We start from the raw sequence: 434,084 nt of genomic DNA on the forward strand, positions 1-434,084 counted from the left end.
TCAGTCAAAATCTCCTCACTGTAACTGTGCCCCCCAAAATTTATTAACTAAAAACAAGCCTAAGCTAAGAGACAGTAAGACCTTTTAATAAGCCACTATTTACCTGATTAATTGATAAATCTCCTGTCAATATTACATACTGTATTAGAGTCCATAAGCTGGTCTGATAAAAATGTGTTACCAATAAATATAATACATTTCATAGAATAAGGACACATTCTATTACATTTTGACATTCTTAGTTTTAATTTGTCATTCTGAATTGACCTAGTAATTCCATTTAATTGATAGGTTTCCAATCTAGGTATAAAAATTCTCCCTCCCGTATAAATCTATTAAACATTTTTGTGCCACCATGTAGCTAGCTTTAGGGTGCTTTAAGTACTTAGTGCAGAAGATAAAATAACTTCTTGAGTAAATCATTTTCTACACTAAACCCAGATACAAATGCCATTCTCCTGTTATAGGTGTGGTTTTAGATGCTCGAATTTCTTTATGTTACAACTATACAAAGTTTTTTTCTATAATATAACTGTTTCTGTTATTCATTTAACAACTTTGAATTCATTTAAAAATTTCCGTAAAAGTAAGTTTAACACATAACTCCATTTCCTCAACCTCGTTCTTCATGCCAAGCTCCCCCTCCGCCACTCATCCTCTTCTCTCCATTCTCTCCGAGTAGCAGAGCTCTCCATTCCTGGTATACATGCATCATGATTGAGCCACTCACTGTGGAGTGTTTACTTTTAAGAATAAGTATCACCAAAACTTTCTAAATTTAAATGCAAACATGTCTTGCTTTCAATACAGAAACAAGAGAAACTAAAGGTAATGTTTCTCTAAGTAGTAACACCTGTAAGTTCTTTATTTGTTGCTGGATTTGCAGTTTACATTTTGTTTGTGCAATACTGGTTCATCATGCTTTCAAAGTGATATTCTGATTTTTCTTTCTAGTTTTTGCTAAGTGGTGGTTTCCAAAGCATTGCAGAAAAATCTAGCTTTAATTTCTTCCCTCCAGACAGAAATGTGTTTAAAGTTCACTATTCAAAGAAGGGGAAAGTTAAACTAGAGGACCAAAAGCAAGAAACAAATGAAAAAGATTCTTTTTCTTAAAAGTCTTACAATTTACAAAGAGATAAACCTAACAAGGCCCAGTGATGTGAGGGCAAAGCTAGGAGTCAACTGTAGAGGCAGCTCATTCATTGGTTTGCTCTGAGAACTTAGTAATGGCATTTAACTATTTTGTTCCTTCATCTCTAAAATAAAGTTAATAGTGGCAGCATGTAGACTAAATCATTGCAAAAATAAATATAAAAAGTTATAGAGAATCTTATTGTCAAGTTTTAGGTAAAAGCCAAATGTTAGTCAAAATGAAAGCAAATATAATGAACATTATTCCACTCAGATAAAGAAAAGACTTGTCAATTTAGATTTAGAAATAATACTGAGTCTTTTAGAGCAAGATAATTTTTATTAATTTTGTTTGTTTAACTTGAAAAGAGCTGATAGATGATTGAATGGGTAAATAGGTAGATAGATGATATATAGATAGATAGCATTGATATAAATAATATTGAGGAAAAGAGACAAATTTCTCATGCAGAAATACTCCAAATAATTTAAGTAGATATTCCACCCCAAAGGAAGGGAAGCATAACTCACAATTTCTTAAGCATGGGATACACACAGTGGCTTTCATAGTGAGAAGAAGAAAGAGTGATTTTATAGTGGAGAAACCTGACAAACACTCCATCAGCCAGGTGATAAAGTGAACATCAATAGTCATAGATCATATTGATAGAATGTACCCTTGATATGATAGGATGAAAATGGCACTTTGTATTATCTTCCTCCAAAAAACACAACCCTCCCCCCGCCCATCACGAGGAAAACACTAGATAAATTCCAGTAGTAGAGGGGCATGCTAAAGAATACCTGATCAGTACTCCTCAAAACTGCCCAGGATATCAAATGCAAGAAAAAGTGTTAGAAACTATCACAGCCAAGATAACATGGTAATTACCACAACAACATCAGCCACCTTAATTGACATTTAAAGAAGACTACACCCAATAAATTCAGAATACACATTCTTTTTAATGCATATGGTACATTCACCAATTTAAACCATAAGCCAGGCCATTAAACAAATATCAGTGAATTTCAAAAGATCAAAATCTTACAAAGCATGTTCTCTAACCAAAGCAGAATATTGACATCATCACAACTAGATAAAGTAGAATCTTTGAAGGTGAGGCCCACATATTTGGTACTTTTTTCAACCACCCCAGGTGATTCTAATGAGAGGCAGTGTTGAAAACCAGCGATTTAGAAATGGCAGCAACTAGCACGGGAAACAGCCAAACGAGATAAAAATGGCTGTATCTGGTGAGTAGGGTGGGAATGGGAAGGTGAGGAGAGGCAGATCATCATTTTTCATATAAGTTCTTCTCTATTATTTAATTTTTTTAATCATGTGTATGTTTGGCTTTGATAAAATTTCAAATTTAATACTTATAATTTCTTCCTCAGAGATGCATTCCCTGAGCTCCCTCATGTAAGTGGATTCTCTGTTATTATTCTCTATCTCTGGACTCTCTCTTCAAGGTACCTATTCCAATTTTAAATTACTTTTTTTGTGTGTTTACTGTTTATTGAATATCTCATTCTCTAGCTTCTGAGCTCCACAGGGAGGAGATCCACACCTGTTTTATTCATCAATATATACCCAATTACTTAGCACACAGTAGGTTTCAGCATATATTAGTTAAATTAATGAATTATTAAATGGCTGGATTTTTCTTTTTTACAATAAACATGTATTATTGTCATAAGAAGAAAACTAATGCATTTTTAATATAAATAGTTATATAAATCAGAATGAATGTGGTAAGCACATTCATACTTAAATTCCTTTCCTAGTTTAGTCAGTTAAAGATGAAAAGAGATTCTCACAAAAAAAAAAAAAAGATAAATTTATGAAGTGTTAGATGTGTTAATTAGCTCAGTGGGGAAGAATCCGTACACAACGTGTAGCCACGTATATCAAATCACCACAACGTGCACTTTAAATGTCTTACAACTTTGTCAATTATACCTCAATAAAGCAAAAAAAAGAAATTTTTTTTTAATGAAAGAAGAAATACAATGCATTTTCAAGGCTCATTTTACGTTTTCTAAGGTCCTTATGCTTTTGTTTTATGATCTCTTACTCAAATATTTTTATAAAATCTAAAGATTTGCGGGGAAGATGGAGACACTTAGATTAAATGTTCATGTTTAGAAGTAATTCTATATATGTGTTCCTTTTGAATAGTAGATAGTTTGCTATTTTTCTACTTTTAGGGAAAGATTAATTTATGGTTTGTCCAAAAAAAAAACACATTTCTCTCACTCATTTCTCTTTTATGCTCTATGTACCTAATCTCTAGGGACACTAAACTGACCTAGGTTCATGGGAAGGATGACAGCTGTTTCAACCTAGTGACCTTTGGAAGACATTTCTCTCCCTCCTACCCATTCCTCCTGCAAATGTAGTAAATGGTGAAAGCCAGTCAACAGTAAATTTTTTAGATTATTATGTTTCTTCAAATATTATTAATATTCACAAGAAGAGGATGCCTTAATTTTGGTCACAGCTTTGTAAATGTCCTTTTATTTACACCAAATTGTGAGTAGGAGGCATCAAAGTACAAGATGGATTGGTTTTGGGTTTTTTTTTTATTATCTTTATTTATTATTTTATTTTATTTTTTTTTTTTTAATTTTTGGCTCTGTTGGGTGTTCGTTGCTGCGCGTGGGCTTTTCTCTGGTTGAGGCGAGTGGGGTCTACTCTTCGTTGTGGTGCGCAGGCTTCTCATTGCGGTGGCTTCTCTTGTTGTGGAGCACGGGCTCTAGGCGTGCAGGCTTCAGTAGTTGTGGCTCACGGGCTGTAGAGCGCAGGCTCAGTAGTGGTGGTGCACGGGCTTAGTTGCTCCGCAGCATGTAGGATCTTCCTGGACCAGGGCTCGAACCCATGTCCCCTGCATTGGCAGGCAGATTCTTAATCACTGATGGGTTGGTTTTTGTTTTGCACCAAGTATGCAAGTCCCCTCCAGTGGGATGATGAGCAAGCATGTTTACCATCCACACTGTGTCTCAAACCAAATGCAAATGCATATTCGTCTGTCAACAAAAGCCACATTTTGTATTTTGTGTTTTAAAAGTTGAGCAATATATTATACCCTTTGGAATTAATTGAAATCTAAGATTTACAATAGGCTGAGAAGATTCAATTGCATAAAGATAATATTTCACAAAGATCAATAACAATTAAAGCTGTGGTCGTTTTAAGTTTATCATTTTCTTAAAAAACAAACTCTAAGAAAAGCAAAAAATATTTTAAGTTATAGAAACAATATAGTTAATAATATCATAAGGTTTCTGACTATTATAATTTTTTTAAGAGGACTTTATACTGCAAGTGTTCCTGACTTCAGTGTAAGTAGGAATATCAGTTGGTTTCCCCCCAGAGCCTTGAGATCACCAAGGAAGAATTGTTTTATCCAGGTATCAACAATTCCTTGACACTCAGCCCTAATCCAAAGGTCTCCCTCTTCTTTGTACTCAGAAGAAGGAGGGGGGTTGTCCGCTCCTTAGCTGTCAGTGTCTTTCTGCCCTATACCCTTCCCCACCCCCCAAAGTGGCCGCTTTTTTACATGAAGAGTTTAGCCAGCTTCTCTTAGACAGGGCATCTCCTCCAAGAATCAGAACTCACTTCACTGATGGTCACCACCTGGAATGCTCCACTATGGACCTCTTCCCTGAATGGTGCCTACCCCCAAAGTTTTGATGTTACCAAGTTTTGGATCTCCTCCCCAGCATTTTGCCATTAAAATGACTACTAGTCTCTAAACCTAAGTTCCAAGGTTGAGTTTTCCCAGGAAAGGGAATTCTGATTGGCTTATTGTACATCAAGAATCTCTTGGGTCCAAATATCAAGGTAATAAAACATTTTAATAGCATAAAGGGCAAAACCCACATAAATTATATTTCAATAAATACCCCAGAAAAGCATTTGACAAAATCCAATACCCATTTATTAAAAATGTTTAGGGAGCTTCCCTGGCGATGCAGTGGTTAAGAATCTGCCTGCCAATGCAGGGGACACGGGTTCGAGCCCTGGTCTGGGAAGATCCCACATGCTGTGGAGCAACTAGGCCCGTGAGCCACAAATACTGAGCCTGCGCGTCTGGAGCCTGTGCTCCGAAATGGGAGAGGCCACAACAGTGAGAGGCCCGTGCACCACAATAAAGAGTGGCCCCCACTCGCCACAGCTGGAGAAAGCCCTCGCACAGAAACGAAGACCCAACACAGCCAAAAATAAATAACTAAATAAATAAATTTATTTTTTTAAAATGTTCAGTAAAGTAAGAATAAAGGAAACCTCCTTAACCTGATAAAGGGCATCTATGAAAAATCCAGATTAAACATCATACTTAATGGGGAAAGACTAAATATTTCCCTCTAAAATCAGGAAAAGCAAAAAGATGTCTGCTTACCCCACGTCTATTCAACTTTGTACTAGAGGTACTAGTGAGGGCAATTAGGCAAGAAAAAGAAATAAAAGATATTCAGATTGGAAAGGAAGAAGTAAAACTATCCTTATTTGCAGGTGACATGACATGATCTTGTATATAGAAAATCCTAAGGAATCTATTTTTTAAAAAACTATTAGAATTAATAAACTAATTTAACAATGTTATAGGATACAAGAACAATACACAAAAATTAGTTATATTTCTATACATTGGCAATGAAACTATTTGAAAATGAAACTAAGAAACCAATTCCACTTACAATAGCAATATGCTGTTACAAAAGTAAAATGCTTAGATAAAAATTTTGCAAAAGTTGTATAAGACGTACACTGAGAACTACAAAACTTTTTTTTTTTTTTTTTTTTTGCGGTACGTGGGCCTCTCACTGTTGTGGCCTCTCCCGTTGTGGAGCACAGGCTCCGGACGCGCAGGCTCAGCAGCCATGGCTCACGGGCCCAGCCGCTCCGTGGCATGTGGGATGTTCCCGAACCGGGGCACGAACCCGTGTCCCCTGCATCGGCAGGCGGACTCTCAACCACTGCGCCACCACTATAGTGTTCATCATGTAACAGGTACTGTGTCAAGCATTTGAGATGCATCACCTCAATCAATCGCACAACTTCTATTGTCCCAGTTTCAAAACTGAGGAATGCAGCCTGCTCGCAGACTCAAGTCACCCAGCTGGCCCATCCCAGCAGGGCCAGGATAGCAACTATCCATCTGTATGTGACTCCAGAACCCTTGACCCTTGACCATTTCTATACAATGGTCAATTGTTGCTATTCAATAATGATATGTAGGGACTTCCCTGGTGATGCAGTGGTTAAGAATCCACCTGCCGGACTCCCCTGGTGGCACAGTGGTTAAGAATCTACCTGCCAATGCAGGGGACACGGGTTCAAGCCCTGGTCCGGGAAGATCCCACATGCTGCAGAGCAACTAAGCCCATGCACCACAACTACTAAGCCTGCACTCTAGAGTCCACAAGCCACAACTACTGAAGCCTGCGTGCCTAGAGCCTGTGCTCCACAACAAAGAGAAGCCACCACAATGAGAAAGCCGCGCACTGGAATGAAAAGTAGCCCCGCTCGCTGCAACTAGAGAAAGCCCAAGCACAGCAACAAAGACCCAATGCAGCCAAAAATAAATAAATAAATAATAAACAAATAAATAAATTTATTTTAAAAATAATATGTCTAGAGGATCCAAGTTTTAAATACACACAAACATACTTATGCACTCACCTATGTATATACATTAAAAATTTCTGAAAGGAAATACACCAAAATATTCAGAACAGTATCTTTAGTTGTTAGGATTACCACTTGTTACTTCACTGTACTTTCATTACCACTTGTTACTTCATTGTATTTACAATGAGTATATTTTCCTTGCATAAAATTTTTATTTCCATTTTTTTAGTTAAAAGGTGAAATTTATTAAGGAGAATCCAACCAGAGCACCAATCACTTCCTTCGTCTTATTCCCAGAGGCTCGCACACTCAAAGACTCTCATCACATACCCAGGCCTCAGGCTCCAGCTGCAGCACCAGTTTGAGTGCTTCCTTCCCTTTCAGGCTCCCACGTCCCCAAGGGAGGCCAAGAACTATCCTGGGCCATCTCTCAGGATGGAAGCCCACCTCACTCCCTGCTGGGGAGGCCAAGCTGTGGTGTCAGAGTCTGAGGGACACATTCCTCCTGTATTTTCTCTTTAGGCTTCCCTATATCACTGAGACCATTAAACCTCTGTGGCAGATACTGTTAGTTAGATAGGGTAAGAGCTTTTCCCAAATCCCTTCTCTCTTGCCTACCTCTCGCTGTAGTGGCTAGAAGAGTGAGAAACTAGATTCCCAGCCTCCCTTGCAAGTAGGGGTAACTGTGTGGCTCAGGTCTGATTATGAGACTTGAGTGAAAGTCCACTGCGGGTTTTCTGGCAGAGTTTTTGTATTTCCTTTCAATTTGTGAAACCTTGTACTCTTTATTTTTATCTTGAATGCAGACATGATGTCTGGAGCTACAGCAGTAACCTTATGGTCATGAAACATTGAGCATGAGGACAAACTGCTAACAAGTTAGGGGGGCATAAAGCAGAAAGATAAAGTCTGGTTCATTGATAGCATCATTAGCAGCTGAAACAAATGTTAGCAACTCCTGTCTCAACTTATTATGTGTTAAAAATAAACCCTTATCTTAAAAATCGAGTAAACTCCATTCTTATCTCAACTGCCTGGCACAGATTTTATACTACTGGTGCTCTTTTCTGTGAGACGCAAAGATCAGAGAGAGAGAACAAGGGAGAGGGGAGAAGGAAGAACGAATTTGGGGAAATCTGTTTGTGAGTGTTTTCAACATGTAGGTGGCTTCAAGCCCCTAATTTTGTCATGTCCCATAAATCCCTATGCTGAAACCAAGACATCATGCTTATCGCTTATGACACAGATTTCAGCCCACAGCGTCTACTTCAAGGAGGACACAGTAAGATTAACAGATTAGATTCAGTCATGTGACCTACAGGATCACGCAGCCGATGATTCTTGCTCCAAATAATTTTTTTCATGAATAACTAATAAAATGGAACACCACAACTTATCCCTGTGGCATACTAAGGGCCACCTGGAGCAGTCTGTCTACTCCAAGTGCCAGCACTAAGAGGATACATTGTCTGGAGACTTTAACAAAACAGTAAAAAAAACCAACTACATGTCTTTTATGTAGGATGGGCAACTCTAAATATCTGGGATAAAATTTTCCTATCTGAAGAAATCTTTTGTTGGCTGGTCTAAGTTCTAAATACTGTGGTCCTTGTTGAATTTTAATACTATAGGTGGAAGCTTCAAATTAACACACTTTCATTTCCTGTCCTCTTATAAACATTGACAGTTAATCGGGAAAATCCCCATCATACAGTCATTGCTCAAAAAACAGAGACTCAATTACATGTCTTCAAGAGAGAGAGTTCCTAATGTTTTGAGCTCTGTGAGCTTGCTGTAGTCAAAGCTCATGTCATTCATCCCTGTGGTATTGCATTTTCTTGCATTTAAACAGGAGATTAAAATTGAACATTGCTGGCACAGTGAGTGACTAAGCAAAGAAACATAACTTGAGTTATTTCAATTCTCTCATTTTAAGTGACCGGTTGGAATTTTCATATGTATGTAAATTTTTAAATAGTGACAACCAGTGTAGAGGGGGCGGAGTCAAGATGGCGGTGTGGGAAGACAACGAGTTAGCATCTCCCCACAACTAGGGCGCCTGCTGGCCACTGGTAGGGGACCCTGATGCCCAAGGAGATGGGAGAAACCCCCAAGTGAACCGGTAGGATGTGTGGGGACAGAGAGGGGAGGAGAAGTGGAGGCCAGACAGGATCGGTGCCCCTGAGTCTGGGGAGATCAGGAGAGGTAGGCAGGAGGGGCCCTCCAGGAGGAGCAGGAGAGGAGCAGAGGGCGATCGCCTGGGCCACTTGGCCTGCAGAGCGTGCTGAGCTCCCAGGCCAGTACCCCCACTCCAAAGCCCCCTCCAGACCATGTGGGTCCTGGGGACATAGGAGGAAGGTGGGGGAGATCAGGAGAGGCAGGTGGGATGGGCCCTCCAGGAGAAGCAGGAGAGGAGCAGAGGGCATTTACCGTGCTCACTTGAACCCATGAAGCCTGCTGGGCTCCCAGGTGAGGTCCCCTGCCCTCTGAGACCAGAGATGGGGGGCATGTCTGGGCCCCTTCTGTTCCTTGAGCCTAAGCCCCACCACCACAGCCCCCAGGGTCTTTTCCAGCCCTGTGGGTCCTAACCATAGGCCCCACCCACTGCCCAAACCTTGCCCTTGCTTAGGCCCCACCCTCCACAGCCAAAGCCTTTTGCCCCCACTTTTTTTTCTCTCTCTTTTCCCTCCTCCTTTTTTTTACTATTATGGTACTGTTGTACCTTCTGGTTGTTGATTCATCTATATTTTTATTTTTATATTCTTATCTAGCATATCTGTTAGTTTCCTAGTCTAATTTTATTTTTTACTTTGTTATTTTCTCTCTCTCTCTCTCTCTTTTTTTTTTTACACCCCATGCAGTTTGCGGGATCTTGGTTCATGGGCCAGGGGACAGGCTGAAGCTCCTGTAGTGGGAGCTCCATGTCAGAACCACTGGGCTAACAGAGAACCTCAGATCCCAGGGAATATTCATCAGAATGAGGTCTCACAGAGGTCTTCATCTCAGCATCAAGACCCAGCTCTACCCAACAGCCTACAAACTCCAGTGTTGGAAGCCTCAGGCCAAACAACCAGTAAGACAGGAACACAATCCCACTCATAAAAAAAAAAAAAAAAAAATGAGATGGCAAAAAAATATGTCACAGGTGAAGCAACAAGGTAAAAACCTACAAGACCAAATAAAAGAAGAGGAAATAGGCAATCTACCTGAAAAAGAATTCAGAGTAATGATAGTAAAGATGATCCAGAATCTCAGAAATAGAATGGAGGCAAGGATTGAGAAAATACAAGAAATGTTTAACAAAGGTCTAAAAGAACTAAATAACAAACAAACAGAGATGAACAACACAATAACTGAAATGAAAAATACACTAGAAGGAATCAATAACAGAATAACTGAGGCAGAAGAACGAATAAGTGAGCTGGAAGACAAAATGGTGGAAATAACTGCCGAGGAGCAGAATAAAGAAAAAGAATGAAAAGAATTGAAGACAATCTCAGAGACCTCTGGGACAACAGTAAATGCACCAACATTCAAATTATAGGGGTCCCAGAAGACGAAGAGAAAAAGAAAAGGTCTGAGAAAATATTTGAAGAGATTATAGTCGAAAACTTCCCTAACATGGGAAAGGAAATAGTCAATCAAGTCCAGGAAGCAAAGAGAGTCCCATACAGGATAAACCCTAGGAAAAACACACCAAGATACATATTAATCAAACTAACAAAAATTAAATTCAAAGAAAAAATATTAAAATCAGCAAGGGAAAAACAAAAAAATAACATACAAAGTAATCCCCATAAGGTTATCAGCTGATTTTTCAGCAGAAACTCTGCAGGCCAGAAGGGAGTAGCAGGATACACTTAAAGTGATGAAAGAGAAAAACCTACAACCAAGATTACTCTACCCAGCAAGGATCTCATTCAGATTTGATGGATTTCAGATTTCAGCCAAGCAAAAGCTAAGAGAATTCAACACCACCGAACCAGCTTTACAACAAATGCTAAAAAAACTTCTCTAGGTGGGAAAAACAAGAGAAGAAAAAGACCCACAAAAACAAACCCAAAACAATTAAGAAAATGGTAATAGGAACATACATATCTATAATAACCTTGAAGGTAAATGGATTAAATGCCCCAACCAAAAGACACAGACTGACTGAATGGATACAAAAACAAGACCCATATGTATGCTGTCTACAAGAGACCCACTTCAGACATAGGGACACATACAGACTGAAGGTGAAGGGATGGAAAAAGATATTCCATGCAAATGGAAATCAAAAGAAAGCTGGAGTAGCAATACTCGTATTAGATAAAATAGACTTTAAAATAAAGACTGTTACAAGAGATAAAGAGGGACACTACATAATGATCAAAGGATTAATCCAAGAAGATGATATAACAATTATAAATATATATGCACCCAACACAGGAGCACCTCAATACCTAAGGCAAATGCTAACAACCATGAAAGGAGAAATTCACTGTAACACAATAATAGTAGGGGACTTTAACACGCCACTTACAACAATGGACAGATCATCCAAACAGCAAATAAATAAGGAAACACAAGCTTTAAATGACACAATAGACCAGATAGATTTAATTGATATTTATAGACCATTCCACCCAAAAGTGGCAGAATACACTTTCTTCTCAAGTGAGCATGGAACAGTTTCCAAGACAGATCACATCTTGGGACACAAAGCAAGCCTTGGAAAATTTAAGAAAATTGAAATCATATCAAGTACCTTTTCTGACCACAACGCTATGAGATTGGAAATCAATTACAGGAAAAAAACTGTAAAAAAACCCAAATACATGGAGGCTAAACAGTGCACTACTAAATAACCAAGAGATCACTGAATAAATCAAAGATGAAATTAAAAAATACATAGAAAAAAATGACAATGAAAACACGATGACCCAAAACCTACTGGACGCAGCAAAAGCAGTTCTAAGAGGGAAGTGTATAGCAATTCAATCTCACCTCAAGAAACAAGAAAAATCTCAAATAAACAATCTAAACCTACACTTAAAACATCTAGAGAAAGAAGAACAAAGAAAATCCAAAGTAAGTAGAAGGAAAGAAATCATAAAAATCAGAGCAGAAATAAATGAAATAGAAAAGAAGAAAACAATAGCAAAGATCAGTAAAACTAAAAGCTGGTTCTTTGAGAAGATAAACAAAATTGATAAACCCTTAGACTCATCAGAAAAATAGGGAGAGGATGCAAATCAATAAAATTAGAAAAGAAAAAGGAAAAATCACAACTGATACTGCAGAAATACAAAGGATTATAAGAGACTACTACAAACAACTATGTGCCAATAAAATGACAACCACAAAGAAATGGACAAATTCTTTGAAAAGGTACAATCTTCCAAGACTGAACCAGGAAGAATTAGAAAATATAAACAGACCTATCAAAGTAATGAAACTGAAACCATAATTTAAAATATTCCAACAAACAAAAGTCCAGGACCAGATGGCTTCACAGGTGAATTCTATCAAACATTTAGAGAAGAGCTGACACCGATCCTTCTCAAACTCTTCCAAAAGATTGCAGAGGGAGAAGCATTCCCAAATTCATTTTATGAAGCCACCATCACCCTGATACCAAAACCAGAAAAATATATCACAAAAAAAGAAAATTATAGACCAACATCACTGATGAACATACATGCAAATATCCAGAACAAAATACTAGCAAACAGAATCCAACAGCACATTAAAAGGATCATACACCATGATCAGGTGGGATTTATCCCAAGAATGCAAGAATTCTTCAATATATGCAAATCAATCAATGTGATACACCAGATTAGCAAATTAAGGAATAAAAACCATATGATCATCTCAATAGATGCATAAAAAGCTTTTGACAAAATTCAACACCCATTTGTGATAAAAAACTCTCCAGAAAATGGGCATAGAGGGAACGTACCTCAACATAATAAAGGTCATATATGGCAAACCCACAGCAAGCATCATACTCAATGGTGAAAAACTGAAAGCATTTCCACTAAGATCAGGAAGAAGACAGGGATGTCCTCTCTCGCCACTCTTATTCAGCATAGTTTTGGAAGTCCTAGCCATGGCAATCAGAGAAGAAAAAGAATAAAAGGAATACAAATTGGAAAAGAAATAAAACGGTCACTGTTTGTGGATGACACGGTACTATACATAGAAAATCCTAAAGATGCTACCAGAAAACTACTAGAGCTAATCAATGAATTTGGTACAGTTGCCAGAGACAAAAATAATGCACAGAAATCTCTGGCATTCCAATACACCAACAACAAAAAATCAGAAAGAGAAATTAAGGAAGCAATGCCATTTACCATTGCAACAAAAAGAATAAAATACCTAGGAATAAACCTGCCTAAGAAGGCAAAAGACTTGTACTCAGAAAACTATAAAACACTGATGAAAGAAATCAAAGATGACATAAACAGATGGAGAAATATACCATGTTCTTGGATTGGAAGAATCAACATTGTGAAAATGACTATACTACCCAAAGCAATCTACAGATTCAATGCAATCCCTATAAAACTACCAATGGCATTCTTCACAAAATTAGAACAAAAAATTTTACAATTCATATGGAAACACAAAAGACCCCAAATAGCCAAAGCAATCTTGAGAAAGAAAAACGGAGTTGGAAGAATCAGGCTCCCTAACTTCAAACTATACCACAAAGCTACAGTAATCAAGACAGTATGGTACTGGCACAAAAACAGAAATGTAGATCAATGGTACAGGATAGAATGCCCAGAGATAAACCCATGCACATATGGTCACCTAATTCATGACAAAAGAGGCAAGAACATACAATGGAGAATAGACAGCCCCTTCAATAAGTGGTGTTGGGGAAAGTGGACAGCTACATGTAAAAGAATGAAATTAGAACACTCCCTAACACCATACACAAAAATAAACTCCAAATGGATTAAAGACCTAAATGTAAGACCAGACATTATAAAACTCTTAGAGGAAAACATAGGAAAAACACTCTTTGACATAAACCACAGCAAGATCTTTTTTGACCCATCTCCTAGAGTAATGGAAATAAAAACAAAAATAAACAAATGTGACTTAATTAAACTTAAAAGCTTTTGCACAGCAAAGGAAACCATAAACAAGACCAAAAGACAACCCTCAGAATGGGAGAAAATATTTGTAAATGAAACATCAAAGGATTAATCTCCAAAATATACAAACAGCTCATGGAGCTCAATATCAAAAAAAAAAAAAAAAACAATCGAATTAAAAAATGGATGGAAGACCTAAATAGACATTTCACCAAGGAAGACATACCGATGGCCAAGAGACACATGAAAAGATGCTCAACATCATTAATTATTAGAGAAATGCAAATCAAAACTGCAATGAGGTATCACCTCACACTGGTCAGAATGGCTATTATCAAAAAATCTAGAAACAATAAATGCTGGAAAGGGTGTGGTGAAAAGGGAACCCTCCTTCCCTGTTGGTGGGAATGTAAATTGATACAACCACTATGGAAAACAGTATGGAGGTTCCTTATAAAACTAAAAATAGAGCTACCATACAACCCAGCAATCCCACTACTGGGCATATACCCTGAGAAAACCATAATTCAAAACGATACATGTACCACAATGTTCACTGCAGCACTATTTACAGTAGCCAGGACACGGAACCAACCTAAATGTCCATCAACAGATGAATGGATAAAGAAGATGTGGCACATATATACAATGGAATATTACTCAGCCATAAATAGAAATGAAATTGAGTTATTTGTAGTGAGGTGGATGGATATAGAGTCTGTCATACAGAGTGAAGTAAGTCAGAAAGAGAAAAACAAATACCATACTCTAACGCATATACATGGAATCTAGAAAAAAAAAGTGGTACTGATGAACCTAGTGACAGGGCAGGAATAAAGACGTAGACGTAGAGAATGGACTTGAGGACATGGGGTGGGAGGAGGACGCTGGGGCAAAGTGAGAGTAGCATCGACATATATACACTACTGAATGTAAAATAGTTAGCTAGTGGGAAGCAGCAGCATAGAACAGGGAGATAAGCTTGGTGCTTTGCCATGACCTAAAGGGATGCGATAGGGAGGATGGAAGGGAGGCTCAAGAGGGAGAGGATATGGGGACATATGTATGCATATGGCTGATTCACTTTGGTGTACAACAGAAACTAACACAGTATTGTGAAGCAATTATACTCCAATAAAGATCTATTTATAAAAAAGTTAGAGACAACCAGTATAAACTGCAAACTATCGATATAATGATTTTCTTTTGTTAAGTGAACATTTTGGCTTGTGCATGAACTATTTTTATGAATTTGAATATTATCAAAATTTAGTGTCTTTTAAAAAATTCTTTTATTTTTATATAATTTTTAAAACTTACTTTCCACTTACAGTTATTACAGAATATTGGCTTTACTCCCTGTGCTGTACAATACATCCTTGAGCCTATCTTACACCCAATAGTTTGTAGCTCCCACTCCCCCACCCTTATATTCCCCCTTTCTCCCTCCCCACTGGTAACTACTAATTTGTTCTCTATACCTATGAGTCTGCTTCTTTTTTGTTGTATTCACTAGTTTGTTGTATTTTTTAGATTCCACATATAAGTGATATCATGCAGTGTTTGCCTTTCTCTGTCTGACTTACTTCACTTAGCATAATGCCCTCCAAGTCCATCCATGTTGTTGCAAATGGCAAAATTTCATTGTTTTTAATGGCTGAGTAACATTCCATTGTATATATATCCCCACATCTTCTTTATCCATTCATCTGTTGATGGACATTTAAATTGTTTCCATGTCTTGGCAATTGTAGATAATGCTGCTGTGAAAATTGGGGTACATGTATCTTTTTGAGTTAATGTTTTGGAGATTTTTAAGTATATACTCAGGAGCAGAATTGCTGGGTCATATCGTAGTTCTATTTTTAGTTTTTTGAGAAACCTCCATACTGTTTTCCACAGTGGCTGCAACAATTTACCTTCCCACCAACAGTGCACAAGGATTCTCTTTTCTCCACATCCTCGCCAAATTTGTTATTTTTGTTCTTTTTGAAGATAGCCATTCTGAGAGGTGTGAGGTGATATCTCATTGTGGTTGTGATTTGCATTTCTCTGTTGATTAGCAATGCTGATAATCTTTTCATGTGTCTGTTGGCCATCTACATTTCCTCTTTGGCAAAATGTATATTCAATTCTTCTGCCCATTTTTTAATTGGGTTGTTTGTTTTTTTGATGTTGAGTTGTATGAGCTGTTTATATATGTTGGATATTAATCCCTTATTGGTCATATCATTTCTCCAAATAATTTTAAATTCTTTAAATATCATTGTACTGCCTAGTTCTCCTTTAGGTTAAACATAGACACAAAAATATCATTAGCTAATATTATAAATTAATGATACCATAATTCTTCTAAGTGACCTTTGAGTTAATTAGAAGAATTAGGACTAGGTCCTGATCTCTCTGCCCACATTAGGGGCCAACTGAATTGAGCTTCTTTAACACATTTCATAAGTAATATTATTCATACTCTTCACACTTATCTTCAACATCAAGTCCTTCATTGAAGGTATTCATTTCATCATTGAAGCTACCTTCCGGGTCATCTAACATCATTTTTCAAAGCACATTACTGTCACTTCCAACTTTTTGAAATATAGCTCTTGTTTGAATGTAGTATGGTTTGTATCATTAAAAACTTAATCCTAAATCACAAGAATTATTTGCATAACATCAGGTAAATTGGTTTTTGTTTGTTTTAACCTTTTTAAAGTGATCTTTAAAAAATTTCTTTACAACAGTGGTCTCAAAGGTGGCCCTAGACCCAGGCATCAACATCACCTGGTACCTTGTTAGAAATTCACATTCTCAGGCTTTACCCAGACTCACTGAATCAGAAACTCTGGTGATGGGGCCCAGCAAGATGGGTTTTAATAAGCCCTATAGATGATTCTGATACATGCTACAATTTAAGAACCACTACTTTAGAACAACATCTAAGTGTTGCAATTATGAGGTCATTTCCTTAAAGAATAATTCAGTTAAAGTGTGTGTGCCTCTTTTTTTAAACTGATTTTGCTGCTATAGAAACTGTTTAGAAACACTCCAACCATGTTATCTAAAATAATAATTCCTGTCACATACTATCCCGAGACCCTGCTTTATTTCCTATATAACATGTTAATTATCAGACATTATATACTGTTTGTTCAGTATCTGTCTCCCCCACTAGAATGCACACTTCATGACAGCAAGGACTTCGTTTTGTTCATGACTATCTCCTGAACACCTTGAACAGTGCCTGGTCCTATTGGAAATGAAGGAATTATTGGGATAATTTCAGGCTAACATGTCTTCTTGAGCTACAATAGATCACATAGCTGAATACAGGCTAAAAGAATCATGGAGAAAACGGCTAAGATTTGGTTTAAAGTTGCTCTCACTGAGGTTTCCTACTAAATCAGCAACAAGCAGTACAAAGAATTCGCATCATGTAAGGAATGTAAGGACATAAATTAGTGGGCACAGCTCCCTTCATTGCTAGTATAAGCACTCAGTCATTGGGTGGTTAGCTTCCCAAAGAAGTGAGGAAAACACCAGGTCAAAGAAGCTCTGGTTTGTGGGCTCATTCAGCATGGGGAAGGCCATAAAACCACCTACTACCACACACAGAAGTCTTGAAAGCTCTTGTCATTTTTTAAATTCCAGGCGTAAGACAAATAGAAAAATACATATAGATAATTTAAGTTTTCTGTCATTGAAGCTAATGCATTATGAAGATACTGAGGAGTGGAGAGGAAAAGAACTTTTCACAAGCTGATTGTTTCTTGAAACAAGTTAAGGGGTTTTGTTTTTATTTTCTGTTTCTTCTGATGCTGAACTGTAGTAACTTTATATTCACACTGATGAAAAGAATTCTCGGGGCTTCCTTGGTGGCAAAGTGGTTGGGAATCCGCCTGCCAATGCAGGGAACACAGGTTTGAGCCCTGGTCCGGGAGGATCCCACATGCCGTGAAGCGACTAAGCCCGTGCGCCACGACTACTGAGCCTGTGCTCTGGAGCCCGTGAGCCACAGCTGCTGAGGCCCATTTAAGAGTCCATTTGTTAGACAAAGTACGAGGAAATGTGCTCTATTTTATCACTTTCTTGTTTGTTTTCAAAATGGCCATTTAAATACAGATAACAGTTACACAGGACAAACTGGGGAAGCAGGTTCCACCAGCCTGCCCAGCTCACCTGTAACCTGATCTCTCCATTCAGATGGCATTCGGATGGCAGAACCAGCAATGTGGTGTAACAGGGTTGGACACTTGCCCATGCTGAGCCCCCAAACGCGAGAAGCAGCCCTCCTGTTGAGAACTGTGGAGGTTAGGACAAATCACGACTTGACATACTCTACTAACAAAACTTCACAACAGAGTAGAAAAAGGAAGCCCATGCAAAAGGGGATAAAGAAAAGGCAAAGAGAAGGCACCATATAACACCTAAGTTTTTCTTAGAAGATGAAGCCAAGAAATATAAAACATGAATGTGTACCCCAGTTTTATCCATGGAATTCAAATAGATAGTTTTACTTTTACCAAGGTTTCCACACTTGGTTTCTGCGCCCCAAAAACATGAACACCCTAAAATATGCACATTCTTTTTCATGTGGGATGTACCATTTTCTTAAAACAATGTGTTTCTTACTAAGTTTGCTTTTCTTGTGGTTATTCTGTCTAGACAAATAAAACTATATATAATTAATATAAACATTTATCATAAATCTTACAAAATTATGTAAATGATCATTACAAACAAACGTGTTTAGCACCTATTTTGTCAATAATCCGTCGACTCTGAGAATCTTCACTTTCCTCTGTTTTTTTGCCTGCCCTAAGACATGGGTTTAGGAATTCCTAACCCTAACCTCTCCTAATTTTTTATTCTGGCAGCTAAAATGAAAGATTCCAATAGTAACAAAATTAAGTGATCAGGGGAAGTGAGTGACGTATTGAAACGTTCACCCAGAGACCTGGCCTCTGGACCTACAATCTTTAAAAGACTAGCGAGAGCACTCGGAAGGTGCCCATGACGCTTCTTTTTGTAGAAAATTGCTTAACTTCTTAGAGCCCCCTTTTGCTTCGTATGAAAATAGGGCATTATTACAATTATAAAATACCTAAGTGGTTTTTAGGTCCCTTCCAGCTCTAAAAAGTACGTAATTCAAAGCTGCTAAAAATAAATACTTTAAAAATTGACTGTGATATATAAGCGTATGTATACACATACATATGCACGCACACACGCACACACACACACACACACACACACACACACACACATACACACACGGTTTCGCTGTGAAAAGGGGAGGGACTACACAGTATTTTATACCAGAATTTTACAGTGCATCAGTATCAAAACGTTTTTGTTCCTGAAAAAAAAGTTTCAGGCTGGCGTCGGCTCTGCAAGTGGAGTTCTTCTGAGAAACCAGGTTTCAGCTACTCCCGTTTAGCCTCCAGGCGCTTCAGTTTGGATAAAGGGCAGTGTTTCGGAGGACCACATCTCAGCTCAACTGGGGACCCAGCGGAATTTGTAACCCCCGTTGGCTGTCCGGATGGTGAAGGCATTTCCCTGGGGGAAAGCGAGGGTACGGATGGTGCTGTGGCTGCGGATGGAGGTGCTGAAGGAGCCGCCCTCCTCCAGCTCACTGTGGCTCAGGTTCAGCGCGCTCCGGCTGCAGTCTGTGCGCAGCCCCCGGAAGGCGCCGTGCAGGTTCCCAGGCCTGCCGTCCGTGCTCGGGAGCTCGGGCTGCAGCCGGAGCCGCTTGGGATCGCGGCTCTGCAGCGCTTCATCGCAGCGCTCGGAAATCTCCCTCAGGATGGCGTCCACTTCCGCGCAATCCTGCCCCGCGCTGAACAACTCCTCCAGGCTCCTTTTGGAAGTCGCCTTGAGTGGGATGGGCTCAGCTGCCGCCCCGAAATCCCGGGACTGTGTGATCATCAGCTTCTACAAAAAGATGGGGAGGAGCGCCGCCCTGGGGCCAGCCGGACTCGCCTCGTGCTGGGCGCTCAAAGGAGACCTGGGCGCACTTAGAACTGCGCGACTCGGCCGACTTAGGCAACGCCTGCAAGTGACTCAGCGAGCTCCCAGCGGTCCCCTCCGTTCCCCGACCCCCGCCGGCTCCCAACACCGGGAGCTGGGTGGGAGGTGCACAGAGCATTTCCGAGTTTCTGCAGTGTTCTACACGCGCGCGCCCCACTTACATCCAGCACCGAGGCCAGGTGCCGTGTCCGACTGGCGAGTTCCTTCAGTTGCACGTTCCGCTCCTTCAGTGAGGCGATCTCCTCCTGTTTCTGGGTCAACGTCACGTGCAGCTGCAGGAGGAGACCCAAACATTCAGGGATCGTCTACCGTGCTCGGTCTCGTCTGTAAACTCTGCATAAATTGAACGCAGATCCTAACGTCTAATTAGAAACTGGGGCCCCAAGGACGTTTACACTGGTGAGAATAATTTTATTTATTTATTTATCTATTTATTTATTTATTTATTTATTTATTTATTTTTACAGAGCACTTAGACAAAATGTTTCTCAGTTAATCCTCAGTGTAGCGGTGAGGAGTGCTGACTTGGGCAACAGGCAGATATAGAAGTTCAACCTTCCTATAACTCAGTTTCCTTATCTGTAAAATGGGGCTGGTAAAAGTATCTAGCTCAATGGTTGTGAGTGATTAATGAGGAAAGTAAACTGGTAAGCACAATACCAGGCATATAGAAAGCCTTCAATAAGTATTGGTGGCCCTATTAAAAATCTGGTGGATGAAAAAAAAATCTGGTGGATGGGGCTTCTCTGGTGGCGCAGTGGTTGAGAGTCCTCCTGCCGATGCAGGGGACACGGGTTCGTGCCCCGGTCCAGGAAGATCCCACATGCCGCGGAGCGGCTGGGCCCGTGAGCCATGGCCGCTGAGCCTGCGCGTCCGGAGCCTGTGCTCCGCAACGGGAGACGCCACAACAGTGAGAGGTGAGAGGTCCACAACAGTGAGAGGTCCGCGTACCGCAAAAAAAAAAAAAAAAAAAAAAAAAATCTGGTGGGTAAGATTATTCCCATTTAGTGACGTTGTAAACTGAGGTAGAGCCAGTGGAGCAACAGCAGCTACGTAAACTCGTCCACTGGTTCTAACGTCCAAGGGGGCTCATTCCCGCTCCTGCAACCCCACTTCCTCCCGGAGCCCTATACCCTGCCCCCGCCCCAAGGACTCCTGGACGCCAGCCCAGTGTCCCTACTTGGTTATTCTCCACGAGTGCGTCCCCCAACGCCCTCTGGTTCTGGTCGGCCACCTCCTTCCAGTACTGCTCTGGTGGGGGCACGTCGGGAGGGCGCAGCGGCGGTGACTGCAAGGCTTGTGGGGAGAGACAGGGACCAAACGGCAGTACGTCGCAAGGAGAGAAGGGGAAGTCTCCGCCCGCCAGGGGAGGCGACATCATAGAGGATGAGTCTGATGAAGAGGAAGAGAGGGAGCTGGGTTTGCAGCCTCAGACTCGTGCCCAGCTAACTGCAGGGACAAAATATCACGCGGGTATAGGGTTTACGTGATTTTTCTTTATTAATAAAGCACCCCTCACTCTGCAATCCCTACGATCCCCAGGCTCTACCTGATATCCTGTACATACACAGCAGGCGCTCAATAAATGCCTGTTGAGATGATCTGAACTGGATTTCCACGGTGGCCAGGGTAAACTTGCCTGAAGTCACACAAATGCACTACTCTGCACACTCCTGTCACTCAGCGTCTTCCAGACCACGTCACAGCGTAGGGTTCTCTCTCCCAGAACTCACACGGGCAAACTGAGAAAGCGCTATAGATCCAGCGACTCATCTTCTCCATTAGGAAAAGGGGGGAGAGCTAAATTTGGATGAGCCAAACACTTTGATGAGTTGCTGGCGAGTCGTTGACAGGTACAGGGTTTACCACTTTCAGGACCACGAAATCCGAACTAGTCAGATTTGAGGGGTAGAGGACACCCCCGCCGTTACTGAACTGCAAAGCGATTGCACTTGCCTGCAATGAGATCATCCACGGTGTCTCTGAAATCCTGCAGATCGAAGTCCGCTGCCGTTTGCAGGGAGTGGTTCTGAAACAAACCAGAGGTACAAACTAGTTAATGTTGAGTCTGGCGGGTCTGGAACACTTCCTAGACCGACAGTTAACCTCCCGGGCTCGATGGCAGGTCTGCATGCACTCGCGCCCGCAGCGGAAACTTGTACCTGAAAATCAAAGCCCTGCCCGAGACACGGAATCCAGCAGGCTTGCACTGCCATGGTGGGGAGAGGGACGCACGAAGCGGGGACCCGGGCGGGAGGGTCCTGCCGGGCGCTGAAAATGCGCGCTGCTGCGTCGCGCGTCGCTCCTTCTGCGCGCAGCACAGCCGCCCCGCGCCCGGCCTCTGGCAGCCGGCACAGTCCGGCGCCGCCTCATTGGCCAGTCACCAGCCAACCAGGCGCGTTGCTAGTGCGCCCGCTTAGACCTTCAGCTCCGACTTACCTCCCACAGGCCAAGGAGCCACAGCTCTAAGAGCTGGGAGCATGGCGTACGAACACACCGTCCTTCCTCCCAAGACCCGCCAGCGTGCGCAGGCATCCAAAGCAGTGGCTCGAGTCCACACATCCCGCCAAGGCTCAGTCACAACTAAACCACCTCTCCCCACACAGAAAGAGAAAAGGGAGGCTAAGAGATGGGCCAGGGATGCTATGGAAAGTGCTTCTGTTCAGCACGCAGCAGGCGTGGCCCCTCTTGCTCTTCTGTTTCTCAAAAAGTTGGAGTTGACTTTTCCCGTAGGGCGTGATGCATCTCCAGCATCTTGGACTGGACACTCTCCTGGGTTCCTGCAATGTGCCTGGGTGCGTGAGACGGAAGGAGACTGCAAAAGGCTGGTGACCAGGAAACTTCTTATTCCCTTAATTCGTGGACAGAGTTGACACAGACTTTTACATCGAGTCTCTCTGTTCATTCTCACACCAATGTAGGAAGTAGGCAGGGCCCAGGAAGTGACTCCTCCCATGATGGAGAAGCTGAAGCTCAGAGAAATCGCGTTGTCGAAAGCCACCCAGCTCTGAAATAGTGAAACTGGAGCTTCTGCCCCAGAATGCTGGTGCCTATTTCAGTCCTCTTTCCTCTATACCTCATTGCCTCTAGCTTTTATTTCTCTTTTAGGACAGCCTGGCTTCCAATGAAGCCAGTTCTGGGAAGGGGAAAGAAGCCTCTCAAGGAGCATGGTGTGGGGGTGCATCCAGTGTGCCCATCAGAAATATCTATTCTACTGATTCCACTATTATCAATTTTTTTATTCCTTTGGGTTAATCATATTCTTCTCCCAAGCACCCTTCTTTACTATTCAAATACTTCTGAGAAGAGGAACTTATTCTGACTCTAACTTCAAAGAATGTACAAGTATCAGTTTCCTTCAGGGAGGAGAGCTTCAACCAGGGAAACCTCTAGCACCAGTTGAGAACTGAGTCTGTAAGGGGAAGGGAGCTTAGAAAGGAAAGACTGAGGGCCCCAGACAAATCCTGAAGCACAAGTTCTTCCCTGGTTGAAGGAGTCAGAAATGAGACATTTCCCAAGGGCTCAAAGGTCTCCCTCTCAGTAGAGAAAAGCCCTTACCATGAGACTAGAGGCCAACTCTCAGGGACAGCCACCCAGGAAATGCTTCCTCCTGTGCTATCCCAGGTCTTGGCCCATTCTGGACCTCAAACACTTCTAGAGCACTTCCTCTCTCTGTCCACTTTCCCCAACAGGAAAGAGAAATATAACCAGAGTGTGCACTGGCCAGGGGGTTCCCCCACAGAATCTTCCCCTAGGGATATATCTCCTTCTGTACCAGTTCTGCCTTCCAGCGGGAAAAACCCTGGACCTCTTGCTTGGGCCATCGGGCATGAGCTCTGTCCTTGAAACTGTGAATCTTATCTTCCCAATTAGGTAAAAACCTGGCATTTCTCCAACACAAACAGCAGCCAAAAAACAAAAACAAAACAAACCCAAAAAACTTAACGCAGAGCATGATGTCAAATTTAAGTTCTGTATACATAAGCAAAAATTCAGCAAGAGCCTGCTTGGTTCTGTTGTTGTTGTTTGGTTTGGTTTGGTTTGGCTTTTTTCTTGCAAAATAAACATGTTGGAGTAAGGGCGTGATGTAGCCCTCTGGGTCCGTTGAAAGATGCTCATGTATTGCCTTTTTTCATTTGAGCATCCAAACCCTAAAAGAACAGGAGAATGGCCTTTGCAGGGCAATTCTCACTCTTACCTGTTGCCTTCACAATCTCTGCTCTCAGTTGTCACCTACCCTGAGTCTCCCTAGGCTCTATCCCAATTCTAAGAGGCACTTGGAGAGGCCCTGGGAAGCTTTGCTCCACCACCCCAACCCCAGTTCTAGGAGGTGGTCATTTCCTCTGGAGAGTTCTGTACTTGGTCTGTTCCCGTGAAACCTCATATCCCAAGCACCTGCTGCCAGGAACCTGGAACTGGCACCCGTCCTGGAGGTTGCATCTAGCTATTCATATCCATTCATATGCATCGATGGATGCATTCATATCCATCGATGAGGCAGGCTTCTGACCTCCCAGACACCAGTGCTGGGAGATGCCATCATCTGGCTGGGGAGTCTCAGCCCTGGCAAGTGGTAGAAGTGGGATGCAAGTAAGAAGATAGGTTTTGGGGGGAAATGCCTCTTTGCTCCATGGGAGTAAGTGGCAGCAGCCTTTGCAGGGGGCGAAAAGGACTTTTATAAAGTGCCCAACTGCTGAAGGGCCATCTCTGTAGAGAGCAACGTTTTCAGTCAGATTTCTTCGAGTCCTTTGTCACTCTTCCCACTTCCTCCAAATGTAAATTCTCTTCGTTTTTTCCAGTCTTGATCGAGAAGTTATTCTCCAATCTCCACACTCCTTAGACATCCAGGGAATGAAAATGGTTAATGAATGGCCGGGAAAGGCATGTTGGGAGAACAGATAGGTGCCCAGAGAGCAACTTTGCTCCCATTTACCCACCTCGTCCCTCAGTGCGCAACCACCACGTTGCTTTATCGCAGCTCCAAGGAATAGATGGGGAGGGGAATGGGAGACCCGTCTGGCAGGGGAGCCCTCCAGATGAGCTTCCCTGTCCAGAGTTGGTCACAACAGTTCTGAGAATGTGGCCACCGTTAACATACTAGGAGGGAGGAGGAAGTTCTAATCCTCGAGGCTTGGATTTCTGCAGGACATCTCCCCCCCCCTAGCCAGATGTGCCTGCGCTCCCCACCCAAAAGGATTCTTTGAGGAAACTCAGAGAACTGACTCCCGAATCGAAGTTTGGGTTTCGATAGGCCGCGAGTTTCCACCAGGAGAGGTACCTGTGAGGCGGCCGAATTACCACTAGGCGGCGCGTCGGACCCGAGTAACGAGGAGCAGTCAGCGAGGTCCTGCAGGTCTATGGTGGTGAGGGCTGCGTAGGGAGAACCGGAGACACGCGCCGGGCGGACCCTAAGCCTCCCCGCAAGGGCTCGCCGCTGGCATCGCCGCCAGGACTCCGAAACCCCAGGGAGAAAAGCTCTTCTGAGGCCCGCGCGCCCCACCCACCTGGCGCGGGGAACCCGAGGGGTCGCGCAGGGACCACCGGTATCACCTGGCAGCGCAGCGAGCTCGGCGTCTGGGGGATCCTCGTACACCGACACCGGGCTGCTGCCGCTGCTACCGAGAAAGAGCTTCCGCGCAGGGGCGAACTAGCCGGGCACAGAAACGGTGAGCGCGGGTCAGCCCTCACTGCCGGGAGCGTGAGGACCCTGCCCGGCTCCGTCCTGCGGCCCCACCTTCCTCTCCAGCTTCCCGGGCTTGCCGAACGGCCGGCCTCGCAGATCCAGCATCCTATTGGGGCAAATGCTGTCGAAGGCCCGGCGACCCGCCGCGGTGCCCCCGCACGCCTGCATCCTGCCTCCCCGCCCGCTTCAGGCCTGGAGCACCGCGTCGACTGCTTGGAGGCGGCGGCCGGGCCGGGATGGCGACCCGACACCCAGCGCTCCCGAGGCTCTGAAGCCGGCCGGAAGTCGGGGAGGCGCGTGGCCGGGGTGGGGTTAAGGGGCGACTGTGAAGGTGAGGAGGGGAGGCGGGGTGGAGTAGGAGGACCGCCGCGCGGGAGGGGCGGCTCGCGCCTGAGCGCCAGTGGTGGCGCCTTCAGCCCCGGACAATCTGTGCGCGGGCGGAGGCGTTAAAACCCAACCTGGCAACGCGGCTTCCCCCGGGAGCCGCGAGCGCGGGGCCCGGGCCCGCGAGCGCTCTTTTGGCTAGCGTTGGCGCCGCGGCCTCTCGACCACGTCATAGGAGGGGAGGACAACCCCTACTGGTCCCTAACGCTGGGTACCGCCTTTCCGCGTACGGACAGCGGGAATATGGAAAAGTTAACGATTCTTATTTCATTTTCTTCCCACGCCAGCCACAAGGCACGAAACAAACTTGGAGTGTCAACTGCCAAAGTCAGACCCCGGCATTTGCCCCGCCATGTAGGATTTGCTGGGGATGTATTGTAGGAGTCCAGCAGGGACTCCCCAGAACAGCCCCAGATTACGGAAGTCCCCACACCCAAGGCTAGGGAGCCCTCCTGGTTTTGACATCCACTTGGTCTGATGCCTAGAGCCCCGCTCCGTACCCCTACCCCTACCCCGCACTTTCTCAGGCAGCAGCACCTGAGCACAGCCTTTAAAAGAAAGGGTCACACATGTCCACAGTGGACAGCCCCAAATCCCCTAAAACCGGTCTCTTCCCCGGAAGCCTCAGCTACCGCTCGAGGCATTTGGTCACTCTCTGTACAACCGGCCTTGTTGACTCAGCCGGAGTCTTCGCTCCTCTTCCCAAGCCGGAAGCCTCTCCCAGGAAGGGGCATCTCTAGATCCTTGGGTGAGGGGTCTCTTTCAGGACCACTCTTATAGCCATACAGTTTGAACAATCATCTGAAATTGAAATCTTTGTGACCACCCTATTGGGCACCTTAAATTGGTGCCTTACACCTCATAGGAGTAGTGAAAGATTCTCTTTTATTTGCACTTATTATCTGGATTAATAAACAAGATCCCCCTGACAGAGATGGAAAGCAATCCAATGATATAGTTAGAATAGACTTAGAGACTCTCTGAGGCATCTATAGATGCAGGAACCAGTGAGGTCAGCCAGCTAGAGTTGGTGTGGTGTCGCTGATGGTGAGGAAGAAGCTCTGGCTTTAGGGTCGGAACCCAGGATCCACCAGATAACTGAACCCCAGTTCTTTTGGAAAAACATAACACTAACTTCAGAGGAGTTGCTGTGAAGATGAGATTGTTTTTGTAATGCGACTGGTGCTTGGTGTGGATAAATTAATGTTGCTGTTTTGAAGTGCCTTTTCAGCTGCACCTGCAGCCTCCCACAGCCTCTTGCTGGCTTTGTCTCTTACTTCCTCCGGTTCCTGAGTAGCCTTAGCCACTAGTCAGTCCATTCCCCATCCCTATCCTTAATGGCTTCCCAGTCTGCAAAAGGAGTGGGGAAGCTCTTAGCTGAGTTTTGGGGAGATCTCTACACATGGCAAGATCCAAAACAGGCCCATTTTCCATCAATGGGTTCCACATTGGAGTAGAAAAATATGGGCATTGTGCATAAAAATGTACAGTAGATTGTCTGTGGCAACAGGAGCTGGAATAGCATGATTACATGATTCCTGGTCTGGATGATTCTGGAACCAAATCCCCCATATCAATCTTAGCTGAGTAAATGCTGGTGAAGACAACTCCCCCCAAAATCACTTTTGCAGAGGTACCCCATCCCCTAATAGCCAGGCTGAGAGCTCCAGATATTTTGGCACTTGGAACAGGTGATATGATTTTCCTCCTCCTTTTCACCATCACAGACCAGCTTTTCCTCAAACAGCTCGGGGATCACCACTTCCCCCTCCTTGAGCCAAGGAGGAGAAAGTTCCTGGAGAGCTTAGCATATCAACATATCAGGAGAGAAGCGTTCGTAAGGCGCTCCTGTCTCTGGAGAGTACTTGGGTGCACAAGAAGTGCAAGGAAATTTCTCTAAGTATGTTTTGAGTTTGCTTTTTATTTGTGCCATTTGTAATACATTTAGATTTATTCTAAATGCAGTAGAACATGACTGAGTTTATTCTGCCAAAACTTTATTTTTTCAACCATACAGAAAATTTGAAAAAAACAGTACAATGATCAACAGTAGCATTAACATTTTCCTGTATTTGCTTTATCTCTATTTTTTCACCAAGTTTTTTTTTCTGTGTAACTCCTCCCCCACACCCCATCATTATGCAGGCTGCCACCAGCCTTTTTGTTTTTTGGCTTCGTTGGGTCTTTGTTGCTGCCCGCAGGCTTTTCGCTAGTTGCCACAAGCAGGGGCTATTCTTTGTTGGTGCCCAGGCTTCTCATTGGGTAGCTTCTCTTGTTTCAGAGCATGGGCTCTAGAGCGCAGGCTCAGTAGTTGTGGCGCATGGGCTTAGTTGCTCCACGGCATGTGGGATCTTCCTGGACCAGGGCTCGAACCCGTGTCCCCTGCACTGGCAGGTGGATTCTTAACCACTGCGCCACCAGGGAAGCCCCTAGGCTTCTTGAAGACTTGCTATGTGCCAGGCAGGACCTGTGCTGAGGGGTTTGTAGAGAACATCTCATTAAATCCATACCTCAACACTACCAGGTAAATGCTACTGTTACTCTCATGTTTACAGGAAAGACTTAAGCATAGATATGTGACTTGCTTAAGGTCACACAGCAAATTGACTCCAGAGTCCAAGTGTTTAAGCACTACTTTATACTACCTCATAGCAATCTCATTTAAGCTTCATAATAGCCCCGCTATCAGCGATTGGGCTCAGAGAGGTTAATTTGCTGGAGGTTATAGATTCAGGGTCTACAGCAGATTCACAACAGTGAGAATGAAGATGATGGGACAGCTGTGGAGTCACAGAACTCCAGCAAGCCTCTGTCGCATTTCTTGACTCACTTTTCCCATCTGTAAAATGACTCCTGTGACATGACTAGAGGCAAGGACTCTACTGGCTCTCCAAATATGTTCTCCATAGTCTCTATTAAATGGAGGGCACTGAACAGGTCACTTGTCCCACACCTACCTTGGGAAAAGGCGTTTTTGTTTTTTTTTTTTAGCATTTCCAGAAACCTGTAAGTGGAGGAAATTGAGCATGTGGCAAAGGGTGGAACTCTGGACTCAGATCACCTGCCTTCAAATCCTGGCTGCTCCACTATTGTTTAACCTCTCTGCGGCCCAGTGTCCTTCTCTGAAAAATGGGATAATAGACTCTGCCTCATAGAACTGCTGAAGGAATGAAATAATGAATGCTGAACACTACCTGGTACATGTAAGCACTCAATGATAGCCATGATTACTATTGCACCATTGTTACCATGGGCTCACACATAGTAGGTGTAAGACAAGAGAGAACTGTTCAACATGTGATTGCAGGATAAATGGACTCAATTTGGAATGGCCATAACTGCCTGCACAGCCTTCATTTTCCCACATCTGGCAGTTGTCAGGGTAACTCTTGGCTGCCCTAGCTAGTGGGACTGCAGTCCCCAAAGCTTCTCAGCCTGGGATCTTCTGCACCAGCAGTGTGCCCCCTGGCCCCGCTAGACAACATGGACTGCTGTGGGTTCTTTTCAGCCTCACACCCCACCTCGCCCTTTGAACCTCTAGGAGTGAGCAGTCCTCAGCCTAACAAGGTCACCATTTACAGGCCAACAAGTGATCCTGACTTGCCTTGTAACTGGAACCTCGGTCTACAGGAACCTCTCCAAACCTGGTGTTCCCAAACAGAGATGCCTGGGAGGAGGGAGGAACCCTCCATGGTTACTGATCACCTCTATTCCCAGATTGCCTTCACCTTCCCTCTTTGTGGACACTCGCATTGGTAGTATTCAGACAAACCACCACAGACAGCCTGTTTATTGGGGAAAGACTCATCTCTTCTCTCGTGCGATGTTAGCAAAATAAATAAACAATGAAACCCCACAATCGTACACTATTTACAACCTGCAGGATGACCTGGTGACCAAGTGGGAGGACTGAACCCTTCTCTGTAGGCCAATACTGCACTCTTTCAAAGCAATGGGAGAGGTCCAGCAGCCAGGCCAGGGGATCAAAGGAGACCAAGGGTCTACTTCATTTCAAGCTCGGGGACAGGCTGCACTTCTCGCAGATCTGGAGGGGCAGCATGTGAGTCAGGGACGTTCTGTTTATGGCCACCAGTAGCTGCAGCTTGCTCAGGCAGTCCTGCAGCGCCGCCTCGGGGTGCCCGCCCAGGCGCAAGTCCATCGGGCGAGGGAGCTGCAGCATACGGTCTGCCAGCGCCAGGCAACAGACGGCCAGCAGGGAGGGGGTGTAGCTGGTGAAAGCGTAGTCAGCCAGGCTCAGCTCCGCCACCCCGCGCGCCAGGGCTTGCGCTTCCAGGGCTTCGGACACCTCTGCCTGCCCGGCCTCCACGCGTGCGTGCGTGAAATGCTCCAGGAAGAAGCTGATGGTCGGCGCGCCCAGGCTGAAGTGCAGTTTGTGCAGCACGATGCACTCGAGGTTGCAGAGCTGCTGCCGGGAGAAGGCGCCGCAGCACAGGGCCAGGAGCTGCTTCACGAGCGGCGGGTGCACCTCCACCTGTAACACAGGGGCGCTCATCCCTCGCTGCGCAGCATCCAGGGCCGGAGGCCCACCCAGTCTCACACCCGGGAGAAAACCAGGACTTCCCCCATCCCTTCCAGCGAGATATTTGGGGCTTCGCCTCTCCATACTTCCACTGTAATCAACTGGGGTGTACTTCCAGCGCAACGCTGAAAACAGGTTTGAGAAATTTTGAAGTTTTTTTTTTCTTTTTCGGAGACTAGAATAGAGGGGCTAGAGAGAGCTGTTGACACGCGGCCTATTTCTTTGCGGGCTGGGTGAAAGGATTGTTCGTTTTGGGGGGAATTCTGTAGTTAAGGCTGTGGGGTATGTAAGCTTGCAAAATGAGTTCAGGGAACCCTGCACTCAGCCGTGTGCACTGAAGAGCCGCGCGGCCAGAGAGCGGCTGGGAGTCTGGCTCCTCCGCCCCCCAGACCCCGCGTGGAGGTACCTGTTTGCAAGCGATGAGCAGGGACGTGACCCCGAGCAGCTGGAAGCAGTCTGCAGCCACAGGCGTGGTGATAAGGAAGCGGTCCAGAGTGTTCACCGTCAGGCACAGCGACTCGAAGGAGAGGCCGAACCGGCGGTGCACGGGGATTAGCCAGCTGAGCAGCTTACAGCGGGATTCCGCCGTTACCTGCCGGAGGGAGGAGGGAGGCGGGCCAGTTGAGCCTAGGGCTGAGAGCGGCTGTGGAAGGGACAGGGCACGAAGACCTAGGGAGCGTCCCCGGAGGGAGGCAGGAAACAGAGGAAAAACCTAAAGGCGCTGGAAACGGAAAGAGGTGGGCAGCGCTGCTGTGGAAAGAGCACAGGCAGGGCTAGGAGCCAGGCCGCCGGGATTCGTGCCTGGCGCCGTGCCGACCGGGGATACACGTTACCTCGTGTAATACTCTCAGCAATCATTGGGGGCAGGGAGGTCACCACTTTGCAAATGAAGAAACAAGTTTAGGACTGTGAAGTAACTTGCTGGGGTCGGTAGGAGTCTGGACTCGAACCTAGAAACTGTCTTAACTAATCTGCATTCTACCGCGTCCCTGCTAAACAGTTTGGAGACTTCGGGCAGGTCACTTAAGCCGTCCAGGCCCCGATTTTCTCCATCTGTAAAATGAGGCTGGTGGCCCGGCCCTCCAAAGCCCCTTCCCGCTCGGACCGGGGGCAGAAGTCGGGCTGGCGAGGGCCGGGGCGCCGCGGAGGGCTGACAGAGCAGAAAAGGAGAGAGCCCGGGAGAGGAAGAGGAGCGGCGGTGGAGAGCTGGCTCTACCAGCGCCTCACTTGTGGCTGCCGCGCCAATGACTCCCGCGGGTGGTAGTGGCTTTCCCGCGCCTTGCGGAAGGCGTAGCAGCTCTGACCGTAGTCGCGGAAGGTCTGTAGATCAAGCTGCACCAGCTGCTGGGCAGGACCGGGTAGGGGGCTGCAGCCTCGCGCCGCGGGGCTGTCTGCACCATCCGAGCCGGAGCTGGGGGACTCGAACAGGTCGCAGACGCCAGAGTCTCCGGGTAGCGGGCACGGGTTCAGCGGCTGCAGCGGCTGCTTCCTCCGGAGGCGTGGGCGCCTGCTCTTCTTCACCGGGGCACGGAGGTTCTGGTCGTCCCGCCTCCCAGCCCGGGCGGCGGGACTCACGGGGCTGGTGGAGCAGGGGGTCACCATGATAAAGCCCGGTGGCCGTTCTACGACTCCCCGGCTGCGGTGAGGGTGGGCACGCGTGCGCGAGAGTGCGGAAGAGGCCAGGCCTGACCCGCGGCGAGCCCATAAGTACTCTGCCTGCAGGTTCCCTCAGCCACACCCCCGGCTTCTCACTGGCTGAGCCCAGAGCGGCACAAGAACCGCGTTTTCCCGGCTAAAGACCCGCTCCCGAGCGCGCTGCTGGCACACTCAGCCGCCGGGGTCTGCAAGGGGGAGGAGGAGCTACAGCGCGCAGGGCGCACTCGCGTTGAGCGGCCCGCTCCGTGTGCATCCCTTGTTACCCGGGCAACTGAGCTCGGGTTGCAGCAGGAGCTGAGCGCGCGCGGCGTGGGGTAGCGGTGGGGTGGGGCGGCAGCTAGGCCAGGTGGACGCCGTATCCAGATGAGGAGATCTAACCGCGCCCGGGAAAGAGATTCCCCTGGGGGACATCTCCTCGTCCTTGGCCAGATGGTTTTGACAACTGCGAGAACCTTCTATGCCGGCTGTAACCAGGTCGGTAATTTTGTAAAGGTCCGCTTCCGAGCTCCAGACGAAGGCTCCAGCTAGAATTCTGTCAGCACAGACGTTTTCTTCAGTGACCCATACAAACAATAATTATAATTCAGTTGCGTTTGTGATTTTCGTTTTAGGCAGGACCTGAGGAGCCAGTATCCTTCCTTCCGCCGGGCTGGGGAGCACAGCCTCCGCAGGTTCCTCGATGCTGCTGCATATCTAGGGGCCAGTCCAGCCAGCCAGCCGGTATTCGTGCTCCAAACAGAAGGCTGCCCGAGGAACCTCCAACAGCAGGTCTGCAGTCCTGTGATATTTTCTCCGCACTTTCCCCCCAAACCAAGTAAGCTGCAGCCGTTTAAGAACTTATCATTGTTGGAGGGTTGCATTTCTAGCTTTATTAAATTGCTCACCGCCTGCTATGTTCTAGGTCATTAGCTTCTGACCCCCTGCTCCGCGCGGCTCAATCTTTCTCGGTTATTCCCTGCTTCCTGTTTCCGCTGCTTCAAAGTGGAAGTTTCCTTTGAGGAAGCTTCCTTCAGAAGCCTACGGAAGTAGAGCTGGAGCGGGGGAGGTGAGAGAGACTGGACTAGACGTGGCAGCTTCCTGTTCTAGTAGAAGCGGCAGTCCTTCTCCGGCCTGAGTGAATCTCCCTCGGGCCCAGACCCCTTAGAAGAGAAGGGGCACAAGTAGCATCTAGTCAGCCTTACAGGCATCTCCCAGTGGCAGAAAGCCCACATACCCTCCAGCTGATGAATTTTGCAGAGGTGCTCGAAGAGGTGAGTTACTAGGCGCTGTTTGGCGAGCAGGTTCAGCCATTTTTCATTCCAGAAGAAAATTGACAAATATATGTAATCAAAATGTAAATCCTTGTCCCCAGAAATTTGGCGGAGTGTGGGGTGGTGTCTTCTAGAGATTCAGGTAAAAGAGAAGGGACAGATTTCGGGTTCCAGTCAGTGTTCCTCCTATTTTCCTGTAATTCTGAACAAGGTCTTTAGTCTTCAGACCTAAATAATGTCATTTATAACATGAGAGATGAGCTAAGACTTACCTGTATTTCAAAATACAGATGCCAGGCCTCCCTATCTCCTCTCAGGCAATTGTTGGGGAACTTTTATAGGAGGAGCAATTAAATCTGTGGAGTGGAGTCAGGTATCAGACTTCTTTGAGAGGGTGTCTAGGTGAGGAGGAAGGACCTAAGAATTATGATTCTTTAAATTGGCCCAGATGGCCATGTGGTATGGTGGGAAGAGTGCACAGTCAGCTCCTCGGGTTAAAATGGTCGCTCTCTTTGATTGGTCATCTTGGGCAAGCTGCTTACCTTCTCTGAGCCTCTGTTTCCTCACCTGTTAGTAGTGGGTATTAATACTTGCCTTAAGAGTCAAGTGAAATAGGTGTGAAAACTCAAAGTCCTTTTTTGAATACAAAATAGTGGGGTCATCTTAAAACTGTCATTGGGGAGTCGATATTATCACACGAGATATTCTGAAAAGCAGTACCATCATTTTACCCACCTGTGGACAAGAGGCTAGCGGTACCTTGTTGAAAAGGCTTTGTCCTCCCAGAGAGTTTGCCTGCCGTTAGAGTTAACTCGTAATAGGGGGTGCCTGAGCTTTGGCCTGATGGCTCTATTCCTCGGTACTTGTGGAATGCCTGCCATGCCAGGTCTAAAACAGTTAGCATGGCTGCCTGGGCCCTGCCCTTGCACAGCTATCACTGTAGAGGGGGAAACAAAACCACTTGTCATACTTTTTAAATTACTGAAATGTAGTAAGGGTTATGATGGAGGATCTCCCGGGTGTGGGGTTGACAGATGAAATACAGGACTCCAGTTAAATTCAAAAGTCAGATAAATAAGTGTTTAGTATCTCAAATATTGCATAGTACCTATTTATACTAAAAACTCATTCATTGTTTATCTGAAATCCAAATATTGCATGGGGCATACTTATGCTAGAAGAGTATTTATTGTTTATCTGACGTTCATATTTAACTGGACCTCCTAACCTCTGGCAGTCCTACCTGGGGCCGTAGAAGCCCATATTAGAAACAACTGGCCTGGACTGGAAAGACTTCCCAAAGCAAGTGGTGGTTAAGCAAAGATAGAAGGATGGGGGTGGAAAGAAGATAAGAGGGAGATTTGGCCGCAAGTATTTAAAATAGAGAAACAGGATGTGGGAAGGTCTGGAAGCATGATTCCTGGGACATTCTAGGGCCTATCTGATGCAGAATGGCTGGAACACAGAGTTGGGGGGAAGGGAGGAGAAGAAACAGGGGAGATAAGAGATAGTAGCTAATATATAAAACTTCTCATGTGCCAGGGATTGTGTTGTGCTTTTTATATGTATATATTATACTCACTTTATCTTCACAACTCTATGAGATGGATTCTATTATTATCCCCATTTTACAGAGAAGAAAAACTGAGGCATAGACAGGAAAAGTAATTTACCCAAGGTCATGCAGCTGGTAAATGGCAGAACTGGATTCAAATGGAGACAGCCTAGCTCTTTGCTCCATAATCACCATGCTCTACTCCTTCAATAGCAAGATCGTGCAGTTCCTTGTAGGCTACGTTAAAGGTTTAGACTTTACCTGAAGCGGCTGAAGATGCTTGACCAAGGGAGAAACACGATCTGTCTTTTGTTTTAAAAAAATTACTCTGATACGTGGAAAATGGATTGGAGGAAAAGAAACTGGAGGCCTTTAGGTACAGTATTTGTGGTTCAAGCTAAGGGCATTTTATTTTCCCTATGAAGGGTCTTTAAAATTAATTTCTGTTTTTTAATCTTTCTGGGACCAGGGCCCAATGCACCTTAAAGGCACTAGGCAAACCTGAAATACTTTAAAAATGTAAAACCTAATTAAACCCAGGCTGCTATGATGAAAGCTGCTTAGCCACGATTTGACACTGCTTATTTTCAGGTGTTGTTTATGAAATCTGCACGTGAGTATTAATATAATGGAACCAACCTCGTCTTTTTTTTTTTTTTCTTCCAGTTTAGCACTTTAGCTTCTGTCAAAGCCCCTACCCTCATGCTGCCCCATGTCTATGATTGGGGGACTGAAGTAGGAAGATCGCATTTCCTCACAGTACCTTGTTTCAGCAAACAAAGCAAGTGGGTTGCTACTTAGATATGGACAACTTTGTTGGTACCTCACATGATCTTTAAACTCGGTTTTGATGTCACTAAAAATACTTGCTTAAGACTCTATTTTCTGTTAATGTATTTAAGTGCCCAAATTGAGAAGTATTTAAGGTACTTAAAATCAGACAAGTTTTGCTGGTATTTGGTAAACAAAGGGCAGGAATTTTCAGCACATTTTAAAAAGCCAGACATCTTACTTACACGTCTAAATGTCCACAGGCATCCACACCTGGGGAAAAGGCCATCTCTTTGTTACCTGCCTTCCTGGTGCTTTGCCAATTACCAGTTCATTAAGGGTTCAGTACACATGCTCAAGTGCATTGCTTCTCCCTTAGTGCATACGTGTACTTTTTCTCCCAGCTCACATCCACCTGTGGCAATCTGCCTGGCACAGGTGGTAGCATGTAATAGTTAAGAGCTTTGGCTCTGGAGTCAAACTCCTTGGGTTTTAAGCCTGGGTATGCAGTGCACAAGCTCCGTAAACATGGGCAAGTTACTCAACCTTTTTATTCCTCAGTTTCCCCAGCTGTTAAACAAAAAAATAAGGTAGTAAGAGTATCCCATAAAATTGTTGTGTGGATTAGAAAAAGCATATAATGTGCCCGCATAGTACTCAATATGAGTTACGTGCTGCTATAATTATTGAGTTTTTCCAGCTGAGGTATGTGGGTTATTTTGCCATCCAGGGTGGCTAAGGATAATAATACCTGTCATCCAGTTTGTTGATATGTATAATATATGTATTACATATATATAATATCTCATATGTATCTGACTTATATGTTGATAAATGTTTATAGCTGTAAGGAGCAAGGAGGCTGCTATTCATATTACAGTTCCACTGGACTTCATTTGAGATCTGAGGTGGGTCTTTGGAGTGTTGAACTAAAGATATAGCCCTCCAAATAAGCATTACCTGGGCTAACATTTAAGAAATTTTACTTCTGTAAAGTGTATGTCTTTTTGCCACATTCAGATGCTGAATTCCAGCTATGAGAAGGAAGATGTAATATTGGGTTGGGAGGTCTCCAGCAGCAGCCTGTCCTTCCAGGGCCTGGATCAGAAAAACTAAAAGAGTAGTAAGCACAGTAGCATAATTATGCTTGAGGCCAACCCAGGCCCCAGCTCTCTTGAAATCTAGGAGACTAAGTGACTTGCTTCAGTGAGCCTTCAAAGCATTTCCTCAAACTGTGATTGTAGTCTGATACTCACTCTGCTGTTTTCCTTTTAGATGGTGGGGTTGCCCATGTAGACTCAGGGGTATCAGGAGGGAACAACCCTTCTAGCACTGTGGATATAACATTTAAGGTGTTGACATTTACTTATGAAACAGTCAAGATGTTGTTTTACTATCAGACTTGTTTTAGGAATGTATTATATAGCTTTATTGAGCTACTACCGGTGTATAGAGAGCAGAGTCTTACCTGAAGACTGAGGTCACTCCTGGTGTTGTTTGCTTGGAGAAAAGGTGTGCCTTCCCCAAAAGAAACCACAATAAGGGGGAAATTTTTGGTAATCTGCGAGAAGGAAATGTTTCTCTCTTGTGCTTGTCCCCCCAGGTAGTGAGGTATCTAAGGAGATTTGCTCACGATGGTAGATGTTAAAGTGGCGTGCCTCCGATTTTGTGATATTCTCAGAATGGGTAATTATGACACAAAACCAAGAGACTATAAAAGAAAAGATTGATAAATTTGATTATGTAAAAGTAAAAAAAATGTTTTTACAGGGAAAGATGTATTTTCAGTCAAAACTGGAAAAATACTTGTAACTTATGTCACAGACTTGAGCCTAATTTTCTTTTTTTCATGTTTTATCTGTGTTAGCTGTTTATTTCCTTTTTTCTTAAGCCCAATTTTCTTAAGATCTAAAGAACTTCTATAAAATCAGTAAGAAAGAGTGGCAATCTAATAGAAAAATGAGCAAATATTTGAATAGATAGTCCACAGGAAAATGTGTCTCATATAAAAAGATGCTCAGATTCACTCATAATAAGAAAAAATGCAAATTAAAACTATCATGAGATATTATTTTGCACTTAATCTGATTGATGAAAGTCCAAACCTTTGATAAGAGGATATAGGGAAATAGGGCCTCAATATATTGTTGGTGAGAGTGTAAATTGGTACAACCATTTTGGAAGACAATTTGGCAAGATTTGTAAACATTTATAAAAGGATACTTATTGCAGTATCCTTGTTAAAAGCAAAATATTAATTGTCTTCAGTAAAGGACATCTAAAAAACAGAATATTGTGTAGCCATTAAAAAGAATGATGATGAAGCAACATGGATGCAGCTAGAGATTATCATACTAAGTGAAATAAGTCAGAAAGAGAAAGATAAATACCGTATGATATCACTTATATGTGGAATCTAAAATATGACCCAAATGAACCTATCTATGAAACAGAAACAGAATCACAGACATAGAGAACAGACTGGTGGTTGCCAAGGGGGAGGGTATTGGGGGAGGGTATTGGGGGAGGGATGGAGAATGGGAGGTTGGGGTTAGCATATATAAGCTTTTATATATAGAATGGCTAAACAACAAGGTCCTACTGTATAGCACAGAGAACTATGTTCAGTATCCTATGATAAACCATCATGGAAAAGAATTTTTTAAAAGAATATATATATGTATGTATAACTGAATCACTTTGCTGTACAGCAGGAATTAACACAACATTGTAAATCAACTATACTTCAATTTAAAAGAAAGAGTGAGGAAGATGTTTATGGACTGATATAGAAGATTTTCAAAATAGAGTGTTAAATAAAACAAGGAGAGGGAGAGGGACTCTTTATACCTTTATCCAACATCTGAATTTTGAACTATGCATATGTGTTATCTGTTTTTAAATGCCATTTTTCATATGCAGATGAGCTGAAAGTTAGAAAGCAGGGCCCCTAGGAGAGGCCTGAAAAGTGGCAACAGCTCTCATGTGGACATTAGAAAAGAGTGTGTAGAATAAAACAGGGCCTGTGTACTCTGGGAGCAAAGTTGTATTGCTTCATATGTGAGACTTTTGTTTTGGAACTTGGTTTATATCAGGGAACAGAACTGACAAACATCCCTGCCTTCATGGAGCGTATATAGGGTGGTGGTACAGGGAGAAACAAGCCATATAGGGACTGGGGCATTGAGAGTGCTGGCACGCAGGTTGCAGGATTAAATAAGTTGGTCAGATAAAGCTCACTGGGAAGTTTTGAGAAGAGACCTCTAGGAAGTGGGGGAGTTGGCCAGGTGGGCATCTGGGGGAAAAGCATCCTAGCCAGATAAAATAGCCAGTACAAAGGCCCTGAGGCATGAGCAAACCTAGCGTGAGGAGGAACAATGAGGAGCCCAGTGTAAGGAGTTGGAGTGAGGGGATTAGCAGGTGAGGTAAAAAAGGTAATAGAGGCACATCTTGTAGGACCCTGTTATTACCAGCATTCGCTGAGTTATTATGCTTTGATAGGCTGCACTTTTATTTGTTGTAGCATTTAATCATCACCTGAACCATATGAGCTACATACAGTTATTGTCCCCATCTTACAGATGAGAGACTCTTTAGAGAGGTTAAGGAGCTTGCTTGAAGATTCACAGCTAGTAAGTGGAATACCAGGCCTTAAACCCGAGTCTGTGATTCTAGTCTGGACCTTTATCCTGATGCTGTTCTGTGTCTATTAAGTGCTGAGGGAGAACTAAGGGAAGGCTCTGAGTGCACGCTTGGGCCACTGCGTTGAAGGAGGAGAAAGCTGAGGGGATAGAGCCCCCAGAAGAAGGAGGAGCCCACATGGTTAGAGCTAGTTGCACTTTCTCATGATAAACCTTGGAGGCTCTGCAGTCTGGTTTAGCAGGCCAGCCAGAATTGTCTTGCCCAAGTATGTGCCTAGAGGTTCAAGCTGAGCTAGAATTGAGAGCTTGGGAAAGGAAGCAAGGCTTTGAGGCCAAAGGAAGTGTGAAGCCATTTGGAGTGTGATGAGCACAGACTGTGTCTAATTTCTGTGACTCAGCCACCTCTTAGGAGGTGATCGTGTAACGAAGTGACAGTTCACTTAGCTTCTCAGAGAAAGCACGGGTACTGAAAAGATGAGTTTAAATTGTCTGGAGAGGGAATTCCCTGACAGTCCAGTAGTTAGGACTCCTTGCTTTCACTGCCCAAGGCCTGGGTTCAACCCCTCATCAGGTAACTAAGATACTGCAAGCCATGGCGTGGCCAATAATTAATAAATAAATAAATACATAAGTTAATTGTCTGGAGAGTGTAAGTTCTGCTATCTAGTGGCCTTGCTAGGAGTAGGAGGTCTCAGAAAGCAGGCTGACCTGAGGAGTGAGGGAGGTTAGCGCCTTTGTTCTTTAGCCGAGACTTATGGCCTGTTCAAAAGTGCAGCTTTCTTCCCACCTTCCATTCCTGGTGCAAACAGTGTTTCACATGAAGCAGCAGATCAAAGACAATCACTAAAGGAAGCTTTTACTTTTTTATTTTATTTTTTTAAATATTTATTTATTTATTTGGCTCTACCGGGTCTTAGTTGCAGCATGTGGGATCTTTGTTGTGGCATGTGGGATCTTTAGTTGCAGCATGTGGGATCTAATTCCCTGACCAGGGATCGAACCCCAGCCCCCTGCATTGGGAGTGTGGAGTCTTAGCCACTGGACCACCAGGGAAGACCCTAAAGGAAGCTTTTTTTTTTTTTTTTTTGCAGTACGCAGGCCTCTCACTGTTGTGGCCTCTCCCGTTGTGGAGCACAGGCTTCGGACACACAGGCTCAGCGGCCATGGCTCACGGGCCTAGCCGCTCCGCGGCATGTGGGATCTTCCCGGCGGGGCATGAACCCATGTCCCCTGCATCGGCAGGTGGACTCTTAACGACTGCGCCACCAGGGAAGCCCCCTAAAGGAAGCTTTTAAGGAGTTGTCTTGTTACTTGAATATAACTGTACCTGAACACTGTAGTTGTCTGTCTCTGCTCCTCCACAATCATTATTTAATGAATACCTACTAAGTGCTGGGCATTGCTCTAGATCTGCAGCAGTGGTAAGACACACAAGGTCATATAGAGGGAGGAGAGGGGAGATTGAAAGTAAAACAATAAAATATAAACGATACCAGGCCATGGTAAGTTCTCTGCAGAGATTTTAAAGCGTGCTGGCCTAGAGTGTGAATGGGTGGCCACTTTAAACTGGATGGTCAGGAATGCCTCTTCGAAGAGAGTTCTCACTTCATGTGTTGCTAAAGTCAGGATATCAGTCTTTTTCTTTTAATGTTGTGCAAATCCAGTCCCTAAGTGAGGTTTCTCATAATGTTGCTTAAATTGCTATGCCATTGTTTGGCAGCAGTGTTTTCTTGGGGAGGGGTGGAGGTCCTACAAATGTTTAGATAATGATATTTAAATCTTCCTAGAGTAGTTATGTTGAGGTGAACTGCAAAGGAGTGAGAGTGTGAAGTAGACTTACTGTATACAATGGATTTTTCCCAACCAAGTGCAAGATAAAGCTAGTACATCTCTGTGTTTATTATTATTGTTATTTTAAATGATGAAGGTCTAGCTTGCAGAAGGCTCTTCTTCTGCCGGGTGGGGCATTCTATGTTACCATAACGTCAGGCTTCTCTCTTAGATAGGGGCAGATCTATCATATCTTTTCTTTCTCTACCACATAGAAAACAAAGAAGGCAGCAATTAGTATCTTCAGTCCATGGTAAAACAACCCCCTGTCCCAAACATAAAGGAAAGCTGGTCCTATTGAAAAATAACAAGGGGGAAGGCTGAAGGGCACAATATGTAATGCGCCTACTTGGATGTCAAATCACAGGGTGCAGATCAAAACAGAGCAGCTGGTGAGGGACGCCTGATCATATATTTCTTAGAATTTATGAGAAAAGGCACCAAGGGCCTGCAGTTAACAAAGGCACTCAGCATGGAGCAGGTTAGGCTGCCCTATTGGGAGGCACCAGCCCGTCTCTGAGTGTGTTCAACTATGCGGATTTGAAATGAATGGACGGAGTGGTTGGATTTTCTCCCCATGTGGCAAGTCTGGGTGTTAAAGTTATATCCTTCAGGAACAATATTTCCTAGTACTTTTGGAGAGACTGACAAATTTTCATTTTTCTTCAGCATTATAACCTGCATTTCTGTATGTTGATTATGTCTGCTCTTTCTGCATCGGCTTGGAGGTACATGTGTGTGAACCATTTGTGGAGAATCTGTTTTTTGTTCCAGACATCGCGCTCTCCTGTATTTTATGTTGTACCATCAATTTGAAATTCAAAGACCAATTGGAGGTTGTCTTTTTGGTGATATTCACAATACAAGTTTAACATAGAAATATGGAAACTGTAAGTAACCAAAGTAACATGTTTAGAGAATGCACCTGACTTATTTTGGAGATGTACAGTCACTCTAAAATATCTAGGCATTCCAGGAAGAGCAGTGACAGTAGCATGCACCCCTTCCTCCAATATGGCAATTAGATACTCACTGGAATACTTTTCAGTTCATCTACCAATGTTCATTCAGTGTCTGCACTCAGCCTGGCCTCGTGCTTTTTCATTAATAACATTTGTTGTATACTCCTGACAAGAAAAGTAATGTCTGTTTATTGCAATAAAATTAGAAAAATCTCATAATGAATAGAGAATTTAACAGTTACAGTTTTATAACAGAAAGCACTGACATTTCAGTATGTATCTTTCAGTTACCTGTGTGTATATATCCAAACACATACATGTAATACATACATATATATGTTTTTGTATATACTTTTTATTAACAAAATTAAGCTCTTCATATATATAGTTTGGTATCCTAGTGTATTCGTTGCTCTAACAACTAAATCTAATCTTAATGGCTTAACAGAACGAAGGTTAGTTTCTTGTTTTTAGCACAGTCCTTGCAGGTCAGGCAGCTCTCCTGGTCAGCTTTCCTCTAACAGCGAGTTGGAGATAGATTGATCAGAGCTGCTTCTGGTTTGCAAATCACCATCTTTGGAGCTCTGTGCTTCCAGCCCTGTGTTTAGGAGAGTGAGCTTGGCAAATTTGCAGTGGTTCTTTACTGCCTAAGACTAGAATGTGATTCATCAGTTTTGCTCACATTTCCATTGATGAGAAATCCAATCACATGATCCCTGCATAACCCAAGGGAGGCTGGGCTGTAGTCTCCTCGTAAGCTCAGAAAGAGGAAAGATATCTATCACACTGTCAATATGTGATATGACATATCATAATATGATATGCCAACATATCACACTGTTTCTGTCCCATCTGCTTTATCTCACTTAACATTGTATTATGGCATTTTCCCCAAATCATTAAATATTCATCAAGATCATGATTTTTAATAGCCTCAGAGTTTCCCATCAAATGCATATGCCATTCTTAGTTAAAATATTCCAGGAAGTTTTGTGTACAGTGACATACAACCCTCACTCCAAAGTGATTTCCTGAAGCCAGCTAATCTAAGGTTTTGGACATTTAGTTTTTTGGCATTTATTTAGAAATGTTAGGATACTAATGTTAAAGATGCAAAGGAAAAATTTCTCTCTACATTAGCACAAACTTTTATGGCCCAAAACTATAAACAGAAGGGCAAAGCTATCTCCTATATCCTCAAATGCCCCATCTTTTCTGTAAATAGAGTGTTTCCCTGCACCCTCCCATTTCTCCCTACTATTGTCTCTCTTCATTCACACCCTTTTACTTTCTTCTTTCCTAGGCAGATTACCGCCCCCCACCCCCCCCCACCCCTGCCGCCACCAAAACCAACTAATCTTAAGTTTACACCGCTCAGTTTTTCGTCTTTTGCGCTATATTTCAGCTCCCTCCTCAACCCCTCTCAACACTCTCCCTCCTCCAGAGGTGCTGGGCTTGCCAGCCAGTGTTACCACTCCCCTTCGGCCTTTCTCCATGGGCAGTGGTCCCCAACCTTTTTGGCACCCGGTTTTTGGACAGGTTTTGTGGAAGACAAGTTTTCCAGGACAGGGTTGGGGAGTGAGGTGTGGGGGCGGGGAATGGCTCAGGCGGTAATGCCAGCGATGGAGCAGCAGATGAAGCTTCACTAGCTTGCCCGCCTCCTGCTCTGCGGCCCAGGGTTGGGGACCCCTGTCCATAGGGACCTAGGATGAATAGAGATAATGTTCAACCAGCTGAGAAAGAGAAGGGGCTTGTGTAACCAAGCAGCATAGGGCTTGCTTATTAATAGCTCTCAACAGACTGTGGTTTGAGGTAAATTAATAATTCTATTTTACAACTAAATGTGAAGTGTGTGTGTGTGTGTGTGTCTCCACCAGTCTCTAAATTCTGTCTTCTACATAGAAATGAAGTAGGTAATAAAAATAGCCCCACTGTGACCTTTTGGAAGGGTATAGGTCATTTGTTTTAGAATACTTTATCTCAAAATGACTGTCAGCCAAAATCAATATAGCTTTTGGATTTATCAAAATGGCTTAGTAAAAGGTGTCAACTGAAAAAAATGCACGAGCCAAAAGGTGAGAATTATGTTTTATTCAGGGATGTTCCAGAGGACTGAAGCCCAAAAACAGCCTCTCAGGTAGCTCCGAGGAACAGTTCCAAAGAGGTACAGGAAGAACCAGGATATATATATAGGAGTTTTTGCTTCAAAGGAAAACATGTAGTCTAACATCAAAAGATGACTGCTAATCACAAAAAAACAGACTTCTCAAGTTAATGATTTTAGTGCTTTTCTATGTATGGGAAGATGCAAGAGTCTGGGCTCATTGAAAGTATTCCTTTGATATGCGTCTTAAGCCCGTATCCTGTTTTTCTCCGTCCTGAATTCCCCTCAGGGTGCACTGGAGGCGGGGCGGGGTCAGGGGGCTGGGGTGGCCCTGCAGCAGCTGATGGCTTGATGGTGCAACACTCCGTGTTTACTCAAATGGCAGGCAACATTTTTTTTTTTTGTCCACAAAGGAAAACCCAGTGGACTAACATGGGCAGACAACCCTGCTTCTGTGTGGCCTTTACTTCAGAGAGTCCAAATACTCCCATTGGACCACAGCTGCCTCACTCACCCGACCCTTTTCTGTTTGGTTTTCTAGAGGCTGAGGTAGAATCTTTTACAAACATATTGACTAGAAAACTGAGGGTAAAACTCTACTAACTAGTTGTATGACTTTGTCCTGATCTAGTTGTTTGGACTCCTGGCTAGAGAGAATTTTAGTTTGGTGCCATGATTTACTCTAGTCGAACTCCTATTTGCTCCTAGATTATATTTCCTAGTCAGTGTTTTCCAGGTGTGTGAGGTCTCTATGCTAGGTGGAATTTTACTTGTTAGACAGCTACCCTACTCATGAACACCATTATATAGCAATTTCCTTTCTATATGGCCTCAGAGATTCATAACCTGAGGGCCAGTCTGCCCAAACCTAACTTTAAAATCTCTTTCTTCATCTCTTTTAGTAGTTCTTTAAGACTATCACCCCATAAGCCCTGCCCTTATCCTGGACCTATTTTTCTTGGTCTTGTTTGGTTTGTCTAACTAATGCATACTTATCAGCTAGGTCTTAAGGCTGGTACTTTGGTGAGGTTGTCTTCTTTACCTATGACTCTAACCTGACACTGGGATTGGTCTCCCTTGTCTGAGTGGCATGGACTGAGTGGACAGGGCACTCTTCATTGGAATCTGCCTTTTGTATGAGTCAGCAGAAAATACTTTCTCTGTTTATGTTTCAAATTGTGTCCTCCCTAGTGGACCTGTCATCAGGGTCTGGTTTCTTGTCTAAGAAATACCTCCAATTTTTCTCACCCCAGAGCCCAGTGAATAATTACATCTTTCCTGGCATGTCTGTCTTCTTTTTCATTTGCATAATTCATTCTGACACTTCTTGAGGAGTGACTCCTTTCCAGCATCTCATTGTATAGTTTTACTTTAGTAAAATATAGATAAATCGATTATTGGAGTTTGTAGACAAAGACTTAAAATAATTATTATAAGTATGTTAAGGAAAACACACAGCATGGATACACAGGACAGAAAGAGAAGAATTTCATCAGAGGATTGAAATCTATAAAAAATAATCAAATGAGCATATTATAATTAAAGAACACAACATCTGAAATTAGCACTCATTTGATGGCTTTAACAGCAGTCTGGATATAGCAGAAAACAGGATCAGTGAACTTGAAGACAGATTAATAGAAACTATCCAAACTGAATTACAGAGAAAAAATGGCAGGAGGTTGGAAGCACAGAATATAAAAACAACACATTTGATACAAAAGTATAGCCTAACAGTCCAAAAAGTCTAACATACATGACATGGGGGCTCCAGAAGGAGAGAAGAGAGGGAATAGTTCAGAAGCAATAGTTGAAGAGATGATGCTTGAGAAGTTACCAAAACTGGTAAAAGAAATCAGTAGATTCAGGAAGCTCAGTGAATCCCCAGCAGGATGTATGTATATGCATCCTAGCACTTCATAGTCAAATTGCTGATAACCAACAGTAAAGAGAAAATTTTCACGAGCTAGATAATATGGTTGGGGTGAGGGTGGGAAGACGCATTAACTTTCAAAAAAACAACAATAATATTAATCGATGTCTTTTCAGTAGAACTCATGAAAGTCAAAATACAATGGAATAACATATTTAAAGTGCTGAAAGGAAAAAACAAAAACTGCTAACCTAGAATTCTGTATTCTGTGAAGATATCCATTAAAAAAAGGTGAAAAAAATGAAGGTGAAATAAAGACGTTTTCAGGCAAACAAAAGCTGAAGGAATTCATTACCAGAAGATCTATACCATAAAAAATACTAGCAATAGTAATAATAATCTTTCGGTGTTTAGAATACCTGTGGAAGTAAAATATGTGATAACAGTAGCACAAATGGTGGGAGAGTTAAATGAAGTCAAATGTTGTAATCGTAATTGTTTTATTTATAACTGTGGGATTTTAATTTATGGAGTTGAACAACATGGAGGAGCCAATGCCATTGAAAAAAAATTTTATTACTTACATTTCCTGAGAGAAGGGGGCCTGTCATGCCATGCAGGGCCACATGAGGAGCACCAGGAGGTAGAACTAGGAGTGAGGGGAAAGCCTAGGTCAGAGTCTTTACTGGGGTTTCTGTGGGAAAGGCAACCCTCAGAGTAAACAGCATAGCGTTGGCTAGTTTGAATAATTGCAGTTAGCTGTGGGCTACAGGGATGATCTGTCATTGCCTACTACCTGGTCCTGGGATGATTTAGTTCAGGGGAAATACTAGCTTGGTCTGTGAGAGTTAGGTAAAGGGGGTCATTGGGAATATAAACTCAGGATTGCTTGGCTTGCCCATGAAGGGCGTGCTCCTACCCAAGGTCTTTGCTGTCTCTAAGAATTGGCTAGCCCCGGAAAGGGCAGTTTCTCCCTGGTCAGCAAGATTTTTATAAGATACAGAAATTATAAGATACAGAAATAAAAAACATGATTAATACAATCATGCATTGTTCAGGAAGTGGTAAATGTAGTGATTTAGGGTAGACTGTAAGAGGCAAGGATGCATGTTTAATGTCTAGAGGTGTGCTCTCCAATACAATAGCTACTAGTCACATGTGGCTAGTTATATTTAAAGTTAAAGTAAAAATCTAGTTCCTTAGTCATACAACCACATTCAAGTGCTCCATAACCACACGTGGCTAGTGGCTACCACAGTGGAGAGTGTAGTTACGGAACAATTCTATCAAGCTAGAAATTTTTATTGCATTATGCTGCTCTAAGGTAATCACTAAAAGGCTAATACAAAACACAAGTTAATAGAGTTGAAAAATAGAATAACAAAAATACTTGATTAATCCAAGTGAAATCAGAAAAGAATAGAAAAAGAAACAAAGAACTGATATGACAAATAGAAAACAAAAAGCAAGATGATAGACCTAACCCCAAATGTAAGTCAACGTATACATTTCAGTTAAAAGGGAAAGCTAATAGTACATAAGTCAGAATAGTGGGTCCCCCAGAGCTGTGGGAGGCATTGACGAGGAAGGAGCAATACAGTACAGTAATGCATTAAAGGACATGTAAACCAGTGGCTTGGTGAAGGCAAGTGGGAGGTTTACTTTCTCCAGTTTCCATCCTCTACTTTTTTTTTTTTTGCTGTACGCGGGCCTCTCACTGTTGTGGCCTCTCCCGTTGCGGAGCACAGGCTCTGGACACGCAGGCTCGCGGGCCCAGCTGCTCCGCGGCATGTGGGATCTTCCCGGACCGGGGCACGAACCCGCGTCCCCTGCATCGGCAGGCGGACTCTCAACCACTGTGCCACCAGGGAAGCCCCTCCATCCTCTACTTTTTAATAGACTTTTACTACTGTTTATTTTTCATTAAATGTTCTATGAAAAAGTATCACTACACCTTTTCCTTTTGGGAGTATTAACAGAAGACTGAGGTTATAGAAAAAATTTTCTGTGATTTATTTCTTATAAACACATGCTTCTTGTTGGCTCTGGAGAATTTAGGTGGATGACTCTGAGACTGGATGGTCAGTCAGTGCCCTCAGCTTTTTCAGACAGTCTTATATGGCTTCATTCTTAGTGGGATAGCATTCTACTGCCGTGTGAGGACGAAAGGTAACCTGTGATCACTCAGAATTAGACGCTGCTCTGACAATATTTTGTAAATTCATACTAACCTTTCCATGTTCCTAATGTATTTCTAGCCTTCTTCTCAACGTACTGTTTCTCTTCCAGCTTATCTCCGCCTTTTCCCAAATCTGATTCATTCCTTGAGCTTTTTGCTGTATCCTTTTTGGACCTTTGATTCTACTGAGAGTAACAGTCCAGTGCCAGGACTGCAGATCTTCATTCCCAAAACTGCTCTATCCACGATCATCGTTAAAATTTTTCTTTGTTTAACACCTCACACCCAAGCCATCAGCAAATCCTACCAGCTGTATCTTCTAGAATCACTGTTTTTTACCCATATCCAGGGTTACCGCCCTGGTCCCAGCCACCATTGTTTCTTATTGCAGTAGCCTCCTAAAGAGTCTCTCAGTTTCCCTCTTGTCCCTTGCCATTTATTTTCTATACAGCAGACTGTATGATCATTCTAAAATCCAAGTCAAGACTATTTTACTCATTTGTTCAGAACCTGCCAGTTTCTCCTCATTTCACTTAAAATAAAAGCCAAAGTCCTGTATATCTTTTTTTTTAACATCTCTATTGGAGTATAATTGCTGTACAATGGTGTGTTAGTTTCTGCTTTATAACAAAGTGAATCAGCTATACATATATCCCCATATCTCCTCCCTCTTGCGTCTCCCTCCCACCCTCCCTATCCCACCCCTCTAGGTGGTCACAAAGCACCGAGCTGATCTCCCTGTGCTATGCGGCTGCTTCCCACTAGCTATCTATTTTACATTTGGTAGTATATATATGTCCATGCCACTCTCTCACTTCGTCCCAGCTTACCCTTCCCCCTCCCCGTGTCTTCAAGTCCATTCTCTATGTCTGCGTCTTTATTCCTGTCCTGCCCCTAGGTTCTGCAGAACTTTCTTTTTTTTTAGATTCCATATATATGTGTTAGCATACAGTATTTGTTTTTCTCTTTCTGACTTACTTCACTCTGTATGACAAGACTCTAGGTCCATCCACCTAACTACAAATAACTTAATTTCATTTCTTTTATGGCTGAGTAATATTCCATTGTATATATGTGCCACATCTTCTTTATCCTTTCATCTGTCGATGGACACTTAGGTTGCTTCCGTGTCCTGGCTAAATAGTGCTGCAATGAACATTGTGGTACTTGTCTCTTTCTGAATTATAGTCCTATATATAGTCCTATATATATATAGGACTATATATAGTCCTATATATCTTACTTTAATTTTTATTCTGTAGTAGAATATACTTGATTTACAATGTTGTGTTAGTTTCAGGTGTATAGCAAAGTAATTTAGTTATACATATACATATATCTATTTCTTTTCAGATTCTTTTCCCATATAGATTACTACAGAGTATTGAGTAGAGCTTCCTGTGCTAATTATCTATTTTATATATAGTAGTGTTTATATGTAAATCCCAACCTCCTAATTTATCCCTCCCCCCAACCTTTCCCCTTTGGTAACCATAAGTTTGTTTTCAAAGTCTGTAAGTCTGCTTCTGTTTTGTAAATAAGTTCATTTGTATCATTTTTTAGATCCTACACATGAGTGATATCATATGCTATTTGTCTTTCTCTGTCTGACTTACTTCAATTAGTATGATAATCTGTAGGTCCATCCATGTTGCTGCAAATGGCATTATTTCATTCTTTTTTTTTTTTTTTGTGGTACACGGGCCTCTCACTGTTGCGGCCTCTCCCGTTGCAGAGCACAGGCTCCAGACGCGCAGGCTCAGCGGCCATGGCTCACGAGCCTAGCTGCTCCGCGGCATGTGGGATCTTCCCAGACCGGGGCATGAACCCGTGTCCCCTGCATCGGCAGGTGGACTCTCAACCACTGCGCCACCAGGGAAGCCCTATTTCATTCTTTTTTATGGCTAATACTCCATTGTATATATGTACCTCATCTTCTTTATCCATTCATCTGTCAGTGGACACTTAGGTTGCTTCCATGTCCTGGCTGTTGTAAATAGCGCTGCAGTGAACATTGGGGTGCATGTATCTTTTCAAAGTACGGTTTTCTCCAGATATATGCCCAGGAGTGGCATTGCTGGATCATATGGTACCTCTGTTTTTAGTTTTTTAAGGAACCTCCATACTGTTTTTGATAGTGGCTGTACCAATTTACATTCCCACCAACAGTGTAGGAGTGTTCTTTTTCCCCCACACCGTCTCCAGCATTTATTGTTTGTCAACTTTTTGATGATGGCCATTCTGACTGGTGTGAAGTGATACTTCATTGTAGTTTGATTTGCAGTTCTCTAATAATTAGTGATGTTGAGCATCTTTTCATGTGGTTTTTGGCCATCTGTTTGTCTTCTTCAGAGACATATCTATTTAGATCTTTTGCCCATTTTTTGATTGTTTTTTTTTTTTATATTGAGCTGCATGAGGTGTTTGTATATTTTGGAGATTAACCCCTTGTCAGTCGAATCGTTTGTAAATATTTTCTCCCTTTCTGTGGGTGGGCTTTGCATTTTGTTTATGGTTTCCTTTGCTGTGCAGAAGCTTTTAAGTTTAATTAGGTCCCATTTGTTTATTTTTGTTTTTATTTTCATTACACTAGGAGGTAGATACAAAAAGACATTTCTGTGATTTATGTCAGAGTGTTCTGCCTATGTTTTCCTCTAAGAGTTTTATATTCAGTCTTACACTTAGGTCTTTAATCCATTTTGAGTTTATTTTTGTGTGTGGTGTTAAAGAATGTTCTAATTTCATTCTTTTATGTGTAGCTGTCCAGTTTTCTCAGAACCACTTATTCAAGAGATTGTCTTTTCTCCATTGTATATTCTTCCCTCCTTTGTTGTAGATATATTGACCATAGGTGTGTGAGTTTATCTCTGGGCTTTCTATTCTTTTCTGTTGATCTATATTTCTGTTTTATGCCAGTACCATTACTGTTTTGATTACTGTAGCTTTGTAGTATAGTCTGAAGTCAGGGAGCCTGATTCTTCCAGTTCCATTTTTCTTTCTCAAGATTGCTTTGGCTATTCAGGGCCTTCTGTGTTTCCATACAAATTTTAAGGTTTTTTGTTCTAGATCTGCAGAAAATGCCACTGGTAACTTGATAGGAATTGCATTAAATCTGTAGATTACTTTGGGTAGTAGAGTCATTGTCACAATATTGATTCTTCCAATCCAAGAACACAGTATATCTTTCTATCTGTGTCATCTTCTATTTCTTTCATCAGTGTCTTATAGTTTTTGTTTTGTTTTGTTTGTGGTATGCGGGCCCCTCACTGCTGTGGCCCCTCCCACCGCAGAACACAGGCTCCGGACGTGCAGGCCCAGCAGCCATGGCCCACGGGTCCAGCCGCTCCGTGGCACGCGGGATCCTCCTGGACCGGGGCACGAACCCGCGCCCCCTGCATCGGCAGGCAGACTCCCAACCACTGCGCCACCAGGGAAGCCCCAGTGTCTTATAGTTTTCAGAGTACAGGTTTTTTGCCTCCTTAGGTAGGTTTATTCCTAGGTATTTTATTCTTTTTGATGTGATGGTAAATGGGATTGTTTCCTTAATTTCTCTTACTGACCTTTTGATGTTAGTGTATAGAAATGCAATGGATTTCTGTGTATTAATTTTGTATCCTACAACTTTACCGAATTTGTTGATGAGCTCTAGTAGTTTTCTGGTAGCATCTTTAGGATTTTCTAAGTATAGTATCATGTCATCTGCAGTCAGTGACAGTTTTACTTCTTTTTTTCCAATTTGGATTCCTTTTATTTCTTTTTCTTCTCTGATTGCTGTGGCTAGGACTTCCAAAACTATGTTGAATAAAAATGGTGAGAGTGGACATCCTTGTCTTCTTCCTGATCTTAGAGGAAATGCTTTCACCTTTTCACTGTTGAGTATGATGTTAGCTGTGGGTTTGTCACATACAGCCTTTATTTTGTTTTTTTTTTTATTATTTTTAAAAATATTTATTTGGTTTGTTGGGTCTTAGTTGCGGCAGGTGGGCTCCTTACTTGTGTCTCATGGGCTCCTTAGTTGTGGCACACAGGCTCCTTAGTTGTGGCGTGCAAACTCTTAATTACAGCATGCATGTGAGATCTAGTTCCCTGACTAGGGAACATACCTGGGCCCTCTGCAATTGAGAGTGCAGAGTCTTAACTACTGCACCACCAGGGAAGTGCCTATGGCCTTTATTATGTTAAGGTATGTTCCTTCTATGTCCACTTTCTGGAGAGTTTTTATCATAAATAAGTGTTGAATTTTGTCAAAAGCTTTTTCTGCATCTATTGAGATGATCATATGTTTTCTATTCTTCAGTTTGTTAATGTGGTGTATCACAACGATTGATTTGTGGATATTGAAAAATCTTTGCATCCCTGGGATAAATCCCACTTGATCATGGTGTATGATCCTTTTAATGTATTGTTGGATTCAGCTTGCTAGTATTTTGTTGAGGATTTTTGCGTCTGTGTTCATCAGTGATATTTGCCTGTAATTTTCCTTTTTTGTGGTATCTTTGTCTGGTTTTGGTATCAGAGTGATGGTGACCTCATAGAATGAGTTTGGGTATGTTCCTTCCTCTGTAATCTTTTGAAATAGTTTCAGAAGGATAGGTGTTAACTCTTCCCTAAATGTTTGAGAGAATTTGCCTGTGAAGCCATTTGGTCCTGGACTTTTGTTTTTTGGGAGTTTTAATTTTTATTTATTTATTTTTTTGCAGTACGTGGGCCTCTCACTGTTGTGGCCTCTCCCGCTGCGGAGCACGGGCTCCAGATACGCAGGCTCAGTGGCCATGGCTCACGGGCCCAGCTGCTCTGTGGCATGTGGAATCTTCCTGGACCAGGACATGAACTCGTGTCCCCTGCATCGGCAGGTGGACTCTCAATCACTGCACCACCAGGCAAGCCCCCTTTTGGGAGTTTTTAAATCACAGTTTCAATTTCAGTGCTTGTGAGTGGTCTGTTAATATTTTTTATTTCTTCCTGGTTCAATTTTGGGAGATTGTACCTTTCTAAGAATTTGTCCAATTTATTGGCATATGGTTGCTGTAGTAATCTCTTATGATCCTTTGTATTTCTGTGATGTCCGTTGTAACTTCTCCTTTTTCATTTCTAATTTTGATTTGAGCCTTCTCCCTTTTTTTCTTGATGAGTTTGGCTAAAGGTTTATCTATTTTGTTTATCTTGTCAAAGAACCACCTTTTAGTTTCATTAACCTTTGCTATTGTTTTCTTCATCTCTATATCATTTATTTCTGCTCTGATCTTTATTTCTTTCCTTCTGATAACTTTGGGTTTTGTCTGTTTTTCTTTCTCTAGTTGCCTTAGGTGTAATGTTAGATTGTTTATTTGGGATTTTTCTTGTTTCCTGAGGTAAGATTGTATTGCTCTAATCTTCACTTTTAAAACTACTTACGCTGCATCCCATAGGTTTTGGATTGTCGTATTTTTGTTTTCATTTGTCTCTAGGTATTTTTTAATTTCCTCTTTGATTTCTTCAGTGATCCCTTGGTTGTTTAGTGGCATTTTGTTTAGCTTCCACGTGTTTGTGTTTTTATAGTTTTTTTCTTGTAGTTGATTTCTAATCTCATAGTGTTGTGGGCAGAAAAGATGCTTGATATGATTTCGGTTTTCTTAAATTTACCAGGGCTTGCTTTATGGCCCAGCATGTGATCTATCCTGCAGAATGTTCTATGTGCACTTTCAAAGAATGTGTATTCTGCTGCTTTTGGATGGAATGTTCTATAAATATCAAGTCCATCTGGTCTGACGTGTCATTTAAAGCCTGGGTTTCCTTATTGGCTTTCTGTCTGGATGATCTGTCCATTGATGTAAGTGAGGTGTTAAAGTCCCCCATTATTGTGTTACTGCTGCTTTCTTCTTTTATGGCAGTTAGCCTATGCCTTATATATTGAGGTGCTCTTATATTGGGTGCATATATATTTACAGTTGTATCTTTTTCTTGGATTGATCCCTTGATCATTATGTTGTGTCCTTCTTTGTCTCTTGTAACAGTCTTTATTTTAAAGTCTGTTTTGTCTGATATGAGTATTGCTACTTCAGCTTTCTTTTGTTTTCCATTTGCATAGAATACCTTTCTCCATCTCCTCCCTTTCAGTCTGTATGTGTCCCTAGAGCTGAAGTGGGTCTATTGTAGACAGCATATATATGGGTCTTGTTTTTGTATCCATTTAGCCAGTTTATGTCTTTTGGTTGGACCATTTAATCCATTTACACTTAATGTAATTACCAATATATAGGTTCTTATTTCCATTTTGTTGATTGTTTTGGGTTTGTTATTGTACGTATCTTTTCTTCCCTTCCTCTTTTGTTCTCTTCTTTTGTGATTTGATGACTATTTTTAGTGTTGTTTTTGGATTCCTTTTTCTTTTTTGTGTGTATATCTATTGTCTTGATAGAGTTTTGGTTTGCAGTTACCATGAGGTTTTGATATATCCGTCTTTATATATACAAGATTGTTTTAAGTTGCTGGTGTCTTAATTTCAAATGCATTTCCAATATCCTGAATTTGTATTCTCCTCATGATTGCTGGTTTTGATATCATATTTGTGCGTGGATGATTTCCTACCTTTAATGTATGTTTGCCTTTACTGGGTGCTTTCCCATTCATAATTTTCTTATTTCTAGTTGTGGCCTTTTCTTTTCCACCTAGAAAAATTCCTATAGGATTTGTTGTAAAGATGGTTTGGTGGTGCTGAATTCTCTTAGCTTTTGCTTGTCTGTAAAACTTTTGATTTCTCTGTCGAATCTGAATGAGAGCCTTGCTGGGTAGAGTATTCTTGGTTGTAGGTTTTTTCCTTTTCATCACTTTAAATATATCATGCTACTCCCTTCTGGCTGGCAGAGTTTCTGCTGAAAAGTCAGCTGATAACTTTATGGGGATTCCCTTGTATGTTATTTGGTGCTTTTCCCTTGTTGCTTTTAATATTCTCTCTTTGTGTTTAATTTTTGTCAGTTTGATTAATATGTGTCTTGGTATGTTCCTCCTTGGGTTTATCCTGTATGGAACTCTGCACTTCCTGGCCTTGGGTGACTGTTTCCTTTCCCATGTTAGGGAATTTTTCAGCCATTATTTCTTTAAATATTTTCTTAGGCACTTTGTCTCTCTCTTCTCCTTCTGGGACCCCTGTAATGTAAATATTGGTGCATTTAATGTTGTCCCAGAGGTTTCTTAGACTGTCCTCATTTGTTTTCATTCTTTTTCCTTTGTTTTGTGGCAGTGAATTCCACCATTCTGTCTTCCAGCTCACTTATTCGTTCTTCTGCCTCATTTATTCTGCTGTCGATTACTTCTGGTGTATTCTTCATTTCAGTTAGTGTATTGTTCAACTCTGTTTGTTCTTTATGTCTTCTAGCTCTTTGCTAAACATTTCCTGTATCTTCTTGGTCTGTGCCTCCATTCTTTTTCCGAGATCTAGAATCATCTTTACTACCATTACTCTGAATTCTTTTTCAGGTAGATTGCCTATCTCCACTTCACATAGTTGTTCTTTTGTGGATTTATCTTATTCCTTTGTCTGGAACATATTCCTCTGCCATCTCATTTTGTCTAACTTTCTGTGTTTGTTGTCCCACAGGCTGCAGGATTGTAGTTCCTCTTACTTCTGGTGTCTGCCCCCTGGTGGGTGAGGCTGGTCTAAGAGGCTTGTGCAGGACTCCTGGTGGGAGGAACTGGTGCTGCTCACTGGTGGGTGAAGCTGGGTCTTGTCCCTCTGGTGGCCAGGCCCATGTCAAGGGGTGTTTTTTGTTTTATTTTTTTGGCTACACCTTGCAGCATGCGGAACTCCTCCAACCAGGAATCGAATCTGTGCCCCCTACATTGGGACCATGGAGTGTTAACCACTGGACCACCGGGGAAGTGCTCAACGGGTGTGTTTAGAGGTGGCTCTGGGCTCAGGAAGACTTTAAGCAGGCTGTCTGCTGATGGGTGGGGCTGTTTTCCCACCCTGTTGGTTGTTTGGTCTGAGGCGTCCCAGACTGGGGCCTATGGGCTGTTGGGTGTATCAGGTCTTGGCATCAAAATGGCTGCCTCCAGGAGAGCTCATGCCAATGAGTTCTCCTCAGTACCACCACCACCAGTGTCCTTGTCCCCACAGTGATCCATAGTTGCCCCCTACCCAGGAGACCCTCTAAGACCAGTAGGTAGGTCTGGTACAGGCTTCTATGCAGTCACTGCTTTTTCCCCTCGTCCTGGTGTTCACAAGACCTTGTGTGTACCATCTAAGAGTGGAGTTTCTGTTTCCCCCAGTCCTGTGGAGTTCCCATGATCAAGCCCCTCTGGCCTTCAAAGCCAAATGCTCTGGGGGCTCCTCTTCCCTATGCCAGACCCCCAGACTGGGGAGCCTGACATGGGGCTCCAAACTCTCACTCCTGTGGGGGAACCTCTGCAATATAATCATTTTCCAGTTTGTGGGTCACCCACCCAGCAGGTATGGGATTTGCTTGTGCTGCGAATGTGCCCCTCCTTCTTCTTTGTCTTTGGAAGTAGAATATCTTTTTTTGGTACATTCCAGTCTTTTCTTGTTGATGGTGGTTTAGCAGTTAGTTGTGATTTTGGTGCTTTCATGAGGGGAGGTGAGCTCAGTTCCTTCTACTCTGCCATTTTGTCCTCAGTCCAAGATCCACCTGGTTATATGGAGATCTTTCTTGCGATTTTGGGTGTTTGAAATATTCTTCCAGCCTTCAGTAGGTATTCTGTAAGAATTGTTTCAGATGTAGATGTATTTGTGGAAGAAGGTGAGCTCCACGTCCTTCTATTCTGCCATCTTGACTGGAGCCTACAAAGTCCTGTAGATCTTAAAAGTTCTCATCATAAGAAAGAACAAAAAAGGAATAAAGAAAGAGAAAAAAGAAAAGAAGAAGAAAAAGAAAAATATTTTTGTAACTGTATGTGGTGATGAATGTTAATAAGACTTATTGTGGTGAGCATTTTGCAATATACAATTGACCCTTGAACAATGTAGGGGTTGGGGCGCAAACCATCCACCTACCCCCTGCACCACTGAAAATCCACATATAACTTTTGACTCCCCCAAAACTTTACTAATAGCTTACTGTTGACTAGAAGCTTTACTGATAACATAAACAATCAATTAACACATATTTTGTGTTATATGTATTATATGCTGTATTCTTACAATAAAATAAGTTAGAGAATAGAAAATATTATTAAGAAAATCATAAAGAAGAAAAAATAGATTTACAGTACTGTACTGTGTTTATTGATATTGTAAAATTACATTGTTCTGTTTATGAGATTAATTGTCAGTACCTACATAAATATTGTCTATTATGATACAAAACACTGTAGATGTTATACATATTACTAACACTAAATATCAAAAATGGAAAGATAATGTGAAAAGGAAATTCATATTTATTTACAGGTATAATGATTCATGCATTGATAATGAAGAAGCATCAATATGATAGTTCAATGGTAGCCTAGTGTAATTGATACAATTGCTTTGCTATAGCCTAGCCTATACACTAATGAATGAATCGTTTAAAAATTTTTATGGCATACAGTATTACAGTCATATTCGTAATATAGCATTGGAAACATTGTTACTTAAAAAATACCCCCCCTTATCTAATTTGCTGATACACAGTAAGAAAACTAACACATTGTTAATTTTATATTAAATATCACTCACCTTATGCCTATATAAGGGTAGGCTATCCACTTTAATACTAGTCTTGCACACGATGTTATACATGATGAATACTTAGGTGATGATGATGATGTCACAAAAAAGTCTCATACAGTTCTTGCTGTACAGTTATTAGATTTCCACATGAAGACACACACATACACAACAGATAAGCTTATTAGCTGTTATGACATGATGATTAGTTACTATTCATTAAGTAGAAGTGGATCATCATAAAGGTCTTGGTCCTTGTCATTTTCACATTGAGTAGGCTGAGGGGGAGGAGGGAGAGGAAGGGTTGGTCTTGCTGTCTCAGGGGTGACAAGAGGTGGAAGGGGAGGAGGGAGAGGCAGGCACACTTGGTGAACTTTACAGAATACATAATAATTTCTGACTTTTTTGCTTTTTCATTTCTCTGAAAATGTTTCTATAATATATGGTACCAATCTTTCTTCTACCATTTGCTTTAGTTTCAGTGCCTGTATCACAGAAAGGCCCATGTCATAAAAGGAGTTAAAAGCAATTTTGAAGAATTGGAACCCTCTGCCAGATTGTCTAATGTCAATTTGTTTTCTGACACTGCTTCTTTTACATCTTCTTCCTAATTGTCTGGCACTGGTTCAGAAGCACTCACCTCCATCAAGTTGTCTTCTGTGAATTCTTCTGGTGTGGTGTCTGTTAGCTCTTGAATCTCTCCAAGATCCATATCTTGAACCCTTCAGCTTCCACTTTTTCTGTCATATCCACAGTCTCTCTCTTTCATGGTTTCCTTGACTGGCTATGTAGTAAATCCTGTGGAGTCATGCTCAACATCTGGACACAGTTTTCTCCAGCAGAAATATATTGTTTCAGGCTTGATGGCTTTCACAGTTTTTTCTATAACAACGATGGCATCTTGAATGGTGTAATCCTTCCAGACTTTCCTGATGTTCTATCAGGGTTCTCTTCCATAGTGTGACAATCCTTTTCATAGAGTACCATGTATAATTAGCCTTAAAGGTCCTTATGATCCCGATATAGAGGCTGAATTAGAGACGTTATGTTTGGGGGCAAGTAGATCACTTTGACGCCTTCAATGTTGAACTCATGGAGTTCTGGGTGGCTGGGGGCATTGTCCAATCTCGAAAGAACTTTAAAAGGCAGTTCCTTACTGGCAAGGTACTTCCTGTCTTCAGGGACAAAGCATCGATGGAACCAATCCAGAAGAGCGGTTCTGGTTGTCCAGGCCTTCTTCTTATACCACCAAAAGACTCATTCTTTAATTGGATTGTCTTTTCATTACTGACTTGTAAGAGTTCTTCCTATATTCTAAATACAAGTCCCTAATCAGAGATGTGATTGCAAATATTTCCTCCCATTCTGTGGGCTGTCATTTAAATACTTTCTTGATGGTGTGCTTTAAATGACAGATGTTTTTAGTTTTTACACTTAGCTCTATGATCTACTTTTAGTTAACTTTTTGTATGTGGTGTGAGGTAAGGGTCCAGATTCATTCTTTTTTATATGGATATCCAGTTGTCCCAGCACCATTTGTTGAGAAGACTGTTCCTTACCCATTGAACAGTCTTGGCACACTTGTTGAAAATCAGCTGTCCACAGACAGATGGGTTTACTTCTTTCTTTTTTTATTTGAAGTAGAGTTGATTTACAATATTGTGTTAGTTTCAGGTGTACAACAAAGTGATTCAGTTGTATATATTTTTCAGATTATCTTCCATTATAGGTTATTATAAGATATTGATATAGTTCCCTATGCTATGCAGTAAATCATTGATGCTTATCTATTTTATGTACAGTAGTTTGTATTTGTTAACACATTTTTGAACTCTCAATTCTATTCCATAGATCTAATATGTCTATCCTTACACCAGTATACTGCTCAGATTATTTTGGAATGGTCTTTTCATTTTTCCTCATTAGCTGAGCAACCTCGGAAAATTTAGTTGCTTAGCGTCAATTTCCTCATTTGTAAATTGGAAATATATTATCCATCTCCCCTCAGGATTGTTGTGGACTAAACAAGAATATAATAAAGCTTTTAGTTAAGTGCTTATCACATAATACTCCATTTAAAAACTTTTAATGGAAATCTACTTTCCATTCATAATATTTCCTTTCCTTCTGGCTAATCCTCCCCAATATAGACTATTCCTTATATTTTAAAATGTCCTGTGGGTAAGATTGATTCAGTGAGAAGAGGTGGGCATATTCCTGTACCACCACCAGGATTCAACAACCCCTAACCTGAAGACCATGCATTTTCTCATATGACTCTCTCCTTATTTTTTTTTTTATTTTTGCCACTGTGTATTAAGCTCCAGGGCACCTTCCCACTTTCCCCAAAAACCATAGAAACCGGCGTGGTCTTCTCCATCCTTTTCCTGAATCCACACTTATGAACCAACGTGCTGGCTATCCTGCTTCTGGACCTACCTTCAGTGTTTATCTCCATTTTCCTCTCCACCAGCAGGGAAGCCCTTTGGGTTTATTTATTGTTGGAACAATTGCATCTCAGATTTTCAATTATGAAATTCTCTTCCTTAATCAGTTTCCTTACTTTTCACTTACAATGAATTTGGGATTAGATCCTGACCTCTAATCTTTCAGCCTCTCCCTGTTTTCTTGGTCCATGGCCTTTTTTTCTGGACCCATTTGCCTGTATGTAAGCATTTTGGTCAACCATTTCAATGAGACAGTCTCTTTCATTCTAAGAACCCAAGGTCACTTGAATGCAAAAAAAAGCCCTTTATTAACTTTAGAGGCTTATCTCCTCAAGTCACTAAGTATTGCTGGGTGGGGAAAGCCAAAAAGCCTTTCCAAGTTGTTCCCTGTATTCTTCTTTAGTCCTTTCTTGGGCTCCCCCCAATGCTAATATTATCTTTAGTCTCTGCTAGTTATTTCTGTTTTGTCTGCAAATCAGTGAGGGCCTTTCCTATCCTAAAATATCTCATTCTTCAGCCTCTTACGTGTTCTCTGTTTTTCATCACATCTGTAAAGAGTATTCTTTACTTGGTACACCACCTTTTGGTTTGTATTCATTCCCTAAATAAATTATGCTTTGTGACTGTGCAGGGAAGAGTTTTTAACATAGCAGGCCTGAGGTTGCTGTCTTTAGAAGGGCCTACTTGCAGGGTTGGCTCTTGGCTGGAGCCTGAGAATTTGGCTTTTGAAAAGCTCCTTGCTTTTCAGATAACACTTTTGCCTGCTTGGGGCACTGAATGCCTGCTTTCCTTCTGGGTGTCTGGAATTTTGATAGTTATATTTTGGTCTTTGTGCCTGTAACCAGCCCTCAATAAAATCCTTGGACTCCCGAGTCTCCAGCAGGCTTCTCTGGGCAGAGACATCGCACAACACGTAGGAGGCCTATGCATAGATTCCTCCAGACTCCATGTGATGTGCCTCTTTCCCTTGATGATCCTGTTGTATATCTTTCTCTACAATAAATGATAGCCTCTGAGTCCTGCAAGTCCTTCTAGCAAACGACCAAATGTGTAGGTGGCTGTGGGACCTGTTACAGTGACCTTCCTCGCCACCCTTAATTCAAACCGCTCTCAAAAGCTTGATCTATTTATGAGATCTGGAAGTCTTTTCTTAGTTTGTAACATCTGTTGCCAATACTCTTGCTTCCAGAAACTTTCCTTCCTCTACTTCGGTAAGAACGCCCTGCCCTGCCTCTCCTCACACCTCATTCATCTTCACAGACAGTTGTTGAATGCCTGGATGTACCAGGCGGTGGGCCTGGTACACAACAGCTAGTGAAAACAGTCATGGTGCAGCATATGGTCTAGTGGGAGAAGACAAGAAGCAGATGGTACATTCTGAGAAAAGTACTGTGTTGTAAGAGTGATTAAAAGGGGAGATATACTTCAGAAGGGTGGTCAGTGAGGAAGTCCATAAGATGGTCTGTGGAGATAGCAAAGGGGCAGGTAAAGTCTGTTTGGTAAAGAACCAGAACAGCAGAGAACAGCACATGTAAATGACTAAAAAGGCACTTGGCATCTTCTAGGATTCAAAAGGAGTCCGGTGTGGCTGGAACACTGCGAGAAGAGGGAGAGTGGAGAGGAGTTTAGAGGGTATCAAGGTCCAGATCACTTAGAGCTTTGTAGGCATGTTCAGAACTTCATACTTTAGGGGCAATGGGAGGCCAGCAAAGGGTTTATTCAGCCAAGCAACAGATATCTTTTCAAAAGATCATTCTTACAGTTGTAGAGAGAATGGATTAGAGAGGGGTAAGAAGGGGACAGCCTAGTTTGGAGATTATTAGTGATATAGGTGAAAGATGATGGTGATGTCTGTGTGATGGCTGAGGAGATGGAAAGGAGTGAATGGACTTGGAAGTATGGAGTTCTGCAAGATTTTAACCTTACTTATCTTCTATCTGCTCTCTCCTTTGGTGATCATCTTCATTCCCACATTGTTAACTATCACCTCTGTGTGAAAGACTCTAACCCTATGATCCTAATCCTGATGTGAGCCAGTTTCACATTTTCAAAGGAATGGTTACATTTCAGAAATGTAAATGGTTCCAGAGCCATAATGCTTCTGCCACTTACTATCAGTGTGATCTTGGACCAGTTATTTCACTTCCTCATGCCTCAGTTTCCTCATCTGTAAAATGGGGATAATGTATTACTTACCTAATAGGATTGCTGTGAAGATTAAATGAGTCAGCAAACAAAAAACATCTGGGCAGTAGCTTGCACAAAGTAATCTATCAACATTAGTTCCACCAGCAGGACTCCACAATTTCTCTGTCCCTGCCAGTCACAGGTGAACTGCCTCCAGCACCCAGTCTAACTCTTTCACCTAACACTTCCATTTCTGTTAATGGCACTAGCCAGAGATTCCTAACCACAGTCACATTTGACTCCTTGCTGTCAAGTAGAAACCTAAAATTAGCGATTGCTACCAAGTATATTTTCACTTTTATCTGCACATAAAGTGAAAGTTACGCTTCTTTTATTCATTCATCAACAAATACAGTTGACCCTTGGACAACACAGTTTTGAACTGTATTGTGGGTTCACTTATAGAGATTTCTTTCAATAAATGTATTGGAAAGTTTTTTTGAAGATTTGCAACAATTAAAAAAATTTGCAGATGAACCATGTAGCCTAGAAATATCAAAAAAAAAATTAAGAAAAAGTTAGGTATGTCATGAATGTATAAAATATATGTTAGCTATACAAATACATATAAAATGTATGTTAATTGGCTGTTTATGTTATCAGTAAGACTTCTGGCCAACAGTAGGCTGTTAGTAGTTAAGTTTTGGGGGAGTCAAAAGTTACAGGCAGATTTTCAGCTGCATGGAGGGTTGGTACCCCGGTGTTGTTCAAGGGTCAACTATATTCACCAAATGCCTACTATGAGAGTCAAGCAATTAGACTATGTACCTACTCAATTCTAATCTTTTGTCCTTCAGATACAATTTCTGCCTTTGGTTTACACAAAAATATATTTGAAGTTCCTTAACAATCTTGATGGAAAATTCCTCTACATAATCAAGATGGAGTTTCAAAGATCCTCAGTAAGTGAAACAAATGAAACCACTAAAAAATTTCTAAGCATGTTTTACTATCTCAGTTACCGACCTTATCAATCCAATTATGGGTACAAAAAGGGTTCAAGAGCAGTGATATCAAAGCTTATGACTGAGGAAAATGGTGCAAGCTACTCATCCCTGAGTTGACAGTAGCATTAGCCATAGCTGCCTATCCTCCAGTACTATGTCTTTGTACTTAGTGAATGTTACTGATATAGGTGGCATCTATTAATAGTGTATATACCTTATTAGGTTTTGACTTTGAGTATCAAATATTAAAAAAGTGAAGTTGTTCCTTTTTGTGAAAATTCAATTACAACTGGTTTTGGAGCTCATTTTCTCCACTGGGTCAAGAAAGTCTAAACTCTCTAGACATTAAGGACTGATAGAGAGGATGAGGTGGGTACAAAGAGAATCACAACACAAAGTTATAGATACTATAGACACAGACCTTGCCCATAAGGCACATAATGATGTATACAACATGGATGATACCAAAGAATTTATTGTAAATGTAGTGGCAAATGCATTGAGAATAATCATCATTAAAAAGAAATTAGAAAATTACACATTTAAAGTATGTGCTTTTTTCCACCACCTTTACGTTATGGCTAGTACCAACATTTTAAGTACTGAAATACTTAATGGGATGGTCCACTTTCACATAATTTCATGACTTTGTCTTCATCTTAATTTTTAAAGCAGTTGACCATGAATTTCAGTTTCAATTATTATTCTGTTTTTATCAATTCGGTAATGATCTGTAGAATCTTGTCATCTGGATGGAAGGAGAAAAAACTCCCATGAATAAATTCATCACTGGCTAATTTTCCAATATATACACATGTAAACCACAGATATACTTCATTAAAAGATTCTTTAAAATTAGAATACAGAATTAACATCAGCAATGTTCACTCTAAAACTAGAGATGCCTCTATAATATAATTTGTTGCCCTACAAATATTATTTTAATTATCATTATAGTTGTATTATACCTACTTTGATAAAAAGTAGGCAAAGGCCTGAAGAGATGATGTGATATAACTGTTGGTCCTTTATAAGGAATTATTTCCTTAAAACTTCTTTTAAGACAGAAGTTTCCTAACTTTTTCACCCGGCTCAAATATACTAAAGGCTTTTTGACTCTTCTATAAACTTCAGAACATGTCAGGATTCCAACAGTTTGGGCAAGGAATAAGGAACTCTTTATCCGTTTCTCCATGTTTAGTCCAAAGGAAACAAAGAAATTTAACTGGGAAGTATTCTTGGAGAGGTGTCAATGGAAAAGTGACAGACCTCTCCACACAACAAAGGAATCAAACAGCAATTAATCTGATGAATAGACCAATAGAGGCCACATTATTTGCTAGAGGTTTTAACAGCTGCTTCCACTTTTAAACAGTTGGTCTGATATTGTGACTTCCTAACTACTCTCTGGATAGTTGTAATTATCAGGGCTCAAAGACTGAAATTCTGTATCTTATTAGATATTTCAGTAAAAGAATGGTCTATGTTCCAATGATTGCAATGGAGAATTTTGATAACGGGGCCCATGGCCTGACACTCTGGTTCCTAGAGGCTACAGTGGCATTAAAAAAAAAAAAAAAAAAAAAAAAGGAAAGGAAAGGTCACCTGCTGCAAAGGGAACACGGCAGGTCTAGAAAGAACCATGAGGAAGAGTAAAGAACGTCTGAGGAAGAGTAGAGTAAAAGAAAGTACAAGAGCAACTTCAGTTATTTCTTTTTCAACAGCTTGGTGTTATATCCCAACTTTTATTATTATAAAGTCCAGAAAGAGGATACTAATGTACCTTATCCTCCCCACTAAGTCAAAAATATATGCTTCATCAGAGGGCAAATTCTGCTTTCTCTTTTATGGCAAAGAGAAACACTGAAATCATTTTAAAATTCATTTTTCTTAATTTAAAAGTTGAGGTTCAACCTGTCCTTTATATAATGTAATTTTTTCTAAGGCTAAGTTGTAGTGCACAAATTTCCTCAAGAAAAGAGCTCATATCTCTTAATATGTCAAGACCTGATCTAAGTTTCCAGCAGTATAGGAAAACTAATACAGTTTAGCGCTTATTCATTCACCTTCAGTTATGCAAATAAACACAGAGTGTGAGGCTTCAGGGCAGTAGCACTAGACCAGTAGCTCCCCACCTTGCCTAACTACGAGGATTAACTGGGATACTTGTTAAATATAATCACATTGAACAGTAGATCATTTCTTAACATCATTAAAAGCAGGAATACCAAACTGATGTGATGCAATGAGAGGAATATAGCACCAACCAAAAAATATTCTTTTCCTGACAATCTGATTCTAATATCAGATTATATCTGTTATATCTCTAGATATATATAGTTATATCAGTTATATCTCTAGATATAACTACGAGTTTATAGGAAATATAAGAAACAGAGAAACACATTAAATCAAAGCATGAAGATGCAACCACCCAAATCCTAAATGTCAGAAATTCTACCAGAAAAATAACCTAGTTTACTAAAAATTTTAAAATGGGGAGTGTAGTAGAGGGGAAGTGTTACAGATTAAAAGAGATTACAAAATAATAACATGGCCATCGGCCTCTCCCACAGAGGAGATTCAGTATGCCTGGAGTAGGTCTTTGGACTTTGTATTTTTAACAACTGCCAGGATAATTCTGATTATTTGGCAAGTTTGGGAAACACTATACCAGACTAAGTGGCAACTCAGGTGTCCACTGCAGATTTCTGTTGAAGGATAATGTACATATTTTATACAGACTAACAGCTCTGCATTTGGGAGAATGGTAGAGAAAACATGCTGGGAACCTCAGAGAAAGTCCCTCTTTCTTATTTTTTAAAATAACTGTATCACTAGTTTACTAGTATGTAAACTAGTAGCAAAATTACAAATGCTCAGTTTTATCATCCTTTTTCTGTGAAATGGCCAGAAGTTTAGAAGTGAAGCTTAGAAGAGGAAGGAGTAAACCAGAAGAATCTTAAGAGGATAACTAGATTGTGAATAATGAAGAATTGTCTGTGTCTGATGGAATTCAGCATAAAATAAATTTTATTAAAGTAATTTTTAATCACATGGAATTTAAGCCTCAATGAACTATAGTGTATGCCAGTGTTTAAAAGTATGCTGTTTTCTACCTACATTATAATCAAACACTTACTTTCAAGGGACATCTTAGGATTTTCAAGCTTTTTTCTTAAAACAGAATCAATGAGAATTCTTAGCTGCTTGAAAATGACAGCTATCTTAACAGGTGCCTGTTGAGAGGAGATGACAAATTGAACAATGTTAATCCCAGGGAGTGGGAATGTGTTTAAATAAAATCAAAGTAAGCATGTATACCTTACAATATGCTTTAGCACATCTTGACCTTAAAACGTTACGGGAAAAATATAAATAAATTACTTCCTGTAGCTAAGATACATAAACTTCAATTTCCTTATTAAGTACCCATAAATTTGATATCTCTTTCCAAAATAAAGAAACCATTATTTCAATTGTTTGTTTTCTTCTCTTACTAGTTTTTAAAATGGAATTTTTTTAAAAAAGCTTTATTGAGGTATAATTTATAGATCATAAAAAATTCATTGTATACAATCCAATGATTTTTAGTTAATTTATAGAGTTGTGCAACCATCACCACAATCCAGTTATAGAACTCTACTACCATCTCAGCCTCTTTTGTGAGAACTGCACATATTTTTTTAAGTTGCCTTTAAAATTTACATCTCCAGTCTTAGACAAATAGCTATCATGGTATATCAGCAGAATGTATTAGATTTGCTTAAACTGGTCAATGTTGATGAGTTACAGAGAAATAAACTTATTGCTGGTAGCTGGTTGGTCTAATTTTTCCAGAGAAGAATGAAGAATGTGATAAATATGCATTTAAGCTATGAATCTGTGTCTCTTTATAGGTGGCACAATATAGCGGAAGCAGCATGAGTTTGAGGATCAGATAGTTCTAGGTTTAAACTTTGCTCTACCATTAACAATCCATGTAACCTAGGTAAGTTATTTAACTTCTCACTGAGCTTAAGTGCCTTATCTATAGAAAGAAACTACAGAAATTATCTAACAAGACTGTTAGGGTATTAAATTAGGGATAATCCATGTAAAGTTAACAACTACTGAAGTATACAAAACATGGAAAATTATAATTATTACTGACAATAAATGAAATCTGTAATAGCAATATAATTTGATTTTCAAATTAAACAGATTTAAAACCATATAGGCAAGATAAAATAAGTAAGTCTTCTATTTTAAGTCAAATTATTGGAAGAAATTATGCAAACTCCAATAAAATTTTTTAAAAAACTATACCTCAGTGGTACTGGAAGTAGAAATTTTAATATAATCAATAAGATCAGTTGTAGCATGTACCTGAAAATAGATCCAGCCATCAACAGAGAGAAGACGTTCCCGGTGTTGAACTTCTATGTCACCACCAAAAAGTAACACTGGAAAAGGGGTTATTAGGGTAGTTTCCCTCAAATATACTCGGGCATACCGTATCTGCATAAAAACAGAGAGGAAAAAAACACTTTAAAGCCTAAAAATATAAAAAATTCATTTATCTGTTTCATGTAAGCATTTTTCTATAATTTGCTACTATATATTTTAAATCAGGTTTTATAAAGCTACATGTCTACATTCTCTTATGTGCATAATTTTTCAATTTTATAATAATCGCAGTCACCATCTGTGCATTTATACTATTAAGAGGATTTTAAACATTAATTGTAAGGCTGAATTATATACCTTGAACATAAATGAGACTATGAACAAGCAATTTTATGCTAATGCTGTTAAATAATTAATGCAACAATAAAATTATGATTAAGGTTCACAGTGTCTGGTTTCTAAAGCAAGGTTCAGCAATGGCCATTAGTCAGGAATTTGTTATGTTTTACACATTTAAGTTTGATGATATGTTGGGAGTTACTCAAGCCAATGCTTGAAATTATGGATCTTTATTAATTTAATGAGCTATGATTCAAAAGGTTGACTGTTTTAATTGTAATCTACAAGTATTTGCTATTAAATTATCTTAGGTTGCACTGTGACTCAAACTGTCGCCACATCATATATAGTTCTATCCCATCCCATATCTCCCTTATTTGGAAATGTGGAAAAAAGACGTGTTATATGTTTTTGTTGAGAAACCATGTACATCTTGATTTCAAATATAAACAAACATGAGTAGCTCAATTTAAGAACCAAATACGATATCTGCTGGGCATCCTAATTTCTTATGACTGATTTCTAGAATAATGCCCTGAGTATTGGAATTTAAGAATGAGTACTTTACCTTCTCCTGGTATAAAAGCCATCCATAAGTTTGCAAATCTCGATTTACTGAGGATGGATGTACTTGTGCTTTGCCTTGGGCTGTCTCCACAATGCAAGCCAATTTTTCTGTAACATCAACTGATTTTGTATAGATTATCTTCCCCACATTGTCATACAGTCCAGCAGTAAGTACAGCTTTAAGAAGGGCAATTTCTTGGAAGGAAAGGGTCTGTGAGGCTCTGTTTCCTTCCAAGCCACTGGAAGTTGTAGATGATAAAAATCCTGCTGCCTTAACCAACTTTATTAACTCCTGCTTTACATCCTGGATTGGTTTGTTGAAAAGAGACAAGATCATAATTAAAATAGAGAAGGTGCCAACCAACCTTGTATTTTATATTACTGTTTCCTATCAAAATTGACAGGATGCCAAAAAGCTAAAAAGAGAATTACGACATGATCCAGCAATCTCACTCCTGGGCATATTTTTGGAAAAAACAAAAACACTAACTCGAAAAGATACATGAACTGCAATGTTCATAGCAGCACCATTTACAATAGCCAAGATATGGAAAAAACCCAAATGTCCATCAATAGACGAATGGATAAAGAAGATGATGTATGTATATACAATGGAATATTACTCAACCGTAAAAAAAGAATGAATTTTTGCCATTTGCTACAACTTGGATGGACCTGGAGGGCATTATGCTTAGTGAAATATGTCAGACAGAGAAAGACAAATACTGTATGTTATCACTTATATGTGGAATCTAAAAAATAAAACTAGTGAATATAACACAAAAGAAATAGACTCACAGACATAGAGAACAAGCTAGTGGTTACCAGTGGGGAGAGGGAAGGAGGGAGGGGCAAGATAGGGATAGGGGACTAAGAGGTACAGACTACTATGTATAAAATAAGTAAGTTACAAGGATATATTGCCAGGACATGGAATACACCCAATATTTTATAATAACTATAAATGAACCATAATCTTTAAAATTTGTGAATCACTATGTGATATACCTGAAACTTATTAATACTGTAAATCAACTATACCTCAATTAAAAAAAAAGCGCCTTTGTGGAAATTTGGCATGCTAAAATTTTTCACTTATAGCCTTATTATAAATATTAATATTTGTTAAATATTTTCCTAGTCCATCATATTACTAAGTAAAGCCAGCAGCATAAAGTATATATCTTGGGCTTCCCTGGTGGCACAGTGGTTAAGAATCCACCTGCCAATGCAGGGGACACAGGTTCGAGCCCTGGTCCAGGAAGATCCCACATGCCGCAGAGCAATAAAGCTCGTTACACCACAACTCCTGAGCCTGTGCTCTAAAGCTGCGAGCCACAAATACTGAACCTGCATGCCACAACTACTGAAGCCCACGCTCCTAGAGCCTGTGCTCTGCAACAAGAGAAGCCATCGCAATGAGAAGCCCACACACCGCAACAAAGAGGGGCCCCCACTTGCTGCAACTAGAGAAAGCCTGTGCACAGCAACGAAGACCCAATGCAGCCAAAAATAAATAAATAATTTTTTTAAAAGTATATATTTTTGTGCATTAGTCTTTGTATAAATAATATTTTTAGTTTAGCAAACTGTTCAGATTATGCATTTTATTAATATATCAGTTTATTTTCAAGTTTAGCACCAGCCAAAACTTGTGAAGAAATGTCTTAATATATTACTATTCCTCAAGTTCCATAAATATCTAATATTATAATAAAACTTTAGACGAAAGACGAAAAGACAACCCTCAGAATGGGAGAAAATATTTGCAAACGAATCAATGGACCAAGGGTTAACCTCCAAAATATATAAACAGCTCATGCAGCTCAGTATTGAAAAAACAAACAACCCAATCCAAAAATGGGCAGAAGACCTAAACAGACATTTCTCCAAAGAAGACATACAGATGGGCAAGAAGCACATGAAAAGCTGCTCAACATCACTAATTATTAGAGAAATGCAAATCAAAACTATAATGAGGTATCACCTCATACTGGTCAGAATGGCCATCATCAGAAAATCTACAAACAACAAATGCTGGAGAGGGTGTGGAGAAAAGGGAACCCTGTTGCACTGCTGGTGGGAATGTAGATTGATACAGCTACTATGAAGAACAGTACGGAGGTTCCTTAAAAAACTAAAAATAGAATTATCATATGACCCAGCAATCCCACTACTGGGCATGTATCTGGAGAAAACTGTAATTCAGAAAGACACATGCACCCCAATGTTCATTGCAGCACTATTTACAATAGCCAGGTCATGGAAGCAACCTAAATGCCTATCGACAGACGAATGGATAAAGAAGATGTGGTACATATACACAATGGAATATTATTCAGCCATAAAAAGGAACGAAATTGGGTCATTTGTAGAGACGTGGAGGGACGTCTGTCATACAGAGTGAAGTAAGTCAGAGAGAAAAACAAGTATCGTATATTAACATATGACGTCTGTCATACAGAGTGAAGTAAGTCAGAGAGAAAAACAAATATCGTATATTAACTCATATATGTGGAATCTAGAAAAATGGTACAGATGAACCAGTTTGCAAGGCAGAAATAGAGACACAGATGTAGAGAACAAAAGTATGGACACCAAGGGGGGAAGTGGAGGCGGGGGAGAATGGACAGGGAGACTGGGGTTGACATATATACACTAATATGTATACAATAGATGACTAATAAGAACCTGCTGTATTAAAAAAAATAAAATTCAAATAAAAATTTTAGTAAAAATGAAAATGAAATCCTGCCATTTGCAGCAGTGTGGATGGATCTAAAGAGTATTATGCTTAGTGAAATAAGGCAGACAGAGAAAGACACATATTATATGATATCACTTACTTGTGGAATCTAAAATAAACAAATGTATACAGCAAAACAGAAAGAGACTCACAGATACAGAGAACAAACAAGTGATTACCAGTGGAGGAAGGGAAAGGGGGAGGGGCAAAATAGAGATGTGGAATTAAGAGATATACACTAGTATGTACAAAATAGACAAGCAACTAGGATATATTGTACATCACAGGGAGTTATAGTCATTATTGTGTAATAACCTTTAATGGAGTATAAACTACAAAAATACCAAATCACTATGCTGTATACCTAAAATGAATATTATGTTGTAAATCAACCATACGTCAATTAAAACAAAATTAACAGTATGCCAAATTTTCAGTTAACTACAGCCCAAATTACATTAGGGAGGAAAAAAAGATACTGGAAAGTCAAGGATTAAATGGAGTCATCTGATTCTGTAACATCAACTGATTTTGTATAGATTATCTTCCCAAGACTTTAGATGTCATAAAATAAGAATGTCTAAAATGTGAGAGCAATAAAAATGTACCTGAACACATTTTCATTCAGTCTATTTACTTCCACAGTAGCTCTCCTTTCAACATTTTTACTCAATAAGGATGGTCACATAGAGAACACTAAGGAAGAATTACAGAGGACTCTGATCCTAGACTGCAAGAACCTTCTTCATTTGTCTCTGGGAAACATTTTAATTTCCTAAAGAACTCTGATAAAGTTTATTAATGGCAAAAATCTAAACTTGTTGCCTATAATCTTTTTCTACCTCTAGTAGTGCCAATCAACTAAAATACTACAGGGAGGATAAGCATTTTAAAGTAAACAGGATACAAGTGATTAAAAGGTGAAGTGTACATTTAGGATTTACTTTAGGCTTCTGGTTTGGGACTTAAGGGACTTTAAGTCCAGGAGAGGAAAGACCAACCAGACAGTTGCTGCCACACCACAAGGTTGGTAAAGAGACTGAAAACCTTGCAGCCCAGGGGAGGTGAAGAAAAGGCTCATAGAAGGAAGGGGGGTGGGACGCAACTTGGAGGTTGGGAGGAAGTGGAGTGGAGATAAAGCAGTGTTGATTAGCTCTCCATATCTTGAACCCCAGTCAGCTGGCCCAGAGGCATCTGTTTCTTCAATTTATCCCTTTTTCTGCTTCAAGAAGGACAAAATTTATTCCACTTAGCAAAGTCCCTGCTGTCATCTCAGCAGTTATTTTATTTTTATTTATTTTTTCTTGCATTCTTCAAGTCTACTGCATATCTGACATTATAGAAGTACACTGTTAGGCTAATCTAATAATCTAGTTTTTATTCATTAATTCAAAAATATTGACTAAGCACCTAATAGATGCTTAGGTACTAGGTTCAGCAGTTATTTTAAATCACACACACAAAAACTGGTCAAATTATATGGGAATAAAAATATTTTTTAACCTTTTAAAATATGAGCATAGAATAGGGGAATTATGTGAGAGGTTATGGGAATTATGTGAGAGGTTATGAATACTTTTATAGCATGTCTGCACTAAACACCATTTCCCTTTAAATGCTGTACTAAACTTGAGACATATCAATCAAACAATGTGTGGACCTTGTGTGGATCATGATTTGAACTAGCTGTAAAGAAACATTTATGAGATAATCAGGGATATTTAAATATTGTATAGTTGATGATATTAAGGAATTATTTTTTAAGGCATGGTAATGTTAAAGAAAAAAATAGTCCTATACTTCAGAGATATATAACAATCTGACGCCTGGGATTTGCTTCAAAATAATCTAGAGGGCAGATAGTGGATTAACGGGAGTATTAAGTAAAACAAGGTTGAGCACGTGTTGATAATTATGGAAGTGGGAAATGAGTACCCAGGAGTTCCCTATACTATTTTGTATGTTTGAAAATTTCCATAATAATTAAAAATAACAGCTGATTATCAGAGTTGAGAAAAACTATAGAATATCCCCAATTCAATTCCATTTTTTAAAATGACAAACTGAGAATTAACCTTCCCCAAGCTGAGCTGCTGAATAGACAACTATCCTAATTCCCAAGCTACTGTTATATCTATGAAATCATGTTGCATCTTTGATCATTTCCTGAATATATTAAGATTGTTACATACTATTTTGAATCACTGTGTAATACAGGTTAACTGCTGGGATAAACAAAACAAAAAATCACAAATTTATTAATTCAGCAAATGTTTATTAAACCCTTACTATGTGTCAAGCACTATACTAGGCATTTCTTTTTCCAAATTAATCCTATTGACTATATGACCCTGAATTAAGATAGTTGCATTAAGACTTACCTCTAGGGTTAACAGTGATGTTCTATTAAGAAAGTTCCTCCGGCAATACGCTATTTCAGAACGATAGCCTCCTTCTTGCCGTGCTTTCTTCCATCTAAATAAGTAAAATGACCAAATTTTAATATGTTTCCAAACTCTTTTTCAGATTACTAACCAAAGCTTTAATTACATTATAATCATATCAAAAGAGGAAGTTTTAGGAACTAGCCAATTGTATGTAAGAATTTCAACTACAATACAGATATTTTTTGTTCATGTATAACAGTAAATTAATAACTTCAAATACAAGGTAATATACACATAATAATACAGAGTACATTGTTCGTAATTTTAGGATTATAAAAATGTGAATCTTTAAAATAATTCAACTTGACAGATGCAGTAACTAAAAATAAATTTAAATCTTAAATGTATCCTTTTAATAAAAGTCAAAAATAAATACTCTCAGGTTTGACCTACTGACAAAACCCAGATTATTTATTTACCCCAGATATGCATTGTAGATCGTCAGATGGTCTGAATCTGCCATAGCCAAAGCTGATTTTGCAAGATCTGCTTCATCTTTTCGACCAATTGGTGTGGTAAAAGGAGACTTCTCTGTCATAACTGCAGCTAGTGTTGCCTATCCATAAATAACCAAAAAATGTATCATTAAATAGGTATATATTGAAAGCTGATTTGAAATAGAAAGCAAATCATAAAACAATTGCACTTTCAAGTTGCATGTTTCTTCTTTTCAATTTATTGTGTTCTATAATAGCTACATATTTTCATTTTAATTAGTTACTTTTAGTTTCATTTTATGGAATTTTAAACATTTATCACTTTACTTTTACACCATCTTTGTGGGTAGGGAAGTAATACCACCAGAATCAGAGATTTTTTTTTTTTTTTGCGGTACGTGGGCCTCTCACTGCTGCGGCCTCTCCCGTTGCAGAGCACAGGCTCCGGACGTGCAGGCTCAGTGGCCATGGCCCACGGGCCCAGCTGCCCTGTGGCATGTGGGATCTTCCTGGACCGGGGCACGAACCCGTGTCCCCTGCATCAGCAGGCGGACTCCCAGCCACTGCGCCACCAGGAAAGCCCAGAATCAGAGATTTTAAAAAATGAATATTTGTGTGATTTATAGTCTGTCACACAGTTAAAAGAAATCCCTTAATCACAGCTCAGAGGTCTTGACTCCTAGCCTGAATTTCCATTGCCTGCAATGCTCTTTAAATACTTCTTACATAATCTGGACTACATAACAACCCATTTGTTGTTTTTGCAGCTTTTCAGATCAACTGTCGTGGCAGAGGATATTTCTTGGACTCAACACAATTCTGGTGAGTATCTATATCTGATACTAGAAAAAAAAGGACTAGAGTAAGTCATACTCTCTCCATTTCATTTTCAAACAGCCTTGATTTGTAGTCCCAGAAAAGGCCACAACTTGATATAGCTGGGAAGTTGGAATGGCAGAGCATGCATACGAGCCAGGAGATTCAGACAGAGTCACAAAGTTTGTTAATTCTGAGATAATTTGAGAAAACAGAATTGCTGGTAATTGCTAGCTCAGAGGTAACTCAGAAAAAAAGGAAGTTTTGATTCTACTTATGTGTGGAGTTCAAAACGCTCTAAGAATCACTTACTATATATTCAATTAAGTAAATATTTCAAGTGGGTTGTTTGATAGCAAAAGTCTAGACAAGCCAAAACCCTTTTACAAAATAGTACCTACAATACACTTAGTAAATGGATGATTTTCTTGTGTATAAATATCAAAAATATTCAAAAATTCTCATTAAGCATTTATATTTCCTGGTTTTAATGTAAGTACAGACATTCTGTTTAGTTAAAAAAATAAAAGCTAAAATTTGTTTCTAAACTTAATACTTCCCCAGCTAAAATGATATTTACAGTGAAGAAGCAGCAGTGTTGTTTTTCTTACCACTGGATCAAGACAGCCAAAAATGGCACCAAAAATAAGCATCTTGCCAATTTTGACATTCACAGGCAAAGCTGCAAGGTGTTGGCCCAATGGAGTCAGTTTAGGCTCATTTAGTTCACAAGCTCCAATTTTTCGGAGTAAATTCATTGCATTGCTGATTACTTGAAGTTGAGGAGGATCTAAAGCTTTGGAGAGGAAATCTTCAGGAGAACCAAGATTACATTTCTGCAGATTGAAAAAATGATAAATTAGTATGTGATCAGAAAGAATTAACAAAGAGATGGTCAAACTGGAACTAAATTTAAGTAAAATTTTAAGCAAAGAGGATAAATGTCTGTGTCTATTAAGGGAGTAGGAAAGAGGATGAGATCTTCCAGTCCATATTTTTAGTTTATTCATTTCTGATTTTTATAGAATCAAAAATCTGAGAACTGAAGGATATTATAGATCTTTCAGAGTAGGAAACCTTTGGTCTAGGCCAGGATTTCTCAAGTCCAGCTCTGTTGTTATTTGGGGCCAGATAATTCTGTTTTAGGGGACCGTGCCGTTCATTGTAGAATGTTTAGCAGCATCCCTGGCCTTGACCCACTAGATGTCCATAGCATCGTCTCCCTCTTCCCCCAGTTCTGACAACCCAAAATGTTTCTTGACATTCCCGTTTTTCCCTGGTGAGCAATATCATCCCCAGTTAAGAACTACTGGTCTAGGTTATGAGTCTATATTTTCATCTATAAAGTATGAGTGCTTATGGCAGACTTAAAGCACAGTGGGTTTACTTATAAAAGATGGGGGAAGGGGGCATTTATTAAAGAGTAAATAAAATACTTGAAAATCTAGAGCAACAGAAGGTAAGATAAGTTTAAGTCTTCTTCCCACCCGCCCCGCCCAGAAAGGGGTGAAGAACAAAAAATTCATCTAAGTTCCTTTGGGATTACCATAATATGAAGACATAATTCCTCCAAAGGCACACGCAAGATTTCAGGAACAGAATAGTCCATAAAGCCTTCAAATCTGAAAAATAAAATAAAAATAATACTAAATACATACTATCAGAAATGTCACACTGTATTGGTTTATGTTTTTAATTTCCGGGCTATGCCATACCTTTCTCTCGTGTACATTCGGAAACAGAAGCCACCTCTGACGCGCCCAGCTCTCCCCTGGCGCTGCAGAGCACTTGCTTTGCTGACAAACGTCTCCACCAAAGAACTCATCTGACTGCTTTCATGGTACCTAGAGAAATGTTTTAGGAGAGAATATGTAGATAATTGACTGAAATCAAAATCTGAAAAAACTGGAAATATTTGACTCTAAAATTAAGTTGAAGATTAGAGTGCCTCTTAATTATGCAATAAGAATTCTTTGAGAGTTTGAGAAATGCCACTGTGAACGTTACAATTCAACGCACCTTTCACAAGATACAGTTCAACCCTGAAAACACCTCCTCTACAGGTACAATTAAAAAAATCAAGAGTTTATTTTGTACTGGATAGTCGTACTCACTTCCAAATATTGCTCAAGTTTCCTAATATTAGGGACAGTGTATATAGATTACAATAGACTACTAAGGTGGTCTCCCTTATTTGCGAAATACAAACATTAAAACATTTATAAAGTAATAATCTTTCTGTTGAAGATTCAGTTAATCTATTATGTGCCAATTACTGTACTAGGCACTTTCAATTATGAAATTTTAATTTTTCCCATTTACATATGAGGAAACTGATGATTATAACTGATGGTCATATTACTAGCTCAAGATTATAGATCAGAGATTTATAATCCAACTCTGATTCTAAAACTCATACTTTTTTTTTTGTAATCCCATAAATAATGCTTTTGTAAAACATTAAGTTATAAACTAATTTACAAAATCTATGTTCTGAATATTTTCTCAGCACTTTTCTGAAAGTAGCAGTACACTGATATTACTTATGGGAAAACTGATGACATGAATTTTAACATTTATTCTCAGACATTTTAAACTTCCCTACAGTTTCTCTGAGACTTTTTGTTTTGGGCAGAATTAGGACATTCAAGATTTTCCTGATATGATTCTGTGATCTAGTGCTTGCTTCAGCAGCACATGTACTAAAATTGCAATGATTCTGTGATGTCTCCTAAGAATTGAAGAGTCCCAAGCCCTCTTCAGGTTCAAAAAATGTTTTGATTTGGAAAATTCAGACTTACTTGTTTTCTTTCGTTCTTCCAGTATCAATTACAAATACAACATCTGGAATAGTGATACCCGTCTCTGCAATATTTGTTGCTAAAACAATCTGAAAATAAAAAGCCAAAACTTCTAGGTAACAACTTTCAGCAATGTGCCATCATTTAAACTTCTTTGGATAGTTCAGCCAATGAATTTTAAAAAATGAATTTCACTTTTATTTACAAAAATTCACAATCTAATTGCTATTACTGTGTAATCTAAATTTGCTCTAATTAATTTTATCACCTTAGCTTATTAATTATAGATTCTTATTCCAACAAAAATACCATTCCCCTAATTCTAGTCAGTCATCTTAAAAATGACATACGTGGAATGAGAAATTGGATCAGAGAATGGAGACTGCTCAGCAGAAACTTCACAGTTAAGTAGAAAAAAAAAGTAATAGTTCTTCAGTAAGAAGAACTGGTGGGTTGTTGCCCTGGCTCTACTACTTATTAGCTTTGTGACTTGGGCAAGTCATTTTACCTCTCTGGCCTCCAATAATCTGACCTGCAAATTACAAGGTAGAAATAGATGATTTCTTAAGTCTCTTTCTAGCTCAAAATTTCTTAATGGTGATGGCTGAATAGTTCAATCTTCTTGTGGCTTTTTTGTTTGTTCTTTTTTTTTTTTTCTGTTGAGTCCTTGGAGGTAAAACATTTAGGAAATTCTAGGTCAAATTCAATATACTATGGCTCTATCTCAATATTGAATGCTTGCTTTTCTTACTCATTTATCCTAGGAAACAGAACCCAGATTATTAAGATTTAGATGGGACCTCGGTGATCAAATTTTTTAGAGGTGGAATTCTTTTCTTAAGACAAAATGTTACAGGGAAGCCAAATGTTACAGATCAGAGCACACAGCCTCTGAACCCCTGGAGTTTTCAGAGTACAGTTAGAGAACCGTAAATTTAATCCAGCTCCTGTTTAAAGATGAGAAAGGAAGCTGAGTGGGTTGCCGAAGGTCACAGACATGGCAGCAGCTTAGGGACAAGAACCCAGGCTTCGTGCATTAGAGTCCAGGCTCTTGCTGGGAGCTCTGTGTTCCCCAGAGTTTCTACATTGTGCTCTTTTTTGCCCCCCCCCCGCCTAAGAGAGGGTCAAAATCTGAGAAACTCTCTTTGTCAAGTATCTCTTCATTCAGCACCCGAACAGAGGAGACAATGAAAATACTTAGATTGTTTCCTAACCTAATGGTCTCTGTATTGCAAAAATAATCAGGGATGAGTAGCAAAGAGAACAAAAAAGAATCCTCTCAGGATTCAAGTAGCTCCTGATATCCAACATCCTTTGTGATATCTTCTTTAAGGAATAGTAGTGATTTTTCTTTTCATAAGCAACATCCATGCCATATTTTTAAACTACCACTCCCCTAAAGTTATTAATAACATATAATATAAACATAAACACCTAATATAAATTGAATTTTAATATTGGGTTCTCTTTTGATTATGTTAAGCTGCAGAGCATCTGGAGTCTGCATGCACTATAAAGCACTTAATAACTGTCTTTGATGATAAAAAGTCATAACACTTTTATGAAATATTCTCAGTTGGATCACATATAAATTTGCTGTACTGAATTTTACCTTCCTGACTCCTTGAGGAGGAAGTGTGAATGCTGCAGCTTGATCTTGAGTTGAGAGAATAGAATGCAGAGCTATCACTTTATATCTGAAAGTTAAAATCATAGTTCTTAGCAAGAGTTTCTCTTTAGAAGACACTGCAAAGAATAATAAAATTTATTTGCAAATAGAAAGCAATTTTTAAATTTTTTATTATGAAAAATTTTAAACACACACAAAAGTTCTGAAAATGGTACAGTGAAACCCCACATATACTCATCAAAGAGAAAAAACAATATGAATGAATTATATGGAATGTAGGGTTTAAAGAATTTTTAAAATATATTCTGATGCTGAAGTGATAACCATAACAGCGGTAATAAACTGTATCAAAACAGGCATAGTAAAAAGCCAATTCAATATGTATGGATGATGGGCTTCCCTGGTGGCGCAGTGGTTGAGAGTCTGCCTGCCGATGCAGGGGACGCGGGTTTGTGCCCCGGTCCGGGAAGATCCCACATGCCGCAAAGCGGCTGGGCCCGTGAGCCATGGCCGCTGAGCCTGCACGTCCGGAGCCTGTGCTCCGCAACGGGAGAGGCCACAACAGTGAGAGGCCCGTGTACCGCAAAAAACAAAAAACAAAAAAAACCAATATGTATGGATGGGCTTCCCTGGTGGCACAGTGGTTAAGAATCCACCTGCCAATGGGCAAGTCATTTTACCTCTCTGGCCTCCAATAACCTGACCTGAAAATTACAAGGTAGAAATAGATGGTTTCTTAAGTCTCTTTCTAGCTCACGGGTTCGAGCCCTGGTCCGGGAAGATCCCACATACCCTGGAGCAACTAAGCCCGTGTGCCACAACTACTGAGCCTGAGCTCTAGCGTCCACAAGCTACAGCTACTGAAGCCCATGCACCTAGAGACCGTGCTCTGCAACAAGAGAAGCCACCACAATGAGAAGCCAGTGCACCGCAACTGAGAGTAGCCCCTGCTCGCCGCAACTAGAGGAAAGCCCGCACGCGGCAATGAAGACCCAACGCAGCCAAAAATAAATAAATAAATTTATTAAAAAGAAAAAACAAGTGCTTCAAAGATATTAAAAAAAAATGTACGGATGACAAACTGCAATGCTGTTAGGGTTTTGCACCATCCAGTGGGCTGGGGAGTGGAGTCACCATCTTACTCTTAACCACAGGATTCCCTCTGCTTAATCATATTGAGAAAATAAAACAAATGTAGAAATAGTACCTAAAAATTTTAGTAGATAAAATGCTATAATAGAAATGTTAAAAAAAAAAAAAAAAGAGCTTTGCCATGGACAATTTTAACTAAAGGTGAAAAGACTCTGAAAGTTCTGATCAAGAGTTTTAATGTGTGAAACATTTTTCTGTTTTAAAACTACCAGGAATATAATGAAGATCTGTAGTTACCGTTCTGAAAAAAATCTTCTGTCAGTTGATAAGAGATCATACAACTGTTGAATATGAGCAAGGCCTGGTAAAAAGATCAGTACTGCTCCTTCAACATTTTTGAACTGGGGACTTCTGTCTGAAATTTTTAAAAAGATACAATATTCAGAAATAAGGAACAGCATATAAGATATTAATAGAACATCTCCAATTAGTAGAAAAGTTTTATCAAAACAAATGGAGACATCATTAATCATTAGAGAAATGCAAATCAAAACTACAATGAGATATCATCTCACACCAGTCAGAATGGCCATCATCAAAAAATCTAGAAACAATAAATGCTGGAGAGGGTGTGGAGAAAAGGGAACCCTCTTGCACTGCTGGTGGGAATGTGAATTGGTTCAGCCACTATGGAGAACAGTATGGAGGTTCCTTAAAAAACTACAAATAGAACTACCATATGACCCAGCAATCCCACTACTGGGCATATACCCTGAGAAAACCGAAATTCAAAAAGAGTCATGTACCAAAATGTTCATCGCAGCTCTATTTACAATAGCCCGGAGATGGAAACAACCTAAGTGCCCATCATCGGATGAATGGATAAAGAAGATGTGGCACATATATACAATGGAATATTACTCAGCCATAAAAAGAAACGAAATTGAGCTATTTGTAATGAGGTGGATAGACCTAGAGTCTGTCATACACAGTGAAGTAAGTCAGAAAGAAAAAGACAAATACAGTATGCTAACACATATATATGGAATTTAAGAAAAAAAAATGTCAGGAAGAACCTAGGGGTAAGGCAGGAATAAAGACGCAGACCTCCTAGAGAACGGACTTGAGGTTATGGGGAGGGGGAAGGGTGAGCTGTGACGGGGCGAGAGAGAGTCATGGACATATACACACTAACAAACGTAGTAAGGTAGATAGCTAGTGGGAAGCAGCCGCATGGCACAGGGATATTGGCTCGGTGCTTTGTGACAGCCTGGAGGGGTGGGATAGGGAGGGTGGGAGGGAGGGAGACGGAAGAGGGAAGAGATATGGGAACATATGTATATGTATAACTGATTCACTTTGTTATAAAGCAGAAACTAACACACCATTGTAAAGTAATTATACCCCAATAAAGATGTTAAAAAATAAAAAAAAATAAAAAAGAAAAAAAAAACAAAAAAACAAATGGAGACACATTAGAAATAGATACATACCTAAATATGTAAGAAGTTCCAAAATGAGATCCAGGTTGATTTTATGAGGATTCATGTAGAGAATAGCATGCTGAGTGCGGTTGCTGTACTTTTGGTAAAATGGATTTAAATCATCACTTGTTCCAGTCTGAACTGGGATGTATTCCTAAAAGAAACAAATCAGAAAAAGCCAAACAAAAACATTACGTATTTTTATAAGACAAAGAAGGAAAAAAGGAGCTATTTGCATTCATTCCAATCTGTATTTTCTCATTGTCACTATTATTTTGTTAAAATATAGCAAGAATACAATTTTTAACAGAATTAAAGTATTACAAAATTTCATCTCTCCTATTAATTTCATTTCATACAGTCCCCTTAAGTATAGCAAACCTTTTTATCTTGGCATGTAAACCCTAAATTAGAAAAGAAATGAAGAAAAACAGAACAATGGAAGCATTGTTCTGTGGCAGCTGAAAAGCAGCCTGGCCAAGAGAGGTCATAATAACTTTATTAAGTAATTTACACCTGCCTCATTCCTTCTAGATTCTACTTTGGTTGCTGAATTCCAATCATCTTCTTTGAAATACTCCTTTTAATTTTTTAAAGTCTTTTAGTTTCTAATTTCTATCTCTGCAGTTTTAGGGAAAGATTTTAGTTTTTGCTTCCTTGGTTTATCTGCTTAACTAAAGGATAAAGTAACTTCTACTTCTACTTCTACTTCCATTAGATGAATGAAATATTGTGGATATAATGAAAATAGTGTATATAGTACCACTGGCCAAAATGCAGGATAATGTAGCTTTTATGATATTTCTAAAATTATGTCATTGAAAGTAAATTAACTCTCTATGAAGATTCGTGCTTGCCCTGGATAGTACAGAGCTAAGGTTGGCTCGTGTCAGGACAGAGGCTGCTAGGAAAACCAATGGCAAGGATCTAGATTTTGGTCCTGCCCCATCCTGACTATCTAAGGTGTTGAGATAAAGTAAGTATCGTAAGCCAAACACTAGAGTCAGTGAAACAAAGATTTAAAGAAATGACCTTTAAAATTTGCTCATAATCATATCTGTTCTTCTTCTACTAGATTATGTTTGAATGCACTGTGTCAGCCATATTTTAAAACTCTTACGGCAGTTTATGCCCTGGATATCACAATCAGATGTCTTTCAAAAATGTTTTATTTTTACCTGATACTTTTGTATTCCCCCTGCTTTGCTTGTAACATTAACAGTTATTTCTTCTTCCTCCTCCAGAAATTTCTGACAATATTCTGAGTCTTTCTCCAGGACAAAGCCTGTTTCTTCTATTATATCTTCAAGATGAAAAACCTGCATAGATTAAGGCATATAAATAGTGAACTTAAATTCATTTCAGTAAATATCATTTTAAAGAGAACAAGGGATTGTTACCTTTTGAATGTCACCAAATGCTAATTTAGCATGTTACGAGAAAAGCTTTTTTCTGCATTTATTGGTAGTGAAGAACTTGGCTGATGTAGATGGATCTATTCCTCGTAGTCTCAGGACAAAGCACATTATGGTGTGTATATTTTTTACATGTGAAAACCAATTAAAAGAGCAGCCTTTATCAGCTGAACCAAAAGGGCAAACATTAAGAATAGAAGGAAGCTTCAAAGACAAGCCTAAATTTGAGGGATGGGTGAAAAAGGAGTTCCTTATTGCTAGGCAGCTACCCCCAATCTGGATGTAATGCCTTTGCTATGGAAGTGTGTTTTACACTGTGTACCTCTGTGGTATGTCGTTCATCAGCAGAATCCTCCTTCCAGCCCACTCACCCTCAGTCAAGGCAGCACCAGCCATCTGATTCCCAAGGCCATCTCCAGGTCCTCCCTATCTCTCTTTTTTAAAATTAATTAACTTTTTATTATTATTTTTTTTGGCTGTGTTGGGTCTTCGTTGCTGTGCGCGGGCTTTCTCTAGTTGCGGTGAGTGGGGGCTACTCTTCGTTGCGGTGCGCAGGCTTCTCATTGTCATGGCTTCTCTTGTTGCAGAGCACGGGCTCTAGGCGCGCAGGCTTCAGTTGTTGAGGCACATGGGCTCAGTAGTTGTGGCTCACAGGCTCTAGAGCACAGGCTCAGTAGTTGTGGCGCACGGGTTTAGTCGCTCTGCGGCACATGGGATCTTCCCCGGGCCAGGGACAAACCCGTGTCCCCTGCATTGGCAGGCAGATTCTTAACCACTGTGCCACCAGGGAAGCCCTCCAGGTCCTCTCTTGACTTGCAATACCCTAGGAATCGTTCTAGGCTCAGACTTAAGGGCCTGTTTTATGGTGACACTCACTGGTGGGAATGTAGTTTCTGTTTACATATGCATTATAAAGAAAACTTACCTCAACAGGATAATTTCTTCCTGAAATTCTCAGAATAGGGCAGTGTATGAAATAGCTAGAAAACTTTTCACTGTCTACAGTGGCACTCATTAGAATCAAATGTAGATCAGAGCGTTTCTGTAAAATTTCCTTCAAGATAATTAGTAGGAAGTCTGACTGGACACTTCTTTCATGAACCTAGCATAAGGGGAACAAAAAAATCATAAGGTCAAGTAATAGGCTAAAACAATCAGACATTCAAATCTACTAAAAGTTAATCAATATTTACATATAGTCAGTACATGCAGAAAGAGAAGCTGTATGTTTCAAATAAGGCAGATCTTCAGAATTGAAAATAAAGTCACCCTCTAAAATTGAAGTCGGTAAAAATCGGCATATAATGAACAAGATTAGCTATGATAGTAGGACTCTACCTTAGGAGATGGTTTGTAAGTGTTCAGCTGATAAGATTGGGTATCTCCCAATTTCACTGAGAAGCCAGTGTAACTCTTAAAGCGCTGCTACTAATATACAACTGAACAGACACAAAACTGCAACAAGACAGATAGTTTATCCACTATGTAGAAAAAGGGGAATTTGATTAGTAGGAATCTGACAGGTTCTCTATCAACTGTCTGAGAAAAAGGCTCTTATGCCCTTCCAACAGATGCATTTTAGGGACGAGCATTGTAAACCTGCTATAGAGCATAAAAAAACATGGGACATTGTCAGAACTCAATATCTGCTGGATATACCAGTCTATATTTCAACTTCCTGTACTGGGGTTATTTCTACTCCATTTTATTTTATGAGATTAAGGCAGCATACAAAAGATAGAATACATCAAGATAACAAAAATTAAAACGGTTTTGATCATTCATTTGCTCGGAAGGGAGGCAACAATGGTCAAATGTTCACTACAAACAGTACTAAGCATTGTGCTAGATACTGGGGATTAAAAAATGACCAAGGTAGTCTTTTCATTTCAGAGTTTACAGCCTTGTTAGAGGATACTGTAGAGGATGGTTTGAAATTACATATGAAGCGTAGTTAATTTTTTTTGGGGGGGGTAGGGGTCTAAAATTCTTTTTTTGTTTGTTTTATATTTAATTATTTTTTTTATTGGAGTATAGTTGATTTATAATGTTGTGTTAATTTCTGCTGTACAGCAACTCAGGTGGTCAGGAAGGCTACTAAGAGAGATCTGCCATCTGTGCTGAGAACTGAAATGAGTTTTAGAGGAGGAGAAAGGAACAGTATGATAAAGGGAGAAAAAGTAGTCATGGGACACAACTTGTGCAAAATCATGGTGGACAGGGGGATAATTATACATTTCAGGAAATGAAGAAACAAAAATGACGCCTTGAGCATGGGATGAGGAACGGGCAAGAGATAGAGCTGGCAAGGTACTCAGTAATCTGCCCATATGAGGTCTTGTAAACCGTGTTAAGGAGTTGAGACTTTTTCCTAATGAGTCAGGGTAGTGAGTAAGATATTTCAAAGCAGGGGCATCATGTGGTCTGAATTTTATTTTCAAAAGATAAATCCAGCTATAATTGAAGAATGTAGTAGAAGAGAGCAAAACAGAAAGTAGGAAGTTTAATTAGAGGCTTTTGTACTAATTAAAAGAGATAATGGTAGCCTATATGAGGGCAATACCAGTGAATATGGAGAGGTAAATGAATGTGAGAAAAGTAAAATCAACAAAGTCTAGGTGATTGGATTTAGGGGATATGGGAGAAAGAAGAAGGAATAATCTTGGATGTTTTTACTTAGGTAGTTTGACGAGGATATTTAAATCTGAAGCTCAAGAGAGAAAGATTTCCTGAACAGAAACAGATCTGGAGAACCTCCTCAAATAGATGGTAATTTATATAGATACTGACATTTTTAAAAAAGAAAATTAAAAATGAGGATAAAACATAAAATAGAGCTAATAAAAATGAGGATAAAACATAAAATAGAGCTAATAAAAATGTATGCTTTATTAAGTACACTTGGAAGAGGTGGGCAAAAAGTTTGGCTGTAAACATACCAGCAGCCAGAGGAAAAGCTACTTAGCTCACACACTGACCATAAACTAAAACAAATCGCACAACTATTCCTAATAAGAAAGCCAGAAGTATTATCCTGAGCATCTTCATAAAGAAGGTCCTGAATAATGTAATGCACTCTATGCCAGCATCTCTTACATCATTATATTTAACATGATGATGAATTTCACTGGGTTTTTTCTTACTCTTACTGTACTTTTCAACAAGAGGTTGACATTATCATACTGAAGCACAATTCAGTAAATCACGCCTACAGACTGCTAATACTAAAACATCAAAGAACAGCTCTCTGAAGTTGGTCTAACTTTTAAATTAGGATTCATTCTGATATATATTTATTAATCAATTTTCTAATAATTTGGGGCTCCAAGAAAACTTACTGACTGGCTGATACAAGTATTTCATCTTACCTAGCAGTAAAAATTTCTCATTATAAATGGATAAATTAGCATTTTGACTTAAGTTGATTCTTGAGGATACTGATAAAATCTAGGTCTTAGCCATGCACAGCTGCAACTGTGACACCCCATTCCCCACCCAACACTGCCAGGAGCAAGTTACCAATGGGCCTGCTCAATCAAGCAGCCATACATCCTCTTTCTTTTTGACATCTTAGTGATAACAGTACAACTCCTTCCCCCACTGAAGATTAAAGACCCCTTAGATAAAAATGAATTCCCATCACTCATCTATAACCAAAATTATTGTATTTAAAAACATCTTACCCTAAACTTGTCCAACAACAGGAAAATGGTTAAATAAATTATGGGACATCCAAATTATATACTTCTATAAAGCTATTAAAAAATAGTGTTTTTGTAGACTAATGATGTGAAAGAATTATAAAATAAATATCGCACATGCTAAACATACACATATATAAATGCACAAATGTCAATATTAATTTTTTTTCTGGATGAGACTACAGATAATTTTTATTTTCATTTTTGTATCTCTCTATACTTCTAATACTTACTAACCAAAATGAGGAAAATAACCCAATAATCTATGTATAGTCTATTAATTAAAAATCAAAGAATGACTGAACTTTCACTAATGCCTTCTGAACTTGGTGAATTAACAGACATTCATAGAAACTTTACATCTGGGAAAACTGAAAAAAATTTCCATTTTTGAATAAAAGAAATGCTGTATATCTTATTTTTTTCAAAAAATTATGTACAAAGCAAGTCAGTTTAACATGTACTAGGCTAGTATACCATTTAAAATAATTCTAATGTGAAACTTTTGGCATAATTCAATTTTAGTGTGCATTCAAATTTGATTCAAGTAGGGGTATATCTATAGGGAAAATGACATACTGATGAGGATTCCTTGTTTTTTATAAGAATCCGAGAAAATCCTTTAACAAATGTAGTTGAGAGGCAGCAGACTGCTAAGAGATGGCTGCAGATGTACTGCCTGGGTTTGAACACCCAGTTGTAGAGCTTATTGGCTGTGTGAATTTGAGCAAGCTATTTAATCTCTGTGTGCCTCAGTTTCCTCAACTGTAAAATAGGGATAATAATATCTACTCCACTGGATTGCTGGAAAGATTAAATGAAGTTGTATATATGAAGTCCTTAAAATAGCACCTTGCATACAGCAAATGTTATACAGCATTTGTTAAATAAATCAATTTACAGGAGACACATTTGTTAGAGGAAATTATTATATGTAGAGGAAATTAAATAATTATTATATGTAAAGTGTCTGGCATTTAAGCATGAAGAAAATGTTAGCTAGTTTTAGAAGTAACATCTTTTTAATTCAAAAATGTTTAGAATTTTTTTCTGAACATGACTACAGAATCAACTCACCTCATCTACAATAACGTGAGACACATTAGTTAGGAGACCATCTTCTTGAAGTTTTCTTAGCAAAACCCCTGTTGTACAGTAGAGTAACCTGGTAGATTCACTCACTCGAGACTCCATCCGGATCTGATATCCACACAAAGAATTCTGAAGGGAAAACACAAGGCCAAGATTAGAGTCTCACAAATGATCTAGGAAACAAGCTTTAAAAAGTACAGGTGCTGATCCTGCTACTATATGGAGCAGTCTAAGTAAATTTGTTTAGTGCAATTTATTTCTTTCCCATGGTCTTCAATTATATAAAACTATAAAATTAGTTTCTGCAATTTTAATTTTTTTTTTTTTTTGCGGTACGCAGGCCTCTCACTGTTGTGGCCTCTTCCGTTGCGGAGCACGGGCTCCGGACGCCCAGGCTCAGCAGCCATGGCTCACGGGCCCAGCCGCTCCGTGGCATGTGGGATCTTCCCGGACCGGGGCACAAAGCCGTGTCCCCTGCATCGGCAGGCGGACTCTCAACCACTGCGCCACCAGGGAAGCCCCCAGTTTCGGCAATTTTAAACAAGAAAAACCTTTTATCAGTTTTGAAACAAAAATCTGTTCACCTGCTTTGAGTACCATTAACATTATTACGAAAATATTAATAGATTTAATCAATTTCTTATTAAATTATCTTGGAGCAAAATATTGAGGTACCAAGGAATAGAATTTTATAGACGCTCCTACAATTTGGTCCACTTTAATATCAAGATCTCATAAAAGCTGCAACGATTAAAAACCAGTGGTGGGGGGCTTCCCTGGTGGCGCAGTGGTTGAGAGTCCGCCTGCCGATGCAGGGGACACGGCTTCGTGCCCCGGTCCGGGAAGCTCCCACATGCCGCGGAGCGGCTGGGCCCGTGAGCATGGCTGCTGAGCCTGCGCGTCCGGAGCCTGTGCTCTGCAGTGGGAGAGGCCACAACAGTGAGAGGCCCGCGTACCGCAAGAAAACAAAAACAAAAACAAACAGTGGTGCCTGATGGGAATCCTGAAGTCACTTCTATTCCCATCATATTTTCTTTCTCCTTCAGTCATTCCTTTGTTATACTTGTAAACATGTCTGTCATCCCCTTAATGTAAATTCCTTATAAGACAGAAATTATGTCCTTTTTCCTCTTTCATTTCGTGAGAGAAACCAAGAAAAATTGCCAAATAAAATGTTTTTTAATGAAGGGATACCTAACTTAAAGATAGAGACAAAGATGTTAAGTATCATATTTATAAAGAACAATTCAAAGTATAATTAAACTGAGTTATATGAACTGGGAATTCATTACATTTGGTTCTAAAGCAATTTTACTAATTCCTATACTTTGCAGTCTCTCCGGTTAAGGTCTGGCCAGTTTTGTGTATACTTTTATCGCAAAGTGTGTGACAGTAGATATTTAAGTACTTTTTCTATTATTTCTTTTATATACAGGATTTGAAAATAGTCTGGCATTTTCTTTTATATTGTTTTTTCCTTCTGTTCACTGAACTAATGAAAATCATTCAGGAATACATCCCACGGAAAAGATTTCCAAATACTTGAGCTATCTGATATTAACAGTTATACTTGTGTTTATATTCTTTGAATGATCAACTTAGTATGTAATATATTTGAATACTCAATTATTAAAGTGCATATATTTTTCCTTTTATGTGAGAATTTTAATGATAATTACTGACAGTCCTTTGCATATAAAGGAGAGTGGCATAATATCACATCTATCCAAGAAAACATGAGAAACACCTGAGATATGCTACTGAACAAACAGCATTGGTCAAAACTCATATACGGCACAGGCTTCCATTTGGGTCCCAAGGGCACAGGTTGAGTGAGGTCAGCACTCTCTGAGGTGAGGTTGAACAGTGTCTCACCTTTCCTCCAGGTCCATTTTCACAGCCCAGTTCCTCACACACTCTTGTGGCTAAGCTCACTGCTGAGACCCGCCGGGGCTGGGTGCAGACAATGCTGCATCTACTTGTTTGCCATTCGTTCAGAAGCAGGTCCTCCAACAGGAAATGTGGCACTTGAGTACTCTTGCCGCTCCCTGTTTCACCTGCCACCACCACAGCCCGGTGCCTTCTAAGAGTTTCGACAATTGAGTTCCTGTGTTTGAACACAGGTAACTGTTGCCGTTCCTTTAGCAGTCTCTGGTACTTAGGTGTGCTTTGCAACTTTCTAAAGAGGTTTCTAACTGGCTCCAAATCTTCTGCCTTTTCTGATTCCAAGGACAGTGCAGAAAAATCCTCATCAGAAACTAAATTTTCCCAAGATTCCTCAGGATCTTCAGAGGTTTCTCTCGTATTCTCAGATTGCTGTTGTTGCTGTTGCTGCTGCTGCTTCAGTTTATTCAGAAGTTTGGCAATGAAAAGGTCACGTGGTTTATTGGTCTCCATTTTATTTAACTGTTCCTTTCTCTTTTCTGCATCACTCCACTCCAGCCAGACATCTCGGTAAGTGGGCGGAAGTAACTGATGAACTGACTATAAAAGGAAAACATAGTAGTTATGTCGTTTTCACTAACTACTGGACACCAAAATTCAATAGGTTAGAACTTAAAAGGATAGCTGCCTTCTTCTTAAAATGTCTCTTAAACTAGTGTTACTACTTTAATATAAGATAAACATGTATATGATGCAAATTTATAAATAGCATATATTCAGGCTTCTAGACTTACTAGCTGTGTGACCTTGGGCAAGTAACTTAACTTCTTGGTGTCTTACTTTCTAAATTTGTAAAATGGGGCTAATAATAGTACCTCCCTTACAGGCATACTCTGAGGTAAACTAAGTTAATCATGTAACGTGCTTATTCCTGGAACACAATAAACTATTAAATACATGTTTATTATTTATTCATATAGTGGTGCTATTTAAATATACAGATGATCCATAATGCATCTTTAAAACAAAGTTCCCTCTGAGATTCCAGCGGTTGTATATTACAGGTCAAAGTATTTTAAATGAACTCCACTGGATGAAACTGTTATCTTAATTCTGTGTTATAAAAGAGCCTGCAATTATTTCTGTAACACTGATAGTGACTTCCATCAATTAAGCTTAGCTTATGATACCTTATTCTGCAAAATGAGGGAAATAAAGACATTAAGCACTTTTACTGACACAAAATGGAAAAGAACTATTGTTGGAGTTCCACTTAATCAGTGCCTAAATTTTCAGTAGTTCTAATTCCCCATGAAGAAAGATATATTATAAAATATATATTATATATTATATAAATATAAAATATATATTATATATATTTATATATATATATAAAATATATATTATATTTTTATTATAAAAAGGAGATGTTGACAATACCCCCCAACCAAAAAAAAGAACATTGTGTTCTCTTAAAAGTGCTCTCTTCAGTAATACTTTATTTTCATCTTTCCTTAAACTGGAAGCTTATAGTCAACGTAACCTAAAAGTGAAAACTGGAACCAGTGTCTAATTTTTTAAAGTTGAGAGACAATATAACATTAAAGGAAAACAAATGTTTAAAAACTCTCCTTAATTCAACCATTCTAGCACAACTATTTTTTAATCTGTAAATTAGTATAGCTTACAAAGCTGGACCAAATGGTTCAGAGCCTCTGGTCTAAGGAGAGAAAGATTGAACTATGTTTAGGAGTGAGAGGAAGTCAAAATTATAAATAAGCAGAAACAAGGATTAATCAGAAGCATTCAGTAAGAGAAAACTGCCACAAAGGGCCATAATTAAAAACTAACTTCCACATGCAGATACAGTTTTATGTTGACAAAATATACCCATTACTCCAGAAATGATTTTTTTTTTGTTTGTTTTTTTGCGGTATGCGGGATTCTCACTGCTGTGGCCTCTCCCGTTGCGGAGCACAGGCTCTGGACGCGCAGGCTCAGTGGCCATGGCTCACGGGCCCAGCCGCTCCACAGCCTGTGGGATCTTCCCGGACCGGGGCACGAACCTGTGTCCCCTGCATCGGCAGGCAGACTCTCAACCACTGCGCCACGAGGGAAGCTCCCAGAAATGATTTTTGAAACACTTAGGTCTAAAAAGTCTCACCTGCCCTTTCACTAAACGATAAAGAGCTAAAGTAGCTCCCAGGTGCTGAGCTTGCATGCCATCCTCTGTTAAGATTGTAGGGCATACTACCAGTACATCATCTTCAGACTTGATTACCCTTACCCTACAAAGAAACCAAAAATATTTTAAAATAAAATTGATGAAGTAGAAAAGGTCAGAATTCCATTAACATTGAACTGTAGTTTAATTATTTAAATTAAATATTCCCATGGAAGACATCATACTACATAATGACTTATAAGCACTATCAATCTGAGATGTGGAATTAGCTTCCTAAATATCTACTTAACTCATCAGAAAAAAAAAGATTTTCATCTTAGATTTTTCTATAAGTTCATTCAGTTAACCAAAAACATACCTACATTTCCAGTATCTACCTACTGCAACTTTTTCAAAGGAAGGATTTGGACTCTTGGGAAGATTCTTCCTGACCCAATCGATCAGAAATTGTTTAGGAGATTTTCCAGTCCAGCTTCGAGCAGTATAGTCAAAATTTCTTACATCATGGGGTTCTTTCTTTTTCTCTAAAATGATAAAGATTGGTTCTTTAAAAATGGTTATGTAGTAATATACAGTCTCTTTTGAGAGATTAATGTTCTCTCACTTTTGGGAACAGACTTTTAGAAGAGAATAGGTTTAAAAAAAGACAGACAGAAAGGCTTGCTCTTCTTTAAGTGATGTAAGGAAATCCTCTTGATGGACAGAATCAGTGAAAATCTGGATCTTTTTAAAAAAGTATCTTAAGTTATGTGTTCTTGTAAAATATCTATGACACAATCCATGCGATGAATTGTTTAGAATACTCTGAATTACAATGTTTGGTAGACTATCTTTTGAAAAGATATAAATCAGATGTCATTTCTCTGCTTAACAGCTGCCACTACCACCACTGTCAATGGCTTCATGTTGCATATAAGATAAAGTCCAAATTCTTCATTAGTACCTAAAAGCCCTCTATGGCCCACCCCTGCCTATTTGTTGTCAGTCTTCCATCATGCTCGCTATGCTGTAGCCATACTGGTCATGAGTCAATTCCTTAAATGCTCTAAACCTGCCTCGCTCAATACAGTAGCCACCAGCCACATGTGGCTAAATTTAAATTAATTAAAATTAAAATTTCAGTTTCTCAGTTATACTAGTCACATTTCAAGTGCTCGATATAGTTGACCCTTGAACAACACAGGTTTGAACTGTACAGGTCCACTTATATGCAGATTTTTTTCCAATAAATATACAAAAACACACATGAAGAACATCATGTGTAAGACTTATATTGAAGTGGATAGCCTATCCTTACACAGGCATGAGGTGATAATTAATATAAAATTAATAATGTGTTATTTTCTTTGTTTTATAACTTTGCTTTCAAAGAATTACCTTACCTTATAGAATGCCTCTCTCTCATAATTGGAGAAACTGCATATCAGCCTATCATCATAGGTAAGTGGTTTTTTAAAAAATGTTAACAGTGTTTCCAATAGTATATTATGAATACTACTGTAATACTGTATGCCATAAAAATTTTATAATGATTCTTTCATTAGTGTATAAGGCTAAACTAACAGTGAAGTAAAGCAGTTATATTGATTACACTAGGGTACCATTAAAGCAATCATATTGCTGCTTCTTCGTTATTAATGCATGAATCATTATACCTATAAACAACTAAGAACTTCTGCACATTATCTTTTCATTTTTGATGTCTCATGTTAGTAATACATATAACAGCTACAGTGTTTTGAATCATATAAGCCAATGTTGATATAGGTACTGACAGACGATTCATCTTGTACATAGATAACATAAACTCACAGAATCTATACAGTACAGTACTGTAAATGTATTTTCTCTTTGTTGTGATTTCCTTAATAATGTTTTTCTTTCTCTAGCTTACTTTATTGTAATAATATAGTATATAATACATATAACATGCAAAATACGTTAATCAACTGTTATCACTAAGGCTTCCAGTCATTAGTAGGCTATTAGTATTTATGTTTGACTTAAACATAGCATTATGTTTAAGTCAAAAGTTATACGCAGATTTTTGACTGCACAGGGGTCAGCGGCCGTAACCCCTATGTTGTTCAAGGGTCAACTGTACTCATATTTGGCTAGTAGCTACCACATTGGATAGTGCAGATACAGAACATTCCCATCATAGTGTGTTCTGTTGAATAGTGATGCTCTAAGCTCTTTTCCACCTTAGACTTCCAATGTACTGTCTCTTTCCTTAGAAGTTCTTTCCACCAACTCATTACCAGGCTAATACCTAATCATCTGTCAGATCTCAGAGCAAGACCTTAGCAAGGTTTTCCCCAATGCAAATTAGGCCCCCTTATTAGCTCTATTATTGGAAGCCAGTTTTCTTTCTTCAACAGCACACATCACAGTTTGTAATTGTGTATCTATGTCTGTTTAAAGCTTACATTCCCTGCTAGACTGTATACTTGAAGAGAGCAAAGATCAAGTTATTTTGCTAATAACTGTACATGTAGCACCTGATATTATGAACAATAAAAATTCAATAAATATTTGTAGAAAGAATGTACAATTAAAAGAACTGACAATTTAGTGTGGGACTCAACTGACTATATTACAGACTGATAAATATACTAGCTATATCAATAATTTACCTATGAGCACAAAGAAGAGCACACTTACACAACTCTGGTGGCACAGCAGGAATCAGGGAAGGTTTAAAGAAGAGGTGCTGTTTGATTCAAGCCTCTAAGCAAGGGAAAGGTTGGCCAAGAAGGGGAAAACAGGATGAGCAAAGTCATGGAGCCATGAAACAATATATGTTTTAAAGAATGATGTAGCTGTAGTACATAGCTGGGAGAATAAGGTGGAAAGGATCTTCAGTGCCATGATACAGGGTTTGAACTTGCTAAGTGATTAAAATTTTTAACAGGGAACTCACATTTTGATCTGTGTTATGGAAAGATAATTCTGGCAGGAGTTTGGAGGAGGGACTGAAGAGAGATGAGGCCGAAGCAAGATATTTGAATTTACAAAATGCTATACAAGTTATCATAATTATTATTTTTCCAAGACAGTATATGGAAGCATAACTTTACTGCCATCTTATGTAGTTTGCTGGAATACAAAGTAACAATTTCTCAATTATATAGTCCTTGACATTTTTCTATTTACAAATTATACCCTGGAACACTTTCCCTTCATTTTACCTTTCTCTTCTTCAGTAGCAGCTGTAGATTTTTCAAATAAATTAAAGTTCAAAGCACTTTCCCCTTCTGTGGCTACAGGAGGCTTCTTCCTTTCATTCTGTTGATGTGAAATCTTTATGGCTGGATTGAATACTGGATGGTCTTCTAAAGTTTCCATTTCTACCAAAAAAACCATGATGCTTATTTTTGTTTTATTATATTTGTTTTTCATGCCTTTTTACTTTGCAAAAATTGGTTTAAAAAAACAACATTCCTTCTTTTTCCTTGTAGTCAATTATTCAACACTTCCTTCTAGGAATTTGTGCTAGAAGTCAGAGGCAATTTATTTTCACATCATATACTAACATTTTCAGAACAATTACTTAACAGATGTAGAAGGCCAGGAAAAACATCTTCACTAGAAATAAATACACATGGAATTATATCCACTTCTTGTTCTTGAATGGAGATGGTATTTTATAGTATACATCTGAGGTTAACAAACTATGGTCTGCAGGCCAAATCCAGCCCTGCTGCCTATTTCCATATGGCCTGTGGGCTAAGAATGATTTTTACCTGTTTTAACTGGTTGAAAAAGACAAAAAGATATATTTGGTGACATGTGAAAATTATATATGAAATTTCAGCATCCATAGTTTTATGAGAACATAACCATTTATTTATGTATTGTTTATGGCTGCTTTTATGCTGTGATAGCAGTTAAGTAATTATAACAAATTGCAAAACCTAAAATATTTACTATTTGGCTTGTTGCAAAAAGTTTGCCAATCCCAATTATAAACTGTTAGGAAAGAGCAGACATATTAAAAAGAGGCAACCTCCATCCTAGGAAGGCCAATAAAGAAGAGACATTTATACGTCTGAGAATTTTAAAGTATTTACCTCTTTGAAATTTCCTTATTTTTTCTTGAGCCTCTTTTTGGCCTTGCTTGTTTTTTTCTAATTTAAAGGTAGCTGCTTGCTCCTTTGCATCCAGAAGTTTTGCTGCAAGGTGCAAGTACCTTTCATTCTGTTGTTCCAAATAAGATGATGATAAAGAAATAAAAAGAAGAGCAAGATTAGTTTATCTATTGTCAATGTATTATATCAAACCCTGTGATCTTTTGATCTTATTCTTTGATCCAACAAATCTTTTAGAAATTTTTCATAGAGAAATGATACAAATGTGCAGATTTGCAGGTACATAGATGTTTACTGCAGTACTGATTGAAAAGGAAAACTGGAAATCAAGTGTGGTACATCTCTACAGAGAAAACTAGTCAGCCACTGGGAAAAAAAGTGAGGTAGCAAAAGAATGAGGGTGATCCACATGGAGAAACTTCCTTGACACGTTAAATAAAATAAAGCGAACTACAGAATAAAACGTAAGTATGAGCTCATTTCTGTTAAAAGAAAAATTAAATTTCTATACATTTTATAAATACATGTATTTAAAGGATTACATATGCAATAATAGGATAATACTCATTTCTGAAAGTTACCTTCCCATAATCTTTATCTTATGAAAGATAGCCAGGGACATTAAACAAAAAAAAAAAGGCCTCTGGGGAAGATGGGTGCTATAAAACTTAAGGACTAATAAAATAAAAATAAAACAAACAAACAAACAAAAAAAAAACTTAAGGACTTAACTCTGCTGAGCAAAAACTAGACAAAGTTAAAGCTAAACTCAAATTACTGTTTTTTTCTTTAGGTTAGGTTGATAGCAGATGAGAAGCATTAAAGCTCTGGGTGGAGACGGCATGTGCAGTGCTGCTATGAAAGACAACCGCTGAGACAAAGGGAAAAGAGACAACTGAGGAAGCACAACCACCTGAATTCTGAGATCATTTTGTGTAGAAGCAAACATCAATACAGTGTAACAGAAGGGTTGGCTATCGCCTCAATTTCACCTAAATCACACTCGTTCTTTCAATCTTTCCTATCTATGGCACTGATACCACCATCCCTCCACCTACGAATCTCTTGCTGACTTTGGCTTCTTAACTTTTATATTCAGTACATCATCAATTTCTACTGATTCTTGCTTTAAATGTTTCTCTTCCAAATTACAATTTGGCACCTTATTATTTCACACCTGAGCAAGTGCAAGAGCTGCCAAAATGGCCTCCCTACCCTTTGCAAATCACCTTAAACACTACTAAATTTGCCCTAAAATGTCAAATTCTTCTTGTTGATCACCTGCCCCCATACTTCTGGCAACTCTTCACAATCAGTAGGAAAAGCTGTCAAATTCATTTTCTGGGCATCCAAATCTTCTAGTCTCAGTTTAACTCACCTGTTTACTCCTATTGGCCAGTACTCACCTACACATTTTATCCTGTTTATTGTTTAATACTCAAAGGCCCCTTGCACAATTCCACTGCTGTACCCTTATTCACATTATTTCACCCATATGGGTCATTTTCCCATTCTTTGTTGCCTATGCACACTTCATGCATCCTTCAAGTCCCACTTTTTTCTTTGAAGTATTGACCTAATGTTCCTATCAGAAGAGACCTCTTTCTCTGAACCTCGAAGTAACATGTGTACTGTCCTAAGTTATTTTTGTTTATATTACTTTAACACAGGCACGTGGTTAAAAAAAACTTATGAGGATACAGAGGAGTATAAAAAAGAAGTCTCCCTCCCACCCTACCAACCCCAGTCCTAATCACTAGTAATAGCTTCTTGTGTATCTCTCCCGATGTTTCCTTTGCATACATAAGAATGCAAATATATGTGTATATGTATATTGTTTTACTCAAATGAGTTCATTATACTACACATGCTGTTCTGCAACTTCCTTTTTGTCTTTCTAAATCAACTTTATAAAAGTATGGTTCACTTCTAATAAAGTGTCATTTTAAGTGTATAAGTGAGTGTGTTTGACACATGTATACATCCACGTAACCATCATCATAATCAAGACATAAACCATTGCCATCATCCCCAAAAGTTTCCTCATCATGCCTAACAGTCAATCTCTTTCCTCCACCCCTGTAGTCAGGCAACCACTGACCTGCTTCCTCTCATTAGAGACAGATTTTGCAGAGATGACTTTTCTAGAATTTAATATAATGAAACTGTTCAGCATGTACTCATTTTTGCCTGGCTTTTTTCATTCTTATATAATGTTTTTGAGAGTTGCTTGCAGTGTTTGGCTGTTATTAGTAAAGTTGCTATGAACATTTGCTTACAAGTCTTTTTTTGTTGGCATTTTCATTTTTCTTGAGTAAAAACGTAGGAATGAAATTGTTAGGTCATATGGTAAGTGTATGTCTAACTTCATAAGAAAGTGCCAAGCAGTTTTGCAAAGTGGTTGTACCATTTCATTTTATACTCTTACAATCAGGGTATGAGTATTCAGTGGCTTCACATCCTCCCAACACTTGGTATTACTGATCTTTTTAATTTTAGCCATTTTGATTGATATATACATAGTGGTATGTCACTGCAGTTTTCATTTTCATTTTTTCCCATGACTAGCGATGCTGAACTTATTTTTACATGTTTATTGGCCATCCATATATCTACTTCTGCAAAGTGTCTGTTGTCCTTTTAAAACTTCTTTATAAATTCTAGACAGAAGTCTTTTATCAGAAATATGTATTGTGCTATTTTCTTCCTACAACTTGCTTTTTTCACTTAACCTAATATTTTGTTTTTGTTTTTTGCAGTAGGCGGGCCTCTCACTGTTGTGGCCTCTCCCTTTGCGGAGCACAGGCTCCAGACGCACAGGCTCCGGACGCGCAGCCTCCGGACGCGCAGGCTCAGCGGCCATGGCTCACGGGCCCAGCCGCTTCGCGGCATGTGGGATCTTCCCGGACCTGGGTACGAACCCGTGTCCCCTGCATTGGCAGGCGGACTCTCAACCACTGCGCCACCAGGGAAGCCCTCACTTAACCTAATATTTTTAGTTTATCTTATGATATGTAGGTTTTCTCTTTCCAGGCAATGGGTTTCCTCTATAAAGGAAGGTGCTTTTTAAAATTAACCAAATAATTTAGCATACTCCTTACACAGAACAATCATTTAAAAATACTTGGTGATTATCTCTTTAAACATGGGAGGAATGTAATTAACATATACTGAGCAGTTATTTTGTGTCATTTTTTCCCTGTTATTTATTTAATCCTCACATAAACCCCTAGAGGTAACTGTTTCCTCAATTTAAAAATGAGGAAACTAAGTCTTATAAAAGTTAAATATTTTGCCAGGTATATCCAGCTAGAAGCCCAATATAAATTTCTACTCACAGGGTCAAATTTTTCCTCTTCTAAACTTTTAGAAGTCTCACTCTTTTCTTCTTCATTTTGTTGTTCAGCATATCGCAAAATCCATTCTTTCATATTTACTTCCAAATTTTTTTCTTCCTTTTTAGGCTAGAAAGAAAAAACAAATATCTGAAAAATCAAAATTAGAAAAAGGTGTCAAAACTATCATCAAGTGTCACTGCTTTTATAATTTCTTTACACTCAGAAACAGTAGACACATAAGCCTCAAAAATCACATTCTCTACTGTTCGGTGAAGGACAAATGAATGGAACTCAACATTAATAAGTCTAAACTTACATGATCCGAAGAATACATTTACATAAAGAGGCAAAAAAATGAAAGAACTATTAAAAACTAGTGTTGTCCTTAAAAACAGTGGTTTTGTGGGGATGATGTTTCCACAGATTTTTGCCCTGTTTATTTTTAAGCTTTATTGAGGTATAACTGATACATTAAAAATTGCACATATTTAATGTACATATTAAAATGTTAATTATTTACTGTATATATATGTATGTGTGTATATATATATATACACAGACTCACCATTTTGATGAGTTTGGACATATGCATACACCTATGATATCATCACCACGATCAAGGTACTAAACATATCCATCACCTCCAAAAATTTCTGTGTGTTCTTTTGTGTGTGTGTACAGTACTGTACTGTTAACTATAGGCACTATGTTGCATAGCAGCTGTATAGAACTTACCTATCTTGCATAACTGAAATTTTATAACCATTAAGCAACATTTCCCCATTTGCCCCTCCTCCCTTTAGCCCCTGGTAACTACCATTCTATTCTCTGTTTCTATGAATATGACTGTATTAGGTACCTCATATAAGTGACATAATGTAGTATTTGTCTTTCTGTGATTGGCTTATTTAACTTAGCATAATGTTCTCTAGGTTCACCCATGTTCATAGATGTTTTATGATATGCAGAGTACTTAGGTGTAATGCGTAATGAAGTGTAATGAAGTACACCTTCCAGTACTAATGCCTTTCTGTAATCCCCTTCCATACAGATTTTGAATTGGCCACATGACTTGCTTCAACCAATGGGACATTAGCAAGAGTGATACAAGCAGAGGCTTGATATAAATTTGTACACTGGGGCTTACTATCTCAAGATACTTGCTCTTGGAAGCCATATGTCAAGTAAGAAGTCTGACCACCCTAATATCACCATATAAGAGGAAACCTAAGCTAGTCATGTGGAGAGAGAGATGACTTGCTAGCTCCCAGCCGAGGCACCTAGTCATGTGAGTAAAGAAACCATTTTGGATGTTCCAGTCTGAGGAGATACCTCATGGAGCAGAAGAACTGCCTGGCTGAGCCCAGTTCAGACTGCAAAATCATAAGAAATTCTTGGTTTAAGTCACTACATTTTCAGGTGGTTTGTTATGTAGCAATAGATAACTGAAACCGACAGTGATAGAAGAGTTTGGCAAACCCATTAGACATTTTCAATAAGTAAAAACATTATTGTAACCTAATATTTATACCCTTATGAACTATTACATGTGCTTCATTCTGATTTTATACAACTTTAAATGTTTAATTCTTAAATTACCTTTATCATAGGATCTTCTTCCTGTTTTTTGGTTTTAGATTGCAGTGGAGGTGAAATAGTGGCTTGTATTTGAGGAGACTGGAATTTTGGCCTACTTAGAGGTTGCTGCTCTTCAAATTCCTGACTGAATCCTTCAGGAAGTGCATCTTAAGAGAAATTGGGATGAAAATAAACATGTACATGATACATAAAACACACAAATATTTATTAAACACTCACATAAACTCTGTCTAGACAAAGAGCACCTAATTTTATTCTACCGCTCATCTCCTAGGAATAGAAATCCTATGATGAACCTCGTTTTATTATCAAACCAGTGGGAACACTCTCTAGATGATAACCAGCCCACCTCTATTTGACCATTTATTTCACCCTCAATATGCTAGACTCCTAAATTTCCATAAGAAAATCTTAACCCTCCCTTCTCTTTGGTTGCCTGTCACAACATGTGACAGTATCCTTAATCAGTCATAGAAGCAATATGCATTCCAGGTTCTTGCCAAAGATTACAACCTTGACGCTCTGCTTAATTAAATATTATTTATCCAAAGCCAGACAGCCCTAATTTCTAAACCAAAACGAGGATACACAGCCTGACAGGTTACAGACAGGCAAACTTTGAGAATCTGCTGTATTATGTGCATTGTAAAATGGCTATCAACAACTGAAAGCAGCACACAAAAAAATAATTTCTTCTTGCACAGACTACAACCTTTAAGAAGAATATACTAAAAAGACTAGAAAAGTGTAAGAACATCCTAAAAATAAATAATTATAACAGTGAAAAAAATTTTCAGTACAAGTCCAAAGCTTGATACAAATATCATAAACATTGAAATTACTTCAAAAGGTTTTATAAACTGAAAGATATTTATGCCAATACTGCTTACCATCTGAAAGATTTAAACAGAGCCAATCCAAGGCAGAATGAAGATCACCTCCATGTAAGAGTGTGTTAGTCATGGCATCTTCAATGTCCTTAGTCTTAAATGAAAATGCTTGTAAAGCCATGTATAAATCCTATGAAAGGGAAAAGTAACGAAGTCATTCTGTCAATTTTCTCTTTTTTCATTACTAAGTCTATTCTCCCATTCATTTTAAACCAGAAACTCTGACACAAATTGTAACTTCAAAAATATCTTTTTTTCTCTTTTTTTCCAGTTAGAAGAGTTAAATGTGCTCATTGTATTGAGGTTTTTTTTTTTGATGTGCAGACCATTTTTAATGTCTTTATTGAATTTGTTACAATATTACTTCTGTTTAATGTTTTGGTTTTTTGGCCCTGAGGCATGTGGGATCTTAGCTCCCTGACCAGGGATCGAACCTGCACCCCCTGCGTTGGAAGGCGAAGTCTTAACCACTGGACTGCCAGGGAAGTCCCTCTCACTGTATTGAGAATCTGAGAACTATAGATAAATAAAAAAGGACCAGGAGAAACTGCTCATATTCTCACTATCTAAAGATACTGTTTGCAATGTAGTATGCTTCCTTTCAGTCATTTTTCTATGATTTTGTAAAAACAAACTTTACTTAACATTATAACATAAGCATCTTCCCAAATTATTAGAAACTGTTCATCAATTTTAATAGTTAAAGAATATTCCACTGGGTAGACATATCATAATCTATTTTCCTATTGGTGACGACTTAAGATGTTTACTTTTTTTATTATTATCAGCAGTGCTTCAATGAACATGTTCAGACATAAAGTAAAGCTTTTTATTGTACTTTCTAAAGCATGATCTTTACAGCTGGGCAGGACTGGGTTCAAATCCAGACTCTGTTTACTTTGCTACTTAGTAATTAAAAATCTCAGGCTATAATATATGTAATCTTTCCAAGCCTCATTTCCTTCATTTGAAAATTGGGGCAAAATACTTTCCAGGATTGGTGTGTCAGAGAAAATGTAAGCAAAGTGCCCACCACAAGTCCAACATAATTTTGGGAATGTAATTTAGTTTTCATATCACTATTTTAATGCATGTACTTGTTTTTGGCACAGTTCCTTCCTTATTCTTGAAGATGGAACTAATCTATATGAAATTTCAATGGAAGTTGAAAAGTCATTTTATCTCACATGTGGAGCTGTCTTAAAAATGCTCCACTAAAAATAAGTAACTTAAAAAAAGTTTGCAAAATACCTGTAATTTTTTGGCAGTAAGTCTTCCAGAAATCACTCCCTTGTCATTATTTTGCTTTTTATGCTCATTTATCACTCCAATAATTTTTTGCTCTAGTTTGTTATTAATTACCACCTGTTGAGACCAAAAAGGTCATATCAGTTAGAAGATAAATAACATTTAATAATTAAATAATTAGAAGCAAATCACACAGTTTTCTATATCCCTTCCAACCAAGCCCAGAATTTCAGCTGAAATCAGATACAGTGATTATCATATATTGGAATACCATTCACTGGACCACATTCCTACCATATATTTAAGAAAAAATGGGATACGGAAAAAGCAACAACATGTGGCAAGGCAAAAATCCTTTTATAAAGCCTCTTGAAGCCGTATGTCTCAAGACTCTGTCCTTGGACCACCCTTAGATTGCCACCATAAAGACAGATTCCTAAGCCCTATCCTAAACATACTGAATCAGAATCCTTGGGGATGGAACCCAAAAATTTGCATTAATGTAAACCAGCCCAAGCACATTGCCTGAAAGAATGGATGCTACACTAAAAAGAGGGCAAATCAAGTAAAAGTAAAAACTTATATAAATTGTAATAATTAGGTTACACAAATTATTTTGGCTTCCAGAGTTTGTTTTCTACTTTTTCCTATTGGCCATTTTACCTTCTGCTGTGTCCATATGTTTAACCTAAGATTATACAGCCAACTACCTTCAAAACTACCTTCTTTTGATCACATCTTTACTGATGCTCACTACGAGCAATGCACAAAAACATACTTCAGGAATTCAGTCTAGCACAGGAAACATGTATAAAATGATAAACTGTAACCCAGCAAGTCATTATTTAGAAAGATGTAAGAAGTGCTGATGGAACCACCAGGAAAATAACCTGGTGAGTTATGATGGACTTCACAGAGGTGACAAATGGAGAAAGGGAAGTTGATATACTTAGAAGTTTGGACCTTATCCAGCTCTTCCTTAATTTTTTACAGGCTCTCAACAGATGTGTACGATTTACTTTTATTTAGTATAGATGAGGAATTACTGTACTATTTACAAAAATTTAAAACACCCCATCACTTGCTTACATTTAAGAGTATATCTTTTTTTTTAAGGTAACATTTCTTGAAATGACTCAAAACCTTGATACTCACTTTCAAAATAGATTTATCCAGATTTGCAGGACCACCAGAATCATTTGCAGAATTAAAACTATAAATTTTCGGACCTGTATATAACAGACAATGAACAGTCAAGGTAATTTAGTGATCAATATCCATTACACTATTTTAATTTTCCTCTAAAGATCGCTAAACATTAAATATTTGATTTCAGGTCTTTCTTTTCCACTTTACCAAATAACTCAATCTGGAAGTCAGCAATACTTCCGCTAAATTTGCAAAAACATTCTACCGCTTAGCACTCTCTAGGTTAACTAGTTTCTCAGAGTGTAAATGCCTGGCACTTAGCTGAAGTAAGATCTCTCAGAGGATATTTGATTCCTGGCAGAGAAGATGGGTAATTCTGAAGAGAAAGCACTCCTCCTAAGGCAAAAACGAGGTGAGAGTTCCTATCATTCTCTCCTACTGAGTATAAGGTTGCTATATTAGTTTCCAAGGCTGCTGTACAAACTTGGTGGCTGAATATACAGAAACATTCTCTCTCAATTCTGAAGGCTAGAAGTCCAAAATCAAGGTATCAGTAGGACCATACTCCCTCTGAAGTCTCTAGATAAGACTCTTTTCTTGCCTCTTCTGGCTTCTGGTGACCCCAGGTGTTGCTTGGCTTGTCCGCCTCCTTCTTAAAATGGGTCTTCACGTGGCCTTATTCCCTCTGTCTCTCTGTATGCAAATCTGTCTCCTTTCTCTGGATGCTAGTCATTGGATTTAGGGCTCTCCCTAAATCCACGATGCCTTCATCTCAAGATCCTTAACTAATTGCACCTGCAAAGATCTTTTTTCCAAATAAGATCACATTCTGAGGTTCCATGTGGACATGAAATTTTGGGAAACACTACTCAACCCACTACAGTTGCCAAGTCTGTTCCAGTCAATAGAAATGCTATATATTAAGTTTTCTAACAATGAATAACCGGGAAGGAACACATTTTATTTTCAAATGTTGGTCTCATGATCTCCTTACTCTCTTAAAAATTATTGAAGATCCCAAATACTTTTTGTTTATGTAGGTTATAATATTGATATTTATCATACTATAAATTAAAAGGGAAATTGTATTTATTTTTAAAGATTTATTATTTTTATTTATTTTTGGCTGCGTTGGGTCTTAGTTGCCGCACGTGGGACCTTTGTTGAGGCACACAGGCTCTTCGTTGCAGTGTGCGGGCTTCTCTCTAGTTGTGGTACGCGGATTTTCTCTTCTCTAGATGAGGCGCGTGGGCTCCAGTTGAGGCATGCGAGCTCAGCAGTTGTGGTATGCAGGCTTAGCTGCCCCGCGGCATGTGGGATCTTAGTTCCCTAACCAGGGATTGAACACACGTCCCCTGCATTGCAAGGTGGATTCTTTACCACTGGACCACCAGGGAAGTCCCAAAAGGGAAATTTTAAAAAATATTTATTAATTCATTAAAAATAAACCTACTACATGTTAATATAGTACTTTTATGAAAAATAACTATATTTTCCAAATCAAAAAAATTGTTTTCTACTTTTGCAAATCTCTTAACATCTGGCTTCTGCATTCAGTCTTCTGTAATATCACACATCATGTAGTCGCTGTACACTAGAGAGAAAATGAACATGAAAATGGCAAATAACATTTTAGAATTATTACGAATATAGTTTGATCTCATTAAGCCTCTGCTAGAAAGGTCTCAAAAGTTCCCCAGGATCCCCTAAGCACACTTTGAGAACCACTGCTATATAAAAATAATCCTAGAATCGTACAAAACCTTGTTACTCTGCTTTTATAAACCTTAAAATAGGATTTTTTTTCACTTTGAGAAACCTAAACATTAAAGAGTTGCTTATTATAAAGTCCAGGATTTTAGTCTCTGTTGACTTACATTGGGTTGTTCATTTTAAGATGCTAGTTAATATAATGAGGCATTTAAAAAGGAAAACCAAAGTTTCTGAAAATAACTATTTACATTTGAGCAGTCTGAACTAGGAACATTGGTGGGTCCCTGAATTACTTCTGTGCTATAGTTAAGAAGGTACCCAAAGCTACCTAGAATACATTAAAGGATAATAACAATTCTGGTATTCCTGGTATGGTTTTCCTCATCTTTTAGTCTCAGACTTTACCTTAATCCTGGTAACCTTGCTCATAAACTCATGTCAATGGTTATAAAGGAGAGTATGTATCAGTAGTCTTTAACCATTTCTGGGGGGTCTTATCAATTGTAGTAAATTCATTCACAAATTTAGCACACTAATCAGTTTTAGAGGTCCCTAAACCCATGGAGGGGCCCCAGTTATAACCCTTTCTGAAAAGGTACAGACAGATGAATGCTTCATTACCAAGACAATACTGAGAAACAGTTCAGGTTCCTGTGTTACTGACAGAGGTAAGATTGTAAATTCCGTTAATAAGCGTCTTTTGGTTTTGTTTTTTGTTTTGGCCACGCCACGCAGCTTACGATATCTTGGTTCCCCAACCAGGAGGTAAACCTGAGCCCCAGCAGTGAAATCTCCGAGTCCTAACCACTGGACCACCAGGGAATTCCTGATTGGTTTTGTTTTTTAAATTAGTGAATTAAAGATTGCAGTCAGCTCTCATTTTTCTCCTCCAACCATTCCACCTAAAACGTCTGACCATATCACTTCCTTGAGGTCAGCTTATACTGCTAACTTCCAGAGGGCAAATAAAAGATCTAAGTCCCCAGACTATCAGGAGGGGAATGAACACCCACACTGCTGTGAATTCGCTGGGTGTCAATCAGGGTCTCTAAAAATGGTATGTTTTCATTTTATTCAATACTCTGAGGAACTGAAGCAATAATGAGATCTTCCCAGGGATATTACCAATTAAATCAAGTAAACCAGTAAGGCTCTTTCATTTTCAAATTCTTCCTAAAACATGTTCATGTAAGATTTTTAATCGGCATGAATGAAAACTCCAAAATCTGAAATGCATTTTAAAACAACCTGATAGAAATCCTTCTAAACTGTATTTACACTTCCTGCCATAATACATACAATAAGCAAAATTCAAAGCTTTTCATGATGCATTACTTATGAGTATCTATGACTTTGCTCAGAGGCTTGCAGAGGCTACCCAATTCCCTGAGACTGCTCTAATTTTCTATTTAGTGATTCTTTGGTCTTCTCTCCTGTCAGCTGCCACCTTTCAGAATGTCAACCTAATAACTCTCCACCCCCAAATTCTAATCTGTTACCTAGGAAAAAGTGATGGCACCAGAAGAAAATAGATACTGAAACTTGTAAATGAGTAACCCTATTTTCAAATACAATTCTAAGTCAATAGGCCAGGGAATAAAAATGGTCCCCATTCTTTTGCCAAGTAATGTGCATAAGATGTATGACAGCTACCTTTCTTGCTGCTTAGAGACCCTTGTCCACAAGTTTTGGTTTTGTTTCAGATGAAGGGAGTTATTGGAAATCTGACTGGAAATAAGGAAGTTAGTGTGCAGGATGTATCCCTAAGGCAAAAGCACTAAGGGTTTCAGATTTATAATGACTGTTCATGGAACAAAGGAACATATGTAACTGGCTCTCAAAAATATTTATTACATTAAAGTTGAAGCACAGAAAAACTAAGTGGTTTCCTCAAGATGACTTAGCAAGAAAAAAGAAGCATCAGCCAGAATCAATTTCTTGTTGCCCAATACTCTTTTTTCTTATGGAATATTTTCCTTTTATACAGTATTGCTTTTTACATCATACAGTGATTGTAATGACCCACTATCACTGAAACATTCACTTCGAGGTGCTGGTGCTGGTGATAGGTGCACTGAGGCACTGTGGCTCCCTTCTGCCCAACAGTACACATCTGCAAGGGGAACCAAACCAGCCAAGAGACCCAGTCAGGAATAAATAAGACCCAATCTTGTCCTCACGGAACTCATATTCTGGTGGAGTAATTAAGCAACTAATTACCCAAATAGGCTATGAAGGGGAAGTATAGCGTATCTGGAGAATAAATTAGAGTTAGCTGATATAATCTAAGCAGTCAGGATCTGTGAGGAAGTCCATCCATACTGCCAAAACTACCTGACTAATCTTAGCTAAGGTCTCTTCCCCGTTTAATACAAACACCAGTTCCCCCCCGCCCCACTCACACCACCCATACAGACTTTCTTCTTGTCTTCCTGCATCATGCCAAGCTTGTTCCCACCTTAAGGCCTTTGCCCTTGTTGCCTAAGCCTCAAACATTCTGTCTCCAGATCTAATAACTGGTTGCTTCAAATCATCTCAGCAGGTTTCCTCAGAAAACCCATCTCTGTTCTAAACCAAAACAGACCCCACCACCCAATTTATTCTTTACCAAGTCACTATTTTCTGACTTTCATGGCACTTTTCCTATTTTATTTTGGTGACCCTAAAAACTATAATGGTTTTTATGAATTTATTCATGACATCAGTCCCCTAGTCTTATTTCCCTCTTAAGATTTTAAGTCTCAACTAGGTTTAAGAATTTTCACAAACACAAGCCTTATGGTTGTAAGCACCCTCCACCAGCCCCCAATAATGTAAGCCCCTTGAAAGCAGTGATCTCAGTCTGTTTTGTTCTTGTGGTATCCCCAGTGCCTAAAATCTTGCCTGGCACATAGTAGCTCTTCAAACATTATTTGATAAACAAAAGAAATGAAAAAATAGAAGTGGAAGAATACCCAGGATTGTGCCAAGAACCATTTCGTGGCACCAGTTATTTTCTACCTCTAGATGAGAGTCCAATTTTGAGAAAGTATGCTATGTACAATCCTTCAAATTGTTTGAAAAGCCAGAGAGAGAGATGGAAGCAGAGTAAAACAATTACATTTACATTAGGAACAACAAAGAGTTCAGAGATCATTTTTTCTGTGTACTTTTCCACTTTTTTCTTCCAAGTAGGCCTATTATATGTAATATAAAAATATCCAGACAGAAAAAAAGAAAACAAAATCATGTGGCAATCTTGCTACAACATTTTATTTATACTGCTACATATATTGATTTATGGTTATAAAAAATTCTCTACAAATTTGGTAGATAACCTCTCATTTTCTCTCTTTTGATTTCTTGGTCTTAGTAACTCCTCTGAAATTTTCCTTGTCACTTACCCAAGAAATTTTTTGGATGACTATATTCAGAGCATTTGACTAGATACTGAGGGATGTTAACATGTAACCATAAAACTGTTCCTACCCCCTACAGTTTTATAGGATAGATAAAATGTATAATTGCTCACATAGGCAACATCTAAACATCAAAAAGAATGATTCAAACAACAATGATATACATGAGCTGGGGAGACAGAAGAATTCAAAAAGTAGTTGATATTTGGGGTGGGTATTACAGGATTCTGGTAGATAGCATTAGGGATAGATAGCATTCCAAATGAGAGAAAACAGCAAGAATAAACATGAGGAGGCAGAAAGCCAACAGCTGCATTTGGAGCAGTGAAAATATACCAGATTTGCTAGAGCTGAATATAGGAACTAGTAAAAAGGCTAGAAAGGGGGTCTTAGATATGAGCTGAATGGTTTGTATTTTATCACAAAGTCAGTGAAGACGCTGTAGAAAAAACTGTTAAGTGACATGATCAAAGCAGTGGTTCTGAAAGATCAATCTGATGCTTTATGCAGAACAGACTGGAGAAGGAAAAAAGAGCACAGCTAGGGAAACCCATTAGAAGGCTGTGTTGGTACTCCATAATTTCATGAGTGCCTAAACTGAGGTGTGACCAGTATAAATCAAAAGTGAAAAGGGCAGGGCTTCCCTGGTGGCGCAGTGGTTGAGAGTCCGCCTGCCGATGCAGGGGACACGGGTTCGTGCCCCGGTCCGGGAAGATCCCACATGCTGTGGAGCGGCTGGGCCCGTGAGCCATGGCCGCTGAGCCTGCGCGTCCGGAGTGTGTGCTCCGCAACGGGAGAGGCCACAACAGTGAGAGGCCCGCGTACCACAAAAAAAAAAAAAAAAAAGTGAAAAGGGCATACATGGAAGAGAAATAAGCAAAGACTGCACGGAGCTTGACAACAGATCGGATGTGAAGAAGAAAGGAAGACATAAAAAATAACTATTGACATTGGATAGAGGAATATGGAAAAACAGAAACAAAGAAGTCACAGGAGAAGCTAGTTTGGGGGAGAGAAGTATAGTTCAGTATTAGCCATGTTATTAAATTTGACGTGCTTGCAAAACAGGGCCAAAAATCCAAGTAAATGCAGAAATGGCTGACTTGAGCTTGGAATAGACCAGGATTGGACATGTTGACTGAGGAGTCATCTACAAAAGAAAAGACAGAAGTAATGGAAGTAGAGGAACTCTCCTGAAAGGGCTGTAGAGAGAGAATCATACTGTCACAGACTGACACCTACGGCAATGGTCATATTTTGGGGTTGGGAGAATGGGAAGCCAAAGAATAGAACAAATGACTATTAGAAAGTTCAAAGAATTCAGAGGAATATCAAGAAAAGACAGAGTTAGAAAGAGGCTGATTCACAGAGTAAAAGTGCCACAGAATATTTAAGGAGATATTCTATGTATTTGTAATTGCAGGCATAATAACTTTGTAGTTAAAGGGTTACAGTATATTGTAGGGCAAAGAATTATTATTCACCTTCTAAGTGAAGGTTTGTTACCTGCCTACTTCTTCAGTTTCATCTCTTTTCCTCCTTAGGCAGTGCTTACATTGAGTAGCTTAAAGGCCCATGCTCTTTCCTGACTCAAGATCTTTGCACAATAGTGTTCCTTACCTCAGCCAGGAATACTATTTCCCCCATTCTGTACAGCGTTAACACCTATTCATCCTCCCGATACTGTCACTTTCTCAAAGAGACTGTCCATTACTCCTCCTTTTCCCCAGTAAAAATCAGATTACGCTGTTAAATTCTCTTCCTTAGCTTTTCTTTGTGGCACTTATCAATCATAGAGCAACGTTTGTGTGACTACTTCATGGCTGTGTGCGCCATTAGATTGGCAAGCTCCAGGAGAGATGATTTGTCTGTTTTGCTCATCCCATCCCTAACTTCATGCCAATTACACAGTAGGTTTTCAACAAATATTTGCTAGACTTACGTTTCAGTAAGAACTACAAGCAAACAAGCTAAGCAGAAGAAAACAGCGTATAACTGTCCAAATCAGCTGTAATAGTGGCCTGCTGATCTGCAGCCAGAACCGGCAATCTCCAAATTGAGTTATCAAACCAAACTACACAGTAAGCAAAAATGCACTGCTGCGGTAAAGATCGCTGATAATTTTTACAATAGGTTACCCATATTCAGTGTGTAAGTGCTGAAATTCTTAAGTACTTATTTTTTGCACAACACGTGGAAACGCTACATCGTGGCTGAAAATGGTTTGAGAAGCAAGTAGAAAATGGGTCTGGCTCTAGGACGTTAATAATTCCACACACTACTCTCTGCATTCGCCTCGCTGGTTTAGATGACGGCTCAGGACGGATCCGCACTGAAACGGGAGCTAATGCAAATTTCTTTTGTTCTCAGGAGATGAAGTGGAGGTTTGGGGGACGCTACCGTCGGACCTCTGGAGGCCCAAGCAGCTTACACTGATCTAAAACAAGGCTACCCGATGGGGAGCCAGCAACTCCGGGTGTGAAAGAGAGAAATGTTAAGACCGAGGGTCCGCCCAGGTGCGAAGGCTTCTCCCTCGGGACTGGCAGTAGCGGTTCAGGAGGAGGCCGGGGCCCGACCGCTCGTACCTTGCTTGACTCGGGGATCCCTGGTGCTGCTAGTAGCGGCGGAAGGGGGCGGCCTGGCCACAGGCTTCTTGTTTTGGGCCTCCCCAGCAGCTCCGGCCTCGGCGGATTTGGCTCTGGAAGCTGATACAGCGGCCCGGACCGCCGCGGCCCCCGGCGCCTTGTGTTTCTTGTTCTTGCCTCCCATGTTGCAGCTGCGGCAGAAGATTCCTCCCGGTCCAGGTCCCGGAACCACTCCCGCACCGCCTCCAGAAGCTCTTCACATTCCCCGAGTCCCACGCCGCCACCTTGCGTCCTCCATCCGGGCTTCTAGGCCCTGCTACAACCGCTGCTTCGCAATTGGTCCGACTCACCAAGGTCCCGCCTCCTCCCTGCCCACCTAGGCGTCTGCTGCGTGGTGGGAACCCTCGCCTCGCTCCCTCTTTAGCCAAGGAGCTGCCTATCCGCCGGTGTTTAAGAGAGGAAAGGAAAGGTCGAAGGAGAAAAAGGAGGCAGGGAAAAAGTCTCCGGGGCTGCGTGACTCGACTAATTTTGTCTCCCACGGGCCCCTGTTGCGGCTTCGCTTGGCGTCACGGTCGGTGCGGTCGCGGAGCATCTTGGGTAGGAGGGAGATTCGGTCTCGCAGCTCCGAAAGATGGCGGACGCTTTTGGGGATGAGCTCTTCAGCGTGTTTGAGGACGACTCGACCACTGCGCCCGGAGCCAAAAAAGACAAGGAGAAGGGGAAATGGAAGGGGCCGCCAGGGTCTGCGGAAAAGGCCGGGTAAGGAAGATGTCCCGAAATGTCTTTTTTTCTTTCTCTCTCAGCGTTGAGGGAAGAAAATCCCACTCTTCTGAAGACCACGAGAAGTAGGGTGTAAGTTAGTGGCGTTGGGAAGTGAAGGGGGTTGAGAAAAATGTTGAGGAGGGAGGAAGAACGTTGGTTTGGGGGAAGCTGGGTTTTGGCGTTCTCCAGTGGCCGCAGGCAGCGTGGACTTCTGACGCTTGCGTAAGGCCTATTACTCCTGCCTGCGCCCTGGGGTCGTGAGGGTAGGTCAGGTGTCTCTTAGTTTCTGTACCCCCAGCTCCAGCACAATACTGGGCACAATGCAGGAAACGAATCACCAGTTGAGTGAAGGGTTAAGAAGCTTAGAAAATGTGACTTGGATTGACGGGGAGGGGAAAGGGCAGACAGCAGAAGACGGGAAAGAGATTCAATCTCCAGGCTGCAGTTTTCTTGCCCATAATGAGGTGATAGCACCAACCACTAGGGTGTTTGTAAGGAGTAAACGAGATAGTATGTGTAAGCGCCTAACAGTGCTTAGCACATAATAGATTCTCAAATGCTGGTTTTCTTTGATTTTATTAAGAAAACTTAAAAAAATTACTGGTCCCTGAAACTTAAAGTAAGATGATTCATTAGTAATGAATAAAATTTACTCTTGACGTTGGGGGAGGATACCCAATGAATGCTTGAATTAAATTAGTCATGATTTTGCTCTCAAGGAAGTTTTATTTGAGGTAAGGAGGTGGTACAGATACATATTTTAAAGAGTTAGTAGGAGCTTGAAATAGAATAAGCTGTATATACAGTTAAGTGCTATAAAGTTCAGGAAAGAGAGCTATTTGTGATGTCTAGAGAGCCTTACATGCAAGAAGCTATTCTGTGTTGAGATGATTCCTTATTGACCGCTGAGAATTTTTTTGATTTGTTTTGTAGCACAAATTGGGCTAGGCGGAGTGTTTGCTTAGGGACTACAAGAGATAAGCCTGAGAATATAAATTGGTTTTAGATTATGAAGGGCCTTGAACAGCAAGCATATGAGTTTTGATTTCATTTTAAAAACCCAGGTGAACATGTGTTTTTTACCTAACTTGGTGACTGGATAGGTAGAGTGATAGTTTAGAAAAATTAATTTGGTATCAGTAGTCAATGTATTGAAAGAGGAAAGACACCGATAGTAAAAAATAGATTAAAAAGTATTTCAGTTATCTAATTATGAGATTATAAAAACCTCAACTCAGGAGGTGACAGAAGGAAGGAAAAGGAAAGATAAAATGTTGTGAAGGAAAAAATTGACAGGTCTTATTTAAGGAGGACAATGGAAGAGGGGTCAAAAGAGACGTTTTGAACTTGGATATCAGGAAGAAGAAAAATAGGGAAATTTATAGGAGATTTTGATTTCGAAATTAATTTGGCTTGAGACAAAGTGAAGTGATGATAGTATATCCATATTGAAGTATCCATTGGGCAATTTTAATCTGGGTTTGGAGAAATACCAGAACTGTAGGTATATATTTGGATGCTATTTCAATTGGTCCTGCTTGAAGTGGAGATTCCTGTGGGAAAGTATAGTTTTCCCACACATAGAGATTAGATGGATATTAGAACAATCAGGAGTTTGAAATGTCACATAAGAGTGAAACAAAGGAGAAAAATAGTCTTCCTCTCTCATTGAGTTAGAGGGTGTAGTAGTCTTGGAGAACTTTTCAGGGAAAATGAGAAAGGAGGACAGGTTCTTTTAATTTTTTTCCAAACAGGAATAATTAATAATTTCTGTAGTTTGAATGGGCAACTAGTGATGTTATGAAGATGATACATGTATAATTTCCTACTGCGGTAAATACTTTGTTTCAGAATTACTCAGGGAAAATTCACTTTGCAGTGTATCAGGGGTAAGCTGTTTCTGCAACCTTCCAAAGTGAAAATTTGTAGGGTATAAAAACAATTTATATTTTAATTTTACTAGGAAATATGTGAACATTAGAGAAAGGAAATACATAAGAAAATATAGACCATGATTAACTTACGGAACTTTGTTTACTACCAACACTTCTAACTAGGCCTAGACGTCTAGGTATTTTTAGGGAAAAATCCAATTTGCCTTATTGTAACTATCATACTATCATAATTATTTGTATCGTAGTCAATATGTATAGCATGATTTCCATCTGATTTGTATAACACAGAAGGGCAAATCCTGGAACTTTAGAGGATCTTGTCTTTTGTATTGATATTTAATACTCTAGACCAAGTGGGTGCTTTTTTAAAAAACTTTATGAGAATTGTCTGGAGAGAGAGAATAATATGAAAAACTCCATGTACGCATAACTCAGCTTCAGTATTATCAAGTCATGGTCAATTTATTCCCACACCCTTTTTTTGTAAATCAAATGCTACTAATAATGTTATTTCTCCTTAAATATTTCAGTATGCATCTCTTGTTGATAGTGACTTTATTTTCCAACGTAACTGTCATGCCATTGTTATACCTAACAAAATGTACGATAATTCCTTGATTATCATTGAATAGTCAATCCACAGTAAGATTCCCCAGTTGTCTCAAAGGTATTTTTTTGTAGTTGGTTTATTTGAATCAGGTTCCAGAGAAAGCCCTTATACTGTTTTGGTTGTTATATCCCTGAAGTCTTTCATTTTACAACAGTCCCTTTTTTCCTTACGCTATTGATTTCTTTTGGAGGGGTGGATGAAAGCACAATGCCATTCTTCTCATTAACATTTTTTTGGGAAAATACTAATTTTTTTCAGTTTTAATATTTAATGTGGTAAACATCAATAGATAAGACTACAGAAACAAAATTCATTGGAATCCTCAGTAACTTTTAGACTGGAAAATCAAAATCAAAATCTCTCATTTCTGAGATCAATGATTTTGGAGCCACTGATCTAATATAGTTTAATTTCCATTTTCCTGGTAATTAATGGTTCTTGAGCTCCTTTTCATATGCTTATTGGTCATTTGGATATCCTCTTTCGTAAAGTGCCTGTTCTAGTCTTTTGCTCATTTTTTTATTGGGTTATCTTTTTTTTTTTAATTTGTAGCCGTCACTTCCATTATTTTAGATACATACGCCTTTTGTCAGTTACATTTGTGTTTTCTCCCACTTTGTCTTTTCTCTGTACTCTCTTAATGGTACCTTTTGATTTACAGAAACTCTTAGTTTCAATGCAGTCCAATTTAGCAAACTTACTTTTTGGTTAACAGTTTTATGTCCTGTTTAGTAATACCTAAAGATAATTTTCTTATTTTATCTTCTAGAGGCTTTGTTGTTTTTGCCTTTCACAATTAGATCTAATATCCATATTGATTTTTGTGTATAATTGGCATAGGGGTCAGATTGATTTCCCCTATGGTTATCCAATCCACAAAGCACTGTTTATTGTCACTACGTTTGACCAGTGAATCCAACCACATCAAAAAAATTTCTCCCAAATAGTAATATTATGCCGTTTAGAAAAGCATTAAATGTTTATTGAAAGTGTTCATGTAAATGTCTAATGGTATTTTACAGTTTTTAAGAATATTATATTAGTAATAGTTGTGTTAATGTGAGTTGCAAAATATTTTTAGAACAGAATTTTGAAGAAACTATGAAATGAAAGAGGAGTAGTATTCATTTTCATTAGTTAAAATAAGAGTATTCTGGGCTTTAGCCACTTTTGATTTGTAACATCTATTTACATGACTTTTTGTTAATAGTGTATATTATACATGGGATAATATTTTATGGAGTCACCCTTAAAGTAAGAAGTGCTATTGCAGAATTCATTCTAAACCATTCACATTTCAGAAAACATTTTGATGGTAAATTACAATCTGAGTCAACTAATATTGGAAAAAACAAGAGAGATGCAGACTTCGAGGGCACAGATGAACCCATTTTTGGAAAGAAGCCCAGGGTAGAAGAGTCAATAACTGAAGACTTAAGGTAGTATTTCCATTGTTATAAATGTTAGTAACTCTTAAGTTGGGTGGTTGCCTGAAGTTTTGAAAATTGCTTATATGTTGTTACTTTATGAAAATATTTGTTGTATTAGAGAAATGAAAATAAATATTCTTTATATATTCATATAAACATATAACTAGGACAATTATGTAAGTTTGGGGAAATGGAAAACAATATAGAAAAGAAAGGCTTGTAATACTTTTGAATCCAATTTTAAGAAAGAATCTTGAAGCCTGATTTTTTTAAAAAGAAGAAATGCCATTTCATTTATTTGTTAATGTCTTAGGAGAGGATCACTGGAAGAGTGGGATAAAAGGAACGAATAAAACTGACACAATGGAAGGGAATACTTGAGAAGGAGCATTAGGAGGAATTAGATTTTCACTGTTGCATGTAGCAGTAGAGTGGCTATGAATCTCAATACTACTATCAATGAGGGAGACCCATGGATATGTGTGGCTGAAATAGCTGGGTGTTTCTTTGAGTTCAAAAGTTGGAACTTTCTAGAAATTGATTACAGTTTCTTAGGTTGACCTGTTTCCTCTCGTAGCGATGATCATGACTTTGCTTTTCTCATTTGCAATATTCTAGCTTGGCACTACAATGAAGAATTTACTCCCGTGGTTTTGTTGTTGTTTTTTAACCGGTTAGCTGTTGTTGTAGCTAGCAAAAGTAGGTACTGTAAATGGTGGTAGATGTATTACTGAAATACTTAAGATGCACTGTTTGTCCAAACTAGTGGAATAGGTTACAAAATAATACTGATAATTTAAAATCATTTTTGCTTATTATAGTAACTCTTGGGTTTTATCCAAAGTATGGTTATTGATTTAAAGTAAAAAATCAGAAGTACAATCAGTAATAATGGATCTAGTGCAGAAATACATCTATTTTTCTTCAATTTATCCACAATCATGTCGTTTCAGAGTCTAAACAGAGAACCTATATGAGTATAACTTAGGATTTTGATGGGAAGAGGGAACACTTCTATAAATTATAGCAACATCTGTATTAGGCTAGTTTATTTTATACTTCCTATGACGTAATGGTTTTTTTGGGGTTTTTTTTGCGGTATGCGGGCCTCTCCCGTTGCAGAGCACAGGCTCTGCACACACTGGCTCACGGGCCTAGCCTCTCCGCGGCATGTGGGATCTTCCCGGACCGGGACACGAACCCGTGTCCCCTGCATCGGCAGGTGGACTCTCAACCACTGCGCCACCAGGGAAGCCCCGTAATGGTTTTTATAAGCACCTTTGTGTTTTGAAGCAGTGATAATGCTTTTGTAGAGGTACTTTTTATCCAAAATAGTTACTGGAACTAAGCTGACATAATTCTTTGAATAATCCACTTGGAGTCTGTCTGTTTTGTATTTGTAATAAAAGATGCTAACTCACCATTTTGAATTCCCAGCATATATAATTCTCAGTAATTTATTTTAATGTAATTTTAACAATTTTTTTTTTAAGTTTGTCAGACTTGATGCCCAGGGTCAAGGTACAATCAGTTGAAACTGTTGAAGGGTGTACACATGAGGTAAGCACAAACAGTGTATGGTAGGTTGGTGTTATAAGTGGGATTTTGCTTTGGACTATCTAATCTGATGATTGACAAGCAGTTTAGCCTTAAGGGCTTTGGAAACAATATGTAGTTTCTGTGCAGTCAGTGTACATAGTCTAGTGGAAGGAGCTGGGGGTTTGTATTCAAACCTGAGCTTAGACACTGACACAGTGCTTTTCCTAACTACAGTCTTGGATAAATTTCTTAACCTCTTTGACATTGGTTTTCTAATTTGTAAGTTTAGAATAATGGGATTTACATCATGGGGTGGTTGTGAAGATTATGTAAGAAAATTAGGTGAGATACCCAGCACAGAGTAGGGTTTTTTTGTTTTGTTTTGCAGAGTAGGAATTTAGTACATGTTTATTCCCATGCTCCTAAAGTCAAGTAACAGTGACATTTTGCAGGTCCCTTGCTTTTTTGTGTTTTGCTCTGATGACTGATATATTGCAGTTTCATTGTCTGCCACAAGATGGTGGTCACTGATAGCTTGTAGTAACCGTTGATCAGTGAGCATTTGTAAACATATGGGACATAAGGAAACTGTAACACTAGTTCTTTCTAGTAAGCCCTTCTGCTTTTACCATGTAACCTTATATGTTATTGCTACAGTTAATTGAGGAATCTTATTAAAGACTTTATCAAATAAGCAGAGTAATTCCAAATTAACAAAAATTGCTTTTGATGTAGATCTGGAACGTTATTTTTTTAAACACCTGTTTTTCTTCTTGAAATTTCCTTATGTTCTTTAGAATATCACTTAGTTTGGCAGGTATAATATCCATTAGATCATTCATTAAACACTTACATTAGACCCTATTTGATGCTGTGGTCTTAAAAAGATGGGAGAAAAACCTCAAACACACACAAATTTTGCTCTCAAGAGGTCAGAAGTTCTTTCTGTCCTCCATGATTATCCTCAAGCCCTCCATTCTGTTATCTCCTCTCACTTTTTTAGCAGGTAACCTTACCTTTTACTTTATCTAGAGGTTTGAAGATATCAAGTTGGAGTCACATCCACTCAAAGGACAAGGCACTGCATTGTTTAGGCTGAGGAGAGTTGCTCTGCCAGTGTTCTTGGTTGTATCCTATCCTGCCTCCACAAAGACTTGGATCATTCCATTTTCCCTTGACTGTTTCTGGTGTCTCCTTTTCTCTATTTTCCTTTTCTTATCAGCATATGAATATTCAAAAGCTTCTCTTTTGTTCTGTGTTGCTTTTTAGCCACTGTGTTGTGTTTCTTCTTCCCCATTGTAGTCATTCATTCAGTACATATCTTTTGGGTGCCAGGTATATTTTATTATTCACTGAATATAAAGAGATAAACAAAAAAAGTTATGGTCCCTTTCTTTTCAGAGTTGTTATTGAGTGCTCTGCTTAGAAAATCCCTGCTAAGTGCTCGCTTCGGCAGCACATATACTAAAATTGGAACGATACAGAGAAGATTAGCATGGCCTCTGCGCAAGGATTACACGCAAATTCGTGTAATATTTAAAAAAATATTAAAAAAAATAAATAAAAAGAAAATCCCTGCTAAACTTCCTAACCTTCCAGTCATCTTTTAATCTACTATAGTTAGATTTCTTCTTTCTCCATGTCTTTCAAACTGCTCTGGCAAAAATCACGAATAACTAATTGCTAAGTCTATTTGACTCTTGATTATTCTGTTGTTTTTCGATTTTTCTGACTCCTTAGTCTCTGTAGGCTTCTCTTCTACCTGTCTGTTATAAGTTAGTGTTACCCAGACTGTTTTCAGAGAATAAAAACAAAACTCTGATTCTCATACATGTAAAAACACAATTTGTTATTGTTGCTGCTATTAAATCTCAGAAATGTTAAAGTCTTAATTGCTTTGTGTTAATGTTTTTTGTTCATGTCATAGCAAGTATCAGGAGAGATGTGAGGGAGGTGAACCAAGTAACCAGGTATGGCCCCGCAGGTTGATCATACCTTGATGAGGATCACACCATGATTTAGGGTCTAGTCTTCAGATTTTCGGATTCCGAAATTTGATTTTGTCAGTGCACCAGAGGTTGTGCTCTCTGGATAGAATCACTTTCATCATAGTCATGGTATGGTATAAGAAAAGAGGGACATTCCCTTAAATTAATGGATAAGTAGTCCTCTTATTGTCAAACTACCTAGGAGTCAGAAACTACTTAGAAGTTTCTTGGTGTCATAATAAAGGGGAATATGTAGTCTTAAGGGGAAGACTGATGAAAACTATTCCTGTCCCTGGAAGGGTTCATTCACTAATAAAAACAACTCATAAATTAATTCTTTCATAATGTGTGCTGGATAAACTACCAAATTCTATCCCTTTATAGATTCCATTTAGAGTTCCACATTGCTTCTAACACAGTTATTATACTGGGTATTGTTCATTGAGTTTCATAATTTATCGTTTCACTTAATTACAGTCAGGTTCTAGTTATTCCTTTTGAAACACTACACACATCATCTTGATTGTAATTGAATTGCAGATTTACCAACAATCTCTCAATATTCTAAGACAGCTAATCTTATCTCATACTTGTTTGTTGAAATTTTGCTCTTAGAAATTATTTCTAACTTCTGTGTGTACAGTACTTTGCCCTTGTTGATTGATTATTTATACACTAATTGGCTTACATATTGGGAATTTACATATATTGTGAACTGCTCTCCAGATCTTAATCTTCACTGGAGGAAAATTAGTTTCCTGTTCCAGGAAATAATACCATTTTATTCCACATAGTTTTCTTTCATATAGTGGCATCCCTTTTTATGTCCATTCTGCTTTTTTGAGCATTCATTAATGTCAGGAAGTACATTAGACATAGAAAATACAAAGATAGCTGAGATAGGTCCTAGACCTTAATAAACACAGTTTCTTCTGGGAGATAGACTTAAGTGCTTTTAATTAGATTACTATTAGATAAACACTAATAGAAGTTTTTTGAATGTTGTAGCTTTTGCATTTTTTTCAAAGGTGGTTATTTAATTTTACAGTGTCTAAGACTGTCAGAAACACTAGTTCACCACCTTTATTTTTCAAACCATCATTGATTAGGGAGTGCTGAATGCATCAATTCTCGAATCGTAAATTGATTTTTTTTTTTAACATCAGGTTGCACTTCCTGCAGATGAAGATTATCTACCACTTAAACCTCGCGTTGGAAAAGCTGCAAAGGTTTGTACTTTGGGCTGTACGGTTTATACAGTTTTGTGAGTCTGTTTTCCTAAAAATCTTCAAGATAAACTTTTAAATGAGATCCTCATACTTCCCTGTGTGTGTGTGTGTGTGTGTATATATATATATACACACACACACACACACACGTATATGTACAAATTAAGAAGCCGCCACCTGAAGTCAAATATGGTGAGAACCAAATCAATAAACAACCATGCTGAAAACCACGTATCATGTGATAAGATTTTTAAAAATGAAAATAATTCTCAACGTTTTTAATGAATCTAATGAAAAGTACTGATCTTTCTCTAGAAAAAAATGCATGTGTACAATCAGTTTTGTGTATAGTTTTGGGAGTTGAACAAACTTCTAATGAAACTTAAACTCTTATGCTGATATTAAATGGATTTTGAAACCCTGATAGATGGTAAAAGAGTAATATAAATTTTCCAAGTCATTTTCTTAAGTAAAAAAGGCAGTATGGTGGGGTAAACATGAACTCTTCAAGTCTAATAGATATATTATTCTGCCTTTGCTGAGTGAACTTGATTGAGGCCTTGCCTTTTCAGAGCCTCAGAGTTCGCATCTGTGAAAGGAAATTATATATACGTTAGGTGCTGTGAAGATTAGTAGGTGGAAAATGTGTTGCACAGTGCCCACCATAAAGCATGTTCTTGACAAATGGTAATGATTATTGTGTTGTAATTAACATATATGTAAACATAATAATTGAAAGATCAGATAGTAGAAATAACTTCTATGCTGTCTGGTTAAAGTTTTTTTTTTCATTCTTCCTAATTTTCTCTGGTTGGTGGCATATTTCCCAAATAGACTCATAAAGAAATGCTCCCAGAATGCTTCTAGGGGTAGTGTCTCTTGGTTTTAAGTGTACTATAATGTGTCTAGGTGTCTTCATACAGATACTAATTTTTTTTATAGGAATACCCGTTCATTCTTGATGCTTTTCAAAGAGAAGCCATTCAGTGTGTTGATAATAATCAGTCTGTTCTAGTATCTGCACATACATCAGCAGGAAAAACTGTATGCGCTGAGTGAGTAGCTTTCTTTTTAAATGGAATTTTAGGACTGTTAATATTTGCTTTATACATTTAGGTGCTCCTGTGTTGGGTGCACCTAATATAATATTTATAATATATTTACAAATATTATATCCTCCTGTTGGACTCACCCCTTTATCATTATGTAATGCCTTTGTCTCTTGTTACAGCCTTAGTTTTATTTTTATTTATTTATTTATATAAATTTATTTATTTATTTTTGGCTACATTGGGTCTTCGTTGCTGCACGTGGGCTTTCTCTAGTTGCTGCAAGTGGGGGCTGCTCTTACTTGCGGTGCACGGGCTTCTCATTGTGGTGGCTTCTCTTGTTGCAGAGCACAGTCTCTAGGTGCCCAGGCTGCAGTAGTTGTGGCTCATCAGCTCTAGAGCGCAGACTCAGTAGTTGTGGCGCATGGGCTTAGTTGCTCCGCGGCATGTGGGATCTTCCCAGACCAGGGCTCAAACCCGTGTCCGCTGCACTGGCAGACGGATTCTTAACCACTGGACCACCAAGGAGGTCCTTACAGTCTTAGTTTTAAAGTCTATTTTATTTTACATAAGTGTAGCTACCACAACTTTCTTTTGGTTTCCACTTGCATGGCATATCTTTTTCCATCCCTTCACTTTCAGTCTGTGTGTCCTTATATCTGAAGTGAGTCTCCTGTAGGCAGCATATAGCTGCAAGTTGTTTTTTTATCCATTCAGCCACTCTGTCTTTTAATTGGAGAATTCGTCTATTTACATTTTATTATTGATAGGTGTGTACTTACTGCCATTTTGTTAATTGTTTTCTGGCTGTTTTGTAGTTTGTCTGTTCCTTTCTTCTCTTGCTCACATTCTAGTTTTAAAATGAAATTTTAAAATAACTGTTTCTTACCATACTCTTTAAAAGTTTAAATTTTTTCTATTTCATTTCTTTAAGTAAATTTAGACTCTTACCTTTATTTCATTTCTTCTACTTTGGGCTTCATTTGCTATTCTTTTTCTAGTTTTTTAAAGGAGGAAAGGTGAGGTCATTGATTTCAGACCTTTTTCTAATACAGACATTTAGTGCTGTAAATTTCTCTTCAGTCATGAATGCGTATCGTGATTCACTAATGCTATGTTCATTTTTTGTGCATTTCATTTCAGGTCTTTTCTAATGCTCTATCTTCAGATTCATTAATCTTTGCTTCTTATTATCTAATCTGTCCTTAATCCTATTCAGTGCATTTTTTCATCTCAGATATTATAGTTTTCTTTGCTAGAAGTTCATTTTTGTGTGTTTGTTTTCCATGTGTCTACTTAACTTTCCTCCAGCTTTTTGAGCATACAGAATACAGTTTAAAAACTGTTTAAATGTTTTTGTGACTATTACTTTCATTTGTGTTACTCCCTGATCTGTTTCAGTTAATTGACTTTTCCCTTCGTTATAGGTCAGTATTTTCCTGCTGCTTTGCATACGGCTCTGATGGGATGTTTGGCTGTTTTTTAATTTCATCACTGACTTTTGGCAGTTTAATTATGATGTGACTTTACATAATTATTTTCATGTTTCTTATGCTTGAATTTATTGGGCTTTTCAAATCATGGGTTTATTAGTTTTCATCAGATTTGGAAAAATTTCAGCCATTTTTTATGTCAAATAGTCCCTCTTCTCCTAGTACTCTGAGGACTTCGGTTAAACTTATATCAGGAGACTTTAAGTTGTCTCAGAGCCTAGTGATACTCTTATTTATTATTGTTTTTTGGTGTTTATTCTCTGTGTTTCATTTTGGACAGCTTCTCTTAAATGGCTTTAAGTTTATTCATCTTTTTATCTGCAATGTCAAATATGCTATTAATCCTACCCAGTTTATTTCATCTTAGATTTAGATTTTTTTATCGCTGAAAGTTTGGTTTGGGTCTTTTAATATTTTCCATATTTCTTCCAAACATGCTGGGTTTTTTTGTTTGTTTTTTTACATCTTTTTTTTTTTAACATCTTTATTGGTGTATAATTGCTTTACAATGGTGTGTTAGTTTCTGCTTTATAACAAAGTGAATCAGTTATACATATACATATGTTCCCATATGTCTTCCCTCTTGCGTCTCCCTCCCTCCCACCCTCCCTATCCCACCCCTCCAGGTGGTCACAAAGCACCGAACTGATCTCCCTGTGCTATGCGGCTGCTTCCCACTAGCTATCTACCTTACGTTTGGTAGTGTATATATGTCCGTGCCTCTCTCTCGCTTTGTCACAGCTCACCCTTCCCCCTCCCCATATCCTCAAGTCCGTTCTCCAGTAGGTCTGTGTCCTTATTCCTGTCTTACCCCTAGGTTCTTCATGACATTTTTTTTTTCTTAAATTCCATATGTATGTGTTAACATACAGTATTTGTCTTTCTCTTTCTGATTTACTTCACTCTGTATGACAGACTCTAGGTCTATCCACCTCACTACAAATAGCTCAATTTCGTTTTTTTTTATGGCTGAGTAATATTCCATTGTATATATGAGCCACATCTTCTTTATCTATTCATCCAATGATGGGCACTTAGGTTATTTCCATCTCCGGGCTATTGTAAATACAGCTGCAATGAACATTTTGGTACGTGACTCTTTTTGAATTACAGTTTTCTCAGGGTATATGCCCAGTAGTGGGATTGCTGGGTCATATGGTAGTTCTATTTGTAGTTTTTTAAGGAACCTCCATACTGTTGTCCATAGTGGCTGTACCAATTCACATTCCCACCAGCAGTGCAAGAGTGTTCCCTTTTCTCCACACCCTCTCCAGCATTTATTGTTTCTAGAGTGTTTGGTGATGGCCATTCTGACTGGTGTGAGATGGTGTCTCATTCAAGTTTTGATTTGCATTTCTCTAATGATTAATGATGTTGAGCATTCTTTCGTGTGTTTGTTGGCAGTCTGTATATTTTCTTTTGAGAAATGTATTTAGGTCTTCTGCCCATTTTTGGATTGGGTTATTTGTTTGTTTTTTTGTTACTGAGCTGCATGAGCTGCTTGTAAATTTTGGAGATGAATCCTTTGTCAGTTACTTCATTTGCAAATATTTTCTCCCATTCTGACGATTGGCTTTTCATCTTGTTTATGTTTTCCTTTCTGTGCAAAAGCTTTGCAGTTTCATTAGATCCCATTTGTTTATTTTTGTTTTTATTTCCATTTCTCTAGGAGGTGGGTCAAAAAGGATCTTGCTGTGATTTATGTCATAGAGTGTTCTGCCTATGTTTTCCTCTAAGAGTTTGACAGTTTCTGGCCTTAAAAGGTCTTTAATCCATTTTGAGCTTATTTTTGCGTATGGTGTTAGGGAGTGATGTAATCTCATACTTTTGCACGTACCTGTCCAGTTTTCCCAGCACCACTTACTGAAGAGGCTGTCCTTTCTCCACTGTACATTCCTGCCTCCTTTATCAAACATAAGGTGACCATATGTGCAGGGGTTTATCTCTGGGCTTTCTATCCTGTTCCATTGATCTATATTTCTGTTTCTGTGCCAGTACCATACGGTCTTGATTACTGTAGCTTTGTAGTATAGTGTGAAGTCAGGGAGCCTGATTCCTCCAGCTCCGTTTTTCGTTCTCAAGATTGCTTTGGCTATTCGGGGTCTTTTGTGTTTCCAAACAAATTGTGCAATTTTTTGTTCTAGTTCTGTGAAAAATGCCAGTGGTAGTTTGATAGGGATTGCATTGAATATGTAGCTTGATTTGGGTAGTAGAATCATTTTCACAATGTTGATTCTTCCAATCCAAGAACATGGTATACCTCTCCATCTCTTTGTATCATCCTTAATTTCTTTCATCAGTGTCTTATAATTTTCTTCATACAGGTCTTTTGTCTCCTTGGGTAGGTTTATTCCTAGATGTTTGATTCTTGTTGCAATGGTAAATGGGAGTGTTTTCTTGATTTCACTTTCAGATTTTTCATCATTAGTGTATAGGAATGCCAGAGATTTCTCTGCATTAATTTTGTATCCTGCTACTTTACCAAATTCATTGATTAGCTCTAGTAGTTTTCTGGTAGCATCTTTAGGATTCTCTATGTATAGTGTCATGTGACCTGCAAACAGTGACAGCTTTACTTCTTCTTTTCCGATTTGGATTCCTTTTATTTCCTTTTCCTCTTTGATTGCTGTGGCTAAAACTTCCAAAACCGTGTTGAATAAGAGTGGTGAGAGTGGGCAACCTTGTCTTGTTCCTGATCTTAGTGGAAATGCTTTCAGTTTTTCACCATTGAGGATGATGTAGGCTGTGGGTTTGTCATATATGGCCTCTATTATGTTGAGGAAAGTTCCCTCTATGCCTACTTTCTGCAGGGTTTTTATCGTAAATGGGTGTTGAATTTTGTCAAAAGCTTTCTCTGCATCTGTTGAGATGATGATATGGTTTTTCTCCTTCTATTTCTTAGTATGGTTTATCATATTCATTGATTTGCATATATTGAAGAATCCTTGCATTCCTGGAAAAAATCCCACTTGATCATGGTGTATGATCCTTTTAATGTGCTGTTGGATTCTGTTTGCTAGTATTTTGTTGAGGATTTTTGCATCTGTGTTCATCAGTGATATTGGCCTGTAGTTTTCTTTCATTGTGACATCCTTGTCTGGTTTTGGTATCAAGGTGATGGTGGCCTCGTAGAATGAATTTGGGAGTGTTCCTCCCTCTGCTATATTTTGGAAGAGTTTGAGAAGGATAGGTGTTAGCTCTTCTCTAAATGTTTGATAGAATTCGCCTGTGAAGCCATCTGGTCCTGGGCTTTTGTTTGTTGGAAGATTTTTAATCACAGTTTCAATTTCAGTGCTTGTGATTGGTCTGTTCATATTTTCTATTTCTTCCTGATTCAGTCTTGGCAGGTTGTGCATTTCTAAGAATTTGTCCAATTCTTCGAGATCGTCCATTTTATTGGCATAGAGTTGCTTGTAGTAATCTCTCATGATCTTTTGTATTTCTGCAGTGTCAGTTGTTACTTCTCCTTTTTCATTTCTAATTCTATTGATTTGAGTCTTCTCCCTTTTTTCCTGATGAGTCTGGCTAATGTTTTATCTATTTTGCTTATCTTCTCAAAGAACCAGCTTTTAGTTTTATTGATCTTTGCTATTGTTTCCTTCATTTCTTTTTCATTTATTTCTGATCTGATTGTTATGATTTCTTTCCTTCTGCTAACCTCGGGGTTTTTTTGTTCTTCTTTCTCTAATTGCTTTAGGTGCAAGGTTAGGTTGTTTATTCGAGATGTTTCCTGTTTCTTAAGGTGGGCTTGTATTGCTATAAACTTCCCTCTTAGAACTGCTTTTGCAGCATCCCATAGGTTTTGGGTCGTCGTGTCTCCATTGTCATTTGATTCTAGGTATTTTTTGATTTCCTCTTTGATTTCTTCAGTGATCACTTAGTTATTAAGTAGTGTATTGTTTAGCCTTCATGTGTTTGTATTTTTTACAGATCTTTTCCTGTAATTGCTATCTGGTCTCATAGTGTTGTGGTCGGAAAAGATAGTTGATACAATTTCAATTTTCTTAAATTTACCAAGGCTTGATTTGTGACTCAAGATATAATCTATCCTGGAGGATGTTCCATGAGCACTTGAGAAAAATGTGTATTCTGTTGTTTTTGGATGGAGTGTCCTATGAATATCAATTAAGTCCATCTTGTTTAATGTATCATTTAAAGCTTGTGTTTCCTTATTTATTTTCATTTTGGATGATGTGTCCATTGGTGAAAGTGGTGTGTTAAAGTCTCCTACTATGAATGCGTTACTGTCGATTTCCCGTTTTATGGCTGTTAGTATTTGCCTTATGTATTGAGGTGCTCCTATGATGGGTGCATAAATATTTATAAGTGTTATATCTTTTTCTTGGATGGATCCCTTGATCATTATGTAGTGTCCTTCTTTGTCTCTTTTAATAGTCCTTATTTTAAAGTCTATTTTGTCTGATATGAGAATTGCTACTCCAGCTTTCTTTTGGTTTCCATTTGCATGGAATATCTTTTTCCATCCCCTTACTTTCAGTCTGTATGTGTCTCTAGGTCTGAAGTGGGGCTCTTGTAGATAGCGTATATATGGGTCTCGTTTTTGTATCCATTCAGCCATTCTGTGTCTTTTGGTGTGAGCATTTAGTCCATATACACTTAAGGTAATTATCGATATGTATGCTCCTATTCCCAGTTTCTTAATTGTTTTGGGTTCATTATTGTAGGTCTTTTCCTTCTCTTCTGTTTCTTGCCTAGAGAAGTTCCTTTAGTATTTGTTGTAAACCTGGTTTGTTGGTGCTGAACTCTCTCAGCTTTTGCTTGTCTGTAAAGGTTTAATTTCTCCATCAAATCTGAATGAGATCCCTGGAGTAATCTTGGTCGCAGGTTTTTCTCCTTCATCACTTTAAATATGTCCTGCCAGTCCCTTCTGGCTTGCAGAGTTTCTGCTGAAAGATCAGCTGCTAACCTTACGGGGATTCCCTTGTATGTTTTTTGTTGTTTTTCCCTTGCTGCTTTTGATATGTTTTCTTTGTATTTAATTTTTGACAGTTTGATTAATATGTGTCTTAGAGTGTTTCTCCTTGGATTTATCCTGTATTGGAATCTCTGTGCTTCCTGGACTTGATTAACTATTTCCTTGGAAAGTTTTCAACTATAATCTCTTCAAGTATTTTCTCAGTCCCTTTCATTTTCAATCTTCTTCTTCTGGAACCCCTATTATTCGAATGTTGGTGCGTTTAATGTTGTCCCAGAGGTCTCTGAGTCTGTCCTTAGTACTTTTCATTCTTTTTTCTTTATTCTGCTCTGCAGTACTTATTTCCACTATTTTATCTTCCAGGTCACTTATTCGTTCTTCTGCCTCAGTTATTCTACTATTGATCCCTTCTAGAGTATTTTCAATTTCATTTATTGTGTTGTTCATCGTTGTTTGTTTCATCTTTAGTTCTTTTAGGTCCTTGTTAAATGTTTCTTGCATTTTGTCTGTTCTGTTTCCAAGATTTTGGATCATCTTTACTATCATTATTGTGAATTCTTTTTCAGGTAAACTGCCTATTTCCTCTTCATTTGTTTGGTCTGGTGGGTTTTTATCTTGCTCCTTCATCTGCTGTGTGTTTTTCTGTCTTCTCATTTTGCTTATCTTACTGTGTTTGGGGTCTCCTTTTTGCAGGATGCAGGTTTGTAGTTCCTGTTGTTTTTGGTGTCTGTCCCCAGTGGCTCAGGTTGGTTCAGTAGGTTCTGTAGGCTTCCTGTTGGAGGGGACTAGTGTCTGTGTTCTGGTGGATGAGGCTGGATCTTGTCTTTCTGGTGGGCAGGTCCACGTCTGGTGATGTGTTTTGGGGTGTCTGTGGACTTATTATTATATTAGGCAGCCTTTCTGCTAATGGGTGGGGTTGTGATCCTGTCTTGTTAGTTGTTTGGCATAGGGTGTCCAGCACTGTAGCTTGCTGGTCGTTGAGTGAAGCTGCGTGCTGGTGTTGATATGGAGATCTCTGGGAGATTTTCGCTGTTTGATATTATGTGGAGCTGGGAGGTCTCTTGTGGACCACTGTCCTGAAGTTGGCTCTCCCACCTCAGAGGCACAGCGCTGACTCCTGGTTGCAGCACCAAGAGCCTCTCATCCACACGGCTCAGAATAAAAGGGAGAAAAAGTAGAAAGAAAGAATTAGTAGAAAGAAAGAAAGAGAGAGAAGAGAGAGAGAGAGAAAGGGAAGGAAGGAAGGAAGGGAGGAGAGAGAGAAAGAAAGAAAGAAAGGGGGGAGGGAGCGAGGAATGAAGGAAAAGAAAGAAAAAGTAAAATAAAGTAAGATAAAATATAATAAAGTTATTAAAATAAAATATATTTATTAAGAAAAAACAAACAAAAAAAACGGACAGATAGAACCCTAAGACAAATGGTGGAAGTGAAGCTATACAGACAAAATGTCACACAGAAGCATACACATACACACACAAAAAGAGAAAAAGAGGAAAAAAATCATAAATCTTGCTCTCGAAGTCCACCTCCTCAATTTGGGATGATTTGTTGTCTCTTCATGTATTCCACAGATGCAGGGTACATCAAGTTGATTGTGGAGCTTTAATCCGCTGCTTCTGAGGCTGCTGGAAGAGATTTCCCTTTCTCTTCTTTGTTCTCACAGCTCCCAGGGGCTCAGCTTTGGATTTCGCCCCGCCTCTGCATGTAGGTGGCCTGTCTGTTTTTCGCTCAGACAGGATGGGGTTAAAGGAGCAGCTGCTTCAGGGACTCTGGTTCACTCAGGCCCAGAAGGGGTCGGGGGAGGGGCACGGAGTGTGAGGCGGGCCTGTGACGGCAGATGACGTTGCACCAGCCTGAGGCGCGCCGTGCATTCTCCCGGGGACGTTGTCCCTGCATCCCAGGACCCTGGCAGTGGGAGGCTGCACAGGCTCCCCGGAAGGGGGGCATGGATAGTGACCTGTGCTCGCACACAGGCTTCTTGGTGGCGGCAGCAACAGCCTTAGCGTCTCATGCCCGTCTCTGGGATCCGCGCTTTTAGCCGCAGCTCGCACCCATTTCTGGAGCTACTTTAAGCAGCGCTCTTAATCCCCTCTCCTCGCGCACCAGGAAACAGGGAAGAAAAAGTCTCTTGCCTCTTAAGCAGGTTCAGACTTTTCCCCGGATTCCGTCCCGGCTAGCCGTGCTGCACTAACTCCCTGCAGGCTGTGTTCACGCCACCAACTCCAGTCCTCTCCCTGCGCTCTGACCGAAGCCTGAGCCTCAGCTCCCAGCCCTGCCCGCACCGGCGGTTGAGCAGATAAGCCTCTGGGGCTGGTGAGTGCTGGTCAGCACTGATCCTCTGTGAGGGAATGTCTCCGCTTTGCCCTCCGCACCCCTGTTGCTGTGCTCTCCTCCGCGGCTCCAAAGCTTTCCCCCTCTGCCACCCGTAGTCTCCGCCCGCGAAGGGGCTTCATAGTGTGTGGAAACCTTTCCTCCTTTACGGCTTCCTCCCACTGGTGCAGGTCCCGTCCCTATCCTTTTGTCTCTGTTTATTCTTTTTCTTTTGCCCTACCCAGGTACGTGGGGAGTTTCTTGCCTTTTAGGAGGTCTGAGGTCTTCTGCCAGCGTTCAGTAGGTGTTCTGTAGGAGTTGTTACACGTGTAGATGTGTTTCTGGTGTATCTGTGGGGAGGAAGGTGATCTCTGTGTCTTACTCTTCCGCCATCTTCCCCTTGTCCCCCCCCCCCCCGCAAACATGCTGATTTATCTTTTTTCAATTTTCTTCAATATATAGAATATAGTTATACTATAGTAACTTTCAGTATCCTTGTTTACTATTTTATATTTTCTGTCTCATTTTTGGATGCTTTTTATTTATTTATTTTTACTCATAGGTTCTATTTGCCTCGTTCTCTGCTTACCTGATTATTTTTTAATGCCTGCCAGGAGATTGTGAATTTTTCCTCCTTGGGTGATGAATATTTTTGCATTTCTATTAACAAACCTTTTTTTTAAAACATCTTTATTGGAGTATAATTGATTTACAGTGGTTTGTTAGTTTCTGCTTTATAACAAAGTGAATCAGCTATACATATATCCCTATATCTCTTCCCTCTTGCATCTCCCTCCCATCCTCCCTATCCTACCTCTCTAGGTCACAAAGCACCAGGCTGATCTCCCTGTGCTATGTGGCTGCTTCCCACTAGCTATGTGTTTTATATTTCGTAGTGTATATATGTCCATGCCACTCTCTCACTTTGTCCCAGCTTACCCTTTCCCCTCCCCATGTCCTCAGATCCATTCTTTGCATCTGCATCTTTATTCCTGTCCTGTCCCTAGGTTCTTTAGAAGCATTTTTGTTTTTTTTGTAGATTCCATATATATGTGTTAGCATACGGTATTTGGTTTTCTCTTTCAGAGTTATTTCACTCTGTATGACAGACTCTAGGTCCATCCACTTCATTACAAATAACTCAATATAGTTTCTTTTTATGGCTGAGTAATATTCCATTGTATATATGTGCCACATCTTCTTTATCCATTCATCTGTCGATGGACTCTTAGCTTGCTTCCATGTCCTTGCTTTCGTAAATAGTGCTGCAATGAACATTGTGGTACAACTCTTTTTGAATTATGGTTTTCTCAGGGTATATGCCCAGTAGTGGGATTGCTGGGTCGTATGGTAGTTCTGTTTTTACTTTTGTAAGGAACCTCCATACTGTTCTCCTTAGTGGCTATATCAATTTACATTCCCACCAACAGTGCAAGAGGGTTCGCTTTTCTCCGCACCCTCTCCAGCATTTATTGTCTGTAGATTTTTTGATGATGGCCATTCTGACTGGCGTGAGGTGATACCTCATTGTAGTTTTGATTTGCATTTCTCTAATGATTAGTGACATTGAGCATCCTTTCAGGTGTTTGTTGGCAAATGTGTATATCTTGGGAGAAATGTCTGTTTAGGTCTTCTGCCCATTTTTGGATTGGGTTGTTTGTTTTTTTGATACTGAACTGCATGAACTGCTTGTAAATTTTGGAGATTAATCCTTTGTCAGTTGCTTTGTTTGCCAATATTTTCTCCCATTCTGAGGGTTGTCTTTTCGTCTTGTTGGTGGTTTCCTTTGCTGTGCAAAAGATTTTAAGTTTCATTAGGTCCCGTTTTTTTGTTGTTTTAATTTCCATTTCTCTGGGAGGTGGGTCAAAAAGGATCTTGCTGTGATTTATGTCATAGAGTGTTCTGCCTATGTTTGCCTCTAAGAGTTTTATAGTGTCTCGCCTTACATTTAGGTCTTTAATCCATTTTGAATTTATTGTTATGTATGGTGTTAGGGAGTGTTCTACTTTCATTCTTTTACATGAAGCTGTCCAGTTTTCCCAGCACCACTTATTGAAGAGGTTGTCTTTTCTCCATTGTATATTCTTGCCTCCTTTATCAAAAATAAGGTGACCATATGTGTGTGGGTTTATCTCTGGGCTTTCTGTCCTGTTCCATAGATGTATATTTCTTTTTTTGTGTCAGTACCATACTGTCTTGATTACCGTAGCTTTGTAGTATAGTCTGAAGTCAGGGAGCCTGATGCCTCCAGCTCCGTTTTTCATTCTCAAGATTGATTTGGGTATTCGGGGTCTTCACTGTTTCCATACAAATTGTGAAATTTTTTGTTCTAGTTCTGTGGAAAAATGCCAGTGGTAGTTTGATAGGGAATGCTTTGAATCTGTAGATTGCTTTGGGTAGTAGAGTCATTTTCACGATGTTGATTCTTCCAATCTAAGAACGTGGTATATCTCTCCATCTGTTTGTATCATGTTTAATTTCTTTCATCAGTGCCTTATAGTTTTCTGTATACAGGTATTTTGTTTCCTTAGGTAGGTTTACTCCTAAGTGTTTTATTCTTTTTGTTGCAGTGGTAAATGGGAGTGTTTCCTTAATTTCTCTTTCAGATTTTTCATCACTATTATATAGGAATTCCAGAGATTTCTGTGCATTAATTTTGTATCCTGCTACTTTACCAAATTCATTGATTAGCTCTAGTAGTTTTCTGGTGGCATCTTTAGGATTCTCTATGTGTAGCATCATGTCATCTGCAAACAGTGACAGCTTTACTTCTTCTTTTCTGATTTGTATTCCTTTTATTTCTTGGATTCTTATTTTTTTGGATTCCTTTTATAGTGGTGAGAGTGGGCACCCTTGTCTTGTTTCTGATCTTAGTGGAAATGGCTTCAGTTTTTCGCCATTTAGGACGATATTGGCTGTGGGTTTGTCATATATGGCCTTTATTATGTTGAGATCAGTTCCCTCTGTGCCTACTTTCTGGAGGGTTTTTATCATAAATCGGTGTTGAATTTTGTCAGAAGCTTTTTCTGCGTCTATTGAGGTGATCATATGGTTTTTATTCTTCCGTTTGTCAGTATGGTTTATCACATTGATTGATTTCCGTATATTGAAAAATCCTTGCATTCCTCGGATAAATCCCACTTGATCATGGTGCATGATCCTTTTAATGTGCTGTTGGATTGTGTTTGCTAGTATTTTGTTGAGGATTTTTGCATCTGTGTTCATCAGTGATATTGGCCTGTAGTTTTCTTTCTTTGTGACATCTTTGTCTGGTTTTGGTATCAGGGTGATGGTGCCCTCGTAGAACAAGTTGTGGAGTGTTCATGCCTCTGCTATGTTTTAGAAGAGTTTGTGGAGAATAGGTATTAGCTCTTCTCTAAATGTTTGATAGAATTTGCCTGTGAAGCTATCTGGTCGTAGGCTTTTGTTTACTGGAAGATTTTTAATCACAGTTTCAATTTCAGTGCTTGTGATTGGTCTGTTTATATTTTCTATTTCTTCTGGGTTCAGTCTCAGAAGGTTGTGCTTTTCTAAGAATTTGTCCATGTTTTCCAGGTTGTCCATTTTACTGGCATGTAGTTGCTCGTAGTAATTTCTCATGATCCTTTGTATTTCTACATTGTCAGTTGTTACTTCTCCTTTTTCATTTCTAATTTTATTGATTTGATTTTTCCTCCCTTTTTTTCTTGATGAGTCTGGCTAATGGTTTATCAATTTTGTTTATCTTCTCAAAGAACCAGCTTTTAGTTTTATTGATCTTTGCTATTGTTTCCTTCATTCTTATTTCATGTACTTCTGAACTGATCTTTATGATTTTTTTCCTTCTGCTAACTTTGGGGTTTTTCTGTTCTTCTTTCTCTAATTGCTTTAGGTGTAAGGTTGTTTATTTGAGATGTTTCTAGTTTCTTCAGGTAGGATTATATTGCTATAATCTTCCCTCTTAGACCTGCTTTTGCCACTTCCCATAGGTTTTGGGTCATTGTGTTTTAATTGTCATTTGTTTCTAGGTTTTTTTGATTTTCTATTTGATTTCTTCAGTGATGTCTTGGTTATTAACTACTGTATTGTTTAGCCTCCATGTGTTTGTATTTGTTACAGATATTTTCCTGTAATTGATATCTAGTCTCATAGCATTGTGGTCGGAAAAGATACTTGAAATGATTCAATTTTCTTAAATATACCGACGCTTGATTTGTGACCCAATATATGATCTATCCTGGAGAATGTTCCATAAGCACTTGAGAAGAAAGTGTATTCTGTTGTTTTTGAATGGAATGTCCTATAAATGTCAATTATGTCCATCTTGTTTAATGTATCATTTAAAGCTTGTGTTTCCTTATTTATTTTCATTTTGGATGATCTGCCCAGTGGTGAAAGTGGGGTGTTAAAGTCCCCTACTGTGATTGTGTTACTGTCGATTTCCCCTTTTATGGCTGTTAGTATTTGCCTTAGGTATTGAGGCCTTAGGTATTGAGGTGCTCCTGTGTTGGGTGCATATTTACTATTTTATATCTTCTTATTGGAATGATCCCTTGATCATTATGTAGTGTCCTTCTTTGTATCTTGTAACACTCTTTATTTTAAAGTCTATTTTGTCTGATATAAGCATCGCTACTTCAGCTTCCTTTTGATTTCCATTTGCTTAGACTACCTTTTTCCTTCCCCTCACTTTCAGTCTGTTGGTGTCCCTAAGTCTGAAGTGGGTCTCTTGTAGACAGCATATGTACGGGTCTTGTTTTTGTATCCATTCAGCCAGTCTATGTCTTTTGGTTGTAGCATTTAATCAATTTACATTTAAGGTAGCTATCAATATGTATGTTCCTATTACCATTTTCTTAATTGTTTGGGGTTTGTTATTGTAGGTCTTTTCCTTCTCTTGTGTTTCCTGCCTAGAGAAGTTCCTTTAGCATTTGTTGTAAAGCTGGTTTGGTCGTGCTGAATTCTCTTAGCTTTTGCTTGTCTGTAAAGGTTTTAGTTTCTTCGTCTAATCTGAATGAGATCCTTGCTGGGTAGGGTAATCTTGGCTGTAGGTTTTTCCCTTTCATCACTTTAAATATGTCCTGCCACTCCCTTCTGGCTTGCCGAGTTTCTGCTGAAAAATCAGCTGTTAACCTTATGGGGATTCCCTTGTGTGTTTTTTGTTGTTTTTCCCTTGCTGCTTTTTATATTTTTACTTTTGATTTAATTTTTGATACTTTGATTAATATGTGTCTTCGAGTGTTTCTCCTTGGATTTATCCTGTATGGGGCTCTCTGCACTTCCTGGACTTGATTAACTATTTCCTTTCCCATATTAGGGAAGTTTTCAACTATAATCTCTTCAAATATTTTCTCAGTCCCTTTCTTTTTCTCTTCTTCTTCTGGGACCGCCTGTAATTCGAATGTTGGTGCGTTTAATGTTGTCTCACAGGTCTCTGAGACTGTCCTCAATTCTTTTCATTCTTTTTTCTTTATTCTGCTCTGCAGTAGTTATTTCCACTATTTTATCTTCCAGGTCACTTATCTGTTCTTCTGCCTCAGTTATTCTGCTGTTGATTCCTTGTAGAGAATTTTAAAATTTCATTTATTGTGTTGTTCATCATTGTTTGTTTGCTCTTTTGTTCTTCTAGGTCCTTGTTAAACATTTCTTATATTTTCTCCATTCTATTTCCAAGATTTTGGATCATTTTTATTATCATTACTCTGAATTCTTTTTCAGGTAGATTGCCTGTTTCTTTTTTATTTATTTGGTCTGGTGGGTTTTTACCTTGCTACTTCATCTGCTGTGTGTTTCTCTGTGTTCTCATTTTGGTTAACTTACTTTGTTTGGGCTTTCCTTTTCCTAGGCAGCAGGTTCGTAGTTCCCATTGTTTTTGGTGTCTGCCCCCAGTGGCTAAGGTTACTTCAGTGGGTTGTGTAGGCTTCCTGGTGGAGGTGAGTAGTGCCTGTCTTCTGCTGGATGAGGCTGGATCTTGTCTTTCTGGTGGGCAGGTCCATGTCCGCTGGTGTGTTTTGGGGTGTCTGTGACCTTATTATTTTAGGCATCCTTTCTGCTAGTGGGTGGGGTTGTGTTCCTGTCTTGCTAGTTGTTTGGCATATCGTGTCCAGCACTGTAGTTTGGGTCCTTGAGTGGAGCTGGCTCTTGGCGTTGAGGTGGAGATCTCTGAGAGATTTTTGCCCTTTGATATGATGTGGAGCTGTGAGGTCTCTGGTGGACCAAATTCCTGAACTCGGCTCTCCCACCTCAGAGGCACTGGCCTGACAGCCAGCCAGAGTACCAATATCCTATCATCTACACAGCTCAGAATAAAAGGGAGAAGAAAGGAAAAAAAGTAAGAAAAAAAAAAAGTTATTAAAATAAAAAATAATTATTAAAAAATAACAAGAAACAGGGCTTCCCTGGTGGCGCAGTGGTTGGGAGTCCGCTTGCCGATGCAGGGGACGCAGGTTCATGCCCCGGTCTGGGAGGATCCTGCATACTGTGGAGTGGCTAGGCCCGTGAGCCATGGCCGCTGAGGCTGCGCCTCCAGAGCCTGTGCTCTGCAGCGGGAGGGGCCGCAGCGGTGAGAGGCCTGCGTACCGCAAAAAAAAAAAAAGTAACAAAAAACAAAAGAAGGAAAGAAGAGAGAAACCAAACCAAAAAAGAAATCCACCAATGATAAAAAGCGCTAAAACTAAACTAAAAGAAAAGAAAAATAAGGGGGCAGACAGAACCCTAGTACAGATGATAAAAGCAAAGCTATACAGACAAAATACCCACAGAAGCATTCATGTACACACTCACAAAAAGAGAAAAAGGAAAATAATATATATATCGTTGCTCCCAAAGTCTACTGCCTCAATTTGGGATGATTCTTTGTCTATTCAGGTATTCCACAGATGCAGGGTACATCAAGTTGATTGTGGAGGTTTCATCCGCTGCTCCTGAGGCTGCTGGGAGAGATTTCCCTTTCTTTTCTTTTTTTGCACAGCTCCTGTGGTTCAGCTTTGGATTGGCCCTGCCTCTGCGTGTTGGTCGCCTGAGGGCGTCTGTTCCCACTCAGACAGGAGGGGGTTAAATGACCAGCTGATCAGGGGCTCTGGCTCGCTCAGGCCGAGGGGAGGGAGGGGTACGGAATGCGGGGCGAGCCTGTGGCGGCAGAGGACAGCATCACGTTGCACTAGCCTGAGGCACGCCGTGTGTTCTCCCGGGGAAGTTGTCTCTGGATCACGGGACCCTGGCAGTGGTTGGCTGCACAGGCTCTCGGGAGTGGAGGTGTGGATAGTGACCTGTGCTTGCACACAGGTTTCTTGCTGGCTGCAGCAGCAGCAGCCTTAGCGTCTCATGCCCGTTTCTAGGGTCTGTGCCGATAGCCACGGTTCACGCCTGTCTCTGAATCTAGTTTAGGCGGTGCCTTGAATCCCCTTTCCTTGCACACCACAAAACAGTGGCAAGAAAAAGTCTCTTGCCTCTTCGGCAGTTCCAGACTTTTTCCCGGACTCCCTCCCGGCTAGCTGTGGCGCACTAGCCCCCTTCAGGCTGTGTTCACGCAGCCAACCCCAGTCCTCTCCCTGGGATCTGACCTCTGATGCCAGAGCCTCAGCTCCCAGCCCCCGTCCACCCCAGCGGGTGAGGAGAGAAGCCTCTCAGGCTGGTGAGTGCTGGTCAGCACTGATCCTCTTCAGTCATCTCTCCGCTGCCCTCTGCACCCGTTGCTGCACTCTCCTCTGTGGCTCCAAACCTCCCCCCATCCACCCCCGGTCTCTGCCAGTGAAGGGGCCTCCTAGTGTGAGGAAACTTTTCCTCCTTCACAGCTCCCTCCCACTAGTGCAGGTCCTGTCCCTATTCTTTTTGTTTTTTGTTTTTTCTTTGTGGTACGCGGGCCTCTCACTGTTGTGGCCTCTCCTGTTGCAGAGCACAGGCACCAGATGCGCAGGCTCAGCGGCCACGGCTCACGGGCCCAGCCGCTCCGTGGCATGTGGGATCCTCCCAGACCAGGGCACGAACCCGTGTCCCCTGCATCGGCAGGCGGACTCTCAACCAGTGCGCCACCAGGGAAGCCCCCTATTCTTTTTGTCTCTGTTTTTTCTTTTGCCCTACCCAGGTCCGTGGGGAGTTTCTTGCCTTTTGGGAGGTCTGAGGTCGTCTGCCAGTGTTCAGTAGGTTTCTGTAGGAGTTGTTCCACATGTAGATGTATATCTGATGTATTTGTGGGGAGGAAGGTGTTCTTCACGTCTTACTCTTCTGCCATCTTGAATGTCCCTTTCTATTAACATCTTCAGCTTTTTTCTGGGGTATAATTTCTTGGAAAAAAATGTAATCCTTTCAGGGCTTGTGTTTATGATGATTTTAGGCAGGGCTAGAGTAGCATACAATCTACGGCTAATTTTCTCCACTATTTAATATATTTCTTGGTATTCTAGCCAGTATCTTGTGAATTATGAATTTTTCCACCATGACCAATGGGAACCTGAACAACTCCCAGCCCTGTGAAGATCTGGTTATTTTTGGCTCTGCTTCATTTGGTTGGTTTCCCCCTGGCTTTCAGTTGTTTCCTAACACTTATTCACTGATTATTACTTACTTGAAAACACAGGAGTGCTCAGCAGATGTTCAGAGCTTTCCCTCTGTCCAGCTCTCTCCTCTCTGGTTATTTTCCACTGCAGTGTAGCTGCCATGGCCTCCCCAGGCTCCCACCTCTGTCTGCTTAACTTAGGGAAACCTCCAGATTCCATATCCTGGAACTGTGACTTGGAAACTCTGTGGACAGTAATCTGGAATTACCTAGTTTGCTTCCACTTTCTCAAGGATTACTGTGCTTTTATTCAGTGTCTGAAATCATTGTTTCATATATTTTGTCATGTTTTGTAGTTGTTTCAGGTGGATAGGTAAAGCCAGTCCTTGTTAGTCTGTGCTGGAAGTAAGTATTTTCTACATTATTTTTAATGTGTGTTCTCTATTACTACAGTAGTTATCTAATTTTGTAAATAAATACACATATATTGCTTGTGTTTTAAATTTTTTGATAGGTATCTTTTCTTCTAAACTGTATTTAAAGACCACAGTTCTGGAGTCTTGCTACTCAAAGTATGGTCCTGCACCAGATACATGAGTATCACCTACAGACTTATTAGGCAGAATCTCAGGACCCACCCCAAAACTACTGAATCATAATCTGCATTTAACAAGATCACCAGGTGATTCATATGTCCATTAAAGTTTGAGAGGAACTGGGCCATTCTGAAAGTGGATTGTGCTCTTTCACGTGGATGGGATTAATGCAATCTGTTGTAGATAGGCTTTTGTGGGTTAACTTTTTTTCCTTCATGTGTGCTGCTGTCACTACTCTCTAGTTCGCAAACAACTTCACCATGGCAAAAAGAAACCATGTACACATTAATCAGTCATTCCGCATTTCCTTAGACCCAGTTCCTTTCAGCCCCCAGTCTGCTTTCTGTATGACTTTACCTTTTCTGGGCATTTTGTATAAATAGAATCATACAGTATGTGACCTTTTGTTTTCTGTTTTATTTCACTAAGCATAATGATATTAAGGTTCATCCGTGTTGTAGTATACATCCAGGTTGAATTGTATTTTATGACTGATTAATATTTTATGGCTGATTAATTGTGTAGTATTAATATACCACATTTTGTTCATCCATTCATCAATTTATGGGATATATGAGTATTTGCAGTTCTTTGGCTATTATGAATGATGCTGTTGGAAACAATTATGTACAAGTTTTTGTTTGAACACATGGTTTTACTTCTCTTCAGTATATACCTAGGAATGGAATTACTGGGTCATGTTGAATTCCATGTTTAACTTTTTGAGGAACCAGCAAACTGTTTTCCACAGCAGCTGCATCATTTTATTTTCCCACCGTCATTTTATGAGGGCTTCAATTTCTCCATATCCTTGCCAACACTTGTTACTACCTTTTTTTAAAATTGATTATACAGTAAATTTATTTTATGATTGTTTTAAGTAAAAACTTTTTAATGTGGATTTTCAGCATAATACAAGTTAGAATAATGTAAAACATTTTTAAAGGTGAACTAATTAGGTTTCTGAAAAGAATTCCAGAAAGATAAAAAGCAATGATGTTACTTATTTCTAGACAAGATTAAGTTTCTGTGGGTATTAGTATAATCCTATATTAGGTACATTGTTTCTAGATTCTGATCATGTGAAGTTTATTATTTTTTTTCCAGTTTTATTGAGATGGAGTTGACATATAGCATAGTGTAAGTTTAAGGTTTGCAGCATAATGATTTGACTTACATGCATCATAAAATGATTATCATAATAAGTTTGGTGAACATCCATCGTTTCATATAGATACAGAATTAAAGAAATATTGTTTATTGTGTGATGAGAAAGAACTCTTAGGATTTACTCTTTTAACAACTTTTTAATGTAATCTTCAGCAGTGTTAATTATATTTATTGTATTGTACATTACATCCCTATTACTTATAACTGGAAGTTTCTACCTTTTGACCATCTTCATCCCAATCCCCACCCCCACCCCAACTTGTGGTAACTGTAGATCTGATCTCTTTTTCTCTGTTTATTTTGAAGTGTAATTGACCTGTAACACTATGTTAGTTCCTATTACGCAGCACAGTGATTTGATAATTCGATACATTTCAAAATGGTCACCACAATAAGTCTGGTTACAGTATGTCACCATAAAAAGATATTACGTAGTTATTAGACTGTATTCCCCATACTGTATGTTTCATTTCCATGACTCATTTATTTTGCAACTGGAAGTTTTTACCTCTTAATCTCCCTTACCTATTTCTTTCCTCCCCTCACCACCCTCCCCTCTGGTGACTACCTGTTGGTTTTCTGTTTCTATAACTGTTTCTGTTTTGTTGTGTGTGTTCATTTGTTTTGTTTTTTAGATTCCACATACAAGTGAAATCATACAGTATTTGTCTTTCTCTGTCTGACTTATTTCATTTAGCATAGTACCCTCTAGGTCCATCTGTGTTGTTGCAAATGGCAAGATTTCATTTTTTATGGTTTAGTAATATTCCATTGTATATGCATATACCACATCTTATTTATCCATTCATTTCTTGATGGGCACTTGGGCACAAGGGTTCCCTTTTGTCCTCATCCTCACCAGCACTTGTTTCTTGCCTCTTTGATGATAGCCATTCTGTCAGGTGTGAGGTGATATCTCATTGTGGTTTTGATTTGCACTTCCTTAATGACTGATGATATTGAACATTTTTTAATGTGCTCTTTGGCCTTTTTATGTCTTTGGAGATACGTCTGCTTAAGTCTTTTTTTACTTGTTCATTGGGTTGTCTTGTTGAATTCTGATAGTTGTTTTGTATTCTGATACTAGTTCCTTGTCAGATACATGATTTTCAAAATTTTTCTCTCATTCTGTAGGTCATCTTTTCACTTTCTTGAGTGTTCTTTCAGGTACAGATGTCTTTAATTTGACGAAGTGCAGTTCATCTGTTTTCTTTTGTTGCTTGTGTCATTTATAAGAAACCGTTGCCTAATCAAGGTCGCAAAGATTTACACCTATATTTTCTTCTAAGAGTTTTGTAATTTTAGCTATTATATTAGTTCTTTGATCCATTTTGAGGGCTTTTTATTTTTGTAGGTCCAACTTCATTGTTTTGCATATGGATATCAAGTTGTCTCAGAATTTGTTGAAAGACTATTTTTTTCCCCCCAGTCTTGGCATCTTTTCGAAAATCAATTTGAGTTTGCAGGTTAACTATTAATAATTTATAATATATTTTATTTCTTCATTATGGAGAAATTACAGCTTTCCTATTGAGCAGCTGAATTAGGTATTCTTTTTTTTTTTTTTTTTTTTTTTTTTTGGCTATGTTGGGTCTTTGTTTCTGTGCGAGGGTTTTCTCTAGTTGTGGCGAGCGGGGGTCACTCTTCATCGCGGTGCACGGGCCTCTCACTATTGCGGCCTCTCCTGTTGCGGAGCACAGGCTCCAGACGCACAGGCTCAGTAGTTGTGGCTCACGGGCCTAGTTGCTCCATGGCATGTGGGATCTTCCCAGACCAGGGTTCGAACCCATGTCCCCTGCATTGGCAGGCAGATTCTCAACCACTGCACCACCAGGGAAGCCCTGAATTAGGTATTCTTAACAGTGACCACCTAAAGAGTAAAGAAGATCATAGAGGAAGGAAACTTAAAAATGGCTCCAGTCTCCCTATTCATCATTACCTTTACCTTGGAATAATGGTGGATATATTTCATGAGTTCTGGAATATTGTCCTTTGGGATAGTCAGGGCCTATCTAGTTATTGTATATTAGTCTTTCCAGGCCTTGGCTTAGGTGTAACTCAAAATTTTTCTCTTTGCAGGGGAGTTAGACAAGTGAAGCTTTGGATCTTAGATTTTCATTCTAATGGCATCAGCCAATTGCAGATTAGTCTTGATCTGTTTCCGAGATTCAGACACATTATGGTCAGGTACTGCCTTAGTTCTATCCAGTGGAGTAGGACTAATTCTTTTATTGGTCCACTTTTCAGAAGGTGCTGAAGTCAGAAGTTAGTTTCCTCCTAAGGCACAAATATAGAAGAGGTTTGACTATTTTTAGTTCAGTTATTTTATCTCACTTAGAAAAGTGTACAGTAGTTTGGTGCATTATCCATTTAAAGGCAACATATATAGTCATTAAGATTCTGGGCATTAGTGTAACTTTGCTTTCATTTTTCCTACAAAAGCAGACTAATTTTCAGTATGGGAAATTTTCATGTATATGCTGAAACCTGCTCTCATACTCTGGGTTAGGAGAACATAAAGAGATGTTTAAGAAATTCACCAGGTTTATAGACACCTTTGAAAACCTGGTGAGGACTGCTGTGGAAACCAGTCTGGTACTTATTCAAAAAGTTAAATGTAGAATTACTATATGACTCAGCAGTTCCACTCCTAGGTATACTACTCCAAAGAATTGAAAACAGATACACAGATACTTATACATGAATGTTCATAGCAGCACTATTCACAGTAGTGAAAAGGTAGAAACAACCCAGAAGTCCATCAGTTGATGAATAGATAAATAAATCTGGTTTATCTGTACAATGAAATATTACCCAGCTGTAACAGCAGTGAAGTACTGATACATGCTACAGTGTGGGTGAACCTCAGAAACATGCTGAGTAAAAGAAGCCAGACTCAGTAGGTGTGATTCCATTTGTGTGAAATATCCCGTATGACTTCATTTATGTGAAATATCTCAGGTAAATTCCTAGAGACAGAAAGATTGGTGGAGGCCAGGGGATGTTGAGAGGAGAGGAGCAAAAAGTAACTGCCTAATGGGTATGGGGTTTTTGGAAGGATGAGAATTATGTTTCAGAATCAGGTAGAGGTGGTGGTTGCACAACATAGTGAATGTACTAAATGCCACTGAATTGTACACTTTAAAATGGTTAATTTTATGTTGTATGAATTTTACCTCAATAAAAAATGTGATGAGGTATATATTTGTATGTACATACCATATTTTATAATTTCAGGGAGTGGTTCATGGATCTCAGATAAAGATTTCCCCTAGGGATTCAAGGACTTAAGGTAAACTCCAGCTTTAGCTGGTAACTGTAGCAAGTGTAATATTTTATTTATAAATCTGGTGCTAGGGTTAACATTTTGGTACCAGATTATCTATGTAATTGAGTAGTTTTCTGACCCTGGTGTTTTTTTTATTTTATGCAAAGCCTTTTTTAAAAGCTTTATTAGTATGTAATTTAAATATTATTAAATTCACCCATTTAAAGTATACAGTTCAGTGAGTTTTAATAAATTTGTACAGTTGTGCAACCCTCTCCAGTTTTACACTTCCATACATACGGTTTTGTTACGTGTGTTTGCTTTCAACCTACTCCCACCTCCAACCCTAGACAAACACTCATCAGCTTTGTCTAAACAGTTTTGCCTTTTCTAGAAGTTTCATGTAAATGAAATCATGTAATGTGGAGTCTTTTGTGGGTTTTTTTTTCCCCTGTTTAGAATAACATTTTTGAGGTTCATTCATGTTGTATATATCACTAGTTCATTTCTTTTTATTTATAAGTAGTATTACATTTTATGGATACCTGACATTTTATTTACCTATTCAGTTGATAGACATTTGAGTTGTTTTGTGTTTTTGACCATTGTGAGTAGTTCTGATCATTCATGTACAAGTCTGTGTGTGGACATGTTTTTATTTCTCTTGGGTAGTACCTGTAATTGCTGGGTTTTATGGCAAATATATATTTACCTGTTCAGTAAATTGCCAGACTGTTTTCCAAAGTGGCTGTACCATTTTGTGTTCCTACCGATAATGGATGAGGGTGCCAGTTTCTCTGTGTCCTTACCACCTCTTGTCATTATCTTTTTTTGATCATACCTATTTTAGTGGGTATATAGTAATGTCTCATAGTGGTTTTGAATTTCTGCGATGACTAAAAATGTTAAGTATCAATTTCCTGTGCTTATCTTAAATATCTATTTCAGTCTTTCGCTGATTTTTACAATTGAGATGTTGGTCTTACTGCATCATAAATAATTCTTTAAACTATCTTAATGGTATCTTTTGTAGAACGAAAGATTTTTATTTTGATGTTCAGCTCAGTTTTTTCTTTTATGGATTGATTATGCTTTTGATGTCAGTACGTAAGACATTTTTGCCTATCCCAATATCACAAATATTTTCTCATATATATATATATTTTTTGAGGAAGTTTCTATTCTTAGTTGGGAATAAATGAAAAAAATTTTAAAACACCTATTTGAATGGCTATTATCGAAAAGACGAGAGATAACAAGTGTTGGCAAGGATATGAAGAACAGGGAACCTTTGTGCACTGTTGTGGGAATGTAAATTGGTACAGTCACTATGGAAAGCAGTGTGGAGGTTTCTCAAAAAATTAGAAATAAGAGTATAATCCAACAGTCCCACTTCTGGATATATATCTAAAGGAAATGAAATTAGTATCTCAAAGAGATATCTGCATTCCTATTATTCACAATACCCAAGACAAGGAAACAACTTATGTCCATCAACAGATGAGTGGATAAAGAAAATGTGATATCTGTCTGTCTGTATCCATATACACACACACTGTCGATCACAATGGAAAATTATTTAGCCATCAAAAAAGGAAATCCTGCTATTTGTGACAGCATGAATGGACCTTGAGAGCATTATAAGTCAAATAAGTCAGAGAAAGACAAAGACTGTGTGATCTCACTTTTCACGTGGAATCTAAAAAAGCTGAACGCATTGAAACGGAGTTTCAATGATGGTTGCCAGGGTCTGGGGTGGACGGGGTGGAGGAAGTAGGAAGATATTGATAAAAGGAGACAAACTTCCAGTTACAAAATGAGTAAGTTTTGGGAATCTAATTTAGAGCATGGTTATTATCTTTAAAAATACTGTGTTATACACTTGAAAGTTGCTAAGAGAGTAGATCTTAAATGTTTTTACCAGAAAAAAACCAAAGGTAATTAGGTGATGGAGACGTTAATTAACCTTATTATGGTAATCATTTCACAATATATATGGGTAACAAATCTTACAGTATATAGTTTAAACTTACACAATGGTACATGTCAATTATATCTCAATAAAGCTGGGAAAAATAAGTGTATTGAGGATTAAAAAAGAAGCATTGTATTTTATCAAATCTTTTTTCCATCTGTAGAGGCAAGGATATGGTATTTGCTTTTTACTCTGTTAATGTGGTATATTACATCCGTTTTTTGTTAAACCATCCTTATATTTCTGAAATAAACCTGGTTGTTTATGGCAGATGATCATCTTATATGATGTTGCCAGTTTCAGTTTGCGCATATTTTGTTCTGGAATATCTTTGAATCTTATCTTCATGAGGGATTTTGGTGTGTAATTTTCTTTTCTTACAAGGTCATTGTCTAGGTTTGATACCATGTTAATACTGACCTGATAATATAAGTTGGGAAGCGTTCCCTCCTGGTCTGTCTTCTGAAAAGATTTGTGTAGTTTTGGTATTTTCTCTTTAAATGTTTGACAGAATTTACTAATGAAGCCATCTAAACCACCTAGGCTTTTCTTCATGGGAAGATTTTTTAATTCCTAACTCAGTTTGCTTTCTTCTTGAGTCAGTTTTGGTAATCTGTGTCTATCAAGGAATTACTTAAAGTGGAATTAGATTGATTTTACATTATTCTTCCTGTCTAATGTGTTTAAAACTATAATTTTCTCTCTTAGTACTGCTTTACATGCATCCCATAAATTTTGGTAGTTACATTTTATTTTTAATTCAATTCATTTTTTAGTTTCTCTTGGTTTCCTCTTATGTTTACTTTTCAAGCATTTGGTGATTTTCCATACACCTTTCTGTTTTGGTTTCTAATTTAATTTCTTTGTGGTTGGAGAAGATACTTTATGATTTTAATAATTTGATTTAATGATTGATGTGGTTGATTTTGTTGTTTTTCAGTAATGTGTCTCATGTCTTAACAGGCTTCTATTATATTTAACAAACATTTTTTAGTATACTATTTTAATTCCTCTGTTGATTTTTTTTTTTAGCTTTGAGTTATGTTTTTAGTGATTACTCAAGGGCTTACAGTATACATTTTTAACTAAATTACAGCCACAATTTCTGTAAAATATTGTTACCTTGCTCTAATATTTCTTCCTCCTTTTTTTCTGCTATTTTTGTCACATATATTTCAACTATATGTTATAAATCCAGTGTAATGCAATGTTAAAATAATGTTTTTGCTTTAAACAGTCTTATGTTTTTAAAAATATTAATTGAATAAAAGAGAAGCACAAACCCTATACAGTCTTGTATTTACCCACATATCTATCATTTTTAGAACTCTATTCTTTTCTCTGTATTCGAGTTAAAGAATTTTTTAAGAATATTTCTTCTGGGGTTGATGTGTTAGCAGTAAATTTACTCAGTTTTTATTTGTAAATGTCTTTATTTTGCTTTTATTTTTGAAAGGATAATGTCACTGAATATGTAATTCTTGGTTGACATTTTTTTTCTTTCAATATTGGATACTCATTTGGCTGACATTGTTTCATTCTACTGCATTATTTCCCATCAGAAGTAAGCCTTAATTATGATGGTATTCTCGTGTATGTTTTGAGTTGTTTTTCTCTTGCTGCTTTGAACACTTTCAGCAGTTTGACTCTGAAAGTTTCTAGGTGTGTTTCTAGGTGTGATTCCAAAGTTTTTCCTGCTTGGGTTCATTGTGCTTGTGGTATCTATAATGTTTTTTAAAACAAATCTAGGAAGTTTTTTTATTGTTATTTTTTCAAATATTTATCTTGCGTCTTTCTCAGTTTGGAACTTATGTTTGGACACTTGAGGTTGTCGCATAGATCTTTGAGTGTCTGTTTATTTTTCTTCTATTTCTCTCTTTAGATTTGATAATTTCTGTTGATCTATCTTCATATTTAGATACTTTCTTCTGCCATCTCAGATCTGCTCTTGAGCCACCTAGTGGATTTTTCATTTCAATTATTGTACTGTTCATCTGTAGAGTTTTCATTTGGTTATGTTTTTATAGTTTCAGGTGTCTGTTGAGATTTCCTATTTGTTGAATCATTGTCCTATTTCCTTTAATTCTTAGAACATGGTTTCCTTACATTTTTTGGACATGTTTGTTATAGCTTTTTTGTTTTTGCGGTACGCGGGCCTCTCACTGTTGTGGCCTCTCCCGTTGTGGAGCACAGGCTCCGGACGCGCAGGCTTAGCGGCCATGGCCCACGGGCCCAGCCGCTCCGCAGCATGTGGGATCTTCCCGGACCAGGGCACGAACCCACGTCCCCTGCATCGGCAGGCGGACTCTCAACCACTGCGCCACCAGGGAAGCCCTGTTACAGCTTTTTTGAAGTCTTTGTCTGCTAAGTCCAACATCTGGGCCCACTCAGTTTCTTGTGACTGCTTCTTTTTCTTAAGTATTGATCACTTTCCTGTTTCTTCTTATATCTTCTAATTTTTTGTAGCATCTGTATATTCTTTTCTCTTTCATGTATGTCTCTTACTATTCATATTTGATCACGTTTGGACAACTTTTAATTTTTTTATTGTTTATTTCACTGGGGGCGTGGTTGGGATAAATTTTTTTGTAAGTAATTAATTTATTTTTATTTATTTATTTTTGGCTGCATTGGGTCTTTGTTGCTGCACGCGCGGGCCTTCTCCAGTTGTGGCGAGTGGGGGTTACTCCTCATTGAGGTGTGCAGGCTTCTCACTGTGTTGGCCTCTCTTGTTGCAGAGCATGGGCTCTAGGCACGTGGGCTTTAGCAGCTGTGGCACATGGCTCAGCAGTTGTGGCTCATGGGCTCCAGAGCACAGGCTCAGCAGCTGTGGCACACAGGCCTAGCTACTCCGCGGCCTCTGGGATCCTCCCGGGCCAGGGATAGAACCTGTATCCCCTGCAATGGCAGGCAGATTCCCAACCACTGTGCCACCAGGGAAATCCCATATTTTTATTTCCCCAAATAGGTTATAAGCCTGTTGTGGATAGGAACTGTATCTTAAGTAAGGAGGATCTACCATGCTGCTAAGTTTAGTCCTGATTTCATGATCTATTTTTAAATACTTAACTCTGCTGAATTTTCTTCAAAAAGGAAAAACTATATTGTATTCTATTAATCTCTGCAGAAGAACTATTGGAACCTGCCTTAATTTCCAGTCAAGGACAGACTTGATGGGACTTCCCTGGTGGTCCACTGGTAAAGAATCCACCTTACAATGCAGGGGACGTGGGTTCGATCCCAGGTCAGGGAACTAAGATCCCACATGCCACAGGGCAACTGAGCCTGCATGCCACAACTACCAAGTTTATGCACCTCAACTAGAGCCTGTGTGCCGCAAACTACAGGGCCTGTGCACTCTGGAACCCATGTGCCCTGGAGCCTCCACGCCACAACTAGAGAAGGGAAAATCCACACACCATAACTAGAGAGAAGCCCACACACCTCAGTGAAGATCCTGCTTGCTGCAACTAAGACCCAACACGGCCAAAAATAAAATTAAAAATTTAAATAATAAATAAGTCTTTAAAAAAGAAAAGGTTTGCCGACCAAAAAAAGGTCAGAGCTGTTTATTTAAACTAACAAACAAACAAAGGACAGACTTGATAACTAATACATGTGGGGAGAGAATACATATGCATTAACTTATTTGTGAAACTCAAACTCATTTTCCAGTGTTTCCTAAGTATTTATACTCTGTGTATGTATAAATTGACAGGCAGAGGCTCTGTAAACTTTTGGAGGCCCATCTAGAGAAACAAATGAGTTTTACTTCCAAGAAATAGGGTAATAACCATTAGTAATCCATTGGTATTAGTAATTAAGTTACATTAACTCCAAGAGACCAGAGTTTAAAACGTTCTTATTCATTTAGACCACTATTCTTCACATTTATCATCGTTATTACTATTATTATAGTTTGTTGAAAGTAAATAGAATAAGACATTAATATTCTGCAAAGTCTATCTAAGATACGTAATTAGGGAAAGTTTGGACACTATATATGAATAGAATTTTTTAAATCACATACTTCTAAAGAAGTATGGTTTTGTAAATTCTTTATTCTTATTTGTTTTCACATTTTTAGATATGCCATTGCATTGGCCTTAAGGGAAAAACAGCGTGTAATATTTACTAGCCCAATTAAGGCCCTGAGTAACCAGAAATACCGTGAAATGTATGAAGAATTTCAAGATGTTGGTCTGATGACTGGAGATGTTACTATTAATCCTACAGCATCTTGTCTTGTTATGACCACAGAGGTAATTTATATGGTGTCTCAATTTAATTAAATTAATTTTCCTTTTAATTAATGTGGTTATTCAGTTAAAACAGATAATGTTTTATTACTTGCTCTGTATCAATAAAAATGTAACATTTTGCTGTCTGAGTAGATTTACTTGAAAGGGATAGAGTTCATCTTAAAACAAGTTCTAGTAATTGAATTTAGTTGTAAATTACCAATATTTCTGTTATTTGTCATAATATAGATGCAGTTTTTTCTTCACAAAATATTTTTAAAGGTGTATTATCAGTGACTTGAAAATAATTTGATGGTTTTATATAATTTCAAGGATTTCAGTACATAGTTTCGAATATGTAGTGGCTCCTTGTTCTGTGTGATTTTTTTTCTTCTGTATCTGAGTGTTGATACAAATAGATAACTAACTTTTTAAAACACCCAGTTATGTTTAGCTTCTTTCCATAATCACAGTTAAGTTTTGCATCTTTGTAACATCTTACATTTTGGACACTATTAGCTGTCTTTACTAAGTATTTTTGTACATGCTTGAATTATATCATTGCATTCTACAAAGACATGGTACACTAGAGAGTGTAAATTAGCTTCTGGCTTTTAGAGTTACCCAAAAGCATTGCTCACTTTTCATCTTGGTGCCTAAAGTAAGTTTATTTTCCATTCTCAAAACTTTCTTCCATCCGTGGAAGATGTATTTAACTCAGAAATCAGAATAACGGTTGTTAGAAAGTATTCATACTGGTAAGATGAGGTAGAAAAAATGGTAACAGTATAAGATCCATTGTGTTAGATAGAAGATAACTTCAAGTTATTCTCGTATTCTAGCAAGTGTAGGTCTTGGGTTAAGTGCTGTACATGCAAGGAAGTGGCTTCTTATTCAGGATATATGGATATGGAGATGATAATTGTTTCCATGGATTATATCTGATTACTTACTTGAGAAGTCATTTATTTTGGATTTAGGGAAGGAATATTATGTATTTTAGAGAGATGTATCTCCCTAAAATTATTTTAATCTTTCCATTAAAAAAGAATATCCAAAATTTCTTGTTAGATAGAAGAGCTTTTGGTATGTCAGAATCCTGCTAAATCTTCTCCTTTTTCTTTAGATTTTGAGAAGTATGCTGTACAGAGGTTCTGAAGTTATGCGAGAAGTTGCTTGGGTCATATTTGATGAAATTCATTACATGAGAGATTCAGGTATATTCTGTAGTGTTGTTGAGATGTGAGCATGTATTTTATTTAAGAATGGCATTAGGTAGGGCGGAGTCAAGATGGTGTACTAGGAGGACGCGGAATTCGCATCTCCTCACAACTAGGGCATCTACCAGGTACCAGTGGGGGACCATGGACACCTAAGGGACAGGAGGAAACCCCAGTGACTGTGTAGGATGTGGGGCGTGGGGGGAGTGAAGTGGGAGGAGAAGTGGAGGCAGGACAGGACTGACATCCCTGAGGGGCGGCTTGGGGAGGGAAAGGGATCCCACACCCAATGCGGGAAATTGGGGAACCATTGGGAGGGCAGAGGATCAAAAGGGATCATGGCCAGGTTTCCCCTGCCCAGCTGGACCCCCAGGAACCTGTTGAGATCCCGGGCCTGATCCTCTGCCCACCTAGTCTCCCTCCAGCCACGTGGGTCCTGAGGGAGTGGGAGGGAGGAAAGCGGGAGCAAAAGTAAAGGCCGGACCTCTAGGATGGCACCCCTGAGGGGTGGCTGGGGGAGAGAAGGAGTTCCTGCACCCAGCAGGACCCACCCACGATTAGGGGTCCAGTGGCAATGGGGGAGACCCCAGGGGAGACGGTGGGGGAGGGGCGTGAAAGAACAGAAGGGAACGGGGCCAATGCTTTCCCTGTCCACTTAGGCACCAGGAAGCATTTTGGGCTCCTGGACCTAATACTCTGCCCTTGGAGCATCCCATCTACAGCACAGAGCCCAAGCCCCGCCACTATAACCCCAGCCAGGGCCCTACTTCTGCAGTTGGAGAACCCCTCCAACGAGCTGGGCCTAAACCCCACCCACACACCCTCAGTAAGGGCCCTACCTCCTAACTCCTGAACCCGACACTCCAGAGGCCCTCCTTTCGACATGCTGCCTCTCCCCTTCTGCACAGGCCCCACCCCACCCTAAACTCTGCCACTACCTAAGTTCCACCCCCTACCTAAACTGCGGCCGCATAGCCAAGGCTTTTTCCTTTTCGTTTCCTTTTTCCTCTCTCAGATTGGGGTTCTGTTTTACGTTGTTAATTCGTTGCTGTTGATTCTTTTCTATTTTTATTTTTCCTAATAAATCTTTTATATTTCTACTTTTATTTTATTCTTTATACTTTGTTAGTGATCTCTCCTTTTGACTTGTTGTCCACCCCCCCCCCTTTTTTTTCCTTCTGCTGTGGTTTTATTTCTCCTTGTTGCAGTTGTTTCAATTATAGTTTTATTTTTCCTAATATACCTTTATCTTTCTGATTTTATTTTCTTTTATGTTCTTGATATTGTACTGCTCCTTTTTCCTTTCTTCTTCTTTTTTTTTTTTTTTAACTGCACCATGAAGCTTGCAGGATCTTGGTTCCCAGGCCAGAAGTTGGGCCCGAGCTCTTGTGGTGGGAGCTCCAAGTCCAAACCACTGGACTAACAGAGAATCTCGGACCACAGGGAATATCAATCTGAGTGAGGCCTCCCGGAGGTGCTTATCGCAGCATTAGGAACCAGTTCTATCTAACTGCCTGCAAACTCCAGTGATGGACATCTCAGGCCAAACAACCAATAAGACAGGAATGCAGCAGCACCCATCCAAAAAACAAAAAAAAGAAATGGCAAAAGAATATGTAACAGACAAAGGAGTAGGGTAAAAACCTACAAGACCAAATAAATGAAGATAACATAAGCAGCCTATCTGAAAAGGAATTCAGAATAATGATAGTAAAGATGATCCAAAATCTCAGAAACAGAATGGAGAAAAGACAAGAAACAACAAGGACCGAGAAGAACGAAACAGCAGACAAGCAGTGATGAACAACACAATTACTGAAATTAAAAATACTCTAGAAGGAATCAATAACAGAATACTTGAAGTAGAAGAACGGATAAGTAAGCTGGAAGATAAAATGGTGGAAATAACTGCCAGGGAGCAGAATAAACAAAAAGGAATGAAAAGACTTGAGGACAGTCGCAGAGACCTCTGGGACAACATTAAATGCAGCAACATTCGAATTATAGGGTTCCCAGAAGAAGAGACAAAGAAAGGAACTGAGGAAATATTTGAAGAGATTATAGTCAAAAACTTCTCTAACATGGGAAAGGAAATAGTCAAGTCCAGGAAGGACAGAGACTACCATCTGGGTAAACCCAAAGAGACACACTGAGACACATATTAAACAAACTATCAAAAATTAAATACAAAGTAAAAATATTAAAAGCAGCAAGGAAAAAATAACATACAAGGGAATCCCCATAAGGTTAACAGCTGATTTTTCAGCAGAAACTCGGCAAGCCAGAAGGGAGTGGCAGGACATATTTAAAGTGATGAAAGGGAAAAACCTACAGCCAAGATTACCCTACCCAGCAATGATCTCATTCAGATTCAATGGAGAAATTAAAACCTTTACAGATAGGCAAAAGTTAAGAGAATGCAGGACCACCAAACCAGCTTTACAACAAATGCTAAAGGAGATTTCCTAGGCAGGAAACACAAGAGCAGGAAAAGACCTACAAAAACAAACCCAAAGCAATTAAGAAAATGGTAATAGGAATATACATATTGATAATAACCTTAAATGTAAATGGTTTAAATGCTCCAACCAAAAGACATCAATTGGCTGAATGGATACCAAAACAATACCCATATATATGCTGTCTACAAGAGACCCACTTCACACCTAGGGACACGTACAGACTGAAAGTGAGGGGATGGAAAAAGATATTCCATGCAAATGGAAATCAAAAGAAAGCTGAAGTAGCAATTCTCATATCAGACAAAATAGACTTTAAAATAAAGACTATTACAAGAGACAAAGAAGGACACTACATAATGATCAAGGGATTGATCCAAGAAGAAGATACAACAATTGTAAATATTTATGCACCCAACATAGGAGTACCTCAATACATAAGGCAAATACTAACAGCCATAAAAGGGGAAATCGACAGTAACACAATCATAGTAGGGGACTTTAACACCCCACTTTCACCAATGGACAGATCATCCAAAATGAAAATAAATAAGGAAACAAGCTTTAAATGATACATTAAGATGGGCTTAATTGATATTTATAGGACATTCCAACCAAAAACAACAGAATACACTTTCTTCTCTTGTGCTCATGGAACATTCTCCAGGATAGATCTTATCTTGGGTCACAAATCAAGCCTTGTTAAATTTAAGAAAATTGAAATCATATCAGATATTTTTTCCGACCTCAACACTATGAGAGTAGCTATCAGTTACAGGAAGAAATCTGTAAAAAATACAAACACGTGGAAGCTAAACAGTGCACTACTAAATAACCAAGAGATAACTGAAGAAATCAAAGAGGAAATCAAAAAATACCTAGAAACAAATAACAATGAAAATACAGCGACCCAAAACCTATGGGATGCAGCAAAAGCAGTTCTAAGAGGGAAGTTTATAGCAATACAATCCGACCTCAAGAAACAAGAAAAATCTCAGACAACCTAATCTTACACCTAAAGCAATTAGAGAAAGAAGAAGAAAAAACCCCTGAAGTTAGCTGAAGGAAAGAAATCATAAAGATCAGAAATAAATGGAAAAGAAATGAAGAAAACAGTAGCAAAGATCAATAAAACTAAAAGCTGGTTCTTTGAGAAGATAAAGAATATTGACAAACCATTAGCCAGACTCACTAAGAAAAAAAGGGAGAAGACTCAAATTAACAGAATTAGAAATGAAAAAGGGGAAGTAACAACTGACAATGCAGAAATACAAAGGATCATGAGAGATTACTACAAGCAACTGTATGCCAATAAAATGGCAAACCTGGAAGAAATGGACACATTCTTAGAAAAACACAGCCTTCTGAGACTGAACCAGGAAGAAATAGAAAAAATAAACAATCACAAGCACTGAAACTGAGACTGTGATTAAAAATCTTCCAACAAACAAAAGCCAAGGACCAGATGGCTTCACAGCCAAATTCTATCAAACACTTAGAGAAGAGCTAACACCTGTCCTTCTCAAAGTCTTCCAAAATACAGCAGAGGGAGGAACAGTCCCAAACTCTTTCTATGAGGCCACCATCACCCTGATACCAAAACTAGACGAAGATGTCACAAAAAAAGAAAACTACAGGCCAACGTCTCTGATGAACATAGATGCAAAATCCTCAACAAAATGCTAGCGAACAGAATACAACAGCACATTAAAAGGATCATACACCACGATCAAGTGGTTTATCCCAGGAATGCAAGGATTCTTCAATATATGCAAATCTGTCAGTGTGATACACCATATTAACCAAATTGAAGGATGAAATCCATATGATCATCTCAATAGATGCAGAAAAACCTTTTGACAAAATTCAACACCCATTTATGATAAAAGCTGTCCAGAAGAGAGGCATAGAAGGAACCTACCTGAACATAATAAAGGCCATGTATGACAAACCCACAGCCAACATCATTCTCAATGGTGAAAAACTGAAACCATTTCCTCTAATATCAGGAACAAGACAAGGTTACCCACTCTCACCACTTTTATAGTTTTGGAAGTTTTACCCACAGCAATCAGAGAAGAAAAATAAGAGGAATCCATATCGGAAAGAAGTTAACTGTCGTTCTCTCCACATGACATGATACTCTACATAGAGAATCCAAAAGATGCTGCCAGAAAACTAGTAGAGCTAATCAATAAATTTGGTAGAGTAGCAGGGTACAAAACTAATGCACAGAAATCTCTTGCATGCCTATACACTAATGATGAAAAATCTGAAGGAGAAATTAAGGAAACACTCCCATTTACCACTGCAACAAAAATAAAATACCTAGGAATAAACCTTCCTAAGGATACAAAAGACCTGTATGCAGAAAACTATAAGACACTGATGAAAGAAATTAAAGATGATACAAAGAGAAGGAGAGATATGCTGTGTTCTTGGACTGTATGAGTCAACATTGTGAAAATGACTGTACTCCCCAAAGCAATCTACAGATTCAGTACAATCCCTATCAAACTACCAATGGCATGTTTCACAGAAGTAGAACAGAAAATTGCACAATTTGTATTGAAACACAAAAGATCCCAAATAGCCACAGCAATCTTGAGAAAGAAAAACAGAGCTGGAGGAATCAGGCTCCTGGACTTCAGACTATACTAGAAATCTACAGTAATCAAGACAGTATGGTACTGACAAAAACCAGAAACACATATCAATGGAACAGGGTAGAAAGCCCGGAGAAAAACCCATGCACATATGGTCACCTTATCTTTGATAAAGGAGGCAAGAATATATGATGGAGAAAAGAGCATCTGCAATAAGTGGTGCTGGGATAACTGGACAGCTACATGTAAAAGAATGAAATTAGAACACTTCCTAACACCATACACAAAAATAAACTCAAAATGGATTAAAGACCTAAATGTAAGGTCAGACACTAAAATTCTTAGAGGAAAACATAGGAAGAACACAATGATACAAATTACAGCAAGATCGTTTTTGACCCACCTCCTAGAGAAATGGAAATAAAAACAAAAATAAACAAATGGGACCTAATGAAGCTTAAAAGCTGTTTCACAGCAAAGGAAACCATAAACAAGACCAAAACACAACCCTCAGAATGGGAGAAAATACTTGCAAGTGAAGCAACTGACAAAGGATTAATCTCCAGAATATACAAGCAGCTCATGCAGCTCAATATCAAAAAAACAACCCAATCCAGAAATGGGCAGAAGACCTAAATAGACACTTCTCCAGAGAAGATATACAGATTGCCAACAAACACATGAAAAGATGCTCAACATCACTAATAATTAGAGAAATGCAACTCAAAACTACAATGAGGTACCACCTCACATCTGTCAGAATGGGCATCATCAAAAAATCTACAAACAGTAAATGCTGGAGAGGGTGTGGAGAAAAGGTAACCCTCTTGCACTGTTGGTGGGAATGTAAATTGATACAGCCACTGTGGAGAACAGTATGGAGGTTCCTTAAAAATCTAAAAATAGGACTACCATATGACCCAGCAGTCCCACTACTGGGCATATACCTTGAGAAAACCATAATTCAGAAAGAGTCATGTACCACAATGTTCATTGCAGCACTATTTATAATAGCCAGGACATGGAAGCAACCTAAGTGTCTATTGACATATGAATGGATAAAGAAGATGTGGCACATATATACAATGGAATATTACTCAGCCATAAAAAGAAACGAAATTATTTATAGTGAGGTGGATGGACCTAGAGTCTCTCATACAGAGTGAAGTATGTCAGAAAGAGAACAAATACCGTATGCTAACACGTGTATATGGAATCTAAAAAGGAAAAACCAAGGTTCTGAAGAACCTTGGGGCAAGAGAGGAATAAAGACACAGAGGTAGAGAATGGACTTGAGGATATGGGGAGGGGGAAGTGTAAGCTGGGACGAAGAGTGAGAGTAGCACTGACATATATACAGTACCAAATGTAAAATGAGATAGCTATTGGGAAGCAGCTGCATGGCACAGGGAGATCAGCTCGGTGCTTTGTGACCACCTAGAGGGGTGGAATACGGAGGGTGGGAGGGAGATGCAAGAGGGAGGGGATATGTGGATATATGTATGCATATAGATGATTCACTTTGTTATGCAGCAGAAGCTAACACAACACTAAATCAATCATACTCCAATAAAGATATTAAGAAAAAAAAAGAATGGCATTAGGAATTTTGAACAAGTAGTTGTTGATCTTCCATGTGAGTAGAGTTCTTATAAACTAACTTGTGGATAACATAATGTGCTATTTCCAGTAGGATCTCATTCAGTTACAGCTTCTTAAAAAGTAACAACTTCTGGGTGTAAATGCAATTTCACATTTTAAAAATGGAATTAAAATTAGTTCCCTCTAATAGAGAGCTCTCTAGTATAACTAATGTTAAAGAATTTCTAAAACTTCTAGCCTACAAAGTTAACATTCTTGATTTTTATTTATTGTTTTTTTTAAATAAGTGCATGTTTATGGTAAAAATAAAATGAGGATTATGAAATAAAAATGAGCAAAAAATTTATCCCTTTACTTGAACTTTTGCACTACTGTAATGGAAAAGTAAGTTTACTTGGAATTTTGGGTGGAACTTGGAGGGCGAAAGTTAACAAACACATTTAAAAGTTAAATGTTTAATATGTACACACTTAAAGCTTAGTTTTTATTTGAATTAAAGCAGTGAGTTAACCTGTATTCATAGTGAAAGTAATAATACAAGTTAAAGAAATCATTTACCCTTTCTAGAAATTTCACTTTTGTGAAATTCATAAGATTAGGTTCTAAACAGTTATTTTGGTTTTTAAATCATGAATCCTGTATTGATTTGTTCATTTATGGGAGGGAAATTCTCACATGGATTTTTCCATTTTTTTTCCATTTGACTTATAGTTTTGTTGTTTATCAAATCTTTCATCTCTGGAGATCATGATGGTAATTTAGATGAACGATGCTATATGCTGTAGTAATGGTGTTTCTTTGAAATTTGTTACTGTGACTTTCTATAAGCCAACAACTTATGCTTCTCTAAGTGAGATGGAAATACTGTTTCCATTGTCCTGGGACTCTTGTTAGGCTGTTTGAACAGGATTCAGTTTGGCACTGCTTTTTGCAGGCTGTTATTTCAGAGTACATTGTGTTTATGCTGGTTTAGTCTACTAATTTTCTACTAAATGAATCCATGGTTAGAACTAAAGTAGTTTACAGTAAGGGTCTGTGGCTAAAAATATCCTTGTGCAACATGGTCTGTATTTCTAATTATTGAGCTTGAGAGAAAATAATAAAGTAACATTGAATTCCAAGGTGTATTTGTATTTTTCAGAGCGTGGTGTTGTGTGGGAAGAAACTATTATTTTGCTTCCTGATAATGTTCACTATGTCTTTCTTTCGGCTACTATTCCAAATGCCCGGCAGTTTGCTGAATGGATTTGCCACTTACACAAACAGGTATTTTCTTTCCCTTTTTTGATGTTTTCCATATTTAAAATGTTACAAGTTGGCCTTACTATATCCTGTACTTCGTTCCTGATGCTGCCTAGAATAAAGACATTTTAATGTGAAACTACTTTTTAAATCGAGCAAGCTTATCAAAATCAACCGACTAATTTTTTTATAAGTGTGAATTTTCTGAGTCCCATCTCAAATCCAATACATCAAAATCTCTGGGAGTAGGGTCTTGGGTTTTGAAACCTTTAACTTTTAAATGCTCCCAAATTGATCATGATGACCTGCCAGGTTTGGAAACTATCTATTCATACAATGAACCATGAGTACACAGTAGAGAATTTTCTCTAAGAGCTCGGTACTGGGAAAAAGCTGGGCATTTTCTGAGAGTGTGAGTTGATTGTTTTCATGTGAATGCAGACTTTTTACTGACTGTATTTTCTTTTTGTTTTTCTAGTCTAATTTTAGCAGCATTAAAGGACCTTATAACAAGCTTTTGTTCATGTGTACTAAATTTATTCTTGGTTTTATTTTTCTGCCCTTATTTTTCCTTTATACCAGAATGCTGAAAATTTATTTTTTATCCATTTATAAGCTCTCTAATGGCATTTTTGTAACATCATGTTGCTTTTGTAGGATAGAAACACAGTGGGTCTTCTGGAGGAGTTAGATCAACCTGCTCTTTTAGTAAAGCTTTGAAAAGTCTCTGGGCTAGAAAAGTTCTATTTTACCTCAGGGAGCATTCTGTGTCACCATTACTGCTGCTACGGAGAAATTGAAGTCTTCTTTAATTATGGCATCACAGGTCTAGGGTATGGATCCAAGATCATATGGAAACTCAAATCATGTATTGATATTTATCCCTGATTAGGGAATTAGTAAAATTGAACAGATGGTAGTATAATTTGATAGACCTCATTTTTCCCCATTTTTCTCTTCCTGACTTAAGGGTTTTTTTAAAAAAACTTTTTTCTTTTTGAAATGTTGAATTCAAAAATTTGTCTCCTTAAGGTCTTTTAGGTAGGTCATATACATGGTATTATTTTGAAGAAATAAAATATATGGTTAATTACTTTTCTTTGTTTTTACAGCCTTGTCATGTAATTTACACAGATTATCGGCCTACTCCATTACAGCACTACATTTTTCCAGCAGGGGGAGATGGTCTGCACCTTGTGGTTGATGAAAATGTAAGGGAGTAATTATAATTCTTATATCTATAATATCATACTTTGCTGTTTATAGCCATTTTTCTTTAAACTAGAGAAGAATGGCAGAGATCCGTTTTTTTTCTTAAGTAGTTTTGTGGTCCAGAGTTATTGTTGGTTTTTTGTGTATGTATTTTTATTTCAAAAATTATATTTAAGACTCGTATTTTTTAATGCATGAATTAGATTTCCTTCCTTTTCCAGTATTTTTTAAATGCCTTGAGAATAAGGGACTCTGGACATGTTTCAGATATCTTATGTTTTGCTTTTCCCAGTTATATTATTATATTAAATTATTTATTATTTGAGGAAGCTTTGTTTTGAGGTATGAAAAAATATTTGCATTATGATTAGATATTAAGTTACACAGAAAAATTTTGTGATTCCAGGGTGACTTCAGAGAAGATAATTTTAATACTGCGATGCAGGTACTTCGAGATGCTGGTGATTTGGCAAAAGGAGATCAGAAGGGGAGAAAAGGAGGAACAAAAGGTAATTTGGAACTTTGTTTTAAGAGAATTTTACATGTAAATTGTATTTTCAGATTACATTTTTTGGGGTTTTTTTATTTAACTTTTTTCCCCTCAGGAGGCTGTATAAAGATCTAGATAGTGTATGATAAAATTGGGTGAATAAAGTTTTAATCTCTTTTTCCTCTATGACATTTACTGAGATATAGTTCATATACAATTCACCCATTAAAGTATACAATTCAACAGTTATTAGTCCATTCACAGAATTATGCAGCTGTCCCCACAGTTTTTTTATTGAGATACAATTCACATATCATAGAAGTCACCATTTTTAAGAAGGGTACAATTAAGTGGATTTTAGTATATTCACAAAATTGTGCAACTACTATCTAATTCTAGAACATTTTCATTAACGCAATAAGAAACCCCATACCCATTAGCAGTCATTCTTCATTTACTCCCAACCTCTTCCCCACCACCCCTCAGCCTTAGGCAATCACTAATCTACTTTCTATTTCTATTTTCCTTTTCTAGACATTTCATATAAATGGAATCATGATATATGTGGTGTTTTGCAACTTAGCTTGTTTTCAAGATTCATCCATGTTATAGCATATGTCAGTACTTCATTCTTTTTTATAGTCAAATAACATTCCATTGTATGATTTTACCACATTTTATTTATTCATTCTTCAGTTGATGAACAGTTAGGTTGTTTTCAACTTTTTGATTGTTGTGACTAATGCTGCTGTAAACATTTGTGTACTACAAGTTTTTGTGTGAACGTGTTTTCTTTTCTCATGAGAATATACCTAGTGCAATTGCTGAGTCATATGATAATTCTATGTTTAACCTTTTCAGTAACTGCCAAGTTATTTTCCAAAGTGTCTGCCCCATTATACATTGTCATCAGGAGGATATGAGGTATCCATTTCTTCCACATCCTTGCCAGTACTTTAATGTAGCCTGTCTATTTGATTATGGTCATCCTAGTATGTATGAAGTCATATCTCAGTGTGGTTTTTATTTACATTTCTCTGTTGGCTAATGAAGATCCTGTACTTACTGGCCATTTGTTTATCTTTGGAGAAATATCTATTCAAATCCTTGGCCCATTCAAAAATTACAGTCTTTTTGTTGTTGAGTTGTAAGGATTCTTTTATACTCTAGATACTAGACCTTTATTAGATATCTGATTTGTAAATATTTTTTTCCATTCTGTGAGTTAGAGTTATCTTTATTGTTGGTGTCTGTTGAAGTACAAAAGTTTTAAATTTTGGTGAAATCCAGTTTATCAGGTTTTTTTTTTTTCTTTTGTGGCTTATGCTTTTGGTATCATATCTAAGAGTGCCTTGCCTAACCCAGCATCATGAAGGTGCACTCCTATATATTTTTTAAGAGTTTTGTAGTTTTAGATTTTACATTTAAGTCTTTAATCCATTTTGAGTTAATTTTTGGATATGGTTTATGTACCTTTTTTGCAGGACCATCAAATGTGTTCAAGATTGTGAAGATGATTATGGAAAGAAACTTTCAACCTGTAATTATTTTCAGTTTTAGTAAGAAAGATTGTGAAGCCTACGCACTTCAAATGACCAAATTAGATTTCAACACAGGTACTATATAGTTTCAGTATAGTTTTAATGTTACGTGAAAATTAGCGTAAATATATTTCTGGTAAGACATTTTTGTGTATTGTTAGAATTTGCAGTTCACCTTACAGTTACAGCAGTAGTTACATCACATTTGTAAAAGCTTTAAGGCCCTCAATTTATCATTTCTTTTCCTTTCTTCTGTCTTCTTTTATTGGAAGGTAAGTATAATACATTGTTTTATATAAAACCCAAAGACCCCTAGTAAGAAATATTAGACTCATACCTTCTTATACTTCATTGCCATAGCTCTTTGGTTATTGTGGTTTTCTGTCTGATAACTTAAGGTTAGTCTCTTGGTCAGACTACCTTCTGTTATGTTTCATTCTTCTAGAAATCCAAACTGGGAAGACCTGCCCCTGTACCTAACTGTGGTATAATTTTTGAATAAAGTAAAATAACTTCTAGCAAATGAATATATTATTCTCATTTATTAACTGTAAATGTAACCATATAAAAGTCACACAGCTAGATAGTAGCATAGCCTAGGCAAAAATTGCAGCATGCCAAATACCAACCCAGTTGTCATTCATTTCGTCCTTTTACATATCTGATCCTGTGCAGTGAGAAGTAAATAATATCTTCAGTCATGCAGAATCAAATTTCAGTTGTCTTGTTTTCTTTATCAAGGCACAGAACTAATCCCATGATTTTAAAGCTAATTTTTACTTTTCCATGGGTAAAAAATAACAAATGACAGATAACCCATATACCCTCCTAAAGCCAATAATATATATATTTTTTGACTGAGTGAATTGCTCTACTTAGAAATGTTTTCTTATAACTACCAGTGCTGTATGTGCTTGATGTTGCAGGGTTATATATTGATAAAGTCAACAAATATTTATTGACAAATAGTCACTTTATAAGAAGGCAGTGTAATGGTTAAGAGCATAGGCTTTGGAATTGCTGACGTAACGTTAATACCAATGCCCATTATTTGCTCAATGCCTTACTTTCCTTAATAGTGAGTAATAATAATCCCTGTGTCCTATAATTTTTTGACTTAAATATTGCATGTAGATACCTAGCGTAGTTACTGTTACTGCTTTTATAAGATAGTACTTTTTACTCGTGGACTAACTCTGCTAGATCTGTTTTGAAAGGCAATGAATTTTATTAAATAATTATGTAGAAAATTTGATCTACTTTACCTTCTGCCTATCTAAAATAATGAGTCTTTACTTTTACTCTTTATAGACTCTTATTCTTTGCAGTGTGTGAAATTTGTTATCACTGACTCATTTAGATACTTATATACCCTTGGGTTTTCTCTCTTAGATGAAGAAAAGAAGATGGTTGAAGAAGTATTCAGTAACGCAATTGACTGCTTGTCAGATGAAGATAAAAAGCTCCCTCAGGTGTGTGTTTTATGTCATTAAGTAGACTGTGGCTATTAACAGATAGTGTATATTCACTTTGTATTTCCTGGATTTGTTACTATATTATATATTTCACTGTTTGCACACTGCAGTAAATATGTTGCATTGTGCACTGAAATGATAACCTTGATTCTTATTTTGAACTTCTAAGAAGGTGACAAAAGGAAACATTTGCTGCCTTGAAGAAACTTTTCTCTGAAAGCTAGCATGATCTGGAAATTATTGCTTCTGTTCCTAATACTACAGAATTTTTAATGCTAATTTGAAGTCAGTGAATTTCTTAATTCATAAGGCTACCAAACAAAACAATAGAGCAAACCTAAGTTTAATGAGAAATTTGATTTCTACTTTGCTTTAATTAATTAAAGTGGTTTTTTCTTTTGACTATTAGAATTGCCTTAGGAGTTCTAAAATATACTGATGTCTTGTTGCCACTCCAGAGATTCTGATTTAATTGTCTGGTGTGTGTCCTGATCGTTAGAATATTTCAGAAACTCCCCTGGTTGTTCTAATGTGCATCCGAAACTGAGAACTAATGCTTTAGCCCAACCTAATACTATATGATAGTTTTATTTTGTGAAAAGAAAAATTGGAAGGTCATACTCTGCTTACAGATGTTTGCTTTGATTTGTGTGGGATTTATGATAAGACTGCAATTGCATGTTTCTTGGTATTTAAAATGGTATTTAATTTATGAAATCTTATTGTAATTTTTCTTTCCAGCTGAATTATTAGTATCTAAGGGCTGAGCCATGTCTTTATACATACTTGTTATCCTAGCACACTTCTAATAGTAAAATTTAATGGTATTTAATAGTGTTAATGAACTCTTCAGTAATTCATTTGTTTTTAGATAAAGTACATATTTATATTAAATATGCTTTATAGTTATTTATTTTCTTTTGGTTTGAGTTGGCTAGTATTTTTTTTTTTTTAATTTATTTATTTTGGCTGCATTGGGTCTTCGTTGCTGTGCACAGGCCTTCTCTAGTTGTGCCGATCGGGGGCTACTCTTCATTGTGGTGCACAGGCTTCTCACTGCAGTGGCCTCTCTCGTTGTGGAGCATGGGCTCTAAGCACGCGGGCTCAGTAGTTGTGGCTCACGGGCTTTAGAGCACGGGCTCAGTAATTGTGGCTCACGGGCCCAGTTGCTCCGCGGCATGTGGGATCTTCCTGCACCAGGGCTCGAACCCGTGTCCCCTGCATTGGCAGCCGGATTCTTAACTACTGTGCCACCAGGGAACTCCTGGCTGGTATTTTTTAAGTTTATTTCATGCAGATGCAAACTTTGCTGTCATAACCTTTAATTTTTTTAGAGGAGATGAAGTAATGCTGGAAAATTTGAATGAGGAAGCAAAACATTTATCAAGTTTATTTAAACATTCCTTTCATATTAAAGCTAGGACAGAATTTTATTGTGTTTTAAGTTTAATTGTGGGAATATGGGTTTGCTTTCTAGTTTTTCTGGAAAAGTTATATAAAATTTCTTTAAACAGCATTCTTTCTTGATTACTGATTTTTCTTAATTTTGTTAGTTTCACATTTTAAAAGTTCTTTTCCTCACATCTTTTTAAAAATAAAATTGAATCCAATCGTAGGTTGAACATGTACTTCCTCTCTTGAAGAGGGGCATTGGTATTCACCATGGTGGTTTACTTCCTATTTTGAAAGAAACTATAGAAATTCTCTTTTCTGAAGGATTGATAAAGGTATGATTTTATTTTATTTATTATGCCCTAAAATTGTGTTATGTGAGCAGTTTGAAAGTTATCAAGAACACTGTTTGTAGGCAACTTTTTTTTAATTGTTATTTAAGTAAGTCGAACAGAACGGCTTAGGTAATGAACTTATTTTTGTATACAGTGTTATACTTCATAAATTTTGGACTATAGGTAAAAGTCATTTGTTTCTTTTCCTAGTCTTAAAGTAAGAAATGGTATCATTACTGAATACAGTGTAGAATTTTCCAGAAGGTGCTGTTTAATTTTCAGACCTGAAGTTGATACTGTAAGTGGACTCCATTCTGTATACAGATTAAAAGGACTAGTTTAGGAAAGACAAGGAGAATTGCTGTTTAGACTTATGAAAGAGTTTTTAGGATGTTCTCATTTAAACCAAAGAGAGTCTAATTTAATTTTTAATATTATGTTGATGTCTGTACCCAGTAATGGGATGTTGAAAATGGGAAACAACTCCAAAATATAGTTGTAAGCCTTTATATGATTCATAAATTATTTTATGTTTAAAAATCAGATTAGAGATTTGTCATGAGAACTTCAGCACTAACTAGGATATTTAAAAGAAATTTACTCACCCTAAAGACCATACTTGAGGTATTTTAGATAAAGAATTGGTCACTATTTGTACCTGGGTCCTGGTAAGGCCCTGTTGATGTCCTCATATAGATTGCATGTTTTGTTGAGACCCATTTTAAAGAATCTTTTAAGTGATACTTGTGGATTGTAGAATTCAAATAGAATAACTGTACCTAAAGTGAAAAATTAAAGACCACCATTGCCCTTTACTTCCTAGAAATATCCACTAGGATACATACAAATAAGATTTGATTTAATTTGTAAACAAAAGTGATTATATTACCCACGTTATTCAATTTCTTCATATGCATTGCTATTCATTCTTTTTAACAGATGAATAGCATTCTGTTAAGTTGATGAAATAAAGTGTTTTATATTGTTGCCTATTGATGAAAATTTAGATTATTTAACAGTACTTCAGTGACTTAACTTGTACACATACCTTTGTGTGCTCTTTGGTAAAGTCTTAGATGTGAACATAAAGTGCCACTGATTTTGATCTCCCCTCAGATTTTAAAGGTGTCTCTAAAACCACTGCATCATCAATGAAGAAACCAGGAAATGAGACTGTGTTTAGAAAAATATTCTCCAGCCTAATAATGCTTTGTCCATTAGACCAGTAGTAGTCTCTCCAAGTTACCACCACTGGAGTTACAGAAAGAAAGACTATTTTCCCTGAATTAAAAAATTTCTGGGATCCAAGGGACATTAAATATTATAATATAAATTTAATATACATAATTATATGTAAATTTAATAATTTTGTATATAAAATACTGAAATACACCTCGGATAGCGTGTCTTATTTTTGTAAAATTTCATTAACTAATTTTTTAAATTAATGATTTATTTATACTTGAGTAATTTATTAACGAAACTAGTTTTTCAGTTTAAAATATGTGTTTAATTGTATACTTACTCATTTAGGCCTTATTTGCCACTGAGACTTTTGCTATGGGGATTAACATGCCAGCTAGAACTGTTTTATTTACAAACGCCCGAAAATTTGATGGGAAGGATTTCCGATGGGTAAGTAAAATAATTCATATATTGAAATAACTTTTAACTTCAGTTTTACCTAAGATGATTTTGGCTCATGTAGTCTTCGAGATTTTCAGTTCTAAGTACTTTAAAATTTGTACCTGAGCTAATATGAGTAGTTCATCAAAGTTAAATTTCAGATCCTTTATATTTCTGTCCTTTAGCCAAAAACAAAAACCAAAAAGTAGGTGAAAGAGTTTAGTGATGAGGGATAAGTGTGCAAATGAGTCATGAATGCTTTAATGCATTTAAAATATGTCTAGAATTTTTATTTCTTCAAATTTTAAGTTATTTAAAGCACCTCTACTATAGTGGCTACAGTTGTAGCTCACTGTTTTACTCTTTAGGTTTAAAATAGAGATTTTTTTTTAACAGGTTTGCACATATGTCTTTCCTAAGGCAAAAGTTGGGATCATGAGTGAAATGGTGAATTGGAGTAAAAATAAATCCTTAATCCAGAAGGAAGTAATTGCTTCTTACCAAACTTAAACTATGGGCCTAGAGCTATGGTAGATACTGAGGATGCTAAATTTAAAACAAAACCAAACTAATCCCTACTGTGAAGAGACTTAGTGCAGGTGGAAGTTTATTTTATGGGCTCTGAGAAATATGTATAGGAAGGATAGAACACAAGAAAAGAAGTTACTTGTATATAAGTGGTCATGGAGGCGTTATAGAGAAGGCCTCTATGTTTTGAGAAGGCCTCAAAGTTTTGAGAAGGCCTCAGAAACTTTCTGTAACTTGTGACTTTTTTAAGTCAAAAGAAGACTATTTCATGTAGAATATAATTTTTAATTGCAAAGTGGATAAAGTCTTCCATATGTTTTATATTTTAAGTTAATGTAAATTTTAAAATTCTTCATCATCAGTTTAAAATTACTTAATTCTTTGAATAAAACTGATGCTACAAGAAAATAAATAAATAAGTTTTTCGTGACTTTACCTGCTCCTTGGCATCCAGTGGACCCCAGGGAAGGGTATGTAGTAAAGTGGGTAATTGAATTTAAGAAAACAACCATTTCTTGATGATTCAAGATCCTAATTATGAAATCTAAAAATCATAATGTGTCAAAATGTAACAATGCCCTTGAGTGCTGTTGAGATTTTATTGGACTGCCTTTTTGAAATGTTCTTTTTTGATCTTTAAGGTTGGTCCCAGGTCGTTAGGTCTGTTTTTGATGCTATCAGTAATATGCCTTCTAGTAGCACAGTGGTTTGCAACTCTTCTTGAGTCAAACATTTTTTGAGAGTCCGAACATGCTGGACCCTTCCAACAGGAGAAAAGTACACATGTACTTACAGATAAAACTTTGCCCAGTGTTCAGGTGGTTCAATTTTACCTTGAAAGACTATGCATGGGAGACTTACTAACCTTTCTCCCTTAGGTGGTTCTTAGTGATGAATGGACTCTTCTGAATGCCAAGGACATACAGTGAGAAAATAGAAATTGTGCTTTTTGTATGTGTTGATTTTTATATTAATCTCATTTGGAAATTAAGAAAATTTGTTATGATCAAGACAGAATTGGTATTTAATAGAGTTTGGGTCATTGTTTGCTTTCTTAAACTTTCCTGTTTTCCAGAATATCTAGTTCAAAGATATTTTTTATGCCGGTGAATTAGCCAGTATTTCTCTATAGCTATTTGATCATTTTGGAGCTAAAATTTAGTTTTGCAACATTATTCTTAAGTGTTTTGCATTTTTGTCTTTTTACTTAAACTTTCCTAAAAGTTCATGTTTTTAATCTTGTTTGCTGTCTTGGAATGTGTAGCTTGTGCTTGTGAACTTTATGATAAGAATAATTTTAAGAATATGTTTTTCACCAGGTTTTCTCCTAAACTTTGCATTTTTAATTATGTTCATTCAGATTTCCTCTGGTGAATACATTCAGATGTCTGGTCGTGCTGGAAGGAGGGGAATGGATGACAGAGGAATTGTAATTCTTATGGTAGATGAAAAGATGAGCCCAACAATTGGAAAACAACTACTTAAGGTAACAAGTTAAGCTTCTGTGCCTTCACCAGGAATTTGAGAAACATACTTCAGGACCACATTGAAATTAAATGTGTCAGTTCAAATACCTCTCTGAGTAGATGAGTTAGTTTACTAAACTGTCTGGGCTTAGGAAGGTGGAAGAGGGTAACTGCTCAAATTGCTGATACTTTGTACCCTACTTTCTGTTCTAATAGGAAAAGAGCAAGTCGTTCAGTGGAGGGGATGGAGATCTGCAGAGGGCAGAAATGTTTACTTTGCCCTCCAAATTTGAGATACCTCTATATCTGCCCACTCCACTGCACAAATCGCTTCTCACTTATCAGCGCAGGAAGTAGGGCAGATATTATCAGTATTGTGCACAGTTATCTTCCTATACCTTTGTAAGCCCAGATAGTTTCATGAATTAATTCTACAATCTACCATTCTAATTCATCCTGTTGAGAGATTATAATATCCCAATAATAAATTTATAAGCTTTATTTCAAATTAACCTGTTCATTTTGCTTGCTTAATATTTGTGTTTTGGATTGTCTAAGAGTTTTGTTTTATTTTGAAGAGCTTCTCAAAGAAGTTTGACCTACCTGATTGCTTTCCTTCTCCTTCTCCATGTATTGATAGTAAGGAATTATTAAGCATATCCATAGAGAACACTATCAATAAGATAGGAAGCTTAACATGAATTAAAATATAAAATTAACTGCCAGCTGATTAGCTACTTAAAATAATCTTCAAAACATGTTAAGACATACATAGGTCAATATCTCTGAAATATACTGTGTTCAACTTCTAAGACTTAGGAACTGCATGGAGAATTTGAGATATGGTTGTAGGAAGCCTGTAAGCTGAAGCAAAAATAGGTAAAGTTCTTTTTTCTTTTTTTTCTTTTAAATGTTTTTATATGAGTAAAGACAAAGCTTATCTGTACATATTCATAGTGATCATATGGTGTCTTATTTTCAGTTTTAAAGATTAACACTTGGAAACCCATCTTTAAGTGTCCATATAACTTTAGTTCTTTCTTTTAGGGAAATGGTCAAGACTGAAAATTTGTGTTAGTCTTTAAATTTTGTCGCATATAATAAACACTATTTTTCTTACCTCGTACTCTGTGTATGGAAATAATCGAGTCAGGAGGTAATATTTTAATGGCAGCATCTGGTTCCTTTAGTACAGATTTTTTCATTCCATTTACTTGACATCTCTAGATTTGTTACCCTGTAAGTGTAAATTTCTATTGTCTTTCATTTCATTTAATAAAAGGGTTTTTAAATTTTATTGTGCAAACAACATTTAAGATGAGATCTGCCCTCTTAATAAATTATTATGTGTAAAATATATTGTTGACTGTTGTATAGCAAATCTCTATTTATCTCACTTGACTGAAACTTGATACCCTTTAATTAGTAACTTTCCAATTACTCCTCCTCTCAGTCTCTGACAACTACCATTCTACTCTTTAAATCCATGAATTTGACTATTTTAGATACCTCATATAAGAGGAATTATGCAGGATTTGTCTTTCTGTGACTGGCTTGTTTCATTTAGCATAATATCCTCAAAGTTCATCCATGTTACATATTGCAGAATTTTCTTCTTTAAGAGTAAATAGTATTCTGTGTAGTTACAGTCCTCCCTTGGTATTCTCAGGGGATTGGTTCCAAAACCCCCATGTATACTAAAACACCAAAATGAGAGGATGCTCATGTCTCTTACATAAACAGCAGAGTACTTGCTTATAACCTATGCACATCTTTCGTATACTTCAAATCATCTCTACATTACTTATAATATGGAATACAATGTAAACGCTATTTAAATAGCCATAAATACAGTGTATATAGTTGCCTGTGCTGCATGACACATTCAAGTTTTGCTTTTTGGAACTTTCTGCAATTTTTTTTCCCAAGGATTTTGCGAGCCACAGTTCATTGAATCCTCAGATAGGGAACCCGAAGACACTGGGGAACGGCTGTATAGCCATATTTTTTAGCATCAAATTGGGATACTGTAATACTGAAAGAAGAGACTATTAATAATTATATCAATATATCAGGTATAAGTTGGGGTTGTCCTGGGGTCACTTGGATACAATGTTAAAATGCTATGTTGAGTTTAAGGTGATGGAGAATTCAGATAGGTGTATTCTACAGCAGTTTGAATATAGAAGCAGAACTTGAGGTTGGAAATAAACATTTGCAATATTGAAGCCCCACATTTCTTAAAGGAGGTAATAGTAGAAAAGAAAAATAATAGTAAAAAGTTGGTCTGTTTGCAAAATTATGAAGTAGCTGAAGTTGTCTTTCATTCCTCTCTTCCCCAAGAATGTGATTTTCATACTAACTCCACATATCCCTTTGGCCCTATTTTCAAGGAAAGTGGATAAAAAATAAGGTTTTAGGGACTTACTAACTAACCCCCTAGGGTAAATGGCTCTTGATTTTTCAGGAGTTAAGGAATACCACCATTTGAGACTGTTGAAAGTTCTGCTCCTTCTCCTCATAAAATCATATATTCATACATTTATAATTCTGAATGCAATAAGGCTGGCTTATGAACCTCAATTTAAAAGCCTCTGAATACCCTAACAGTGTTTGTGTAGTTTGCTATGCCATTTAAAGATTTGCATGTTTTGTGACACTTCTAAATATTTCAGCATGTATCTCCCAAGAATTTGGTCATTCTCATTTGGGCACTACATAACAATTTTCAATCTTAGGAAGTATTTGCATTTAGAAAAAAGTATTCCTGGGCTTCCCTGGTGGTGCAGTGGTTAAGAATCCGCCTGCCAGTGCAGGGTACACAGGTTTGAACCCTGTTCCGGGAAGATCCCACATGCTTTGGCGCAACTAAGCCCGTGCGCCACAACTACTGAGCCTGCGCTCTAGAGCCCGCGAGCCACAACTGCTGAAGCCCGTGCGCCTGCAACCCATGCTCCTCAACAAGAGAAGTCACCGCAATGAGAAGCCTGCTCACCACAAGGAAGAGTAGCCCCCGATCCCCGCAACTAGAGAAAGCCCGCAAGCAGCAAGGAAGACCCAACGCAGCCAAAAAATATATATTTAAAAAAAAAGGAAGGAAGGAGGGAGGGAGAGAGAAGAAAAGAAAAGAGAAAGTATTCCTGAAGAAACACTGTAAGAAAAGTTTAGATCTCAAGGAAGTATTTTGGACATAAACCTTGTTGCAAATTAAGGTCACACTATTGTAACTAGCCCTTCTTTGGTAACAGCCACAATTAGGAGGAGAAAGAGGAATTACCAAAGTGTTGACAAAGACTGGTCTGTAAATTTTGGGGAAACATTTAGGCAGTTTTATGTCATTTCAGGAAGCTGAGAGTTTCAAAATAATTTTTTCTGAATGTCATTTTGAAATAAATTTAGTGTGCTCTATTAGCATAGGCCAGGTTATACTGCAGTAACAAACCTAAATCCAGTAACTTAAAGGTTTGTTTCTCTTTACTTGTTCATTGCACGTTTACAAAAGAGACTATGCTTATTATTGTTTAGGGATTCAAGCTGATAGAGAAACCACCATCTTGAACATTAGCAGTCACTGTGCCAGCAGGGAAAATGTAGCTTTTCACACCAGCAGTTAAATATTTGACCAGGGAGTGATAACATCACTGAAACTTATTTGCCCTCCCCACTGAGGGCAAAATGTGTAATCCTGTCAAGTACCTAGAAGGCAGAGAGCTAAACATACTTGGCCAACAGTATTTTAACTGCTACTGTCCTAGTTGGTGTTTTTTTTCCCTCCTTCACTTTCCCAAAGATCAACTGTTTATCACTTTGTATTGGTCATTTAAAGGAAAGAATACATTTCTGTAGTATTCCTTAGCGAAGACTAAACTGTTAAGCAGTTCAGGAGGTTAAAAATATTGTTATGAATTTATTTTTAAAATCTATAACATTGACATGTTTTTTTCTCTCAGGGCTCAGCTGATCCACTAAATAGTGCTTTCCATTTGACCTACAACATGGTCTTGAACTTACTACGAGTAGAAGAAATAAATCCTGAGTACATGTTGGAAAAATCCTTCTACCAGTTTCAGCATTATAGAGCAATTCCAGGAGTAGTAGAGAGTAAGTATAAAATTACCATAGCAGCCTCATTTAGCTAGGGTAGACCAAATAGCAAAATTACGGTGTCATTGACTGCTTTAGCCATTGGTTTTTTTCTGGTAAGCCAAATCATTGTAACCAACTAGAACATTTTAAAATAAAAGAAAACACTATCAGGACATAATTCTATGGTTAATTCAAATTTAATATAATTTATTGTTATAGACATATCACATGATAATTCATATTCATGAATAATGATATTCAAAATTAATATAATGCTTTCTAAAGTCAAAGAAGTAAGTGTTCTATTGTAACTGTGTTCAAGTAGAATTGTGTGTTGATCCTTATTCTAGAAGATCGTGGCTGATTATCATATAGAACTGATTAAAATCTAAAACAGAAGCAAAGATTTAAAATTCTGGTTTGGGTAAATCTTATAAAAACAATGCATAGTTGTAAAGAAAAAAAAAACCCAAATTTTGCAAAAGATACAAAGGAAATTTAAGACCATTTGTAATCTCACACAGACAGCCACACAACCACTGCTAACACTTCATGGTTCTTCAATCATTTTTATTTTTCATACATATTTTTCATATTTTTTTCAAAGTCGGGATTAACAATGTTTTGCTAATAACAACAATGTTATTATAGTTGATATCATTTGTTAAACATTTATCATATGGCTAACCTTGTGTTAAATGCTTTACATTAACTCACTGATTCTGGCTTTTTAAAATTTAATTTCAATTATTCTTTGAAAGTATGGTTTTTAATAACTGCATAATATTTTCATTTTATGAATGTACTATGATTTATTTAACAATAAAGGCAAATTTGAGATATCTTTCTATCGTGGATAGGATACTACCACTCAATTTTATGCACCTGAAAGTAAATGAAGTGTAATAATATACCTTAAAAAAATGAAAAGGCTTGGAACATCCAAGTAAGTTAAATTCTCATTTTTTTTACCCTTACCTGGATGACATCATAATTATTTCCTCTTAATTTCTTTGGTCTTAATTAAGAGAGCTTCTTCATTACAAAATATAGAGCTGGAAGAAGCTTTGGCATCATTTTACAGGTGTAAAAAAATAAGGCATAAGAGAAGTTAAGTCTGTATATAAGGTTACACATTTGATTGATGGCAGGTTTGACTTGGACTCCAGTTCCTAACTAACCCATGCTGTTTTTATTAAAGTGTGGGTCATCCCTTTTTAATATGACAAGAATAGATGTAGTAACTTCTCTGGCTGAAAAAAAGACAACAATGAAAAAAATTCTTGGGCTTCAGTGGCTCAGTGTTTGAGAGTCCGCCTGCCGATGCAGGGGACTCGGGTTCGTGTCCCGGTCTGGGAAGATCCCACATGCCACGGAGCGGCTGGGCCTGTGAGCCATGGCCACTGAGCCTGCGCGTCCGGAGCCTGTGCTCCGCAACGGGAGAGGCCACAACAGTGAGAGGCCCGCGTACGGCAAAAAAAAAAAAAAAAAATTCTTGAGCTGGCTGATATTAAGACTTACCTTTGGGCTTCCCTGGTGGCACAGTGGATAACAATCTGCCTGCCAATGCAGGGGACACAGGTTTGATACCTGGTCCGGGAAGATCCCACATGCCATGGAGCAACTAAACCCGTGCGCCACAACTACTGAGCCTGCACTCTAGAGCCCATGAGCCACAACTACTGAAGCCCGCGTGCCTTGAGCCCATGCTTCGCAACAAGAGAAGCCACCACAATGAGAAGCCCGTGCACCGCAACAAACAGTAGCCCCCGCTCGCCGCAACTGGAGAAAGCCCGTGCACAGCAACAAAGACCCAACACAGCCTTAGATAGATAGATAGATAGATAGATAGATAGGTAGATAGATAGATAGGTAGATAGATAGGTAGGTAAATTTATATATAAAAAAAGATGTCAGATTTTTGATTTTTTTTTTTTTTTTTTTTGTGGTACACGGGGCTCTCCCTGTTGTGGCCTCTCCCGTTGCGGAGGAGCACAGGCTCCGGACGTGCAGGCTCAGCGGCCATGGCTCACGGGCCCAGCTGCTCCGCGGCATGTGGGATCTTCCCAGACCGGGACACAAACCCATGTCCCCTGCATCAGCAGGCAGACTCTCAACCACTGCGCCACCAGGGAAGCCCATGAGTCAGATTTTTTAAAAATATTACTTTTTAAAACATTGAAGTATAGTTGATTTACAGTATTGTGTTGGTTTCAGGTGTACGGCAAAGTGATTTGGTTATACACATATATATGTATATATCTATGTTCCTTTTTTAAAATTCTTTTCCATTATAGTTTATTATAAAATATTAAATCTAGTTCTCTATGCTATACAGTAAAACCCTGTTTATCTAATTTATATATGGTAGTGTGCCTTTGTTAATCCCATACTCCCAATTTATCCCTCCCCCACCCTTACCCTTTGGTAAAGTAAGTTACTTTTTAAACTTCACTTTCTATTATTCTTTTGTAATTCCATAGAAAATATCCCAGATACAGCAGGGGATAGAGGGAGAATTCTCCAAGTATTTTCCCATTTATTTAAAGCCCTTAGGACTTCTAGCTGGGCTCAGATTATTCAATATGACTTTGAACAAGACTGCTACCCACACTGTGAGCTTAAACATTGCCACCAGGACTTCCCTGGTAGTCCAGTGGTTAAGACTTCACCTTCCAGGGTAGGAGGTGCGGGTTCACTCCCTGATCAGGGAGCTAAGATCCCATATGCTAAGATCCCACATGCCTCAGGTTCAAAAACTCCAAAACAAAACAGAAGCAGTATTGTAACAAATTCAATAAAGACCTTAAAAATGGTTCACATAAAAAAAAAAAATCTTAAAAAGAAACAATTGGGGGCTTCCCTGGTGACGCAGTGGTTGAGAGTCCGCCTGCCGATGCAGGGGACGCGGGTTCGTGCCCCGGTCCGGGAGGATCCCACATGCCACGGAGCGGCTGGGCCCGTGAGCCATGGCCGCTGAGCCTGCGCGTCTGGAGCCCGTGCTCCGCAACGGGAGAGGCAAACCCCAACTGTTGTTGCTGTTGTTTTCAGTGTGGTTCTAACTGATTTATGTTTTAAAAGGATTGTTAACATAACCTCCTACCCCCTGTGTTGCTACCACATACTTGAATCTTCTTGCAATTGAATTATCCTTGCCTTTCCCTTAGCTCTCTTTTTAAAGGGGTGAGACCTGTTTTGCTAATATTTTGGAACCAACAAATAGACTAAATATCAAAAGTATATTTAGTGGAAGAAGTAGGAATTTAAGTGATGAAAGTGATAATTGTGGGGTAGTTGCAACACCTTTAGTAGTTTGCAGGGCTGAGCTGTGTGACCAAAGAGCACGTAGTGTAAGAGGAGATGGGTAGAGGTGATAGGGGCTATCCTCTGTGCTTTTAAATTGCAGAATACATCTTGAATGAAATTTATTTCCATTTCACTTATTACTTGGAAGAGTATGATTCCTTTTGCTATCGATACATAGAATCTTTTCAAGAGACCTGGTGTTATTTTTACCACCTTAAGTATACCAAAATTAAAATGTAGACTGCTATCTTTGGAAGTACAGAATTAATCTTTATTTTACAAATACACTGCTTTAATTTTTACAACAAACTTAAATGGCTGTCATACATGAGACGTTTTTCATTTTGATTTACTGAATCCACAGTAGATTTTCCAGTGAGTCATAGAGTAAAAATTCTTGGGGCTTCCCTGGTGGCACAGTGGTTAAGAATCCGCCTTCCAGTGCAGGGGACGTGGGTTCAAGCCCCGGTCCGGAAATATCCCACATGCCGTGGAGCACCTAAGCCCATGTGCCACAACTCTGAGCCCACATGCCACAACTACTGAAGCCCGTGCACCTAGAGCCCATGCTCTGCAACAAGAAGCCTGCACACCGTAACAAAGAGTAGTTCCCGTTCGCCGTAACTAGAGAAAGCCCACACACAGAAATGAAAACCCAACACAGCCAAAAATAAATAAATAAATTTACAAAAGCAAACAGTATTTCCCTCATGGGGTTGTGAGAATCAACAACAACAACAACAAAAAATGTTTTTTAAAAAAATACAAAACAAACAGTAAAAATTCTAGGATTTCTGGCTTCCCTGGTGGTGCAGTGGTTAAGAATCTGCCTGCCAACGCAGGGGCACGGGTTCGAGCCCTGGTCTGGGAAGATCCCACATGCCGCAGAGCAACTAAGCCCGTGTGGAGCAACTAAGCCTGTGTGCGACAACTACTGAGCCTGTGCTCTAGAGCCCATGCACCACAACAAGAGAAGCCACCTCAGTAAGAAGCCCACACACCTCAATGAAGAGCAGCCCCCGCTTGTCACAACTAATGAAACCCCACGCACAGCAACGAAGACCCAACGCATCCAAAAATTAATTAATTATTTATTTATTTTAATTCTAGGATTTCACTGTTCCTTTACTGGAAAGAAAAATGGATAGAGAAATGCAGATTTAATTTTAATCCTTTTGTTTAGTTTCATTAATAGATAATGCCATGGTTAATAGCAGGAACTGTGGAGTTAGACATGGGTTTGAATACAGACTGCTTCAGCCTTAGTTTGCTCTTTTATGCAATTGGAATAATATCTAGTTCATCCAAATCATGAAAATTAAATGAGATCATTTATGTTAAATTCTCAGTAAGTGCTTGTTTTAATTAATGATAGTAATGCCATACATCAGTAAAGCCATTTAAACTTTAACCTTTTGTAAAATTTGCTCAGTACTGGGAGTAGCAGTCCATTTCCCCATCACTCACAGGTCTGTATCTATTGCACGTTTTATATGATACAAATACAATTTTGGAACCCCATCGCCCCTCTCCCTCAAAAGGGGGAAGTTGATTGCAGACTGTCTTAAGAGTTTATGGGCATATCTCACATGCTGTTTCCTAAGATACTGAGGCTTTCTTATGGCGGTACACTGCAGGAAAACCAGCTTATTATACTGAGGTTCCTCTACTTTTTGATTGGTGTGCAAGATATACTTTCCTTAATTTGGGAAAAAGTGGGCTGCACCTAAACTAACTTCCTGGAGTGGTATATATCTGTATTTAGAGTCCTAGATATAAAACACATGTGATTTCTTACTAGATACAAAACACATGTGATTTCTTAAACTGTCTCTCAAACTTTTGATTCATTAGTTAAGTTGCCTGAGAACAGAAGTGATTTGGAGTGGAGGATGGGGGCAGTATTTAAGCATCAGGCAGAATCTTTGTGTATCATCTCTCCATAAACAACTCCTGTCAGTGCTTATTTAGTATTCCACTGATACCTGCAGTGTTACTTTGTAACTTTTGGTAAGGCAGCAAGATTAGCATTTCAGTGTATATTTTTCCTTTTCATATAACCTCTTATTGACTTTAGTCTGCCACATTTTTTAAATCATATCTTCTTCTGATAATGTTTACTCTTATAACGTGTTAAGAATAGCCTTCTATTCTCAAATGAAAGGAATACAGTCCATGTAAAAAGTAATGCAGTTCATTTAAAAATAACCAGGATAATGCAATATGCCTAAGAGAGTATAAAAGACCAGAAGTTAGAGGTAAAAACAAAAAGCAAAGAAAAGATAAAAAATTCCAAAGAACATATCTCAATACTTCAGCAGACTTTTCGGCAGATCTGACTCTGGTGTCACTAAAAATAAGCAATTAATACAAATAAATAGGCTTAGAGGAGGAGGACATGGTCTGCAAACTCTGGGTCTCCTCACACATCCCTGATAACATTTCAGTCTCTTCCTATAGCTAATTTTTCATCCAACTTTTTAAATGTCTAAATGTGTCTTACTTAAAATGTGGTGCCCAGAGGTAAATAGTATTTTCTATGGGAGGTCTGACCAGGGACAGGTACAATGGAAGTATTGTTATTGCTCTTGTTGACTTTTCTAAGAAAGAGAGAAGTCAAGTGCAAGGAGAGCTGTAGAGAGGAGTGTCACAGTTGGTGCCAGATGTTGACCCAGTAGATTGCATGCTAAAAGTTCTTCGCACAAATTGACCTAAGCCCCCTTTCTACAAACGCAAGTGCAGGAACTTAATAATAGTATATGTTACAGAGATACATATATCCTGTTTTTTAAACATATGGTTAAAAAATTATGGATTTAGGTTTTTTACCAAAATTATTTATGAAATTATAGTCTTCATCAACAGATGGAAATTTATATGTATGTATTTACTTTGGAAAGATTCCTGAGCATCTGGAGATGAAATGAGATGGTTTGTTCATTGTTAAGGATGAGGGAAATCCTGGAACTGGACCTTAGGGTTCTAATGTTTGGTCCTGCTCCCATGTGGCATGTGATTTGGGTCAGGTCTCCTAATTGTGATTCGAGTCCCAGAAGAATAATACAGATATTATAGCAACTATTTTGAATACTTAAAAGCATTAGGAGGCTCAGATTAAATAATTTTAAAAACTGCTTTTTCTCCTATAAAGTTCTCACCACATGTGAGCTGCCCTTGCCATCATACACCCTCAGTTAGCTCCGTCTCTTAGGGTTTCAGCTTGAGTCCAGATGTTCTGTGGAGCTAATTCTTGCTCATTCTGCTCTGCAACCCTCCTCTATTATGATAAAAACAAAAAAGCTACCAGCCACCATGTAGTTATTCTCTATCTCTTTACAGATGGGAAATGCTGTTAAGTTGACTTTTTTTTTCTCTTGGGGTGCTTTCTGAATGCATATTGTTTGTTCTATTCTGGTACACTCCTCATACCCCAAGATTATTCTTTCATACCTCAGTTCTATAAATCTGAACACAAGAAATCCTCAATGATGGGAAGAAGAGTCAAGAGTTGCCTGGAAGGCATATTCTTTTCCAAAAATAAGTCATTGTCTAGGACTAACAGTGAAATGAAGCAGGACGAAGTCCTCCTGTCATTGGAAGTGGTTGTACCTTCTGCAGGAAAGGACTCATGGATAAACTCCGCGTTGAAGCCCTGGGGGCCAGGCTATACTGGATACTAAGGATATAAGGGTGTCCAGGTGAGGGTTGGCTCACAGAAGCTCATAGAAGCTCATAGAAAAACTTGAGGGGCACAGAGGTAAGCTGAGGCTGGCAGGGCTGGTAAGGGTTCTTGAAACTGAGTCTGCAGGAAGGAAGTCCCTTGAGGCAGAGTTCTCTAGTGATCAGCTCACAGGAGCAGGATGCAGGGTTACAGTGTGCCAGTGGAAATTAGGAGCTGCCTATGACGCAGGTGGGTACTCTTCAGAGGGAAGGAAGAGAAGTGACTTCTAAATACTTTCTTTAAATTATTTTTTCTTTTTTTACTTTTAAAATGGGATGCCTCCTAAGTGAATTTTTAAGTTGGTGTCATCTACTTAGAATAGATGCAGAAAGGAAAAGACCTGGGAAATTGGAGAGAGAAACAAACTTTTAATAGTTTTTTGTTTGTTTGTTTTTAGTCAGAAGATCTAACTTGGTGACGACATCTTTCCCTTCTGTCTCCATGCAGTAGATTGGATTTGTTGTTGTGTATAAGGATGACTGTGTGGGGTGGGAATTCAGCCAGAAGTTGGACATGCGTGGGGTATTAAGGAGGGTTCAGAAATCAAAAACTTTGCTTATTCCCATGCCTGATATCATAGTCCTAGGCTATCACATTTACCTTTTTCCATCTTTCCAAAAAAATAAATTAACAACCTAAATGCCTAAAAGAGTGCAAAAGACCAGAAGTTAGCGGGAGCAGTCTGTGAGAAGGTTGAAGATGATAATTTTAAAATAATAATAATAATACAGTAATATCCTTCCTCAGTGTTTACAGTGTGCTATACTGTTAGCTAAGTACTTTCCATATGTTCTGTCAGCCTCTAATTATAGCCTTGTGGGGTATGGCTACTATTGTTATCCTCATTTTGTGAGTAAAGAAACTGAAGCACACAGGTTAAATACAGGAGTTTGGTCAATGGAATAGAATTGAGAGTCCAGAAATAAACCCATATATCTGTGGTGCTGCTGTGATAGTTGATAGCCACATGCAAAAAAAGTGAATTTGGACCCTTACCTCACACCATATACACAGATTAACTGAAAATGGATGAAAGTCCTAAATAAACAGCTGAAACCATAAAACTCTGAAGAAAACATAGCTAAAAATCTACATAACCTTAGATTTGGCAGTGGTTTCTTACATAAGATACCAAAAGTACAAGCAACAAAAGAAAAAATAAATAAATTGGATTTTATCTAAACTTTAAAACTTTTGCACTTCAATATATACCAACAATAAAGTGAAAAGAAAACCCACAGAGTGGGAGAAAATATTTGTAAATCATGTAACTGATAAGGGTCTAGTATCCAGAATATATAAAGACCACTTACAACTCAGCAACAAAAAAACCAAACAATATAATTTCTTTTACTAAACATCTTTATTGGAGTATAATTGCTTTACAATGGTGTGTTAGTTTCTCCTTTATAAAAAAAGTGAATCAGCTATACATATACATATGTCCCCATATCTACTCCCTCTTGCGTCTCCCTCCCACCCTCCCCATCCCATTCCTCTAGGTGGTCACAGGGCATCATGCTGATCTCCCTGTGCTGTGTGGCTGCTTCCCACTATCTGTTTTACATTTGGTAGTGTGTGTATGTTCATGCCACTCTCTCACTTCATCCCAGCTTACCCTTCCCCCACCCCGTGTCCTCAAGTCCATTCTCTAGGTCTGCATCTTTATTCCTGTCCTGCCCCTAGGTTCTTCAGAACCTTTTTTTTTCCCCCCATATATATGTGTTATCATACGGTATTTGTTTTTCTCTTTCTGACTTCACTCTGTATGACAGACTCTAGGTCCATCCACCTCACTACAAATAACTCAATTACATTTCTTTTTACGGCTGAGTAATATTCCATTGTATATATGTGCCACCTCTTTATCCATTCATCTGTCAGTGGACACTTAGGTTGCTTCCATGTCCTGGCTGTTGTAAATAGAGCTGCAATGAACATTGTGGTACATGACTTGTTTTGAATTATGGTTTTCTCAGGGTATATGCCCAGTAGTGGGATTGCTGGATCGTATGGTAGTTCTATTTTTAGTTTTTTAAGGAACCTCCATACTGTTCTCCATAGTGTCTGTATCAATTGACATTCCCACCAACAGTGCAAGAGGGTTCCCTTTTCTCCACACCCTCTCCAGCATTTATTGTTTGTAGATTTTTTGATGATGCCTATTCTGACCGGTGTGAGGTAATACCTCACTGTAGTTTTGATTTGCATTTCTCTAATGATTAGTGGTGTTGAGTGTCTTTTCATATGTTTGTTGGCAATCTGTATATCTTCTTTGGAGAAATGTCGATTTAGGTCTTCTGGCCACTTTTGGATTGGGTTTTTTGTTTTTTTGATATTGAGCTGCATGAGCTGCTTGTAAATTTTGGAGATTAATCCTTTATCAATTGCTTCCTTTGCAAATATTTTCTCCCATTCTGAGGGTTGTCTTTTCATCTCGTTTATGTATTCCTTTGCTGTGCAAAAGCTTTTAACCTTCATTAAGTTCCATTTGTTTATTTTTGTTTTTATTTCCATTTCTCTAGGAGGTGGGTCAAAAAGGATCTTGCTGTGATTTATGTCATAGAGTGTTCGGCCTATGTTTTCCTCTGAGAGTTTTATAGTTTCTGGCCTTACATTTAGGTCTTTAATCCATTTTGACTTTTACTTTTGTGTGTGGTGTTAGGGAGTGTTCTGATTTCATTCTTCTACATGAAGCTGTCCAGTTTTCCCAGCACCACTTATTGAAGAGGCTGTCTTTTCTCCATTGTATACTGTTGCCTCCTTTATCAGAGATAAGGTGACCATATGTGTGTGTTTATCTCTGGGCTTTCTATCCTGTTCCATTGATCTATATTTCTGTTTTTGTGTCAGTACCATACTGTCTTGATTACTGTAGCTTTGTAGTATAGTCCGAAGTCTGGGAGCCTGATTCATCCAGTTCCATTTTTCTTTCTCAAGATTGCTTTGGCTATTCGGAGTCTTCCGTGTTTCCATACAAATTGTGAAATTTTTTGTTCTAGTTCTGTGAAAAATGCCATTGGTAGTTTGATAGGGATTGCATTGAATCTGTAGATTGTGTTGTGTAGTCATTTTCACAATGTTGATTTTCCCAATCCAAGAACATAGTATATCTTTCCATCTGTTTGTTTCATCTTTATTTTCTTTCATCAGTGTCTTATAGTTTTCTGCATACAGGTCTGTTGTCGCTTTAGGTAGGTTTATTCCTAGGTATTTTATTCTGTTTGTTGCAGTGGTAAATGGGAGTGTTTCCTTAATTTCTCTTTCAGGTTTCATCCTTAGTGAATAGGAATGCAAGAGATTTCTGTGCATTAATTTTGTATCCTACTACTTTACCAAATTCATTGATTAGCTCTAGTAGTTTTCTGGTAGCATCTTTAGGATTCTCTATGTATTATGTCATGTGACCTGCAAACAGTGACAGCTTTACTTCTTCTTTTCCGATTTGGATTCCTTTTATTTCTTTTTCATCTCTGATTGCTGTGGTTAAAACTTCCATAACTATGTTGAATAATAGTGGTGAGTTTGGACATCTTGTCTTGTTCCTGATCTTAAAGGAAATGGTTTCAGCTTTTCACCATTGAGAACGATGTTGGCTGTGGGTTTATCATATATGACCTTTATTATGTTGAGGTAAGTTCCCTCTGTGCCTACTTTCTGGAGGGTTTTTATCATAAATGGGTGTTGAATTTTGTCAAAAGCTTTTTCTGCATCTATTGAGATGATCATATGGTTTATCACACTGATTGATTAGCGTATATTGAAGAATCCTTGCATTCCTGGGATAAACCCCACTTGATCATGGTGTATGATCCTTTTAATGTGCTGTTGGATTCTGTTTGCTAGTATTTTGTTGAGGAGTTTTGGCATCTATATTCATCAGTGATACTGGCCTCTAGTTTTCTTTCTTTGTGACATCTTTTTCTGGTTTTGGTATCAGGGTGGTGGTGGCCTTGTAAAAAGAGTTTGGAAGTGTTCCTCCCTCTGCTATATTTTGGAAGAGTTTGAGAAGGGAGGTGTTAGCTCTTCTCTAAATGTTTGTTAGAATTTGGCTGTGAAGCCATCTGGTGCTGTGCTTTTGTTTGTTGGAAGATTTTTAATCACAGTCTCAGTTTCAGTGCTTGTCTGTTGGTCTGTTTGTATTTTCTATTTCTTCCTGGTTCGATCTCGGAAGGTTGTACTTTTCTATGAATTTGTCCATTTCTTCCAGGTTTTCCATTTTATTGGCATAGAGTTGCTTGTAGTAATCTCTCACAATCCTTTGTATTTCTGCAGTGTCGATTGTTACTTCTTCATTTCTCATTCTACTGATTTGAGTCTTCTCCCTTTTTTCTTCATGAGTCTGGCTAATGGTTTATCCATTTAGTTTATCTTCTCAAAGAACCAGCTTTTAATTTTATTGATCTTTGATGTCATTTTCTTCATTTCTTTTTCATTTATTTCTGATCTGATCTTTCTTTCTTTCCTTCTGCTAACTTTGGTTTTTTATTTTTGTTCTTCTTTCTCTCATTGCTTTAGGTGTAAGGTTAGGTTGTTTATCTGAGATGTTTCTTGTTTCTTGAGGTAGGATTGTAGTGCTTGCTATAAACCTCCCTCATAGAACTGCTTTTGCTGCATCCCATAGGTTTTGGGTCATCGTGTTTTAATTGTCATTTGTTTCTAGGTATTTTTTTGATTTCCAATTTGATTTCTTTAGTGATCTCTTGGTTATTTAGTAGTGTATTGTTTGGCCTCCATATGTTTGGTTTTTTGCAGATTTTTTCCTGTAATTGATATCTCGTTCCATAGCATCGTGGTCAGAAAAGATAACTTGAAACGATTTCAGTTTTCTTAAATTTACCAAGACTTGATTTGTGACACAGGATATGATCTATCCTGGAGAATGTTCCAGGAGCACTTGAGAAGAAAGTGTATTCTGTTGTTTTTGGATGAAAGGTCCTATAAATATCAATTACGTCCATCTTGTTTAATGTATCATTTAAAGCTTGTGTTTCTTTATTAATTTTCATTTTGGATGATCTGTCCATTGGTGAAAGTGGGGTGTTAAAGTTCCCTACTATGATTGTGTTACTGTCGGTTTCCCCTTTTATGGTTGTTAGCATTTGCCTTATGTATTGAGGTGCTCCTATGTTGGTTGCATAAATATTTACAATTATGTGTTCTTGGATTGATCCCTTGCTCATTATGTAGTGTCCTTCTTTGTCTCTTGTAACATTCTTTATTTTAAAGTCTATTTTATCTGATATGAGTATTGCTACTCTGGCTTTCTTTTGATTTCCATTTGCATGGAATATCATTCTCCATCCCCTCACTTTCAGTCTGTATGTGTCTCTAGGTCAGAAGTGGGTCTCTTGTAGACAGCATATGTACAGGTCTTGTTTTTGTATCCATTCTGCCAGTCTGTGTCTTTTGGTTGGAGCATTTAATCCATTTACATTTAAGGTAGTTATCGATATGTACGTTCCTATTACCATTTTGTTAATTGTTTGGGGTTTGTTATTGTAGGTCTTTTCCTTCTCTTGTGTTTCCTGCCTAGAGAAGTTCCTTTAGCATTTGTTGTAAAGCTGGTTTGGTGGTGCTGATTTCTCTTAGCTTTTGCTTTTCTGTAAAGGTTTTAATTTCTCTGTCGAATCGGAGTGAGATCCTTGCTGGGTAGGGAGTAATCTTGGTTTTAGGTTTTTCCCTTTCACCACTTTAAATATGTCCTGCCACTCCCTTCTGGCTTACAGAGTTGCTGCTGAAAGATCTGCTGTTAAACTTATGGGGATTCCCTTGTATGTTATTTGTTGTTTTTCCCTTGCTGCTTTTAATATTTTTTTTGTATTTAATTTTTGATCATTCAGTTAATATGTGTCTTGTCTTGTTTCTCCTTGGATTTATCCTGTATAGGACTCTGCACTTCTGGAGTTGACTATTTCCTTTCCCATATTAGGGAACTTTTCAAATATAATCTCTTCAAATATTTTCTCAGTCCATTTCTTTTTCTCCTCTTCTTCTGGGACCCCCTATAATTCGAATGGTGGTGCGTTTAATGTTGTCCCAGAGGTCTCTGAGACTGTCCTCAATTCTTTTCATTCTTTTTCATTTATTCTGCTTGTCGTAGTTATTTCCACTCTTTTATCTTCCAGGTCACTTATCCATTCTTCTGCCTCAGTTATTCTGCTACTGATTCCTTGTAGAGAATTTTTAATTTCATTTATTGTGTTGTTTATCATTGTTTGTTTGCTCTTTAGTTCTTCTAGGTCCTTGTTCAAAATTTCCTGTATTTTCTCCATTCTCTTTCCAAGATTTTGGATTGTCTCTGCTATCATTACTCTGAATTCTTTTTCAGGTTGACGGCCTATTTCCTCTTCATTTGTTTGGTCTGGTGGGTTTTTACCTTGCTCCTTCATCTGTTGTGTGTTTCTCTGTGTTCTCATTTTGGTTAGCTTACTGTGTTTGGGGTCTCCTTTTCGCAGGTTGCAGGTTCGTAGTTCTTGTTGTTTTTGGTGTCTGTCCCCAGTGGCTAAGGTTGCTTCAGTGGGTTGTGTAGGCTTCCTGGTGGAGGGGACTGGTGCCCATGTTCTGGTGGATGTGGCTGGATCTTGTCTTTCTGGTGGGCAGGACCGTGTGTGGTGGTGTGTTTTGGGATGTCTGTGACTTTATGATTTTAGGCAGCCTCTCTGCTAATGGGTGGTGTTGTGTTCCTGTCTTGCTAGTTGTTTGGCATAGGGTGTCCAGCACTGTAGCTTGCTGTTTGTTCAGTGGAACTGGGTCTTAGTATTGAGATGGAGATCTCTGGGAGAGCTTTCGCCATTTGATATTACATGGAGCCTGGAAGTCTCTGGTGGACCAGTGTCATTAACTTGTCTCTCCCACCTCAGAGGCACAGGCCTGAAACACGGCCAGAGCACCAAGACCCTGTCAGCCACATGGCTTGTGTTACTGCAAAAATTATCCCGGTCCTCAGAACAGTCTCTCTACAGCTTTGAGTGGAATTCAAAGTTCAGTGCAATTCGTGTAAAAACAAGCAACCCAAGTTCATAGGTCACACTGGTTTCCATCCACAGTGTTCAGGGTCCATGGAACTCCTGACCTGCTAGTGTTGGAGGGTCTCTTGCAGGGGCAAGGAGTGGCTTGGCTCACCATGGGGACAAGGGCAGTGACCCTAATTTTTAAATGGACAAAAGATCTGAATAGACATTTTTGCAAAGAAGATATATATAAGTACATGAAGAAGATATATAAGTACATCTTTTCATATAAGTACATGAAAAGATGGTCGACATCATTAGGGAAATGCATATCATAACCATAGCAAGCTACCTCACACTCACTAGGATGGGTATTTTTTTTTTTTTTTTTTAGGTAATTAACAGAATGGTGTGGTTGTTGCAAAAAATAGTTTAGCACTTCCCCAGCAATTTAAATATAGAATTACTGTAAGACCCAGCAATGCCATCCACTCATGGTATATAAGCAAAAGAATTGGAAATACGTTCAAACAGAAACTGGTGCATGAATGTTCATAGCAGCATTACTCACGGTAGCCAAAAGGTAGAAATAATCCAAATGTCCATCAACTGGTAAACAAAATGGTGTACCCATATAGTGTGATATTATTCCACCATTAAAAGAAATGAAGTACTGATACATGCCACAACATGGATGAACTTTGAGAAGATTATGCTAAGTGAAGGAAGCCAAAGACAAAAGCCACACATTGTATGATTCCATATATATGGAATATCTAGAATAGGCAAATTCATGCAGACAGAAAGGTTGCCGGGGTCTGGTGGAGGAAAGAATGAGTAGTGTTTGCTTAAAGGGTATGGAGTTTTGGGGTAGTGAAAATATTCTAGAACTACATGGTAGTGATGGTTTCATATATTGTTAGTGTACTACATGTCATTAATAGTGAATTTTATGTGTGGTTTACCCAAGTAAAAATAGTGTTTGTTCACAGTGGGAAAGAGGCATAATGGAATGAGTGAGAATGGGAGGTCAGCACTAGCTGCAAAAATTGGAGCAGGGAATGGCATCAGAGATGGTTAGATTAACTAATAGGACAGTTGCTGAAAGGGGCTAGTGTTTTGGCCACTGACTGAGTAGAGGGATAACTATGGTTGAATTTCCTGTCTTCTGTTTTAGGAGACATAGTCCCAGGTGGTGGAGGAAGCCTGATGACATTAACAAACTGGGTTTTTTGCGGAGTTAAAGCGGCATATTAGAAGATCCAAAATAGTGCTGTCCAGTAGAACTTTCTGTGGAAATATTCTCTCTGTGCTTTTCAAGTACTGAAGTCAACAGCCACATATGGCTGTTGAGCATTTGAAATGGTGCTACTGCAATTTAAGAGCTAAATGATTAATTTTATTTAATTTTAATTATTTTAAATTTAACTAGCCACATAGTGTCTACTGGGTATTATACTGGAAGGTGCTGATATGGAACATTTCTACCATAATACAAAGTTTTACAGGGCAGTGCTTGTTCAACAGTGTAGGTCTAGAATTCTCAGAAATAGTCTTCTCCCCCTATCCACAGGAGAGAATTAACTTACCAGACAAAACCACTCCAGTTCAGAATCACTTTGAGGTCACAGTGAGTTGGGGAACTGTGAGAAGAAATAGAGAAGGTGAACCTTAATGGGGAAGGGAGAAACTAGACAGCATGTCTTATGGTTGTCTCTGAATCTTTTCCTCAAAGCTTCTAACCTAAGCGGTCTGAATTTGTTCCCTACAATTGTAGTAGTAAAAAAAGATGTATCTTTGGTATAATTTACATAAGATGTATAATTTTGTGATGTTGTGTATGTGTTTTTACTTACAGAGGTAAAGAACTCAGAAGAACAGTATAATAAAATAGTAATACCAAATGAAGAAAGTGTAGTCATCTATTATAAGATTAGGCAGCAGCTTGCCAAATTGGGTAAAGAAATTGAAGAATATATTCACAAACCAAAATATTGCTTACCATTTCTACAACCAGGTCGTTTGGTAAAGGTATGTCATTATTTTTGTCATAAATTATTTCAATATTTAATATTTTTTGCATGAAGCTTCCAATTTTTTTTCTTATCTTGGTAAAATACAGTAGTTTTTTTAATCTATATTAATTTTATTCTTTTACCTGTTTCATGTGGCACTGATGAAGGAGGGGTCATGTGAAGGCCTTTTAATCGCTACTGATTTTCATTTGGGGGGATATAAATTGAAGTGGACAGTTTTGGAATTAACATAAAATATTTCCAGTTATGAAATGCTGTCCCAGAGTAACGCAGTTTTAAGACCTGGATGAATTCATTAGCTATAAAAGACCTCAGATATTCTCCAAACAAATACACCATATCATTTTTAACATTTATTTGCCAACTGAGAAATTCCTGTTATTGCTGTTCTGGAATCCCTTGAAATTTGGCAGAGATTTCTTTCTGTAGGGTTAATTTCTTTTTTTTTCTTTTTTTTAAGTTTAACAATGATCTTTCAAAAAAACATTTTATCAGGAAGACTCAAAGTTTTATTAGCCTGTAATGTGGGCATGATATCTAAATTGCCTTTTGGACATAAACATTCCTTTTTACTTGCTTTACTTTCTTTTCAGGTAAAGAATGAAGGAGACGATTTTGGCTGGGGTGTAGTGGTGAATTTCTCAAAAAAATCAAATGTTAAGGTAAACTGTTGTCCTAAAAGTGGAATTGTATGTAAATTTTTAGTGAAATGTTTTTTCAGGCTCAGGAAATTGATCAGATTAGAAATACCATTACCAAAAAAAAAAAGAAAGAAAAAAAGAAATAGCATTACCTTAAGAGAAACTGTAATAAATTCTATATAAGGAATTAATTTTTTGAATAATCATAAATTTTATCCTTAAAGTGGTATGGCTATTTTCCTAACACTATCACAGATTTTAATTTCATGACAGTTTTACATTTATTCTCTGAGTTTACCAGTCCTTTTTATAAACTTACTGTTTAAATTGAATATTAGAAAAAATTAGCATATGACACTGAAAATTGGAATTTTGATTCAGGTATATGTTAGAGACATAAAAGAAAGAACTTAGGAAAGCTGGTTAATTTTACTTACTCTCTCTACATGAAGGCAATAATAAAGTTGCTTTTGGTCATTATTAATATAAATACTTTGAAGAGATTACGTATACATAAAGTCAAGGATGATTTTGATAATTTGTTAGAAAAATGATTACCTCAAAATTAAATCAGCCTTCCCTTCTATTATATTTTCTTTACCTGCAGTAGGCACCAACCAACAGTGCCAATATATGACCTCAGGCAGGACATTCTGAATCTTCATGCCTGTTTTTTCTTTTCTTTAAAATGAAGGGTTTGCATGAGATGATCTCATGATTTTGTTGTCATTAACTTCTTTGTCCTGCCTATGTGTAAAGGCAATTGAGAATTAAGCTTTGGGATTGAAAGTTAGTCCTGAAATATGTAAATGAACTTTGAGATACTGAAGCCATTTGTTGTGGAGAAATAATTAAGTTCATAGGTTTGTGATAGGAGTTTTGATTAATGATCTATGATTAATCCCACTGAATAGATTATTACCATTTTCATAATTTACAGGAATGTTTTTCAAAGTATTGTCACACTCATTGTCTCATTTGATTCTAATTTAAGAAGCATTCATTGACCATAGACACAATTCCTGTACTCACTCATTTTATGAACAGAGGCAAGCAGATAATGAAAATTTAAGGCAGATTATGAAATACTTCAGTAAAGATATAAGCAAAGTGCATTTGGAGCAGGAGGAGGAAGAAATTTTGTCTGAGCTATTAGAGATGGCACCTGAGAAGGAAGAGAATTTAAAATTTTAAATGGAACCTTGAAACCTAAGTAGAATTTCATTTGATGGATATTCACTGGTGGAAGTAGTATGCAGCAGGCACAGAACATTTCAGGTGAAGGGAAAGAGTAAAATAAAAAGTATTGAGGTTAATCATGGAAAGTATTTAAAATACAGATTTTGAGCATGTTGGGTCTAGATTTAAATATTTGAAAGCAGTGGCAGGCCATTGAAGGTTAATCGGTTGGTTGATTGGTTTGCTTGGGGTTTTTTTTTCTTCCAGTTTTATTGAGATACAGTTGAAATACAGCATTATATAAATTTAAAGTGTACAATGTAATGGTTTGATTTACATACATCATGAAATGATTACCACAGTACATTGAGTGAACACCCATCATCGCATATAGGTACATTAAAGAAATTTAAAAACTCTTTTTTCCTTGTGATGAGAATTCTTAGCATTTACTCTCAACTTTCATGTATAGCAGCACTGTTATGTTATAATTATATTATAAGATTATAATTAATGGCACTGTTGATTACATTTATCACGTTGTACGTTATATCCCTAGTATTTATTTATTTTATAACTAGAAGTTTATATCTTTTTATTACTTTCGTCTAATTCCCCCTTCCCCTACCCCTGCCTCTGAAAACCACAAATCTGATCTCTCTGTTTATGAGTTTGTTTGTTTTGGGAACATAATTGACTGACAACACTGTTAGTTCCTGTTATACAACATAATGATATATTCTGTACATTTCAAAATGTTCATAGTGATAATTCTAGTTGTCACCAGGAAAAGATATTACATAGACTATATTCCCCACACTGTACATTTCTTGCCTGTGACTCATTTATTTAGTAACTGAAAGTTTGTACCTCTTAATCTCCCTCACCTATTTCTCTCCTCCTCCCCTCCCCTTCCCTCTGGCAGCCATCTTTTCTCTGCATCAATGACTCTGTTTCTGTTTGGTTATGTTTGTTCACTCGTTTTGTTTTTCATATTCCACATTTAAGTGAAGTCATCTAGTATTTGTCATTCTCTGTCTGGCTTATTTCATTGAGCGTAATACTCTCCGGGTCCATCCATGTTGTTGGAAATGGCAAGGTTTCATTCTTTTTCATGGCTTAGTAATATTCCTGTGTGTTTGTGTGTGGGGGGGAGAGAGAGAGACATTTTCTTTCCTCTATTGATTGCACTTGGGTTGCTTCCATATCTTGGCTATTATGAGATATACAGTAATACTACAAGGAACATAGGCGTGCATATATCTTTTTGAATAATAGTGTTTTTGTTTTCTTCAAATAAATACTCAGGAGTGGAATTGCTGAATCATTTGGTAGTTATATTTTCACTTTTTTGAGGAACCGCCATACACTTTTCCATAGTGGCTGCACCAGTTTACATTCCCACCATCAGTGCACAGGGGTTCCCTTTTTTCCATATCCTCACCAACATTTATATTTCTTGTCATTTTGTTAATAGTCACTCTGTCAGGTGTGAGGTGAATAGCTCATTGGGGTTTTGATTTGCGTTACCCTTATGATTAGTGATGTTGCATCTTTTCGTGTACCTGATGGCCATCCTGATGACTTCTTTGGAAAAACATCTACTCAAGCCCTCTGCCATTTTTTAATCAGGTTGTTTGGTTTTTTTGATGTCGAGTTTTGTGAGTTCTTTGTATATTTTGGATATTAACCCCTTATTGGATATATCGTTTGCAGATATCTTTTCCCATTCAGTCGGTGATCTTTTAGTTTTGTTCATAGTTTCCTTCACTGACTAAAACCTTTTCAGTTTGATTTAGTCCCATTTGTTTATTTTTGCTTTTGTTTCCCTTGCCTGAGGAGACAGATCCAAAAAAATATTACCAAGACCAGTGTCAAAGACTTTACTGCCTGTGTTTACTTCTGGAAGTTTTATGGTTTCACACATTACATTTAAGTCTTGAATCCATTTTGAATTTATTTTTGAGCATAGTGTGGGAGAGTAGTCTGGTTTGATTCTTCCATGTGTAGCTGTCCAGTTTTCCCAACACCATTTGTTGAAGAGGCTGTCTTTTCCCCATTGTATATTCTTGCCTCCTTTGTCATAGATTAATTGCCCATATAATAGTGTGGGCCCATTTTCTGGACTGTATTCAGTTCCATTGATCTATGTGTCTTTTTTTTAATGCCAGTACCGTGCTGTTTTGATGACTGTAGCTTTGTAGTATAGTTTTGAATCAGGGGGTATAATACCTCCAGTTTTGCTCTTCTTTCTCCAGGTTGTTTTTCTTTCTCAAGATTGTTTTGGCTCTTTGTGGTCTTTTGTGTTTCCATACATATTTTAGAATTATTTGTCCTAGTTATGTGAAAAATGCCATTGGTATTTGATAGGGATTGTTTGGAAACTATAGATTGCCATGGGGAATATGGTCATTTTAACAATATTAATTCTTCCAGTCTATGATTACAATATTCCTTTCCATCTGTTCATGTTGTCTTCAATTTCTTTCATTATTGTCATGCACTTTCCCTATAGTATAGTGTAGTTTTCTTATGGTACAGGTCTTTTACCTCCTTAGTAAGATGTAGTCCTAGGTATTTTATTCTCTTTGGTGCAGTGGTGCAATTGTGAATGGAATTGTTTTCTTGATTTCTCTTTCTTTGTTAATGTATAGAAGTGCAGCAGACTTCTGTATATTAATTTTGTATCCTGCAACTTTACTGAATTCATTGATGAGTTCTGTAGTTTTTGGTGGCATCTTTAGGATTTTCTGTGTATAGTGTCATGTCATCTGCAAACAGTTAAAGTTTTACTTCTTCCTTTCCAATTAGGATTCCTTTTATTTCTTTCTCTTGTCTGATTGCTGTGGCTAGGACTTCCACTACTGTGTTGAATAGAAGTGGCAAGAGTGGGCATCTTTGTTTTGTTCCAGGTCTTAGAGGAAATGCTTTCAGCTTTTTTACCATTGAGTATGATGTTAATTGTGGATTTGTCATATGTGGCCTTTATTATGTTGAGGTATGTTCCCTCTATACCTGCTTTGTTGAGAGTTTTTATTGTAAATGGGTGTTGAATTTTATCAAAAGCTTTTTCTGCATCTATTGAGAAGATCATGTGATTTTTATTCTTCAGTTTGTTAATGTGGTGTTTCATTGACTGATTTGTGGATATTGAACTGTCCTTGCATCCCTGAGATAAATCCCACTGGATCTCGGCTTTGGTCTTTTTAATGTAGTATTGAATTTGGTTGGCTAATATTTTGTTTAGGATTTTTGCATTTATGTTCTGCAGTGATATTAGCTTCTCATTTTTTTTGTGATATCTTTGGTTTTGGTATCAAGGTGGTGATGGCCTTGTAGAAGGAATTTGGAAGTGTTCCTTCCTCTACAATTTTTTGGAATAACTTGAGCAGGAGAGTTGTTAACTCTTCCCTAAATGTTTACTAGAATACACCTGAGATGCCATCTTGCACATCTTCACTTTCTTGGCAATGTTCTTTAAAGCACGAAAGTTTTAAATTTTGATATAATCCAATTTCTTGTTGTTGTTGTTACTTAGGCTTTTGATGTCATATATAAGAAACCACTGCCAACATCAAGACCATGAAGATTTACCCCTATGTTTTTTTCTAAGTTTTATAGTTTTAGTTCTTAACATTTAGGTCTTTGTTCCGTTTTGAGCTGATTTTTATATGTGACTTAAGATAAGAATCCAACTTTTTTCTTGTCCTAGGACTATTTGTTGGAAAATTCTTTTCTCATTAAATTATGCTGGCACCATTGTCAAAACTCAGATGATCATGGACACATGATTTTATTTCTGGATTCTCAGTTCTGTTCAGTTGATCTATATCTTTATCCTTATGCCAGTACCATACTGTCTGTATTACTGTATCTTTGTAGTTAAGGTTTGAAGAAATGGATTGGTAAGACCTCCACCTTTATTCAAGATTGTGTTGTTGGCTATTCTGTGACCCTTGCAAGTCCATGTGAATTTTATTATCTGTCAGTTTCTACAAAGAAGTTAGCTGGGATTCTGATAGGGATTTCATTTAATCTTTAGATCATTTTGGAGAGAGTATTGTCAGCTTACAGCTCTTGAGTCTTTCGATTGTGAACATGGGAAGTTTTCCCATTTTTTAAGATCTTTTGAAATTGCTTGCAACAGTAATTTGTTTTCCAAGTATAAATTTTGTACTTCTTTTGTTAAATTTATTCCTGAATATTTTAATCTTTTGATGTTATCATAAATGGAATTGTTCTTTTGATTTCATTTTTTAATATTTCATGGCAAGTATATATTAACACAGTTGACTTTATGTATTGATCTTGCATTCTGTAACTTTGCTAACTTTATTAGTTCTAACAGTGGGTTCTTTAGGATTTTCTTGTCTGCAAATAGAGGTGGTTTTACTTCTCCCTTTCCATTCTGGGTGCATTTTATTTCCTCTTTTTGCCTAATAGGCCTAGCTAGAACCTCCAGTACAATATTGATGGAGCAGATGCCCTTGTCTTTTTCCTAATCTTGAGGTGGGGGGATCATTCACTCTTTCACCATTAAGTATGTTTTCATAAGTGTCCTTTATTGAGTTAAGGAAGTTTCCTTCTTTTCCTAGTTTGTTGAGTGTTTTTGTCATGAGAGTTGTTTTTTATCAGATGCTTTTTATATGCCTATTCAAATAATCATGTGGTTGTTTTTTATTCTCTTTTGTGTTTAATCTGATGAAGTATATTATATTAATTGATTTTCAAATACTAAACCAACTTTGGATTCCTGGGATGTTCATTCTCTGTTATCCTTTTTCTGTGTTAATGGATTTGGTTTGCTAATATGTTGTTAAAGATATTTGCACCCATATTCAAAGGAGATAATGGTTTGTAGTTTTCTTTTGTAGTTTTCTTTTCTTTTGCTGTCTTTCCCTGGGTTTGGTATCAGGGTAATGCCTGCCTCACATAATGAGTTAGGAAGTGTTCCCCTCCTCTTCTATTTTTTGGAGGAGTTCTTTAAGAATTTATATTAATTATTTAAATATTTGGCTGTGATGTTACCTGCCTGGGCTTTTCTTTGTGGATTGTTTATTGATTGTTAAATCAGTTTCTTTATTTGTTATAGGTCTGTTCAGTTTGTCTGTTTCTTCTAGAAACAGTTTCAGTGATTTGTCTTTTTAGGAATTAGTCCATTTCATCTAAGTTACCTAATTTAGTGGTGTGCAGTCGTTCATAATATTGCTTTATAATCCTTTTTATTTCTGTAAAGTTGTTAGTAATGTCTCCTCTTTCATTTCTTTTTTTTTAACATCTTTATTGGAGTATGATTGCTTTACAATGGTGTGTTAGTTTCTGCTGTATCACGAAGTGAATCAGCTATACGTATACATATATCCCCATATCCCCTCCCTCTTGCTCTCCCTATCCCACCCCTCTAGGTCACAAAGCACCGAGTTGATCTCCCTGTGCTATGTGGCTGCTTCCCACTATCTATCTGTTTTACATTTGGTAGTGTATATATGTCCATGCCACTCTCTCACTTCGTCCCAGCTTACCCCCCTCTTTCATTTCTGATTTTGATAATTTTAATCTTTCACCTAGCTAAAGGTTTATCAGTTTTGTTCATCTCAAAGAATCAGCTCTTGGTTTCATTGATTTTTCTTTATTTTTCAGTTTCATTAATTTCTGCTCCTTTATTTATAATCTTTATCATTTCCTTCTATCTCCTAGCTTTAGATTTAGTTTGCAGTTCTTTGTCCATTGTCTTAAAGTGGAAGATTAGGTTATTAATTTGAGATTTTCTTCTTTTATAATACATTTATACCAATGTCTTTTATAAGACGTTTATACCAATAAATTTCCATCTGCAAGGATTTTAGCTGCATAAATTTTGGCATATTGTGTCTTCATTTTCATTCATCTCAAAGTATTTTTAATTTCCCTTTTGAGTTCTTCTTTGACCCATTGGTTATTTAAGAATGTGTTTATTTCCATATATTTGTGAATTTCTGTCTGCTTTTGATTTCTAATTTCATTCTGTTGTTGAGAACATACTTGATATTATTTCATTCCTTTTGAATTTAGTGAAGTTTGTGCAGTGACCTAACATGTCCTCTCCTGCAGAATGTTTCATGTACAGTTGAGAAGAATGTATATTCTGTTGAGGTGAGATGTTCTTTAGGTATCTGTTAGGTCTAGTTTTTTTTAGAGTGTTGTTCAGGTCTTCTGTTTCTTTCCTTGCAGATCCTTCTATCTAGTTGTTTTATTCATTGTTAAAAGTGGGGTATTGAAGTCTCTTAACTATTATTGTTGAAATGTTATTTCTTCATTTCTGTCAATTTTTGCTTCATGTGTTTTGTGTTCTGCTAAAGTGTGTTTCATCTTATGATTAGTATAGCCTACTTCAGCTTTCTTTTGATTGTTGTTCATATGCTATATCTCTTTCCATCTTTTTTACTTTGAGTCTTTTTCGTGTCAATGAATTTAAACTATGTCTCCTATAGACAGCATGGTTGGATATTGTTTTATCTAATCTGAAAAATCTCTGCCTATCGATTGGGCTGCTTAATCCATTCACATTTAATGTTATTATTGGTATGACTAGATTGATGGCTGTCTTTTTTTGTTTTCTATGTGTCATTTCTTTTTTTTGTTTTTCTATTCCTCCTTTAGTGCTTTCTTTTGCATTGAGTACCTGTTTTCTAATGTGACATTTTAATTTATTTCATGGGCTTTTTTCTCTACCTATATTTTTTGTTATTTTCTTGGTGGTTGCTAGGGCTTTCCGTATACATATTAACATAATAGAATAAGCTTCAGATTTATACTAACTTAATTCCAGTTAGATATAGAAACATTACTCTTTTATGTCTCTGTTCCATTTTCCCTCTTTTTGTGGTATATATGTTATAGATATTATACCTATGAATGTTACAAACCCAACAATACATGTTATAATTATTACTTTATATAATGTTATGACTTTTAAAGAAGCTTAGAGGAGAAAGGAGAGTAAGTATATATTTATAATTTCTGTTATATTAACCTTATTTTTCATTTCTGGTTGTCTTTCTTAATTCCTGTGAATTCAACTTACCATCTAGATTTATTGACTTAGCCCAATACTGCTTTGCTCCACCTACTTCCTTTGTTTTATTATAGGCAAATATACTACATTTCTGTTATAGGCTCAACAGTCTCAACAATTCGATATATACATTTTGTTTTATATAATTAGTTTTTAAGTCATTTAAGAGAAAAGGAAATAGTCAATTATTTTGTCTTTTATAATTACCTTTACCAGAGTTGTTTCTTCATGTGGATTCAATATTACGACTGGTGTCACTTACTTTCAGCCTCAAGAACTTCCTTTAGTGTTTTCTGTAAAGCCGGTATGCCAGCAAAACATTCTCTCCGTTTTTTTGTTTATTCGGGAATGTTTGTTTTTGAACGATAACTTTGCCTGCATATAGATTTCTTGATTAAGAGGTTTATTATGTGAATATGCTAACCCACTGCCTCTGGCCTCCATCATTTCTCCTGATAAGTTTCTGCTGTTAACCTTATTGTAGTCTCCTTGTAAAAAATAAGTCTTGCTTTTCCCTTACTCCTTTCAAGATTTTCTATTTATGTTTGGTTTTTGCATTTTTGCTGTGATATGTGTATTTGGGCATCTTTTTGCATTTACTCTGTTTGGAGTTCATTGAGTTTCCTGTAGATTGTTTTTCAATTAATTTTGCTAAGTTTTCAGCCATTATTTTATTAAATATTTTTTCATTACTTCTTTCCTCTTTTTCTGGTATTCGCATTATGTTTATGTTGTCATTCTTACTGGTGACCTACATTTCTCTGTGGCTTTGTTCATTTTTCTTCTTCCCCCCCCCCCCCCCCGTTTTTGGATTATATCATCTCTTCCAGCCTATCTTCAGATTTGTTAATGCTTTCTTGTACTTCACATATGCTGTTGAATTCCTCTAGTGAGTTTTTCATTTCAGGTATTTCACTTTTGAAATCTAGAATTTCCTGTTGGTTCTTTTTATTATATCTATCTATTGATATTCTCTATTTGATTGTTATTGTCAAATTGGGACATTGATTATTGTCCCTTCCTTTACTTCTTTAATTATGGTTCCATAGTTCTTTGTGCATATTTATAATGGCTACCTTTAAGACTTTGTTTAATCCAACATCTGGTCACTCTCACAGGCACTTTCTGTTGCCTGCTTTTTTTTCTGTTTTATAGGTTATAGTTCATACTTTTCTGTCTTTGTCCATGTCTCATAATTTTTCCTTAGAAATTGGACATTTCCAATAATATATTGTAGCACTCTTGGTACTGGTTTCCCCCACCCCCCAAGCCAGGTTTATTGTTGTTATTTGCTTGTTTATATGTTTAATGAGCAGCTAGATTTTTTGAGTGAAGTGTATTCCACCTCCCTCTTCCCCCTACAGTGCTGAACCTTTTATGTTTCTCCTTGGCACAGCCTTGGATATGCCCATAGTTACTCTGGGATGACAGTGGTTTTAAAAAGGGTCTCTTTGTGTCTTTCCCTGAACATACCCTTCTGTTAAGCCCCACTAATTGCAGGAGGCACCTCCTAGCTTTCCCCCCACCTCCCCTCCCCCAAGGTTCTCTCCTGTAAACTAGCTGGCCTCCATATTTTGTCTGTATTTCCAGTGATTCTACGCATTTCCTCCATTTGTCTTTCACCAACGGCCTTCACTGTTTTTGAGCATGCTCTAAAGTTTGAACTTCCCCAGCCTCTACTGCAAATGAAATCACTTTCTTTTGGAAGGTATTAAGAGCTGTTTTAAGGCCTGCTTCTCCCCCACCCCCCCCCCCCACAGGGCACAATCTCTGAGCCAAGTTCTAAAGCTTGGTGTGGGAACAATGGTCCACTCACTTCTCTCTGGGTGACACTCCTGCTTTAGGCCCTGAGGGCTAAGTGGAGCATAAGAGCCTCACATCTTCTCAGCTTGCCTCTCCCAGCTTGGAATCAATGTCTTATAAGCCAGGACAAGGGCAGTTGAGGCCCCAGTATTCTCAGAAGTGCTACCCCCAAGATAATCTCTGGCTAAGCAGTGGGGACAGGGCAGAAAAGGGGAGCCCCCACCTCTCAGCCCCTACAATCCCCTACTTGCCCAGAACTTAGCCCTAGCAATAGGTAGGTGGGAGCAGGATAAGAAATGCCGATGTCATGCTCTTCCTGGGAAGATAGACCTCTACCTGAGATTTGCAGGCAGAGCAGCCCTCCTGTGTTCTGGGCTTCACCAGTCTGCAATTCCTGTTTTCTTGAGTTAGGAAGCAGTGAGAGGGGAGTGGTCTTGGTTTAGATATCACAAATTCTTACTGAATTTTCATAGATTTCCTTGAATATGTTTTTTCCTTTGCTATATGCCCTTAGAACTATTTCCAGAGACTTTAAATGGTTGGGTTTTTATAATTTTCTCCAGTTTTGCTGGGGAGTAGATTTGTGGAGCTCTGTATGCTGTCATGCTGGTAGTTGACAGGTTTTACATTTTTAAAGGAGAAAAATTGTAGCGAATATAATTGCATTCACACACACACACACACACACACACACACACACACACACACACACACACACACACACACACACACACACTGTGGATAGGTTTCTTAATTATTTGTCTCTACTGGTCCTTAATCTGTGTATAAAAATAGTGCCAGTTGATGAGAGTTCTTTTAGGCAAAGATGGAATGGGGAATAGAGAGATACACATTCATTTTATTCTGCTTAAATTGATGGTGAAACTGATTTTTCCACTGAGCTCTTTACATTTGTTCACTAAAAATATGAAGTATTTTTTTGTATTTTTATTAGTTTTGTAATCTAGGTCAGAATACTAATTCAAAGATTTTTGTTGCCAGTTGGGTTTGCTAGAGAGAGGCATCAACTTAAAAAATTTGTACAACCTAAAAGCTGAGAATTATGTTTTATTTGGTGGACTTACTGAGAAGCCAGTATATTTGAGGAAAAGTCATAAAATTATAAATCACATCAGTTCATTTAGTCCCATGTAATTAATTCCTGTTGATCTGGATGAAGTCATCAGGTTTTCTATTAAAGTTTTGTAATTTCTTACCTAGTTCAGGGGTATGACCTAAAAGTTATAAGGAACAATATTTACCAAAGATTGCTTTTATGAATCTTCATTTTTTAAAAGCATCAGAGTAAAACAGTGATTGTCTATAAATGACAAGACTTAAAATGGCGTGTTTAAAGATCTGATTACAGTGCAATTGACAAGAAACTTGGGTGTTTCTGTGACACACAACATTTTAAGATAATTATGAGTTATGACTTATAACATTATACCAGGGCATATCAGAATTTTAGGAATTAAATTTTGGGATATCTACACTAATGACATTTACTTATACAGTATAACCTTAGAAGATTTATCTCCAGTAAATGGCAATGCTCCTCAAGTAATTTAACATACCAAATAAGCCTAATTAGTTTAACATTCCTTTCTGAGATGTCTCAGAATTTCTTTGAAGCATCCTATAGTTAGCTGGAGGTCAAAAGAACTTCAGTTAGAATTTTATGTTTGGGAAGTTTGTCAAAAATATCAAAAAGTTTCAAAACACTTGGTAAAATCACTATGAAACAATACTTGTTCACCTAACCAGAGTGATAGAAGATTTCACAAACAAATACAGATCACTTAAAGGCAAAGAAACTCATACAATCTGTTATCAAAAGCAGTATTCCAAGAAAACTGTTCTCTTAACAGAGAGGAACCAGCCTACTTTTGATAACAAAATCCATTTACATAATCAAATTTAATCTAATCCCAGCCTGACCATTTAATCTAATCCCAGCCTGACAAAACTCCTTTTCAGGGTTCCTTTTACAAACCTTCCACAATTTTCTGTACTCTTATTAGTTTGTCCCTTATTTTTTCATCTAGAAACAACTGGCTCTAGGACAAAACATTCTTTCCCCTTAACAAAATATATTTTCATTCCTCATGCCTTCTTTTGCATACATTTCATTTTCCTTACATACGGAAATGTTTCCCTTCTTATCTTTAGTAACTTTAACTACATATTACAATTTTAACCCTTAAAAACCTTAATATTTAGAAAAAACCAACAAGCAGCAAGTAATTGTGAACTTTTTGTCATACCAGCATTTCCTGGTTGGAATATTCCATAACCTAGAAACATCCATCTTCTCATAGCATAATTTCTTCCCTCAATGTGGTTTAAGATGTGTCTAATAAATCCAAATTAGTCCCCTTTTGTAAGGAGACAGAGGTAGGTAAATTTAGACCTGTTTAGCAACTAATGTTCCAGTGTTTTATCTTATTTGAAATAACCTGGATATTCAGTGCATTCCCATCATTTAACTTAACTTAGCAAAACTCAAGTTACCAAAAATCTGGAAAAACTATTTTAGAGAGACATACCCAAAGCATAATTATTCCTAAAAGAGTTCACCTGAAAACTCTTATCTCATTTACCTTTATTTTGTAACTTATGAAAATCATACCAAGTTAAATTTTTTCTTGCTGACAAACTATATAACAGAAATAACATGAATTTATTGATCTTCGGTAAGCCTAGGTACAATAAAAGTCAGACATGTCTATTGATACTTCCTAGATCATGTGAACCTGAAATTCATTCTGGCCAGTTTCTTTTTTTATATATATAAATTTATTTATTTTTATTTTTGGCTGTGTTGGGTCTTCATTTCTGTGCGAGGGCTTTCTCTAGTTGCGGCAAGCGGGGGCCGCTCTTCATCGCATTGCGCGGGCCTCTCACTGTCGCGGCCTCTTGTTGCGGAGCACAGGCTCCAGACGCGCAGGCTCAGTAGTTGTGGCTCACGGGCCCAGTTGCTCCGCGGCATGTGGGATCTTCCCAGACGGCTCGAACCCGTGTCCCCAGCATTGGCAGGCAGATTCTCAACCACTGTGCCACCAAGGAAGCCCCCAGTTTCTTTTATATTTAGAAATATTTAGTTTATAAGCACTTACTTTTAAGTCAATTAAGTAGAACTCTTTTATAAGTTTAATTTTGGTAATGTTTTCCAGAGGTAGAGACATCTCATATATATAATGTACACACATACATATAAACAAAGTCAGAGATCTCACAGCTTCACTTTAAAAAGTTAGTTAAGAATCAGGTATTAAAATATAAACTTACTAGTTTATAAATAACAGTTGGAATAAGTTAAATTTGCTGAGATGAGTAGGGCTTCACTATTTGTGGAAAAGACTTTTAAGATTTGTATTTGTCCTTGATAAACTGTTAAGGAGGCTATGAATTAGATTTTGGGTGAGGGAGCCTTTCCAGAGACTTGAGCTTAAAAAGTCCTACCTCCCCCACCCCGTGGCCTTTTTCTTCTAGGTTTCAGGTTTTACCAGACTGAACTAATTTGACTCACTTTCAAGTCACTGTGGGCTGTATTTACATTTCTAATTCGTAGAGATTTACAAGACAAAGACAGTTGCTTTTAATTCTCTGAAGAACTGGTCTTCTGCCAAAATGATATTAAAGATTGATTTGCCCAACTATATTTTCTTTAATTTGCTTTTTTTTTTAATATCAGAAGATTTCCAACCAAACTGAAAATTGAGTTCTATGTTCTAGAGCTTTAGGGTTCAATTTATCTTGCTTTCAAAGGCTTGCATAAGGCATTTAACAGAGACCCCCTTTCTGATTGCATAGGTTAGACCCAGAGCAAAATCTTTATTCTTCTTATTAGCCCCTGAATATTAGCTCCCAGTCTTGTACCATATTGAGGAAAGAAGATGAATATTTCTAGAGTTTATGGAATATTCCAATTAGGAAATGCTGGTATGACAAACAGTTCACAATTTTACTTGCTGCTTGTTGGCCTTCACTAGAGTTTAAGGTATTTAAGTGTTCCTTTTACTGTGTGGGTTCAGGTAACCCTACTGGTTTCTGTTAGTATGTTTAATTAATATTGTCTGAAGGGCAGATTTATATGCCCTGTCCAGGCAGGGGAAGCATTCCGCAATGAAACATGTCTATCTCACAATATAATTAGGCAAAAGAGATGTAACCGTCTTATATAAGATCTATTTAAATATATCAAATTTTATAAACTTTATCTCAGTTCTGTCAACTTTTGTACCTTTAACTTCAGTTTGTATTAGGACACTGTCAACACACCTTCGTCTTATAAGGAGTCCAGAAACTTTTCTTTTTATCCCAACCATTTAATCTGTTTTTATATAAAAGGCTTTGGGATTCCCAATGAGATGTTGAGGCAAAGGACTCAGGCCCCTTTGTTGATTTTTTTTTTAAGTTGATTAATTGGCCCAAGCAATTGTTGGTCAGTTATCTCAGTGCAATTTTTTCAGACTTTTTTTTACCCCGGACTCGTTTGGAGCCCTTTAATGTTGGGGACCAATAGGGGGATCCCTTTGACGCATCCAATCTTAGGTAGTGTTATATCAGAACCTTTTGTTTTAATCCCATTGACATCCATTTTATTTATTCTATTTTAAAATAACCATGTAAAATTTTCTTTATCTATTTGGGACGATGCCCTTTAAAATTTCTGCCTTTTTTTTGAAGAAGTCTCTAGACTTTCTCTTCAGTTTTTTTCTTACTTTCCTGTTAACCTAATTAACATGAATTATCCTAGTGTGTTTATTAGCATCTGTAAGACCCATGAAGGGAAAGCAGAGTGCATAAATAAAGCTTCCCAAGCCATGTTTTCTTTTCGTTTGTTTGGGTTAAATTAAAGGAGTTCTCAGTTTAATCATTTTATCTTTTTCTACCTTCTGATTTGATTTTTTCATAGGTACCAATAGAACTGTTTATAATGAAAGCTCTAAAAATTTACCAGTTTAGAAGTTTCTCAAATTTAAAAGATCCATCATCTGGCCATTAACGAGATATATCTTAATACGGACTCAAACCAATAAAATGCAAGAGGCATGCCCACAAGACAGTGTGAAGGAAGCCACCTAAACAAAATCCAGAAAATTTACTCCCCAAAATAGTAAAAGACCTTTGTTGTACAGGCTGGAAGGTTAAGACGGCAGAAAGCCCCCTGAAAGTTGGCACAGTCAGAAGATTGCTCAGAATCCCACTTTGTTCAGTGGGCTGCAAAATGGACACCATATGTGTACTTTATGGATGGCAGAGACCAAGTTCTCAAAACACACACACACACACACACACACACACACACACACACACACACACACACACACACACACACAATGCTGAAGAAGATTGGGTAGAACATTTACCTCTCAAAGACGCGGAAAGTTAAATGCAAGTTCCCACTAAAAGGGCTTTTCCTTTACGGTCAGAATTCTGAAAATATGTTTTATCAAGCTGGATTTCTCTAACTTAACTGCATATGCAATAAAAGAACCCCCATCTTAGTCATTTTCAGGGCAAGATTTCCTTTAATCCCCAATTGAAGTACTTGTAAATGTAAGTTTTGTATGTACATAAACCTGGTAATTTGTCACTCCTTTTGTTCTGAAAGTTTTATTCCCTGTTCTGAGGTCAGTTTGTTGAGATAAAGTAGCTAGTGACAATCCTGTGGTGGGCCAGGGTGCAGTTTGTGAGCTTAACTCCTCTAGGTTTTACCCTGGAGCTGTTTTAGCTCTCTTACGTGTCTCAGTTTTTCCCTTCAGTATCCTGAGACCACTGTGGGTGCTCAGATCATGGAGTGACCAACTCTTATGCATATCCCCTGCAGAGCAAATTTTTAATTAAAGTGAGTGGGTTTCCCTGTAGGGGCAGCTGCATATTATGAGGGCTTGCCTCCACCACTCCCACAAGCGTCTTAGTTGCCTGAAAAAGCCGTTGCCACCTGGGAGGAGATGTTCCTTTTTTGGAGCAGAAAGCTCTCATGAGATACCTCATGAGATACCTCATGTTAAAGTAGCCAATTCAAGGAAAAACGACAAGCCAGTCTTCTACCTAATTTACGCACTCCAACCTTACTCAGTGTCTTTCAGCTGAGCAAAGTCTTCCCAGTGTCTTTCAACTGAGGTTAACCTGCTCATTGTCTAAACTGAGTAAAAATCTCCCCAGTATCTTTCAACTGAGGGTAAACCAGGTACCTCTTCTTGAAACAAAGTTTCAAAGATAACCTGCTCCTCCAAAGAAGAGACTTAGGAGATTCGAGAACCAGGAGAGAGACTCACCCAAATTTGTCTGGACTCTCCGAGGAGGCAGACAGGCCCAAGTGGCCTCAGCTGGTACCAAGGCTCCAGATCCTCATAGAGTTCAGGCAAAGGACAGAAGTCTACTCTGGGTCACTTTGTTAGTCGCCCAAACGGTCGACTGAAAAAAATTGCACAACCTAAAAGTTGAGAATTATGTTTTATTCGGCAGACTTTCTAAGACTTTAAGCCCGGGAAACAGCCTCTCAGATAGCTTTGAGGGACTGTTTTGAAGAGGTAAGGGAGGAGCCAGGATATATAGGATTTTTTGCAGACAAACAAAAACTAGGTGGTCAGAACATCAAAAGATTACAGTTAATTAAAGAAAACCAGACACCTCAAGTTAATGAATTTAACACTTTTATGTGTAGCGGAAGATGTAAGCGTCTGGGCTTATTGAAGTTGTTCCTTTGATATGCACCTTAACTGCCCTGTTTTTCTCCATCCTGTATCCCCTCAGAGTGTACCATTGGGGGTGGCTGCGGAGGCTGATAGCTTGATGGCAGGCAGCCTGTTTATCTTGATCCTGAGTTCCCCTCAGGATGCACCATCAGGGGTGGCTTCAGTGGCTGATGGCTGCAGCATTCTTTGGCAGGTGACATGACATTCTTTGTCCACAGAGGGAAAGTACATACTGATGAAGAAAATATTTTGAAGCATTTTAAGGAGATACAAATGCATTGTCAATATTTATTTTGTATTTGTTTCTTTACATTTTATAATCTTGAGATTATCAAAATTATATTTCTCTTATGTGAAGGTTGATATTGTTGACCCACCTTTACCAAAGTACAGAACTAGAAAGTTTGCTGAGAAAAGTTTTATCATTTTAGGAAATAAATTTAACAGCAAGTTTTCATTTAATGCTACAATAAAGAATGCTTTCAAGAGTTTCCATAGTAACACTTGAAGTACCTCTGTGATGTTGTAAATGGTTTTGGTAGTTCTACAAAGATAATTATGTATGAGATGATAGGGAGAATATTAAGTTTATAAATAAAATCTACAGAATTGGAATTAAACCCAATAACAGAGTTCTAGATTGTCTAGACACATTAAAGGTTCTTCATAAATCTTAGGTTATTTTTGTCCAAATACTCGTATGTCCTATAACACCTTGTAGTTAATTTATTCATCATATTGTGAAATGCATCTTACTTAGAGGGGTTTTTCCCCTCTGGAAAGCTAAATATTTTAATCACTGATTCTCCTTATGGTTCTTGGCCCCTTGGAAGAGTTAACAGTTGGTCATACTATTCACCTCATTTTAAAACTCATTTTGTATTAACTAAGATAGATATATATATAGATAGATAGATAGATAGATATATATATGCATGTGTGTGTGTGTACACACACACATAATCTTTGCAGATACAAGTCTAATTGAAAATACTGTCTTTGAATCTGTATCAAGCTGAAAAATGTTTTAAAACTTCTTTAAAAATAACCATATTTGGGCTTCCCTGGTGGCGCAGTGGTTGAGAGTCCGCCTGCCGATGCAGGGGACACGGGTTCATGCCCTGATCCGGGAAGATCCCACATGCCGCGGAGCGGCTAGGCCCGTGAGCCATGGCCGCTGAGCCTGCGCGTCCGGAGCCTGTGCTCCGCAACGGGAGAGGCCACAACAGTAAGAGGCCCGCGTACCGCAAAAAGAAAAAACAAACAAAAAAAACATTTTGAATAAAAATATGTGCTGAGAAAAAACTAGTTTTCTTTTTGAATTGGAAAATGGAGCTTATGCTTTCTTTGAGGAAATTTGTACTGAGAAGTTTAAGATAATTATGATTGTATTTTTGGTTTGTTTTGGAAATATATTTTACTATTCTGAGGCAAATGGATAGTTTTATTACAGATTGTAGGAATGGATTCATGGTCATTTCTTGACAGTTTTTCACTTTTGCACAGGAACTGTGCAGGGTGGGTGGGAGGAGAACAAGTCATCACTTCTTGCCATGTTTCCCTCTCAATCAAAATAACTCTCCCTTAAGGGGCACCTGCCTACGTTGTTGGTGGAATGTAAATTGGTGCAGCCACTATGGAAAACAGTATGGAGGTTCCTCAAAAAACTAGAGTTGCCTGCCATATGATCCAGCAATCCCACTCCTGGGCATATATCCAAACAAAATTATAACTAAAAAAGTTACATGCACCCCTATGTTCATAGCAGCACTATTCACAATAGTCAAGACATGGAAACCTAAATATCCATTGACAGATAAATGAATAAAGATGTGGTATATATATTGATACAATGGAATGCTGCTCAGTCATTAAAAACAAAAACAAAATAGTGAACAAAATAATGCCATTTGCAACAACATGGATGGAACTAGAGATTATCATACTAAGTGAAGTAAGTCAGAAAGAGAAAGATACCATATGGTATCACTTATATGTGGAATCTAAAATATGACACAAGTGAACCTATCTGAGAAACAGAAACAGACTCACAGACATAGAGAACAGACTTATAGTCTGACTTGTGGTCTGGGGAGGGATGGAATAGGAGTTTGGAGTTAGCAGTTGCAAACTACTATATATGGAATGGATAAACAACAAGGTCCTACTGTATAGCACAGGGAACTATATTCAATATCTTGTGATAAGCCATAATGGAAAAGAATATAAAAAAGTATGTATATGTATAACTGAATCACTTTGCTGTGCAGCAGAAATTAACACAACATTGTAAATCAACTATACTTCAGTTTTTTAAAAAAACTTGTCCCTGTATCTAATTTTATGCAAAAGAGATTATTCAAATATTAAAAAGCAAAGAGGAATTCTTTACTGAAGAAAAAAGTCTTCTATTACTGTTCGAAAAATGTTGCTCTCAAACATAAATTGTCATAGTGCAGAAGATGTGATTAGTGTTAGGTCTTTGAGAATCATGTTTTTATTAGAGAATATAAAAGACTGAAAGACTTTTAATGAAATGATGTGAAATCACAGAGTAGAGGTGCCAGTATACTAAGCAATAAAATAATCTGCTCTGAATATATTTTTCATCTTATTTAATTAAGGTTATTTGAAGATAACATACTCATTTTCTGATACTGATAATTCCTTTGGTTTCTTTTTCTAATTCTGGCATAACATGAAATAAAATTATAAACCAATCATTAGAAACTTAAAATGGCATATCAGTTGACAGTGATCATAACATTTAAATTTGTAAGTGTCAAGTAATTTCTGTGTTTTTTCATCCAGTGGAGCATGTTGAAGGATGAAAAGAGACAGGCTTCATTTCATGAAATTAACATTTATTGTGCATTACGTAAGTCATAGTGCTAAATACTGAGAACATAGTTCCTGTACACATGGAACTTAAAATTTGTGTGCCAGGGGCTTCCCTGGTGGCGCAGTGGTTGGGAGTCCACCTGCTGATGCAGGGGACACGGGTTCGTGTCCTGGTCCGGGAAGATCCCATATGTTGCGGAGCGGCTGGGCCCGTGAGCCATGGCCACTGAGCCTGCGCGTCCGGAGCCTGTGCTCCGCAACGGGAGAGGCCACAACAGTGAGAGGCCCGCGTGTCACAAAAAAAAAAAAATTGTGTGCCAGTTTTTAAGAATTAATAAACTTCTTTTATCCTGTTTTTTTCTAGCCTAATTCTGGTGAACTGGATCCTTTATATGTAGTGGAAGTACTTCTGCGCTGTAGCAAAGAGAGCTTGAAAAATTCAGCTACTGAGGCTGCAAAACCAGCTAAATCTGATGAGAAAGGAGAGATGCAGGTTTGTACTTTATTTTTCATTTTCAGATTTCAGATATTTTGTACATTATTTATAATCACTAGCTTTCCTATATGTGATTATATTGAACATACTGTCATGATTTCCTAATTGGAAGTTTTCAAGGTATGTGAAAGCCATCTAACACCAGTAGGATGATTAATCTTCTTATCAAATTATGGCAAGGTAATTAGTGACAAAGTGAAAGATAAAGAGAATTTAATCATTTAAATTTTCACATGAAGCTGGAATTTACCTGAGCTAAAAAAGATGTTTTATCATTATTTTACGATTGTATCATTTTACACTTTATTCCATCCATATTGTTTATTACATTCCTGTGAAAATAATGATTGAAAATAATGAGCCAGTGTTTTGATAGGAAACTTAGGTAGAACTTTTTCATTAATTTACATGTGCTTTTAATTAAATGCAAAACATTCAGCTTGCCACATGAGATACACATATTACTTAAATGGCTCCTATTTTATTTCATTTTAAGATAATTAATATAGAATAATTGTAGGTAAGCCTTACTGTGGAGAGTCCAAGTATCTATTTGAAGAGTAATATCATACTGAAATTTTTTTTTAAACACTGCTTTAAGTATATGTTGTATTGGCTAGGTCTTTTAGGAAATGTCATTGTTAATGATACTTGTCATAACAGGCTTTGGTTTGTGGGAAAGTTGAAGTTGGAATGGCAAATATGTGGCATGCATCACAACATTCTCCTTCTCTCATGGCAGATATTAATAATAAGTCATGGGCCCCTTTTTTCCCATATACAGGGAAAAAGAGCAGTTAACAGAAACTGTCACTGAGGAAGTCCAGCTACTGCACTTAATAGAGTTTAAATCAGCTATTTTTAAATATGTTGAAAGTGTATTTAAAATTTTAAAAATCTGATTTTAATTTGTAACAGTACACCTTTTTTGTTTGTTTTTCTTTTCGTTGTTGTTGGGTTTTTTTTTTTGCGGTACGCGGGCCTCTCACTGTTGTGGCCTCTCCCGTTGCGGAGCACAGGCCCCGGATGTGCAGGCTCATTGGCTATGGCTAACGGGCCCAGCAGCTCCGCGGCATGTGAGATCTTCCCGGACCAGGGCACGATCCCTTGTCTCCCGCATCGGCAGGCGGACTCCCAACCACCGCGCCACCAGGGAAGCCCAGCCTCTTACTATTTTTAACAGATGCCAGTAGGGAAAAGGTTGTTTGCACTGGGCAAGCCCTGGGTCAGATCAAGTAATGACCTCCTTGTGAATGAATAGAGTCTTCTACGGGACCACCAAACAGGTGAAATACTGACAGTTCTCTGGGTCTCTGGGAATGGCCTTTTGAAGTCATTTCAACCCTGTTCTCTCCCTTCCGGTGGCTGCCAGACTGATATTCAGTGATTGCAGGCTCTTGGTTTTCAAGACTACTGTGGAGCTGAGTGGGAGAGGGAGTAAAGTAAGTTAAAACACTGCAAAGCATCCAATTCTTTGGTTTGGGTTTTTTTTTAATTAAACGCTCCTTGGATTGGTGCAAGCCTTTGTTTAATTTCCAGAGTTCTGAAGAAGTTGATTTTGACAATTGCCAGTATTCCCAATGCTTTTATGGGAAAGAGGATTTTTGGAGGTCTTTGCCTCCACCATTTTCACTGGCATTCTTCTGGATAAACTTAGAGAAAGCATCTATTACATTCAATAGATTATTACATTAGTCAGCTTTTAAATTAGATCAAGACCCAAATTTAATTTTTGTAAATCTAAAATTTAATAAAAATCACATTGGTTTGAATAACTTTGTCTGCCTTGACTGGATTAAAATTCAGTTGGTTCAAAAAACATCATTCTGATTTAGATGAAAAATTCAAAAATCATATTGTGTTTTAGCTGACAGTCTTAATTGAAGAGATGACATTGGTCGAAATTTACTTAGAGTGTATTGACTTAAAGATTGTATTGACTTAAAATGTACTGACTTCTGATATTATTTACCTTATCATTTGCTTATCTTAAAAGGGGAAATTGATTTATGACAAACTTGCAAAGAAAAAGGTCTAAGAATAAAAATACTCCTTACTGTTGGTATTCTCACGCTTTTCTAATAATTGCCCTCGCGATTATTTGGATTTATATAGACCGATGTTGCATCATGATAAGCCTGAATTCTAAGTTCTTTTATAAAGGTTATTAGGTTTAGAAAGTTGAATCAACTGCACAATGCAAATATTATAGCATGTTTTTAAATCCTTGTGAGTGTAGAGATTTATAATTTCATGGCAACTGTTCATTTGGTTTTTAAACATTTAAGTTCTTATTTACAGAACTTAAGTCTTAGGATCTCCCTTTCTTGTACTTAAGGAGACATTTGTAGGAGGGCCTTTATAGTTTCTTTCGTGTCATTAGTGTGAGACTTAGTTGACCATTTCTTGGATGGAACTTATTATAGGAAGCAGCATTAGAAATTGGGTAGTTTCTGTCTTCCTTCTGAATCAGGTCTTCACAGATAGTGTTTATTCTGTTTTCAAGGAAATACTTCTGCATAATGCAACTTGTGCATAATTCAGCTGCAAGTACATAAAGCATACACTTCTTCTCTAAAGTCAAGTGAATTATTTTTAATTTTTCTGCCATTTTGGATTGTGTACGTGTACCTCAGTACAGAAAAATAGTGTATTTCTCCCTCTGGGTGTTGGCTACCTGGTACATCATTGACAGTTTTTCACGTCCTGAGTCTTCTCTTTCCAGCCAGCCCAGGTATCTAGGATTTGTATAGATCACAAATTGGCGGCTCAAAAGCCAATTCAGTCCACATAATGTCTTCTTTAAAAGTGAATTTGACAGTTTGAGAATAAAAATAATGATAGTAAAAGATTATAATCAAGTGAAAATAAAATAAGAACCCACAAGCTTATATACTCAGAATAGATACTGTAGAAAGAATGGAGATGTTAGAAGAGTCAACGTTAGACAACTACCATAAGTAATTTTTGACTCAGGCAAGAATAATCCATGGATGTTAAAACTAGTGAGTTGAAAGTTTAATGAAGGACTTCTTTGATGGTGCCGTAGTTAAGAATCCGCCTGCCATTGCAGGGACATGGGTTTGAGCCCTGGTCCAGGAAAATCCCACATGCTGTGGAGCAGCTGAGCCCATGCGCCACAACTACTGAGCCTGTGAGCCACAACTACTGAGCCCGCGAACTACTGAAGCCTGCATGCCTAGAGCCCATGCTCTACAACAAGAGAAGCCACCACAATGAGAAGCCCATGCGCCACAAGAGAAAGCCCACACGCAGCAACGAAGACCCAATGCGGCCATTAATTAATTAATTAATTTTAAAAATGTTTAAAAAAAAGGTTAATGAAGAATGGGATACTTACAAAGTCTACAAAGACTCTCCCTATAAATTTCTTATAAATTTTTAAAATAAATAAATTTATTTATTTATTTATATTATTTTTGGCTGCGTAGGGTCTTTGGTGCTGTGCGTGTGGGTTTCTCTAGTTGTGACGAGCCGAGGCTACTCTTTGTTGTGGTGTGCGGGCTTCTCATTGTCATGGCTTCTCTTGTTGCGGAGCATGGGGTCTAGGCGCACAGGCTTCAGTAGTTGTGGCACGTGGGCTCAGTAGTTGTGGCTTTCGGGCTCTAGAGCTCAGGCTCAGTAGTTGTGGCACATGGGCTTAGCTGCTCCGCAGCACGTGGGATCTTCCCAGGCCAGGGCTTGAACCGTGTCCCTTGCATTGGCAGGCAGATTCTTTTTTTTTTTTTTTTTTTTTTTCTTTTTGCGGTACGCGGGCCTCTCACTGTTGTGGCCTCTCCCGTTGCGGAGCACAGGCTCCGGACGCGCAGGCTCAGCGGCCATGGCTCACGGGCCCAGCCACTCCGCGGCATGTGGGATCTTCCCGGACCGGGTGAACCCGTATCTCCTGCATCGGCAGGCAGATTCTTAACCACTGTGCCACCAGGGAAGCCCCAATTTCTTATAAATTTATCTCCCTGTAAATTTATTGTGAAAGGGAAAGTAGTAACTTATAGTAGAAAATGCTAGCAGATGTTACTTTAATCAAGTAATCAAAGTTACTGTCACCAATCCAGTAATGTTGACCAATGGACTGAGACCAACAAAGAAAAAAATCACTTGTGCCAAAAATGCATAACCTGAGTCTGATGATTCTTCATGACAACACAAACCTAAACTGAGAATCGTTCTACAAAATAACTGGCCTATAGTATTCAAAAATGTCAATGTCTTGAGAGTCACAGAAGAACTGAGGAACTGTTCCAGATTAAAGAAGAACAAAGAAATATTATAGCTAGGTTCAATGCATGATCCTAGTTTTGCTCCATAGAGTGGTGGGGGGAGAAGGGAGGGCAAAAGACATTATTGGGAAAGTAGATGAAATTTTAATATGGACTGTCGATTAGATAATATCAGTGTATCTACATTAATTTCCCTCTTTTAATACTTGTACTGTGGTTGTATGGGTGTGTATGTTTGTGTATATGTATATACATAAATATATAAAGAGGATGTTGTAGCACATGGGGCAAAATACAAATAATTGGTGAATCTGAATAAAGGTATGTGGGAGCTTTTTATCCTATTCTTGCAATTTTTCTCTAAATTTGAAATTATATGAAATGTTAATACCATAAAAGAACAAAAAAAGGTGGAGAGTATTCTAGATTAAAGAAGACTAAGAGACCTGACAACTAAATGTGGTAAATGATCCTTGGCTGAATCCTGAATCCAAAAGTAATAGTAGTAGTATCCTGGCTCCAAACGTAATAGTAGTAGTGGTGGTGGTGGTGGTAGTCGTAGTAGTAGTGCTAGTAGTCTATAAAGGACATTATTGGATCAGCTGGGGAGATTTTAATATGGACTATGTATTAGATGATGTATTATTGTTAAATTTCTGTGATCTCATAATATTGTGGCTATGCAGGAGAAGGTGCTTGTTCTTAAAAGATACACGTTTAATTGGGTCCCATTGGTTTATTTTTGCTTTTATTTCTTTTGTCTTGGGAGACTGATCTGAAAAAAATATTGCTACAATTTATGTCAGAATGTTTTGCCTATGTTCTCTTCTAGGAGTTTTATGGTGTCATGTCTTATATTCAAGTCTTTAAACCATTTTGAGTTTATTGTTGTATATGGTGTAAGGAGTGTTGTTATTTCATTGATTTAATTGCAGTCATCCAGCTTTCCCAACATCACTTGCTGAAGAAACTGTCTTTTCTCTATTGTATATTCTTGCCTCCTTTGACATAAATTAATTGACCATAGGTATGTTGGTTTATTTCTGGGCTCTCTGTTCTGTTCCGTTGTTTATCCTCATTTTTTAAATGGGGAGACTGAAGCTTAAAACTCTAGGTGACTTGATCAAGGTCACACAACTAACTGAAGACTGAATTCAAACCCAGGCAGTCTTGACTCCAGAACCCACATTCAGCCACTATACCATTTTGTTTAGTAAAACAGAGTGAATATATTTGTTATCAGCAAGTGAATGACAGTTGTTTTTCCAGTGGTGATCAGTGTAAAGGTAAGGAGACCAATAAACTGACAAAGTTGGATCTGTGAAAATGTTAACCTCTCCTCAGTTTATAGAGTCTGAATTTAAAGGGAGCAAATTTAAAGAAAGCAGATGGCATTTTTGGTGGTGAGGGAAGGGTATTCTTGTCAGGAGAAAGCATGGAAGAAAGTTTGAAGATAGGTTTTCTTCAAGATTATGTCTAATGGAGTATACTGTTTTCTCTGCTTGAAATACCTCTCTTCAGCTCTTCATTCTGGCCCATCCAGAGATTACATGAGTCTTGCGTGGCCAACTAAACCTAAATAGACCTAAGTAGGAGTCTTTCCTTCCTCTGTAGTGCTATAGTACTTTTAGGTATTCAAAAAGTAGCAAGTACTGAGGGTGCAAAAATGAATAAAATATGGATTCTGTGTTAAGGGAATCACTTATTTTTATGTACCATTTGTTTGCCTGTTACTTAAAGGTTTGAATTTGTTTTCACTTTTTAAATATAGTTTCTACTAAGATATAAGCTTCCACAATGATTACTATCTACTTATTATACCTGTCACATACTGTAAATGCAGTTTCCTTTTAAGAATTCAAGCTAAATTTAAGAAATGGCAGAATTTGAACAGGTTCAATTTTAGTTGTAACATATATATATATATAACTTTTCTGTTGGTAGGTTGTTCCAGTGTTGGTGCATCTCCTGTCCGCTATCAGCAGTGTTAGGCTTTACATTCCTAAAGACCTTCGACCACTGGACAATAGACAGAGTGTTTTAAAATCAATACAGGTATACACGTTAATTTTATAAATTAAATATAAATTTTATGTAAATATAAATAGGGTTTATAACAAGGCAACTGATTTGCTGTTAAATATATTGCTTTCTTTCAGAAAACCTATAAACACTACCAATAGTGGCAGTTATTTTTAACAAAGATAGTGGCAGCAGATCTATATGTAGACTGTCCTCTCTTTGAATCTAGCAACAAAGTCAGGCTAAAGGAGGGCTCACAGAGGAAAACATGGCCACTATTTTGTGTTAAATATGTCTTGCTTTATTCGTTATGAATGAAAATAACTATAGAGTGTATTTTAAAGTTTTATGTATAGGGCTTCCGTGTTGGCGCAGTGGTTGAGAGTCCACCTGCCGATGCAGGGGACACGGGTTCGTGCCCCGGTCCGGGAGGATCCCACATGCTGCGGAGCGGCTGGGCCCGTGAGCCATGGCCGCTGAGCCTGCGCGTCCGGAGCCTGTGCTCCACAACGGGAGAGGCCGCAACAGTGAGAGGCCCACGTAACGCCAAAAAAAAAAAAAAAAAAAGTTTTATGTATAAAATCATGTGCCAGGACTTTTAACTACTTCATAGTATAGTTAATACATGGATGAAATAGTCTTATTTTCAATAGGAAAAGTTAAGATTTTATAGAAAATTTTATTTTCCGGTAGGAAAATAAAAAGGCACTTCGTTAGTTGGTTAGTCAATAAATATTTGAAAAGGATTTACTATATAGTGAAGGCTATGTACTAAAATCTGAGAAAGCAGGATGCTTTCAGTGTACAGTAGGAATTTTTAAGCTGTGGTCCATGGGTGGGCTTCTTGAAATGAATAATTCTCTTGGCAGTTTTATAAAAAGTTTTTGTGGGTAACTCCTCCCTCCCAACTTTTTTTTTATTTCTAACTGGCCAAATCCTATCTTACCTTTAAGCCCTATCCAAGACCCTGAAAGTCTCCCAGTGGGGTACCAGCCTGTAGTGACCTATCTCTTCCCTGAACTCACATGTTCATTATATTTAATAGTCAAATCATGTTACAAAAAAATTTAGTGATGGGAATCTGGACCCTTTGAAAATTTATATCTTTCAGCTCAGTAGTGCCCTCCCTAGGAATCAGCCCCAAAGAAGTAATCAGAATATTGAAAACATTTACACTTGAGATGTTCAATACAGGATTATTTATAATGGCAAGAAGTTACAACAACCTAAATATACAGTAATGGGCTATATCAATAAGTTGTGCTGCATCCATAACTATTAAACTTTAAATATTAGAATTATTAATAAATTGTAATACATGTCTGTACATAGAAAAAACATAAAAGGAATTATTTAGTCTTAACTAATTTTGTATGTAAGATGAAAAATGAATTTTAAATATTTTGTTTCAGGAAGTTCAGAAACGTTTTCCTGATGGTGTTCCCTTATTAGATCCTATTGATGACATGGGCATTCAAGATCAAGGACTGAAAAAAGTCATCCAGAAAGTAGAGGCTTTTGAGCATCGAATGTATTCTCATCCACTTCACAATGATCCAAATCTGGAAACTGTGTATACGCTTTGTGAAAAAAAAGCACAGGTATGGCAGAAACTCTTTTATCATAGAATTCTAAGCATTTCACTATATAAGTGAGTATATATTTTTCATTTTCTTTTCCTATTGGTTTCATCAGCTAAAACAGGAAAATGTCTAGCTATCTTTTAAGTAAACTATCAACTCTTACCAGTAAAAAAAAGTTGATCACTTTGAGATGTCATTCACATAACATAGCATTCACCCTTTTAATGCATAGAATTCAGTGGTTTTTAGTATATTCACAGATATCTGCAACTATAACCACTATCTAATTCTAGAACATTCTCATCACCCCAAAAAGGAACCACATACCAATTAGCAGTCCCTCCCCCTTTCCCTACCCTCCAGCCGCTGGCAACTACAAATCTCCTTTCTGCCTCTATGGATTTGCCTATTCTGGAGATTTCATATTAAAAAAATCATACAATATGTGGCCTCTGTGTTTGCCTTCTTCCACTTAGCTAATATCTTCAAGATTCATCCATGATGTAGCAGAATTTGTATTTTATTCTTTTTTATGGCCGAAAAATATTCCATTGTATATATATACCACATTCTGTTTAACCACTCATCAGTTGATGAACATTTGGAGTTTTTCCACTTTTTGGCTATTATGAATAATCCTGCTATGAACATTTATGTACACATTTTTGTGTGGACATATCTTTTCATTTCCCCTGGATGGAATTGGCGTAGAATTGCAGGTCAGTGAGTAACTCTGTGTTTAACTCTATGTTTAACTTTTTGAGAAACTGCCAAACTGTGTTCCAAAGTGGCTGCACCATTTTACATTCTCACCAGCAATATATTAAAGTTCCAGTTTCTCCACATCTTCACTAATATTTGTTTCATCTGTATTTTTAATTATAGCCATCCTAGTGGTATGAAGTAGCAGTTCACCTTTTTAGGCTAACTAGCTATATTCTCTAACCAGTAAAAGCATTCTTACAGCCATTCTGAATAATGAATTTAGAAAAAGCTTTTTGAAATGAATACATTTCTTTCCACTATCTACTTCTCTTCAACTAGAATCTTTTGTATATACAAATGTCGCTTCCTCCTTGAAGTTTATAACTCCTTGCTATTATGCTTTTTCAGCTTTTATCACATGCTACTTTAATCATGTTTGTCTTCCTGTCTCACAAACTAGATTTTAAGCTCCTTAGGCTCAGGTGTTTCATTTAAGCTTATTTGTGCTCTTCCATATTTCCCATAATGATCTATTTTTATAAAGTAGATGCCTAGTATTTATTGAATAAATAATATAGGTAGAAACTTCTTGGCTTAATAGAGTAATGTGTTCAGTTCATAGTTTTACAGCACTGCCCCTTTCTAGCTTTTTGTGAACTAGCATGATGTGGCCCTGTGCCATGTTGGGCACAGCAGGTGTGTTCTCAGTGAACATGTAGCACACCATGCTGTGGCCCACCATGAAGGTTTCTTCTCAAGATGAGGAAACTGAGACACAAAAAGCTTGAGTATACTCAGTTGTCATCCTGGCCTCATCTATCACCGGGACCATTGCAGCAGCTCCCTCCCTGCTTCCATTTACTCCATACCTGACCACCAGAATCATCCTTAACCGTTTCAACACAGGAACAGAAAGACTTGAGTTTGGTTGAGTGATGACTGGAAAGTATCCACAGGGAAGGTGGTTTGAAGCCACAGAGAAAGGCATTATCTGAGCCACTCAAATATAACAAAAAGGCCCTAGTGTCTGGTTGAAAGACAGACTAAATAAACTTGTTATGAAGACTGCAATACATGGAAAAAATGCTTATACAGGAACATTAAATTTAAAAAGTAGGACCTAAAATCGTTGTGGACTATGATTACAATTTAGCAAAAGTAAAAACGCACACCAGAAAAGACTGAAAGGAAAACCTTAAGTGGTTGTGTTTGGGCAGTGAGATTATAGTAGGTAATCATACTCCCACCCGCCCCCCATTGTCTGTAATGTGCTTGTATTGCATTTCTTTTTTTTTCTTTTTTTTTTGCAGTACGTGCGCCTCTCACTGTTGTGGCCTCTCCCATTGCGGAGCACAGGCTCCGGACGTGCAGGCTCAGCGGCCATGGCTCATGGGCCCAGCCTCTCCGCGGCATGTGGGATCTTCCCGGACCGGGGCATGAACCCGTGTCCCCTGCATCAGCAGGCGGACTCTCAACCACTGTGCCACCAGGGAAGCCCTTGTATTGCATTTCTTAATGAAAGAAAACTACAAAGAGTTAACAACTTAGGGGAAAAAAAACAAGTCTTTTTTTTGTTAATGACCTCCTGACCTCCTAGTGACTGCAGGATAAATTTGACATTCCTTAGCCCTGCCTAGGAAGCCTTCAAAATCTGACCCCTCAACTGTCAACATTTTAAGTGCTCATACCCTCTGATTCAGCTTTCCGGTCCTCTCGGACTGAAACTACAAAGTGAGGCAGTACAAGGATGTTCTTGTAGCATTGTTTGAAAAAGCAAATGAATGTAAACAACCTCAGTGTTCATCAGTAGAAAATTAGATACATGAATTATGCATATCCACACAGTGGGTATCAACATGGCCATTTTAAAAAAATGAGGTAAATTTATATGTACTTTTTGGAAAAGAAGTCCTAATTGTATGGAGTGGAAAAGGAAGCTGACCTCACTTCTGTGGGAAAAGCCCCTGTACCTATGTATTTATTCATTTACAGACATGGATATCTGTATTCTTTTAAAGTATGTAGAAAAAGATATAGAACAGCATTATCCAGTAGAAATATAATACAAGCCACTTATGTAATTTTAAATTCTTTAGTAGCCACCTTAAAAAAATAGTGAAGGGCTTCCCTGGCGGCGCGGTGGTTGAGAGTCCGCCTGCCAATGCAGGGGACACGGGTTCGTGCCCTGGTCCGGGAAGATCCCACATGCCACAGAGCGGCTGGGCCCGTGAGCCATGGGCGCTGAGCCTGCACGTCCGGAGCCTGTGCTCCGCAACGGGAGAGGCCACAACAGTGAGAGGCCCGCATACTGCAAAAAAAAAAAAAAAAAAAAAAAGTGAAAAGAAACAGGTGAAATTAATTTTAATAAGATTTTTATTTAGCTCAATATGTCCAAAATACATTTCAACATGTAATCAATATAAAAATTACTATGATAAAAATCTTAAATAGTAGACTGTCTTCTACCAACCTTTAAGCTTTATATGCCTCTGGGTACTTAGCACAGTCTTCTATGCTAATATGGGCACATCTTCAATTAAAGAAATTTTAGAAGACAAATTTTTTTTTTCTGATAGGCCTGATAGATCATGCTAGGTAGTATAGAGTTGTCTAACATATAAAGCATTCCTTCTTATCCTCCTAGCATTATGACAATATATCTGTTCATAGCAATGTAAATAATTGCCAGGAGTTTAGATTCTAGAGTCTGATAGTCTGGGTTTGAATCCCATCTTTAATCATTCACTAGCTCTGTGATCTTGACCAGTATCTTGATCTTGGTAATCTCTGTCTGCCTCAGTTTTCTCATCTGTAAAATGCACATTTAATATTAGTTACCTACTTTATATGATTGCTGTAAGAATTAAATGAAATAATGTAAAGCACTTGAAGAAACAGGATTTATAGTTAGCTGTCAATAAATATCAGTTACTGACCACCATCATTGCCTTCAACATTTCTACTCCTCAGTTGAAGCTTAATAAATCATCTTCAAAATTCCAAAGTCTTTGAATTTCTACTTCTCAATCCCTAAACTTTTCTGTCCATGTTTTTCTGAACTTCAAGCCTCCACTTCAGGATCACAGTGTTTTCTTGCTCTTGTACTGTCATCCTCTGTCACAGTCGAAAAGTATGTAATATTTTCTGATTAATAGAATTTTAAAACTCATCTACCCTATAGGATGACCTCAAAATAACATTTTCCTTTTAAGTATTCATCTCTGTCTATAGAATAAAGACCTCTTCTCTTTGCTAAATCCACTTCCAACTTAGGCAGATTTGTTACGCAATTTGAGGGCAAAGAGAAGGAACACTTTTCAGGGCATCATAAGGGAATATAAGTAGTTGAGAGATAAGATTCATATACTCTCATCTTTCTTTCCTTATTCTCTGAGTTACCCCCTAATTCCCTAAGGATGAAAAGCTGGAGTTAATGTCATAGCTACCTCAGATACATCATTCCTCTTGTGTAATATCCTGGGACAATAAGAAACTCCTGTGTTCTCCTCCACATTCCCCGGCCCCCAATATAATATTTTTTGTTTCATTTCATGACTAAACATCATATCATTTTGTTTACTTTATTATTGAACTTCTTTTGTACTTTTATATGCCTTAGATTGCAATAGACATTAAATCCGCAAAGCGAGAACTAAAGAAAGCAAGAACTGTCCTACAAATGGATGAGCTCAAATGTCGCAAACGTGTTTTAAGGAGGTTGGGATTTGCTACGTCTTCTGATGTCATAGAGATGAAAGGACGAGTGGCTTGTGAAATAAGCAGGTAAAACCTGGTTGGTCTAGAAAACTGATTCTAAAATGGGATACTGTTTTTTAAATGAAGGCTATTAATCTTTTGGAAAAAGAGCTATATTAAAAATATAAAGTTGTACAATGCTTTCCATATTAAAATACAGGTTCTGATCATGAAGTTGAGAAATTAGAAAGGGAGAATAAAAATCTTTTGAATCCTACTGATTAACACAGACACCATTAGTACTTTCATATGTTTCCTTTTTCTTTATTTTAATGCATTGTGGACTTTTTACATAATTGTAACCTTAGTTTATATATGGTTTTTGTATACTTTTAATTATTTTTACAATTATGAACATTTTCCCACCTTGAAACTTAATCTAATAATCATTATCCTTTTTTATGTAAAGTTTTGGTCTAACAGTAGGGTATTAGAGTATAGCATATTATAGGCCACAGCTTGAAATTGGATGTAAACTTTTGTAAATTGGATATAAGCTGTTGTCTATTTTGGTAATCTTTTACCACATTACAAATGACCTTAAAACTAAATGACTTAAAACGGAAGTCATTTCATTCTCTCCGATTGTTTCTGTGGGTCCGAAATGCTGGAAGGGCTCTTTAAGTTGTTCTGGCTCAGGGTCCCACTTGACTGCCATCATCTTGAAGATACTTATTTTGCCATAGCCATGACCATTATTCTCGATGAGTCCATAAAAGACATCTTGAAACAGTTTCTGTGTTCTCACCAAGGCCCTAATGGATGGGGCCAAAGAATTACAAGCCTTGTAGATGGTTTTGGATATTCTTGATGAAGACTTATTCATACTGTTCTTATTGATCATCTGGTTCAGATATGAATTCAGATATCGGCAGGGGCCAAGATTCTGTGGCAAACAGGACAGTTCTAGGCCGCCAAAAGGGGGCAGCGACTACCCAGCCCCAATTAATTATTACAGAATAATATGATATCAGAGTATTCAACTTAGAAAAGTCAAAAGTCCAGATTTTTTTTTTTTTTTGGTGAAATCTCTTGATTTTTAAATGTTCAGATACTAATTCAAAATTATTTTTTTAAGTCCCTGTGCAAGCTAAATAAAATGTTTCTTCATGTTAGATTTGGCCTACAGGCTTGTAGTTTTCCTTTAAGCTGTGATAAAATTAAGTTTTCCTACTCTGTACTTAAAGAAACCTAGGCACTTTAAGGCTAATAATTTACCCAGGATTAAATTTAGACTATAACACCAATCTACTGATTTGAATGCCAAAATTAATGTTATTAGAATTATTTCTTTGTGATGTTATGTAGTATTGATATTTAATAGTTAATATAGAAATTAATTTCTGTTAGATATCTGCAGCTAGTTTTAGTCTTAGAAGAAAGAATATTTAGAGAGATAGTGATAACAATATCACATATCAAAGTACGTTACCTTTCCCCCAAATATTTGTCTCTCCCTCTGGTCTGTCTTGCTGAATAAGACCCAGCCACTAAAGGCAAAAACTGGGGAGTCGTCCTAGATTCCTCCTCTTCCTTCTAGCTCTCTTCTCACATCTTCATGATCATTTTCTCCTACCTCTGTGCTGTTTTAACTATTCCCACTGACTAAGGTACATCCTGTTTATAAGTCTCTACAACCCATCCTTTATACTCTTTCTTTCAGAATAGTCTTTCCAAACCATAAATCCTACCATGTCATTGTTTGGTAAAAGTCTCTCAGTGATTCTGTATCGCTTTCAGAATAAATTCCATAATTTAGTGTATTCTCGCCTTTCCCTTTCTATCCTGTCTGTTGCCACATTCCACACATGGTGTTTCTTTTATTTAACATGACCTTTTCCTTGCTCCCTGTTCCTGCATAATTTTTTTTAAAGATCCTCTGAAACTTGCTTTGAGTTTCTTCAGTTTGATTTTAGGCTCCTCAACTTTTTTTGCATAATTGCCTATATAAATCTCTATTAAATTGCTGTTCTGTGATTATTATCTTTCTTATCTGCCTCCCGCATTAGACTATAGAAGTAGTCTTGCCTTATTTGTATTTTTGTCGTTTTGTCTTGACTTAACTCTCAGTTTACCATTAGGAACCCATGTTTAGTTTTTGACTTTATTTTTGAGTAGTTATTACTGTTTATAAATATTGATAGTTCATTACTTTATTCTTTTTTAGAAATCTTACGAAAAACAGGAAATATGCCCTTTCTTCCGTTTCTTTTTTTTTTTTTTTTTTAAGTAACACCCTTATAGTTACTGGATGGATCCATTAAACCCTTTTATAAATGTAAGATACTCTATGGAACCTTGATTATAGAATTCTAGAGACACCATCACTGTAGTCTTTTTCCAGCTTTCATTGAACACAGTTGAGAATTCAGAATTTTTCATTTGTCATCCACATGGTAAAGAGAAAAATAACAGAAAAAGATGTTTTTGCAATTATTACACAAATCAGAAAATTAACACAAAGAGACAAAAAGCACTCGAGGCAAAGTGATGATGGTGAAATTGGTCATGTAAGCAAAATCTCAGACCGTAGGTAAATTCTCACACTCAAGAGTCAGTGAGTGAATAATATATTTCTAAGAACAAGAAGAAAAATTTAAGATTTTTATAACTTTACTCTCCTTTCTGTTCAACATAAAGGACTTAGTTATGTAATGTTTTGTGATAAGAACTTGGGCCATCCCATTTTGCTAAAAAGGACTTGTGACTTTATCTTTCATCTTTTGTATTTGTGGCTAAATTTTCCTTGATACAATTCTTAGTTGGTCAAATACTGAAGATAGTTGTAAATACAAGGAAATTGATAAAAAACAGATGATGAAGAGATGAAAATAATTATAATCTTTATAATATAAATCTATTATTTTTATAATATAAAAATAAACAAATGGGACCTAATTAAGCTTAAAAAAGCTTTTGAATAGCGAAGGAAACCATAAGCAAAATGAAAAGACAACCCACAGAATGGGAGAAGATATTTGCAAACAATTCGACCAACAAGGGATTAATCTCCAAAATACACAAACAGCTCAATAACAGAAAAAACAAACAACCCAGTCAAATGGGCAGAAGATCTAAATAGACTTTTCTCCAAGGAGTACATACAGATGGCCAAAAAGTACATCAATAGATGCTCAACATCACTAATTATTAGAGGAATGCAAATCAAAACTACAATGAGGTATCACCTCTCACTGGCCAGAATGGCCATCGTCAAAAAGTCTACAAAAAATAAATGCTTGAGAGCGTGTAGAAAAAAGGTAACCCTCTTACACTGTTGCTGGGAATGTAAATTGGTACAGCCACTATGGAGAACAGTATGGAGGTTCCTTAAACTAAAGACAGAGGGACTTTCCTGGTACTCCAGTGGTAAAGAATGCAGGGGATGTGCGTTCAATCCTGGTCAGGGAACTAAGATCCCACATGCTGCGGGGCAACTAAGCCCAAGGGCCACAACTACTGAGCTTGCACACCTCAACTAGAGAGCCTGCATGCTGCAAACTACAGAGCCCATGTGGTCTGGAACCTGCGTGCCACAACTACAGAGCCCACGCGCCCTGGAGCATTCACAACACAACTAGAGGGAGAAAAGCCACACGCCACAAGTAGAAGCCCACATACCGCAACGAAGACCTGATGCAGCCAAAAATAAATAAATAATAAAATAAATCTTAAAAAAAAAAAACTAAAGATAGAGCTACCATATGATTCAGCAGTCTCACTCCTGGGCGTATATCATACTCTGAAAAGATACAGGCACCCCAGTGTTCATTGCAGCACTATTTACAATAGCCAAGACATGGAATCAGCCTAAATGTCCATCTACAGATGAATTGATAAAGAAGATAAGGTACATATATACAGTGGAATATTACTCGGCCATTAAAAAGAATGAAATAATGCCATTTGCAGCAACATGAATGGACCTAGAGATTATCATACTAAGTGAACTAAGAGGAGGACAAATACCATATGATATCTCTTACACCATGTGGAATCTAAAACACGATACAGATGAACTTATTTACAAAACTGAAACAGACTCACAGACTTTGAAAACAAACTTATGGTTACCAAAGGGGAAAGGTGGGCTGGGGGTAAGGGCAGATAAATTAGGAGGTTGGGATTAACATATAGACACTACTAAAGATAAAAAAGATGATCAACAAGGACCTACTGTATAACACAGGGAACTCTACTCAATACTCTAATAACCTATATGTAAAAAGAATCTGAAAAAGAATAGATATATGTATTGATATATGTATAACTAAATTACTTTGCTGTACCCTTGAAACTAACACAACATTGTAAATCAATGATACTCCAATATAAAATAAATTTTTTTTAAAAATCTGAATGTGAAAATGTACAATTATGGAGCAAAGAAGATGACCTTTCTCTCTTCAGTGAAATTACGATTTGTCATAGTCTTTTAAAGTACTGTATTTAGGGCTTCCCTGGTGGTGTAGTGGTTGAGAGTCCGCCTGCCAATGCAGGGGACACGGGTTCGTGCCCCAGTCCGGGAAGATCACACATGCCGTGGAGCGGCTGGGCCCATGAGCCATGGCCGCTGAGCCTGTGCATCCAGAGCCTGTGCTCCGCAGTGGGAGAGGCCACAACAGTGAGAGGCCCACATACCGCAAAAAAAAAAAAAAAAAAGTAAAATACTGTATTTAGATGATGCAAAAGAAGAACCAAAAGTAAGGGTAAGCTAGAACCTAAAAGAGAGGTATTTAAAATCTAGAGTCAGTAATATGTTTTCACCATGCAAGTGCAAGGAGAAACAGAAGTAATGATAAGCTAGTACCTATTATAGATATGTTTGAAATCAGAAATTGTATTTACTAGATGGATATACTCCAGATTCATAGATAACAGTCTTAATGAGCAGCAATTTATAACATTCTCAGCACTAGGAAACTGTGAATAAAATGTGTGTCTGCTATGGGTACATTCTAATTAAGATTTCTATAAAGTTGTTTTTCATTGTCTGTTTTTTAAATTATTTGTAAAATAATTGAGTTGAAAACCATTTAAAAGGTCCTTGGACCTAGGTAATAAATGCTAATGACTAATTTTTCTGGTATTCTGAGAGTTAAGAAATGATTCTTTATTTCAATGAATATCTGCATTTTGGTATTTGCTAGAATGGGCTCTTTATAAGAAACACCCATTTCACGTTTATTATTCATATATTGGTAAATATAAAGACCTGCCATTTCCTTAGTTAAATAAATCTTTGTCACTCCTCACTGACGAGTCCTTATGTTCAAATAACATATTTTATTTAAAACTCTATCTTAAGGATGTGTGGGTACATATGCATGTTTTTATATTCTGACATTTGGAGTGTACTCTTTTTTGTTTGTTTGTTTATGGCGGTATAGTGCTGATGAGCTCCTTCTAACTGAGATGATGTTTAATGGCCTTTTCAATGACCTATCAGCAGAACAGGCAACGGCACTACTAAGCTGCTTTGTGTTTCAAGAGAATGTGAGTTAATAGTTTAGCACATCTTATTTGTTAATTTACATGTCTTATAATTTAATATTATTATGGATTTTTTAATTTTTAAAATATGCCTGCATGTTTACATATTATAGGTAATGTTATTAGAAATCAATGTAACTATAACCCAAATTTAGTAAGAGAGAAATAATTAAATGTATATTATTAGAAAAGAAAGTAAACTAGAATTTTATTTATAGACAATCATCATTAATCAGATTCCAAGTTAAAAATTTGCTCTATAACCCAGTGCATTATTTGAAGATCTAGCTTAGTCAGACAGTCTAGAAGGAAAAAGAAAAGGTAAAATTAGGCAAAACTAGTAAAAATGAAAAGGGAGTGAGGTCGAATTAACATTCCTCTTCTCAATTTTGGAGAATAACTGTGAGGCAGCTGATTGTACTAGAGGCTGAAGTCTTAGTTTTCATTGGCAAGATTTGAGATAATGGCCATACGATTCTCATCACTGGCTTGGCAGTAACTTTTTCATATGAGTAGTTAGTTGACTTTCACCAGCTCTTAAGAAATCAAAAACTGAAATGCTGGATGGACCAGAAGGACACTATCATCGTTTACTTTATTGCAAAAGCCAGTATGATTTATTTTAAAAAGTAAAATGCATGTTTCACATTTCAAATTCAAAACTTTATTCATTGTTTATAAAATTGGCAAAATAAGAGTAAGACAAGCACATTTACCTTTTAAAAATAATGTTGCTACTATATAAATTTTTAGAGAACCTTTTACCATATACACTTAGTTTAACTTTTAAAAAAGTAAATTGTGTAAGACAAATTTGTTTTGCAGTTCTGCTGTCGATCTGTTTATCCATTAACTATTTCCTTATTTATTAATCAGATCAAATACATAACTTATTGGAGTAGGTAGGTATTTTCTCTCAGCTCTCTGATTACAGATCAGAATTACAACTGCAGTGGTAATGATAACAAATAGGACAGTAATCCAAAAATGATTTATGCTCTCGTAAGAATACCTGCTGTGCACCCATGAAGTAATTTAATTTGTATGTGAGGAATGCATTCCTTTACAAAATATTATGTTTGGCTGTTGTTTTCCTTAGGTTCAAAATTTTATTACATTAATTTCCAAGATAATTGTTTAGAATGTTTGTCCAGTTTTCTTTGAACAGATATAAGGTTTAGAAATTATTTGGAGATTGGTGATCTTCTGCCTGTGTCAGACTTTGTCTTGTGGCTAATTTCTTATACTGTGCTTTTTTTTTAATGTGGCAGTAAAAAAATCCTGTCTCCTGAGAGGCCATGTATGTTACCTCTTCATGGGAGTTGGGCCTAGCCAAAACACAACTCTTAAATCTTGGGGCAAGATGTCACTAAATGTAGTTGAGATTTGTTCAGTGAAGCCCCACTGTGTTATATGTAGTGTCATCAGTTCTTGTGGTGTGGTGCCTTTCAACATCAAAATGGGTAATTGTACTGAAAATACCATGGAATTCTGTTGATACTTTAAAAGTATGTTTTCTAGCCAGAAAGGAAGGTAAATATAGTAAGATACTTGTCATAAATGCTGATACCTTCTGTTTTAAAGCTTGTTGTTTCTAATACCGTGCCCCCTTATTTTTTTGTATCATTAGAAGTAATTTAAAGATTACACAGTATTTACAATATAAATATCAAGTATCTTACAAATATTTATTAAGCACCCACTATGTGCAATGCAGATACTTAGACACTAGAAAGACAGCAGAAACTTTTGCTTTCATGATACTTTCATGTATGCTAGTTGATGAAGATAAACAATAAAGAAATGAAATACACACATTATGACAAAAGGTGATGAGGGTTTTGGAGAAAAGTGAAGCAGAGGAGGCAGATAGAAATTGTTGCGAGGGCTGGGGTTACTATTTTAAGTAAGGTGATTAGAAGAGGCCTCACTGATAGAGTGACATTTGAATTGAGACCTGAAAGAGAGATAGGGAGCAAACTGCACTCACCTGGTAGGAGAATATTGGTAAAATGAAACATAGCTTACTTACATCAGGACCAGTGCCTTCTACTTACAGTGACCAGGAGAGAGGGAGAGATCAGTAACTGTTGATCGTGAATGGACACAATGTCAAAGACATGTGCTTGTGTACTTTTCACTAAACTGAGATGTGTAGTTCATTCATGATACAAATCAAAACCAAGTCCTATATAAATACTGATGCTCAAAGTAAAGGCAGATCTATTGCAACTAACCTATAGTTGCTTTTTAAAAATTTACCTATAATTACTTTAAATTGTCTCACACATATATACATACATATATACATACATACCTTTCTTGTAATAATTTTATTTTTGTATAGTAAGTCTATCTTTGTCAAAATTTGTTCCTTAATAATAACTTTATTCTAATCACAAGTCTGTAGGTTTTGAGGACCTGACTTATTCTCTTTGACTGTGTAAGAAACTAACACACAGGATTCAAGCAGCTTGTCCAAGTTTATTTGACTAGTTAGTAATAGACCTGAAACTCTTACTATTCTAATTGAGAAACTGATAGACTTTTCACTAGTGGGGAGACAATAATAAGAATACTGAAACTCATCTAAACTTTTAAATATTTTAAAAGTGGTTAGAGAGCTAGAAATATCTGGGTAAAACTAAAATTGAGGGCATTTTTCTAATGTTCTTTATCCAAGATTTTTAATTTCCAGAGTGGGAGTTGCCTAGAAGCCAAACTGTTTCAAAAATCAAAGTATGATACAACAGTTTATAAATGTTGATGTAACTAAACTACTATGCATGTTTACAATATTTTCTCCAGTTCCATTTATGGTCACAGAAAATAGCTAGTTTAGCACACTTTGCAAATTTAGCAGTGTAATATTTTCTTCTGAAATATAAGAGAATAGTATAATTCAGGATGAGAGGAGTGGTAATTTTGCTTACACAAACTAAGTTGATTAGAAACTCTAAATGCTAACGACTGAGGTCTTATAATTTGAAATTAATGGATATCATGAAAGCTTTGTTTTGTTTATAAAAGCAGATAGTATATACTGCATTTTAAACTTGGGTTTTACATACAATCTTCCTTTTCTTTCATAGTCTAGTGAGATGCCCAAATTAACAGAGCAATTAGCAGGACCACTTCGTCAAATGCAGGTAAGATTTTTTTGAACTACATATTTTATGAATAGTATGTTGTGAAATAAACATTTGTGACAGTCTAATCATAATATTTATTATTCCACAGAGACAGCTTCCTTCAGGATTAAATATATCATTTGATGTTAGTCTTGTCATTTACTGCTGTTTTAATAACATCATTTGTAATTTTTCTTTTAAAAATTAGACATTCTCCCTCACCAAAATGTTAAGTTATATAGAGTTGCTGTGAGTACAGATTTAACACTGCATGGTGTAGATAGGCTATACCAACAGTTCAGTGTCTGCATCGTTTTCCTTGGTGTTAAGAATAGCATCTTGATAGATTTAGTTAGCTTAATTTTTTATACATTTTTCCATCTCAGTTTACAACAAATTTTAAAATCAGGTTTTAAAATCTGTTTTAGCCTAAGAAATGATTTATTTCTGGATCCTCAAAGCCACAGTAGTTTATAGTAATGAATTGGTCTCTTTTATTATTTTTCTTGGGAAGAATGGTTTTATCTATCTTTTCAACATTAGACAGACAGGGAAAGATGAACTATAAGACATTGCAAGAGAGGAATGAAAAGTGAATCATAAAAGAAGTCCCCTTTAATGTAACATTTAACATTCCTTAATATTACTAAGAAATTTAAACTTCCAGAATCAGGGAAGTCTTAATAGGCCCAGGAGTTTTTGACCTTCTTGATTACCAAGGAGAAAAGAATGAAATCTAACTTCCTATTTTAAGGAAAAGGAAATATTAAGATTTACATTTTTTAAAGCATTGTTGGAGAAAAAGCATCATTTTGCCATAGGATTTATGTTTCTCTGAGTCTGGCTTGTTATTATTGTCTTTGTTTTCTTAATGAAACAATTAGAGATGAGTTAAATGTTACTGTTTAGTAATTTTAATGAAGAGTTTTGGTTTTTGTAGAAAAGGTATTACTGGGTGAAAATCATGCTCTTGATATGTTTTTCTTAATTAATGTAGTGGAAAACTTTGCTGTTTGATTACTCAGCAGTGGAACAGGCACTGTGGCTACTTAGAAGCAGAATATCCAAATTGCAGACTTACTACCTAGGAAGAAAAAGGAACCTTGTAGAATACTGACTTTGGAAACCTAAAGAAAAAGTGATACGGGAGATCATAAGTAAAAAATTTTTTAAGTATATGTTTTATCTTCAAAGGAATGTGCTAAAAGAATTGCAAAAGTTTCAGCAGAAGCCAAATTGGAAATTGATGAGGAGACTTACCTAAGCTCATTTAAACCTCACTTAATGGATGTAGTATATACCTGGGCAACTGGAGCTACATTTGCCCATATCTGCAAAATGACAGATGTCTTTGAAGGTATGGTTAAATTTTGTACACATATATTTCTTTCTGATATAAGAAATATACTTAGGATGGCATTGATTTACTAAACAAGAATAATATATTATTTTTAATTTTTGATAATAAAAGGAAATCTTCTGCCTATGTAAATCAAAAATATTCTCCACGAATCCTTTGTATTATTTAATAAGCTCAGTCTGCTCATTATAACAGTTTATAATCCTGTGCCAGAGTCTCTGCAATCACAAATAAGGCCTATTTATGTGGGTATTTTTACTTTTGGTTTTATTCTCTTAGTAATAACCTAATGGCTTGCTATGCAATTCCACCAAAAAATAGCAGAGCTAAATATGCTGTCCATCATTGCATTTCTAAAATCAATCAGAACTGTTACTCAACTGAAGAAAAATTTTAAATGAAGAAGTAAAGGTAAAGGGAATATATAAGGAGTAATTAATTATAAGTGAATTACAAGAAGCAAATAATAAGCACAATATTTAAAGAAAACCATATTTAGAAATGCTGTATTCATTGCAAAAAGATTGGCTTACGCAGATTGTAGATATTTATAATGGTGAATTGTGTTTGCACCAAACTTTCTTAAAAATTAAAATAAATGAGCTTGGACTTCATAGATATTTATTATAAGAACATTTAAAATTTTATTTTGAGAAAAATTATATTTTTAACATACCCTGTATACTATGCTTTTTACCCAATATTATAGATATTTATTATAAGAACATTTAAAATTTTATTTTGAGAAAAATTATATTTTTAACATACCCTGTATACTATGCTTTTTACCCAATATTATTAAAGACTAATAGATTACTGAGTTTATGAATCTCTGCAACAGAATCAACTATGAGCCTTTACTTCACTACATTGAATTTTAATGGGTTTTAAGGTTTTAAATATTATAGTTTATAGTATATTATTTTTGAATTATGGTGTGCTGTTTTAGTCCTTTCCCTAAAGTTTATTTCTAAGCCTCCATTAAATGGTTATTAGTATTATGGTCCCAAAATCTTTTTCTGAATACTGTATTCTGTTACCAGGATGGTCATTATTTATTAGGTAACTACTGTGTGCCAGGAGTTGTGCTAATAAGCATTTTATATAATTTAGATCTAATCACCAAAGTAGCACATCAGAGTAGACATTATTTGCACTTTGCACAAGGAAACTGATTTTTAAAAGGTAAATAATTTGGTCAAGGTCATGGAGGTGTATGTACTACATGATGGCACTATGATTTGAATTCTGGCCTCTGTGACTACAAGCACATGATAGTTGATAACTTCATCTAAGAACCATAATACCTTATCTTTGAGTTTTGGACCACCTAGAGACTTCTTAAATACTACCTAAAATTATACCATCTCTATCCACTGAAAATTTATGCTTGTAGGAATGGTAAGAAGGTCTATAATAATTGATGGTGGGTAGCTACTGTTGAGGCTGTGAGAAGAGAGCATGACATCCTCATCTCACCTGTGAACATTGCTTAACACGCAGAAACCCAGATAGATGTATGACAGCTTGTGTGTTTCAGACACACAAAGGCAATCAAGTACAGCATCACCACTCTTCAGTCTAACTTCTTTTGGGAACATAAAGATGAAACTAATTACTGTTCTATGCCTAAATTCTACGACTTGTTAATATAATAGCTCATATTTGTATATCTGCTTCTCTGAGAAGGCGAACACAATGGCATAAAACAATAATGGTGCACTGTTTGTTTTGTTTTGTTTAAGAAAAATGAAGGGACAATAGGCCTAGAAATATAGGAAGCCTTATAAAATTATCTTTGTGGATTATTTTTCTATTCTTTGTACTTAAATGAAAAAGTTACCGCAGTATGGCAGATAAATCCTAAACTGCTAAATTGAAGACAGTTTGTATTTTTTTTAATTAATTAATTTATTTATTTTTGGCTGCGTTGGGTCTTCGTTGCTGCACACGCGCTTTCTCCAGTTGCAGCGGGTGAGGGCTACTCTTCTTTGCAGTGCGCGGGCTTCTCATTGCGGTGGTTCTCTTGTTGCAGAGAACGGGCTCTAGGCGCGCAGGCTTCAGTAGTTGTGGCTTGTGGGCTCTAGAGCGCAGGCTAAGTAGTTGTGGCACACGGGCTTAATTGCTCTGCTGCGTGTGGGATCTTCCCGGACCAGGGCTCAAACCCGTGTCCCGTGCATTGGCAGGCGGGTTCTTAACCACTGCGCCACCAGGGAAGTCCTGACGGTTTGTATTTCTGCCACCTATGAGTTGATGTTTTCCACAACATACTAGCAATTCCTGAAATCTGTTTCAGTTCCTGAAATCTATTTCAATTCCTTGAGGTTATTTCAGTGTCACAGTTTGCTTGAGAAATCTAAGATTAAAAATTGAGGGATTCAGTTTATAACTTGAAATTGGGTCTAACATCAACACAATTTTCATGGTACCATTATACCAGCTATACCTTTTCTTTCTAAAATTGGGAAAGCTCATAAAAGCAAATTATATAATTAAACAGCAAAAAAATAACTGAGAACCTTGATTTACTTAGGATATTGTTTTTTGTTTTTTGTTTTTTTTGCGGTACGCGGGCCTCTCACTGTTGTGGCCTCTCCCATTGCGGAGCACAGGCTCCGGACGCGCAGGCTTAGTGGCCATGGCTCACGGGCCCAGCCGCTCTGCGGCTCTCAACCACTGCGCCACCAGGGAAGCCCCCTTTTTTTGTTTTTACTATGTTGTTTAGTTCATCCATTTCAGAATAGCCATTCTCTCCTCATCTTGTTACTGTACATGCTTTATATAATTGGAAAAATACTATAATCAAAGCTCTAGCCCATAGTATAGTGTGTCTTTATTTTTACAGGCAGAAAATGACTGCATTGGAACTTTTTAGTGTGCTCTGGTCAAGTGTCTGATCATGTCATGTCATGAGCCTCAGGAGTAGTTTTAAGTATTTTTCAAACATTAGCTGGAGCTAGTTAACATTGTAATGATTAACACCATATGTTTGGGGGACGTCTGATGTAAGAGAAGAGTTTATACTGTGATTCAGTTGAGGAATTTTGAACACTTCACATAAATAATTATTGCCCTGTTACCACCCTGGAAAAAATGATAGAATATAATCGTTTCTTATTTCCATCAATTAAATTTGGATAACAATTAAAAATATATCTGTATGGGCTATAGCCCATACAGATACGGGGTTTCAGTCTACTGATCCATTGTAGTAGATCCATTGTAACCTAGACAGGGCCATTACTATTTATTTCTGTCTATACAAAAACAATATTGTAGTCTTCACTGTGCATGAAGGATTTGCTTTCCACTAAGCACATGTCATCAGGAAAGCTCCTATGACGAATTATCACTTGAAAGTGTTTACTGTACTTCTGCCTGTCATAGGTTTTTTTGTTTTGATTTGGTTTTGGCTGCGTTGGGTATTTGTTGCTTTGCATAGGCTTTTCTCCCTAGTTGCAGCGAGCGGGAGCTACTCTTTGTTGCAGTGTGTGGGCTTCTCATTGAGGTGGCTTCTCTTGTTGTGGAGCATGGGCTTTAGGCGCGCGGGCTTCAGTAGTTGTGGCACACGGTCTCAGTAGTTGCAGTTCGCGGGTCCTAGAGTGCGCAGGCTTCAGTAGTTGTGGTGTGCGGGCTCAGTAGTTGCAGCATGTGGTTCCTACAGCGTGCGAGTTTCAGTAGTTGTGGCATGCAGGCTCAGTAGTTGTGGCTCACAGGCTCTAGGGCACACGGGCTTCAGTAGTTGTGGCATGCAGGCTCAGTAGTTGTGGCTCGCAGGCTCTAGGGCACGTGGGCTTCAGTTGTTGTGGCATGCAGGCTCAGTAGTTGTGGCTCGCAGGCTCTAGGGCACATGGGCTTCAGTAGTTGTGGCACGCAGGCTCAGTAGTTGTGGCACACGGGCTTAGTTGCTCCGCAGCATGTGGGATCGTCCCCGCACCAGGGCTCAAACCCGTGTCCCCTGCATTGGCAGGTGGATTCTTAACCACTGTGCCACCAGGGAAGTCCCTGTCCTAGATTTTTAAAGCAAATGCTGTTTGGCACATTCGTACTCTCTGCCCCCACCGCATGGTCTTCTCAACTGCCTTTGCACTAGCATAGTTTTACCCTTTCTTAGGAGACGGTACATCAGTGTTAGAAGGGATTTTCCAATGGATTTGTTATTTCAAAATACTTTTGCTAATAATAGTAGAGTAACATTCTATTAATATGTATCTGTTCTGTGTTTAAAGTTTGGCACAGTTTTAGTACTAAATGACTTAGGAATTAGTACCTGATACTTACCCATTTAATGAATAATTAACTGAGACCCTAGTGGGATCAGGAATTGTGCTGGGTGCAGTGAAAGTAACAGTCTCTGCCCTCCAGGAATGTTTTCAGCCTAAGCTGGGATCTAGTGGTAAATGATTGCAGGAAAATATAATTATAATCCTAACCTCAGGCCTCAATAACCACTTAGATAGGAGTTTTAAATCAAATTCAGGGCGTGAACTGTGGGGGACCACTTTTGCAGATGCCAGAAAGCTGGAGGTAGAAATAAATACCTCTCCAGATAAAGAAATGTGTTGATTTCCATCCTCAATTAGAATGGTGTTGTTTAAGAACCTCATGAGCTTGATGTTTATAAGATTACCCTTAAAGCATGTGTGCTCAAATGTCCATCAGTGGATGAATAAATTGTATATTATCCATATAATGGGACAGTAAGTATTCTACTGTAAAAAAAAAAAAAAGTGAAGTACTGATTCATGCTAAAATATGGATGAACTTTGACCAGATTAAGGTTCTAAGTGAAAGAAGGCAGACACAAAAGCCACTTATTGTACAATTTCATTTATGTGAAATGTCCAGGATAGGCAAATCTGTAGAGACAGAAAGTAGATTTGTGGTTGCCACGGGCTGGGGGAAGGTGGAAGGAGGGGGTAGTGTGACTGCTTAATGGATATGGGTTTCTTTTTGAGTGATAAGAAGATTCTAAAATTAGATAGTGATTATGGTTGTACAATTCCAAATATACCCAAAACCACTGAATTTGTACACTTAATTAAAAGGGTGAATTTTATGCCATGTGAATTATATTTCACTGTGATAAAAACAGGCAGTGACACTGGGGTACATGCTTTAAAGTGGTAAATTTTATGTGTATTTTACCACAATTTTTCTTCAAAAGGCAATGACTAGGGCTTCCCTGGTGGCGCAGTGGTTGACAGTCCGCCTGCCAATGCAGGGGACACGGGTTCGTGCCCCAGTCCGGGAAGATCCCACATGCCACGGAGCGGCTAGGCCCGTGAGCCATGGCCGCTGAGCCTGCGCGTCCGGAGCCTGTGCTCCTCCGCAACGGGAGAGGCCACAACAGTGAGAGGCCCACGTACAGCAAGAAAAAAAAAAGGGGGGCAATGACTAGTAAGAATTCAGTTTTGCTTTACACTCTGGCAAGACCAGAAAAAAAGATTTGTAACAAACCGTTAGGTTGTTAGTGTGTATGTTTCTGTTTCTGGTCAGCTTCAGATAGCCTGGGGGGATGGGTAATAGCTTTGTATCTCTTATCTAACACTTAATCTAGGTGGTCCTAATTGATGAGGCGGAATGATTTTCAAAACTGGGAGTAAGGAGAACCCTTGTATTACAGAGAACTGCAGTACGTAGGTATGCTGGGTGATTCACTTCTTCATGGTAGGCTTCATTCATCCCCTTTACGCTGCAGGCAGCTATGGACAGTGTTTGTACACACACGGTGATTTGTTGACAAGACTGAGGTCAGCAGCCACAGCCATTGTATGTGCAACCCTGTACCGCCTGGCCTCATTTTCTTAATTGTTCTCATGTCATCTGAAACTGTCAGAACTCATTTTCCAGAAATTGAGTGGGAGTGCTTACAAAGTGTGGCAGTGTTTGCTCGCTTAGATGTGCGTTTAGTTTCTTTAGCTTATCTTAGCAATATACTTCATGTGGTTGGGCCTCTGATAGCTTTTGCAGATCCTGGCTATTAACATGAGTTTCTCAATTTGTAGAAATACCAAAACAATATCAGGTTATCTGTGATTCCCAGTACACATTTGAAATCAGTCAAAACAGAGTTTGTGAGCCAGGGTACCTGGCTCTCCGATGCCCTGCACAGCAGTTTTATAAAGGATTTCTTTTCAATTCTAAATGACCTGTGAAATACACTCTGTTCCTTTTTAAAGTCCTATATATATTTACATTTTTAACCATTACGTAATTTAATTCTCTTCAAATAGAAGTGTTTGCAAAATACACATTTAATATCTGGCTGCATGAGTCATGCAATATTCATTACCTTCTCCATTCCAGCCCCCACCCTGTCTCTAGACACCCAGAAGTTACTGCGACTGTATTTCCTCTTTCAGTGAGAGCAGGACTGGAGCTCAGCATCCCTAGCACCTGAGAACAGAAATAACAAATATAGCCAACATTTATTGAGCTCCTATTGTGTTACTGACACTTGTGAAGCACCCTACATGCATTATTTCATTCATTTCTCACAATAACCCCATTAGGTATAGGAATTCTTGTTATCTCCACTTTATAGAAGAGTAAACTTAAAGTTTTTAATATGTTAATAGAAATGATTTGGAAGGAAAGTATTGAGTTTACTTTTGGGAACTGTTGAGTTTGAGGTGCCTATAATATGATCAACTTTTTGTTGGCAATAGTATCTAGCTGGAATTGATAGCATTGTTTTGTTTTTGTAACCGTTGTTTTTATAATTATGGCCTATTTATAAAAAATAAGTGAGCAGCTTTCATTTACTTAAGTTAAAAGTGTTACAGCAAAAATGAGTGATACGCTAATGACTGAAGTTTGTGAAATACCACCTTTAAAGATAAAACGTAGGGTCTACAAGTGATTATCCTAATACAGAAATATCACACATGGACCATCCAGAACCTTATGTTTGAATCAGGACTGAAACAGACTCACCAGTGCTCCTACTAGCATTTGCATTAATGGTATCAAAAGATTTTTAAGCAGTAGAGGAGCACCGTTCCTCCTGGGATGCAGTGGGTGGGGGATAGGCTCCTTACGTGCCCTTGTTGTGTCGCTTGTGCCTGCACATGGGGGCCCAATGGAAGAGGGAGTAGGAGCTGCAACACTCATCCAGGGGAAGAGATAAAGGTGCTATCCATTTCTCAAGTCATGAATTTACCAGTGGAGCTAGGAGATGCTCCCTTCTGATCCTACAGTGGCTGGTGTCCATCTGGCAGCCTCCTGTTCCTAGGGAATAGGCTAGTCCTCTTCTTACCCATATTTGTAAAGCTGGTTGGTTGTGTTTGCTTCATGGTTTTGATTTCAGCCCCATCCTTTCCCCCATTGCAACTTCAGGCTGTTTTGTGCATTTTTATCCTGTCTCACCCAGGTAACTGTCCTCCAGATGCCATTCAGACCTGCTTTCTCTCCCTCCCCCTCCCCCTCCCCCTCCCCCTCCCCCTCCCTCTTCCTCATTTAGGCCATTAATTGAGCTTTCTCCTTCCCTGGTCCTGTCTGTTCATAATTTTCTCAGCCACGGTCCCAGCAAAAACAAACTAGTATCTTCAACTTTTATAAAGGTTTCAGCTTGTAAAGGTCCAAGATTCTTCTTCCATGAACTCTTAGCCTCAAAGTTTAAAGGGAAGCCATTGCTGTAAAGGGTGGCTAATACGGTTATCTCTGCCATTTCCAATGAGGGTGTCAGATTTCTTTTCTAAACCTAGATGTAAAACTGTTAACCTGAACCTGAAAGGCATTAACCACCTCTAGGGTTTCTCATTTGTAAAATGGTAGTAGAATGTTGGATGTGGCTAACGACAGTCTCCTCCTACTTGGAAACAACATCTTCAGTGAAATCACTATTTTCTTCTGTTAAAGGTTGCTAGTAAAAGAAGCAGTGTTTGTTCTGTTAATTTTCAAAATCTTAATATAGTTTATTGGTGTCAGAATGAGTTGTCTCAGTAACAGGAAGTAAACACCAGGTAGATATCACATAGCTGCTTCCTCATTCTCTTGGAGACCTGCTGTGGAGAGGACACAGCTACTGCTTAGAGAACTTTCCTTCTGAACCACAGTTCCTTTTTTCTAGTCATGGAGAGAGAATTAGGAAGCAACTGATATTCTTGTTTTCCCATCTGCCTTATGCACCACCAACCTGGATCAGTCTAATAATTCACTTTCTCTATTCCTGTACTTTCACAGCAGAGTTCTGCTGGAGAATAATTGTATGATTTGGTGTCATCAAAAGCCACAGTCTGTAACCTCAGAATCACATTAAACCTAGTAATAATAGAAGTAGCAGGAGGAGGAGAGACTGTTGAGCACCGGCTGGGTACACTTTGAACACTACCTCATGTAGTCTTGCCCACAGCTTGCTAGTACAGTCCCTCAAGTAGTAGATGCCATCTACTACTTAGTTTGCTTAGCTATAAAGTGGGAAGAGTAATAGTTCGTATCTCGTATTGTGAGGTTAACATCATGCATGTAATCCCTGGTCCACGTCCAGAGACTATGTCCTCCATGCAGGACTTCTCTCTGGCTCTGAGACTTCTCGTAGAGGCAATTCCAGATCCTCACTGCTCTCTTAAGCATCTACCTCAACTTTGCCCCAGATTTCTAGGTGATCACTCCTGCTTCAGAGGAAAGGGAGATGCCACTAGGCCTGTCTTAACCTAGAAATTCATGGCATATATCCTTTCCCTTATTTTCCTCTTCAGAGGAAATTGCACTCAGTTCCAGGGCCGCCTTCCACTGTTTTCTGCACCTTTGCAGTCTTGAGTCACATCCTTTCTGCTGCCATTTTAGCATACGAATATGTTTATATTTCTCATCCACGTCTTCTCCAGCTACCAACATAACATACAGTGTTTAAGAGCAAGAGCATATATATCCTGGTCTTAAATCCTACCCACTCACTAGATGAATGATCCTGGGAAAGTTACTTAACTGTGCCTGTTTCCTTAGCTATAAAATGGTAATAATAATAGCTCTTATCTCGTATTGTGAGGTTAATATCATGCATGTAGAGCCTTTAGTACAGTGCCTGGCACAAAGTAGTCAGTAAGTGTTAGCTGCTGCCATCATTTTTTAGTAAGTTATCTTGTTGTCATCATCATCCTCAATCCCTCAATCCTTTCACAAGCCAGGCTTGGAAAGAGTAGTCGAGAATAGACCATCTTCAACTCCCTACCTCCCATTTCCTTCTTGAGCCATAGTAACCTAGTCCCCCATTTCACTGAAATCATCACAAGTCATTACTCTGACTGCCGAATTAAGAAAACAGACTCTTTGTGACTGGATCCTACTTGCCAATTGCCACTACTTCCTACTTCTTGAAACCCATTACTGCAAATTCTTTGGCATTACCTGGCAATGAAGATTTATAACAGAAGTGAGGAGCTTAGAGTATGACCTGAAAATCTTACTAAATATTTACAATTTTTTCTCGATTATTTTAAATGTATAAACTGAATTCAATTAAAACTGAAATTTATGAAAGTAATACATTTATTATAGAAAATATAGATAAATCATTTTTGTGAGGTACTATAGTATAATATGGTTAAATGCTTAGGCTGTAGAATCTAACTGTCTAGATTTAAATCCTGACTCCATCATATACTCCCGGCTCTGACCTTGGTCAAGTTATAATTTCTCTGAGCTTCTTTTCCCTCTTTGTAAAATAGGGATAACAGTACTTGTCTCATGGAACTGTAAGGGTCAAACAAGAAAATTTACACAAAACATAGATTATAGACCTGCCACAAAGTAAGTACTCAGAAAATGTTGGACATAACCCTTTTCTAACCCTTTTTTCTTGAAACATGCTCAGCCTTATTTCACCTTTCCTTGATGCCTAAGTCTTATTATAAACATTAATTACTTTACTCTCCTATAATAAGAAGGCCAGGGTTATTGTAAGATGTGTGTAGATGTGGAGGTGAGATGTCAGTCTTGACCCTACTTCTCCAAGAACTCCATGGACCTTCTAATGGGAGAAGAGGAAGGACAATAAAGTATGAACTTTGAATATTTTGGTTTAAGGACTGTATTATGACCTTACATTCCTTTAGAGCTTTGCCCCTGTCACAGAATTTGTGCATCTCATATCTCAAGTGAGACAAATCCAGTTAGGTAAAGTAAGCCCCCTGTTTAAATTGCATTTATCGTCATTTACCTTACAAATGAGAAGGGGAAATAAGAGTAGAGTAAGGGCCTAGATCATAGAGCTAATTACTTAGCTGAATCTTTCCTAGTATCCAGGTCACCATCCAGTCTTCTTTCCTCTAACTCCAGGTGTCTCAGCTCACTCCTTTTATAACCAAGTCTAGATTAGGTGAACATCCCATAAGTAGGAGATGATAGCATCCTTTTAAGAGAGGTATCCCCATTGATCTTTCAAGTTGACATACGTGCTGGTGGTCCTCTTGTTGACCAATCTCATCCCATAAACCTCTTGCTGTGAACTAGCATCTTTGTGTTCTGCTTGCTCTGGCCCATAGGTGGGTTCAGAAACCAGGCATGTTGTCCTTATCAGCCCAGGCCCTCGTGCAACATTTTCTCAGAGAGAAAAGGTGCTGTACATGTACATGGGCATTTCCTGCTGAATCCTAATGACTCTCTTAGGTACATGGCTTATATTTTTGCCTTTGTCTAAGCTCAAATTCCATTCTGCTTTATGAGTTAAATCTCTCTACTGTTTTTCTCCCTTGGGCACACTGTACCATAATGTGCAAGGCATTAAAAGGTAAAAAGGAGCCCTCAACACTGCACATCGAGTGTATTACAAGAGCTTGATACATGTTAATGAATTCTTCCAGTGTTGCAAGGAGTTAAATAAGGACCTGAAGTGTGAGTTAACAGCTTGCATATCAGAGAGAACTGATATTCCTAATGTATTTCAGACACTAAAAATGAAATCCAAGGGTTTTAAACTTAGGCAGGTGGCACTTAAGAGGAAGGATCTCAGGGCCCCTCCTTGTGCAAGTCTGACAGAAGTGAAACTGTTTACAACTTCACCTTTGATGCAAACACTTGTCTCAGACGGAGTCACATCCAGTGGGAAGAGACTGATCTCTTTTATGCTTCATTGAGGACACATTGTGTGAGGAAAGCACTAATGAAAGAGTCTAAGGTCCAGAAGAATGATTGATTGCACCTTTAAAATTGACAAATCTGATCCTGTTATTCCCCTGCTTAAAAATTCCCTGTTGCATTCTCTTCACAGGATAGTATCCAGAGGCCGTAGTAGGCCACACTCAGGGTCCTTGAATAGCTGCTTTTCTACATTGTCTCAGTGGTCTTCCCTTGTCACTGCCTGACAGGGACCTCATTCATAAGAGACCCAAGTTATATGTCACCTTTGCTACCTTTCACCCATGTTGCTCTCTCCTGTGCTCCCAGGGCATTTTGTTTACTTACCTCTCTAAGAGCAAGTGTGAACACATTATAATAAATCCATGACTCTCTCTACCATTAGTCAAGGATGGGAATTAAACTTTTCATCTTTGTAGCCTTCCTGGTGCCTAGCAGTCACCAGTCAAGTTTACTACTGGTTTACTGCAGGAGAAGTCCCTCAAAGTACTATCAATCAGTTAAATCATCCCATGTTCACCTTCCTTGCGTCTTCACAAAAGTTCTGCTATTCCTGATTATTTACACTTTACAAGTGATTTGTTTCCTTTTCTGTCCAGGCAGCATAATTCGTTGTATGAGGCGCCTGGAAGAACTACTTCGACAAATGTGTCAAGCAGCAAAAGCCATTGGAAACACTGAGCTGGAAAATAAATTTTCAGAAGGTCAGTATCCAGCCCATAAGCTTTTTCTAATAATTTAGGCAAATCCTGTTGAGACTTGAGCTCTTGACCACAACCTAGGAGAACATTTTCAGATGCTCTTCACTGGATTGCCATGAAGGGCCATGTAGTAGTGTCCAAAGAAAATATCAGTGTGTGTGTGTTGGAGAAAGTTTGTAAATGAATATATATAAAATGTCAGAATATTTATTGTGCACTTATTGTGTGCCAGACATTGTTTTAAGCACCAGGGAATACAGCAGTGAACAAAAAAGATACAAACCCCTGCCTTAATGGGGCTCACATTCTAGTGCAGGGAGGTGGACAGTAAACAAGTCAACAATTAAAATATATCAGGTAGCAATAAAAACAAAGGAAGAGACAGTAGGGAATTGGAGGATGGATACGATGGCCTAGGGTCCCCTACTCAGAAGGTGGCATTTAGGTCCTTCATAGACACTTGATATACTTAAGCAACAACAAGAGGCCAGTGTGGATGGAGCACAGCTGAACAATGAGTAGAATAGTAGGGGTTGGAGGAAGAAAAGAAATGGTCATGTAGCTCCCAGCCCTCAGCTTTTTCCTCTGAAATGATTGGAGGTTTTGAACACAGGAGTGACGTGCTCTGACTTGGGTTTCACAAGGTAGTTCTTGCTGTTGCATCACAGGCAAGTCTGTAGATTAGCAAGGTGGAAGCAGGAAGACCAGATCAGGAAAGAATGGCTAGACCAAAGTGGTAGTAATGGGGAGAGGCATACATGCTTGCAAATAATTTCATTCATTCCATCTGAATGCTGGCCAAGAGAAAGGACTATGAGTTAAAACATCAAAGAAGAGCAGCCACATAGTTGCTCTGAGTTACCAGCTGCTCACAGTCAAACCTGGTGATTCTGCTGGCAACTCAGCGCCTTAAGAAGCAGCTTATGAAAGCTGCTTATATCTTCAACATTGTTAAAGAGAGGCAGACCTATTTAATCACTCCAGGGTTAAGTCTAGTTTTGTAAACTTCTATATGATAAAATGTGTTTGTCCTTAGTCCAGAAAGAATTTCACATGGTAACTGAAATATAGTGCCTTCCATTGCAGGCTGAAAAATTCATGCTTTTGGGTCAACTAACTTCTTGGACAGCTTAGTCCCTCTGGTCTGGTCTTTCTGAATAATTTTAGACACCCCCGCACGCACAGGGTACTTTAGATTCAAGAGTCATGAGAACAGGGGTCTGGTTTCTAAGTTTCCCATGTCTCAGAGGTGGCTGTGAACTCCTCTAGGTGTCCTTCAGGCAAGCAAGGTTTTGTATTTTCCAGGCTTGCCCTCTCACCAAATTTAATCAGGATTGTTGTGCTGTCTTCAAAACCCCAGGGGAGAAGAATTACATTCTTTGTGGCCTTGAGAATTTAAACTGTATTTTCTTTTCTCTTAGGAATCACCAAAATCAAGAGAGATATTGTGTTTGCTGCCAGCCTCTACCTATAAAGAGTCAGCTAAAGGAATGTGGGATTTTAAATTGTTCACCACCTGTCTGATGTATTATATTTAAATCAAGCATCATTCTAAGAAAGCATATTACATACACAGTTGTACATAAGCATTACATTTTTTTAATAAAAAAAATGTACAGGTGGGGCATTTGTTTTAGTGAAAGGCTTGAAATTTTTTGTAATGAACTTAGAGCTATTAGATAACCATTGTGTTAAATGTAACTATATACACACAGGTAAAGTGGGCATCCAAGAGTTACAGTAGCAGCAGTCCCCTTAAAGGCTTGTATACTGGGAAGAAGGACGCATCCTCTTGCCTTCTGGTTGCAATCATTTTCCTTTAGAAAGCAGGCCAGCTTCATCTGGGCACTCTGCCACCTTCAAGGTTGGTGAGTGTTCCGATAGTGATTCCCTGTCGTTGGTGTTTCATGCAGAGTTGTATGAGAGTCCTCTTCTTTTCTTTCTTTAAAAGGAGAATTTCTCTCCTTGAAGAAATCTGATACATATACAGCCTGTATAGAACAGGTAACATTTAGAATGGGGCAAAGTATTTAATGATACAATTTTAAATAAGTTTAAACCGTATACAAAGTTGCAATAAGCAGTGTGCAAAATATAAACAAAAGGATATACTTTACAGGGTACAGGTTAAGGGTACGAATAAATTAGTGGCTAACAGGAATTTTTGTTAAGGACATTCTGACAGTTGCTCTGTTATGTACTGGGCAGATGGCTTCACTCTGCTAGCCCTTAATGAAAGTGTCATTCCTCATGTAAATTAGTTTTGTTTTTTGTTTTTTTGTTTTTTCCAATTCATACTAAAAACACTTTTTAGCCAGAGCTTTTTACAATTAAAAAAAAATTTAGTAAATTTTTAAATAACTTGCGAAGAGTAAGTAACGTAGGTATTATTTGCTATCTATCCTAAAATGACTTTTAATAACGTTGGGGTCCTCACCCAGTAGCAATTATTGAGCCACATTCTCTGCCTTAGCATACTTTTCTCATTGGGACATTTTTTTCTACTTATTTATCCAAGTGTTTCTCAGTATCAGGATGTAGGCTGCTGCCCTGTATACTTACAACTAATACTGCAACCAGAGCTCCTTGAATGAGTCCGGTCAACACATCACTCCAGTGGTGTTTGTAATCAGAAACTCGAGAAAGGCCCACATAAATGGACGCAGCAACAAGACCAAATTGCAGTGTAGGGCGTAAGAGTCTTGCCCAGTCTCCCTTCATCCTGGCTTGAAGATAAAGCTAACAGAAAAGATAAAAATAAAGAAAAGAGCTTAACATACCAACTGGAGACTATGTTTTATATTAATTATCACCACATTGTTAAAGGGTTGATGTTTAAAATGATAGTCACAAAATATTAATATTCATTAAATAATCTGTGATTTACTATATATATGGAACAGGGCTTTAGGCAAGCATTCTTGTACTCATTAATACCTAAAAATTAATCCCAAAACAAAACCAAAAGGATAAAAAATTTAAAAAATAAAAACTATTACCACCACTCTTCAAATTATGAACAAGGTAAGTGTTTCAGACCTTCTAGGATTTCAGGGGGCAGCTCCTCACCTTGCAGTTTGAATTATAACTGTCATTAGTGTAGAGTCTTGGGATCAACTGCTAGCATTCTGAGCACAGGTTGCCCTTACCCTGGGCCAAGCTACTGTATTTTCTAGCCAGCCATCTAGGAACTAAATTTGCTTAATTCACCCAAACAATTTACTTGAGAGCTCCTCTGGCCTCAAATTATTTAACAGAGCAACTGAGACTAAATAAATAATCTGTATTTATAAGTAAATACAATAATCTGCCTAAGTAAATAATACAGTTTGTAGTTTAGTCCTGATCCAGTAAAGGAGTCTGTTCTTTCAATAGCACCTGTACCCTTTAAGTTCTATGACTTTTCTAATCAGACCTGAGAGTCTTGCCTTTGCCATTGTCAGCCTGCCTCTGATTTTGGGTGCATCCCTAAAGATTGTAATGTAGAATGAATTTGGAATAGTTTCCTATGAACTCCTTTCAGCCAATATGGTCTCATTTTTGTAAAACAAAAATTTTCCTAACTTCTATCCAATAAGAATATACTTCTTAATATTCATTTTTTAAAACTCTGCTCAGTAATTTATGGCTCATATACTTAAACTGTTTTCTGAGGACTGCATTTAATTATGTGGCTGTACCCACTGACACTGCCTATTTAAAATAGATACACAAATCCATTTCCAGTTCTTTGGGCACTGCTATGTGTGTTCAGTTCTCAGCACCTGGCAAAGCCCCAGAGGTTGTCTAATTTTATCAAGTACCTTTATAGTATAAACATCTAACCCTAAAAGAGCATACCAGTTGTTTAACTGAGTTGGACTCCTTAACTGGCTGAAGTGCTACTGGCTTTCTGTAGAGCTCCTCTTCCCTTTTTTTGTTTGTTGTTGTTGAAGCTATAAAAACGTAAGGAGTAAGAGGCTTGTCTCAAGATTCTAGAGTTGGGAAGATAGTTGGTTCTGGTTGGGGCAAAGTTGACATGTGCCAACTGAAGCCCAGTTAGGTACCACAGCCGTGCCAGGTAAGATTTCACCTCATTAGTTCTATTTTTATTGGAAACTTTTTGTTCATTTTAAGGAGGACAGTTCCTTGACTAGGGCTGAAGCCAAGTTTCATATATAAAGTTTAACTGATCCTCTTCTTAAGCCACCTTTTCAGGTAAGGGTTAAAGGCATGGGTTATTTAGACTATAAAAACATATACCTAAGAATTACAAATACTTACATGAATGCAGACATCTTAGGGAGAACTGCACCCATCCCTGCTAGCGACATAGCAATAAAAAAAACCAAAAAGCAAAAAAAAAACTCTAAAATGGTTGTAAAGCTAGTCCTACCCTAAAGGAAACTCAGAGACAGGGCTTTCAAGGCTCTCCCTCACGTAAGATTCTAAAACCCCTCTAACAATACTTTCCTTTGAAAGAACCCTGACTTTGACTCTAGGTAGCCTGCAGACATCTGTTAAATAAGTATTAATTTGCCCCAATCTCTTCCTCAACATCCCTGTGAAAGTAACATTCACTTATGGTCAGTAATCAAATAAGTTGCAGTATACTTGAGGTGAACCCTTTATCCTCTAAGTACTTAGTTTCTTCTTACACGTCTACCCAAGTACAGATGGTCCCCTTGGTGTGGATCCAGAGGCCACTCCCCCTGTGGGAGCTCTGGGATTCCCCAGTTGTGATCATACACCTAACCTTGTGCTCCACTCTGTGTTCTGGCCCTTCTGCTGACTAACGGCCGTATGGCCTGAGTGCAGGCTCTGGTCACAGAACAGTTCTCAGCTCTGGGTGAGGTTGGTTAATTGAGTGTGCTTCCTATATGCCTGTTCTGTGTTTCCCTGGGTCCAGGGTACTCAGTGTAGCTCTACAAAAGCTGGGCACCACCTCTAGCCCTGCTCTTCCCTGGGAAGACTCTTCCATTTCAGTAGACCCCAAGGCGGTAAACACTGAGTTTCTTGAACCTTGGGTCAACTGAGTTCCACAGTTGACATGCCCTGAACAACTCCAGACCGCGACAACTCCCCTCCTGCGTTTCCAGCCAAAAGTCTGTTCTACACGAGCAGGTCCAACAAAGCACACCATGCTGTCTTTCTGGTGGCTCCTCTTCCTCATCCTTTCTCAGCTTCTGCAGTGCAAATCTTTTAAGCTCCCTCTCTCTGGAGGCGCTAGAGACTTGGCTTCCTCCTACCACTCATTTAACTGCTTTCCAGAATCTTTACCTCTTGCTTATTGTCTCGTTTTCCATTCTTTGACTTCGTGGATTTATAACTTTTTTAATTCTACTCCTTGTCCTTTGAGAGGGGAGAAGAAAGTATGTATGTTTCATTAAAAAGAAGTCTCCATTCCTCCATCTTTCCCTAACTGTCTCAGAGAAACTGACTACCTGATGCTTCTCAGCACTGTTATATTAGAACTAGATACAGGGACAACTCATGCTTTAATGCCAGAGCTGATAATAAAAAGGCTCTGTAGGTCCCTGCCTTTGCAGTCTCCACTGTTTCCCTTCTTCCCACACATGCATATGTTAATCACATGTGCACTAAACCCATTAGAGGTAAGGCATTCAATTGCTTATCTCTTAAGATTTAGAACTTACAGAACTCCATATCCAATGTTGTATATGGTACCAGACTGGTTCAGTGGCAGCATCTACAATTCTCAATTCTCCCAGGCTTCCCTGGTGGCACAGTGGTTTAAGAATCCGCCTGCCAATGCAGGGGACACAGGTTCAAGCCCTGGTCCGGGAAGATCCCACGTACAGCAGAGCAACTAAGCCCGTGCGCCAGTACTACTGAGCCTGCGCCCTAGAGCCCATGAGCCACAACTACTGAGCCCATGCACCCTAGAGCCCATGAGCCACAACTGCTGAAGCCCGTGCACCATAGAGCCCATGAGCTGCAACTACTGAAGCCCGCACACCGCAACGAAGAGCAGCCCCCGCTCTCCGCAACTAGAGAAAGCCCACGTGCAGCAACAAAGACCAACGCTGCCCAAAAATAATAATTAATTTTTTTAAAAAGCTTTCAATTTTCCCTCTGGGGGAAACTGCTGATCCACAGACAAAATTGAAGGGGACCACATAGCCCTGCCTTATTTTCTGGGAGGGCACTGAGTATGACTTATGACAGGCTTGACCTAGAAATCTGCTGGGCTGTAATGTGCCCTCTGGGATTTACACTGGGAGTAAAAAGGAGTTCTCTATTTTCAGAAGTTGTAGAAATGGCACCTAATGGATACATGATAGGCTACTTGCAAACTAAAGAGGAAGCAAAAGCTATGGTTAGATAAGAATGAGCCATTTAATAGAAAAGAATGAAGCAGCCACGGTGTGGAGTGGCAGCCACACTGTAAAAAAACCAGGTGGTCAATGAGACACATGGAAAAAGTTCTGTTCCTGTTGGTGTGCCTGTTCTAATCCATGTATGTCTTTACTATAAACCGTCCTCTCCTCTAGGAGATACACGTAAGTCAGCTGCTTACAACCAAAAGATAAAAAAGACGCAGACCTACTAGAGAATGGACTTGACACGGGGCGGGGGAAGGGTAAGCTGGGACCAAGTGAGAGTGGCATGGACACATATACACTACCGAATGTAAAATAGCTAGTGGGAAGCAGCCGCATAGCACAGGGAGATCAGCTCGGTGCTTTGTGACCACCTAGAGGGGTGGGATAGGGAGGGAGGGAGGGAGATGCAAAGAGGGAGGAGATATGTGGATATATGTATATGTACAGCTGATTCACTTTGTTATAAAGCAGAAACTAACACACCATTGTAAGGCAATTATACTCCAATAAAGATGTTTAAAAAAAAAAAAAAGTTTTGGGCTTCCCTGGTGGCGCAGTGGTTGAGAGTCCGCCTGCCGATGCAGGGGACATGGTTTCGTGCCCCGGTCCGGGAAGATCCCACATGCCACGGAGCGGCTGGGCCTGTGAGCCATGGCCACTGAGCCTGCGCATCCAGAGCCTGTGCTCCGCCATGGGAGAGGCCACAACAGTGAGGCCCACGTACCGCAAAAAAAAAAAAAAAAAGCCAGTTAACAGCCTCCTCTCTGTGTGTTTAACCAAAATCCTGTTTTGTTTTATTTTAAAATTTGAATTTCTGCGACTCAAATGATAGTTTTAGTTTTTAAAAAGGTACGTTTCAAATGAAAAGGAAAACAGGCTGCTTGTACACCTGGGTTCAAACAAGGAGAAAAACTTAGAAAAATAAAATCCCACATCAGAACAAACATACTAAATGTCCACTGAAGGCCATTACAAGAGAACTGTGGCACTAGGCATGGGATTTACTTCTATGACTTTTTTTCTGCAAACAGTACAAGGGTGTGAGCCCCTAAGCCAAATGACTCATCTGTCATTCTCTCAGGCCCATTCTAACATTCTTCTCTGAACATGCTTCACTTTGGCCTAGCTAACTGACTTGCCCAGTGGGTATTTCATTGGGGGGAAGGGGGTACTGCTTGATGAGAGATTCTAGCCTCTGGATCCCTCCCAATCCTATCATCCAACTTTCTGGTGAAGGAAAAAGCTCCAAAATAGAAAGTTCACAACTAGAAATAAAAGACAAGGTGGAAACAGCAGAACAAAAGCAATGACCTGCAGCAGTTCACTGAGGTGCTTCCCAGAAGCAAAAGCTTCACACTGTGATAGTACAGGATTCATGAAGCCCCAGTGCAGGACAGCAAAGGAACAAAGGATGAAAACAAATGCAGCTGGCGAGTTTCATTACTAAGGCAATCCACAAAACTCCAGTCAGCAGTGGAAGACTTGTAGACATAAAGAGGCAGGTAGAAAAGAGGGCCTAATCCAGGGATTTACACTGAGCTGGATTTGCAGTGGTAACTAAGTTTTTAAGAGGGGAAGCAAAGGGAATTAACACAAGGGTGAGCCAAGGAGAGAGAATGGATGGGGGAGAATCCCCAGTTAGGTGTTCAGTCTTCGCTCGCGTATAAAGGACTCCTATGCCTACCTCCCCCACCAATTTGAACACTGTCCTGAAATATTTAAGAGAACAGTCATGTTTATAAAAGGAACACATGAGCCTGCCTGGTGGCATCCCTGCTCTAACATACAGGAAAATGCAACAGGCCTTGGATTTCCAGGAGACACAAGTTGGGAAATGAAAAAGAGTTAACAGGAAAGACAAAGATACAGCATATGCTTCACTAACCTTTACACTCCTCCCTCCCCCCATTTTCACCTATTAAAAGGAGGAGGAGAGACAAATACCACACGAGGATGTGATAGGGAGAGAGCGTTAACCTCAAGGCCCAAAGGAGACTGCGGTGAGGTCTGTCTATCCCTCCCTGTCTTGAACCTGACCAGTGAGTCAAATCAAGAGCTCAGAGCAAATCAGTTACAACCACTGACTGCAGAGCCCAGTTTCAGAAAGCAGAAACTAGTTTGAAGAGAATTAGCCTTGTCGCCACACTCCACCAATATCCTCCAAGGAACGCTCTCACTGAAACCAGGCCTCACCACTGGCCTTCGTGAAAAGGAAGGTTTCAGGGGTAGTTTTTGCCTCCAAAATGAGCAAATGCCACTCTTCCAGGTAGGGCTTCTGGTCAGGAAAACCCCATGTAAATCTTACGGCTCAATGCAGGATAAAGTGTACAATCTCTCTTAGCAAAGTAAAACCTACTGAAAATGGGTTGAAAATAAGCTACTATGCCTGATATTTTTAAAGAAAGAAAAGCTGCTTAGCTGGGATATTACTAGAGATTCATAAAGGCAATGTTTTTATTCTTTCGGGCAAAAAGGACAGGAGTCAATTTGCTCAAAATAACTAGATATTCAAGCCCAGAGAGGAGCGTTGTAGGAAGAAGCTCCACCGTGCAGGCAGCAAATGCTTCACTGGCAAGTGCAGAGAGGCCTCCCCCAAAACACAGAGCTAACAGTTGTGGGTCACTTTATGAAGAGCCTCACGATATGGGTCACACAGATGACGTTGTCAGAATAAACAGTGAGGACTTCCCAGTGCACAGGACCACGCTGGAAAAAAGAAGCTGTACACATTTTTCTTTTTGTGTAAAAAATTACACTTTTTTAAAAAGGAAACTCAATGTCTATGACACTACATAAACATTCTTCCATTATTTTATTATCACTGAAGAGTAGGATATCACCTTTCTTTTGTTGTCTAAAACTTCTGAAGGAAAAAAAAATTTAGCTTCCATTAAAGGATCTAGTTGTACAACCTCATTTTTAAAATTTGATTGTTGAACAAGGTATTTTTTGAAGCTGGTTTATTTTTATTTTGCCTTTCCAAGACTGACCTTGTAACACTTAACTATAAAATGCTATTGCCTCATAAAGTCTCTTAATACGGGCATACCTTGGAGATATTGTGGGTTTGGCTTCAGACCACTGCAGTAGAGTGAATATCGCAATAAAGAGAGTCACATGAATTTTCTGGTTTCCCAGTGCATATACAAGTTATGTTTACGCTATACTGTACAGTCCATTAAGTGTGCAATAGCATTTTGTCTTAAAAAGAGTACATACCTTAAAAATACTTTGCTAAAAAATGCTAACAATCATCTGAGCCTTCAGCGAGTTGTAATATTTTTGCAACAGTAATATCAAAGATCACTGATCACAGATGTAACAGTAATAATGAAAAAGTCTGAAATATTTTGAGAATTACCAAAATGTGATACAGAGACATGAAGTGAGCAAATGCTATTGGAAAAATGGCACCCATAGACTTGCTTGGTGCAGGGTTGCCACAAATCTTCAGTTTACAAAGAACGTACTATCTGTGAAGTGTGATAAAGGGAAGCACAATAAAATAAGGTATGACTGTACTTAGTCTTAAAATAAGACGGTTTCTGGCTTCCCTGGTGGTGCAGTGGTTAAGAATCCGCCTGCCAATGCAAGGGACACGGGTTCAAGCCCTGGTCCGGGAAGATCCCACATGCCGCGGAGCAACTAAGCCCTTGCACCACAACTACTGAGCCTGCACTCTAGAGCCCGCGAGCCACAAGTACTGAAGCCTGCGCGCCACAACTACTGAAGCCCGCATGCCTAGAGCCCGTGCTCCACAACAAGAGAAGCCACCGCGATGAGAAGCCCGTGCACTGCAAAGAAGAGTAGCCCCCACTCGCCGCAACTACAGAAAGCCCACGCACAGCAATGAAGACCCAATGCAGCCAAAAATAAGTAAATAAAATAAATAAATAAAAATTTAAAAATCATATTAAAAAAAATAAGAGGGTTCCCCCCCATTTTCAACCACAGTCAAGGGATTATTTTCACATTTTTAAAGGGCTATTTGAAAAAGAAGAATATGCGACTGAGATTGCACCTGGCTTACAAAGCCTAAATATTATCTGACCTGTGACTGAAAAAATCTGCCAACCCCTGAATTAGACTAGCAACAGCATGCTCAACACAAAGAAATATACCTTGGTCTACTTATTTTGAAACATTGCTTCTAATACCAAGCCAGGCACATTGTATTGTTCCACCTTCATCTGATGAGAGACCTGGCCAGGAGAGCACTGCAAGGCAGGCCTCAGTTTATTCTTCTCTAGACTTTAATTTTACCATCTTTAGGATTCACAGAGTTCCTGAATTTAAATCTCAAATCCTACCTTAAAATTAGGCAGGATTCATGTAGTTTATGGGCCATTTGCCCAATGCTCACATTAATTCACAGTTTGAGAAACATCTTCATGAAATATCAACAGTGCTAGGTAGTGTACGGTCAATGCCAGATGAGGGACTGTACAAATGCTGAGGAAAGTAGGTGGTGTCAGAGGGTCTGAGTAAGACAGAGATGGGGGCAAGCACTATCTAAACACAGAGATGGGGGCAAGGCCCAGATACAAGGCATTCTGTGGCAGGGAGGGAAGCCAAGCTGAAGCACTGACACTGAGAGGTCCTTGGGTTCCTGTTGTAGTGTTTTATATAGAAATTTCATAACAGGCAGTGATATAAACACTCTGGGGTTACAGTCTCAATATGACAGTGCTGGGAAAAGTACTTTAGTGTATTCCTTACTGTACTGAAAAAAGGACAGTCTCATCCCATTCCTCTTTTCCTGAACAATCAAGTAAATTTGGAATCTTTGGCATCTGGCCAAACTCCAGGGGAGTCACTAAACACATCAACTGGCTACATGCAACCCTACCCTGCTGCCAACCTAGGTGGTTTTCACAGGTCTAATAGTCCAGGCACTGTAAAGTGTGCAGGGCTCGGCTCCCTGCCTGAGGAGAACAATGGTCGGGTATTTTCTTTAAGAGACATTTTTAACCAGAAGTTAATTTCTGGGTGTCAGGAATTGACAGGGAAGTTCTGGCTATCAAAGACTGTCCTCAGAGAGGATTTAAATGACTACATCTCCACCTGAATCTGGGACTGACGCATGATGCCAAGATGCCTAGGGGAGCAAGGCGAGTCATTGCCTAAGGAATTTGAGGCGGGGGGCGTAGTGGTTAAGTGTGGTATATAAATGTGAACGCTGGAAGGCAAGGAGACATCTGTGTGTTCAGCGGCTGAAATAAAAGCTGGAGCCTACATCCACATCAACTAAATATTTCCACTGCTCCGAGTCAGTGAAACGCAGTGCATGGCTGCTCTGGTCTGCTTGCTTCTCCAGAAATTTCTTGGTCTATGACAAACCTATTTGAGCTTTTTCTTTTGCATTATACCTTTACATCTAAATAGCTGATACTGACCCAACCACCGAACTATAGAGTTGAGGTAATCTGCCCTCTGCTTACAGCCCTAATTTGCCTCCTCGTTTGCTCCTGGGTGTCCACAGAGTGGGCTGGCCATCGAGGCCCTCTATAATTTCACCCTCTATACGTTAATTTCATATTTCACAGAAGAGCTCAGTAAAAGTTTCTATTTGAGTGAATATACAGATATTTTAAGAAGGGTCAAAGGAGAAAAGAAGAAGAGCAAAAATAAATATAAGGCATGGAGTATGATACAGCTGAGAATATTCTTTGAAATTAAAAACAGTGGGTGGAGGGCTTCCCTGGTGGCACAGTGGTTAAGAATCTGCTTGCCAATGCAGGGGACACCGGTTCGATCCCTGGTCCAGGAAGACCCCACATACCGCGGAGCAACTAAGCCCATGCACCACAACTACTGAGCCTGCGCTCTAGAGCCTGCGAGCCACAACTACTGAGCCCGCGTGCCACAACTACTGAGCCTGCATGCCGCAACTACTGAGCCTGCATGCCGCAACTACTGAAGCCCGTGTGCCTAGAGCCCATGCTCCACAACGAGAAGCCACCACAATGAGAAGCCCGCACACCACAACGAAGAGTAGCCCCTGCTCGCTGCAAACAGAGAAAAGCCCATGCGCAGCAACAAAGACCCAAATCAGCCCCAAAAATAATAATAAAATAAATTTATAATAAAATAAATAAATTTATAAAAACAAAAGAGTGGAAGTTATATGTCACCATTTTATTTTCAGAGATCTGCATCACCTGACCTCCTTCGAAATAACTGGACTAGGGTCCAGCTCAAGTAGTCAACAAAGCAAGGGAGCCTGATTAACAAGAGATTCCCAGAGAGCTTGTAGACCTTAGCGGCCTCCTTCCAAGGCCCCTATTTCCCCATCTGTGACGTTGAAAGGGTGGCAATCATCCCTCCTCTCCTACTTCATGGGAGCTTTCAGAAGGAGTCAAAACTTAAGAGTAGTGTAAATGCACATCATCATCAATATCAACCAAACCTCAGATTCTTAGTTCTCTCTCATAAAGAGGGACTTAAAGATACTGACACACAGGTGAGGGAATAACAAACCACAAAAGTAGCCCTGGTGATGTCTGGCTCTGGGGCCTACAAACATTCAAAAGCTGTTCTGTATAGACACAAACTTTGCTTTGGGACAAGTTCTCAGGATATATTAATAGCTCTAGCCATTGCCAGCCTTCCCCTTCTCCCCCACTCCCCATGTCCTGTTTAAAGAGAAAAAAATATGGTGGCTCCCTTTAGAAAACTTGTTAATTTTTCCTAAAAAGATAAATGAACAGAGATTGCTAGAACAGTATTTGCTGTTACTACCGTCAAATAAGTCACATTTCCCATGGCACATTTTCAGAAACATTTGGGTGAATATTTTAAAAAGGAAACTCTAAATTCTGCTGAATCGGTACCCTGTTGCTTCCTCACAAAATTAACATAAGATGAAAGCCTTGCAATTTGCAGAAATGTTGAAGAAGCCAAAAATTAGCTCTATTGAAAAGGTTTTGAAGTTTGGGTTTGAATTTTATATAACACATCTGCAATTTTTACGTTTTATAAATTTTACATTCTTTCATTTTTTGGAATTTTTTTTTCAAATAAAAGGAAGATTTGGTAAAACTGATGTTAAATTCTCTAAATGAAACCAAATAACTCCCAGCAGGCTACTCTTAACAATACACATCGTGAATCTTTAATCCATGTCGTGAATTTAATATCATATAGCACTTAATGTGATCAGAGGGGGAAGGGGAATGGGAAAGAGCAAATTTACACAGCACAACTATATAAAAAATCCACTTACAAAGAAAATCAAGACAAAAATTAAAGCTGATCTGTTAAGATAGAGATCTTCTCCTCTCCCTTCTTTTCCCACCAAATTTTGATAATCTTATACATACAGAGAGACACACAGACACTGAAGACATTATAAAAAATAAAAGTCAATTAAATTGACGTTTAAAGACCCCTTGTGTGTGCCCTAAAGCCTGGTCTTCCACTAATTACTCTCACTACACATTCATCTCTAGTTTGATATGCAAAATATGGGTGCCAGTCTTCTCTAACTCTTCACTGTTGACTTTGTATAATGCAAGTGCAATTAGAATCGCCATCGGGAGACTGTACAGATGACAAGCTCCTGAAGCAGCAACTGGCTCTCCCTGAAGTTAGAACCTTTCTAGTCTCATGGAAAGCAGTCTGGGAAATGTTTCACAAAGTGGAAGGAAAATAAAACCTGCTCAAATAGGAGCAACAACAGCTGCCTTCAAGTGCAATAAACCAAACTCCTCACCCCAGCAGCCCTCAGGGAAGGCCAGGCTGCTCAGCACCATGCCGTGCAGACGACACCAGGGCTCTCGTCAGGGTGAGGTCGTGAGGGGCAGCAGTCACCTTGGCCTGTATTTCAGAGCAGTGACCTGCTGGGATTACACAGAAGCTGTTTGTATGTTCCAGAAAACCTCTTCAGAAAATATGTCCCAAAGTAAGGGGACACGTCACCTAATTCTTAGCACCAGGCTTGCAGACTTAATGGTTATGTTTAGGCCTCTACCATTGTCAGAAAAGTGACAAGTGTTCTCCACCACTTGTCTGCTTCAGGAGTAAAGACTCCCTATTATCCTGAAGGTTCCCAATATGCAGCTTGCTATACAACGCGCCTGTCTGCTTCCTCTAAATGAAGGACAAAAGCTGTTTCAAACAATTGTAACTGGCTTTGGCAGGAGCACAGGCATCCATTTCTCCTCTGAACTTAGTGCAGCCAGCAATGGCTTACAGCTGACTGAGAAGTGAAGCCGATGAGAATGTCAGAGGGGTCTCACAGGAGAGGACACCAAAGCTGAACACATAAAGTGCAGGCAGCACGTATGCCACCATCAACAGACACAAAGTACTTACTGCCACGAACATCATGCAGTACATGGAGAACGAAGAGTGGCCCGAGTAAAAGGACAATCTAGAAGAGAAGGAAAAGAAACATTAATTTTCTCTCCTAGAAACCAAGAATTTTTTTTTTTTTTTTTGGCGGTACGCGAGCCTCTCACTGTTGTGGCCTCTCCCGTTGCAGAGCACAGCCTCCGGACACACAGGCCCAGCGGCCATGGCTCACGGGCCCAGCCGCTCCGCAGCATGTGGGATCTTCCCGGACTGGGGCACGAACCTGTGTCCCCTGCATCGGCAGGCAGACTCTCAACCACTGCGCCACCAGGGAAGCCCAAAGAATATTTTTTATTTCATAAATCTCCTTACCTCCCCAGTGTACACAGCTCCCTCCCCTTACCTTCAGAAATCAGAAGGGTGGGGCAGGCGGCAGTTAAAGAGTCCTAGGAGGGTCTGAGGTCCAATTTCTACTCAGCATCATTTTATTGATACTTTTAGGATGGGTAATGAGTCACTGAGAACAAACTTGCCAAGCATTTCTGAAGTAACACATGACAAGCCATAACTGGCATAAATGGCCTGACTTTATTACATAAAAACTTCTGTAACCATGATTTAAGTTTTATTTTCCACTTGAAGGGTTTGTCCCTGAACAGCAGTAATGAATACCTCCTTTGGAACACTCACAAGTTGACTACTTTTTAAGAAATAAATTCAAAAATTTTAAAGTGTTATTTTAGCATCTTGCCTTAGATTTCCCACCAGATTAAGTGCTTTTGTTTGACATTTATTTTCACACTGTGCACGGATAGTCCTGTACCTGATGAGCCAGCTCTTTCAATATTATAGTCTATAAACATCTAGGTATCATCTTTCTACCTAAAAATGACAGCATGCTTACGAAACCTAATTCTATTGCACTTAAGAACAAAACCAAGAGGAACCAGGTTCTTAGTATCTTACTTATCACACCCTACTTCGTTCAAAAGGAATTTGGTTCCCCTGATTCAGAGAGGAGAAAAGACTCCTAAAACACGTATCAGAAAGTCATGTGTGTACGTTTGGCAACTGAGAGTTAAGTAGGAGAGTGGAGACTTCCTACACAGATACTGATGCTGACTCCACCAAGAATTATGATAGTCTTTTTTATAATCAGATACATTCCTAAGAAAGAGAATACTCCAACTTCCTGTGCCAAACAGGATTTACGTAATGAAACTTGATAATTATCCTGGGTTTAATCTATGTAAAACAAGAAAAATAAATCACTTTTAGCCTTCCCAACTACTTGGCTATTGAAAGGTCAATACAAATCTTTGTTTTAAATCAGATAATTTGAGCAGAGTTCTGTACATTTTATGACTAGCTTCAATAAGTTATATCGAAGAGCCTAAAGTTAATAAAAGCCAATTTCAAAGATTGTCAAGTCCCATCAAGCCAACATGACCATGATCACAGAAATGTTCTCAAAGCCAAGCAAGTTAAAAGTTTCACTGAAACTCCATGTTCAGAGTATTCACTGTAGATTGTGCCACAAAAATCATAAAAACCAGACTCATGTAATGGCTTCGAACACCTCTGATTCATTCACAAGGTGATTTCATTAGTTGAAAACAAAATGGTTTTAGTTGTTTATTCTGAATATGTAAACAGATATTTTATCCAGTTTAAGATAAGCCAAAGAAGTCTGGCTCTGACTTCGAAAGACAGAGATTAAAGACATAAAGGGAGAGCTTAGAGACTCAGTCTCTAAGTCTTCACCCACAATAAGTTATCAAACACATCATGGTAACATTGGCTTTTATTTCCATTCAAAAGAAAACAAGAAAACACCGAAAACATGAATTCAAATTATTTTCATATTCCATACAAATCTCTATTGAAGTCTCTAGGAGATACAGCTTTTATGGGCATTTTATTATGTCCATAATTCACAAATGAACAAACAATTGTATGGATACTTTAATAACATCCAAGGAGTAGTCAAAATGCAGATTGTTTTCATCACAGTGACCTCAACTGAAAAGTTTAAGATTTTGGCTCTGGTCTAAGAACCCTGCTCTGTTCTTAAGATTTTAACCAATCCTAGACTACCATCTCACTTCACTATAGCCACTCTGATGAAAGTAGATACATACAGTAACAATTTAAGCTAGCTTTCCATCAAAGCTTATGAAAGACTATTCAAAAAGAAAATTTACACAGATAAAAATATATTCAGAAATGCAGCTGTTTGCACTAACTCTGGGGCATAGTCTAGTAAACAATGAGCAAGTAGACTGATCTTGACTATGTAACTTGCTGTGAATGGGATTCTATTCCAAATAGCAAACTTAAGATGACTTTTTTCCTTAACATTTGTCAGCCAGGGCATCCCTTTCTCCTGGGAGAACTCATTAAACCTGGTCTGAACCCCAAAATCATAGCCTTAAGAGTGTTCACAGCCATCCACCCGCCCCCAGGGTCTGAGTTCCTACTCCTCAATTCACCATAACATCGACATCACCATTCAGCCTTACAAACTGCAAAGACAACCAAATCCAGCTTTCATCAGTCATCAGAAGCAATCAACTCACACAAAGTGTTTCTTAATTTTTTAATGGAATTTACTAAGTATTCTGGGGCTCATGGGGAGGTTAAATCACAAATAACCTCCTAGTCACCTCACTGCTCTTCCCCTACCACCTGACTTTTCTTCCTTTCCTCTTCCCAACTCACAAAACAGTAAAATACACAGAACGGTTACACCTTTAGTTATTCTTTTAGTTGAAAATGTCTTTATTTTGCATTAATTCTTGAATGATGATACCTTGAATTCTAGGTTGATGATTTTTTTCTCATCACTTTGAGCATATCATCATACTATCTTCTGTTAAAATGTGAGCCATATGTCTGCCATGCCTTTCTGAGTTATATGTCTTTTCTCAATTACTTCCTCTACCCCCAAAGTCTTCAATATTCTGCAGTTTTGTTATCATGTCTCTAAGTATGAATTTCCTTTTATTTATCTGATTTAGTATTCATTGGCTTCCTATGTCTGAGGATTTGGATACTTCACCAGTTTTGGATAGATAGGACTCGTAATTTTATCTTTGAATTATGTATCCTCCATCCTATTATCATTTTTCTGAGATTCTGATTCAACATGTTAGACATTTCATTCTATCCCTCCACATCTCTTAACCTTTATTTTCTATTTTTAATCTTGGTCTCCTCAGGTCTATCTTCCCTCCCTTTCACTGTGTCTAATCTGTTTAATCAATCTGTTTTTTTAATTTAAATTACTATGTGTGTATCATTTATAGAAGATATCTTTGGATCTTTTGCAAATCTGTCTAGTGAATTTTGATTCTCTTGATCCTACATCATATTCTCAGTCTCTTCTTAATTTACTTCTATACAGCAAACATGTTGATTTTATATTCTATAGGGTAATTCTAATATCTGCAATCTTTGAGAGTTTATGTAGTTTATCTGACTCTCACTTAGAATAGATTATATGTTCATTTATATTAGAGTATGAGCTCATATTCTTGGGACTCTGCCTGCAGGGAAGCTTAAGAGTCCTTGCTTTAAAGAGAATTCTTCCAGAAATATGTGTTCTCTTCTGCTGGATTCACTATCAATCCACTTCAAACTTCTCCTTTTTTTTTTCTTTAAGCCACACAAATAGTATGAATTCTGGCCTCAGAAGAGTACAAGTATGATATTATGATTAAGAATTCTTTCTGATGGTTCCTCCTGGGAGGATGTTGCCCTTTGAGAGTCCTTATATTATCCACAGGCCTTCCATTTGTCTTTTTACACTGCTCTGGCCTCAGCCTTTATCTCCTGTGCCCCACGTTCAGAGACTATCAAAACTCAGGCTCTAGGCTACCAGGAATTGGCAGGTACTTTCAGGGCACACATCAAATCTACAGCATTAACTGACCCCAGCCTCATAAAAATTCCTTTACTCTCCCACCAGCTCAGCTACTTATTTAAAAGATTTATATGTATTTTAAGATTTACGTATATTTTAATATATAATACAAAACATGTGCATATGTATATGTGTGCTATATCATCTAGCATGTTTAGTTGAACTGTATCAGTAAGCATTTCTAATCCCCCATATTGCCAGAAATAGAAGCAATCTTTTTTTTTTTTAACATCTTATTTGGAGTATAACTGCTTTACAATGGTGTGTTAGTTTCTGCTGTATAACAAAGTGAATCAGCTGTACATATACATAGATCCCCATATCCCCTCCCTCTTGCGTCTCCCTCCCACCCTCCCTATCCCACCCCTCTAGGTGGTCACAAAGCACCGAGCTGATCTCCCTGTGCTATGCGGCTGCTTCCCACTAGCTATCTATTTTACATTTGGTAGTGTATATACCTCAATGCCACTCTCTCACTTGGTCCCAGCTTACCCTTCCCCCTCCCCGTGTCCTCAAGTCCATTCTCTACGTCTGCATCTTTAGAAGCAATCTTTTTTTAAACAAGACTTAGAACTAATAAAATGTTATCTAAAATAAACTGCTCTACTAGGAGACACAATAGTTTGGCAAAAACAGTTTGTTTTTAATTATAAAGTGGCCAGCACTCACAAATGTTTCCAATTATTACTATTCCACCATTCACTGGGTATGCCAAAGTTACAAATTAGGAGAACTTCCTTTTTCTCCTAAAATTCATCCTAAAATTGCTTCCTAAAGCATTCTAAAGCAGAAAGGTTGTCAAAAGACTGTTAATGGTTACAAGCTATTGAGTACCTTCTATGTTCAGGTACTTAATACACAGAATTTCCACTCTTTACAAAAACCCCCATAACAGGAACTGTCAATCCTATTTTACACATAGAGAAAACGGAACCTCCCAGAGGTTCAGCAACTAGCTCAAAAAAGTCACATCACTTTGAGGTTTAAATCTGAATCTTCCCAACTCTTTCCCACCATACCATGATTCCATCCCTGTGAATGGCAGGCAAGCCCAGCATCAACATTAATCCTGCCATCTCCAGGAAGGAAGCACCCATCAGAAAGAACAGGAGGAGTCACTGCTTATACATGGCAACATGTGTGAAGTAAATATATGAAAAAGAACTTAGATGATCTGTGACAAAATAAATGTCATCTATGTGCAAATAATCATCTTAAGAGAATACTAACTTGTTCTATGTATGCTATAAAGACCAAATAAAAGGAAGTCACATTGCAAAATGAGGCATTTTCTCCAAATGTTATTTCCTGATTATAAAGTTTACATAACAGCAAATTAACTTGAAGGACATGTTAAATTTCCCTTCTGTGATAACCTTTAAACATGGACTGATCCTGTAAAAAAGTTAAAATATGTCCCACACAACTGTACATAGAAGGAAAGACCCTTAATGAACAATGTCCCCATATTCATCCTACTTTATTTCAAAAGGATTTGTAAAACCATAACTGTTACTAAATGCTTAAGCAATGAGATATCAAGTTATTATCTTAAAAAAACTCACATCTAACACTTGGGGACTCAAGTAGGCTATAAAATGGGACAAATTCGTACTTTCATACTCACTTGATACAAGCACACACTTCTAAGAGGGTGGTCTGGCAACATCTATCTAAATGTATCTATCTATATGTAATTCCACTTTAAGGCATCAAGGCATCCTAGAGAAACACAGCACCAGCACAAAGATGTCTGCTGCAACACTGATGGCAACTCAAGGACCCAAGAGATGATTCTATCACTGTTTTTCTGAATACTACAAATCAGCTAAAAGGAATTAGTAACTCTATATGAATTGACAAAAAATTATCTCCAGGATATATTTTAAAATGCCATTTATGTAAACCACATAAAACTATATTTCACATTTAATGTAAAAATACATAGAAAACAACAGAAAGGATACACAAACTGTTAACAGTGGCTCTGGGGGAAACTATCAAATGGGGATTAAAAAAAAAAAACTTTCACATTTTACAGTAATGATATTAGAAACACAACCTGTTATTATAGGGATAATATATATATAGGAAAATATTTTAAATGGTAATCAAAGTGTCTTCAATATGCTTGCTATAAATTTCCTACAAACTTCTTCCCCACTACACACACACACACACACATAAACACACACACACACACACACACACACACACACACACACACCCCACCCTAAACTCCTCTTCCTGAGCAATAGTTTCCCTGACAGCTTCTCTGGCAAGCGTGCTACTACTTGGAGTACAAAAGCAGCTCCCCGGGACTTCCCTGGTGGCGCAGTGGTTAAGAATCCACCTGCCAATGCAGGGGACATGGGTTCGAGCCCTGGCCCGGGAAGATCCCACATGCCTCGGAGCAACTAAGCCCGTGCACCACAACTACTGAGCCTGTGCTCTAGAGCCTGCGAGCCACAACTACTGAGCCCACATGCTGCAACTACTGAAGCCCGCGTGCCGAGAGCCCATGCTCCGCAACAAGAGAAGCCACAACAATGAGAAGTCCGCACACCGCAACGAGGAATAGCCCCCGCTCACCGCAACTAGGGAAAGCCCATGCAAAGCAATGAAGACCCAACGCAGCCAAAAATCAATAAATAAAATTAAAAAAAAAAATAAACTTTGTCCTTATTTAAAAAACAAAAGCAGCTCCCTACCTATAAGTTCATGCCCAGAACCCAGCAGTGACTCAGGCCCTAGAAGCCTGTTTTCACATCTTTCAATGAAATGTTTGGACATTTATGGGTACTTTTAAATATCACAAGTTGTGTTTCCAATTTAAAAAAATATGCACATAATTTAAAACCACTGAAATTCAGTATATTAACTCTGGTTATTACAAGTAACAGAGCCAATACACATGTTAGTTTAATACTGAGTGTTTGAAGAAGGAAGATTTTTTAAAGAGATCAGACTGTCTAGAAATACAAGAACTGCAGAGTATCTCTGCTCTAAAGGATACAGAGACAAAGGTAATAAATGGTGGAGGAACATAAGGTGATCCCAACCAATTTAATTTAAATAAAATACAACAAAAAATAATGTAAATTCATCTTATATCCCTGAACCACCCAGAGACTGAAAACTTATTTCATCAGCAGCAAAAACCCCGTCATACATTCCTTGAGTTTTTTTTTAACCATGATTTTATTATATTTCTATATAAAGCTATGCCACATTATATGGGGTCAATTTTAACCAAGCCACTTGATACATAAAATATGCCTATCTGAAATAAGTCACAAGTTACTACTCAATTTTACTCATTAATATTAAAGCATCAAACACCACTGCATAGCCACTAACATCAGTTAATCATATACCAAACAATCAAATATCCGCAGATATTAGATCATGAACCCTAAAGGAGAGAAGCCAGCAGGACCACGGAAAATGAAAAAAAGGAGAAAAAAAGTAGGAGACAATTGGTACATGCATAGGGTACTTTTAACTCTTGATTTAATGAACCATTTGATGACTAAAAACAAATGATCATGTGTCTTGTGTCTAGGGAAGAATCTTGCAAAAAGCAGGAATCTGGAAAGTAGGAAGTTGCTGAGAACCTTCAGATAAAGGAAAGCAGAACTGTGTGTGTCTTGAAAATCAGGTGACGGGAAGAAATGGTCCCAAATCCTCATCAGGGAAACTGTGTGACCCTAACAACAGATGAGGAGAGAGTAGGTATGACAAAGGGTAAAACATGAATAGGTGCACTAACTAGGGGAAGAGAGGTCACAAGTTTTCTTTGGCATGGGGGAAAATTCATGACCTGGTGCAAAAAGGCTCCAAATCACCTAAGCCACCTTATCTAAGCCAGTTTTAAAAAGGAAACAAGATTAAACAAAGGACACAGTGTAAAGTATTCCAATGCGGCAACTAATAATACCTTGCCTACCAACCTTTTGAAAACACGTTGAACAAGGAGACTACGTGCTAAAAGGGAAAAGATTTCAGAGTAAGACAGAAGGAAGAGACAGTTCTAAATCACTTTCAAAGTTGTTTATCTTTTTTAAGAGGCAGGATTGCTAGCTAGAGGCAAGATAGAGAGATTTTTAGTTTAAGCCCTCCCGCAAAAAGACAACACCAAGGCCAAGAAAGCCTATTAGCACCCAGCTAGTACGCTCCACTTCCAACACTAACACAGAACATGAAATCACCACCAACCCTTGGGCACCACGGTCAAGAAGGACGAGGCTCAAGACATCAATAAAACTGTCTTTAGAACTGCACCAATGCAGAACTTTAGATCTGAGCTGAAGCAGACACTGCCAGTGGCAAGAGAAGAGACGAAGGCCCACATAGATGTAAAATTATTAGAGCCCAACAGGAAGCTGGCCAGACAGGTCACTCTTGGTTCCTTTCAGATTAGACCAGATTATATCAGTAGAGTTCATGCTACAGGACTAGCAGAGTGCCACTTAGAGAAACCTTTCTACATGATGGAGAAAAGTCACATTTCCTTTAGTATCTCAACTCCTGCTGTTAAAAGAAAATTATATCGATTCCTACTAAAATTACCCATTTTAGTATATATTTAGATTAGAATTAAGTGGAGGAAAGCTAAATATTTTTTACAAGTATAAAAACAGAGTTACTCTCCTGTTTCAAACCCTTCATGAGCACAAACTGCTGAATAACAGACCCTTCATAAGCCCCACCAACCAATCTCTCATCTGCTACCAAACTACTTAAATTTCCCAACACACACCATGTTTCACACTCTCTGCGCTTATCCGTCCCTCTGCCTGGCCTGGGCTTCCCACTTTTCTTTAATAATTATTATATAAGAGCCACTGTTTTCTCCAAGAAACCTTTCTTGAACAGCTAGGTTGAAGTTACTGCCCTTTCTTTCTCCACAAAGGAGAGATCATCAGCACTCAATGAACACATCTGTCTTAGCATCAACCTTCTTACAGTAAAATCATCTATAACTGCACTCTCTTCCTCCAAGATATCAGATGGGTAAGGGTGGAACAAGGCTTTTTAAATAGGAACTTCTGTATTTTTTTTATTACATAAGATATGCTCATTATAAACATTCAGAAGGTACAGCTAAACAAAAGAAAAATTGCTGGTAAACTCCCATCCTCCCTGACTGAGATCACATCTTAATTCATCTTGTATCCCTAACACCCAACACCATTATCACGCACAGGGTAGGTGCTCAATTTATTTTTTTAAGCTAAAGTAGAACCTAATCTCTTGAATAATCATTTTTATTTAATTATGCCAGAAAATATCAAAATCTTACACTTCTCATATTTTAAACATTATATACAAATCTACCTTTTCTGCCCATCCCCCCACCATCCACAAGAAGTACACCTCAGCAATCTTGTGTTTTGTTAGTTGTACTGAACAAAATGCATAAAATAAAACTGAGGAAAATATGTTATCTTTGCATGATAATTTCATCATGTAATTAAATGCTATGCTTAGCTTAGTCTATGCCAATAAATTGTAGCAAGCCACATACAATAAATTATCTGATTTTAACAGCATTGCCCTCTGCTGTGTTTCCCCTTACAGTGGTTAGGAATTCTGACTTTATCATCAAAGTTCAGGGGAATAGGAGTTTCAATGTCAAAATGTTACAAGCTTAAACATACAGTACTTAATGCATGTTTCCCAACACATCTGGCAAACATTTTAATAATGTGTGTAAAATGTCCAGAAACCTTTTTTACTTTACAATCAAAAGCAATCAGATTAGTGGAGCAGATGATATCCACAACGATGAAGTGACAGATATATTCTGTTGTAAATAAAAAACAATTTAAGTTTTTTAGAAGCATTCTCAAAGCAAATGTAAGTGGCCAAAACCCAAAGCAAAACAACAAGGGTTGACAAATAAGGAAAAAGGTTTTACGTATTGTCTGAATGCTACTTTCCATTGCCTATATGAAGAATTTTCTCAATTTTTAAGATTCATTTCTATCCTTCAATAAAACAAAATCTTGAAAACTGCCCAACTTCTTCATAAATTTCCAAACATTACCTGAGAAGCAAAACATTGCAGCTGCAATAGATTACATAAGAAAAAATAAAAGAAAAAGTTAGCCAAGTACATACATGTTAAGCTCATTTATTACATAAATGAATAGTAATGTTATTGGATAATGTTATCTAGTGTCTTCCCAAACTTCACTCTCCCAAAAGAGTAGCATTAAAAATCCCATAGCAACACAAGCTTTTTGTTTGCTTACTCAATAGAGAACAGCATCAAAAAGACAGTCAAGATCCAGGCACCTAGAAGTCATTATGTTACTGACCAGTAACCTGTTAGGAAATCAGCTGGTCCAGGTGAGGCTAGTGACATTTTGGTACAGCAAAGTCACAAGACAGAGCAGGGCTTGCTCCTCAAACTAATGTACGGAGATCTTGTTCAAAATGGAGAGTTTATGCGTAGGGCCAATGCTGGGATGCAAGACTCTGCATGTCTAACAAGCTCCCAGGTGATACCCAGCCTGCTGATCAGAGCAGAGAACCACACTTTCAATGGCAAAGGGAGAGAAATGAGAAGAAAAGTAAATTTGACCTCAAGTAGGAATACACTCAGGATTAAGTCAACAGTTTGGGTACTTTTTGAAGATAGTCACATCCAAGGGAATGATGATGCTTTTCCTGTTTTCCATCTTCTCTTTTTATCACAAAACCTACTTAAAACAGAAAAATACTGTGTTTTATTTAAAAATCATTCTAATGCAGATTTCAATTCTTTGAATATGTAGCTAATAAAACCCATACGTTAGGCTTGTTTTGCTGTTCACAAATTCAACATACTTCATACCTCTCAATAAAAATATTTATTTGCTATTAGACGAAAATAGCTAAGGGTATCGTTCACATTTATTTTGAATGAAAACCTACACTTTACCACTTGATCCATGGGGTTTACTATTATATTTTAATCTGGAAAAAGTACCCACTAATATATCTATGAAACTTTTCCTTTCATATTCCAAAGGTGGCAATGTGAAATTCAAGAGTTCTAAGGAGAAGGTACAAAGCATCAATATGAAATAATCAGCTGATGACATGTTAATATGATTTAGTAGCCTTTTAACATTTAATATAAAGCACTGGTTGATTTATTAAAACCCAAGGATATGTGTCATCTTAATATATCCACTGCAAGACCTACATTCTAATTCAAAAACTGAGAAGAAAATCCAAGGGGTAATTCAAAAAGCTGATGGATTTGTTCATAATTAATTCTCTAAACAAGCATTTAAAAGGGGAGGAGGGGAACAGAATGAAATGTCAAACATCTAAAACTTAAGAGTATTGCTAGTCTGGTGTGTGCTGGGGAAAGGATGTTTGATTGTTTTTAAAATAAATTATGGTATACAAATATTTACCAATAAATAGTGGCAGGGAGTCACAGAAAGTGAAGAAAGCTCTTTCATATCTTTGCAAACTTGCACCTCAGCCAAAACAGAGTCACACGTAGACTCAATTCATTCCGCCTCTCAGGAAAAAGAATGAGGCACCAAGTTAAATCTAAGGGGGGAAAAATCCTTTGCTTTCATTTCCACATTAAAACAGATAAAATTATATGGAATGCATGAATGCAACACAGGCTAAATCAGAAGTCTGCATAAAAATTAGGTATCATGTTGTACAACTACATTTTCATTTTCTAATCAAAGAGGAAACGTTTCCTTAGCTTTAAATGCCCCAGACTGCCTTTATAATTTAACAAACAAAACCCCAAAAATCAAACAGGTTATACTGAAACTAAGTCTAATAAAACACTTCTTGTATACTCTTAAGTCTCCAGCCTTTAATCATGTTGCCCCCTGGACCTGAGATATATTCCATCCCAATTCTACACATTCAAACCTTACTCATCCTCCAAAATGCTTCCTCTACTAGAAGTAGTATTACCACCCTCTGATTTCATGTAGCATTTTATCTTCATTCCTTTAAGGCATGTATCACTTTCTATCACCACACAATCTCCAAACATGTCTTAGCTCCTACGTAGTGGGCACCACAAGAGCAACAGGCACACCTTGGTAGCTCTTACACTAACTAGGACTTACGAGTAATAGGTATTAGTTGAATTCCAGTAACTTCCTGGAATACACTGAAGCAGTGGTTCTCAGATCAGCAGCCAAAGCACCATCTGGGAACACTTTTTTAGAAATGCAAAGTCTTGAGCCCCACCCCAGACCCACTGAATCAGAAACTCTGAGGGTGAGGCCCACCAATCTGTTATTTTAACAAACTGTCCACATGATTCCAATGCGGCTAAATGCGAGAAACACAGGGGCAAAAAGAGTCAGGGTGGTATGGGGGTGAAGAAGCAGTCACAGCTACAACCTCAACTGTCAGGTACTGCTTGCTATTCAGAACAGAGGAGGTGGAAACAGGGGCTGGCCTTGAAGTCACCTCCTATTAAATACACTAATACTAATGCTCTTAGAGTGAAGGATCTTTTAAAATCATACTCTCTTTCCTTCTATACATTGATATTTCCATACAGATATGACTAAAAAGAAGGTTGTTTAGTTTACTGATACATACATGCCTGAGAAATACAGATCAACCTGAATAAATGAATCTTTTTGAAGGCATAAAGGCTTATCCTGTGATGTTTAACAATTAGGCTACACAGAAGAAGCCATTCTCTCAAAGTATAAAGCAGGTTTTACCAGGTACTGAGTACCACAGCCAGTCAGTCTAGTTACAATGGTTTTTCACTATTACAGAAGGCACACCCTCAAACTTCAGCTTTATTTACCTGCATGTGGGCTGCATTACAAAAAGAAAAGGAGGGACTTCCCTGGGGGCACAGTGGTTAAGAATCAGCCTGCCACTGCAGGCGACATGGGTTCGAGCCCTGGTCCAGGAAGATCCCACATGCCTCGGAGCAACTAAGCCCGTGTGCCACAACTACTGAGCCTGCACTCTAGAGCCAGTGAGCCACAACTACTGAGCCCGTGCGTCTAGAGCCCGAGCTCCACAACAAGAGAAGACACTGCAGTGAGAAGCCCGCATAGCACAAAGAAGAGTAGCCCCTGCTCACTGCAACTAGAGAAAGCCCGCATGCAGCAACAAAGACCCAACGCAGCCATAAATAAATAAATAAATATAGAGAGAAAAGGAAAATTATTTCTCCCACTCGACCAAACATATTGCAATTAAACATCTAAGCAATATAAGCTGCCATAATCCAAACAGAAACAACTTTGAATATCTGATTCACAAAGCCAGAGATCAGTCACTAGGAATTGATCAGGAACACTGAGTTTATTCTTAAATAATTTAAATAAAAGCCAGAAAAAAAGTAAATCTCTCGAAGAAGCCAATAGTTTCTATACTGTATTATCATAAACAGACCAGCTCACTGTGCACAATCTTAAATTCACCCTACAGGGTGAATATCAGCTCTCACAGCCTGAAACGTCAGGCAAGGCTGTGTTCCCATATACAGGTGATATAAAGTAGTGGTTCTCAAAGTGTGGTCCCAAGATCAACACAGCAGCAGCATCTGGGAACCTGTTAGAAATACAAATTTTCAGACCCTACCCCAAACCTTCTGAATCAAACACTTGGAGATGAAGCCCCAGAAATCTGTTTTAACAAACCTTCCAGGTTATTCTAATGAACCACTAATGTGTGAGAGCCACTGATTCTCTAAAGAGAATCTCGACCTCCGAAGGGAGCTACAGTTCTGAACTATCTGGGATCGTTAGTAATTTTTTTTCAAAATCTGAGAGCAATGCTATTCTCATTGGCACAAGCAATGGCAGCTGGAAGTCCTACTGTTACAGTTATAAGCCCCTTTTATTTCAAAGTAAATTCAAAGGTATTGATTTTAAACAATGAATATGACTCTCTGGATATTACAATTATTCCATTCTAGTCCATTATGTTCTCACTTCTATGTTAGGACCCAATGGTCACCACAAAAGAAGCCCAGTGAAAGTCCTGCAACATCAGTGATATTAGACAGCACAAAAGTGTACACATGCGCAAGAAGGGAGGAGGGAGAAAGAGAAAAAGAAATAAGAGAACAAATGGGGAAAAAATCAAGACCAAAAACCAAAGTTGCAAGAGGGTACTCTCATCCTAAGATGTAACTCTGACTCATTTATAGTCAACAAAAATGACTCATTTTGGATGCCTATGTTCTCTTCTCTCCATCAAACATTATAATTTTATAATTAAAAACTTACAGGGGGCAGGCTATGGAGATAAATAAAAGAGCAGATTACACCATACTCCTAATAAACTTATAGACAATTCTAGACTGAAATGTTTTTGCATTCTTGGCATCCTGACTGTAAAATTCAAAAGAAAAGGAATAGGAAAGTCTGTATCCAACCAAACTGTGCTCCACAATAGAACAGCAACACAAAGCCACATGTACCGATGTTATACAGCTCTGAAACCAGCAACAACTAATTCATTCTGGAAACGCTGATAGAAATCACATTTTTCTCATAAGATACAGTCTTCTTCAAATTTCATTTCTATGTTTGATTTTCCTTTATCCTTGTTTCAGAACCCCAAAACTTACTAACAGATGTTCTTCATTGGAAACTATAGATAATAATTATTTGCGGGACTTCCCTGGTGGTGCAGTGGTTAAGAATCCGCCTGCCAATGCAGGGGACATGGGTTCGAGCCCTGGTCCAGGAAGATCCCACATGCCGTGGAGCAACTAAGCCCGTGCACCACAACTACTGAGTCTGCGCTCTAGAGCCCGTGGGCCACAACTACTGAGACCACGGGCCACAACTACTGAAGTCCGTGCTCCTAGAGCCCATGCTCCGCAACAAGAGAAGTCACCACAATGAGAAGCCCGCGCACTGCAATGAAGAGTAGCCCCCACTTGCCACAACTAGAGAAAGTCCGCGCACAGCAATGAAGACCCAACACAGCCAACAACAAATAAATAAATAAATAAATAAATAAATAGAAAAAAGAGTGATGGGAAGTCTTTGAAGGGTTTAAAAAAAATAAAATAATTATTTGCAATATACATAGCTTTGCAATTTGAGTTATCCAGATATTCATACTGCTTTGGAAGAGATTGTTTTCCTGACCCTTACATAGGACTTTAAGTGGAAAACTGCTTGTGGGTTGATGTAGAAATGTGAGATGATGATGGGTAAAAAACCCAAGTGTACTTCAGCCAAAAGTACAATGAGAGTCATAGTACACGTTGGACAATTTGGGTACACTAGGAAGAGATAGAGAGGATGACACATATGGACTGAAAAATGTAATTCTTTTAATACCATTTTAACTAAATTATATTACTTCAAATTTTGTCCAAATGGCTTGTATAAGAAAGAAAAATCTCTCAATAAGATAGGTCACAAAAAAAGTTTGAGTTAAGATTTATGTACCTGAACCAGAAAAACAATACATGTGTAAAGAATTTGTGTCCTTTAAGAAGCATTTACAAAAACATTTTCTGGAGTTGAGGTAAACCCTCATCACCATAGTGACTTTCTTAAATTCCCTGGCTGAGAGAAAACATTCGAGTTTTCCTGTCTATTTTCTGTTGGTTAATGTAGGAAACATATTCTTAAAGACACGGGCATAGTGCTTGATGAAAAAGTAATGAACTAAGACTAGAATGGTGAAACCTATAAAGAAGCTCAACAAACTCTGAGTAGTACAAATATAAAGACAGAACCATACCTAGACACATCAGAGTAAAATTAACAAAAGCAGTATAAGAGAAAATAATACATCACATAAAGGGGAACAAGAATACAACTAACAGATTATTTCTCATCAGAAACGATAGAAACCAGAAGACTGTGCAATGACATATTCCAAAATTTGGAAAGGAAAATACCAAAGAATTTTATATCCAGCAAAATTATTCTTGAAAAATTAAAGCAAAGAAAAGGTATTTCCAGACAAAAAAAAAAAAGCTGAGAATTAGTTGCTAGCAAACCTGAGCCACAAAAATACTAAAGAAACTTCTTCAGCCTGAGGGAAATTACACCAGATGGTAACTGGAATTCCAAACCCTCCACTGGGCACTCTGGAAATCCAGTTCTATAAACAAAGAAATCTGTATTTTCCTGTATCTTTAACACTCTTCACTGAAGATTCACTACATCTCCTAATCATTAAAGAGACTTTCAGTTAATTTCTTCTATTAATTTCTTTAAACGTGACTGTTTAAAACAAAAATTACAACACAATTTTGTTGAGTTTATAATGTATACAGATTTAATATATATGACAATAATAAACCAAAGTGTGTGGAGGTTGGGGGCACAGAGCTATACTGTATACAAAGGGCTAATTTTGCCATAAGAAAGTCAGCATTGTTTAGATGAACCAAGATGGCAGAGTAGAAGGACGTGCTCTCACTCCCTCTTGTGACAACAGCAGAATCACAACTAGCTGCTGGACAATCATCGACAGGAAGACACTGGAACTCACCAAAAAAGATACCCTACAACCAAAGACAAAGGAGAAGCCACAATGAGACGGTAGAAGGGGCGCAATCACAGTAAAATCAAATCCCATAACTGCTGGGTGGGTGACTCACAGACTGGAGAACACTTATACCACAGAAGTCCACCCACTGGAGTGAAGGTTCTGAGCCCCACGTCAGGCTTCCCAACCTGCGGGTCCGGCAACAGGAGGAGGAATTCCTAGAGAACCAGACTTTGAAGGCTACTGGGATTTGACTGCAGGACTTTGACAGAACTGGGGGAAACAGAGACTCCACTCTTGGAGGGCACGCACAAAGTGGTATGTGCATCAGGACACAGGGGAAGGAGCAGTGACCCCAAGGGAGATTGAACCAGACCTACCTGCTAGTGTTGGAGGGTCTCCTGCGGATGCGGGGGGCGGGGGTGGCTGTGGCTCACGATGGGGACAAAGACACTGGCAGCAGAAGTTCTCCTTGGTGTGAGCCCTCCCAGGGTCCGCCATTAGCCCCACCACAGACCCAAGGTAGGCTCCAGTGTTGGAAGTCTCAGGCCAAACAACCAACAGGGAGGGAACGCAGCCCCACTCATCAGCAGTCAAGCAGATTAAAGTTTTACTGAGCTCTGCCCACCAGAGCAACAGTCAGATCTACCCAGCACCAGTCCCTCCCATCAGGAAACTTGCACAAGCCTCTTAGATAGCCTCCTCCACCACAGGGCACACAGCAGAAGCAAGAAGAACTACAATCCTGCAGCCTGTGGAACAAAAACCACATTCACAGAAAGACAGACAAGATGAAAAGGCAGAGGGCTATGTACCAGATGAAGGAACAAAATAAAACCCCAGAAAAACAACTAAATGAAGTGGAGGTAAGCAACCTTCCAGAAAAAGAATTCAGAATAATGATAGCAAAGATGATCCGGGACCTCGGAAAAAGAATGGAGGCAAAGATTGAGAAGATGCAAGAAATGTTCAACAAAGACCTAGAAGAATTAAAGAACAAATAAACAGAGATGAACAATACAATAACTGAAATGAAAACTACACTAGAAGGAATCAATAGCAAAATAACTGAGGCAGAAGAACTGATAAGTGACCTGGAAGACAGAATGGTGGAATTCACTGCTGCGGAACAGAATAAAGAAAAAAGAGTGAAAAGAAATGAAGGCAGCCTAACAGACTTCTGGGACAACATTAAACACAACAAAATTCGCATTATAGGGGACCCAGAAGGAGAAGAGAGAGAGAAAGGACCAGAGAAAATATGTGAAGAGATTATAGTCGAAAACTTCCCAAACATGGGAAAGGAAATAGCCACCCAGGTCCAGGAGGCGCAGAGAGTCCCATACAGTAAAACCCAAGGAGAAACACGCCGAGACACATAGTAATCAAATAGGCAAAAATTAAAGACGAAACATTATTAAAAGCAGCAAGGGAAAAATGACAAATAATATACAAGGGAACTCCCACAAGACTAACAGCTGATTTCTCAGCAGAAAGTCTACAAGCCAGAGGGAGTGGCATGATATACTTAAAGTGATGAAAGGGAAGAAATTACAACCAAGATTACTCTACCAGGCAAGGATCTCATTCAGATTCGATGGAGAAATCCAAAGCTTTACAGACAAGCAAAAGCTAAGAGAATTCAGCACCACCAAACCAGCTCTACAACAAATGCTAAAGGAACTTCTCTAAGTGGGAAACACAAGAGAAGAAAAGGAACTACGAAAACAAACTCAAAACATTAAGAAAATGGTCATAGGAACATACATATGGATAATTACCCTAAACGTGAATGGGTTAAATTTTCCAACCAAAAGACACAGGCTTGCTGAATGGATACAAAAACAAGACCCATATACATACTGTCTACAAGAGACCCACTTCAGACTTAGGGACACATACAGACTGCAAGTGAGGGGATGGAAAAAGGTATTCCATGCAAATGGAAATCAAAAGAAAGCTGGAGTAGCAATTCTCATAACAGACAAAATAGACTTTAAAACAAAGACTATTACAAGAGACAAAGAAGGACACTACATAATGATAAAGGGATCGATCCAAGAAGAAGATATAACAATTGTAAATATTTATGCACCCAACATAGGAGCACCTCAATACATAAGGCAAATACTAACAGCCATAAAAGGGGAAATCGACAGTAACACATTCATAGTAGGAGACTTTAACACCCCACTTTCACCAATGGACAGATCATCCAAAATGAAAATAAATAAGGAAACACAAGCTTTAAATGATACATTAAACAAGATGGACTTAATTGATATTTATAGGACACTCCATCCAAAAACAACAGACTACACATTTTTCTCAAGTGCTCATGGAACATTCTCCAGGATAGATCATATCTTGGGTCACAAATCAAGCCTTGGTAAATTTAAGAAAATTGAAATTGTATCAACTATCTTTTCCGACCACAATGCTATGAGACTAGATATCAATTACAGGAAAAGATCTGAAAAAATACAAACACATGGAGGCTAAACAATACACTACTTAATAACGAAGTGATCACTGAAGAAATCAAAGAGGAATCAAAAAACACCTAGAAACAAATAACAATGGAGACACGAGAACCCAAAATCTATGGGATGCAGCAAAAGCAGTTCTAAGAGGGAAGTTTATAGCAATACAATCCTACCTTAAGAAAAGGAAACATCTCGAATAAACAACCTAACCTTGCACCTAAAGCAATTAGAGAAAGAACAAAAAAACCCCAAAGTTAGCAGAAGGAAAGAAATCATAAAGATCAGATCAGAAATAAATGAAAAAGAAATGAAGGAAACGATAGCAAAGATCAATAAAACTAAAAGCTGGTTCTTTGAGAAGATAAACAAAATGGATAAACCATTAGCCAGACTCATCAAGAAAAAGAGGGAGAAGACTCAAATCAATAGAATTAGAAATAAACAGGAGAAGTAACAACGGACACTGCATAAGTACAAAGGATCATGAGAGATTACTACAAGCAACTCTATGCCAATAAAATGGACAACCTGGAAGAATTGGACAAATTCTTAGAAATGCACAACCTGCCAAGACTGAATCAGGAAGAAACAGAAAATATGAACACACCAATCACAAGCACTGAAATTGAAACTGTGATTAAAAATCTTCCAACAAACAAAAGCCCGGGACCAGATGACTTCACAGGCGAATTCTATCAAACATTTAGAGAAGAACTAACACCTATCCTTCTCAAACTCTTCCAAAATATAGCAGACGAAAGAACACTCCCAAACTCATTCTACGAGGCCACCATCACCCGGATACCAAAACCAGACAAGGATATCACAAAGAAAGAAAACTACAGGCCAATATCACTGATGAACATAGAGACAAAAATCCTCAACAAAATACTAGCAAACAGAATCCAACAGCACATTAAAAGGATCATACGCCATGATCAAGTGGGGTTTATTCCAGGAATGCAAGGATTCTTCAATATACGCAAATCAATCAACATGATACACCATATGTACAAATTGAAGGAGAAAAACCATATGATCATCTCAATAGATGCAGAGAAAGCTTTCGACAAAATTCAACACCCATTTACGATTAAAACCCTGTAGAAAGTAGGCACAGTGCGAACTTTCCTCAACATAATAAAAGCCATATATTACAAACCCACAGCCAATATCCTCCTCAATGGTGAAAAACTGAAACCATTTCCACTAAGATCAGGAACAAGACAAGGTTGCCCACTCTCACCACTCTTATTAAACATCGTTTTGGAAGTTTTAGCCACAGCAATCAGAGAAGAAAAGGAAATAAAAGGAATCCAAAACGGAAAAGAAGAAGTAAAGCTGTCACTGTTTGCAGATGACATGATCCTATACATAGAGAATCCTAAAGACGCTACCAGAAAACTACTAGAGCTAATCAATGAATTTGGTGAAGTGGCAGGATAGAAAATTAATGCACAGAAATCTCTGGAGTTCCTATATACTAATGATGAAAAATCTGAATGTGAAAACCAGAAAACACTCCCATTTACCATTGCAACAAAAAGAATAAAATATCTAGGAATAAACCTACCTAAGGAGACAAAAGACCTGTATGCAGAAAATTATAAGAAACTGATGAAAGAAATTAAAGATGATACAAATAGATGGAGAGATATACCATGTTCTTGGATTGGAAGAATCAACATTGTGAAAATGACTCTACTACCCAAAGCAATCTATAGATTCAATGCAATCCCTATCAAACTACCACTGGCATTTTTCACAGAACTAGAACAAAAAATTTCGCAGTTTGTATGGAAACACAAAAGACCCCGAATAGTCAAAGCAATCTTGAGAACGAAAAAAGGAGCTGGAGGATTCAGGCTCCCTGACTTCAGACTACACTACAAAGCTACAGTAATCAAGACAGTATGGTACTGGCACAAAAACAGAAAGATCAACGGAACAGGATAGAAAGCCCAGAGACAAACCCACGCACATATGGTCAACTAATCTATATGACAAAGGAGGCAAGGATATACAATGGAGAAAAGACAGTCTCTTCAAAAACTGGTGCTGGGAAAACTGGACAGGTACATGTAAAAGTATGAGATTAGATCACTCCCTAACACCATACACAAAAATAAGCTCAAAATGGATTAAAAACCTAAATGTAAGGTGAGAAACTATCAAACTCTTAGAGGAAAACATAGGCAGAACACTCTAGGACATAAATCACAGCAAGATCCTTTCTGACCCACCTCCTAGAGAAATGGAAATAAAAACAAAAATAAACAAATGGGACCTAATGAAACTTCAAAGCTTTTGCACAGCAAAGGAAAACATAAACAAGACCAAAAGACAACCCTCAGAATGGGAGAAAATATTTGCAAATGAAGCAACTGACAAAGGATTAATCTCCAAAATTTACAAGCAGCTCATGCAGCTCAATAACAAAAAAACAAACAACCCAATCCAAAAATGGGCAGAAGACCTAAATAGACATTTCTCCAAAGAAGATATACAGACTGGCAACAAACACATGAAAGAATGCTCAACATCATTAATCATTAGAGAAATGCAAATCAAAACTACAATGAGATATCACCTCACACCAGTCAGAATGGCCATCATCAAAAACTCTAGAAATAATAAATGCTGGAGAGGGTGTGGAGAAAAGGGAACCCTCTTGCACTGCTGGTGGGAATGTGAATTGGTTCAGCCACTATGGAGAACAGTATGGAGGTTCCTTAAAAAACTACAAATAGAACTACCATATGACCCAGCAATCCCACTACTGGGCATATACCCTGAGAAAACCGAAATTCAAAAAGAGTCATGTACCAAAATGTTCATTGCAGCTCTATTTACAATAGCCCGGAGATGGAAACAACCTAAGTGCCCATCATCGGATGAATGGATAAAGAAGATGTGGCACATATATACAATGGAATATTACTCAGCCATAAAAAGAAACGAAATTGAGCTATTTGTAATGAGGTGGATAGACCTAGAGTCTGTCATACACAGTGAAGTAAGTCAGAAAGAAAAAGACAAATACCGTATGCTAACACATATATATGGAATTTAAGAAAAAAAAATGTCATGAAGAACCTAGGGGTAAGGCAGGAATAAAGACGCAGACCTACTAGAGAACGGACTTGAGGTTATGGGGAGGGGGAAGGGTGAGCTGTGACAGGGCGAGAGAGAGTCACGGACATATACACACTAACAAACGTAGTAAGGTAGATAGCTAGTGGGAAGCAGCCACATGGCACAGGGATATTGGCTCGGTGCTTTGTGACAGCCTGGAGGGGTGGGATAGGGAGGGTGGGAGGGAGGGAGACGCAAGAGGGAGACATATGGGAACATATGTATATGTATAACTGATTCACTTTGTTATAAAGCAGAAACTAACACACCATTGTAAAGCAATTATACCCCAATAAAGATGTTAAAAAAAAAAAAATCTTCCAACAAACAAAAGTCCAGGACCAGATGGCTTCACAGGTGAATTCTATCAAACATTCAGAGAAGAGCTAACACCCATCCTTCTCAAACTCTTGCAAAAATTTGCAGAGAAGGAACATTCCCAAACTCATTCTTGAGGCCACATCACCCTGATACAAAACCAAAGATACTACAAAAAAAGAAAATTACAGGACAATATCACTGATGAATATAGATGCAAAAATCCTGAACAAAATACTAGCAAACAGAATCCAACAGCACATTAAAAGGAGCACACACCATGATCAAGTGGGATTTATCCCAGGGATGCAAGGATTCTTCAATATATGCAAATCAATCAATGTGATACACCATATTAACAAACTGAAGAATAAAAACCATATGATCATCTCAATACATGCAGAAAAAGCTTTTGACAAAGTTCAACACCCATTTATGATAAAAACTCTCCAGAAGTGGGCAAAGAGGGAACCTACCTCAACATAATAAAGGCCATATTCGACAAACCCACAGCAAACATCATTCTCCATGGAGAAAAACTGAAAGCATTTCCTCTAAGATCAGGAACAAGACAAGGATGTCCACTCTCACCACTATTATTCAACATAGTTTTGGAAGTCCTAGCCATGGCAATCAGATAACAAAAGGAAATAAAAGGAATACAAATTGGAAAAGAAGAAGTAAAACTGTCACTGTTTGCAGATGACATGATACTATACATAGAGAATCCTAAAGATGCCACCAAAAAAACTACTAATCAATGAATTTGGTAAAGTTGCAGGATACAAAATTAATGCACAGAAATCTCTTGCATGCCTATATACTAATGATGAAAAATCTGAAAGAGAAATTAAGGAAACACTCCCATTTACCATTGCAACAAAAAGAATAAAACACCTAGGGATAAACCTACCTAGGGAGACAAAAGAACTGTATGCAGAAAACTATAAGACACTGATGAAAGAAATTAAAGATGATACCAACAGATGGAGATATATACCATGTTCCTGTATTAGAAGAATCAAAATTGTGAAAATGACTATACCACCCAAAGCAATCTACAGATTCAATGCTATCCCTATCAAATAACCAATGGCATTTTTTAGGGAACTAGAACAAAAAATCTTAAAATTTGTATGGAGACATAAAAGACCCTGAACAGCCAAAGCAGTCTTGAGGGAAAAAAAACGGAGCTGGAGGAATTAGACTCCCTGACTTGAGACTATACTATAAAGCTACAGTAGTCAGGACAATATGGTAGTGGCACAAAAACAGAAAGATAGATCAACGGAAGAAAATAGACAGCCCAGAGATCAACCCACGCACCTATGGTCAACTAATCTATATGACAAAGGAGGCAAGGATATACAATGGAGAAAAGACAGTCTCTTCAATAAGTGGTGCTGGGAAAACTGGACAGCTACATGTAAAAGAATGAAATTAGAACATTCTCTAACACTATACACAAAAATAAACTCAAAATGGATTCGGGACCTAAATGTAAGACCAGACACTATAAAACTCTTAGAGGAAAACATAGGAAGAACACTCTTTGACATAAATCACAGCAAGATCTTTTTTGATCCACCTCCTAGAGTAATGGAAATAAAAACAAAAATAAACAAATGGGACCTAATGAAAGTTAAAAGCTTTTGCACAGCAAAGGAAACTGTAAACAAGACGAAAAGACAACCCTCAGAATGGGAGAAAATATTTGCAAACAAATCAACAGACAAAAGATTAATCTGCAAAATATATGAACAGGTCATGCAGCTCAATATTAAAGAAATAAACAACCCAATCCAAAAATGGGGAGAAGACCTAAATAGACATTTCTCCAAAGAAGAGATACAGATGGCCAAGAAGCACATGAAAAGCTGCTCAACATCACTAATTATTAGAGAAATGCAAATCAAGACTATAATGAGGTATCACCTCACACCAGTTAGAATGGGCATCATCAGAAAACCTACAAACAACAAATGCTGGAGAGGGTGTGGAGAAAAGGGAACCCTCTTACACTGTTGGTGGGAATGTAAATTGATACAGCCACTATGGAGAACACTATGGAGGTTCCTTAAAAAACTAAAAATAGAATTACCATATGATCCAGCAATTCCACTATTGGGCATGTACCCAGAGAAGACCATAATTCAGAAAGACACATGCACCCCAATGTTCATTGCAGCACTATTTACAATAGCCAGGTCATGGAAGCAACCTAAATGCCCATCGACAGACGAATGGATAAAGAAGTTGTGGTACATGTATACAATGGAACATTACTCAGCCATAAAAAGGAACGAAATTGAGTCATTTGTTGAGATGTGGATGGATCTAGAGACTGTCATACAGAGTGAAGTAAGGCAGAAAGAGAAAAACAAATATCGTATATTAACGCATTTATGTGGAACCTAGAAAAATGGTACAGATGAACCGGTGTGCAGGGCAGAAGTTGAGACACAGATGTAGAGAACATATGGACATTCTCAAGCGTGTGGACACCAAGGGGGGTAAGCCGCGGGGGAGTGGGGATGGTGGTGTGCTGAATTGGGCGATTGGGATTGACATGTATACACTGATGTGTATAAAACTGATGACTAATAAGAACCTGCTGTATAAAAAAATAAAATTTAAAAAAAATTTTAAAAAGCTTTAACTTGATGTAAATTATGACAAAAAGATGTAATCACTACAGAAACACCAAAAAATAACCAAAAACTTAGACTAAATGTCAGAATACTTAAAATTTACACTAAAAAATATTTGTGTAATACAAAGGAAAGCAGTATAAGAAGAATAGAAATCAAGAGATGAAAAAAAAGAAATTACACCTGAAACTAATATGTTAAAATACATTACATGTCAATTATTCCTCAATTTAAAAAAAAAGACAGCAAGATGAGACAAATAGAAAACACAGAGCAAAATGGCAGACCTAAATCCACAATGGATAATTACATTAAATGTGAATTAATTAAACACTCTAATCAAAAAGCAGGGATTTTTTACACTAGATTAAAAAGTATAAACAAGACCTGACCTACATACTTTAAATATCCAACAAACGCACTTTATATTCCAAGATTCAAATGAACTAAAAGTTTTACTTATGGAAAATATATACTATCCATGCAATAAAACATGAGAGTACGAGAGTGGCTATATATTATTATCAGACAAAACAGACTTAAGGTAAAGGATATTTCTAGAAACAAAGAGAGACAGTTCATATATATACTAATATGTATAAAATGGATAACTAATAAGAACCTGCTGTATAAAAAAATAAATAAAATTCAAAAAAAAGAGAGTTCATACAGAAAAGGGTACCTACAGCTGGAAAAAAGAACATTTAGAAATGTTATACAACAAAGAGCAGAATCACAAAATAAATGAAACAAAAGCTAACAGAAAGGAAAGAACAAAAACAATCAACAGTTATAGAGATTTCAAACTCCTAAGAATAACTGACAAAACATCTCTGTAGAAAATTCATACAGATATAGATTATTTGAATAACACTATCAATCAACTTGACCAAATTTACATCTATAGAACATTCCACCCCCAAAACAGCAGAATACACGTTCTCTTCAAATGCACATGGTATATTCTCAAGGACAGATCATATGCTGGGCAATGAAATGAACCTCAATAAATTTAAAAGCATTCTAATCATACAAAGTATGTTCTATGATTACAATGTAATTTAACCACAAATAAATTACAGAAAGATAAATAACCCATTGATCAAAGAGGAAAACACAAGGGAAATTAGAAAATATTTTTAAATGAAAATGAAGATACAATATATCAAAATTTGTGACATAGCTAATGATCTAGGTTTCTACCTTATGAAACTACAAAAGAGAGCTAATAAAACTGAAAGCATGCAGAAGTAAATAAAATAGCAGAAATAAAGGAAATTGAATATAGAAAAACAATAAAGTCAATGACCCCAAAAGAAACCAATGAAACTAATAAAAAGATTAATAAAATTGAAAGCTTCGTGCCAGACCACTCCAGAAAAAAGAGATTAAGACACAAATTATCAATGGCAGGAATGTAAGAGGGGCTTGCTCTACACTTCTTACAAACAATAAAAGGACAGTAAGGAGACACTGTGAACAACTTGATGTCAATAAATTTGATAATTTAGATAAATAGACAAATCCTTAAAAGGCAAATGACAAACGCTCATATAAGAAAGAGATAACCAGGACTTCCCTGGTGGCGCAGTGGTTAAGAATCCGCCTGCCAATGCAGGGGATATGGGTTCAAGCCCTGGTCTGGGAAGATCCCACATACCGCAGAGCAACTAAGCCCGTGCGCCACAACTGAGCCTGCGCTCTAGAGCTTGTGAGCCACAACTACTGAGTCCACGTGCCACAACTACTGAAGCCTGTGTGCCTAGAGCTGTGCTCTGCAACAAGAGAAGCCAACACAATGAGAAGCCCGTGCACCACAGTGAACAGCAGCCCCCACTCACCGCAACTAGAGAAAGCCTGCGCACAGCAACAAACACCCAATGCAGCCAAAACCAAATAAATAAATTTAAAAAAAAAAGAAAGGAATAACCTGATAATCCTACATCCATTTTTTAAAAAAACATTCCTACAAAGAAAACTCCAAGTCTAAATGTATTTACTGGCAAATTCTATCAAACCTTAATACCAAACACTGATACCAAATCTAGGCAACAACTTTAAAAGAAAACTATAGACAAATAACACTCATGAACACAGAAGAAAAAATCATTAACAAAACATTAGCAAATTGAATCCACTTAATATAAAAAGATTTTATATACCATGACCAAGTGGAGTTTATTCCCAGGAATGAAAAGTTGCTTTAATATTCCAAAATTAAAGGCATACATTGTATTGAGAGAATAAAGAAGGAAAACAATATGACCTTCTCAACAGCCATAGAAAAAGCATCTGACAAACCACACACTTTCGACAAAAATCTAATAAAGGACATCTACAGAAAACACATAGGTAATATATTTAATGGTGAAACACTGAATGCTTTCTACCTAAGGTCAGGAATAAGACAAGCATTATCTGCTCTCCCCACTTCTTTCAACATTGTATTAGCAGTCTTAGCCAGTATAATACAGCAAGGAAAAGAAATAAAAGGCAATATAGAAGGGAAAAAAAGAAGTATAACTCTCTTTATTCACAGACAGTATGAAGAGGAACAGAGAAAATCTTGAAGAACCTATAAAAGAAGTTACTCCAACTAATAAGTTACATTAACAAGGTTATAGGATAAAAGGCCAAATAAAACCATATAAAAAAACCAACTTTTTGTTTGTTTGGTTTATTTCTAAACATAACAACTAGAAATCAATTTAAAAATTTTTTAAAAACCCTTTCGTAATAGCATCAAGAAATATTAAAGGGTTTCCCTGGTGGCACAGTGGTTGAGAGTCCACCTGCCGATGCAGGGGACACGGGTTCATGCTCCAGTCCAGGAAGATCCCACATGCCGCAGAGCGGCTGGGCCCGTGAGCCATGGGCGCTGAGCCTGCGCGTCCGGAGCCTGTGCTCCGCAATGGGAGAGGCCACAACAGTGAGAGGCCCCGCGTACAGCAAAAAAAAAAAAAAAAGAAATATTAAAAACTCAGTGATATATTTAACAAAATGTGTGCACGACATGGACACCAAAATCTAAAAACTATTGCTAAGAGAAACTAAAGAACATCAAATAAATGGAAAGATATACCATACTCATGGATTAGAGGACTTAATATCAAAATGGCAGTTCTTCACAAACTGATCAACAAATTAGAAGCAATCTCTATCAAAATAAGCTTTCTCTTCTCCAGCCAAGCCACTAATTATCCCTTCCAACCCAACTCCTCCACTGTACATTCTGGAATTCCAATTCTATGGTTAAAATCCTCTGTATTTCCCTGTGTCTTCAAACTCTTCACTGAAACTTCACATCTCCTAGTTATTAAACTAAAGAGCCTTTCCCTAGGACACTGCTTGGCCCTGTATTACTATCAAAGCAGAGAATGAGATATCTACATCCCACACCTTAAGAGTCCAGTGTTGGTCTTGATTATCTTCATCACTCCTCAAAGCCATTTCTGGACCATTCTTTCCCTCTTATAAAAAATGCTTGCTTACCTATGCTCAAATCAACAATACCACCTTCCACTATCTACTTCTCAACCAGTTAGCACTTAAGTCACTTTCCCCCCTTCATTAAGACTTTACACCCATATCAGTCCTCATATCATCACCTCAGAGCTTGCCATTCAACAGCCTGTCTATTCTTTGGCCTTGTTATCAACAGGGAGATTCTATTCCATTGTCAACATTGTTTAATGTAAGTCTTCCCTGCTAGACTAAGCTCCATGAAGATAGAAACCAGAGCTGTCTTGTTCACTGCTGAATGCCAAACACATAGCATAATGCATATTCTTAAATAAGGTGTTTTTCATCCCCACTAAATGCAAATACCGATGGGTACTAGCAGGCCTCCGTGACTTACAAAAGAACTAACAAGGATAATAAAGTGTCTGGGAATCATATATTAAAAAAAAAAAAAATCAGAGGATGTTTTTCTGAGAGAAAGTATTTGTTGGATGAATAAATAAAGGAAAATGGTAACAGCTATCTTAAAATACAAGAAGGTCAAACATATAGAAAAGATTGACAATTCTGAGACTTGGGATGAGGAATTGGCTCTGCTACTAATTAGTGGCTTTATTTAATGTTATTGGCCCTCTGTCTGCTCATCTATAAATTAAAGGCATTAGACCTTCTGGGTTCCAAACATTCTCTTTCATTCATGTCTAACAGTGCTCCTGATGTAGAAAGTAGCCCAACAAGTGTGTTATAAGAAAGCAACCTGAGGACCTAGAGCTATCAAAATATGAATGAAGTTACCTTACAAAAAAATACTCCAGGAATACTAAGAGATCTAGCAGAGCTTCATACCTGGTTGGACTAGATCAGAAGTAAGCAAACTATAACCCACAGGGCAGCCACTGTTTATGTAATAAATAAAGTTTCACTGGGACACAGCTACACACACTTGTTCAAGGACTGTCTGTGACTGCTTTTTCCTGCTACAAAGGCAGAGTTGGATACTAGTCAACATACGGTCCACAAAGCCTAAAATATTTATTATCTGGCACCTTAAGAAAACGTTTGCTGACCCTGGTCTGTATGATCTAAAAGGTTCATTTTATATTATTATACACTGAAGATGAAAAGAGTTGCATTAAAATGCTCTTAAATGGAGTATAGGGATAAAACAGGAAAAAACAGTAAGTAGAGAAAATAGATCAAACATGATCTCAGTTCACCTCCTGGTGATTACACTAGCTTCTCTCTGAATTAGTGGATGACTCATCTTCCAATCACTGAAACCTTCTATTCCAAGAATATACAAGATAAAACAAGCATTAAAAATTTAACACGCACCTGCCCTCCTTCACTTTTTGTGCATTCCCTCGACATATGTAGTTTTCAATGTAGCCATCACTGCAGTTGATTTTTGACCAGTCTGGGTCACAAACATCCAAGAAGTGAGGCCGCAGTCTGCCTATCGAATACTTGGCAATATCAGTCAGGGACTGACTAGCAGCTGCACCAAATAAAAATGTTCCAATGGCTTTGTAAATAGTGGCTATGTAGTTATTCCTGATAAAGGAATTCGAGTGCAAGAGGTTAAAGTAAACAGATAGGGTTTCTCCAACAATCATCTGAAAAAAAAAAAAACAGAAAAATAATGTTAAAGCAGCAACCAGGCACTTTAAACAAAGTAAAAAATAGAAAAGAAAATGGTAAATCACAATAAAATATTTGTTTTAAAAATACCTCCCCCTTTTTTCCTTTTCAAATGGAGAACAGGATATCTAATTCTAGACCACAAAAAAAGGTGTCAGAGCAATTGATACTTTGCTTACAGAGCAATGGCAAAGCCAAAATAATTTCAAAGTCTACCTTGAAACAATAAAACCTTATTTCTTTACTTGTATTCAAATAAACTAAGCCTTAATAAGTAGACAATGATGTATCATGGAGGATAAAAAACATGGTTTTTCAAAGAATACAAACTTCCCAATTAGAATATCCCTTACATAAGTACTTTTATCTGACAGAGTCTGCATTTGCATCAAACATTCCTTTGAATCAAAAATATTCATCATGTTAAAAAGGGTAAAACAGTCCCACAGAGAGGAAAAAGCCAATATAATAAAAGCAGGGATCAAACACAGAGGCCAAAGGGTACAGAGGGCAGAGATCAGCTGTCAAGGCCTCCCAGTCCTGCCTCTCCCGGAGACATTTAGGGCTGGATTCCTTAACAAGTCTCATTAAAAGACCAAACACACACTTGATGCTCTCCTTCTCCAACACAACATTTCAAGTGATTCCTTCCTCTTTTAATTTTCACTGACTTTTGTAAAATGGGAGTCAGAGACTTCCCAGATTCTATTAGAGTGTGTGTGTGAGCACGCACCAGTGTAATTAAAGGCATAAAAAGGTTTTCAAATACGTCCCAAGTTCACAGGCCAATATCCTGAGAAATTTGAAAAAATACTGAATGGCAACATTACAAAAAATTTAAATTGCTGATAAAATAAACCACACTCTAGCTACCTGAGACCAAAATAAACACTTAAAAAAAATTCTGCTTGCTAATTTATGTTGGGGGTGGATATAAATCACAAAGTTTCACTTAAGAGTTTCACTGCTTCGTCTTAAATTTACATAAACAATTTTACAAAGCATTCAAACATTTCTATTAGTGACGACTAATTATCTTCAGGGTGAGCCTTACCACAGATGAAATAAATGGTTGCCTCCTGAAAGGGATTTCAAGAACCTGATATCAAAAATTTTTTCCTCATCTGGCTCAAAGGCTCCTAGAATTCCATAATTAGAATGTCATAACTTTGACAACTAGACTATGAACTCTACAAAAGCAAGAATGAATTTTTAGTTCAACAGAAAGCTAGTACCACCATAGTGACCTAAAACAGAGCTGGTGGTCAGTAAATTTCAATTCGCCTCTTGGGGAAAAGGTAAACACCCTTAATTTAAGCATGTTAAACCCCACAGAAATATATTCCTCATTATAATCCTTAATGTGAATGACTTAATCAAACCTTTGCTGAGAACAGGCCTCACAGGAGAGGAAAACCACACGCACTTCTGGGGATACCATACCTCCCCAACTGTGCTTAGGGTTCTCCCCGGCGATTGCCCTAGAGGCCTTGAATTAAAGTATATTACAGTCTCCTCAGGCTGTTAAGGTGTTCCAGCAACTGCCTTGATAGATTAGCAGCAAGAAAGGATATCTCTAATGTTTTGTTATGGAGTTGATCTTTGATAATTTGAAATATATACCAAATATATTAGTCAACCACAATTTGAGCAGTCAAAACTTCCACTTCTCAGCTATCAGCTCTTCTTGTGTAAGCACTCAACTACTTTCCAAAAACAAGTACTGGTCTCTGTGAGTCTTCCTAGTCTTAATGATCATTGTTTAGGGCCACCCAAACCCTGGTTCCTGCCACTGATGATCAAAAATATGTTCACTAGGAACATTCAGAGCACTGGGCACAGATTAAAAGTTGGTCTACAGAAGTGGTATATGCTGAAACTTAGCCCTTAATTCTGGGAAAGGGTGTGAGGGGTTCTAAAGCCAACAAATGCTAGGTCGACTTACATCATTTTTTTATTATATAAAAAATAGACAGTAGAGATGTCCTAAATTAATTCTTCTAAATTAAATGCAGGGATGTGTCTGTGCATTGCACTACACATGCAAGACACATTTTCATTTCATTTTAATACCTTATCTTGCCCTTTGAGCCATTTATACCAACTCAGCCTCTGGTGAAGTCCACGCTTAAATTAACTGTGCCCTAATCTTAGAGCTGAGATTACTGGTCACGCATTATTTACTACTCCAAATAAAGACAAGATAAATTATTAAAGAACTAAAGATGATGTTTGGGGAGTAAAACAGAATACTTTGAAGATCAAAGCTAATAATTATCTAAATCAGCGTGATTCAACCATTTAAAACCTATGTACCAGAGTATTTTCTCACCATCTTCTTTATATCTCCACCAACCAAGATAATTTTATACATCTCTACACTGTCACTACAGTTATGTGTCTTCCACTCAGGACCCACCTTCCCAAAGAACAGTCTAAAATCATTGGCGTACTTCCACTCCTTCCTAAATATGTCTAAATACCTCCATTCCCTTTATTCTACTGAATATCTCTCCAAAAAAGTCAAAACAGATTTTTATCAACCCAAATCTTAACTTCTCAGTAGTATAAAACATCACTGACTATTTTGCCCTTATTGAAATTCTCCCTTGGCTTCTGAGAAACTATATTAATTCTGATTCTCTATCGGGCTCCCTCAATCACTCATGTATGTGTGGATCATTTGCAAGTCAAATCAAAGGCCTGGTATGAAGTCCCAATCACAGTCCTGATTTTTTTTTTAAAAGAAATAATTTACTTTCTAGAAATTAAATTAAACATATACAAGTCTAACCAAGTGCTGCCTGAAAGAAGCTGAGTTAGTGAATAAACTGAAATCATTTTAAATTAGTATATAAAACCACTGCCCTAAGCAGTGTTTGTCTCTGTTGATACAGTTGATATGAAAAAAGTACTTTTACAGCACCTTTAAACAGTCTGCTCTTTTTAAGGAAAACTACACTCAACTTACTTGCTGTTTTACAAAGATAACTTTCTCACAGGTGATGGTGAAATAATTAAAACTTCCAAGTTAATAAAATACAAATAACAAGTTTTGCTAACTGAGTGTCTGTCACGTTCTGCGCTAGCTGTGCAGGCTACACAGCACCCTGTCCTGTTGCAGGCCTCTGGTCTGTAGCAGATTTCTGTAGTTTTGCTTATGCAGCATCCTTCTTACTGAGATACAAACAAAAGTAGAATTGAAAGACAAGTACATTTGTAGCAGTGTTTGAGTACTTGAATCTTGTCTGAAATCAGCTACTATTTGCAGAAGAGTCCTACTAAAATTTTTATATTTAAAGAGCTATTCTCTCGGAAACACATACTTTATTTTTATTTATTTATTTATTTATTTAGGCTGCATCGGGTCTTCATTGCTGTGCACCAGCTTTCTCTAGTTGTGGCGAGCGGGGGCTACTCTTCATTGTGGTGCGTGGGCTTCTCATTGCAGTGGCTTCTCTTGTTGCAGATCATGGGCTCTAGGCACACGGGCTTCAGTAGTTGTGGCACTCAGGCTCAGTAGCTGTGGCTCGCGGGTTCTAGAGCGCAGGTTCAGTAGTTGTGGCGCACGGGCTTAGTTGCTCCGCGGCATGTGGGATCTTCCTGGACCAGGGCTCGAACCCGTGTCACCTGCACAGGCAGGCGGATTCTTAACTACTGCGCCACTAGGGAAGTCCCAGAAACATATACTTTAAAAAAAAGACCCTGATACTCATACTCCCTCTTTAATGGAAGGATCATAGGCTTGGCTTGCTTTCTTTTAATAGTAAAAACTCAGTGTAAAGATCTGTCTAGATTAAACAAACCACTGATTTCTTAAAACTTCACTATACTGTAGGAGAGTCACCAACATTACGGCAAAATCTCTCAAGTTTCATTCCAGCACCTAGGACATGTCAGGGTCCATGGCAACAGTGAGGATACCAAGATGAACAAGGCACCACCTCTACCTTCAAGGAGCTCAGAGTCTTGCAAAACAAACATTTGTATAGCAGAGGTTTTCTTTTATTAATTATACACCACAAATTATGAGTTGATTAACTTTTAGTGCTAACAAGGAGCTGTGATCATTCTGCAATAAGACATTAAATTTCTAAATCAAGAAGATTTGTTTTTTTTTTAATAAACTCCAGAACAGACAAGCTAGATATGCTATTATCTTTTTGGTCTATCTCCTGGATGAGACCATATTTTCTGCTTGTAACACAAATCTTATTTCTAAAGTTACAAGTTATGGAGCATAAAACTAATTAAAGTCATAGAATCCGAGTCAAGCGATTATAAAAATCATGTAGTCTAATTACTTGATATCTTCTCCCCAGAGCACATTCCCTAAGCATTCCCACCTGAAATCCTAGAAAACAATAATTACTACAGTGTTTTAGTACCAGTAAAAATTCTTTGTCGTGTTCACTTCTAATTATATATAGAATTCAGGCTCTTCTATTTCTGCCGTTATCTAAAAATTCTTTAAAGTAAACTAAACATGGGTTAAATGAAGTCTTAACACCTGTTAAGACTTTTCGAGAACTCAGTAACTAGAAAGTCAGTTCATATGCACAGTCTCAATAAATTATAAAATAATATCCTAGGTAAAAAGTATGCTAGAAATACACTGATACAATAGTCATCTATTGCCTTATTACTGAAACAATAGCAAATTAGAGCTCTAAAAAAAATCACAGTGACTTAGAAAGATTAGCATAAAACCTACACATGTTCAGTAAGGTTCTTCTGATTATACATTGTTGCTCTTTTGGCCCCACTTAAAATAGCTGAGATTATTTTGATCAAATAACATTAAAGGTTAAAAAAACACATTGTTTTAGAGGGTTATACATTCAATCATTAACAGGTTAACACAAAACTAAGCCAATTGCCCAAAAGTGATAAACTTGGAAAAGTGGATTTAACTTACAACGATAATACTGAATGGAATGATTATTCCACCTAATAACGGATAAGGTATGGTGTCTTCTTTGTAAGGGTACTTGATGGACTCATCATTACAGAATAATCCTCGTTGGAAAGGGGTATGCCTTGAAGTAAGAATTGCAAAAGGCAATCCAGCTAGCAAAAGGAATAAATGAAAATATCATTAAAAAGGAATATCAAAACTAATTAATGGTGATAATTATCCCAGAGATGTTTAAAAATACATTTGCCACAAAAATAATAAGAGCACATGGAAAAAGGAAATGCAGCAACACATGCAACAGAAGTTAGAAAAATTATAGTTTAGGGTACAGATCTTTTCTCTACAGGAAACAATGCCTCCAAATCCTCTATCAACCAATTTAACCAAGAGCAACTTCTTCCCTTTGTTTCTGCCCAAATACACTAAACTGATTTTAGGGGAAAAAAAAATCTCTTCTCATGCTCTTGTTGTCATTTAATCATAGGGTTTTCAACACTATTTTCAAACCACTTTGTCAGGAGCTTTACTTCCAAGAGGTTGCAAACAGCATTTTGACATTCCCCATTTTATCTTGACATTACTACCATATTTGGTCAGGTCACAGTCACTGGCTAAGCTATCAGAGTATCTAAATAAAGTTTATCCACTCATTTCTGTACTGTCTACAGCAAGTTTAGAGCTGCTATGAAAAGGAATCTAAACTTAAACCAAGCTTCTTAAGAAAAGATGGACAACAGAGTCAAGCACAAAAGCACCTAAAAGAGCTCTCTCTTTTTTCATCATCAATGTTTTCCCTAAAGATCACGTCTCACACTCATCTCCTCATCTCAAAATGTCTAAACTTTTGTCTAAATGTGAACTTTAAGAATTCAGTCCTCCTTTACTTCATCACTGCACCCAGCATCCTGATTAATACTAACCAGGACTGCTTTCTAAGAGATAGAGTTTAGCAGAAACCCTCAACATGAGTTCTGCTTCAAGACTTTTCCAGATATGGATGATTCCCTAAGTGACCCATTCTCCCAGCAGTAATACCATAATAACCACTAAGCTAACATACTCACTGTATATTCAGGTTTTCTTTCCATGAAGCTCCAAGTCTTGATGACCATTTACAGTTTCTCATCAACTCTGCTAAGCCCTAAAGGCTCAATGACAACCAAGCTTCTGCCACTCTGCCTGATGCATAGACTACAAGTATCAAATGTGTTCAATCTACAAGGGCCAAATGAAAAGGAGAAGCCCATTACTGGTTCTTTTTATTTACCTTCCTGTTTTTCATTTAGACTCTGAATACATAAACCAAAGTTTATTTTTTTGTGTTAACCAATTAGCCAAGCTGTTAAACCATTAGAAGTCTTTATGATGCAAGCAGTGGCCAAGATGGCAGAGAAGGAAGACCCTGAGCTCACCTCCTTCAACAGGCACAGCAAAATCATGATTATTTACAGAGCAACTATCCATAAGAGTGACCTGAAGATTAGCAGAAAAGATCTTCTACAGCTAAAGCTATAAAGAAGAAACCACAACAAGACAAGTAGAAAGGGTGAAGATGCAGTATCGTCATCACCCATATTCCCAGTGTAGGCAACCCACAAATGGGAGAATAATTACAATTGCAGAGGTTCTCCCCAAGGAGCGAAAGGTCCTAGCTCCACATCAGGCTCCTCAACCCAGGGGTGTACACAAGTAATATGAACCTCCAGACCGTTTGGCTCTGAAAGCCAGTAGGGCTTACTTCTGGGAGAGCCAGAGGGCTGTGGGAAATAAAGACTCCACTCTTAAGAGAGCACAAACAAAATCTCATATGTTTCAAGACCCAGGGCAGAAGCAGTTATTTGAATGGAGCTTGGGTAGGACGCACTTGCTGATCTTGGAGAGACTCCCAGGAGGCAGAAGGCAACTGAAACTCTCTCTGGGAACAACGACACTGGCAGCGGCCATTTTTGGGAAGCTCATCCCACCACCAGGACACTGGTGCTAAGTGCCACTTTAGAATCCTCCCTCTAGCCAGTCAGTGGCAGACCAGCCCTGCCCACCAGACAGCACCAGCCCTGGGATGCCCCAAGCCAGGCAGCTAGGTGGGCAGGAACACAGACCTACCCACCAGCAGGTTGATTGCTGTAGAACCCCCTGAGCCCCCAGCCATCCCAGTACGTGACACCACCCACCATAGGACCCAGGACCCGGACCCACCTACAAGTGGGCCACCACCAGCACTGGGACCCCCGGGAACCACTCACATACACACACACACACACACACACACACACACACACACACACAGCTAGTCGTCTGACCCAGCCCCACCCACCAGTGGGCCAGCACTAGCCCCAGTCCCGGCCTCACACACCAGGGGTCTGGCACCAGCCCTGAGATCTGATGGGCCCCAGCCCCACCCACCTGTGGCAGACACCACCCCCAAAACCCCCAAGGCCCTGCAGCCACAAACTCTGGGCCCAGGCACTGCCCACAGAAGGCCAACACCAGCTCCAGAACTTTCAGGCCCCAGAGCCAAAGACCCCAGGAGCTGGTTCTGCCCATCAGTGGGCCGGCACTAGCCCCAGGTCCTCCTGGGCCCCGACTCTGCCCACCAGCAAGCCAACCCAAGCCCCAGGACCACCACAGCCCCCCACAGCAAGTTGCGTAAAGACCCGGCCCACCCACTAGTAGTCTGGCACCACCCCAGACACCCAGGGCCCTGGCCCTGCCCAACAGCAGGCCAACACCAGCTGCAGGACACCTTGGGCCCCTTGGCCAACCAAGTCAGAATCCAGCCAACCACCTGCAGGCCACTACCAGGTTGGGTGGTGGGTGGCCATGCAGCCAGTCAAGCCATGACCCAGCCCCACCCACCACCCAACCCCATCCACCAGCAGTTGGCAGCCTCCACACAAGGCAGGGCCTGGCAACCAACAGGACTGAGGGCCACCAACGTACACCGGTACACCCACAATTGTCAGCCAGCCACAAAAGAAGGACCCATGCAGCCCCTATAGAGGGAACCCATAGAACACAAAGCTCTGGTGACCAGAGAGGAGTATGCTGCTGGGCCACATAGGACATCTCCTACATAAAGCCACTTCTCCAAGATCAGGAAATGTAACCAACCTACCAAATACATAGAAATAAAAACAGTGAATCACGCAAATTGAGGAAACAGAGAAAAACATTCCAAGTAAAGAAACAAAATAAAACCACAGAAGAACTAAAAGTGAAGTGGAGATAAGCAACCTACCTGAAAAAGAGTTTAAGATAATGATCATAAAGATGTTCAAGAACTTGTGAGAAGAATGAATGAACAGTTAGAAAATATAAAGAAGAACGAAACAGCACTGAAAAATGCAATAACTGAAATAAAAAATACTCTAGAAGGAATCAACAGAACATTATATGATACAAAGGAACTGGAAAGCAGAATTGTGTAAATCACTGAAACTGAACAGAAAAAAAAAAAAAAAGAATAAAAACAAATGAGGAGAGTTTAAGAGACTTCTGGGAAAACATCCAGGTCCAGGAAGCACAGAGAGTGTCAAACAGGATCAACCTAAAAAGCAGCCCACCAAGAACATTATAATTAAAATGGCAAAAATTAAAAATAAAGAAACAACATTGAAAGCAGCAAGGTAAAAGCAACAAGTCACCCACAAGGGAACCCCCATAAAGCAACAAGTTACCTACAAAGGAACCCCCATAAAGCTATCAGCTAACTTCTCAGCAGAAATTCTGCAGGCCAGAAGGGAGTGACATAATGTATTTAAAGAGATGAAAAGTAAAAACTACAACCAAGAATACTCTACCCTGCAAGGCTTTCACTCAGATGTGAAAGGGAGATCAAAGTTTTACAAGACAAGCAAAAGCTAAGAGGTCAACACCAGTACAAGCTTGGACTACGTAACAAATTTTGGCACAGCCAGCCAGGATCCTTGCTACTCATGGCTAGCCAGCCTGATCAGGGAATTTTCGGGTAAGCCCCTAGCAGTTGCCAGGATCACTTGTCCTGAGGACCTTCCCTTCAAAATGGCCCAAAGCCAGAAACTAACACAACAATGAAAAGCAATTATACTCCAATAAAGATATAAAATTTTAAAAAAATTCCCCAAAGCAGCACCGGCTGCCCCAGTGCTTGGCAGTTGGAAAAAGGAATCAACGTTTGGGAGCAGCTGAAAGGCTCCACACAGTAAGGTTGTTTGGGCAGATAGCTGCAAAGTTGGCTGTGCAGTACAGTTTTGACCTCCAGTTTCTGGCTTTGAAAGTCTTCACAATGGAGCACATTTTATATGCAACTATGGAACAGGCCGCGTGGCTGACGGGGTCTTGGTGCTCCGGCTGGGTATGAGGCCTGAGCCTCTGAGGTGGGAGAGCTGAGATCAGGACAGTGGACCACCAGACACCTCCCAGCCCCACATAATATCAATCAGCAAGAGCTCTCCCAGAGATGTCCGTATCAACACTAAAAACCAGCTCCACACCACGACCAGCAAGATCCAGTGCCAGACACCCCATGCCAAACAACTACCAAGACAGGAACACAACCCCACCCATTAGCAGAGAGCCTGCCTAAAAACCATAATAAGGTCACAGACACCCCAAAACACACCACCGGACTCAGTCCTACTCACCAGAAAGACAAGATCCAGCTTCATCCACCAGAACAGAGGCACCAGTCCCCTCCACCAGGAAGCCTACACAACCCACTGAACCAGCCTTACCCACTGGGGGCAGACACCAAAAACAACAGGAACTGCGAACCTGCAGCCTGCAAAAAGGAGACCCCAAACACAGTAAGTTAAGCAAAATAAGAAGACAGAGAAATATGCAGCAGATGAAGGAGCAAAGTAAAAACCCACCAAAACAAACAAATGAAGAGGAAACAGGCAGTCTACCTGAAAAAGAATGCAGAGTAATGATAGTAAAGATGATCCAAAATCTTGGAAATAGAATGGAGAAAATACATGAAACATCTAACAAGGACCTAGAAGAACTAAAGAGCAAACAAACAATGATGAACAACACAATAAATGAAATTGAAAATTCTCTAGAAGGAATCCATAGCAGAATAACTGAGGCAGAAGAATGTGTAAGTAACCTGGAAGATAAAATAGTGGAAATAACTACCGCAGAGCAGAACAAAGAAAAAAAGAATGAAAAGAATTGAGGACAAAGACACCTCTGGGACAACATTAAATGCACCAACATTCGAATCATAGGGGTCCCAGAATAAGAGAAAAACAAAGGGACTGAGAAAATATTTGAAGAGATTACAGTTGAAAACTTCCCTAATATGGGAAAGGAAATAACTCAATCAGGTCCAGGAAGTGTAGAAAGTACCATACAGGGTAAATCCAAGGAGAAACACACCAAGACACATATTAATCAAACTATCAGAAATTAAATACAAAGAAAAAACATTAAAAGCAGCAAGGGAAAAGCAACAAATAACATACAAGGGACTCCCCATAAGTTTAACAGTGGATCTTTCAGCAGAAACTCTGCAAGCCAGTAGAAAGTGGCAGGACATATTTAAAGTGATGAAAGGGAAAAACGTACAATCAAGATTACTCTACCCAGCAAGGATCTCATTCAGTTTAGACAGAAAATTAAAACCTTTATAGACAAGCAAAAGCTTAAGAGAATTCAGCACCACCAGCTCTACAACAAATGCTAAAGGAACTTCTCTAAGCAGGAAGCATAAGAGAAGGAAAAGACCTACAATAACAAACCTAAAACAATTAAGAAAATGGTAACAGGAACATACATATTGATGATTACCTTGAATGTAAATGGATTAAATGCTCCAACCAAAAGACACAGACTGGCAGAATGGATACAAAAATAAGACCCATATATATGCTGTCTACAAGAGACCCACTTCAGGCCTAGGGACACATACAGACTAAAAGTGAGGGGATGGAAAAAGATATTCCATGCAAATGGAAATCAAGAGAAAGCTGGAGTAGCAATTCTCATATCAGACAAAAGAGACTTTAAAATAAAGACTATTACAAGAGACAAAGAAGGGCACTATATAATGGTTAAACGATCAATCCAAGAAGAAGAAATAACAATTGTAAATACTTATGCACCCAACAGAGGAGGACCTCAATACATAAGGCAAATGCTAACAGCCAGAAAAGGGAGAATTGACAGTAACACAATAATAGTAGGGGACATTAACACCCCACTTTCACCAATGGACAGATCATCCAAAATGAAAATAAATAAGGAAACACAAGCTTTAAGTGATACATTAAACAAGATGGACTAAATTGATATTTACAGGACACTCCATCCAAAAACAACAGAATACACTTTCTTCTCAAGTGCTCATGGGACATTTTCCAGGATAGATCATATCTTGGGTAACAAATCAAGCCTTGGTAAATTTAAGAAAATTGAAATCATTATCAAGTATCTTTTCCGACCACAATGCTACTGAACTAGATATTAATTACAGGAAAAAAAACTGTAAAAAATACAAACACGTGGAGGCTAAACAATACACTACTAAATAACCAAAAGATCACTGAAGAAATCAAAGAGGAAATCAAAAAACTACCTAGAAACAAATGACAATGAAAACACAACAATCCAAAAAATCAGATCAGAAATAAGTGAAATAGAAATGAAGAAAACAATAGCAAAGATCAATAAAACTAAAAGGTGGTTCTTTGAGAAGATAAACAAAATTGATAAACCTTTAGCCAAATTCACGAAGAAAAAGAGGGAGAAGACTCAAATCAACAGAATTAGAAATGAAAACGTAGAAGTAACAACTGACACTGCAGAAATACAAAGGATCATGAGAGATTGCTACAAGAAACTCTACGCCAATAAAATGGACAACCTGGAAGAAATGGACAAATTCTTACAAAAGCACAATTTTCCCAGACTGAACCAGGAAAACACAGAAAAAATAAACAAACCAATCACAGGTAATGAAATTGAAACTGTGATTAAAAATCTTCCAACAGGGCTTCCCTGGTGGCACAGTGGTTGGGAGTCCGCCTGCCAATGCAGGAGATACGGGTTCATGCCCTGGTCCAGGAAGATCCCACATGCTGCAAAGCGGCTGGGCCCATGAGCCATGGACGCTGGGCCTGGGCATCTGGAGCCTGTTGCTCCGCAATGGGAGAGGCCACAGCAGTCAGAGGCCCACGTACCGCAAAAAAAAAAATCTTCCAACAAACAAAAGCCCAGGACCAGACGGATTCACAGGAGAATTCTATCAAACATTTAGAGAATAGCTAACACCTATCCTTCTCAAACTCTTCCAAAATATAGCAGAGGGAGGAACACTCCCAAACTCATTCCACGAGGCCACATCACCCTGATACCAAAACCAGACAAAGATGTCACGAAAAAAAGAAAACTACAGGCCAATATCACTGATGAACATAGAGGGAAAAATCCTCAACAAAATACTAGCAAACAGAATCCAACAGAACATTAAAAGGATCATACACCATGATCAAGTGGGGCTTACCCCAGGAATGCAAGGATTCTTTAATATATGCAAATCAATCAATGTGATTAAACCATATTAACAAATTGAAGGGTAAAAACCATATGATAATCTCAATAGATGCTGAAGAAGCTTTCGACAAAATTCAACACCCATTTATTATAAAAACTCTCCGGAAAGTAAGCATAGAGGGAACTTACCTCAACATAATAAAGGCCATATATGACAAACCCACAGCCAACATCATTATCAATGGTGAAAAACTGAACGCATTTCCACTAAGATCAGGAACAAGACAAGGTTGCCCACTCTCACCACTATTATTCAACACAGTTTTGGAAGTTTTACACACAGCAATCAGAGAAGAAAGAAATAAAAGGAATCCGAATAGGAAAAGAAGAAGTAAAACTGTCACTGTTTGCAGATGACACGATATTATACATAGAGAATCCAAAAGATACTACCAGAAAAGTACTAATCAATGAATCTGGTACAGTAGCAGGATAAAAAATTAATGCACAGAAACCTCTTGCATTCCTATTCACTAAGGATGAAAAATCTGAAAGAGAAATTAAGGGAACACTCCCATTTACCACTACAACAAAAAGAATAAAATACCTAGGAATAAACCTACCTAAGGAGACAAAAGACCTATATGCAGAAAACTGCAAGACACTGATGAAATTAAAGATGATACAAACAGATGGAGAAATATACTATGTTCTTGGATTGGAAGAATCAACATTGTGAAAATGACTATGCTACGCAAAGCCATCTACAGATTCAATGCAATCCCTATCAAACTACCAATGGCATTTTTCACAGAACTAGAAAAAAATTTCACAATTTGTATGGAAACACAAAAGACCCTGAATAGCCAAAGCAGTCTTGAGAAAGAAAAACAGAGCTGGAGGAATCAGGCTCCCTGACTTCAGACTATACTACAAAACTATAGTAATCAAGACAGTATGCTACTGACACAAAACAGAAATATAGATCAATGGAATATGATAAAAAGCCCAGAGATAAACCCATGCACATATGGTCATCTTATCTTTGATCAAGGAGGCAAGAATATACAATGGAGAAAAGACAGCCTCTTCAATAAATGATGATGGGAAAACTGGACATCTACATGTAAAAGAATGAAATAGAACACTCCCTAAGACCATACACAGAAATAAACTCAAAATGGATTAAAGACCTAAATGTAAGGCCAGACACTATAAAACTCTTAGAGGAAAACATAGGCAGAACACTCTATGACATAAATCACAGCAAGATCCTTTTTGACCCACCTCCTAGAGAAATGGAAATAAAAACAAAAATAAACAAATGGGACCTAATGAAACTTCAAAGCTTTTGCACAGCAAAGGAAACCTTAAACAAGATGAAAAGACAACCTTCAGAATGGGAGAAAATATTTGCAAATGAAGCAACTGACAAAGGCTTAATCTCCAAAACATACAAGCAGCTCATGCAGCTCAATATCAAAAAAACAAACAACCCAATCCAACAATGGGCAGAGGACCTAAATATACAGATTGCCAACAAACACATGAAAGGATGCTCAATATCACTAATCATTAGAGAAATGCAAATCAAAACTACAATGAGGTATCACCTCACACCAGTCAGAATGGCCATCATCAAAAATCTACAGACAATAAATGCTGGAGAGGGTGTGGAAAAAAGGGAACCCTCTCGTACTGTTGGTGGGAATGTAAATTGATACAGCCCCTATGGAGAACAGTACGGAAGTTCCTTAAAAAACTAAAAATAGAACTACCATATGACCCAGCAATCCCACTACTGGGCAAACACCCTGAGAAAAGCATAATTCAAAAAGAGTAATGAACCACAATGGTCACTGCAGCACTATTTAGAATACCTAGGACATGGAAGCAACCTAAGTGTTCACTGACAGATGAATGGATAAAGAAAATGTTGCACATATATACTATGGCAAATTACTCAGCCATAAAAAGAAATGAAATTGAGTTATTTGTAGTAAGGTGGATGGACCTAGAGACTGTCATACAGAGTGAAGTAAGTCAGAAAGAGAAAAACAAATACCATATGCTAACACATATATATGGAATCTACAACAAAAAAAAAAATGGTTCTGAAGAACCTAGGGGCTGGACAGGAATAAAGACGCAGACGTAGAGAACGGACTTGAGGACCCAGGGAGGGGGAAGGGTATGCTGGGATGCAGTGAGAGAGTGGCATGGACATATATACACTACCAAATGTAAAACAGATAGCTAGTGGGAAGCAGCTGCATAGCACAGGGAGATCAGCTCCATGCTTTGTGACCACCTAGAGGGGAAGGATAGAGAGTTGTGAGGGAGACGCAAGAGGGAGGGGATATGGTGATATATGTATATGTATAGCTGATTCACTTTGTTATACTGCAGAAACTAACACAACATTGTAAAGCAATTATATTCCAAGAAAGATGTTAAAAAAAAAAACAGAAGAGTTCAACACCAGGAAACCAGCTTTACAAGAAATGTTAAAGGGACGTTCTAAGTGGAAAAGAAAAAGCCATAATTATAAATATGAAAACTATGAAAGGAAAAATCTCATTGGTAAAGGCAAATATATAATAAAGGTAGTAGATCAACCACATATAAAACTAGTAGGAAGGTTAAAAGACAAAAGTAGTAAAGTCATCTATATCCAAAATAAGCAAAGCAATACACAAAACAAAAGGATGTAAAATATGACATCACAAACAGTAAACGGGGGTTGGGGGAGGGAGGAATAAAAATGAAGGGTGGGGGCTTCCATGGTGGTGCAGTTGAGAGTCCACCTGCCGATGCAGGGGACACAGGTTCGTGCCCTGGTCCGGGAGGATCCCACATGCCACGGAGCAGCTGGGCCCGTGAGCCATGGCCGCTGGGCCTGCGCATCTGGAGCCTGTGCTCCGCAACGGGAGAGGCCACAGCAGTGAGAGGCCCGCGTGCCAAAAAAAAAAAAAAAAAAAAAGATGAATGGATAAAAGAGATGTGCTGTATATATACAATGGAATATTACTCAGCCATAAAAAAGAATGAAATCTTGCCATAAGCGACAACATGGATGGACCTAGAGGGAATTATGCTAAGTGAAGTCAAACAGAGAAAGACATATGATCTCATATGTGGAACCTAAAAAACAAAACAAGTGAACAAACATAACCAAAGCCATAGATACAGAGAACAAACAGGTGGTTCACAGAAGCGAAGGGGTTGGGGCAAGGAGAGAAACAGGTGAAGGAGATTAAGATGTACAAACTTTCAGTTACAAAATATATGAGTCACAGGTATGAAATGTACAGTGTGGGGAATATAGTTAATAATTATGTTCTATCTTTGTATGGTAATGGATGACAACTAGATTTATCATGGTGATCATTTTGAAATGTACAGAAATATCAAATCACTATGTTGTATACCAGAAACTAACCTAATGTTATAGGTCAATTATACTTCAAAAACAAACTAACAAACTCACAGAGAAAGAGATCAGATTTGTAGCTATCAGAGGCATTGGTTGGGGGAAGGGGAATTAGATGAAGGTAGTCAAAAAGCACAAACTTCCATTTATAAGATAAATAAGTGTGACCACCTAGAGGGGTGGGCTAGCGAGGGTGGGAGGGAGACGCAAGAAGGAGGGGATATGGGGATATATGTATAGGTATAGCTGATTCACTTTGTTATACAGCAGACACTAACACACCATTGTAAAGCAATTATACTCCAGCAAAGATGTTAAAAAATAAATAAATAAATAAATAAAATAGATAGCTAATGGGAAGCAGCTGCATAGAACAGGGAGCTCAGCTCTGTGCTTTGTGACCGCCTAGAGGGGTGGGATAGGGAAGGTGGGAGGGAGATGCAAGAGGGAGGGGATATGGGGATATATGTATGCAAATAGGTGATTCACTTTGTTATACAGCAGAAACTAACACATTGTAAAGCAAGTATACTCCAATAAAGATGTTAAAAAAAAAAGATAAATAAGTACTAGTGATGTAATGTGCAACATGATAAAGATAATTAACACTACTCTATGTTATAAATTGTTAACAGTTCATCCTAAAAGTTCTCGACACAAGCGAAAAAAATTTTTTTCTATTTCTTTAATGTTGTGTCTGTATGAGATGATGGACATTCACTAAACCTACTGTAGTAATCATTAAAAAATAAAATAAATGAAAAAAACAAAGAGTAGCATTCTTAATCTTTCAACAGGAATGAATAAGTTAGTCAGCTACAATGTTAGTATCTAGATACAAGGAGATAAATTTCAAGTTTCCAGTAATATTTTAAAACATTTGAGCACTGGGCTTCTTAACAGTGGTTAAGAATACACCTGCCAATGCAGGGAACACAGGTTCGAGCTCTGGTCTAGGAAGATCCCACATGTCACGGAGCAACTAATCCCGTGTGCCATAACTATTGCACCTGTGCTCTAGAGCCCGCAAGCCACAACTACTGAGCCCACGTGCCACAGCTACTGAAGCCCACGCACCTAGAGCCCATGGTCCGCAACAAGAAGCCACCTCAATGAGAAGTCCACGCACCACAACAAAGAGTAGCCCCTGCTCACCACAAAGCCCATGTGCAGCAACAAAGACCCAACGCAGCCAAAAATAAAATAAATTTATTTTAAAAAGATAAAAATAAACATTTGAGCACAAACACTTTCACCTCAAACAACAATAAATAAATATCTAGCCAACAAAATATTTATTAAAGAACAGGTTTATACTGTGGCTAGAACCTGAGAATTTCAGAGAATGAAAAACGGTGCTATAGGAAAGGTATCTCTTACCAATAAAATAAAACAAGATAAATAAATCTAATAACTCTTAGCCTGCAGGTTCACGTTAAAAGTAAAGTATTGCCTTAGCCAATTTTATTACACTAGGTGGGAAGGAGAAGAGAAAGGGAAGTAAATGAAAGTCAGAAAAAATCCTTACACTTCATTTTCACTATGAATTTGAGGGCTTTTTCCCTTAAGGCTCTCTATTAGCAAATGGAGTAATTAGAATTTAATTTATCCTTGCTTCATGTACCATTTATCTAGTGAAGATGCAAATTAAAAAGGCAAATGGTTATTGGTTTTTTTTTTAAGTCTTTAAGATGTTTACAAGTTTCCCAAAGCTATATTTCTAGTAAATGCAACATTAAAAAAAAAGAAATTAAACTAGAGCTGACTTTGCTAACTGACCCTTATACTACCTCTCATATCTGAATTCAGACTATCCTCTGATTCACCAAATTATCTGCATACAGAAGAAGGGGTGAAATGCCCAAACCTTTAATACAAATACCACAGTTGCAGCACAAACCTTTTGCACTTAACAGTACACACTGTGGAGGTGAATACTCAGATCTATAATTTTAACTGTCGCCAGCCCTTTGCAATAACTAAACGCTCAGCCTTCAACTCTAACTCAATGATCAAATTTATTTTGTATTTACAAAGAACCTCCACTTCTAGAATTCATTTTACTTGTAAGAACTCTATATATAAAAATGGAAACTTTCAGTGTCTACAATGCATATTTCCAATTTGGTTGAATTTTTCAATTAGCATTTCTTTCTTTTGGAGTAAGAAAAGGTATGTAGTAAAGAAATTAAATCCACATATGATTAGTGTCCAAAACTCAGTAGGCTTTCTATCCTTATTCTCAATAAAAATTTTTATTAATAGACCCAAATATATTGAAAAATGTTCTTAAGCATACCCATTAACAGTTAAGTTGTTTTTTTCCCTTGGACCACAAAAGAAATTACTCTCAGATTTAGAAAAAAAATTTGTGGGAAACAAAATCACAAACAAGTATAATTAGTCTATTTTTAAAAACAGGAATATTCAAGTGGGCAAATATTGAGTGAATCCATTGTGCAAGGAATTCTGTGAAATGATACAAAGAATACAAAGTTGAATAAGGCACAGTACATAATTACAGCAGAGAATAAACAGAGATACAAAAGAGCTATGAAGTTTCAAAAGAACACAAACTAGTGAGGCTCTAAGTGGTGATATTCAAAAAGGTACTGGTTATCAGAGTCAGAATCTCAGTAGAGGGGGTCTGGTATAGAGACAGAATTTGGGGATATAAAGCATCCCTGAAGTCACAGTGGTAAAAGAAATTGCAGAAGTGAAAAGAAGTGAAAGGCGAGGCATGGGGCAATAGCAATATTAAAGGGATGAGCACAGCAAGAGGATCCACTGAGGCAGCAGACTTGGTGGGCTGAGGGAAGGTCAGGAGAAAGCGGCAACATTGAGGCCAAGTCCAAAGACAGCATTTCAGGAGGTGGTGATTGGTCCACAGTGTCCAATGGGTTTTCAATTGCCATACTTAGCAAAAGTGGTTTCAATAAAGAAGGAGTGGAAACCAGACCACAGAGGTTTTAGTAAGAAATGATAAGAAAATAAGCATTAATCTACCACAAATGCACACTATCCTTCTGAGAGTTTAAGTGAAGAGATTGTATCACAGAAGGCCCTAGAAATGTTTTAAATTAATACTAATATTTGCAATCTCTCATATAAACTCATGAGATGTATTACATCAAAGTCATTACCCAATGCCATTTCATTTTCACTAAATAACTAAACCTGAATGTAGACCCCCCAAAGAAGGATGGAGAGGAAGACCAAATCACCAGTTGTTCACTGACCCACTTAGCGCTGGAAAAGATGAGCTAGTCCAGAGTCCTGCTCTGGAAATTTTGGAACTAGAACAAAGACTGACTCAGTCAGAGCTGGTAAACAGCACTGATCAATGCACTAGAAGACTGGCAGAAGAAGAGGCTGAGGATAAATAAAGCAGGTCTGCAAAGAAAACTGAAGTGACTAGTCTGACCCAAAAGTGAGAAAAGATGAAAGCAGCTTTGGTTCCCTGCTACCAAAGGGCTGCACTGATCTTGCTGTTTGGGGGGGTTGTTAAAGTACCTTGTATCCTTTCAACAAAACCCAATTTCACTTAAGCTAGTTAGAAAGGGATTCTCCTCCTTGCAACCAACAGAGCCATAACTAAAACAATTATAATCATTCCCCCTACTTTGAGACCATGTAGGTTATTATTGTTTGATTACCCTCTATAATACTATAATGAACATTTCTAACTACCAATCCTTGTTTCCATTTCTAATTATTTCCTTAGAATATATTTTTTATGTGGAATTATAGCAAAGGATATAAATGTTAAGGTCCCTGACAAACTGTTTCAGTAAAGTTTTTTTACACCACCAATTTATTCTACCAGCCACAATATACAAATGTTACAGAAATGCAAAATTTTAAAGATATCTGATGCTATCTTTGACATTTACTATAGATTTTAGGGCAAAAGTGAAGGGTTCCATTTACTCTTTCATCTATTCAAATCAAATACCCTTTTCCTTTTACCTGAAAGATTACATTTCTAAAACAATCCCTTTTCATCATTTATCAAATGACTGCATTTGTCATACAATGTTTCTCTCAATACTTCAGTTTACAAAATTCATTTTCATTTCCTTCTTTAAAACAACTTCATTGAAGTATAATTTACAAACCAAAAAATTTATCCACTCTAAATACATAATTCAATGACTTTGGTAAATGTAGAGAGTTGTGCAACCACTACCACAATCCAGTTTTAGAACATTTTCCTTACCCAAAAAATTCCCATGAGCCCATCTGCATTCAACCTTTGTTCCCACCATCAACCCCAGGCAACCACTCGTATGTTTTCTGTATCTACATAGATTTGCCTTTTCTGAACATTTCATAAAAATGGAGTCATACAATATGTGGTATTTTGTAAGTGGCTTATATCACTTAGCATAATATTTCTGAGGTTCATCCATGTTGTAGCATGCATTTGTTCCTTTTTATTGCTAAATAGTATCATATTGTATGTATATGTTACATTTGGTTTATCCAGTCACCAGTTAATGAATACTTGGGTTGTTTCCAGTTTTTGTCTATTATGACTAATATCACTATAAACATTCATGTACAAGTCTTTGTGTGGACATTATTTTCATTTCAAATGAGTAGACTCCTAGGAGTGGAATGTCTGGGTCATGTGGTAAGTTTACGTTTAACTTTTTAAGAAACTGCCAAACTGTTTTTCCAAAATAGCTGCACCACTTTACATTCCCACATTTTGCTTTTTAATATGCCCATGTGGCTAGTCATATTACCCCATTTAAGAATCAGATTCTACGCATAGTAAACTCATACTCACCCATAAATAAATATAGCTTTCCACCTTCTCCAAGTGAATATTTATAATGGTTCAAAAGAGAATAAGTGATATATAACTCATTGCTTCCACAAACTAAACACACCAGAACACTTCTCCATCCTTTTACCAGAGACAGGAAAAGACAACATAAGATCATGGTCGCACAACATCTTCTTCAACTTCCTCTTACGCAAATAATAAGGACCTTGAAACCATAATATAAATGCTAACAACTGTTTTAGAAAGATTGGTGATGGAGTGTCCAGCAAAACTGAGAAACTACGGTTAAAAACTTTTTTACACGTTAAGGGAACTCTTCCAGTGAAAACTACACAAATGCCTCCAGGAAAAATTTTTGTTTTAAGTTTCATCCATGGTGTAGCACAGATTGGTATTTTGTTCCTTTTTATTGCAGAATAGTATTCCATTATATGTATATAAAACATATCAGGTGCCCAGGAGAGAGTGGCATCCGTAATCACAGTCTTAAGAATCCATAATCAGAGTCTTAAGAATGCAGGAAACTTAAGGAAGATGTAAAAATAATTGTTATTTCTCTCAACATTAAGGGACATTATAATTCAACTAGAGAAAGATCTCAGAGATTTCTCTAATAAAGAAGCAATTATTCAATTCAATTATTTAACAATTAACTGAGTTCCTACTGCTCTGTACAAGGCACAGGCTTCAGTTGGGAAGGGACTGCAGGTAATTGCACGGGTCTTATTACCGTGGTCAAATTCTGGATTTATTTTGAAAGTAGCATCAACGGTATTTACTGATAGATGGACTGGATATGAGTGTGAGAAATGAGGAGTCAATAATGATCCTAAGAGTTTCCATTTGGGAAACCAAAAGTTTAAAGTTGGATTAACTGAGATGAGGAAGACTAGAGACTGAATAGGGGGAGCAAGGAATAAATCCAAGAGTTCATACTTGGATGCATCAAGTTTGAGTTGCCTATTAGTAGAGATGTCAGGGAGGCAGCTGGATGTAAGGTTCACTGGGGGAAAGGTCCAGGCTGAAGATATAAATTTAACATAGAGGTGGTATTTGAGCCATGAAACTGGATGAGATCACCAAGGAATGAGTTATAGAGGAGAAAAGAGGACCCAAGGACTGATACCCGGAGAACTGCAAAACTAAAAGGTCAGGAAGAAGAGAAGGAAGTTGCAAAGTAGAATGAGAAAAAGCAGCCACTAAAGTAGAATTAAAACCAGGAGAGTATAGAAAACCCCAAGAAATCTATCCCAAAACTCCTAGAACTAATAAGTGTGTGTAGCAAGATCATAGGATATAAGGTCAACCCATAAAAATCAATCATACTTCTATATAGTAGCAATGAACAATTGGAAACCAAAATTAAAAACATAATACCATTTATAATAGTTTAGAAAACTGCAATATTTAGGTATAAACCTAATAAAATATAGGATCTGTATGCTGAAAACTACAAAACAGTGGTGAAAAAAATCAAAGACCTAAAAAAATGAAAAGACATATCATCTTCATGGACTGGAATATTTAACAAAGTAAAGATGTCAATTCTGCCCAAATTGATCTACAGCTTTTAATGCAATTCTTATCAAAATTCCAGCCAGATTTTTTCATAGATAGATTGATTCTAAAATTTATGTGGGAAAGCAAGGGAACTACACAGCTAAAGCAAATTTGAAAAAGAATAATAAACTTGGAGGAATAATACTTCTTGAATTTTTTTTAAGAAAAATGTACTATATTTTATTTTTTCCCATTTGATTTTAAGCTACTCAGTATATCTTTTCTTACCACCAATATATAACTACAGTAATCAAGACTGTGGTATAAGAGGAAGGAAAGACATATAGTATATCAATGAAGCAAGAACAGAGTCCAGAAATAGACCCACAAGAGGACAGCCAACTAATTTTTTTTATTTTTTACAAAGGTACAAAAGCAACTCAATGGAGAAAGAAGAGTCGTTTTAGCAAATGATGCTGGAACAATTGGTCACCCATACACACACAAAAAAAAGATGAACCTTGACCTAAACCTCACCCGTCATGCAAAACTCAACACAAAATGGATCACAGAGATAAGCAGAACACAGAAAATTATAAAACTCTTCGAAGAAAATATAGAAAAAAGTCTTTGTAATAGGGTTAGGTGAAGAATTCTTAGACATAACACCAAAAGCAGAGTCTATAAAAGACAAAAATGTATATTCATAAACTTGATTCATCAAAACCAAAAACGTGTGCTCTCAAAAGATACTTTCAAGAAAATGAAAAGATAAGCTACAGACTGGTAAAAAAAAAATACTTGCAAATCTCATATTCAACAAAAGACTTTCTATACCAGAATATATGAAGATCTCCCTAAACTACACAGTTTCAAAAAATCTAATCTGAAAATGAGCAAAGACTTGAACATACACTTCACCAAAGAGGTATGCATGGATAGCAAGCAAGCACATGAAAAGATGTTCAACATCAGTAGCCATTAGAGAAAAGAAAATGAAAACCCTAATGAGATACTACTACACACTTACAGATGATAAAAATAAAAAATACTGACAATACTAGTGCTGGTGAAGATGCAGAACATTATATACTGCTGGTGAGAATACAAAATGGTTCAACCACTCTGGAAAACAGTTTGGCAGTTTCTTATAAATTTAAACATACATTTACCAAAAGACCTAGAAATCCTATTACTGGCTATCTACCCTGGAAAAATTAAAACTTGTATTCACCCTGTAGACACATGTTCATAGAGTTTTATTTGTAATAGTCAAAAACTGGAAATAACCTACATGTCCTTCACAGACAAACAGATAAGTAAGCTGTGATACATCCATGTATCAGAACACTACTCAATAGAAAAGAAAAAAACCAACACATCATTGATGCACTCAACAACTTGGATAGATCTCAAGGGTATAACTCCAAGGGGAAAAAAAGTCAATTTAAAAAGGATAAATACTGTATGAATCCATTTATATAACATACTTGATAGAATTATAGTAGGTATAGTAGAGAGTAGGTTAGTGGTTGCCAAGGGTTAGGGATTGGGGGAGGATATGACACAGAGAGATGGTAGGAGGGAGTTTTCATGAGGTGATGAACAATTCTGAACCCTGACTGTGGTAATGGTTACGCAAATCTATACAAGTGATAAATTTCACAGAATTATACACATACACAAAAAGAGTGCATGTAAAAACTGGTGATATCTGAATAAGGTCTGTATTCTGGTTAACAGTACTGATGATTTAACCATCGTTACATAAGATGTCATCTTTGGGGGGAGCTGTGTGATGGGTACATGGGAACTCTGAACTATTTTTTCAACTTCTATGAGTCTACAATTTTTTCAAAATAAAACATTTCTAAATGTTTTATTATGGTGCTGAGAGATTCAGAAGAGCACTGGATTTAACAACTTGGAAATTGCTGGTGATTGACAGGAACTATTTGCATAAAGGTGGTGATTATAGAGTAGAATGCTTAAAATTCAGATTATGGAGGGGTTTAAGTTATTAGAAATGGCATCAACTAGGATATGACATGGGAGGTAAATGGCTGAGGCAGACAAAGGACAGGATCTCTGAGGTAGAAAAGTTAAGGGAACTGAAAATTTCTTATTAAATTGGAGGGGGAAGAGCAGTTTATTCTTAAAAAATTCCCAAGGAAGCTACTGAAGTATATCAAGTACAATAAACGACCATGCACTCTTCTAGAGTTGCTTTAAGGTCCAGAGAAAAGCATATTTAAGCCCAAAATGAGCAGTAAAGATAGACAATGAGAAAAGATCAGGGAAAGAAGTACAAGCAAAGCATTAGACTCCTGCATAAATGATGGATAACTGGCAGTGCCTTTCTCCAAAGTATAATACCAAAGTGGTTTACTATACTGGGAGTTAAATCAGTGAACTCTCTTCTTAAGAACAAGGACAGGGCTTCCCTGGTGGCGCAGTGGTTGAGAGTCCGCCTGCCAATGCAGGGGACACCGGTTCGTGCCCCGGTCCGGGAAGATCCCACATGCCGCGGAGTGGCTAGGCCCGTGAGCCATGGCCGCTAAGCCTGCATGTCCGGAGCCTCTGCTCCGCAACTGGAGAGGCCACAACAGTGAGAGGCCCGCGTACCGCAAAAAAAAAAAAAAAAAAAAAAAAAGAACAAGGACAGACTTTGAGATAGGTTAGGTGTTGGCATCAATGAAACAAACCCTCTTCTCATGGCTTTCTGATAAACCAAAAAGCATCCTTTTTATAGTTAAAGAAATATATATGAACAGAACATTGCATAATGTCATACTGAATTTCAGGAGTAGAGCTAAGAAACAAGATTCAAATTCAGATTTTCCCTCAACGAGTCTAGATCATGATTCAGAAATTCTTCTAGGTGATAAAGTCAACCTAGACAGATAAGCTCCACTACATGCTTTGGTGGCTGCTATCACACTAACCCAAGTTTCCCACCACTCTTCTCTAATCTAATCTTCACCACCTAGACTCATATTCACAACTTTTAACTGATAAAAGAAAACCAAAAGAGTTTACTGCATTTACCTACTTTCCATCAAAATAGACCCACACCACACTGAAAACAATAAGGGACTGTCAAAAAGAATGTGAACAACAGAGGATGCAGACTTGGTGGGGTTAAAATCCCAACTTGGCCTCTTAGTAGCTATAAAAGAGAAATACCTGCCAACCTCAGAGAGTTGTTATGAGGAAAGAATCTATAACACAGAAGCACCTCAGACACAAAAGACACTCAATAAATGATAGAACAAACACAGTCTTCCATTTACCATGTATGCAAAAATTCTAAACCAATGAGTACCCAATTATAATCTTTTCTTAGAGAGTAAACAAAATTTTACAGTAAACAAAATGGGTGCCTTTGCAGTTGCTCTTTCCATCTCCTTGTCCAGTGATTTTTCTTACTGGGTCCCACAAAGCAGTTACTCTCCACATTGGAAACAGGAAATCTGCTGCTAAAATTACACAGGGCATACTCCCCCAAGTTACAGAGAAATTAACTTGTCAGAAATTTCATTTTTTCTCTCAAATTTTGATAGCTTCTAAAAGGATGCCTTTAAGTGTATCAGAAGATTAATACTCAAGTATAAGAATATATTCGATTGAAAACATATACAATCCCACATATTCTACCGAGAAAATCAGTGAATCACTAGACCATTCTCCCCACTCTTAGTGTCCTGTCAGTGACCTCTGCTTATATTTCCCTAGATTTAACAAGATCCCAAATCTAACCTCCTCTCACACTCACCCAGCCCTCTAAGCCAAGACAGCCTTTGGAAAGTCTGATTAAAAAGATTCCTCACTGCTGTTACCTACCCTGATGCCAGAGATGCAGCAACTGTGGCGGGCCTTCTGAAAGAAGGTTACCTTTCTGAACCACACTCTGAACTGGTGTTGACTGTTCGTAGTCCAAAAACAGGTGTAAAAACACAAAAATTTTTCTTTCTACAAATAAACAGAATTTCATTTCTTGTCGTGTTAGAAACACAGGTTCATGATAAAGCAGTAAACTGCCATTTTTAAAATGCTATCTCGTTCTCATTCTAAATATGGAAGCTTAAAGATAATTGACAGAAATGGTGGAGACCCTTTTAAAATTCTTATTTAAAGAAGGAGCCCACAATAATTTGGCTAGAGTAGAATATTAAAGCCAGATATGAAATATAAGCTATTTGTAGCTACAGGGAAACACCAAAATGTTCTTTACAGGATAATATTTTTGCTCATACTTCACAGTGACTGAATAAGGTAATATTCAAAAATCACTGTACTGCATTGGACGTGTTCATCTTTTATGGCTTACATCACTAACCCTGCACTCCAATCACAAATGAGTTCGTTTCACATAAACAGTTCTAAGCCTACACTTTTAACCATAGGTCCTGCTTCTCAACCAAAACTAAACTTAGGATTTTCAAATATTTGTTTAAAGTAACCACATAACATGACTAAGAAATAAATAATTTTAAATCAGCTTTCATTAAAAGGCCCATAATCCCTTATTCTAAAACCCAAAGCCCTCAAAATCCTAGTTCTTTCATGACATTTGGCACCAAAGCCTAACCTGAACTTATCTAATGGCAAAATTTAACCTGAACAAATGAAGGAATGACCCCAGCCTTTATCTACCCCACTTATTTTTACTAGTCTTATTTCACTACATAAAAATTAGTGTGTTTGATTATAAGGTACTGTCCTAGACCCTGCTGAGGGCATTACATAAGGTGTATGAATCATATAACCTTTCAAAAATTCAGAAAGTTCTGGCTCCAAGAGTTCCGGGTAATGGGCTGTGAACCTGTACTTAGATAAAATCTTCACTGTTAAAAGATGCTAAACTCAACCTATTATTTTTCAGAAAGCCAAAAAATTTGTAATGTATTATATAGATCTACTACATAATAAAACTTGAAATGGTAATGGTCCCTTACATAAAATGAACTAAATATATCCCACACATATATTTTCTTAATTATAGGACTATAACAAGATTTCAGTTGCCTGTTTTTTTTTCATTATAAAAACTGAAAGCTTGCGCTGAATTTTTAAGTACTATCATGTTTTCTAAATTTAAGTCTTCACTAGATATTAAGTCTTATAAGTTAAAAGTATTTTATTTACTTAACTATCAACCAATTTTGCACTTTTCCTTTGGCAAGAACCAATGATCTCAAGGCAAAACAAATACTCTCATAAAATGAGTTAACAAATTGATAAATTATATGAAGCAAAGCCCTGAAATTTTACTCTTTACATCTAATCAAATAATCCTATTCCTAGCAATGAATGTATAAATTATTCACTATGAGGCTAATCATCATTACTAATATTATTTAGACAAAGAGCACTGACATCTCACCAGACTTTGTGAGCAAATTTTTTTTCTTTTCAAAATTTTTAACATTAATACACTTTATTTCTTAAAGTAATTTTAGGTTTATTAAAAAAACTGAGCAGAGAGTAAAAGATACACTCCCTCTCCATAACTACCACCCTTAATTTCCTCTATCACGAACAATTTTCATTGGTATGGTATATTTGTTATAACTGATGAACCAATATTGATACATTATTATTAACTCCATAGTTTACATTAAGGGCTATTCTTCATGTTGTACAGTTCTATAGGTTTTGACAAATACATAATGTCATGCATCCATCATTACCATATCATACAGAATAGTTTCACTTCCCTAAACATCCTCTGTACCCCAACTGTTCATTCCTCCTCTGTCCTCCAACCCCTAGTAACCACTGATCTTTTTACTATCTCCATAGTGTTGCCTTTTCCAGAATGTCATACGGCTGTAATCATACACTAGGTAGTCTTTTCAGATTGGCTTCTTTCATTTAGTAATATGTGCCTAAGGTTCTTCCATGTGTTTTTATGGCTAGATAGCTGATTTATTTTTAGCTGAATAATATTCCATTGTATGGATGTACCAGAGCTTATCCATTCACCTACTGAAGGACATCTCAGTCGCTTCCAAGCTTTGGCAATTATGAATAAAGCCGCTATAAACATCATGTGCTGGTTTTTATGTGGACATAAGTTTTCAAATCATTTGGGTAAATACCTAGGAGCTCCAATGCTAGGTCCTATGGTAAGACTATGTTTAGTTTTGTAAAAAACTGCCAGTATTACAAAGAGGCTTTACCATTTTCCATTCCCACCAGCAATGACTGAGAACTTCTGTCGCTCCACATCCTCACAGCATTTGGTGTTGTCAGTGTTTCAAATTTTAGCCATTCTGGATACAAAAACAAGACCTATATATATGCTGTCTACAAGAGACCCACTTCAGACCTAGAGACACATACAGACTGAAAGTGAGGGGATGGAAAAAGATATTCCATGCAAATGGAAATCAAAAGAAAGCTGGAGTAGCAATACTCATATCAAATAAAATAGACGTTAAAATAAAGAATGTTACAAGAGACAAGGAAGGACACTACATAATGATCAAGGGATCAATCCAAGAAGAAGATATAACAATTATAAATATATATGCACCCAACATAGGAGCACCTCAATACATAAGGCAAATACTAACAGCCATAAAACGGGAAATCGACAGTAACACATTTATAGTAGGGGACTTAAACACCCCACTTTCACCAATGGACAGATCATACAAAATGAAATTAAATAAGGAAACACAAGCTTTAAATGATACATTAAACAAGATGGACTTAATTGATATTTATAGGACACTCCATCCAAAAACAACAGACTACACATTTTTCTCAAGTGCTCATGGAACATTCTCCAGGATAGATCATATCTTGGGTCACAAATCAAGCCTTGGTAAATTTAAGAAAATTGAAATTGTATCAACTATCTTTTCCAACCACAACGCTATGAGACTACATATCAATTACAGGAAAAGATCTGTAAAAAATACAAACACATGGAGGTTAAACAATACACTACTTAATAACGAAGTGATCACTGAAGAAATCAAAGAGGAATCAAAAAATACCTAGAAACAAATGACAATGGAGACACAACGACCCAAAACCTATGGGATGCAGCAAAAGCAGTTCTAAGAGGGAAGTTTATAGCAATAAAATCCTACCTTAAGAAACAGGAAACATCTCGAATAAACAACCTAACCGTGCACCTAAAGCAATTAGAGAAAGAAGAACAAAAAAACCCCGAGGTTAGCAGAAGGAAAGAAATCATAAAGATCAGATCAGAAATAAATGAAAAAGAAATGAAAGAAACAAGAGCAAAGATCAATAAAACTAAAAGCTGGTTCTTTGAGAAGATAAACAAAATAGATAAACCATTAGCCAGACGCATCAAGAAAAAGAGGGAGAAGACTCAAATCAATAGAATTAGAAATGAAAAAGGAGAAGTAACAACTGACACTGCAGAAATACAAAAGATCATGAGAGATTACTACAAGCAACTCTATGCCAATAAAATGGACAACCTGGAAGAAATGGACAAACTCTTAGAAATGAACAACCTGCCAAGACTGAATCAGGAAGAAACAGAAAATATGAGCAGACCAATCACAAGCACTAAAATTGAAACTGTGATTAAAAATCTTCCAACAAACAAAAGCCCAGGACCAGATGGATTCACAAGAGAATTCTATCAAACATTTAGAGAAGAGCTAACACCCATCCTTCTCAAACTCTTCCAAAATATAGCAGAGGGAGGAACACTCCCAAACTCATCCTACGAGGCCACCATCACCCTGATACCAAAACCAGACAAGGATGTTACAAAGAAAGAAAACTACAGGCCAATATCACTGATGAACATAGAGGGGAAAATCCTCAACAAAATACTAGCAAACAGAATCCAACAGCACATTAAAAGGATCATACGCCATGATCAAGTGGGGTTTATTCCAGGAATGCAAGGATTCTTCAATATATGCAAATCATTCAACGTGATACACCATATTAACAAATTGAAGTAGAAAAACCATATGATCATCTCAATAGATGCAGAGAAAGCTTTCGACAAAATTCAACACCCATTTATGATAAAAACCCTGCAGAAAGTAAGCATAGAGGGAACTTACCTCAACATAATAAAGGCCATATTTGACAAACCCACAGCCTGCATCATCCTCAAAGGTGAAAAACTGAAACCATTTCCACTAAGATCAGGAACACGACAAGGTTGTCCACTCTCACCACTATTATTCAACATAGTTTTGGAAGTTTTACCCACAGCAATCAGAGAAGAAAAGGAAATAAAAGGAATCCAAATCAGAAAAGAAGTAGTAAAGCTGTCACTGTTTGCAGATGACATACTATACACAGAGAATCCTAAAGATGCTACCAGAAAACTACTAGAGCTAATCAATGAATTTGGTAAAGTAGCAGAATACAAAATTAATGCACAGAAATCTCTGGCACTCCTATATACTAATGATGAAAAATCTGAAAGTGAAATCAAGAAAACACTCCCATTTACCACTGCAACAAAAGGAATAAAATATCTAGGAATAAACCTACCTAAGGAGACAAAAGACCTATATGCAGAAAATTATAAGACACTGATGAAAGAAATTAAAGATGATACAAATAGATGGAGAGATATACCATGTTCTTGGATTGGAAAAATCAACATTGTGAAAATGACTCTACTACCCAAAGCAATCTACAGATTCAATGCAATCCCTATCAAACTACCAATGGCATTTTTCACAGAACTAGAACAAAAATTTCACAATTTGTATGGAAACACAAAAGACCCCAAAGAACCAAAGCAATCTTGAGAACGAAAAACAGAGCTGGAGGATTCAGGCTCCCTGACTTCAGACTATACTACAAAGCTACAGTAATCAAGACAGTATGGTACTGGCACAAAAACAGAAAGATAGATCAATGGAACAGGATAGAAAGCCCAGAGATAAACCCACACACATATGGTCACCTTATCTTTCATAAAAGAGGCAGGAATGTACAGTGGAGAAAGGACAGCCTCTTCAATAAGTGGTGCTGGGAAAACTGGACAGGTACATGTAAAAATATGAGATTAGATCACTCCCTAACACCATACACAAAAATAAGCTCAAAATGGGTTAAAAACCTAAATGTAAGGCGAGAAACTATCAAAGTCTTAGAGGAAAACATAGGCAGAACACTCTATGACATAAATCACAGCAAGATCCTTTTTGACCCACCTCCTAGAGAAATGGAAATAAAAACAAACAAATGGGACCTAATGAAACTTCAAAGCTTTTGCACAGCAAAGGAAACCATAAACAAGACCAAAAGACAACCCTCAGAATGGAAGAAAATATTTGCAAATGAAGCAACTGACAAAGGATTAATCTCCAAAATATACAAGCAGCTCATGCAGCTCAATAACAAAAAAAACAAACAACCCAATCCAAAAATGGGCAGAAGACCTAAATAGACATTCCTCCAAAGAAGATATACAGACTGCCAACAAATAAATGAAAGAATGCTCAACATCATTAAACACTAGAGAAATGCAAATCAAAACTACAATGAGATATCATCTCACACCAGTCAGAATGGCCATCATCAAAAAATCTAGAAACAATAAGTGCTGGAGAGGGTGTGGAGAAAAGGGAACACTCTTGCACTGCTGGTGGGAATGTGAATTGGTTCAGCCACTATGGAGAACAGTATGGAGGTTCCTTATACAAATAGAACTACCATATGACCCAGCAATCCCACTACTGGGCATATACCCTGAGAAAACCATAATTCAAAAAGAGTCATGTACCAAAATGTTCATTGCAGCTCTATTTACAATAGCCAGGAGATGGAAACAACCTAAGTGTCCATCATCGGATGAATGGATAAAGAAGATGTGGCACATATATACAATGGAATATTACTCAGCCATACAAAGAAACGAAATTGAGCTACTTCTAATGAGGTGGATGGACCTAGAGTCTGTCATACAGAGTGAAGTAAGTCAGAAAGAAAAAGACAAATACCGTATGCTAACACATATATATGGAATTTAAGGGAAAAAAATGTCATGAAGAACCTAGGGGTAAGACAGGAATAAAGACACAGACCTACTAGAGAATGGACTTGAGGATATGGGGAGGGGGAAGGGTAAGCTGTGACAAAGTGAGAGAGTGGCATGGACATATATACACTACCAAACGTAAAATAGATAGCTAGTGGGAAGCAGCCGCATAACACAGGGAGATCAGCTCAGTGCTTTGTGACCAACTAGAGGGGTGGGATAGGGAGGGTGGGAGGGAGGGACACACAAGAGAGTAGAGATATGGGAACATATGTGTATGTATAACTGATTCGCTTTGTTATAAAGCAGAAACTAACACACCATTGTAAAGCAATTATACTCCAATAAAGATGTAAAAAAAAAAAAAAAGAAACATGAAGAAAAAAAAGTTTTAGCCATTCTAATAAATGAGTAGAGGAATCTCACTGTTGTTTTAACTTATAATTCCCTAATGAAATATGATATGGTGCATCTTTTCATATGCTTATTTTCCATTTGTATATCTTCTTCACTGAGGTGTCTATTCAGACCTTTTTGCCACTTTTTGATTGGGCTTTTTGTTGTGTTTCAAGAGTTCTTTCTATATTATGGACACAAGTCCTTTATCAGATATGTGTTTTATAAATATTTTCCCCCAGTGTGTAGCTTTACGCAGAGCGGAAGTTTTTAACTTTAATTAAGTACAACTTATTAATTATTTCTCTCATGGACCATGCTTCTGGCATTGTTATCTAACAATTCACTGCCAAATCTAAGCTGCAAATTTATTTTTAATTAAAAAGTGTTCAAGGAAACAATGTCACAAGTTCAACCAATTTATTAGGACCCAAAAAAGTAGAGTATATAATACCCCCAGCTAGAGTTTTCAAAATAGTATTTATGAAAGAGGAAAATAAACTTATTAAATATTAACACAAATGCCTTCACTTCACTTTTACCTAAAGTATGACAGATGACATTCCCAAAATAAGTTATACTGAGATACTCTGCCTTCAAACTCTTTGGTCCATAACAGAAAAACACAGATATTACCATGCTAGAATTTTCATGTATTCAGAGATGAAAGGTTTATTTAAAAATATATATATATATTTGGCCTATTTTATAAAAAGGAATTAATGAAAAGATAAATTTGACCTTTCTCATATATTTTAACATAACTGCATATTAATCTTATCACATCCATCAAAAATATTTTTGGTCATTTTGCCAGTTCAATATTTAACAAATTAAAAAATTATGTCACTTCTGCTTGAAAAAGTGGCAGGGGTAGGCGTGTAACTCTGAGTGCAAGTTTAGATGCTCTGTAAAAGGACTTAATTCCTGGTGGGAGGCAAAATGAACATTTTAATTTCAATTATCTTCTTTTTTTTAATAAATTTATTTATTTGTTTTTATTTTTGGCTGTATTAGGTCTCTGTTGCTGTGCACAGGTTTTCTCTAGTTGTGGTGAGCGGGGGCTACTCTTTGTTGTCGTGCGTGGGCTTCTCGTTGTCGTGGCTTCTCTTGTTGCAGAGCACGGGCTCTAGGCCTGTGGGCTTCAGTAGTTGTGGCACATGGGCTCAGTAGTTGTGGCACATGGGCTCAGAAGTTGCGGCTCGCAGGCTCTAGAGTGCAGGCTCAGCAGTTGTGGCACATGGGCTTAGTTGCTCCGCAGCATGTGGGATCTTCCCGGGCCAGGGCTCGAACCCATGTCCCCTGCACTGGCAGGCAGATTCTTAACTGCTACGCCACCAAGGAAGCCCTCAATTATCTTCTTATCACATATAATTCACTGATAAGGCTCACTTAGTAGAAAGAGATTTTAGGGCTTCTCAAAAATCAGAATTCCCATCCAGGAATAACACTTAACCCACTTAAATCCTGCAGATTTGTCAAGATACATGCAGTAGAAAAGTTAAAAGACAATGTCTAGTCATTTAATAGAGATGTACTCAGTGTGTGAAGCAACAGCTCTTGACCACTTAACCTTAGCAAAGGCATTCCATAACATTCCCTGAAACTACTTTTAAAAAGAAGATTTTGGGACTTCCCTGCTGGCACAGTGGTTAAGAATCCTCCTGCCAATGCAGGGGACACAGGTTCGCGCCCTGGTCCAGGAAGATCCCACATGCCACGAAGCAACTAAGCCCATGCGCCACAACTACTGAGCCTGCGCTCTAGAGCCCACAAGCCACAACTACTGAGCCCATGCACCACAACTACTGAAGCCCACTCGCCTAGAGCCCGAGCTCCGCAACAAGAGAAGCCACCACAATGAGAAGCGTGCATACTGCAATGAAGAGTAGCTCCCACTCGCTGCAACTAGAGAAGCCTGTGTGCAACAGACCCAACGCAGCCATAAATAAATAAATAAATTTATTTTTTAAAAGAAGAAGAAGATTTTATGAGCAGAAATTTTTTCCTATGAATCCTTTAAAAAGCCACAGCATTTAGGAAACCAGCAGTGGAATTCAGTAAGCTTGGCTAATGTGAAACTGAGCTTTAGTTTTCATTATTGGCAGTATATACTCAATATTTATATAACTTTTCTTTCCTTTAGGTTCATCCAATATACTAAAATTTATCAAAATATTTTCAAGCGTTCTGTAAAGTGGATGTACGACAAATACTTAATATACCAAATCTATACATCACCTCTTCCAACGGTAGTATAAAAAGCAGTTTTAAACAAAGAAAATGTTTGCGATTATAACAAATTACTTAAGGATGCATCTGGTACTACTTCATTTTGTGACAATTATATAAAAAAAGGGTGCTGGAATAAATGCTCATATGAACTGACTGAAGCAGTACTTTCCACAACAATGTAGACAAAAAATACAGCTCCACATCGGAATAAGTAAACAAGGAAATAAAACTTTTTTCCAACCTAAGAAATTAAGCTCCATAATACCATATTTCTTTCATTCCAGTAGACGCTCCCCCATATTTTAAGATATCTCTAATCAGGATATCTATTCAGTATGATAGTGTTCCATTTTTTTCCTGAAAAGCTATTTTAATGAGGTATCTGATATTAAGAGATGGCTTGGAAATCCAATATATTTCCAAAGAGTTAAGCTGAATTTTCATGGTAGTAATTATTATTAAACATAAGTGACAATCTTATTCCATTTCACATTTAGTATTTTTTCATTAAATTTTTCTATCTATATTTATTAAACACCTGTTACATACCAAGCAATGTGCTTGACACTAAGGATACAAGTGGAGCAAAACAGACCATTCTTACCCTAGCAAAGCTTATTGCCTTGCCCAATTGGGGGGAAACTGGGAAAAGGCAGCACGGCACTTATGTCAACATGGAAACAAAGGAGTTAAAGTATTCAAGTGTGGGCAATAGGCCATTTTGATACCAGCTTTCTGGACTAGTACAGGAAAGGGTGGCATGAGAGACTTGTCATGCCATAAAACCCAACAAACACCAATGTCCTCCTACAGTGCAGGACTCTTATGGCCACTTTTGCCATATATAACACTTTACTTATATATTTCTTTACAGCTTATAAAAATAAACATATTACTAACCCATCCATTTTTTTTTCTTCATAGCAATTTTTTATTACCATTTAAGTAGCTACTCAAAAATTAAAAAAAAAACTGGGCCTCATTTAACTCCTTTGGGACAGTCACCTAAAGAAATATGATTTTTCAAACTATATGCCAAAAACAAAGAACTTGAGAAAATCCATATAACCACAGTAAATGATCTCCCTCATCTTCCCAAATATTGCTGAATCTCAAACTTTAGAGATGCAGTATTATATATTAATTCAATCCCCAAAACTTATCCTGTATTGTCTTTTTCCTCAAACATTAACAAAGGAAGTAAAAGTGATTTTAAAAAAGTAATCAGAAAGCAATTAGAATACCAAAAATAGGGGAAAATATTTCTTCCAAGTTGTATTTTATCCTTTAAAACTGTGAATATTATCTACTTAATATAGCACACTAATAATACTTGTAGCAATAATCTACATAATAATCAATGCTAGAAAAATACTTGTGCTGAAATACAAAATCCTGGGGTTTTTTTTGTTGCATTCACACACACCACAACAGTTGAAAAGGATAATCCAAAGTCCATTACTCTAAATTTTGGTTTAAAAGGCTATTGACATTTCTGTGTTTTTTACAATAATCACCAAGAATGATGTCGCTAAAATCCCCAATCAAAAATGGGAGGGGCTTCCCTGGTGGCACAGTGGTTGAGAGTCCACCTGCCGATGCAGGGGACACGGGTTCGTGCCCTGGTCCGGGAATATCCCACATGCCGTGGAGCAGCTGGGCCCGTGAGCCATGGCCACTGAGCCTGCGCGTCCGGAGCCTGTGCTCCGCAATGGGAGAGTCCACAACAGTGAGAGGCCCACGTACCGCAAAAAAAAAAAAAAAAAAAAAAAAGGGAGTAATCCACATCCTAGAGTAAGAAAATTTTAATAGGTAAACACTTCATACAATGGAGACATAACAGGATTTCAAATAACACATTTTTTAATGAACTTAGAGTAAAGGTTTTTTTGCACATTAAGGCATGTTTACATAAATGTTCTTCCATCTATCTATATGCTTTCCTGCACATTGTTTCATAAGGCTGGTGGCTAAAATAGAGGTTATCAATTACCATGGAATTTACGTCTTAGGAAAAATGTAAATATTTCCTTAAACTAACCCCAAATTTTCCTTCCGTTTTACTCCTATAAAAGTGGCTTTAATCAAATTAGGATGCATAGACTGCATGTGGAAATATTTAATATATCTTGAAACATAACTAAACCCAAGTCCCCTTCACCTTCAGAATACTGTGCTAAATACATCACCAAAAAATAAAATAATAATTTGCTAGCCAAAAAAGGCAAATATGAACTGAACTCAGATATGAACTGAAAAACCAAAGAACAAGGCTATTATTCTTAGCCAATTTGGGGGCCAAATAGGGAAAGAAAAGCCAGTCTGTCCTACTGTGGAAATAAGGCTTCTGTTTGCTAAAACAATTTAAAAAATGTAAGTCAACTATCTGGGGAAGGCAACTGACGAGAGACAAGTTGTCAAAAGAGAAGTATGGCATGATCTGCTGGACTCCCAAGACACTCAAGGAGGTAAATCTTTATTCCGCTTCTTCTCATCCATTTCCAACTCACAGAGAGACACAGGGCAAGGTGCAGGAATCCGAACCAAGGATAGAGAAAGTAAGCACAATATCTCAAGTGCCAACCTTAAGCTAGTTTGTGAAATTTAACCTAGAAGCAAACTGTCCAATTATTTAAAGTAATGAAACCCAATATTAACCTACAAACTGATGAATAGTACAACTTAAAAAACAGTGATAGGGCTTCCCTGGTGGCGCAGTGGTTGAGAGTCCGCCTGCCAATGTAGGGGACACGGGTTCGTGCCCCGGTCCGGGAAGATCCCACATGCCGCAGAGCAGCTGGGCCCGTGAGCCATGGCTGCTGAGCCTGTGCGTCCAGAGCCTGTGCTCCGCAACAGCAGAGGCCACAACAGTGAGAGGCCCGCGTACCACAAAAAAAAAAAAAACAAAAAAAAAAAACAGTGATATAGGGCTTCCCTGGTGGTGCAGTGGTTGAGAGTCCGCCTGCCGATGCAGGGGACGCGGGTTCGTGCCCCGGTCCAGGAAGATTCCACATGCCGCGGAGCGGCTGGGCCCGTGAGCCATGGCCGCTGAGCCTGCACGTCCGGAGCCTGTGCTCCGCAACGGGAGAGGCCACAACAGTGAGATGCCCGCGTACCGTAAAAAAAAAAAAAAAAAAGAAAAGAAAGAAAAATAGTGATATAGTTTTGATATATTCTGAGGATCTTCTTTTGCATATGTATTTACATTCTTTCTGATGAACTGTATTCTCAAATTTAACAAATAAATCTATCTCCGTTTTTGTGGCCTCAATTTCCACTTAACATGATAAAATAAGCATAATCTTAGTTTCAGCTCTGCCATAAAATAGCTTACTGGGCTTGAGCAAGTATCTGGGCCTAAGTTTCTTCACTTGTCTACTGAAAAGTGTTGATCCAAAATTACTTAAATGAACTCTTCATTCTAAAATAATCATTCTATAATTCTTTATGATGACATCAAGTTATTTGGGGCAATATCTCCCTTTAACTGGAGAAACACTGCCCTGGACTGAAGCAGTGGCTATATTCTTTAAGCAATCATTCACCACACCAACTCTGGTGACGACAGTACTATGGATTTACCCCCACCCCAATTCGATCACTTCATAAAACCTCCAGCACAACAAACCCATCACTACCTACTTATTCATTTACTTACAGAGGAAATGGGTAAACCAAGCCCCACTGTGTTGAGGACAGTGGTTGTGACGGTACTGTCATGGTACGGATACTGGATGCTGTTGTCTTTACAGAAAAAGCCTCTCTGAAATGGATATATTTGGCCCAAATTTAGAACAGCCATAGGCATGGAAGCTGTTAGGGAAGGGAAAAAAAGATACACATGGTTAAATTCAATTCACTTCATTAGGAAGTAAACTCTACTAAATGGGATGCAAATCTCAACTGTATTTTGTCCTTTCTGAAAAAGGATCACTATTCCATTACATCCAAGAGTAAAGACTGAGGAAACCATGCATCATTAGTTTGTCCACATCAGCCCCACCTTTATCAAGTTTAAATTCTCTTACTTGCCTTGACCTCTGATTTTTGGGACAATCAATAAAGGAAACCCCAAGGGAAGACAGCAACATTGGCCCGTGAAAAAATAAAGTTGAGAAAACAGGAAGGTTTTGTATTTTACATGTTGTTCGTAATTCATTTTTAACTGAATTGCTCAATACATTAAATATGTTTAAGAAAAAAAGGCAAAACTCAGTATATACATTTAATAATCAATAATACATCATAACAGCCAAATGCAGTCAAGGAGGGAAAAGATACAAAATTTTGTTTCATATTAAAATTTAAATTAATAGGGTTAGAAAAAATAGAAACTGTAAGTATATTTGATAATAAGAACAGAAATAAGTCCTTTGTTTTCCAAAGACAAATTAAAAATGGTTTTTATTAGCCCTGGTAAAGCTCCAAAATCACTTTAACAAGTTATACAGGAATAATGTTCATTTGAAATTTTTCACCCAAATAAAATGAAAGACCAAAGAGAAGTTAAATAACTTAAATTAGTAATTTCTTAGTATGTTTAAATTTAGCACACTTTTAGGCTTTGTTTTATACAATTCAAACAGTCAAGCAGCTACTTACTATATCCTTGATACTAGAGTATGCCAAACATAGAGGAGACAATTAGTGTAAAACGGGCACTCGGTTCAAGAGCCTAAATTGTACATGTAGCAACAGAAGGCATACTCAGGAAGCAGTTTCAAAAGTAATAATACTAAGACAGATTTTTGAGGGATGATGAAATTGTTCTATATCTTGATTGTGATGGTAATTCCACAACTCTAAGTATTTGTCAAAACTCACAGAACTGTACCAAAAACAAAGTACATTTTACTGTATGTAAATGTTAAAAGGAATACCATAAAAGAGAAAATATGACTAATTTCTAAAATGATATAAAAGGCCCTATAGGAATTCAGAGGTCAACGTGAACTGGAGTAGTTAGAAAAGACTATTAGGGCTTCCCTGGTGGCACAGTGGTTAAGAATCCGCCTGCCAAAGCAGGGGACATGGGTTCGAGCCCTGGTCCAGGAAGATCCCACATGCAGTGGAGCAGCTAAGCCCGTGCGCCACAACTACTGAGCCTGCGCTCTAGAGCCCACAAGCCACAACTACTGAGCCCACGAGCCACAACTACTGAGCCCACATGCCACAACTACTGAAGCCCGCGTGCCTAGAGCCTGTGCTCTGCAACAAGAGAAGCCACCACAATGAGAAGCCCGCGCACCACAGCGAAGAGTAGCCCCTGCCCGCCACAGCTAGAGAAAGCCCACATGCAGCAACAAAGACCCAACATAGCCAAAAACAAATAAATACATTAATTCATTTTTTTAAAAAGACTATTAAGGAACAGGCAACTGAGCTGAACTTGAAGCAGCAGGTAAATCATAGGCAGTAGGCAGGGCCTCAAGGAGAGCATTTAGTGGTAGAGGGATGCAAGAGAAGCATGAGGTCACACCAACAAGAGTACAGAGAGAATGAGCAAGAAGTTTTCAAGGTACATAACATTTTATAGCGAACATGTACTGCATGCTCACACATGCCAAGCACTAGGCTACACAGATTAACTCAATCCTTACCCCAACCTTGTGAAGTAGGTAACATCACTTCCCCCTTTCTTCACATAAAATTATTATGAGGCTTTAAGAAATGAGGAACCCTGCTGGAACTAGTAAGTAGTGGAACCAGGATTACAACACAGGCTATCTGTTCCTAGAGTCAGTGTATATATGATGTCTCCCATGGAGGCAAGTGATTTGCTAAATTAACAGAATTGTGACAAGGAAGATGATTTGGGTGAGGGGTACCTTCCTTTGAAAAAGCTTATTCAGTATAAAATACATGTTATGTTCATAATAAAAACTCAACGTTAATGAAACAAAATCTTCTTTTCTGCAGATTACTCTTAATTCCACAACTGTGTGGTTTTTAATGGGAGGAAGAGAACCTGAGATTTTGGGGTTTAACAAAAAGAATTATGTTTTTAAAATACTGGCCTAAGAAAAGACTTATCCTGTAGGAATAAATAAAATATCACTGTCCTCTTTTGCTCAGGGTTAGTAACACAGTAAAATAAGGGGTTTTTAAAAATTAACTTTAAAAAAAATTAGAAAGGGGAGCATTTAACACAGCTTTGAAATAATCTACTAATTAAGTGTTAAGCAGTATGTTGACAGGGAAAACAGAAAAGGACACATGAAAGAGTGTTTTGAATATGGAAATGACTCAATTTGAGGACTGGTCACAATTGTTGAGGCAGACCTGAAGATGACACTTCAAACTTTGGGAATAGGGAGAATGATGGTCCCATTGACAAAAATGTGAAGTTGGGACAGGCACCTGGTTTATGATGAAAGAAAATTAGTTGAGTATTGAAAATATTGCCTTTGGGGTAATCTGACACCTTAAATGCTCAGCCTCATCTTTCACTCTTCCCCATGTAGCTTACGGCTCCAATCACACTGAACCATTTGCTGTTGCCTGAACATACTATGTTTTCAAAACCTTAGGTACCTACATATATGTTCAGCCTTCTGTTTGGGATACCTGTCCCCTTGTTTCCCTTTCCCTGATAAGTAAGGCACTCCCTACTTATCTGCCCCATGGCACCTTGGACACACATCCATTACATAGTATCTTAAACTGCTTTTTGCATTTTGTCAGCAACTTGAGGACAAAGACCATAACATTCTTGTATCCTTCGGACCAGGCACACAGTTGGCTCTCAGTAAAAATTCACTAAACGGCGAAAGGAATATAATGCAGGATGAAGATAAGAAGTAGAGACAGGGCTTCCCTGGTGGCGCAGTGGTTGAGAATCCGCCTGCCGATGCAGGGGACACGGGTTCGTGCCCTGGACCAGGAAGATCCCACGTGCCGCGGAACAGCTGGGCCCGTGAGCCATGCCCGCTGGGCCTGAGCGTCCGGAGCCTGTGCTCCTTAACGGAAGAGGCCACAGCAGTGAGAGGCCCGTGTACGACAAAAAAAAAAAAAAAAAAAAAAGAAGTAGAGACAGATTTGCAGATTGTTGGCACTGGAGGTGGTAAGAAGCCAGGAGAATGAAACAGTCTTAGAGAAAGCCTAAAGTCAAGACTAACAGAGATCAATAAAAACAGTCAGGTAAGGACTAATATCCATAGTGAAATCATGAAAAGAGATTGCAGGAGAGAGAGGGAGAGGAGATGATTACATGCTCTAGAGGGCAGGGGCTGTGTCTCTCTCATTCAGCAGAACATATTAACCATTCTTTAAACACAAGAATGAACAATAGAGAAGTAAGACAATGTTGTTATACAAAAAGCCAATGAAAGTAGCTTAGAGTATCAAGTCTGTACTAGGTTAAATGTAGGACGTCAATGCTAAGACATCAAGAAGAGTGAGAACAGGGCTTCCCTGGTGGTGCAGTGGTTGAGAGTCCGCCTGCCGATGCAGGGGACACGGGCTCTTGCCCCGGTTCAGGAAGATCCCACATGCCGCAGAGCGGCTGGACCCGTGAGCCATGGCCACTGAGCCTGCGCATCCAGAGCCTGTGCTCCGCAACAGGAGAGGCCACAACAGTGAGAGGCCCATGTACCGCCAAAAAAAAAAAAAAAAAAAAGAAGAGTGAGAACAGAGTAAAGACAATGAGGTCTGAGGAAAAAAGGTGTCATATACACTCTGTGAGAGAATATCTTACACCACCTCCACTAACACCACAGCTTTATGAAGAAACTTCAATAATGAGCTTCAATATTGGGTTGTCACTGCCTAAGCATGAATCTCCTTCTTCAAGTTAAATATATCACAATGATTTCCTCTATTACTCATGTGATTTATATATACACACGCACACATACACACACACACTACTATGGGCTGAACTGTGTCTGTCCCCCCAAATTCTTACATTGAAGTTCTAACCCCCAATTTTACTATAATTGGAGATAGGACTTTTAGGAGGTAATTAAGCTAAATGAGGTCATAAAGGTAGGGTCCTAATTCAATAAGACTGGTGGTCTTATGAGAAAAGGAAGAGAGAGAGAGAGATCTCTTTCCACACGCACGCATCCAAGGAAAGGCCATGTGAGGATACAACAAGAATGTGGCCATCTGCAAGCCAGGAAGAGACCCCTCAAAAGAACCTGACCATGCTGGCACCCTGATCTCAGAATCCCAGCCTTTAGAACTCTGAGAAAACAAATTCTGTTGTTAAGCCACCTAGTTTTTGGTATTTTGTTATGGCAGCCCATGCAGAATAAGACACACACACACACACACACACACACACACACACACACACACACACACACACACACACACAGAGGCATAGCCATCCCCACAGGGTAAACAGATACCTCTACTCTAAAAAGCAATGAAATAGTCTCTATCTACACAGAAATTATTTTCAGTGGTAATTTTTTAGGGTAGTAATAGAGAGTTCTGTGTCAAAGTTAGTATTATAGGAAGATTCTTCTCAAAACAAACTCTTTCACAGAACACGAATATTCTTTCCTTAATATATAAAGGATATAGAAACTATTTTTGACACTAATCATAATTCTAGGGTATTTTTCTCTTAATTGAAATTCCCTTAAGAGAAGTCACTTTTAAAAGTTCAATGCTGCTAATAAACACATTTGTTAACTACTGTATGTCTGCTCTTACCACAACTTCTCTAAGTTATATTGAAGTAGATAAATGAATACGTGGAGATAGATACATATATATATATACATATATATATTTCCTATATTCTTCTCCAATTAAGTAATAATTGAAATATCTCCCATTTTATATATAGTACATAGTTCCTTAAAGACAGGTTGTTACAAAATATTCCAATGGAATAAATCTAAAATGCATTTTAAAGAGAACCAATGTTAATTTCTAATATATAGAAGCAAAGGTAAAGAAAAACAAGTCCTAAGTTTACGTTTTGAAAAGAATGAAATATAAATCTAGACATTATTAAAGTAACTATACTGACTTCAGTACCCACTACACCTTTCCCTATTTTCTCAATTTCAGACATCTAAATAAATATTACGCTATACCACAGGGAAATTCAAGTGTCCATCTTCTTGAAAATCTCCTCTCATTATTCACTCAGACATTTCAATTTCTATGACACGGCAGACACAGTGCCAGGAAAGGAAAAAGAAAAAAAAAGGGAAGGACTAAAAACACTAAAAAAGGAAAGGAATGAAAAAGACCTCACCACAAAATTTTTAATAAGAGAGAGATAAGCGCTACTGGAAAATAACACAGCTGTAACTGCAAACAGAACTGAAGCTTAGATGACTTAGACAATGTAGCAGTCAGGATCCCAGCAGGAAACAGCATCCTCAAACTGGGGAACTTAAGAAGAGCTTAATAAGGGACTATTTACAAGTTATGGTGAGGGCAAAGTCAAGAGATAGTACAACCTTCTGAAGCTGCAACCACTCCTAGACCTAGAAGGTTCAAAGAGCTATGACCTCTGGGAGAGCCAACACGACAGAGGAGTTGGCAGGAGGACTCCAGGAGAAGAAACCCCACTCTCCTTCCAGTGCTTCCCATTCTTCAAACCCATCTAGAAGCCAAAGGGCAAAGTGAGCCTCTTAGTACTGAGGACAAGGTAGACAATGATGAGAGCAGGTCCACACAGGGAAAAAGCTATCTAGAACCGGGAGGCAGAAGGTAAGACCAGTCAGGGTCTCAGCATGAAATAGAGTCCAGTAACTAAATGCAGATAACTCAGGAGAGTTTAATAAAGGGACTATTTACAGAATCTATATTCAGACTATATATTAAGAAGTTTGGACTCTATTCTGTGGGTAACAGGAGACACACAACCCAATCTGTGCCTTAGTGGGGGAAAAGACTCTGGGAAAAACTGTATAAAGGATAGAGAAGTGTGAAGTTACAATAGAGGGAGGGCTTCCCTGGTGGCGCAGTGGTTGACAGTCCGCCTGCCGATGCAGGGGACACTGGTTCGTGCCCCGGTCCGGGAAGATCCCACATGCCGCGGAGTGGCTGGGCCCGTGAGCCATGGCCGCTGAGCCTGCGCGTCCGGAGCCTGTGTTCCGCAACGGGAGAGGCCACAGCGGTGAGAGGCCCGCGTACCGCAAAAAAAAAAAAAAAAAAAAAAAAGAATAGAGGGAAGTCCAGAGGCAAGAAATACTAGTGTATATGAGAGATGCTGAGGGCTTGAAATAAAGAAATAACAGTGGGAATAAGAGGAGACAGTTTTAAAAATGTTTAGATTTTTCCCACAGAACTACAGACCATATCTCTGTATATGTATATATGGATGTGTGTCTAACTCTCTCTTAAATACACACACACACACACACACACACACACACACACACACACACACCACCCCTATCTTCAGCCTTTGGACTCTCTACAAAATACATTTTCCATTTGTCCTTTACCCTGAGTAGATTACTATCTGATAGACTTCCCTCCACAATCCTGCCTATAGTAAGCACTTCAAGGAATATATGTTGAATGAATAAATGAACCAATGAATAAACAAGCATGCAAAAGCCTCTGAGGCACATAATAATAATTTTGTATAACTATAAACTTAGGTCCTGAAAAGTTTTAAGTTATTTTTCTCTCCACAAGACCCAAGTTAAAACACATAAACCAAGAAAAGAACAAAAAACAAACAAAACTGGTTAACGATCTTAAGTCCAAGAACATGCTAGGGAAGCACTTCCAATTCTATATTCTAACAATTATTTCTCAAGCTTGTTTTCCACCGGGAACACGAAGTGCTAACAAATAAAGATAAAAAGACTGATATACCCACCTTAATTGCTAAAAGAAATTTACGATTCACAAATTCCTGGAATCCTGAAGGCAATTTTTGTACAGTCCAGCATTATCTCCAAAGCAAAGCTTAAGACATGGCTATTGCAGAAGCACTTCTCTCAGCAGCACCCCTTACTCTTTTCTCAATGAAAAAAGGAGTTGGGGCCCCAGTTCAATCTTCTTTACTGATCCACCCAAAACAGAGGTCCACAAATTCCCGCAGGAAAGCAGAAGGATCAGATTTCCAGATGAAATGAGGAGTATAAAGCAATAATACTTCAAAATAGGACTTTACAAATAATTAACAATCAGCTCTAGATCCATCTTTTCCTAATCTCTTCTCTAGAACCCACAGAAACAATCAGACCTGAAATTTTATCACAAAGCACACAATAACATATCCTACTCCATAAGAGAAGTGTTGAATTCCCAATCTCAGCATCCATTCTATAAATCTTCAAAGTTAGCAAAGGACTTTGTTCCAAGATTCCCATGTAAAACGTTTTCATATATTGTACAACTTTACAGTACATACTATACTGTGTCCTCTCAGTTAAAAGGATAAATCATAATGTGGTCTCTTACTCACTAGGAAATATCTGCTCTTACCAGAAGCACCTAAAATAGTTGAGGCAGCCTAGCTTACAAGACTCTTAAATAGCAACCCTGCTAGTCTTGTAGTAATTTACAAACCTGAATCACAAAACACAAATATGATTAAGAGAAAGGTTTGCTTTATAGTGAAAAAAAGTTAATCATCTTCCATGGCCTTTCTCATATATGTCCAAAAAGAAGAACAGAAATTAACATGTATTGAGCACATATAGGTCACTATCACGCTAAAGCAGCTGCACATACACTACAACTGTATATTATCTTCATAAAAAACATATTTATGCTTTAGATGTCCTACCATAAAATCTGGGGAAAAAAATTTTAAACCTAATCAATAGCATGAGTATGAATCATATATATAGAAAAATATGTATATGTATATATTGTTTAGTAGGCAAACTAATCTGTAAAAACATTATATTTAGTATAGCTTAATTTATATAAAACAAATTACTTGCATTTATGTCTAAATATACATTGGAAAGCCTAGAATATATAACCAACTTTCAAGTAGTTATTTCCAGATGGTATTAATACAAATCAGGTAGAAAACTAATTTTCCACTGTATGTACTTCCATGTCTGAATATTTCATAATAAAACAAAAGATCATGATCATTAATTTTGAATTTTAAAAAACACTTTATCACAATGAAACCTTTCTCACTGTGTTTCCTGAAATTGTTATACATGCAACTTAACTGAAAAAGTCCCATCTATGGTAAAGAGATTGTTTGAAACCAGGGCAAAGGAAAAGGCCCACTTTTCTATTCTGTTTAAAACAAAAAACGAAGTAATAGTAACAAAGTAATAGAAATTATCCTTTGGCTTTTAAGCCTGATTGATAAGCTCTCAGAGAGGTAGGCCTACAGTGAAATTATTACTTTTGGGGGTTTTCCTCTCTTGAAACTTTTGAGAACTACAATGATTTACCACATATGAAGTAGGTAGATCATAATAGCTATAAGTTTTATATCTCCTAAAAAGGGTACTAAAAAAATTTCCAAGGTCTAAGGTTTTTTGACATTAGAAATTTTGTTACAAAACATGCTTATCTTATAGGCAGTAGAAATAATCTAGAGGGTCATCAGTTTAGCAGAAAGTCATCAGTTTAGCAGGGGTAATCAAATACAAGCCATAATGAATATACTTATTTTAGTCACCACTTCTTGAAAAATCTTATAAAATAATGGTACTCAGGCAGATCATTCTAAAAGGGTGGCACTGTCTTTTTAATTATGTAATAAGCAAAGGAATATTACTCTAGTGGGTCTTTCAAGTTTTTGATTTAAACAGAACCTCAAAATTGATTACATATTAATATAAACCGTCAGTCTGATGGAGGGGAGAGGAAAGAAAATAAATAATTTCATTTAGGGCAGTGTCTTATGAAATTTTCTGTGATGACAAAAGTAACCAATACAACATGCTGTCCAATACAGCAGCCACTAGTCACACTTGACTAATGAGCACTTAATATGTGGCTAGTGAGAATGAAGGACTAACTTTTTTATTTTAATTAATTTCATCTTAAATAGCTACATATGGCTAGAGGCTTTCATAATGGATAATGCAGATTTAGGGGGTTAAAAATAAACTAAGGTTGAGAGCCATCAAATTTCGTTAACACTTAATACACAGCAAAACTAATTTTGATTCCCTAACTTAAGAGGAAATAATTATGAAATACTTGAGTAAACATAGATTTAACTGTGAGCCAATGCCCAGAATAAAATTCCCCTATGTGAATACTTTTGGCTTGCTTCCTTTAAAGAACCTGTCCCTGCTGCATCCCTCAAATTTAAGAACCCTGAATTGGCTTCTCTCTCCAGGCAACTAAACTTCCTATAAGGGGAAGGAAGAGGGCCGGTCAAGTTTGTCTGGGGTACTCTCCTACCTGGCTCACCAACCTCAAATCTTCCCATTCTTCTGTCCTGGGGTAAGAAGCCCTTAATCTCTAACCCAGCAGAGTGCCTCCTTGGCTCTGGCTGCCCAAAGCCCGCCTTTACAGCACCCCAACTGCAGAGCAGCTACCAACTGCTTCTTCTTACTCCCAGAATTATTCCTACCCTGAATGGAGGCCATGAACACTCGGCTTAGCTGTATACAGATAATACTAATCAAAGGCATTTAGGTTTTTGTAATTCATTCCAAGCAGCACAATACTTATGCTTGTAAAATACAATATAGTTTTAAGTTTCACTTCAGTAAAAGCTAAATTCTGTTCTTAGTACATTGCCTGATCACCTGCTTCTAACCTAAGGAATTGTAAGGAACACTCAATCTCTCTCAAGTGGGTAGTAGTCATCACTGTTAGAACAGGAAAAAACAGAATTCTTTCCTGGTAGGCTTCTCAAGTTATCCCACATAGTGAAGTCTCTAAAGTAGCAGTTCTTAACTTCTTGGGGTTCACAGACCCCTTTAATATTCTAATGAAACTACGGACCCTCTCCTCAAAAACACATGAACTTTTGCCATATAGTTTCACAACCTGCGTGCACACACACACACACACACAAATGGTCATCTATGGACACTTCTACTATAAAAGTATGTGAAACATAATAAAAATAATTAATATTCTAAAGTCCACAGACCTAAGTGACCAGTAGAATATGACCTCAAAGAAGCTAGAATTAATTCAACATGATATTCCTACATCTTCTCTTAATTCTCCTTCCTCCTTCCCCTCCTCCCAATTTTACCCTCTTCCCATCATCCCTCTTTGCTCTTTATACTTCATCTCCTTATTTGGCTATATCATCGAACTAAAGTCACTTTTAGTATTACTTACATACTTATTGCAATATTATGTTTCCTGTTCTAATTTCAAGAGTCACAGTTTATTTCTTTAAAGAAAAGTACAATATCAGTTGAATACCTACTGTTTGCCAGATATTTGCCTATCTTTAACAATTCTACAAAGGGGAAAGAAACAGTATATCCCCCTAAATCTGCATGTTTGAAAACTTCCAAGTCACTAAGTCATAGAAAAGTTAAGATATAAATCACAAAATAGTTTGATATGAATGAAAATATGACAAATCAAAATTTAAAGTATAAAGTTAAAATACTACACGTGAAAATGTAGTCTTAAATTTATACATTAGAAATTAATGAAACATTCAACACAATAACTTATCTTTTAAAAGCTCGAGAAAGTGAAAGAATATAGGAGATTAATGAAATAGAAAAAGGAAAAATCAGATCAATTGGTCAAAAAATCAGATCAAAAAAAAGATCAAAAAAAATCAGATCAATAAAACCAAATGAGTTTTTTTTTAATATAAATTTATTTATTTTATTTATTTTTGGCTGCATTGGGTCTTCGCTGCTGCGCGCGGGCTTTCTCTAGCTGCGGTGAGCGGGGGCTACTCTTTGTTGTGGTGCGCGGGCTTCTCATTGCAGTGTCTTCTCTTGTTGCGGAGCACGGGCTCAAGGTGAGCAGGCTTCAGTAGCTGTGGCTCTCAGGCTCAGTAGTTGTGGCTTGCAGGCTCTAGAGCACAGGCTCAGTAGTTGTGGTGTATGGGCTTAGTTGCTCCACAGCATGTGGGATCTTCCCGGACCAGGGCTCGAACCCGTGTCCCTTGCATCGGCAGGCAGATTCTTAACCACTGCGCCACCAGAGAAGCCCCACCAAATGAGTTTTTATAGGTTAACAAAATAATCAGTCTTGCTCAAGTTTAAGAAAACAAAACACAAATACAGCAAATTATTAAAAATTTTAAACGGCACTAACTATATCTCTGAGCTAAATTTTATCAGAAACTCACAAATGTGAAGCAACTCACCCAAGAGTACACAGCTCTTGGGTGTGTACTAAGGCAGATACCAGGATTACCCAGTTGGTAAAGAGGGAAGCCAGGATTTTAACAAAAAGGTCCTCTTCTTTTCATATCATACCACCTCTCCTTTAGGAACGGACACTAACCACCAGGTTCTCAGTTTCTTAGCTACAAATGAAAAAGAAGAATGACATCTCTCAGGTCCCTTTTCAATCCATGATTCTATGAGCTTAAGCTGGTCTGTGTAGAGACAAACAGCTGATTTCCTTCTGTTGGTTAGACTGGGGGTGAAGGTGGAGTTACTCTGTGTGACCTAGCATATATCTTAATCTACTACACTTGGGTTGATTGAGCCATCCTAATGTGTAAGTACACTTTGAGGCAAACTATGGAAGAGAAATAAGAAACCCCAGCAAAACTTACAAGAAAAATAAACAGCAAACTTACAAGAAAAATAAACAGTGAGGGAACTGCTTCTAGGAGCTGATGTTTTACCAAAAAGGTAATGGATAAAACCCATATGTAAGAAATAGTCTCCCTTCCAAAAAAAAATCCAGCATATATAAATTTAACCATGTTTGTTCATTTCTCTACATGTATATTTGGGTCTAACAAGTAAGTCTACAGTTACTTTCGTAAAATTTGCTTCTACAAACCCGTTCATTTTCTCCTTTTAGAAGTCCAAGGTTAAAAGTAAATAAAATTTTTTTGGCTCTTTACTACTTTGTGTTACCTGAGCAGTTTTTAGAAAATTCTATTCATTCCAAATTTAAGGAATGTTCTTTATTTGTTGTCCAATTCAGTTTGAACAAAATACATTTCGGAGAGAAAAACATGCAATATTTTTCTTGCTTTCTTTGGAAACAGGTGTTGCAAATCTTTCCAGAATCACATGAAAAATCTTCCTGCCAGTTGACAGGAGTTGTATGTTATTTCTCAACATAAAGAGTTTTCTTCCCCTCCTTTATAAAGGATCATTAAATGTCCAAAAGTAAAGAAAGTCATTCAAAATTTTACCAACTTAACTAAGTGAAACTAATAAGTCTGCCAGGTAAGATAGCTTGTTTCCTCTACAGATCAAATGCAGAGACTCCTTCCTGATTCTTAGTCCTGATCATTTGACAAATGTTTCATGTCTAGCACAGCTAGACATTCATATCTGACACTCAAGAGAGAATGCAGAGTAAAGATGAATATCTGAAATTTCAATTATAAAGGGGATAGCTGAAGCCATGAGATTTTATGAAGATCAGAGAAAGTGACAACAACCATAATGTTAGAAAGAAAAAAGGAAGACAACATAGCCAACTAATAAGCAATGAACTACCAGGTAAGTAGGATAAAGAACATGAAAGAACAGTGTCAGGGAAAATGAGGGGGCACTTTTCAAAAATGTAACACTTTTTACTTAACTCCCTGACAGTATGCTAGATGGTCTTTAATAACTTTAAAGGGGAAATGTTATTACATCATTTTGAAGATGAAGAAACCTGCCCAAGGCAACTTAGGTTGCAGAATTAGGATTCAAACCCCGGGTCAATGAGGCCGTGAGCCTTCTGGGTTCAGATCGTCTTAACAATAGCAGATGCCACTTAAAAAGCTAAGTAGAAAAAGAACACACAAGAGGTCACTGATGAATCCTGATAGAAGGACTGCAGTACTCTCTGAGTGAAAACAGAAAAACTGAAAAGAATTAGAGAATGAGAGTAAGTGGGTAGAAACTTTTAAATGCCTTGTGATAAAAAGGAAGGAAGGGGAAGAACTTCGTCTATACCCTGAAGGACAAATACGGCAAAAGAAGGTTAATGATTTTTTTTGGTCTTCTCTATGGTGCAAAAGATGTGATAGTGAGCTGATGTGGTAAAATGCAGATGGTGGGAGAGGAGGACTTAAGAATGAGGATGAATGGATGGAGCTGGATCCATAGGAGATGAGAGGAAATGTAAGCATACACAAACGACCAAGACTATCAACTCATCAAGAGCAGGGCTGGCTAGTGTTGGGGGTTTTTTTAGTGTTTCCTGTTTGATTTGTATTGCTATGCAATGTAGTCAGGTCCTGGTTACTCTCTGGGGATGTCATATCCAGTTATTAGTATTGGCTTCACCCTTTCCCCGTCCCACACTCCCCTGGGCCCTTTGGCCCTGATGAAAACAGTGTGGCAAAAGGGAAGAAAGGGGGCTGAAACAGTGTGAGCACCTCTATGGGTCTGGCACCATACTGAACATTTAACAGTAATTTTCATTTAATCCTCAGAATACTAGAACACAAGCTCCAAGAAGGCATGAATATGTTTGTTTTGTTCTCTGATATACCCCAAGCACTTAACACTGTGCTTAGAACAAGGCAGGCCCTCAACAAATATTTGATGAACAAAGAGTCACCTTGGTATTATTATCCCCATTTTAAAGATGAGAGGATGACTCAGAGAGGATAAGTAACTTAAAGTCATACATGTAATAAGGGTGAAATTTAAAATGTTTAACAACTAGTACTGCACCAGCACTGGCCACTCAGAACAGATGCCAGTTGGTGCTGGAGGAGCTGGGTTCTGCTTCAGCCTTTTAGTTGTGGGATCTTGGGGAGGTCCACGGGAGGGCTGTGGGCAGGGGAACGGAAGACTCAGATGTATACCAGCCTTGATAGTAAGTGATGCATCCAGGATTCAAACATACACTTATCTGACTCTAAAGCCTTCTAAATGAAGTGGGAAACAGTACCATTTGCTTAAAAATGAGGAGAGCAGGAGATAACTGGAGGTTTAAATAGAGTAGAAAAAAATATTCAAAATACCTGCAATGGGAAACAATTAGTAATGAATTAAAGATTGATACCCAAGGTCAGTCTGTTGCCAGACAATTTAAAAAACAAGAATAGGATGATCCAACTATAACAGGGTAGAGAGAAATGAGGAATAAGAGAAATATGAATGGGCAAAGCAAAACTACAGTATAAGGATTTTCAATTCCAGGTAAATAATTTGGATATACTTCAAAAAGAAATGAAAAATCAACACTGGCTCCTGAGCAAGAAAGGACTTGATGAAAGCTGTACCTCAAGAAGATGAGTTTGTGCAAGGTAGAGGGGGAGAAGTATGGAGCCACATGGGAGGGATCAGTGGTCAAGAGCGCTATATATTTGGGTGTGACTCACAGAGATGGCACTCAAAGTATCCAGGGGCAAGAGTTCAAAGAACAGTGCACCCTCGGCTTTTAGGAACACGTACATTCTGGTCACTGGCTTGTAGTCGCCACCTCTCTGTGGCTGACATGGTTTTACTATAAAAAGTACTTAGTTATCTTGTTGGTTTTCTGTTTAAGTTGGAACAAAAGGGATAAAGTGCAGTTTAGATATAAGTGACATTTACCAAAGAAGGTTTTTACTTTTTGTGGTTTTCTGTCAATAATTACCTATAATATCCTCAACCTTGGAGTCTCTTAGTTCATTAAGACTCTTAAAAGAAATTTGTGTATGTACTTAAACAGCTTTAAAAAAAAATCCAGGACAATTACGTGGACAGTTTATTTTAATATGGACCCTGAGATTTCCACACAAAAAACAAGTTAGCCTATTTATTTATACGATAACAAAAATAAAAAGCAGAAGTTGGTCACCTGTTGTTACTGTCCCAGAAAGGCACACAGTGCCAACTGGCCAGGAACAACATTAATTCCTTCCACCCTCTTATGGTAACAGCTGTTCCCTTTTTTTTTCATGCTGGCAAAGGTCACACTCAGTAGCAAACTTTCCATGTAGATTTCTACATGCAAAAGGCAAGGAGATGGCTGACATAATAGGGTGTGGGGAGAGACAGCTGATTTTTTTCTATTTTACTTTCTCCTGGGCACTTATCAGGAAACTATTTTGGGCTTCTTTGATATTTGAAGCTATAACTATTAATCATTTCTCAGCCAAAAAACCCCCCCAAAAAATGCTGTTTACATGAAGCTGGACTTGGGGATGATATAAGCACATTTTGAAATAAGCAAAAAACTACAGCAAAATTATACAGTAACGTTTACATCATTAATAACCACCTAATTAAAAATGCATTATGTTAAGTGAAGAGGCCAGGCTCAAAAGGCTACATATTATATGATTCCATTTACTATATGGCATTATATGACATTCCGTTTATATGACATTATAGGATGAAGAACAGACCCATGGTTGTCAGAGGTGGAGAATGGTGGGAGGAGTTGACTAAAAAAGAGAAGCCTGAGGGAATTTCGGTGGGCAGGGGGAACAGACTAGTTCTGTATCTTGATTGTGTGGTGGTTACAAGACTCTAAGTTCTAAATTGTCTAAGTTCACATAACTGTATCCCAAAAGAGTGAATTTTACTATATACAAATTTTTTCTTAATGTTGGCTTAAGCCTCATATCACCTCTCTCAACTCCCCTCACTTGTTTCAAACCTCTTCCCAAGCTCCAAACAATGACCCCACCCCCTCCACCTAGCTAAGGTCTACTTGCCATTCTAGCTTCTTTCTATTCAGCTCCTCCTGGAATCTTTCCTTTGGTGTGGCACGGTGGGGTCCCAGATGGAGCTGAGGCTTTGTAGTCAGATACACCTAGTTGGGTTTACTCTGGGCATTCTCCCAGTTACTACTTGAGTGAGCATGGGCAAATTATCTACCTATCTAAGCTCAGTTTCCTCATATGGTGGATGCAAATAAATATAATTCATGTACCTCCTTGTTGTAAACTAAGAGCCTAGTAATATGCCTAGCATATTACCTGGCATATTAAGAGAGCTTAATTAAATGCTTATTCCCAGATCTTTCTCCTCTGCCTACTGCCTTCACAACCAATGCTCTCTTTCTGAGTTTCCAGGGACCTGATACATACATAAAATTATCACAACACTTAACTGATGTATTGGAATTATTTATCTCTGGCAAATAAAATGGGTCTATGTCTCTCTCTGATCCCTGAATTCACAAAGGGCAGCATGTTCGTTGCCTGATAGTTAATAAATTGTTTGAAGAATAGCTTGTCCGCCTGATCTGGTCTTATTGTTAAAGAAGGAAGTACTGGAAGAGAGAGAGAAGCAGGCAGAAAAGGCCAGAACACACTGAGATAGTCTGGGATGGGCGACCCGAGAAGTTTTCCAAAGTTTCTACTAAGATGTTGTATACAGAATTACAGTACAAAAACTGCAAATAACCTAAATATTAAAAAATGGAGGTAAAGTGGATTATGCCAAATACAAACAATGAAACACACATAACCATTAAAAGTAATTTTGTAGAGGCTTCCCTGGTGGTGCACTGGTTGAGAGTCTGCCTGCCAATGCAGGGCACGTGGGTTCGCACCCCGGTCTGGGAGGATCCCGCATGCCGCTGAGCGGCTGGGCCCGTGGGCCATGGCCGCTGGGCCTGCGTGTCGGGAGCCTGTGCTCCGCAGCGGGAGAGGCCACAGCAGTGAGAGGCCCGCGTACAGAGAAAGAAAAAAAAAAAGTAATTTTGTAGGAGACTATGTTAAAAAGAGTACATAAAGTAATATCCCAACTTACTGTTGTTTTTTTTTTAGAGCACAGGTTTTTTGTTTGTTTTTAAATTCTTTTCTATCAGAGCATAACTGATTAACAATGTTGTGTCACTTTCAGGTGTACAGCTAAGTGATTCAGTTATACATATACATGTATCTATTCTTTTGCAAATTCTTTTCCCATTTCAGTTATTAACAAAATACTGAGCAGCGTTCCCTGTGCTATACTGTAGTTCCTTGTTAGTTAACTATTTTATTATTATTATTTTTTATTTAAATAGACTTTATTTTTTCCAGAGCAGTATTAGGTTCACAGCAAATAAGTGGAAGGTACAAAGATTGCCCACATACCTCTTTTCCCCACACATGCGCAGCCTCCCACATTATCAATAATCTCTCCAAAATGGTACATTTGTTACACTTAATGAACCTACATTGACAAATAATTGTCATCCAGTGTCCATAGTTTTACATCAGGGTTCACTCTTGGTGTAGTACATTCCATGGGTTTGGACAAACGTAGAATGACATGCATCTACCATTATAGTATTACAGAGAGTAGCTTTGTTGCCCCCCAAATCCACTATGCTCCACCTATTCATCCTTCTCTCTCCTCTAACTCCTGGCAACAACTGTCCATAGTTTTGCCTTTTCTGGAATGTCACATAGTGGAAGTCATACAGTATGTAGCCCTTTCAGATTGGTTTCTTTCACTTAGTGATATACATTTAAGGCTCCTCCATATCTTTTCATGACTTTTTGCTTAGTCTGGATGTACCATAGTTTATTCATTCATCTCCTGAAGGATATCATTGTTGCTTCCAAATTCCAAAATTTTGGAATTCCAAAAATTCTGAATTTTGACAATTATGAGTAAAGCTGCTATAAATATCCACATGCAGGATTTTGTATGGACATAAGTTTTTTACATTTGGGTAAATACCAAGGAGCATGATTATTAGATCCTGTGTAAGAGTATGTTTAGTTTTGTAAGAAACTGCCAAACTGTCTTTCAAACTAGGTGTAGTACTTTGCAATCCCACCAGCAATAAATCAGAGTTCCTACTGCTCCTCTCCCTCACAGTCCACATACTTCTTTTAAATTTCCAGTCATTTCCCAGTTTCTTCTGATTAATTTTCACAAGTGTCATGATAATTTTTTATACTCTTGAAGCCCCTCTTGAGTTTTCGAGTCCACGTGCCACATTGTAGCTAGGTTATCTTTTAATTGACAAATGTGATGAGGCTCTTAAATCCAAGTACTGCCATTAGTAAGTGGTCTCTCTACTCCTAAATATAATTTCGCATCATATCAGATGACATGAAATGAGAGCACAGAACAACATAAGACATAAAACTGTATGATTTACTCATCACTCTAACTTTATTTCACACCAATACCTGCTTAGGAATTGTCTATTCCCTTTAAAGAAAATGCTTTTTATTGTTTTCTCCCTCTTTTTTTCTTTTTCTTACCATTATCACTAGGCCTCAACTATATTTTCAATAAACTACAAACTACTTGAGGGCAAGAAATGAATCTTGTTTAAAACAGATGCCTAACATTGAATACAGAGTCTGATGTCTACTACACCTACAGTTTATATTTATTGAATATTAAAATAAATATAAATATGTAAATATAAATAGATTTATTGAATAAATGATATAGATGTATATAAGCATATTTGGAAAATATTTTCTTTCTTCAAAATTAATTTTTAAAAATTTTCCAGTCATGTCCAATAAAATCAACTGCTTCTAAAATTTCAGTTGATTTTTTTGGGACCTTATCAAACTTTACTGTAATATATTGTCTTTTAGATAACTAGATTCAGTTTGGTAAAATTCTATTCCTAATTTTTTCTTAATATTTTCATAAGAAAGAGAGAATGGATATATAAATGTGGATATATATATATGTGGATGTTTATATATATATAAAATGTCTTTGCCATGTTAGTATCAAAGTTATGCTGGATACATACATGATTACAAATAATGACTTGTATTGGTTTGTATGTTGAATTCTGTCTGAAATTTATTTCTTCAACATTGGAAGGATATTCTCAGTTAATACAGACTTCTAGCTTGGTCTACAAGGACTTTAGGCAGATCTTTTTTTTGGGGCGGGGGGTGGGGGAGGGATCTATCATTTCTTTTGAGAAGTTTCCTAACAGTCTTCTTTAGCTCATTTGAAGACAGTGTATTTCCATTTAGAACACAGGTTTTTTTTAAAAAGTGTCTGGAAAAATATACAACCAAAATGTTAAAAAAGAGGTCATCGGACTTCCCTGGTGGCGCAGTGGTTGGGAGTCCACCTGCCGTTGCAGGGGACACAGCTTCGTGCCCCGGTCCAGGAAGATCCCACATGCCGCGGAGCGGCTAGGCCCGTGAGCCATGGCCGCTGAGCCTGCGCGTCCGGAGTCTGTGCTCCGCAATGGGAGAGGCCACATCAGTGAGAGGCCCGGGTACCGCAAAATAAATAAATAAATAAAATTAAAAATTAAAAAATAAATTAAAAAGAGGTCATCTCTGGGCGGCAGTAAGATTAGTAGTAATACTTATATTCTTTTCTGGGCTTTTTAGAGTTTACCAATTTATTACATGTTAATTTTAGAAAATTTGGAAATCACAGAATAATTATTTTAAAAGAAAAAACTAATCTAGATTTTACTAATGATGTTATTCCATATCCAAGACTCAAATGTCGAAAAATGGGGTTAAATGCATTATGCTGAATCCATATAATGAAACACTATGTATTTCCGAAATACAAACAGCAAAATATATTACAAACTATATACCTTTGGGGAAAGAAACAAGATATAAGAAGTTCCTCCAGTGAAAAAGTTATTTTAACTTGGAAAATCTATGAACATGGGACTTCCCTGGTGGCGCAGTGGTTAAGAATCCGTCTGCCAATGCAGGGCACACGGGTTCGATCCCTGGTCTGGGAAGATCCCAGATGCCGCGGAGCAACTAAGCCCGTGCACCACAACTACTGAGCCCACGTGCCTAGAGCCCGTGCTCCACAACAGGAGAAGCCACCTCAATGAGAAGCCCGCACACCACGATGAAGAGTAGCCCCCGCTCGCCGCAACTAGGGAAAGCATGTGCACAGCAATGAAGACCCAACGCAGCCATAAACAAATAAATTAATTTTTTTAAAAGAAAATCTATAAACAGATATACAGGAACATTTCATCAAATATTAACTACTGTATCTTTCTTCAAAGGTTTATCGAAAGCCAAAAAATTTCAGAAGACAATATAAGATAGTGGGGCTTCCCTGGTGGCGCAGTGGTTAAGAATCCATCTGCCAATGCAGGAGACATGGGTTCGATCCCTGGTCCGGGAAGATCCCACAGGCTGCGGAGCAACTAAGCCCGTGCACCACAACTACTGAGCCTGTGCTCTAGAGCCTGCGAGCTACAACTACTAAAGCCCACGCACCTAAAGCCCGTGCTCTGCAACAAAGAGAAGCCACCACAGCGAGAAGCCCGCGCACCATATGAGGAGTAGCCCCCACTCACCACAACTAGAGAAAGCCCGCGCTCAACAGCAAAGACCCAATGCAGCCAAAAATAAATAAAGAAAAGAAAATTTTAAAACATATATATAAGAGTGAATCAGGGGAAGGTTCCTCTTTGAAACATAGCTTCTACAGAGTTTATTTAGTCTTTAGCTTAAAGAAATTGACCTGTAGCGTTTTATCTGGATATTATTTAAGCTTATAAGACAAAGCGTCCTGTGTTCAGGTGAGATCACCTGATTAAGTTACTTCTCTCTTTGAACTAATGAGACTTCCAGTCTCAGCAATACCATCCACAAGCTTCCCTTAACCAACGAAGTCTCCCTTATTAGCAGTTGGGCAAGAGACAACTGCTCCCATTCAGCAGGAAGGCCTATATTCCAAAGAATAAAAAGTGTACGTTTACTATCATACTGATTCTTGACTAAAGCTGGCAAACTCTAATGCCTTTACAGAATTTCTAGAATAGTCACTGTCTAGGAAGGTATATACATAAGTTAATTCCTCTTTAGAGACTGTTTATGGTGGTGGTTGGGGGGCAGATATTAAATCCTTTAAGGAGACTGCTTTAGCAACTGAACTTGTAGAAAAGAAACCTGACTGACTTGATTTCACCATTTTGGTACAAAATATGCATAAGAAGTAATTCAAGAATCAAAACTACAAATAAATTTTAAACAACCAAATAAAATCCAGACCTGAGACCTCAACGGCTTTTAAGAGTTCACATGACCCCACCTATAAAAAAAAAAATGTATTGTGTATTTTAAATCTTAAAAGTATTTATGTGGATCCATCATGTCTAGTCTGAAATTATGCCAAATGGCAAGGTTCCAGAAACTAAAATAAAGTTATACTAAGGTGTGTCTCAGAAGGAAAACATAAAAACTCTAACTTTGGCAGGAAGTTACCAAAGTGGCATATCTAAATTAGTAAGCTTTGTTTAAAACACACACACTTTTTTAAAAAGGCACACAAGCCAAAAAAGTTTAGCAAAATTCTTTTTTTTAATAGTTATTATTGCAGTAGCAAATCATATACCCGTTTTCCCAAAAATCTATGTTATAAAATAACTCTAGTTATTTTATACAGAAGATAAGTTGCAAGAAGGAAGAACTCCCGCAAATTATTCCTTTATGGCTAAGAGCAAACATGCAATGCTGAAACTACACAATAAACAGCAGCTGCCATGGGAAGCAAGAAAAAAAAAGACAGGCAGATATTAGTTTGCTGAATGCCTACTAAGTACCAGGTACTTTATTTACATAGGTTCTCGTTTATTCCTAACAAATCTGTGAAGCAGACAGTATTCGCTCCATTATGCAAGTGAAGAAACTGAAGCTCAACAACACTAAATAAGAATTTGTAAAAAAAAAAAAAAAAAAAAAAAAAGAATTTGTGTGACGTGAAGCAAGAATACAGAGCAAAGCAGAATTCTGAAACCAAGTCTACCAGGCTTCATATCCCAAACTCCACCACATTTGGTAACAGTTACTTTGGAAAACAAGGATATCAAATAATCCAGTGTTCTCAGTAAACAGGGTTCTGTAAGAGTTCAACTATTCCTATACCGTTGACCTAAAAATGGTCCCTCTATCTGGCAAGATCCTTCTTCCCCCATTGAGCATATCACAGGAAATCATGACAACCTATTATCCCAGACTATTGGCTACTACACTCTCCCTTCTAAGTGCAACTTTTTAAAAGAATTACCAATAGCCACAGATTTCCACTTCACCAACTATTCACTTCTCAGCCCACCCCAATTTATTTTTTTTAACATTTATTTTTTTAATAAATGTATTTATTTTATTTATTTATTTTTGGCTGCATTGGGTCTTTGTTGCTGCACGCGGGCTTTCTCTAGTTGCCGCGAGCGGGGGCTACTCTTCGTTGCGGTGCGTGGGCTTTTCATTGCAGTGGCTTCTCTTTGTTGCAGAGCATGGGCTCTAGGGGCACGGGCTTCAGTAGTTGTGGCTTGTAGGCTCAGTAGTTGGGGCACACAGGCTTAGTTGCTCTGCAGCATGTGGGATCTTCCCGAACCAGGGCTTGAACCCGTGTCCCCTGCATTGGCAGGCGGATTCTTAACCACTGCGCCACCAGGGAAGCCTCCAGCCCACCCCCAATTTAAAAATGGCTTTACATAAGGTTATCAATGACCTTTGTGTAACTAAACTCAATGACACCTTCCAAGTGTTATCTTACTTACATTTCAGGAGAATGTAGACATTGTTACCACTCTCTCCTTGAAGCATTCTCTTCACTTGGCTTTCCAGAAACATTCTCCTGGTTTTTAAAGTGTTCCCTCCCTCTCAGTCTTGGTATTTTTCATTTCCTCCAACCAATCTAAAAAGTTGGTGTTTCTCATAGCTCGGTCCTAAACCTTCTTTCCTTTTCACTTTATAACTTCTTCCTGAGATTTCATCAATTCTCATGACTTCAATTACCATGAATATGACAATGACTCCCAAAAGTCAGACAGTTCCTCTGAGCTTTCGACCCATTTATCCAAACAAGGACTTGATACTTCCTCTTGGAAATTTCAAAGGCACCTTAAACACAACACGCTGAAAATAAAACTCACTATCTCATCTCCACCCCCCTTCCCATCTCAAATGGGTTCTCTCCTAGTGCTCCCCAGCTCAGTTATTACAGAAACCAACGTCTATCCAATTATGCAAGCCAGAACTTTCACAACTATCTTTGACATTTCTCTGTCTCTGACTTCCCACTTTAAGTATGTCACCAAAACCTGCCCATTTTACCTCTCAGATACCTCACAAATCCCTTCAAACTTTTCTCCATTTCCACCAGCACCTCTTTACTTTCACTACCATTATCTCATTTGGATGGCTGCAACAGCCTCCTAACTGATCTCCCTAAATCCATTGTTTTCCAGCTTCAATCTATTATTCCCCCCTGCAGCCAAAGTCACCATTTTAAAAAGCCACCCTATCCTCCTTATTCAAAACCCTTTTTATAAACTCGCATAGTACCCATATGTCTCCTTCATAGCACTTATTGGTTCATTTTTATATTTATTTGTGTGATTATATGCATCTCCACTGCCTAAGACAGAGCCTAGCACACAATATGTGAACTAATATTACTGGAATAAACAAATGCCTACTATGTAGTGGACACTGCATCACAGCCAAGGAGAACATACAGATGAACCCAGTCCTTTTCAGATAAAGAAACTGAAGTTGTCAACTTGGGTGATTTACCCTAGTGGTAGGTGATAGAACTAGAATTCAAACTCAGACCAGTATGCTTCCAGTGTCCATATTCTTTAACTTTTATGCATCCTATCAATATAAAATAATTCTGTAAAACTTTTATACATTAGTAAAAATAAATGGAAACTTTTTTTTTTTTTTTTTTTTTTGCGGTACGTAGGCCTCTCACTGTTGTGGCCTCTCCCATTGCAGAGCACAGGCTCCAGACGCGCAGGCTCAGCGGCCATGGCTCACGGGCCCAGCCACTCCGCGGCATGTGGGATCTCCCCAGACCGGGGCACGAACCCGCGTCCCCTGCATCAGCAGGCGTACTCTCAACCGCTGCGCCACCAGGGAAGCCCTGGAAACTTATTTAGTATCTTGATAACATACAAAATATTTTAATAAAGTTCTGTTGAAATTGCAAGGTAACACCCTAACATTTAAACTGCTTTAAAATAATACAACAGTCCATTCCCCTCTTATTTTGAGTAATCATAGTTTGCACAGATATGATGCTAGCCCCCTCAAAAAGTACCCATTCACCCCCTTTATTATACACAGTACTAATGTGTCTTTATCTCCTATAACATAAACACCTTCTTCTGAATTATATTCAGATAATACACTAAAACATGCCTATGGCTAGCCCCTATATGAGCTGTAACATTTCTGCCACAATTGTTTGATGTACCTTACAGTTCAAAATGTCAAACTCTTCTGCTTTTAATTTACAAAATATTCAACCAAGTTATGCTGTCTTCCAATCTCAATATTTCATTCCTTTTTATAAAATTTGATTGATTGATTTTGCCGCACTGGGCAGCTTGTGGATCTTAGTTCCCCAACCAGGGATCGAACCCAGGCCACGGCAGTGAAAGAGCCGAGTCCTAACCACTGGACTGCCAGGGAATTCCCCTCCAATCTCAATATTTCATTCTTAATTATGAAAAGTCTGAGGACATGAAGTAAGGGTAACTATAACAAAATTTTTCCAGCAATCTGCTCTTTTTTCCTAGTAAATTGTAAACATAGGTTGAATTATAGTTGATCAACCTAAAGGACAAATTCCTTACTTCAGGAAATTTAAATTACTATAAATGTGACCCTTAGATTTACCCAACTGAAAATCAGAACCTCCACTACAATCTCTTCACTGGGCAGCAACCTCAGGCCTTGTGAGGTACATCCTCATGATTAATCCTACTGGCCCTCTTCCTCTCAAAGAAGCTTCACCCTCTCCTGACTTCCTCTTGGAAGGTAAAAACAGACTGTAGCAATTTTCACTTCTTTGTTTTTTTAAACTTTCCTTTTCCTCACTCTTCTCTTTGCCTCTCTTTTTATCAGAAGAAATTAAGTTAGCCAAAGCCAATATCAGGGCCCTTTGGGCTACAGAGGCTTATGAGTTTAAAATTTCAGTCACAACTACTCAGTGTTTTTAAGTGTAAGTTTTAAATTATTAGCAAACAAAATATGACTCTTAAATAGGACTCAATTTTGTCAAGATTTTCTTACAACTTCGGCCATGGTATTTTAATTATGATGTACATATTTCTAATTGGTGGTGGGTTTCCAGGGCTACAGGATAGACAAAATTCCTTAACTGTTCAATGATAGCTATATCCCAATGCCCTACGTAGTAATGAATCATTCTGCCAGCTACAGCTAAACAGTAACATTAAGGTCTCACCATTCCAATCATTAACTGGCTAACAAACTGCAAGACTAGTACTGAGGAAAACACAAACATAATCCTAGATAATGTTATTATTTTATTTCAAAGAACATCTCTCTCCTATTTACTATTCTTAAAGTCACTGGAATAGAATATAGCACAGGTAGATATAAAGTTAGAACAGATTCCCCTGGAATTTCAGATCTTTGCCAAAAGAATTTGAGTCTTAGCCGAAGACAAATTGCTGTTGATACAGATGACAATCTCCTGATAATAAGCAGACTAGGTTAGAATTGTGGTTTCTTTCTTTTTTCGTTTTTTCTTTTTAATTTGATAGTAGGTGGACATTATTCTTTATCTTATTTTAAACTGAAAATCTTCCTTCACTGAAATTTCAGTGAGTCTGACCAAATTATATTTTGCTTTGGCTTCTCAAGGTAGCATATGTTACCATTTCTCACAATATGGCTGACATAAGAGTAACCAACTAGTTGCAAGATTTCATGAGCCATTTGGTCACTGATAAAGTCATATACCTATGTGTGGCAAAAGAAGAGACTCAAGAAGGGGCCTACTTTACTTTGTATCAGGGCCCATTTTTCCTATATCACTACTTCCTGGATACTTCAATCAGTCTTCAGCTTTTTCCTATTTTCTTCTGACAACACTCACTGCCTTCATGGCCAGGCTAGATTTATAATCGATCTCCTGCAAGTCTGCTGCAGTTGCTCAAAATGCCCCATTTACCATGTGCTCTTTGTTTTCCTACCCTGAGTCCAGTGGTATCAACTGCTCCAACATATTCTGTAGCTACTGACTCTCCTTAATAAGCAAGGTGTGCTCACCCCTATGATCCGGAGAGATAGGCAAGGCAGATATTCTTCTCACTATAATTTACATATAAGTAGACGAAGGAGCCCAAGTGATCTTGCCCATGTGATCAGAGAGAGTAGCAGAAGCAGGACTAGAATTTGACTTCCAAGCCAACCTCTTTCACTACCAGACCACACTCTGAACCCTTTAAAAAAAGTTACATAAACAAAATTGTTATTCAGTGAAAAATCATCCACAATGTCAAATCCTAATGCAAAAACTTATCTTCTTAAAAGCTACTTATTAGATTTGGTTAGTAATTAAACTATATTCAATGGCAGAACTTAGAATCTCTCATATTAATGTAGATATCCAACACTAGCTATAAAGTTGAGTATTACCCATAACTTGCCTAACAAGTTTTGATAACAATCACAAATTAAGAGACCTTTTCTCCAACTGGGCCACTGGGTTAGGCACAGACAATATTTGAGAAGGAGCATATTCAAAATTCCTCTCTTGTATCAATGCCATTTAAAAAAAAGTAAAATACAATAAACATCACTTGCTTCTGCTGCACTGCATAACTATGCTAGGTATATTTTCTAAATCAAATTGGGATGTCATTTGAAAAAGTGTGGGTTTTTTTAATAGTTTTTTTAAGAAAAATATTATAGAAGTATGACTTTAAATTACATTTAGTCATAGATTTAACAAACTGCCTCTATGAAGAAGACTGTTACCTAAAATTAGGACTATCCAAGAACACTGCAGATGGATGTGATCACTATATACATTTATTTTTTAAACTCTATGGAAAGAAAACAAGGAAAACTTCTTATTGATCAAGAGAAGTTATAAGAACTGGTTATGTTTAGCTGTATTGCAGCTGTACTTCAACGTGTATTGCAAGTTATTAGCTTTTGACCAGTTTATATTCAAAAAATAAAATCTTCATGTTTTAAAATGTGAGTACTCAGAGAACTTATGGCTATCTCAACCATGCCATTCACACACACCTTTGTTTATTCCTATTTCTAGTCTGCTCTTCTCTCTACAACCACAAACATTCGTTTGGATACTTTGTCTATGAGCTGTGGGAATATTGCTTACCTAGAAGTAAAACGAGAAGATCTGAGTAAGGTATCTGATTCCAGAAAGAAACAGGTTAGAAGTAATCAAAACATCTCCCATAGTGATCTGGGCACTAAAAACTGAAATACGAACCAGGTTCCAATTTAAATGCTATTTAAACTGAAGCTAGAACTACACTAAATAATGTTCCAAAAGAAAAGTCACCAGCACATGGTATCAAATTTAAATAACAGACTGGGTCAGTGGTACTACATTGATTTATTAACTTAACAATGATAACAACAATAGCCCAGGCAAGGAATATGCTAAACACTTCATATACACTGTCTCATACATTATCTCATCTAATTTCACAGCACGATGAGGAAGACACTATTATCATCATCTTTTTCCTCATTAGATGACAAAACTCACGGAGAGTTGAAGCAACCTGCCCAACGTCGTACAGTTAGTAATAGATGGAGTGAGAATTCCAACCCCAGAAGAGTGGCTGCCTCAAGTCTATTGCCTACTCACTCAGGCAACAAATATCTGAATGCCTACCATGTGCCACGCACTTTCTAAGCACCGGTATTACAGTGTTTCCACCCAGTAATAAAGATGGATTCTAAGCTATCTACAGGAATTATTTCCAGAATTTAGCACTAGCCAAAAGTGATGTTCCCAAAGGTTTACAGTACCTCTGCTGGAAAGTAAAAGCAGTGGTCTCAGGAGAAACTATTTTGAAATACAGACAGATTTCATTCAAATTCCTACTTCTCTCCCCTTACAGTGCTCTGTGTACCTCTTGGGGATGGAGACCCTATCTCACTCATTCTTAGTAACCTAAGTGCTGTGACATATCAGGCACTCAACTTACCATACAGTATTGTCATTGTTTGTTATGAGTCTGTCTTCCAGAGTAAGCAAGAAGCTATTTGAGATCCATGGGTTTTGTTTTATTTTTTCACCCATTTTGTATTACCAGTGCTAGGGCATACAATGAGGCTAATACCATAGGCTAATACCATACAGTTCTGTGATGATTCATGAGTTTATGTAAAACATTTACCAAAGGCTCATTTATTCATTCAATAAAGAACATTTTTCTTCTCTTCTTCTCATTTACCTCAAGCACCTAAGCAGCCAACCCATCTCTCTTCCTGCTGACGTAAATGAACCAAAAGGCAAGGCAGAACCTGGCTTAACAAGCTGCCAATTAACTCAAGAGCTCATCCGCTACACATTTCCTATATGTCATTTTCCTGGGCGCTCCACCCTGAAAAAAGACTCAGGAAACATTTCCAAGCAGTGACAACTGAGAACTAAACCATGAGGCTCTAACTATATCTGCTGGAATGAGTTACGAAAGGTGACTCTAAACTCTATACACATGACTCATGTGAAATGCAATGAAGGATAAAGGTCTCCTTTACTGGGTAGAAATGCCTATGACAACAACGTATTTGAAGAAAAAGTCTGTGGGTATGTTACTGAACAGTACAAATCAGTTACATCTTCCAGTATGATATACCCTCCTAGCAAACGCTTAGTAGTTATTACACGTTTGACTTATGAAAAATTAAAGTGCCTCCTCTGGACAGCAGACGCACGCTCAAAACATGATAAGCAGAAACTGACTCTGCAGCAACATCGTATAGAATAAAGATAGTCATAAAACATTTAGGCCACCTAAAATAACCACTGCTTTTACAGCCAATTAATTCCCTCAGTCCTTCATTCCTCACCCTCTTCATTTCTCAAATCTGGACCAGTCAATCTGAATTCAAAAGTTATAATCCTTGGGCTTCCCTGGTGGCGCAGTGGTTGAGAGTCCACCTGCCGATGCGGGGGACGCGGGTTCGTGCCCCGGTCTGGGAGGATCCCGCATGCCGTGGAGCGGCTGGGCCCGTGAGCCGTGGCCGCTGGGCTTGCACGTCCGGAGCCTGTGCTCCGCAACGGGAGACACCACGGCAGTGAGAGGCCCGCATACCTCAAGAGAGGAAAAAAAAAAAAAGTTATAATCCTTAAAAATGCATTTCCCAATTCCCAACCATACCACTTCTTACCTGAGTTACACTGGGAGTTTCCCAACTACTCTAGGCCTTAGTTCCATCATCTACAGAATGAAGATGAACAAGCTATCCTCCCTGAGCACGTTTTTGAGAGACCTCACAGCCACACAGGGCCTAGTGAGCACTAAGTAAATGCCAGTTATTATTATTATCCACTCTGACATTTAGAAAAAAGTTACAAAATTCACTATTAAGAATATCATGGATACATACTATATTCCAGCCACACTGGCCTCTTTTCTGTTACAAATGCCCTTTGCCCCTTTAGCCCTCAACGCCTGCTCTTCCCTATGCCTGGAATCATCTTCCAGCTCCTCCATGACCAACTTACTTTCATCCTTAAATCTGAAATCAAAAATGCCCTCGTCAGGGCTTCCCTGGTGGCGCAGTGGTTGAGAATCCGCCTGCTGATGCAGGGGACACGGCTTTGTGCCCCGGTCCGGGAAGATCCCACATGCCGCGGAGCGGCTGGGCCCGTGAGCCATGGCCGCTGAGCCTGCGCGTCCGGAGCCTGTGCTCCGCAACAGGAGAGGCCACAACAGTGAGAGGCCCGCATACCACAAAAAAAAAAAAAAAAAAATGCCCTCGTCAGAGAAGCCTTCCTTGAGATTGCCACCCTCCAACATCTCACTCTCTTCTAATCTTGTTTTCATTCTTCCATGGCATTCACAAACATCTGTAATTGTCTTACATTATTAGTATAGAGACCTTACCTATCTTTTTCACAGTGATAATTACAGCTCCTAGCATTGTACTAAGCACATAATAGCTAATGAATAAATAAATGAAGGATGTTGCAAAGTCAGATATTTTAAAAACTTAACATTGTGTTAAACACAACATAAAAAATAGTATCAGGTTAACATATGTCAAAATAAATATCTGAGGGAATTCCGTGGAGGTCCAGTGGTTAGGCCTCCATGCTTCCACTGCAGGGGGCCTCGGTTCGATCCCTGGTCAGGGAACTAGGATCCAATAAGCTGCGTGCCAGGGCAAGCAAGCAAGCAAGCAATAAATAAATAAATAAAACCTGATTGGAAAACAGGGATAAGAGGGAGAGGGGGTATAAAGAGGTATTACACAATAGCTTTTTCTTTGTTGCCTGCTCAACTACAGATAGGAATTCAAACAATAGAATTTACACAAATGAGGATGCACAATTAAGGTCATTCAAAAAATTTAGGAATATTAAGTCTACTTTTTTACATGGTCACTCAATCATTTTCCAAGGCCTGGGCAATAAAAACAGTGAAGGTGACCAAAGTGTGGCTAACTCCATTTTCTTGATTAAGCTGAAATTCAGGACTTAACCACCGTATAAAGTAACAGTTTTTCCATTTGTTTAATTACATTCTACCACAGACTATACAGATCGATTTCTACCACAGCTGGGATTACCACTACCTGAAGATCATATATGTGGTTTTTACATGTGACTGATAAAACACTACTATTTCAAGATGTTCTGTAAGCTTCAAAGACATTCCATGAGTACTCATGGGAAACGGTTTAAAGTTTGTGTTTTTGTCCCTATTACAAAACGATGTTGATGTTATTTTTACTAAAATAATGATGTTGCTATAGTAGGATTATAGATGATTAATTTTATTTGACAAACATATTGTGCACATGAAGTGCAAGGCACTGCTCTAAGCCCTTTATATATTGACTCATTTAAGCCTCACAACAACCATACAAGGTAGGTACTTTTATCATTACACAGCTGAGGCAACAGAGGCACAAAGAGGAAATTTGCCCAAGGTCACACAGCTAGTAAATGGAGGAGCTGGAATGTGAACCTAGGCAGTCTGGATCCAGAGTCCGTCACTACACTGTTCTGTCTATCTAATGTTTTAAAGAAAAAGTCATTCCCAATGTTAGAGTAGTTTCAGTTAAGTAAAAAACAACTCTGAGCCATCTGGGCTTTAAACCTAGACAGCAAGAAGGTTGAAGGGAAGAAGGAAAGCAGGCTGGAGTGGAAAAAGTGAAAATGAAAAATAAGGTAAGTAGAAAAAGAAGAGGGCCAAAAAGAAAGAAGAAAGTTACTTGTAACCACTGCTCATAATATCCGAATGAACACTTTTTCATAAAGAAAATAATAAAAGAGGCAAGACAGTGTCCATATAATCCCTAACTAGCTTATTACATAGACTGTATATTTCCCTCTCATATGCTGAATTAAGCCACCTAAGTTAGGAGGAAACAAACAATTAACATTCCAAAATCCTTTCCATAAAACTGAAGCTACAAGTTAACTGGTTCACTTAAAATGTGGGTGTTTAATGACTTACTACCAACTTCTTTTTTAGCAGGGTAAACAGTAACAATTTAAACTTTAATTTCTTATCAAAAAGAATTAGAATAATTCCACAAGCTAAGTAACACATAGGAAACTTTGGTAGAACTCAGCCAAAAATGACTAAACAAGAAAGAAATTAATAAAGATTCATAGCATGTCCATGAGTTTCCAAAAGGATGTAATTCAAAAAGAATATAAAGGAAAAAATTACTTTTCATAAAAGCTATAGAGGGGAATGCTCTCTGAATACTTCCATACTCTATTCCAAGCAAGGTAAATTTAAGTTTAAAGTCAACTGTATAAAACCAACTAGAGCCAAATACTATCAATTTCCTCCAGGCCTCTGCTTTTGTTCCAAACTAGCCATTTAAAGGTAGAAAAAGGGGCTTCCCTGGTGGCACAGTGGTTGAGAGTCCACCTGCCGATGAAGGGGACACGGGTTCGTGCCCCCATCCAGGAAGATCCCACATGCCGCGGAGTGGCTGGGCCCGTGAGCCATGGCCGCTGAGCCTGCACGTCCGGAGCCTGTGCTGCGCAACGAGAGAGGCCACAACAGTGAGAGGCCCGCATACCGCCAAAAAAAAAAGGTAGAAAAAGCCTTGCAACAGGAGGCCAGTCTGACCCAAGAATATACCAGTTTGACAAATTTTTGTTCATCTTTTGAGATTCCTTCTCTCTCTCTGTGGCTGAGAGGAAAGAGAACAGTTACATAAAACAGAGAAACAAGCACAGTAAACTTTCATCAGAAGCAAAAGAAGTTTGCTGAATAGAAGTTAACAGAAGTTGAAATGGCAAGTAGGATAGGCACTATGTCCTATTTATTTATTTACCTCTTTGGTATCTAACAGAATGCCCAGCACCTACTAGATAAGAAACAAATACATGAGTGAATTCACCCAATAATGAGTGAATGAACAAATAAATGTCAGGAGAAAAGGGAAGGCTGCAGACTATTTAGCAAGTGAGACCCTTTCATTAAGTATTTGATTTTTACTTGAGAAAGGGGCCCAGATTCAGGGTCAGGAAAGGGAGCACTCGTGAGGGGTACTACTTAAGGGGCAGGATGATGTCAGCATAATTACTGGAGAAGAATAAGTAACAGGGATTCCACAACCACCTATGGCTGCCAATGTTTTTTGCTGCCACATTTTCCCCTAAATTTATTGACTCTGATTTGGCATAATGGTGATACCACGTTTGCAGCATGCTGAGGTAACCATGACCCACTCCATTCCAAGAAAGCCAACGTTGGAGCTCACGAGTTGCTGTATCACCTGCTATTATAGGAAACTGTAACTGGTGTCAAGTGCAGAAAGGGAAGTTACCTCAGATCTGTTTGGACATAACATGAGTATTATCAGTAGCGCCCTGGAGAAAAAACAGCACATCCAAATAAGGTTTTCAAGAGAGAATTTAATGAAGGAATAATCTTCAAAAGTATAGGCAGGGTTTAGGGAAAGCAGAAGGGGATGGTGGAATACTCCCACACCAGCAACATGAGAAAGTCATTATCATCTCTAGGCCTAAAGGGGCAAGTGAAGGGTTACCAGAACCCAGAAAGATCTGTAACTGTAGCTGGCTGGCACAGAAGGCCACTGAATAGAAGCTGTGACCTACTCACAAAACACAGAACAGCTCTGGCAACACAAATCCAGCAGGAGTAAACTGGCTCTTCCAGGCCTCCTGCTCTTGTCCCATTGGTCCAGGCCAACCAGAAACCAAAAAGCAAGAGCAGGGTGGAGAAAAGATCTGAAGGGGCAAAAGGAGAATATACAATACAGAAGGATATTCCAAATGACCGCCACCCAGCAAAACACAGGCACATAAAAAGGCTTTGCCAGTTCTACCCAAATCTTCTAGGCATCATGAGAACCTGCAAAAAAGTTATAAACACAGGTACTTATTTGGGTTCCCACTGCCCTATATCAAGTTGAGGAAGAAAAAAAAAGATTCTAAGAGTAGTCCTAGGTAATTTTTGTCATTTCTGCATCTCTAAGAATAAACAGACAACCCTTTTATCTATAATGGATCACATCTAGAGCAACTCTCTTCTTTGTACTCAAAGGCCATCTATTCCATACCTTCATTATTACACTTATCATGATGTGTTGTGACTCTTGTTGGTTTCTCCCTCATTAGACCCTGAACTCCTTTAGGGCACATATTGTCTTATTCATCTTTGTATCCCTAGCATTTAACATGAACTTGGAACAGAATTAGCCTTCAATCAATGTGCACTGAATCAATTAGTGGACTCAGTGTCCATTAACTGGCAGCCTAATGCCAGGGTGCATAAAATCTAGAATGACCCTCAGCAATTAAACACTAATAAGTTTTATTCAGGACATGGTTTAAAACATTGAGCAAAAACACAGCTTTCATACCAGCCCACTACCATTCTCTATAGAACAGCTTTTCTTGTGTGCTCAGATGGTATTTATGGCCTTTTCTACAATCATAGAACTCATTATCAAAAGAGCCAGAGAAAGATGGCAAGACCATGCTCCATCTCAGAAAGGAATCAAATATACATCATCTCTCAAAATTCTCACTCTTCTTCCAAGAATTGACCAGATCCACTAAAGGAACTAATAATCTGGGTATATTATATGGAGGAACTCACATTTCCCAGCGGTGATAACACTGATTTGGGGTAGAAACGCGTATACACATGTGCGCGCATGCACAACCCACACACACCCCCACAAGCATGTTTAACTATCACTTCAACAGACGTCACCTTCTGTAATATTATAAAGTAACTATGTAACACAATCACATAACATCAGCATATCAAATGGATACACTATATGATGTTGGGTGACCATTAACAGAACCTGGAACATATTCACATTATAATTATGAATCACTTTTACATAACCCTGTACTTATGAAGTGCTTAATCATCTTTTTGTTGCTATAGTCAAATCTCACCTGTAGTTCTCCAAAGAAAAAGAAAAAAGTTAATGCCAAGTTGATAACCCTCTTTGAGCTACCACGATTTTAGGCCGCCAATCTCCTGCTGTCAGTAAGACGAATGAAAACCAAATTTAAAATTTGGTTTAAAGTGGACCCTTAGACTCCACTAGAAAGGTGAGTTTGCTATAAAAATATATTATCTCCAAAAACTTAGCATGAAAATGCTTTGTATCTCTAGCATCACTGTTCTCCTTCACTGCTGCTTGTAATGGAGTGTTGATACTGTTAAATCTAATGTCATCGTATATACCAAATTAAAATAACACTTCACTTTCTATTTAGGAATAGGGAATTCTGGGATTATCTTGACAATACACTGAATTACTTTAAAACTCTAGTAACACAAGAACAGATAAAATGTGTTTCAAATAGATCGGTATAAATATCTGATACTGATACTAAATGCATAAGTCCCCAAAACAAGCTTTTTCCAAAACCATCAAAGATACTTAAAATCATAAACACAATTTTATCTTTTTTGAGAGCTGTCATAAATTCTGCAACTGTTAGGCCCATGTGGCAATAAAATTACCCTTACCTCTATAGGACAATTATGTGATGTTTCCATCATATTGAAAATATAGACTGCAAGAACCTACAATTTATAAAGTTGTACTGCATATAGGTTCCTCCATTATACATGAATTAAAACAAAACAAAACATAGATTTACCATATGGCTTTCTGTTTAATAACACTGAGCTACCTAAGAGCAGTATTATGTTTCATCTATCCTGGTTCAGTGTTTGGCCCAAAGAGAAAACATGACTTTTGTTTCATAAATTACCAACTCCCACAAGGTAGGAAAAGGAGAAGTTTATGTATAATTCTGACAATACACAATATGTGGCAATGACAGAATATCCAATATATTAGAATTATCAAAGTTACTTATGACTAAACATTTTCCTCTCCCTTCACTATAATATAAATGAAGTTTAACAAACCTCCACTAATATTCAGTACAAGTTAAAATACATTTTTAAATATAACATCTTTACCAAGGTAAGCTTTTCACCGAAAATAAATCTGAATATATTTAATGTAATTATGAATATGTCCGGACATCTGAAAGGATCACTTGTGCTTCTATAAAAATAGTGTTCCAAAATCGTGTTTCCCTTTCCTGAACTGAATTCCTAAAATTCACTGTGGAGCTATACAGTGTCTTCGTAAACAATAAAGATGTTTCATAAATAAAAAAGAGATTTTTCCTCAAAAAACAGGTAACAGAATTTGTAAAACTTCGGCAAGACTGCAAGCACCTAAATGGTCAGGTTTGAGGCAAGAGAGTGGAATACTGGATTAAAACCGGGGAAAATTTCCTATCACTGAAAAGCCATTATGCAGACCTGCATCTAGGATGCTGAAGTCACAGCCCTCCAACCAACGCTGAGAACTTGCCAATACCATTACTTCGATACTCAACCATGAGTAGGACTACCCAAACATAGAGCAGGTCTTCTTGTTGTCGTTTTTTCCATAACATATAAATAGTTCAAAGATACTGCCTTACACAATACATACTGAAAAGGTGAAAATCTCTCCTCCCAACGCCTATCCCTTAGCCAAATGACTTCTATTCTTTCTCGTCAAAATAAAAGAGCAACTGGCAACCAGAAGACCCACAACTGAACTCTTCTGTCAGAAAGACAACGCCAAATTTGCTGCAGCCAAAGAAATGTCTAGTGCTACTTCTGGGCTCTCACAGGAGATGGAAAGCTACACAATGGCAAGGTCTGTGCAGAGAAGGACACAGCAGGTCTGGGGCACACCATCCCCACTCCAGCCCCCAAAAAGCAACGTTCTTCAAACCTATAGGCAGAAACCTGGCATCATCACAACCACTTACAGCCTGACAATTTACAAGCTGGTAACACCTTCTAATTAGGAGAGTTCTAATCTTTAATAGACGCAAATGTAAACGGCTTCCCACAAATAAGATAAACCTGGCACTGGCGCCAGTTACTGAGAACCCCCAGTGCATCAAACCTCCCGTTTCGCTACTGAACCTGATGAGCCAGTGACTAGGCTTCCCTACAGCCGAGAGGGGAAGAGCCCACCCTCCGGGCTGGGAGTGGAAGGGGAAACAGAAGACAGAAGAGCAAGGGATGGAGCGCAGAGGCGTGAACAGCGTCCAAGCAAGGTGGGCTCAGCGCACCGCCGGGCGACAAACAGCAGCGGCCACGCGGGAGCCGGGGTGCGGGCTGCGAAGCGGGGTCCCCGGGCTGCGGAAACCGCCCCCAGCGTCTCGCCCGGCACGGCTCGCGCGTCAGGCACACACACACCCCCACCCTACGCCCGTCCGCGGCTCTCGCCTAGTCCCCTCCCAGCGGACACACACCCGCAACCCACCGGTGCACCCACACCCCGGGCTCGCGCGCACACGCCCCTCCGGCCGGCGGCGCGTACGTACCCAGCAACACGCAGAGCACATCGAGGGCCACGTACGGCAGCCGCGTCTTGTCAAACATGGTCTCGGCGCGGGCGGCAGACGAGGCACCCGATTCACGAGACCGGGCCGGGGACTGGCGACGGCTCCTCCCAGCCGGGGTAGAGCAGCCGAGGGCTGACGGGGACCCTGCGGCGTTCTGACGGGCAGCAATGGCGCCCGCGACCCCTTCCCTCACAGCTCCCGCAACCACTCAGTCGGGGCCGAGAGGCTCGTGTGCCAGCCGCGGCGGGTCCGTTGCCTCAGGCCCTCCTCGGTCGGCCGTGGCCCGCCCCGGCCGCTCACTGTCCAGATCCAGACGCCGTCTCCAACGGGCGGGGCGTCCGGGCTCGTGCTTTAAGGATGGGGACCGGTAGGGAGGAGGAACACGGGCTCGGCCCCTCCCGCGGGGCAGCGCGGGACCCGCCTGCGCGCGGCCTCGCGGGCTGGGGGAGCGCGGCAGAGGCGGGGCGGCCAGTGAGGGGTGACGGGGCGGGGCCGGGGAAACACCAGGCCGGGGCGCGCCAGCCAATCGGCGCCTCTGGCCCCGCCCCGCCCGACCTGCGCAGCCCGCCCCTCAAGTGGGCCGCGCGGCGGGCGGGCGGAGCGTGGGGTCACCTACCGTGTGGTGCGAGGGGTGTTGCTCAGATCCATTTTCTGCCAGTGGTCGCCCAACCTGGCCTCCGCATCCCTGGCCGCCGGTCATTGCTGACTCGGGGGGAGAACTGGACTCTCGACCCTGGCTGCCTGCCAGCTCTCCTCATGGGGATTGGGTAATAAAGAGGAACGGGGTAGTCAGTGACAAAGACTCTCTCCCTATCCAAACTTTAGCCAGGCTCCTCCGAGCCCTCTACTCGCCTGGGCCTCCATTGAGGCCTTCGAATCTGGCAGGGCAGAGCCCCGTATTAGCGTGAATTCTGCTAAGTCATCCCTGTACCCTTGGTATCTGGTTACTTTTCATATGTGATCAAATTCCTTTATACGTAAGTCCTTTAATATATAAGTCCTTGGCCTGCCTTTAATCAGGAATCCCCCTACCCTTAATGTTTTCTCTTAATTTTGCATCCACTAACCCGCTCACTCTGCTTGTCTGTTGGCTGTAATAAACTCCCAGATGTCTTTGCTGTATTCGGAGTTGAGCACAATTGCTTTCTCCTGTTGCAAGTTATGACCCCCCTATTGCAATAGTTTGGAATAAAGTCTTCCTCACCACTTTAGCAAGTGTCAGAATGAGTTTTCTTTATTCCTCTCACCCCTGATTCCAGGAGGACCCTAGCAAAATTTAGTAATCTCATTTTCCTAACCTGTAAAATTGGGATGTTGATAATCCCTGCTCTGTGTTCTAGTCAAAAAGTGCTAAAGCCCAGAAAAAATACACATGAAAGTGTTTTCTAAAAGCTTAAACCCTCTACAGATGTTAACCATTGGTATCTCTCCTCCTCATTCATAAGATGTGAGACAAATTGAAAACTGTTACCTAGTACTTCTGACTTTGCCTGCAAAACAGTCATAAAATGAGTGGAGAGATACTATCACCCTCAGGGAATCTGAAGATCTTGCCCCAAGTGATCCCCCAACAAGCAAAAAAATGTATTTGAAGAAGCATGTTTTTCTTTAAAAAGAATGTGAACATTGGATTTCACCTTTTGTTTGAATATCTTCTGAAAGCTTTAAACACTTTACACCTGAGAAGGATGTGCCACTGTTTATTCTCTGACTTCCCTTACTTCCAGAGTTACAGGGACCCCAAATTGCAAGGCCACAGTGAATTGAACTTACTTGTGGTATGTAAGTATTTGGCATGTGTTGATTAGGTGAATATCGTGATAGAAGTGTGTTGGTGTATAGGAGGCACGCAAGGGGACAGGGTGTTCATCTGGGAGCTCTGGAAACTTCACAGGAAGGTGAGAGTTACATTATTCTTTCCTGTCTCTCCCACACCAACAGCCATTTTCTTAGGTGAGAAGCTAGTAAAGGAGACAGTTAATATATTAAGACATGTTTTCCCTTTGGAGGAGTTACAAATAATAGCTTTAAAAATAGATCAACAGAGAATTAATTCCCTGGCGGTCCAGTGGTTAGGACTCCATGTTTTGTTTTGTTTTTTTTTAATAATCCAATCCCATGCAATTTTATTTATTCTGGGCTCCTGCAAGAGGGGCTATTTTATTTATTTATTTTTTAAGATTTTTAGAAATTTCATGTAATGTCTGAAACATTTATATTAACATATTTCCATACAAATAACCCAAAGAAAGTTTAGTATTAGTTGTTTTTTTTGTTTGTTTGTACTGCAGGTTCTTATCAGTCATCAATTTTATACACATCAGTGTATACATGTCAATCCCAATCGCCCAATTCAGCACACCACCATCCCCACCCCACTGCGGTTTTTCCCCCTTGGTCTCCATACGTCTGTTCTCTACATCTATATCTCAACTTCTGCCCTGCAAACCAGCTCATCTGTACCATTTTTCTAGGTTCCAAATACGTGCGTTAATATATGATATTGGTTTTTCTCTTTCTGACTTACTTTACTCTGTATGACAGTCTCTAGATCCATCCACGTCTCAATAAATGACTCAATTTCGTTCCTTTTTATGGCTGAGTAATATTAGGACTCCGTGCTTTTACTGCCAAGGGTCTGGGTTTGATCCCTGGTTGAGGAACTAAGATCCCACAAGTCGATGAGCATGGCAAAAAAAAAAAAAAAGATCAACAAAGTCCATTAAAATGCATTGTCATGCCCTGTGATTTTAAATGGGATCTGTGCTATGTGCAGATTATAAGCAGTAAGTCTTCAGTTGAGAGAATGATTAAGAAATGTCATTTTGTTTTGAGGTGGGGGGTTTTGTTAGTTTTTGGAGAGAGTGTTGTTTATTTGTTTTGGTTTATTATCATGATTGGGTTCTAGTGTGATCACTAGAATTGAGAATGAGTTAAATAACCTTGAAATGATGGTGAAAATAATTAAAAGGAAACACTGATTATATAGTGACACCATTAACACCCCCTTGGGGGTAGGTACTAGTGTGTCCCTGGATAGGACATGAAACCTTAGAGATTTTCTTAAATGCCTAGCAAAGTTGTGCTGGGGTCTGTATTTTTGTCTCTGTAATACAGCCATCAAATACAAAAGCAAAAGAGTGGGCTTGGGAAGAATAGTCTCGAAGAATCTCTGAAGAAGAGAGAAACTAATTTCCTCTCTTCTTTTATTACTAAGCATTTTGAAAAGGAGACTGTAATCTACAACCTCCCTTTTAATTTCTCCTGAAATACTTGTGTAGTCTCACTTCTGTCCCCATTCCTCTACTGGCACTGTTCTTTAACATAGTGTTATCGGTACGTCTCCATCTCTCTGTTCCAATAGCGCTTACTTCTTTTTATTTTATAAAGTTTCTGCACAGTAATAAGAATAAATTCCTTTAGAGCATTTGTGTTTGTATGTGCTTATGTCCTTTCTCCCCACCTGGACTGAAGCAAAAAAGTGTTTATTATACTCGAAAAGCATTGTAAAACTAAAACAATTAAAAATGTAAGTGTCTGGTTCCCTAGTACATGTGTCTCCGCCCCCCCAAAATTTCACAATATGATATAGTCCTTTTTGTACTTATTGTCAAAGCTATTTATTACCTTACTAAAGTTTTTTATTATGTAACATTTGATACATAAATATATATATAACATATAAGTAAGTTATGAAGCATAATAATAGACAACTGGGAATCCACTACTCAACTTAATACCTAGAGCATTGTGGTATCATTGAATCTACCTGTGTGTTCAATCCCTTTCTTGTTCCCTGCCTCAGGAGAAGTAACCACTATCCTGAATTTTGTGTTTATCTTTTCCTTGCTTTGTTTTTTCAAAAACACATGACCACACGTGTATGTATTTCTGAAAATATATATTGTTTAGCCTTCTTGTATTGTATCTTTTAAAAACATTATGCCATATATGTAGTCTTCTGCCCTTGATTTTTTTCACTTATTTCTTACACCCATTCACGTTGCTGCAATCATTGCAGGTGTATCATATAAATGTATCATTCATTCTTCTGACAATGACCATCTGGGTTATTTCCATTCTTGCTATTACAAATAATGCTGCTGTGAACATTCATGTACATGTCTCCTGTGTGGAATCGCTAGCTGTGGAACTGCTGCATCATGGGGTATGCAAAAATCCAATTTCACTGGAAAACCCCAGATTGGATTGCTAAGCGGTTATACCATTTTACTCCCCCCCCCCCCGCCAGTGGTAGATAAGACTCCACATTTACAGCAACACTTAATATTTTGAGATTTCTTAATTTGGGGTAATTTAATAGATATAGTCTATATTTCAACATAGTCTTAATTTGCATTTCCCTGATCACTAATGTGGTTGGGCATCTTTTCCTAAATTTATTCACCAAAAATGTTTCCTCTTCTGTCAATTGCCTACTCACATTTTTGCCTGTTTTTCTATTAGGTTGTTTATCTTATTTTTATCAAACTATAAAGTTTTTATATTCTCAGTAGCAATTCTTTGTGTTGTAAATTTTCCTTCCAATATGTGGCTTGTCATTTCACTTCCTTTATAAGCAGCTATGTGACAGTTATTGTAAATGTAATGTAAGCAGAAGTCTACTGGCAGATTTCTGTGAAAGTTTTTACTTTCGTGACCAAAGGAAAAGACTGGTTTCGCTTCCCTCCGCTTTCTACCTTCCTTGAACATGGACACGATATTTAGAGTTACAGCAGCCACCTTGTGATCATGAGGGAATGGTCAAGAAGAGGAACATCACTGGTCTTTTTAATCTTGAGCTACTAAAACAACCAGCAACTTGGCTACCTCCAGATTTCTTCTAATGTGAGGGAAAAAAATTGCTTAAGTCTCAAATATTCACAACTGATACAAGGCTCAAGAGTACTTTGATTACTATTTCTGAGAAATCACATATCATACTACTCTAAGAAAACCTTTTACTTGAGCTAATTTAATTGAATTTCTGGTCCTTGAAACCACAAAGCCCTGAATAAAACAACTTTTGTATCTAGAATGGATGTTGAAGAATGGTTTGAGCATAGAGGCAAAACAAGTGACATATTCTGGGGTCTTTGAGTAGGAAAGGCTGTGAAACAAGGAACTCACACTGAGGACTAGTAGAAGATAAGGTTCTAGAAGGTAGGTTATAGCACTTTGTAGCTTTAAAGTGTGGCTGGAGGTAAAAATACATCACTGAAAATACATAGCGACATGCTGAAAACAGTCATTTAAAACAAATAATCTAGTACTGAGAGGAAGTCATAATCTCTGCAGTGGGCTGTAAATTCAAGATGAATAAAACCTTATTTTGTAAACCATATTTAATTTCAAGTCCTTTTCTGCGTTTATTTCCATTTTATTATCTTCTGTGGTTCGTAAAATCTTCTTTATGGCTTCCAGCCCTCTTTCAGCTTTGTTGCAGAGTATTAAGGGGAAAGTCTTCTATTATAATTGAGCCAGTCTACAAATGTGAGGAAAGTACTTGTGAGAGTAATTCACCTCTGTAAAAGGAGGTGAATCCCTAGGGTCAGAGTTGGAGTCCTTATGGGTGGACAAACCAGTTCCACCAAGATATTCTTCCACCAAGACTCTCCTTCAGTGTCAAGCTTGGAGGGCCTTAGTTTTCTGTTTGTTTTTTTAGGAAGACAATATTTCCTTAATCGGCTTATTGTGATAATCAAATATAAAAATGTAGGTGCAATTGCCTTGCAAATGTCTGATCTAGGCAGACACACAATACATATTTTTTCAAAAACAAAGATTTCTGTGAATCCACATCTATTATTTCTGCTTCCCTAACACCCACTCAGATGCAAATTTACCATGGTTCCCTAGTCTACCAAAGAAATGGGGGTGGTCTTGCTGAGTTATTCTGGTCTCAGGTTATCACCACTTCCTTTCTCTAGGATGCTCACAAATTATTCCTTTAACCATCTCTTAAAAATAGTATATCACCAGAGGTAGAGAAGTTAATTGCCTATAAAATATCTATAGCCTTAAAGACATCATATATATTTTTCTTAAAAAAGAAATCTTGAGTCGGATTGCCATCCAGTTACTAGTCTTTAATCAGACTCCACCTTCTTCAGCTGTTTTACAAATCATACTAAAATTCTCCCTTCTCTCATCTTTTAATTTCTTTTCTGTTCACAACCCCCAGTTTGTGCTTTGTTAAACCTCATCCCTGTATTGATATAACTGGTTAACTCACCTCCTTAAAGCAAAGGGAGTAAGCCTTCTTCACCTCTGTATCCCCAGCTCCTAGAGCTGTACTTGGCCCAATGAAATCACATGCAGTTTTTTTTTGTTGTTGTTGTTAAATTGCTTGAATAAACAAATGAACAGAAAACAAAAAATAAACAACAGTCTAGGAGAGAGTCAAGCTATGCCCCCCATGCTTTCTGTTGTTATTCTAGCTTTTTCCCCCCAAATTTAAGCTTGTCTGGGGGCAGAGGTGAGGAGTAGGGTTAATTTTCCCTCCGCTATTCTTACAGGCTCATGACACCACTTTATAAGTACATTTTTGTGTCCTTGATAATGTGAGCTACAGTTGACCCTTGAACAATTTGGGGGTTAGGGGAGCTGATCCTCAGCTGAAAATCCGAGAATAACTTTACTGTTGACCCTTCGTATCCTAGGTTCAACATCCATGCATTCTACCGAATGGGGATCAGGCGGTGCTATAGTATGCATTTAGTGAAAAAAAAAACGAGTATAAGGGGACCCGAGCAGTTCAAACCCTCATTGTTCAAGGGTCAACTGTACTTTAAAAGTGAATCTTTTCCTCCCTCCTTACATTTAAAAAAAATTAATACTAGTATTTTCCCAGATATAGACAGTTTTATGGTATTTAAAAGTTCTAAAAGGTCACATGAGACAAACACCTATTCTTATGTCTAAATTAACAGTGGAGATTATCATATTAAGTGAAGTAAACCAGAGAAAGACAAATATACGATACCGCTTATATGTGGAATCTAAAAGAAAAAAGGATACAAATGAACTTATATACAAAACAGAAATAGACCCACAGGCATAGAAAACAAACTCATGGTTACCAAAGGGGAAAGGGGGAAGGGATAAACTAGGAGTTTGGGATTAACAGATACACACTACTATATATAAAATAGATAATCGGGCTTCCCTGGTGGCGCAGTGGTTGAGAGTCCGCCTGCCGATGCAGGGGACACGGGTGCGTGCCCCGGTCCGGGAAGATCCCACATGCCGCGGAGCGGCTGGGCCCGTGAGCCATGGGCGCTGAGCCTGCGCGTCCGGAGCCTGTGCGCCACAACGGGAGAGGCCACAACAGTGAGAGGCCCGCGTACAGAAAAAAAAAAAAAAAAAAGATAACCAACAAGATATATAGATAGATAGATATCACTTTGCTGTATACCCAGAACTAACACAACATTGTAAATCAACTATACTTCAATAAAAAAAAATTTAATAGTGGAAAAGAGATTATTTTCTGTAAACAACCCCAGTAATAAATATCATAAACTTAAAAAAAAAGTGGATCTGTCCCCTTCTAAGTGACTGTTTTATGGAATACTCCTGATTGGACTGCAAAGGAAACTTGTCCTGCTTTTCTTCCTCATTAAGATCGGAGTCAGGAAAGCAGAACTTCCTAAACCTCGGAGCCACCTTCCCTTTCAGAGTTTCTCACATAACGAATTTCAACTTACCTTTGGATTTTTAAAACACTGCCCTTTGTAAAATCCATGGCAGTGATACTCAAACTTTACACATTAGAATCATCTGGGGCATTGGTTAAATACACAAATTCTCTTCCCCATCCCCAGAGATTCTATTCTAGGATGGAACTCAAGCATTGTTTTATCATGTTTTGTTTTGTTTTGTTTTGCGGTACGCGGGCCTCACTGTTGTGGCCTCTCCCGCTGCGGAGCACAGGCTCCGGACGCGCAGGCTCAGCGGCCATGGCTCACAGGCCCAGCCGCTCCGCGGCATGTGGGATCTTCCCAGACCGGGGCACAAACCCGTGTCCCCTGCATTGGCAGGCAGACTCTCAACCACTGTGCCACCAGGGAAGCCCTGTTTTATCATGTTTAACAAATGCCCCAGGAGATTCTGATGCCATCAGAATTTGAAAACCTCGGGTCTAGTCAGTCCACATTTTCACTCTCCAGACAGATTTTAATAAAATAAATTACTTTCTTCAAAGTAATTGCTAGGCACTGAGACTGCAGTACAACGTAGTAATTCAACGCCTGGGCTCAGAAATCAGGCCCACTGAATACACGTGAGCAAATTACTTAAAACTTTCTATGCACCAGTTCCTTATTTGTAAGATGAGAATGATAACAACAGTACCCTCCTCATAGGTTTGTTGTGAGGATTCAATGAGATGATACGTCCAGAACTCTTAGCATAGTGCCAAGGCATATAGTAGGTGCTCAATAAATGTTGGATGTTATTATTCAAAGATTCCTGTAGGCTTCCCTGGTGGCGTAGTGGTTGAGAGTTCATGCCCCGGTCCAGGAAGATCCCACATGCCGCGGAGCGGCTGGACCCGTGAGCCATTGCTGCTGAGCCTGCACGTCTGGAGCCTGTGCTCTGCAGCGGGAGAGGCCACAACAGTGAGAGGCCCGCGTACCGCAAAAAAAAAAAAAAAAAAAAGATTCCTTTCATTTCATCAGGAATGAAATGGTGTTGATGGTGTATCCTATTAACCTTGGCCTAAGGACAGTGTCCAGGGGTGCTCCAAACCCTTTGCAATTGTATGTTAAATTCTGTGTGTGAAATTTTGCTGTGAAATGGATCTATAGATGGCTCTTCCTAGATTTTCAAAAGGGCTCTGTGAGGGCTTCCCGAGGGCTTCCCTGGTGGCGCAGTGGTTGAGAGTCCGCCTGCCGATGCAGGGGACACGGGTGCGTGCCCCGGTCCGGGAAGATCCCACATGCCGCAGAGCGGCTGGGCCCGTGAGCCATGGCCAGTGAGCCTGCGCGTCCGCAGCCTGTGCTCCGCAACGGGAGAGGCCTCAACAGTGAGAGGCCTGCGTACCGCAAAAAAACCCAAAAAACAAACAAACAAAAACCGGGGGGGGGGGGGGGGGGGTGGTCTGTGACACGATAGTGAGCTCTAGAAACTTGCTGCTCAAATAGTGCCCTCAACTGGCAGTGTCTGCATTACCTGAGGCTTCTCAGAAAGGCACACTCAGATTCCACCGTGGACCTACGGAGTCAAAATCTGCATTTCAAAAAGATCCCAAGTGACTCCTGTGCACATTAACGTTTAAGAAGCAATGCTCCAGAAATTTCCCAGGTTTCCCTGATAATGAAAATCACCTGCTATGCTTATTAAATATGCAGATTAGCTAGGGTCTTGGAAATCCTGATTTATTAAATCTGGTAATTTTTTAAATTACTCTGTGTGATTGTTATATTTAGGGAGGAAACACTGCTCTCAAAAATGAAGCTATCAGCAAGTTAAGAATTTGTTAGATAACCTGTTTATAGCTGAACCAGCCTTCCTGCACCAGACTCTTCCCCTTTGCATACAAGAACGGAGGAGATCGAAGTCGATACTTCAGCTGCTTCAAATCCCAGATGCTTCCCAGTTCTTATCCATATGAATCCTTGTGATAAGTCCCTCTGTTTTCTCTAACCAGCTTGAGTCTATATACCTAACTTCAAAAAATGCCTAACACAATGCCATTAATTACCATGGTGGATTTTTTGAGGGTTTTGTTTGTTTGTTTGGTTTGGTTTTGGTTTTTTATTGAAGTATAGTTGACATACAATGTTAGTTTCAGGTATACAATTTTGTGATTTGGTATTTAAATACATTATGAAATGATCATCATGATAAGTCTAGTAACCATCTGTCCCCATACAAAGTTATTACAGTATTATCGACTATATTCCCTATGCTATACATTATATCCTCGTGACCTGTTTATTTTATAACGGGAATTTTTTACCTCTTACTCTCCTTCACCTATTTTGCCCACTTCCCTCCCTCCTCCCCTCTGGCAACCACCAGTTTGTTCTCTGTATCTATGAGTCTGTTTTGGGTTTGTTTTGTTTGCTTGGTTGGGTTTTTCTGGGTTTTGGGTTTTTTTTACATTCCACATGTAAGTGAAATCATACAGTATTTGTCTTTCTCTGTCTGACTTATTTCACTTAGCATACCACCCTCTAGGTCCATTACCTTAGGGTTTTTAAAAATATTTGATACATATAAAGGAATATTTGTAATGTGTGTAAATTGTAAAGCACAAGGAAATAAACACCTTAGGACTCACTACCCGACATAAGAGCTAAAACGTCTCCAATATTGTTGATGTTACCTGAGTGCTCCGTCCCAACCCCAAACCCCCAGCCTGCTCCATTTTCCACCACCACTAACCCAGAGGTTACTACGTTCTAAATTTTGTCTTTATCATGGCCTTTATTTAAAAGAAAATCATGACTTTACCACATATTTGTCCCTGGTTAATATTTTACATGTTTTGAGCTTTATAAAAACAGTATCGTATCATGTACACTAGTAAGTGAGGATTTGCTTTTTCACTCACCATTGTATCTGCTGCTTATTCATGCTTCCTGTTGCTACAGATCAGTCATGGTCACTAATGGATAAATTTCTCTTTATGTGAATATGCCACTCATTATCACTCCATTCACCTATCAACAAACATCTGGGTGGATTCCTTTGGACTTCTAAAATGCACTTCGAAAAATACACCTATGAACAGTCTTGTATACACCTATGAACAGTCTTGTGCGCTTTGGCAGGAGTATCTCTAGAGCATTTAATAGGAGTGGAATTGCTAGGGTATTGTGGTAGGCTGACAATGGCCCCCAAAGATCTTAACTTATATGGAAAAAGAGTCTTCGCAGATGTGATTAAGTTAAGGACCTTGAGATCAGGAAATTATCCTAGATCATCCAGGTGGGCTCTAAATGCAATCACAAGTGTCTTTATAAGTGGGAGGCAAAAGGAGATTTGATTCCAGACAGAAGAGAAGAAGGCAAAATTCCCTGTCAACACTTTGAATCAGTCCAGTGAAACTGATTTTGGACTTCTGGTTCCACAACTGTGAGAGAATAAATTTCTGTTGTTTTAAGCCATACAGTTTGTGGTGATTTGCTACAGCATCCATAGAAAACTAACACAGGTGTGCATATGTTCAACTTTACAAGATAAAGCCAAACAATTTTCAACCCAAATTAGCAAGTATCCAGAAACTATGATGTGTCAATGTCATGTATCAAATATTAGCTCTAACGGTGGTTCCAGAATTCCTAAATTCTTAAATTCCAGAATTTAAGAAACTCTCTTAAAGCTGTATTAACATAACACTTTTAAAACAACTGGAAAAAAAAATCAAAGGTCCTATCGGAGAATATGGGGAGAGAGAGTAGGTTGCCACTGACTGACACACTCTCAAGTTATCATTTTGCTGGCTTGTTAATAACAACGGAGTTCTCTGATTGTTATATTATTCTCTTATTGTTGGTGACCTTGGAAAGATCATCTTCTTGACCCCAGGTCAGGGAGGTATAACCAGCTCTCAGATGTGTGAATGGATTTTTAGAATCACTGGCATGCCATGTGTTTACTTGAATGATTTCCCTATTTATGAAGTTATTTTTGTTGTTACACCAAGGGCAGGTATATGTAGGAGCATTTCCCTGATCTCTGTACCTTGCAGAAACAGCACTTCTTTTCATGACAGAGCCTCCAAGGACAGTGAAGAGGTCAAACTGTAGATAAGCCCTCTGTGCCCTTTACTCCTTGCATATCTGTTTTGATGCAATACAGTTAAGAACTCCCAGTCTTGCCAAACTTCTGACATTCTAGGATCATTATTGCTGCTGCTGGCAGTGGCAGCTCATAAGGGGTGAAAGCATGACATATTTCTTAAAAAATGCATTTCCAACAATCAGGAGAAGGAAGGTGTATTAGTTTTCTATTGCTGCTATTACAAATTGCCACAAACTAGTGGCTTAAAACAACACACATTTATTATCTTACAGTTCTGTAGAGCAGGATTCTAACGTGTCTCACGGGGCTAAAATCAAAGTGTTGGCAGGACTGTGCTCCTTTCTGGAGGATCTAGGGGAGAATCCATTTCTTTGCCTTCTCCAGCTTCTAAAGGCTGCCCATATTCCTTAGCTCATGGTCTCCCTCATCCCCACAGCCAGCAACATTGCACCTCTCTGAACATTCTTCAATCGTCATATCTCCCTCTGACCACATCTGGGCGAAGTTCTCCAGTTTCAAGGACACCTGTGATTTTAGTTTGGGCTCACCCAGATATCCCAGGATAATCTCCTCAAAGTTCTTAATTTAATTACACCTGAAAAGTCTCTTTTGTCTCTTTTGCGCCACCAGGGAGGTCCCTGAATGCTCATTCTTTTAGAAATGTATGGATAATGAAAAAGAAAAAAAGATGAAAAAACACAATTCAATACCCCCAAAACAAAGACAATTTAGTGTTTATTTATTTTTTTTGTCTCTGTTGGGTCTTTGTTGCTGTGCACTGGCTTTCTCTAGTTGTGGCGAGCGGGGGCTACTTTTTGTTGCGGTGCATGGGCTTCTCATTGCTGTGACTTCTCTTGTTGCGGAGCACGGGCTCTAGGCATGCGGGCTTCAGTAGCTGTGGCACGCGGGCTCAGTAGTTGTGGCTCGTGGGCTCTAGAGCGCAGGCTCAGTAGTTGTGGTGCACAGGCTTAGCTGCTCCATGGCATGTGGGATCTTCCTGGACCAGGGCTTGAACCCGTGTCCCCTGCATTGGCAAGTGGATTCTTAACTACTGCGCCACCAGGGAAGTCCAGTATTTTTAACCTTTAAATAACTCTGTATGGGGACAGATAGTCACTAGACTCATCATGGTGATCATTTCATAATGTATGCAAATGTCAAGTTACTATATAGTAGATCTGAAACTATTATAATATTGGACATCAACACTTTAATTTTTTATTTAAAAAATTATATGTCCTAGTTATTGAGTGAGACTAGCTACATAGAAATTTTGTTTCATGGAATTTTAATAAATAAAAATATTAAATGTACCAACTTAGAGTGAAAAATTAACCCATTAATCTCAATATGTCTGCTTTCTTCCAAATCTTAATTGTTTTCCCAGTAATACTAGACTTTCAGTTTCCTAAGGATGTTAACACTTTACTACAAAACTGTGGTAGAAATCTAATGTAACAAGCAACTGATATTGCATATCTCATTAACATGCATTTTTTGCAAAAGCAAGATACTGACTAATGTTCACTGCCAGGAAGATAAAATAAATTCTTAGCTCATAGTCTTGGTTTTCTAGTTTTAAAAAACCCTGACTTAATCTCTCAAAGATATTGCAGTAAGTCCCCTACACACAAACTTTCAAGTTGCAAACTTTCAAAGATGCGAATGTGGTTTGCATGTCCAATCACGTAAGTTAGCTCATGTGACTGTCATACATTGTCACGTGTGTGCATACTCTACAAGTGGTTGTGCTTTTGTGTACTTTACTGGACAGTACTGTATACAGTACAGTAGTACAGTATCTTTATTTCAAGCCCAGGATGTCTGGAAGCAAGCATAAAAGCAGCAGTGATGTAGCTGGTACTGCTAAGTGCCAAGCAATAACGATGGAAACAAAAGTGAAAATAATTGAGAGAGTGGCGCAAGGCAAAAAGATGGAATTGGGGGCCCAGGAAAAGGATAAAGAGAGACAAGAGGAAGAAGAAGTAACTGAAGAACCGAAGAGATTCACAACGCAGGAAGTGGCAAGTGGATTTTCTTTGTTTGAGGAGGCACTGTTAGTTTTTGAGGCAAAAGACCCGAACGTAGAACGGTACATGAAGGCTGCAGCGACAGTTCAGAATGCAACCCAGTGCTACTGTCATCTATAATGAGAAGAAAAGAGCTACTACCCAAATGTCACTGGATCGTTGTTTCAAGAGGGTAGATAGAATTGAATCCAGCAAGGAACCAGAACCTATGCCATCAGCGTCAGGCATGAGTGAAATTGCAGCTTGCCCTTCGTCTCCTATTGCTAATGATCCTTCAGCTCTACCATCTCCTGCCTCCTCTCCCTCCTCCAGTCAGTAACTCTTCTCGCCTGTTCACTTGATGTCAGCCCCTGTATGCCAGCTGTTATACTGTACTACTGTACTTTTCAAGGTACTGTACTGTAAGATTAAAAATGTTTTCTTTGTTTTTTGTTTGTTTTTTATGTATTATTTGTGTGAAAAGTATTATAAACCTATTACAGTACAGTACTATATAGCTGATTGTGTTAATTGGGTACCTAAGCTAACTCTGTTGGACTTATGAACAAATTGGACTTATGAACTCACTCTTGGAACACAGCTCATTCATATGTAGGGGACTTACTCTATACAGTTCCAGAAGAAAAAATTTCTGGATGCTTAAAAATAAAAATTAATAGCTTTAGAAAAATAACCTTTCATTTCTTTTTATGCCGGAAGTATTTGTTGGATAGAGGTGAGAAGAATCTCTTTCTCATTTTTCACCCTAAATCTGATCAAATAGTTTCCCTTGCAAACTATGCACACCCAGTCAAAAAATATTAATTAAGCTGTTACTACATGCTAGGCACTCCAGTGGTATGGTTTCCACAAGACATTGTACTCTTGTGTCCTATTTTTAAGATAACAAGATACAGTTTGTGGGGAGGAACCAAGCTTTATCACATGTTTGGGGAACCCTGAGGCATACACCTCAGGGCCTCACCCCATGACTGAGGCCCTGTCTGACTTATTCTTGGCAGCCTGCCCCAGGACTTATTCTGTTCTATCTGCTTCGGGAATGACTGGAGAACTGGTTCTGAACCCTAGCTAGCACTATGGCTGGGGCCCTCTATCAGCCGTCATCCAACAAGGAAAACAGAAACATTCTGAGTATTTAAAATAAAGAGAATTTAAGAAAGAGAATTGGTTACACGGGTGATGGAGTAGCTGAGAAATTAATATGGAATTTAAAGCATTCCAGATATTAGCAGCAGAAGAAGGAAGGCACTTCCACTTCAAACCTGGAGGTACAGAGATTGAAAATGATATGATTCGAGACTGGGGGCTGGAGTCAACTTGTGGAAACAAGAACCACAGTGGGCCTGTCTGATGGAAGCTGAACAGTGAAGAAGACACAACTGCAGCTCGAGAAGGAGGCTAAGACAGAGATGTGGAAAAAATGCCCTGGCTTCTTCCTTCTGCCCTCCAGATTTATGCCAATATCTCTCACTGGCTAATCCCACTGGGAAGTCAATCTACAGGGGCCTAGGAAACAGCCTGCAGGAAAAAGATACCCTGCTGTACTGAGCAGAGCAGAGAAAGAGTTGAAGAAAGATCTGATAACAAGTAGCCCAGAACTGGTATAGGACTGGTTTGAGGCTTCTTGGAGGCCAGATGCTTACCTGTCTTATAGTTCACTTGCAGCTGAGCTCTGCAAGCTAGCCTACCAGAATTCCCTAGTATCTCTTGCTGGAACTCCCTATTGCCAGCTTCTTGCATGAATGCACATTGGAATCACCTGGAGACCAGATGATTCCTGGGCTTCTCCCCAGAAACTGAATAAGAATTTTTGGAAGTGAAGTAGAAAAATCTATATTTTTTACACCTCAAGATGATTCTGATGTAGGTGATCTGTGGACTCATTTTTTAAAAAGCAGTGCTTAAAGAGGAGGCTACTCTAGTCCAAATTTCTGGATTCTCCAAGTTTTCTTTTACCTACTAGAATGAAACCATAATGCTGAGCTGGACTACAGAATGAGAGTAGCCTCCAAACAAACACACACTATTTAATAAATAAATAGATTGAACTTTATATTTACATTATCACTAAAATCCAAATGATAGATTAAAGTCAATATCATTCTTATTAACTGGATAATGTCTGATGACTTTTGTGAATATTCTATTTTGCTGGTCTAAGTTGAATTAAGCATGGCATTAAAGCAGAAAACTTTCTCTGCAATCTGATTTTGGTTATTTTTGAGATTGGTTATTTGGTTATTTTTGAGATTTGGTTATTTTTGAGACTTTAGCCATAATTATGTATATTTCACATAGTTTAAAAGGCACTAAACATCAAAAGCATTCATCTGTAAAAGACAGAATTAGAGAGGTGGCCAAAATGGCAGAGTAGGAAGACCCTGAGCTCACCTCCTCCTAGGGGCATATCAATACAATTATTTATAGAGCAACTATGGATGAGAATGACCTGAAGACTAGCAGAAAAGATTTCCCACAACTAAAGATATAAAGAAGGAAGCACAATGAGATGAGTAGGAGGAGTGGAGACACAGTATATTCAAGTACTATACCCGCAGGTGAGTGACCCACAAATGGGAGGATCATCATGATTGCAGACTCCCCCTAGAGAGCAATGGGTCTGAGCCCCTCACTGGGTTCCCCCAGCCCAAGGATCCTGCATTGGGAAAACAAGCCCCTAGAATGTCTTGCTTTGAAGGCCAGCAGGGCTTGTGTACAGGAGAGCCAGAGGGCCCTAGGAAACAGAGAGTCCGCTCTTAAAGGGCACACACAAAGCTGCACATGCTCTGAGACCCAGCACAGAGGCAGTAATTGGAAAGAAACCTGGGCTAGACCCACTTGCTGATCTTGAAGAGCCTTCTGGAGAGGTAGAAGGCAAGTAGGACTGCATCTGGGGACACATATGCAGGCAGCAACTGTTTTTAGAAGCTTGTTCTACCACAAGGACACTGGTGCTGGCAAGCGGCATTTTGGAGTTCTCTCTCTAGCTTATTAGTGCCAGGGGCTTACCCACCCACCACCTGGTAGGCACCCGTGCTGGGAGCCCCCAGGCCAAGCAGCCAGTGCCCCAGGACCCAGCCCAACCCACCAGCAGGCTGGCACCAGCCTCAAGACCCCCAGGACCCTGCAACCAACTGTGCCAGGACCTGACCTCAGCCACCAGCAAACTGGCAGTCTCCATACGAGGCAGGGCCTGGCAGCCAACTGGGCCATGGGCCAGCCCCACCTACCAGCGTGCCCATAGTAGTTGGCCACACCACAACAGAAGGGCCCATGCAGCTCACATAGAGGGTACTGCTAGAGCATATAGCTCTGGTGTCCAGAGGGGACTGTGCAGCTGGGCCCCATAGGATGTTTCCTGCATAAGACCACTTCTCCAAGATTGGGTAACATAACCCACCTACCTACCTAATACATAGAAATGAAAATAGAGAATTAGGCAAGATGAAATGGCAAAGGAATGTGTTCCAAAAGAAGAAACAAGATAAAACCCCAGAAGAAGAACTAAGCAAAATGGAGATAAGCAATCTACCCAACAAAGAGTTCAAGGCAGTTATCATAAAAATGATAAGTGAACTCAGGAGAAAGAGTAAGCACAGTAAGAAGTTTCACAAAGAGTTAGAAAATATTAAAAAAAAAACAAACAGAGCTGAAGAATACAATACTGAAATAAAAAATAGACTAGAAGGAACCAACAGTAGATTACATGATACAGAGGAATGGATCAGCAAACTGGAAGACAGTAGTGGAAATCACCCAAGTTGAATAGAAAAAAGAAAAAAAATTTTTTTTTTTTTTTTTTTTTTTGTTGTACGTGGGCCTCTCACTGCTGCGGCCCCTCCTGCTGCGGAGCACAGGCTCCGGACACGCAGGCTCAGCGGCCATGGCTCACGGGCCCAGCCGCTCTGCGGCATGTGGGATCTTCCCAGACCGAGGCACGAACCCGTGTCCCCTGCATCGGTAGGCGGACTCTCAACCACTGTGCCACCAGGGAAGCCTGAAAAAAAATTTTTAATGAGCATAGTTTAAGAGACGTCCAAGATCACATCAAGCTAAAATTTGCATTATAGGGGTCCCAGAAAGAGACATGAGCGAGAAAGGGGCAGAGAACTTATCTGAAGAAATAATAGCTGAAAACTTCCTTAACTTGGGAAAGGAAACAGACATCCAGGTCCAGGAAGCATAGAGAGTCCTAAACAAGGTAAACCCAAAGAGATCTACATCAAGACACACTATAATTAAAATGGCAAAAATTAAAGACAAAGAGAGAATCTTAAAACAAGCAAGGAAAAAGCAACTATTTACATACAGGGGAATTCCCATAAGACAATGAGCTTATTTTGGAGGCGGCATGCACCGTGCAGCTTGTGAGATCTTAGTTCCCCAACCAGGGATCAAACCCACACCCCCTACAGTGGAAGCATGGAGTCCCAACCACGGGACTTCCAGGCAATTCCCTAGACTATGATCTTACTTTTCAGCAGAAATTTTGCAGGCCAGAAGGGAGTGACACAATATATTTAAAGTGATGAAAGGAAAAAGAAAACCAAAACACAAGACAACAACAAAAAAACGACTTCCCTAGCGGTGCAGTGGTTAAGAATCTGCCTGCCAATGCAGGGGACGCAAGTTCAAGCCCTGGTCCCAGAAGATCCCACATGCATCGGATCTACTAAGCGCATGCGCCACAACTGCTGAGCCTGCATTCTAGAGCCCACAAGCCACAGCTACTGAGACTGCATGCCACAACTACTGAAGCCCATGCACCTAGAGCCCATGCTCCACAACAAGAGAAGCCACCACAATGAGAGCCTGTGCACCTCAGCAAAGAGTAGACCCATTCACTGCAACTAGAGAAAGCCTGTGTGCAGCGTCGAAGACCCAACACAGACAAAAATAAATAAATAAAGTTATATTTAAAAAAAAAAAGAAGCAATAATGCTCTACCTGGCAAGGTATCATGCAGAGATAAAAAGTTTTACAGACAAACAAAAGCTCAAAGAGTTCAGCACCACCAAACTGGCTTTACAAAAAAATGTTAAAGGGACTTCTCTGAGGAGAAAAGAAAAGACCACAACTACAAATAAGAAAATTATGAAAGGAAAAAATCTCAACGGTAAAGGCAGATATATGGTAAATATATAAAGCTAGTAGGAAGGTTAAAAGACAAAAGTAGTAAAATCATATAATCATCTAAGTAGATGCAGAAAAAGATTTTGATAAAATTCATCGTTGATTTATGATAAAAACTCTCCACAAAGCGGGTATAGGGGGAACATACCTCAACATAATAAAGGGCATATATGACAAACCCACAGCTAATATCATTCTCAATGGTGAAAAGCTGAAAGCATTCCCTCTAAGATCAGGAACAAGACAAGCATGCCCACTCTCACCACTTTTATTCAACATAGTATTAGAAGTCCTAGCCACAGCAATCAGAGAAGAAAAAGAAATAAAGGAACCCAAATTGGCAAGAAGTAAAACTTTCACTGTTTGCAGATGACATGATACTATACATAGAAAATCCTAAAGATGCCACCAAAAAATTATTAGAATTAATAAATGAATTCAATTCAGTTGCAGCATACAAAATTAATATGCAGAAATTTGTTGCATTTCTATACACTAACAAAGAGCTATCAGAAAGGTAAAATAAGAAAACAATCCCATTTACAACTGCATCAAAAAGAATAAAATACTTAGGACTAAACCTAACCAAGGAGGTAAAAGACCTGTACTCAGAAAACTACAAGACATTTATGAAAGAAACTGAAGATGATACAAATAAATGGAAAAATACATCATGCTCATAGATTGGAAAAATTAGTGTTGTTAAAGTGGCCATACTATCCAAGGCAATCTACAGATTCAATGCAATCCCTATCAAAACACCAATGACATTTTTCACAGAACTAGAACAAATAATTATAAAATTCGTATGGAAATACAAAAGACCCCAAATGGCAAAACGATCTTGAGAAAGAACAAAGCTGGAGGTATCACATGTCCCTATTTCAAGTTATATTACAAAGCTACAGTAATCAAAACAGTATGGTACTGGCACAAAAATAGACACATGGGTCAATGGAACAGAATAGAGAGCCCAGAAATAAACCCACGTTTATATGGTCAATTAATCTACAACAAAGGAGGTAAGAATATACAATGGGAAAAAGACAGCCTCTTCAGCAAATGGTGCTGGGAAAAGTGGACAGCTACATGCAAAAGACTCAATATACACACATCATATACAAAAATAAGCTCAAAATGGATTAAAGACTTAAATGTAAGACCTGAAACCATGAAACTCCTAGAAGAAAACAGTCAGTATGCTGTTTGACACCAGTCTTGGCAATGTTTTTGGATCTGTCTCCTTAGGCAAGGGAAACAAAAGCACAAATAGCATAACATCAAATTAAAAATATTTTGGCACAGCCAAGGAAAACTATCAACAAAATGAAAAAGCAGCCTGCTGAATGGGAAAAGATATTTGCAAAGGACACATCAGATAAGGGGTTAATCTCCAAACGATACCAAGAACTAATAAAACTCAACATCAAAAAAACAAACAATCAAATTAAAAAATGGGCAGAGGACCTGAATAAACATTTTTTCAAAGAAGACATACAGAGGGCCAACAGACATGTGAAAAGATGCTCAACATCACTAATCACTAGGAGAATGCAAATCAAAACCACAATGAGATACTCGTTCACACCTGTCAGAATGGCTGTTATCAAAAAGACAACAAAGAAGTGTTGATGTGGATGTAGAGAAAAGAGGATCCTCATGCACTGTTGGTAGGATTGTAAACTGTTATAGCCACTCTGGCACAGTATGAAGGTTCCTCAAAAAATTAAAAGTAGAACTGTCACATGAGCCAGCAATTTCATGTCTGGGTATCTACCCAAAGGAAAAAACCCCTACTAATTCTCAAAGATATATATACCAATGTCATTGCAACATTATTTAAAGCAGCCAAGATACAGAAGCAACCTGAATGTCCATTGAGAGATGAATGGATAAAGAAAATATGGTATATATATACAATAGAATATTACTCAGCCATTAAAAATGAAATCTTTCCATTTGCCACACCATGGATGGATCTAGAGGGTATTATGCTAACTGAAATAAGTCCCTGGTCAGGGAACTAGATCTCACATGCCGCAACTAAGAGTTCACATGCCACAACAAAGAGTTCACATGCCACAACTAAAAGATCCCACATGCTGTAACAAAGATCCCACGCATGGCAACGAAGATCCAGTGTGCTGCAACTAAGACCCAGTGCAGCCAAATAAATAAATAAATATTTTTTTAAAAAGTCAGACAAAGACAAATACCATATGTGGAATCTAAATAACAAAACAAATAACCAAATAAGACAAAATGAAAAGACTCATAGATAGAGAACTGGTGGTTGCCAGAGGGGAGGGGTGTGTGTGAGACAAATAGGTGAAGGAGATTAAGAGGTACAAACCTCCAGTTATAAAATATATAAGCCACAGTGATGAAGTATACAGCATAAGGAGTATGACTGATAATATTGTAATAACTTTGTATGGGGACAGATGGTTCCTAGATTTATTGTGGTGATCATTTCATAATATATGCAAATGTCAAATCCCTATGTAGCACACCTGAAACTAACATAATATTGTAGACCAGCTATACTTCAATTAGAAGAAAGGAGATTCCAAAAAATAGGATAGGGAATGGTTTAGTGGGTCTAATATTAGTCAAATACCAGTTGTTAAGATAATAAATGACCTCTGATTATACTTGAATTCAAGATTTGGGGTTTTAAAAATTATATCTACCTATGTGTTTTTATGTAAGAAGAACTTTTAGTACAATAAGGAAGACAAAATTATATAAGATTCTTCTGAACCTTAAAAGAATTAATAAGTCAAGAAAGCCTAAATGGAGTATTAAATCAGAATTATATTAGATTGTGTTCATTTCAAATTTGTTAGAAACTTGAAATATGATGCTAAGTACAACTGCATATATGAAATGGCAATATCATTGGCAGTGCTAGAAAATTTAGTTAAAGTAAGCCTAATAAAGAAAGCAGAACATTTGCTGAAAACCGCATAGGAAATTGTGTACTCTTATTGAAGCTTGTCAGTTTATCCCCCTTCCAGAAAAATGTTGGACCCCTTCTTGATTATATTCAAGTTAAGGTGCGAGCCAGATACATCTATCCCTTTCACAAAGTGTTCACAGATGTTCTACTAGATTCTAAAATGCTCTATTAGATTCTACTAATATCTGTTGGCCAGAACTGGTTCATATTGCCACCTCAGCTACAAAGGGTCTGGGAAAGTAGTATTATTAACTAAATGTACCACTTCCCTGAGGGGGGAAAATGGAGCTCTATTTTTAAGAAAGAAGGGGAGAAAGAATCTGGTTAGAAAATTAGAACAATGTCACAAAATGTTTATTGTATGTTAGAGTGTCTATCAGAATATGTGTGTATGTATTAATTCAGATGTTTGTGTGAGCCTAATGTGTGCGATAAGGTCAACAGAATTGGTTATAAATTCATTCAATAGGATTTCCCTGGTGATCCAGCAGTTAAGACTCTGTGCTTCCAATGCAGGGGGCATGGGTTCCATTCCTGGTTGTGGGAAGTTCACGGGCTGCAGGGTGTGGCCAAAAATTAATTTTAAAAAATTCATTCAATGAATATTTGTTTCTTGGGAAAAAAGAGAATTCGTTTTTTGCAGATTTGGCCCTCTCCTTATCAATATCTCATCTATTATTTTGTTTCATTTCTTGCTTATTTTACACCTAACTGCTATCTGAGGATGTACCTCAAAGACCACAGTCCTGGGGAAAAGAGAGAGCTGAAGAAGTGGGTCTGTGAGCCTGGATCTGGCTTGGACCTGAGCAGTTTTCTTAAATGTTTTAAATATTAGGTTTCTATATAAAATTTTATTTGAAAAAATTGTTCCATTTACTCATTTTTAAAAATCCTGGATTATGGACAGTGCTTTACAAAGAGCAGATTAATAAAAGTTTCCAGAATTGCATGGTCCGATACACTTCATGTTTCTGGGAATCAGGCTCTTGATAGAGGTGTGATTTAATGCAGCTTGGAGACATGGGTTTGAACAGGCTCATTAGTCTGCATTTTAAGTATTGTGTTTATTAACTACCGTGGTTCGAAACTATCTGACACCTGTTAGCCAGGAACAATGTATGCATAAACCAGGGGATGAGAAACCAGGGCAGCAAACATTATGATCAGGAAACACTGTGGTTTCCTAGGTTAACTGCTAAAGAACCATTTTAGCTAGAAGCATCCTCTCACTCTGACATGAGTATTTAAAAAAATACTTTATTGAAGTATTAGCAGATGTAAAGTAGTATATACAGGATGGATAAAAAAATGACTATTTTTTAGACTTTTCACTAAAATCTTAGGTGGCTTAGATGTGCTATCAAGAAATATTTTTTCATCTTTGAAACATTGGCTTATTCCCTTAGTAAAATTATGGAATGTGACTTTTTGTATCTTTTCCTATCTTTACAGATATAAAGAAAAAATTTTAAATTGCTTATGTATTTTTTTGCCTCGAATAAGACATGTTTTATAGCCACACTGAGGCTCACACAGGATGTGGTTAAAGCCAGCCACTAGCATTAGTAGTTAAAAACAGCGAGAGGTAAGTGTCTCATGTATACAGTATTCATATGGTTTAGAAGTATGAACTCACTTGGAGAGACATTTTGCATTGAAATGATACTTACAAAGTTAATGTGAAATCATGAAATGATATAGTCTTTAGGGGAAGTGAAGGACATAATTATATATAATGTAATTATTATTTTACTTTAAAATATATGCACAATGTCCCTTGATCCAACAATTCCATTTCCCAAATAGATGTGTAAAGATAAATATGCAAGGATGTCTGCTCCATTGTTTACAATATCAAAAAATTAGGAACAACAAATCTTTCTAAGTAGAGATTAGAAACAATACTATGGTACATCCCATGCAATGGGATACTATATAGTCATTTTAAAAATGGAGTTGATACTTATATCTGGACTTTGAAAGATGTCTAGATATACTGTTATGTGAAAAAAAAGCAAATTACTGAACAGAATATATAGTATAAGCCATTTGGTAAAAATATCAAGTGATTTATATGTAATAAACAATATGTAGTAGATACATATTAAACACTATATATCAATATAGATATTGTATATATTAATTACTTTATGTTCTATATAATATATATAATCTTGATATATAGTAGAGAATATTATCATCTATTGTGGGTTGAGACTCTAGGAAATGTTAGTTTCTCCTTTATTTCTTATGTAAATTGTTTATAGAATGTGTGATAATTTATAATACAATATAATATTATACATATGATTTAAAATACAAAATACATAAAATTTCTGCGTAGAAAAAAGGCTTTTAGAATAATTGTTTCTAAAACACGGAACTATGAAAGATTTTTAAAAATTATTTGTGCTCTAATAAATATTATTCCATGTGTATATGCTGTACTGTTTTTTTTGCATTTTTATTTTTATTTATTTATTTTTTTAACATCTTTATTGGAGTATAATTGCTTTACATTGTTCTGTTAGTTGCTGCCATATAACAAAGTGAATTAACTATACATATACATATATCCCCATATCTCCTCCCTTTCGCGTCTCCCTCCCACCCTCCCTACCCCACACCTCTAGGTGGTCACAAAGCACACAGATGATCTCCCTGTGCTATGTGGCTGCTTCCCACTAGCTATCTATTTGACATTTAGTAGTGTATATATATCAATGCCACTCTCTCACTTCATCTCAGCTTACCCTTCCCCCTCCCCGTGTCCTCAAGTCCATTCTCTACATCTATGTCTTTATTCCTGTCCTGCCCCTAGGTTCTTCAGAACCATTTTTATTTTTAGATTCCATATATATGTGTATACGGTATTTGTTTCACTCTTTCTTACTTCACTCTGTATGACAGACTCTAGGTCCATCCACCTCACTACAAATAACTCAATTTCATTTCTTTTTATGGCTAAGATTCCATTGTATATATGTGCCACATCTTCTTTAACGATTCATATGTTGATGGACACTTAGGTTGCTTCCATGCCCTGGCTATTGTAAATAGAGCTGCAATGAACAATGTGGTACATGACTATTTTCAATTATGGTTTTCTCAGGGTATATGCCAAGTAGTGGGATTGCTGGGTCGTATGGTAGTTCTATTTGTAGTTTTTTAAGGAACCTCCATACTGTTCTCCATACTGGCTTTATCAATTTACATTCCCACCAACAGTGCAGGAGGATTCCCTTTTCTCCACACCCTCTCCAGCATTTATTGTTTGAAGAATTTTTGATGATGGCCATTCTGACTGGTGTGAGGTGATACCTCATTGTAGTTTTGCATTTCTCTAGTGATTAGTGATGTTGAGCAACCTTTCATGTGTTTGTTGGCAATCTGTATATCTTTTTTGGAGAAATGTTCATTTAGGTCTTCTGCCCATTTTTAGACTGGGTTGTTTGCTTTACTGATATTAAGCTGCATGAGCTGCTTGTAAATTTTGGAGATGAATCCTTTGTCAGTTGCTTCGTTTGCAAATATTTTCTCCCATTCTGAAGGTTGTCTTTTCATATTGTTTATGGTTTCCTTTGCTGTGCAAAAGCTTTGAAGTTTCATTAGGTCCCATTGGTTTATTTTTGTTTTTATTTCCATTTCTTTAGGAGGTGGGTCAAAAACGATCTTGCTGTGATTTATGTCATAGAGTGTTCTGCCTATGTTTTCCTCTAAGAGTTTTTTAGTGTCTGGCCTTACATTTAGGTCTTTAATCCATTTTGAGTTTATTTTTGTGTATGGTGTTAGGGAGTGCTCTAATTTCATTCTTTTAAATGTAGCTGTCCAGCTTTCCCAGCACCACTTATTGAAGAGGCTGTCTTTTCTCCATTATATATTCGTGCCTCCTTGATCAAAGATAAGATGACCATATGTGTATGGGTTTATCTCTGGGCTTTCTATCCTGTTCCATTGATCCATATTTCTGTTTTTGTTCCAATACCATACTGTCTTGATTACTGTAGTTTTGTAGTATAGTCTGAAGACAGGGAGCCCGATTCCTCCAGTTCCATTTTTCTTTCTAAAGATTTCTTTGGCTATTAGGGGTCTTTTGTGTTTCCATACAAATTGTGAAATTTTTTGTTCTACTTCTGTGAAGAATGCCGTTGGTAATTTAATAGGGATTGCATTGAATCTGTAGATTGCTTTGGGTAGTAGAGTCATTTTCACAATGTTGATTCTTCCAATCCAAGAACATGGTATATCTCTCCATCTGTTTGTATCATATTTAATTTCTTTCATCAGTGTCTTATAGTTTTCTGCATACAGGTCTTTTGTCTCCTTAGATAGGTTTATTCCTAGGTATTTTATTCTTTTTGTTGCAATGGTAAATGGGAGTGTTTCCTTAATTTCTCTTTCAGATTTCTCATCATTAGTGTATAGGAATGCAAGATATTTCTGAGCATAAATTTTGTATCCTGCTATTTTACCAAATTCATTGATTAGCTCTAGTCGTTTTCTGGTGGCATCTTTAGGATTCACTATGTATAGTGTCATGTCATCTGCAAACAGTGACAGCTTTACTTCTTCTTCTCTGATTTGGATTCCTTGTATTTCTTTCTCTTCTCTGATTGCTGTAGCTAAAACTTCCAAAACTTTGTTGAATAAGAGTGGTGAGAGTGGGCAACCTTTTCTTGTTCCTGATCTTAGTGGAAATGGTTTCAGTTTTTCACCACTGAGAATGATGTTTGCTCTGGGCTTCTCATATATGGCCTTATTATGTTGAGGTAAGTTTCCTCTATGCCTACTTTTTGGAGAGTTTTTATCAAAAATGGGTGTTGAATTTTGTTGAAAGCTTTCTCTGCATCTATTGAGACGATCATATGGTTTTTATTCTTCAATTTGTTAATATGGTTTATCATATTGATTGATTTGCATATATTGAAGAATCCTTGCATTTCTAGGATAAACCCCACTTGATCATGGTGTATGATCCTTTTAATGTGCTGTTGCATTCTGTTTGCTAGCATTTTGTTGAGGATTTTTCCATCTGTGTTCATCAGTGATATTGACCTGTAGTTTTCTTTCTTTGTGACATCTTTGTCTGGTTTTGGTATCAGGGTGATGGTGGCCTCATAGAATGCGTTTGAGAGTGTTCCTCCCTCTGGTATGTTTTGGAAGAGTTTGAGAAGGATATGTGTTAGCTCTTCTCTAAATGTTTGATAGAATTCTCTTGTGAATCCATCTGGTCCTGGGCTTTTGTTTGTTGGAAGATTTTTAATCACAGTCTCAATTTCAGTGCTTGTGATTGATCTGTTTATATTTTCTATTTCTTCCTGGTTCAGTGTGGGAAGGTTGTGCTTTTCTAAGAACTTGTCCGTTTCTTCCAGGTTATCCATTTTATTGGCATAGAGTTGCTTGTTGTAATCTCTCATGATCCTTTGTATTTCTGAAGTGTCAGTTGTTACTTCTCCTTTTTCATTTCTAATTCTGTTGATTTGAGTTTTCTCCCTCTTTTTCTTGATGAGTCTGGCTAAAGGTTTACCAATTTTGTTTACCTTCTCAAAGAACCAGCTTTTAGTTTTATTGATCTTTGCTATTGTTTTCTTTGTTTCTATTTCATTTATTTCTGCTCTCATCTTTATGATTTCTTTCCTTCTACTAATTTTGGGTTTTAGTTGTTCTTCTTTTAGTTCTTTTAGGTGTAAGGTTAGATTGTTTATTTGAGATTTTTCTTGTTTCTTGAGGTAGGATTGTATTGCTATAAACTTCCCTCTTAGAACTGCTTTTGCTACATCCCATAGGTTTTGGGCCGTCGTGTTTTCCTTGTCATTTGTTTCTAGATACTATTTGAATTCCTCTTTGATTTCTTCAGTGATCTTTTGGTTATTTAGTTGCGTATTGTTTAGCCTCCATGTGTTTGTATATTTTACAGCTTTTTTTCCTGTAATTGATATCTAGTCCAAGAGCATTGTGGTCAGAAAAGGTACTTGATACGATTTCAATTTTCTTAAATTTACCAGGGCTTGATTTGTTACCCAGGATATGATCTATCCTGGAGAATGTTCCATGAGCACTTGAGAAGAAAGCGTATTCTGTTGTTTTGGATGGAATGTCCTATAAATATCAATTAAGTCCATCTTGTTTAATGTGTCATTTAAAGCTTGTGTTTCCTTATTTATTTTCATTTTGGATGATCTGTCCATTGGTGAAAGTGGGGTGTAAAATTCTCCTACTATGAACGTGTTACTGTCGATTTCCTCTTTTATGACTGTCAGCATTTGCCTTACGTATTGTGGTGCTCCTATGTTGGGTGCATAAGTATTTACAATTGCTATATCTTGCTCTTGGATCGATCCCTTGATCATCATGTAGTGTCCTACTTTGTCTCTTGTAATAGTCTTTATTTTACCGGTTTTTTTTTGCTTGTTTGTTTTGCGGCACACGGGCCTCTCACTCTTGTGGCCTCTCCCGTTGTGGAGCACAGGCTCCAGACGCACAGGCTCAGCGGCCATGGCTCACGGACGCAGCCGCTCTGCAGCATGTGGGATCTTCCCGGACCAGGGCCACGAATCCGTGTCCCCTGCATCGGCAGGCGGACTCTCAACCACTGCGCCACCAGGGAAGCCCAATAGTCTTTATTTTAAAGTCTATTTTGTCTGATATGAGAATTGCTACTCCAGCTCTTTTTGATTTCCATTTGCATGAAATATCTTTTTCCATCCCCTCTCTTTCAGTCTCTATGTGTCCCAAGTCTGAAGTGGGTCTCTTGTAGACAGCATATATATGAGTCTTGTTTTTGTATCCATTCAGCCAGTCTATGTCTTTTGGTTTGAGCATTTAATCCATTTATGTTTAAGGTAATTATCAATATGTATGTTCCTATTACCATTTTCTTAATTGTTTGGGGTTTGTTATTGTAGGTCCTTTCCTTCTCTTGTGTTTCTTGCATAGAGAAGTTCCTTTAGCATTTGTTGTAAAGCTGGTTTGGTGGTGCTGAATTCTCTTAACTTTTGCTTGTCTGTAAAGGTTTTAATTTCTCTATTGAATCTGAATGAGATCCTGGCTGGGTACAGTAATCTTGATTATAGGTTTTTCCCTTTCATCACTTTAAATATGTCCTGCCACTCCCTTCTGGCTTACAGAGTTTCTGATGAAAGATCAGCTGTTAACCTTATGGGGATTCCCTTGTATGTTATTTGTTGCTTTTCCCCTGTTGCTTTTAATATTTTTTCTTTGTATTTAATTTCTAATAGTTTGATTAATATGTCTCTTGGAGTGTCTCTCCTTGGTTTTATCCTGTATGGGACTTTCTGCGCTTCCTGGCCTTGATTGACTATTTCCTTTTCCATATTAGGGAAGTTTTCAACTATAATCTCTTCAAATATTTTCTCAGTCCCTTTCTTTTCTCTTCTTCTTCTGGGACCCCTATAATTCGAATGTTCATGCATTTAATGTTGTCTCAGAGGTCTCTGAGACTGTCCTCAGTTCTTTTCATTCTTTTTTCTTTATTCTGTTCTGCAGCAGTGAATTCCACCATTCTGTCTTCCAGGTCACTTCTCCATTCTTCTGCCTCACTTATTCTGCTATTGATTCCTTCTAGAGAATTTTAAATTTCATTTATTTTGTTGTTCATCATTTTCTGTTTGCTCTTTAGTTCTTCTAGGTCCTTGTTAAAGATTTCTTGTATTTTCTCCATTCTGTTTCCAAGATTTTGGATCATCTTTACTATCATTACTCTGAATTCTTTTTCAGGTAGACTGCCTATTTCCTCTTTATTTGTTTGGTCTGGTGGGTTTTTACCTCACTCCTTCATCTACTGTGTATTTCTCTGTCTTCTCATTTTGCTTAGCTTACTGTGCTTGGGGTCTCCTTTTCTCAGGCTGCAGGTTCGTAGTTCCTGTTGTTTCTGTTGTCTGCACCTAGTGGGTAAGGTTAGTTCAGTGGGTTGTGTAGGCTTCCTGGTAGAGGGGATTGGTGGATGAGGCCGGATCTTGTCTTTCTGGTGGGCAGGACCATGTTCGGTGGTGTGTTTTGGGGTGTCTGTGAATGTGGTATGACGTTAGGCAGCCTCTCTGCTAATGGGTGGGGTTGTGTTCCTGCCTTGCTAGTTGTTTGGCACGGGGTGTCCAGCACTGGAGCTTGCTGGTCATTGAGTGGAGCTGGTTCTTAGTGTTGATACGGAGATCACTGGGAGAGCTCTCGCCAATTTATATTATGTGGGATCAGGAGGTCTCTGGTGGTCCAATGTCCTGAACTTGGTTCTCCCCCCTCAGAGGCTCAGGCCTAACTCCCGGCCGGAGCACCAAGACCCTGTCAGCCACACGGCTTTTGGGAAGTCTGAGGTCTTCTGCCAGCATTCATTATGTGTTCTGTAGGAGTTGTTCCACATGTAGATGTATTTTTGACGTATTTGTGAGAAGGAAGGTGATCTCCATGTTTTACTCCTCCGCCATCTTGCAGGTTCTCTCTGTGCTTTTTCTTTTCTTCTTTTTTTTTTGGTGGCTGTGCCACACAGATTGTGGAATCTTAGTTCCCTGACAAGCGAGAACCCGTGCCCCCTGCAGTGGAAGCATGGAGGCCTAACCACTGTACTGCCAGGGAATTTCCTCTACTTTTTAATTTTAAAAAAAAGGAAGAAGATGGTAGGGAGTCAGGGAGAGAGTTGTTAGAGATTGGATTAGGTCATTTAAATACTTAAATGTCTTCTATCTTTAATTTATTCTCTTTGGTCACTGTTAATGTTGCATTTTCAGAATGCCAAACACACAGTTAGGTGGATTAGGTTATTTAAGAATGCCAAAGTAGGTGGGGGAAAGGCATCAGGGATAGATATATGAATTGCTTTTGCTGGGGGGTTTCCACCAAATGTGCTCTTACCACTGTATAAATCACACAAACTGCTGACACTGGAATCCCTCACAGCAGAGGACACTTGCTCCTGGAGCACAAGTCCTCCATTTGCTTGTAAGGAGGCATCAGTGCATCTGACTCCAAGCTAGAGTCAGTTTTAAACAAATAGTTGCTTTGAATTTTCTAGAGCATTAGAGTCTTGAGGCAATAAGTCCTTCAACTCTATGATGTCAGTTTATTTCTCAGAAGAGCTCCCAGCTGAGTTGTTCTGAGAAATGTTGACCGTCTGAGGCAAAGATGTAGACACCAGCTCCTCAGCTCAGAGATCCCTTTTCTGGTAAACTCTCTTTTGGGCAGATTTTAAAATGCCGAGAATATGGGGCAGACTTCAGATGTCCCAGAATTTGAATTCTATAGGTCATGGTCCATAAATGGACTATGGAACCACCCACAGGAGACTGCAACCAGGACCTCTGTTTTTCCAGCACCTACAGCCCTGCTGATTTTCCACCTTTCTAAGAAAGGAGGGATGGGGGCCATGGATCAACAAAGGGCAGCCGGATCAAAATCCCATGTCACCAACCAAGACCACAGCAGGTGGGACTTGCCACAAACCCAGAAAGAACCAGATTTATGGCATTTGAGTCACTAAATAGCAGTGTCATTTTGCAAGGATCTTGCTGATGGAAATCATTTCATTGATGGAAAATCATCACATTGCTTCATTTCTTTGCTGTTGTGTTTTTAATTGGCGTGCCCTAAGGCTTTGTGGCAGGAGTTGCAGAATACATAAATAAAGTCATTTCATGACATAAAACCTTTTCAAATGCCAAAACTCTGAAAGGAAAGAAGAGTTGATTCAAATGCCACAGAGACAAAAAATGTATTTTTCTGGGACAAAGGAAAATGAATGATTTAAGCTTGTGGCAACTTTTAGTCTCATTCATGCACACACAGAGATAATCTTTTTTAAAAATTCTATTCAGCACTTGGGTACAAGCACAGGGTGTACCCAGGAAGTTCAAATGTCAATGATCGTTATTAATACCCTTGTTTTCCTCGCTTGCTCATTGCCAAGTGAAACAAAGAGTTAAGCACAGGCTCCAGCAGGAAAACAGCCATGAGTATCCTAGATAAAAAAGGCCCCATCAGCTTTTCCATTTCCTATAGGGCGGGGTTCCTTCTCATGTAAGGATAGCGCCTTGGAGAAGGATACCAGGTGTGTCATACTGGCTACTGTCTCATTTCACTGAGTAAAGGAGTTTGCTACACTTCCCTGGATACGATGGAAACAGAAAAAGCACTCCCCAAAAGGTGGTTACCTGCTCAGCAGTCAGAATAAAAAGAGATCCTGAGGGAGCTACTATCTCATTGGCTGTGTTTTCTCTCTGGAAATGCAACCTCCATCTGGGGTCAGGTGTGGTTTGTGTTGTTTTCTCTGGGGGGGTTTGCACAGACTTCTCCTATCTCTGTAGAGAGTTCACAGTCAGTTCTGAGACTGCAGACTAAAGTAGGGATGCTTTGGTCCCAGAGGTATGCAGTTTTCAGCTAAAGTGCCCAAAGGAATGTCCCAACCAGGCGTTTCTACCAATGAGGCAAGCTAAGGGATTCTTTCTACTTTTTGGAACTTCACTGAGCTGTGGAAGGAAGAAATGAGTATGGTTTCCTTTTTTTTTTTTTTTTCCTTCTTTTTTTTTAAAAGCTGAAACAGGAGCAGGATTGTAGCTGTCACAAGCTGACTAAATATTTTTTTTACAGCACCAAAGCCTTTAAAATCCTTGGAACACTGGTGAGAACTAATGTTTATGTTGGGACCTTTACATTAGTTGAGGAGGGTATGTGTGCAAGTTACATATGCACAGTGCCAGCCGCTGCCCAGGGGCTCCACATCTGAGGAGAGTGGGGAGAGTGAACCATTCTATCCATGGTCTGGAATAACTTAAAACTGCAGGGGAAAAGACTTCAGCTCAACAATCTGAAAATGGAAGAATCAGAATGAGGTTTGCAGCAAGCCCAAGAATGCCCTTGACATTCAAACCATGCACCCTAGCTTCCCTGACTGCGATGTGTAATTCTACTCTTTCTACCCTGCCTGTGGACGGTCTGTGTAGTGTCAGAATTCAGCCTGTAGGCCTCAAAACCCTGTAAGCATTCTAATTCTTGGATATAAGCCTGAGACACAGTTGCAGAGGATTGATTTCCATCCTCTCCCTTAACAGAGGCCACCAAATTTTAAAACATTCAGAAAAAAGGAGACTGTGTGACCTGAAAATTTTACTTTAATCAGATTTATGCCAGGATGACTTAGCATTTATCCAGTAATTGGTTCCCAAATTGAAGCTTTTTTTTTTTTCTTTTTTAACAAATCTATGGATCAGTTTACTGGAATGTTCACCAGGTGGTCTTTTGCATTTGTAAAATATTAACTTTTCATAGGGTTGTTGAGCCAGTTTACATGGGAGTTCACACTTGGGAAAATCATTCAGAGTGTGACTGTAAAGGTCATTACCATGCCTTAGAAAATAAAAAAGGGTGAATCAGCAGGGTCATCTTTCATGTGGGAAATATGGTTGGCTATTATTGTCAAAGTATATTATTTAGAAAATGAAAAACATGGCCCAAATATTTAAGTGAGCACATGCCAAATGTTTATTTACCTTATTACTTGGGGAGCCATCAAGATGGTAAAACTGGTTCATAAGAGAATTCAAGAGGCTAAGTATATGTAGTTTAGGAAAGAAAGAATCCAGGAATAAGACTGCTAAATTAGATTCTTTTAAAAATGAGAATGCAGGGCTTCCCTGGTGGCGCAGTGGTTGAGAGTCCGCCTGCCGATGCAGGGGACACGGGTTCGTGCCCCGGTCCGGGAACATCCCACATGCCGCGGAGCAGCTGGGCCCGTGAGCCATGGCCGCTGAGCCTGCGCGTCCGGAGCCTGTGCTCCGCAATGGGAGAGGCCACAGCAGTGAGAGGCCCGCGTACCGCAAAAAAAAAAAAAAAAAGAGAATGCAGGGACTTCCCTGGTGGCACTGTGGTTAAGAATTCGCCTGCCAATGCAGGGGACACTGATTCGAGCCCTGGTCTGGGAAGATCCCACATGCTGCGGAGCAACTAAGCCTGTGCACCACAACTACTGAGCCTGTGCTCTAGAGCCCTCGAGCCACAACTACTGAGCCCACACACCACAACTACTGAAGCCTGCGTGCCTAGAGTCCATGCTCTGCAACAAGAGAAGCCACTGCAATGAGAAGCCTGCGCACCACAACGAAGAGTAGCCCCCGCTCACTGCAGCTAGAGAAAGACCATGTGTAGCAACAGACCCAATGAAGCCGAAAATAAATAAACTAATAAATTAATTAATTTTTAAAAATGGGAATGCAAAATGATGCAGCCACTTTGGAAGACAGTTTAGCAGTTTCTCATAAAGCTAAATATACCCTTACCATATGTCGACTGAAAAAAAAGGCACAACCTAGAAGTTGAGAGTTATATTTTATTTGGCAGGCTTACTGAGGACTTCAGCCCAGGTGATAGCCTCTCAGATAGCTCTGAGGGGCTGTCTCAAAGAGGTAAGGGAGGAGTCAGGATATACAGGAGTTTTCAGAAAAAAAAAAAAAAAAAGGCAGTCTAACGTCAGAAGGTTACTGTTAATTAAAGAAAAAACAGCCGTCTCAAGTTAATGAATTTAGCACTTTTCTATGTATGGGAAGATGTGAGAATCTGGATGTAATGAAATTACTCCTTTGATATGCGCCTTAACTATCTAGAGCCAGTATCCTGTTTTTCTCTATCCCGAATCCTCTCAGGGTGCACTGGCAGGGGTAGCTGCAGTGGCTGAGGGCTGATGACTGCAACATCCTTTGTTTACTGATATGGCAGGTGGCATTCTTTGTCCACACATACGATCCAGCAAACACAAATAAATTGAGAACTTATGTCTACACAAAAACCTGCACACAAATATTTATAGAAGCTTTATTTATAAGTGCTAAAAGCAGGGAAACTACCAAGATGTCCCTCAATAGGTGAATGGACAAATAAACTGTGATATAGCCATACAATAGGTATTATTTAGCAATAAAAAGAAATGACCTCCAAAGACATGGAGGAACCTTAAGTTCATATCACTAAGTGAAAGAAGACAGGCTGAAAATGCTACATATTGTATGATTCCAACTACATGACATTCTGGAAAAAGCAAAACTAGAGACAATAAATAGATCAGTGGTTGCCAGGGATTCAGGGTAGGTGGGGAGGGTTGAATAGGTGAAGCACCGGAGATTTTTAGGGCAGTGAAACTATTCTGTATGATACTGTAATGGTGGGTACATAACATTATGCAGCTGTTAAATCCCTTAGAACTGTACAACACAAAGAATAAACAGTAAGGTAAACTATGGACTTTAGTTAATAATGTATCAATATTGGTTCATCAATTGTAACAGTGTTCCACACTAATGCAAGATGTTATTAATAGGGGAAAAAAGGGAGGTGGGGTGAAGAGGAGAGAGCATATATTAAACTGTCTGTACTATCTGTTCAGTTTATCTGTGAACCTACAATTCTGAGAAATAAAGTCTATTAGTTTTTTAAAACTTCAATGCCCTTAGGGTAATAAAACTATAAACTTTGTGATTCCTTTTTCTATCCAACAGAAATAATTTACAACTCTACTCTGCAAAAATCATTTACCACTTAATCTTCTACAAGTTTATGTCTAATTTCACAGAGTGTAGGTCCTAAGCAGTAATAAATAATAAGTTAAACAAAGGTGCATTCCTCTAGAGAATTATGTAGTTATGTGGGTAGGCCTGTTAGACAATGCCAGTGTGACACTGAAAGGACAGATATACAGTCATCTTTTTGCCTTATTTTTAAAGTTTTGAATATTTTTTCTTAACACTATAACATGTCCTATTTGCTAGAGGAAACAATTTTGCCACACTTTTGGTCAATCTTGCAAATAAATTTCCAAATTTTGAGCTAGCTAGTTGTACCAGTCAGGGTCCAATCAGGAGTCAGAAAGCAGAACAATTATTTTAACAGAGAGAATTTAATATAAAGAATTGTTGGGCTTCCCTGGTGGCGCAGTGGTTGAGAGTCCGCCTGCCGATGCAGGGGACATGGATTCGTGCCCCGGTCTGGGAAGATCCCACATGCCGCGGAACGGCTGGGCCCATGAGCCATGGCCACTGAGCCAGCGCGTCCGGAGCCTGTGCTCCGCAACAGGAGAGGCCACAACAGTGAGAGGCCCACGTACCGCAAAAAAAAAAAAAAAAAAAGAATTGTTTACCATGTGCTGGACAAAAAGAGAGCATTAAGATATCATAGAAGTAAGTAATTTCAGGAGGTGATTACCGTGTTTAGGACTGGAGGACCAAAAGGTTGAGGGCAGATTATTAAAATTTGGAACCATGGGGGTGGGGCCTGAAGATATAAGATGCCTCAGGAACTCAGAGGAGAGATCCAGAGGAGTCAGGACCCAGATCTCTGGGAGGGGTGTGGTTGGATGGCGTGGCATCACTGAGTGTTTGAAATGAGGCTGGTGCTTGGAATGCAGACAACTTGCAAACTGGAATCCACTAGAAGGAACTGCCACTGCCAGGGTGAAGAGCTGTTTCCAGGCTGATGCTGATAGGAACGACAAACAAATGGCAAGGAGCCAGTAACTTGTCCCCTTAGAGCTTTCTATTGGCAGAACCTACCAGGGAGCCAACTGGCTAAGGAGAATTGTGGTTTGTATCACAAACCAGTGAAGAGTAGGGTGAGTTTGAGGTTGAGACAATAGCTTAACAACCAGCACAATGCTCTAACTGGAACACTTGTAATTAATACGTTTGCTATTGTGGAAAAGCATCAGTTTTGGGATCAGATGGATCTGATTTTCAATCTTGCTAAAATGTCTACTAGAGTGTTACTCTGGGTAAATTCTGTATTATACTTAATGTCTCTAAGGCTTCGTTTCCTCATATGCAAACAGGGACAAGAATACTTGTCATTGAGCATTAAATAAGATCATGTATGTACATTACCTAGCATGGTGGCAGAGTCAGGATTCAAACCCAGGCAACGGGGACTTCTGAGCCATTCTTAATCAGTATATATACTGGCTTTCCAATTTACATGGAGAACTAACTGGTAAGTCAACAAATAATACAGTTTGGGGGGTAGGAGGGAAGACTGTGTGTTACAAAGTACAACATAAGGAACCCTTGTGGTGATGGCACTGTCTGTATCTTGACTGTGTGGTGGATACACAAAACTACATAGATGATAACACTGTATAAATAAACACACACACACACACACACACACGCACACGAGTCCAAGTAGAACTGGATTGTATCAATGTCAGTATCCAGGTTGTTGTATTGTACTATAGTTTTAGAACATGTTACCACTGGGGGAAACTGGGCAAAGTGTACACAGGATCTCACTGTATTATTTCTTACAATTGCATGTGGATCTACAATTACCTCAATTAAATTTTCAATTAAAAATAATAACACAGCTTGTCATTGATGCTAAGACTACCTTCTATGATGCCCTGCAAGACAAGGAAAATATCAACTGGGGATATATTCATGTCATACTCAACATTTTAAACCATGTTTCTAAGGACGTAAGAATGAACAGTTTGAGGTTTTGATGCCAATGGATTTAACTTTATAATCATAGGGAAAAGCTATGAAAGGAAGTCAAAATGGAGTTGGTATTGCTAAGAGAGCACTCTTAAATGGAACTCTTAGGAAGTGTGACTTATGCAACATCTCAGCTTGGATGGAATCTGAACTTTTGACCTGATGAAGTTATCAAAAACACCGGCTAGAAACTCAAGATACTTATCAGACCCTTATCCTAAAATAACTCTTGACAGTCTATCTACTTATCAGACCCCTACCCTAAAACAACTAGTGATTCCTTAAGGACAAATATTTTCATGTCAAAGTTGATCATAATTCTCTCCAGGCAACTTTTAACAAACTTGTGGCTTTTTGTCTGTATAAGCCCTGACTCTTTCTCTTCCTCGGAACACTCCTTCGGAGTTACCCAAATCCGTGTCTCCCGAAATGCAATTCTTAAGACCCCAGATAAACTCTTTTCTTATTTGCAGCCTCCTGCATCATCATCATCATCATTATCATCATTTTTATTATTTGGTTGGCAAACTATATTACCTTCAAATGATATCTGGGCTCTATACAACTTAATAATCAGATATTTTGAAAGATTTGGTACAATATCCCAAAACATAAATGCAAAGCTTGAAGCAACACGAATTGTTTAGTCTCTGTCAAACAATTACTGAAAGTGAAACATAACTGAAATGTGCTCCAGATTACCAAAAAATGTTCTTTTTGGTCCAAATCATCCAGATACTTTACTTAAATTCTCTCCTGTGTTTGACACAGCCAGTAAACTAAGCTTGGCCATCATTTTGAATGTCAAGGTGAAGTGACATTTCAAAGAACTCCACTGGTCCCATATTAAGAAAGTTTTAAAAAGTATATGTCAAAAAGATTTTGCCAAACAGCAGAAGTAATAACTGAAATCTAGCTGGTTTCCTGCAGAGCTTTATCTTCTCTTTCTGTGGATGTGTTCTTATGCAAGTTGTGGGAATTTATTTGGTTTGGGGTGTTTTCCTGCTGTGTGACTGTGGTGGAAATAATAAGTTGTTCTGAATCAGTTGCCTCTTCTCTAAGGCTATCCTGTGATTAACAACATATCTGAACTCATTTCTTTGCTTATGTCAGGCTTACTGGCCCAAGAAATGATTGAAAAGAGTGATAAATATACAGGGCAGGGATTTCCCTGGTAGTGCAGTGGTTAGGAATCCACCTGCCAATGCAGGGGACACAGGTTCAAGCCCTGGTGTGGGACGATCCCACATGCCGCGGAGCAACTAAGCCCGTGCACCACAACTACTGAGCCTGTGCTCTAGAACCCGTGAGCCATAACTACTGAAGCCTGCGCACCTGGAGCCCGTGCTCAGCAAAAAGAGAATCCACCACAGTGAGAAGCCCGTACACCGCAACAAAGAGTAGCCCCAACTCATGGCAACTAGAGAAAGCCTGTGCACAGCAATGAAGACCCAACACAGACAAGTAAATAAATAAATTAATTAATTTTAAAAAATGTGCAGTGCAGGTTTTCATGGCCAGACAAAAACAGAATCATTCTGAGGATTTATTACTTATCTCTACTGTGGCAGATGCTGATGTATCTGTCTTTTCTTTAGGCTTGGAGCATCTCTCTCACCACTAAAACTGTCAAAAGCCAGAAGAGAGGAAGGAATGAAGATAAATCCTTTTCTTGGTGGCTTCATATCACAGTCCCATCTGTTTCCATAGCCAACTGGAAATTTATGATGAATCATGCTCTATGATGCCATATAATTCTACCTTTGAAATATAGTTACTTGCTCAGATTAAAATGTCTATTCCAAAATGGGGGGAAAAAACCCCACCAAATTCTTTTACTGGGTTTGTTGAATTAGCACCTTGTTTTGAACTCTAAACAATGGCATACTATTATTGTGCTCTGAACAGAGTGGTGTTCCACAAATTCTTGTTAATTATCCGAGATAAGAAGTGAGAAGAAAAAAATCCGCATGTGGAACTATCCCAGTTGGAATTTGATGAAGACATGTGTCTTAAACAGAATCCAACCCTCTTCTTGAAAATATGTTTCTACTATTGCTATCCTTTTAATTAAAAATATTCTGTCTGTCCAGTATGAGCTAAAATTTATATCTCAGAATTTCCCAAGATACCTTACAATTGTGGTACGAGGTCAAGCCACCAAGAAAAGACAATGGAGTGAATTGATGAACAGAGGAGGAAGTTGCATGCTTGTCTGGGCTTATTCCTCTCAGGCTCCCACGAACTATACCGAGGAGAGGCTGCCAGTGCAGTACAAAGGTCTGCCCTTTGCTCCAAATAACTGTGCTATTCTGAGGCCATCAAGGCCTCCACAAGGCAATGAAGCCAGTGCATTTGTGAGCTGACCTCAGTCATAAACAATCTAAGATTCCAGCAAGGAAGTTTCTAGTGGATCCTGCTAAATCAGGATGAAATCAGTATTAGATTAATTCCTCTATAAAACTATATGTGCTGAGAGTGGGAATTCTCAATGGCACTTCTAAGTCTGAATCCCACAGAGACAAACTAGTTTGGCCCTGATCCAAGCATGCAAATTTCTCTCTATTCCTAGTCAATTGTGTTACCAATGACAGTTGTTTAGAAGGGTGAGAGGAGGAAGAAATCTATGCATAACCATCACCCCTAGAAAACCAAGTATAAGCCCAGCAGCTGGTTTTTTTTTTAACATCTTTATTGGCGTATAATTGCTTTACAATGGTGTGTTAGTTTCTGCTTTATAACAAAGTGAATCAGCTATACATATACATATATCCCCATATCTCCTCCCTCTTGCGTCTCCCTCCCACCCTCCTTATCCCACCCCTCTAGGTGGTCACAAAGCATCTAGCCGATCTCCCCGTGCTATGTGGCTGCTGCCCACTAGCTATCTGTTTTACATTTCGTAGTGTATATATGTCCATGCCACTCTCTCACTTGGTCCCAGCTTACCCTTCCCCCTCCCCATGTCCTCAAGTCCATTCTTTGCATCTGCATCTTTATTCCTGTCCTGCCCCTAGGTTCTTCAGAGCCATTTTTATTTTTAGATTCCATATATATGTGTTAGCGTACGGTATTTGTTTTACTCTTTCTTACTTCACTCTGTATGACAGACTCCAGGTCCATCCACCTCACTGCAAACAACTCAGTTTCGTTTCTTTTTATGGCTGAGTAATATTCCATTGTATATATGTGCCACATCTTTAACCATTCATCTGTCGACCAGCAGCTGTTTTTATAGTCAAAAGACAGAATGTTAACTAATAATCAGAAAGTTAACACAAAATTATCTCAAATTAATCTTTCTCCTGCTATTGCAATCATAATATTCTGGGCCATGCCAGGATATAAGTTGGTAGGGGCAATTGTTGTTATGACTATTTTTCTAGTCAGCACATCTCCTGATGTCCCTATTTTTGTTAATGGTACCATCAGTTACCTATCATCCAGCCTTGAAACCTCAAAGACTCACCTTAAACTCTTCCATCAATTGCCACATATAATTAACCAATACAGTCAATCTATTATTTTTTTCTCCCCAGCCAAATGTCATACTCAGTATTGGGCTGGTCCTTCGTTTTGAAGAGCTTCTTTATCAGACTTACGCTCTTTTTAAAGTTTCATTACTTGACACTGTGGCAGAAAATTATGGAATCCAGGCTGTGGTCAGTTACTGATCCTCATCTAAGGATCTATACATTCTGGAATCTGGTGGGTTCTATATGATAAATGCTTCTGTATATGAAGCAATTTGATTTTTAGGTGAAAAGTACTGAAATGTGGAACATTTTGCCAAGAGGAATTTAGGAGACTGACTTGTACTTTGCTATTCAAAGTGCGGTCCACAGACTAGCGTTGTTTCATCTAGAGCTTGTTAGGAATGTAGACTCTTGAGTGCTACCCTGACCTCCTGATTAGAATCAGCATGTTAATAACAAGGTTCTCCTGAGGATATATGCACAGCAAAGTCTGGGAAGCTCTAGGACAATCCCTATCTTGCGATCCAGAATGACTGCAGGACAAGATGAAAAGAAAGGGGCAGTGTGAGTTAATAGAAATAATTCTGAAGTAGGAACCAGAAGTTGTGTGTTCCATGTTTACAAGTTGGGACCCCGGAAAAATCACTTAACCATCCTGGGCCTCACTTTCTGATATTTCAAGTGGGAATAATATCTCCTTACTGTTTCATGGGATGGCTGTGAGGTTTGTGAAAAAAATGTGAAAGTGATTTAAAAATCATGTAACGTTTACACGTATTTTAGAATCATTTTTTAAAATTGCTTTTCTCAGGATCACACAGCTGCTTTGTAGCAGGGCAGGGACCGCAACACTGCTCCCTGACTTCTAGTCCAGTCCACAGCGAGTGAGGCTCCGGTCACCACAGACTTTAGAAGGCCCTTGGCTTTGCAAGAAGCAGTGTTGGAACAATCTTTTAAGGAAAGAATTTGACAATTCATCTCAAGAGTGTTTCAATGTGTTAATACCCCACGACCCTGTAGTTTCTCTACTAGGAACCTAGCTTAAGGAAATAACTGAAAAGATATGAAGAGTTTTAAGTAATTATGTTCACTGCAGATTTACTTATTATAGAAAAAGAAACCCTGCAAATCTTAATGTCCAACAACAGGGAATGGTCAGATACGTTGTAAGACATCACAGGACAGTATATCATGCAGCTATTAAAATTTTTGTCTAAAAAGAGTTTTCAAGAACATGAGAAGATGTTTGATATAATATTAAGACAAAAAAAGAGGTAGATCATAAAGTTATGTAAGTATGATCTCAACTATGCTCAAAAAAATGTGTGTGGGGAAAAGGCTACAAGGAAACATAGGAAAATATCAACTGTGCTTGTTTCTGGGCAGCAGCATTCTTTGTTCTGACCTTCATTTTTTTAGAATGAGACTGAATGATTTTGATCAGTGTATGTGGGCATGCCTAAAATGGATTAGGAGAAGTGACAGTTTTTCTAACGATCTGTGCAATGGAAATGAAGTTGTGTTTGTTGGTTAGTAACTGTGGCTACTTTTTAAACAATTTTTTCTGTCTTTGTCTCTGTCTCTCTCTTTCTCTCTCAGCTTGAATAAAGCATATGTGCACAAGTTAAAAAAAAAATTGAAGTGGTCCCAGCAGTATAGTTAGGGAAACTATATAGTAAATCTCCCTCCTACACCATTCTTCAGGCCAATTCCCCATCCCAGAAGCAATTACTGGTATCAGCTTCTGTTTCCTTCCAGAGGTAGAGTATACATTTCTCCCAAAAGGTAGTACACTATAGACTGCCCTGCACCTCTTGTTTCTTTCTTTGTAAACTTTTTCTTTTTAAAAAATTCAAACCTTCAGAAAAGTTGCAACACTAGTAAGATAAACTCTTGTATGCCTTTCACCTAGATTCATCAATGAATATTTTGCCACAATTGCATTCTCTTTATATCTATAGATAACTTTGATTATCATTATTATTGTTACTATTATTATTGCCGAACCATTTCAGAGTGAGTCACAGACATCTTCATCCCTAAATACTTGTTTGTGTATCTCCTAAGAACAAGGACATTCTTGTACCTAACCATGATACAATGAGCAACTTCAGGAAATTTAACTGTCCCAGTACTATCCTTGGTGACAATTTTTTTCTCTGCATATATTGAAGCATATTGTAAGCAGTTTGTAAAGCAACCTATTCCTTTTTTAACAGTAATATAGCATTCCACTGAACAGATGAAGCATCATTTACTTAACCAGTATCCTACTGATGAAATTTCAAGTTGTTTCCAATCTTCCCCTACTCCACACAATACACACGCTGCAAATTTCTTTGTACACCTATACAAGGAGGTGTGTATCTATCTGATAAGTTGCTTGAGATGAGATTGTTGTGTCAAAGATTATGTACATTTTGCTTTTTGATGGATGCTGCCAAAACATAGCTTCAAAGAGGATGTACCACTTGACACTTCCACTAAAAATGCGTGTGATTGCCAGTTGCCTTTCATCTAACCTAATGCTGTTTATTATCAAATCATTTGATCTTTGATAACGCATATGTGAAAAGTGAGCTTTAATTTGATTATTTTTCTTATTGTGAGGTAGAAAATATTTCATATATTTAAAATGTAATTGCATTTCCTTTTCTATGAATTGTCCTTTGTTATTATTTTTGGCTCTGTCTCAAACTCACACATAATCCCAAGTTGGGACTCCCAGGAAGCAGTGCTTTTCTAGAAAGCAGTTTTTTGGTTTTTTTTCCACGTTAAGTCTCAGGTATCTCCACAGCTTGAGACCCCAAATGTTTGGGGATCCTATTGTCCATTCTTAGCAAGCCCTTGGCCTATCAATTGTTCTTTAATAAGCATTGCTTTCACTGATGAACTGGGTATATTCTAGGCCTTTCATCATCGGTTCTCTGCTTTACTAGAGTCCAGATGGTACCAGGGGATGTACTGGGAAGCCATAGATGTCATCCAAGACAGGTCTAGGTCTAAGTTGTCCATGAGGTGAGAGAGCACCATCTGTGTTCTTCTGCAGACCCACACCCGTGATATGAGGTTTCTCAGAGGACAAACTGGTCTGCTTGATTTTGTTCTCTGCCTCCAGGCCTGTCCCTAACGTTTGTGGAACCTAGGGCAAGAATACAAATGAAGGACCGCATACAATGCATCTAATTATGAAAAATAATAAATCAAGCCAACATGCTGTACACAGCATATTTTAACCCGCTTCCTTTACAAATATACCTTCATAATGACCTGGAAGGCTGGCTTCAAGTTTGGCATTATCAGAGTTCTTCAGAGTTCCACACTGGAATGTGGAAAACCAGCTTTTCGTCTATTCTCCATTCCCTTTGCACCCCTTGCTCAACCCAGGTCCCACTCCTGGGATTCTTGCACACACATGTGTGGACACCCCAGTCACCCATACCTCCACTGATCAACACCCGTTGGTCACCTTTTGGGCTTGGAAAGTGCACACTACCAGCTCAGCGACCCTCTGGAGGTCACATTTCGGGAAGAAGGCTGTGCAAGAAGCAGGTGCAGGGGCCTGTTCTAGTTCCCAGACGCTTGGAGCATGATCTGGAAGAGGATGAGCTTGGCTCCTTGGATTTCTGGGCCTGTGGGGGAGATGGAGGCCAGAGGAGGACCACAGCTGGGCCCCCTAGATCCTGTAGCCCAGGAAAGGCCCCTTGACCAGGCCTAAGCCAGTGCCATCTGCCTCCTTGTCTACCTAGTACGTCATCACACAGTGTATTACTGAAGAACTCTCTGTGACTTGGCTTTTTGTATACTTTTGGAAAAAATTTTGACAGTTTGTTGAGTTTTCCTGGTGGCAAGCTTCTACAAGGACTTTGTCATCTTCAGGTTATCGCAGCAAGATATGTAAAAGTACAAAGTACTTTATGCTTACTTTCATGTGTATGTGTTTCAATAGCACATGTATTCATAGAGATATTTATTGTTGTTGTTGTTCTAACTAAATATACATATTTCCTTTTTCTTACATAAAAGTAATATATGCTTAGAATAAACAATCCAGACATCGCTTGAAGGTAATAAGAAAAATGCAAAAAAACCCACCTATAATCTCACCATTTAGGAAGAACCACAATTTACATTTTGGTATAAAGACTTCTAAACATTTTTCTGTGGATACACACACACATGCTTTTTTATGCAAAGATGAGATTATTTTATTCATGCAGTTTTTTACCGTGCTTTTCCTTTTAACAATAGTTGACAGATAGCTTCGCATTTCAGTGAATTTAAATTTGCATCATCATTTGTAATGACTACAGAATATCTACTATATTTATTTGTTTATTTATTCAATAGTCATATATGTACCAGTCACTGAGCTAGGGTCTTGAGATACAATCAAGTTTTTAAAAACACCAATTCCCATAATTCATTAAATTAACCCCCTATAGCTGGACAGTAAAGTTTTTCAATTTTGCTATTATAAAAAGAGTTATGATGAATATCCTGTACATAGATTTTTATGCCCTTGCCTGAATAGTTCCTTAGAATAAATTCCTAGAAGTGCTAATTGCTTGATCAAAAGTAAATATATTTTAAATATTGATAGAAATGCAGATCGACTTTCAGAGAAGTTGTTCCAACTGAAGTTTCATCAATAGCACTTACTGCTCCATATTCTTGCCAACACCAGGTGTTAGCAATTTTTTAAGTCTTTGCCAATCTAGTGGGTAATAATTAAAATAAACGTTATCTCTTTTTCTCTTTCTCTTTTGTAAACTGACAGTTCATATCTTTTACCTTGGGATGCTCATCTTTTTCTTAGTGAAGGTAAAAGTAATTATGTACATTAAGGAAATTGTCACATATTTTACAAATACTTGCTAATTTTTTGTCTTTGGACATGGTTGTGGTGTTTTAGACACATTGAAGTTATTTTTCCCCAAATAGAACTGCCCATAAATTTTTTTTTAACATCTTTATTGGAATATAATTGCTTTTCAATGCTGTGTTAGTTTCTGCTGAATGACAAAGTGAATCAGCTATACATATACATACATCCCCATATCTCCTCCCTCTTGCATCTTCCTCCCACACTCCCTATCCCACCCCTCTAGGTGGACACAAAGCACCGAGCTGATTTCCCTGTGCTATGCAGCTGCTTCCCACTAGCTATCTATTTTACATTTGGTAGTGTATATATGTCCATGCCACTCTCTCACTTCATCCCAGCTTACCCTTCCCCCTCCCCGTGTCCTCAAGTCCATTCTCTGTGTCTGCGTCTTTATTCCTGTCCTGCCCCTAGGTTCTTCAGCACCATTTTTTTTTTTTTTTAGATTCCATATATATGTGTTAGCATACAGTATTTGTTTTTCTCTTTCTGACTTACTTACTTCACTTTGTATGACAGACTCTAGGTCCATCCACCTCACTACAAATAACTCAATTTCGTATCTTTTTATGGTTGAGTAATACTCCATTGTATATATGTGCCACATCTTCTTTATCCATTCATCTGTTGATGGACACTTAGGTTGCTTCCATGCCTTGGCTGTTGTAAATAGAGCTGCAATGAACAATGTGGTACATGACTCTTTTTGAATTATGGTTTTCTCAGGGTACATGCCCAGTAGTGGGATTGCTGGATCATATGGTAGTTCTATTTTTAGTTTTTAAGGAACCTCCATACTGTTCTCCATAGTGGCTGTATCAATTTACATTCCCACCAACAGTGCAAGAGGGTTCCCTTTTCTCCACACCCTCTCCAGCATTCATTGTTTGTAGATTTTTTGATGATGGCCATTCTGACTGTTGTGTGGTGATATCTCATTGTAGTTTTGATTTGCATTTCTCTAATGATTAGTGATGTTGAGCATCCTTTCATGTGTTTGTTGGCAATCTGTGTATCTTCTTTGGAAACATGTCTATTTAGGTCTTCTGCCCATTTGGGTTGTTTGTTTATTTGATATTGAGCTACATGAGCTGCTTATATATTTTGGAGATTAATCCTTTATCAGTTGCTTCATTTGCAAATATTTTCTCCCATTCTGAGGGTTGTCTTCATCTTATTTATGGTTTCCTTTGCTGTGCAAAAGCTTTTAAGTTTCATTAGGTCCCATTTGTTTATTTTTATTTTTGTTTCCATTTCTCTAGGAAGTGGGTCAAAAAGGGTCTTGTTGTGATTTATTTCATAGAGTGTTCTGCCTATGTTTTCCTCTAAGAGTTTTATAGTGTCTGGCCTTACATTTAGGTCTTTAATCCATTTTGAGTTTATTTTTGTGTATGGTGTTAGGAAGTGTTCTTCTTTCATTCTTTTACATGTAGTTGTCCAGTTTTCCCAGCATCACTTATTGAAGAGGCTGCCTTTTCTCCATTGTATATTCTTGCCTCCTTTATCAAAGATAAGGTGACCATATGTGAGTGGGTTTATCTCTGGAGAACTGCCCATAAATTTTAATAGTGATTGATGATTAATAAGCTTATTGAGTTGAAAGAGTTTGAAGTGATCAGGATCTTTGTATGTAGAGACACCAGTATGAGTGTTCAGATCTCCTGTTGAATTCTTGGCAGAGTGAATTGAAGCCCTTGGAAACATGCAAGAGGAACAGTAGAATTACCTAAAATTCTGTTCCTTTGCATGGGGCAGTAGTAGTTTGTGTTGAGAGGAAAATGCAAGCTAAGTGATTTAAAGAAAGGGAGTGGGGAAAGAGGAAACAACCAGCTTGGCTGTAAGCGGTCTCAGGAGGAAGATGGGGCAGAGAGAGACAGAAAGAGATGTAGTACCTGTGGTGGAGAGTGGAAATCTGAGGAAAGAGAAGGAGGTTTACAGATAATTTTTAGGAAGTTTGTAGGTATGATAGACAGTTCTCACAAAACCTGTGGAACAGAAACCACATTACTCATCCTACTTTGAAGTTGGGCTTGGATATATTTTTGGATACAAGAGTGGGAGATGAACCCCAAGGCAGCTGCTGGTGAATGCATTGCCAGCCCAAGGCACCCAACTGTGTTTAAGGTCCCCAGTGTGGTCACACTGAGGTTGACTCCCCAGTCCTCCATCCATCGTCACATAATTAATCCAAGCTGCTCATGGTAACTGCTCCCTCACCAGGACTCTGTTCAGGAACTTGTGCCAATGAGATGTCAGGGAATCCTTGCTGGGGCTTTCAGAAAACAGAAGTGAGTGTTTCTCCTGTTGAAAAATAACAGGGAAACATGTTGTCCCAGGTTGTGTGGCCTCAAGGGGAACTTGCCTTAGAGAGAAGCTGAACAGGTAATTAGCAGAGAGACAGACAGAAAGAACTTGGGTCCCTAGTGACATTGTTTTTGTTGTTGTTTTTTATTTTACTTTATTTTTGGCTGCGTCAGGTCTTAGCTGCAGGATCTTCATTGCAGCGCGCGGGCTCTTCCGTTGTGGTGCGTGGCCTTCTCTGTAGTTGTGGTGCATGGGCTCCAGAGCACCTGGGCTCTGTAGTTTGCAGCACATGGGCTCTCTAGTTGAGGCGTGTGGGCTCAGTAGTTGCGGCATGCAGGCTCAGTTGTCCCTCAGCATGTGGGATCCTAGCTCCCTGACCAGGGATCAAACCCCCGCAATGGAAGGCAGACTCTTAGCCACTGGACCCCCAGGGAAGTCCCCTAATGACATTGTTAAGCCACTGAATCCACCAACCCTGAAGTCTACCCACCCTGTCATATGAGATAATAAACGTCCTTAATCTTTAAACCTGTGGGAGTCAGCCTCTGTTACTTGCAGCTGAAAACATTCTAACGGACTGACACACAGAGTAAAGTGTGAACAAGCTGGAACCCTGGCAAAGTGCTGAATTCCTAAATGTAATAGTCTGGACTCAGTGCAGACCAAATGTTTAGATTGGACCTGAACTGCTTTCAGTTCCCAGAACATGCTGTGTTCTCTCCCACCTCAGGGTCCTTGCATACGCCATTTCCTCTTTCTCCTCAGTCTGCTCTTTGTGTCCCTGACTCTGGCTCGACTTCAGGCCTCTAGTAGGAAGCAAGGGGTCCGGAAAGATTTCCCTGGCCCGTCATGTCTGAGTGGGTGTTCCTTCCACATGGTCCCACAGAGCCGTGTGCTGTACTGAATTGCCCTGTGAAGGCAGGAATATATCTGTGTTGGTCACAGTTTGGATGAACCTTGAAGACATTAGCTAAGTAGAAGAAGGCAGACACAAAAGGCCACCTATATGATTTTATTTATATAAAATCTCCAGAACAAGCAAAGCCATAGAGGCAGAAAGGAGATTTGTAGTTGCCAGGGGCTGGGGGGTAGGGAAAGGGGGAGGGACTGCCAATTGGTATGAGGTTTCTTTATGGGGTGATGAGAATGTTCTGGAATTAGAGAGTGGTTATGGTTGCAGATATCTGTGAATATACTAAAAACCATTGAATTGTATACTTTAAAAGTGGGGGGGAGGCTATGCTATGTGAATTGCATCTCAATTTAAAAAAACAAAAAACCTCCACCGTTTTCCTGTTTTAGCTGATGAAACCAGCTAAAAGAAATTGAAAAATATCAATATATACTCATTTATTTAGTGAACTACATAGATGCACAATAAAAAATGTCATCCTAATTGTAGCATATGTCAGGGCTTCATTCCTTTATGTGTCTGAATAATATTCCATTGCACGCATATATCACATTTTATTTGTCCATTCATCAGCTGATGGATATTCGTGTTGTTTCCACTTCGGGGCTATGATAGATAATGATGCTATGAACATTAGTATACAAGTTGTTACGTGAACTTATGTTTTCAATTCTCACAGGTATATACCTAGGAGTGGAATTGTTGGGTCATACGGTAACTCCATGTTCAACTTCTTTGAGGAACTGCAGGACTGATTTCCAAAGTGGCTGCATTGTTTTACATTCCCACCAGCAATGTGTGAGGGTTCCAACTGCTCCACATCCTAGTAAAGATCCATTTGAGTAAATTTATTTTAGGCAAACAGAATGCTGACCTGGAGAAATAGGAACGATACACTTCATACTTACATAATTAATGTGCATGAATCAAATGATCAGTAATGACCTTGCCAACCTGCTTCTGACATCCAAGAGCTCATAAGGAAAAGGCAAAAGAAAAGAAAACGACTAACTTGGGAATGAATGACTGATATTATCTGTTTTTTTTAAAAAAAAGGCATACATATTGGCTAAAGAGCCTACAGTCAATTTAAACTTGAAAGTTATATAGCAATGGTTTCCTTAGCTTAAGCCTAAACCATCCCCTGCTGGGGTTCAGATGTGTCTGGGCCTGTTTGGTGACGTCAGATGTCAGAAACCGGTTTTTAAAAGGAAGAATAAACTTGGGAGAGAGAACTAATTTAAGGGAAGACAGACTTAAACAGAAAAGTTTATTAAGGCTTTTGGTGTGAGGCATAGTTCTGAAAACACAGGATTCCCCAAACCCTGGTCTTGCCTCCATGTATCCAGGACTGAGTCCTAGAAGAGAAAGGCCTGTGGGTAAAATTTGAAAGCATGATTTCTATGGTTTGAATGTTTTTGTCCTCCTAAAATTCAGATGTTGAAATCCTAACCCCGCAATGTGATGGTACTAGAAGGTGGGGCTTTTGAGAGGTGATTATTAGGTCATGAGCTTGGAGCCCTCATGCATGGGATTAGCACCCTTATAAAAGAGACCCCGCAGATTTCCCTAGCTCCCTGTGCCATGTGAGGATACAGCAAGAAGTCAGCAGTCTGCAGCACAGAAGAGGGTCCTCCCCAGAATCCAACCATGATGGCACTCTGATCTTGGACTTCCAGCCTCCAGAAGTGTGACAAATAGATTTCTGATATTTATAAGCCCCCTAGTCTGTGGTATTTCTGGTATAGCATCCCGAACGGGCTAAGATAATTATTCTCATAAAAAACTCTAAGAGGGGGCTTCCCTGGTGGCGCAGTGGTTGAGAGTCCGCCTGCCAATGCAGGGGACACGCATTCGTGCCCCGGTCCGGGAAGATCCCACATGCCGCGGAGTGGCTAGGCCCGTGAGCCATGGCCGCTGAGCCTGTGCTCCGCAACGGGAGAGGCCACAACAGTGAGAGGCCCGCGTACCGCAAAAAAAAACAAACCTCTAAGAGGGACTTCTCTGGTGGTGCAGTGGTTAAGAATCCGCCTGCCAATGGAGGGGACACGGGTTCGAGCCCTGGTCTGGGAAGATCCCACATGCCTCGGAGCAACTAAGCCCGTGTACCACAGCTACTGAGCCTGCGCTCTAGAGCCCACGAGCCACAACTACTGAGCCCACATGCCACAACTACTGAAGTCCTCGTGCCACAACTACTGAAGCCTGCACGCCTAGAGTCCGTGCTCCGCAACAAGAGAAGCCATTGTAATGAGAAGCCCGCGCACCGCAACGAAGAGTATCCCCCGCTCGCTGCAACTATAAAAAGCCCGTGCGCAGCAACGAAGACCCAACGCAGCCAAAAATAAATAAACAAACAAACAAATTTATAAAAAAACAAACCAAAAAACACTTCTAAGACACTGGATAAAAGATAGTACTGCCTCAGTATTCCATTCATACAGATATATTACCCAAAAGGGAGAGGACTTTCTCCCATTTTGTCCCCAAACTTCATGACCTCCAGAATATTCCTCTCCACATTGGTACACTGAAGGCCCCTGTGTATTGGGGGTGGTGGCAGTGGCAATGTGCCTGGATGAGTTGTTGGCTGGGGACATTGGAGGCAGCCTTGAGGCACCATCGTACAGCTGCCTGGGGAGTGCAGGCTGGGCAGTTGACATCACTGGAGAGGGACAGGGTAGAGGAAGACAGTGGTGGCAGCCCACGATGGTCCTGTGCTTTTTGGTGAGTCCAGGTGAGATGCTCTCTGGGGACTCCCAGAAGGGGCATTGGTGGGGACTAGAGGTGAGGATAAAAACAGGAGAGACTCAGATCATCACTATTTGTATATTCAGAGTGCAAAGCATTCTGGCTGGTGTGGCCTAGAGAAATAGTCTAACCACTATTGAAAAAAAAAGGAAAACTAAGTAGGTAGCTGAGGAATGAGCCAACTTTGAAATGAAGGGCTAAAAACACATTATTCTTCTGGGATGACTGGTAATCTTATAAAATAATAATTTTTCCACCCCAAGAATCTTTGCTATTTGTGATAGCTGATGTAATAAAGCTGTTTAGTGGCCTTTCCCACCATAGGTTGCTGTGTTGTTCTCACATCTGGGAACTTGCCACTGCTTCAGAGATGAACTTTCTCACAGTTTTCTATCCCATGGCATCTGAGGTTATAGATGAAAATGTAACTAGTGGTCAATGGCAGGAAAATTAAGTGGCTGATAGAGTGTGTAATAATCAAAAAATGAAGCAAGTTCAATTCAATCCAAGATGTTGCATTAACACAAAGCCAATGCAACAGAGCCAGTGAGGACAGCCACAGCCTGGGTTCTCCCATCTCATGGGGGAGGTGAGGGAACCATCCATAAATGCTGCCTTCTTGACCTCAAGGAAATGAAACCACGTGATCACACTTCTATTTTTCTAGGAGAATAAAATACATGAAGTTCAGGCCAATGCTCTTTTTTGAAAATATCACAAGTTATCATTAGACTCATTTTCCATCAAAGGACACTTTCCAACTTTTAAGAAAGAAATACAACAAATCTTACCCGATAAAGTTCTTGGCATGTGTTGAAGCATAAAAGCAGTTTGGGGGAGGGGTGGGGGAATGTTGTTTGGGGAGGAGCTGAGGAGTCAGGATCAGAGAAGATCCATATTCCCTCTGTGTGTGGGGAAGACAGACCAGAGCAATGGCTTTCAAACCCTGGGTTCCATGGGGCCGAACAATACCCCGAAATTACCCTGGGGTGACTGGGGGAGGGGCCACGTGGGTCCACAGCCTCCACAAAAAATCAGACAGACTGAATCTTGATCTCTTTTGTGTACTGGTTTTTATTTAAAATGTATATTTGAACATAGGGATTTGCTGCCAAAGAAAGGGAAAAGAGAGAGAGGGCCTGCGAGAGAAAAAGACTGAGATTGAAAACCACTGGGGTTTGCTTGAATCCACTTCTGCAAATGTTATGGTTTCTCAGGAGGGGCCTTCTACTGGAGGAATCCTGAATGTTAATCACAGTCGCAGCAAACTCGGGTGCTGTTTTCCTTACTCACACCGGGAATTCATCTACTCCTGGCTCCCAGCACATGGTCTTGGCAATACTCGTCGTGGCTGCTTTGTTTCTGAGCCGCATGGTGGAAACTGAGCAGAGCCCTTGGCTGGATCCGTCACACCAACCCCTGGCTGACCTTCTGAACTGTACATCTCTGCATACAGAGGAAGAAAACTCAGGAGCCCCAGAGAGGAGAGGGCTGACCAGCTGGTCCTGTCCAGAATTGGGGAAGCTCTGCTCAGGACAGCTGAGATCAAAAGACAGTCAGGAAAGAGAAATCAGCGATTCCTTTAGGGACCAGAAAATTTACGGAAATGCCAAAAGATGGCAAATCCAGAGGGCTTGGAAACTTGGTCACTTTAGCACTCAGCTTTCTGACCTTTGGAAATGACACATCACAGTATTGAGTCCAAAACCAGCTTTGATAGATTTTTTGTTCATCTTTGTACTCAGGCATTTTAAGACACTGTAGAGAGGTCTTCTGATGTTTTCCACACATCATAATGGCATAAAACCAGGAGAGGAGCAGCGACAGCCAGAAAGAATTACAAATAGAGAATAGAAGACAAAAAAATGTGTGTGTGGGGGGGGGGGCTAGGGGTACATCTGTGGGCTTAATCAGTAACTTAATCTGGCAATGCAAACTTAACCAGTTAAGAGTAAACAGAATCCAGTTAGGCCCCTGCCTCCTAATGAGCCCTTACCCCTACCTTGGGCTTTTGGGGTCCTCAGACAACAACATGCAGACATGTCAGTTCCTGCTGGCGTCAATCCTGTCTGGCCTCTGGAACAACGGCCAAGCACTTGATCATTCTGCATTTCTCAGTCCTGAGCCTCCGAAGGCTACACGTGGCATTATTGGGAGTTCTTTGCTTATTAGTGGGCTTGGAATTTGCCTGCTGCACCCACATCTGGCCCCCAGATGGTGGGATTGACCCAGGTGTGCACTAAGCTGTAGGTTCCCCGTGTTTATGGTCAGTGTGCCCGCCTGGTCCCTGCTTTTTCCCTGGGACTGGAACGTGGTCCAGAGCTGGCTGGGGCTGCTGTGCCTCCCCTAGCTTCTGCCAGTCCGCTCAGGCCATCTTTTCCCTCTCACTGCCACTCTTCCACCCTACAGCAAAGTTGAGAAAACAGTACAATGAATAGCCATATATCCCTCACTTAGATTTACTAATCATTAACACTTTACCACATTTGTTTTTCTTTCTCTTCCTATGCACACAGACACACACACAATTGTCTTGATAATGTCTTTTTTTTAATATAAATTTATTTTATTTATTTTATTTTTGCTGCGCGTGGGCTTTCTCTAGTTGTGGTGAGCAGGGGCTACTCTTCGTTTTGCTGCGAGGGCTTCTCATTGTGGTGGCTTCTCTTGTCGCAGAGCATGGGCTCTAGGCGTGCAGGCTCCAGTAGTTGTGGCTCGCGGGCTCTAGAGTGCAGGCTCAGTAGTTGTGGCGCACGGGCTTAATTGCTCCATGGCACGTGGGATCTTCCTGGACCAGGGCACGAACCTGTGTCCCCTGCATGGGCAGGCAGATTCTTAACCACTGCGCCACCAGGGAAGCCCTTGATAATGTCTTTTATGGCTGTATTGTTTTTCAGTTCAGGATCCAATCAAGGATCATGCACTGCATTTAGCTGTCATGTCTCTAGTTTTCTTTAGTCTAGAATAGCTCCCTTTTTTTTTTTTAATCTTTTTTAAAAAAATTTTTATTGGAGGATAGTTGATTTACAATGTTGGGTTAGTTTCTGCTGTACAGCAAAGCAAATCAGTTATACATACACATATATCCACTCTGTTTTAGATTTCTTTCCCATATAGGTCATTATTACAGAGTATTGAGAAGAGTTTCCTGTGCTATACAGTACGTCCTTATTAGTTGTCTATTTTTATATAGTAGGGTGTCTTGACTTGGATATTTCTGAAGAGTTCAGGACAATTGTTTTGTAGAATGTCCACAGTTTGGATGTCTGATTATTTCCTCTCGATTAGATTCAATGGGACCACAAGGATTTTTTTTTCCATTCCCTGCGCTGCTGCACATGCAGCATTTTTGGCAGGAATACCTTCTAGGTACGACTGCCTCTTAGGCATAGGCTGTACCCAATGCCCACTTGCTTTCCTCTGTACATCACTGTAACCACCTCCTCACTGTCCCGGCCAGAAGGTGACACAGCAAGGGTGGCCGAGGAGCTTGCGCCAGGCAGACCTGGGCTCCCAGGGGCCCGGCAGGGTTGCTGCCACCAGACACCACTCTGACGATTCAGCCCAACTGGATTGGTTCAGAAGGGAAATATCTTAAATGTTCTCCTTTGGCTCCCACTTTCATTTGTCACAGCTGAGTTCTCAGATATCCTGGGCTCTTAGAACTCTGTCATAGTCCAGTGGTGGTTAGGCTGAGGAAACAAACAGGGCAGAGATCCCACAGAGGCAACATCTTAGAGGCTCCATAGGATATAACCTTCGTTATGTGGACAAAACTGCTGAACTCAAGTGGAAACTCCAGGCAAAGGGCTGCTGTGCTGGGCTTCAGGAACATGAAGAACCAGGAGAAGTTGGGACCAGATGTCTGGTCGAGTTCAGGGATTTGGCAAGTATCCATGTTCTGCATTAGCAAGAAAACCAAGTTCCTCCTTGGAAAGGAAGCTATAAGTTCAAAAAGCCAAAGTCAAAACCCAAATCCAGAGCCCTCATAGGTTGGAGGAGACCTGGAACCAGGAGCTCCTCCAGGGCAGGAAGCCTTTCCTATTATCCTGTGCACCCCCATGACTGAGCACCATGCTTGGTGGGTGGGAGACACCCAACCCTTGCTGTTGAATGAATGGATGAATAAATAAATAAATACGATTTCTAAAGAAGAAGAGTCAAGTTTAGTATCCAAGAGTCCAATTTAATTAGGAGGATTTAAGAGTCAGTATCTGAGGGTATAGATGGGGAGAGACGGCAGAACGTAGAATTTCGAGATACATACATCAAGGGTGACTGAGTTGAAAAATGGGGTTGAGCCACAGTAAGCTGTTGAAATGTGTTATAATTCATCCTCAATCGACCTAACTCCAGATTTTTCTTTTATGATGAGCTCATTGGTGTCGTGGTTTTCTTCAGGCAGAGAGAGAACTTTTGTTCAGCCACTGTGCAGCCAGGAACGTGCCTGTCCCATCAGGCACACAATCTGCCTCTGAGAAGCTGGGAATGGGGCCACAAGGATGATTTCCCCCCCCTTTCCTGCCCTGCTACAGGTGGCAGAAACAGAAGGTGAGATGTGGACACACTCATATAATATCCAGGCTTTTCAAACCTCATACAGCGACACGCAAGCTCACTCTCTAATATCATAAAAGCTGGGAGGAAAGTCCAGGAGTGGGAATGGAGAAATTCCATGGAAAGAAAGCTCAGGAAGCTCCTAATAAAACCTAGCTTAAACATAAAAATTTGGCACTTTATCAAGACAAGGAAAATAGTGAGGGGTCGGTGACTGAGCTACGGGCTGCATTTAGCATCTGGAGTGTTGGAAGCTTCCAGCAAGGCCTGCTAGACTGATAAAGGGGCTCTGGAAGATCTCTTAATGGATATAAGTGCTGTGCAGGGGGGAGAAGACTTGTCAGGTGATTCAGAATAAAAGTATTTTTAAGTTGAGAAGAGTGCAATTGTATTACCATCCCCACATTTAGAGATGAATAAAAAAGGCACAGAGAAAGGAAGTGGGCTGTTACTGGGCCTCCCATAACTACAGTCCAGCTCAGCTTCCTTATATAGGTTTCTTTTCACACACATGCTGTTAGGTTAGGTTTCTAAAACTCATGGTTTTTATTTATAGATTAGGCACACCCCAATTTTTCTAAATACTGAAGACGATGCTGGCCAGAACTTAATTTGGTTTATCACCATGCCTAGCACTCCCTCCCTCCTGCCTTCCAGTCTGAGTCCCTTGAGGAACCTGGGTGGCCTCTTCATTTCTATAAACTTTCCCAACTTTCTTCTCCTTTTCCTCCCTCCCTCCCTCCCTCCCTTCCTCCCTTCCTTCCCTCCTTCCTTCCTTCCTTCCTTCCTTCCTTCCTTCCTTCCTCCCTCCCTTCTTCCCTTTTTTTTTGCCAACGTGTCAGTACAGCTGAGCCCCCTGATCCCTGTTAGCTGCACAGACCCAGCTCCAGTTCTGTCCTTTTACTGGGCAACTGATGTCAGCATGGCTGGATTACAGCCCAGCAACCGTTCTGTTACTAATGAATTGGCAGGGAGAACAAAACACTCTCCTGGAACAGTTTTGTCATCTATAGTTGGAGCACAGAAAACCTTGGGATTTGGAAAAGAACACATGTCATTCGAGTTTGTTTATTTGCCTTCAGATGTCAGGACCCCCGGTTCACCACGCCCTGAATGTTTGTCTGATTACAGAACTCCTGCAAATAACAAAAGGTTAAAGGAAAACTCCACCCTTGCAGCATTTCCCTACTCATTTTCCGCCCTCCAGGACTGGCTGGCAGGCTTGGGTCGGGAAAATTTTTATATTTATAGTCCCATAAATAGGGGGGCCAGACTTGGCAGCTTCAAAAGGGCTGAGACAATCTTGGAAAGCTGGGATTGAAAGAGCCCTTAAGGAGCATTAAGGCCAACATTCTTCTCTAAATATGAGAAGCTGAAGCCAGAGAGGTTGCCGGTGTTAGGGGTTGAATTGAGTTTCCCCAAAATTCATTTATTAAAGCCCTAACACCCAAGACCTCAGAAAGTAATCTTATTTGCGGATAGGGTCTTTACAGACATATAAGTTAAAGTGAGATAAGCGGGGTTGGGTATAAACCAATGTGCATGGTGTACTTATAAGAAGGAGAAATTTGGACAGAGGCACGTATACAGAGAGAATACTATGTGAACATGAAGCCAACCGTCTGCAAGCCAAGGAGAGGGGCAGGGAACAGATCTTTCCCTCCCAGCCTTCAGAAGGAAACAGCCTTGCCAACACTTTGATTTTGGATTTCTAGCCTCCAGAACTGTGAGACAATAAATTTTTGTTGTTTAAGCTCAGTGTGTGCTACTCTGTTACAGCAGCCTCAGCAAACTCTTACATGTGGAATCTCAGTTCAAGAGTGGCCTCGCCAGTTAAATCTTCTGAATGCCTTGCCCAACGCTTCTTTTGTCACATTGCCACCTACACTGGATACATACTATGAAATTACTATTTACAGAAAACAAGAGTACTCTTCCAAAGGGACAATTTGTCTAAGAATTTGAAGAGCAATGCCTCTGATCTTCCATGCTGGAATCTCTATGTGTAAATAGAGGCAGGAAGCTGCTCCCCACCTACCCCCATCTTATTCAGTTTAAAAAGCTGCTCCCATTTAACTCACTTCCTCAGAACCCAGGAAATAGGCATTCTCTTTTTATACGATTGACCTCATTTTTAGTACTTGTCTCAATCTCTTTAAAAAATTACCTGGCCTTAAAAGAGCACAACTAGAAATATGAAAATTATGAAAGAAAAAAATCTCATTGGTAAAGGCAAATATACAGTAAATGTTGTAGATCAACAACATATAAAGCTTGTAGGAAGGTTAAAAGACAAAAGTAGTGTAATCATCCACATTCACAATAAGTGGTTATGGAACACACAAAATAAAAACATGCGAAGTATGATGTCAAAAACATTAAATGGGGGGGGAGTAAAAATTCAGAGTTCTTAAAAATTTCAGGGTTGTTCAAATGTACGGCCTTGGGCTTCCCTGGTGGTGCAGTGGTTGAGAATCTGCCTGCCACTGCAGGGGACACGGTCTGGGAAGCCTGGTCTGGGAAGATCCCACATGCCGCGGAGCAACTAGGCCCGTGAGCCACAACTACTGAGCCTGCGCGTCTGGAGCCTGTGCTCTGCAACAAGAGAGGCCGTGACAGTGAGAGGCCCGCGCACTGTAATGAAGAGTGGACCCCGCTTGCCACAACTAGAGAAAGCCCTCGCACAGAAATGAAGACCCAGCCATAAATAAAAGACACAGCCATAAATAAATAAATAAATAAATAAATAAAAAGCCAAGCATTTGAAGCCCTTTAAAAAAAAAAAAATGTACGGCTTTTTTCTGTCTTATGGAATTCAGTTTGCCGATATTTTTTGGGGAGGATTTTGCCATCTATGTTCACAAGTGAGAGGGCCTATGAATTGCATTTCTTACACCAAAAAAAAAAAAAAAATTACCTAGCCTTTCTCTTTTTGTGAGAATATTCTCAGTTTAGCTACTATCATCTATTTTGCCCAAAGTTGTGTTCGTTATTTGTTATTAATGGTACCTTTGGTTTCTATCAATTTATAATTTTGAATGGGCTTGAATTTTATTTGTGTGCAGATAAACCACGGCACTTTATTACTGGAGGAACATATTTGAGGAATGGAGTGATAAGAATAATTTGCAATAAATTTTCACAATAGATTGAAATTCTGTCCTCAAAGCAGTTAAAACAATCATCATCATCTAGAACAAAAATAGCCTTTGCTATGATGGCAGGCTCTTTTCCAAAGTGAAGACTGCCAAAAGGGGTATTAGGAGATCGGAGAATTGACTGAAAGCAAGAGAAGTCTCTCTTCTCTGCACGTCTCGGTGCTGAGAGAGGCACAGGGGCAGTGAAGCATTTGGACTAAGCTTAGGAACATCTCAGAGAAATCCTGGCGGCCAGGTGAAGAGCCCAAGGACAGGCACTGGGCTCAAAGGGCCAGGGATTTGCCAGCTGGCCCCAGAAGAACATTCTGTGAGAAATCTGTGCCTCTGCTATCACCCCAACACATGGCAGTCAGGCTGGCCTGTGCTGCCAGGGACCAGCCACTACACTGACTTTACTACATGGCTAGTTTGTGTAAACCCCTGTGTTAGAAAGGGTGTACCCATGTGGGCTTGTGATCAGTGGCTCCCAGAGTTTAGGATTTCATAACACTGTCCCCGCACCCCCTGCCCAATAAAAGAGGGACACTGGCAAATGGTTGGCCGCTTTTAATTCTGGCAGATAAGAATATTATTTAAAACATAGTATCTTCTACCAATATAATTTCATAAAAACGTGAACGTTTAAACAATTATTTAAATTAAAAAAACAAAACCTAAGAACAGTTACAATCTCTCCATTGTAGCCAAAGAATGTCGCCTGCCATATCAGTAAACAAAGGATGTTTTGGCCATCAAGCCATCAGCCATTGCAGCTGGTATGATAACTTGGTATGATATTTTCATAAGTTATAAAATAAAGGTAAATGAGATAAGAGTTTTCAGGTGAACTCTTTAGGAATAATTATGGTTTGGTATGTCTATCTAAAATAGTTTCTCCAGGTTTCTGGTAACTTGAAACTTTATTGCTAAATTAACTTAAATGAAGAGAATTCATTTAATAGCCAGGTCATTTTGAATAAGATAAAATACTGGAACATTAATTGCTAAACAGGTCTGCTTTTGTCTTCTTATGAGAGGAAAACTAAAGATGTTTGGGGTTTATTAGACACATTTCTTGCACAACACTGAGAAAAGAAATTATGCTATCAGAAGAAGTATGTTTCTAGAGGTTATGAAATATTCCTAAATTTGCCAACCAGGAAATGCTGGCATGACCAACAGTTCACAATTACTTGCAGCTTGTCAGTTTTCACTAGAGATTAAAGATTTTAAGGGTTAAAATTGTAATATGTAAATAAAGCTACTAGAAATAATAAGGGAAACATGTCAGTACGCAAGGAAAGTAGGATGTGTGTTTTCAACAAGAGAAGGTATGAAAAATGGAAATACATTTTCTTAAGGGGCAAGGGTGATTTTGTCCTACAGCTTGTTATCTCTAAATGGAACACGAGAATAAGAGATAAACTAATACAGACACAGAAAGTTGTGGAAGGTTTGTAGAAAGGGAACCCTGAGAGAAGAGTTTTGTACATGGTAGGCTGGGATTGGGTTAAATATAATAGGTAAATAAATTTTGTTATTGAGGGTGGGCTGGTGCAGGATTGGAATTTGGTTCTCTCTCTCTGTTAAGAGAACGAAGTTTTCTTGGAATGTTGAGTTACTTTTAATAACAAACTGTGAATTTATTTACCTTCTAAATGATCTGTATTTGCCTTAAAAATCTTTTATTGTCACTTTGGCTGAATAAATAAGTATTGTTTCACAGCAACCTATGATCCTATTTAACCAAGTGTTTTAAAACCTTTTGGTGTCTTTCACAAACTTCCCCTAGTCAAATTCTAAATAAAGTTCATTTGACCTCCAGCTAACTTTGGGATGCTTCAAAGGGCCCCTGAAACATCCCAAAGGGAGATATTAAATTAACTAGGTTTATTTATGTTAAATTACATGAGAAACATTGTCAAATAAGTGGTGATAAAACCTTCTTAGGCTGGGATGAATGAGAGAGTAGCACTGACAGATATACACTACCATGTGTAAAATAGCTAGCTAGTGGGAAGCAGCCGCATAGCACAGGGAGATCAGCTCAGTGCTTTGTGACCACCTAGAGGGGTGGGATAGGGAGGGTGGGAGGGAGGCGCAAGAGGGAGGGGATATATATATATATATATATATATATACATATAGCTGATTCACTTTGTTGTACAGCAGAAACTAACACAACACTGTAAAGCAATTATAATCCAATAAAGATGTTAAAAAAAAAAAACCTTCTTAGGTTAGATGACTTTAACATGTATATATTCCAAAATTTATATGGCATTCCTAAAAGTCTGATACGTCCTGGTATAAGGTTATCAGGCATAATTCTAGTTATTATCTTAAAATGTTGTATGTCACAGAAATATCCAAGTTCCTTGTCAATTGCATTATAATCAAATATTTAACCATGCCATTTTAAGTCTTTTGCTGTTTATAAACAACCATTGTTTTACTCTGATGCTTTCATAAAATGAAGATCTTCAAGAAGGTTCATAAAAAGGACTTTTTAACAATTATAAGTTTCTGATAACTTTTAGATCATACCACTGAACTGGGTAAGAAATTAAAAACTCTAATGGAAAACCTGATGATTTCATCCAGATCAACAGGAATTAATTACACAGGACTGAATGAACTGATAAATATGGTTTATAATTTTATGACTTTTTAAAAATATACTGGCTTTTAATCTTTGCTTTCTAGAAAACCTTTCCTCTTACACTAATTATGACCTACAACAAACTGATAAAGTATACTTTTGTAAAGAAGATGAAATATTTATCTTTTTCTCTCAACCTGATCCTTCCAGAATTTGGCTTCTCCACCTGGCTCCCCTGTGGACCTGATGGCTTATTGTGACCAGATTACAAATAGTTTACTAATCATTGTTTTAATGTGCTCTCTCTTGTTGTTTTCAAATTATTTATGCCTTGTGGCTCTCTCTGTTGCACTATGACTTTATTAATGTTGCTAGTTGTATTACTTATATCCTGTCTGTTTTATAAGATTGTTGTCTCCTGCATTATGAAAGTGTAACCTGGCCTTCAACAAAATTAATGACATCTCAGGATAGTTGATCATATATGTAGCTCTATATAGAATAATTGTCATAGTGCAATTCTAGGTATGAGAAAAAGCAACAAGGGAAAACATTTCCTGGATTATGCTAAACTTGTAAGCCAGGCGATCCAGAGAATTTTAGATTATCAGCACAGTGAGTGGCCCAGAATTTTTGCCTGGTCTAGGAAGACTTCCCAGTGCCTTGGGACAAAATTGCTCATGGAATGCCTCCCAAACGTTGGCTGAATTTATGACCAAGATGAGGCCCTGTGGACAAAGAATGTTGCCTTATCAGCAAACAAAGGATGTTGTAGCCATCAAGCCATCAGTCACTGCAACTGCTTCCAGCAGCGCACCCAAAAAAAGATACTGGCCCTAGATAGTTAAGATGCATATCAAAGGAATAATTTCATTAAGCCCAGACTCTTGCATCTTCTCATAAGTAGGAAAGCACTAAATTCATTAACTTGAGATGTCTGTTTTTTCTTTAAATGACAGTAATCTTTTGGTGTTTGACTACCTGGTTTTTTTGTTTGTTTTTCAAAAACTCCTATATATCCTGGCTTCTCCCTTACTTCTTTAGAACAGTCCCTCAGAGCTATCTGACAGCCCATCTCCTGGGCTTACATCCTCAGTATGCCTGCTGAATAAAACATAATTCTCAACTTTTAGGTTGTGCTTTTTTTTCAGATAACACCATCAAACGACGTTTGGCAATTCTGAAGTGACATATTATTTTGAAATAAGGATATATTTATAATTTTTTCAAATGGAAAAATCACAACGTAATATTTTATTTATCACTGCCACCTCTGGTACAGTTACTGGTGCTTGAGCCTGGACCTCTCTATGGTCACAGGCTCTTGTGGAGATTTTCTTAGCAAGCCCAGCACCCTCAATGTTTCAGCTAGATGATGTCAGGTATGATAGGGGTTCCTTACCCTATCTTTTATAGTTCCCTTGTTTCTACAAAAACAGAAGAATCTTTGCATCTCTCTACCGAGTGAAGAATTACAATTCATTATTACTTATAGGTAGCTCCTTAAAATGCTTTGTTAGCTAGTATCAGTGCTCAAAAAGATATGTCATCCCCCACTATAAAGGTGATGTCTCCTCCTGTCTTAGTCTGGGTTCTCTCAGAGGCAGATTCTGAAAAAAGGATTGGAGTGCAAGTAGGTTATTTGGAAGGGGATCTCGGTAGAGGAATGGGGATGTGAGACAGGGAGGGAAAGGCAGTTCATAGAGAGGAAGCACTCACAAGCCCATTGCCACTGGGGCAGCTGGGAGACTCCTTGGAAACTGCAGAGTACCCCTTGGAGTGTTGTACCATAATTCCCACCTGTTACTGGTTGAATGCTGCTCCTGAGGGCACGGATTGCCCAGCACTTGCCACTCACCCTGTGTACAAGCCACGTGAGCTTCTGCAACCAGAGCAAAAGTCTTCAGGAAGAGTCACAGAAGCCAAGTGCTTTAATCGTAGCAGGGAGTGCTACAGAACGTGGGTAGGGCACCAAAGGAATCTGCTATCCCCACTTCGGCAACCTCTGAACTCTTGATATGAAATCATATCACAGACCCTGCCCTTTGATAGATAAAGCAGGAAGAATTATGACTCACTTCAGCCCTTAAAGGAAAACGGAAGGGCCTTCTTCCCCAAAGAGCCACATCCTATTTTTCCATGGGTGGCCAGACAACCTCCAATAACCCTTGTCCCGAATCTGTGGGTGAGACCCCTGCTGCACATCATGGTGATAAAATGGGTACACTCAAGACAAAAATCTTCCACTAATACCACGGGACTTTTACTAACAATGACCTAGACTAGAGATGGCAAACTGATTCCACCTGTGGGTCAACCCTGATCAATTGGTGGTGGCTGCCAGAGCACTGCGTTGAGAAGAATTCTGAAGCATGGAGAGAAAGAGTGTGTTATGGATTAGGGCAGCTGGGTACATATACATAAGGGGTACCAATAAAAATCACTGAAAAACTTCAAAATCCTTTCAGGAATGTACTATGTGTGTACATATGCTACTGGAAGGAACATTTTCATAAGATCCTTGGAGGTTGTGTGTGGATGAGGCACGCAATGGAACCCTCAGAAGGCAGCATGCTCTAGCTACATCTCGAGTGGGGGCTGGGTGGAGGATAGACAGACAGTTCAGGTTTTACTGTTGACATGGTAGACAAAATTACATTTAAAAGTCTCTTAAGGGCTTACCTGGTGGCACAGTGGTTGGGAGTCCGTCTGCCGATGCGGGGGACGCGGGTTCGTGCCCCGGTCCGGGAGGATCCCACGTGCCGCTGAGCAGCTGGGCCCGTGAGCCATGGCCGCTGAGCCTGCGCGTCCGGACACTGAGCCTGCGCATCCGGACACTGAGCCTGCGCGTCCGGAGCCTGTGCTCCGCAACAGGAGAAGCCACAACAGTGAGAGGCCCGCGTACTGCCAAAAAAAAAAAAAAAAAAAATCTCTTAAAATGTCCTAAAGTTGCTAGTATCTGGGCCCTCAGAAGCTTAAAAGCATGTACAGTTAAACCCCCAAATGCAAACATGATGCAACCGTTCTACATGGTCCCTAACTGGCCTTCTAAGGTATCCACAGGGGTCAGGTCTGGTAAGCTGAGGGCTTTTATTTTGTTGAGTGGATTGTGTAACCTGGTGGCTGCCTTTAGCTGCCTTCCTTTCTCTTCCCACACCTAGTGCTCTGCTCCTCCTCTCATACTCAATATTGACAAAATGAGGAAGTTAGGCCCCCATCTCACATAACACAGGAAATCACATTTCAGATAGATCAATAAGCTAAATGTAAAAGATCAAAATTATTTTAAAAACCTAAATTCGGGGAGTTCCCTGGTTGTCCGGTGGTTAGGATTCAGCGCTTTCACTGCAATGGCCCGGGTTCAATCCCTGGTCCGGGAACTGAGATCCTGCAAGCCTCGGGGCGTGACCAAAATAAGAAAAAAAAAAAGAAAGAAAAAAAAAGAAAACAACTTAAAAGTTTGATAATATCCAGTGTTGGCAAGGATATGCAGCCATGGGTACAATTAACTAAGAGGACTATTTCTACTAAAATTTTTACTTCGTTTCTGGTTATCTATCCTGTAAAAATACTGAGTAAATACTAAGACACCTGTACAAGGTTATTCACTGCAGCATTGTTTATAATAGTGGAAAAAAATTGGAAATAACCAAAATATTCCTCAAAGAAATACGGCTAAATAAATTAAGATGCATCCTTATAGAATGTTACACAGCTTTTTTTTTTAAAAAAAGGTAAATATATACACAATGACAGGGAAATAGCTCTAAGACATGTCAAAACTTACTTGAATTCAGTTTCTTCATCTGTAAGGTGGAGAGGTTGGACAAAAAAAATCTCTTAGAGTCCTTCTAACTTCACTCTATGAAAACGGAAGTACATCATATGGCTCAAGAATTTTGTGCGCCTAAAAATAGAATTGTCCCCTTTTCAACTTTTTCCCTGGGAAAACCTAAAATTCACAAAACCCGTAACTCCCTTTCTACTTTTTCTCCTTTCTCAAGGTTAAATCTTTCTTTCTCAATTCAGATGATCAAAATATCTTGGAATCTAAAAGTAAATAATAAAACTCTGAGAGTAAATATGTTCAAACAGCTTTACTAAGCAAAAAACCCCTGAATACATGGGTTTCATAGACAATACACTCCAGGGCCAGCAATTAAACGGGTCACTCTACATCCTCTGGGTAATATTGGTGACATTGATCAGCAATGGCCTGCTTGGCCAGAAGAGGGCTGTAATTTTTTATTATTTTTAAAAGGCTAGGTTTCTTTTCTTTTTAATATTTATTTACTTATTTATTTAGGCTGTGCCAGGTCTTAGTTGCAGCATGCATGCTGAGATCTAGTTCCCCAACCAGGGATCGAACCCAGGCCCCCTGCATTGGGAGCTTGGAGTCTTACCCACCGGACCACCAGGCAAGTCCTGAGGGCTATGTTTATATGAGGAGGAGAGGCCTCATAACCAATGACTGGGGTGTCCTGGAGAAAACTGGTTCCAATGAGAGGGGACTCCAAATTTACATGTGTCAAAAACAATCTCCTAGGAACTGATAAAATAGAAAGGATCTAATTTTAAACAAACAGGAAAGATAACCTAAGGAAGCAGAAGTTTCATTCCATTTTGACTAGATTTCCATAACCACTTGAGAACCTAGAGTTCCTCTGATGCCCTGGTAGGGAATTTGCTTAACCTTTCTGGGCCCCAGCTTCCCCCTATGGAAAGCAGTTATGGGACTTCTGACTCATCTTTCAGGATCATTTTGAAGAAAGGTGAATATTAGAAAATCCATCTGAAAAAAAGAAGAGAACACATCAGTCACTGAGGGAAAACCAGGACATAGGGCATAACAAACAATAAATTATCTACTGCCTAAGAAGGTCCTGGAACCAATATAGACAATTATTTTGGTTCTTATTTACAGCCAGAGAGGCCTCTGAAGCTCATTAGAGTCTGGAATTACTTCATACTCTGGGCTGGAAATTTCAAAGGAAAATTTCAAGAAATTCTGAAGGAAACTTCCAAATCCACTAGCTGGTTTGCTCTTCACTAGATGTTAACTGGATTATTTACTTTTAAAAATCAGGCTGAATTTTGCACTGACTGAGCCAAATTTTGCATCTATCTCTGAGCAGCTCTTGCTGTCGTCAGTGTAGCTTCCACGTGTGGACAGGAGAAGAAAATACGGGCCATTGTCCTACCAGATGCAAATTATGGTCCCGATTCAACAAAAAACATCTGTTCTCCACACAGGAAAAAATAAGAACAGACTCTGAAGCCAGACTGATCTTTTGTGACATGGCACCCTGCTCTTGTAGAAATTCACATTGTGGTTTGTGATTAGCAAGCAAAAAGAAAAAAAAGATTCTGAAATTCACATGATTTGTAATTTTTCTCAGTTTTGAGGCCTGTGTTAATGATAAAAACTATTAAATTTTAATTAGAATAAACTGATAGTTTTTTGAAAGAGAAAGAATTTTGAAAGAAGAAATTGTCTGACATAGCTATACATAACAAAGTTGATGCTATATTCCATCATTCTCTCTGGACCTTTGAGAAACCAATACCCAATAAAAAGCAGTATCAATAATATAACTGGGGGCTTCCCTGGTGGTGCAGTTGTTGGGAGTCCGCCTGCCGATGCAGGGGGCACGGGTTCGTGCCCCGGTCCGGGAGGATCCCACACGCCACGGAGCGGCTGGGCCCGTGAGCCATGGCCGCTGAGCCTGTGCGTCCGGAGCCTGTGCTCCGCAGCGGGAGAGGCCACAACAGTGAGAGGCCCGCGTACCGCAAAAAAAAAAAAAAAAAAAAAAAAATATATATATATATATAAAACTGATTTCATAATTTTCTGTAGTCACTGATGATTCTTTCATTGAAGGTATGAATGACTGAGATTAAGTGTTGGTGGACTACATATAGATCACACCCCTCAAATTAATCAAATATATTTGATCCCTACCTACTTGTAATAGAATAATACTATAATATTAATCTTACAGTTCTCAATTCTTTGTATTCCTACCCCTCTCCCATCATTTCAGCAGCAGTGAGGGCTTTTTTTTTTTTTTTTAAGCCTAGAGCTTTAGACAGCTCTGGGATATTTATTTATTAAAAAAATGGTTTTTCGTGGCTGCATTGGGTCTTAGTTGCGGCACATGGGATCTTCGTTGAGGCATGCGGGATCTTCGGTT

At 38.6% G+C, this 434,084-nt stretch overlaps 5 protein-coding genes and 1 long non-coding RNA gene across 8 annotated transcripts; 1 reads left to right on the forward strand and 5 right to left on the reverse strand.

The window, feature by feature from the left end:
- Positions 1-19,235: 19,235 nt before the first annotated feature.
- Positions 19,236-25,930, reverse strand: MCIDAS (multiciliate differentiation and DNA synthesis associated cell cycle protein). The gene is made up of 7 exons (XM_079917203.1): positions 25,631-25,930; positions 25,447-25,543; positions 25,175-25,266; positions 21,853-21,925; positions 21,077-21,288; positions 20,058-20,168; positions 19,236-19,800 (listed from the first exon to the last, which is right to left on the reverse strand). Exons 1-7 carry the CDS (start codon positions 25,745-25,747, stop codon positions 19,363-19,365), a joined length of 1,140 nt encoding a protein of 379 aa, XP_079773329.1. The 5' UTR covers positions 25,748-25,930; the 3' UTR covers positions 19,236-19,362.
- Positions 25,931-29,969: 4,039 nt separating this feature from the next.
- Positions 29,970-32,117, reverse strand: CCNO (cyclin O; the record flags this gene model as incomplete). Its single annotated transcript, XM_079917843.1, has 3 exons — positions 31,731-32,117; positions 30,910-31,095; positions 29,970-30,455 (listed from the first exon to the last, which is right to left on the reverse strand). The coding sequence occupies exons 1-3, from the start codon at positions 32,103-32,105 to the stop codon at positions 29,970-29,972; spliced, it is 1,047 nt and encodes a 348-aa protein (XP_079773969.1). The 5' UTR covers positions 32,106-32,117.
- Positions 32,118-63,995: 31,878 nt separating this feature from the next.
- On the reverse strand, positions 63,996-112,899 carry DHX29 (DExH-box helicase 29). Of its 2 annotated transcripts, XM_079917635.1 has the most exons (27): positions 112,588-112,899; positions 104,898-104,971; positions 103,746-103,859; positions 102,495-102,624; positions 101,605-101,750; positions 100,006-100,131; positions 96,650-96,776; positions 95,768-95,926; positions 92,935-93,100; positions 92,556-92,679; positions 90,383-90,991; positions 88,493-88,636; positions 84,640-84,816; positions 83,478-83,618; positions 82,309-82,453; positions 81,113-81,230; positions 79,706-79,790; positions 78,094-78,182; positions 77,008-77,136; positions 76,839-76,914; positions 75,904-76,128; positions 74,459-74,595; positions 73,974-74,067; positions 68,848-69,150; positions 67,920-68,051; positions 66,694-66,790; positions 63,996-64,299 (listed from the first exon to the last, which is right to left on the reverse strand). In XM_079917635.1, exons 1-27 carry the CDS (start codon positions 112,769-112,771, stop codon positions 64,253-64,255), a joined length of 4,098 nt encoding a protein of 1,365 aa, XP_079773761.1. In that variant the 5' UTR covers positions 112,772-112,899; the 3' UTR covers positions 63,996-64,252. The 2 variants fall into 2 exon arrangements, with proteins under 2 accessions (XP_079773761.1, XP_079773762.1); XM_079917636.1 differs by lacking the exons at positions 102,495-102,624; positions 103,746-103,859; positions 104,898-104,971; positions 112,588-112,899 and having other exon boundaries at positions 100,006-100,152; positions 101,605-101,714.
- An 88-nt stretch (positions 112,900-112,987) lies between these two features.
- MTREX (Mtr4 exosome RNA helicase) lies at positions 112,988-247,620 on the forward strand. The gene is made up of 27 exons (XM_079918328.1): positions 112,988-113,346; positions 117,156-117,293; positions 118,778-118,844; positions 121,978-122,040; positions 122,983-123,095; positions 151,398-151,572; positions 152,678-152,768; positions 160,580-160,704; positions 161,793-161,891; positions 162,299-162,401; positions 163,867-163,998; positions 165,316-165,395; positions 167,015-167,125; positions 168,659-168,760; positions 170,640-170,765; positions 174,696-174,846; positions 190,670-190,842; positions 191,441-191,509; positions 211,437-211,565; positions 217,754-217,864; positions 219,244-219,432; positions 223,739-223,902; positions 229,266-229,371; positions 232,461-232,517; positions 233,694-233,856; positions 245,538-245,642; positions 247,061-247,620. Exons 1-27 carry the CDS (start codon positions 113,219-113,221, stop codon positions 247,111-247,113), a joined length of 3,123 nt encoding a protein of 1,040 aa, XP_079774454.1. The 5' UTR covers positions 112,988-113,218; the 3' UTR covers positions 247,114-247,620.
- PLPP1 (phospholipid phosphatase 1) lies at positions 247,491-366,363 on the reverse strand. Of its 2 annotated transcripts, none has more exons than XM_079918330.1 (6): positions 365,890-366,363; positions 295,271-295,422; positions 290,047-290,327; positions 260,282-260,339; positions 248,202-248,378; positions 247,491-247,630 (listed from the first exon to the last, which is right to left on the reverse strand). In XM_079918330.1, exons 1-6 carry the CDS (start codon positions 365,945-365,947, stop codon positions 247,499-247,501), a joined length of 858 nt encoding a protein of 285 aa, XP_079774456.1. In that variant the 5' UTR covers positions 365,948-366,363; the 3' UTR covers positions 247,491-247,498. The 2 variants fall into 2 exon arrangements, with proteins under 2 accessions (XP_079774456.1, XP_079774455.1); XM_079918329.1 differs by lacking the exon at positions 295,271-295,422 and adding an exon at positions 328,770-328,924.
- Positions 366,364-419,759: 53,396 nt separating this feature from the next.
- LOC307184682 lies at positions 419,760-432,623 on the reverse strand. Its single transcript, XR_013827791.1, has 3 exons — positions 431,678-432,623; positions 430,573-431,286; positions 419,760-419,997 (listed from the first exon to the last, which is right to left on the reverse strand). It is a non-coding gene; the product is annotated as an uncharacterized lncRNA (long non-coding RNA).
- Between the last annotated feature and the right edge of the window lie 1,461 nt (positions 432,624-434,084).

The sequence above is a fragment of the Stenella coeruleoalba genome (assembly GCF_951394435.1).
Source record: "Stenella coeruleoalba genome assembly, chromosome: 3".
NCBI classification, from domain to species: Eukaryota; Metazoa; Chordata; class Mammalia; order Artiodactyla; family Delphinidae; genus Stenella; species Stenella coeruleoalba.

Excerpts from the sequence above, each read along its gene's own strand:
- MCIDAS (XM_079917203.1), bottom strand. The coding sequence starts at position 25,747 with ATGCAGGCGTGCGGGGGCACCGCGGCGGGTCGCCGGGCCTTCGACAGC. Across the intron at positions 21,926-25,174 it reads GTAATTCGGCCGCCTCACAG|AACCACTCCCTGCAAACGGC; the intron begins GTACCTCTCCTG and ends GGTTTGTTTCAG. Across the intron at positions 20,169-21,076 it reads CACTCGTGGAGAATAACCAA|CTGCACGTGACGTTGACCCA; the intron begins GTAGGGACACTG and ends CTCCTCCTGCAG.
- DHX29 (XM_079917635.1), bottom strand. The coding sequence starts at position 112,771 with ATGGGAGGCAAGAACAAGAAACACAAGGCGCCGGGGGCCGCGGCGGTC. Across the intron at positions 96,777-100,005 it reads AAGAGGAAAAATTTGACCCT|AATGAAAGGTACTTGCACCT; the intron begins GTGAGTAGAAAT and ends TTGGAACAACAG. Across the intron at positions 64,300-66,693 it reads TCCTAAGATGTCCCTTGAAA|ATGACAAGATTCTACAGATC; the intron begins GTAAGTGTTTGA and ends CCTTCCATCCAG.
- MTREX (XM_079918328.1), top strand. The coding sequence starts at position 113,219 with ATGGCGGACGCTTTTGGGGATGAGCTCTTCAGCGTGTTTGAGGACGAC. Across the intron at positions 165,396-167,014 it reads AAGATAAAAAGCTCCCTCAG|GTTGAACATGTACTTCCTCT; the intron begins GTGTGTGTTTTA and ends ATCCAATCGTAG. Across the intron at positions 245,643-247,060 it reads GGAAAATAAATTTTCAGAAG|GAATCACCAAAATCAAGAGA; the intron begins GTCAGTATCCAG and ends CTTTTCTCTTAG.
- PLPP1 (XM_079918329.1), bottom strand. The coding sequence starts at position 365,947 with ATGTTTGACAAGACGCGGCTGCCGTACGTGGCCCTCGATGTGCTCTGC. Across the intron at positions 260,340-290,046 it reads CAAAAAGTGAAGGAGGGCAG|ATTGTCCTTTTACTCGGGCC; the intron begins GTGCGTGTTAAA and ends CTTCTCTTCTAG. Across the intron at positions 247,631-248,201 it reads CTCTGGTTGCAGTATTAGTT|GCTGTATATGTATCAGATTT; the intron begins GTAAGTATACAG and ends TGTTCTATACAG.